At 40.5% G+C, this 452,694-nt stretch overlaps 26 protein-coding genes and 4 long non-coding RNA genes across 45 annotated transcripts; 17 read left to right on the top strand and 13 right to left on the bottom strand.

Moving 5' to 3' along the window:
- Positions 1-12,379: 12,379 nt before the first annotated feature.
- Positions 12,380-28,687, top strand: LOC110383543 (metabotropic glutamate receptor 1; the record flags this gene model as incomplete). The annotated part of the gene is made up of 5 exons (XM_064035646.1): positions 12,380-12,754; positions 16,914-17,042; positions 22,362-22,754; positions 27,478-27,547; positions 28,305-28,687. Coding segments are annotated over 5 exons (1,350 nt in total), but the record flags the coding sequence as incomplete, so codon positions are not given.
- A 620-nt stretch (positions 28,688-29,307) lies between these two features.
- On the top strand, positions 29,308-30,171 carry LOC126056060 (metabotropic glutamate receptor 1-like). The gene has a single exon (XM_064035645.1). The coding sequence runs from the start codon at positions 29,308-29,310 to the stop codon at positions 30,169-30,171; it is 864 nt and encodes a 287-aa protein (XP_063891715.1).
- A 379-nt stretch (positions 30,172-30,550) lies between these two features.
- On the top strand, positions 30,551-40,474 carry LOC110372826 (glutamate receptor ionotropic, kainate 2). The gene is given in 18 exon segments (XM_064035644.1): positions 30,551-30,618; positions 30,723-30,895; positions 30,898-31,019; positions 34,183-34,337; positions 34,417-34,613; positions 34,685-34,986; positions 35,061-35,300; positions 35,930-35,993; positions 36,361-36,506; positions 36,578-36,739; positions 37,136-37,335; positions 37,402-37,524; positions 37,526-37,601; positions 38,082-38,167; positions 38,426-38,507; positions 38,578-38,626; positions 39,678-39,793; positions 39,863-40,474. Coding segments are annotated over 18 exon segments (2,805 nt in total). The 3' UTR covers positions 40,307-40,474.
- Positions 40,475-43,129: 2,655 nt separating this feature from the next.
- Positions 43,130-49,291, top strand: LOC110372816 (major facilitator superfamily domain-containing protein 6-A). Its single transcript, XM_049847535.2, is given in 10 exon segments — positions 43,130-43,252; positions 45,181-45,879; positions 45,955-46,053; positions 46,055-46,101; positions 46,104-46,144; positions 46,470-46,637; positions 46,830-46,979; positions 47,047-47,160; positions 47,778-48,278; positions 48,657-49,291. Coding segments are annotated over 10 exon segments (2,016 nt in total). The 5' UTR covers positions 43,130-43,163; the 3' UTR covers positions 48,765-49,291.
- Positions 49,292-51,291: 2,000 nt separating this feature from the next.
- On the bottom strand, positions 51,292-57,608 carry LOC135117118 (uncharacterized). 2 transcript variants are annotated; one of them, XM_064035574.1, is made up of 3 exons: positions 56,931-57,597; positions 53,399-53,574; positions 51,292-53,105 (listed from the first exon to the last, which is right to left on the bottom strand). In XM_064035574.1, the coding sequence occupies exons 1-3, from the start codon at positions 57,117-57,119 to the stop codon at positions 53,024-53,026; spliced, it is 447 nt and encodes a 148-aa protein (XP_063891644.1). In that variant the 5' UTR covers positions 57,120-57,597; the 3' UTR covers positions 51,292-53,023. The 2 variants fall into 2 exon arrangements, with proteins under 2 accessions (XP_063891644.1, XP_063891643.1); XM_064035573.1 differs by having other exon boundaries at positions 53,082-53,219; positions 56,931-57,608.
- Positions 57,609-61,360: 3,752 nt separating this feature from the next.
- Positions 61,361-65,618, top strand: LOC135117137 (major facilitator superfamily domain-containing protein 6-like). The gene is given in 11 exon segments (XM_064035604.1): positions 61,361-61,401; positions 61,532-61,569; positions 61,572-61,739; positions 61,742-62,000; positions 62,002-62,220; positions 62,296-62,488; positions 62,814-62,981; positions 63,167-63,316; positions 63,384-63,494; positions 64,106-64,606; positions 64,984-65,618. Coding segments are annotated over 11 exon segments (1,956 nt in total). The 3' UTR covers positions 65,092-65,618.
- Positions 65,619-68,247: 2,629 nt separating this feature from the next.
- On the bottom strand, positions 68,248-69,878 carry LOC135117119 (uncharacterized). Its single transcript, XR_010276658.1, has 2 exons — positions 69,714-69,878; positions 68,248-69,420 (listed from the first exon to the last, which is right to left on the bottom strand). It is a non-coding gene; the product is annotated as an uncharacterized LOC135117119 (long non-coding RNA).
- Positions 69,879-72,937: 3,059 nt separating this feature from the next.
- LOC110372544 (uncharacterized) lies at positions 72,938-75,337 on the bottom strand. Its single transcript, XM_021329336.3, has 3 exons — positions 75,087-75,337; positions 73,935-74,141; positions 72,938-73,431 (listed from the first exon to the last, which is right to left on the bottom strand). Exons 1-3 carry the CDS (start codon positions 75,138-75,140, stop codon positions 73,186-73,188), a joined length of 507 nt encoding a protein of 168 aa, XP_021185011.3. The 5' UTR covers positions 75,141-75,337; the 3' UTR covers positions 72,938-73,185.
- An 851-nt stretch (positions 75,338-76,188) lies between these two features.
- Positions 76,189-90,551, bottom strand: LOC110372534 (uncharacterized). 2 transcript variants are annotated; one of them, XM_021329316.3, is made up of 6 exons: positions 90,319-90,551; positions 79,567-79,965; positions 78,472-78,543; positions 77,805-78,011; positions 77,519-77,575; positions 76,189-77,382 (listed from the first exon to the last, which is right to left on the bottom strand). In XM_021329316.3, exons 1-4 carry the CDS (start codon positions 90,382-90,384, stop codon positions 77,808-77,810), a joined length of 741 nt encoding a protein of 246 aa, XP_021184991.1. In that variant the 5' UTR covers positions 90,385-90,551; the 3' UTR covers positions 76,189-77,382; positions 77,519-77,575; positions 77,805-77,807. The 2 variants fall into 2 exon arrangements, with proteins under 2 accessions (XP_021184991.1, XP_021184998.1); XM_021329323.3 differs by having other exon boundaries at positions 76,189-77,385; positions 77,521-77,575.
- Positions 90,552-94,222: 3,671 nt separating this feature from the next.
- On the top strand, positions 94,223-96,641 carry LOC135117120 (uncharacterized). Its single transcript, XR_010276659.1, has 2 exons — positions 94,223-95,969; positions 96,495-96,641. It is a non-coding gene; the product is annotated as an uncharacterized LOC135117120 (long non-coding RNA).
- On the bottom strand, positions 96,457-100,827 carry LOC110372810 (tetraspanin-10). The gene is given in 5 exon segments (XM_049847540.2): positions 96,457-97,754; positions 97,757-97,982; positions 99,044-99,315; positions 99,318-99,390; positions 100,530-100,827. Coding segments are annotated over 5 exon segments (774 nt in total). The 5' UTR covers positions 100,596-100,827; the 3' UTR covers positions 96,457-97,617.
- Positions 100,828-101,152: 325 nt separating this feature from the next.
- On the top strand, positions 101,153-112,175 carry LOC126056059 (uncharacterized). 3 transcript variants are annotated; one of them, XR_010276655.1, is made up of 8 exons: positions 101,153-101,335; positions 101,528-101,654; positions 104,668-105,159; positions 105,571-105,955; positions 106,035-106,172; positions 106,838-107,145; positions 107,768-110,137; positions 110,662-112,175. XR_010276655.1 is itself a non-coding variant. In XM_049847536.2 (7 exons), exons 1-7 carry the CDS (start codon positions 101,253-101,255, stop codon positions 107,888-107,890), a joined length of 1,656 nt encoding a protein of 551 aa, XP_049703493.2. In that variant the 5' UTR covers positions 101,153-101,252; the 3' UTR covers positions 107,891-112,175. The 3 variants fall into 3 exon arrangements, 2 of the variants coding, with proteins under 2 accessions (XP_049703493.2, XP_049703494.2); XM_049847536.2 differs by having other exon boundaries at positions 107,768-112,175; XM_049847537.2 differs by having other exon boundaries at positions 101,308-101,443; positions 107,768-112,175.
- On the bottom strand, positions 112,165-114,272 carry LOC135117117 (uncharacterized). The gene is made up of 2 exons (XR_010276657.1): positions 113,920-114,272; positions 112,165-113,882 (listed from the first exon to the last, which is right to left on the bottom strand). It is a non-coding gene; the product is annotated as an uncharacterized LOC135117117 (long non-coding RNA).
- Positions 114,273-114,889: 617 nt separating this feature from the next.
- Positions 114,890-119,669, top strand: LOC110372529 (lysosomal aspartic protease). 2 transcript variants are annotated; one of them, XM_021329303.3, is made up of 8 exons: positions 114,890-115,049; positions 115,125-115,210; positions 115,458-115,584; positions 117,846-117,969; positions 118,095-118,323; positions 118,513-118,599; positions 118,744-119,107; positions 119,293-119,669. In XM_021329303.3, exons 2-8 carry the CDS (start codon positions 115,149-115,151, stop codon positions 119,452-119,454), a joined length of 1,155 nt encoding a protein of 384 aa, XP_021184978.1. In that variant the 5' UTR covers positions 114,890-115,049; positions 115,125-115,148; the 3' UTR covers positions 119,455-119,669. The 2 variants fall into 2 exon arrangements, with proteins under 2 accessions (XP_021184978.1, XP_049703496.1); XM_049847539.2 differs by having other exon boundaries at positions 114,900-115,210.
- A 1,033-nt stretch (positions 119,670-120,702) lies between these two features.
- LOC110372803 (splicing factor, arginine/serine-rich 19) lies at positions 120,703-127,111 on the bottom strand. The gene is given in 12 exon segments (XM_064035566.1): positions 120,703-120,966; positions 121,130-121,258; positions 121,366-121,460; positions 121,755-122,057; positions 122,060-122,144; positions 122,146-122,223; positions 123,158-123,457; positions 123,460-123,620; positions 123,623-124,133; positions 124,135-124,774; positions 124,776-126,904; positions 126,977-127,111. Coding segments are annotated over 11 exon segments (4,524 nt in total). The 5' UTR covers positions 126,893-126,904; positions 126,977-127,111; the 3' UTR covers positions 120,703-120,861.
- On the bottom strand, positions 126,924-130,084 carry LOC135116628 (PHD and RING finger domain-containing protein 1-like). The gene is made up of 5 exons (XM_064035643.1): positions 129,675-130,084; positions 129,143-129,604; positions 128,896-128,991; positions 128,380-128,799; positions 126,924-127,223 (listed from the first exon to the last, which is right to left on the bottom strand). The coding sequence occupies exons 1-5, from the start codon at positions 129,810-129,812 to the stop codon at positions 126,924-126,926; spliced, it is 1,416 nt and encodes a 471-aa protein (XP_063891713.1). The 5' UTR covers positions 129,813-130,084.
- Positions 130,085-130,672: 588 nt separating this feature from the next.
- Positions 130,673-135,243, top strand: LOC110372901 (zinc finger C4H2 domain-containing protein). Its single transcript, XM_021329922.3, is given in 6 exon segments — positions 130,673-130,865; positions 131,197-131,368; positions 132,494-132,648; positions 132,650-132,664; positions 133,340-133,498; positions 133,831-135,243. Coding segments are annotated over 6 exon segments (717 nt in total). The 5' UTR covers positions 130,673-130,806; the 3' UTR covers positions 133,988-135,243.
- Positions 135,244-141,893: 6,650 nt separating this feature from the next.
- On the bottom strand, positions 141,894-152,036 carry LOC110372465 (cathepsin L). The gene is made up of 6 exons (XM_021329213.3): positions 151,876-152,036; positions 148,701-149,003; positions 147,156-147,318; positions 143,298-143,503; positions 142,832-143,030; positions 141,894-142,394 (listed from the first exon to the last, which is right to left on the bottom strand). The coding sequence occupies exons 2-6, from the start codon at positions 148,994-148,996 to the stop codon at positions 142,233-142,235; spliced, it is 1,026 nt and encodes a 341-aa protein (XP_021184888.1). The 5' UTR covers positions 148,997-149,003; positions 151,876-152,036; the 3' UTR covers positions 141,894-142,232.
- LOC135117116 (uncharacterized) lies at positions 143,503-145,711 on the top strand. The gene is made up of 2 exons (XR_010276656.1): positions 143,503-144,612; positions 145,071-145,711. It is a non-coding gene; the product is annotated as an uncharacterized LOC135117116 (long non-coding RNA).
- A 282-nt stretch (positions 152,037-152,318) lies between the features above and the next one.
- On the top strand, positions 152,319-155,443 carry LOC110372458 (probable ATP-dependent RNA helicase DDX10). The gene is given in 7 exon segments (XM_021329200.3): positions 152,319-152,533; positions 153,024-153,624; positions 153,627-153,893; positions 153,896-153,973; positions 153,976-154,048; positions 154,050-155,174; positions 155,264-155,443. Coding segments are annotated over 7 exon segments (2,424 nt in total). The 5' UTR covers positions 152,319-152,404; the 3' UTR covers positions 155,415-155,443.
- Positions 155,444-155,988: 545 nt separating this feature from the next.
- Positions 155,989-173,177, top strand: LOC110372792 (serine/threonine-protein phosphatase 6 regulatory subunit 3). The gene is given in 17 exon segments (XM_064035572.1): positions 155,989-156,180; positions 156,379-156,458; positions 158,550-158,823; positions 158,992-159,156; positions 161,261-161,426; positions 161,861-162,014; positions 162,016-162,162; positions 162,203-162,491; positions 162,686-162,919; positions 163,111-163,143; positions 163,613-163,651; positions 164,049-164,120; positions 165,914-165,991; positions 166,221-166,276; positions 169,928-170,019; positions 170,398-170,586; positions 171,102-173,177. Coding segments are annotated over 17 exon segments (2,409 nt in total). The 5' UTR covers positions 155,989-156,120; the 3' UTR covers positions 171,383-173,177.
- A 6,140-nt stretch (positions 173,178-179,317) lies between these two features.
- LOC110372784 (syntaxin-binding protein 5) lies at positions 179,318-378,721 on the bottom strand. The gene is given in 29 exon segments (XM_049847691.2): positions 179,318-180,203; positions 180,206-180,301; positions 180,472-180,531; positions 180,534-180,592; positions 180,668-180,763; positions 181,832-181,921; positions 182,877-182,985; positions 183,058-183,195; positions 183,198-183,270; positions 183,508-183,617; positions 183,859-183,981; positions 184,234-184,359; positions 188,379-189,102; positions 189,681-189,825; positions 190,351-190,499; positions 190,937-191,071; positions 191,385-191,551; positions 191,767-191,846; positions 191,932-192,062; positions 192,285-192,448; positions 192,797-192,951; positions 193,418-193,493; positions 193,588-193,804; positions 194,093-194,156; positions 208,341-208,475; positions 210,372-210,413; positions 214,705-214,887; positions 227,894-227,991; positions 378,160-378,721. Coding segments are annotated over 29 exon segments (4,020 nt in total). The 5' UTR covers positions 378,283-378,721; the 3' UTR covers positions 179,318-180,051.
- Positions 230,306-233,643, top strand: LOC110372266 (basic juvenile hormone-suppressible protein 1). The gene is made up of 5 exons (XM_021328869.3): positions 230,306-230,457; positions 231,111-231,244; positions 231,327-232,160; positions 232,245-232,405; positions 232,554-233,643. Exons 1-5 carry the CDS (start codon positions 230,364-230,366, stop codon positions 233,584-233,586), a joined length of 2,256 nt encoding a protein of 751 aa, XP_021184544.3. The 5' UTR covers positions 230,306-230,363; the 3' UTR covers positions 233,587-233,643.
- LOC135116630 (oxygen-dependent coproporphyrinogen-III oxidase-like) lies at positions 377,781-386,016 on the top strand. Of its 4 annotated transcripts, none has more exons than XM_064035568.1 (9): positions 377,781-378,026; positions 380,475-380,703; positions 382,011-382,076; positions 382,616-382,773; positions 384,114-384,244; positions 384,527-384,653; positions 384,943-385,106; positions 385,365-385,534; positions 385,796-386,016. In XM_064035568.1, the coding sequence occupies exons 1-9, from the start codon at positions 377,830-377,832 to the stop codon at positions 385,910-385,912; spliced, it is 1,359 nt and encodes a 452-aa protein (XP_063891638.1). In that variant the 5' UTR covers positions 377,781-377,829; the 3' UTR covers positions 385,913-386,016. The 4 variants fall into 4 exon arrangements, with proteins under 4 accessions (XP_063891638.1, XP_063891639.1, XP_063891640.1 ...); XM_064035570.1 differs by lacking the exon at positions 377,781-378,026 and adding an exon at positions 378,767-379,002; XM_064035569.1 differs by lacking the exon at positions 382,011-382,076 and having other exon boundaries at positions 377,805-378,026.
- A 594-nt stretch (positions 386,017-386,610) lies between these two features.
- Positions 386,611-406,490, top strand: LOC110372317 (tyrosine-protein phosphatase non-receptor type 21). Its single transcript, XM_064035457.1, is given in 11 exon segments — positions 386,611-387,563; positions 393,483-393,649; positions 395,616-395,823; positions 397,991-398,145; positions 398,413-399,823; positions 401,135-401,359; positions 401,767-401,990; positions 401,992-402,163; positions 402,536-402,692; positions 403,144-403,349; positions 404,030-406,490. Coding segments are annotated over 11 exon segments (3,687 nt in total). The 5' UTR covers positions 386,611-386,930; the 3' UTR covers positions 404,159-406,490.
- Positions 406,491-406,577: 87 nt separating this feature from the next.
- On the bottom strand, positions 406,578-415,665 carry LOC135117102 (cyclin-K-like). Its single transcript, XM_064035524.1, has 3 exons — positions 415,062-415,665; positions 414,638-414,824; positions 406,578-407,084 (listed from the first exon to the last, which is right to left on the bottom strand). Exons 1-3 carry the CDS (start codon positions 415,574-415,576, stop codon positions 406,638-406,640), a joined length of 1,149 nt encoding a protein of 382 aa, XP_063891594.1. The 5' UTR covers positions 415,577-415,665; the 3' UTR covers positions 406,578-406,637.
- An 871-nt stretch (positions 415,666-416,536) lies between these two features.
- LOC135117111 (2-oxoisovalerate dehydrogenase subunit alpha, mitochondrial-like) lies at positions 416,537-420,059 on the top strand. The gene is made up of 8 exons (XM_064035552.1): positions 416,537-416,688; positions 417,204-417,472; positions 418,274-418,530; positions 418,691-418,856; positions 419,123-419,326; positions 419,440-419,558; positions 419,666-419,813; positions 419,922-420,059. Exons 1-8 carry the CDS (start codon positions 416,629-416,631, stop codon positions 419,998-420,000), a joined length of 1,302 nt encoding a protein of 433 aa, XP_063891622.1. The 5' UTR covers positions 416,537-416,628; the 3' UTR covers positions 420,001-420,059.
- Positions 420,060-420,409: 350 nt separating this feature from the next.
- LOC135117097 (regucalcin-like) lies at positions 420,410-432,750 on the top strand. Of its 5 annotated transcripts, none has more exons than XR_010276645.1 (6): positions 420,410-420,619; positions 420,696-420,970; positions 421,136-421,321; positions 421,547-423,906; positions 424,990-425,119; positions 430,420-430,559. XR_010276645.1 is itself a non-coding variant. In XM_064035517.1 (6 exons), exons 2-6 carry the CDS (start codon positions 430,420-430,422, stop codon positions 432,734-432,736), a joined length of 915 nt encoding a protein of 304 aa, XP_063891587.1. In that variant the 5' UTR covers positions 424,990-425,119; the 3' UTR covers positions 432,737-432,750. The 5 variants fall into 5 exon arrangements, 4 of the variants coding, with proteins under 4 accessions (XP_063891587.1, XP_063891589.1, XP_063891588.1 ...); XM_064035517.1 differs by lacking the exons at positions 420,410-420,619; positions 420,696-420,970; positions 421,136-421,321; positions 421,547-423,906 and adding exons at positions 430,985-431,188; positions 431,530-431,745; positions 432,063-432,175; positions 432,512-432,750 and having other exon boundaries at positions 430,420-430,576; XM_064035519.1 differs by lacking the exons at positions 420,410-420,619; positions 420,696-420,970; positions 421,136-421,321; positions 421,547-423,906; positions 424,990-425,119 and adding exons at positions 426,429-426,557; positions 430,985-431,188; positions 431,530-431,745; positions 432,063-432,175; positions 432,512-432,750 and having other exon boundaries at positions 430,420-430,576.
- An 885-nt stretch (positions 432,751-433,635) lies between these two features.
- LOC135117103 (regucalcin-like) lies at positions 433,636-438,434 on the bottom strand. Of its 2 annotated transcripts, none has more exons than XM_064035536.1 (6): positions 438,349-438,434; positions 437,810-437,845; positions 435,683-435,839; positions 435,023-435,229; positions 434,424-434,636; positions 433,636-434,107 (listed from the first exon to the last, which is right to left on the bottom strand). In XM_064035536.1, the coding sequence occupies exons 3-6, from the start codon at positions 435,837-435,839 to the stop codon at positions 433,773-433,775; spliced, it is 912 nt and encodes a 303-aa protein (XP_063891606.1). In that variant the 5' UTR covers positions 437,810-437,845; positions 438,349-438,434; the 3' UTR covers positions 433,636-433,772. The 2 variants fall into 2 exon arrangements, with proteins under 2 accessions (XP_063891606.1, XP_063891605.1); XM_064035535.1 differs by having other exon boundaries at positions 438,265-438,380.
- Positions 438,435-439,009: 575 nt separating this feature from the next.
- LOC110372165 (putative bifunctional UDP-N-acetylglucosamine transferase and deubiquitinase ALG13) lies at positions 439,010-450,059 on the bottom strand. 3 transcript variants are annotated; one of them, XM_021328731.3, is made up of 13 exons: positions 449,814-450,059; positions 449,637-449,734; positions 449,143-449,297; positions 448,362-448,820; positions 447,690-447,983; positions 447,343-447,533; positions 446,234-446,353; positions 445,715-445,817; positions 444,447-444,638; positions 444,003-444,240; positions 443,502-443,615; positions 443,103-443,254; positions 439,010-442,793 (listed from the first exon to the last, which is right to left on the bottom strand). In XM_021328731.3, the coding sequence occupies exons 1-13, from the start codon at positions 450,042-450,044 to the stop codon at positions 442,648-442,650; spliced, it is 2,493 nt and encodes an 830-aa protein (XP_021184406.3). In that variant the 5' UTR covers positions 450,045-450,059; the 3' UTR covers positions 439,010-442,647. The 3 variants fall into 3 exon arrangements, with proteins under 3 accessions (XP_021184406.3, XP_049703613.2, XP_063891509.1); XM_049847656.2 differs by having other exon boundaries at positions 443,517-443,615; XM_064035439.1 differs by having other exon boundaries at positions 445,715-445,814.
- Positions 450,060-452,694: the final 2,635 nt, after the last annotated feature.

Here is a 452,694-nt window from a genome sequence, read left to right as displayed (position 1 = left end):
ACAGCGCGCCGCTGCACCCATCAGCTTGGGCACCAGCTGCCGGAAGTGGGGCCGAATTCCCATCGGCTGTCGACCAATCCCAGATACTTCATGGTGGACTCGACAGCTATCCGCCTCCACCGACCACGATGTGATCCCGACGGTGGCAGCGCACCGGGGCCAAGGCGGAAACACCATGGCCTCCTGACTTGCTGAGGGCCACCAGGCTCCAGGCGCCGTGGATGCGGTTCACCACCTGTGACACCGCAGCCGTGGCTATCAACGCTGCTTCCCCTGTGCGAGCTCCCCCGGGCAGTGATACAAGCGTGTCGTCCGCATAACACGTCAAGTTCGACGGGAGTTCTTCCGCCTCTCAGCACCACCGTGGACCGATGTTCCACAGGAGCGGCCCCAGCACCGATCCCTGTGGAACACCGCACGCCATGAGGTGCCGACCGGCACCGTCATGTCCCGATATGTGACGCATCCTTCTTCTAGGCAGGCCCCTACTGTGCGACGGAGGTAGGGCGCACGCGGTGATATCTCAGTGCCTCCCGAATACAAAGCTTCCAGGGCAGGGTGTTGAACGCGTTGGAGATGCTCCAAAAGACACCGCCAACACCACCCCACCCTGGGACACCGTCTCCTCCGCCAGGGCTCGCGCGGCGTCTACGGTGGAGCGCCCGCGACGAAACCAAACTGGTTGTCGTCCAGGTCCGGCCCCGCACAAGTGGCTGACGAGGCGATCTGGCGATGACACGCTCAAAGAGTTTGCCCGCCCGTCGAGCAGCACTATGGGCCGGTACGCGGACGGCGAGTCCGCGGGGCGCCCCCTCCTTCCCGGTGCTGCACAGCCTCCCTCCTTCCACACACACTGTCTGACTGCTCGTGCTCGAGACATGCCGTGAAGAGCCCCTCAGCCGGGGCTCTAGAAGCACCTTCTGGTGAGCCAGGACGAGAGCTCGGGCCAGGAACTCCGTCGGGTCCGGGTTGCTGCCTTAGCCTGGGAGCCGGACACGGCCGCTCGTTCTGCTTGCGTCACCTCGGGGACATCGGTGCTCTCCTCTTCGGGAGAGTCTGTGGCCGAGGGTGAAGCCATCGTCGGGGAACGTGTCCCGCTCGCTCAGGGAAGAGCGCCAATACGACCGCCCTAGCAGCCAGCTGCATGCTCTGCACCAGTGGAGGCGCCCATGCACGCAGCTTGCCCCGTACCCAACGGTAGGGCGGCCCCACGGCTCCCGATCCAGGGACCCCAGCAGCTCCTCCTGGCACGCGACTTAGAATCGCCGATGGCCAGCCACAGAGTTCCTTGGACGCGCTGTACACCTACTGGCGCGTCCTCCTCGGCGGAAACCCGTCGACGTCGTCTCCGGTATCGTGTACTGGCGGCGAGCCGCAACGCACGCGATGCGCAACTGCGCAATCTCGGCGGTCCACCAGTACACCTGGCGCCTTGCGGACTGTTGGCGGACGCGGGGGTGGACGCGTCGCAGATCTGCGTCATCGCCCCGCGAAACCGCAGCGCCACCGCTTCGACGTCGACGGGGCCGTCCGTCGCCGACTCCCAAATCCAGGACTGGACTAAGGCAGCTTCTCGAGCAGTTCCTTGTCGATGCACTTAGCGCCCAGCGCGGGCCGTCGTTGATCGGGGCTGTTGGATGGCGGCCGCTCGCGGTCTGGGCAGAGACGTCGAACCGGATATACCTGTGGTCCGACAGCGTCTCCACCTCCACGGCGACACGCCAGTCGCGGACTCGGCTGGCGACAGAGGGGCTAGCGAACGACGTCCACTATCGACCCGCCCCGCTGCCGCACGCACGTGTATTCCGGAGCCCCGATTCAGGACGACCAGACCGGTCGTCACCGCCCACTTCCAGCACCTCGCCCCGAGGGTCGGTGACCGGAGATCCCCACGCCGATGACTTGGCGTTGAGATCCCCGAGCACCAGAACGGGCGAGGGTGATGGCGGCCTACGACGCCCAACTCGACAAGGAAACCTCGAAGTCGGCGAGACTCTTGTTGGGGAGAAATACGCCCCCACAATGACGATGCCGCCCGAGACCGCAGCAACCCAGCCACGGCCCCGAGACGGGTCGGTCAGAGTCCCGCCAATAATGGCCACCAAACCGTCAGCGCACCCCAGCCAGTTGTCACGGGCGGGGATGAAGTACGGCTCGGCGACCACAGCCACGTCAATCGACCACTCTGCCATGCTCGAGGAGAAGATCCTGAGCTCTGGCACAGTGGTTGATGTTGCCCTGGAGGAAATGGAGGTGCCCTATTATTGACACTCCATTCCCACGGCAACGGTCCTGGGCCGGAGTCGGCCGCGGAGCTACTGGCCTGCGGGGTGGCGAGGTTTCCCGGCAGGCTTAGAGCTCTCTCTTCTTTTCTGGCCTTGCTGGCAGGCGCGCCACAGGCCCTCCGCCCACTTTGTGTCCCGCTGGCTTCCCCACAGCCGAACACAAGCAGCAGTTTGGCGCCGCGGAACACTGGGCCGCCTTGCCGGGCTGACCGCAACGATAACAGAGGTCGCTGCGGTCAATCTCGGCGGTGCATTTTGCCCGGACGTGCCCCTTCTCCAGGCACCGGAAGCACCGAAGCCGGGGCTGCAGGAGTTTCACCCCGCTGCAACCCAGCCAACCAGCAATCTGCCACTATCGGCGATCTTTTCGCCGACGCTACAGGGCACCGAACCCAGACTACGCCGAGTCCGGTAGCCAACGCGTATGTCGCCGGCCCGCACCTTGTCCGGCGGACACTCTCCGCCACGAGCAACGGCCGCCGCCACCTCCTCAGAGGTCACGGAGTCGTCCAGGCCAGCAATCCGCACTTCTGCGGTTTCATTGGCCTGAGACCCGGACGTCCTCTGGGTTGAGGACCTTCATTTTGGCGGCCAGAGCGTCCGCCTTCTCGACGCTGTCGCTCGCAGCACCAGCCACCTCAAACAGCCGCGCACCCGTGGCAGCCTGCCTGAGGGTGACGGACTGGAGGCCAAGATCTGCCAATTTTATCTTGGCCTTGGCCTCGGCAATCACCGACTGGTACGTAACGCCGCGCTCCGCAGCTCCGGGCTGGAGCGTTAGCGTAACAGCCTCAGAACGAGGCGCACGTATCGCCGGCGCATTGCGACCGCCGGTCTTTGGCAGTCCGTCGCGCAGGCTGCGCAACTGCGGCGCGCGCTGCTGCTGGTGCCGCGGCCTTTTGGCGGCTTTGCGGGTTTTGCGGCCCACGACTTTCGCCCAGGTCTCACCCTTGGACCCGGCAGTCGGGTTGAACACTCGACGGGTTCCTCCACGGCTTTTCAACACCCTCCGCGGGCTTCCCTTTTGAGGCGCAGGTCTCGGCGGCTCCTCCGTCCTCCGTTTGTCCGCCGCCATGTCGGCCGGAGGATTGGCTCCTGCGGAAGGCGCGCCGAGATGGCCTCGATGCGAGCGTTCATCATGCTCCCGCACTGGAGCATGCAGAGCCGAACAATGCGCTCGACCTCATCGTCGGTGTGCGCGCTTGTCGGTCCCGGTGCGGGAGTGGGAGTCGCCATGGGCGGAGTGGCGACGGCGGCAGATTGTGGCTGCTGCTGCTCGCTCAGCGCAGCCACTTGCCGCCGGAGATCCTCCAGATCTTTCGGAGGCGGCTGTTCCTCCTGCAACTTAGTGACCTCGTCTGAGGCCGTTCGGTTGAGGAGGTCTCCAACCGCCTCCTTGATGTCGGCGGCTGCCTCCGAGGGCGCGGGTGAATGTGCCCTTCAGGTTGCCGGACTGCGTGGCAACCTTCAGGACGACATCCACGCCGCCCAACACTTGTTGGCTTAACGCCACCGCCGACATCTCCCGAAGCCGCCAGCGGTAACGGCTGCTCGCGGGCGCGCGGGCCATCTCTGTCACCTCATCGACCGCGACCGCCCTCCGCTGCTTCTTTGGCGGCGTTGAGCTCTCTTCGTGCTTCCCGGAAACACAGCTCACGCCGCCAGGGTCCTCGCTCCTGACCCAACATCACTCTTCGCTGGCCGCCGGAGTAGCGGAGCGCAGAAACCGCCCCGCGAATCCCTCGGCGGCCGCAAAGAGGCCCTCCTGTTGGTGCCGGTTTTCGGCCCCGCCGAGCTGTCGGCACTTTTGGGGCCGATAGGTCCTCCTCGCTTGAGGATAGGCCTATCGACCCATCTCGGTCCGATTCATCGCGCGGACGCTTCCTCCAAATCTGGAGGCAGTTCCGCGCGACCCCGTCGGACAGGACCACACTGCACGGTCTGCAGCCCCTGGCTCAAGACCGTGCCAAGATTGGTGCTTCCAGTAGCACTATCAGCAGCAGGCCTGGTCGCCTACCCCGCGCGTCCGTCGGTCGCCAATTTCACACTCACAGGCCCGGATACCTGTGAGCGCCGGTTGTCAGCCGGGTCACATGACATAGAATCGGTGCTTCCAGTAGCCACATCCGCTACAGGCCTGGTCGCCTACCCCGCGCGTCCTTCGGTAACCAATTTAACACTCGCAGGCCCGGATACCTGCGAGCGCCGGGCGTCAGCCGGATCGCAAGACAAGACACACTCTATATCTGACATTTCCATTTACGATATGGGTGGTACACCCATCGCTTCCCCAAGGGCGATGCGGCCACTTTTGGGAGGGTATTTAGTCCCCGAGGCCAGCGGATGCCTCCGGTGCAGGATACACCGCCCGCTGCTCGGTATCTACAACTAGGACACTAACCTAAGACTAAACCTAATATATTTTTGTATTTTTGTTATTTTGTAATTTTTAACTTACGGCTAACTTAAAACTAACTTATCCTGATGGCACCGTGGCTCAGCACCTCGCCACGGATGCCCAATACCGCAGGTTGAGGAGCAACCTGCGGCCTTCCCCACTCGGTCACCACGACGAGCACGCTGCGGAGACCGTAGACCGCGGACTGTACAACGGCCCGCGATCTACTCCACCTCGCTCCTAGTCGTGCACTCTGCTGCTGCAGAGTGCAGATAGGAGCCCTCGGGAGCGACTCCGCTCCTGTCGAATAGCCACGGACAACACCCCTCTATCCCACCCCCGCGAAGAGATTACCGTGCCCAGGGTGCACTGGTCTGGTGACTGCTCTTCCCTTAGGACGTGTCCACAGGGACCAGCAGTTGCCGAGCACACGGGAGGTTTTCTGACAGGCACCCCAACCTAACCTAACCTAACCTAACCTAACCTAACCTAACCTAACCTAACCTAACCTAACCCTGAGCTAACCTAACCCTGAGCTAACCTACCCTGAGCTAACCTAACCCTGAGCTAACCTAACCCTGAGCTAACCTAACCCTGAGCTAACCTAACCCTGAGCTAACCTAACCTTGAGCTAACCTAACCCTGAGCTAACCTAACCCTGAGCTAACCTAACCCTGAGCTAACCTAACCCCTGAGCTAACCTAACCCTGAGCTAACCTAACCCTGAGCTAACCTAACCCTGAGCTAACCTAACCCTGAGCTAACCTAACCCTGAGCTAACCCAACCCTGAGCTAACCTAACCCTGAGCTAACCTAACCCTGAGCTAACCTAACCCTGAGCTAACCTAACCCTGAGCTAACCTAACCCTGAGCTAACCTAACCCTGAGCTAACCTAACCCTGAGCTAACCTAACCCTGAGCTAACCTAACCCTGAGCTAACCTAACCCCTGAGCTAACCTAACCCTGAGCTAACCTAACCCTGAGCTAACCCAACCCTGAGCTAACCCAACCCTGAGCTAACCTAACCCTGAGCTAACCTAACCCTGAGCTAACCTAACCCTGAGCCAACCCAACCCTGAGCTAACCTAACCCTGAGCTAACCTAACCCTGAGCTAACCCTTTTTTTTTTTTTTTTTTCCTCATGGACTTCCTCCCCCTGGGGAGAGGCGGAGGGGTATGCCGGACTTCTACCGGCTAAAACCCTTCTTGTGTCCTCCTTGCACGTGTGCGCGGGGCCGCGGGAATCTAGATTCTTCCGCAGCCCCACACTAGTGCTGGCCCTCGCACGGGCCTCATCTCTTGCACGGGGTAGTGAGGTGTTCGCCTACCCCGTGCATCATCTCAGGGGCACGCGCCGACACACGCGCGTGCCACCGCCTCGGGTCCACTGAGTAGGGGCGGGAACTTCCCCAAGTCCCTCGCCCTTGAACCCGTTCATGGGGGGCGGAAGAGGGCGTTGTCCGCCCTTCTCCTGCGCCCGGTGCGCCTTCTGCGATCGGGGAAGGGAGTCAAAATCTCCCTTTCCCGTTCCGCAGATTCCTTCTGCGACATCAATTCCTCGCAAAAGGAAACCACCGCGTCCCACGACTCTGCACTGCCGACCATCCTCCGTACCACAGCCGGCAGCGACAGATCGTCTCCGATTTCGTTTGTGAGGACACGGTGCTGCTCCTCCCAAGCTCTCAGCGAGCGTGTGTTGCGCCGTGTCCTCCCCGCAATGGACGCAGTGGTGACACCGAGCGTCCGGTTCCCTGTCTAAGCGACACAGGAACTTGCCGAAGCACCCATGCCCCGACAGTACCTGCGTCACCCTGAATGACAGAGCTAACCTAACCCTGAGCTAACCTTACCCTGAGCTAACCTAACCCTGAGATAACCTAACCCTGAGCTAACCTAACCCTGAGCTAACCTAACCCTGAGCTAACCCTTTTTTTTTTTTTTTTGGAGGGGGAAATCCTCATGGACTTCCTCCCCCTGGGAAGAGGCGGAGGGGTATGCCGGACTCCTACCGGCTAAAACCCCCCTTGTGTCCTCCTTGCACGTGTGCGCAGGGCCGCGGGAATCTAGATTCTTCCGCAGCCCCACACTAGTGCTGGCCCTCGCACGGGCCTCGTCTCTTGCACGGGGTAGTGAGGTGTTCGCCTACCCCGTGCATCATCTCAGGGGCACGCGCCGACACACGCGTGCCACCGCCTCGGGTCCACTGGAGTAGGGGCGGGAACTTCCCCAAGTCCCTCGCCCTTGAACCCGTTCATGGGGCGGCGTTGTCCGCCCTTCTCCTGCGCCTGGTGCGCCTTCTGCGATCGGGGAAGGGAGTCAAAATCTCCCTTTCCCGTTCCGCAGATTCCTTCTGCGACATCAATTCCTCGCAAAAGGAAACCACCGCGTCCCACGACTCTACACTGCCGACCATCCTCCGTACCACAGCCGGCAGCGACAGATCGTCTCCGATTTCGTTTGTGAGGACACGGTGCTGCTCCTCCCAAGCTCTCAGCGAGCGTGTGTTGCGCCGTGTCCTCCCCGCAATGGACGCAGTGGTGACACCGAGCGTCCGGTTCCCTGTCTAAGCAACACAGAAACTTGCCGAAGCACCCATGCCCCGACAGTACCTGCGTCACCCTGAATGACAGAGCTAACCTAACCCTGAGCTAATCTAACCTAACCCTTTTTTTTTTTGGGAGGGGGAAATCCTCATGGACTTCCTCCGCCTGGGGAGAGGCGGAGGGATATGCCGGACACTTACTGGCTAAAACCCCCTTGTGTCCTCCTTGCACGTGTGCGCGGGGCCGCGGGAATCCAAATTCTTCCGCAGCCCCACACTAGTGCTGGCCCTCGCACGAGCCTCGTTTCTTGCACGGGGTAGTGAGGTGTTCGCCTACCCCGTGCATCGTCTCGGAGCAAGTGCCGACACACGCGAGTGCCACCGCCTCGGGTCCACTGAGTAGGGGCAGGAACTTCCCCAAGTCCCTCGCCCTTTAACCCATTCATGGGGGGCGAGCGAAGAGGGCGTTCTCCGCCCTTCTCCTGCGCCCGGTGCGCCTTCTGCGATCGGGGAAGGGAGTCAAAATCTCCCTCTCCCGTTCCGCAGATTCTAAAAATAAAACGAGGTTAAAAATCTATGTACATAAAATAATAAAAAATACTCAATTAATTGAATAATTATTTTAAGCAAAATTTTATTTGTTTAATATGTATTTGTTTGAAAAGTCTTGTCAAGATTGTCACAAATGGAGTATTGCACACGATGCTCTAAATTCAAATCACTTTGCCGCTCTTGAGGATAAAAACGACTTTTGCGCTCAGATATCAATGGGTAAAACTACACTTTCCGAGATGGTGGGATGAAAATAAAATGGCGCGCACATATGAGTATCAAATTAAATAGAAGTACGTATTAAAGTTCATTTATTTGAAAACGCAGTTTAAAAATGAAACGAGGTTAAAAATCTATGTAAAAACAAGAATAAAAATTACTTAATTAATTGAATAATTATTTTAAGCAGTATTTTATTTATTTAATTTGTATTTGTTTGAAAAGTCTTATCAAGATTGTCACAAATGGAGTATTGCACACGATGTTCTAAATTCAAATCACTTTGCCGCTCTAGAGGATAAAAACGGCTTTTGCGCTCAGATATCAAAGGGTAAAACTACTCTTTCCGAGATGGTAGGATGAAATAGTTATTTGTTATACAAGAGTGCAAAGTTGCTTTTTAACCGCGGGCTCAATTTTGATGACCGAGCAAGCGAAGGATTCTAAAATTGAAACACGAGCGTAATAATAATTAGAATCCTATAATTAGAATCCAATTATTAGAATCCTGAGCGATAGCGAGGGAATCAAAAGAGCACAAGGTGAAAAATCTTTGCACTCGAGTGCAACACGGAACTTTTCATCCCACCTCATCGAGGAAATTACTAAATGCAAAAAAACAAAATGGCGCGCACATACGAGTATCAAATTAAAAAGATGTACCTATTAAAGTTCATATATTTGAAAACTCACTTTAAAAATGAAACTACGTTAAAAATCTGTGTAAAAACAATAATTAAAAATACTTAATTAATTGAATAATTACTTTAAGGAGTATTTTTACCCACGACGGAACGGAGCAGGTATATGCGTTTAGGGTGAGAGATGTGCGTTTGTGTGTTTGTGTGTGCGTTTGTGCAAAGTAATGTTCCCACATATCTTCTAAACTAATGATCTGATTTTGATTCGGTTTTCAATAAAGGGTTTGTGTTTGATCAGTTCATGTTCTTAGACAGGTGTCATGGCTGTAACTCACTAGGGGGCGCCACAATATTAGTCCAAACAGCAAAGTAATGTTCCCACGTACCTTCTAAACTAATGATCCGATTTTGATGCGGTTTTCAATAACGTTTTTGTGTTCAATGAGTTCATGTTCTTAGATAGGTGTCATGGCTGTAACTCAATAGGGGGCGCCACAATATTAGTGCAAAAGAGCAAAGTAATGTTCCCACCTACCTTCTAAACTAATGATCCGATTTTGATGCGGTTTTCAATACCAGTTTTGTGTTCGATGAGTTCATGTTCTTAGATAGGTGTCATGGCTATTACTCACTAGGGGGCGCCACAATATTAGTGCCAAACAATGTTGCAATATAATCAAAACGTCCGATTACAATTCTGTTTTCATCAGCAATGTGTACGTGCTTAATGCATGTTCCCAAATAATAAAAATTACGCCTGTAACTCACTAGAGGGCGCTACAATATCTGTGCAAAATAATATTGCAATAACGTTATTATATAGACTATAATTCGTATATGCTCTCTAAAAAGTCTGAAATAAAATTAAGCAAAATTAAAAATTTTGAAAAAACCCCCGACGGTAAAAATCTTATTGAAAAATAATAAAATAACTCAAAACCCCCGACTTAACCCAATTATATAGGAATAACCGTCGGGGGCTGCCTTTTCTATATGAAATTTCAACAATGAATTGAGTGTATTTTATGTCATCGTTAAACATCTACAATTCTTTAATAATTGTATTCACGACACTAGAAATCCTTTAGCTGGGTTAATGGCAGCCCCCGACGGATATTCCTATATAATTGGGTTAAGTCGGGGGTTTTGAGTTATTTTATTATTTTTCAATAAGATTTTTACCGTCGGGGGTTTTTTCAAAATTTTTAATTTTTATTTGTTTAATATGTATTTGTTTGAAAAGTCTTATCAAGATTGTCACAAATGGAGTATTGCACACGATGTTCTAAATTCAAATCACTTTGCCGCTCTAGGGGATAAAAACGACTTTTGCGCTCAGGTATCAAAGGGTAAAACTACTCTTTCCGAGATGGTGGGATGAAATAGTTATTTGTTATACAAGAGTGCAAAGTTGCTTTTTAACCGCGGGCTCAATTTTGATGACCGAGTAGCGAAGGATTCTAAAATTGAAACACGAGCGTAGCGAGCGTTTCAATAATTAGAATCCTGAGCGATAGCGAGGGAATCAAAAGAGCACAAGGTGAAAAATCTTTGCACTCGAGTGCAACACGTAACTTTTCATCCCACCTCATCGAGGAAATTTAAAAACAAAATGGCGCGCACATATGAGTATCAAATTAAATAGAAGTACGTATTAAAGTTCATTTACTTGAAAACGCAGTTTAAAAATGAAACGAGGTTAAAAATCTATGTAAAAACAATAATAAAAATTACTTAATAAATTGAATAATTATTTTAAGCAGTATTTTATTTGTTTAATATGTATTTGTTTGAAAAGTCTTATCAAGATTGTCACAAATGGAGTATTGCACACGATGTTCTAAATTCAAATCACTTTGCCGCTCTAGAGGATAAAAACGACTTTTGCGCTCAGATATCAAAGGGTAAAACTACTCTTTCCGAGATGGTGGGATGAAATAGTTATTTGTTATACAAGAGTGCAAAGTTGCTTTTTAACCGCGGGCTCAATTTCAACCAAAAATCAAATCGCGGGAATCAAAAGAGCACAAGGTGAAAAATCTTTGAACTCGAGTGCAACACGTAACTTTTCATCCCACCTCATCGAGGAAATTACTAAATGCAAAAAATTAAGATGGCGCGCACATATGAGTATCAAATTAAAAAGAAGTACCTATTAAAGTGCATTTATTTGAAAAGTCAGTTTAAAAATGAATCACAATCCAGTCACGAAAAATACCTCGGGTTGTGGGTAGATGACAAACTTTCGTGGAAATTGCACATAGACCATGTCAAAACAAAATTAACGTCACTATTAGGAGTATTAAGAAATATTAGAAACTGTATACCAAAGAAAGTACGACACATTATATATAACTCTCTAGTAAAATCCAACTTGGAATACTTAATCGAAATATGTGGATCAGCCACTAAATCAAATCTAAAATCACTACAAAGACTTCAAAATAAAATCATCAAAATACTATTTCATTTTCACTATCTATACCCAACAACAAAACTTTACGAAAAAACAAACCTACTAAATCTGAAACAACTTTACCTACACATTCTACACCTGCATTCTTATAAAAAAATTATCACTAATTCTACACAATCAAACATTCAAATACGTAAAAAGACAACAACATACAATACCAGAAGCAAAAACAAGTTTCAACTAATGACTGCAAGAGCACGAACTAACTACGGCAAAACAACAATACTATTTGAAGGAGCACGACTGTTCAATGATTTACCGGAAGAAATAAAGAAGTGTGAAAGTATTAATATATTTAAATCTAAATTAAGAAAACATATTTGTAACCGATGACGTGATTAACGCGCCAGATGCGGACATCTAAATTATTTTGATATGAACTATTTTGTATCTCATTTTAAGTGAACTATAATTGTTCTTATGAGAATAAATTCTTTAAACCTAAACGAGGTTAAAAATCTTGTAATGACCAGGGTTCTATGTGGCTGGATGTTGGAAGATAAAGAAAAGTTCTACCGGAGATTTAACACATTTCCTTTAATACAATAAAAATGGTGACCAATCAGGAAATTTTGACTTATAACAGAATTATTTAACTTACATGAACTAAAACTAAACACAAAAAAGTAAATAAAACAATAATAGCAATATACTAACGATTTCACAAATTAAACTAAAGTGGCCACCACCAAGAAACAAAAAAGAAAAAAGGAATACATTAAAAATAAGTATCCCCAACTGAGATTCGAACTCGAGGCTTGAGTTCGGCTGTCCGAGGCAATGCCGCTAGGCTAGCTAGCCAGTTGAAGACCGTGTCGAAAATGATGCTCTGTTTGTGAGTATTACTTCGAATCGAAGTGCCCTTTTATCTCTCTATCAACGCAGCCGGACAATAAGGGCGTTTCCTTAAGCTGAGAACAAAACGGGCATGGTCAGCATTGCAAAGTAAAACATCAACTGTCCAGCCTTCACTACGTAAAGTATTTGCAAACACTTACCCCGTTTCTCACACTATTCGCACACACTTCACAATATTTCACCATGCAATTACCGTACATATACTTGTGAAACTTTGCCAACAAATACTGTGATATTTCCAGAAATATTTTATGTTTTTTTTTTAATATTGAAGTGCATTCATATTTGACTAAGTTCATAGCTGAACACACAAGCGAACTGAGGATGGCGCGGCGTGCGCGGCGCTCGCGGCAGAGCGGAGCGGCATGCGCGCGCTGGCGGCGGCGTGCGTGCTGGCGCTGGCGGCGCGGCTGGCGCTGGCGGGCGGGCGGCGCGCCGTGGTGCCGGGCGGCGTGCGCTTCGGCGCGCTGTTCGCGGTGCACGGCGCGCCGGCGGCGGCGGGCGCCCCGTGCGGCCCGGTGCGCGAGCACTACGGCATCCAGCGCGTGGAGGCGACGCTGCTGGCGCTGCAGAGCATCAACGCGGACGCGGCGCTGCTGCCGCGCCTGCATCTGGGCGCCGAGCTGCGCGACTCGTGCTGGGCGCCCGCAACCGCGCTGCGCCAGACGATCCACCTGCTCCGCGAGGCCATCGCGCCGCCCGACGCGCCCGCCGCGCCCTCCGCTTGCTCTCCGGTCAGTAGCGCCTGCAGGAACACATCACAACACAAGCCTGTGGACCAGGTATAACCGTCAGTCTCAGCTGTAATGCCTCCTCACGTTGCAGGACAGGAAGGGTACTGAAATCTGTTTCCTGAACTACATCTAACGTGTGGCCATACGTTTCCAAAACGTTATGACTTTTCCTGATACTTATTTTTAACTTAACTAATTAAATGTTATTAAGCAATTACTATTTTAATAATATTTTTTTTTATTTATTCAGATAACTGAGATCCATACAGTAGTTAGGTCATCTGTGGTTAGGTACAGAAACAATATAATGAATATAATTATAATGAATGCACAATAGTAAGCAGGGACTTAGTCCTCTGCACTAATTTCCACATAAGCGGGCAGTCGTGTCTACTGGCTATAGCACTCAAGATGCTGTGGCGACTTCCACGCAACCGACTGATGAAGGATGCGGTCTTCTTACGCCATATTGCTGCAAAGCCATCTGTGTGCGCAACAGCAAACATTGCTGATGCGCTACAGAAACGTGGAAGCCGCAACAGCGCCCTGAACGCGTTATTAAAATGAACCCGCAGAGCATTGTATGTTCTCCGAGTATAGTTAGCCCACAGAGCTTCCGTGTACAGTGATGTACAATAGGTACGCTTTAAATAATGTAATTTTAACTGCGTCTGTACAACGGGAGAATCTGCGGGCCAACATATTCGCCCGAACTGACAATGATCTGCGTTCCCTCTCCATATCAGCATCATCTTTTAAATCATCGGTGACCCAATGTCCAAGGCATTTAAATTGGTACACTCTATAGACCGTTCAGAAGGGGTTGTACTGGTGGACTATATAACACATTAGCGGTCGCATGCGACTTCGTACGCGGAGAGCCGTTATTATTTGCACAGATTTATTTATTATAAGTCATGAAAGGAAGAAATAAAAATAATAAATAAGTATCTAGGCAAATTTTCAATCAATGGATTATTAACTCATTCTCCCCTATTCTCAATCAATGGAAGCACCGAAGTAACCAAAAAAACTGGCGTGTGCTTTAGTCACAGTTTATTTTATTTGTGCTTTACTGAGTTTGATGTGAGATTCCTGAAAAAGATTCAATTTACGGTGTTTTTTTATAAGCTGTTTCTTTAGGCACTTCTATCAAAACTCAAAATTTTTCGCGCTTTCTACGCTTGCAGCTTCTTCACTTCACAGTAGGTAGTTTTTTTGTTACAAGTTTTATATTAATGTGTCCATCATCCTCCGAGCCTTTTTCCCAATCATGTTGGGGTCGGCTTCCAGTCTAACCGGATTCAGCTGAGTACCAGTGCTTTACAAGAAGCGACTGCCTATCTGACCTCCTCAACCCAGTTACCCGGGCAACCCGATACCCCTTGGTTAGACTGGTGTCAGACTTACTGGCTTCTGACTACCCGTAACGACTGCCAAGGATGTTCAATGACAGCCAGGACCTACAGTTTAACGTGCCATCCGAAACACAGTCAATGGTGTCTAAGGTATACTTAGAAAGTACATACAAACTTAGAAAAGTTGCATTGGTACTTGCCTGACCTGGGATCGAACCCGCGCCCTCATACTTGAGAGGTTGGTCCTTTACCCACTAGGCCACCACGACTTTTTATGTATTATATTAATATATATTTATATTAATGTGTCCCAAAATCTTAAAATGTTCGGGCTCGCTTTAAAATAAGTTTGCAGTGATCTGTCACAGGTTTTAAATATAAAACCTACCAAAAAAGCGCCATCAATTATTTCGAAACATTTATTCAGCTGCTTTCAATTCAACTGCTTTAAGCACTTCTATTCACAATCTCTCAATAGGTAAACAAGGGACGCTGGTGGAGTGCCCAGCAATGCCCAGCATGGGCAACGCAGCGCCGCGACCTTGCGGAGGTAAACTTTCGCTGCCGGCCGTCGTGTCCTGCATGATCGGCAGCGAAGAAGGGTGGAACGCCGTCGCCTCCTTTTGCGAGGATGTGATGGTTGCAAAGGAGACGGCGGAAAGCAAGAGCGGAGCTATTACCACTCTCCCCGCCTGCAGTAGACCGATCTCTGGCCACCATAGGGCGCGGCTTGCGGGTGACAGACTAGCGGCCTCGAGACGGTGGCGTGGTGTTGCACGCGCCTCTCTTAGTTGTGTCCACGGTGGCCGCTGGGTGACGGCCACAGAGGGTGACGGGGCCCGCCTTCAAACATCCGGCCCGCCAATACCTGCCGGGGGTGCGGAAGAATTTTCTCCGACTTTAACCACCACATGAGGTGGGGAAGGCAGGAGTGTTGTATCGTAAAACATAATTTTAAAAAAATAAATAATATCGTTAAAAACGCGTTTTTAGCTTTACAAGATAAGTCCGTGATTTGACTCCGGGCGCCACCCGATGCTGCGCCGCCACTGATTCATTATTTATTATTACTGATCTTTGTGTTTGTTGTTTACAGGGAGGTTATGAAAAATCTTCCTTTCGTGATTTATGTTAAGAAAACTAAATGCAAATAAACACTTAAAATTGCACATTTTTAGAAAACTGAGCGCACCTTAGTAAAATGCCACTTCCAGTTGCTCGTATTCTTTGTATGTTTGTTTATCGTCTACCCTACAGTTTCTTGATTTTAAGTATTATTTAATTTTTTGCGGTAGTTAAGTAAAATTAGAGAAAAATTATGAGTAAAATTAGAGAAAAATTATGAGGATGAAATCAACTGTACAATAAATGAAATAGCCAAGTGGATGGAAAATAATAATTTAAAACCTAATGTAGACAAAACAAATTACATACAATTTTACAATAAAGATGCAACTAAAACGAGCCTAAACTTAAAACTAAATAACAAATCATTAAATAAAACGGACAAAACCACCTTTCTAGGAATAGTTCTCGATGAACGATGTTCGTGGAGCGGTCATGTGGAAAAAGTGTGCGGAAAAATCGACAGATTTGCATATGCTTTATGGCGGTTAGGTAATGTTTCCACAAAACAGGCGACTATGCAAGCCTACCACGCATATGTCGCGTCAGTATTAAGATATGGCATTTTAATATGGGGAAACTCGGTGCATGTTGGCAGAGTTTTTGTCTCACAAAACGGTGTATTCGAGCTATTTGTAATGTGGATAATTTAACATCATGCAAACCGCTTTTCAAACAGCTAAAAATTCTAACACTTGCATGCATTTATATAGAGGAAGTTTGCAAATTTACAAAATTGTATGAAGATATGTTTAAGAAACTTGGTGATGATTGCACATTTAACTGTAGATTCCCAAAGAAATTAAATTTACCATTTATGAGAAGCGAATTATACCGTAGAAATTGTTACGCAATGTGCATTCGAATATACAATAAGCTACCATCTCGCATTAAAGACCTACCAATGAATAAAAAGAGGTCCCTCAGAAATTGGCTTATTGATAAATGTTTTTATACAGTCAAAGAGTACCTAGAGGAGAAATAGTTTTAATGTAAAATTATTGTAGGTACTTTTTTAGCTATAAGATTATAGATCTTGAAATATTTGCATGACTAATTATAAGTCGAATATAGTGGGACCATATTTTTTTTTATTGTATCGACCATCATATTGTACCTATATTCTGGCAAATAAATAAATTTCATTTCATTTCAATGGTAAAAAAAAAAAAATGTTATTGACTGTGCGCAACCAAAAACGTTTTTGTAAATTAATTCTAAGATTTCTCATGTAAGTGAATTTATAATTTTTATGGGAAAATAAATATATCTCAACACTCAAATAATAATTTAGAGCGAGTTTAATATAAAAAGTGTAGGTATTTCCCAGAACACACGAACATAATGTTCCAAAATCACTCCCCACTTTAAGTTTACATTACATAGTTACAGTAATACATTAAGTTCCATCAGGGTCCATCAGGCAGGTTCCAGCGATTGATAAGCATGTGCATATACCAAGCTTCAGCTTTCTAGTGCAAACGGTCACTGAGATTAACCGCGACCACACGGATGGAGACTATACGGGCTCCTATAGTTGTATACAGAACCCTAAAAATTAATAAATTGAAAAGTGTTTCACCGTGTAGTCGCCAAGAGTGAGGTGACAGACAGCGAGAGCGCTCAGCGCCTCAGCCGGCACGCTTGCGCCTGTCAGCACTCGAGCACGTCGCCTGTCACGGCTCGTCACGAGTGTATGTGCTGTAGTGTGCGCTCTGTTACAGCCGCCGCCGCGCATGCGCGCGGAGGCGCGGCCGGCGGACGACGCGCCGCTGCTGGCCGTGCTGGGCCCGGGCGCCAGCGCCGCCGCCGTGCAGGTGCAGAACTTGCTGCAGCTGTTCTCCATTCCGCAGGTACCTGCCTACAATCAAATGCTGCGGTAAATCTAATGATTCCCACCTAATCACAATATTCCTATTGTTTAATCCTTAGAGACCATTAGTTCGTAATTTGCAACTAGATGGCGTTTTACATTTTTGCTTGAATCCTGCATCGCGCTATGGTTTCGTTACCATCAATTGTATAGCTTATAAACGAAGATAAAATTAAATGTCTTGTCTTGGGATCACGGAGTTTTATTCATGGTCAATCTAGCCGGATATAACGTGACCAATGTACCTAAAAAGTAATACGCGAAAGTGGCGCCCTATCGGTGAAGTCGGACTAAATGAACAGTGAGTGTATATGTGTGAGTGCGGTAACCTGGACAAACTGTGAGTACTGTAATAGTAGTTGTGAATCAAGATTGGCTATAGTGAAGTATTGACTTAGAAGAATTAGCTCGAATTTAGACTTGTAAAATTTCAAACTGTGATCAGACGGGGAATCCATGCCCAAATTCGGCTAAGTCCTATTTTTCCAAACACTTAGAAAAATTCTCAACATTTTGGACAAAAAACTGGACTTAGAAAAAATATCAAAATTTTGGACATAGAAAAACTAATAGAAATATGGATTCGTGGACCCGATTACAAGTGGAAACATATAAAAAGATTGAGAGAGCTTACCAAAATTTCAAGAAGTCTCCTAAAGAGCGGATCACTGTTAGTTACGTAGAAACACGAATTGAAATCTTAGAGAAACAGTGGTTAACATTTGAAGAAATAGATCGCAAGCTGATTACAGAGTACAAAAGAGAGGAATATGAGAAATCTGCATATCATTTGAGTGACATATGTAACCAAACGGAAGATTTATACACGGAATATAAAACAATATTAAAGGAAAGTTTAAGAAAGGTCACTCCAAATAAAAATGCAGTTACTGATGATTGTGACGAGTATGGAAAACAGAGTCAGAGTGGCGTAAAACTACCTAGAATAGCCATACCTTCCTTCTCCGGGCACTATTCTCAGTGGACAACATTTAGAGATCTCTTTCAGTCACTCATACACAACAACCACTCATTAGATAACGTACAGAAGCTACACTACCTTAAAAGCTATCTTACCGGCGAAGCAGAACAACTGTTACGGCACTTACCTGTTACCAACGATAACTATGTGACTTGTTGGAATATTTTAGTACATAGATTTAATAACAAAAAGTTTATTACAGATTCTATCCTAAAGAGATTTTTCAGCCAGAAACAAATTAGTACTGAATCATCTAACTGTCTTAAGGAGCTCTACGATACAACTAACGAATGTATGAACGCTTTAACAAATGAAGGCATTAATATCGAGCATTGGGATCTCATTGTTATTTACATTTTGAGTTCGAAACTAGACCAAGAGTCCCGCAAACAATGGGAAGCTAAAGTTTGTAGTTTGGATAATGAGTTGCCCACATTAAAACAATTTTAGAGTTTGTAGAGCATAGGTTTAGGTCTCTTGAGTTTCTATGTACAAATAAAACAATCAAACTAACTTCACCACGGTCACACCATGTTGTAAATAATGTTAAAGAGAGTAAAGCTTCGTCATTCATTGTTCAAACCATGATCATAAGATCGGTAACTGTAATAAGTTTGCTTCTTTAGAGTTGACAGCTCGACGTAATTTTGTCCAGACTTCGGGATTATGTTTTAACTGTTTAGGCCCACATCACTCCGTTTCATCGTGTCGCTTACCAACCAGATGCAAAGTTTGTACAAAGAAACACCATTCGTTGCTGCATTCTGGGACCAATTATCATTCAACTGAAAACGAAACCGACCAGGCAGTTGATAGTAGCAATGAAGTGTGTAAGGGGGCTCCCTTACATAAGTATTGTCAATGCAAATGTAGTGCAAATTGTCACTTAAATGTGGAATGTCAGTATGGAATGCAAAATGATGTCACTGAATGCCCGACGGGATGAATCTAAATAAAAATGCAAGTTGTCCGATTCAAACCACGTCTAATTGAACACTAAAATATAAAAAAATTACGATACATAATTTACCTCGAAGAATGCAATATGTTGGTGTCAATGCACTGCCAAATGTAGGTTGCGTCCAAAGTGCAAATGCACGAGCCTACTAGCTAACTTATTTATTGCAATAAGTGTATTTTTAAAAATTCATGTACGTGCACCGTACAAAGTGGTAACGGCGGCGACACCCCAAGACCAGTCCGAGGTAAGCAACGTAACAAGTTGCTTTGCTAACACTAACAACGAGGCCATTTTACCAACAGCTTTAGCTAAGGCGGTAACAACTACAGGAAGTATCATAACGCTGAGATGTCTGGTAGACCAGGGATCGCAGGCATCGTTCATCACCGAGGCAGCAGTTCGACAGCTGGGCCTGAAACGATTTAATTGCAACAGCGTTATACAAGGAGTGGGAGGTGAGAACAACATAGCTCTTAAATCTAAACATTTGGTTTATGTGAAATTACAATCTCTTCAAGATCCTGGTTTTACCGTTAATGTCAAAGCATATGTACTGAGCAAATTAACCTCAGTTTTACCTGAAAGGAAAATAACTAACAAAGCATGGCCTAATTTACCAATTATGAAATTAGCAGACCCACACTTCAACGTACCAAATACAATTGACGTATTACTAGGCGCAATTGTATATAGTAAGATTATCTGTGAGGGTTTAATCAAAGGTCCCCCGGGGACGCCAATAGCACAAGAAACAAAGCTTGGATGGATTATATCTGGCGAAGTGGGGGGTGATAGTGGAACCAATTTTGCTCACAAGAGCAATGCTATCATAACGCTGCATACTAATATTTGCACTAACGATGTCTATATTGAACAAATGGATGAACGTGAATCTGAAAACTATCAGCCAGATAAAAAACAATTATCTACAGAAGTAATAACACTGCTAAGCAAGGGAAGCTTGGAATCACAGAAGTGTTCAAGCAATAACAAGCAACAACGTAAGAAAACAAGCAAGAATAATAAAGCAATAATTAGCAATATAGAAGTGAAACAAAATGAAATAATCAAAATACCTGAACTTACCTGCAATCGACGAACCAATGATGTTGAGAATTCTGTGCAGTTATTATCAATTAGTGAACCTGCAATGAAAAGAAATACTATCTATGATATAGTGAGATCATATAAACCAATGAGATGGCTATTTAAAACTTATATACCAGCTAAAATTATCATGCAAAAGCGTTGGCTGACGGAAAAAGAATTGAATGAAAAACTACCACATATGTCATTAAAGAAATGGAGTACTTACCTTGAAGAATTAGCAGGACTTACCAGATTTAAATTTCCACGCTGTAATAATGGCAGGAGGAACCCTATCGTAGATTTCCATGGACACAGTAACGCGCCCAGTGCACCATACGTTGCCGCTGTCTATCTGCGGGTTGTACATAATTTGAGAAACGTTTGGGTTCATCGGTTAACATTTAAAACTAACGTAACATCAATCAAGCAAGTATTTACGCCTGCAAATTGTGCTTCACGAGGAAGTAGTACTTCAAAACTAACAAATATTCTGCTGAAGAAATTAGAGCCGCCTTGGTTGAAAGATGCTGTTATTAACTATGATAAGAAACTACCGGAGACAGAACTAGAAGGAGACACAAACACTTACCATGTTAACAAGAAGCTGCTATTTTGAGTTGTGGGTCAAGTTCTCTTCGTGAGTTATTTAGAAACATGGCTTATTGTAAGAGATTTATAAGAAGTAAAGTAAAATACAAACATAATCATAATTTTCCTGCTGGGTTTATTAGAGCAGAGTGGAATGAATCAATATTATGTCTAAAACAGTGTCAAGAAATGAGCTATCTGCAAGAAATATAGAATATTAGACGAAGAACACTAAACTGAAACGAAATAAAACAGATGACACTTTAAAGTGATGTTATAAACTTTGTCATTTTACCTACCGGCATTCATTTTAATGAATTAATCACTGTTGAAACCTACCTTAAGACTTTACACGGTAGACCACAGCTTAAATTATCTTGCCTGTAAAGTTAAAACTGGGTTCTCGATGCTGAAGACGAGAGTAAACAGGTGGTCAAAAACGCAGTTTGTAAGGCATGCTATTCAGATGAGCTAATAACTACCTCCAACAAGAGTGAACTCAATTAGAACATCTTATCGAAGCGATGATGATTGTACCGGACCAATTCAAATAAGTAAAGACCCATCCACACAGTTCAATACCATTTATATCAACTGTACACTTTTACATATGGCGATTCTTATCTTCATAACAAAATTTTGAAAACAGTCGTTATAGCGAAACATCCGGGTTTGGACAACATTACACGAGTAGTCACTCTTAAATCCAAAAATGTGTGTATTAAACGACCAGTAACTAAAATCTGTGTATTACCTGTGGCTAAGTGAAATAATATAACATTGTTCTTGTTACTTATGTTTTTTTAAAGTGAAGCAAGTTAACTATTGCTATTTTGTTTGATGTATCGGATCGTTTTATTTTGTTGAACTTATCTTATTTATCCAAAGGTGTCATAAGTTTTTTAACTAATTAACAAATGTTTTATGTTTGTACCAACTTTTATTAAGTAACTTATTGAACTAATCTTAACTGTAAATACGAAACCATTTTGTTGCCGATTGTTATCATTACCAATGTGATTGTTCTTCTTCACCATGATTTAACATAACATCATTACCATTAGTTAATACAGTCCACTAATTTATCGAATAGGTTTAGGTCATGGTGGGCGGGAGCAATGGACATTCTGTCCATGGTGGGCGGTATGTTTAATCCTTAGAGACCATTAGTTCGTAATTTGCAACTAGATGGCGTTTTACATTTTTGCTTGAATCCTGCATCGCGCTATGGTTTCGTTACCATCAATTGTATAGCTTATGAACGAAGATAAAATTAAATGTCTTGTCTTGGGATCACGGAGTTTTATTCACCTATATTCAATAAAAACACCTATCTAAACAAAATTATACATAAGTATTTATAATTACTTGTAGCGTTAGGCTAATATAAAATAGAGCGGTTCACCTGCCGTATGGTATGTTCTTTTGCTCATTTTTCCATAACCCGTGGTACTTACTGACCGCTTCACGTAGTTACAAGGTGCCGGGCTGTCCAGGTGTCGTACTCGGCGACGGCGCGCGAGCTGTCGGACCGGGCGCGCTTCGCGACGTTCTTCCGCGTGGTGCCGTCCGACCGGCACCGCGCGTTGTGATGCCGCTGCGCGCAATAACTGACCTGGCGACTGCACGCGCTGCATCGACGCTCGTGCGCGCCCGTGGCCAGCTGCTGTCCCGCGCAGAGCTACGGCCAGAGCGGCATGGCGGCCTTCCGCGAGGAGGCGGCGCGCGGCGGCGTGTGCGTGGCGCGCGAGGAGGCGCTGCGGGCGGCGCCGGCGCGGGCCGCGGTGTTGGCGGTGCTGGCGCGGCTGGCGCGCGGGCCGCGCGTGGCGGTGTGCTGGTGCGAGGGCCGCACGGCGCGCGCGCTGCTGGCGGGGCTGGCGGCGCGCCCGGCGCTGCGGCTGCGGCTGCTAGCCAGCGACGGCTGGGCGGACCGGCGCGACGTGGTGGCGGGGCTGGAGGAGGCGGCTCGGGGCGCGCTCACACTGCGCATCCGCTCGCCCTACCTGAAGGAGTTCGACGCGCACTACCTCGCGCTCAAACCTCACAACAACTCCAGGAATCCCTGGTTTAAGGTGGCCTTATGATGTATTTGGTTTTTGTTGCATTTACAATTATGTATATTAAAATACACGTTGCTAATCCACAGCGGGAGGAGTCATTTGATGATTTATCACAAAAAAAGTCGATAACAACTTGAGTCGTTTTTAAGAATTAGTAAGTAGTAAGTTGGTTATACCATATTTATTCTTTGGCTAACTTGGACCAGCTATTATGAATAATATACAAATAAACTGAATAATTTGACACATTGTCTAGTCAATTTGGGTATTATATGTAATGACCACTCATTATATCATAATATCTATTTAATCACTATGGCTGTAACATATACACTATATAGTCCCCAGGCCAGCGAACAATTTTTTTTTGATACGTACAAAAAGACTGAGTGCCTTCCTTACGAGGAGTCCGACAAACTTTTCGAATGCGCAAATTTTGGTGCCGCTGCGCTTTTTAATGCTTGACTCCTGGAATTGTCGATATGACGTCACTATGAATCTTCGTACGGTAGACCGCACATCACTGGTAACTGTCATGCACCTTAACTCAACAGTAATAAGTACGATTTTCCTATAAAACTGTTACCACTGACCTGAAGTTGACTGTACATACAAGTTTCATTTTTTTTAAATTCGTTTAATAAAGTTAACTAGAAAATGGTGGTCAACTTGTCCGAAAAAGATCGTGCTGCGTATGGAGTGTCCACCATCCTGAAAATTTCGGTATAACGTCAAGGTGCGTACGGATAGCGCGTTCCTGTATTACGCGTAGTTGGGAAACACTGTCCACGCGTACATTGGATATGCGTACAGCTCCTGTACGGACCGCCGCGAACCTGTACGCGAGGTCAATCGATCCAGAGCGCTCCGCGAGCCCCAGTCATTCGCCATGACTCCGACAAACTTTTCTATTAGTTACTAATAAAGTTGTCATCTTTTTTTTTAATTCACCTACAGTCATGGACACATAATTAAAGACACCCCCGACTCGAAGTGAAATAAATAGTTATGGTACTGACATGAGCTTAGGCACGGTATAAACTGTAGTTTAATCATTATTAAAACAAACATTACATTGTGTTCTTTAAATTAAGGACAAAAAATATTTTCTTTCTTTAATACTTTAGATATAAAGCTCTATGGGAAATGAACTCTAACTTTTGTAGCTGATACTTGGCTGGTCAGCTAATTAAAGACAGTTAAAGCCCAGTTAAGAAACAAAAACGAAAGATACAAATAGTTACCATACTTTTTTTTAGAAGTGAGTAAAATACTTATGAAAACTCGACTAGGTAATAATTTAGGTTTATTTCATTAAAAATTTTCATTTTAGTCCTATCAATAAGACTAGAATAAAAATTCTGGTAAGTAAAATGTTTTAGGCTTTTTAATATTATATTTTGACATACGGATTTATTCATACCACTTGATCTATAGTAAGGACATGGTAATAAATTTATTATTAAAGATTTCTTATCAATGGCACTAAAAAGGCATGGTTTGAGAACAACTCAAAACCGACGCGTATTTACAAAGTGTACATAGCCAAAACGCATCCATAGGAAACTGCTCGCTGATATTTTGTAATGCTGTTTTTTAATTTGTGATTTCAAAGTATACACGAATTTTGCGTACTGCTCGAGTATAATTCGTAGCTTAGACGTGCACATGCATCTTTCCAATTTATACACGGTCAAATTTAACTATACAAAATTAATATTAGGTAAAGCATTAAATAAAAAACATTACCCTCCTTCTTTGGCAGTCGGGTAAAAAGGCTTTTGAATCTGAGTTTGTTTATTAAAAATGCTAATTAAACAGGCTTCTTTTTAATATCATTATTCGCCCCCAAAAATGTATGTTGCCTTCTAAATTACTAAGTCAGCCACAATTAATAAAGCGTCGAGCATCTAAATAATACTATCTTAGCCACTAGTATCTTGTAAGTAAACCACTCTAAATACAACTCAGCATGATGGTTATTTTTTAGCATCTAAATTTGTAGCATGCATTCTAACAGTAAACTTCTAAAATAATATTAAATGACACCATAAAATATATTTAATTAGCTTCTAATTTTTTAACTCAGTACGTTTAAAATGTAAGCAAGCAACATGCAGCAAGCATCGCTTCTGTCACGGCTCCGGTGTCGCGGGGCTCCGGCGGTCCCATGCGAGCTTATCGTCGCAGATGGTTTTCACGCTCACCGCCACGGCTGAGGCTGGCCGGCAGAGCCGGTCAGCAAGCCGATGCGAGCGTTAAAACAACCTGCGGCTCAGCTCGCAGGCCGCCTCGCCCCTCCGCGCCTACGCGGTTTTGAATTGCACTCTAGGGGTAGGGCAGACAAGACTACGTGGAGTCGGTTTTGCAGCGATTCGTTTTCGTCACTAACTTCAATTTTTAATACAATGTTTTTTAATTGAAGGTTATAAATGGCAATATACTAAAAAGGAGGCCGAGTTAGTAAATTAGATGACAATGTATAAATAATGTTGTAAAATTGGAAGCTTAATCATGTGTTCAATAAATAATTTTGTGGCTGCACTTATATTTCCCATAAAAAATCAACTTGTTTAAAAAATACAAAAAAAAAAATGAATTTACGAGCATTATTAATATTTAAATTAACATTAAATGCTAGGTCGTGTTTTAATCAAAAGGGCAGCATGCAACTGCTCGCGAATAGATTGGAATCGTAAAGTTTTTCGCGCCTATTCCAATGTATACACGATTAGTTTGCATGCGGACTAGCACTGTATATTATGGAACAAAGCAAGTTACTTTGGCCACTACAAAATATATGCGAGTATTTGCGTACTGCTGCTGTATACATCGGAAGACTTTGTATAAAAAGTGAACTCCAATCTATTCGCGACTAGTTTCACACGCTTGCGTACTAGCCATGTATATACTGTAAATACGCAAAACCGACCCCAAGGAAAACTTGTCCGCAAACAGACTTTAAGGCGGTGCTATAGGCAAATAGTGAACCATTTACATGATTCGGTACTGGTTTTTTTGGGAGTCATCTGATGCTAAAAGGGCAACAATTGTGTCTGCAGAACTTTTAGACTACAACCGGGTCGGGAAAAGCTGTAAGGCATGGGTATCGGAAGATGTTACTTTTGGAAAAAGCACCGCGTGTCCATACTGTAGTTGGCTATTTCTATCAAATGTGCAAGGTGCAGTTAACAAGTGTTCAAAAATGTATTTTTTTTCTCATTAAACAAAGGGATACGAATAATTCTAAAATCGAAATTAGTCGCCTCCAAAACATGAGATGGAACCAAAATACACTAAGAAAGTTCTCAAACATAGGAGGCGAAAAAGTAATAGTGTGGGGCTTCTCTCCACTACTTGGTGTGGTGATCTTTTAGAAAGATATTATTAAAAATAGGCGAATTCAAGTACTATAATATTTTAGAAATAGCATTTTGTTATATGCTAAGCATAATTTACCGGTCCTTAGCGCTTTCCAAATTAGAAAAGTTCTGAAAAATACTGTGAGAGTAGTAAAAAGGACTCTTTGATCGAGCAACTTATGACGGTTTTGGTTTGGCCCATCGCAAATTTAATAGAAAAAAAACTGGTGATCTGCCAGAAAACACAATGGCGACAAGTCATACATGAAACATTTATCAATTTTACACAGATTTTCATGAAGCATGGAAGAAAATTCCCGTAGCGACTTAAAACAAAACTGACCGCTTGCACGCTTAGGGATGTCGTGCTGTCATTGAGGTAAAAGGAAATAAACCAAATATTAGTACTCATTAGTATGCTTAGTTATAGTGTAGGGAATGTTGTTATAGAAAAGTACCATCAATAATATTAATAATTTGCATTTCTTCCTCTGAGCAAATGGAGTGTCTTTAATTATATGGCCAGGCCACGTTATGGTTCATACCGCTCGAGATTCGGATAAAGCGAAAAAAAACTTGTCGCGAAGGACCACTGAAGATAGTCTTTAGTTTTAATATTTCACAATGCCCTCTTAAATATTTTAAAATAGAAAATAAAGTTCCAGTAGCAATCAGAAAAAAGAAATACAGATGAAATGCGGCAGCAATTTAAGATTCCGACAGGGTCTTTAATTATGTGTCCATGACTGTATTGGAATGTTCAGTTCATTTGAAATTGCCTTCCATGCATCTTGGCGTAAATCGTTATTTCGATAATCAGTTAGTGTGCTATCCCACAAGACCCGGTGAAATTCATAAAGTTGAATCAATCTAATAATATTTTCATTATTGAAACTCGAAGAACACCCGTGTTTATTCATTTTGCCGTCCAAATATAGCGTAGCCGGCCGCGTGCGTCCTCTTTGACGCGCGACCAAAAACCGACTGACGGTGGCTCGCGCTGCGAGTTGGCTCGCGCGGTACGCGTACCCCAAGAGTGAACGCGTAGCTGCAGGTATGGACTAGGCGTTCCGGATACGCGTAAACTGAGTACGCGTACCAGGGTACGCGCAATCCGTACGCACCTTCACACGACTCTTCGTACATACAAGTTTTATTTTTTGAGATTTTTTTAATAAAGTTAACAAAAAAAATTGTGGTCAACTTGTGCGATAAAGAAAGATCGCCCATCGCCATCACCGGCCCACTCGCCACTTACCACGAGGCATCTACCCTCCGAGCAGGGCTACTAACCCTGCTCTAGCGACTCCACTAATTATTATATTAATTTATTAAAACTAAAATATTATTTAATTATATTAAAATATTCTCAGGAGTTTTGGGAGCAGAAGTTCCATTGCTCGCTTTCTGCGGCTGCGCCGGCGGGAACTCCACGCTGCACAGGTTCAGCCTCGCCTTGTCAATTCTATAATTTATTCTGTCGAGTAGGTTTATGTGTATGCATGAGAGCAAAGTACATGCCATATGAATGACTCAATTAATTGTCCGAGTCCACCTTAATAGGTGCGGAGACGTAGCTTAATATGGCAATGCTCACGATGAAAATCCATTCTTAATCCTTAATCCTTTGGCCGAAGTATAGGCCAGCCTTTTGGTCACGAGTGGACTCCACTAATCGCTTACTGATTTCTCGAAAGAGTCTGTGGGCACTTGGGCCCCATGGTCCCAAGGTTTCAACCCCAAACGGCTCAAAAATGCAATTGAAGGTGAGGTTAACATATTTGTGCCGTTTGAGGTTTTCCGCTGCAGCAGCTGCACCGACACAGCTCGCGATAGTGGGAAGCTGGGAAGTTGCAAGGGTGTCGACGCAGGTTGCGTCCCACACCAAAGACCTTCCCATCTTCCAAGGCATTATTAAGAAGAATGTGTGGTGTAACGCAAATAGATACAGTAAGGAATGAGTATATTAGAATAAGTTACCCGAAAAGCTATTTGGACACCGGCTATCACGGCACGAGATGCGGAGGAATGTGGATCATGTTGTGAGAAAAGAATGTCATGAAAGTGGATGGATATAGTGGTCCCTTCCTTCTTCCTCCTTGTTCCCAATTTTATTAGAGTCGTCTCGTCAAAGTCGTCATGGCTACACGCTACACAGTCACCACAGTCACGGTTTTTTGAGAAAACTCTGACGCACTAGGTATGGAGTCCCTGGCGACCAACTACACGCAGGAGCCGAAGCTGGCGCTGGTGGTGCGCGGCGTGTACTCGCTGGCGCACGCGCTGCACAGCATGCGGCGGGCGGCGTGCGGCGAGCGGCCCGCACGCGGCCTGTGCGCCGCCATGCTGCCCTTCAACGTGTCGCGCTACCGGCAGCACCTGGCGCGCGTGCGCTTCCGCGCGCCCGACGGCGGCCGCGTCGCCTTCGACGACAACGGCGACCCGCCGCCCGAGTCAGTAGCCGGCCCCCACCCCCCACCCCGCGCGCCGCCGCCCCCGCTCACCCCACTCGTGTTCCGCAGGCTGAGCGAGTACGACGTGATGAGCTTCGAGCGCGCGGGCGCCGGCTGGCGCTACGTGCGCGGGCGCTGCCACGCTGGCTGCGGGCGCGGACGCGGCACGGCGCGCGCGTGCCGGCGGTGGCGTTCGGCGCCGCGGCGGCAGGCGCGGCGCGCGGGGAGGGCGCGCGGCGCTGGATGCGAGTGCGCGCCGCTCGCCGTCACCGTGCCGCCACCGACGCCCGGCTGTCGGCTGTGTCCGCCGGGGCACCGACCCGACCAAGATCGCACCAGTAAGAGTCTTGTACCTACAGAGCTTTCAGAATAGCATTGATTAGTCGAAAACCAGGATAACATAACTTTGATTACCAATACCAAGTATCGACGCTTTTGTTCAAAGTGCACGGACGGCATATAATACAGGGAGTAAATTCCTCGGGACGCTAACTTAAGATTTCTGTGTCCAGACATGTATGTGTTAGTGCAGGATGTTTGCCGTCGGAGGTGGAGTGGGGCGGCGGGGGCGGCGGGCCGCGCACCGTGGCCGCTGTGGCAGGCGTCTCCGGGCTGGGCGCGGTCGCCACGTGTGCGGTGACGTTCTGGCGCTACCGAGCGACGCCGGTCGTCAAGTCGGCGTCCCGCGAGCTGTGCGCGCTGCTGCTGTGCGCGGCGGCGGTGTGCCACGGCGCGGCGCTGGCTGCGGTCATGCGCCCAGCTCCGCTGCCGTGCGCACTGGTGCGTCTGGCGGCTCCTGCTCTCGCAGGCGTGTACGCGGCTGTGCTGGCGAGGACAGTGCGAGTGGCCCGGCTGGTGGCGGCCTGCGAGCGGCGGCCAGCATCTCGGCCGCGACTGCTGTCGTCGCGCGCACAGGTGTGCGCCTGGATAGCGCTAAGCGCGCCGGGCGCATGCACCGCGGTGTGGAGCGCGGTGCACTGGCCGGCCGCACCGCGCCTGCTGCACCCGGGGCGCGCACGCTCCGTGCTCGCGTGCGGCGGTGAGCACGCTGTGGCGCAACTGTCGCCGCTGGTGCCGGCGCTGGTGCTGCTGGCCACGTGCGTGGTGCTGGCTGTGCGCACGCGCCACCTGCCGCACAACTTGAACGAGACTCGGTTCGTGGGCGCGGCAGCGTACGCGACGTGCGTCATGTGGGTGGCGTTCGTACCGTTGTACGCGGCGAGCGCGGCGCGCACGGCCACGCTGTGCGCGTGCGTGTCGCTGTCGGCGGGCGCGTGCGTGGCGCTGGCGCTGGGCCCGCGCGCCTGGGTGTGCGCGTGCCGGCCGGCGCGCAACACGCGCGCGCACTTCCTCACCGCCACCTCCATCCGCTGCCACGTGGGCAAGTACCGCGCGGCGCGGGGGGCGGAGCGCGGGGAGGCGCGGCGCGACGCGGCCTGCCAGACGGCGGCGGCGCGCGGGGCGGGGCGGACGTGCGCGGCGGCGGGCGCGTGCGCGCGGGTGGTGCGCACCACGCACGCCGATGCCACCGACGTGCTGATCGTGCTGCTGCAGCACCAGCACGCGCTGCCCGACGCGCTCGCACACGAGGCCCCAGACCTCCAGCTCGAATGACCCGTACTCAGGATGCCCGAAAGTTCAATGATATTGAAGCACCTAGTAAACACGAGCCCTTACTTAGAAAGTTCAATGTACGCAGTTGATCATCTCACTTACTCGATAGCTATCTCACGGTACATCTAACCCCTTTTAGATTTCTGTGAACTTGTGCATTTTATGCAAAAGCTTGAATACGAGCATTTTATGCAGACTAGGTAATATTATGTATGTAGAGTTATTTATTTCATGAAACTGTCAGGCTAGTCAGCTAGCGTCGCGACGCGTAAACTATGATGCGTGCTTACAAAAATAACCCGTGAACCGGGTCAGCGTCGCGGCGCGCCAGTGCGAGCACGCGCGTCCCCGGGAGCGCTCACGTGCTCCGTGCGACACCATGCTGCGGGCGCTGCTGCTGCTGCTGGCGACTGCCGCCGCACAGGACCTGATCATCGGTCAGTTGTTGTCTGTTGCCGGTGCACGCACCTCAACTCATGACTCTCCACCTCAACCAACGCAAAAAAACCAAAACGGTGTTGTTGTCAAACAACGTGTGGTGGAAGACGCAGGTGCGTGGTGGAGCAGCCGGCGCGCGCGCTGCAGCTGGCGGCGGCGAGCGAGGCGGCGCGGGGCGGCGGCGTGCGCGTGGCGGCGCTGGAGCCGGGCGAGGCGCTGGCGCCGCTGGCGCGTGGCGTGGCGCAGGCGGGCGGCGCGGGCGGCGCGGCGCTGGCTGGCGATGCGCGCTGCGGCTGGCGGCGGCGGGCGCGGCGCGCGCGGCGCTGCCGCTGCTGCTGGTGGACGCGGCGCCCGCCGACGCCGCCTGGGAGGCGCTCGAGCTCTACCCGCATCCGCAAGTGCTGGCGCAGGTGCCTTTTGACTCCTTCTTTGTTGTTTTGGCCAAATGTATACAGTTTTCGACGGCGAAAAAAATATAGGTACTTATATTTACTTGAACATATTTCTAAGAACCCTGTTAATTCCAAAACATGTTTTCGAAAAGTTTTCTCGATACAAAAAAAATTAACTTATCTTCCTCTAAAATGATCTTCTTACAAAAATATCTGTATTACTTAATTCAATTCAATTCAATTCAATGTATTTATTTGTGAGCATAGGTATACAGAAAGGTCTTAAAATTAAACATGTTAGAGCTCTATGTTCTACCAAATGGAATTGGTGTACAAATAACTTTAATCCTATTGAGTTTATACATTATCCCACCAAAAACATTAAATGTAAAAAAATGCCAAGTCTCTCGATGCAGTCTTTCCATCGTAAAAAGTTTTGAGATCTCATAGAAGCCAAGTCCTATTCAAAATATTTTGTAGTTTTAAATCAACATTTAGTAATTGTATCAATAGTTTTCTTTATATTATAATTATAGTGACTTGGCAATGAGCACAAATTAAAAGCTGCTTGCTGCCTGGAATTATGTGCAAATATTACTGACGAGACCAGTGATCAGATTATTTGTTATGTGTGAATCATGATGGTCACTACCGACTACATGCTCCAATACAATAATTAAGAATACCTTACGGGCCATCGCTTAAGAAAGTAAATGAATCGAGAGTACACTAAGACTGACTGCCGTTGCCGAAATTCGGTTGGGACGACATGGATAAACCAAAAGAAAATTAATTTTGTGATATTAATGTTTACGCATGCGGTGTGTGTAACTTTCAACTCCTCCAAATATGCCGTTTTATTTGTTTCTTCTTGTGCTCATTGCCAAGTCACTATAATTATAATATAAAGAAAACTATTGATACAATTACTAAATGTTGATTTAAAACTACAAAATATTTTGAATAGGACTTGGCTTCTATGAGATCTCAAAACTTTTTACGATGGAAAGACTGCATCGAGAGACTTGGCATTTTTTTACATTTAATGTTTTTGGTGGGATCTCATTTATTTTTACACTATATTTACAATTACTACTATAACAATATATTAATAGGGCTTAAACTTATATATATATATGCATATATATATATATATATGTATAATAAATAACTAACAAACTAAATATATATCTACTAACTTACAAACTACAACTAGCTAAACTAAACTAAATAACACGTAAAGTTCTCCGAATATCAATTATCACTACAATATTTTTTAGTTTCGAAATGGTTTTTCATAGACAGATGGCGCTATCAAATGAAAATCGAATTAGACAGGTACAACGCCATCTATCGAGCGCGCATACAATATTTATCGCAATACAATGGAGTTTTAGCTTTATTAATTTAATGAATTATGAACTTTATGTATTAATTTGTATTAATGATAGTCTATGTATTACATTTTTATTATTCTTTTCTATTCTATGTATGTATATAATAACGAACTTGAATAGGTACTTAAACAACGAACAAAGTTAACAATGCAGTCAAAATCCATACATAATGTTCTTGCCAAACCGCAAATATAAAATTGTTTTCTATGGCATATTATTTTTTAATGTTTTTATAATTTTTCCTTTATATGTGGCTAATGACCTATCTTGGTGCAAAATTTGAAGTTTCTAAGTCTGCTAGAAGTACCTTAGATTTTTGATGATCTGTCAGTGAATCAGTGAGTCAGTGAATCAGTGAGTCAGTGAGTGACAAAATGGTGTAACTTTGATCGACCGTAACTCCTAAACTATTCATTCAATTGGCATGTAATTTCGAACTTAAGCTTGTTCTAATGCCTACTATTATTTACCGAAAACCTAAACTCCTAGCTTTGTCCACGTCGAAGATATAGGGGGGGGGCGAAACAGCCGCGAATCGCTTCGAGAAAAGATGGTACGGCCGTGCCCGTTTTGCTCGAGACTTGGCTGGGGCACTGCCGTGCCCCCAGATAAAATCATACCGTCTTACCACAAAAACTTTTAAACGTCAGTTTATGCCTTGTCTAAAAAAATGTCAAATTATGACGTTGACATATGGTTCATTTTGCAGCCAAAATTTTATTAGACAAGTGTAAAACAGGGTTTAAAGTTTTTGTAGTAAGGCCCATAGTGTTTCTATTTTATCATTTAGAAATATTTCAACTGAGTAATATGCCTTATCTATTAGAAATGTACATCTACGTTTAAAAATACTAATATTCTGTTCAGTTCTTATACTTTTTGGAAGTTTGTTATAAATTTTTGGAGCCATTGCAAAAATACTGTTTTTATAAAATGTTGTCTTAGATCTTATTACATGTAATTTATCACAACGACGTTGACTGGTTACTTGGTCAAATTTATTTAAATTATTTTTAACAAACATGCTTGTTTCGTAAATGTATAGTGAGGGCATTGTTAATATTTTTAAATTCTTAAAATGCATGTAGCAACTGTCGGTAGATTTTAGATTGCAGATAGCTCTAATGCACCTTTTTTGACACTTGAACACCATTTCTTTACCCGTTGCGTTTCCCCAAAACATAATTCCGTACCTCAAAGTCGACGCTACTAAACCATGATACGCCATTAATATCTACTGTTTTTCTGTTTGCCGTTTTATTTAACATATGCAGAGCATAAGAGTATTGAGGTATTGATAAAATTTAATATGAAATTTTAATAAAATGTTTCGCAATCAGCTCTTAAGTACCCCGTAACATAATTTAATTTATATTTGACTGCATGTTTAGAATAAATAGTGGGTAGGTACTTAAATAAAAATATAATTATTTTAAAATAATTATTATTTTGTATATCTCTACTAGACCTCGGGACCAAGTATAGAGTCCCGGATTTTTGGGAGGCGAACGTGGGGACGAAGCCAACACGCTGAAGCCCTTTTGAGACAACTTTAATGAAATGGTGACACAAAACCGACGATTATCCCTGTACACGCTATATGTAGAAATGTACCCAAAGACAATCCCCGGTTCTGTGCTAAACTATTGCTAGATATGGAATAAAACTACTAGGGCTATTGGGATGGGATGCTAATGGACTGGGAATGGGGATGACTATGGTAACTATGGCACCTATGGAGTATAGTAGTAAAGTGCAACTCGGAGACAATGTGGTGTGCGCAGGCGTGCGCGGAGCTGTGCGAGGCGAAGGGCTGGACGCGCGCCGTGCTGCTGCACACTGGCGACGCGCGCGCCGCCGCCCTGCTCACCGCGCGCGCGCGCCCGCTCGCGCTGCTGGCGCGCCGCCTGCCGCCCGCCGACGACGACGCGCTGCTGCGGTGCGTGTACCGTCGCCCCACCACCACGCCACCACGCGCCCGCGCACCCCCTCTCATGCCGAGTCCATGCGCTTCACAGGAACCTACTGCTCGTCTTGAAGAAGTCTGGCCTGACCAACTTCATCGTGTGGTGCGATGCGGCGTGCGCCGTGCGCGTGCTGGACGCGGCGCAGCGCGTGGGGCTGCTGGCGGAGCGCCACTCCTACATCGTGCTGTCACTGGACCTGCACACGCAGCCGCTGCACGACTACAGCCACGGCGGCGCCAACGTCACCGGTGAGCAGGCCAGCGCCGCACCGCGCCCCTCGCCCCTCACCCCGCGCCGCCTCACGCCCCTACCTCCGCAGGGTTACGTCTGTTCGACCCCGAGGCGCCCGAAGTGGTGGAGGTTATGGAGCAATGGCGCAAGATGTACGCGGAGCGACTCGGAGTCGCGGCCGACGACGAAGGCGACGGGGACTCCCCGGAAGCAGAAGAAGCGGCGGCCATAGCAGCCGCGCCGCCGACCGCCTTGCTGCTGGCGCACCTGGGCACCGAGCTGGTGGCGGAGGCGTGGCGCCGGCTGCAGCTGCCGCCGGCCGCGCCCGCCGACTGCGCGATGGGCGCGGGCGCGTTCCACGCGGACACGCTGCTCAACTACCTGCGATCGGCAAGTAGACAGCTGGAGGCGACGCTCGGTAGGCAGCGCTCGGTTGATGGCGCGGCTGACGGCGCTGTGCGCAGGAGGAGTGGAGCAGCGAGGACGGCGCCGGGCGGCTGGTGGGCGCCGTGGCGTGGGAGGTGGACGGCGCGCGGCGCGAGGTGCAGCTGCAGGTGGTGGAGCTGGCGCGCGGCGGGCGGCTGGCGCGCGCGGGGCTGTGGGCGCCGCGCGCCGGCCTGTCCTGGCAGCGCCGCGACCCGCCCGCCTCCGACCCGCCGCCCGACTCCATGACCAACCGCACCTTCACCGTGCTCATTGCCAAGGTGCGTCGACCACAACTAAAACGTAATAGTCAATACTGGGCAGAAAGTACCCGGTTAAAATACATAAAACGGCATAAAACTACCGTGATAAAACTGACTGTTCATACAGTGGCGGAGTTTGATTTATTTATTAGCAGTGAACCAATTCAAAAAAAATATTTATTCCCGTTGAACTCCATGGAAAAAAATGAAAAGAAATCTTGTTGAATCCGAATATAATCTACACGTGAATCCATTTATTATGATTCCGCCTACCTACGTATATTGACCAACCGTTTAATTCTGCAAAGAGTTAATCCCTCATGAAGTAACGCGTTAACACACATTAAAGAGGTTAAACTCAGACACACCCCCTCGACGAACACCTCAGGAAGCTCTCGTTGGGCGGCTGGATCAAGGGACTGATTCAGAAGGCAGTACTCCTTGATACGGCACGTATTGTGAGGAGGTTTCTGTCTCTGGGACCCTAACCACCGGTACCTTGGACCCTGTGCCCGATATCGGTGGCAACCTATTTTTTATATTTTTAAATGTTTTTTATTTTTATATTTAATATTTAAAAATATAAATTATATGTTCTAAATAAATAAATGACAAGAATATGCACTCTCTACTGATGTCTGTTTCAGAGCGACCCGTACGTGATGATGCAAGAGTCTACCGAGCGCCTCACTGGGAATGATCGTTACGAAGGTAAACCGACTGCAAATATTGACCATCCTCATCCGTCCTATTCGTGGATATCATCATCATGTCTTGTCTCATTATAACGGACAAAACAAAATGAAATCCGCATGTATAAGTATAACCAAAGTTATAACCTGTACCTAATGGTAGATTATGGTGTAAATAAAAAAAATAATAAACAATCGCTATCACGTTTAAAGAAACTGACTTAAAAAAACTGTTAACCCAAAAATAATTAATTGCAATTTTTTTTTTCCTTTTTTATCCAATGGCTTTATTTAAAGATACTTATGGTGTTTTGCATGATACGCGTGTATTTTTTGCAGCTGGCGAAATGTTATACTTAGATTTGTATGGTTGTGACTTATGTCAGGGTTCTGCATCGAGCTGATCGACCAGCTGGCGAGGCTGCTGCAGTTCAACTACACGTTCGTGCAGCAGGAGGACGGCGACTACGGCAGCAAGGACAACGTGACGGGCAAGTGGTCCGGCATGCTGGGCCGCCTCATGGAGGACAAGGTCCGCCCACCCCTCCCCCGCCGCCCCGCCACCCCGCCACCCGCCTCACTGAGCTCTGTGTGTGTGTGCAGAACATCGACTTCGCAGTGACGGACCTGACCATCACGGCGGAGCGCGAGCGCGCGGTCGACTTCACCACGCCCTTCATGAACCTCGGCATCAGCATCCTGTTCCGCACGCCGAAGCAGCCCGAGCCCAAGATATTCGCCTTCCTGCTGCCTTTCTCAAACGGCGTAACACCATTATAAAATTCATTAATTCCTTAGCAACATATCGGAGCCAATTTGGCCGACATTCATCGTCATCAATTTTACAAGGAGCGAATGGCTATTTGACCTCCTCAATCCAGTTACCTGTACAACAAATGTCCAATGACAGCCGGGACCGTTCATCGTACTCTCCGAAACACGGTCATTGTATCCAAGATATACTTAGAAAGAACATATAACCTTTGAAAACTTGCATTACTACTTGCCTGACGTGGAATCGAACCCATAGAGGATGGTTCTTTACCCACTGGGCCACCACGACTTTATTTTTGGCAACCACGGCAACAATTTGGCTAGCATTATCTGTACAAAATAATAGCAAACAATGGGTATATCAGAGCTCAACGACTGTACCGTCAGGTGTGGCTGTGCCTGGGCTTCGCGTACTTGGGGACTTCGTTGCTACTGTACGTGGTGGGCAGGCTTAGCCACGAGGAGTGGCAGAACCCGTACCCCTGCATCGAGGAGCCTCCCGCGCTCGAGAACCAGTTCACGCTAGCGAACGCGCTGTGGTTCAACCTGGGCGCCGTGCTGCTGCAGGGCTCCGAGATCGCGCCCGTGTGAGTACCCGCAGCCACGCGACCTGTGTGTGACTGTGCTCGCGCTCACCGGCCGCACTGTTGCAGGGCGTACAGCACGCGCGCCGTGGCCAGCGTGTGGTGGCTGTTCGCGCTCGTCATCACCAGCTCGTACACCGCCAACTTGGCCACGCTGCTAGCCAAGAAGTCCTCGGACCAGGTGATCACCAACGCAGGAGCTGGCCGACAACCAGCTCGGCATCGACTACGGCGCTAAGCACGGCGGCTCCACCTACACATTCTTTGAGGTGCGTGATACCACAGCGACACCAGCCTCTATTACTTGCCTAGACTATAGTGAAAGTCAATTTTAGAATCTATACTAATATTATAAAGCTGAAGAGTTTGTTTGTTTGTTTGTTTGAACGCGCTAATCTTTCGTTAGATAGCCTATTTATCGAGGAAGGCTATAGGCTACTTTTTATCCGGGTTCGTGCAGAGGTTTCCACGGGATGCGGGTGAAACCGCTGGCAGAAGCTGGTTTATTTATAAAAGAGAAACATTAAAAATGTATTGTCATTTAAAGTACAAAGCACTTTAATCAAACCAAGAGCGCCTACAATTTCGAGTTGCCGTTGATTTCTCTGCCATTGGTTTCCATTATCAGACAATGACCTGATGACAATGGAACCAAACGACAACTATCTATTTCATTATAATGAAAGATTGTATCTTTTTCGATCATGTCATAAAAGAGACATTGCAGATGGTGTATGTTATGCTTGCAGCACTCGCAGAGCGAGCTGTACCAGCGGATGTTCGAGCACATGCGCACGCGCAAGATGCCCGCCTCCAACGTCGAAGGCATTGCCAAGTAACGCACCTTAACGTATTATTGAGTTTGAGCGTCCGACATTCAGGAGCAGCTAAAGACGTCACAATCGACTTGTGTTGTGTACCCTCAGATGAAGCTTATTGTACTGGCTTTAACAGCCGCGACACGCGACCCTGTGTCACACCATGGCACACACAGGAAACACGGTTCCTCGTTTGCTCCGATATTCATGATCAGTTATTGGTTCCGTGCAAACACTTATCGACACATGTGTTGTAACTGTTGCCATGGTTACAGAGTGGAGAGCGGCAAGTACGCGTTCCTGATGGAGTCCACTTCTATCGACTACTTGACCGAGCGGAACTGCGGCGTCACGAAGGTAAGCGGCCCCGCCATCGCCCGCTCACTCAGCCACTCACGCACTCTCACCCGCGCCGTATGCTCCGCAGGTGGGCTCGCTACTCGACAGCAAAGGCTACGGCATCGCGATGAAGAAGAGTAAGATTCTCCTTAAATTGTTCAAAAGATAAACGTCAAAGGCATAAGAAACTGGCAAATAACGTGGCTTTCTATTGGTAAAATAACTTGCGAATCGGTTTAGTAGGAAAGGTGTGTTGTTTAGTATGTAGGTGAACAATGTACATAATAATAATAATGTGTGTACCATGCATATTTATATAATACATACAACGTGTGTCGTAAACCGTCAGCAAACCGGTTTTGCGTTGCGATTGTGACCGTATAATCGTTTACAAAATAAACATCTTTCGCTATCAATAACTATTCTTTTTTGTACTAAAACACAACAAAATAAAAATATAAGTATCTTATAAAACATATTTAACTATAAGTTGACAAAGTTTTTGCACTGAATAAAATTCATTCCTGTACTTATATTAACCAGTATAAGAAGTCGTGGTGGCCTAGTGGGTAAAGAACCAACCTCTCAAGTATGAGGGCGCGGGTTCGATTCCAGGTCAGGCAAGTACCATTGCAACTTTTCTAAGTTTGTATGTAGGTACTTTCTATTAGACACCAATGACTGTGTTTCGGATGGCACGTTAAACTGTATGAACAATGAACATCCTTGACAGTCGTTACGCCTAGTAAGGTCAGAAGCCAGTAAGTCTGACACCAGTCTAACCAAGGAGTATTGGGTTGCCCGGGTAACTCGATTGAGGAGGTCAGATAGGCAGTCGCTTCTTGTAAAGCACTGGTACTCAGCGGAATCCGTTTAGACTGGAAGCCGACCCCGACAAAGTAGGACACAAGGCTCGGAGGATAATGACTTATATTAACCAGTATATCAACGTAGGTAGTTAATTTAATGTGATCAGGAACTACACTGTATATTCTTTGAAACCCGCCCATTTTTTGTAAGACCAAAAATCATAGACAGATGTCTCAAAAACCTTGAAGCCCTCGTTAGTTCACTCGTAAATCATGGTGTTGTTCACGGCCGCCGCACGTATTTGACCTAGAAGGCGCCTGACTACCTGCCTCCGGGCCTGCTTCCTTCCTCCGTGGTACTGACCTAGCTGTGTTGCAGACTCGCCGTACCGCCAGGCCATGAACCTGGGCCTGCTGAACCTGCAGGAGGCGGGCACACTGCGCGAGATGCAGCACACGTGGTGGAAAGAGAAGCACGGTGGCGGCGCCTGCAAGGTCAGTCCCGACAGTCCCCCCCCTCACACACCTTCCCAGGAGCCAGTGCTAATGTTGTTGTGTGTGCAGGTGGACGAGGAGCACGAGAGCGAGGAGCTCAACATGTCCAACTTCCTGGGGCTGTGGCTGGTGCTGGTGGTGGGCAGCGCGCTGGGCATCGTGCTGTCGTGCTGCGACCTGGCGTGGGCAGCGGCGCGGCGCGCGCGCGCCTCCGGCCGCCGCTTCCACACGCACTTCTGGGAGGAGCTGCGCTTCGTGTTCCGCTTCGAGCAGTCCGTCAAGCCGCTGCAGGGCCCGCTCAGCGGGACGCCCAGCTCCTCGGCACGCTCCGAGGCGGCGGAGGCCGAGGCGGAGGCGGAGGCCGAGGCCGAGCCCGAGGAGACGCCGGAGCCGCGCGCGCGCTCGGGCTCGGGCGCGGCAGGCGCGCGCCGACGCCGCTCGTCCATGCACGCGGCCAGCCTGCGCCTGGCGCGGCACACCAACAGGGACTCGGCCACGCCGGCGCGCCGCTGACGCCTGCCGCAGCACGGGACTGCCCGGCTTTGTGCTTCGCTAGTTGGACTGGTTGAATATGTTGAGTGGGTGCTGTCGGCAGCCACTACGAATTGCTTTGGATTATTTTATAAATATAATGTATTCTGTTAGTTTGTAACGATACATTACATGGTTGATGCGAGTCTACATGGTGTAAGTGATTGAAATTGGAAACAACCCTATTGTGTTACACTAATCGGTCGGTCGTTAAACCCTCAGTTCACAGCTGCCACACCTGAGCTTATAGTGTAACGACCAGTCTTACCTGCAGGGAGTACCTACTGGGTTGAGGCTGACCTGAGACAGGTAGTCAGTCCACCGAAAACACTGCTACTGAGCTGTTCCGGTTACATGTAATGGAAGCCGGCCCTAACATAGTTGGGAAGGAATAGGCCAGGCAGGCATGCTCTAGAAGTCAGATAAAAAAAATCGGTAAAAAAACTTTTAAGTTAAACGGTTTTATCTTATGTGCACTGAAAACTAGAAAATAAAAAAGACCTGTCAATACGTAGGTCCCGGTCATTAGACTAAATAAAAACGTGGGGCCCATTAACTATTGCTGTAGTACTCTTCTAGAGGTATAATAGTGGATTGCATCGACTTACTATAATCGTAACTGGAGATTTTGACAATCAATAATCAGCCGTAGCTCATGATCTACCAAAGTATAAAGATATGCTTTGCCATAGGTAGGATTTCACAGGGCCCCACGTTTTTATTTTAGTCTAATATGACCGACCACCTACGTAGGTTGACAGTAACTATTTTTATTTTCTAGTTTTCAGTGCACATAAGATAAAACCGTTTAACTTAAAAGTTTTTACCGATTTTTATTTTCTAGTTTTTAGTATTTAATGAAAATGCCTACCGAATATTCCTAATTCATTTAGTGCATCATTATTACACGGTCTGTTACCTGACAATTTATTACAATCTAATTCCTCAATACATAGCCCTTCCAGATACTTTTTTTTTAACGACCCCAAAAATCATCACATGACCTCTCCTGCTGTGGGTCAGCAGTGAGGGAGTGCCAGACTCTTGACTAAGAACCGTTTTGTTCCGTCGTAGGCCTTTTATGTACCAGGGCCGTGGTAACTCTTTCGAACAATCTCGCAGCCCAGGCAGGCCTTGGCCCTGTTGGCCCCGTTACTGACAGTTTTCTACTTGTGAAGCCCTTTTATTTGATACCCATATTGGTGGGATTGATAAAAAATTGTTATCAGCCATTTGGTAGCGGCGGCCATCTTAGATTTCAATTTTGCATAGTAAATTGTATTCTACTTGTTGAGACCTTTCATTTGATACCCATGTTGATGGGATTGATAAAACCTACGTTATCCGCCATTTTGTAGCGGCCGCCATCTTGGATTTCAATTTTTTATAGTATATTGTATTCTGCTTGTTGAGCCCTTTCATTTGATACCCATATTGATGGGATTGATAAAATCTACGTTATCCGCCATTTTGTGCCGGCGGCCATATTGGATTTACAATGTTATTGATATTACTATATTGTATTGTCATCGGAATTAAAGGTGTATACAAAATTTCAGATTAATCGGTTGACAGGAAGAGGGTGAAATTTGAATTACCTACTAAATTTGACCCAAGAAAAAAGAAAGAATAAATAATAAATAAAACAAACTGGGTGAGCTAAATAAAACCGTTTAATAAAAAGATTAGAGAAGTACCTAAATACTCTAAGAATTATGGTAAATTCGGAAAATATAGCAGTAGACCAGGTAGCTATAACTAAAGGTGAGTACCTATAAGACTATTAAGTAATCTGTGCTATAACATAATGTCTGGACACATTTTCACATACGGTCGGTTAGCCCCATGGTAAGTTATTAATTAACTTGTGTTATGGGTGCTAACACAACTGATAAACTACATTTTTAATTTTTATTATATACTGCGATCTGTCTCCACAGTGGGACAATAAACAGTAGATTTGGAGGGTTGTAAAGGGTCATGTTCAAGGAAGCAGCCAGTGTTGCTTCCTACTCATTTCTATATCCTTAGGATATATCTTGGGGCATCTTTCTCTTTAGTCTCCGTCTACCAGATTTCTCCATTAACTTCTGCGCCAATATGTTTGGGTGACTGGCAATCCTGTTTTTGTAGGTTTTGGTGTGTTTGCGTATTTCATCTTGAACTGTAGGCATTTTGAGGTCTTTGTGAAGCTGGTCGTTTGTCACAAACCATGGGGCATTTGCTATTATCCGCAACATTTTGTTTTGGAACCGTTGTATTATTTCTATATTAGAGTGTGAAGCAGTACCCCACAGCTGGATACCATAGGACCATACAGGTTTGAGGATAGCCTTGTACAGTAAGAGCTTATTTTCTAGTGATTACTTTGAGAAGAGAATCCTGCCCACCTGTTCGATTAAACAATTAGATATCCCCCAAGCAGACCATGTCCGATACCTAGGGTTGCATCTTGACAAACGCCTCACTTGGCAAAAACATATTTTCACCAAGCGTAAGCAGCTTAGCCTTCAGCTGCGGAAACTCTACTGGCTCATTGGCCGAAAATCCCAGCTATCACTAGAAAAAAACTACATATAGCTACAAATATACATAAGGCTCAGCCGGGATCTCAGGGGGGATAATAATGTATTAGGTAGGGAAGTAGTCATGCTTCATGAATATTAGCTACGTAAAATCCATTTGGGATGTAGAGGAACGTTAGGATTATGAGGCGGAATGTCTCGTATATCTGGGTCGGAGCGGGATATCGAGTGGCGCAGCGCGGCGCGCAGGCGGGCGCGCGTGCGCGGCGGCATCGAGCGGCGGCCGGCGGGCCCGGCTCAGTCCGCCGCCCGCCATGGAGCCGCCCGCCGCGCCCGCCGCGCCCGCTCCGCCCGCGCGCCCGCTCGTGCACCCCGACGAGTACGGCGAGGTCGACACCTCCAGGTGCGCCCGTGCCGACCCAAGCTCACGCTACTGCTCATTTCATTGCTCGCTTTCTGGATACCAATCATTTTACACCGACCTTATCTTTGTGCTTTAGGATTAGGATTGTCCTTCAATTTCAACCCATCGGCCATAAAGTAGCTACTCATGCCATATACACGTAGACGTAACTACATAAAAGCAGGGTCACCCTGTCCTGGCAGTGTGCGTCCGCGGTCCGAGCTCATCCAATGCGACCACTCGTGCAATGGAGGCCACTTCAAGTTCTGAACTATGTATCCAATCGTAGGAACCAACGCCCACTGATGGTTGTTGGCTGCTCTCAGGGAAGCTGCCTGTAATTGTCGATGTAGATAACTGCCAACCAATCGATATAAAACTCAGAGTGTGGAATGAAATCGAGATGTCGATAGATAGGTAGGTATGTCAAATTGTACACGAATCCAGCTTTATATGAGAAGAACACAATCGTGAAGCAGACGCGACATATTCGCTCGCGGGGAACATAGGAACTATATCGATGATGGAAGTTATAAATCGGCCAGCTCGATTCGTAGTCATTTGGTCTCATTTTACTCTTTACGTGCGGATTATCTAAAAGTCGCTTAAATATTCAGGAATACCTTGACGCGTAATCGTATTTATCTTTTTCAGTTTATTGTGGTTAAGGTATTGTATATAGTTACTGTAAATAAACAAAAAACCGGCCAAGTGCGAGTCAGATTCGCGTACGAAGGGTTCCGTACCATTATAAAAAAAACACGTTTGTTGTATGGGAGCCACCCTAAATATTTATTTTATTTTAGTCATCATCTGTGACAATTTCAACTCTCTAACTATCACGGTTCATGAGATATAGCCTAGTGACAGACGGAGGGACTGACGGACGGACGGACGGACAAAGGAGCGAAAACAATAGGGTCCCGTTTCACCCTTTGGGTACGGAACCCTAAAAATCATCCTACAAGACAATTAATAATAATGGTGTATTCTTAAAAGAACTAATACCTACTTACCGATACATGAAGTTATTACTGAACAAAATGCTGTTGCCAACTTCGGCAACGCCTAAGAACGGCTTTATTCTCTCTTAAATGTTAGAGCCTGCCTGGCTCCTGTCAGTGCAAGTGTTTCCATATCAGTATGTCGCCTTGTCGCATCCTCACACTCGTGAACTTCACTTTACTTACTGCTGGGAACTACTTCTCGAACACGAACAAACTATATGTAGTATTTAACCCTGTTTAATAAATGGGCTAGCACTGCAATAGGTAACTTTTCAAATCAGGCTAACAGGGGCCCGATTCTCCTAAGTTAATAATGTTAAAATCGAATAGAAATTGAATTGCAATATTATCGCAATAGCAGTTTTAACCATATCGGGAATTCTGCTACTAATATGAGACCAATCGTATTCCGACGACATTCGATTGGTTTGCGATTGGTCTGCTATTTTGGTGATTTTGGTCTATACGGTAGTTTGCTCTACAATCATATTGCAATCGTAAATCATTTGCAGACAAATTGATTCATTATTGAATGACAGAAAAGGATAGACATGTTTATTTCAAAGAAAAAATTGCGGAATGCCACATACGTTTCAATCGTAATTGAGTCGGGATTAGATCTCAGTCGAACGTGAATCGTATGTCGCTTAAGTAAAATTAGGAGAATTGGGCCCTGTTCTTCAGAGTAGAGCGTTCAAGCAAACAGTATTTCTCACGTACAAACAAGAAATCATTCTATGAGTCACAGAGATGGAAGATGACATCAAAGCACACGAAGGTCGAGATGGGATGTAGGCGGCTCAACACCGTCAGAAGTAGAAGAGTATGGACAAGGCCTACCTCTAAAATTGAAAAATGTTGATATTGGTGAGTCGGTGTGGCAATAGCGCCTACTATATATACGTATGTACACGTCCGCAGGTACCCAGCGCCGAAGGATGCGACGCACAAGGTGCGCGGGCGCAGCGATGTGCTGGAGCTGGTGTGCGGCGCGGGCGCCGTGGACCCCGAGCTGCTCACTGTCAAGACGTTCTACTTCTTCTTCTACTCGGCGTTCGGCTCGCTGTTCCCGCTGATGGGCGTGTACTTCAAGCAGATGGGCATGAATGCAGGCCAGTGCGGGCTGCTCATCGGCACGCGCCCCTTCGTGGAGTTCCTCTCGGCACCGTTCTGGGGCGGCCTCGCCGACCGCTGGCAGAAAGGGCGCACGCTGCTGCTGGCGTCGCTGGGCGCGTGGATCGTGTTCACGCTGCCGCTGAGCTGGGTGCAGCCGGGCGCGGTGTCCTGCGTGCATCCGCTGAACGCGAGCGCGTACAACCTGACGGAGCCGCGCTACGACGAGGACTGGCCCAGCAGCACCACGCGCGCCTTCCGCGGCCCGCCGGGCGCCGGCCGCGAGGGCTCGCCGCTGCCCGTCAGCGACGCGCTCAACTACGACCCCAAGGCCAACGGCGACTGGGTGACGCCGCTGCACTCCTTCATCGTGTACCGCACGCCCGACATCCAGAAGACGTTCTTCCTGCTGCTGCTGCTCGTGGTCATCGGGGAGTTCTTCAGCGCGCCGGCCATCACGCTGGCCGACTCCGCCGTCATCACGCTGCTGGGCGAGGACGCCGACAGGTGACCGACGCAGCGCCCGGCACCGTCCACTGGGATGGCGTTACATATGTACATGTTTCGGTGTATTGGCGGCAGGTACGGCCACCAGCGCATGTTCGGCTCGCTGGGCTGGGGGCTGGCCATGTTCTTCGTGGGCATCGCGCTGGACCACAGCACGGCGTTCAGCTCGCACCCGCGGCGGCCCGCAGCGCTTCGAGAAGAACTACACCATCTGCTTCGCGACCTCTCCGTGCTCATGGGAGCCGCTCTCATTACTGCCACTCAGGTTTGCTTCATAATATCAAAACGTACAAAATTCTTTAGGTATAATTTTATTGTAACTACCTTCTAGGTTTTGTGCCTAGTGCACATTCCAATGTCTCTGGGGGGACGGATTGACGGTCGGGTCAGTATTTTGTAAGGTGTCAGGCATGGTACCTCGCTATTGGCCAGTGTGGTAGGTAACATTTTCTTGGTCAATTTCTCAAATCCATGGATGGAGGATAGAAAGGCCGATAAACTTACCAGACTATTATAGATTTATTTTGAAATAGTATATAGAAGTCAAATGTGTGACTAGCTATAATTGTGTTGTAAATGTCGGGGCACAGATCAGGTTCAAGTACGAGTTCGCGGCGGCGGAGCCGGTGGCGCCGGCCGCGCCCGCCGAGCCCACGCACGAGGAGAAGCTGCAGCAGCAGCTGGCCGAGCAGCTGCAGCTGCCGGGGCTGGACACCAGCGCGCCCGCGCCGCGCCAGCCCGTGCTCGAACAGGCCAAGGTACAAGCGCACCTACACCTACTATTCCTATGCTTTACATCTATTAAAACATCATCTGCTTAACCTTAGGATCGATCGATGCGCAGACTATAAACTGCAGATATTGACTTATTAGTTATTAGTTCATACCATATGTACAGCTAGGTAATGAATACAGCATGCGGCATCTGTAGCGCGGTGTGATGTGCGCAGGTGTTCGCGCAGACGACGCGCGAGATGCCGGAGTGGGTGACGGTGCTGCGCCAGTTCCAGAACGTGAAGGCGGCCTCGTTCCTGTTCGTGGCCTGGTTCATGGGCTTCGGCATCGGCCTCATCTTCACCTTCCTGTTCTGGCACCTGCAGGTACGTGCCGCGGCCTCAGGAGAGCGCCTGCCGCGGACAACGTGTCTCACTGCTGAACCTGTTCCAGGATATCGGTGGATCCCCGACGCTGTTCGGAGTGGCGTCCGTCATCAACCACATCTCGGAAATATTCGCCTACTTCTTCAGCTTTAAGCTTATCACACAGATGGGACACGTAAAGGTAAAGATATGATAATAATATTGTGTAAGGACATCAGACTCGAACATTTTGTACACAATAATAAAAGTGCCAGAAAAAAAAACGTTATTTCCCGTAACATCTGGATAGAGATTATTAAACGGTACTTACATTATAAAGTCACGTAGCAGGCCGTCTTTAATCGAAACCCAAATGCTTTGCAATACAAAACCTATTTAGAAATGGATCGAGAATCGGCGACTGCTAACTTTCGTTATTTTAGAATGGCAAGCCGCAGGATGTGTACCTTACACTGAACAGTAGGTATGAACGATGTACTACTAAGAAGTTTGACAGCCTGTTGCTATAGAATAATTTATATACAATGTATAAAAAAAAAACAACTCGATATTTTTTTCACAGTCGTATCCTACCATACCTAGTCCTAGGCGCTATAATGAACTGGCTACACCTAGTTCTAACCGAAGATAAGAGAATGAAAATAAATTTAGCCAGATGTGGCCGGTCCTTGCTTGGGGATTTAGCGTATCATGTGCATACATGTAGGCGAAAGGTTGCAGTTTTGAGAACATTTTAGTTTGCTAAAGCGAATATAAACCATAAGATAGAAGTGCGGTACAAAAGCACATCGGTGGCAGGTGCTGTGCCTGGGGCTGGCCGGCAACGTGCTGCGCTTCCTGTACATCGCGTGGCTGAGCGACCCCTGGTGGGTGCTGCCCTTCGAGTTCGTGCAGGGCGTGACGCACGCCGCCGTGTGGGCCGCGTGCTGCTCGTACATCGCGCACGGCGCGCCGCCGCGGCTGCGCTCGTCGGCGCAGGGCGTGCTGCAGGGCCTGCACCACGGCCTGGGCCGCGGCTGCGGCGCCGTGCTGGGCGGCGCGGCCGTGGCGCGCTGGGGCACCACGCGCACCTTCGCGGGCTACGGGCTGCTGTGCACCGTGGTGCTGGCCGCCTTCGCCTTCATCAACTTCCGCGGCGGCGCGGACGCGGCGCCGGGCGCGCCGGACGAGGAGGCGCGCGCCGTGGCGGAGGCGGGCGTGCTGGCGCCGCACGGCGTGCCCTCCAACCCGCTGCCGCGCGCGCTGTCCTCCACGCGCCTGGCCGACCTGGCGCATCACGACTCCTACGGCGCCACGCAGGTACTATGACGTACCACTCGAATCACTATTAACAGACACTCTTGAATTCTCTGCTGATGATTTCCAGTCTGACAAAAATTGTATTGACGCTATTTTTTCTTCCTTACTTTTTCTTAACCCTGTTGAGTTTGGCTTGCAGCATAGATGGGTGCATGCAGTTAGATTTTACATGGGGCGACTGCCTCTCTGATCTCCCCTCGATCCAGTTACCTGGGCAACCGGATACCTCTTAGCAAAACTTTATACATACCTACTTATATGTAGATTCAGATTTTTATACTCTCTGCCAGTACCTACCGACTACTAAAACAGAGGAACACGGGTCCACGATTCGTTGTAAAGTGGATTGGTGTAGAAGTCGCGTATGATGTGTTGCAGAGCTACAGCGGCGCGGACTCGCTGGGCGTGCCGGGCGGGGCGCCGGCGCCGCGGCCCAGCAACCCCTTCCTGGCGGAGGCGGCGCCCGCCGCGCCCGCCTACAGATAAGCGACCCCGGCTCACGCGCTCTACTCTGTCTTGCGTACAAAATGTTCCACGAGTAGGCAAAACGTTCCAGTATTCGTTAGGCAGTAATATATAATATATGTGCGGGGTCACTGCGCTCGTGACGTCCCACTATTAGTCGAGTCGTGCAAGGCGGCTGTCGCTTCTGTTGCCGCGCGCTGTTGCTATCTCCTAGTTAAGTCAGAGTGTATCATATTGAGATATCTGTGTTTAAGTATATGATAGATCGCGATGTCATATCATGGTGTGATGTAGTAGAGGCGGGAGGCAGAGCGGGGCGGACGCACCCTCACTTCTGATCTAATATTTTGTTGATAATATAACAAATAGATATTCTTATTACTATAGCTATATGTATACATAACGTTTGTTGTAAAGATGTATCGTGGGGATCGCCCGCGCCTGCACCAGTTATATATTTTTGCACAGTCTCTAGCGGGAACCCGCGTCACGGTGCGGACACTTTCAATTTCATGTGTAATATGAACGAATAAATGTTGAACTATTCATTATAGTGTATTATTATTTATTCACATAAGTACTACAACAAAGTTAGCTTTATAATTACAATTTTCAAATACCTTTCCTCATAGCAAGCAATCTCAAACAGATACTAAACCTACTTTCCAACATGTGACTTAAGCTACGGCAGTTGAGCGAGTTAGCAGTGTTAGCACAATGCGCATACTGCTGCTGACGCGAGCGTCGCGTCGTCGTCACGCAGTTTGTCCCACCTGAAGAGCAGCGGCCGGCAGCGGCCGTAAGAGCACGGAAAATGTAAGAGCGCGGCGCGGTGCGGAGCCGCGCGGCGCCGCGCCGCTCGCCGCGCTCGCGCTCAATCCCTTGCAATTACGGCCGCTGCCGGCCGCTGCTCTTTCAGTGGGAATTGACCCTTATTGTTTGTTTGTGATGTGACCCGACCCACACGCCACACGGCCGGTCTACGTAAGGGCTTTTGGAGCTTACGCTAGGGGAGCCCGGAACGACAAAATCGATAAAAAATCTCAAATAAAAAAATCTAATCACAAGTAAAACAATAGGTAAGCCCAGGGTAAAAAATAACACAATTAAAATACAAGTTGAAATTAAAAGTTCATGATCGGCCTCTACCCTGAAAGGGTACCTATTTATTTTTCCTAATCCTTTAAAATTCCCGCAAATTCAGCATTTTTATCCTTCATAAGTCCTTAGATTACTTACTATAATAGTTACTAGGTACGTAAGTGGATTCGCTCGTTTTTACCAACCAGACTACAACGAGTAACGTGAGATGCACTGAAGCACAGCTTAATATATCTGTTACTGTAAAAACCCGAACTATGGTAAGTATTTATTATAAAGGTAGGATTTTTTCCGACTATTACTATTCGAATTCAGTAAATGCTAGGTTTTACCAATGTGGACTGGTAAATATTGGTTTTAGGAATAAAACAATTCTAACTACCTATTTAAATGATTTTGATTTCGAAGTTGTATTAATAAAAGTTTTGGGGATGTAGATGTGGATGTAAAACCTAGCATGTACTGAATTCGAATAGTAATAGTCCGAAAAAATCATAACTTCATAATTAATTCTTACATTTACCAACTCATGTCGGTAAATCTTAGGTTTTACTGTAAAAACTTAGGATTTACCATAGTTCGGGTTTTTACAGTAACATATCCATCTTTACCGTGACTGACGCTCAGACACCCCAAACCATTTATTTTAGTCACACTTAGGTAAAAAAAATTGTATTGAACACAATTGGTTTGGAAATAAACGCAAAATACTAAAAGATTTAAGTGGACTGTATTTGGTTGGAGGATGGCTGGTTATCGCCAAGAAGAGAACGAGCGATGTGTAGGCAATTAAGGATATGCACGCGTACCTGGCTCTCCAACGTTGGGCTTCACAAGATGGCGGCAGGCGGCGGTCTTCCCGATCACACAACACAATAGTCACGTTCACACCCGCGGGCGGATTATCACAATAATTCGCTATCCTACAGTAGGACATGCGACACGGGAGAAGCACGAGTACTTCTTCTCGGCGATGCGTTTACTTCCAGGCGGTTACAGCAATTTGGAGCCACGGAGCGCGAGCGCGTGTCACTCTCACTCGCCAGGCGTGCGGAACAGAACAGGAGCGGGAAACAGGGGAGGGGGTAGCATCGCTCGTTTGAATTTAGTCAAACGCAGTACTATTACATTATTTGGATGCGTGGACGTAGTCCGTGAGATAATATATAGATGGCGCTACCAACAATATAAGCAACCAAATTATTATTCGTTTCATTATTTTTATCCTAGTCTGTAGATTTTTAGTAATAGAGAGAAATAATTAGGTAAGTTTGTAAAAGCTGAGTACACGCGGAGTTAGCACGGCCTGACGGCCCTGATGTTCCGATGTCCTTGTCGGGACTATTGTATTGTAGTATTATTTGAATAAACATTTTGGGTATAATTTAGGCGGTCACCAAAAATATTTTTAAGACTCTAGGCTGAGGCACCAAATAAAATAAACAACTCCAAAAAAAATAAATTGACTTTATTAAAAGGGCACTAAAGTATATAATATTATGATCCAAAAAAAATAAAATAACATCAGAAAAATCGCAAATCTCGCACACATATTATTTTTGGTTTCCAAAATGGATTAATGGTCACCAAATTCTATCCAACTAAAAGATTAATATTACTACCAAAAATCAAAGTTAGTGACGAAAACGAATCGCTGCAAAACCGACTCCACGTAGTCTTGTCTGCCCTACCCCTAGAGTGCAATTCAAAACCGCGTAGGCGCGGAGGGGCGAGGCGGTCCCATGCGAGCTGAGGCGCAGGTAGTTGCAGCGCTCGCCGCCGCGGCTGAGGCTGGCCGGCGGAGCCGGCCAGCAAGCCGAAGCTGCGGTGGTGAGCATGAAAACCATCTGCGACGATAAGCTCGCATGGGACCGCCGGAGCCCCGCAGCGCCGGAGCCGTGACAGAAGCCATGCTTGCTGCATGTTGCGTGCTTACATTTTAAACGCACTGAGTTACACACAAATTCATATAACAATAAATAAGCGACGTAAGTTTGGGAACCCTAGTATATTAATTGGTATTTAGGAAATATTCTAGCGATCGTTAGCTTTTTTAGTCTAACAAAAATGACCAAATTAGGAGTCATGGTATTACATAATTGGTAACATCTAAGTAGTGACAATATATAATATTTGGTCTAAAGTGTATTTTAAAGGCGTCCATAATTTTTTTTTGTAGTCAATAATAAGAAAAAATGGTTTTATCTAATAATATTTTTGGAAACGTTATTTGGTGACCATTTATCCATTTTGGTAACCGTTTAGAATTTTTTTGGTGGTAAAATAGGTACTTTTTTGGGTGGTGTTTAAACATAAGCCAAAGATTTTATTCTATGTCAGACAGTGGTTCAACTGATTCTGATCGGCATTTAACGTTACACGTTGTATAATGTTCTTAACTTAAACTTAAATAAAATAGGTACTTATTGATCCTAAATAAGTAAGACTAGACATACCTACTTATGTTACATTGATCATTCATTACAATTAAGGATTTAAAATAATGATTATCTAATTACATAAATGATACCTAGGTACCTACTCCCTAACTCTTAAAGTAAATGATGGACCACAAATTATATTTAGAGAACCCGCACACTGCAGGCTTTCAGTCGGCAAATAAGCACATAACTGTTACTGTTACAGCCTTTTTATCGTCCTACAGCTGGGCACAGGCCTCCTCTCACACGGAGAAGGATTGAACATTAATCACCACGCTTGCTGAATGCGGGTTCGTGATTTCAGACTATAAAGTCCAGGTCCTTTTTATCAGCCACTGGTGTCCAAGATATACTTAGAAAGTAGGTACATACCAACTTAGAATAGTTGCATTGGTACTTGCCTGAACTGGAATCGAACCCACACCCTCATACTCGAGAGGTTGGTTCTTTACCCACTAGGCTACCACGACTTACACATAACAGAGATCAGCTATTTGGCCGGTATCAGACTGAAACCTTGAATTGAATTCACGATTTTTTTTCTCACCATCGCATCGGGCCAGCTGTCGGTTTATTCTGCAGTATGCGAGTACTCTTATACTTATCAATTATAAAAACAAATGAACACAAGTTCTAGTTAGTATTGGTAATGTCTCTTGAGCTTGTTAGTTGTGGCTCGCACGCGCCGACGCCGATGCGCCGCGCCAGGCGCCCCGGGCAGCACGCGGCGGCAGTGCGTCAGGCGCGCGACGGGCTCAGCACGACGATGCGCCCGTTCCTGTAGGTGGTCCGCGGCATCTTCTGGTAGTCGTAGCCCGCACTGCAGACAAACACTCAACAGCTGTCTATTTGTGCCTTTTTCACATTTTTCTCCTTATAGTATATCTTGATAACGTAGGTAACGCAGCAGGCGGCGACGCGGCGCGCCCACCCACTGTAAGTACACAACAGCGGCCGTGGCGGCCTCATCAGCTCCACGCGACTCGCGAACACGCCTGCTAGCCGCGACTAACGCGCGACACTAAATACATCTTATTGTTCCTGTTACAGTTGATCTGAAGACGGCTGAACCGATTAAGGTGAAAGTCAGATTAAGGGCACTTGCGTACTGACCTGTCGTAGGAGGGCGGGCGCGGATGCAGCGGCACGAGCGAGGCGGAGCGCGCGCGACTCGCGGGGGCCCGCGCCGCCAGCAGCGCCAACAGCGCCGCCAGCGGCTGCAGCAGCGCCAGCAGCGCGCCCAGCGCCAGCGCCACGTACGCGTTGCGCGGCGCGTCCTCCTGCGCCTCCTGCACAAGCCGGCTAGCTTTACTCATGCTGCACACCGTCGCTAGCTAGCCTAGCTACTGCCCTGCCAGTTCATTCTGAAGGGGCTACCATCAACAAGTATGCCTGATCATTCATCTACATACTGATTAACGAGCACGATCAGACATGCTCTAAGAAAACGCGCTGCCCGTGGCACCAACCTATTTGTGAAACAAGTGCAATGTGCCACAAGGCAGCATTTTAGGACCATTGCTCTTCTTCTACATATCAACGACTTGCCGATAATAATTCAGAATAAGTGCGTGTTATTTGCAGATGACATTTCACTTATAATTAATGATGAGAACAAAAATGAATGGCATGAAAACAAAATAAATAGTGCTGTAGAAAACATATTAAATGGTTTGAGCAAAATTATTTACTACGTAACAAATAAATGACTCCATACAAAAAAGTCCATATCTACTGTTATAAGCACCTACAAGTTCCCCAACTACCTACAAATTCCTAGCTGCGTTATAAAATTAACTTTAAAAGCTCGAGCGCTTGATTGTTATTCCGATGCGATAGCGCACAGGGGCCCGATTCTCCTAATTTTACTTAAGCAACATACGATTCACGTTCGACTACGATCCAATCCCGACACGATTACGATTGAAACGTATGTGGCATTCCGCTATTTTTGACGTGATAACGTCTTTAAAATCGTTTTAGGAACTTATAGCCCGGTCAAAATAGACATAAAAGTAGTGGTCAAATAACAAAAATTCTTGACATTTGACCTCGAATAACTTTTGACGCACACATGGGATCGATGGGGACTTTTAGTATTTTATTTAGAAATATGATCAAATCTAGCTCTCCACCAAAAATCAGCTTTCCGGGAATTTTTGTTATTTCAAATGTCTATTTTGACCGGGCTATTAGGAGAATCTGTGCTGTGGCCGTGCTTAGGGTTGCTTCTTCATCATCAGCCTATCGCAGTCCACTGCTGGACATAGGCCTCTCCAAGTGCACGCCACTGAGATCGATTTTCGGCTTCTCGCATCCAGCTCCTGCCAGCCGTCTTGCGCAAGTCATCACTCCACCGTGCCTGAGGCCGTCCTACACTACGTTTGCCGAGGCGTGGTTTCCACTCTAGAACTCGTTTACCCCAACGGTTATCGGTTCTTCGGCTAATATGGCCAGCCCACTGCTTGAGCTTGCTGATTCGGTGGGCTATGTCGATGACCTTGGTTCTCTGACGGATTACCTCATTTCTGATGCGATCCCTCAGAGAAATGCCGAGCATAGCCCTTTCCATAGCCCGCTGAGCGACTTTAAACTTGTGAACCAGCCGTACCGACAGTGTCCACTTTTCGGCTCCGTAAGTCATGACAGGTAGGACGCACTGATTGAAGACTTTTGTCTTTAGGCACTGTGGGATCGACGATGTTAGGACTCGACGTAGCTTCAAAATGCAGCCCAACCCAACTGAATTCTCCTATTCACCTCGTACCCAAAGTTGTTTCTACCTAACTGCAATGTCTGCCCGAGGTACCTATACATATTTCCGAACAACTTCGAGAACGGCGCCGTGTATCGCAATCGGTTCCGGTAGAACATGTTCATTGAACATGACCTTGGTTTTGTCCAAGTTCATCCGTAGGCCGATGCGTAGAGATTCAGCCAGGTCGTTCAGCATCTGTTGTAGGTCCTGCAGTGTTTCCGCCATGATGACGATATCGTCAGCAAATCGCAAGTGAGAGATGTGTTCGCCATTGATTGTTGATGCCGCGTCCTTTCCAGTTCAGCGTCTTGAACATATCTCCATTGCATTAGTGAACAGTTTCGGGGAAATAATATCCCCTTGTCTCATTCCTCGATGCAACGGTATGGGCCTTGTTTGCTGATTCTGTACTTGGACGGACATTCTAGCGGCTTTGTAGAGACATCTCATCACTTGGATGTATCGCCAATCTACTTGACAACGCTGCAGGGACTCCAGAACAGACCAGATTTCAACCGAGTCAAAGGCCTTCTTATAGTCCACAAATGCTAGACACAGGGGCTGATTATACTCTTCGGTCTTCTGTATAATCTGCCGCACTGTGTGGATGTGGTCTATGGTGCCGTATGCGCTCCGAAACCCAGCCTGCTGCGGTGGTTGGAATTCGTCGAGTCTTCGCGCAAGTCGGTTCGTGATCACTCTTGAGAACAGCTTATAGACGTGGCTTAGGAGGGAAATGGGTCGATAGTTCTTCAGCTGGGTTTTGTCTCCCTTTTTGAAGAACAGGACGACAACACTCCTACTCCACGCCTCTGGAGTTCTCCCTTCAAACAGGACGGCATTAAAAAGCTTCTGGAGCTCCCCCAGTAAGGGGTTTCCTCCTGCTTTTAAAAGCTCTGTTGTAATGCCATCCTCGCCAGCGCGCGATGCGTATAACCGGCCATAGAAATTTTCCACTTCCGAAAGGACTGCCGGCACCGAAGAAACGACTTCTCCACTTGTTGTGGTCAGCTTCGTCAAGTGGCTTCTTCCAAAAGATTGTACGAACACCTTTGACCCCCGATTCAGCTCAATTGCTCTTTCAATGGCAAGAGTATTGGAGCACCAGAGGTCGCGTCGTACGTGCTTGTTGATCTCTTGGTTTAGAGCCCGCTTAGCTGACGAAGTGACAGGCGGGTTTTCACGTCGTTTCTTCATAAGCCCTAATGTCTCTTCCGAAAGCTTTGATTTCTTGCCCTTACGCTGCATGTTACAGATTCTCGAACCTTCCTCCCTGAGGATCCGAACCACATATTCATGGTTCTGGTTAACGTCTGTTGTGGTTTCCACGGCGGCAAATCGGTTCTCCAGATTTTAGTAGTTGCTTCTTACTATTTAATATTAATTAAGTAGGAAAACAAAGCTACGCTTATTTTAAGATAGCCTTTTTTAAACTGAGTTTTTAAATAAAAAGTAATATTAAGAATATTTTATGATGTGTGTGGTGGCCTAGTGGGTAAAGGACCATCCTCTCAAGTATGAGGGCGCGGGTTCGATACCAGGTCAGGCAAGTACCAATGCAACTTTTCTAAGTTTGTATGTACTTTCTAAGTATATCTTTGACTTTAGACACCAGTCTAACCAATCGGTATCGGGTTGGCCGGCTAACTGGGTTGAGGAGGTCAGGCAGGGCAGTCGCTTCTTGTAAAGCACTGGTCCTCAGCTGAATCCGGTGAGAAGCCGACCCCAACATAGTTGGGAATGAGCTGAATATGAGGGGAGATATGAAGCAACATGATTGCATTTTAAGACCTATAAATTGTAACCATATTTCAAGCAAATAAATGATGTCTAATTCTAAATTCAAATAGTAAAATCATGCGGTGTTGTAAAGCAGAGTGAGGTGACCTGCAGCAGCTCGTCGATGCGGTCGGGCAGCGGGTGCCAGCGCGCCAGGTAGCGCAGCAGCGGCCGCACGTGGTCGCCCAGCTCCAGCGCCTCCGCCATCTGCTGCGCGGCGGGCGAGCGCAGCCACGCCGCCACCTGCGCCGCCAGCCACGCGCCGAACACCAGCTCGCCCGCCACCAGCAGCGCCATCGCCGCCGCGTACTGCGCACCCAACACATTGCCTGCACATTACTCATCGCCCTAGTGGCCTAGTGTGTCATCAACCAACCTCTCAAGTACCAGTGCGTGGGTTCCATTCCAGGTCAAGCAAGTAACAAAGCAACTTTTCTAAGTTTGCATGTAGGTACTTTCTTAATACACATATATCTTGGACACCAATGACTGTGATTCAGTCAGATGGAACTTTAAACTGTAGGTCCCGGCTCAAAGTCAAAGGCAAATCATTTACCTATTTCATTTAGGCCGGCTGTCGAAAAAAAATCGCAGGCAGTCGTTTCGGGTAGTCAGAAGCCAGTAAGTCTGATACCAGTCTAACCGTTGCGTTGGCAACTGGGTTGTGGTTAGATAGGCAGTCGCTTTTTGTAAAACACTGGTACTCAGTTGCATCCGGTTAGAAGTCAACCCCAACACGGTTGTGAAAATGCTCGGGAGAGATGAGATCAGTGACAGCAGCAGAGGTAAGAATGTCTGACCGCGTAGAGCAGCATGAGGCGGCGCGCGCGAGCCTGGGCGTTGAGCGCGGCGGCCGCGAGGTGCGGCAGCAGCAGCAGCGTGGCGCCGGCCGCCGCCAGCGTGGCCGCCGCCGCGGTACTCGCTCGGGAACAGCTCGCGCAGCACCACGTACGTGCTGGGGTCCCACTTCAGCCGCGCCGCCGTCGCCAGCGCCGCGCCGCCGTACACCTGCCTCACCCGCACCACAATACAACCTATTGTTTACACCTAACTACTACTTACAACGGTACTTAATGCTAAACAATGGCCTTGCTCAAAATAAACATTGAAATGTTCCTTGAGTTCCTTCCAGGGGCCCGATTCTGCAAAGATGATACCTAATGACAAAATCGAGTAAAATTTGAATCGCAATAGCAGTTTTAACCTTAGCGGGTATTCTGCTACTAATACATATAAGACCAATCTTATTCCAATTCTAAAGATTCTTATTCTTCTTATTCAACGTCATTCCATTGGTTTGCGACTGGTCTGCCATTTGGTTTATATACGGTACCTAGTTTGCTCTACAATCATATCGCAATCGTAAATCATTTGCAGACAATATGATTCATTATTGAATCACAGAAAAGGATAAGAATATTTATTTCAAGAAAAAACATCGGAATGCCAGATACGCTTCAATCGTAATTGTCAGTAGAATGTGAATCGTATGTCGCTTAGGTAAAATTAGCAGAATCGAGTCCCTGTATATAAAAAATCCAAAACATAAAAAATATAATCTCAGCCGCTACCAAAAATGAGTCACTCTCACATATCATCAGCAATATCTACCAAATGTATGCCGTCTACGCGTGTACACATACGAGTCCAAAACACATTATACTGCGCTTCAACTTTGTTTCGTGGTATGGTCAACATAAGCTATATATTTATAAAACAGTTTCTTAACAAACAACAAACATGTACAACGAAACCAATATGGTAGTGCTTGACTCAGTAATGAAAGACATACATAATATACCTTACATACACGTTTTTCACGAAACGGGTTAATAACAATATGTTGATTATTTTTTCGAGCCGAGCATACCTACTTTAAAGGTGGTCATAATATTGTCCAGAGTAGAACAATCATGGGAAGGCACGTATGATGCGAGGCGGGTACTCACCGTGAGCAGCAGGTTGACGTGCGCGAGCAGCCGGGGCCGCGGCAGCGCATGCTCGGGGCTGGCCGTGCAGGGTGTTCGTGCCGTGCGCCGTGCCAGGCGGACTGTCAGCGATAGCGCGATAGCGGCGACATCACCGTATACACGCTGTTATCAGGTCGCTATCTCCGCAGGTGGGTCGCCAGCAAGGCTTATCTCGCTGTGCCTGCGCCGTGAGCCCGCGCTGTGCCCGATGTTGTGAATCACACAACACTGTATAATCGTAAGTTGAATACATATTCTGGCATCGCATCAATAAAGAACTCTTTTCCTCTTGCCTGGAATGATATAGAATTAATTTTAGAAATTATTAATTTCATAATCAATGCCATTTACCTAATAATGATGAACAGAAGTAGGTATAACACGCAGACTGGTAGTATTTAACCTCTTTGTTCACATAGACCCAGTCATAGCTACTTTGAAGTTCCGCCTACCGTAATCTTCTCGCAAGAATATTAGTTCAACCCTCAGAGATTAGCAAATTAGGAAAGAACAAAGAGATTTTATACATATACTTTCTTTTTATGGACTTACTTATATGTTCAATGTCCTTGGGAAGTAAAATATAGGTACTTAAGTACCTACCATGTTGCAATGAAATACCTAACTATAGAATAAGCTGTTCATTTTCTAGGTTATACAAAAAAGGTACCTAAATGACGAATGTTCAGATGAAGGACGTTAAATGTTTGTGCTTGCTGCTAGCCAGTGTCCTGCGGGTAATACGTCATTTATTTACACAGTGAGGGTTGCAGTTATGTTAAAATTAGACTTCGTAGTCTTGAATCGTTGGGAGGCCATGTGGGCTAAAGGATAGATACGAAGGATAAAGGATTTACTACGGAAATGGTACAATAAATTGCTTCAATAAATTTATTCCTCTAACCAAACGATACCTTTCAATGATTTATAATAGCTTAGAGTGCTTTCTCCTTTGTCCAATTTTCCCCATAGTCCTTTTTGTTCGAGAATTATAACAAAAGACAATAAAAATAAAAAAGTTTTTTTTTTTATATACACTTAATCTAAATATCTGGATGAAATGAAACGCAATCGCATACAAAATATCACTTTATTGCTTTAATAGTTAATAATGATGGAACAAGAACCCCATGCCGCCGAGCCCCGGCGCAACCAGCCGCCGCCGGTGGGCCCCGCGACGGTGGGCCCCGAGGCTGTGGGGCCCGCGGCTCGCATGCCGCGGCCCTGGGGACGCGGTGTGCGTATCGCTGCTTATTGTCTAGTTACGGTGAGCTTCAACTAGAGGTACATGAATATTGTCTGCAACAGTGAACGAGTCGTACTAACTATCTTACGCTATTTTGGCACCCCGTATACTCGGACACAAACTTCATTTGTTTTACTCTTGTATAGTTTATCTCAAATCACAGAAAAACAATATCACAACAATTGAACATAAAACAACAGATCGAATGAGATTTGAAGGTGTTACAACAATAGTGTCAGCAAGGCAGCGACTCGCAGCAGTAGCAGTGGTCGCCGGCTACTCGCCACATACAACAATATTCATCGAACATTATAGGAAAGACATAGTCTCCTCAGTCTAACGTTGTACGGAACAATAAACATTGAACATGTAATATTAGCGTCGGTAGCACCACGTCTCTCGATAAGTTCACTACAAGGCAAGAAGTTACTACTCAAATTACTAGAACTTTTATAAAATTTAACATTACATCATAGTATATAACTACGCACCGTCTCGTTTAAATGTATAATAACTACGTACAAATATATAGGAATACGTGGAACAATAACAAGGTGGAGCTCGCAGCTCGCGTCTGATCCGGCGCGCGCACTTCTCGTCAAACGTAAAGTTAGCCATGCGACGCGGACGCCTCGCACTCTCGCTAGCAGCCAACTTAAATGTTAGAGCCTGCCTGGCTCCTGTCAGTGCAAGTGTTTCCATATCAGTATGTCGCCTTGTCGCATCCTCACACTCGTGAACTTCACTTTACTTACTGCTGGGAACTACTTCTCGAACACGAACAAACTATATGTAGTATTTAACCCTGTTTAATAAATGGGCTAGCACTGCAATAGGTAACTTTTCAAATCAGGCTAACAGGGGCCCGATTCTCCTAAGTTAATAATGTTAAAATCGAATAGAAATTGAATTGCAATATTATCGCAATAGCAGTTTTAACCATATCGGGAATTCTGCTACTAATATGAGACCAATCGTATTCCGACGACATTCGATTGGTTTGCGATTGGTCTGCTATTTTGGTGATTTTGGTCTATACGGTAGTTTGCTCTACAATCATATTGCAATCGTAAATCATTTGCAGACAAATTGATTCATTATTGAATGACAGAAAAGGATAGACATGTTTATTTCAAAGAAAAAATTGCGGAATGCCACATACGTTTCAATCGTAATTGAGTCGGGATTAGATCTCAGTCGAACGTGAATCGTATGTCGCTTAAGTAAAATTAGGAGAATTGGGCCCTGTTCTTCAGAGTAGAGCGTTCAAGCAAACAGTATTTCTCACGTACAAACAAGAAATCATTCTATGAGTCACAGAGATGGAAGATGACATCAAAGCACACGAAGGTCGAGATGGGATGTAGGCGGCTCAACACCGTCAGAAGTAGAAGAGTATGGACAAGGCCTACCTCTAAAATTGAAAAATGTTGATATTGGTGAGTCGGTGTGGCAATAGCGCCTACTATATATACGTATGTACACGTCCGCAGGTACCCAGCGCCGAAGGATGCGACGCACAAGGTGCGCGGCGCAGCGATGTGCTGGAGCTGGTGTGCGGCGCGGCGCCGTGGACTGAGCTGCTCACTGTCAAGACGTTCTACTTCTTCTTCTACTCGGCGTTCGGCTCGCTGTTCCCGCTGATGGGCGTGTACTTCAAGCAGATGGGCATGAATGCAGGCCAGTGCGGGCTGCTCATCGGCACGCGCCCTTCGTGGAGTTCCTCTCGGCACCGTTCTGGGGCGGCCTCGCCGACCGCTGGCAGAAAGGGCGCACGCTGCTGCTGGCGTCGCTGGGCGCGTGGATCGTGTTCACGCTGCCGCTGAGCTGGGTGCAGCCGGGCGCGGTGTCCTGCGTGCATCCGCTGAACGCGAGCGCGTACAACCTGACGGAGCCGCGCTACGACGAGGACTGGCCCCAGCACCACGCGCGCTTCCGCGGCCGCCGGGCGCCGGCCGCGAGGCTCGCCGCTGCCCGTCAGCGACGCGCTCAACTACGACCCCAAGGCCAACGGCGACTGGGTGACGCCGCTGCACTCCTTCATCGTGTACCGCACGCCCGACATCCAGAAGACGTTCTTCCTGCTGCTGCTGCTCGTGGTCATCGGGGAGTTCTTCAGCGCGCCGGCCATCACGCTGGCCGACTCCGCCGTCATCACGCTGCTGGGCGAGGACGCCGACAGGTGACCGACGCAGCGCCCGGCACCGTCCACTGGGATGGCGTTACATATGTACATGTTTCGGTGTATTGGCGGCAGGTACGGCCACCAGCGCATGTTCGGCTCGCTGGGCTGGGGGCTGGCCATGTTCTTCGTGGGCATCGCGCTGGACCACAGCACGGCGTTCAGCTCGCACCCGTGCGGCGGCCCGCAGCGCTTCGAGAAGAACTACACCATCTGCTTCGCGACCTTCTCCGTGCTCATGGGAGCCGCTCTCATTACTGCCACTCAGGTTTGCTTCATAATATCAAAACGTACAAAATTCTTTAGGTATAATTTTATTGTAACTACCTTCTAGGTTTTGTGCCTAGTGCACATTCCAATGTCTCTGGGGGGACGGATTGACGGTCGGGTCAGTATTTTGTAAGGTGTCAGGCATGGTACCTCGCTATTGGCCAGTGTGGTAGGTAACATTTTCTTGGTCAATTTCTCAAATCCATGGATGGAGGATAGAAAGGCCGATAAACTTACCAGACTATTATAGATTTATTTTGAAATAGTATATAGAAGTCAAATGTGTGACTAGCTATAATTGTGTTGTAAATGTCGGGGCACAGATCAGGTTCAAGTACGAGTTCGCGGCGGCGGAGCCGGTGGCGCCGGCCGCGCCCGCCGAGCCCACGCACGAGGAGAAGCTGCAGCAGCAGCTGGCCGAGCAGCTGCAGCTGCCGGGGCTGGACACCAGCGCGCCCGCGCCGCGCCAGCCCGTGCTCGAACAGGCCAAGCGCACCTACACCTACTATTCCTATGCTTTACATCTATTAAAACATCATCTGCTTAACCTTAGGATCGATCGATGCGCAGACTATAAACTGCAGATATTGACTTATTAGTTATTAGTTCATACCATATGTACAGCTAGGTAATGAATACAGCATGCGGCATCTGTAGCGCGGTGTGATGTGCGCAGGTGTTCGCGCAGACGACGCGCGAGATGCCGGAGTGGGTGACGGTGCTGCGCCAGTTCCAGAACGTGAAGGCGGCCTCGTTCCTGTTCGTGGCCTGGTTCATGGGCTTCGGCATCGGCCTCATCTTCACCTTCCTGTTCTGGCACCTGCAGGTACGTGCCGCGGCCTCAGGAGAGCGCCTGCCGCGGACAACGTGTCTCACTGCTGAACCTGTTCCAGGATATCGGTGGATCCCCGACGCTGTTCGGAGTGGCGTCCGTCATCAACCACATCTCGGAAATATTCGCCTACTTCTTCAGCTTTAGCTTTAAGCTTATGGGACACGTAAAGGTAAAGATATGATAATAATATTGTGTAAGGACATCAGACTCGAACATTTTGTACACAATAATAAAAGTGCCAGAAAAAACGTTATTTCCGTAACATCTGGATAGAGATTATTAAACGGTACTTACATTATAAAGTCACGTAGCAGGCCGTCTTTAATCGAAACCCAAATGCTTTGCAATACAAAACCTATTTAGAAATGGATCGAGAATCGGCGACTGCTAACTTTCGTTATTTTAGAATGGCAAGCCGCAGGATGTGTACCTTACACTGAACAGTAGGTATGAACGATGTACTACTAAGAAGTTTGACAGCCTGTTGCTATAGAATAATTTATATACAATGTATAAAAAAAAAACAACTCGATATTTTTTTCACAGTCGTATCCTACCATACCTAGTCCTAGGCGCTATAATGAACTGGCTACACCTAGTTCTAACCGAAGATAAGAGAATGAAAATAAATTTAGCCAGATGTGGCCGGTCCTTGCTTGGGGATTTAGCGTATCATGTGCATACATGTAGGCGAAAGGTTGCAGTTTGAGAACATTTTAGTTTGCTAAAGCGAATATAAACCATAAGATAGAAGTGCGGTACAAAGCACATCGGTGGCAGGTGCTGTGCCTGGGGCTGGCCGGCAACGTGCTGCGCTTCCTGTACATCGCGTGGCTGAGCGACCCCTGGTGGGTGCTGCCCTTCGAGTTCGTGCAGGGCGTGACGCACGCCGCCGTGTGGGCCGCGTGCTGCTCGTACATCGCGCACGGCGCGCCGCCGCGGCTGCGCTCGTCGGCGCAGGGCGTGCTGCAGGGCCTGCACCACGGCCTGGGCCGCGGCTGCGGCGCCGTGCTGGGCGGCGCGGCCGTGGCGCGCTGGGGCACCACGCGCACCTTCGCGGGCTACGGGCTGCTGTGCACCGTGGTGCTGGCCGCCTTCGCCTTCATCAACTTCCGCGGCGGCGCGGACGCGGCGGGCGCGCGCGCGCCGGACGAGGCGCGCGCCGTGGCGGAGGCGGGCGTGCTGGCGCCGCACGGCGTGCCCTCCAACCCGCTGCCGCGCGCGCTGTCCTCCACGCGCCTGGCCGACCTGGCGCATCACGACTCCTACGGCGCCACGCAGGTACTATGACGTACCACTCGAATCACTATTAACAGACACTCTTGAATTCTCTGCTGATGATTTCCAGTCTGACAAAAATTGTATTGACGCTATTTTTTCTTCCTTACTTTTCTTAACCCTGTTGAGTTTGGCTTGCAGCATAGATGGGTGCATGCAGTTAGATTTTACATGGGGCGACTGCCTCTCTGATCTCCCCTCGATCCAGTTACCTGGGCAACCGGATACCTCTTAGCAAAACTTTATACATACCTACTTATATGTAGATTCAGATTTTTATACTCTCTGCCAGTACCTACCGACTACTAAAACAGAGGAACACGGGTCCACGATTCGTTGTAAAGTGGATTGGTGTAGAAGTCGCGTATGATGTGTTGCAGAGCTACAGCGGCGCGGACTCGCTGGGCGTGCCGGGCGGGGCGCCGGCGCCGCGGCCCAGCAACCCCTTCCTGGCGGAGGCGGCGCCCGCCGCGCCCGCCTACAGATAAGCGACCCCGGCTCACGCGCTCTACTCTGTCTTGCGTACAAAATGTTCCACGAGTAGGCAAAACGTTCCAGTATTCGTTAGGCAGTAATATATAATATATGTGCGGGGTCACTGCGCTCGTGACGTCCCACTATTAGTCGAGTCGTGCAAGGCGGCTGTCGCTTCTGTTGCCGCGCGCTGTTGCTATCTCCTAGTTAAGTCAGAGTGTATCATATTGAGATATCTGTGTTTAAGTATATGATAGATCGCGATGTCATATCATGGTGTGATGTAGTAGAGGCGGGAGGCAGAGCGGGGCGGACGCACCCTCACTTCTGATCTAATATTTTGTTGATAATATAACAAATAGATATTCTTATTACTATAGCTATATGTATACATAACGTTTGTTGTAAAGATGTATCGTGGGGATCGCCCGCGCCTGCACCAGTTATATATTTTTGCACAGTCTCTAGCGGGAACCCGCGTCACGGTGCGGACACTTTCAATTTCATGTGTAATATGAACGAATAAATGTTGAACTATTCATTATAGTGTATTATTATTTATTCACATAAGTACTACAACAAAGTTAGCTTTATAATTACAATTTTCAAATACCTTTCCTCATAGCAAGCAATCTCAAACAGATACTAAACCTACTTTCCAACATGTGACTTAAGCTACGGCAGTTGAGCGAGTTAGCAGTGTTAGCACAATGCGCATACTGCTGCTGACGCGAGCGTCGCGTCGTCGTCACGCGCCTTAGGGTCAATTCCCACTGAAAGAGCAGCGGCCGGCAGCGGCCGTAAGAGCACGGAAAATGTAAGAGCGCGGCGCGGTGCGGAGCCGCGCGGCGCCGCGCCGCTCGCCGCGCTCGCGCTCAATCCCTTACAATGGCCGCTGCCGGCGCTTCGTGGGAATACCCTTATTGTTTGTTTGTGATGTGACCCGACCCACGCCACACGCCGGTCTACGTAAGGGCTTTTGGAGCTTACGCTGGGGAGCGGAACGACAAAATCGATAAAAATCTCAAATAAAAAATCTAATCACAAGTAAAACAATAGGTAAGCCCAGGGTAAAAATAACACAATTAAAATACAAGTTGAAATTAAAAGTTCATGATCGGCCTCTACCCTGAAAGGGTACCTATTTATTTTCCTAATCCTTTAAAATTCCCGCAAATTCAGCATTTGTTATCCTTCATAAGTCCTTAGATTACTTACTATAATAGTTACTAGGTACGTAAGTGGATTCGCTCATTTTTACCAACCAGACTACAACGAGTAACGTGAGATGCACTGAAGCACAGCTTAATATATCTGTTACTGTAAAAACCCGAACTATGGTAAGTATTTATTATAAAGGTAGGATTTTTTCCGACTATTACTATTCGAATTCAGTAAATGCTAGGTTTTACCAATGTGGACTGGTAAATATTGGTTTTAGGAATAAAACAATTCTAACTACCTATTTAAATGATTTTGATTTCGAAGTTGTATTAATAAAAGTTTTGGGGATGTAGATGTGGATGTAAAACCTAGCATGTACTGAATTCGAATAGTAATAGTCCGAAAAAATCATAACTTCATAATTAATTCTTACATTTACCAACTCATGTCGGTAAATCTTAGGTTTTACTGTAAAACTTAGGATTTACCATAGTTCGGGTTTTACAGTAACATATCCATCTTTACCGTGACTGACGCTCAGACACCCCAAACCATTTATTTTAGTCACACTTAGGTAAAAAAAATTGTATTGAACACAATTGGTTTGGAAATAAACGCAAAATACTAAAAGATTTAAGTGGACTGTATTTGGTTGGAGGATGGCTGGTTATCGCCAAGAAGAGAACGAGCGATGTGTAGGCAATTAAGGATATGCACGCGTACCTGGCTCTCCAACGTTGGGCTTCACAAGATGGCGGCAGGCGGCGGTCTTCCCGATCACACAACACAATAGTCACGTTCACACCCGCGGGCGGATTATCACAATAATTCGCTATCCTACAGTAGGACATGCGACACGGGAGAAGCACGAGTACTTCTTCTCGGCGATGCGTTTACTTCCAGGCGGTTACAGCAATTTGGAGCCACGGAGCGCGAGCGCGTGTCACTCTCACTCGCCAGGCGTGCGGAACAGAACAGGAGCGGGAAACAGGGGAGGGGGTAGCATCGCTCGTTTGAATTTAGTCAAACGCAGTACTATTACATTATTTGGATGCGTGGACGTAGTCCGTGAGATAATATATAGATGGCGCTACCAACAATATAAGCAACCAAATTATTATTCGTTTCATTATTTTTATCCTAGTCTGTAGATTTTTAGTAATAGAGAGAAATAATTAGGTAAGTTTGTAAAAGCTGAGTACACGCGGAGTTAGCACGGCCTGACGGCCCTGATGTTCCGATGTCCTTGTCGGGACTATTGTATTGTAGTATTATTTGAATAAACATTTTGGGTATAATTTAGGCGGTCACCAAAAATATTTTTAAGACTCTAGGCTGAGGCACCAAATAAAATAAACAACTCCAAAAAAAATAAATTGACTTTATTAAAAGGGCACTAAAGTATATAATATTATGATCCAAAAAATAAAATAACATCAGAAAAATCGCAAATCTCGCACACATATTATTTTGGTTTCCAAAATGGATTAATGGTCACCAAATTCTATCCAACTAAAAGATTAATATTACTACCAAAAATCAAAGTTAGTGACGAAAACGAATCGCTGCAAAACCGACTCCACGTAGTCTTGTCTGCCCTACCCCTAGAGTGCAATTCAAAACCGCGTAGGCGCGGAGGGGCGAGGCGGTCCCATGCGAGCTGAGGCGCAGGTAGTTGCAGCGCTCGCCGCCGCTGAGTGAGCCGGCGGAGCCGGCCAGCAAGCCGAAGCTGCGGTGGTGAGCATGAAAACCATCTGCGACGATAAGCTCGCATGGGACCGCCGGAGCCGCAGCGCCGAGCCGTGAAGAAGCCATGCTTGCTGCATGTTGCGTGCTTACATTTTAAACGCACTGAGTTACACACAAATTCATATAACAATAAATAAGCGACGTAAGTTTGGGAACCCTAGTATATTAATTGGTATTTAGGAAATATTCTAGCGATCGTTAGCTTTTTTAGTCTAACAAAAATGACCAAATTAGGAGTCATGGTATTACATAATTGGTAACATCTAAGTAGTGACAATATATAATATTTGGTCTAAAGTGTATTTTAAAGGCGTCCATAATTTTTTTTTGTAGTCAATAATAAGAAAAAATGGTTTTATCTAATAATATTTTTGGAAACGTTATTTGGTGACCATTTATCCATTTTGGTAACCGTTTAGAATTTTTTTGGTGGTAAAATAGGTACTTTTTTGGGTGGTGTTTAAACATAAGCCAAAGATTTTATTCTATGTCAGACAGTGGTTCAACTGATTCTGATCGGCATTTAACGTTACACGTTGTATAATGTTCTTAACTTAAACTTAAATAAAATAGGTACTTATTGATCCTAAATAAGTAAGACTAGACATACCTACTTATGTTACATTGATCATTCATTACAATTAAGGATTTAAAATAATGATTATCTAATTACATAAATGATACCTAGGTACCTACTCCCTAACTCTTAAAGTAAATGATGGACCACAAATTATATTTAGAGAACCCGCACACTGCAGGCTTTCAGTCGGGCTCATAAATTAGTATAAATAAGCACATAACTGTTACTGTTACAGCCTTTTTATCGTCCTACAGCTGGGCACAGGCCTCCTCTCACACGGAGAAGGATTGAACATTAATCACCACGCTTGCTGAATGCGGGTTCGTGATTTCAGACTATAAAGTCCAGGTCCTTTTTATCAGCCACTGGTGTCCAAGATATACTTAGAAAGTAGGTACATACCAACTTAGAATAGTTGCATTGGTACTTGCCTGAACTGGAATCGAACCCACACCCTCATACTCGAGAGGTTGGTTCTTTACCCACTAGGCTACCACGACTTACACATAACAGAGATCAGCTATTTGGCCGGTATCAGACTGAAACCTTGAATTGAATTCACGATTTTTTTTCTCACCATCGCATCGGGCCAGCTGTCGGTTTATTCTGCAGTATGCGAGTACTCTTATACTTATCAATTATAAAAACAAATGAACACAAGTTCTAGTTAGTATTGGTAATGTCTCTTGAGCTTGTTAGTTGTGGCTCGCACGCGCCGACGCCGATGCGCCGCGCCAGGCGCCCCGGGCAGCACGCGGCGGCAGTGCGTCAGGCGCGCGACGGGCTCAGCACGACGATGCGCCCGTTCCTGTAGGTGGTCCGCGGCATCTTCTGGTAGTCGTAGCCCGCACTGCAGACAAACACTCAACAGCTGTCTATTTGTGCCTTTTTCACATTTTTCTCCTTATAGTATATCTTGATAACGTAGGTAACGCAGCAGGCGGCGACGCGGCGCGCCCACCCACTGTAAGTACACAACAGCGGCCGTGGCGGCCTCATCAGCTCCACGCGACTCGCGAACACGCCTGCTAGCCGCGACTAACGCGCGACACTAAATACATCTTATTGTTCCTGTTACAGTTGATCTGAAGACGGCTGAACCGATTAAGGTGAAAGTCAGATTAAGGGCACTTGCGTACTGACCTGTCGTAGGAGGGCGGGCGCGGATGCAGCGGCACGAGCGAGGCGGAGCGCGCGCGACTCGCGGGGGCCCGCGCCGCCAGCAGCGCCACAGCGCCGCCAGCGGCTGCAGCAGCGCCAGCAGCGCGCCAGCGCCAGCGCCACGTACGCGTTGCGCGGCGCGTCCTCCCTCGCACCGGCTAGCTTTACTCATGCTGCACACCGTCGCTAGCTAGCCTAGCTACTGCCCTGCCAGTTCATTCTGAAGGGGCTACCATCAACAAGTATGCCTGATCATTCATCTACATACTGATTAACGAGCACGATCAGACATGCTCTAAGAAAACGCGCTGCCCGTGGCACCAACCTATTTGTGAAACAAGTGCAATGTGCCACAAGGCAGCATTTTAGGACCATTGCTCTTCTTCTACATATCAACGACTTGCCGATAATAATTCAGAATAAGTGCGTGTTATTTGCAGATGACATTTCACTTATAATTAATGATGAGAACAAAAATGAATGGCATGAAAACAAAATAAATAGTGCTGTAGAAAACATATTAAATGGTTTGAGCAAAATTATTTACTACGTAACAAATAAATGACTCCATACAAAAAAGTCCATATCTACTGTTATAAGCACCTACAAGTTCCCCAACTACCTACAAATTCCTAGCTGCGTTATAAAATTAACTTTAAAAGCTCGAGCGCTTGATTGTTATTCCGATGCGATAGCGCACAGGGGCCCGATTCTCCTAATTTTACTTAAGCAACATACGATTCACGTTCGACTGCGATCCAATCCCGACACGATTACGATTGAAACGTATGTGGCATTCCGCTATTTTTGACGTGATAACGTCTTTAAAATCGTTTTAGGAACTTATAGCCCGGTCAAAATAGACATAAAAGTAGTGGTCAAATAACAAAAATTCTTGACATTTGACCTCGAATAACTTTTGACGCACACATGGGATCGATGGGGACTTTTAGTATTTTATTTAGAAATATGATCAAATCTAGCTCTCCACCAAAAATCAGCTTTCCGGGAATTTTTGTTATTTCAAATGTCTATTTTGACCGGGCTATTAGGAGAATCTGTGCTGTGGCCGTGCTTAGGGTTGCTTCTTCATCATCAGCCTATCGCAGTCCACTGCTGGACATAGGCCTCTCCAAGTGCACGCCACTGAGATCGATTTTCGGCTTCTCGCATCCAGCTCCTGCCAGCCGTCTTGCGCAAGTCATCACTCCACCGTGCCTGAGGCCGTCCTACACTACGTTTGCCGAGGCGTGGTTTCCACTCTAGAACTCGTTTACCCCAACGGTTATCGGTTCTTCGGCTAATATGGCCAGCCCACTGCCACTTGAGCTTGCTGATTCGGTGGGCTATGTCGATGACCTTGGTTCTCTGACGGATTACCTCATTTCTGATGCGATCCCTCAGAGAAATGCCGAGCATAGCCCTTTCCATAGCCCGCTGAGCGACTTTAAACTTGTGAACCAGCCGTACCGACAGTGTCCACTTTTCGGCTCCGTAAGTCATGACAGGTAGGACGCACTGATTGAAGACTTTTGTCTTTAGGCACTGTGGGATCGACGATGTTAGGACTCGACGTAGCTTCCAAAATGCAGCCCAACCCAACTGAATTCTCCTATTCACCTCGTACCCAAAGTTGTTTCTACCTAACTGCAATGTCTGCCCGAGGTACCTATACATATTTCCGAACAACTTCGAGAACGGCGCCGTGTATCGCAATCGGTTCCGGTAGAACATGTTCATTGAACATGACCTTGGTTTTGTCCAAGTTCATCCGTAGGCCGATGCGTAGAGAAGATTCAGCCAGGTCGTTCAGCATCTGTTGTAGGTCCTGCAGTGTTTCCGCCATGATGACGATATCGTCAGCAAATCGCAAGTGAGAGATGTGTTCGCCATTGATTGTTGATGCCGCGTCCTTTCCAGTTCAGCGTCTTGAACATATCTCCATTGCATTAGTGAACAGTTTCGGGGAAATAATATCCCCTTGTCTCATTCCTCGATGCAACGGTATGGGCCTTGTTTGCTGATTCTGTACTTGGACGGACATTCTAGCGGCTTTGTAGAGACATCTCATCACTTGGATGTATCGCCAATCTACTTGACAACGCTGCAGGGACTCCAGAACAGACCAGATTTCAACCGAGTCAAAGGCCTTCTTATAGTCCACAAATGCTAGACACAGGGGCTGATTATACTCTTCGGTCTTCTGTATAATCTGCCGCACTGTGTGGATGTGGTCTATGGTGCCGTATGCGCTCGAAACCCAGCCTGCTGCGGTGGTTGGAATTCGTCGAGTCTTCGCGCAAGTCGGTTCGTGATCACTCTTGAGAACAGCTTATAGACGTGGCTTAGGAGGAAATGGGTCGATAGTTCTTCAGCTGGGTTTTGTCTCCCTTTGAAGAACAGGACGACAACACTCCTACTCCGCCTCTGGAGTTCTCCCTTCAAACAGGACGGCATTAAAAGCTTCTGGAGCTCCCCAGTAAGGGGTTCCTCCTGCTTTTAAAAGCTCTGTTGTAATGCCATCCTCGCCAGCGCGCGATGCGTATAACCGGCCATAGAAATTTTCCACTTCCGAAAGGACTGCCGGCACCGAAGAAACGACTTCTCCACTTGTTGTGGTCAGCTTCGTCAAGTGGCTTCTTCCAAAAGATTGTACGAACACCTTTGACCCCCGATTCAGCTCAATTGCTCTTTCAATGGCAAGAGTATTGGAGCACCAGAGGTCGCGTCGTACGTGCTTGTTGATCTCTTGGTTTAGAGCCCGCTTAGCTGACGAAGTGACAGGCGGGTTTTCACGTCGTTTCTTCATAAGCCCTAATGTCTCTTCCGAAAGCTTTGATTTCTTGCCCTTACGCTGCATGTTACAGATTCTCGAACCTTCCTCCCTGAGGATCCGAACCACATATTCATGGTTCTGGTTAACGTCTGTTGTGGTTTCCACGGCGGCAAATCGGTTCTCCAGATTTTAGTAGTTGCTTCTTACTATTTAATATTAATTAAGTAGGAAAACAAAGCTACGCTTATTTTAAGATAGCCTTTTTTAAACTGAGTTTTTAAATAAAAAGTAATATTAAGAATATTTTATGATGTGTGTGGTGGCCTAGTGGGTAAAGGACCATCCTCTCAAGTATGAGGGCGCGGGTTCGATACCAGGTCAGGCAAGTACCAATGCAACTTTTCTAAGTTTGTATGTACTTTCTAAGTATATCTTTGACTTTAGACACCAGTCTAACCAATCGGTATCGGGTTGGCCGGCTAACTGGGTTGAGGAGGTCAGGCAGGGCAGTCGCTTCTTGTAAAGCACTGGTCCTCAGCTGAATCCGGTGAGAAGCCGACCCCAACATAGTTGGGAATGAGCTGAATATGAGGGGAGATATGAAGCAACATGATTGCATTTTAAGACCTATAAATTGTAACCATATTTCAAGCAAATAAATGATGTCTAATTCTAAATTCAAATAGTAAAATCATGCGGTGTTGTAAAGCAGAGTGAGGTGACCTGCAGCAGCTCGTCGATGCGGTCGGGCAGCGGGTGCCAGCGCGCCAGGTAGCGCAGCAGCGGCCGCACGTGGTCGCCCAGCTCCAGCGCCTCCGCCATCTGCTGCGCGGCGGGCGAGCGCAGCCACGCCGCCACCTGCGCCGCCAGCCACGCGCCGAACACCAGCTCGCCCGCCACCAGCAGCGCCATCGCCGCCGCGTACTGCGCACCCAACACATTGCCTGCACATTACTCATCGCCCTAGTGGCCTAGTGTGTCATCAACCAACCTCTCAAGTACCAGTGCGTGGGTTCCATTCCAGGTCAAGCAAGTAACAAAGCAACTTTTCTAAGTTTGCATGTAGGTACTTTCTTAATACACATATATCTTGGACACCAATGACTGTGATTCAGTCAGATGGAACTTTAAACTGTAGGTCCCGGCTCAAAGTCAAAGGCAAATCATTTACCTATTTCATTTAGGCCGGCTGTCGAAAAAAAATCGCAGGCAGTCGTTTCGGGTAGTCAGAAGCCAGTAAGTCTGATACCAGTCTAACCGTTGCGTTGGCAACTGGGTTGTGGTTAGATAGGCAGTCGCTTTTTGTAAAACACTGGTACTCAGTTGCATCCGGTTAGAAGTCAACCCCAACACGGTTGTGAAAATGCTCGGGAGAGATGAGATCAGTGACAGCAGCAGAGGTAAGAAGTGTGCAAGGAATGTCTGACCGCGTAGAGCATGAGGCGGCGCGCGCGAGCCTGGGCGTTGAGCGCGGCGGCCGCGAGGTGCGGCAGCAGCAGCAGCGTGGCGCCGGCCGCCGCCAGCGTGGCCGCCGCCGCGCGGTACTCGCTCGGGAACAGCTCGCGCAGCACCACGTACGTGCTGGGGTCCCACTTCAGCCGCGCCGCCGTCGCCAGCGCCGCGCCGCCGTACACCTGCCTCACCCGCACCACAATACAACCTATTGTTTACACCTAACTACTACTTACAACGGTACTTAATGCTAAACAATGGCCTTGCTCAAAATAAACATTGAAATGTTCCTTGAGTTCCTTCCAGGGGCCCGATTCTGCAAAGATGATACCTAATGACAAAATCGAGTAAAATTTGAATCGCAATAGCAGTTTTAACCTTAGCGGGTATTCTGCTACTAATACATATAAGACCAATCTTATTCCAATTCTAAAGATTCTTATTCTTCTTATTCAACGTCATTCCATTGGTTTGCGACTGGTCTGCCATTTGGTTTATATACGGTAGGTACCTAGTTTGCTCTACAATCATATCGCAATCGTAAATCATTTGCAGACAATATGATTCATTATTGAATCACAGAAAAGGATAAGAATATTTATTTCAAGAAAAAACATCGGAATGCCAGATACGCTTCAATCGTAATTGTCAGTAGAATGTGAATCGTATGTCGCTTAGGTAAAATTAGCAGAATCGAGTCCCTGTATATAAAAAATCCAAAACATAAAAAATATAATCTCAGCCGCTACCAAAAATGAGTCACTCTCACATATCATCAGCAATATCTACCAAATGTATGCCGTCTACGCGTGTACACATACGAGTCCAAAACACATTATACTGCGCTTCAACTTTGTTTCGTGGTATGGTCAACATAAGCTATATATTTATAAAACAGTTTCTTAACAAACAACAAACATGTACAACGAAACCAATATGGTAGTGCTTGACTCAGTAATGAAAGACATACATAATATACCTTACATACACGTTTTTCACGAAACGGGTTAATAACAATATGTTGATTATTTTTTCGAGCCGAGCATACCTACTTTAAAGGTGGTCATAATATTGTCCAGAGTAGAACAATCATGGGAAGGCACGTATGATGCGAGGCGGGTACTCACCGTGAGCAGCAGGTTGACGTGCGCGAGCAGCGCCGGGGCCGCGCGGCAGCACATGCTCGGGGCTGGCCGTGCAGGGTGTTCGTGCCGTGCGCCGTGCCAGGCGGACTGTCAGCGATAGCGCGATAGCGGCGACATCACCGTATACACGCTGTTATCAGGTCGCTATCTCCGCAGGTGGGTCGCCAGCAAGGCTTATCTCGCTGTGCCTGCGCCGTGAGCCCGCGCTGTGCCCGATGTTGTGAATCACACAACACTGTATAATCGTAAGTTGAATACATATTCTGGCATCGCATCAATAAAGAACTCTTTTCCTCTTGCCTGGAATGATATAGAATTAATTTTAGAAATTATTAATTTCATAATCAATGCCATTTACCTAATAATGATGAACAGAAGTAGGTATAACACGCAGACTGGTAGTATTTAACCTCTTTGTTCACATAGACCCAGTCATAGCTACTTTGAAGTTCCGCCTACCGTAATCTTCTCGCAAGAATATTAGTTCAACCCTCAGAGATTAGCAAATTAGGAAAGAACAAAGAGATTTTATACATATACTTTCTTTTTATGGACTTACTTATATGTTCAATGTCCTTGGGGAAGTAAAATATAGGTACTTAAGTACCTACCATGTTGCAATGAAATACCTAACTATAGAATAAGCTGTTCATTTTCTAGGTTATACAAAAAAGGTACCTAAATGACGAATGTTCAGATGAAGGACGTTAAATGTTTGTGCTTGCTGCTAGCCAGTGTCCTGCGGGTAATACGTCATTTATTTACACAGTGAGGGTTGCAGTTATGTTAAAATTAGACTTCGTAGTCTTGAATCGTTGGGAGGCCATGTGGGCTAAAGGATAGATACGAAGGATAAAGGATTTACTACGGAAATGGTACAATAAATTGCTTCAATAAATTTATTCCTCTAACCAAACGATACCTTTCAATGATTTATAATAGCTTAGAGTGCTTTCTCCTTTGTCCAATTTTCCCCATAGTCCTTTTTGTTCGAGAATTATAACAAAAGACAATAAAAATAAAAAAGTTTTTTTTTTTATATACACTTAATCTAAATATCTGGATGAAATGAAACGCAATCGCATACAAAAATATCACTTTATTGCTTTAATAGTTAATAATGATGGAACAAGAACCCCATGCCGCCGAGCCCCGGCGCAACCAGCCGCCGCCGGTGGGCCCCGCGACGGTGGGCCCCGAGGCTGTGGGGCCCGCGGCTCGCATGCCGCGGCCCTGGGGACGCGGTGTGCGTATCGCTGCTTATTGTCTAGTTACGGAGTGAGCTTCAACTAGAGGTACATGAATATTGTCTGCAACAGTGAACGAGTCGTACTAACTATCTTACGCTATTTTGGCACCCCGTATACTCGGACACAAACTTCATTTGTTTTACTCTTGTATAGTTTATCTCAAATCACAGAAAAACAATATCACAACAATTGAACATAAAACAACAGATCGAATGAGATTTGAAGGTGTTACAACAATAGTGTCAGCAAGGCAGCGACTCGCAGCAGTAGCAGTGGTCGCCGGCTACTCGCCACATACAACAATATTCATCGAACATTATAGGAAAGACATAGTCTCCTCAGTCTAACGTTGTACGGAACAATAAACATTGAACATGTAATATTAGCGTCGGTAGCACCACGTCTCTCGATAAGTTCACTACAAGGCAAGAAGTTACTACTCAAATTACTAGAACTTTTATAAAATTTAACATTACATCATAGTATATAACTACGCACCGTCTCGTTTAAATGTATAATAACTACGTACAAATATATAGGAATACGTGGAACAATAACAAGGTGGAGCTCGCAGCTCGCGTCTGATCCGGCGCGCGCACTTCTCGTCAAACGTAAAGTTAGCCATGCGACGCGGACGCCTCGCACTCTCGCTAGCAGCCAACTTCGGCTTTGACGAGAACTGCATTGCAATTATAGCTCTCACTCGTACATTACTTATATCTTAACATTACACTTTACTAGACACTACCTACGTACTACGTAATATGGCAGTCTGTATTCGTTAATCAGTTTTATAGAAAACAATTAGAAAACTATAAGATATGGGCAGACCTTTACAAGTGGAAGGCTCGTCTTATCGACTCTACAAGATAATCACATTATTCTTGATTAATTCCATAATTATGTTGATATGGTCAACAGGACACCCTCATCGGCAGGCGGGGGCAGTAGGCGGCAGCAGGGCAGGGCTCCCGCTGCAGTCCTCCCACGCTGTCGGCTACAGGTCAGTGTGCAGGATGAGCAGCGCGGCGGCGGGCGCGGAGGGCGCGGCGTGGCGCGGCGCGCGCGCTCGCAGCTGCGCGTGCACGGCGTCCCACGCGGCGTCGCGCCCGGGGCGCGCGCCCGCCGCGTGCCCGCCCGCGCCGCCGCCGCGCGCCGCGCGCGCGTGTCGCCGCCCCGTGCCGCCGCCGTCGGCGACAAGCCGCCAACGCCGGTCTCGTCCTGCAAGCAACGAAATGCCTCTAACTATGAACATTCTGTGTATCTAGTCAAACGGGCTGAACTTCCGATTGATAAGAGCAGATCGCAACAAAACGTCGTCACCCAGCCATTTTTATACTAGAGATAGAATATTGGCATAAACCCCGTACAAGATCTTTAGTACTTAAGTAAATCTCCGGACAGATTAATAGAAATTCGCGATAACAACGCATTTACACGAAGAACTGACCTGCTAGAAAATCTTATCGAGTATGGTGTACATGCGGAGGTTGGCCTTCTTGCGCCAGCCCGGAGGCGGGCGCTCGGCGTCGTTGCAGTCGCTGTCGTCGTCGGCGGCGGCCACGGCGCACACGCCGCTGTCCTTCTCGGCGGGCGCTGCCAGGGCGCCGGCGCCCGCTCGCCGCGCCAGCCGCCGCGCCATTACAAATGCCGCTATCTGCAACATGAGCACATAGCCTAGTGAGAAGACATGCCGAAACGATCCAAAGGGTCATGAAACGAATCGTCTTTCCCTAGACATTAGCGATATAATAATTTTTACTTACGCGCAAATTTTTACCTAAAAACATTTCACAGATATCGTATTCTAAATTAAGGCAGTGATCTACGAGTATGTAGACGTATACTAATATTAAATGGCTGATGAGTTTGTTTGTTTGCTTGAACATGCTAATCTCAAGAATTTGACAACCCCGACGGCGCAATGGTCACCATGCATGCCGAACTGCCGAACCTAATTTTATATCGAGTAAGGCTATGAGGCTACTCTGCCGCAGTAAGTATACGTGGAGCAGTGACCACTAGGACCACGGAACGCGGGTGATGCGGTGACAGGACGTGATTAGGTGGTCGGTACGATGAGCGAGCAAGCAAACACACAAGGCCTGGGAGCTCACCTGCAGCAGCATGGCCAGCACGCCGAACACCACGATCACGAACACGTTGTTGGGCGCCTCGCGCTCCACCTCCTGCAACACACGCCGCCGCGTTACTCAGCTCTTTTTATACTTTATATTCAATTAGTATGCACTATTACACAGGTAGACAGCTATGTGCGGTAGCCTCCTTCTGTGACTACATCATGTCACAGAAGGAAGCGACGGAGCGCATGCGGGAGACCGACCCTCTCGCGGTGCCGCTGCGTAGACGAAGAAGGGGCGGAAGACAGCGAGCACAACGTCCGTCCTCATCCGCCCCGGGGGGTGATCAGCGGGTGACAGGCGCGGGGGCGCCACCGCCTGCATCACAAGGATCAACCCCTGCGCTCCGGGCATTATAAGGCGCCCCTTCCCCACTGGGGGAGGTATGAGGGAGAGAGGTATGAGGCCTGCCGTAAAGCGGGCAATCGCCGGTGGGGACTGGACGCCATAGATTCCCAGACCCCCTCCACTCAGGCGAGGTCGGAGTGCCGCTAGGCATTTTTGGTGGGTATACCGGAAACGTCTTTGCCGGGGAGTCCCACATGCCCCTCTTCCGTCCCCCGACGGGAGGGGGATGCGTAACAGCATGTTTAGCCCAGCGATAACAAAAAAAAGTTAGACAGGTATGTAATGGAGGGGACACGACGACGCTTACTTCCTTCAAAGCTGCTTAAAGAAGACCAGTAAAGATTTTAGGAATTGATAATGTCATCTTTACTGCTAGTGGGCAAAGCTAAGCATGAAAATGTCTGTGTCATAATATATGTCATAATACATACATACCTACCTGCTGTATATTATAACAGTCTAGCTTGATTAGGTACACATAAAAAATCAGCGAATGATAAGTTCACGCCTCAAATCTAATAAAATAACGACATTTTATACGCTACCATACACGCTAAAGTCTACCGGAGAAGTAAACTGTGCAAATACCTGCGCAGGTCAACCGAACAATAGTAGCGTTCAAAAAAGTGCACAGGTCTATTCCCACACACATTCCGGTCCTGGACCTCTTCGGTAGACCTTAGCGTATATGGTAGCGTATAAGGTGTAGTGGCGGGCGCGTACCTCGATCATGTCGTAGAGCGGACGCGCGACGTCGCGGTAGCGCTCGACGGCGAGCAGGGCCGGCTTGAGGTCGTGCAGCAGGTCCATGCCGCGGCGCGCCAGCTCGGCCTGCGGCGCCGAGCGCCACCACGCCGCCAGCGACGCGCACATCCACGCGCCGTAGCCCACCTCGCTGAGCGCCAGGCACGCCACGCCCGCCGCGTACACGTGCAGGCAGGCGCGCGCGCTGCGCTGCGCCGCCACGCCCAGGTACACCAGCGCCGCCAGCCACAGCCCCGCCGCGAACACGTACGCGCACGACACGCGGTACTGCGCGCCGCACAGGAACCGGAACCACGTGTACGTGCTGGGGTCCCACGCCAACCGCGCCGCCGTCGCCAGCAGCGCCCCGCTGTACATCTGCAACATACACGCCGATCTAAGCTCTGGCTCACGTACCTTACCTGTCACGCTGGGAGGTATCTAATTATTACGATTTACATATGTAGTTATATTGTAGGCCTAGGTGTATGTGTGGTGGAGTGGTTCTGTCAAGAAGCTACTGCAAGTCAAGGGGACAAAGGCCTCCCCATGCGGAGGGCTAGCCCATAGTCACCGTGGGATCAGTTTTTGACGCTGCGCATGCGTGTTGGTGAACGCAGTGTGGGATACATTTAGCTTTGGAGATGCAAGAGAGATATTAATTGCCTTGCTCGAAGATTTAACCTCAATCATATTTGGGTATTATATAATCCGTTCAATTGAACTAAGAAACCTAAAGACGATAAACAAATCAATCGATAAAGAAGTGGTGTGTGCAGAGGGCAGGAGAGGGCAGCAGTCACAACATAATGTGCAGATAGCAGCTGACCCTGCGGCGGCGCCGATACCGACGCGCCGTCCACCGCACCGAGCGATCCTATCACTCGATAGTTGCTCTATCGCCGCATCACAACGCGTTCACTGTGCCTGTGCGCGAGCGCATCAACGGACCAGGTGTTCGCCCGCACTGTGGCGCTTTGTCCTGCTGTACTAGGTACTTATGATAACGTATGACCTCTTAGATGACACATCATGACATTACAATGTCCCTCTTCATATCCATACAGTACATGAGCACATTGTCAATCATTCATTAGTAATGTGAGTGGCTTATTGTTGAAGACAGAAGTTTTCAGTCAGACATTCAGCGAACAGCAATACATTGTTTATTGTACACAAGATCCCTAACTGTAATAATTTAATTTGTTACTTGTGTTAGACTAAGTTATTAATTATCTGTTAATGAATTATACCTACAATAATTTAAAAATAGAAAACATCAAAAACAATTTTGTAGGTAGTTCCTGATATATGCGCATTAAACCCGTTTTCATTGCATTTATTTATACCTACCGCTGCTTTGGAAAATGACGCGGGATCCCGAAAGACCAAGATCTCGGACGGTATTGTATAAGTTGTAGGACAATACAATTGTTGCGTGTGCCGTTGCCGCCGCAGTTCCGCGCGAATTCACCCATTCGTGCCGGAGCCACAGTTTGCCGAGGTCGCGGCCGCTCGATAGGCGCCTGACGTCACGGCGCTCGGGCTTGACGCGACCGATTGTGCTTACAGTGCACTTTATACGCCAATAGGAACGCCGCTAACTTACAGTCAAGGCCGCGCCAACTTTTCTTAGTATTGTCTAAATACTGACGATCCTCGACTCCTGGGGCACGGTTCTGCTAATTTTACTCAAGCGACATACGATTCACATCCGACTGAGTTCCAATCTCGACTCAATTACGATTGAAGCGTAAGTAGGTATGTGGCATTCCGCTATTGTTTTCTTTGAAATAAACGTTTGATCCTTTTCTGTCATTTAAAAATAAATCAGTTTGTCAGCAAATGATTTACGATTCCAATATGATTGTAGAGCAAACTACCGTAGGTATAGACCAAAATCACCAAAGTAGCAGACCAATTGCAAACCAATCGAATGTCGTTGGAATACGATTGGTCTTATATTAGTAGCAGAATGCCCGATAATATGGTTAAAACTGCTATTGCGATTCAATTTCTATTCAATTTTGACCTTATTAACTTAGCAGAATCGGGCCCCTGCTAGATTTCGTTTGTGACCGCCAAACACAGTAGAAGAGACAAATAATATTCAAGCTGTTTTAAGTTCGCGTTGTGTGAAGCAGAGCCGCCTCTAGCGATCTCGGGCCCTGGAGCTCGAATTACCAAAGAGCCTGGATTACCAAAAAAGAGAATCTCAACTTGGGGTTGTATTCAGGGTTCCGCAGTCGACCCTTTTGTCTTAATTTGATAAATCCATACTCATTTTCTTGATTGCACACATAAATACCTACATTTTGACACACTGAAAGTAAATCGACGCAGTTGGTAGGTTCCCGTTTGTTTTTAAGCTACTGCATAGCTTCTATCGCAGGCCTTGAGCGCGGGGACCAAATCCAGAAATTCCGTAACGAAAAAACCTCACGCTCCCCACTCCGACGGGCACGGAGGTGTGGCTTGAAGGCCGTGCATCGTCTAACGTCGTGTCAGTTCGGCAGTCTTCGACACGGCGCTGTGTGTCATGCGATTAGACGTATTGTACGACTGTACGGAACTCGCCCGAATCGAGACGAGCTGCTCCGAAATCGGACGAAGTTGATACAGAATGCTGTGCAGAATGCTATGCAATAGCTTTACCGCGGCAGTCCCCGAGTGTACACGTATTTTATTATTCGTGGAGTCATCATAATTCATATCGTATAGAAGTTGCTTTACCGTAATGACGTCACAAGCATGCTGAAGATTGAGTCATCGAATTCCTACTCTTGTGGTGAGATGAAGAGTCATGTAGTGTTTGTCGTCCTACTATGGTCATTATAATTAAGTAACTAATCTATCATGGACATTTTTCCTCTTGAATATCGAAAATGAAATATTTAAGCAGGTATAAGTATGGTTTATTTTGTTTTTAGGGGAATAATTTGTAAGGATGTTTTATACAACAAAACATTTTGTGCGTGAATGCGCCTCGCTAGTTTTTTTGTGCAATTGTAATGCTCAGATGGTGAGGTCGTCGTCCGCGGCGCGATGTGTCAGCGCGCCGCGTCGCGTCGTGCGCCCACGCTCCGCCGCAGCCGCCAACTGCTTAGCACCCAACTTGACTTTACTCAGCGACGCTGCTCTTTACATACATACATAAACATTGACATTACGTGCACTAGCCATCGCCGGACCCCGAAGGGTGTTAAGTATACTTACCTACTTACATAAATACATACCTACGTATAATAAAACCAGCTTGTTTTGGAAATTGCGAGAGGTGCCGCAAGTCGCAAGTAATAGCCATATTTTCTTTATCAGTACTTATTGCCTTTTGCACAATGCACATAAAGACTGAACTGCCACTTACAAATGATATCCCTAAGAAAACGATCAAAAGGACACGATATATATATACAACATACATAGGAGGTGTGGACATAAATTGATGTGGAGTGTACAATTGGTGTGGATGTCAAGTGTAAGACGGAGCGGCCGCGCGGAGGAGCGGCGGTCGTCGACCCGCGCTTCCCGCCGACCCTGACCCAGTGCAGCCACGTGCCGCCGCGCCCCGACCCCGCGTCACGCAGACACCCAGTGCAACAATCATTACCACTATTTCATCTAGTTTCGTGACGTTTCCTAAACATGCAAATATAAAGGCGACAGCTGCTGATTCGCGATAACGTCGGTACCACACAGCGCGGACGCTCCGCTCAATCAACTGTTTCATGAGTCAGACACTTGCATAGATCTCTATAAAAAACATAACATTCAGTTTTTGACTCTGAAAGTGAAAACACGCGATAAAGGAGCTGGCATGAGCAGAACAGTTCTCCTAAGTTAATAATGTCAAAATTGAATAGAAATCGAATCGCAATATGATCGCAATAGCAGTTTTAACCATATCGGGCATTCTGCTACTAATATAAGACCGTATTCCAACGATATTCGATTGGTTTGCGATTGGTCTGCTATTTTGGTGATTTTGGTCTATACCAGTGGTTCTTAACCTTTTGTCATGAGGGACCACTTTACCAAAAGTTTGGCTTGCCGGGGACCACCCCATTAGTTTGTCTATACGGTAGTTTGCTCTACAATCATAATATTGCAATCGTAAATCATTTGCAGACAAAATGACTCATTATTGAATGACAGAAAAGGATAAAAACGTTTATTTCAAAGAATTATTTTTTTGTAAAAAAGTTTTTTATTTACAGCTTTTCAGTGATACGAATAGTTGTCACTATCCATATAAGTGGGAAGTTCTCATCAATACAAAGAATATAAACCCAAATACGAGGTGTTTTACATATTTAGTTGTCGAGTTCCTTCGACCTTCTCTGGTCTCCATCATCTGGTCAGCTCAAAACCTTCACTGTTGAATAGTGCTTTCAAGCATACACCTGAGTGTCAAGTTTTTACCCCATCTTTAGCTACAACTTTAGAAGGTTGCCCTCGATTTCTCAGGGTTTCCATCATCAGATCCTTGACCTGATGACTATGGGACCAACTGGCAGCTATTCCGCGTCGAACAAAAAAATAATCACGTAAATCGGTCTATAAACCTCGGAGTAATCGGTGTACACTAGAAAAAAAAAAAACATACCGGCCGAATTGAGAACCTCGGTAAAAAATTTTGGAATGCCACATACGCTTTAATCGTAATTGAGTCGTGATTGGATCGCAGTCGAATGTGAATCGTTGTCGCTTAAGTAAAATTAGGAGAATCGGGCCCCAGGTCGCATGCATGAAACACTTTTTGTTTCGGATCAAATCTTAGTCATTAGGTAAATGTAAGTACCAAATGAAACATTTTTAACATACAATATTGTATTAAGATTGTAGTAAATTATCCACCAGGCCAGCGAGAAGACTAACGATGCAACTCTTCAAACGAAATCCGAATTTGACAATTGTGTTCTGAATGGATCTTATTTAAAGACATTATTGGAGCAGGCCGTGCGTACAGTCAACTTCAGGTCAGTGGTAACAGTTTTATAGGAAAATCGTGCTTATTACTATTGAGTTAAGGTGCATGACAGTTACCACTGACGTGCGGTTGACTGTACAAGCGTGTGTGTGACCGCCGCCGACGTCAACACTTGACCAGGCCGGTCGCCACTCCAGGCCGCATGCATTAAACCAGAGGAGCGATGTACTCATAGCCGTTAGTCGGAAACTAACAACGTCATCAGAGAACATGGCTGATCACATGGGTCGACAGTGACAAAGCAATGTCCTACATAATAAAAGCTAGTGTGCTATACAACGGAACATGAGGTGCAGTTGATGCAGATACCAATACGCCGACGTGATCTCGAGTCTGCGGCTGCCTCGGCACTGATGTTACAAATGCAAATGTATTTTTTTTTATCTGACTACACTATAATGTTTCTTCAATGAATATTCAATATTTCGTAGAATGTTTAATGTGGTGTAATTGCAAGTGCAAGTGGTGTCGGCGAGCGCACGTGTCCCGCGGACACTGCAGCAGCCCGCTGCACGTGCGCCCAGTGCGTCACGGTGCTCAGCCACGGTCGGTGTTTCCAACACTGCTCCAACACGCATCCTCTGACCAATGTTAAACAAGGAGGTTATAGGAAACTCTGAATTATAACAAAATGAAATCTCCCAACAAATCTTTCAATGATCTTAAATAAATAAATAAATCTTAAAGGATTCTAATCTTATGCTGACTTACGCAATACATACTACAAAAAGCGTCTAACCAATGCTCACCCATTGATGTCGACTGGGAGCATGGCGAAGAGACAGGACATAAAACAAAGGAGGCGAGATAACACAAAGCGTACTATCTGTGACTCAGCTGAGAGAGAACGTCACGCATGCGGCGCGCTTGACGCAGCCGCGGCCGGAGGAGCTAGCGTCAACTACATTTGCACACAATTGTGTGAAACCTTCACTGAAATGTGTTAATACTGAAGTGGGTCAAGTTCCCGAGCCTCTAAATGATAAGTCAATCTATTGAGTGGAAAACCGTGTAGCATGTTGTCACAAGCTGGACATAATAATATTGCACCGCTAGAGCAACACAAAGAGCGCGTCACGCAAAGGTTACTTGCCCCGCGTGAGATCATCCTTGTCTTGACTTGAGCCTGTTTGTGTTCGTTACAGATGCTACCATTTTTACTTACATTGTTCATTTGGCTAAACTGTAAGGCTTCATTTCATCACGTGTTGTTTGGAGCCACCACACGACAAACCGACGCTAAAATCTATTCATATTCTGGACCTAATCTATGTATTTAATGGTTGATCCTTTCTCACGTTTAGCCCAGAAAAAGCCTGATCTAACTGCAATCGCTTAACAAGTCACAAAACGGTGGAATAAATTGTGGAGCTCGTACAGCAGTAGCCTTGCAGAGCACAAGCTACTCAATAGGCTGTTACTTGTTTGCAGAGCATTGAGAGGCAGCAGCGAAGGGAAAGCTCGTGTGTGGCGAGCACCAGTTCACGTATCGGCATTCCGAGAAGTCGGGCCGCGCCGATTGGAATCCCACCGCGCAGCCATTGCCTATGCGAGCGTCCACCTGCGCTAGCCGATACTGCCATAACAACAGTTACGAATGCCGATGTCATCACGTAACTAACACACATAATCATGTCATCTCGCGCTCTAACGTTATAAAGCTTACATGGATATCTAGTCATGTTTAACATGTCAAATAAAGGTTTGTGATTGTATTGGCGACCAGGCAAGATTATTAGATATTTTAAGTCAATAACAAAGGAGTCAAGAGAGAGAGCCTAACATGTTTCGATTTTGAAGCGAAAAAAAAAATCTTCCACTCTTGGCAACCAGTCTACATACATGTATGTTTGTGCAAATAACAAATTCTTTGGAACGATATTACTCAACTTTACTAAGTTTAAGTATTTATGAGTACCCAAGCACGACTTGACGAGTACAATATTAGAGATAGATCAAAGCTGCCTAATTTATTGGGTATCAAGTAAGTCGTCCTAAAATATTTAGCTTATTACAGCGCGCAATGGTCAAAAAACTAAAAACGGAATCTAATCGACGAAATAGCCTCGTCACATCACAGCATCATAAGATTATCTATCTGTCTTTAGTGACGTTTTTTGTACCAGCCGATAGCAGGTTTGTGTTGTTTTTATATCAGGTCAGGAGCCCGAGGCGACGGCGCGGGGCGGCGGGGGGCGCAGCGCGCTAACTGTTCGGACAAACACGCTGATGGCTGATCAAGGCCGTCTAATTGATGTAAGAGCATTATTCAAACATGTGAGATTCCCGCGAACAAGATTTAAGTAACAGGCGGTGGAGGGGCGGCGGGGTCGCCCGTGACTCGGTGACCCCGCTGTATATTGTAGTGGGCCCCGCTAGCGCGCGGTGTCGCTGCTGCAATCACTCGTCTGCTGCTTGCTCAGCATTTTAGCGTCACGTGGGTGGACATATTATAAAAACAATGTGCAATGTTTATTTTTTAATAGATAATGAGTAGGTACGTATATTCGTGAATCAGTCAGTCCGTAGTGAATGCTGGTAGGATGACAGCCGTATTGTCCAATTCACAATGAGGGACTGTCTTAATGATTCCTAAAAATCTAATCATCATCCTCCGAGCCTTTTTCCCAAACTATGTTGAGGTCGGCTTCCAGTCTAACCGGATGTACCTGAGTACCAGTGCTTTACAAGGAGCGACTGCCCTATCTGAACCCCTCAACCCAGTTACCCGGGCAACCCAATACCCCTTGGTTAGATTTGGAATCGAACCCGCGCCCTCATACTCGAGAGGTTGGTTCTTTGCCCACTAGGCCACCACGACTTCTAAAAATCTAATCGCAGGTTTAAAAATCTGGTGAATGGTGGGTAACCATTGACTGGGAAATTGATATAAAAAAAGGTTTTTTGTCATTTTACCTAATTGAACATTCGGTGTGCAATCTGAATATATCATCATCATCTCAGCCATCATAGGACGTCCACTGCTGAACATAGGCCTCCCCTTTTGATCTCCACAGATACCTGTTGGAAGCGACCTGCATCCAGCGTCTTCTGGACGTCCTTCGCTGCGCTTGCTAGTCCGTGGTCTCGACTCACAACTTTCGAAGTGTAAAAAGTCATCAAAATTACTTTGAGGTACATATATATTATAACCGCAATCGATAAGATCACGCCTCATATCGAATGGTAACTTAGGTAAAACGTCAAAAAAACATTTTATATTTGAATTTCCCGCTACTAGTTGAAGCATTCACCTTTAATGAAGTAATTTAAACAAAGATATCAGAATGAGCCCGTACTGCTGGGTCTGCTGGTGCGGTCGAGAGGTCCCCCGTCAGGCGGTCAGTACTGTTGTGTTACAGGCTGTTGGCTGTGGCTGTTTGTTCTAACCAACATTCGCTATATAATGTGTGGCTTGTGGGGGGCGGTGGCTGCCCTGAGGCTGCAGCCCGCCTCGCGCACTAGTCGCATCGTGCGGAATGTGTCCGACCGTCCGCTATGATGTATCAACATCGTGACTAATACAAAAACCCAGTGTGCGATCGGTTCACAATATTTTACTTGAATTATGTACGATACAGGTAAACAAGTTGCGGTTTTCCTTGACCTTCCGTAGTGAGAACATAGTAAATGGATGGATTGTTAACGCAATTCGTATTGTTTCCTAAGGATTAGCTACAGGCATATCATTGACACCATGCTCTCCGGGTGAGGTCTTGTACAAGTATTTATAGATCATTTGCGCATCTATAGATTTCCGTTCAAACCATAGAGGGAGCACGAGATTGTTTGCCCGACTGCGCCACGCAAAGGACGGCAATAGTTTGTCGGGCCTCGGAGAGCACATGAGGCCGATGGTCTTATACCTAACTTTTGCCGACAGGACCCACCTGAGATGCCCTTCAGGAGTTTGTGAGTAAGGGAAGTGTGCGGCACAATATCTATCATATTGTGCACAAAAAAAACAATCAAACTAAACAAACTGAACAAAATGAAATATTGAAATGTTTTTCTGTTTGGTTGAATACGCTTATCAGGAGGTTCCTACGCACACGTATAAACCATTTATCAAGAAAGGCTGGGTTATGGATTATTTTTAAACGCCTGAGCAAAGCATTTCCCTCGGGATGCGGAAGAAACCGCAAGTCTGCCTAATAAGGTGGACATTCAAAATCTGAACTCCCTATTCAGTCAAGGAACACGTAGATAACACGTAGAGAAGTTAACAAGTACAAATAGATTTAAGATTACCTACTAGATGTTTAAAGTCTTTGAGTAGGTATATAACGAGCAGACAACGGCTGTGCGCTCAACACACTAACTCAGACTAGAACAACCACCTGTAGGAGCGTGGATACACGAGGTGCGGGGATCGATACTGTTCAAACACTGACTTGCAGTGCAAAGACCATTTCACAAGACCAATGAAATGGAAATGTCCGACAGTGTTGGGCGCAGAAAGCGCATCGCCCGGAGCTGCCTCGCCGCGGGGTCTCGCTAGCGCGTCAGTAGAGGCTGCAGCCCGCTAGCCTCTCCAGATCGTTATCGCGCTCCGCCCGACGACCATCTTCAATGTGAACACTAGGCGCCCCACAGCTGAAGTGCTTACACTTACAAATAAGGTACCATTTGTGTCATCGATCAATAGCTTTCTCAGGAATTAGTATTGTCAGTGGTAATTAAGTATGACCTTATTATTTTTAAACTCCACGATATCACGATGACGATGACGATACATATCACACGATAGGGTTGGTACTCTAGACGTAATAAAACAGTATTTTCCTTTTTTTGTTGGCGTGATTGACAATATACATATTGGAATCAGCTCTGTAGTGCTAGCGGACGGACTGTCTGTCGCCCGGCCACCGCCCGGCCGGACAGACATGGTGAAACTATAAGCTCTACTACGGAACCCTAAAAGGGTTATCTTTATGAAAATCATCCTCATTGAGTCATGAGACATTCCGCGATGTGCTGAATCGTGTTGAATTTGAGACAGTACCTCTAGTTTCCGAGATGTGTGATGACTAGTTTAGTGGGAAACAGTATAATTAGGTCTTATTTTAATATATATTTCTGTGTAGGTAGCACAGTGACCTACGCTTACTTAGTCATTTGTTTACCTCCATGATAAATTTGTGTATTCATGTGCATACAATAAAAATATTTTGGTAATATTATGTTTGGAATATAATATTATAATATTTTGAAGCTATCATTAGGAATGTTCAACATGAAACAGTCTCCTCGCTAGGCAAGACGAGTGGACGCAGGTAAACAATAAGTTTATTGAAAAGCTCGGGTAGGTACGCCCTGCCTGCAACCGAGCGCATTTTTTGTGCATGCACGGGGCGCGCAGTGCACGTTGCATCGGCGAGGGTAGCGGGGGCCGGGCGGCGGGGGCGGGGGGCGGGGAGAGCATTGTTTACGTGCTGCATTCTTCATACGCGTGTTACAGGACACCAACATTGAAGTATATGGTAAAGACCGTATCCTTGGGTGCTCACTCTAGAGATCATTTCAATATGAATTAGGTTCCTACATGCCAAAGTTCATATTGAAATTGGATTAAGTGTCACAAACTAACAAAATTATTGAAACCTGGAATGAAAGTAGAATTTCAAAGAATGTTTGTTATTTCTACTGAGGATAGGCTGTACTTAACGATATATAATCCTGCAGGCGCAAGCAACGTACTTGATCAGATCGTGTTTTGAAGTGGGTAAAGGAATACTAACCGCGAAGGCGATGTTGATGAAGATGAATATCTTGTCAGCGGTGCAGATCCCCCTGGCGCAGGCCATGGTGCAGGGCGGCGTGTGGTCACAGAGGCTGGCGAGTCCTGGCGAGACACACAGAGAGCACTGTCGCGTGCGCGGGGAGCATGCCGGGCGTGCGGCGCGCGCGTGCTCGCGTGTGCTCGCGGTCGCGCCTCGTAAGGCACTGCCGCGCGGCGCGCGCCCGAGTCCGCCCGACCCGCCGCCGCCGCCGCCGGGCGGCGCCGATCATTGTCAACCGCTCCTCATGCCACCTTCTTCTACTGCTTATCGCAATGACACTATAGAATTCCAGTAGCCAATGTGATACTTAATGCAAATGCAAACACATTCTGTAATCGAATTTGTTGCACAAACGAGAGTAGGAAGTACCTACCTAAGTACCTAGGTACATACTTATTATTTTAAAAAATACTTAAAAGTAATATTTCTTAAGTATTTTTTTACCTGCTTGCTTACCCATGTAAGATATTTTACATTCAAAGTCAATGATGTCTTGATAGACGTAATTAACTAAGTAATCATAATTGAATGATGAATTCCTTACATAAGTTGAGCGTGCGACTAGCTAGCACGCACCCCTGCGCTGCGCAGGTGTGCTCCCGTGGCTCCGCGCGTCACGCTCGCGACCCCTGCGAGTGCTCATACACAAATTAGGCCAAACGTAGGTACGCCCTTGACCTTGTTACAGTGTTATTTACTTTAAGGATTCACAAAAATCTTGCCGGAGGTCAAAGCCCATATAAACATTCCGAATATTTAGCGGGTAGAACGTAAAAATGATTACATAGGTATTTTACTTTAGGTAGGTACATTATCTCTATCGACTTAGGGATGATTTATATTAGGCCGGGCCGTGTTCGGGCTTTTACGAAATTCTAAGGGATGATGCACTGTGTAATATAAACTTCTTCCTCAGATCCAAGAAAGACGGCTTCATACAAAATGTATGTAACGTTTCACATCCGTGCCCCGTACGAGTCACGTACATGGCACGCACCGGACACGGCCCGGCCTAATATAAATCATCCCTTAACAGCCGCTTTTCAGATTTTAAATTCTAGGGCCCGATTCTCCTAAGTTAAAAATGTCAAAATTGAATAGAAATTGAATCGAAATAGCAGTTTTAACCTTAACGGGCATTCTGCTACTAACATAGGTACGACCAATCGCATTCCAACGACATTCGATTGGTCTGCCATTTGATCTATCTATAGGGTAGTCTGCTCCACAATCATTTTGCAATCGTAAATCATTTGCAGACTTTATGATTCGTTATTAAATCACAGAAACGGATAAAAACGTTTATTTTAAAGACAAAAATACGGAATGCCACATACGCTTCAATCGTAATTGAGTCGGGATTGGATCTCAGTCGGATATGAATCGTAGAAGAGTGCCCCTGAATTTAATAACGTATTTAAGGTTTATTTTCAGTAAATGTGAGTGTTGCGTAGCCGAAAAAAAGTAGCCCTATCTCTTCCTCATTTCATAAACATCTATCTGACTGTGAAATAAATATCGGTCCAGTGTTTCCCGAGATAGCGTTCAAACAAACCAACAAAGTCTTCAACTTTATAAATAAGAAGATTAGCTGTTTTGAAGCGGCTTCAGCCGCGTCCCGGGAACTTCTGCCCACACCCGGATATCATAGCCTACGTTGCTCATCGGGGATGGTGTAGCTTCTAGCTTCTTAATAGCAACAGATTTTTTTCAAATCGGTTCAGTAGTTTAGGAGCCTTTAGGGTGGATATGTCACCGTAAGATTACAAACATCGTTAGATTACAATCTATCTCGAGAGATTGTAAACTGTCGAATTATTGTGAACCGTAACATCTGATTACAATTTACCGTATGATTTTTCGCTATATTATAATCTATCAATGTAAAGCGGTCAAATTGTCAACTGGCGTAGAACGGAATGCATCTTGCGCGCTGATTAGTAGAACGTAATGTGCCCCCGCCGCTCCCGCCATTTTGTTTGTTTATTTCGTTTGTTGTCGATTGTGTAAACAACTGTGTTTTCGTGATTATAAATTGATTTCCTGTTGAAAATAACTTATATCTATAGAATTAGTTATATAAAAGTATACGGGAACTCCATGGGAACAGAACGGCTGGTCGTGATTGGTCGATCTTACAAAAGGACTGACCAATCAGGGAGAGCTTTCGGACAGTTGACAATTTGACAATTTCTCATCGATAGATTATAATATAGCAAAAAATAATGCGTTAAATTGCAATCAGATGTTACGGTTCACAATAATTCGACAGTTTACAATCTCTCGAGATAGATTGTAATCTAACGATGTTTGTAATCTTACGGTGACAGATACATTTACAGTTACAGCCTTTTTATCATCCCACTGCTAGGCACAGGCCTCTTCTCACACGGAGAAGGATTGAGCATTAATCACCATGCTTGCTCAATGCGGGTTGGTGATTTCAGACTATATAGTTCAGGTTACCTCAAGATGTTTTCCTTCACCTTTTTATCAGCCATTGGTGTCTAAGATATACCATTTATACAAAAAAATAGTTCCTCTTTATTTTACTTGTATAAGTAGATTGTAAGGAATAAATCGTGCGCACTGCGTAAAGAGATTTCAAATAAATAAATAGTACCTAATAGTAAGAGAACGTATGCAACAGCACCGGCAGCAGCGCGTTGTGAGACAGGGCCGCCGCGCCCTGCTGTGTGGCGGGACTAGCGGGGCAGTGTTTACACGTGGCCGGCGATACCGCGCCCGCCAGCGCACGCCTGCATGTTATTTATTATGGAACTGATTAAAACTGCTCGCTAATACTATTTCACAAGTACCTACCCGTACAGTGTACCTATCTACATTCGCTGGACAGGGTGTGATCACATTTCTCTCGGGACGACGAGCTTGTTAGATTACCTACATGCGCAAAACAAAACAGTGATGTAGGTATTCATTCAAGTCTTCAAATGTGAGAGCTCATATTAGTTAGGTATCTTGAATTAATTACTATTTCACTGAGTGATGTAGGAAATAGGTATGACTTCTCTACAATTAGTGACTATCGGTATGTTCGGTGCAATGACACATTTCATCATAAAATATTCCATCTTCACTAGTTTCTGCTAATTTGAATCGCTTTATAAATATAAGCTAGTTCGTAGTACCGATGTCATACACCAATATAAAATATAATTTATGACTAAGTAAATAACTTACATGGGTGAAATCGTTTATTTTGCAAGTTGGACATTACATCACTTTTACGGGTCGGCATTTCCTAACTGACTAATCCCTGAGAAGAAACGCCGAAACAAACTCACCTATCACCTGCCTCAAGTGCCTCAAGTAAGAAAATGTAACTCGAGGCTCGAGGTTTGTAGGTGTTGAGATTCCGTGTTTACAAATTAGAGAGTTATTTCACTTTATATTTAAAATATAAATGGCGTTTAAACTATTAGTTAACCGAATTGCAATAACACGTGACACGATATTCCATTGATATTCAAAAATTGCGATTCTATTGGTCCGTCATGTAGGTCCCTTTTTATTAAAAAAATCGTATATAATCGTATATAAGGGTTATAAGCACTAAATGTGGTGCGATTGGACTAGCTGTGCACATCCCACTCACCACTTTAAGGCTAGTGTTCTTCTAGGAGTCTTCAACTGCACAATCGAGGTAAAAAATGGGATTAGTACCGGAGGAACCTTATCTCCGAGATTAATGTCACAAACCTATGACAAAAAAAATCTTACGTCCAACGAGGACTTAGCGGACGGCCTCTGATTTTAAGAGGCATTTTAATTACTTTTCAAACATAAAAATTAAGTTATAATGACGAAACTATAACTGGTAGACAGGTAGATAATTACGGTGTCGAGTAGGTTTACCTTCTAATGGGTTTCCTATTTTACGACATCGCATTAGAAAAACACCTCAAAAATTATCAGTGTTCTCCGTCACTATTATATTACGCCTAACCCTTCTGTTGAATCATGTCTGTGTATTAAAAAAAACCGACCAAGTGCGAGTAGGACTCGCGCACGAAGAGTTCCGTACCTACTATTATTTACAAGCTTCTGAAAGCGGTTTCACCCGCATCCCGTGGGAGCCTCAGCACGAACCCAGATAAAAAGTTATCAGCCTTCCTCGATATCAAACACTGAAAGTTTTTTTCAAATCGGACTAGTACCTAGTTCCTGAGATTAGCGCGTTCAAACAAACAAATATAAATTATAATACATTCCATATTCTGTGAATATTTCAAGCATCTACATACCTGTTGCCGGTATCGATATCGAGCAAAAAAAATCTTTGTTGTATTGGAGATTGGGGAGCCCCCCAAAATATTTAACTATTTTATTCTAGTTTTCAGTATTTGTTGTTATAGCGGCGACAGAAATTTAATTTAATACATCTTTATTTCAAGTAACATAAGACTCAATGGGTTAGTAACAATGTTTACTTAAATCTATGTTAGTAAAGCACAAATTATCCGTCCGTCTATCACCAGGCTGTATCTCATGAACCGTGATAGTTACAGAGTTTAATTTCTCACAGATGATGCATTTCTGTTGCCACTATAATAAAATAAATATTTTGGGGGGCTACACAACAAACGTGTTTTGTTTGCTCATTTTCTAAATACCTCTAATGGTGCGGAACCCTTCGTGCGCGATTCCGACTCACACTTGGCCGGTTTTTTAATATCAGATTAACATGGGCCAAGAAATTATAACTACGTACATATGTATCAATGGATTCAATATAATTTCAATTTCGTTTAACGTCTAAGATCCGATAAGGTATGCTACGCGATGATGACCATTAATAAAGCACAGAGCACACTATGAAAGTGGCCGTGTGCTGATGTGTCAGAAATGATCATGGTTAATTTTATTGTAAGCAGGTCGCGTGCTCCAAAGTCAGTTCACCGGATCGTCTGGTCATCTTCCAGCCCGCTGATGGTAACAAAACTGTGCAAGTAACTAGCCCTCCGCGTAGGCTAGGTAGGTACTACATACATACATGCGTTTACCTGCTGTTCAATTCCAGTAAAATACCTAGTCACATGGTTTTTTCCAGCGGACAACCTAGATACAGCATTTTTATGAAACATCCGTGTGCATGTTTCAGGTAAGTAGGTATCTACTATCTATGACAACATTCAAGAAATAGGGAAGCATAAATAGTACCTACCATACAAAAGAAGTTTAGTTGAAGTTGCATCATCGTTTGATTGCCTTCAATCGGTGATCATTGGCGGTACTTGTTGATCGTGGAAGAGGGCAGAGCGGCGTCGCGGGGCGGGGCGCCGCTGCAACACGGAGCGCCTCGTTGTCCCCAATTACGAGCTCTTAACATACCAATGAACGACAATTACTTACAGAATGAGTGGGCGACCTACGCCAGGACACGGACTTGGCGTAGGAATACCGCGCCTCGAATACCTTGGAATTATAGAAGTACCTAGCACCTCAGCAGAATCTATACAATAAGAGTCAGTCGGTATATATTTGTTTGCTTGAACGCACTAATCTCAGGAACTACCTACTGGCCCGGTTTGAAATATTAATCGCCATGTACCTAGTTCCCACCCCACGAGATGTGGCAATCTGATGAGGTAAGCTAGTACTTAATAGTAAGAATATCTCATCGTATGGGCACCTACTAAATACTTCTACTGTAAGTAAATGAAACTGGGTATTTTCATAGTTGTTGTCTTGCCACTATAATAGGTAGGTACCTATGTGCTGTGGTTCATGCTAAACTTAATGGCGTCTCGGAATATGAGATAATATATATGGCGGCGAAGGTTTATACAAACACCAGTCCCTACATCACCGTTTACAAATGCTGGTCAAGTGCGAGTCGGACTCGCGCACGGAGGTTTCGTAGTATGACTGACATATCTATAAAATCACGCTTCTTAAATGAGAATCCCTTAAATTGATTGATTTTATACTAGTTTTCAGTATTTTTACTATTTTTATAGTTATAGTAAATGTGATTTCGAAATTTTTACTTTCACGGTTCATGAGAGGGAGACAGACAGCGAAGTTTTAAAAATAGGGTGTCGCACACGAGCACGAATTCAATAAAACAGCATGTACACAATGACACATTTATTAAGTTTTATTTGTTACAGGACGTGTTCAGTAAGGTTTGCGCGACGCCGCAGCACCGCGCGGCGGCTGCGGTGCGGCCGTCAGCTCTACTCTCAGAGGCAGTGCCAGCCAGGCACGCTATACAACTGTGAACTGTCCGGGCAAGAGTTGACACTTACTATTACTTACTTACAAAATCAATTATAATATCAAATCTCAAAACAATTAGCAGTCTTAAAATATCATTAAAGTAAATACATTCTTCCACCGAGCAAATGACGTTTGGCCAATGATGTCTGCACAGTGGCAAAAGTTCAAAAAGCCACACAAACAAGTCGTACAACCATCGGCTGTAGCGAGTTCTCGTATTACTTATATCATTAGTCGGTGATAACTATACTTAATAAATCATAAAATTGATTACAAAAAAAATATATGTACCAATATTTAAGAAATGTGTATGTATTCATTTCATAAATTATGCTTATAGACTCGTTGAAAAAAATACAACAACTTATAATTATAAAATATTTGTACTGGTTACAACTTAAGTACTAATGAAAAAAAAATCAGTCTCAACATAAAGTCTAACAGTCTTGAGTAAATGGCAGTGACAGAGATCAAATGTGAGTATTTGTACGATTGTCTTATAGTAAAGAGAGCTGCTAGTGAAGGCACAGATGCGCTGCAGACCAGTCTGCAGTCTGTCGGGGTCTCGACGCACACACCAACCAAACATTGTTAACATTATGAAATACCTAATTAGCATTTAGTCGAGTCACGAGCCGACGTTGAGAGACGAGTGGTGACCGTGTGGCCGCCCCTACTGTCCGGTACACGCCGACTGTGTCGCCAAACGCTCCTCAGGTTAAATAAATACACCACAAACAACGAACACAACTTACATCTAACACACATTTGGTTAAGCTCTACAGGTACAAACTAGATTATTTATTTCCCATGAATAGTGTGTGCCAGACGGATATAGTCATTTGTATCCTGGTTAACGGCAAAGACTTGATACAAAATGCGCGGATGGAAACCAAGTGCTCACCGATGTCACCTCTGGAACACAAGAGTACATTCGTCCGACACGCACTTCTTCTCTTGGGCTTATCTTCTTAAATTCCGTTTGCGATGACGCATCGGGCACATCGACGCAGCCTAAGCCTTGTAGGAGACACGCGGGTGCGCGCGCAGCCACAGCGCGGCCGCCAGCGGCAGCGCCGCCGCGTGCAGCGCCAGCAGCGCGCCGCCCAGCGCCAGCGGCACGCGCGCCAGCCGCGCCAGCGCCGCCAGCACCGCGCGCCGCACGCGCGCGTGCAGCCCGCGCCGCCGCCGCTGGCCGCCGCCACGCGCCGCGCCGCCTCGCACGCGGCGCCCGGCGCGGCGCAGCAGGACGCGGGCACGGGGTAGAAGGCGGGCGGCGCCGCCACGGACAGGTCCAGCGCGCCGCCCGCGCCGCCCTGCGCGCGCGCCCACGCCGAGTGCTGCCAGTCGCGCGGGCCCGCCGACCCGCAGCACTGCAGCTGCACACGGACATGTACTTTATGCACAGCGCACTGCGCCGCCTAGCCGAACTATAACATTTTTCACATCATAAGTACTGTTTATAAAATGAAATGAATATTAATAAAATATGTAGGTAACTAATATTTGCACGCCGAAATTAAAGGCAGAATAAGGGTTGATTTATATTAGGCCAGGACGTGGCCGGAGCGTGCCGTGTCCGCGGCTCGAACGGGGCACGGACGTGAAACGTTACATACATTTTGTATGAAGTTACAGCCCGGACGCGGCCCAGCCGTGGCCCGTCCGGGCCACAAACGGCGCTCGTCATACAAAATGTATGTAACGTTTCACGTCCGTGCCCCGTTCGAGCCACGTACACGGCACGCTCCAGACACGGCCCGGGATCCCTTAGGGATGATTTATATGTATTAGGCCGGGACGTGGCTCGAACGGCCACGTACCCGGCACGCCCCGGACACGCCCCGGCCTAATATACATCATCCCAGAGAACCATTGTCAACAATTTACCAACCTTCTGTACCTTATTTGAGCAAATAAATGATTTTGATTTATAATAAAATAAAAATATGTTTGTCTATTACAACTACAACCTAAGTACAACTTTTTTTTTGTGGGGTTTCATCAAATGATTCCTCCTGCTGTGGGTGATGGACCCTTAGCGACTAAACCCCATTATGTTTCTTCTCTTTTTTGAATAATCCGGATGGCTTTGGCCCTGGTGGCCCTCCCTGAGCTTTTCTGACTTATTTCTACATAAATGTTATTAAAAATGTTTGACATTGATAAAAGCAATAGACTATGCCGAGCGGCATTCCACTGATCGCAACGGCAACTGGCAGTCGGCTGGCTGCGGGCGGATAAACAATTTTGACAAGGTGCAACGCAGATGATGCACTTTTGTGCGGCAGTCTTTGGCACACTTAAAGTTAAAGCTTCATTAAATCTATTGCTGTCACTTTTTATCTTGTTGACAAAGAATGAGTCAGCAATAGATTTAAAGAAGCTTTAACTTTAATGTGCAAGTGACGGTATGACAGACAGACAAAGACAGACATACCCCCTGTTGTATGACATCAAGCAGCTGCGTGCGCGAGGGCAGCACGCCGTACTCGTGGCGCACGGTGTGGTCCAGCGCGTCGAGCAGCGCGCGGCGCAGCTGCGGCCGGTGCGCCGCGCCCCACCACGCCGCCGCCGCCGCCACGCCCGTCAGCGCCAGCAGGCAGAAGGCGGCGGCCAGCAGCGGCGCCGAGCCGCGCGCCGCGCCGCACAGCGCCGCCAGCGCGCCCAGCGCCAGCACGCCGCCCCACGCGGCGCCCGCCAGCAGCCCGCGCGCGCCGGGCTCTCCGCGCCCTGCCCGTCCCACAGCGCCCACGCTGCGAAGCCGCACGCGCAGCTGCCCACGCACTGCAACCAATGCAACTCCACAAGCTGTTTCCCACCACTTTACAGTTATATCAGTGCTGTGCGCTGTACACTACAGTTAAATGAATCATCTGCATACTGTACAATGACGCTTAAATATACACATAGTCTGTACACTTCATTATCAGTTGTAGCTGATGTTTTTCCCTATTAGCTTGTCTTCATGAGGAAGTTAAACAGGTAAACTGAACTACTGGTATCAGTCATAACCAAGTGCTTGACACCACCAAATTAGTAGATGCTTTGTGTATTCCCCACCCAGAAATAAAATTAAGCATTTTTCTCATTTCATTTTAAAAATATGTGCACAAGGATTGAGACTATAAAAAAATATATAGCTACTTTATAAAAAACATATACATATTACGCTGGTCAACAATTTTTTTTTTCTCTTGCACTTCGGGATTTAGAGATATATCCCTCTTAAAGTACCAAAAACGTGTTTTTTAATGAAATTTGATGTAATTATCTGGGGACAGCAGAATTTTCTAGTAATTTCTAAAGCATTATATAGTACTACTTTCACTGCATTAACCCCATTTTAATTTATATTTTTGCGAGTTTTCTTTCTCAATATTTACACGTTTTTGGTACTTTAAGAGGGGTATATCTCTTAATCCCGACTTGCTAGTGCAACTTTATGTTCTGGACTTCGATTATGTATCAAATATTCTATATGAAATGATATATTTCACCTTTGCACCAAAAATGCTGTTGACCAGTGTTATTTATTTACGTTCTTGATTGAAAGTTTGTTGGAATCGAATAGGCTCTTGAACTAATGAACCGATTTGAATTACTTCAGTGTTAGGAAGCTCTACTGTCGCACTGAGCGTGGGCTAAACTTTATCAGGGTGCGGGATTTCCTCGGGGAGCGGATGAAACCGCGACGAACAGCTATAAATACTACTGCTCTGCAGTCCGAAATCTTTTACCAGAGACGTTCGTTAATCGTATATAGTAAACATCGCAAAAACAGACAGTTTGAGTTTTGAGCATCGCGTCGACCTCTAAGCGATAGGGATTCAAGGACTGTTTTTTATAAGTTAGCGAAATACAAATGATGGTACTAAAAAGGAACAGTTGATAATAAGTTAATATGGTTTTATTCTGATTCTTACCAAAAATATGATATTAAAAAGTATTAGCAGGCATTTCATTAACGAGTAGCACCGAGACATACTCATGTCTCTGGTTTATATTAAGAAGATTCTAACACAACTATTCACTATTTAAAAGAAAATACTTTCGTTCCTTGGTTTCCTTAAGTTAACATTAAATTAAATATTACTACACAATTAGAATATTCAGGTATTTATTTTGAAAAATATACTTCAAACAAATCAAAGTTCAATGCCTTACAATTTGACAGAGACAACCACAGATTAAACTATGTGTATTTTAGCAAGGAGGTAGCAAAGCTAGACAAAAATGTAGACAATTAACCACTGCCCAAAGCTTTCCAAAGTTAAAAAAAAAATATTCTTCTTATTTTCTACTCTTTCTACTTAACCATTATTCTTATTGACGAGAAAATTCCACTCATGTGGATTATTTGGGATTATTCCGGATTGGTAGCAGGGGAATACAATCTATGAAATTAAATAGTGATGTGAATTAATATTGTTTTATTTATTTATTCCATTACAAAAATTGCTTAATTTAGACATATATAATTATTAACTAATAATATACGTAGGTACATATTTCAAGATTTGTCTATGGGGAGCATCAAAATCCATAAACATTTTAAGGGACTGTTTCACAACGTCGAACAGCCCGGACCGAATGTTCGCTGCTTTGTTTGACAGCGATCGGAATGTTTCCCTCGAAAACATAAATAAATGGCCACCGTTGTTATTACGTTCTTCCTATTTGTTCGATTCTATGTTTGTAAAATGGACGCCGACTGTATTGAACACCAAAGGTAAATAAGATGTTTGATGAACCAGAAAGGGATTGACGTGAGCTAATTTTGCAATGCAATTTCTAAAATTGAAAAAGGATTATTGACAGGAAGTTTCGCGCCACTGGGGTAGGACAACTTCGTGGTTGTGTAGTATTCCGCCGACCGCGACGCCTTTCAGTAATGTTATCAATGAAAGGACGCTATTTACAGGGATCAACTTTTGTCCCGAAGAGAAAAACGGTGGAGTATGAATTCCCAAAGACTGGAAGAAATAGTGGCGGAGCTGATGAAGCCCATCAGCGACGTCCGCCGGAGCTTCGACACGGACCTCAGCGCGGTGAGTCCTCACACCTCCATGCGCCGGTGCATTGCGTTGTCTGGCTGCACCACACGTAGTTGTTCATTGCAACCATTGATTCACTGACCTTCGTCATTCCATTAGAGATTGCTATTATGTTAACTATCGACACGCGCCTAAACCATGCATTGCTATAGCTCATGCATCATTTTTAGTGATTTGTCAAGACAATACATTCACTTTCAATAATTGTAATATTCTATCAAGTATCTATCATCTCATAGGTAACAACCAATGGGCTATAGATTCTGAGCACTGAAGTGGTCAAAGCTGTTTACAAACAAACAAGAAACATTTTTTGGTAGAAAGCTTGGGTTGATGTGACTGCACTACATGATTTTATCAATCATGTGTACACTTGTTGGAACCCAGAATGACAATTTAGTGAGGGAATAAGACTGGCACACACATGCAGCCTGCATTACTGTGTGGAGGTTACATAAGGAAGTTCAATACAAACGATACTTGAGTTAGTGACGTCAAGCTGTGATCTCCACTGTCACTTACAAGATGGATGGGGCATAGTTGGGTGAAACATTGATGTAAATAGTCATTTGCTGCAATTTTTGTTAGATATGAGCAATAAAATACTTTCCTCATCAAATTATTGAATTTTTATATGAAATCTTGGAGCTGTCTTTGTGAGGGAACTACCCATAACATACTGAGATTGATGATGTATTGCTAATAGTAAAAAATAATGTATAAACTGTACTGGAATCAGTATATTGCTATCAGGCTGTGTAAACAGCAGCAGCCAACCAGGCCAGTGAAGCCGTCCTTGACCCAGTCTGTCTGTATGTACTCTCTGCTTGTTTCTCCTGCACATGTCAATTTGATAAAGGTTTTCACAAAAAAACACTCAATATACCGTAGTAAACATGTACATTAGTTTAGTTTGTTTGCAAATGATTATTGCTATTTTGTCTGTTACAGACAGTCTGTAGTATTGACAAACACAAGAAATTTGTAATAATTGTTTAAATCTGATTTAAAAATTGGTTAAGGGTTAGTGTAAGTAGACATATTTTTTTTTGGCAAAGTCAAATGTTTTTGTTTCGAATAGTTCTTTGCAGCTTCTTTTGAAAATTCCTTCAATAGCACATTGCACAGTTCATCCCGCCGAGAATGGCAAGAAACTCCATGGCAACTTTTTCCATAAATAATATTGTACATACACGTAGACTCAGCTACAATGGCAATGAGATGCTTCACTAAAAATGCAATGGTAGCCACATTTATAGAGATTAATGAGTGCTATAAATCTCTATTGTCAACATGGTCTCAATTTATTATACCACACTTTTTAATTAGAGTTCCTTTGATAAAGTTTTTGAAGAACTGTAGTTCATCAAAAATATTTGGTAGAAGAGAAAGGGATTGCCAAACATTATTTCTATACTAAATTTGCATTAAACACAACAAGACTGAACAAAAATGTGTTCCTTTCTCTCTGCACTAAAACCAACGTCATTACATTTGGCATGTTGCCTCCAATCGCCTGCCACATTATCCTAGGTAGAACATCCCCATGAGAGATAAAGTGGATTAAATTACAATTTTACTATTGTATCTCAACCAAAGGCTCTGTTCTCACTTCTTTGCACAACCAGATTAAAACTTTCTTGAGAAGTCATTTTTCAACACTGGCCTAGAAGGTAGTTTCTGAGACAACTGTGTTCAATCAAACAAGAAACTTGAGCATAATTTAGTACAGATTAGTAATAGACCAGACATCAAAATATTAATGAAATTGCTTCTGACAATGTATCTTTTTCCATTGGTATTAATAAAAAATATTGTAGGTCTAAGGTGATGCCAGATAGATTATAAAAAGGCCTATGAATCCGTGCCACTTATGTGACTCTTGAAGGTGCTGGAATAGGGTAGTTTCCAGGGTCGAAATAATGAAATAATATTTAGTCCGCTTTTTAGATAATCAAAAAATATTGGATACGTATTTTTTCTTTTTTTAATTAAACATAAAATGACAAAGATAATACGCTTCAAAAATTAGGAGTGGGGGCCTCTTACGTCACAGTGTCCTGAAAATTGTAGCAACTTGTGACGTCACACTCAACGTTAACACGCTATATCTTAACAAGTTCTGATCCAATTTAAAAAAGAAAAAATACGTATCGCTTAATTTTGGACAATCTACAAGACGGACTAATTATTATTTTTTAGGAAACTACCCTATTGTATAAAATTTATGCAACTCTACGAAGCTTCTTGACTTGTATGGCCCATACATGAATTCTAGGTGGTGCCTTGCACAGTGTGAGGCCATGGATGACAGCTCTGTCCAGGGTGTGAACACCTTCGTGGGACCTGTCACCTAATAGAGATAGAGCTAGTATAATCCACGGCGATATTCTGAGTCTGCTGTGGTTTTGTCTAGCCCTTAGATTTTTTTTTTGGATTTATTTATTTGCATAAAATGTAGGTAATCTTACAATTAGGTGTTACAATTTTATTTGACCTGTGTGCATTCTGCCTAAATGGCATGTAAAAATATGACTTATGCTATTGAAAACTAATCTAGGTATTACTGAGTATCCGCTGAAGGTATTACGTGAGCCTAAGTATGTCGATATTATTTATAGTCATTTATAACATCGTGTTAACGCATCTATCCTACTATAATATTATAAACGCGAAAGTTTGTATGTATGGATGTTTGTTACTCTTTCACGCAAAACTACTGAATCGATTTTAATGAAACTTTACAATAATATAGCTTATACATCAGAATAACACATAGGCTACAATTTGTAAACATATTGTTCGAAATACTAAACCTGCGCAGACGAAGTCGCGGACACCAGCTAGTATTCTATAAATATAGAATTTGAATTTGCTTATATGTTACTCTGAAGTGTAAGCTAGGCCAGTTATATTATTACTGCAAAGCTACATGTATAGCACAATCTAGAATGGACATGTGGAATAAGTCGAGCAGCGACGCTGACGGTGCGGTGGTGTGTGGCAGTTGCTGGAGGAGTACCTGACGGAGGCGGGGCTGCGCGCGCTGGACGCGGGCGAGGACGCCAGCGCCGCGGACGCCGTGGCGCCCAACTTCGCGGAGCTGGCGCTGCTGCTGCAGCAGTCCGCCAACATCTACGGGCGCAAGGTGGACTTCCTGTACCAGCACGTGCTGGACGTGAGCGAGGCGCTGCAGGCCAGCGCCGCCGAGGCGCGCGCGGCTGACGCGGCCGAGGCCGAGGCGGGCGCGGCTGACTCGGGCCCGCGCCGCCGTCGCCGCCCCAGCTCGTGGCTGAGCGGCGAGCTGCAGCACATCGAGCTGACGATGAGCGCCACGGCGCGGCGCGACGCGGCGCCGGCGCGGCCGCCGCCCACGCTGCCGCGCCTCTACATCGACCTGGAGCCGCGCGTCATCACGGACGCCGACGCGCCGCTGCACGACTACGACGGCGAGCCCATCGGCCTGCTCAGCGACTTCCAAGTCGCGTGGCGCCTGCACGTTCGTATTGCTCACTACTTAACCGACAACTAGCTCAAATACCGCACAGCATTTTCATATAAAGTGTTTTTTTTTTAATTGAAACGTTTCTTAAGTTAATTTATTTGTTCAGTCGGAGCTGCAAGTTCAACTTTTGTTATGCTTCCACTTTCAATTGGGACGGGCGCCCCTAGTCGGCTTACGGTCTCTCTAGTCAAGCCGGATGCAACTGAGCACCAATTTTTTGCGCCTTAGGCAGGCGTATTCTGACCTCAACCCGTCAAATCACAATTTAACTTTCCTTCCAAAAAAAGAGGGAATTCGTTATGAGACGATAATGGATGAGGCATCCATAGGGTGGAGGTCGAGGTATCGGACGAGTGTCGCGGCTAGGTGGTGGTGTGTACTAACGATGTTACGGTGTGGCGGCAGAGGGGGCTGCTGGTGGACGAGCTGGAGCACGGCGCCGAGCAGCCGCGCGCGCTGCGCCCCATCTCGCTGCTGCAGCTGCAGGCCGCGCTCGACGCCGCCGCGCCCGCCGCGCCCGCCGCGCCCGACGCGCCCGACGCGCCCGACGCGCCCGGCCCGCCGCAGCGCGCCAGCACGCCGCTGCCACCCATAGCCGCGCTCGACTGCACTGCCGACTGCTCCGCTGACTGCGCAGCCGACTCCGCGGCCGACTCTGCCATCGCTGACGTGTCCGGCTCGCTGGTCGACCTGACGCCGCAGCACCCGCCCAGGAGAGGGAAGAAGAGGCGAAGCGAAGCCCACATCGATGATATAGTGGAAGGAAGCGTGAGGATCACCATAGGAGAAGGTGCGTGCGGACTTTCCATTATATTTCTTTCCATTGGAAGCTTTTGCAAAATAAGTTGCATGTATTTCGTACATTACAGAGTTGCGGCAAAGATTGATGGTGATAGAGGAATTTAGCGTTCCCTCTAAATGGATAAAAAAAGTTGTCGGGAAACGAAAGAGCGATATCCTGAGCGAGCGACGGCGCCTTCGCGAACTGGATCCGGATTCACGCGCAGGTGAGCAATATTGTTATTGAAAGATGTAACTAAACTTTCAATTAGTGCTTTAGGAATAGTTTCACTGTATTTTTTGCTCGTCAAGTAAAGCTACGTTTACACGCTGCCGCGCAGCCCGGCGGGCTTCCTGGCGGGCTGCGCGGCGTGCAGCCCGTCGCGGGCAGGCGGACATTCAAGCTGTTCACACGCACGCCGTCGTGTCAGTCAGTGCAAGAATGGCGAGCAGCGAGGACCTCGGTGTTGTTGCTGCCATATCCTTTGGCTTAACTTATTTTTATTGGAAAAAGAAACAAAATGATGAACGACGTTGACAATTCCGTCATGTTGTAATCTCCAATCGTAGCGATTTTCTTAGCAACGTTGAATGAAGATCCACTCGTCCCGAAAGCGCAGGAGAGACTGACTGCCCGCGCGCGTGTAAACAGTCGCCGGGCGCCCGCACATTCATCCTTTGAACTTTGCCAAAAAACCGACACTCGCCCGATTCGCGGCATTCACGGGCACGGGCGCGTTCACGGGCTCGGGCGTACCGTTTACACGCTCGTGAACGTGACTGTGCCCGTTGAATGTCGATTTGAACGCGCGCGTGTGAACGTACCATTAAAATCAATCATAGGGAGCGAGTAGCAAAAGCAAAATATAGTACGACGCGTCGCGGTCCACAGAGTTCCTGGGGTGGAGCGGCGCGGAGGCGGCGGCGGCCACGGCGGAGGCGAGCCGGGCGGACAGCGACGACGACGGGTTCTTCGAGCAGAGCTCGGTGGGGTCGGACGCGTCGGCCGAGGCGGCGGGCTGGCGCGCGCGCGTGCTGGCGCGGGCGGCGGCGGGCGCGCGCGCGCTGGACGTGCGCGCGCTGGGCGGCGCCGTGCTGGCGCGCCTGTGTCCGCGCCCGCGCCCCTTCCGCGACCTGCTGCGCGACGCCGCCGCCGCGCCCGCCGACGTGTCGCGCGTCTTCCTCGCCACGCTCTTCCTGGTAACTATAGCCTTGTTGCCTCCTCCCGCATCGCTCGACAAAATTGAAATTCATTCCGCAAAAAAAGTTATTGTTAGTTGAAATTTACACCGAGTGACTCTTTTTGTTTTGTGATCACATTTTATTTATTTAGTTATTGGTTTGCCAACAGAAACTATACAGTTGCATTAGTTGACAGTATAGGTAGGTGAAATGAACGATCCCAATTATAAGCGACCACATCATTCACACATAATCAAAACAAACTAAAACTATACAGTGTTACTAAAATAGAATAAAAAAAACAGATAAAATCATTCAAATAATTAAACTCTATTCTGATATTTGACCTAGATGGCGCAATGGTCACCATGCCGGACTGCCGAACCTGAGGTCCCGGGTTCGATTCCCGGCTCGGTCGACATTTGTGTGATGAGCATGCTTGTTAGCTGTGGTCTGGGTGTTACAATATGTATTTATAAATATGTATATATGTAGCTATATGTAGTTTATCAATTGTGTTAGCACCCATAACACAAGTTAATTAATAACTTACCATGGGGCTAACCGACGTGTGCGAAAAGGTGTCCCGACATTATTTATTAATCAAAAGACAAATAGAAACGTAAGATATGTTGTGCAGGCGAACGCGGGCAACGTGGAAGTGTTGCCGGGGCCGCCGCTGTCGCTGGACAGCTTCTCGCTGCGCCTGGTGTCGGCCGAGCCGCGCCTGGCGGCCGCCGACGTGGCGGAGCTGGCGTGCTGAGCAGGCGCTGGCGTGCTGAGCCGGCACTCGCACACTTCACGCTCATTTGTCTAAAGAACTCTGCGAAGCATCGAGGTGTTCAGCCCAATACAAAAATGAAACCCGGCTCGTACGCGGCAGTGACGCATGCGGTCGCGGTGTGGCCCACTGCCGCCGGCTGCTCAGCAGACTGGTGTCTCCTGGACAGTGGGCAGCCGCGACGGTCTGCCGCCGGCTGGTCAGCAGACTGGTGTCTCCTGGACAGTGAGCAGCCGCGACGGTCTGCCGCCGGCTGCTCAGCAGACTGGTGTCTCCTGGACAGTGGGCAGCCGCGACGGTCTGCCGCCGGCTGGTCAGCAGACTGGTGTCTCCTGGACAGTGAGCAGCCGCGACGGTCTGCCGCCGGCTGGTCAGCAGACTGGTGTCTCCTGGACAGTGGGCAGCCGCGACGGTCTGCCGCCGGCTGGTCAGCAGACTGGTGTCTCCTGGACAGTGAGCAGCCGCGACGGTCTGCCGCCGGCTGCTCAGCAGACTGGTGTCTCCTGGACAGTGAGCAGCCGCGACGGTCTGCCGCACATTCAATTCATGTTATTTTGTATTCGTCCGACATAAGTTTGATTTACTTTTGACAAACGTATTTCCTTTGCCGTGCCAGCCCGGTGTGCTTAGACCAAGACATTTATTTTTATATATGTATTTACATATTTTGGTCTTACACTTTGATATTAATTATTATAGCATCAATTCAATAATTTTATAATAATTTTGTACACTTCAATCATGGTCCCAAAAATATTATTATCAAATTTTATTGTATCACTTAGTTTTAACACGAATACCTGATTTGAGTTAATCTATGCATCGTGTAACGTTGAATGCGCTCAACCTGAAAATATGTAGTTTGATCGGAACTATGAGCAGAATCAATTAAACCACTTTCAAACATGGGTTACATTTTTCAAAAAGCTTTTACATAATATTTGCCTTGACTATATATTAATATGTCAATAAGTCATCACGTCGCGTCGCCGCGTCTTTACAGACGCAAGAAATAATCAGAATTGCCAGTAGAACTTAGTAATTTAATTACTCTTTTCTCTTAGAATCTGCTCAATTACATTTAAAATCGTTTTTGATGGTTGAGGTTTTGCGCATTTAATGTAAGGAGCGTATTTTTTTTGTAAATATAGGCGTTAAGCTAATGCATTAACACGATGGTGTGTAGTAAATATGAGTACAATAAGCAGGCAGTCGTGACGGCCGCGAGTCGGCGCCGACTGACGTGACGCTGCCCGCGCCGCCACACATAGTATTATTGTAGATCTCGGTTTGTTCATAATACCTGTAAATAACTACATTTAATGAAGACACGTGTAAATAAGAGAACTTTTTTTATAATAAAACATATATTTTGTATAAGTAAAATATTAATGTAATATAATTATCATAATGATGTCTATTGTTATTATTTTTTTTGTGGTATCTTGTCAAATAAAGTGTTTGACTTCTAGCCACAATAGTTATTTTCACATATGTATTATAATATGTTAATATACATTATTATCAAATTATGAATATTATCTACCAACCTTTCTTTTAAATAATGCCAAATAATGTTGATATATAGAAGCCCATGTAAGGATGTTCGAAGGATTGGGATATTGATTCGAGCGAGACTACACCGCGTGCCGCTGTTAGCACGCGGTGCCTCACTACACATTTGACGCTTCTTGTGAACTTTTACCTTTTTATTTAGTACAATTTATTTTACGCTAATACTGGCTACTACAATAAAAACTATTTGAATCAATGAAGTCAGATACTATATTGTAACTGTACTATATTGTACTGTCATCCACATTTTAGGACAAATGTTTCGAACTTTGAAACAAAATTATGCCGTCCTTGTAGATTGTTGCTAGTAACTGTCCAAGTGAAATGGATCTCCCTTACTGTAAACTGTACATTGTAGAATAACGTAATCATTAATCGTATGGATGTATTCATGGTCAAATTGGATAGTTAGACTTGGAGCATTTGCACTGCAGTGTCGAAACTGGCAATGTTGCCAACATGTAGAGTTATGTTGCAGTTTATAAAAATATAACGCTTATGGTATGTGATGGAATAAATAGTACTTAAAGTATTAATACCACTACACTACATAGCCCAGACGAGACTAGTTCCATGACGTGCAGTGGACAATTTAATGTATGATTATATTTTATTATACTTCCTAGAGTTTCCCGTTTTTCACATATGTACCTGGTTTAAAAATCGATGGTATTATCCATATCAGCGATATGGAATATCCATATGATATTATTAGCCGGGAGCGTCTCGTATTTGCCTTGTATTGCGAGGGAAGCTTGTAAGTAAATTATCTATTATCGTAATATATAATACTAAAATATCGTAGATATGTTTAATCGTCACAGAGGCTATAACTTGTGGTCCGCTTGTATTAAACCGCTGAGTGTCGGCCGCCGCTCGGGAGGCAACTCACCTCTCCCGGGGCTCAACTCTGCTCAACTCGGCATTCTGCTACTAATATAAGACCTTGTATTCCAATGACATTCGATTGGTTTGCGATTGGTCTGCCATTTGGTCTACACGGTAGTTTGCTCTACAATCATATTGCAATCGTAAATAATTTACATTATAATATGATCCATTATTGAATCACAGAAAAGGATATAACCGTTTATTTATCGTATTCCGACCTCGGCGTCGATAAGATTTTACCGAGAGATGTCGCTGTTTAGATAAATGCTTACTCAGATGGAGTACAGGGGCCCGATTCTCCTAATCTTACTCAAGCGACATACGATTCACATTCGACTAGGATCCAATCCCGACTCAATTACGATTGAAGCGTATGTGACACTCCGCTATATTTTCTTTGAAATAAACGTTTTTATCCTTTTCTGTCATTCAATAATGAATCATTTTGTCTGCAAATGATTAACGATTGCAATATGATTGTAGAGCAAACTACCGTATAGAATAGACCAAAATAGCAGACCAATTGAATGTCGTTGGAATACAATTGATCTATTAGTAGCAAAATGCCCGATATGGTTAAACTGCTATTGCGATTCAATTTCTATTCGATTTTGACATTATTAACTTAGGACAGTGGTTCTTAACCGGTGGTCCGCGGATCACTGGTGGTCCCTGGAGGCATTCCAAGTGGTCCGCGAAGCATTGCTTCGCGACGTATGTCTAACTTTATTTTTAACGACTTATCTATGCGAACAGGGGTTTTCGAATGGACGTATTTAAGATATCCATCTTACTTGTCTAACAGAAAAAAAAATATGTTTGGGCTACATTATAAGTAACTTTGGCTTTGAGTTTTTTAAAAATAATTGAAATTTCGCGCTCGCTTCGCTCGCGTATTCAGAGACTATGTGCCCTCACACTTGCATTTGTCAACAAACAAAAAGTTAAGTACGTTTGGGCCACATTTTACGTAATTTTTTGTTTGAGTCCGAAAAAAATTTCGCGGTCGCTTCGCTCGCGCTTTTGGAAACTGCATATAAACAATTGTTTATCACAAAAATCACATTACATTAAAATCTGTAAATTTTTGTTTTTAGCTAAATAATTAAGAAATGAGTGCTAATTTTAAAGTGTGCTTGTATTCTTTATCAAAGAACCCTCAATTTAGCTAAACCAATGTGGTGGTCCCCGGCAAGACAAAAAGGTTAAGAACCACTGACTTAGGAGAATCGGGCCTCTGTTCTGTATTGAATGATCAGAGCTATGTGCATAATTTTTATCCAGCGAGGGATGCTATCTACTACACAAATAATATGTAATATGGTGATTTTTTAAATATGGTGTATGTAAATTGGGAAAAGTAATGAATGGACAGATGTGACAGAGGACTTGTTTTATAATTGAAGTAATGGTGAATATATTCAAAATAGCTAATTTTTGTAATCCCTTTTTATGTAAAAAGTAATAGGTATACATTTATAAGACCTACATTGAATATGTATTTTCTTTTAGATAATGATTTATGTGTCGTAGGTAATGTATTTACCTTTGCTCAATGTATGGTAAAAGGACGAGCGAGCTGTCGTGTAGTGGCGCGTCACTCCGCCTGCTGGTCGTAGCACACGGAAGCCGGAGGCTGGTGCCTTGTGGTGGCGCGGCGCAGTGCTCTACGCCTTACTTTACATATTAGGTTTAATTCGCAGCCATCAATAGCGACCGGCATAGTCACTTGATATACATATACTAATAATTAAAAATCCAATTGTTATTTGGCTAACAAATAAAAATAATTGTTATTTTATCAATGGTTTTATTTTCCATACGAGATAATGATTGCACATTTATATACTCGACTGCTTCCGTAAAAATTAACTTGTAAGAAGTTCTAAGGAATTACTATTAGCAATTTTCGAAGGGATTTTACATTTACAAAATCTAAATTATGTAAGGTAGTATACCTACCTATGTAGTTGCGTGAGTAAAACCTTTCTTCTAGTCTCAAGGCGGCCTTACTTTCTATTTGTTGAATTAGATCCAATGGGGGCTACCGTTTTTTGTTTCACCAGATAGCGCAACTGTAGCGTGAGGTCCTAAACTACGGCAATCAAAGTTCGTATTATGGGCGCCAAAACTTATAATCTACATTAGATGATTATGTTAAATCATATTTAATACAATAGAACTATAGTGTGAACGTATTGGCGATGCCACAGTGTTGCGCAGTGCCGTTTTGCTCGAAAAAGAAAGGCGGACATAAGTTTCCGAATGATAAAAGTGTGTCAAAGCAGTGACATTTATAGATCCGTAATCTGTATTTGCCATAATTAATCTAAAGTATTGTTAAATATTCGCAATAATAATTTAATTCGAAAAATAAACCCGCGCGCGTAAAAACAGTGGCATTTGACGTTTCGAAGACCTCGCGCCACACAAGCGATTTATACGCGGTAGCCCTCATAAGACAGTAGTGGGATCCTAAAATATTTATTTATTCATCAACCTTATAACCAACATAACAGATAACAATCCAATGCGCTAATGAGGCACTTATCCAGCTACTCACAAAAATAAAATAAAGAAAACACAACCCTCTTTGGCAATCGGGTATAAGAAATGGTTGCAATACAAACCTTGTATAGGTACTACACCCATCTGTTATTTTATTCGCAACACACAAGAGGAAACCTTAGTCAGAAAACATTCTCTTTAAAATGCAACATAGGTATTTATTTTATGTACTCAAATAATAAATATTGTAGTTTAAGAGAAAATTAAGATTTTTATCGCTAACTTTGAAGTCCTGGGGCCCGATTCTCCTAAGGTAATAATGTCAACATTGAAATAGAAATCGAATCGCAATAGCAGTTTTAACCTTAACGGGCATTCTGCTACTAATACATATAAGACCAATCGTATTCCAACGACATACGATTGGTTTGCGATTGGTCTGCTATTTTGGTAATTTTGGTCTATACGGTAGTTTCCTCCACAATCATATTGCAATCGTAAACCATTTGCAGACAAAATGATTCATTATTGAATGACAGAAAAGGATAAAAACGTTTATTTCAAAGAAAAAATAGCGGAATCGTAATCGAGTCGTGATTGGATCGCAGTCGAATGTGAATCGGTCGCTTAAGTACAATTAGGAGAATCGGGCCCCTGAACAGTCAATAATCATCCTAATTTCCACTTTCTTGGGAATATTTTTTTTATTCTCAAAAATCGATCGAATCGATCAAATTTCAGACAAAATAAAAAACGACTTTGATCTTTAATGTCTAGCTATTCTATAGTATTGCACTTAGAACACTTTATAAAAAATCTAATTGTTCATTGTTTTACCTGCTACAATTTTATTCTTTATAAAATTTTCGATATAACGTATATTTTTGGAGATATTTGTAAAAAACCGATGAAAAAAGTTTTCAATGAGGGTTTTCTAAAATGGCGTCCACGAGGTGGCAGCACCGAGGCGTCAGGTCCAAGTACCCGTCAAAGTGCTTATCTTTACATGTCAATGATCTTTACTATGAACCGTGAACGATTTTAGTGATTTTTATTGTATAATTAAGGCACTGCATTAGTGTTTTACAATTACAGTTGAGTAGATAAAAAAACTAAATCATATTGTGTAAACAAATTCTAGTACGTTGCGTTATCTGCCGTTCAACGAGCTTTTCCTTAGTACCAGTGACTTTTGCACCCCTCTTTCTAAGCTCAATTTTTAGTTCGGAAAACTTATTCCAACCGTAGTCCATAATAAAATCAATAATACTTCCAATATAACAGAATTTCAATAAACAATTAGTTCGGACCCTACAATTCCATACTATTTGACAGCTGTTTGGACCAGACGCATACGTGGCGCCACACCGTGGCAGAAAAATTAGAGAAAACCCTCATTGCCAATAGCTTGAAAAGTATTGGATTTTTTTAAAGACTTTATAGATAACTTTACATAAAATTTGGCTTTCTATCGATATCCGAGTTTATTTAGCAAAAAAAAAAAAACACCCCCGAAAAGGGGTGGCAACCAGCCCTAGGGTGGTTGCGGAGTTCAGATCATTTTCACTTTTGAAGTTAAGGGTAAGATGAGGCTAATTCCAAAATTTCATGCAAATCAGTTCACAGTAAAAAAAATCGGAAGTAAGACCGTATTTCTCGCTTCAATGACTGCACTAAAGGGTCACACGGGTGCAAGTAGCTTGCGCATGTTGAGACACATGCGCAGGATACATGCATTTAAAAACGTCGCGTGCGGTTCTAGCGACTCGCGCATATTATAATCATCGGCAAGGATATTGAGCTCTGACCTTCACCTGCGCAGAAGTGATTTATTGCCTTAAGTGTACAGTGCGCAACAAAGCGATCCTCATTATCCGTGCCGATAACTATACACACAACCATAAACATGCAAATAAATATTTAGAGTTTGAATTGTTTTTTAGTGAATTCATATTGGCGCGACTGGGAAGTGGCAACACTGGAGCTGTCTGATTCTGAGTGAGAATTTTATATTTTATCTATCCACAATTCCGCATTCGCGTCAAAACGCGCCGGTGAATAATTGAATTATATTGTCGTTGCGGACGATTAAATACGACAACTTAGATTTCATTTTATCAGTTCTTGTTCTCTCCGCAACAGGAGAAACACCGCAAAACTAGCTGCGGTATGTAAGGTGATAGAGAATATACGATAATTGCATTATTAAAAGTTCATTGTTTATTTTTGTTTCACAACGCAGAGTCGTGCGTGACTTGCAAGAAAAATGGGAAAATTGATGATATTGTGCCTGGCACTCGCGGCCACTTGTGTGTCCGGCTTTCTAAGGTATGTAAGCGAGCCAATTATACAATTCCTAGTGTTAATTTGATGCTGATCCCACTATGTTATCACAATTATCAGGGAGCACGACCCATGTTAGTTACTTCTTCAAATTTAAGATCAATAGCTGTTTAATGATACCTTCTGGCTGGCCATAAAAACAATTTATAATAAATTTCCGTGAAAATCAATTACAGAAGGCTGTGCTAAGGTTAGTATGTTACTATGACAAGAATTATATTTTTCTTTATAGAGTGCCCCTGTATCGCATGAAAACAGTGCGCAGACACTTTCAGGAGGTTGGCACTGACCTGCAGGTGGTGAGGATCAAGTATGCGGTGTCTGGGCCCGCACCCGAGCCACTCTCCAACTACCTTGATGTATGTACTTCACATCACACTAACACGTATATAAGTAGTCTGCTACAATTGATATGGTAGACTTTATATTATAGCAGTTTAGTAGTGTTGCCTTCCAGCGGTGAATGTTTTTCTTGATGAACCTATTTGTGAAAACCCTATGAAAATCTGCACAGTAGTTTTTGAGTTTAATTTGATAATGTGTTTGAAATTATCTGTATTGTAATAATAGGTCTTGTTTGTGTAGTTGTTTTTTAAGCTGTTTGTAACCAATGTGCAGATATCAAATGAGGGTAGTTACCTTCCATTGACTAAAAATAGATAACACAAATATTTTGTTTATAATCACAGCTACTCCAAGAATTACTTATCTCCTACTGATAGCATATTATGAGAAAAACAGTAATTTAATATTTGTAACAAAAAATTGTCAAGATTGAAATTCTATTAGTTGCAGACAACAAAAGCACAATATACATTATTAGAGTAATATGTTAAAGCGGTGTTGTTTAAAAGCAAGTTGTGATAACCCCGCAGGCAGAGCCGCCTTATCTCCCCAGCAGGCGATAATATTGTATGTCGGGACACAAACAAACATTATCACTGTTACACACTATGTTGTGGCATTCTTTTTTTGGCATTAATTGTTAGCAGCAGTTCACTGAAAACATAATGTGATCTGCACTGTAATACTGTACAATGTAGTGATTGACATGCTAAGGCACTTATTCTTATGAAAAGAACACGGAAAACAAGCAATGTTATGATATGCTTGATTAAGTTATTTATTATTAATCATACTCGTACTGGATATATAATTAGTTGATATTGTTGACTTTGTGTAGAGCATGAGGAAAATGCTGTGTTACAATAAACCCACTGGCCACTACATGATACATCTGCATGACGCGACAGGGTTGACACGCAAATACGTTATGTGGTGTCCGATTATGCGGGCTCTAAGACTACTAACAAGCATTTACATGTTGTTAGCTGTACCTGAACGTCTTGAGCCACCACGCAGTACGCGATCACTTGTTTTGCTTGACATGATCATATTATAAATTGGGTGCTAATTAAACAGGCTTCTTTTTAATATCATTATTCACCCCCAAAAATGTATGTTGCCTTCTAAATTACTAAGTCAGCCACAATTAACGAGCATCTAAATAATACTATCTTAGCCACTAGTCATCTTCTAAGTAAACAACTCTAAATACTACTCAGCATGATAGTTATTTTTTAGCATCTAAATTTGCAGCATGCATTGTAACAGTAAACTTCTAAAATATTATTAAATGACATTATAAAATATTTTTTTTAGCTTCTAATTTTTTAACTCAGTATGTTTAAAATGTAAGCAAGCAACATGCAGCAGGCATGGCTTCTGTCACAGCTCCGGCGCTGCGTGGCTCCGGCGATCCCATGCGAGCTTATCGTCGCAGATGGTTTTCACGCTCACCAGCGCTGAAACTACCTGCGCCTCAGCTCGCAGTCCGCCTCGCCCCTTCGCGCATACGCGGTTTCGAATTGCACTCTAGGGGTAGGGCAGACAAGACTACGTGGAGTCGGTTTTGCAGCGATTCGTTTTCGTCACTATCTTCAATTTTTAATACAATGTTTTTTAATTGAAGGTTATAAATGGCAATATGCTAAAACCGAGGCCGAGTTAGTAAATTAGATGACAATGTATAAATAAGAAGGACAAGTCACAATAATTGATGACCTTTAGTTGAAGCTTTCTATAGAATACAGCGGTTTCACCCACATCCCGTGGGAACTACTTCCCGTACCGGGATAAAAAGTAGCCTATAGCCTTCCTCGATAAATGGGCTATCTAACACTGAAAGAAATTTTCAAATCGGACCAGTAGTTCCTGAGATTAGCGCGTTCAAACAAACAAACAAACTCTTCAGCTTTATAATATTAGTATAGATTTAGTTGGCGTTGAAAAAAAGACGAATTAGTTTATTAGAGGCTATGTCATTTCCCCGTTGCTTAGTTATAAAATTAGAAGATTAATCATGTGTCCAATAAATAATTTTGTGGCTAGACTTATAATTTCCCTTATAAATTCAGTAATGCAGTAAAAAACACTTTCCTATAATCATCATCATCATCAGCCTATCGCAGTCCACTGCTGGACATAGGCCTCTCCAAGTGCCTATAATACTATACAGAATCTATCTCGAGTCGTGAATTCAACTATTAGAGACCAAAATGATTCTGTCTGATGTCTGGATTTAGCTATGATGTGAAAGTATATTTGTGTTGTGTCGCAGGCGCAATACTACGGGCCGATCTCCATCGGCTCGCCGCCGCAGACGTTCAAGGTGGTGTTCGACACGGGCTCCTCCAACCTGTGGGTGCCGTCCAAGAAGTGCCACTTCACCAACATCGCCTGTCGTACGTACCGCCACTCTCTCTAGCCGATACTCTTACATGTGCACTGATCAAACTATTCTTTTGATACAAGTACTTTGATGAGCGGATACGGCAGGAGTAAATGTAAGGAGCGCATTGTGTTGCAGTGCTGCACAACAAGTACGACAGCAGCAAGTCGAGCACGTACCGCGCCAACGGCACGGAGTTCGCGATCCACTACGGCTCGGGCAGCCTGTCGGGCTTCCTGTCGCAGGACGACGTGACGGTGGGCGGCATCACCGTGCGCGCGCAGACCTTCGCCGAGGCCATGTCCGAGCCCGGCCTCGCCTTCGTCGCCGCCAAGTTCGACGGCATCCTCGGCATGGCCTTCACCAGGTGCCTTAGCTTTAATCATTCTATGCATCACAACAACTAGAATTCAGGCAAGACGATTACGACAAAACACGATAGAATTCTTTAAAGTCCTCGAGAACGCAGATTATATGCTCGGCTCTGTTTACATGTTACAACTATTTAGTATCTACATATGTTTGTTTGAACGTTCTAAGTGTCTGTCTGTTGCAGCATCTCTGTGGACGGCGTGACGCCCGTGTTCGACAACATGGTGGCGCAAGGGCTCGTAAAGCCGGTCTTCTCCTTCTACCTCAACAGGTAACATCATCACCATCATCATAGTGTGTGTCGCTTCCTAACTATCTTGGAAAATGGATGGTTTATAAAATGGAACGAGACCGTCCTGCTGAGCTCCTCGAGCCAGTAGCACGTCAGACGTGGGTAACGAGCGGTGTGTGGCAGGGACCCGAGCGCGGCGCAGGGCGGCGAGATCATCCTGGGCGGCTCGGACCCGGCGCACTACAGCGGCAACTTCACGTACGTGCCGGTGCACCGCGCCACCTACTGGCAGTTCCACATGGACGGCGTCCGCGTGGGCGAGCACGCGTTCTGCGCCGCCGGCTGCGAGGCCATCGCCGACACGGGCACGTCGCTGATCGCGGGCCCCAGCGCCGAGGTGGAGGCGCTGAACCGCGCGCTGGGCGCCACGCCCATGGCGTTCGGCCAGTACGCCGTGGACTGCTCGCTCGTGCCCACGCTGCCGCCCGTCGCCTTCACCATCGCCGGCACCAGCTTCACGCTCGACGGCCAGGACTACGTGCTGCGCGTGAGTGCACCCGCTCTCATCTCTTCCATTCGTTAATACCACTATCTAAATATTTCATTCACATCCATTGAATCCTTTCACATTTATTGGTAGAATGCATATTAATGAATACGCTTAACGAGTGTCCAGTGTATGTCAGGAGTATTCCTTATGCCTGGTGAGACGTGTAAGGTGTTGTGTCGCAGGTGACGCAGTTCGGCAAGACGGTGTGCCTGTCAGGGTTCATGGGGCTGGACATCCCGCCGCCCAACGGACCGCTGTGGATCCTGGGCGACGTGTTCATCGGCAAGTACTACACCGAGTTCGACGTGGCCGGCAAGCGCATCGGCTTCGCGCCCGCCGTCTGAACTCCTCATCACTTATACTAATCACATGTTAGATTTCCCGGCGATACGATCCACCCTGCTTTTGTAAGTCCTGTAGTTCTTGATCCGTGTCGTTTCATCTAGTTAAAGTTCTCCTATCATAGTGACAATAAATATTTGTCAGAATAATCTTGTGCAATGTTGATTTTTTTAGTTTTTTGTTTGTATTTTAGAAATAAAAAAAACATCAAAAGTCATATCTTTTTAATTCATCGTATCCCTTCCTCCTTTTAATAAAAGAAGGTTCCAAATTAATTTCAAAGTCGATAGCATATAGAAATGACAAAACAATAAGCAACTACTACATTATGTCGTTTTAATGGTAACAAGTGACAACACACGAACCAACAACACTTGTGACATCTTTTAAAAATTGCTTGATTTTTAAAAAGATATAAGAATTAGTTCGTGTTTTTCACAAAGTCGCTGTTGACGGCCAAATCATTCGCAGAGATAAATTCTGGAATTTAGGAATTACCCAAAGTATTTATAAATATAATTGCCAGATATCATATTATGGCTCTCGTCACACTGGTTCAAAAGTTAAGAGCATCTGCATTTGAATCTCAAAAGCAGGACCATCGTCATACATGTGACAATATGGAAAAACAGATCATCGATATAGAAGTTCACCAGTTCTTAGATTTTTGCATAGAAAGCCTGTAAGCATGTATGGACGCCGGAGTAATATTTTTTCAAGCTATTTAAATAGTCGGGGTTATAATTCGGCCATATATCTTTGCATACGGTCTATACTTAAGAGTAGTGTGCTCTATAATCGTAAGTCGATTGCAGATAAAATGATTGAATCATAGAGAAGGATAAAAACGTTTTTAAAATAAAAGTTAATTAACTCATTTATAGATTCAGGTAGAATTTGAATGACAATGCCTACAACGATTCAAATGAAATAAACGAAAAAACCTAAACGATATCTGCGGAATGCCCCATATGCTTCAATCGTAATTGAGTCGTGATTGGATCTGTTGGATATTAATCATATGTTGCTTAAGTAAAATTAGCAGAATCAAGCCCCTGGATTTGGACTGAATGAATGCTGTTATTCTAATGTATATACGCGAAGTTTCATTTTTTTTTTTTTTTTTTAATTTTTAATGGCATGGCCGTTCTAGCCTTTGTGAAAAAAGTTTCATAATTAGTGGAAATCAGTGTTTCTAGTTCTCAAATGCTTATGCATTATTGTTTTCACAGGTAACAAAATAAACAATGTTGTATTAATTTCATAATTAAATACTATTTATTTAAATAAAAGTTTAAGTAAAATAGATCGTCCATACATAAATTATAATTACAATATTCTGATAAAACATCTGAGCGGGGACCGCACTTCTCTACACTATGCTACACTATGTAATACAACTAGCGTCACTACACTAGTCCTAGTTTATGTTTTTTTCTGAACTTTTTCACATACGCCTCCACGAGCGCCTGGATCTTAGCCGGGTTGATCTCGCCCGTCTTGTTGTGACAGATCTGGAATACAGTATGCTTATCATGTAGCCGCATTTAGTTATAGTCATGAAATGTACAAAAATAACATCAAAAACAACGCCTACAAACGTTTTATCAAGAATTGGTCCAACACAAGGTTAAAATAAGCAGAGGATATCAAGCAGTATAACATGCTGGTGCTGACCTTGGGCACGGCGCGGCGCAGGATGTCCTTGTACTCGTCCTTGGTGACGTGCTTCTTGTTGTAGTGCGGCTTGAGCACCAGCTTCACCTCCTCCACCACGCGCTCCTGCCGGTTCAGCTTCTTGAGGAACTGCGAACACGCCAGAGTTACACCGAGTGTCTCAGCCACCACCGCCGCACCGCAACTACCACGCATAACATAATAGGATCACACACATAAACAGCCTGATTGCTCACTTTGCTCTTCACTTGCATCTCGACGGCGGAGCTGGGCAGGTCGTCCAGGATCTTCAGGTTGTCCTCGTCGATCTTCACGCCCACCTGCGTTTTACCTGCGGATACAACGACGCGGTCAACTCTTTATTTATTTAGTAGTTTATGTACACACACAAAATACAGACAAGAAGAAAAAAATTGATACATATTACATAGGCACAGCTTATTTCATAAGAAATCTCTTCCAGCAGGCCCGTTATGGGCGAGTCTGTCTGTTGAAGTGCAAGGCGAGTCGTCTCAACAATGTATTTATGTACTTTGAACAGAACGCGCGTATCGTTTGTATGATTGCTTTAACTATTTACTTAATTCCCTTATGCAGGTAAAATGTGTGAGAGTGAAGAGCGCACCTTTCTTGCGGTTGAGCTTGACGGGCACCTTGCTGGCGGCGCCGGCGCCCGCCTTGCGGCGCGGACGCTCCAGCAGCGCGTCGAAGCCGCGGGCGCCGGCCGGCGGCTCGAACAGGTCGCCGAAGTCGCTGGAGCCGGGCGAGTACGGCGACTCGGCCTCGGCCTCCGACTCGGGGCCCGAGCGGCGCCGCGCCGCCACCGCCGCCGTGCTGGGGCCCAGCGCCGCCGGCCGCTGGATCTTGGTGGCCTGCATGGGCTTGATGGGGTCGGACTTGATGGGCGACGGCTTGGCCAGGAACAGCTTGGCGGCTGCGAGCGCGTGGGCGAGGGCAGCACGATGCGCACGGGCGGCGCGGGCGCGGGCGCGGGCGGGCGCGGGGCGGGCGGGGCGAGGCGGCGGGCGCGGGGCGGCGTCGCCGGGCGGCGGCTCGGGCGACACGTCGCGCGTCGACTGCAGGAGCGCCATGACCTGTCGGTGGCCATGTACCGGTTACAGTACACGAGATGCACTATCTATTGTTCAAATCGGTCATATATCGATTTGTTACAGTTGGTCGTTGGTAGTAGGTTTAGTTCTCGTAATATTTAAATGACCTCACACTTTTCGACTTTTTTACAGTTTAAATGAGATAAACTATGATACCTATATGTATCTAAACGATATTAGAAAATCAATTTTATAATCTCAACGAATTCTTAAATAATACCATCTAGTTGTTTGTTATGTACATGTACGTTAATTTATTTTCACACTATTATTTTATGTAGCCAGATGGTGAAAAAAGTATCCTATGTTCTTTTCCCGGGTCTAAGCTGTCTCCCCTCTGATTTTCAGCTTAAGCGGTTTAGCCATTATTGAGTTATAAAATGTGTAACTAACACGACTTTCTTCATAAGTATATGTAAGTATTTATTATAAAGGTAGGATTTTTTCGGACTATTACTATTCGAATTCAGTACATGCTAGGTTTTACTAATGTGGACTGATAAATATTGGTTTTAGGAATAAACCAATGACCAATCAATTTATCGTCATTTGTTTTAAGTAACCATAAGTCAAAAACATACGCAACATTCTAACCATTTAAATAATTTTTATTTCGAAGTTGTATTAATAAAAGTATGGGATATTATAAAAGTATGACCTAGCTTGTTTTGAATTAAATTGGTAGAAGTCCGAAAAAATCTTAACTTTATAATTAATTCTTACATTTACCAACTCATGTCGGTAAATCAAGCGAGAACGTGATTTTTACGTGTCACCCTGCTTTGAAAACCTGTTTGAACTGCATTGCATACTCATGTTTTGAACAAATAAACGATCTTTTAACAAACTGAACGCTACGTTCCTGAGAAAGGTCTCAACAAACAGACGCATATTTAGGACGAACAGGGCGACATACCTTTTCGATAGGTGAGAGCGGGCGGCGGTCGATGACCTCATCGGCGGACATGTTGGTCTTCTGCGCCGTCTCCAGCGTCATGCAGGGCCGCGCCGGGCTGGCGGGCCGCGCGGGGCCCGGCGACGCCGACGCCGAGCGCGTGGGCTCGTACGGGTCGTACGCGTCCGGCGAGTCCGGCGGCTCCGGCGGCGTGTTGCCTCCTCCGCGCCCGCTCCGGCGCCGGCGGGCGGCGGCGCGGCCCGGCGACGGCGGCGTCTTGGGCCCCACGGCGCCGTGTGCCGGCTCCGGCGCGGCGGCGGGCCCGGCGGCGACGGCGGCTTCCTTCTCCCAGGCTCGCTGTCGCTGAGCACGATGACGTTGCGCGGCGACGGCGTGAGCTCGCGGAAGGGCGAGCGCTCCAGGTCGATGATGGCGACGGGGCGCGGGGCGGCGGCGTCGGGCTCCGGCGCGGCGGCTCGCTTGCGCGGCGGCGACGCTCGCGCCTCCGCTCGCGTCGCTCGTCGCCGTCGTCGCGCTCCTGCTCCTTGAAGCTGACGCTGACGAGTATGTTGTCGCCGGAGGTGAACACCTCCTTGGAGGGCCCGGCGGCGTCGCGCAGGCGGCGGTGGCGCGGGCGCTCGGTCGCGGCGCCGCTCGCGCGGCTGCGGCTCGGCTCCGGCGGCGGCGTGCGCGGCGACAGCAGGCGCGAGTCCACCGAGCCGGCCAGCTCGGCGGCGCGCGGCGGGGACGGCTCGGCCGAGCGGCTGGCGGAGCGGCGGCGCAGGCGGCGGCGGCGCGGGCTGCGCCGGCGTGGCGAGCGGCGTCGGGACGCGGAGCGCTCGGAGCGGACGCGCTTCTTCTTCTTGGCGGGTTTCGGGCGCGGGCTCTTAGACCCGGAGCCGGAGCGTCGTCTCTTGCGGGAGCGTTCGGTCTCGCGACGCCTGCGGGCTCGGCGCGCTTCTCGCGCTCGGCGGCGGCGGCGGCGCGGCGCGCGGGCGGGACGCGGCGCGGGGCGAGGCGGACGGCGTGGGGCGCAGGCGCGAGGCGGAGCGCGGGGCGCGGGACGCGGAGCGCCGCACTCGCGACGCCGAGCGCCGCGCGCGGGAGCCCGAGCGGCGCGGGCGAGAGCCAGATCGACGAGCTCGGGAGGCGGAACGGCGCGGGCGGGAGGCGGAGCGGCGTGGGCGGGAGGTGGAGCGGCGGTGCGGGGAGGGCTCGCGGGGCGTGAGGCGCGGGGAGGGCGAGGGCGGAGGGGACACGTCGCGGCCGAAGGCGTCCTTGGGGCGGCGCCGCTTCTCGGAGACGACGGTCCGCACGTCGTACCGCTCGAGGTCCTTGCGGCGCTCTTTGCGTCGCTTGGCTCGCTCGCGGTCGGCGTCGCTGGACTCGCGCCGCTCGCGTTTCTTATCTTTATCTCTATAATTTCTCTCTTTACCACTTTTGCTGAGCTTTTTGAACGCGATCTCGCCCTTCTTAGTCTTGCCTTTGCCCTTGTCCTTGCCCTCCTTCTTAGAATCTTTCTTCTTCTTCTTTTTGGCGTCGTCAGGGCGCGGCTCCTTCTTCCTGTCGGGCAGCTCGCCGTCCTCGCGCGCGGCGGGCGGGCGAGGCGGCGGGGAGGGGCGGGGAGGCGCGCTCGGTGTCCGAGAACATCTCGTTGCCCTCGTCTTCGGATATCATCTCGGTGTCGAGTCCCTCTATGCCTTTCTCCTTCTCGGTCTCCATGGAGGTATCCTTGGACTTGTTCTCGTCGAGGCAGGGCGTGTAGCTCCTCTCGTCCTCGGTCTCGCTGATGGATTCAGTCATTTTCTCTAGCAGGTCATCGTTCCTGTCGGCGGAAGCCGTGGAGCGGTCGGCGTCGAGCGGCAGCAGGTCGTCCCCGGCGGACAGGTCGTCGCGCTCGCTGTCGGAGCTGCGCGAGCGGCGGCGCGGGGCGGGGGACGCGGAGCGGCGCGGGGGGGTGGCGGCGCGAGGGGGGTGTTCCGACTCTTCCTCTTCGTCCGCTTTCACGCCAGGTTCTGACGCGTCAATATCCGCATGACTGCTCGCCGCTTCCTCGACATCTTTCTCCACTTCGGCAGAACTTGTTACCGGAACTGGATCTTGCATTTTTACCGGCTCTTCCGTGCTGGCCTCGACCGGCCCCACGGATTTAGTATCGGGGGCGAGATCGGAAAAGATTTCGTCTCTAGCGGGCGAAGCATCCCTGCGAGCCTTCTCGTTCGGCACGTCGTCAGTGGGAGCGGAGGCCGGCGCCACCTCGGCGTCTTCCACCACGTCCTCGTCTTCCATGTCTTGTTCCTCTTCGTCGTACAGACTGACTTGTCGTTTAATCAAAGACGGCGTATTCAGTTTTATCTTAATTGGATTTCGCGGATTGGTGGTGATGGGACATCTCTTGGATACTTTCTCTTTGAATTGTTCGTCGGAGGTGTTCTTGGAGGGCGGCAGAGGCGGCGGGGGCGGCGGGCGGCGCGCGGGCGGCTCGTCGTCGTCCTCCTGCACCAGGTCCTCGAGGCCGGAGCTGAGCGCGGGCGCGGGCGGCGCGGGGGCGGCGGCGCTGTTGGCGATGTGCACGCTGGCGGCCGAGTAGATGGAGAAGTTGGGGCAGTCGCCCTCCGAGTCGTCGTCGCTGGGCGCGGGCGGCGCCAGCAGGCCGCGGTGCTCGCGCAGCACCTGCCGCACGGCGCTGTCCAGCACGCTGGCGGGCACGCCGCCGTCCGCGCCGTGCAGGCCCTGCGGCTCGGGCGGCGGGGCGGCGGCGCTGGCGGGCTGGGCGCCGGGCAGGGCCGCGCTCTGGGCCTCGGGCTGCGCGTCCGCGGCTGCCGGCACCTCTTCGCCGCTGTCATCATCGTCGTTTGTCGGCTCAGTGGGATCATATTTCTCAGTGTCTATGACTAAACTGGAATCACTTTTCTCGTCCTCAGACTTATCGAGCTCGGGCGTTTTATCGAACTTGAACATGGGCGGTTCAGGCAGCGGCCGGTAGGGCTGCGACTTCGTCGCTTGCTGGCCTTGGGCTCCACCGACAGGTTCTAGATTACTGTTAGCAGAGTTTTGTCGCCGAATTGGGCCCATTCTCATGTCTAGGGGATTCTCAAAACCTCCAAATGAATGCCTGTGCTGAACGGGAGGAGGGTCCTGTCGCGGCGCGACGGGCGGCGGCACGTAGGGCTGCCAGGACGGCGCCAGGCTGTAGCGGCCCTGGTTCTGCTCGTTGTGGCGCTGGTTCGGAGGTTGATTATTCTGAGGTCTATTTTGTTCTGGCGCTTGCCTCCTGTTTCGATCAAAATTAGCGTCGTCGCCTATCGGGTACTGGTGCGGTCTTCTGGAATAGTTATTGTAAACGTCGGCGTCGTCGCGACGCGCGTGGTTGTTCTGGGCGAAGGCGGCGCCGGGGCGCGGCTGGTAGCCGTAGGCGTCGTGGCCGCGGCTGAGGCTGCCCTGCTCGCGGTGGTAGTTGCCGGTGTAGCCGCCGCCCCAGCCGCGCCCGCCGCGGGACTGTCCCGGGTACGACGGCACTTTCCTCGCAGCGTCCTGGTCCTGCGTTAGATCTAACTTCCCCTGTTCTTTATTATTGTCTGAATTTTTCTTAGGTATACGCATAGACTCTCGGGTTTCTAATTTAATATTAACACTTCCGTCGACAGATATGGAGACGACAGATTTTTTTGAGTGTAGTAACGTTTGGCTTTCGAGGATGGAAGAAAGAACGTCGGGAGCCGAAGACGCGTGGGTGGGAGACGGAATGGTTATCATCTTTCTCCTCGCCTGGAAAAGATAAGCAAAATTAGACACGACACGTCAGGAGTCGAGGATCGCACACCGGGCAGCCGCACCGACCTGTCTGTAGGCGCTGAGGATGCTGGAGGTGGGGCGCGACGCCACGGCCGTGCTGGCGCGCTCGGACACGGCGCCCTCGCCCTCGTCCGAGAAGTACGGCAGGTCGTACGCGTCGCCGAACAGGCTGAGCGCGGGCGCGGCCAGCGCGCGGGCGGGCCCCCGGGCGGCGGCGGGCTCGGCGCGCTGCGAAGCTGCGCCGCACGGCCGCGCGCACGCCGCGTGCGGGCTGCCGCTGCCGCCGCTTGCTCTGCGGGGGATCGGTCGCTACAGTACACTGCGGCCGGAATTAGGTACTTTCTACTCCCACTTTGTTGCCTGGCTTGACTTACTTATTATAAAGGTGAATGCTTCGACTGGTAGCGACTATGTAAAATGGTTTTTAATTTTTCGCATATCGAATGTCAACTTACGCAAGAGATCAAAAAACTATTCCATCTTACACTAGCAGTTTTCCCGCGATTTCACCCGCGTTCACTACTGCCCGTACAAGGATAAAATATAGTCAAGTGCAATGATAAAAAAAATATCGATTTAACAGTTTCGGAGCCTTAAGTACAAACACAATTAACGAGAAAATATAAAAAAATGGCCTTATTATGTGCATGCTGTGCCCGTACCAGAGTCCCCGTAAGATGGTTGTATCAAAGTGTAAAATGGTTATTATGCACATGATAAGGCATTTTTTTTATTTTCGAGTTAATTGTGTTTTAAAAGATCTAACATAATCCATTAAAACATTTTAAAAATCCATGACATGTTTTATTTTTATTTCCATATTTAAAAAATAAAAACCAGCATTTATGGACACTGCGAACGAAAGAAACTTTTTTCCCCGATCCTCAACAGTGGTGACGAAAGGGTGTTACCGGCGAATAACCCCCACTTCCAGTCAAAGTATTCACTTCAAGTAATATATTGTTAACATTCAAAGCCAGTAAACTTAGAAGTATGTATATTGTGGAGCCAACATAGGTACCATAAGGATGTAAATAGAGGAGGTATACATTTAATAGAGTAGGTACAGTACATACAGGAGTATAGGGATAGTACATATGGGCTTTTTTAGTGTGATTATATATGTAAGGAGAGTTCATATGGGAGTACGTACATAACATCTGGGTTGTGGACAAGCCCACAGTGCCCGTTATGGTAGATCCACCACTAGTATAGCCGCTATGATGAGGTCAACAGCTAGTTCTAACCCAAGATAAGAGGATACAACAAAGATTAATTACCACATGTGGCTGTCTACACCAAGCTTGAGCCAGTTACATCGAGGTAGGTATATAAAACAACATGAAAATTAAATTCAAGGCTCACATGGTTCGAAAGCTTGCAATTGTAATACAACATTTGGGTGATTCTGTATTGGCAGTGGCGCACTGGGAGCAGGTGATACTAACCTTTCTTTTCTTTAGTTTCCTTTTAACTTGTTTTGTGACAGGAAATTTACCATTTTCTTGCACTTCATACTCAATAATGACAGTTTTAGCTCTTCTTCGTTTAGGCCTTCTGCGTGTATGTGCAGAAGTTTTACGCCTAGTTGCAGTCGCCCTTGAGCTGCTCCCCAGCGTGGCTCGTGACCCTCGAGATGTTGATGGTACATCATCAGAATTCAATTGGCTGCCCCGACGTCCTGAAGATGTGGAAGGTTGTTCTACACTGTGAGTTCTCAATGATCTGACATTTCTGCCTTCCCGGGCTACTGCACCTCTAGTTGTGATTGCTACATCTGAGTCCATTTCTGTAATGCCTGAGAATAAGTAATCCACATCTGATAGCAAATTGTCACAATTAGGACAGAGCCACTGGTCTATAGGGACCTGAAATGAGAGGAAATTTCAATTTAAATCATAACCTTCAAAGTGTTCCTACTGTAATTATAAGTGTTCAAATTATTGTAACAGTAAATGAGGTACCTCAGACAATGGTGGAGTGAGACACTGCATGTGATATCCGAGGTCACATCCATCACACAGAAGCATAGTCTCCTCATTGTCTGTGCGGCCACACACCTGAAACACAACGTTCTGTACTTCTGCCACTTTCATATAAACATGTTACTAGAGCTTTCAACACATGTCACAATGATCACTTTTTAACATGATTTTAGATTGTTGCTGTTGACATTATTATTATCGTATTGTCCCAACTTTATATACATACCTCACAGATAGTGGGGTCCTCAATGACAAGCAGCTCTACGGAAGGCCTGCGCTCCACCACCTTGACTGGCTCAGTACGTAGCACCCGTCCGCCTGCACATGTTCTTACTACGATAAAGTCAAATGTCATCCTGTCTACTGGACAAGTGTTCACATTTTTAGACCATTCAGTGATACAGTCAAGACAGAAAATATGTTCACAGCTCTGAGGAGTGCCCACTTCTTGATTGGTAAACCGTAACAGGCAAATAGAGCACTTGTCTGAATTCCCTTCTGAACTGTCCGATGCAAAGCCTGAAGTAGGTCTAGCCGCCGAGGCAGCGGGCTTGGGCGCGTCCGAGTGGTCGGTGGCCCATCCTGACGTGTCGCTGTCACCATCGGAATCTCGAAGCTTAGGCAGGGCGCGCTTACGCCGGGCACACACCACTGAACTGCTGCTGTCACTACCCTCATCACTCAGCACCTGAAAATATACTTATTGTAATAATCCATCAATCCCAGTCCATACACTGTGTTGAAGCTTAGACAATCACCCTCAATCTCTTTCTGCGTGACCCCGCCGCTGTGACGCTTTCGTCGCTGTCCGAGCTAGAGTCAGACGAAAGAACCATCACTTTCTTGATCTTGCGCTTGGGCCGTGGAGGCGAATCTTCGCTGCCTTCTTCACTCATTCTCACAAGTAAACACTGTTCGATGGAATTTAGTGGGCACGACACGAAGCCACTTGCAAAGGTGTAAATGACCTCCGCCAAGTTATATTGGAATCACCTGCGATACAATAAAATAAATTCATTCGGTCTGCAAATTCAAACCATGCATGAATAATGTTTCCACACAAATTATTGCGTACGCGTTGTCTTAAAAACTATTCTACTATTTTGACAGCAAGCCGCTATCAATGGTCTAGCGGCCATTTTCCTTACAATTCATTTTTTTTTTATAGTGTTGTTATCTCATGTTGTTATTGAACCATAGACAAAAAGCATAAATCGCAACTAGACCGTTAATAGAATAGTAACTTATCAGCTTTCATGTCCCTTGCCTTTCTATTCAATTAATAGCATTCGTAATAAATACATTAGACCTACTTTAATATCAACAATCAGCGAGTTGTATATGACTACTGTCTATTAGTGCGGATGAGTTCAGCTTGAAAAAGACAAACAGAAAGAGTATATGAAAATATGTATAAATAAAAATGTCCTGCACAGCTAACTGAGCTTGAGAATAACCGGTTGGCCCGGTATTTGGTCGTCATTATTAGACGGTCATTATGAACTCCCGTTCAATAAAAATATTGTGATATTAACCTTAAATGTCGACTTTGCATGTGCAATTTACTTGATCGTTTAGAGAGCACCTTGATACCTAGGTTTAGAAATCTGGTGTTTGTTACAATATATTATATTAATGTGCCTATCTTCAGATCGATACTGCTTCATATTGTTTTTGACTTCGTGTTAGTTTTATTTGCCATTGCTTTTGTGTTACTAAAAACGAAAGAGTTTTATTATCTGTACAACAATACGCATAGATAGTTTACCATAGTAAAATTAATTAGTTGTCTGTGGCTCATGCACGCACGGACGGGGACGAATGTCTGCGTTTTTTCGCTTTGTCCACTTTCGTTTATTTTCGTAATTTCAGACGAAAATATATCAAGAAATGACTGCTGAAAACGAACGCGAAATTTATCATAAATTAGAAGCCATGAAAGAGATCAGGTCTGTTATTTTATCACTTACTAAACACTCGAAAGGTTCTCGCACCTGTGGACTCGATCAATAAACACTTGACTTCACATAATATGATTCTTTTTGTTATTTTAGACGAAAGTATTTAATTTAGTTTGTAGATATTAAAAACAACAATGAGCAATAAATTATGAAGCTACTGTTAAGTAAAGAAGTGCTTTTGATTGGTAAAGAATAGGTATCAGATGCATTGATTCTATTAGAGGTTTAGTTTGTGTTCCGCACAATAAATAGGTACCCGATGATAGACAGATAAAATTGAGTTGATATAAGTGTGATGGTGTGTGCGTTGTGTTTCCAGGAACAAAACAATAACTCTGGAGCGAATGAAGCGCAGCATTCTGAATGAAGTGCGCAGCGGGGACCAGGAGGGCCGCTGCCTGGCGCAGTACAAGCGCGAGATGGAGCTGCTGCAGCAGGAGAAGATGAGCCACGTGGAGGAGCTGCGCCAGATCCACGCCGACATCAACGCGGTAACGCCCAGGACTTCACCTTACTACTCACTGCTGTTCATATCTTTCTTCTTCTCCTAACAATAAACAAACGATACCATTCTGAAAAATAAAATAATGGTCATTTGAAGAAAAGTACTGAATTACATATAATTCCAATGAAAAGTAACTGAGGGTGTTTGCTACGTTATTCAGTATGTATTGCCCTTCACTTCCATAGTAATAATGTAATAATAACATGACATCAATACATATAAATAACAGAGAATGAATATTGGAATGTTGTATATATAGGAAACACACACAGTGCAGAAGGAGGAGCTATAAATACAACAAGTATGGTGGCGGCAGTTTGTTTACTTAGGCGGGTGCTATTGTTGGCCCACAATTGTAACACTTTAAACTGTTTGTTTTTACTGTCAGTCTGCAATGACTAGCTCAATACTCAAATCCAGTATGACTTGCTCCAACTTACAATTTATTGTGGAAATCTGTTAATTGGTCATTGAAGTCATGATAAGTCATAGTTTATTGACATTTATATATTATAATTGTATTTTTTTTATTTATGTTGTTTTGTTTCCTTAACTTTCGGGAGTATTAAAAACCCTTGCGCACGGGCTGGAGCCAAGTGTGTAACGTTGTAATAATTAAATTGAAAATGTGGATGTGAAAGTAGATGAAGTTAGAAACTTTCAGGTGATGTGGCAGGTGTTGAGGATTGTAGCTGTTTGGAGCATGTGTAGAGTGTAGGCTTTGTTTATTATTGTGAATATGAGTATCGTGTATGCAAGCAACATTATATATTCTTATAACATAAATACTGTCTGGCATCAGGCTCTTTCCTCAAAAGGCCATTCCAGACTGCGTAAATGATGACACTCACATAATATTATTTTATTTATAACATGTTTGGACTTTAAAGGGACAATGACCCTTGAGTTTGTTTCGGCGTTTCTTCTCAGGGATCAGTCAATTAGGAAATGCTGACCCCAGCGTTCTTAAAATGACATTTAAAAGTGATGTAATGTCCAACTTGCAAAAGAACGATTTCATTTCATATCAGTAGCCATAATAAATTAACGAATAACGATTTAATTTTCTGAAGAAAACAGAATGACTGCATAGAATATTGTAATGTATCAGATGGAGACGGTGATCAAGCAGACGGAGGAGAGCATGACGCGCAAGCTGTCGAACGCGTCGCGGCTGCACGAGGACTACCGGCCGCTGAAGGCGGAGGTGGACCTGCTGCGGCGCCAGTGCCTCGGCCTGGAGCGCCCGCCTGCACGAGAGGAGGAGCCCCATCACGCCAGAGTATGTCTTCACAAGTGTGCCTACTGACATTACTTTTATCTCTATCAAAATTCACCATCTGTGCATATAACAAATTTTCACAAAAAAAATTAAGAAAAAGTCAGTGGAAAAAATTATTTGACACATTGAAGTTTGAGTGTCAAGAAAAAATATAAAAAGGTAGGTATGTTAAACAATGTTGGTCTTACTATGTGTCAAACACTTCTCTAAAAAAAGTGTGGCTGCAAAATGGACCTTACTTTAACGTTATAATCTGACATTGTTTTTTAGACAAGTGTAAAACTCATGTTTAAAAGTTTTTGTGGTTAGACAGTACATGTACCTAAACCTAAACTAACTTTCGTGGTGTCATGTGTGTGGTTTTCAAGATGGATGGGATGAAGCAGGTTCAAAATCTGTATATCTTTGAATATGACATGTTTAATAAAATATCATGAGTAAACTGGGTCTAGATTCTTAGTCTGCAATCAACAGTCAGCTGGGGAACAATGTGTAGGCTTATGATGATATAACAATCCTCTAACCTGAATTAGATCAATGTAACCTCCCATGTTGCAGTTTGGAGAATGATTGTGCTAGACCCCTCGGGGTTGTCGAATTGTTTTATATTATCTGTAAACAAGCTACATGTCGCTGTAAGCAATACCTGTGGGTTGACGTGCGCGGTGTGTGCAGCCGGTTCCCGGCGCTGCCGGGCGGCGCGGGCGCAGGCGCGGGCCCGCGGGCGCGGCGCCGCGGCTGGCGTCGTTCCTGCCGCCGCGCCGCGCAACCGCCGCCGCCGCCGCCCGCGTTCAGGTCTGCACTCGACCAAGATTTCATTACCGTCTCGCTGAGGTTCGATTATGTTTTCTTTTATTTTTGGTTCTCTGTCCGCCTGTCCTTCGCCTGCTCCTTCTGATACCCTCGCCCGCACCCGATTCATTTTCATTTATTCAATTACAGTTAATTTACACAATCATTTATTTTACTTTATTTTGAACCCAAGGAACAAGGTTTTTATTTACCTACTAATAATCTTAAAATTTATCAATTACAAATGACAAATCCCCTATAGTAACAAAATGTCAGTTGCACCCTTGCACTTTACAATATTAGATTGGCATATTGAGAAAAGAGTTAGTAAGTAACAGTGTAGCGAGTATGCATAGAGTATGTGTGTGTGGCAGGCAGCAGCCGCCGCCCATGAAGTCGTGCCTGTCGTGCCACCAGCAGATCCACCGCAACGCGCCCATCTGTCCGCTGTGCAAGGCCAAGAGCCGCTCGCGCAACCCCAAGAAACCCAGAAGAAATAGTCTCCCTGTGCTGCCGCGTCTGCGCCGGTAACACTTGTACTGCTCTAGACTAACATTAGTGACGTAAGATGAAAGCCGCACCCACAATCATAAAGAAACAAACAATTATAAAGAAAAATTCCTGTGACTGTCGTGAAAATAGTCATCCTAATTGAGAATCTCGCATCTTTCTTTGAAGTCGTCTGAAAAGTTTATTGATGTCAAAATAAATTAATATAATGTCACGTAAAATTTGGTGCTTTCATCTTTCTACTACGTTACATAACAAATAATCGTACCACTAGTCATTTGTTTATATCCCATGAACAGGAGCATCTTACACTGATCATGTAGGTGTCATGATGTCATCACTTCTCTTGAATCTGTATACATTGTACATAGCTTAGTGTTATAACCCGTACTTACGTTAGCTAGGTGAGAATAGTGCCAAATAAATGTTGTACATAAAGCTATTGCATCCGCGAGTCAGATGCTGAGACTGAGTGGACCGGAACGTAACTGTTCAACCAATCCATGTCGTAAACATTACATACATTACATGGTGTGAATGTTTGTTTTTATCACAATTCTCAACAGTGTAGTTGAATATTCTCAGATATATTCCGCTAACTTCTCTTTGAAATAAACGTTTTTATCCGTTTCTGTCATTCAAAAATGAATCATTTTGGCTGCAAATGATTTACGATTGCAATATGATTGTAGAACAAACTACCGTGTATGCCAAAATGGCAGACCAATCGCAAACCAATCGAATGTCGTTGGAATGGTCTTATATTAGTAGCAGAATGCCAGATATGGTTAAAAAACTGCTATTGCGATGCAATTTCTATTCAATTTTGAAATTATTAACTCAGCAGATTCGGGCCCCAGCATGTACAGTTGAGAGGTCATGGAGCTCTTGTTTTGTTAGACGTTGTGCGAAAACAGTCACACATGTAATATAAACAATTGTGAAATACCCAGTAATCAATCGGATGCCAATTAAAAATAACATAAGATAGACCTGTAAATATTGTCGTGTTCTAAGTATGTACGTATCGTATATTAATGTTATCAGTATTATTTATTTGTCGTATGAAACTATTAGTGTGAGTAGCTGTAAGAATGTCTTCTGTGGTTTGGTCTTTGATGCCACCGTTTTGGCAAAACGCCGTTAACCATAGTTTCAATGAGTGAACCCCTTCGGTATATAGCGACTTATGTACCTAAATTATGTACATATATTATGTACCTATGTGTGCACGTTTAGTGCGAATGTTTTATAATTAAATACGTTCTTTCTGTCAATATATTTTTTATTGTATTCTGAGTCCAAAAACAGGCCTCTGACCCCTCTAACATCTTTGCCTTTCAGTTTGGATAATTTTAACCATTCGCCCTCGGCGGAATAAGAGTATTGGTGGTCAACGCCTAAGCCGAAGATACTTAAAGTAGGCCCCTCACTTGCCATACTCTTTTGCGTGTACTTACTCGTACATGTACCTACTGCGTAGTAGAGTACGGTAATCGCCACTAATGTCCGCATTCTGTGATACGTACCCGGGCTCGCAATGACATGGTATCGCGTGCAGACGTCCATATTATCAGCTAATTTAGTGTTAATGTCATGTTATTGGTTCACTGAGCCGTCATGTGATCGCTCCGCCTGCCGCCAGGAGGCGTCACTTCTATGTATGTAGTCCTCATTATCTACATATTTATCTGTTACAGTTCTCTAATTGTGCCAGTTAACGATTCACCACCTTAAGACATGCTTTAAGAACTGAATCTAATATAACCGTATGAGGGTTTGGTATTAGAAGGAATATTGACCGATCGATAACATCTACCTACATATTAGCATAAGCTGCCGTAAGGGTACAGGTACCTTGAGAGTGGTGGAAGACAAACTGGGAAAAAGATTGAAATATCTACTTTTATTGGGTACTACAGGCTGTTCTCCGCGGTTTAATCCGCATCTCATGGAAACCACTTCTCATACCCGGATAGAATATTGGCAATATTCTATTGCGTACGTATGTATGACACCCGGAGATACCTAGTATAGATTCCGAACGGCGAATGATTTTTTCATTAGTTTAAAGGGGAATTATTCTTCTAAAATGTTTAGGTACTGTAGATTGTATCTATAGTAAACGGTGTTAGTAGGTATAGTAAGTTCAACTCAGTCGTGCGCGCGGCCTTTTGTGTGGGTAATCCTTGTACATATACAGTGACTTTGTGTGCGTGACAAGAGGTACAGTCAGGTACAAATACAGTTATTTCGGGGTTGTAAACAGGTGTATAAGAAAAATAGTTATAACGTAATTTAGTGTTTATCTTTTTATAACGATTCTGAATCGCTACTTGAAAAATCAAATGATGAATTTTTGGATTCGCTACTTTCCAAGGTGAATTATAAATTCTGACTCTCTATTCTTCTTTATTCTTTTGTACATGTCGACAAGTATTACCCCACATCCCTTAATCAATTTGATTTAAACGTTCATTTATGAGTTTCAATATTTCCGTCTTATTTTGGTCGATATTATGCGAAGCAATATAATTTTTTAAAATTCCCCACATTTTGTTTACATTATTATACACGATTACGTTTTTTTTCTTAGTCCACACTTTTATTTTTTGTCCGCGTACCCCGAGCTAGAAAATATGTAAGGAGTATTTAATTCATCTTAGATATTTCACGTCATTTATTTCTTAGACACTGTCAATGTCAATTTGAAAAGACGTATGAGAAAATAATGAAAAACTGTAAAATGTTATAATAAAAAGCTTTGAATGTTTCATTTTTTGAAACGCTACCTGACTCCTTTGAAACATTTTCTCCGTGAAGAACTAGACATTTTCGTAAACGACTGTACCCATAACAAAAAGCGATAAGAACACGTCATCCTCGGACGACGTCACTGTCACACGAATGAAAGTTGTATATTTACAAGCCGACGCACACATAGGGCCGCGCGCAAATCTGAGTTGAACTATCTATAAGATTATAGAAACCGTTCAATGAATGATCCTATCGATTCGATCGATTGCAGTAGCGGTCGGATAGCAAGATCAAGTCTCATTATTATTATCCTCCTGCGCTTATCCCAATTTTTTTGGGTTGATGCAGCATGTTTTCTCAGCCCATATTCTTCAATCTAGCGTCATCTCACAACTCTAGCCATGACGACATAAACAAAATCCATCCATCGTTTCTTTGGTCCTCCCTTTCCATTCCATTATATCCATCCACATTCATGCTCATCGCCTTTCTCACAACATGATCCTCATTCCTCTGCATCGCATAACTACCATGCCAGCAGGTTCCCAAATAGCTTTTCGGATACTTGTGCCACTTTCAAATATCCTCTTTTTCATGCCTTTAGTGGGCCTGACCGGATTCTTGTGTTTCTAAATGATGTAGTGAGTCAGTAGCCGTTATTTTTCCTAAATTTTAATTAAACCTACCTACCTAAATGCGATTTCATTTGACTGAATTTAGTAACTGCATCATTCATTTTAAGTGTAGCCAACACGCATTTTTAATGCAATAAGTAACGTGTAGTTGGCCATTGACATTGACGTTAACGCTAACGCAAGTGGAGCAGGTATGCTACTGCTCCATCTGCGTTATGCTACTGCTCCACCTGCGTCTTAACGCGTAAAATTTTGGCGTTACGCAGATGTGGCCAACGTTTTAATGGCATTTTATACAAATGGCATTATTAATAGCATTAAACGTTAAGGGATAACTCGGGTGTCGGTTTTTTGGACACATCAAAGGGTTTTAGTGCGTAGCTTAGAGCGCTAAGTGATGTTGGCTACATTAATGCCATCTCATTGCACGCATGCAAGGACGAGTGTAGATACTTTGTTTAAGTTGTAACTGCATTTTACGAGCACGATAATGGAATGGTCAAATGAGAAAGCTTTAGTTTTTAGAATTATTTTGTTTGTCTGAGTTTAACCTCTTTAATGTGTGTTAACGCGTTACTTCATGAGGATTAACTCTTTGCGTAAGTGTAGCCAACACGCATTTTAATGCAATAAGTAACGTGTAGTTGGCCATTGACATTAACGTTAACGCTAACGCAGATGGAGCAGGGCTTTAACGTTATGTCAATGGCCAATACACATTGCAAAATGCGTGTTAACTACACTTACGTACAATTCTGCAGAGTTATCCCTCATGAGTAACGCGTTAATACGCATTAAAGCTTAAACTCAGACGCAAAATAATTCTAAAACTAAAGCTTCTCGTGCTTCGTAAAATGCAATACCGCTTAAACAAAATCCATGACTCGTCCTTGTAAACGTGATTATTAATGGCATCACTTAGCGCTCTAAGCTACGCACTAAACTTTGATGTGTCCAAACCGACACCGGTGCTAACGTTTAATGCTATTCATAATGCCATTTGTATAAATTGCCATTAAAACGTTGGCATCTGCGTAATGCAAATTAACGCGTTAAGACGCAGGTGGAGAAGTAGCATAAGTGATGTTGGCTACATTAATGCCATCTCATTGCACGCATGCAAGGACGAGTGTATATACTTTGTTTAAGTTGTAACTGCATTTTACGAGCACGATAATGGAATGGTCAAATGAGAAAGCTTTAGTTTTTAGAATTATTTTGTGTGTCTGAGTTTAACCTCTTTAATGTATGTTAACGCGTTACTTCATGAGGGATTAACTCTTTGCGTAAGTGTAGCCAACACGCATTTTTAATGCAATAAGTAACGCGTAGTTGGCCATTGACATTAACGTTAACGCTAACGCAGGTGTAGCAGGAGCATAACCCGCGTTGCATCCAAACAAACAATAGTGGCGAGGGCGACAAAAAACCTCATCTCATAATAAGATTATCGGTTCACTTAGTTATTGTGAAAGTAATGATAGTGAGATTAAAAAAATTGCGACGCAGTAGTGTGGACGCGGCGGCCAGTGACCCGCGACCCCTCGTCACGTGCTCCGCTCGACTCGGCTATCTCCCATCACGTCATATTATGTAGAAATTACTCAGACGTCCGACGATTACTCGGGAAATGGCGGCAAAACAATGATTCGTACAGTCGGCTTCCGCCAACTGGCCGCAGCTGACTGCCTACTCTTTATTATTGTTTCTTTATTTGTGTAGGTATTCCGTAGCTGTATTTTTCTTCTTATTGAGTTATGGTTGTATTATGGGTCCCGGCATGGGAAAATATGCTGCATTAACTGACATTAAGATATTTCTTATTCTTAGTTGCATGGTCACAAACTCATGTAATGTAATGATATCATAAATGTTGTCAGGCAGGTTCCGAATAAGAGGAAACAAAAAGTAGTCGGTTCAGTCCGCGGCTTAAAGTTTTCTTAGCTTATTACGTAATCCATTACTAATACACTAATTAGGTAAATCTCAATTTCAGTGTTACAAAATCATGCAAATGTTTTTAATTTTTTATGTAAAACCAACCTAGTTATGATTTGATCAGGGGCCCGATTCTTCTTATTTTACTTAAGCGACATACGATTCACTTTCGACTGAGATCCAATCCCGACTCAATTACGATTGAAGCGTATGTGGCATTCCGCTATTTTTTCTTTGAAATAAACGTTTTTATCCTTTTCTCTCATTCAATAGGTAATGAACCATTTTGTCTGCAAATAATTTACGATTGCAATATGATTGTAGTGGAAACTACCGGATAGACCAAAATCACCAAAATAGCAGACCAATCGAATGTCGTTGGAATACGATTGGTGTTATATTAGTAGTAGAATGCCCGATATGGTTAAAACTGCTATTGCGATTCAATTTCTATTCGATTTTGACATTATTAACTAAGGAGAATCGGACCCCAGACGATGTGAGGGGGAAACCGGGTAGAACATCTAGTTAATAATACAGGTAGGTAGACTATGATGCCTTTGACGCGTAAGTTTGAATGACACACAGAATCCGTGACTCGCAATGATTGCTAGTTGTTTAGGTTAAAATAAATTACACACATAGTCGGTCATTTACAATCAAAGTGTATTTGAATATTAACCACTTCTTTGGTTCTTCTTGATTGTGCCGAAATAGCTTTGCGAGTTTTAGAAACGTACACAAAGTAGCCCTGTGCCTGGAATTTGGTGATTGATACTGCCTGTAATCTCTCTCCAGTGGTGTCTGATCGCCGTTCCATGAGGCTATGTGATTGATTGAGGGAATGGTGAGTGCGCTTGTGTCTGTGATAAAAACTTTTTTACAAAAAAATTAAACCGACTTCCAAAAACACTAAAAAGCAAAAAAAGAAACAAATTTTAGGTGCATCGGCCTAGAAGACGGTGGCAAAATTAACTTCCTCCTCAGGGGCGTAGCTACCGCCGTATCTGCCGTATCAATTATACGGGGCCCCAGCCACAGGGGCTAAAAAGTGTGGGACAAAATAAAAACTTCCTAATTTATTTTATTTTACAAATATCAAAATTCTGAAAAGCAATTCCTTTTTTTTCCCGCCTTAAGCGTGCGTTCAAAAGTTAACAACACTCTACATCGTTATGGCGGGCTGCCTTCCCCGTTTTACTTACTTCATCTTCAACTCAGCGGGGAATCCTTCATCGATATCGCGATTTACGTGTACGTTGTTGTACTTTACATTGCATATTAAACCACGGAGTTAGTAGCAGCATAAGGGGGCGGTCCGCCACTGGTACCACGTCTCGGGGTGCCATCTCGGTCGACATATCTGCACGACCAGGATGGCACGGGCAGAAGGACAAGTCACTGAGGGTGCCATTCTAATCTGCAAAGCCTAGGTTCACTACCAGTCACTGCATGCTATTCAAAGAGACGGATCGCAATCCATACAAAATTGCCCCATCCTATAACAATGTGACGAATCTCAAAAAAAGATAAAAATGTTAAAATAATATGGCATACTCTCTAATTTCTTTTCACACCTTCATATGAAAAAATGCTTTAAAGATTGTTTAGGCGCTGTTACGAAAACATCGTTCATGGGACTATTTATGGAATATTTTATTAAATTATTTTTTTCTCAAAACTTAAAAATTTCACACTGATTTTTAGGGTATAGTTAGAGAGCTGATATTTTCACAGATGATGTATTTCTGTTGCCGCTATAACAACAAATACTGAAAACTAGAATTAAATAAATATTTTGGGGGGCTCCCATACAACAAGCATGATTTTTTTGTCCGTTTTATAAATAATGGTACCTACGGAACCCTTCATGCGCGAGTCCGACTCGCACTTGGCCGGTTTTTATAAAACATGTTTGGGTTTTTTATATCCCAAATTTCAAAAATAGCTCTTTATAAGTTTGCAATGACCCGTTTCCGGTTTCTTTACGTTAAATTAAACCTAGCAAAAACCACTACGAATGATTTCTACACGATTTTTAAGTACTTTTATTTACAATTTTAATCCATGATTATTGGGTGCTCAATAGTTAGTCCGCCGCGGGTGCCACCCGATGCTACGCCGCCACCGCACGGAGTGCAGTGCACTGTTTATTTACGCGCTTTATATAAATGTGCATTAAATGAGTGAAAGGAAAATAGATTATCCCAGCGGCGCTGAGAAAAGAAAAAGTTAACAGAAAAGGGAAGAGGTTATAAAAAAAGTGCCATATAAGGGCCTCCAAACAATTTTTTATACGGGGCCCCGACAAGGCAAGCTACGCCACTGTTCCTCCTCCTTTTTGGGAAGTCGGTTAAAATGCTTGTGCAATATAACATAATTATTATATTATGTCCTGCGCAGTGCAGCTGGCTATATAATCTCCTTATGCCGATGAGAACAGCCGCCGTGAACGACCATCAGCTAAGAGGACATCATCATCATATTAAAAAAAAAAATGTTTTTTTTTTTTCAAATTGGCCATTTTGACCGTCATCTCACGGTAACATTAATTATGCTGAAAATAAGTGCAGTATAGAGAAATAAAACAATGCATGTAATAAAAATATGTTTTGTATTTAGCTCAACAACTTTACAATGACGCAAGATAACTTTAATATCACAAGTGTTGCTCCACGCTCTAACTTACTATATGTTCATAAACTTAACTCTAGCGTAACTTATCTCTAGTGACACGCGTATTCCGGAATGTGTCGACAGTCCGCAGTGACAGGCGCTGTGTCACTGCTGTGTTGCCATCTTTCTCACCGATACCCACTGTTTATATTGAAATTGAACACAATTTTTAGGCAATGTGTACATTGGGAAGGTTGGTAGTATCAAAAGATCAGTTCGGTATAGGAGCGGATGGCGCGTGCACGGCGGAGGCCGGCACACTACACGAGCGGGTAGGAGGCGCTGGAGGCGATGCCGCAGTGGTTGTTCTTGTTGCGCGCCATCTTGATGTAGCCGAGGTCGCCCCACGTGCGGCCCCACGAGTTCTTCACCAGCCAGTAGTCGCCGCCCTGCTCGTCCGTGCCGTACCCCACCACCATCACCTGGACAACACATCACATTACAGTTACATTCTTATAAGTTTCTTACAGTTCTACTTCATTGCCTATATCTACAACACAGCACTATTGTTAAGTTTTATGCAGATATTTATATCGCCAGGTCAACTTGTAAGTTTATCATTTGCGGTATTTCGGACAATCACAATGCTAAAAATGTCGGCCATTTCATGCCTTCCATTTCCAAGCATGAGCGAGACCTTTGACTTTGTGTGTTTATCATCTAGAGATTATAACACTAACTTGACCGTACTTACTCTTTCTGTTTTTATAACACGATAGGCACAATTTGACCTATTTACATATCTGGGACAGAGCAATTTCTGTACGATGATATTGCAAGTTTCGTGCTCGGGACACATGTGAACATGACACCGTTATCAAGGCTGTGGGATACAGTAAGAGCTAGCAGTGATACGTACTCCGTGGTCGAGGTCTGTGGAGGAGCAGTTCTCGTCGTAGTAGACGCCGTCGGAGTAGAACTGGAAGCTCTCCTGCGAGGCGTCGATGGCGACGGACACGGGCCCCACGGTGGCCACGGCCTGCATCAGCTTCTCCTCGTCACCCTGAGGGATGTCCACGAAGCCGACGTCGTCCGCGCCGGAGTTCTTCGCGTTGTACCTGCAACCACATCATTTAGCAAAACTACCCACGGCTACGGAATATTGTTGTAAGTGAATAGGTGCTTTGAAAGTGAAGAAGAACCTAAGAAGTTATGTTCAAACCGGTTTGGCTTACGATGAGGAATGAAAATGATTATGGAAGGTCTTGAACATAATCGCGGATAGCCGGATAGAGTTTATGAGAAATAATGTTAGGTACTTGTAGATGACGTCGGAAAGAAAACTATGGAAGGGCGTGAGGATGATGAAGATAGGCGTCTCTCACCTGCACTTGTCATCGACGCCCTCATAGGGGTAGGCCTTCTCGGTGTCGATGCCGCCGTTGTCCTTGATGTACTTGAAGGCGTTGTCCATGAGGCCGCCGTTGCAGCCGTTGTTGCCGTACGCGGCCGAGCAGTCGATCAGGTTCTGCTCCGACAGCGACACCAGGTACCCGGTCTTGCGGAAGTGCTGGCCCTCGAGCGCGCCAGTCTGTGCACCACATTCACGGTCAATTAGCGTCATTACAACAACAGAGGATATCTATGGGACAGATAATTATGTCTCAAATAGAGGAAACGTTGATCAGTAAAGGTTCCTATTGTGATAAAGGTTTAGCAATAAACAACTCCATTCAATGTGGTGACAATGCGGTGGAATGAGATAAATAGCTTTACATGCCATGAATAGTTGTAGCTTACAGTGTTGCACGCCTCCGACAAGTGCCCCACGAGTGCCTTCAGCAGAACCTCTATTATAACTTCAAGCTCGCATGCTTCCATCAATAGTTATTTGTGTTATTACCACAAGTGAGCAAACTTGTTGTTTGCTGCGAGTAGGTACAGATGTTGAATCACGATCAATCGAAGGGTTCTGTTGAATCACTAGCATAGCGAGTGATTCCAGAGTGGAATCTTGAGCGAGCTGCGAAGTGCGAGTCGAGGGAAGACATAGGTACGCATAACTTTCACTTCAGTGGTTCAAACAATGTAGGTTTTACTGTTTAAAAACAGTGAGCAAAATTTATTTTTAGCTATTCACTCAGTAATGAGGCAAAGTTTGTATTTAAACTTCCTTGTGGAAAATAACAAAATATTAATAATTAACTAATAACAACCCACCACAGATAGCTAGCTAGGTACTCTTTGCCCTGCTCTGACGTCATGGTAGCACGCTGCAGCATAGATATTATTATCGTGCTGCAGCTGAAGTAAGTATTTACCTCTTTTTCAAAACGGACTTCCTAGAACTGGGGCCCGATTCTCCTAAGTTAATGATGTCAAAATCGAATCGCAATATGATCGCAATAGCAGTTTTAACCATATCGGGCATTCTGCTAATATAAGACCAGTCGTATTCCAACGACATTCGATTGGTTTGCGATTGGTCTGCTATTTTGGTGATTTTGGTCTATACGGTAGTTTGCTCTACAATCATATTGCAATCGTAAATCATTTGCAGACAAAATTATTCATTATTGAATGATAGAAAAGGATAAAAACGTTTATTTCAAAGAAAAAACAGCGGAATGCCACATACGCTTCAATCATAATCGAGTCGGGACTGGATCGCAGTCGAATGTGAATCGTATGTTGCTTAAGGCGAGGAAGTGGTCAACAATAATTCCATAACCGGCACGCGCATCTAAGGCGCCAAAAGGGGTCGGAGCGTCTGAGCGGGGCGAGGATAACAATACGCGCGCTAGCTTATAACTAAAAGTCGTAAGCGACAAAATGGTTTTGTAATTTTAATATTTAGAAATGATAATTTAATAAAATTCCTACTACCATTTTAAAGTATGTATATACTCAACTACTAAAAAAGTTAAGAGGCTTAAATCGGTCCCGTTTGCCCATAATATGTGAATCTCTTTTTAAAAAGAGGTATGTTTGATATATTTTTCTCTGTTATAAAAGTTACCTAATCATGTTTCTACAACTAACAAAATAAGGCTTATATCATGAACTTTCAGGTAACCAAGTTGTATTTTGATCCGTTTTGTATTTACTGAGAAAAATTGACATCCTTGGCGCCAAAAATTCCAATTCGTCCTCTTAAGTAAAATTAGGAGAATCGGGCCCCAGTTAGCCATTAAACATAATGTTCAAGATAAAGAATGTCAAATGTGAATAAATCTACATAGTTTCTTCGAAATTGTATTTGAATTGACACAAACAAATAAACACTTGCCTAAATAAATACAGTACTTAGTATTTATTTACAGCGAAGTAAGTAGGGAATGTAATATTTTTAAACAATGTGATAAAAGCAACCTTTTACACTATAGCTATGTATATACGTATAGGTACACAATGTGGTATGGGTAATTAGCTAGGTATCAATCGATGTGTCATCATCACGACCGAGTCACTCACTAACGCTGAACAAAACATTACACATTGTATGTACTTACTTAAATAGAAGCATTTGTCACATTTACCCGAAACTAATGCAAAGTATATCAATAAACTGTAAATATAGTTAGTTCATTGTTTGACAATAATTAAATTCATTGTGATGTCGGTCACTTGGGTCACGGTGTCACTAAGAAAATGCGTCATACTGAAACACTGTTACTGGTACAATAAAATCTAATTAGGTATTCTGACTGAAACAATGGACACATAATAAGATTAAGCAAAACACGTGAATGCGACTTCGGCAGGCATATTTTTTTTTTCACGATCTTCTTAGATGTAACAGAGCAAGGGGAAAATGTATCTGCAAAGAGATCATCTCAATAGCCTTTTCAAACTTTTTTTTTATCCCAGTTATCGGGCTACCTTTAGTTGGTGTTATGTACCAGTTTCTTATTACACCCAGTGTGCGGGGCTGCGGTTGCTACATAACAGTTATCACGTTGCTATTATAACTTGGGGGCGTATGCATGACACTTGATACGTCTGTACCTATTGGTACTGGGTCGATGGACGTCCGACACAGATGTTAGTCGCATCACATGACTGACGCACTCGGCACTATCAATTAGATAATGTTATTATTATCTACTTATGTATATTCAGTATGTTATATTATAAACTAATAATGATATGAGCTGAAGTTTGTAATCTATATCTACATTTGTTTGGCGTTCTGTGATGATAATGAAAACGTGTGTAGAAAACACGGATAACAAAAAGACTATTGTGTAGGTTTTGTTTAATATAAACAAAGCCTCAAGTAATATAGCATATAAGTAGGTACCTAGTAATACCAACCAACTTCTGCCAGCGGTTTCACCCACATCCCGTGGGACCTCTCGACCCCAGATAAAAAGTAGCCTATAGCCTTTCTCGATAAATGAGCTATCTAACACTGAAAGATTGTTTTTCAAAGGAAACAAATAAAATCAGCAGCTTTAGAACATTAATTGATTAGCAAGCAATTCATACCATGTCTATGGTCCATGCAGGCTGCAGGTCTATGGAGTCTCTTTACGCTATGAGCATGATGTACACCACAAAGTGCTTAGTGATGATATACCCACACAGCCAATATAAATGCTGAGACAACATGTTTAATACTTATACAAACAAAGCTCCTAATGTTTGGTAAATTCTAATTCATTATCATCATTATATTTATGTAGATATATTAGTTAATTGATGTATTCAGCCAGGCGATAAATTTTGTTTTGTTTTTGAACATAACAAAGAAGCTAGGTAGGTAGGAAATTAGGTATACATGCTAATAATCATAAGGAAAATGGCTAGAATGTTCACAAACACGTCGTGGAACTAAACAGTTTATATCGTGCTGTTCATAACTATTGATTAAATTGCTTTTGGGTATTGAAAATGTACGACGGCGATTACAATGACCAAAGAATTAAATACTGTAGAAAAAACTTATTGGCGTTGTTTTATTATTGTATTGAGTTTATAGTCGGGTAGCTACATTCTACAGGTAAGACACACACTGTTGTTGCATGCTAGAACTAGTCTCTCTTTATTCAGTGAGTGACCCATTTTTAAGTATCCGAACTAGGACGGGGCCCGCTACATTTGTAGCACCATTGTGCGGTCAAATAGCGACAAAACTGACCTAATTCCAACTAAGTACTTGCTTTGGTGTCAGAAGAGATTTTCGAGGATTTGTAGTACAATGATGATGAGGATATTCCAGTAGTACAGATATGACTTACCGTACTGAAGGCCCAGCAGGAGCCGCACTTGCCCTGGTCCTTGACCTCGGTGACGGCGCCCTTCTTGCGCCAGTCCACGTGGTCGGGGTAGGTGACGTGCGCCGGCGCGATGAACGTGGCGGGCCGGGACTCGCGACCCTTGCCGTGCACGGCCTTCGGGTGCCTGAACGTACAACAATCAATCAATTACCAATGACGTATTTCAATTACTATTTATAATAGGTACATGGATTTGGTAGTTACAAATTGCTTTAAACATAGAGACTGGTGTCTGATGTAGGTTTAATCCTGTATTACAGGACACCAGGCTTACCCGCCGCCAATTTACACTTCATTACAATTAACGTTTGTTTCGGAATAACTGTACAACGTCTATAAAAGAAATCGGCCCTACCATGATGAGCTTGACACAGAAAATACTGGAAATGAAGTAAACTAGACTAGTTGGAGAAAGCTGCTTAGGCTCCGATTCATTACACATAGATTTCTTTTAACAAAAAAAAAAAAAACAGAATTAACAAGGGACTAAGCACAACAAAACCGGCTATTCGAAGGTGTTTCTGTACATAAGATATGGTAGTTTTGTTGATATTGCGGAATCGTGCGAGCAGGGCCCCGATTCTCCTAAGTTAATAATGTCAAAATCGAATAGAAATCGAATCGCAATATGATCGTAATAGCAGTTTTAACCATATCGGGCAGTCTGCTACTAATAAAAGACCAATCGTATTCGATTGACATTTGATTGGTGTGCGATTGGTCTGCTATTTTGATGATTTTGGTCTATACGGTAGTTTGCTGTACAATCATTTTGCAATCGTAAATCATTTGCAGACAAAATGATTCATTATTGAATGACAGAAAAGGATAAAAACGTTTATTTCAAAGAAAAAATAGCGGAATGCCACATACGCTTCAATCGTAATCGAGTCGGGATTGGATCTCAGTCGAATCGAGTCGAACGTCAATCGAAAGGAGAATCGGGCCCCAGCTCGTGGAACAATGACATTGACACGGTCGAGCCGCGCGACCCTCTACGTTTGTTTATCATCGACATCGCTATCATTGCTGTATGACCTATAAAGGAAACTATTCCAACAACGCAATCAGCTGTAATCCGAGATGCTTTACAAAACAATGAACTTGCTTGTGCCTTGCTTGCTTGTCAAGTGCGCAGCAAATACCTACTTATTATAATTTATTCGTTACCCGATAAATCAATATTAATCCAATGATAATGTGATCGGGCTGAGTCATAATATAGAACGTTAAACAAAACAAAACAATGTTAGATTTCGAAAATTACCTTATAGATAATTCTCTTTCCGGATTTAGCAGTGGAACCGCAAAAACTATGGCAAAACCTACACTTATTATTATTCAAGAAGAGTAACAAAAACATCGTTATATTATAATGTAGGTACGAGGTAAAAAAGAGGATAACGATTCCATACGATTCAAATGGAAATAACGTCCAACAGCTTACATTATGAGCACACAGACGAGAGACAGGCCATAGGCAATAAGCAGGCAGGTGATACTCACTTGAGGGTCTTGTTGAAGCCGTTCATGACGTGCACGAACTCGTGGCTGAGCATGTCGGCGTACTTGTTGGGGCGCAGCTTGTAGCTGACGGCGCCCTGCTCGAAGCGCTGATTGTGCTTGGCGATGCGGTGCTTGTTCTCCAGGTAGATCTTCATGCGGAACTTGTCCTCCACCTCGCTGTCGTAGCGCTTGCTGTGCTCCAGCTTGAAGGCGCTCCACTCCTCGCGCACCAGGTCCAGCAGCGACACCGCGCACGCCGCGCCCACCACGCACAGCAGCACCGCTATACTCTTCATCGTTACGCTGTTGCACACGGACAAACGTTACACTTGTGTTACAGCTTGGTGGTGGTAATAACTGCGCGGGAAACTCCTTATCGCATTAGCATTATTCTTTATAAGCACCTTGCATATACATATATTATTATTCAGGTACATTAATAAGTAGGTAGGGTCATTTCGCCTGTTCGCGACCATCGCCCAGTTCGCGTCCATTTTGCCGATCTCCTTTAAAAAAACTTCGAAAATAAGATAATTAACACACCAATCAAACGAAAGATTATTACCGCTAATACGTTAATGTATAAGCACGCACAGATAGACAAAGTTCTGTGCGTCCAACCAATCCTTTAGAAAAATAATTAGTCTAGGCTCTTCAACAAGAAAGCGCAAACACGTTGAATTTTAGATAAAAATTAGTGTGCAGCGGCGTGTTTGATGGTAAGTTTTATATTGTTTTATGTGAATTTTAGGATAGATAGCTATTTCTACAGTTTAATGATGAATAAAGGTATAATGTTTTTTATGAATTTGGAAATGTTTTTTATATTTAACGAATAAAATAAGGTGGACGCGAATTACTACATCGAATTTTACAAAACTTCCACTTTGCGTCCACAATGGACGCGAACTAAAACTATCCTCTATACTAATAAACCAAATTGCGTCCACTGTTTTCGTTAAATACTTGCTTATAAAAATAATTAAAACATGGGTACTGTTTAATATATTAAGATTAAACAGTAAATTTTTAATTTTTGTTATTTTAAATTAAAATCAACATTATCATCATTTAAAATTCACTTTAAAAAATAAAAATAATTTTTCTCAACATTGGTTTAAGTAACTTAAAATTAGGCAATTAATTTTGCAACTTGAAAAATAAACAGTAATCAGTTCTGTTAATTTTACCCTAAAATCACAGGGAAAGACCCGCGTTGATTATAGTAAGTTTTTGGCCATATTAAATTAACAAAACAATATAACAATTTTGTCTAAACATACAACTAAAAGAATTGTTGAGTCAATAAATTATCAGACAAGGCATATTCTTTGAATATTTTTTTTATCGATTTATTCTTCTCTCGAATATCATTTAATGCTTTCTTTAAGTCTTCTTCTGTGTATGTTGTCTTTTCCTTCTTTTTTCCTGTATCCGAAGAACTTATCTTAAATGAAATTACTTAATATATTAAGATTAAACAGTACATTACGTCGTTATAATTAAATTATATTTTTTTTATGAAGATATATACGTGGTTCTAATTAAATTATAATTTTTCTATTTTTTTATTAAGATATATATATATATATATATACGTGGTTATAATTAAATTATAATTAAATATTTAAATTATAATTATAATTTAATTATAACCACGTATATATCTTAATAAAAAAAATTACTGTTTAATCTTATTTCAAGTTACTTAAACCAATGTTGAGAAGAATTATTTTTATTTTTTAAAGTGAATTTTAAATGATGATAATGGTGACTTTTAATAATTAAGTTTATTGTTAAATAAAGAAATTGATCTAATACAATCTTTCTTTATTAATTCTTAAAAAAATCACCCCTATATTCCTTTTCTAAGCTACTGGACGCGAACTGGACCATGGGTGGACGCGAATTGGATTTTGTGGACGCAAACTGGGTAAAACGCCTAATTTTGAGGTTTATCGATTTAAATAGAAAACGTAAGATATTTCTAATACAACTGAAAGTTAATCTTAAAATAGAGTATATAAGGAATACATTACACAAATTTGACATGGAAATGAGTGCTGGAGCATTTTTATTATCGCCGTCAAACTTGCCAACTGCACTAAATGGTCGCCAACAGGCGAAATGACCCTACCTACCTACATAATGTTGTTAAAACTAGTTGACCTCGTAGCAAAAATCATTTAAGAGGTAGCCGATGAAATCAATTGATGAATAACAAAGCGTTTACGGAACCAATCATAATTTTACAGTTTAGATATAGTCACCAAAAGTATATAGTCTAATCAAGTTTTAGTACCTATTACAATATAATGAATTTATTTTTATGTGGGTAGGTACCCACATGTCATTTTCATGAAAAAAGTACCTAAGTGAAGTGGAAAGTGGTCGATGTTAAGTAACGAACGATGATGGAATATTAATACTGGCGTGATATACTTACACACCCACACAAATGTCGCTACTCGCGCCTTACAACGTTCTATGAGGAAGTGAGGGCAGTTAACCAAACGATAGTTCTTTGTTTTCAAACGAAACTGGAACCGTAAATATTGACTAGGTGACGAGGCAAAGCGAAAAAATTTTGTGCTGGTTTTTCCCGTACGCTGTTAGTTGCAGAGTTTGTTATAATCAATAAATTTTATTATTAAGACCTTTTAATAAATTAATTTTGACTTGAGCCTAAGACGACCCTCTGACCCTTGAATGGTTACAAAGATCGGTTAGAGGTAGGTATATTTTAGGTTTGTAATTAGATCCGACTGGGTACCTACATAATAAACATTTTATAGAAAAGAAGGGTCAGTGGGTCAACTTAGGTAGGAAGTAGGAAGGTACCGTCACTAATAGATATTATAAATCTATATTAGAGGTGCTATATATTTTTTTTAAGATTTTGATTTTGCTAAGTTGTTAGTTACGAGAAAAGTTGGAAGAAATTTATTAGTCTATCTACTGCTTATGTGTTGGAATCGTTTAGGAAAGTAATCTGTTTACGCAACAAAGAAATCAAGGTAGGTACCTATCGATAAACAACAACACGCGATCAAACTACGCTCAAGTTGGCGTGAGATGATTCAACACAAAGGAGGTTCTTCGACACCCTTGGTTCACTCCGCCACTCCGCTAACGTTCAATTATTATAAAATATATTAAGTAATGCATAACTTACCAAATTTTTCGAATCGCAGTCTTTTAATGTTAACGCAACAATAGTTTTTAAATTTACGAGTTTAATAATTTATTTATTTAACTGATCGATTCTAAATGAAGCGTCTTTACACAACCGCGTCGCAATCGTTTGTGCGCTTCCTATTCGCTGCGTCATGTCGATATATTTATCTGTGACTAGGCATGGGCTGCAGTTCAGCTTTGTTATCGATACAACACCTGTTTATTATACATGTATATTCGTGCGTAAGAATTAGTTTACAGATATTGTTATACTATATAAAAGCTTTTTTAGAAATTTGTGGATTGATTCACAAAACCGATTATTGCGTTTTATTTAACGACGTCTTAACTCATGCCTATTGAAAAAAGTTCGTCTGACATAAGCATAAGCATCGGACACATATATATCGATGATCGGACATAAGAGACTGACAACTGTCACTGTCAGTATTTACGTCAAATCACATGCTGCATGCTTGACTGATGTAGCCTATATTACAGATGTGTTTATGAATAAATAAAATACAATGAAACAGGATACAAAAGAGCAGAAGAAGCAAAACAGAGGAAAGAAGCTGCAGCTTTACAAACCTAGGAAGAAAAAGAGTGCTGAGGAAGATGCTGCCATACAATATCTACAGGCTCAATATGATAAGGTAAGTGAAGTTTTATTAAATTATTTTTGGATTTCCAGGTATAACCTCCTTGAACTGAACTTCCCTAAGACGACCCACTGACCCTTCAATTTAAAAACTGTTGTCATGAAAAGGTCGTGGCTAAGTAACAGCCGACAACACATCGAGTCAATCGTTCATAAGGTTAAGCAACGCTTAGTACAATTGGCTCGTGCTGGGGTGACCATCACGTCGTGCCGAGATCGTGATTTGGAAAGCATGTTAAACTGGTGAGATGTTCCGGGTAGTCAGAAGCTAGAAAGTCCGACCAAAGGGTGTGCATGTATGTATTGGTAAACTTAAGTCAGATGGTGGACTTAATGTAGTTATTGGTGTAGAGAACAAACCATTAATAACCAAACTTCTATTACATATTTGGAACTTTATTCCAATTTCAAAGTTAAAGAATCTCAATTCTGTTCAATAAAAGTATATTTATTAATTAAAGACTTTTTTTGTTTTGAATTTACAGATAAATCCAGCAGAAATTAAAACATTTAAAGACTTCCCACTGTCACAGAAAACTCTCAAAGGACTTAAAGAAAATAATTATGTTACTCCAACTGAAATACAGAGACAAGCTATTGGTTACGCTTTGCAAGGGAAAGATATCTTGGGTGCGGCCAAAACAGGCTCAGGGAAAACATTGGCCTTCTTGATTCCTATTCTAGAAAATTTATTTTGTAAGAAATGGACTAGACTGGACGGAGTCGGAGCCTTGGTCATATCTCCCACCAGAGAACTGGCATACCAGATCTACGAGGCTTTGAGAAAAGTAGGACATCTTCATGATTTCTCAGCTGGCCTCATTATTGGTGGACAGAATTTGAAATTTGAACGGAAAAGAATGGATCAGATCAATATATTGATTTGTACACCTGGCCGTCTTCTGCAGCACATGGATGAGAATCCTTTGTTTGACTGCAGCCACTTACAAATTCTTGTTTTAGATGAAGCTGACAGATGCTTAGACATGGGCTTTGAGACAACAATGAATGCAATCATAGAGAATTTGCCAGCTGAGAGACAAACTCTCTTATTCTCTGCCACACAAACTAAATCAGTGAAAGACCTGGCCGCCTCAGCCTGTCATTCCCCACCTACATAGCTCCACATGAACAGGCTGAGACTGTCACCCCAGACTTGCTGCAACAAAGTTATATTATTTGTGAAATTGATGAAAAGATTGGGATACTATGGTCTTTTATTAAAAACCATTTGAAACAAAAGGTAATAGTGTTTATGGCAACTTGTAAACAAGTCAAATACACATATGAGCTGTTCTGTAAACTGAGGCCCGGCATCAGCTTGCTCGCTCTTTATGGCACATTGCATCAAGAGAAGAGGAGAGGATCTACAATGAGTTTTGTAGGAAATCAAATGTTGTTCTGTTTGCTACAGATTTAGCTTCTAGAGGACTTGACTTCCTCGTGTAAATTGGGTTATCCAAATGGATTGCCCTGAAGATGTAGAAACATACATTCACAGAGCTGGCCGCTGCCAGAGGATTTACTGGTAAAGGAGAAGGTTTGTTGATGCTTCTGCCCCATGAGGAGAAATTAGTTGAAGACCTGCAAAAGAGTAAAATACCTATTAATAAAATTCAGGTAGATCCATCAAAAGTAGTTGCTCCACAAAGGAAAATAGAAAGTCTTCTGTCTGACAGTACTGAGCTCAAACAGAGTGCACAAAGGGCTTTTGTTAGCTATCTGAAGTCTGTATTCTTGATGAAGAATAAAGAGATATTTAATGTCCAACTTTTAGATACAGATGCATATGCAAGGTCCTTGGGCTTAATAGTGCCTCCTTATATAAAATTCTTAAAGAAATATCAATATGCACAGAAGAAAAAAGCTGAAGAAAGTGAAAATAATGATACCATTGAAAAATTGAAAGCCAAAACTGAATCTGACAGTGACTCTGAACAAACTGAGGAGGAAGAGCCAAAACCAGAGCTCGACAAAAAACTAAAGAAGCAGAAAAAGAAGGAAGCACTCGTTAAATTTGACTTTCACAATGATGCAGATAGTGACGAGGAAGACTTTTTGCAAGTGAAAAGGGCAGATGTGGATGTAGGTGATGAGCCAGTTGAAGAACCACAAACTACTTCAAAGAAAAAAGCAAAACCTCTCACAAAGGCAGCAGTTGCTAAGAAATTGTTAAAGAAAAAGATTAAAGTGAATACAACAGTCAAGTTTACAGATGATGGAGAAGCAATAGAAGATGAAAAGAGAGATGTCAAATCAGATCTGGCAAAACAGTTCTTGAATGAGAATGTTGGAGGTATTGATATAGAAAAAGCAAAAGAAGTATTACAGGAAGAAGATAAGTTCGACAAGATAAGGTTTAGAGAAAAAGTTAAAGCTAAACACAAGGAGCAAAAACGAAAACTTAAGAATAAAAAGAAGGAAGAAGAAGGAGAGAAAGATGACTTTGGGTCACAATCCGAGTCTGATGGGCCTGACCTGTCATGGCTTCCAGACCCTGATAAGCACTATGGCAAAAAAGATGGTAGTGATGAATCTGGTAGTGGACCTGATGATGATAGTGGACCTGAGGATAGTGGCCCTGAAGGATCAGATCAAGATGATGATGAATCTGAAGTGGACCAAAAGTTCCACAGGTGGGGATTTTTATTAGTTCAGTTTTACTAGTTCACAGAGTTATTAAATTAAACTAAAATTACAAATAAAATATATTAACTTATTGCAGGCCACCAAAGCGAAAACTGCTGGAGAGCAAGGGTATACCACAGGCTAGCGTGACGCCGCGCAAGGTGAAGAAGGTTCAGGATATCTCCGCATCGCTGTCTGTCAGCGAGGCCGAGGCGCTTGCCATGCAGCTGCTACAAGCTAAACGATGACTTCTGGTCAATTAAATGTTAATCTTATACTCGAGACTATTTATTTAATAAGAAGTTACCTCCTCCACCTATACCCTGAAAACGAAATATTGATTGGCTATTCAAAGTATTGTAATCTAAATAAACAAAATTATAATATGAAAATTATGCTATTAAGTTTAGAGTTTAGCAAGAGAAAAGCTAGTAGTGAATCAGCAGTTATTGCAACCAATTAAAAGTTGTTGCAGGAAATAACTTTTAAAAAATTTCAAATATTTGGGCTTGCGGTCTCGTAAGTTAATTGAATTGCGATAAACAGTGGTCTGTGTTATTCTGATATATTAAAGTTATGTAAAATCAAAATCCAAACGTTTTAGCGGAAAAGCGCGACACAGTTACTTTTAAATATAAAAAATCTGTTACTGCATTACCTACGAAATAAGCAGACTAACTGTAGAATATGCCTAATTACTGTAATTACTTGAAGCTCTGTGGAAAATGATTTATTTTTGTGAAATATTCCCAAAAAACCTGCAGTAATGCGTTTTGTTTCTTTACAAAGCAAAGATGTTATTGTGGTGTTTCGATTTAGGTAGCAACACCGGCAAATATTATCTGTCAAAAAGAAAACGGATCGTTGCACTCTCAGGAACGCTAAAATTTATAAAAATATAAGTTTTCTATGGATTTAGAATAATAACACGTCTTGTACTTATTAATTTTAACTATGTTTTGGAGCGGAAACTATATTGTAGTTAGGGAGTTAAATTTTCTTCTTAAAGAGGAGGTGCGTATTTGTTGAAAAATTCATGGTTATGAGTGGTCGAATTGGTCAATTTTCATATTATTTCACGATGTTATCGCCTTCTGAAATGTGAAATCGTGTTGTTAGTGAACGATGTTACCCCGAGAACCTAATGCGTGGTGTAATGCAACAGTTGAATGGTGTACTGTGTGGATGTGAGCTGTAAGCTTTTTGTTTCAGAATGTAACATTGTCACAAGTGTTGGAGGCGGACGACATCCTGCAGGAATGCAAGGCGGACAACAAAGCGCTCATACAGTTGTGAGTACCGCCTCCTGTGCACTATTTGAGCAGCATGATGCACCACTCTGCTGTTATATTCAGTTCTGAGACAAACATCACCAGTCAGACAATACCAGTCACATTAATACCTAATGAGTACTGCTAAGTGAGAGCATGTGTACTTAGTGAGAATAAATAATTCAAAGTCATCAAGTCTCTTAGATATTGCTTAGTCATATCACACAGAAGTTTTAATGACATTTCATTATGAGTTAATGTACCTAGTTTTGCTTGTTTTTATTACCCATAAGACAAAGCATCGTCATCCTCCTGCCCTTATTTCAATTTTATTTGGAGTTGGTGCAGCATGTTTCCTCCTTCCATCCTCTTGTATCTGCCGTCATTTGGCAAGTAAAATTCTTTCTTACCATATTGATTTTCACACAACCCGTTCATAGTTTCTTTGGTTGTCGTCTTCCCCTGTATCCGTCCACGTTCATGCTCAAAACAAAGCAAAGCAAGAATGATCATTTTATTAATAACTAGCTGATCCCGCGAACTTCGTATCGTTCAAACCTTCCCTGGAGCTCTACAAACATTTTAAAATCAAAATTAGCTCAATCGGCCCAGCCGTTCACGAGTTTTAATCAGACTAACAAACAAAAATTCATTTTTATTTATATAGATTTGTGATATTATTAAATAAGCACTTCCCATGGTTACACGTTTAGGTATTCAACCTTTGTCTTGTCTAGTGCCTTGATTTTTATTTGTGATGACTTGTGCTAATGTTTAAAATATATCCTTACTTTTATTATTTATTTTATTTCTAGCCTATAATGTCCCACTGCTGGGCAAAGGCCTCCCCATCTCGCTTCCACACTTCCCGATCCTTCGACCGAGTCCACCAGTCTCGACAGTAGGCGTCTAGTTCGTCACGCCATCTCTTCCGGGGCCTACCCCGCCTGCGGTGTCCATCCTGAGGTGTCCACTGGGTGATAATAGTGGCCCACCTTTCTGGATGCATACGGCTAACGTGTCCGGCCCAGTTCCACTTCAATGTTGCCGCCTTTCGGCCTACATCAGCAACTCCTGTTCTGGAACGTATAACGGTGTTCCGGATGCGATCCGTCCGTTTAATGTTACTTTTATTATAAATATAAAAGTAACTGTGTCTGGCTGACTTTTACTGCAAAAGTACTGAACTGAACTGAAAGGACAATGGGTAAATTTCTATGGATCCTGGGCTATCAACGGCCAGTGATGATTTCAGTATTATCTCTATTCAATTCTCTGATTCTCTGATTACATACTATTTTGAAATTTTATCCCCATGGATAGCTTTGTTTTTGAACTTTTCTGGTATCTAGTGTAACACAACCCAGTCACCAGCCTTAATTGGCTCCTGACTATCCGTACCAACTGTTGAATATGTACAAACACAGATGGAACTACATGAGCTACATAAGCTTAAGGGGCTTTACATAACATGGAAGTAATCGCTACTTAGTTACAAGCTCCTCTTAATACATACGGCAACAGATTCCAAAAAAAATTAAAAAAATGATCAGGACTGATTAAAAACAACATTCCAGTATTTGAACAAGGGTTTAAAGGCTTTAAAACCCTCATAATAAAATGAACATCAAAAACTGAATAATTGAGTGTTCAACCAATGCTGATGCAGTAATGTGAAAAAATATTTTTTTTATATGACGGCTGTAGTAGAAGTTATTTCTAATTCGAGAGCTATTACTTATATTAAATTTTCCTGATAACACTCAAGAAGTTTTTTCTGTAAAGGCTTATAAAAATATTAATAAAAAGGACACCTACCAAACTCACAAGATATTTTGATTTCTGACACTTATTTACTGCTATGGATCTTATCGCAGTTATATTAATATTATTTAATCCCGACGTTTTGGATCCATTACAGCATCCATAGCCACGGGTAGACTGATGTCACAAGATATATTTATTTATTCCACAATCTTGATATTTTACTTTGAACATATATGAACATAAATTAAATATTAATAGGATTAGTCCAATTAAACACTATATATATTATTATATATATTGTGATTATTAGTGAAATTGATACCATGATATTGTATGGTATTGCAGCCTCACAAAGCCAGAGATTCTGGCGGAGCTGATAACACTGATCACAGAGGAGCCGCCGAAGAATGTGGAGCTGGCGTCGCAGTACCGGCACGCCAACATCGCGTGCGAGGTGCTCACCAGCCACCTGTCCATGCTGAGCGACCGCCTGTCGCTGGACGCCACGCAGATGAACCGCCTCTGCGACTTCATCAACCGGGAGCCGCCGCTCAACCCGCTGCTCGCCTCCTACTTCAGCAAAACTGTCGAAATGCTGCTCGAAAGGAGCCCCAAACAGGTTACACAGCATTCAATCATTATTCAAAGTTATTCTAATGTGCTTTTTAAATAGCAATAAAGCATGCGGACTTCTGAATTTCACAGCTGAGCTAGACTAGAGAGCTAGAGAAGTTACAGCAAATGACTAAATCACATGTTTTTCTAATCTGGAGCCATTACTCCCCAGGACTGCTACCTATATCACATAGTGTGTCTGCGAGTCCTGGACTTCTTCAAGTCGCGGCGTGACTTCCTGCCGAACCTGCTGCGCCACATGTCCACCTCTGCGATCGCAGACACCTTCAAGTACTTCATCAGGCTTGACGACCTCTTCAAAAAGACTGTCATGGAGGTAGGTCACGTGGTGCCAGTCTCCTGTTTACCTAGGCAATGTAGGGAGGTTACTGGGACTTCATTTATGTAGATGTAGATTCAAGCATACATTCAGTTACTTGTGTTAATGTACTACATGTTCTATTTAGTATTGTTGTTAGCTTATTTATTTAATGTTTGTGCGATGTACGCGAGTAGAGTCGTGTGTAACAAAGTGATATTATATCGTTGTTGTTCTACAAGATGATAGCGACGTGTATTGTACTAGTTTAGTTCGCGGTGGAAGGCGCCGCCGCACATTTAGGACGCTTGTCAGATGAAACTATTTATCACAGATATGGAATAAGTCACGATTAAATAAAAGCGTCTTGACAATAATGCAGTAGCTGTTCTGTCAGCACAAAGTAACAATGATATTCTGTATAGTGTAGTTGTTATATGACGCCAATGCATGCCACGATTGACGTCATTATTTATCACGATATTACGATTATAATATTATCGAATAACATGAGGTTTTCCTGTTATGTAAATAGAACTTAAAGCGAGAAAGTCTTCAGTCCTAACAATATTATAATTACAAAGTGACTTTGTTTACTTGTTTTGATTGTCGTGTTCTACAATATTTCATGGTTTACTTACTACACCTCTTCTTTTCTGGTACGTAAAGCTTCCCTTCAAAGTCGTCTCTCCAACAAGGTGGACAGACGACCTTATAAAGGTCGCCGGAAGACGCTGGATGCAGGTCGCCTCCAACAGGTATCTGTGGAGATCTAAGAGAGAGGCCTATGTTCAGCAGTGGACGTCCTATAGCTGAGATGATGATGATGATGATGATGAAGATTCCCTTTTAGGTGTTCCCAGAGATTCCATGTATTGCGATTATTTTTATTTGATTACTTGCTATGTTAACGGTATACCCATACCCATTGCAAAAACAGAAACCTACGTATTCTGATTGCTAGTCAAAACTCAAACAACATCTAGAAAACTGAACTAAGCTTATTCAGAACATGACCACTTGATGACCACTTGATAACCTTTTAGTGAAAGCTCTACACAAGGACTTAAGAATAACTAGAAGTAATTACTTTCACATTTATAAAATAAGTACTGTTAAAGATTATATATCCAAATTAGTATCTAAGTTTAATCGTTCTCCAATTAAAACTGTGTGAGATAAAATATGAGCAAGATATAAACATTTCAATATTGCTGTGCTGCTTCAGTCATACAATATTTCCTTTAATATCCACGTTTCGATGACCCCCCCATTGTGCCACTGACACTGTTGAATTATTTGTACTCCTTCGTAATCAGCTAAATATTTGTGCTGGAAATGTCATTCACGTTACAAATAGCGTAATGCACATCTGTTGTGTGAGTCATATTGTCCACAACTTTACAAAATGTGTTAAATAAATACAATAATGAGTAAACATTTTGATCACTGATAAAGTGTTTGTTCGAATTGTGATGGCCCCTGTCACCGATCTCAGTGCTGACTAAGCAGGTTCGGTTGTTGCTTTCAGCGTCAGCACAATCATGTGTTTGTATACATAGGATGCTGATAAGCATGTCGTTTGTCCTGTAACGACTGATGTTATGTGTTGAGGAATGTGGCCGCGTGCTGTGTTGGTTCAGTGACTAAGTTTACAAACACGAGTGCGTTTAAGCAGGCCGGTGAAGGTGTTCGCGCCCTCGATCCAACAGCTGTGGCATAGTGTCCTCAGGTCGTCACATCTAACAATCACTTGTTTTGAGTACAACGAATATTCACTTATACACATTGTCCTGTTTATTCCTGTACTCCTGCGCATAATGCTTGTATGCGAGGCGGGAGGAGTAAGATCATGGGCAACAAAATGACGAGCAGAGATAAATATACATAACAGGAAAATTCTCATACGCCTTCTATTTGTAAAACCAAAAAACTTTGATAAATGGCTCAAGGAACTCGGTATTGATTTGACTTAGAAGAAGGCGCCTGACCTGACTGCTTGATGACAACTTCGCTGAAGTTTCCTTCCCCCGTTCGTTGTTCACGTTTGTACCATCGGGATGTATTTGTGTTGTGACGGCATAAGAGACGTTGTAACGGTGTACATGCGTGTGGTCCGCAGTGGCTGGACGAGCACCAGTTCCTGGAGTGCCTCATACAGATCGTGTGCGGCACGTACGTGCCCGAGGAGCTGGCGGACGCGGAGAAGGCGGAGCACGAGACCAGCGAGAAGCCTCACCACAACCACAAGGACGACTCCGGGGGCAGCGACGCTGATCGAGATAAAGGTACGCACGCTTACCTATGTTACGTTTGCTTATCAGTTGGAACAGCACCATTATGAGCTAAAACTTTATCACAGAGTTTAAACGTTATGTCGTATTAGGGTGCTTAAATAAAGAAACAGGTTGTAACTTACCTGTTTCTTTATAAGTGAGTCGACAGGATTGTATTGAAATATTATATGATCGGTACCTACCCGTACAGGTTTGTCTGTACCGGCAACCTGTTTCTTTATGTAAGCACCCTAAATCAGCAAATACAACATATATTAAAATAAAATCGTTATTTGTAAGGGAAGATGCAAAAATGTCTACCTTATTATTTGTGTTTTTCGCCGGGGTGGATAAAACACCTACGGGTATCCGAGGGAATTTCGCGGGTATATTTAAATGAATCGTAGAGAAGCAGGCTTCGTTCAGTGAGTGCGTGTTGGCGTCAGGCACCCCGGCGGAGGCGCCGGCGCAGGACGGCGCGGAGGCGGCGGAGCGCGCGCGGCGGCGCACGGCGGCGGTGGCGGCCGGCAACGCGGCGGCGCTGCTGTGCGAGCTCATCGCGTCGGGCTGCGCGGGCGGGCGGCGCGGCGCGGTCCCGCACGAGCTGGGCGCTGCTGGCGCGCCTGGCGGCCGAGCGCGGCGTGCGCGCGCTGCTGGGCGGCATGTTCACGAGCGGCGCGGCGGCGCGCGACGCGGCGCTGGTGCAGGCTGCCGTGCTGCTGCTGCTGCACGACGCGCTGCGCGCCAAGCTGCTGCGAGGACGAGCCCGCCGCCGACGACGAGCGCAGCGCCGTGGAGCTGGCCGTGGCGCCGCACCTGCCGCTGCTGCACCACGCGCTGCTGCGGCCGGGCGCCGAGGGCCGGGTGGGGCTCGCCCGCGTGCAGGTGGCGGCGCTGCTGGCGCACCTGGCGCTGTCGGAGGTGGAGGAGGTGGCGCGCACGCTGCTGACGCTGGGCACGCCGGCGCTGCTGGTGGAGCTGTTCTTCCAGCACCCCAACAACAACTTCCTGCACGCGTGTACACGCTGCTCAAGCACGCTCACCAACCGCGTCTTCCGCAACCAGTACCAGCGACATGTCAGTACACGACTACTTAGCTGCATCACTTCATACCTTGTGGACAATTTAATACCCTAGATAATACTGGTTATGAATTTATTTTGTAACAACTGCTAAATATAGCCTCGATACGGGCTCCTGCACATCAGATTTATATCGTAACTGTTTATGTAGCAAAGTTTGTTTATGTTTGAATGTGGTGTGGTGTGCAGCTGGTGGAGGAGTGCGGGCTGCTGGCGCGGCTGATGGACGCGTGGGAGGCGGCGCGGGCGGGGCCGGGCCCGCGGCCGGGCTACATGGGGCACGTGGTGCTGTGCCTGGCGCGGCTGGCGCGGGCGCTGGCGCAGCCCGACGCGGCGCCGCTGCCGCCCGACCTGGCGCCGCGCTGGGAGGCCTTCCGCGACCACGAGCTGCGCCCGCTGCTGCAGCAGCACGACACGCCGCTGGTCGGTACTCACTCCGCGGAATATTGTGACACGCATCAACATATTTGATGAGCACCTATATTGGCAATCTATCATTTGCTATCAAAATTTCATGGACAAACCGCTAATAAAGCTACTCAGAGATCTGCTGATACATAGTCGTACATAGTTTTCTGTAACATGCAATTAAATATATACCTTTCTTGTTACAGGGCGGCTATCATCCATCAGAAAATATTTATGAGGTTAGTATGTATATCTTTACATATAATAAAATCCTACTAATATTATAAACGCGAAAGTTTGTATGTATGGATGTTTGTTACTCTTTCACGCAAAAACTTCTGAATGGATTTTAATGAAACTTTACAATAATATAGCTTATACATCAGAATAACACATAGGCTACAATTTGTAAACATTTTGTTCGAAATACTAAACCTGCGCAGACGAAGTCGCGGGCACCAGCTAGTATATTATATTTTTGACTAGCTGATCCCGCGAACTTCGTTATCGTTTAAACCTTCCCTGGCCCTCTACAAACATTTTAAAACCAAAATGAGCCAAATCGGTTCAGCCATTCTCGAGTTTTAGTGAGACTAACGAACAGCAATTCATTTTTATATATAAGATAGTAATAATTATCATAGAACAGAACATTAAAAAGATTTAATGTTAATAAAATGTTAAATAACGATTGTATTGAATTGTCAGGTGGAGATAATGGCGGACACTCTGGCAGCTAACTACGACGTGAGTATATTGACGTTATGTTCGCCTCGTTAGTCTAATGGTCGCAAGTGCATGCTATGACTGAGGTCTCAGGTTCGATTACCGAGTCGGGCCGAAATCGATTTTTAAGCAGCCATTAGTCTGGAAGTTGTAGATTGATACACCCGTACGGGTGTATTGGAGAGCACGTTAATATCGGGTCTGCTTGTGATCTCCGGTGGTGTCGGATTGTCGTCCCATCGGGTTATGAGAGTGAAGGAATAGGGAGTGCACCTGTGTCTGCGCAAATGCTCGTGCACTATAATATGTCCTGCGCAGCTGGCTGATCTCCTTAAATGAGAACAGGCAGTGGACGTTTTATTATTATTAGTAGTTGATACAGTTAGTAATGAGTGTAACGTGTGGCTTGTGCTTGCAGTTCAACGACATGGCGGCCACGGCCAGCATGGACGAGATGGCGGACGACGTCAACGCCGACGATGCTAACGAGGTGACACTGCGCTCCTATAATTATTTGTTTATTATAAAACAATATTGTTATACATATGCACCACGAACAGTTGATTTGGTTTGTCTGTGGAGTCTAGAGTTTTTAACCCCCGACGCAAAAACGACGGGGTGTTATAAGTTTGACGTGTCTGTGTGTGTGTGTGTGTGTGTATGTGGCATCGTAGCTCCCAAACGGATGATCCGATTGTAATGCGGTTTTTTTTGTTTAAAAGGTATGTCAGTCGGAAGTGTTCTTAGCTATGTTTGGTGGAAATCGGTTCAGGTCTTCAAGGTCATCAGCTCGTTTGCTAGATGTGATAGGAATGTTACACGCTCAGTTTACTTGCAAGTATATGTGGGATCTGAAATTTGAAACACTTATGTCTTTTGGAACCACTGAGCTGGTCTGCTATTAGGGCACGAAGGTAGAAGACGTAACCCTGAACTGCCTTTTAGTAAACCCATCGAGTTTGGGCTCGTTGAATTTGTCTTGACGAGTTCTCTTCATGTTTCTGATTGACGAGAACCTGATGGTGGAAATGGGATGTGGCGGATGAAAGCCTGAAATGCCGGAAGGAAACGGATAAACCGATTTATATTTTTGCTGAAAATCTAGAATGTCCAAAGGTTAATCTTTATTGTTTCTCAATCTGTGCAATTCTCCCAGAGCCAGTTTGTCATGAGGAATGTTAAACAGCTTCCTTTGGCCGAGATCGCATATAGCGACCCCATCTTAAGATAAAATAAGTTAAATGAAAGAAGGAAAAATTAAGGAGCTCCTTTAAAGAGCATGAAATAAAATTAAATTATAAATTTAAAAACCCCGACCAAAAAGTCCGCAATAATTATGACAAAGGTTAAAACGCTAAACCCTATAAAAGCAAAAATAACTTTTAACACTACGTAAACTAAATTTTGACGTGTCGGGGGACCGCTTTTTACCTTCATAAATACTTACATAAATCAAATGATACCTACCTAATTACAACATTCGTTTAAAAAAAAAACACGTATCTAAAGTAATGAATTAGAGCGGTCCCCCGACACGACAAAATTTAGTTTACGTAGTGTTAAAAGTTATTTTTTGCTTTTTATAGGGTTTAGCGTTTTTAACCTTTTGTCATAATTATTGCGGACTTTTTTTGGGTCGGGGGTTTTTTTTGTCTTTCGAGTCTGTGAGCCTTTATAGTAGGGTAGTGTCCAAGGTCGAAATAATGAAATAATATTTAGTCCGCTTTTTAGATAATCAAAAAATATTGGATACGTATTTTTTCTTTTTTTAATTAAACATAAAATGACAAAGATAATACACTTCAAAAATTAGGAGTGGGGGCCTTTTACGTCACAGTGTCCTAAAAATTGTAGCAACTTGTGACGTCACACTCAACTTTAACACGTTATATCTTAACAAGTTCTGATCCAATTTAAAAAAGAAAAAATACGTATCGCTTAATTTTGGACAATCTACCAGACGGACTAATTATTATTTTTTAGGAAACTAGCCTGTTGTATGATATTATTTTACAACAATTTATGGTTAAGTACCTGTAATGTTGTAGGAATGTGTAGCTTGTCTATATAAATCTTTTATCAAAAGTCCTAAAACAGTTCGTAAAAGTGCTCTGAAGTCAGTCAAGTCAGTAAATAGAGGAATGATATAATGAATGCTGTCAACATCTGAAAGCTTAGCGCGAGTAGTAGCATTAAGCTTGTGTACATATTATGTAAAGTGAATAAGACACATAAATTAGGGCATATACCGCATATATTATGTATGTTGTTATATGTTGACAGATGTGTCGGGACATGGCGTCTAACCTGGAGTCTCCGGACTTCATAGCGGACGGGCTGGGTATCGACGACGCAGACAACGTGCGTATTACTTGTACTATTCATATTTATGTCCAGTTTCACCCGTTACTGAAGAAGTCGTAGACTATCTGACAGATATATTGTAACTTCTGGTTTTGAATAGCAATATTTTACAGAACTTATAAGTAAGTAGCTTTTGTTTGTTAGTTATCATTAATTGTCGGATAGTTAAGAGAAAATTTATCGGTAACCAGTGAGAAGGAGATGAACAGTTCTGTTTGTATTGCAGATGAGAGCGGCTAAGAGCAACTTCCTGGAGCTCGCGCGACAGAGGTTCGATGACGAGTGAGTGTGCATTCTATTTCCATATTTCACGTTAGATATAGTTTAACATTATCGTCAAATGAGAAGTATTAATAAATAATAATAATAAATAATGTTTATTTCCAGTAAAAAAGATTACATACGTTACAAGTGCAGTAATATGGTACAACAAAAATGTTCAAAGGTATTATCTCCTGGTTCCCAAACTAGGTTTATAGCCTGTGACTTGGGTACCAGTGATTCCACAATGTAAGCATTGGAGTTAAAAAGCTATACAAAAACTGTTTTCACCGGTAACTCATTGAACATAACAAAACAAAAATTATTTATATCAATTTAATGTAGGTAAGTAGAAAGTAATAAATGATAAAATGTAGTGTGTGTGATTGAGTGAGGGTAAGTTTCGTGGTAGAGGTTTAAGTGTAGTGTATGAGTAAGTAATGTGAAAGTACTGAGTGTGTATGACGAGGTGTGTGTTGGTGAGTGTGGTAGTGGTAGATGCGTGAAAGTGAGCAGTGTGTACGAATGTCCGGGTTTATAGATACTCGAAATAAGAGGAGGCCTGCTTTAAGATTGTGGGAATAGAAGATTTTCGTTCTCATCATATGACTTCTCAAGTAACCATTCTTTAACTATGGTTTTACATTTGTGATAATTCAAACTGTGGATATGGAGAAATTTATTAATTTTATTGTACAGGACAGAGCTGCAGTAGGGGAATTGGTGTTTTGCGAAGGTGGTTTTATGTCTGACTGGTGGAACAGCGATGTCTGCGCGACGTTTAGTACTTTGTTTATACGGCAGCCGATGTTTCCTTAGTACACACTGCAGCACGTATAGTCCTCTCACTGTCAAGACTTTGCTTTCTCTATAAAGTTCGAAAGTGGGGTATCTGTAGGGCTTGCAGAACATCACTTTAAGGACTGCTCGCTGAGCTCTCTCTAATTTCAATAAGTGTGTTTTGCAGGTGCCACCCCAAGCTGGCAAACAATATAGAAGAAGAGACTGACAGAGTGCAAAATAAACCATCATAAGTGTTTGCGTGTCAGCTGAGCAACGGAGTTTCTTAAAGATAGAGATGAGCTTGCGTGTTCGGCTTACGAGATTATTTATGTGACCGTACCAGTTCAGGTGTTTATCAATGTGCACGCCTAAGTATTTTATGCATGAGGTAGAGGCCAGAGTCGGACAGGTACAGCTGGAGTTCAGAAAGCAACTATGTACTTTAACAATAGGTACTACGCTTGGCTGAGTTCTATTACTTAGGGAGAAAGAAATAAGCTTGCTTTTATCTGCATTCAAAGTTAATAAATTATTATTAAACCAGTTCATAACAATGTTTAGCACCATCTGAGCATATTTTTGTGTTTCACACCAATCATTCCCATGAACAAGTAAGGCTGTATCATCAGCATAAGTAAATATGAAACAGTTAGTTAAGGGAAGTGAACACAGGTCGTTAATGTAGATGAGGAATAGGGTTGGACCTAGAATACTGCCTTGCGGCACCCCATATTCTATTCTAGTTTTAACGCTTGTTACCTCGTCTAATTTAACATGTTGGAAACGATTTTCCAGGTAACTTGAGAAGATGTCAAGTGCAAGACCGCGAATTCCCATGCGTTCCAGTTTCGACAGAAGTATGGGCGCAGAGACAGTGTCAAAAGCTTTCGAAATGTCTAGAAATAAGCCCATGCACCGCTGCTTATTATCCATGAGTTGAGTGACTTTTTCAGAAAGTGCAATAACCGCATCCTCTGTTGAAACTCCAGCTCTGAAGCCATATTGGTTTACGGAGAGTAGATGATGTGCATTTAGAAATTTAAGCAAACGATTGTTAAGTATCTTCTCCAGAATCTTCGAAATGGTTGGTAGAATGGATATAGGTCTATAGTTTTTGACACTGCCTCTGTCCCCACCCTTATGAATAGGATGTACTAGAGCTATTTTGAAACAGTCTGGGAAGACAGCAGTAGTTATCGCTAGGTTGCAAATATGAGTGATATAGGGGATTAGAATATTGCGAGTTGACTTCAATATATGACCAGAAATTCCGTCAATCCCAGCCGCAGAACTTGATTTCAAGTTGACTATTATTCGTTCTACTTCGAGGTCATCGGTTTCCAGGATACACATTGAGTCACAAGTCGAAACTAGACTTGACGGGTGAACTGGTATATTCGCAACCTGTTGTATATTTGTAGCTAGGTCTTTGCCAACATTTGCAAAGTAATGGTTGACTCTGTTTGCTGATGCTAGTTTGTCAGGTTCGAGTTGCTGCAATTCTTTCAGCGGAGGTGATGAAGATTTCGAGTACGTTAGAGTTTTAATTAGATCCCATGTAGCTTTGGAGTTGTTTTTTCTTTTCATAAATTCAGTTTTCTCATAGCGTATTTTCAGCTTCCGGAGCAAAGAATTACAGAAATTGCGATAGCGAGAATACGTTACTTTAAGTATAGGATTATCCGGATGCGTTTTTAGAGTGAGATGCATTTTATCCCTGTTTCTTATGCAACGAAGTAAGCCCGGCGAGATCCAGGGCTTGATATTACGGTTCATTAATCAAGATGAGTGTCGAACGATCGTTGTTCGTTATTGTGATTATAAAGGTGTGTAGATATGAGTGTTGTCGAACATTGTTTAAACGAAACAGTTTTGAAAGAAAGATATATGGTGAGTGAGACACAGTTTGACATAAACAATGCAACGTTAGCTAGAGGTGGGCTGGTGGATAGGAATAGTGCGGCACAGGGGACTAAGTAAGCGCGCCCACACGGCCGGGCCGCGCGGCGCACGTAGGGGCGCGGGGCGGCGTGTGCGGGCGCGGGCGGGGCGCGGGGCGCGGGCGGGCGGGGCGCGGGGCGGGGGCGCGGGGCGGGGGCGCGGGGCGGGGCGGGGCGCGGGGCGGGGCAGCGCGGGGCGCGGGGCGCGGCACGCGTCGCGCGAGAGCGTGCTTGTTCACACTGAGCCTTTCCCACTTACTTAACCTTTTTCAATGCAGTATTCGACAACGAGACTAATTCTATACTTTTAATGAACTGTCATAAACGACTACTTTCTATGTAATTTATATAGAACTGTGAAATATGACGTCACAGATCTTTCACATCCAGCTATATACGTATTGTCCTCAAGACAACAATTAAAAAAATAATATATTTTTTCCATCAAAACAAGAAATAAAAGTGTCAAACTGTATTAGACAGTATCCAATTGCTCTTCTGCATCATTTTCACTATCCAACTTACTCAAACTTACTCAAACTCAAACTCAAACTTACTCAAAAAATATTTCCTAAACATTCTATAATTAGATTCCCAAAATAAATAAATCTTATCTTAACAACTGACAGAGAAATAAAAACGAATAACATATTGCGTCAACCCCAAACAAAACAAACTGTACCATCATTGATTTCGCATTGATAATATTAAGAAAAAAAAAGAATTAAAATTGTATATGTACTGGGCTGCGGGATTATAGTCACCACAGCTCCAGTACCTAGAAGTGTTCCTTCATAGAAAGAACACCATCTATTTTTAATCTATAAAAAATCAGACATTCTCTCACGGCTGCTAACCCACAGTGAGAGGGGTCATTTGATGATTTTTACCATTAATAAAAAAGTGTATATGAATGATTTTCCTAATATGTTAATTGATGTGTGTGCAGCATGTGGGACAGCCCGGGCGAGGCGGAGGACGAGGCCGAGGCGGAGGCCGAGCCCGCCGTCGCCGTGCAGGACTTGCTCGACCAGCACTCGCGTATGTACTCCTCTACAATCACATACCCTTTGACATCTTCCAAGAAAACACCACGAATTTACTGCCTCGCCATAATCGACCGGTTGGCCTCTCCGGTCCTTCTTTCCCTTAAAAGCATTATAATCGTAATATCACAGTATTTATATCTATATGTACTGTGTGTATCGAATAGGTTGGGAACTATTGTTAAAAAACTTCACTATCAACGCTGAATATGAGCTATGTGTTATCTGGCTAGACTACGGTAAAAGGATGCGGGTGGAATCGCGGTAAAACAACTAAGTAATAAGTTAAAATGTAATATCAGTTATTGTGTAAGTAGTCGTATTATAAAAGGTTATAAGAGGTCGGGTTTATTATGTTTGTGGTGTCGGGCAGCGTGGGAGAGCGCGGGCGGCGGCGGCGGCGGCGCGGGCGAGGGCTGGGCGCAGTTCGACGAGTTCGCGCCGCACGACCAGGACTTCGCGCCCTTCTGGGCCTACGCCGCGCCCATCGGTACGTCACGTGCTGCTTGTGGCCTACTGCCCTGCCATGTACCTACTGTACGACCTATTCCGGATAACATCGGTACATTTTATTGCACTGTCTGACACCCATATGTTTGCGCTGACTTATACGTCGCGTCCATATAAGCATTTTTTATTTCACATACAACTCGTTAATCTTTCTTTGGTAAGTGTAAGTTTCTATGTACATATTAACCTCATTGAACTGAGTATACGACTCGCTAGAACACGTGCATATTTCCGTCATGTACAATCAGAAATATTCCCCTCTTCAAAACATATTTGTTTTCAAAAATATGTAAAAAAATTGTTTTTAATTATAAAATGATTTGTAAAAGTTTAAGCTAGTTAAAAACTATGGATAGATTTTATGAACGACAATATATAGCTAGTAAGGTTATTTTTAGGAGTTCGGCAGAAGAGTATGGTAGGAGAAAACATACTACGCCGACCCGAAATAAAAAATGGGAATAAAAGATTAGAAAAGCTACTACAACTACAACTAAAGTGGTCGTTTCGTTTTGCCCTGTGCATTGCGCGAGAGAGATGAGTAATTGTGTGTCGGTATGCTTGCAGACCCGGAGCTGGAGGCGGGCATGCGGTCGCTGCGGCTGGAGGCGGCCGAGGCGCGGCGCCTGGACGACGCGTCCAGCGTCGAGCTCGCCAACAACCTGCTCACCGCCATGTCCGCCATGTCGCCCGACGCCATCGCCAACATCGTCAACGCCAACCTGCCGCAGCCGCCGCCCGGCTCCGCCCCCGCGCCCGCCCCCGACGCGCCCGCGCCCGCCCCCGACGCCTCCGCCCCCGCCCCCGCCGACCCGCCCGCGGGCCCCCCGGGGGCGGGCGGCAGGTGATGGCGCCGCTCCCCCTAACTGTTTGATGTGATCGTCAGTGAGGACACTGTTTGCATTTAATATCGAATTCGATGTGTCTTACAAATAAGTGTTTTAAACGTTCAATTCGGGAAGAAATCATACTTAAGTATTTCCTATTCATACACTTTCTAATCATTACTAATATAAGGTGTAATACAAATATCATAATGGTAATTATATTAATATTGAACAAATTACATTATCGTCCGGCGCGCGTACCCGCGCCGAGCTTGTCTGACCAATGTGTATAGTTGTTTGTCATTCCTTCAGCACATCATCCTACGAGACGCCGGAAGGCTTCTCAATATTACAAAGTACTTGAAGGAGTGTGAGATCTCTTAGATGTAAATATGTAGCTATGCAGAGAGTGCAGTACTGACACCCTCACTGCAGGCTCTGCTCCACTCACCTTAATCATGTAACCCGCTTGACACACGTAGACGTATAACATGTGACGCCTCGTCACTTGCCGCAGCGGATTGTAACGATGCTGTTACTGTATATAGTACGAATCATTTGGCCAATTATCGAGCTTTACCTTTCCATCGTATATTCCTGAATGTTAATGACTATTATTGACAAATGAGTTTGTTCGTGTTAGCTAAATTGGTTTGAGTATATCCGTTGATTGTTAAGTTGAAACCTGTCGTTGACCGAGGGTGCTTCCGTGTTGAAACTTCCGCCGTCGATACTGTGGACGGCGAGTAGCTAGTGGTCTGCTGCTCAACTCAATGACGCTGGATGCGTCTTGAGTTAACGCTGAGACTTGGCCATACGGCAGTGTAATAATAACGAAGTCAGCTGCTAAACTATCTCACCTTAGTAAATCATTCCTTGTAAGTAAACGCCTTAAGCGGTGGTATAGATCGCGATCACGCCGGCCGCGCGATTGTCGCCCTTATTGTAAGGGCATAGGGTCGCCACTGAGATTTCTTAGTTTCGTTAATTAGCCTTATGTAATTTGGGGTCTATAATTGTTTAATAACTTCGCCGGGCCTTGTCATTTGATGTGGTTCACAGTTACATGGTCGGTGTCGTTGATTCAGCTTAGTTTAGAGGTTAACAATTATATGACCACTGTAGACTATTTCTTCTATTCTTTTTTTGTGATTAATCATGAATGTAACACATAAATTCCCTATGTATCAAGTGTTCATATCGGTTGTATATCAGTTGACATATCGCGTCCACTCCCGCGCTTACCTAGTGAGGGCACAATGTGCTCCACGTTTACTTACGTCTTCATGTACCCACACACGTGATGTGAAGAAATCTCGCCTGTTTGTACAATCACACTATCCTAGTTATAATATGTACTGCTTATTTACTTATATTTGTGTAGTATTTAATTATAATCGGAAGTGCAGTAGTGGGCGGTACATTGGAACGTGGCAGTGGTAGGGGCGACGTTAGATATACATAATCAAGTGCGCCACATATCGCAGTGTCAGTGTCGACACGAGCCGCGGCTGTGGACATATCCACTTATATCAATAGGTTAGTATTCCTTGCTTTCTGTTCATGTTCCAAGAGTTGTGTTCAACTGCGCGACGCTGTGGCTCCGGACACTTATCATTTGATCCCTACAACCAGCGTGCCAAATATTACGAATCTGAATGTAAATCGTTATAATTTTTTGTCCTAATTAAATCTCGGACTGGGACTACACGCAATATTATTAAATGTGATTTAATCTTTATCAAATAAACTTAATTTTAAGTATGTTATCAATAAAAGATATAGCAGTGACTGCAAAAAATGTCGCCAAAAATCATGAATTGTATGAAATATGTACTTGTTTTTTAATCTAAAATAGTGCCTATGTGTTTTTACTTTTATAATGAACGTAATCGTGGCGAGCAAGATGTAATAATATTTCACTGTAACACATATATTGGATTGTACATGAGCGTTAAGGCTGTTCGCGACACAACGCCGCCGAATGTCCTGTCGCTCGGCAGAGCTGTGTTGTGGACACGAGTAGTTCGCTCTGAACAAATGCTACATCACCACATAGATACGCACTAGTGTTATTGTTAGTACGTTTGTGTAATTCATGTCACCATCACGATATTTTTATAAACTCGTCTGTTTCGTGACGTAATGTATATTGTTAGTACCGTAGGAACCCTGTAACGAGATTGACGTGAAGTGTGCCGCGCCGCCGGCTGCCAGCTGTCTCCTCGCTCCTGCTGACTGCTGCAGGTTATTTCATGAACAATGTGCCGGCGGCCACCGGCCGTCACGCCGTACGTGCCACTGGTGCAGCCTCGCCCACTCAGAGAGATACATTGTGATTCCTAGCTCATAAGTTTACTATTCTTGTTGTCTTTCATTCAAATTTTACTACTATTATATTAAAATAATACATTTTAATTCGAGTCTCTCAGTGGCACCCTGAGGCGCACGGTGCGGGCTGCCACGTGCCGCGTGCGGCGTGGGCCACGTGGCGGGCAGGCGCCGGCACTCGCACTCGCACTCGCACGTGCGGGCGACGCCGGCGTCTGCTCGGAGCGTTAGTATTATAGTTGTTAGCATTTAAAGCTGTGACACGTAAACATTGTATTAGTGCAATTAGTTGCCTTTGGGTCTTGTTGTCAAATTTTATATTTAATGTAATCTTAAGCGCGTAGGTAATGTTGTTGATTTCGATTATATTTTAGTTTGAGTTGACACACCTCTGTATATACTGGTTCATGTACTGAAACGCCCGGCGGTGTGTCCGCGTGACCGGCGCCGGCGCGGACGCCCTCGCCGCCGCGTCCGGCCACGTCGGACACACTGCCGGACATCACATCATTTACAACATTAAATTGGTTAATTAGTGGAAGGTTCGTAGCGAAATATACTTATTAGTGTTTTGTATCGGGCGAGTGTGATAACAACATGTGATCCTTTTGACTGCATGTGTCGGTCGCCTTCACTGGTACTTCCAACCATTTATACAATGTACAGGATTTTGTGATAACGTGGACGTTTTCCATTTCTCCCTTGAGCTAACCGCGACCGTCCTCGATGTAATGCTTACTTAGTGCACGAGCTGTCGCCGCCATGCTGTGTGTGCTGTCATGCTGTGTGCATGCTGTGCCGAGCGGCGCAGGTGCTGTGGCCGCGCGACGACGCTCTATGGACTTAGTTCTGTACAAATGGTGATTTTAGTGGTAGTGAACAAGTAAGCACACGGTTGCTACACTCGCGACAATGTGATAATGATTACCCGCGCATCGCCACTTCCGGGCACAAATTCAAATTATAATAGACTTCAAATCGAATTACCTCAAAATATGACTGCAACTTGTGATTACTTGTCAGTATCTGTCGTGTGCGTTCGCGCAGCGGAATGTTGTTGAATTTAAAGATTTTAATTATGCAGATAATTAGTGTAAGACGTCCTATAATTGTGTATGATAAATAAAAATTTGTGTATGCAGCCATTGTGGAGAAATTCACCAAAAACAGATTCCGCTGGGCGAACGTTGGCGAACGTTGTCCTGGCGGAACTTTTTTTAATCCATAGACTTTACAAGAAAAGAGATGTGTCCGAAAATTAGTGTGTATTTGTGTATAATTGATTATGTATGAATGAAATCAGTGCATGCATAAACTTCGGAGAAATTCAAGTTTCCGCTACGCGAACGTTTGGCCATTAGCTAGTTTTCATATAAAGCGCTTACATAGAGAGCTGTAGATTTTACATACGTTGTTTTGAATTTGTTTATATTTGTTTAAAAACAGATTTAGAAAAAGTCGTAGGGTTTAAAGATAAAAATATAAACGTAAAATACACTTATTAGGTCTTAGTTCTTAAAGTATGCAGTTTGGGGTCTAGATTTTCACGTTTACACAAACCTTGTAAGTGTCTCCAACATGTTGCCAAGTATCAATGATGTTCCGTTAGTAATTAAAAAGTTATAGGATATTTTACCATGAACAGATCACTGTTTACAAAGCAGTCGAATATCACGACGTTCTAAAGGAATTGCATGGTAAAATGTATGCCAATAATTAGTTTAATCATTCAACTATTCACTTGCAAAATTTCATGTCATTAAATTCAGTAATTAAAGAAAGACAATTATAATACTGACGGAGCATCGAAACCCTACATAATCCGACCAAGTTCGGATAGCTACAAAAAAGCGGCCCTGCCATATGTCTAAGCAACGTTCTTAACTTGGTAGGTTAGTATTTATTAAAATGGTACAGTTGCGTACACAAGCGTTAGGAAAAAATAAAACAATTGTATTTCTTGATTGAATTTTTTTTTAATAATAATGCCACTATCTACGATAAAAATAAATTTTCAATTAACAAGTACTTCTCTATTTAAATATCCGTGTACAAAAATATTTTTATTATTATTACTTACATAAATTACTTGACTACGTGATTAAAAATAACGTTAATAAACGTTACGTATTTTAACTAAAATGTCGTAGATAGTGGCATTATTATTAAAAAAATATTTTTCATTCAAGAAATGCAATTGTTTTATGTTTTCCTAACGCTTGTGTACGCAACTGTACCATATTAATAAATATACTAACCTTCCAAGTTAAGAACGTTGCTTAGACATATGGCAGGGCCGCTTTTTTGTAGCTATCCGAACTTGGTCGGATTATGTAGGGTTTCGATGCTCCGTCAGTATTATAATTGTCTTTCTTTAATTACTGAATTTAATGACATGAAATTTTGCAAGTGAATAGTTGAATGATTAAACTAATTATTGGCATACATTTTACCATGCAATTCCTTTAGAACGTCGTGATATTCGACTGCTTTGTAAACAGTGATCTGTTCATGGTAAAATATCCTATAACTTTTTAATTACTAACGGAACATCATTGATACTTGGCAACATGTTGGAACACTTACAAGGTTTGTGTAAACGTGAAAATCTAGACCCCAAACTGCATACTTTAAGAACTAAGACCTAATAAGTGTATTTTACGTTTATATTTTATCTTTTAAACCCTACGACTTTTCTAAATCTGTTTTTAAACAAATATAAACAAATTCAAAACAACGTATGTAAAATCTACAGCTCTCTATGTAAGCGCTTTATATGAAAACTAGCTAATGGCCAAACGTTCGCGTAGCGGAAACTTGAATTTCTCCGAAGTTTATGCATGCACTGATTTCATTCATACATAATCAATTATACACAAATACACACTAATTTTCGGACACATCTCTTTTCTTGTAAAGTTTATGGATTAAAAAAAGTTCCGCCAGGACAACGTTCGCCAACGTTCGCCCAGCGGAATTTGTTTTTGGTGAATTTCTCCACAATGGCTGCATACACAAATTTTTATTTACCATGCACAATTATAGGACGTCTTACACTAATTATCTGCATAATTAAAATCTTTAAATTCAACAACATTCCGCTGCGCGAACGCACACGTATCTGTCGTGTACATAGTGTCGGTGAGCTGTGAGCGACTAACGAGAACTGTGCCTTCCGGGCGGCTGTGACGTCACGCCCGGCGCGCGAGACGACATAATAAATGCTCGTATGTATTCTATTGTATTTATATCATAGTTAAAGTTTTATTAAAAAAGTTGCTCAATATTTGTTGTTTCACTGAGTACCTATTTCACATCCCTGTGACACCATTGCTGTTAGGAGGCAGATAAATAAAACGAGCCTATACTTTGATATAGTTTTATTTTCATATTTTCATAATTTATTTATATATAATGACTATAATAATCATCTACGAAACTAAATAATCAATATAATTCAACAGCATCCTTTATATACAATATGTATAGTTATTATAGTTCTTTATAACCCTCGTTTCTGAACGATTAGAAAAAGACACTCGTCTAATCATACAAAATAATATTGAAATGAATCCTACACTTCGTTACATAACAAGTAATAATTTGCCACAAGATTTTTGTTTTTTTTTTAAATTATTTATTTACAAATACTTATATTTATAATTTAGTCCCATAATTTCCAAATGAACCGTCAGCGTGTAATGGAACTGTGGTGCGCTTACGCAGCTGACGTGACGCCGAACATCACGTGCGTCTAGGTACATGCAACGTGGCGTACTTCAACTATAATTAACAATTAATAGAATTGAGAAAACTTAACTTGTCAATGTACATAACATCGTAGTTATATAGAATATTGCACGGAGCATGAGGTACGTGTGACGTGGTCACGATCAGGACTAGAGCCAGCCGCTCGGCTGGACACGTTAAACTAATTCATCTGTATCAACAACGAAACTCCGTTTCAATCTCAACTCTGATAAAAGTAATCTCTAAGCGAACTATTTATACTTGGAAATAGTCGGCTAACGACAGCTCTATACATTATCATGTATGCTATATGCTATGCACAGAGTGTAGCGATGCTGTGAAATAATACTTAGTTGAAAACCTTACGGTAGACTTACTTCTTATTGAAGTTAAAATGAAAAATCTACTTTACATTAAAGGGCATTAGAAAATGTACTTTGTAGCGTCTCAAAACTATAATATTGTTCTACAGGAAGAATCCCCGCGTCGGTCACGGGCTGATATATTCCACTGATATGCCGGTCGAGTGTGGCGCACCGGTCGCGCACGTGCACACGTGGCGCACCGGTTGCGCACGTGTGGTGCACCGGTCAGGCACGTGCACACCTCACTCATTGCTACTGATAGAGCGATAAAATTGGGTAAACTTTGTTCCGAAAATATTCCTCAATAAAACTTGCTACTTAAAAAAATAATTTGGTTAAAAACAGTGATATTTTCGGAGAACAGCATTTGTTAAAGACTATGAATATTTGTTTGTTCAAGACAAAACTTGACACTAGTTCGAATTAGCAATCGTCGACGTGTACTGCGTCACATAAACGATAAACTAAGTAGAAAGACTAAAATTTGAGTTACAGATATTAATATAACATGTATTATGTATAACACAGCATGAACAGTACAAAGTTTGGCATCGATATCGTACACGGCTCAAGTATACTCGCTAACTAATAATACAATGAAACTGAACTAGCATCTCTATTGTATCAGTAATGGTCTTGGCGCGAGTGTCATTGCCGCGAGTTATTGCCTTACACCCTAGTTACGCGACGCGTGGCGAGGGACGCCACCTACTGCACGTCAATTTGCAAAACTGAGGAACCATACCAATATGCAAATATTTCTTCCCAATTCCACAAATGTCTAATAGAGCAAGTTGTAGTACAGAACTGCTATAGTTAACTTATCTATAAGTACAAAGGGACCGCGGGCGAGTCTCGCCACTCACTTATATAATACCAGCGATATACAAAGGAGCTTTATCCATTATTTTATACAATAGTTATCGCTTTATTTTATTTTTTTTTTTAGCTAGCAACACCGACACAACACCCATTGGTCTGGTTTACTTTAGGCTGGCAACCCGCATTTAGTATTGCTATCAATGTGTCAATATACAAACGGTGGCAACACCAACTGAGGCGAATGTCCGGAGCGTCCGCTGGCGCCGGACGGGACGACGGCGACGCGAGCCGGACGTGTGCGGAAGAGAAACTAAACTACACGTCAAGTGTCAAAGAAATCTCCAGTGAGAAGTAACAAAAATTATTGTCATCCAATGCTTAAATTTTCAATCTTTATAATATATTATTTTTCTTTATATTATTTACTTAATACTTTATACAGATCAACATCGTCGACTATCCTTACATATTAGATTAGAGTTCATTTTGTATCTATAAAATGTACATCTACATCATGTATTAATTAATAGCAACATTGAAAATAATGTGTAGTGTTACAGAACAGTAACTTAATAATATATAACATAAATGCAGCCTACAGCTGCAGGCACTTCCGCCGCACGACTGCCGCACGACTGCCGCACGACTGTCGCACGACTGACGCACGACTGTCGCACGACCGTCGCTGCACCGGTGCTCAACATTAGGAAGCTTTTGAGTCGTGCGGCGACGGGGAGCTGCGACCACTGAAACCTAACACTAACAGAAGACTAGGACATAGTACATATCATCGAAGTCCGACGCTTCGCCATTATTTGTATAAAGAGTTTTAGTAAATCATGATATCGATTTATATACATTATCACATCGCGTGAACGAATGCGGAGAGAGCGGCGCCGAGTGCGGGGAGTGAGGGTGAAGGGGTGAGAGGGGCAGAAGGCGCCGCGACTTAGGCACACAAATAATTGAACGATTCAGCGTGTGATCGTACGAAGCGGGACACTACTGACCGAAATCGACGATGCTCGAAATTATCGATCTTTGTGCGTTCATTGAATGAGAGTCACGCCTATTAGAGTCTAAGGTAAGGTTCATAAGACATCTACGTGTAGCTAAGCTCTAGCGGGCGGGCGGAGCGCTGCCGAGCTGCACCGCCGACTGCATGCCGACTGCTGGCCGACTGCCGGCCGACCGGCGCAGTCGTCACGCTACAAGTATAGAATAAAGCACTCTGTGGCATTCGTCAACGACACCCGGTACCCTCGCGGACTCCGCCGAACGACAGAGCACACGAGATACATCCTGGGAACAGATCGTTTTGGTGCGTTCATAGAAATTCCTATTACACGTTTGGAACGTCCCGCCTTCATAAGCCGAAGGTAAGAGTAAAGGTAGCGTCCCTGGGCACGGCGACGCGGCGGCTCACAGCTGGTACCACTTCTTGTCCTTGTACTTGAGCATGAGCTGGTGCGCCGAGGAGGAGAACTCGGCGGCCTGGTTGTGCATGCGCTCGGTGCGGTCCTCGAGCTGCGACAGCTTGTCGCCGCGCTCCACCACCAGCTGGTGCGCCCGCCACGTCGGCCGCCGCCGCCCGCCCGCCCGCCCAGCTGCTCCAGCTGCGCCGCGCTGCCGCTGGCCACCGTGCGCAGCGGCTTGCCGCTGCTCTCGCCGACTGCAACACACCATTCATTTAAGGCAATTTTACATTTATTGGCCATTTATACATATTTTGATAATATTTATTTTAATCGTTAATTAGAAACTCAAAGATTCTGAAAATCTTAAAGCGGCTCAATAGATTTTCGGTGCAAATGTTAAAAAACATGTATGCAGAAGACTCACATAATTCCTCCCTGTCGGGGCCTGGCGCCGCCGCCGAACAGCCCCGGAAGAAGCTCTCCTGGGCGGCTCCGGCATGTCGCGCGGCAGGAACAGCTCGCCGATCATCTCGTTCAGCTGTTGGCTGTAGGGACACAGGTCAGCGTCAGTCAGCCACGCGCGGCGCGAGCGGACGAGTCATGCACGCGCTCCTACTCACCAGAACTCTGCATCGATAGTGAACTTCTGTATCTCAGTGGGTGACGCGAGGTACAGGCCGTGGCCCCTGTTGCTGAAGCAGAACGTCTTCGCTATCCTGCAATGTCACGCGCGACAAGGTTAGTGGGGACGCCTCCGAGCATGCGCTAGTGTTCACTTGTTGCGTCAATATTGTTCATAGTCCAAGAAGAAAGAAAGGAGGCTCATAGACCGAGAACAAGTTGAGAGAAAGTGGGAAAACAGTTGTTCTATCAATTGAAACGTCTCACCTGAAGCATCCTCGCAGTCCGGTGGAGTCTATTGGACAAATGTTAGTCTAACATATAAGCGTAACTAACGATTACTACCGCGACTAAGAATAATATAAACAGGAATAACATTAAGTGAGAAAAACATTCAGAAGCAGACATGCTGCAAGCTTATAGAACTGGGAAGAACAAGAGAGAGCAGAGTAGCAGCCCAGCGAGGAAGTAGGACAGATCGCACAGAGACAGTCGGTATGTGAGAGTGCGTGTCACTGTACGCGCAGTGTGGGTGTGTGTGTGCAGGGAAGCTCACGTGCAGGCGGGTCCCAGGGCAAATCATTCGCTGTCTAGGTACCTCAGGGGGATGCTTCATCTCGCCCTAGAGGCACTCGATCAATTTTGAAAAATTTTGCCCACATTCAGCAATTTGGAAATTATTATAACGTAGGTACTTCAAGACTTTAATGAACCCATTGTTTTGTTTCTGATCAACATCTCACAAAAGAGGAAGTCAACTGCAGATTGTTCTATAAAATGGTGCTTAACACGAAATGTTTTTTTTAAATAATTCTTACGTGGGTTAGGCTCTAAGCCTCAAACCTTGTATGTCGGACCCTGTCAACCTCGAAAGAATATTAAATCGCTTGGAGTTACAATAATTTTGTTCACGTAATTTAATAACGTTAGTGACAATAAAACGTACAATGATTTGCCCGTGGCCGAGTGGAAGTCGATGATACAGTACAGGCGAGGGCGGGGGCGGGGGGCGGTCTATGGGCGCGGGGGGATGAGGGGTACGAAGCAACTGTCAACGGTACATGAACATGTCTAGGTACGCAACAGAGGCCGGAGTGAGCGACTCCACATGACAAGTGACGGTACGTGGCTAACGCATGTCATCTGCATGGACGGCGACTTACTGGTCGGTGTCCTCGTTAACAATGAGCTGCTGGCCCCATATGGACAGCATTGGGTCTACGATACCCCTCTGTTTGGACTGTGTCTGGAAGCTACCAGGAACACAGACAGCAGTGAGCGCGGCGACTCGCTCGGGCGCGAGCCCCGGCTTTGTCCGCTGCTCGGCGAGACAAAGGCGAGACCCGCGCCAGTTAGTTAGTATTACTGTACTAAGGGTGGAGAGTTAGACAGATGTTAGATGCAGGGCGGTACACACTATCGTAACATGGTCGGAGCTAGCGCGGGGCGGGCTCGGTGCATTCCGTGTCGGTCGGGTGTTTCCGTTCAGTGTCGGGTACCGGTGTGTATTTACATCCATAATATACATTTGCAGCACCAAAATAAACAGTTGAATTGTTAGAAAGTGGTTCGGTGTTCTTATAGGTATATAAGGGTCGGTATGACGCGCATTGTAAACAAGTGTGTCGTGTTCGGGCCGATGTCCGATCGCTTACTTTTATAAATTGAAAAATAGAAAGAGTGCCAAATATCGTAAGCACAGTGGTGCTCCGCAGATTTGCAAAATTTTGTCTACTTCGTGATGAGAAACAGCGACTATACGTCTAGTAGCTGAGTGCTCGGCACGGCCCCAGTAGATGACACCGTGGCTTCCTGGCGCAGGCCGCGCCGCCGGCCCGGGGGCCCGAGGCCCGGCGGCCCGGGGGCCCGGCCTTTGCCACACAAGTACGTTTCTAACATCGATTGTACTGTACAGGAAGTCTGTCGTTAGGCTCCCAAATGATAAAATAGCGAATGATCGGTACAACTAAAATTTCTGATGACCAAATAAATGAATGCGATACGATAACCGTAAAAATGACAAATCTCCGGTAGCCCAAAGTAGCATTCAACATGATAAAACTGCGAAGCTAATGACAAAGGGTACTATTATAAAAGCCGTTTATCATTTAGTGCCTTCGTTTGGTGCAGAGAAATCGTCTAATAGTGATGAGTGTGTGGCGAGTGCGCCGGCGCAGGCCCGCGGGCCGGCCCGCGCAGCGGCCTCACCCGAGCTCCGTCAGCGGCAGGAAGTCCACGTCCACCAGCGGCCGCAGCGACGGCAGGCTGTAGGCCACCAGGTGCCCCGTCGACAGGTAGTTCACCAGGCACACGCTGTCTGCAATCAGACCACTCGCTCTCTATTCTGGCTAGCAGTGACAGCGGTCGCTGTTGGTGGGGTGTATCGTACCTTTCAAGCTGACCGTCTCGGCCTTGACGACGAAGTCCGTGTCGACGATCTGCTGGCGGTAGACGCAGTTCTGGCTGGGCAGCGCCACGACGCGCGCCTGCTTCTCGGAGGCCACCACCACGAACTGTCGGTCGCCGGCGGCGTGGGGCTCATGCGGCTGGCGCTGCCCGACGAGCTCTGCTTCGTGGGCGTGCGCTCGCGCCGGTCCTTCGCCTGACACACAACGCTCGTCTACATAAGGACGCACAGTGGTACCAACGTGGATGATAGTTATCATTTTGTAATGCATTCTGTCATATTTTTTTCTCCATAGATTCCCATACTATAAGATTAAATGTAAAGTTTATAATTTTCTTTTTAAAGTTTATAACAAAATTTCTTAAATTAATTAATATTTATTAATTAAATGAATAAATAGTAAACTAGTGATCTGAATTTGTGTAAACTTACATCTTTAGTATCGTCTCTCCAACTCTCGTAGGAGTAAGGAATTAAAGCACCATTGCAGTCCAGAAACGACATTGTCAGGATTGAACCCTTTAACCTAAACAACGGCCCTCCTGGAATCATAACAACACACGTCATGTATATACAGTATAGATTGGACAAAAAGCCAACTTACATTACGAGCAAGTATGACAGTGATAATAGTATGTTTGTTTTTAAGGTATATCATATATATCTATGGACCATTGTTGCCTGAATTTAAAAGATTAAATAAATAAATAAAAATAAATAATAGTAAATGGCAAGACGTAAAGTCCGTCTCTGTTGTAAAGGCAGGTGAGGTGTGCCGCGTACCGCTGGTGGCGACGAGCACGGGCTGCGTGTGGCGCAGCTCGGGCTCGGGCAGCGTGATGGTCATCGTCAGCACCGAGCCCAGCGTCGTGCCGATCCACAGCGTCGGCATCAGCGCCGTGGGGTCTGCAACATTACACATACATGTCATCTAACTCCAACTTCTAGATAAGTATTATCCCTAGCTCTACGACGTATCGACTTCCACCGTGTTTCAAAAGGTACATCAATTGCGGCTATTATTTGTACATCTTTGGCAAATAGTCTTACTAAGTGTTACCAAGGTTGCCCGGGTAACTGGGTTGAGGAGGACAGAAAGTTTATAGTGTAAGCAGGTTGTGACATGCTAAAACAACAAAATGATTAGTATCAACTTACCAGACTTTTTAGTGTAGCTATCAGCGAAGGCGAGGCACTGGATGCCCTCCTGCGAGATGTTCTCCAGGCTGGACATGGAGCTGGAGCGCGAGCGCGAGAACGAGCTGTCCAGCTTGTCTACCCGGCCGGTACAACATACACACACACGTTACTGCCGCCGCCGCCGCCGGGCGCGCTGCCGGCGGCGGCGGCGCCCGCACGAGGCGCTACGTGCACTCGGACAAGCCATGAGCGTCGCGCAGAAGCTTATGTGGAAGTAGCTACGTCTCACGCTATTACAAAGCTGCCGTCATACGATAACGCGAACGAAGTCTAAATTGTTTACTTTATTTCTATGATATAGCAATTGGGTGGATGACTAGGTCAAAAATAAATTACGTTGTCATATTCATTTAGTGAAACATCTAAAAATAATGTCACTTCCATTTATCGTTTTGATGGAATAATTGATTAAATTTTTTTATTGATAATATAAGCTAAATAAGAATCCAGTTTGATGTGAAAAATCTGTGACGTCATAAGTTGCGCTTACATACATATTGCAAAGAAAGTGACAGTTTTTGACAGTTAAATAAAAGTAATGAATTTGACTCGTTGGAAACTACCGTATTGGAGCTTCTGCAAACACGCTCGTAGCTTCTCTCAGTAGTTCTATATAGAGTTAGAGAATAACAGTAGGTGATGTGTTCGTCTCCAGCAGCGTACAGTGCACTAGTGTGCATAGTCTGTGCATCTACTGCGAGCTCAGCGGCTCGGTGTGTACGTGCTGTTGTGAAATTAGCTGACATCATCATTGTGGGGCCACACCCGTGCATTATTGCTATGTTAACTAGTTAGGAAACAAGAGAAACATGCGGTAAGGGTAAAGAGGTGATCGCATGCCAATCTCAGCTTATTTACACAACGTTATGTGGAGTCTACAGTAGTAGTCATGTTAGATACAGTTGTTAGTTCGACGGGGACAGTTCTGACCGGACATGGCTGGTCAGCGCCGTCGCACTCGAGTAGCGCAGAGCTAACGTTAAGGAGCACATCGACACACAGCTCTAACGGACAGCGGATGACAAGCGACGCTACGGAACACAACTAACTGCAACACAACGCGTGCCATGTGACATGGGATGAGGTGATCGCCAGGTCGGCGCTAACGTCCGTGCGGCGTGCGGCCACGAGCGGCCCACGTGCGGCCACGTGCGGCCGGCGTGCGGGGCAGGCGTGCGCATGCAACTACTGCACTGCTAGTAAGATAATACCGTAAGCATACATAGACATAATGACAGCCGAATATAGAGGCAGCCAAAAACGAGCCATATAAACTTTTTGCTTTGTGGTCGGGCTAGAAAAAGAAATAACATTCATGTACTCAACAGCTTCAGAAGTGAACAAAGAAGAGAGTAAGAGTAGAGGCTCCACCGGGCAGCTCGCGCGCGAAGGCAAATCAAACGAACGTGATGCGGAGTACCCGCGCGGACTACATACAGGACAGATCGTGTCGCATACTATATGGAAAGCCTCGCTTATATTATGCACATATAACATATAGATATACATATATAGTAGGTAGGTATCGTAGGTCTTAACAGTAACAGTGAAAGATTATAAAATAGTTTTGAGTAGTAAGTCACCTTTTAGTTGTACAAGAATGAGTCATGCCAGTCAGAGAGTCGGTACAAGTGCGCAGACAGTAGTGTGCGGAACAAGACAGTCACAGCCACGTCGCACTAGGGACAGCTACGTGCGCACACGCACACAAGCGGAAATAAACGGACACCATACAAAGTAACAAAAGAAAAACGAAACGATGCAAATGTTTTCTGATACCATTGGGTTGCATAATGTGTAAGTACTCCATAGATGCGAGAGTCTGCGGAACAGTTGGTTCTGTGCCGACAAACAAACCACAATGTTACAAGCGCGCTCGCTGCGGCCGCGCGGACGCTCCGTGCGGGCGCTCCGCGCGGCCGCCGCGAGCCGCACACACAGGGGGACCATCGACACGAGGCTCGGAATGACAACCAAGGATAACACTACTCGGATATGTAACAACTAGATAACCAAATAACAACTTAAAATAAGTGAGGAATAATCCAATGGTTACCTATTAAATGATTCCGATCTGAAATTGGAAATTTTTCAAATAAATAAATATGGAAGTAACTCAACAGTTAAACAAGCTCATTATCAAACAAGTAAGGGGCCGAACAAAATGTAAAGTTCCAATATCTACGAGACACAGGCTCGAAGTTCAGCTAATGTTGTCCAGTTAGCAACGCCACTTTACTGTGTAGCACTATGATATATGCAAGTAAGACTTAGGCTATTACCAGCCAACTTCATTAGTACAACACTTAACGAGGTCAAAGGTCACATCATTCTATCAAACTAGGTATTATTAATGCTAGATATATTCTAAAATCGATTGGGTAACCTTCGAACTCGCAGCAAGTCAACATGTTCAAGTATTCAGTAATGGAAAGAAGTATATCAGTGAGTGCGAGAACCAAATCATAAAAGTTACATAAAACAAAATATAACAGAGAGATAACTGTGAGCATTGCAACAGATCGCGAGCGCGCTTGACGCCGAACACGATGCCATTCCGTCACAGCGCACAGACAAAGCGTGCTGAGCGAGGCCAGCCACAGCGCATACTGCTCGCGCCGGCTCAAGCGACCACTCCCAAACGAGGAACAGAAATGTAACCAACTCAATATAAAAACTAAAAGGAAGAAACTGCGACTGCCTCAGAACGGAAGGAGACTTAGCCGAGTGGACTCGGTACAAGGTGACTGTACTACCAAAACTGCAATACTGGCGCGTTGTCAGCAGCGAGTGCTGCGGGCGGGGCGCGGCGTACACGTCGGACGCCGTGGACAGGCACTTGTGCAGTTTGCGGGTACCTTGCGACCGCGAGCGCCGCACGCGCCGCCGGGCCGCCCCCCCGCCCGCGCCCGCCCGCCGCCCCGCCGCCCCGCCGCCCCGCCGCCCGGCCCGTTCATCTACAACACATACACGCTCGTCGCGGCCCGCTCCCTCGCCCGCGCGCCCGCAAGCGTCAATCACACAACCTATATGCAGTCCGAGCTGCGGCCCCACCAGAAGCTTCCCGCCGTTGTAAGTAGCATGCGAGCCGTGTATAGCTTTGTCATCACACCGCGGGCGCGACGCCCCCACCGTCGGTTAGAGAACACAGAACACTGAAGACCCTCTCTGTTATGTCGCGGATGTTAGAACGTGATCTCTGTGCCAGGTAGAGTGTCAGTGGCAGTGTCGTGTGTGAGGCATACCTACGCGCTGCTGCGGCGGCTGGCGCTGGGCGGGCTCGCGCGGACAGGCGCGCTACTAACTCCCTGGGGAAGGCGCGGGGTGAGCGATACTCGTGCCGAGCTGACGGCTACCTGGTGAAGCTACAAGCGAGTGGTGCCATCTATACCGACTACTCAGCTCGTACCATTAGCACTGAACATTATCTCAGGACATCGACAACACAGAGATCACCTACGGTTTGATGCAATCATTTCAACTATTAATTATTGTTTAATTACCAAGGAAATCAGCGAATAGATATTTAAGGCAGTTAGAGTCTTCATCGGACGAGTCCTTTTCCTTGGAAATAAAAGAAATATACACATGAATGTGGAGCGTGGTGACGTCACAGGACGCACTCGCGTGAGAGCCGGCCACCAGCACCCGTGCGCCCTCAGTACCAGTGCGTCTTAGCCTTTACATGTCAAATATATACCTCACTTATCATACTTATACATTATACATAGTTTATAAACCAAATCATATAAAAGCCAAATATCACAAGAAGCACAAAGCATGTTAAGTCGCAACTCGCAATCTCTTACCGGTTCAACTGTACAGCCGAATCGTTAGTGACCGTTAGCTTCTCAGAATAATACAAATTATTTTACAAATAGTCGAAAACGTTTCAGTACAGCTAACTACCATCACCTCTAGCAGTCAAAATCTATGTCCCGAACAAAAGTGGGGCTACAATACCAGTGTGTTAGATCAAAAACGCAAACCAGTACCATTCCAGTCGGAGGACCTAACTACTCTAGTACAGCGAGGAACGACTAGGTGAGACCCGGCGTCAGTAATGTGATGCGTGAGGTGAGCGCGGGTGACGCAATACTTACTGAAGCGGCGCATGAGGCCGCCCAGCGAGCCCGGCGCCGGCGCCGCGCGCCGCTCGCGGTACTTGATGTTGGGCACCGACAGCAGCCGCGCGTCGCCCGCGCGCACGCGCCGCCGCCGGCCGCGGCTCGTCCAGCGCCAGGCAGTCGGGCCGCGGCGGCGCGTCCTGCTCCTGCCAGCGCTCCTGCAGCTCGCGGTGCATGCGCGCGTACACGTCGGCGCCGCGCCGCTCCTGCAGCTCGCGGTGCATGCGCTCGAACAGCTCGCCCGGCGACCCCGCGCGCTCCTCCTCCGCGTCCGGGGGCTTGTGCTCCGAGCTGCACGGCGACTCGGCGCTGTCGCCCGCCGGCTCGCCTTTCTCGACTTTCTCCGTCTTTTTCGCTTTTCGCTTTTCTCGCCTTTGTCGACTTTATCAGGTCTCTCGGCCGATTCGCAATAAAACTGGGAATTGCTTTTCTCTCCCGCCACTTCTTCGAGATTGTTTTCGGTGGGCGTCGCGAATGCCGCTTTGAACTTGAGATCCACTTTAGAGAGCTGTCGTTTCAGATTGAAATGTTTCCAGGAAGTGGACTTTCTTCTAGTGTCAAGCTTAGCCTTGTCGTCGGGAGGGGTGGCGTGCGCGGGCGGCGCGGGGGAGGCGGGCGGCGCGGGCTCGGGGGCCGGCTCCTCCGGCGCCAGGTCGCTGGGGCTGGCGGCGGGGGTGGGCCGCGAGCAGGGCTCCTCCAGCTTTCACGACGAGGGATGGGAAAAAATATAAATGGTGAAGAAAAGGTGGCGCTTGCCGACGCTGCGAGCGGTCCGTGCGAGTACTATGGATGCCGTGCGGTGTGGCGCGGGTCGCTACCGGTGCGGCTACGTGACGCGTGCCGTGCGGCTGCCGTGCGGCTGCCGTGCGGCTGCCGTGCGCGCGCCGCGCTGGCTGACAACTCCACGTACACACGTTCCACGTTTGCGATAGGAGAGAGAGACAGGCCGAGTGGAAAGAATGACTAACGATGCCATGCCATGAACTACTGGGACAAGCCGGGGTGGCGCTACTGCTAAATTATTATAAAATAATTACAAAATTATAAAAATGATAAAGTAGAGGGTGGCGGGCGTCCGCCTTAGCAAATCATACTTAAGAAATAAAAAGCAAATCAAAATGTAATGTGAAGTATTACGTCACTGCTGCGGCGTCTCCTCCGCGCAACGCTCGCGGCGCCGCACTAATGTCGATTTAGTTTCGCTGAATATTTGCGTCGTGCTTCTTCTAATATTATGTTCGCTCGGTTTATTTCCGTGGGAGGTGGAGCGGCACTCACCTGGTCGAGGCTGGGCGAGCGCTGCGCGTCGGGCGCGCGGGGCGGCGCGGGCGGCGCGTACAGCTGCGCCGGCGCGTGCGCCGCCAGCAGCGCGCGCCGCGCCGTGTCCACCACCACCACGCCGCGCTCGCCGCCCCACGCCATGCTGCGCACACACACTTAGCTTCTCTCCTAAACTTTTGACTGCCTTCACTGTCACGATTATGCTTTAACTATGCCAATAAGAGTTAGAAATCTCTCCGGTGCAATTATTTTACATTTCCATTGAAACCAAAATTAAAATACGCAGTCAGTTTTTAAGTTAAGTTTTTGGATTATGGAGTTTAAATAAGTATGCCACAAGGCTCAACGCTGGGCCCACTGCAATAATTCTTGTTTGTTCTTGTGTATTCACATAATTATTGATTTATACTACCTTCGTCTACTCCTCTTATATACTACGTTAAGGTTGCATGATTGTATCATCATCTATGAGCCCATTGCCGTTTTCTGCTGAACGTAGGCCTCTCTCGACAAACGTCAACTATGCTGGTATACAAAAGTATTTTATTCAGCAGCATGACTTATACAGGATTGCATTTTATGCAGGGCGCATAAAAACAGTGAATAAAATGCAATTGTGTATGAGGTGAGCGGGTGGTCCGTCGGGTAAGCAGCAGTGAGGTCTCACAGGCCGTAGGAGGAGTTGATGGTGAGCGCGGTGACGGGGTGCGGCGGGCCCAGCTGCAGCGCCACGAGCGCCGGCTGGAACCCTGCGGCCCGCCGCCCGCCGCGCCCGCCCGCGCGCACGCGCACCGCGCCGCCCGCCCACGCGCCGCCCTACGGGGACACGCTCCAGTTACGCTTTACCGACGCAACCATATCACCACTGTTTCAAACATATACAATTCATGCGTTTCTTTCAGTGGTATGTACTTAAATTTTTATTTACTTACGTTTGTACATAATATCTTAATAAGGTCTTTATTTTAATTGGTCTAAGTAAATAACATGAGGTATTAAGTTATGTACATAACGTGTACATATATGCTATTTCACTCAGTGTTGGACAGCCAGATACATCCATGTTTATAAAATTGAGAGTTCACTTAAATAAATATTTAACGACATAACATAAGAACAAACAAACAGTAATGTTGATGCAACTGAAAACTCATTATTAACCTATAAACCTATAAAACTTTAAACTATTTTTATAACACTAATTTAGATCAAAATAGATAGACCAATCGCAACATAGAAAGGTGAATCGTTACTTTTCTGGTGTCGGCGTCGGAGGCGTCGCTGGCGCGGCTGAAGGAGAGCGAGCGTCCCCCCGCGCCCCCCTCCGCGTCCGGCGAGCCTCCCCCCTCCTCCTCCATCGACTCCGATATCATGGGGATCTCCAGCACCTGCCGGATACCACAACACCTAGCGTTACATATGCGTTCTATGCTTACAACAACAATTGTATAAAACGGGATATTTTTGCTTGTATTAGTTTAAAACAGTTGAAGAATGAAAGAGCAGTTGTAAACTAGCAGATTATGTACATGTATACGCTCGGTTTTGCAAGTGTGTGAGTACGTAGGTATTCTTTACAATACCGGGTAACAGTAGCAACAAAAAGAATATTCTTAGCTGGCATGCCAACACAACCATCACGAGCATTCGATAGCAAGGAAGTTGTATCAAGAATAGAGTGAATGTGAGGTGTGTACAGACGTGTGTGTCGCCGTGCGTGTCGCCCTTGCGGAACTTGAAGAGCACGACGTGTCCGTGCGGCAGCGCCAGCGCCAGGCGCCGCGACTCGGCGCACAGCGCGATCTGCTGCACCGCCAGCGGGCTGTCCTCGTAGCCGAACGTGCCCGCGCCGCCGCGACGCTCGAACACTGCCGGGAGTACCACACCATCACATTTGCGACAGGCGCCTTCTTGTAGCTCAAGTTACTTACGGTAGGGGTGATCAAAACGATTAGAACTAACGAGATGATCGCGTTCCTTGTCAAATGGGTGGGTTCCAAGAAGGTATATGAGGGCAGAGGTAGTAACGTTCCTCGTCCCCCGAGCACCCGAATTTCTAATTCGGAAATAGATAAACACTAACCTTTAGAACATTTTAATTTGTACAAAATTTGTAAGGTCCCTGCACTCGCGTCCCAAAATTTTACACTGCCGTCTGCATGTCTGGAATGTGGAAAATGTTCCGTCATTAATATTTTTATTTCATACGTGACATTGAGTTCATATAGTTTGTTATAGATGAAGGTACCCGGTGAGGATAATCTCGTTGTATGAGCAGGAGGCAGGCTCCCACTCGCCGCCGTTGATGGGCCACAGCTTCTCGCTGAAGCCCGTCGGCTTCTTGTTGCCTTGCCGCCCCACCGAGTAGAACGCCGGGATCTGGAGACATCACACGTACATTTTCATTACGAGCCAAAAACAACAATCCAGTTCATATCTTGGGACACGCTGAATAAAAAAGACAATACTTATACATGGATGATTTTAGTATACAGGTTATGATTTTGATCCAAAAGATCTATAAATTGCACTTCGGTAACTGATGTTAATCAGGCTACTTAAGATTAGAGACATGTAGTGTTTTTGTTGTAGTTTCGTTACCAGGTCGGATGGACAGTCCGCGAAGTACGAGCAGCACGTGACGGGCGACTCGTGGATGTCCATGGGGTAGGGGTTCTCGAAGCAGGGGTAGCCGGGCGACTGCAGGTCTATCACCACCAGGTCGTTCTGCAGCAGCACCACTATCGCGTACGGCTCCTGGTAGTCTGGAATCAATATGTTTATACCGATTAGCATATTAAGAAAATAGGGTTATTTTATGTGATACCTTTATATCGTATTGTCGTATTGACTAAATTATCAGGTGGTTGAGAAATCGTTGAGGACACGAACATGACGTCACACACTAGACTAGTAGCGCCATCTGATGCATCTAAGCGTCACGGCATCGTTGTCTAACATAATAAATTTCATATGTTCTACAGCTTATTTAACTTGACCTATTTCGAGTATACCTAGCTAGCAAAAAAATAAAACATCGCTTTCGTTTATCGATAATTTACTATCGTAGTTTCCATGGATATTTTATAATCAATGCAGCAGTGTGTGCTTACCAGCCGTGTGTGGAGTCTCGCAGAGCGTGACGAAGTCCACCACGCTGTGCTCCATCTCGAGCACGGTGGTGGACTTGCCGTTGAGCACCGTGATGCTGTGTGTGCGCCCCGCCTTGTCCGTCGGCAGCCCGCCGCTGAAGATCACCAGGCTCTCGCTGGAACACAAGAACATCAAGCCTAACTCCTGTGTCGATGCCGTGATTATGTTTCCAATCGATGGGAAAATACGCGTATTCTTGAGAATAACTGAATTAAAAGCAAAACCGGAATAACGTTTACGGTCTCCTCCTGCAGAACATTTAAACGAGTCCACATTAAACTGCAATGTTTTATTCGAATGAGGTTTATCTATTTGGACGTCGGTATTAAAATTTGATGGCACGATAAACAGACATAGTAACGCTGACAGGAGAGGGGAGGACGCAACCAGTGGCAGTAATGTTTGTCGCTTTCCACTTCATTAGCCGCGCCGGGCACCGCTCGCGATGCCGACTTAACGAGATTTTTAAGATTCGCATTTGCTTACATTTGGCTTGATTGAAGATTACTCGACTGGAAGACTCTTTACTTAGTCGTTAGCCTGCTGTACTGTAGTACAAGAGGAACATTAGAGCAACTCACCCTGTTCTCGATGTCTTCCATTCCAGTCTGAGTATAGGTTTACAAGGTTCTAGTTTGCCGTCTTTGTTTGCTTTTGCTGAAATGTGAGAGCACGAGGTTTTTTTTAAATTATTGTAAAAAGCATCTTATAGAGTTATTTGTGAGCTACGCAAGTGTATGTGGTGACTGACCATGTGGGTAGGAGAGCGAGGAGGGCCTGGGCGCGCGCGTGGTCCACACGGCGAGCGCGCCGTCGGCGTGCGCCGTCATGAGCTTGCCGTCGTGCTGCCACGCCGCCGCGCGCACGCCGTCGCCCGGCGCGCCCGCGCCCAGCGCGCCGCGCCACTCCGCCGCGCGGCCCCGCAGGTCCCACACCACCACCAGGCCCGTCTCGAACGCGATCAGCAGCTGCAACCGTCCAACAAGGCGCATCAGGATGATTCAAAAAGACAAAAATAGGCTAAAATCAGCACCTTTCACCACTTCCTATGTATTTTTGCTAGGAAGGAGAAATGGTGGAGCAAACCCCCCACAAAGTTACCAGTGACCTTATAAACTCTTATTACACGACACCTTACGCAGGACTTGCTAGTATATGCTTGAAGATAAATAAATACTTAGTGCACTAATGTAAACAGCTGCGTCTAAAATTCAAAACGCAATATTAATAAAGTCCAATCAAGTTAGAATTATTACCTTGCTGGAGTCGAGGGGATTATCGCTAATTTCGACGACCGCGCCGGGGTGGTTCGGCCTCGTGCTGAAACAGACAAACATTCAGTTTAACCTCGCGACGTAATATTTACGGAGAATAATTGTAAACCATTAGTTGTGCAAATCCTTTCAGCCTAATTAGCAACTGTGCGCGTCTGCTGCGTAAATCATGTCGCACCCGCCTCGCTAAATGTAAATTAAAAGTAATATTGTTTAGTGTTCGTAGAATTTAGAGGCTTTTTCTGAAATAATAATTATAATAAACAGTTGAGTTGTATTGCAAGTATTAACGCTGGAAAAGAGAGAAAGATATTGTACATTTACATATGTGTTACTTCTCTTCTACTTTTTTCTAGACTTCGCTTTCTCCAGTGCGTCTGTCTCTACGCTGAAGTGGAGAACTAATTCACTAAAAATATTGAGTCTCAATTCATAAAATTCAGTGTTCATCTACTTTGAGACATGTTGTTATTTAACCCCGCGTGGCATCGTGAAAGGAGCGCGACGTCAAAGTGTATCTGTGAGGCGTCGCGTCGCGCGGAGCACGCGGCGTCGCGGCGGCGCCACTTGTTGCGACGGAGCGGCGTCACATCCCCCTCACTCCCTCCACCCGGGGGCTCCACAGCGCGAGATTAGAGTGCTTTCAGTGGGCCACAAAGTCAACGGCAGCTTTGAACCTACCTTTTAACGTATCGGGCCCCGCTTGTTCACGAACCATATTGGAAATTGATTTGTAGTATAGGCTTTAAAATATAAGGAGATTTTGTTTCTTTTTTAGAAAACCTTATAAAATAGGTACCTATACGTTTAGAGTGTACTTCATGCACCTTTTTGAGCATTCTTAACAAATTCAGTACCCATTCAACAGTCAATATTCGCAATCAGACGTATAAAGACGGAATCATTCACAGCTTAATAGCCGTATTCTCTCACACACATACACACAGGTACATGAAGCGGCGGCAGGTGTGCGTCAGGACATCAATGAATCGTATTTTATTTTTCTGTTATAATCCTGTGTAGGCGACACACGTGGAGAGCTTAACACAGTACACACACGCCTCAGTTATTTGATCGCGCTTTCTACGGTAAGCAATCTGTACTAAGTGTATTTGAAGCCAAATATACTCCCAATTGTATAAAGACACAATTCGCAAGATATTTATACGTCGTTTATCGTACTTATGATGTAGAAAGCGCCCACTGTCTTCAAGACTCGCCAGAATTAAGTTATGTAGATAGAATGTATCATTAAGCTAAGGGCATAGTTTGTACTACTAACATATATAAAAAATATATGTTTTATTCGAGTAGTGTAATAGCCAGAAGTGGCGACTGTGCGCGGTCTCTGTAGTAAGTAAATACATATTGAGTGTATGTAGTGCAATATGTCGCTCAGTCGCTAATGGATATTGCGGCGTACAGATTGCCCGGCTTTTACCCGGCACATGTTAATCCGGACACAGCCGGCCAAATGTGTGCTGTTACAACCGCGCCTTTGTTCATATTGCTCATTATATATTTACGTGAGCAAAAAGCTTGTGTTTTATACGAACATTGTTTGCTGCACATACCATTTCAGTGCAGTATAAATTCACTGTCGTAGAATTCTTCTTAAATACAATAGATATAGTAACTTTCAATAAGCTATAAATATTGTTCGTCAGTGGAACGCACAATGGTTGTCTTGCGTCTGCGGCGACACGCCGATAATTGCGATAAGCGACACAAAGCGGTTCCGGCGCCGTCCGGTGCGTGTCGCCGTCATGCCGCGTCCGGCGCCGGCCGTACCTCGCGCCTCTACTGAGATTCATCATTATCTAAGCAATTAACATCAAATTATATTGTAAATAAAACATATTTTTTATATCTTTTAAAGAATTTTGTTATCTAAAGTCCCTGTTGAATATATAACCTTTGTTAAAGATAACGAATTCAGACACACAGTCGCGTAATTTTCCGCTTGAGCGAGCATCACAAATACCTCCCTGTAATGAGTGTCGCGTTATATCTTTTCGACATAATATTTAAACGAGCTTATTCATTGCCCGGCGTGATTTTGTTGAGATATTTCTGAGCAGCTTTGTCTGGGCGCGTCTGGGACGGATATCATTAAAGCCTATGATAATGTGAAGTACTTCATGGCGGTAAGACCCGCAGGCGGTTTAATTGTTAGTGTATTGAGGGAAGTTCGTTACGAAGCGCCAATGAGTGCGGTGTTGTCGCGGCGGCCGCGGGCGAGCTGCTAACGACCTGTATTGTCTCGACATTTAGCTTTACAATAATGGCGGCGCGACAACTAACGCAACTAACTTACTGTGTGTTATTCCCTGATACTATTAGTTAACTACTGGTCTGACTGTTAGTCACATATTCACAACTATATTATTGTTGTTTTACGTAGTTTGAGAACAGCTGGCAAAGCTGCCTATAATACTGAACGGCGGCGACTCTCGTCTGGTATTTAAGTGAAGTATTAAGATTAGGAGCGGCGGCAACGTTTACGATCGTCACACGCGTCTCCGCGGAACAACTTCTAACATCTTAAACTGTATAACTCACATTGTTTCACAAGTTAATAAAGGCTAAACTTGATCAATGTTGCTGTGAGCTTTTAATAAGTTTCATAATAAATAAATTTGCCTTTGTTCGGTATTTGCAACAACTAGAACTGAAGTACTTAGAGTCTTTTGAGGTAATATGTCGAGTTGTATGATAATACCGTATGTCTCGGTAATCGAATTTGAATGAACGAGAAGGCTTTATTTATTACGGTCTATTTGAGAGTCGCGCAAATATATCTAGCGCTCGGATAATTTTCGAAAAGCGATGCAGGACTTTTGGAACTGGGTTTTCAGTTAAACATAAATTGGAAATAGGAATGTATTTGAATCACGTTTTCGTTTAGTTTTGTCGGCGGCGCGGGGGTGCGGGGAGTGCGGGGAGTCCGGGGGAGAGGGGGGGGGGGCAACGCACGCCCGCGTGAATACTAATACACTCGGTATTATCGTTTACAGATTACGGCAGTTGTCCACCGTGACGTAACCACAGGTGCTGCTGGCGACAACCATAATGTATTCACTCAAATTCAAACACGAGGAAGCTTGCATTGTACCAGTAAAAATAATAAAGAAAGTAAGTAGGTGTGTGGGCGAATTGCGTAATAGATGATAAAGTACTCCAGCACGACTGAAGCATTGTAATTCAGTGCCTGGAGAAAGAAAGAAAGGCGTCTTGATAAATTATTTCCCTCAGGACAGACATGACAAACGCTTTCCGTCGGCTCACTTACAAATTGTGAGACAAGATAAGACGCTGTAAATCTCAACGTTCCTTTATTTGTAAATCTAGAGCTAATTTTTTGAGTCCCTCGTGTAAAGACCATCACTCACAAAAGATAAACCTATTTTTTAAGTTACAATATTTGAACAAGACGAAGTTAAATGTAAACGATCACTGATTACATTGTCGGATTTGTGTTACAACTACGCTGACATTCAACAAATCCCCGAATTCATTTGAAACAAACAACAACGTTCGTCCTCTGTAACAGTGAACAGTTTTATTAACAAAACAGTGAGCGAGTAACACAGCTGGCCTGCAATAGAATCGTTTAGGCGAGTGTACCGGCGAGGCTGCGGGGGGCGGGGACATCAAACACTAAACAATTGAATGTAACTAATGGAGCGCGAGTGCAGACGGATTGGATGCACCGACACAAATCCAACACGCATGTAGGTACATCATGAAAAAGAAACTAATAAAAAAGGTGAGTTTTGTAAGGGTTTATTTGGTTGTTGGTACTAAAATAATGATGTTATTAATAAGTAAAGGTCATATTGAAATGAACGAAGAGACGAATTGACCAGGATGAGCGCCTATACATAATAGTTACCATCTTACCTATATCAGTATTAACTGATATTCGATTGATATTTGATACAAGGTAGCGAGTGAATGAACACAACAGCTTTCATCAGAACTTGTTAACATAGAAGCAAAAAAATGCTCGCGAATAAATTGAGCGAAAATACGTGAGTATATTTGGCGAACAATGTGAGGATACTTGCCTCTGAGGCCTTATTGAGATCATAAATTGTGACCTCCTCCCGCCTGCCATGCTTTCTTGCTTATTACAGGCCATGGCGCGATCATGGGGAATATTAACGTGATGCTATAGAAACTGCGGACTTTTGTATAAAAAATACTTTTGCATTTTTCCTCATTACTTCATTTTTTTACGTTATTTACATGCACAGTTAATAACATGTAATTTGAAGGTGAATACTAGTTTCATTATATTTATTTGCAAAAAATCGTTCCGTTCAAACGATTTATTAATGATTTGAGATGAGTCATGGTTTTTTATAGGTATAGTTTATTTATACAACTTAGGTAAGCAACCAGTAAGTTGAAACCAAATGAAGGACGCACGTACGTTTATCCCAGTAACAGTGCGCTGCCTACAGGACGAGGGTCCGAGTTAGCTCATTAGCGGAGGGACACTAATTAATTAATGTAATTACACACGTCTGTGTCTTCCGTGTGATGCGGTTACAGGGAACCACTCAACGTTCCTCTGTTTGTCTGTGCCGGTTACAGGAGATGCTCGCTTGTTTCAATGTGGTAGTCAAATAAGGAGGAATAACGATTAAGTACAAATGTAAGTGTACTGAGGGATTAAAGGTACTCTAAAATAACTTTGTATTAAAAAAATACTATTCTAATTAGCGATTGTTATCAAATGCATCCATTTAGACTGGAACCCGACCCTAGCATAGTTGGAAAAAGGCTAGGCAGATGATAATTAGCGATTATAATAAACAAAAAACACGTGGACACTGAAAATTAAGTACATAGATAAACAATAAATAAAACACGACTTGTGAGTTCTTCCTAGAATGAATTAATCGTAACTAAATGAACAACCGCGTAATTACAATACGTTCACAATCACAACACACGCGTGTTCCCGCGACTCCACCCGCATCGAGTCATTAATACTCATTGATTTACGAAACGCCACGCGAGCTCATTACCTCGCTTAATATGACACTTTCATTGAAACCTGCGGGTTATTAAAAGCTTTCAATGTTGTTAATAAATGGATACACGTATATTGTTCGATGCCTCGTGAAAGATAGCGGGGTTATATAAATAGGAGATACTTATCACGTGATTTGTTACAGTATGTTTCCCTCCCTATCTTACTGTTGTCATTTGTCAGTTACAATAGTGACGGTGAAACAGCTAAATCACGTCAATTTGTCGTGATAAATGGTTAAAAAGCTATACAAGCCTGTATTACAGATACTTAACACTTAACAATGTCAATGTGAAACAAACTCGCCTCGTGTGTAGCAATTAAAAGTTAGTATTGAAGGTGAGAGCGAAATTACCGAAACTTCGGAGCCCAGGTACGTCACACGAGGTTATCGGACAAAGCCAGGCGGCGCGTGTTGCTGACAGTTCTGTAATCGCCGCCGCCCCGCACCCGCCCCGCACCCGCCCCGCAGCCGCCCCGCAGTCGCCACGCTACCGTCGCTCACAAAGACTCACGAGGTAATATCTCGCTTTTGACGAAAGTTTAATTAACGAATGAAATTGGAAAATTCTAATTATTTTGTGCGTCAGAGCCAACAGTTGCGTTTGTCCGCCGAACAACATTCATGCAGTAAATTGAATTTATAACACGAAATATAAACAACGCAGATTTTGTCACCGCTACTACATTCATGGGAGTACAGTCACTATAAACACGAATTCAAATTATTTTATGTGAGAGTCAAGAGATTAATGTCGATAATATTCTGTGAATTTGATGATGGATGAAATATAAAGACAGTTTTCAAACTAGCCACTTTAGGAAAAATGTTTATGAGCCCAAAGTGTGGGTTCTATCATAACCACTAAACAAATCTGTATATCTGTATAAAACAAATGTCGGCCATTAGCTGGGTCTCAGTGATGACGTCACAGTCACAGCCTGTGCCGCTATTTAGATAATACTTTACGACTAATGTGCGGTAAAACAAGCCGTTACACTTTCATTGTTTGTAATACGAGTTTTAATGTCTCTCCAGATATGTTTATATGACTGATTCCTGTAATAAAACAGCATTATATTAGGCTCTTTTAGGAACAATTTCCACTGTATGTTCGTCGTTTTATAAATTCACTAAGCTAACTGTGAAACTACCTTCTATTTAACACAGTCTCGTAGCACAGTATTCGTAGCAGCCATGCTACGCTTTGTAGCACATTGTTTCGTAGCCGTCAGCGCGTAGCATCTAACGTCAGCTGCTACGGACGTAGCGTCGTAGCGTGCGCTTTGTTGAAGGCTACGGGCTACGGTGCAATCTACGTAGCCGGCGTAACAAAATTTTTGTGAAAGGTTTTGAAGATAACGGTATGGCAAAACTGTTTTCAAAGAGACTTTTGATCCAGCAAAATACCGGCAAAAACCATGGTTCATCAAATAGAAGTTCCATTTTCTGCCGGCATTGTTCTGTACCTATGTGAGTTTTTTGAGTCAAAGTAAATAAAACTACAAAGCGTTTTGCCATGGTAACTAGATGACAACAAGTAAATTAAAACAGCTGCTAGAATATTTGACCTAACAAAGGCACTTCAGAAATACAAAACTTAAAATATTTCCTAAAACTTTTAAAATCACGACACAGCGCCAGCGTGTCATTCGTACGAACAATATCGTGTCTACGAGCGCAGCACGTGTTCGATATGTCGCGACACAACACATGACACGAGACGAGGCGCAGCGGCCACGTGTGGATGTCGTGTAGCGCACAGGTGGTGGTGGCGTGGGTGGAGCAATATTAATGTTTGAGTTAATGCTTCTTTAGTATTGAAGAGCAAGTGATTTTTATATGGCTTAGTTTCGATATACAGGTGGAACAAATTTTATTGTTATTTTATGGATTCTAACTTTTATCCGCCATAACTGCATCAATTTTTATTGTATAACCGGTCTAGTTATGTTCAAACAAACCTGTCCAAAATACCGATAAAACGGTAGGCAATAACAATATCTAACGCCAATAATACCGACTGTACGTTAGTTAGGTGCCGTTATCAGCTCGCACAGCCTCCCATCGGGGTGGCTCATCTGATTGCTGCCATGGAGGATAGTCGGAGCCTAATGTGAGGCGGGACCAGTTATTTTGTAGTAGTCATAGCAATAGATAGGTTTGTGTAATTTTACGTGCATGAAGATAAAAATTTAGTTATTTTTCAATTTCATATACGTATTTAAAGTTTTTTTTACCTCTATATGTAAGTATAATAATATAACGTAAGAAATCGAAAACACAATATGACAAACTATTGAATGTTATACTAAAGTTAGTAATCAAAACTTGACTTTAACAGCAAACAGTGAGGAATCACTTGAAATCTCAATGACAAGCTAGTTACGTAAACTTCGCTGTGACACACAGACCGACACGCGAGTCGATGTCTCGCATACTAACAATACTACGATCACCTGCATCATATACCAATATGTATGTTTGTATGTACGCACCTGGTTCATACATACATATGTATGAATGTCTGAATGTATGTACGTTTGTGTGTTCGAGTGACAGACAGACGCGTGTCGGTGAAGCGTGACTTGTTGCGCGGACTGCGTGTCTAGTGTAAGAGTTTCTGTTGTGGACAATTTTATATGAATAATGTCAGTAATGGTTCTTCAACTGAATGCAGTGTGCGAAACACAAGGGAAAAGGTGTATTACGAAGAACTACATAGTGTAAGAAAAAAATGCGTATTCTTCTTCATTAAAACTGCGGCAATATTGCCACAAATCTAAAAAGAACTAGGCCAAAGTTATCTTTGGGGACATTTTGCGAAGTTTTGCAATATGCATTTTAACTTTTGAAAAGTGATCTCGGCATTTTATTACAGAATGTTTTAATGCTGGAACTTTACAACTTCAGGAATAAATAATAAAAATGGCCACTAACATTAACTAACAATAAACATAGCTGTGATGGCTACTTGATACGTTGACGTGTAAACAACACCCTTTATAATGCACAACACACCGGCTGGCGCACACAACACGTTATTTACACAACCATCGCACTAGTGCGAGCGCGCGGCTTGGCCCGCGTGGCTCAATGGCGGCGCCATTGTCAGCGCGCCATTGTTCGCGCCATTCCAACCATATTATATACAAGAATTCAATGTACTGTCGCGTTCAATGGAGCTCGCTTCTATCGACTTTCAATTGATTTGTACATTCAATTAATTGGAAAGAGAACGTTTTGTTGTAAACTTTCTATTAACAATACAACTTCGTATTATTACATTAGAAGTTAAGGTAAGATTATATTGCAGTGAGAAGGAGCAATATGTAGTTAGAAGGCACAGCATTTCGCAAAGTGCATAATGTATCAAAGGCAGCGAGTGAGCCTGTCAATCTCATCACCCGCCTCGATATTGCTGGAGTACGGAGCACTTTGCTGCATAACCGAGTATTTGTGCTCAGTGCTCAGACAGGCTAACAAGCCATCTGAGCAATTTGAGCGCGTGCACACTGTTACTCGGCTGAGCGACAACCGCCTTTGTTGTTACCTGCGTTACCGGTACTCGTATGTAAATGAACTCAATTGTTTGTTTTCCCTCAGTTTAGATCACAAGCTTTCAAGAGTAATGTTTCCATAGGTTTTAAGTTAGCATTTGCGTTCTTTTACTTACATACGATTTTTTTAAAGGGAGTTACAACGTTAACCCTGAGTAATCTTTATAGTTGCTCAGGTTTTGTAGACGTCAAAGAAATGTGTGTTTTTATATGTGTTTGTTCACATTAAACAGGACTATCGTGTCGAGGCAGTAAAGACGTGTTGATGGCGTCGCGGCGCTTACGATACCTCGTAACTGCGGGAGGTGGAGGTGCTAACGTTTATTCATGGTGTCTGTTACGTGGAGAGACACAAGAAACAAAAATAGAAGAGACACAAGAAGTAATATAATGAGGATTTTTTTATGTTTGCACTCGTAAGGCTCCGAAACCACAGGACCGAATTGAAAAACTGTTTCACTGATGGGCAGCTACACTATCCCCGGATGGCTATATGCTACGTGGGTACGGAAGAAGTTACCCCGTAGCAGATGAAACCGCGTGGAACGATCTCCTATTATTTTAATATGGAAAAATGTTGTCAGTACGTTATGTTCGTCTTAAAGAATCGTGTGCGATATCATGAATATTTTAATGTACATTATACACAACATAAGCTTTTAAACTGATTATCTGTGCGAGGCTTCACGCAGTTCTCGGCATGAGATCAGCATTACCGTTCGCTGTAATGTCGCGAAACACTCCGCCGGTTACCGCACACGAGTTTAACTTAACTGGGAATATAGATAATGTGCATATGTTATACTTGTACATTGTTTTATGTGTGTGTTAGTGACGAGTGAAAAGGATATGATGAGACTGAAAATCTTAGCAGATACATATAATGAAATAGTCAACGTTAGCAAGAATGTGAATCGTCTTGTAGATTTTATATTAGTAATACAAGAAGACAAGGAAAGTTTCTGTTTTTAGGGTTCCGTACCTCAAAAGGAAAAAACGGAACCCTTATAGGATCACTTTGTTGTCCGTCTGTCTGTCTGTCTGTCTGTCTGTCAAGACCCTTTATCTCAAGAACGCGTGGACGTATCAAGCTGAAATTCACATGAAGTACTCAGGTTTATTGTCCCTTTAAGCTGTGAAAATATCAAACTTCTAAGCCAAGCCAATCAAAAGATACATCCGATTATGTCGATATTTTCAACAAATTTTCGACACTCGCAAAGGAATCAAAACCTACAGGATACTTCCCGTAAACTCAGAGTCTTGAAATTTGGCATGAAGCATTGTCATATAATGCAAATATAGGAAAAATTACGAAAATCTCATATTTTTAGTTATATAATGTAAAAAAAAATATTTTAATAAAATGAAACTTACTACCTTATTTCTCACGAACGAATAAAGGTATCAAATTGAAATTTATACCAAATACCTAGGTCTATTGTCCCTTCAGGCAGTGAAAAAATCAAACTTCTAAGTTAACGCGATCAAAAGATTCAACAGTTATACCGACACCTTAGACGAATTTCCGTCACACGCTAGGGAATCAAAACCTACAAGGTACTTCCCGTGAACTCAGAATCTTGAAATTCGGCAAGAAGCAACGTTATATAGTACAGATAAAGGAAAAATTGCGAAAATGATAAATTTGAAGTTACATAAAATATTAAAATATTATCAAATCAAATCAAATATTTTCCTAATTTCAATGAGGAATTTAAACGACCAAGTTTGACGGATTTGAGAAATCATTTCTTTGTAGTAAAAGAGTATACTCGCCGTTTATTTCCATTGTCATCAGGTCAGGATCTGATGATGGAAATCCCGAGAAAGGGCAACTATCAGAAATTGTAGGCATGCATAGGATTAAAACTTGATTCATACATGTATGTATGTCTGGTGATACTTTCAAACAGTGAAGGTTTAGAGCTTACCTGATGATGGAGACGTGAGAAAATCGAGAGAACTCCTCAACGGTATGTTTTAGTTACGTCGTGTTTGGGCTTATATTATTCGTATTGACGAGAACTTTTCACAAAAGTTAAAAATAAAAACTTTTTACAAAAAAAAAAAAAACAACTTCTAAAAACAACAAGATCGGTCTAGATCTCGGTGGTTAAATAAATATAAATGCATCCTCTAGACACCGACTTCTAGACCGATGCACCTATCATCTTTTTAATTTCTTTCTTGCTTTTGTTTTCTTGTTGCTTTTTTATATGTTTGAAGTTGGATTTGTTTGTAAAATGCTACAAAATAAAATAAAGCCGACTTTATAAAACAAAGAAAGGGTACACTTTTGTCAAGGCTCTAGAAACGTAAAGCCAGCAGCCCCGAATCCTACTCTCTTGCAGTCGTTGTTACAATTCGACAGTTACAAGTCGTCAGGCAGTTTCGAAAAAATCCTGAAACTGGGGCTCGTTAGATGATTAATCCCTCAAAATTAAAAGATCCCATTAGTACTGAATTCTCATCACCTAAAATAAAATAAGCTCCAACACAAGGTTACGTTATAAATTGTAAAGGAGTTCCCATAACTATATCTGATCTTTGCTATCGATCCCACAATGGCAGTCAAACCTATCGAGACTCACTTTTTATCTATACAGGATTTGTACGGAACCCTCTGTGCGCGAGTCCGACTCGCACTTGGCCGGTTTTATTATGTATGGCAGGGAAAATTCACGTATAGCACTTGAGGATTAAGGTTTTATGAACTTGATGATTTCTAGCATGTAAATAAAATAATATACCTATAGGACGATATCTGTCAGTATCATTGATGGTTAAACTGTTTGAGAATTTATATCTTTGTTTATTAATTATACTAAATGTATCATATCATATACAACTAAACAAAGCTATTGTTTAACTTACTTAACGGCATAATCCATGCCATTCCATCAGCTATTGTGACTCGCAGACGTGTATTAACGCCTGTCATAATCTGCAGACATATCCATTTAATTTGGTGTCGACATAAAGAACATTTTAAGTCTCACATAGATATGATATTATATGATGGGAGATCATAAACCTGTGCTATTGTGTGTCGTGAAGGTCGCGGGGAGGGGGGAGGGTAGGCAGGAACACTAGTAACGAGCCACATAAAAGTCACACGTGAAACTTTTTACTATCCGCGATATTTTTCTAATAAAATTTTTATTGAATGTATCGGCACTTAAAATAGAATTGCGTTTTTCAGTTCGCGTTATATTTTTATTATCATGTGCGAAATAAATAATTTACGGCGCTTGAAAAATTAAAATTATGACAAATAAAAATAATGATTGATTGATATGTAAGGAGAGGAGAACTAAAGCTTATTTTGAACTATTAATTACTAAAGTTTAATTTCATAATTCAGGACTTCAACACTACTTTCAGCTACAGTAATATTTAATCTACTTTTTCTTTTGTCCATATTTTCCTGCAACTACAGGATGCATAGCAAAACTCGTCAGTCGTTCGTTACTTTACGCCCGTCTCGCCATATCGTAAGATGATAAACTAATCGTGTAGCAGACCACGCCGACCCGACGTAGGTATGAACTTAAAATTATAATTCATTGCGTTCACCCGGCTGAACTTTACGATCGGCCAGCTGAAATACACCCTGAGTATGAAGAGGGATATATAGCGCATGTCTGCCCGGTCTATGCGAATGAAGTCATAAGTTTACGAGGTCTGACGTCAGAACACTAACGTCTAACTGAAGGGAACTATGACCCGTGTTATGTAGTAGTTCTCTAGTTTACGACGGTATGACGGAGGTTAGAAACTTGGTAATATTTTTTATGAGTATGGATCACTTTGCATAAAATTTCTACGATCATCGTATCCTTATTTTCAGAACACTAAATTTTCCATTCCACTAAGCAAAAAGCAGATCAAGTTTTTCTTTTAGAATCAATCAAATTGTTGTACAATAACATTATGTACAGATTAAAGTACCTAATGATTTAGTGATTTAGGCATCAGTTTTTCCCAGACACAGAAAAAAATTGAACAAAACTATTTCTACTGAAGGACAATCTCTGTCCCAATAAATATTTATAATGTATTTGACAAAGGTGAGACACTTGACATCATTGAGTATCTCGTTAATGTTTATAACATTGTCGTAGTTAATTCACAATTCATCGACACTACAAGTGAATCCCTCATCATTTGTCAGAGTTAACAGTCGACGGATGCTGCGATGTTACATCTTGTTACGCTATTGTAATCTGCAGACGAATGAGAGATAAGTCTTTATGACTTCATGAATCCAGTTTAATGGCGGGCTTTGTATTCAATTAATTGCACTTCTACACTTTATACAGAGTGTGTCGTTCATAATCACATTAAATCCTATCACATATACTTTATGATATTCTATGGCGAATTGTAAAAAAAAGAACCTAATTCCTTCAGTGGTTTAACCACAGGAGTCATTTTTTGTTTTTATAATCATGTGTAAAGCAGAGATAAAGTTAGGAGTATCGAATGTTTTGCTCAGTTGACAGCTGTCAGTTTTCAAGGGAGAATTACAGTTGTTTGTAATGACTGACTTTTATATGGTGTTCTAATTTTCGCACATTTTTATTCTATTTACTTTGTTTGAAAAATTCATTTTATTATTTTTACGTATATTTCTTTTTTATTTCTGTTAATCGATATATATTAACCAGTATATTAACGCATTTCATTTAATGTGATTATGAACGACACACCCGATATACAGCTTACTATGATGTTATATTTACTTAGAATTAGCCACGATACATAATCACAAAGGCACATTGTGGCTTGAGCTTTAACAGTTTTGCAAGTGTTGTTAAAAATTATCTGCAATTAAGCTTTTGAAGTTATCTCAGTAACAGGGGCAGGAGAAATGGAGGGTGATGATGAGTTATTTCAGTATCTGGTAAAAATTATTACTGGGCTGTTACTCAATTCTAAGTAGATAATAACGCTATAAATAAAGAATAATATACTGTGACGCACAAGAAATCTTATCCGCACCAACGTTAATCAGATGACAAACAAAAATAAGTCAGCTTTTTCCTGCTTTCCTTGTGACACGGCGGTAAAGTGACCCCAATTAATTACGTGTGGGCAATTAGCCCCTAGCCCGGGCACGACTCGCGCCCTCTTGCCCGGGCACGACTTAGCGGCTTATCTGGTGCCTTCGAAGTGGCCTTTATTGCTGTACCGGATTACTGGCATTATCAGTGGAGGCACGCGGACATTTGACGCTGTTGAGAAGATACTGCTAGTGGCGGCTCCAGATTGTCCGCTCATTATAAGATTAAAGCTCACGTCGTGGTATTTTGCACTTCTTCAACAAGTATTCGTATATTACCCAACGTTTAAACGCTTGTTTCTTATGATTGAGATCATATCTGAAAGGGTAAATGAGTGCCTTTCCTTATGGTGTTATTTTAAGCTTATAAACTCGATGACATACTTCAGCATGCAACCAATGCACGCGAGGGTTGTGCATACCTATACTATGCAGATTATACTTTAAGGGACAGTAGGTAAATAAAGGTTTTCACAACTCAATTTCGTAAAATCCTCTTGTTTTGTCTATATATTTTTGAAATCTTATAATAAGAGAAATATAGTATGTATACTCACACTTCGATGGCCTTGTTCCAGTTGATGACGTACCCGGAGAGCGCGAAGGTCTCGATGTTGACGACGTGCACGTTGCCGCGCTCCGTGCCCACGTGCACCCACTTGGACGCCAGCGGCAGGTGCAGGCACGTGATCCTGGGAACACACAGGTCATATTACTCTATAGAAGAGGACTTTTACGGAGGAACAGAGCTTTACAGCAATAGGGCCAGCAATTTTTAAATGAAGGCAAATTTTTACGACACGTATCTAAAGGTAGAAGACAAAAGTATAAAAGTAATTATTCTATAATCAGATTATTTAAATTCCAGCCGTGCTATCCTCAGCAAAGTTAATTCGCCAGCAAATACTTAATCGAATTCCATAAATACATAACCATTTGCATTTCCAATTTGAATAAACGAACAACGAAACGTTGACTGCAAAACTGGTCTTTATACGACATTAATATTAAAACATCACAAGTGCACGATACTGAATTATTCAAACAATAATGTTTCCGTTGAAAAGCCCGCGTCGATACCATTCTGTGGCGTTGAGCACAAAGGAGTCAGTGGGTACAATGCGCTGAGTGGCCACACAGGCCGCGTGGAGGCCCGGGATAGTCGGGAGGGCCGGGAGGTACGGAGGTATCCTATCTATTCATGAGCGAATAAAATGTTAGTGTTCGCCCATTTACGCGGATAGTCGGCGCCGTGTGACCCGCCGCGCTATTGTCGGCCCACGCTACAGGCCTCCACCAGACCCTTACAGCGATAAGCTTATTAGTCTTGTATAACTCCACAATACTTAGGGACCGTGTATTTTTATAGTCACTGACGTGTAAGGAATTTATTGTGCTACCTGAGCTTATTGTAAGGACTACGACTGAATTACAAGTTAGGTAGAAGTTCGGGTTCCACATAACTTGACCCAAATCGATTCTTAATACATTGAAGCTAAAAGCGTACACAGCTTTGACATTAAAGCGACATTATAATAATATTCTACAACAGTGTATATAGGTGTATTATATTCAAGTTACTAACAACAGGGGCTTGTATCTAAAAACATACAGATTAACAAGCCTGCTCTACAATCGCCTACGCTACAGATTTTAAAACGCTCTTTATATTAATTAGCGAACACTGAAACATCGAACAAAAGTTGTTAACGAAAGCGTCGGCGTATACAAAACATATTAATTTTAACGTCGGGCAGTAAAAGTTTATCTAAACGTGTAAACGGTCAAGCAGAGGGTGGGGAACGAGATAACACGCAGAAGGGTCACTCGGGAAAGTCTTTACTATCAGGCAATAAAATATGTAGGTTGCAAGGGTTCTCGGTCACACTTCGTATGTTTTTGTTAAAGGATATTATTCGCAAAATGCCTTGTTCTTCTGTTATCACCGTGTGGCGTTGGGCAGGTGTCTAATGAGAGCGCTCCTGTAATAAGCGCTGATAAAACTCCTCGCTGTACACTTTTTAATTAACCCTTTACTTAAGTATCGTTTGCTTTTTATAGTCTAACCCCTTTTAGCCAGCTGGATATCATTTTTCAATTTTTCACGTGAACTTTTCAGGATACGTTGAATATTTCTAAAATTACTTTTAAGGACAACTTTTAACGGAAAAAGTAAAATAAATAAAGATAGTAGATATCTAACAAGTGAGTAACTACGACAGTTTTCTAACAACAGAAGACATGCTGATTCCTATGTACACAATATATTTGTCGTGCAGCATTCAATATCCGACATATGCAGTGTTCTGATTGGCTACAGCATGCACCGTGTTACTGTCATGGTGACCCGGCTATGTCAGTGTTTGACTGAACAATCGAGTCATTTGACAGTGTTTTGTTTTACAATGTACAGTATATTGAGCCGAATAATGTATGTAAAATAGTAAAGTATCATTAAGTTTTCTGTAACTTTTCGGTGCGTGTGTTTTAGTTCTGTGTGTGTGTGTGAGTGAGTGTATCCGTGTGTGTGCGTGTGAAGTGTGCGTGCGAGTGCATGCGAGTGCGACATCGAACTAACACACACTCACCCCTTGATTTCGTTAGTCGATAGTGAGAGTTTGATGCGTGATCTGTAACAGCGCAAAACGTCGCCACTCAACTAGCTGCACATCTCACATTCATGTACATGTCTGCATGTATTCCTCAGTATGTTCCAATAGGAGAGTGCAATCAATTAAAGGTTTCTTTACATGGAACATATCGGCAATATACATTGTTGTGTCGTAACTGTACAATTTGTTACGTCTCGATTTTTCCCAGATCAACAACATTTCAGATCACTAGAAAATATTAACGAAAAATCGTGGAGTAATGTAATTAACATTTAAGAAATGAAAAAATATACCTATACAGGTTGCACGCAACTTTTTTGTAGGCACCTATGTTTTAGACTGTGATGATCATTACTTTTAGCTCCACCTGAGCTAACAACATAACAGTTTCATTCAGTTAGCCACGAGACGAATGTGCTGTACTATACAAGGTGCTCAATGTGCTGGTAAAAGTGCTATCAAGTGCACACACGTGGTAAATATTATATGGATTTAATAATTTAACATATCAATGATTTTACGATGAACTCTGTCGTGGATATTCCGACGAAAAAATGTTGCACAGCCATGAAAATGAAACTAATATTGTGCTTTGACTTTAAGAAACTCTCCTGTATGATTTACAATCATTGTTATAATCGAACAACATGCAAGGTTGCACATGATTAAGTTCAGTCATTATGCCGATCCTATTTTTTCCCAATTACCCAAGAATTCTTAAGGAGACATACATATTATGGGTGTAAATAGATAGATATCGAAATCGAAATCAGACTCCATCTAAGTTGTTGTATCAGTTTCGCACGTGACGTCCCGATTATTTGAGACGATTAATGAGCAGGTACGTATGCTCATTAATCAGGCATAGTTGCCGAGGATTGAGCAGTGAGGAGTACTTCACCTTCTCATTAATGACGTCATTAATGGTCGCGGGATTAGCGCGGGCTTGAGGCGGCCAGCCGTGCTACCTGCGTGATTGAGAGCATGTGGAAGATGGATGATTAAGACGCGTAGTAAATCTTCCAATGTAGTTTAGCTATACCTAATGCGTAAACAAAACTAATCAAATCTAAAAGCATATATACTCATGTATTGTATGACCGAAAAACAGCACTTTACGAACGACAAAATTATGTAAGACCAAAAACACCCACCCTTCATCATTTTCTATGTCACTCCCCAGCAACACATGTCTCTCTGTTAATCATAAGTATTATATCTCTAATGTAAAACTAATTTCATCGTATCATATAAAATTGGATAAGTTAATTTTTAACCTGTGATAAAACACGATTTGGTCGTCAATCAGGTCTGCGGTCGTAAAGAGTGAATAACTCAATAAGTGAGGGTTGCTGACCCCGAGCACAGGGTTAACCGACAGATAGCGTGCGTTAACCGACGGATAGCGTGCGTTAACTGACAGATAGCGTGCGTGACGTATCCAGTAGTGAGATATTATGTTGTTAGTGCCGCGTATTATGTTGTTAGGCAAATAGTTAGTCGGACTGTCAGTTGCGAGTGTGACATGATGCCTGAGGTATAAAAATGTAGTAGTATCGAACACTTTTGTTGTTGAGAATTGACCGAATTTAGTTATAAAATTAGAGTAGAGGGCTTTTAACTATTCAGTTCAATTATTTTTCGGACCCTAAGCGCATTTAATTATGACCTTTGCAGGTTTTGTGTCATTCAAACCTATTGGTGTGACCATAATATACTGATTTAATTCGTAGCTTGTATGCAACCATTCCTAACCACCAATCTCATTTGCGAGAAACACCTGGCCATCAAAGCCTATAGGTCTTGCATCTAATACAGTGTTGCCTCAACACGGCACATAGTGTTGCCACTGAGACAATTAATTGGCATTTGGTGCCGCAGCGGCTCACAGCGGCCACGCTTTGTCGTGCAGCGGCGCGTGATACTGCACTAGTTTGTGTACCTGAGTACAGTCAGCGACAGAAATGTGTTTTGGACAAGAACGTAAACCTACATAGGTATAAAGTAACAGTCATTTGTATTCTAAACTTCTGACCGACGCGACGTTCGAGCACTGTTTCCAGCCTTAAAGTAAACCGAACAATGAATAAGCTTTAGATGTAATGAGATTGTAGTAAAACAAGGTGTTGAATATAACTGGAATAACGGTGTTTCATAATTGTCTGATACATACTGGTTTCTGAAGAAAAAAACGTATTTTCTATTTTATAAAATACACCACATATATAATAGCTTGTTTAGTACATAAAGTAATTTTGGAACAATTCGTCATTTGTGAAACCCAAAACTTTAACTACTTCTCTCGCCGACTGTCCTTAGTAACACAAGCACTATGTATGCATGATTGTGTGTGGGCATTGTGTGGCACTAGATTGTTTTCCCATAGAGGGCTGTGAGGGGCGGGAGCCTGTCTTTGTGAGAGCACAGCCTGCTGACTGACGAGGGAGGAACGATCACTTTGTAGTTATGAAGACAAAGACCATTGACGATTGTGCGTAGTCGACTTATTGTTCCTTTATAAGGAAAAACTCGGCAGCTTTAATAAATGAATTAGTTCAAGTATCTGGAGAGTAGGTAGGATTTTAATTAGAAACTAAAACTTCCACATGAGAATATGTATTTGGTTGTTGTAAATTATTTCCAAGTTTATAACCATCATGTGTTATAAGGACCTTTCATTAGAGACGAGTAATATTCGTCTAACAATTCGACATTGTGACAAAACAGCCCGGTTGCCATGGCAACGGCCGTTTAATTACACTCCCGCCCCTCCCTGTGATGAATTAAACAAAGCAATAACAGCGACCTACAGACAATACCGCTCTGATTTATGACGAATAAACTTTGCTAACTGTCCTACAACTTTACATAAATTACGTTTTAAAATGTTAACGAGCGATTTTCATTACGACTCTTGTATTTCGACTAGTCTTTGTATTCCATTTTATTTCAGTTTCATTTTACTAAAGAAAATAATGTATATGTGGGGCCAAAATAGAGATTTGAACAAAGAAAGGCTAACTCCGGAAACGTTGGCAAACGAGCGTCGGACAAATCGGACGGAAAGCGAACATCGTACGGAAACGTCGCGCGACCACTAACGAACACACGAACATGTCGCATTTCTTCTTTGAACACCACGTATAATGTACATTTAATGTAAAAGAAGCCCCACAAACTAAATTCCCTAAAATGTTCCCAAGAAAATGAGGAACTAAATTCCCTAAAATATTGCCCAATCAGACGGGCACGGGGTGTTAATTTGAGTAATTAGTGCTTTGTATGCAAACAGCTGCTGACGTTCAGCGACGTTCAGTTTTTATTCTGCGCTGACGGACGAATGTACAGTTTGGTACATTTGCATGCTGGGCGCCTCAACGCCGAATATATGGCACGAACGCAATCTGTTTTGTTTAAAATAAAAAGGAAGGTAGGCCTCAAACCTTAATGGAGGCAAGACTGTTCTAAAATATGCATTAAAAAGGTAGAAAGACAACATTGTACAACGATTAATATTAATAGAGTGGAAACAAACAAAAATCCGGCACCATAACAGCAAACAGATGGCGGGAACCATAAAATTATCCAGAACTTAATAATGGCAGTGTACCCAGCCGAATGAAATACGACGCGGCGCCAGCCAGGAGGGGGGGGGAAGAATAAACGAGATGGAGGGGGAGGGGAGGGGTAATAAAACTTGTAATTGTGACAAACAGACCGCCTAGCCAACTAGCTTCCTTCCCGGCTCAAGTCGCTCCTCATAAAAGTGTCCAACTCAGTAATTTGTAAATAAGTTCGCCCTCAGCCACTCAATGTGCGGCTGAGTGTAGCTCAGAATGAGCGCAAAGCTTTTAAAGCCATAACTTTGTAGTCGCAAACTAAAGCTGTTAAATTTAATTTTATTTCTACAACTCTTCTTTAGGGTTTAACGTAAAATATTGTACAAAGTATAGATTTAACTTTAAGTTCATTAGTATCCTTTGTTCAGTTTGGACAAAGATCTTTGTTTTATCTTAAATTGTGACAAAGTTTATGGATGTTATGTCTAGATTATCTAATGTGCAATTTACTAGCAAGTTTCAATGAGACTTGGGATATTTTGTATATACATATTTCTATGACAAATTATGTATGTGTTAAGTACTTGCTAGTAAACGTGATTAATTTATACAAAACTATATCTAGTCATTTTCCAAGTGCGTTAAAGCTGTCGATGACTTGTATCACACTTCACAACACACCCACAAATCACCGACACCTTTCAAAAACAAAAGCAGGTGCAGAACAACGAAAGCTACATGGTGCATACCTTTCTCTCTGGAACTTGAGCGAGTGCAGCCTCTGCGGCGACTTCTGTCGGAAGGTCCACAGGTGCAGCTGGTCGTCCGCGGTGGCCGTCACCAGGGCGCCCTCGTTGATGAGGAACCTGGCGTGCAGGACTGCCTCCCCGCACTCGTGGCGCACGTGAGCGTCCACCCCGGGACCACCGAGACTGGGTATCGCTTAGGAAATTATTTGCTTGTTGTATGGCTTATGTTATATTCAGTGGATATAAACATACTCCTTGATCAATTGAAATAACTGTTCATTTATCAAGGATTGTACTTCTACAGTAGTTTAGGCAGGTCAGTAGGTCGGTGCATAATTACTTTCGTTAAGATCATAAGCTCTGTCCATCATTTAATTTTGGAATTATTGTCGCTTTGAAAAACCACCGGATTTAAGAAATAAAGAATGATTGCTGAAAGAATTGATAACCTCCTCCTTTTTTTAGTGGTGGGCTAAAAAACTTCGTCAGACTTAAGGTAAATGTGTTGTACAATGTTACACACCAATTTTGCCTAACCTGTAACCGCTCACCTTTTCCCCACTACCTCTAAATGTAGTTAAAACCTCATTTCCATTCTATTTTTATTTCGTCCGGCCACAACCCGCCCGCCCGGCTGCCCGGCAGAGTGAATTAGTGCGAGCATTAGCCGCGCTGCACAAATGTGGCCGCCATTACCGTAATGCGGTCGATGTGCGTACTGCCCGGTCTATGTGCATTACTGGTACATAGGTGTTTATGTGGTGTTTTGTCAATCGGTTTGGGAGACTGATTTGAAAGGCCTTAAATGTCATAGTTTTTGGGGATATAAATTATACATAAAAGGAAAAAGAATAACAATTATAAGTGCGAGTGTTCTGGAAGTTACTATTTAAAAGTGCATCGCATGTATGATAGATATATTTTAGGGTGACATGTTTTAGCCGGTGCATCTGATGTAATTATTGAGATATATTGCAGCATAATTGCATCATACTCAAAAATGCATTTCAAGTAACAGTAGATTAAACTTTCACCTCCATGTTTACAAAGTATTATAGTAGATATTTTGTATGTAAGTACTTTGTACTTATTATCTTTTAATAGGTATCCTATTAATGGTTTCGCATAATCTTTATGCGTTTGTAATTAATCTTAGGGAAAGTATAGCAACTCATAAAAGTAACACTATATATCGTAATAATATAAACTGTTTCACCCTAATAGAGTGGGGCACAATCTCGTCGGTACAGTCGTGCAGAGTGAGGCTCGGCGCCAAGTTAATTAGTAGCGAGCGTGTGAGACATGGTGTCTGTTTGTATGTGTGTCTGTTCGTTGCACCGCGTGATTTAGGCTTAGAGAGATGCATGTTACTATACTCCACTTGAGTAGGTTAAGTGTATACCTTAAAGACAAACAATCTAGATAGAAGTTTTTCCGCAAATACACATAAAAATGCTTAATAAATTTTTTTTAATCGTTTTAGTTATTGTTATAATTGTATTTACATTGATTTTAGTCTAATAGCATCATTTAATCTGAGTTTTTAAAACAAAGTTATATCAAGAGTTTACCTTTGCTAAGTGTCAACTCGAACGGTGTACAGTTATCAAATATTTTGTTTAAGTAGAAATTGAAAATCCAGAAACTGCTCAATAGACAAAGTTATCCTTTAGATAACTCGAAAACTGAGTTAATAGTTAAGTCGATAAAACGAAAACTTTAGTTAAAGTAGCTATAAAACTTGAACTGTCATTACGAACTGCTGCAGAATCTCACTAGTGCGGGTACTCTTTCCGGGAGTCTGGTTAACTTGACTTTCAGTCAAAGTATTGCATAGTAAAATTTTTGCCTGCCTAAGTAGAAATATCTTGCTTATAGAGACAAGTTGACATGATGATACTACTTCTTTTAGGGAAGTCGGTTAAAAATGACGTATTTTATACTTTATGCAATACAAGTATTGTGAAAATAGCCCATTGGCTGGAATTACTTGCAAATGTAATAGAATAAAATAGAAGTACCTAGCTAATAAGAGCAATTGTAACTCAACAGAACAATACTGAACTCCAGTGGTATAATAATAAAATTATTCCGAATGGTCCCTTTACTCTTATTTGATGGCTGTTACAACTATTCCTAACATTATCTCCAAGTGCCCACTAATGTAGGTACTAGCTAATGTTTCCATATGTTTCATTAACTACCAACAAGATACTATTGTATAGTATTAATAGTATACAAGGTATTGTATTTTGGTAATTCTAAGCAACATATAATAAAATTATATCTTCAAGTGTTATGTAGAAGTAGGTAATGAGGCCTCTCGATAGCAATTGTCAGGTCAGTATGTACTGCTTTGTAAGTTTAGATTAATAATAACAATTGTTTTGACTGCAATTGCTGACCGCGCATGCCGCGACTGCGTGTTTGCCGCAGCTGCACTACTCGTTTGTATGTATTTACACGGCACGTGCAGTCGCCCCGATTTCATGCAGTCGCTGAAAGTGCGGTCGGCAGTTGCAATCTTTCATTCAAAACGCACCTTTATCATATCAAAAGTTAGACGCGAAATAGATAAATATATTAAACAGTATCTTGTAATGGAAGTTTACAACAAAAAGCTGTCTGTCATACATAGTGAGGTTGTGGCGAAGTTTGCCGACAGCTATCGACAGTATCGACAGGCGCTCATTAACGATGGCTTGCTTAATTAACCAGATATTGTTCGACATCGTGTAATACAACACTCTGATAGCTACAAGTTTGTAAACCTCGTGTAAGTCAGTATACGCTGTATAAATAATAATATTTGTGATAAAATACGCTGATCCTTCTAAATTATAATATAAAATTGCAACCAATGAGAATTAAATAAAGACTTTTTTTTTCAGGAAACGATACACACATTGAGTATTTAGAGGTATTTACATAAGTTAAACCTTACCAAAAAATACTTCATAGCATGTGCAAAAGTATCGTGACGTCACATTCGACGTTATGAACGCAGACAGTCATTGACGGCTCATTAAACATACACAAAGCCAGCCAACTTGTTCCATTACACGCTGACTTCGTTACTTTCTCTAACATCTGTAAGGCGCTACAAGTTTGTACTAACTTCAGTTTAAGTTAAATATTCTGTCACGTTGTAAGCTTTTCACGAGAATGAAATTATGAATTAAAGTAAATGACACATTATGAAAGAAGCCAAAGAAAAATTCTAATAAAGCCCAGTGCTTTTGTTAGAGAACCATTGCCCTTACGGAACAAAAATAGCATAAAGTAGCAATGTTTATCTAAGTAATTGTATAAGAATTAGCCGTTTATATAATTTAACGTGTCGGCCGTTATCTTGGTCTGCCGCTATTAAAGCCTCAACAAGGGCCAGGTACCATTTTATGTGTATTTTAATTATCCCTAAATGGATCCTCTGTAATGATAATTTTACGGAATAATGTTAAAAGAAAATTATGATAAATATCCGTCGAGAAGCCACTAGAATCTTAATGGCTTTGTTTTAGCAAACCTTTTATTAATATTTCGTCTAAAAATAATCTTAATTTAAGCTACCCTTAGCCAAGTGCTGTAATAAAGATAATTAATTTTAATTGTTGCTGTTTCTTTTAGGATAATAGGACATTGAAATAATCCAGTATAATGTGTAATTTGAACGTTTTGTACCCAGCAGAAGACCAATAATAATGGCAATAAGTCGACACTAAATTAGCACGTGAGCAGAAATCGCTTGCATTCAACCATAACTTTAAAAGCAATACAGAAATTTTCAATTCCCTTAAAAGTACCGCTATTCCACACACGTACAAAACCGACTGGTCAGGCAATTGGTCAGAACGACGTGTCTGACTATTGTAAAATATTAAGGTTCCGAATTAAACGCTGCCTTCGACTCCTAGGACCAATTTCCCAACGATTGGGCCGATGATGACGTACAAACGTACAAAACGTGCCGTTCCTTCACCAAATTGACATAATGGGAAAAGGTCACAAAATTTAATAAAGCGAAATAGGATTTGAGCCTTATGTAAATGTATATACGAGTGGCGATTGTTAACTGTTATTGGTGAGGCAACGCTCAAGGGCAGGATTAAATCATATTTCATCGATATTTATTTACTTAAATGTCAGATTTTTCTTTGAGAGCCGTCAAAGAAAAAGTATTTCCTTTTGACGAACTTCTGAAAGAATGAGTTTCAATACATAAAAGTATATTTCGATTCAAAAGCCCAGCTCTAGATATTTTATTTGATTCTCTAAGTATTTACCGTGGTGCTCATTTTTATGTAAATAAAGTTACCATTTTTAGATTTAATAACGTTTCTTAAATAGAACCACTTAATAAAATGCGTCGTTTTCCCCAATTCCCTCGTCGCTCACGGCTTGTTCAATTTCTTTGCTTAAAAAGCGAATTTTAAGTGAGAAAAATAGACGAAAATATTTTACGTGCAATTTGCCTGCTTTAGTAGTTAGAATAAATTCTGAGAGTTAATCTAAAAGCGGCTCACCCTTGACCGTTTGCAAAGTTTTAATACAATTTATAGGCCACGGCCGGAAGTTTATGATTTATTTCTTAAAAGAAAATTATACTTTCATAGACTTTGTTTCATGAACGCGACTTGTTACGGGTGACACACTTTTTGCTTAATTAAAAAGTTGTTTATCGGCTGGATCGAGCCGGGCACCGCCGGATGGAAGCTGTTTGAACCGGTTCCTTGACTGTACAGTTAAGTAGAGACAATTTTCGAGTTGTTTCATCAATTTTTAATAGCCAATGAGGCCGAACGGAACTTTTAATTACGCGTATCATTTCCTGATAAATTCTCCATTTTAATGATACTGCGACACGATATAATGACACAAAGTTCCATTCATAGTAGAAAAGTACTCGGGCAGTTTGTAACCACTTTCCTTGTGAATATTTCATGACGCCACTGAGAATGAATTGTGTAAACTTTGGCAGCTATGAATAATTATAAACTTTCTTGAAAGGTGAATTGTCATAATAATGGCTCCTGAAAAGTTTGCGAGCACGTGAAACGACTTTCTGCTTACTATTATAATGATAATTATTAGCACAGCTTTTGAAAACAGTATCAGAACTGAAGGTTTATAGTATTAAAAGCTTTTATGAATGGAGTGGGTTTATGTTTTTGTTGTCGTGTAGAACATACTAGAGGTGATATAAAATGTTATGTACTAAAATACCCGTGCGTAGGTAGATGCAGCGACATTACATGGTTTAGAGGCGCTCAACCCGCCCGGGGCACTAAACGGGACCCATACTAAAAATATTGTTTTCTCTAACATTTTCCTCACATTTACGATACCTACATAAAAGGCGACCTGCTGTGAAATTTCATTAAAATCGGTACAAACCAACGGCCTTATGACATTGTGACGAATTAAGGCAAAACTCAATGTTTCAGGGGACTCGGAGCTATAAAACCTTATTTTATATTTTATAATATCTTTTTAATGTAAAACGGTGCTCCGAATATAAATTAAAAGGGATCTCGAATGGCGGAAAATATGGAGGTAAACTGAGTTTGAAACAATTAATTAATAACGCAATAATTTTGTACCTAGCAGTTATTTTTGGCGCCAAAGAAGCAATAAAAAATATATAGGAAGGATGCCCGAAAAATCCCAGAGTTTATTTGAATTATTTAGGAACAGTATAGATAGACCGTGATAAGAGGCAGCAGGTATGCAATTCGTTAAGCCAATCTGAAATAATCTAGATTTAAGGACGCTTTTACATTTCTCACTCGCTCAATTTTAGGTAAACTAGCGGCAACACAACGACATTGCGCTCACACACACATACAAGCCATTGTTGGCCAGATTTTGTACATCACTCAACAAAATTTGATACTTGCAAGATTTTTTATGTTATATTATTTTTTTTCGACTATAACTAGTTGTAACTTAGTGTTTGTAAAGGGTTTCTCGATATTGATATGATGATCTTTAAATTTTGTGTGATGTGTTTGTCATCGGATTAAATGAGTACTGGGGTATTCAGCACTAAGTAACCCCTCTATACATAAGTATTTTGGAAGAAAATAAAAACAGTTGTGAGAAATTAAAATGTAATAAAATAAAAATAAAGTAAACAACCAAAAAAATATAAAAACAAAATGACAAAATTAACATATTTTTAAGAATTATTTTTAACGGTCAATATTTTTCTTGAATGTAAACTATGGTCCCTAAGGCTCATAGACCTAGTGTATCGTGGGTCAACCAGTCCTGGAAGTAAACAGGTGTTGTAGAATTTAACTAAATGTCCTTCCATGTTTTCCTTCCAGAACTGGTCGTCTCGTTCCACAAATGCATATCTTATCATTGCCAGTCCATACGGCAAATACGCATTGGTTTTGACCAGTTACTCGTAACTGGTCCTGAATTTGGTAATACCATTTGCTTTTTTTGTTTATTATAAAACCTTCTGAGGTGCATTTCCAAAAGTCAATCCAAAAGTCAAAAAATATCAGAATGGCTGTCACCTTAGGATGCTGAATATCTTTAAAACCACGAGGGTAGCAATAGGTAGCAACTAATGGTAGCTGGTAGCAATTAGGTAGCAACTCTCTATATGTATTTCGAGAGGATCGGTGATTTGTGACGGCGGTCTTGATGCAAACTATTAAAAACGGTTGTCGTGTCTCATTTGTCGTGTTTCCATTATTAATTATGAATTTTAAAAACATTAATTTATATAACATAAATTAAAAAACATTAATTATGAACATACACACACTCATACATACATACGTAGCCTGTCAAAATCATAACTCTTCTTTAGCTTTACCGTAGTTGGGTAAATACCTAAAATGTGTCATTATTTTATTTCTTAACTCCAACATTTTTTTTTTGGTCTATATCCAAATTTTTTAGGCCGAGGCATCTGTAAAAAAATTTACTATTTCATAAAAAAAATTTCGCCATCATGAAATAAATACACATTTTCAAAATCACAACCCCCAAAAATCTTTTAATTGATTACTCATAATATCAAATTATTAAAAAAATGTGCCCGCCATTTTGAATTAAAAAAATATTACTGTCATTTTAATAGGTATCTATTATAGGTATATATTATACAATTCTAATAAGTACGTACGTAAGTACGGCCATCATACAACATGATGGCCGTACTTACTTTTGTTTTGATCCGAAAAAGTATCAACGTATTTCAGTCCCAGTACACAAATCGTTACACTCTTTATCATAGATTTTACGTATTTATTTTTTCCGACAAAGCGATACACCCGTGCTTCCACGAGCGCGTCTGAGCGCGGAATGACGGTCCGAGACGTGCGCATAGCGAAAAAATGTATGAAGAAATTTGAGAGTGATTTTATAATTTATTGTAAATTATAAAGTGGTTTATGTATGTCCAAAAAAAATAGCTGAACGTGTAGAAAAATACATTAGCTGTGATTTTTTTATTATTGGGAGTTATAAATCAACTCCACATTTGGGTTACACGTACTTATTCAGACTCCTTTTTTTGTACTTTTTTATGATTCTTCCGGCGGTGAAAACGAAATTGTGTAAAAAAAAAGTATGGGACTGTGTAATTCTAATACATTTAACGTGGAAATGAATAAATTACCTTTCATTTAATACCATAATATTGTCAAAATTGTAACTGCTTATGTGTCAAAATGGTACCTAAAAAACATTGATATTTGCGAGAAACCGAGCAAGCGTCCTTAAAGATATTTCGACACTACTAGTATTAAAAGAACTCACAACTCACTCATTACGAACTTCGTATTGATTTCTGACACTTACGCGAATATTAGACATTTAGTCTGCCCGTGACCATGGATGCTGTAAAGGATCCGAAACGTCGGGATTAAATAATATTATTATAACCGCGATAAAATCCGTAAAAGTAGTTTTATTTAAATACGAACTTCGTAATTGCATAAGCACACAGAATAAATAACACCATCCATTTAGCACCACAAACAAGCAGCGCACCAATCTAAACGAACAGTCAATACATAGTCTACCGTGCCATTACCGACTAATACAGAATAAATAGCGGGTGGTAGAAACTTGTTGATATATGGCAACACTTGTGGATTTGTTCCACAAGTCTGGCTGTATTGTCATACTGCGGGTGACAGATCTAACGCCACGAGAGGGGGATGGGTGCGGGAGGAGTTGGCGTCTTGCCAACTCGTTACACACCATCATTTTATCGGGAAATAGATCATTGGCAGTTATTTGTTGCCGTTTTAAGTGCTGGAGTAAACCTGATGTATTTAACACTTAGATGTCTCACGAATCATTCAATTTAAGACCATAACTTTGCAGCATTGATAGGTATCTTTAGAGACAATTCTAATTATTTTGCTTTGAGAGAAAATCACGCTGCTTATAAGAGGACTATATATAACTATAATATAAGTCCTAGGCTAGGACTCCTAGAAAATATAAACTAATAAGCCCGACAATAAATATCAAAGTTGTCACATTTGGCTGGGATTTGTCCGTCGTTCCAGTACAGCCATCTGCGAGTGCTTGGCTGGTGTCCAGCGCGGGGTGAAGGAAGGAAGCGAGTGACGCCGGGAGGCAACAGCTGTGTGCTGCCAGGTGCCAGCTTTGTAGCGCTTGGCACCAGAATGTACAGCTTTTTGAAGATTTTTTTGAAACAGTTTCACTGTGAAGAATTTAGTTAAACGAATGAAAGACCAATTCCAACGACATGAATATGTAGATATGTTATGTAGAGATAGATAGGTGAGAAACTATCACGATAGCAGGTGACTTTGAAATAATTAAACAGTTGTAGTTAACACATAGCAGCCGCGCCAATTTATAAAAAATATCAGTCGGTTCAGCTACATAATCATCTGGAAGTTAGGAACATTCGCACAATACAGCCGGTAGTCACGTCGGCTTCTTCCTGTGCCGTCCTATTACCACCACCGACCTACATCCCTGCTTATCCGTACCATCACGCGAGATAATACCGGACCGGCGCCGCCACCGCCGGACACCCGGCGTCCGGCACACGCCGGGGAAGCGACGAAAGATATTATTTTTCGTCGAAAATATTTCTATAAAGCTGCCAAAGGTGTTTTATTGAGGTCCGAGAATAAACTACTGAATTTAGAGCAGACTTCATATCAATAGTAAATATATGACGAAATACATTTCCTAATCATATTCGGGATGAAATAACCATAAAAGGTTGGCCAGTAATACAGTCGTATTGAGCGAGCCATTTCATTCCGTACAACGTACGTACTAGAAAAATATTTCCAGCGATTCAATTTCCACAAGTGTGAGCATTGTCGAATTAAGTCTTCATTTTATAACTTGAATTTTCTTCCCAGTTCCACGTGTACCAGCCCGGGGACGGGGGTACGGAGGGGGAGGATACGCCAAGAATATCATAACTTCAACTATTTCGTAACTGCGGAAACTATTCCGTATCTTAGCAAAATAATATTAGTTTAAATACTACAAGTTCTTGATTGAAGGAGAGTGGAATGAGCTAACTTTATACCTGTATAGAATACGTATATTATATTTAAAGTAACTTACCTAACTTTACCAACGTATCTTATTATATTAAGTACAAAGACTTTCAGTAATTTCTGACAAAAGCGAGGATTTATAACGCTAGGTACAAGAAGAAGATTTACAGCGGTCCCTGGACTCTCAGATAATAATCGCGATTTATGTTCTGAAAGCGCTAGTCAAAACCAGAGCCGAGATTAAGATCCCCGACTTAGAAACATAACGAATACAGATTGCTTTACTAACTTATATAGTCATCTTCAGCAGGTAGGCAGGTATTAAAATTTCGAACCAAGAAGATCCAATCTTTATATATTTTAACCTACTTCCCAAAAAGAAGGGGGTTCTCAATTCGGATGTTTTTACATAAAGTTGACAACCTTCTTTTAAGCAATCCACACGTCACGTCGTCAACTTGTGACGTCACGACGGCCCCGGTCCGTTGCCGTTCCGTCTCATAAATTGACCGGTGTCCAATCCGCGTACATTTAATTAAATCCTGAACCGGCCGAAAAGCTCTGCGGAATTATAAGCGGGCCCTTGCAAATAGGCCTCTAATAGACACGGGGTCCGAGGGGGTGAGGGTGAAGGGAGGGGGTGAATTGCGGTCAGCCGGGGATTAGCAGAAAGTGTTCCGTAGACTATTTGAGCGTGAGGCACGGTGATGTGGGGTCATTTGAAACAAGGGTCGGTTGGATCTTCGGTGGGTAATGCACGTTCAATGGTTGCCATTAGCGAGTTTTATTGCACAGGTCGAGTCAGCGAGTTGAGTTTCTGACTTCTTTTTATCGAAGCTGACATTAAATTGATTTTCTGTACACAATATTTACTCTTTGGTGTTATGCGAGGTAGTAGCAAGCATAAACTAGAACAATAAAGCTGGATGGTCGATTTCGTAAAACCTAATGTTTTTACGTTTACAATCAGTTTTAGTACGCCATTCACGTCGTATGTTTGTAACAATATTTCGACGGAGACACAAAAGTATCCTCAAGAGACTATTGTATTCATTCAATTCGTTGTAGTTCGCAGTATTCCCTATAGTCTAGCTAAAACTACATTAGGAGATTCCGTCCCAGACGATTAGGAACTCCCAAAATCCAATTTGTATGCGGCTCAATACAGAAAATCAGCTAAATAAAATAAAACTAAATATTATCAAGGCATTAGGGCGCTCGCATTCGCCGGAGGGACGCGGGTTCGACCCCGGGGGATGTAATTGCGTACGGATGTTAAGGGAAAGCGAATCCACCTGTAATCCTTATACTTTCCATTCAATTACTATTTACATAATGCTAAGATTTAGTCTGAGTGGTTCCTCTAAGTTTATTTAACTTTTATCTATCTCGCTGAAATCTATGTTGTTCAATCTAGATATGTATATTCAGTGTGTATATACAGAGAGTTCCATCGGGAACATTTACTTAGTTTAATAATAATTCCAGACGGCTTACTGTTTCAATTAGTATCCAGACGTATTTGCTAAACTTGTGGGCACAAATTAAATCAATACCTAGGTAGATTGCTAGGGTCTGGAATTCGAGATTATAATAACATAGTCTTAGTTATCTCAAGCCATGTGTATTTGGTACATGAAGCAGATAGTTAAGTAATCTTTGGCGGCTTAACTTGGGTTATAACCGGGATTGTTATAATTAGTTCTGATATTCAGTCTTAGTACCACCACATTGTTAAGTTGAATTATCTATACTAATTAATATTATAGAGGTGAAGAATTTGTCTGTAAATACTATACAGATTCTAAAAAAAAAACAGTGCTACAAAGTCAAAGTCAAATCATTTTATTTCATTTAGGCCTTCACAAGCACTTATGAACGTCAAAAGCCCATTATCGAGAATGGCCGTAGGGTACTTTTTATCTAGGTGTGCGAAGTAATCAAAAAATGAAAGGAAGCAGAAGGAGAAGCCAGTATTATAAAATATTCAACTCCTAATATCTAATCAAAGTAAAAGATCAAGTGTGAGTTTAAATTTCAAAAAGTCAACAGGCACCAAACTGTTTTACTATAAAAGTTTAATTGTTCCCCCGCCCCTCCACCCCGAGTGGATCACTCTGAGCCACTTATATCGGCACAAAAGCGGATATAACCGGTTCGCGGCGGTTCGCGCCGGACACAACCGCCGAACATTTAGCCACTCGAGTTGGGAAAAGCTTCCAAGAAGTGGCGCCTGTTTGTCGAGCGCTTACTGACGACAACCACCTATTGACAGCTTTGTCATTTAGGTTTTAAGGCCTCTGTAATACCTACAGGCTTAGAAGTATTCAAAGAAATGGCAAAAAGAAAGTCTTGAGATGGACTGCTGTGTGGAAAAGATTACTCGTACAAAAGTACTTATTCATTGGTTTACCATTCGTGCTAAGTGTCTGAACATGAATAAAATGGCTAACATAGTCCTCATATCATAAAACTAAAGTATACCTTACATTTAATATCTGCTATTATAGAATTGCTATCGCTACCAATACCGCTTTACATTCATACACGACTGGACCGATACTCGAATAAAATGTAAACACTATTTTTACGAGCGGCCGATAGCGTCCGAACTGTTTGCGTATTTATGAGGCGACCGTACTAAAGGGCTCGTAAATAGCGTGTTATGCTGACCCCGCATGATGGGAATAACTCGATCACTGGCGGTGACAGCCTTGTCTAATACATACTCAGCCTCCACTACGCGGAATAAATTCTAATTCATAGATCATAGAGCATCTTGAGACCTAGGTCAATATGGACGTTCTTTATACAGCAAAATGATAGGTAAACGGTTTGGTAAATGACAACTTATGTACGAAAACTTTATGCTTACAATGTTGTCGTGCTGATAAGAATCCAAAAGCGGTCAAAAATGATTTTGAGAACAATTGAGGACAGCTGTAGTGTGTAGCTAGGTCGAAAGTGTCGATAGATAAGTTAATATGTAATAACTACTGATAAACTGTTGCTGAGCACTATTTTGTATGAGTCTATGTGGTGTGGAGCCCACTAAGTTATTGCTACGACATGACCACTCCAGTGCTTTGACGAAAACTTTACATTGTTGCAAAGAGAAATCTAATGAACGATAAAAAATTTAAATATCTTATTCCTCATTTAACAAAGTTTACGAGACAAGCAAGGCATTATCATTGCTTATTTCTTATTTCTTAAGAAATCTCTTTCAACAGGCCCGCTATGGGTGAGTTAGAATAAAAAAGGGATATGGATATCCTATCTCCCAACTAAATATACAAAAGGAAATAACGGATATTGTAATCGTATGAACTTTCTCCTAGCAACATCTGGAAGACAGATAGGCGCGTGACCCCACCGAACACGCGATTCGGTGCAGGTATCATATGTCAGCTGACCTCAGATACAGTGCAGCTCTTACATTGCACTCATTTGTTTTCATTAATGAGCGGAATTTTTATACTTTCATTAACGATATGTTTTTATGAGAGTAAGATATTTATGGGAGATTGTTATTGACGTATATCACTCGAATAGTAAACGATTGGCAGTCAAGCCCTATCAGCATAGCTCTACCTTACCTGTTGCCTAAACTAAGTTCTTTAACTTGGCTAGTCGCTAAACTAGGTTATATGATGTGAAAAGGATACATTCTGAGGTTGCCGCCTTTGTCGCCTATGGCGAGCAGCTTCTGTATGGGATCCCATGCTAGTGCCGTTGGCGAGAACGGGAACCCGTGCCGAAATGTCTGTAAACAAACAGAAAGCAACCGTTAAAAACGATGTTTGTTCAAATTATACACAACATAACATTCGAACATGAAAGAGTTCCAACACAAATAAATACAAACTCTTTATACCCGGAAAACCAAAGACCAGTCGTTATAAATGAAAAAGAAAAACAAACAAGCAATTTGAAAATCGAACACCTAACATCGGAATTGGGTTCGGATTTCAAATGTACACATCGGCGACCATCAGCCGCCATGCCGAATATAGGAAACAATTCATTATGTTTATTTATTTTCATTTGAAACGCTTTCACGCTTACGGGATTTAACGGGTCGGGGTGAAACGCGCAGATATCTTAAAATAAAATGCGAGAGAACAGGCGTTTTCACGTCGGGTTAACATTCGCCCCGCGGGACGCAGATAATCGTAACAAGGTAAAATTGATCATTTAAAAACGTGGCTGTTGCGAAATAAGCTTTTCAAAATGTTTCTCTTGATTTATGAGCGAGTAAAGTAATGAGTTGGAACACTTTGTTCAATATAAAGATTCATTGTTATAAGGGTCTTGCTGATAAATTGTACATAATGGTAATTTGGGCCGTTTTTTAGCTTTTATGCCTGAAGAAAGCCATTACGTTTTTCACATGATTTATGTATTTCTTCTCGAGTATATTATCATGTGGGTAAAGTAGGTACATGTGTAGTGGAAGCTGAAAAAAATTGGCATAGGTAATGGATAACGATATCAAACGTTAGGTTCATAAGAAGACATGAATGACATAACGGTATGAACTTTAAGACCTTATCAACTGTTATTAATTTGCAATTTACTGATATGCAACATTGTAGCGCTTTGTTTTGGCAACGGATAATGTTATCTAGAGCATGTGTCATTGTGTGTCGGTCGGATGAGACGCCGGGGGGCGTGGACCTCCTCTGGGATATAACTCAATCTGTGGTTTGATCACTAGATTCTTATCACTGTTATTGCAATGTATTAGAGTGATATTGTAATTACAATAACATACTTATAAATCAATAACACATAAATTAAAAAGCACAGTTCTTATCAGGTAATGAATAGTTCTTAAGATGCATCAGCATTGTTTGTCCTGATCCAGTTTAAACCGGTTAAGTACTCGAGTATGCAGATTATGACTCGCATGGCAACAGGGCCGTTAGCACTTTCACAGTAAATAAAGCAATTAGATAAAAGTGGCCTGACCCAAGGAAATAATAGGAGTTAACCCTTAACGCAATAACACGCGATAAAGGCTTGCATCATACAAAGCTCATAGTCAACAAAAAACACATCAATCACAAAAACATTGGTAGGCTGAACCACATCTATTTATTTACGAGTTCAATAGTGCTAGAGGTACTTTTTCAATACATTAAACAGAAGACGTATGCTTATGAGTGTGCATTTATAATATTTTATTTGCCAGAATGAACAGATTTTCACCCCCTAAAGTTAGTTGAGAAGTGAAACTGAGGGGAAATTCTATTATGTATCAATCAATATATTATAGGTACTGTTGCTTATATCGCCTATACAGTTTCCTTCAAGATGACGTTCTTTAGTCTTTCCTTATTGATCCTACATTAAGGGGCTTTTTCAACCAAGTTACTTTTATCAAACCAAATATTACTAAAGTCACCATTGTTGCCACCCTGTCGGCTGAAGACTTAGGACATGTATTATTTATGACAACATTTTATGCTATTAAAAATAAGGTAGCTGTTTTCCTTGCGAGCTTTTCAAAGAATCCTTTCTGGAATGTTGATACACACTCATAAATAAGTGCCGACATGTTGTCACTAAAGGTTATTATAAAGATGTAAAGGTTTGCTCCTTCTCCTTTGACGGAGCACCTTTTTGTGCGCGTAATGGAACGAGCTCGTAATACCTACGAGACTACCAGTCAACTCCACTCAAAAGCGTGATTGATGGATAAACTACACAGCATCTTAAGTGTAGCGAGTAACACTATATTAACTAACAGAAAAGACTGTATTTCTAAAAAAAATATGTTACAAAATCCTTAAGAACCCACCAATTCAGCCTTAAATTACAAGCCATAAAGCATGCTCAAGAATTCACATAAAATAAAAATAAATTTAGCTTCCAGCCGCGATATGTCGTCTTTACGAGTTGAAGCACCTGTTTTACTGCAAATGAAGGTAATTCCGAGGCCGTGAGCCTCCTGCCTCCGCCTGCGTCTCCTAGCGAGCTCACCGGAGGACATCACACTGCAAGAGGTTATCTTGACGAAAAAAACAACAATAATAATGACGTGCGCGCAGATAGTGCTGAGACAAATACGCTGGATGAGTATAAAAGGCGTCTGCGAGGTGAGAAGTGCACAGTTGTGGTGCAGCGGCAATCATGCGAGTTCTTCTGGTTTTGGCCGCGCTGGCGGTGGCGGCCGCCTCCGTCGTCAAGGATGATGGCACAGTCCTCATCGGCAAAGACAACATGGGTGAGTAGCTTCTGCTAACTTCTAATGCCTTACTCTTCTACAACTTGTGCTGTTGCAACTGATTCATCGCAAGGCATTTGTCCAAAATAGTTGCCACAATATTCATGATAGGTCTAACGAGTAGTTTCAGCAAACAGGAGTTTGTTTATTTTGATCCGACAATAACTTTGTTTGTCTGTCTGTCTATTACTCAAATGATTCTAGACTAAGTTATAGTCTGTTAAATGAACAATTCAAAAAAAGTTTGAATCCGCGAAAGCCAGTTACATGTCTCCCTCAATATAATGTGTATCTTTGCTCAGTTGGTCTACTGTACAATCTAGTCAGAAATAGAAACAAATTAATCAAGTTGTAAAGACGTGTTTTGATTGCGTTGAACTTTGTTTAATAAAAAATATGATTAAATTCTCGACACAAATTGTAAAACCTCAATAGCAATTGCTTGAAAAGAAAATGGAAATGTCAAAACAAGATCCTGAAGCCCTAGAGGAAATCAAAATTGAAACAAGATTGCGTAATTTGAATCGAAATTGGATATTACGCCCAACATTAAACTTGGACAATCATCCGGCCTTTTAATTAATTACACAGTATACTATAGTGTTAAATATTTTGTTACACGTGGGGGTCTAAATGTGTATTTGTTTTTTCAGTAAACATGGACATTAAGATGAAGGAGCTGTGCATCCTGAAACTGCTGAACCACATCCTGCAGCCGACCATGTACGACGACATCCGCGAGGTGGCGCGCGAGTGGACCATCGAGGATAACATGGACAAATACTTGGTAAGTCCTAGGAAAATAAAACTGATACCTTTATTATAATTTAAGAAAGGCGATGAGCTCATAAGTACATGTAATATTGCAGAAGACAGATGTCGTGAAGAAGTTCATCGACACGTTCAAGATGGGTATGCTCCCTCGCGGCGAGGTGTTCGTCACCAATAATGAGCTGCACATCGAGCAGGCCGTCAAGGTCTTCAAGATCTTGTTCTTCGCCAAGGACTTCGACGTGTTCATCAGGACCGCCTGCTGGCTGAGAGAGCGCATCAACGGAGGCATGTTTGTGTATGCCCTCACCGCCTGCGTGTTCCACAGAACTGACTGCCGCGGCATCACCCTTCCCGCCCCATACGAGATCTACCCTTACTTATTCGTCGACAGCCATATCATCAACAAGGCTATGATGATGAAGATGACCAAAGCCGCTACTGACCCCGTCCTGATGGACTACTATGGCATCAGGGTGACTGACAAGAACCTGGTCGTGATCGACTGGCGCAAGGGAGTCCGCCACACCCTCAACGAAGCTGACCGCATCTCGTACTTCACCGAGGATATCGACCTGAACACCTACATGTACTACTTGCACATGAGCTACCCCTTCTGGATGACGGACGATATGTACACCGTCAACAAGGAGCGCCGCGGAGAGATCCTCAGCTACGCCAACATGCAGCTGCTGGCCAGGCTACGTCTGGAGCGCCTCTGTCACGAGATGTGCGACATCAAGGCAATGATGTGGAACGAGCCGCTCAAGACCGGCTACTGGCCTAAGATCCGCCTGCACACTGGAGACGAGTTGCCCGTGCGTAGCAACAACATGGTTGTTCTGACCAAGGACAACGTCAAGATCAAGCGTATGCTGGATGACGTGGAGAGGATTATCCGCGATGGCATCCTTACTGGCAAGATTGAACGCGTAAGTACTACTTATGTGATTAGATATTATAACTATCATTTTTATGAACATAAAGTTTTACTAAAATAATAATGTTTTTTGTAGCGCGACGGAAAGGTTATCACCCTGAAGAAGCCCGAAGACATTGAGAACCTGGCTCGCCTGGTGCTGGGTGGCATGGGACTGGTCAATGATGACGCCAAGTTCATGCACTTGATGCACCTCATGAAGAAAATGCTCAGCTACAACACGCACAACTTCAACAAGTAAGTACCACGAACGAAATCTTTCAATTCTACCACAATCACAAAATATCACATTGAATACAATGTGGCATACATATACCTCTATATTAAAAAAAATCTTACAGAATCAGTCAACAATAATAATTAATGAACAACACAACGTTTACAGATACACGTATGTGCCGACCGCCTTGGACATGTACACGACATGCATGCGCGACCCCGTTTTCTGGAGGCTGATGAAGCGCGTCGCTGAAACATTCGTCCTGTTCAAGAACATGCTGCCCAAGTACACCCGCGAGGACTTCGACTTCCCCGGCGTCAAGGTCGACCGCTTGACCACTGACAAACTCGTCACCTTCATGGATGAGTACGACATGGATATCACCAACGCTGTCTTCCTTGACGACGCTGAGATGAAGAAGAAGCGCTCCGACATGGTGATGGTAGCGCGCATGCGCCGCCTCAACCATCACCCCTTCAAGATCACCGTCGATGTCACCTCTGACAAGACCGTGGACGCTGTGGTCCGCATCTTCCTTGGTCCCAAATATGACTGCCTCGGACGCCTCATGAGTGTCAACGACAAACGCCTTGATATGGTTGAAATCGACACTTTCATGTATAAACTGGAAACTGGCAAGAACACCATCGTTCGCAACTCTTTGGAGATGCACGGAGTCATTGAACAGAGGCCATGGACCCGTCGCGTTCTGAACAACATGGTAGACACTGTCGGCATGATCAGTAAGACCGTTGATGTTGAGAGCTGGTGGTTCAAGACCCGCGTTGGTTTCCCGCACAGACTGCTCCTGCCTCTTGGTCGCCGTGGTGGTATGCCTCTGCAGATGTTCGTGATCATCACCCCAGTCAAGACCAACCTGCTCCTGCCTACCGTTGACATGAACATCATGAAGGAGCGCAAGACTTGTCGCTGGAGCGTGTGCTTCGACACGATGCCGCTCGGCTTCCCCTTCGACAGGCAGATCGACATGACTCACTTCTACACCAACAACATGAAGTTCACCGACGTGATGGTGTACAGGAAGGACCTGGGCATGTCCAACTCCGTGAAGGACATTGACATGTCCGACATGGTGATGAAGAAGGACGACCTCACCTACCTCGACAACGACATGTTGGTCAGGTGGTCCTACAAGGACGTCATGATGATGAGCAAAGACGATATGATGCGAATGTAACTCTAAACTTAAGCAACCCTCTGTTGATTGTAAAATAAATAGCACCCTATAAATGTACTGTCTTTTTTCAATTAACTCGTCGGTGAACACTCTGAACATATCTGAGCTGTACATCTGTATGCTGGCACAAGTTTCACTGCAACTAATGGATTCCTCTAAAATTCATCTCTCCGTCCGCGGAGCGCAAATAAAATAGAAACACAAAATTTCAATTAACTTGTTCGCAAGGCGAGAAAAGTTGGGAAACTAACAAGATTTAGTATTTTAAGCCCGTTGGGGGAATATAAAGAATGTCTTGTTTTTTAATAAAAGTTTTCGTTTAATTGGTATTTCATAAATAATTGGGAACTCGGTAATAGGTCCGAAAACAAATCGGCAAGGGACGGCCGAAGTCTGGCGAAGTGTGTCCTAAATAAACAAATAAAGTTAGAGCAAACATTTAGAGTCCCTTTGATCCCGGACTGAGGACTGAGACCCTTCGAGACAGCCTTTTCTTATTTCACATTTATTTACGAGCTGTGGACTTGGACGCAAATAAAACTAGCCATTTTTGGAGCCGCCACAGCGACATGACAAATGGTCCTGTTTAATTAGACAAAGGCCTGTTTCCTTACAAAGGACTTGCTTTGAAAAGGAATTATTTATTTAAATATTATTTTACTTTATGACAATGATAAAGAGAAAGGATGTTCTCTCCAACTGAGAGTAAAATGTATACTTTTAATAAAATGAAAAGAATATCTTCCTAGAAACTTGAGCTCACAAAATAACTCAAAGAAACACATCTTTTATCAGAATCCTTCCGAACCAATTCATAGAAGAAAAATCTTGTCAAAATGTCAAACAATTGAACATCGTTGAACGCTGTTCATTTGAACAAGTTAATATCCTATTACTGAGTGACAGACGTTTGAGAAAAGATTTCATTTTCCATTCCGAATAGGATTCGAAGCGATTATAATTTGTTCCAATTACAGGCGAGGATCGAAGGCTACAGGGAAATCTCGTGTCTTACAGTACTGTTCGACAGGCAGGTAAAATATAAATGAACATTGTTTTAAAAATACCGTTTTGTTTTTGATTGTGAATCATTTGAAATGTAATTTAGGGAAATTGTAACAACATAATTTGTGTTTTATTACAAGCACATCCCTCAGTTTGCTCTTAATGGAGATGTGCACAAAGGCATTGCAAACAGTACTCCAATAAACATTGCAACGTTAAAATAGTACAAGCAAAGCATTTGTTTGCAAAGTAATTCAATCCGGAGTGGTATCGCAAAGCAAGCGGGAATACTTGGCATACAGCAGAGCACAGGCCACGGCTCGCAACAATTGCTACATTAACATTCCTGTGCTATCGGAGCGATCGCGCCGCTCGTACGTGCGGCGAGTACTCGCGCGAGTTGCCGCGGCCACGTGCCGCCATATTGCAATTACATCACTGACAGGAATCTACGCGATCCGTTAAATATATTTTGAATAAGTTTCCGCTTTGTTCGGCCGCATAGCTGAAGCTCGGCCGATATTTCATTTAGCGTGCATGGTCGGCCGTCGGCCATCGGCCGTGCATGCTCGTGCACTATGTAAGATTTTCAATGATTCTGGTCTTTTTGTACAGACTTTAATAGAGATGGACGTTAAATTAAATTCTTTACTGTGGATTCTTTCACGTGATTGAAAAGTTTCGTTTTATTCAAAAAATGGATCGGTATTTAATTACATTCTTGCTTTCATCGATTACAATTTGTACAAGCGACTTATTTATCCCCCAATTAGACATAATCATTAAGTCCCTGAAACACTACTTTATCATTATAATTTATCGTCCTTATTTAAGTGTTATATACAGTTACCGGCACGGATGTCGGGCCCTGACCTTCACCTGCGCACAAGCGATTTACTGCCTTATTGCCTTATGCGTACGGGTGCGCAAAGCGATCCCCACTCTTCCGCCGAGAGCCCGACATCCGTGCCGGTAACTGTACTAATTATAAATTACACGTTACCGCGCACTCACTAGAGGCTGAAATCCGCGGTTTTCATGAATGTGTGTTGAGTCGCGATCACACATAACTTATGTATCAGTATATACGGCGCTACATATTACTTGCTTGAATAACTTAATTACATCTCCACCACGCTCCATGTAACATACGCACGGAATTACCATCTTTATATGTACGAGATAAGGATGAATCTCGTGTGTGGCAGGTTTGGGCATTAAATACGCTTCAATCACAGTCGGTAATTTCCGATGGCGTTTTGTGGATTTGCTGAGTTTCCATTATATGAGACAGTGTGAAGAAAATTGAGCTATTACGCTTAACGTGTATGTCTTTTCATAATGTAATCTTTAAGGGAAAATAGGAGATAAAAAAATGGGGAAAAGCTCTGATAGAAATATCGGTATTATAAACCGGTTAGTGACTAGGACATAGCATAGTTGCATATTATGTCTATAGTCAGGCATTTTAAGTCACCCACCCATACGTTATGTTACAAAACTGTTTACAAGTTAAAATTCTTGCTCAAACTGTTGTTACATTTCATGGCGTGTTCCATAATGTTCCTTCATAGAGTAAACGACTGGTTTTCTATATATAAAAAAAAACTAATTGCAAATATCTGGATTCCTATTCAAAGCATAAACATGTAGTGGGTGTCGGGACGTAAGTCGACGCATCCTTCGGCGAGCGCCATGAAATATGCATCATTGTCGCGACCCACTTCTGCTCCGTCGGGTCCGTGACAGCCGACAGCGAATCCGATCCGACCCCATCGGACGTACACGGTAAATAACGACAAGGCCAATCATTCCCGACGTCATATTGTAACGTACGAGTGCAACACTACCAATATAAATCGTTCAACTTTTCAACCACAAATAGACGCAAAGCAAATTGGCTTTCTGCAACGTTCTCTCTCACTGTTGCACGTATTCTTGTAAAACTTTCATCTCATACAACGGGCTATTTGCATGAAATCGAAAACTGTCAGCGCGAAATACGATATGGAAAATCTGAATATTATATCTTTGTATGCTCTAAATCTTATTTTATTCTAGAAGAATATGAAAAGGATTCTATTACTTAGTATCTCAGCATAAATTGAAATATCATTGTGAATAGAAATGAGATTGAAATGAATGAAAAACAAAGGCTAGTAAAAAGAGCAAGTGCATCGTTACCATAATCACATTGCGAACAAACAAAGACAGTCGCGATACAAAGACATCACTGCAGATTGTCTCTGATGCAATCCCCGGCGGATGCTTTGTCTCTGCGCTCATTTTTAATTAATTTTAATAAAGAAGTCGCACGTACAACTGCTGGATATTTCAATTTTAAAATAATATCAGGAATATGAGATGAAAGCCAGTGGAGGTAGCATTGAATACGTGCCTAGTATGTATGTGCATATATGTGCATCGAGATTATATGAAGGAAGTTGCACAAGTCGTCCCGGGAGTACAGTTATATGAAATGACAGCAGATATTGTGTCGCCGCTATTGTTCTACCAGTGTAGCTAGACTACCAAGTGGTGCTTAGTATTTCAATGTTAGTTTCTAGAGAAAGACTAGACAGCGCAAAATAGCCAATAAACACCACCGTTGAACAAAATAAGTAGTATACACAAAAACCTACCTTGAAAATATTTATTTCGCCTAACGACAACGACAATCATGGCACCATAAATAATATAAGAAATAAAACATATCTGATGGTAATTCCTCACGTGACATATACGGCATCACTAGACATGTCAGACGACGGATCACTCCTGCCAATGACACATCAATCATAAGGCAATCTCTCGACGTGGGGGGAGGAAAGGGGGGATTCCTTACCAATCAGGAGTGGTATCGAGCAATTTGTCGGGACACTTATCTGCAGCAACGATCGCCAGCCGGCTAGGATCCCGGGTGATGGGATGTCGAGAGGCTCCTTGATGGTTTGAACAAGTGATTAACTTGAGAGACCAATTAAGATAACTTGAGAAGTTCGAAATATCCTTTGATGGGTCCGAAAAGAAAAAGCGATCTTAAGAGTGTATTCTATTAAGAAATATCATGGCAGTGATGCTACAGGTTTCTGATATAAACAATTTCAGGCTTGATTAAATATTAAATCAAAATCTCGAGCTCCTTCTAAAGAGGTAACTTATCGTAACTTTTTTAACCAACTTTATAAACTCTTATTAATTTTCCGATAAGCTCGTTAAGCGAACCAAAAGGCCGTTCTAATGAAACGGCAATAAACAAAATAACGTAATGAGTGTTCCACAACAAGTTAACTCAATAATATCAGGATAACTGCGCGAGGAACGATCCTAATTGATTAATTGCTAAACATTAATCACTAACCCGATTTCAGAGATAAATTATCCGGAGAAGCGAAGACGGTATTTGAAAATTTGCACAAATTGGGAAGATAAAGTGCCTCGTCGTTTGATGAAAAAATCTTATTTCAGGCATTTTTCAACGAGGGGGAGCGTGAAAGTGTTTGTTTTGGATTCTTTAAGAAACGTTCTAATGGAACAATTGATATTATATTTGTCTTTTTACTTGAGAACTCATAACGAATTTTCGAGATTAGGGTGCTTTTCTTTACGATTCCATTTTTTGCAACGTTTTAACTTATTTTTAACAACATGATGGAGCTCATTTGTTATGCTGTAGCAGCTAACAGCTACTAGACTAATGAATCCCTTTTTACCAACTAAAAACCTATGTGGAAAACTATCACAGATATACTTTAACTTATCCACAACACAGGTTCACAGAGGCAGCACATTAATCTTCTTTTCTTACAATAATGGCGTTGAATCTAAGTCGTGTGGCTTCTAGCCGCACAATAGCGGGCAGGGTGCATCCGTCACGGCACAATGCAGGCTGCAGGCCGGCGTGCATTATCTGCACTGCATCATGCGGCCATTACTCACGTGCCCACTGACTGTCTGATTGATCGCACACAAGGATTGCTGACTTTGATTATGTTGCTTTTACATGTGAGAGTTTTCTTTGTTTTGGTGACCATGGGAGTTTTAAAGGTACCAATTGCAAAATTAAATATTTGTGCTTTTTATCAACCACGAACACAATGGAAGTAACTATTGCACATACATTGTATGATTGCTTCACCTTCACAAAAGGAATATTTAAATCCTAATCTTATAAAAGACAGTATGCAATCGACTTAATCTTGCATCTTAATTGTGAGATCTCAACAAGTCCACTAATTTATGTAGTGTTTACATAAAATGTTATGGTTCGCTCTACAAGTTCGACACTATTAACAGACAATATCTTGGACGGCGCGCCAACAAGCCGCGAGCGTCGCGACAGCGTCACGGCAACGGCACGACAGCGGCATGACAACGGCACGACGGCGAGACAATGGGTGTTGTCGAACAAGGCGACTGAGGGACGGCACACAACTGTTGCTTGTAGCTTCGCGTGCTTTATTGTACGTAAGCACTATTAAAGTCATTTGACCGTTTATTCTTAAATGTCATGTTGATTGTCATGCTATATTTCAACACAAAGAAAATCACTTCTTGCTGATTGCTACAACTCATAAGGTACTAATGATACCAATAAAGCTGCAGACAGACAAGGCTCAATAAATTCTATTCAAATCATAAAATAATTAAAGAAGATTATAGACATAATTTAGTCTAACCTTACAAAGTTTTCGTAGCGTGAAGTATATGCGTATGTAATAAGAAAAGTTTTGTCTAAGTTAAAGCTGTCTGACTCGTATTAAGTGATTTACTAAGTAATGTAGCGTTAACTTAAGTCATTACAAGCGTGTTTACAAAGTAACAACTTGAGACTTAAGCAACTGATAAAGTATAAATAAGTTTTCACTTGTTGAAGTCTTCGGATTAAATATTTACGAGATACTCAAACAAGTCGAATTTAAATAAGTAGCTACTAGAATATCTACACGAACCTGACATAATGACGAGATAATCACACTAAAGCTAAACTATAGAAGTATTATTGTCACTGCCGGGGCTGCGGGATTGTACGAAAGAATGACCGCAGCCCTGGTACATAAATTTTTAGTCAGTAACAGTCTGACAAAAAAAAACCTATATTACTGTCACTGTCGCACAACTGTCAAATTATAACAGATGAATAGTGTCAGAGACATCCTAGCACGTGCTATATGTCTTCTAATTATGTCAGGAGACATAAGAAGGGGAAGGATCAACTACATTTAATATCTCTTAGCAACAGGGTTTATCTTAAGTCAACAATTAGCTATTATAAAGACTACGATCAAAAAGCTGCAGAACAAACTATATAACAGTATTTGAAAACAAAGAACTCTTGACACGAGGCTGTCTATAATCCAGTCCCTCCGAGCCTCAGCTTCCCTCAGTAACAGGTAATTGTAAATCCCTCGAGGGTAACTCTCAGCGCACGTAAACTATCAAACAGGAACCTCTCCAAGCTCTGTTAACTTTCCCCGAGCTTAAACTGACACTCAAAAATGTTAGTTATTTACTGAGAAAAGCTTTCATTTTACTCAAAGGCTAATATTACGACGGGCGCTAGTCTCGGCGGAAATATTTCAAAGTCAAAGCACAATATTCTTGACGTTTGAAAAATAATCGAGTATTGCAAAAGTTGTCGCTGAATGGAATAATGGCCAGCCCAGTGGCCTACATTGGGGGAGCCTGCGGGGCGGTTGCGGGGCGGCAGCGGGGCGAGTGCGGGGCGGGCGGGGCGCGTCCGCTAACAGGCCGCGTTCATTTGCTCTGTTTGACACACTCCATTCAGTTTTCAATCGCATTTCATCAGTTTTCAATTGTCTCGCTTCATTTGCGCCGCCTGGCTTTGTTTGTAGTGCCTTCTGTTCACTTCGCAGCCGCTACAGATACAACTAGGATGCTTACATTGTTTTGAAATAATTATTGACTCTATAGAACTATTTCACGTTGAGTTTCGTACTTAATTTTGTCTCTACTTGTTAAGTTGAGTAAGCACCCACAAACTCAAAACAAACTATGTTGTAAAGTCACTTATTGAATCTGGAGTGAAACCTTGTGTTGTGATGTTGTTGATCGATAGTAACCGCAAGCCGCGGTATTTGATCTCGTGAAACACTTGACGACAAAGTTTTAATACCATCAAACGTTTCCAACCGACGGAAACTGATCGCGAATTCAAATCCCTTTACAATGCGCCATTGAACGGGCTCACAACATAAGTCGTGCACTAGAGACGTTCCAAAATGGTCCTTATTACATTACGTTAAAGCTCAAGCTGTATGCAAAGCAGGTTGGCAAAAAGGACACAAATTATTGTTATTTTAATGGCTGAAACGTGATTCAGTTTGTTATCTGACGCCATTGTTCGTGTATTTAGATGTGCGCTGTTGTTGTGTCGACAATTTGCAGAATAATCTCTCTCATCTGGAGAGAACTGGTGTAAGTAATGGGAGAAGTTTAACATCATTACAAGATTTTAAATCTATCGAAGATAAAACACAAGAGATCAATGCAGGAAAAATAAACGAGGTTAATATCTTTCTTGAAAGCAATGAAAAAGTGTCAAAGAAAAGATAAACTATTCACAAAGCTGTAAGTCAAATGAAATAAAGTTTCCTTCTAACGGGTATCGGGTGTCAGCAGCTGTGTCAACGTTTTAGAATTCCAAACCGCCGACGTTCCGAGGCACACAGCCAATCTGGGAGCTCCCAGTTGAGTAATCTTCTCTTTGACAAATCGTGTCTGGGTGTTCCGAGTCGCAGGCAGTCGCCCATCTGTCTTACCTATTTGCGTTTAGGTTTTTCAATTTAGTTCGGCGGTGCCTGGAGACTGGGCTGGAAAGGTTCGCTTATTCAATTGGCTCAACTTCGTTGGTTTATTTATTATCTTTGTTTTAGTGAGCTGGGACCAACGGTTCTAGTTTTTTTTGGGATCCTAGCGTTTGGATATTTTCAAGATACAAAAAGGTATCGAATTGGTTTGCTTTTTGTACCGAGTTTACTATTCATATTCTAACTAAGAAAACCTGTAAGACGACTTTTATATTGTACTAAAATACAACAGTAATATTAATTCGTGAAAAAAATACTTTATACCATCTGAATACACAAAACCATCGTTAAGTACCGCCGGGAGCACATCAAAGGATCTCTCGCGGAAAGTTGGCGAAGCATCAAAAAACCCCATAAATAAAGGGCGCGAGGCCTGAAAACATCACGTGGGAGGCTTTGAAGCCTACCTCAATAAGGACGCGGCGTGAAGGAGATTTGCCGAAAGCCGTCCACAATGTCTGCCGGTTAGCGAAGGCGCCACAAAAGGAGCGCGCGCTGACATTTATCAAGACGATCCTCCATTGTTTACGCTATTGTACATTAAACGAGTCCGACTGGTCATTTTTCATTGGACATCCTTTGTTGTATTATTTGTTTTTGTTTTATTACTTACCGTGTTTCCTTATTTTTACTCTGCTATAAGCTCTCAGGCTACATCTGAGAGAACCTCCAGAGAGGACGGATACAAATTAATATAAAGTTCTACTTGAACTACTTTAACCCTTGAAAACTACTTAACAACTGAAAACCCTCTTATTCTAATTCAATTTCAATGGCTCATCACAAGAGTGCAATTTGAAACTACGTTAACTTCTTAATCAACGTTCGCTTGGTTCTAAAGTGTTTAATTGAAGTAATTTTGAGATCCTTTTTGCATTAAAATTCATCAAGCAAGTAACGAGTAAAGTTTGAAGCAAGTCCACTTTATTAAGAGACTAAGTTGTGGAGCCGGCGGGGCCTGCGGTGAGGACTACACTCGTTATCTGTACTCACGACAACTTCTGATGTATGCAAAACCAACTTTATGAGCATAACCTAAATAGGGGCTAGTAAATATGCAGAAATTAACATTGCCCATATGTGTTTATGAAAGCAATTCTATCAGAGGCAACGGCTTTTGCAGAAACATAACATATTTATTACAGCTGTACTTAAATGAAACAGAACTGAAAGTACTAAAAAGACTCGTTCAGCCATGTTTCACAAACATAAAGTTTAACACAAAAACTTGGCTAACAAGTTCTCCGACGCAGATGGCAAGAAACAAGTGGCTTCCGTGAAATATGGACCAATGACGGCGAGAGATAATCTCATTTACCTCTGAGCCGAACAGATTGAATACATAATGTAGATTTAACCGAGTCATCAATTTCCTGAATCAACGCTGGCTAAACTGGTTTGGAACTAAAGCTGCAAGTTAGTTTGTTGAGCGATTTACTGTTGCTTTCGTGTTAATTGTTGCTTTAATGTTGTCTGGCGCTAACGTGGATTCTGTTCCCTGAATTTTAACGAGATTTAGTTTTCTGTTTGTCTTTTTGCTTCTTGTTTTAGTTGCCTTTCAGCAGCTAGAGTGTGCAGTTTTATAAATTATAATTACTAGGAAAATTGTTTAGCGTTTCGATTTTTTTGTAAAACACTGTGTACTCTTAATCTCCTGCAAGGTATAATCAAATGTAAAATTTAATCAGTTTCACAACATCATTCAAATCTTCAACATGTGCTGGAATAAATTAACAAATTAATTTAATAAGTTCAGCGTTGACGTGTACAACTTCTTCATTTAGAATTAACTTGAGACTCATCTGCTCGACTTTCATTAGCATTCACCACATGTGTACATCCTTATGTCCGTATGTATGTGTGTGCAGGATTAATCCGAAACATTCACAAAGGTCAGCAGAGCTTAGCGTCTCATTTCCTTTTACTCTGATATTCATAACGTTACATTTATCTTACTCAGCTACCTTTAGGAAAATGAGGCGAGTTGCTTTGACCACCACTGATGAAGAACATGCAGTGGCAAATACTTGTATGTCAGCATCGGTAGTATTCATTACAACCCTCGTATCCATCTTATGTTTATCATCATGTAGTTTCAGCTTGTTCCAATTTATATCTTTAATTAATATTTTAAAAGCCAGAAACGATTCGGATGAATCTTCTTCGTCATCGATTTATAGATATGCCAACGAATCAGCATGAAATAAATACTCCTGAGTAGAATTATTCCTATTGAGCCTTACGTGGCGATATGAGCACATAGTGTTCTAACAAATAATGGTAATTTTATAACTATAATAACAATTACAGTCATAAGTACAGTTAATTTAGTGTCGGTAATAACATTCAGTTGAATGAGTATACGATGCGAATTAATTTGGGAATTATCTCGCGTGAGTTGTGAGTCTAATGGCATAATTCTCGCGATTTGCATACAAACTACGTCATTATTGACTTTCTATGTAGTTGAATTATGGTTTAGATCAGTGACTAAATTTGGTTGCGGTATAAGCATGTAATGTACATTATATTTTAGAAAGATAAGGTTAGAAGACTTGAAGATTATTGGATTTAGTAACAGTCATTATGAAATCGAAGATGGATGTCATTTTAGACTTGCAAAGCATAGTTGCTTAAGTAATAAAAAATAATAGTTGCGATATTATGTTATTAAAAATCGACTACATATAAAAAAATAACATTTTAAAACCTTTTGAAAGCTTTTAGTTTAACCCTTCAATTATATCGATAGATCCCTCGGTTTTTGTTTAAAAATATAAAATGTTTCATGAATACATTAGGGTGTAGGTGACACTGCGTGGGATAAATGTCATGACATTGAGCCTCGATACAATATACTGTAACCTGTGTGTGTGTTCTTATTACAATACATAAAGCCTATTGCTATAGTACTGGAATACATTTTTATGTTACGTCACTATTTTATTCTAGAACGATAGGGCTATTATATTCGTGATTGGAAAACTGAAATATTTTGAATCTATATTGGTTTTTGTTTCTAAAAGTCTGAACATAAAAGTTTAGGTGGACAAGTGTGTTTTCTCTTTCAATTTTCCAAAAAACCCTTTACACTGTAACGAACCCTTTACACTGTAAACGGCTTCAATTTATCGAAACAACAAAAAGGCTTTTTAACAAATAAGGCTCGCGTTAAGTTGTAAACACATGCGAGAGAGTTGTTCGCGTCATTACACGAGTCGTTATGTGCTAAAGAGGGTAGCAGCCTCCGGACCAGCAGATAGAAGTACCATTGTTTAAGGTATTACAAGATGTAGTTTTTACTATACGTTTTAGCAGTAAGAAAGCAGCTGTGTACAGGCTCTTAGGAGTAGAAGGTTTGTAGCTTAAGTTATTGTTGCTTTAAGGAGACTATTTAGTTCTAAAAGAAGTGTCCACGTGTCCATTAGCAGTTGCTTTGACTGATCTTGTTTGTGGTTAACATGAACTAAGTTTTTTTTTTTAGTTTTAATTTTAGTATCCATCAAACCTTAAAATTATTGTAAAAAGACACCTCAGGCACTAATTCAGCAAAGCTCGTTCTATGTATACTTTGACTAGACTTCTTAGACTATTTATATTTAGTTTTTTCATTTTAGTTACTGAACCTTTTCTCTCTATCCCACTTTAAGGCAGTTCGGGTGCCGGCGCGGGGGCCAGCGAGTGTGGCCCATACAAACATGAATGTTCATCTCATAGACAACAGATGTCCGACCTCTGCCAGGTCTGACTGACAACAATATTAATGTTGCCAATGTTTTGACTGTTGCAGGAAATAAGCAGCGCCTTTTAAATTAGCTTTCCAGATGACTGCGTGAAAGGTGTCGTGTTTCGCCCTTTGTCTTACTAATTATCTTTTGTTTACGTCGGTTTTGACAGGCACGCCATTTTGTGTAATTATAAGCCTTCCATATGATTAAACATTGAAAATGAAGTTATTGTTTTGGTTTAGCAATTTCATTTTGCACGCAAAAATGATATGGAAATCCTACACTTCCAACATAATTTGTTATGGAAAACGAAATGAGAAACCCCGTACCTACAATTTCCTTACATTACACGCATACATATTAATGGCAAACCATATCATCGCGAGTACATCTTTTACACAGTACAAGAACAAAAGAAAAGGTCGCAAGTATAACGGAGCGTTCATGTGAAAGTAGACTTTATCTCGTTGGCTAATGGTTGTAATTTGTTCGCGCGAAGGGATCGGTGCTTACACGCGAATTGTATTTGCATGTAGGATCTGTTGTGGGCGTAATACATGAGCGTCGTTAGGATAACAATGTTGATGAAACACCTAGCGACAAACGAGATTATAACGTTAGAAAAACATTAAAGAAGGTACCTACAAAAAAATTCTCCTAATAAATTAAGCTATCCCAAACCACAACAGATTTATTATTCAAAAGACATTGACACTTTTCTTAGTGTTGCAATTTGCAAATGCCAAAACTGTCGGCTTCTGTCATTTGTTTTTCACGGTAAAAAGGATAAATCATACTCGCGATTCATAGACATAGATAAAAAAGACTATGGGATTTCAGTAAAAAACAGCAAAAATCAATGTAACCAATTCTGTTCGCTCCACAACTATATTTCCACACACTGCATTCAAGTTATTCGCCAATATCCAACAGTTTTACAATCGGCTAATGTGTTATTTCGGTCGGCTTCCCTGCAGCATACACGTTCACCGAAACTGCAGTGATTCGCAAACTGATGTTTTTGTTCACTCTGATGGACATCTGCGGCCTCGCGCTGACGACTGGACCGATAAATTTGCCTTTCCATTGCGTACTGGGTTTGAGTAATAACCGTATCTTATTGTGTGGAGCGCGCAGTAGGCTGTGTTTTTTTACTTTTCAGAATATTAACTCTATGTTCCCCAACAGAGTAATCTTTCTTTTACAATTATTATTAAAGTGCTAAAACTTTTCGTTATTAAGAAAAGTTTTGAACATATTACTATGTATAATTTTAAACACGACAGTGTGACTAATATAGAGGTAGAAGTTACATTATTTAAATGTTGCTATCTATTTTTGTTCTTAAAGCTTATTGAATGCGAAGAATGTGAAGTTATCACACACGCAATTTCTTACAGATGTGTGTGACAATTAAAAGCACAGAGAAAATACTGGTAATTAAATAGAAACGGGTGGCACTCACTAAGCCGAGACTCGCGCCTTATCCCGACTGCCGGAGGAGACGTTACCTGAAACAATTACATTAACGTTGTATTAACTTGTTCTACAATAAAACGGAGCAAGGCAATCTTGTAAATAAATGTGACAAAGACGGTGCTAATTTATCCCGTGGTAGTTAATTCTTAGGAACTCACTTAGATTAAATAAGTGGCTGTAATCAGAATGTCGGATTTGTCTTAATTGTAAGCACCTATAAGTGGTAACAGTGTCTATAATTACGCAATCTCGTAATAAGAACCAACCATATATACATAACTAGCCGTTTTCCCGCGGTTTCACCCGCGTCCCGGGGAATTACGCCCGTAGCGGGATAAAATATAGCCTATGTTACTTGTGGATAATGTAGCTTTCGAATGGTGAAAGAATTTTTAAAAACGGTCCAGTACTTTTTGAGCCTATTCATTACAACCAAACAAACAAACAAAATTTTCCTCTTTATAATATTGGTATAGATTATTATATTATTATATTATATCTAGCCTGTAGTGTCCCACTGCTGGGCAAAGGCCTCCCCATCTCGCTTCCACTCTTCCCGATCCTTCGACCGTGTCCACCAATCCGGACGATAGGCGTCTAGTTCGTCACGCCATCTCTTCCGGGGCCTACCCCGCCTGCGGTGTCCATCCTGAGGTGTCCACTGGGTGACAATAGTGGCCCATCTCTCCGGATGCATTCGGCTGACGTGTCCGGCCCAGTTCCATTTTAATGTCGCCGCCTTTTGGCCTACATCAGCGACTCCTGTTCTGGAACGTATCACGGTATTCCGTATGCGATCGGTCCGTTTAATGCCTAAAAGGCTGCGTTCCATTGCTCTTTGGCAAACCCTGAGCCTGGACTTCTGACACTCGGTGAGAGACCAAGTTTGCGCACCGTAGGTTAGGACGGGCAAGATACACATGTCGACTAACTTTCGCTTGAGTGAAAGGGGAAGGTCCCCTTTCATGTATTGTTTCATGGACCAGTAGCTTTTCCAGGCATTCTCGAGTCGGCGATCTATTTCCTTCTCTTGCCTGTTATCGAAAGAAACTAACTGGCCCAAGTAGATGTACTCGTCGACATAGTGTAGAGCTTGCCCATCTACCTCGACCCTACGTTTTGTGCTGTTGGTCATTGTGTGTGTCTTGCTCATGTTCATTTGAAGTCCAACCTCCAGGCTTGCCCTGCTCAGATCTTGGAGCATTTGTTGGAGCTCTGCTGATGTAGACGCAAAAAGAACGATGTCGTCAGCAAAACGCAAGTTGGTCAGTCTTTTGCTACCGATGACGATGCCTTTAGATTGGTATAGATATACATGAAAAATTGCTATCCATATACAAAAAGAGCGTTAAACATCTCGCAAAACAGACAACAATTTATTAATACAACCGACAAACAAATAATAGGAGTGAACAAAAAACTAGCGCAGTGAGGACTATCAATCAGGCGGAGAGCTCTCCAACCTTCAACAGGTCCCGTCACAGACGGGTAAACTGTTAAACCACGGAGTAAGGAAACGTGGCGGAGATGCCATAATGCAGGTAGGTCAGGCCTTCTTCTAGCTCAAATACGTACGGTAGGCATGATCAAAACGATCAGTTATGACTGAAGTAATGAAGCGTTCTAGTTTTTGAGATATCTGCCAACGATTTTTGGTATTACAAAAAAATGGTCGGGGCCTAAAAAGGCGTATAAGGGCGAAGACAGCAACGTTCTAGATTCGTCCCGTGCATTTTGGCACGCTACTTTCTTAGATTTTTTTTTTGTTATGGAACCTCTGCTAGTCATTTTATACTCCATGGTTAAACCTCACCCCGAGGGATCACTGTTATTAAACGTTATAGTTTTAACAGCTCTTCAACTCTTTAATTATTAATTTACTATTCTCGTTTGAAAGCTTCATGAAATCGGTATTAATGGCCAAGTTTATTGGTTTGACTTTAGTTTCATTTGTGCTAAAATTAAATGCTCTTTCATATTGAATGATCCATTCACATCTTTAGATTTGTAAAAAATATTAAAGCTTTTAGATTTAAGTTTTCAATGTTTTGTAATATGAAACAATGGACAATACGATAATATGATACAACAAAGTAGAACGTTCCAAGTGTAAAATTAAAATGTTGGTTTGTACAAATGACAGCTTAAGACCAACTGGCTAGTAGTTAGAGCTAATATTAGCACTCACAGACTTGCTACGGAAAATATAATTTGTTTTCACAAACAGTTTCATATCTTTAGTCGTTTATTTGCTGACGTGGAAAACTACTGGTCGTTTTGTAGATGAATTGGTTTGCCTTGTAATAGTGTACAGTTTAAGTAAAATATTTACAGACAACAGTAAAATGAATGAAGTGTCAGTTCTCCTATCATTAGCAAGTGCTTAATGTCTTCGTGCTTGAAATATTATCTATCATGTTCAACGTGTAGCAATCAATACCTTTCAAACGTTATATCAAAATAACAAATGGTTTCGCTATTAACCTCAATGGTCGAATATAATATTTAAGTATTTCTGTACCACAATAACTTAAATTCGAAGAAACAGCATAACTGAAACTTCCCAAGTTTTCAAGAAGCAGAAGTTTCATCGTCAAATAAAACAGACAAGTTTATGAGTAGCCGCAAGTATTGTGCCTACCTGCCGACCTCCTCGGTAATGACAACTTGCTAAAGTAACATCTTTGCTAACAACTTACTTTGGAGAGTATTTTTAGAACATTCCCGTGACCACGCGGCAGTCTTAGTTGGTGGTTTTGTTTGAACTAGAAGCTCGTACCGACTTCAAAAAGGAGCCAAGTCGGTATAATATAACGGCTTTAAATTGGAGAAAGTTCTAGTTTGTTATAACCTAAAAGTTGACACATTGCCATAATAATTTCTAAGTACTTTAACATTAGTTGTCCGCAACGCAAGCTTCCATATTCAATGTCACAAGGTATCAGATTTCAAAAACAAAGTCAAGTGCATTTCCTTTGTAGTAACCACATAAAACAAAACAGCATCTAGACAATAAACAAGCTTGTCTTGGCAAGTCTATGTGATCCATTGACGTTGTCACTTTGTCACGGTGTCTGTGTGTCTGTAGACAGTATCGAGGTGTCGCGAGCACCTTTGTGCGGCGCGCATTGTCGCCTCGGCGTCGTGTCGCCGTCGTGTCGCGTCGCCGTGTTCCGACGCGCCCCACTTACAGAGTGACAGGACTTAGCGTGCACACTGATTTGTTTACTGTGAGGCTGTTGAGTTGGATGGGAAGTATCGGTGTCGATTTAAAGCCGTCGGTTTAAGCAACAGAATTGTGGTACCACAATATCCTTTTTCCAATAAGATACACAGTTCACAGGTAATTTATGTACACACTAACATTGTTTATTATCATGGTGTCACCACGTTGTTTCTTCATGACGTCACCGACAAACGAGGGCTTTATCTCATACATTACTGTTCCATACATCTCCAGCGTGTCACGGCGAGCGTATCACATCTCCAGCGTCACGCTGTGTGTCCCGCGACCCGCGAGCTATGCCAACTATGTGGCGCTTTGTAAGACGCCCACATCATTGTGTAACTTGGACAAAGATAGGAATGTTTCTGTGCACTGCTCTGTGTACCTTCGTTAATTAATTCCAGCATTCCTTTGTGGTCACTTTGCTTTGTAATGCACTTTGTTTCGCCTAGAACTTGTTCAAGTATTCACCTTTCACAGTGACCAGCACTTGCAGCGCCCAAAGGGACCACAACAGTGACTTCGAGTTTCAGTAAATACAGTTAATGTAAATTGAAGTTTGCAGACAAAAAGGATCGTATAAAACCTTTTAGTACTTGTCTTGAATATAAATATAGAATGGAATAAAGTACAGAATATTGGCAATAAAACTGAACTAGATACAAGCCTAAGCTGGGCTGACAGTGGGACGGCGGTCGCGATGGAAGCGGTATCTTTGGACCACTTATTGCGTCCATTCCGATATACACGACAATGGACCACTAAACCTATTGTAATACTAGTATACCACATACATATATTTCGTGGAGTATTGTTCTTTAAGCTGGTATGTATTGTTGTGGAAAGTTTTGAATTTAGTTAGGATACTAATACCTTTGAGCCATCTAAACAATGAGCCAAAATAAGAATGTCAAATTCAGACGCAATATGTGTGCAATAAAGATGAAGATGATGAAGAAATTACTGATTTACCAATAAACTTCCAAGTCACAACGCCGTCGCAACTCTCAAATGTAATATCAAGAATTCCACCAAGTAAGTTGAACAATTTGAAGAAGATTCACATGATTGGTCTGAAGTCTGCACATTAAGCTGAGTGTGCAGTCCGGTGAACGGAGACATGTTCCAAGTTGCCCCATCTCACTTGAACACTGCGGTGCAACTTTAAGTGACACTGGCTCTTCCAGTTTAAGTGCTTACCACAGATTGCATGTCGGATAGATAGGGTTTCATGATCTTAGCGAGCTTATACCAGCGGACCGACTATCTATATTGGCTTAAGCCTGTAAGCGGTGAATAACGATGCAATTGAGTGCACTTCGGGAATGGTTGGAACTTTTATACAGTCTCCAGTAAAATATATTATTGATGTCTGCAACTTTTAGGTTACGTGAAAAACAGAAATTGATATTATGTTTTCTACTAACCATTGTTATTATAACACTATCCATAACACGGAAAGTAAATATGTGAGTGTTATGGCTATTAAATATTCAAAAACCAATCCACACCTTAACACTGACACGTGTATATTCTGACACGGTTCACTATCAAAACTTTCCGTGACGTCACAGCTATGTCTCACACAACACACGCATGTGTGAGTGTATCGTTGACGTTATATTTAGGAGACAAACGGTTTCCTCGTTCTCTGATATTATTACTATTATCGCGTATTTACGAGCAGACGGAGAGATATTAAGTGTTATTAGTTTCTTGTGTGTTCTGCTTTATATACATGATAGGCTGTATTTTTAGATGATGAGTGAGAGGAATGAGGAAAAGTGGTTGCTGATGTTGGGTGCGAGTGACAGATACTATTTGTAAGTAAATATAAATGATGCTGAATAACATAATGCGACCTTGTAATTAGAAACATGGGTAGAATGTACTATGTTTTGAATCAATTATCCACATGTTTATACTAAAAATTAAAAAAAGCAGAAAAAGGATTATAATACGAGTAGGTCACAACAGATTCTATGCCCTGCTTTATATCTTATTATTTTAACTCTACCCAAAGTTATATAACGTTTGTATAAGTCTTTATAAAAATATACAAAATTGGCTTCCATTTCTTGAGACAAAAGTTTGTCTTGAGTTAACGTAGTCTGTTCACGCTGAAGATTTATTGGTTACAAGTGTGGTGTTGTGGTGTATGTGGTATATGATAATGTGTAAGTTAATTATAAGAGTAATAAACGGGCCTTTACTGGATAAAGACTCCTCTTTATTTAATATTCCCACGCTCCACACCTCATGGCGACCCCATGGCCAAACGCGAAACGTTTCCGACTTGAATTGAATTTTGAAACTACTAAAACCCCGCCCACGCTTATACACACACATGCAAACAAGTAACTTTTAATTCAAAAGGTTTCTTCTTACAATAGCTGACTTCTAGACAACCACTTCACTTTTTTCAGCGCTAACAAAAACCAGTTTGTCTATATTTTGTGCAAATCACGCCTCGTCCCGCCCAGCCTATTTACGTAGTACCTAAGTAAGTAGGCGACCGTCGTCAGCCTTTAATGTGTGTTAACGTTAGTTTGAGGCTAGACTTAGATTAAATAAAAGTTTTGGCCAACTTCACACGTTTTTCAGGATATTAAAAGTCTCTGTTTGTTTCTTGAAATTGATTGGACTTTGGGAGACAGATTATAGTAATGACCATGTTAAAGATAAGACATCCCTAAAGTTGGACTAGGAAAGGATTCTTTAATATCAACCGACTAATGTGACTTTTAACTCTTCCTAAAAGCTCTCAGCATACATTTTACCACAAATAGAACCCTAACGGTTATTTTAATCTTCCATCATCGTAAAAGTATAGAAAAGCCGAAGTGTATCGTAAAAAGGAGCGCGCAGTTATTTCCCGTGGCAGCCTCTCACTAAGCCTTCGAAAGACGGGGGTATGACAACGTCTAATGAAGCCTTCATAAATGTACTGGCGAGCAAAGCCAACCTAACTACTTCCTGAAAGTACGGAAACAGATTTTTCACACATGTCACTGTAATGTATTTCCTGAAAGGTTCTCGGTTGCAGCTCTAAGTGAAAATTCCGATGTATTAGGTGTCGTTTTCGTAGCGTGGTTTCGTAGCAGTTTCGTAGCTAGTGCTACGAATGTGCTACGCTGACGGCTACGAGATTTCCTCGATAGCAGTAGTGTGAACTTAGAAATACGTTTTATTTTAAGCTGACAAAGCAGTGCTATTTTGTCCATTATTACTGTTACGTGTATTTACTACACCTTATTCGTGGAAAAAGTACATTGCAACATATAATTACTTTCTCTCTTACATTGTATTGGAAATTATAACAAAAATGAAAAATTCAAAACTTCTGCTATTTGCCACAATACCTATCGCTGTCTAAGCAAACTTCAACAAGTCTAGACAAGAGAGCGTTAACTTGTACACTAGACAGCACAAACACGACTCAACTCGTTGTGTTAGACGGAGTCACGGCATACACTATGTATGCATGCATGTCGTGTTGCACTATGTTACTCGTCATGTTAGACTGATATGCTTGAGGATAACTGAATAAGTATTTTGTAGATTTTCAACTGTTGACATGCGGTATCTTTGTGAATTTTAAGTCGATGTTTTGTTTAGTTTATGACTTTGAATTGAAGTTAAGGTTCTGTTTAATAATTTATTGCAATATTGTTTTGTTGTAAATGTAAAAAAAAATATATAATATCGCCCGTTTATTACGTCATTTTCTCAATTGTCTTTTTTCTACTGTTACCGATTTTTTTAATGAATACCACATTGATCATTTAATTTATGCAAGCAAATATGGAAGTCAAGTCCCCGAAGTCAGAAGTCGGCTGACACAGTCCAGTGGCTGGTCAGTCCGGGTATCATCAAGTGCGTCCCCGGGGGAAATCACGCGAACAAACATGTATTGAGCGACACAATAGCAACATTTTTCAAGTTTTCTCTTACATTCCACAATAAGCCACCAAGTTTTTGTATAAACGTTATTTCCCGGTTGGTTAAAAACGTTAAGAATATTTTTGTTCTTTTTTTGCTATTGTGACAATTCTGTGAAAATACCAAAAATGTGTCTTTAGTTGAATACAAAACACGTGAGAAAAAAAATAATCGACAGAATGTATAACGTGTGCACCAAATTGGAGTAATTTTCTTCTATTAGGACAACGTTTTATGATCCTTGTGTATATGCTGCCCGTAGAGTAAACATACGCGAACTATTAGTTCCGATAACAATTACTTCACACGTATGTACAAGACTATGGCACTACATACTTCGTTATGGCAGTGCGCGCGAATCATTCGCTCTCGTGATTGGATTCAACTGTTTACGCTGCGTTTAATTAATTTGCGCGTCGGCGTGCGTGTTTACTTAACAAAGTGGTAACTGCTATATTCTCTTTAAACTGCATGATTCCAAGTATTTTGTCGAAAACAATAACGGTACTCACGGGAGAATCCTATTTAAAATTATTGTCAAAAGTTAAAAGTGTTCATTCGTGTTAATCATAAATTGTTAACCGACATCTCAAACAAAGAAAAATAGTATAATCAACGCAGAATAAACTAAGTTATATTTTATTATGTTCCCAAGTAACGTAAGGTTCAACTGAGTATCAGGTTTACCTGAATCAATTACTACGCATAGTATTATGTATTTTTTGCTGTAGTAAATTATATGTTTTTATGACCCGTGATAACCACAAAATACTGAATATTGTGCATAGTAGAGTTGATTATAATTCGCTGTGGTTCCATATCACGTGGTTAATATAATTACTGAGCCGATGTGAATATAAGGCTGCGGTTTAAAACAATTTCAATATTTAATCTGTGCACCGACTGGATGGTTCGTGATGTTGCGATGTTGTCGAGGCTTATAGCAAGAGCTTCTAACCAAATAGGTATTATTAAGTAGCCCAGTTATAACGTACTTATAGTCTAGAATTTCCTGAAACCTGAAACATATTCGACGTGTGAAACTTCACCTGAAGCTTATTCAACACTTCATGTAGGTGACGTTAATACAAGTTAGAATATTTGGATATTAACTGAGAGTTTAGAATAACTTAGCGACTTACAACTGTCGAGAACTGTTCGCTTCATCTTTGCGATTGGAACGACAAGTACATACATTCCGACTTGTAGGTACATAGACTACATACATATAACTTGTGAGTCTCGGGTTCAATTCCTGAATGTTATCGCATGATTGGTCTTTACGTTAAGTGCTGAAATAGGGACAAGTTATCTGAAATGGCTATGGGTTTCATCACTATTAAGTCGATTGTAAGATGTGATGAATGACAAATTGTTTTAACATTTTTACCTCACGCGACTTATACGAAAGTTAAAATATGTGACATTTAACCAGAAAGAAACTGAAAACCTTTTAATTTTGTGGAACCGAATATTGGGTATTCTTTATTAGGTATTTAGAACCACTATTCTTCCATCTTCCTAAGCTCCTGTACTAATGAAGTGTATAATATTAGTAAATTATCTGTTGAGGCGCCATTCCGCTCAGCTGGGCTGATGCAATTGCTCGCACACAATGCCCGGCGTGACTGACAGACCGACACACTGATTGACGGACAGAGTTAGATTACACGTGACATTATTGGGTAGCTAGGTCATGAAGCATCAGTTACAAGATTACCTATATTGAGTATGTTTAAAACAAAACAATGTTGCCAGTGTGCTTAAAAATATATTTTTTTTCTAAGGAAAATGTTGAACTGATAGGATAATCCAATTATTGCTCTACCTGGACACAGAATCCTAGCAGTTTAACAGTCTCAGGTTTATTGTAACTTAGGTAATGTTTTGGAATATTCTAATCTAGACTTCGCAACCACAAATAAGCAATAAAGGCTTCGTCACACGGTGCGACAGCGCGTTCTGAAGCTTCACATATTATATTCACGCGACGCAGCTCGGCGCTGCTAATTGGCTGCCCGTTGCCATGGCAACCGGCGCGCTCCACTGGCCCGGCACATTGGCTGACCGCCGTCCTACGTATATTACCACAAATTTTAACTACCGTACATTTTGTGCTAAATGTAATACCAATTATTATGAAACATGTTACTGGATTTAGGATTTAATATTATTCTGAATGTGGATGCGAAAGTAATTAGTGATTATTGATGATTAGCCAAATGCATTTCGAATATAAATTCAGTTTGATTAGCTTAATTATTATTGAAAGATGTATGGTTGACTTATTTTACGGTGGTCAGAGTATATTACGTGTGAAATGACAAAGTTTTTGTACCTAATTGCTAAACAATACCTTAGTTTGAGTACCGTTTGATAACTTCTAACGCATGGCTAAACAAAATATAAGTCTTAGTATTCTCATTTGCAAAGCATTTTTCTTACAAAACACGTAGGCTTATTAAGCTTCAGAGATTTACGAAAAACAATTTAACTGAACCTAAGTAGTCTTACGTACAAAGCCAAGATATTTGCTCCACAGAGAGGGAAATTAATATTCAGAGCGCACCTTCTCATAAAGTATGGAGCTGTCTATAAAAATATTTTGATTGCGTCTCTCGAACTTTACATAATTGTTTTAATAAAATTCAATTTGAATAAACGGCTTAAAGTGAAAAAGCAGAATTAATTTGAGTTTTGAAATGTTCTTATTTTTTACGAAAAATATATTTTAGTAATATGATAATCATATTTAAGTCTCCCTTTTTACATACACGCACAAACGAGCCTAATCTCGTATTTTGAATTAAATACAAAGGACGATGGGCGTTTTGGTACCCTGTCCAACAGTGTTGATTCTAGTACCATTGCGTAGGTCTTGGCAAGGCAAAAAATGTTTACTATGACGACTAGTCCCAAATCCTTGTCCATTTCGCGTGACATCGACTAATAGACTGTGTAATGTTCAAAAATCGTCAACGTAGATGTAGTTCTTTAATCCAACTGTATTGAATAAAAACTGGTAAAGTAACAAAAAAACAGGAATTTGGCCTTCTTAGGATGTTTGCCTGCCGACTGCTTTAAAAAAAGACTGTGCAAACCTTTGCAGTTCACGCAGAACTAGCTTATGTAGGTATTTGATGAAAGTCTTTCAGTATCTACAATCAATTAAAGTTGAAAAGTCAGGAGACGATGTTTACATAGTACATATTTTATTACGTAACTCAATCTTGCTCCTCAAGAGGTGCTGAGATAATGATGAATTTCTTCTTAAAAAAAGACGAATAGAAATGTTTTGAACTTTTGTCAAATCAGATGACGATTGTGTTTCCGTAGTAAGACTCCATAAGCTATTACGACCTTTAGATTATAATAGAGTGTATCTCAAACAATGTAAGATGTCTACTAACTGAGTTTAAAATTATTACACTGACGACATATGCCTCTTAATGAATTTGCATATATGGATGACATACTTGTTTCTATGTCGATTCAATTTTTATCGTTACTCGGATCGGACAGCTAATTGAGGCAAGCCCCATAGTTTTTATTATTCTTCACGTAAATACCTTTCTAATGATATATCATACGTTACTGTTGGAGCGGGTACCAAATCCCATACAAAGTGCCCATTGTCCTTTCGTAACAAAGTCGTCGGTGCCGCGTAACATAATCCGCCGAAACCAAACGAACCAGCGAGCGTATTTAACGTAGATAACATGGTCTTTTGTGCAGGCACAAAGGGCTACGGTACGCGTAGCCGCGGTACGCGTGGCTACCGTACGCGGGGCTACGGTACGCGGGTTCTACGCGAAGCTACGGTACGCGGGCTCTACGTGTGGTTTCGGTGCGACCGTGTGACGTCACATTCACTAATTAATGACGCCTTTGTTCCTCACGCGCGTGTGATGAAATAAAGCAGACTTTATCAACAGTACGTTACATTGCTTTGTTTGTTAGTATCTCTGAAATACGCTGCGGAATTTACTGGATCGCTCGATTTTGCTGATAATACAATAGCTATACGTACACATGAGTAAATGATTTATTTCAATAAGGAGTGGTAAACTTTACGCTTCTCAATAACACGACAACTGATACCAAAATAACCAGTTTCATCTTAAAATTCCAATTATAAGTAAGCAATACCTACTCACTGTAATATTATTGTGAACACAGGTAAAAGGGAACAGAACCTGTTACTATTTGACTTCACAAACTTGGAATTGAACACAAACAGCAAGTTTGTCTTACCGTTCCAATTCAACTAAACTTTGAATTAATTTCAGTTCAACCAAATTCTGGAGTTTGACAACCCTATTCGTTTACCTATTGCGAGGGCTGTCAACGAACGTTTCGACTCTAACTAAGTATTTGTATTTACGTGTACAAACTCTCAATTATGAAAGTAGTTTATATTTTGCATTAAGAGCTATTTCTTGCATTTTCAGGAAATGCTTACCGCACCCAGATAATGTAATCTACATCGCACACCCATTATACTCATTTTGTGAAGTATTATCAGTTTTTTACCCCCAGGTAGTTGGGTTGATGTGGTAAGATAGGCTGCATCAACTCTACGTGGCATACCGATAATCGAATGCTGATTAGACTGGAAGCCCACCCCAACAAGCTTAAAAAATTCTAGGCAGATGACGATTACTCTCACATTAGCAAAACCTGTTAGTGCGTATTACCCTTTCAGTATTATGCAGTACAATGAAGTAATCTGCAACAAGGTTGGCAGTGTGTGCGCTGTGCTCCCTACATTTATCATGCATTCGGGAGATTAGTGCCTCTGCAGACGGGAGCGCTAGTGTGGCCAGCAGTATTAGACAGATGCTTGAGGAAACAGTAATTACATTTCTACATGAAGGACGTAATATTCTGTATGTATGATATAGATAGACTAATACTAATTAATTCTTGGAATGAATCTTGCCTCTCCAACCTACTAGTATATCTGTAAAGTTAGTGATAAGTAACTAAAAGGAAGGTGAGAAATAACTAAAAGGAAAATAAGTTAGGCTACATAAACCAGGTTGAGTGCTCATCTTTATCATATTATGATTTTCATCAATGTTAAGTTGGTCGCAGTCAGTTCGTTAGCTTTCATACAAAAAAGTAACATAAAAAAAATCCTGTCACCGCCAATCCGCGTTACGTACAATTCAAAACAGTGTACATGTCGAAAGCATTACATTGGTCCACGATAGTCTCATTCGTGTTGTACCGGTGACGTCACGCGCGTCAGTAACGTGCGCCGTCATGTGGACTGTCACTGAGCGGAGATATGTTTACAAACGGCCGTGTTTTTGTACGATTTTAGTGTTACGAGTAGCATTGACTAAACGATTCATCAAATTAGGTACATGTTCGGCTAGTGATTCAATAAGTCTTATTACTACATTTGAGAAGACGACTTTAAGTGACAGTTTACAAAAGCCTTTTATTTACATACTATTCATATCTAAAAGAGTTACAAAGATGCTATATCTGTCTACCGTTTGACGTCAAAAACAAAATTTCCAGCAAATGCTTCACGTACCATACCTTTTCAGACCGCATCAACATTCATTCAATCCAATCCTTATACCACTATTACTATTGATATTCAAAAGCCTTCTCACTTCATTCTTCTTCATCGGATACCCGGATTCATATCCTATGCGCTCTTAAGAGACAAAACTATCTACCAAAAACCTTTCAAACCCATGGACAAAACCTTTAGATAAGTTTGTGTGAAAACACATCAGTTTCAGGTGTATTTCAGCACCTTCGTCTAACCATATGAGACCAACAAGTTATTTATATACTGCTATAAGTATTGGTGAGAGTAAACAAAAGACTGACGACCGTCGGCGTGTCAAACAAAAGAATTCTGAATGAATGGAATAGATGGGAAGAAATATCATATATAGGGACTTGACGATAATATGGAATTGTATATTGTGGGTCCATATTGTTGTAGTGGACTGGACCTTCGAAACATATTAATAGTGTTGTCTATCTCTATACTTATACATTATTGCTTCTGTGATTATTTAGGCGATATTGGCAACCCTTTAATTTCGGAAAATTGAGCCACTTCGTGTCTGTAGATCCTATGAACACGCTCTCTCTATTTTCAAGATTTCTTAAGGTATTGAAGAACAATAGATAGACAAGTGATACCTGGCTTTCTAACAAAGAATTCTAAAACAACCCTCTGATTCTACTTGAGAAATGTAATAGAAAATGAATAACTACGAACAATCAGCCCCACAGCTAATTAATCGGCTTACGATGTGTAAGGCACTATAATTGTTTCTCCCCTACTATGTACATATAAACTACCTGATTGCACATACATAACTACTATCAAAACATATACGATCGTACTACCTTACATAAGAGAAAGGGCTTAACTGGAGAACACTGCCATTCGAATTCCGTTTGAAATTGTACTGCAGTCAAAGTTGATAAGGTCGTGTTTTGCTTGCATCATGTTCAAGATATTACGGCATTTAAGGGTCGGGTATTAATTAGAGGTCGGTATGCAGGTAAGTATTGTTTGATTTGTTTCAGCTGTAACTGAATTGGATATAACTGAATGGTAGGTTGATGATATCTGTGTAGTTTGGGGACCTTGGGGGATTAATTATTGTTTGGAGTGCTGTAGAGTGTTGATACACTAAGTAAATGTACATTAGGTGTTGTATTAAGGATCTGTTTACTAATTATCTAAGTACATTCACAACTTCATTCGTATCACGCTATTTCCGCGAGTTTGTTTTCACGAAACGTTAACTCCCGTAATCTGTTTAAACAAACTTCCACTTTGATAAAACTTGGCAGTAATATAAGTTTTAGTAAAACATAAGAGCTCCTTTTATTTAATGCGAGAAGTGTTTCTATCGACTGAAATTGTTGTCAGAAGCTAGTTTTAATATACACTCAATAAAATCACTTATCACTCGTTCATTTCTGCTGACCCCAGCCAGGGCTCGCATGTTGCCGCGTGCGCCGCCCACTCGCTGTAGCATGCTAATGACACGCACGCCTCAGCCGCGCGGCATCGTTGCGACAATTACCGCGCCGAGTAGGCAAGTGTTGGTAGATGCTAAAGGGTTTATCAGACTGTTGATTGTTTTGTACAATAGAATAATAGATAAATACATAATAGTATGTGTATATTTTTGTATCATGAACTAAATATTCTTTTTTTTCAGGCAAGTAGAAGGCGTCAGTGTCAGGTATGTTTCAGTACCTTCGTGTAACCGACTGTGTGAGACCAACAAGTTATTAACACAGAGCTAATATTATCATAATCGTAACGTAGGGCCAGTTAATATTGAATTGAATTGATTGAAATCTTAAGATATTCAGACTCTACGCAGTTACTCGGAAAAACCCATTCACATTCAGTACAGGAATACAGCCCAGAAAGTATGTTAACACAATCCATGTGGTGAATAGTAAATATAAAACTTACAGTTTTTGTACTTCTTCGAATATTTTCGTATTGAAAGATCTTTGTAAAAAGTCATTTACTTACAAATAGTTTCATGAATATTGCAACGTGCGAGTTGTTTCAGAGCGTTCAGATATAGTAAAATATTCACACTCGCAATCCAGGCCATCTTGCACTTTCTATATGCTACTGCGTTCTACTTGCATATCTAAAGACGTAATACTAAGAAAGTTTAAGCTTAAATTCCTATATTATACTATACTATAAGAAATAATTACACCACGTGTGTCACTCTCAACGTTTAGTAATTACAGTGTCTACTTTTATGCTCTATCAATTTTCTTTTTTCACTTTTTAATAATCTATTGAACCCTTATTATACGTACTTATTGCCCTAAAACTTGAAGCTTTTTTAACAAAACTACTCAAAATGATTCCATATTTTCATCTATCACATTCAAAAACCTGCCTACACTAACAGCTCAATAAAACAAAAATAAAATATTAAATTATTCATGAAGGGCTAAAACCGTAGCCACTCAGCATCAGCATCTCATGTACCTTTTAGCCTACTTACAGAAATAGTGTGACCTTTGCAGCCAGCTGATCGATATGCAAACTATATCCACAAGACTGGACCACTGTACACTGCGGGACAGTTTAATGTACCACTCGCGTTTAGTTTGCATTTAAATGTCACTTTTGTTCTGTTTCAATTGTTGCGGTTCACTTTCATAAAGTAATTTTTCTGTAGGGAAAATAAATGAATAGTAATGTGTAGTGGTTATGTGCGGCAATGAGACCTTTATCTATGTAATAAGATTGTATTCATAAGATGTGTTTTGTTGTTAGGGCAATACATTACGTAAGTAAACTTGTATCTCCACAGTCAGTAATTAAACTTAATGTATGCGAAATTTCAAAACAAAACGCATAACATTAACTCAACAAAAGTTCGCAGAAGAAACACATAAACTGGTTCACTGAAACTAACATAATAGCAGGTGAACTAGTTTAATTTCCGCGGCGAGCACGCTGTATCTCACGTAACACATTCTAGTAAATTCTACAGTCTCATTAACCAAGTGTTATCGCCAACACATAAACACCAAATGTTACTTAAAGCATTACACAGGTAAGTACACTAGAACAAAAGATGAGACACATACAAATAACGACAAAACATATACCTGCTTAATAACAAAACATCCCATTAACCGAGGGCTATCTTAAACTAATTTATTTGTGTCGTAAATAAAATTGTGATACACTTATTCTGTCCCGCAGTGTAACTCAGGGCTATTCGTTTTAAAAAGGCGAAAGTAAAAAGTTTGACTTATTTACTTTGAGCCTGTTATAATAAACAACTAGTTTCTTTACTTAGATCCCCTGGCTATTAAAGCTGAAAATATCTGTGTAATAAAAAATAAAAAGGTTTCTCGAGTGTTCTATAAAAATCTAAGCTGTTTTTTGCGTAAGCCTGGATAAAAAACAGCACTAACTTTGCCTTTAAATATACTTTTATGAGGGACTAAATAATTTTATTTTCATGTATAAAATCAAACTGTATTTTGGAGAGATAAATTGGGATCTGTACTCTATTTACAGAGCCTCTTAAATAATATATAAACCCTTTAATTGGGCTTCGACTGTATGTAAGCTTCAACTAATTTGAAATAAAAAGTATTTAGTAATGTAGTGAACGTGTGAGCGATGTGTGCAGAAAAGGGAATAAAGTAGGAATTCTAATGTGGAGTGGTATTCTAGGAAATGCATGTTAATTCAGAAGCCCGCAGGCACCAGGTTAGGGCTGCCAACTTCTGAAATACTGAAATATTCGTTTTATTACTGTTACCATATGTTTATTTATTTATTTATTTATTACTTACGACTGAATCATTACTTTCTCGTTATAAAATTAATGATCATAATTATTACATTTACAAATCTAATGTCTAAAAAGTATGGCGTTTTCAAACGCTATCCTATACACTGAGAGGTTCATGTCAGCTTTGTCAGATTAGTTAGGATTGTCAGTTTGATTATAATAGAACTTACAATCATGGAAGGCATTTATACCTTACATAAATATTCCTGATATAAGTAGTCGAAGTCGGCCTAGGCAAGCCTGGGCAGCCCTAGACAGCTCTTGTGAATACTGTACGCTTGCTCTCCAAAACAGTGTTTTTACTGAGTATGAGAACGTTCTCTGTTCTAAGTATTTCTCGTTAAAATATTATTCCTGAGCTCATTCCACGTTGATGAGAAGTTTATTTTAATTTTCATTACCAGCCGTATTTATCTTGGCCTTCCTATGGCTGAAGCTTTTTCTGAATAATGAAAAATGTTTTATTAACATAGAGATACGTTTCTGATGTAATGTCATCTTTCTCACTGAACATTTTAATTTAGTTTTATAATGTGGATAAATGAAACCATAATATGAAATTGGTATGATTATTCAAAGTGACGAGATTCTTATACTCGGTCAAATGAGGATATTTAGTTCCCATATCGCCGTCTCGCAATAAGTAAAAAAATCGCTTATCCCCAGAAAATCTCTGCAAAGTTTTCCAAAAACGTATCAAAATCGAATTAATTTCCTGCCCGACGAACACACGAACGAAAATTTCCCAGTGCAGCCGAGTGCACACAGCGAGAACGCATCTCTTTCATAGCCGTGAAATATTCTCATATTGGGGAAACTGTTCGTTTTCCTGGAACCTCAAAACCACACAAATTCTACCTTTGACGTATTTTGTGCTCCACAACGGACAACGCCAATTATATGAATTTAATATTGCCTAGTTCGCAGTATCTGTGGTTATTGCATTTGTTTGTTTATGCATTGTGCGAGGAACTCTGCTGGTTTCGGAGAATATTCGGAGGTAAGACATGCTTCACTGTCTGTCGAGGTTCAGGGAAACTAGGTGTCTTGTTCCTTGTTACTGGATTAAATAATTATTACTAAAAGGTAACATTATCTAGATACTTTAGTTAGCTACTAGTTTCTTAAATGTTGGGCTATTTTATAATATCAAGTTTGACAACAATTTTATAAAGAAACTTTCACTAAACATTATCCTCAAATCTCTGTCTGACATTTCTCTTTCAGGAATAATTTTCAAATAAGAAATACAAAATGTAGCTGAAATATAAAAATAAAATAGTCCGCAAGATATCTTCATCTCAAAGGATGAAGGCTTATTAAAATGTAGAGCTTTCTGATTAAAACTTGGAAGAGTTTTCTAACTGAAAGTAGTGGAAACTTCTGGAACCTGAGCATTGACTGACAGGAAACTGTCGTCGCGCCAAATTAGACGAGGGACTGCGGACGAGGTTTAGAAAAATATTTACTTCAAAGCTTTAGCTTTAATGTTTTCTTTTTTGTAGATAGAAACTGAGAGAAAATATTTTTCTTTTTAAATTCCAGTTGGTTGATTAGAAATAGAGCTGCTTTCATTTGTATAGATTCGTCAGAGCTAGTAAATGAATTGGAAGACCTTTGTTTCACATAACAATCACAGAAATCTACAACTGCATCTACAGTGTACGTATTAACCATCATATTAGTGAGCGCTCACGTTTACATCATAATGAACCGCAGCGAGTAACTGCGAGCTTCCCATTTCACCACAAATTCCCTTTTCATTTCATATAATTCGCATTTGGGCGAAATCTGGTGAATTCGCAGTAACCTCGTGTTCGCGAGCTGGCGCCGCAACGTATCGGTTTTCAATACAAATCGTAATTTGCTCAACTACCCGCGGTTACGTACAACTGACTCACCTCTTCTCTGATTAATACGTTCATTAAAGTGAGTTTAATGGGCTCATATTTGGTAGCTTGCCTCAGCACATACTGGAAATAGAGCATATTAATATTTTCATTGTTCGCTTACGATATCTAAATTATTACACATATTTTGTGCGTTCAAATCAAATACATTTAATTGTAATATTGTTGAATACACTTTGACAAGCAATCGACTGGCCCGCATTACAAATATTTCATTATGAAACAATGTTATTGACGTCAAATGCAATACGCCGCGGGATAAACTAAATTTTGTCAAAATTCTCTTCACAAATTCAATCCTGTTACACTATGTACACTGTTCGATAGAAAATTCATTTTACAAATGGCAGGCATGTCTATTTTTTAGTTTTTGGAGTTTAAAAGTTTTTTGCAGGCCGGTTTAACAATTTTATTTTGCTGTCCGTTCTACAAAGTAATTGTTGGAAAATTGCGGTTTCCTGGAACACGTGTAAAACGAACTTTTCTTTTGAACACTGACATTATGAATTTATTCAAAAACGTTCAGTATGTGAATATTTACAGAGTACAGCTTAACAGTTAAAACATCTACATCAATTACAATGCCTTTAAAACAAGTCATTACTGAACTTGTAACAATAAAATCCCATGATATTCCTCACAACAATATACTATCTTTCCCGCTATGAAATAACCCATGAACAACAGTGTGTTTCGTGTGAGCACTAATGTGTTTGGAGGGAGCCGCGCGAATGTGTCGGTTTGTTCGCATGCTAATCCTCTTACAGTGTCCGTTATTGTATGTACATACAATATACACGGCAGACAGTTTCCAGGCAAATGAAATGTTGAGTCCTATACCTATATGTTATTATTAGATATTTAAAATTAGTAATAAATTTTTCCAAGAATACAAATGGAACAAAAATAAACTCTGAGCTTTGGTCTTTTCACATATCGTCAGTTAACTATGCCTATACATATAAGATTGAAACAATTTACACTCCTCTTCAATCTGTTTCTTCTCGTTCCCGCTGTATAAGTGAGCCAGCGAGAGCCGCGTGTGTCTTATGATAGATTATCAGCCACACTACCAATAAGAGCACACGCAAGGCTCGCGCGGACGCCACAGTGCTTCTTCTGATGGTGTAATCTTCTTGTGTTCTTGTTGCGATGCAAAGCTAAAGCAAAAGGGGTGTTAAGAAACTTAAGAGAACGTAACTTATTCCAGAAGACAATTTACCATTAACATTTCAAAAAGACTGTCTAATAAATGAAGTAATAAGACATTAGTAAGTGTAATGGCTAAAAGTTCAAAGATAAATACTTAAAGAACAAATTACATTCTCAACTCAGGTTTTACAAAATATATTAACAGAAATAAATGTTACTGCTGAACTTAGTTTTAAAGCGAAAAACTATTTAGCAGCTCAAAAGGCTTTTATAAAAGAATAAATCAGTTCGTTCGGAAACCGCAGTAGAAGTTAGTGAATGAGCTGAATGGCTGCTGCCGTCGATTGGAGGGCATTTCGTTCGGAAATACTTCATCGTTAACACTTTGAAGTGCAAGGATTACAATGAGCTGCATCCGAGCTTAAGCTGAGGATTTTCGTGTTTAAGAAAACTAATCGGACGAATAAATGTTTTCTGTTGGACGAATAAGTTGAGAATTAACTGTGTTTGGACTTTTATTTATTTAGGCCCGGTTGTTCGTACGTTACGGTAAAGTTAAAGTTAAAATTTGACCGATGTCAATTTTGACCACGGTTAATTTGACATTTTTACTATGAAATTTTAACGTTCAACAACGCTTTTTTAATTTAACCCCGGTTAATTTTACTTTAACTAGAATTTAACCCTAACCTTGACGTAACCGAGCTTCGAACAACCGGGCCTTAAAGGGTTAAATCGGAAACACGGCTACATTTACGCCTAGCGGCTTCTTGTGGAAATTTTATTTTAAGACGTGGTTATTTGAATACCATAATTAAAATTGATAAATGAAAATTACAGCAATCATCCTTAAAAAAGCTATTCATTTAACAAAACTGTCTCTAAATTACAAAATTCACCTTAAAACAGTATCGCTTTCAATTAATATTCAAATTGAGCCAATAGAGCGGGAGATCGGTCACTAAATCAACGTTTGCTAAAATAACTTCGCTGTCGTCACAAAAAATGACGGTTGTATCAAAAAGGAGGAATATTCAAAAGGTTGAATTATTCAAATGGTTGATTATTCATGAACATCTCGTCTGAGTTATCGCACGTCATCTGAACTCGTCGCACGTCACGCTCGCTTAATTAACAAGTCTTGCGCACATAACGTTATAAATATTTAGATTTTTTGGCGATGACAATTTCTTAAGAGTAAACAGGAAAATGTTAAACGATTTCCATAAGAAGAACAACAACCACTTCAGATTAGTATTTGCATAATTTTTATGAAGCATAAGTTCTGTATTGGCGCAGAATATTATTAAATACTTTCTTTAAGATCGATCAATTTCAAATCCATATTATAACTCAATCTCACCACAAAGAATCTTTAATATCATAAAAGAGATATAGCACACAGATTCATAATCAATTTCTCATCTTCCAAAGCTCAAAAGAATAACATGAGGATCTCATCTTAATATAAAAGATAAGAATAAAAAATAATATCAAAGCTGCCTTTAATATGGCCGTAGTCGCAGCTGCTTAATAAGACGATCTCAAACAGTTTTTAATATAACTAGCTGGAACCGCATCCATCTGGCTTATATCGGATAAAACTGGATATAATCGGTTTGAGGCGGACACTTATTTACGTGACGTTTATTATTTTTGCTCTTTTTCTGTACAATTCATAATAGAGGGATAAAAATACTATAAAGTAAGACAAGCGCGGTTTCTTTGTACTATGTCAGTCTTACCAGCATTCAATTAAGTGAATATAGAAATATTTATCTTGAAGCAATTACGGTACATTTCCTAAGACAACATAACTTTGTTTCCAATTAAACAAAAGACAAAGAAACTTGGCTAGACTGTGCAGTTGACATTTTTTGCTCGAGACTCAAAGAATATGCAGACGAGGTGCACAGGAAAGTTTTAATTAATCCACAGTTACGAAGAAATCAACTTTTACAAAGAAACTTGTCCCCAATATGACTGTGAACTATGAATTTGTAGTTTCCGTATACTTTTATACAAATAATATTTGTAAATACTTAATTTCAATTGTTTAAATGTTTAGCCAAATCGTTAGCTCATTGGGTATCTTATGTTATGAAATGTAGTGCTATATCGCAAGTTCGCATTTTAACAAAGTTTCTTAAAAACGTTCTACCACCATATGACTAAAAGAATCCAAACCACGATAGCCAGACAAAACATTATAAATAGGCACAAACTTCACTAAAAACTAACAACAAACTAAACTGTCCACAAATAGCATCCGCTGGCCTAAATACTGTATCACAAGAGAACTTATACCTGTCCGTCACGACAGCTGCAGACATGTGCAACTGTCGGTCGTAACAAGTGTCCGGCGGTGGGAGCCGGACGCGGCCGGACAAACCGGACACGTCTGAACAAGTCGGACGCGTCAGACCAGGCGAGAGATGCTCGCTGCTTGATCTGAGGCGCGGCTTTTATCAGATACCTTTGCAATCGTGGTTATTGTGTTTTGCAGTTGAAAAGTTTTGTATTGTTGATTTCAAAAGGTGGAAAGATAGGATTTAAACACGGGATTCAAACTTCTTCATTGAGATGGAACATGAACTGTGAAAACTCCGATTTATGTACAAAAAGTGAATGATTTTTAAGTGTACTTACATTGACGACCTAAAATGTGAACCACTAACGTTCTACATTAGGAATGTAATCCGAGTCAACATTTCTACGAGTATATAATGTAAGCACCAACTTTATCTGCTCAAAATGTAGCTAACTTAAACTGCTCTGATACCGAAACATTGAGTACGTTGCATCATAATCAAAACAAAACGAAACTCGGTACTGAGCGAGAGTTAGTAAATCACAATCCATCGCATGCCAAAGAGCCGTAACTCGGCTGAAGCTGATCGATATTCACGTCACGTGTGTATCTAACGAGAACTGTTGAGCACTGTTGAGCATCGTATGAGTACGGTATGAGCGTGGGTTGAGCATCACAGGTGCATGGCGTTTGTTTGTGAAGCTGTACAACATGCAGTTGATCGAGTATGGTAAACAGGAAAGTTAACATCGAAGGTTGATGGTTAACAATGTAGATAATGTTACGATTTTGTTATATTTTAAAGCTTGATGAACATCGGAGATTGAGAAGTTTAAGACATTCGTAAAAAAGGATATTTAAGTGCCAGGTAGATACATGTCTGGTGCATTTGTCATCATCCTCCGAGCCTTTTCCCAACTATGTTGGGGTCGGCTTCCAGTCTAACCGGATTCAGCTGAGTACCAGTGCTTTACAAGAAGCGACTGCCTATCTGACCTCCTCAACCCAGTTACCCGGGCAACCCGATACGATACCCCTTGGTTATACTGGTGTCAGACTTACTGGCTTCTGACTACCCGTAACGACTGCCAAGGATATTCAATGACAGCCGGGACCTACAGTTTAACGTGCCATCCGAAACACAGTCATTGGTGTCTAAGATATACTTAGAAAGTACATACAAACTTAGAAAAGTTGCATTGGTACTTGTCTGACGTGGAATCGAACTCACGCCCTATACTCGAGAGGTTGGTTCTTTGCCCACTAGGCCACCACGACTTCCATTTGGTGCATTTGTGTTGAAAACAAATTCCTTCACCGCTACTGTCAGTCTTTTCACGATAATCTTAAAAATATTGCACGAAGTAAACATAGTATTGTACCTAAATCTTAACCATAAACTTTTAAACAAGTACAAAAAATATATTTCTTTAACCTGTCAAAATTCTAAAATGTAATTACCTAAAACGTTCTGGTTACCAAATTATTTCCCACAAAACCACTGAGTCGGTCAAAAATCCCGGAGAAACATTAACATACACCAGCTGAGCATGAACGGTAACCGCGGAGGTATTGCTTGGGCGGGCGGAACACAGCCTGCCCGCCTTCCGAGATATTACTCGCGGTAAGATTGACATCTATACGGTCCTGCATCCTGATCTGTTGTGAAAAGGATTTCATAAGTAAATCATTTGCTTATTGTTATACGTTTTTCTCTCGCGAATTTTTGGTTATTTGTCAATGTAAAGTGTTTCTATTGTTAAGAATGATAGCATTTTTATAATCTCGCCTATTCTTGAATCTGGCAGGGTTCGATGTATGTTGTCTTGTCAATGCTATCTAATGATGAGAATATTATTCTACTTAAACATTACCCTTTACTTTGTTACCATCACGCTCTCAGTTATCATCCCAACTCGTCATAATGATATCTTTAGAAGCATACCTGTAACAAACAAAATATAAAATTAGCTAATAATTTAACAGAAGTAGCTATTAGTACCTATAAGTTTCTTATATTACCATCACAGATCCTTATCGCAAATACACAGTACAACATTATCAAACTTATTATAAAAACAAAACATGGTAATAAATTCAGTTATCAGGTAGTTTTGAGCGAGACTTTCAGTGAACTTGTTAGAATCTATAACTCCGCGACGATTCAGTCGGTGAGGCCGCATCTACATATTCATAAGGCTGTATTGTTATATCTGTTTCGACTGAAAGTGAATTTATCAAATTATTGTGTTCTGATACTGCAGACTATCTGAACCTAAAGACTTACAGACCTATTGTTTTTGTTTTATCGCTTGAGTTTCAGATATTGTTTTGAAAGCAGTTAGGTAGGGACTGTTTAATTGAATTTGATAAATAATTTTCATTTTGCTTTGTTCAAACAATGATAGGTAGTATTCAAAGTTAGGTTTGTAAATAAGACTCAATGTTTTTTTTTTGTAAGAAGTCTCTTAAAAGTTACTGTTAATGAATCTAATGGTATAGGTATTGGAGTATTGTTTGTTAAAATTAATTTCTAACCTAAAACTTATTCTCAAAATGTTCATTCACTGCTACCGCTCATCGAATCACAATAACATAAACTAATATCATCCGGTACACTCGCACGACACAATCGTCCGACACAGTCGCGCGACACTTCCCTGAGCTCTCGCAATAAACGCGATCGCTTCACAAAAACACGTGCACTGATGTCACAAGTGCTTCTCACCATATAGTAGTAAAGATCAGAAGAACTACTTGTAACATACATAGCTGTGAAGATTTTTCTTTGAAGTATCAAAATAGTGCCCAGGTAGATCTATTACAGGTAGATTCCAGGTAGATATATTTTTGTGTATAAAGCTAACATTTAACAAAAAGTTAACATTTTAATAGATTCTGTTGTTGAGAGTGACTCCTTACTGTTTATAATCTGCTCATATATGCATCTGTCAATTTATAAAGAACTGGGCAAGATGAAAATTTTGTCGCAAACATTAAAACATTAACGTTAAGACTAGTACTTCTGCACTTGCCGTGACGGGAGCACAGCGCCACTTAGTGATACGGATCGCGTAATTGTACGTGGCACCAGTACTAATGCGGTGCTTCCAGCTGAACGGACGGCTCCTGGCGTTCTACTGAGTGTTTCATTAGATGTTACCTACTACCAAACCAGAAAACGTTATATTTTACTTGAATTTCTTTCATATCTGTTAGGGAAATACTTAACCTGTTCAATACTGAAATTACTTGGATAAGTTAATCTTTCAAGTAAAGGTAGATCTTTAAGTAAAAGATCAGTTATCGACAATAATAAACGTTCAACAATGCAGATTCGAATCGTAGTCTCGTAGCTACGTGCTACAGACTACGACGCTACGTGCTACGCGGCTACGTGCTACGAAAAACTTTGGATTCAATCATTGGAGACTTTTATTGCATTTTCCTTTAATACTGGCGATTGCAAATATATAAAGATATTGAAAATTGGATTTATGTGTGTTAAAAAATAAGGCTAGTAATAATGTAACTTCGGGATAATGTAATAAGGTTCAAATCATAAATATTATTATACTTTGAAAGATTTTTTGGCTTTCATCCAGTATTCGCTTTGTTTAAATGCAGTTCGTACGTGTGGTTATTAGGAGAAACATTACCATTTCCCACAATGTAGCGGATATTGTGCTTCACACAAACTGTTCGACTGTTGCCAACAAAGGATATTGTGGCTGTGAGTGAGCCATCCTATCGACGTTATCTCACTTTCGAGATAAGGAAAAAATTCCCTTTAAAAGGACAAAAAACTATTGATATACTAGTATTCGAATATGGCTTGGAAAATGTTACATACTGATCAAACGTCATAATTACATAGAAAATGCATTAAATTCCTTCATTATTTTAGACTCACAAACAAAAACACAACCTAATTATAAAGTAGAAAATAATACAAAAACATATAGTTTGTATAAACTTGTATTGTGGTTGCTCTTTGTTGCTCGCTACAGTTTCCGCGGAAACTAAGATATGTCTGACATTGTGGTATTTCCCTTTGTATGTTACATACGTAGAAGCGAATACTCTTTCTTGTATACGGTTTCTCATTTCATTTATTATTTACTGTGTATTAAATAAAATATATTTTTCCCGTAGCAAACATTGATAAAGTAATTCAAAGAAAATTCGGTACAATTTTGCAGAAATTCTCTTAGGGTTACAAAAACTGATATTTTTCAATACTGAAAATTCTGTATAAAGAAATTCTCTAAAGTATCGTCATAATGAAGATAGTGTACATTTCAGAGAGTATTGCAAACGCTATTTTTCATTTGTCTTCACAGACGGCGCGCGATAGTAATTTTACTCAAAGATAAAATTATTGACGCAACAAACAACTGAAAATATGAGACAAAGCAATTTCACTGCACGTCTTGCTCCTTGGAGAAAATATCCAGGCGATAATAGATTTCTTTTGCTATTTAACGAAACAAATATAAAATGAATATTTGTACTTATTCCATTTATCATAAATTGGTTTAGCTTTACAAGATCAATAGATTTTGTGAACTAATTCAAAATTACGCTAAACTCATATCAGTAAACCTTATAATCCCAGCTCAACACTGCAACGAGACCAAAAAATAACACTTTTCCATCCCACACAGGCAATTTACAAACCTTTAAAAAAGCACCACAACATCCTTTGATCGTAAAAAAAAACGAAATCCCCTCACAAAAGGCTCACACGCGCGGCAGGCTCGACAGTGATCCACTTGTGACGTCACGACACACCTCATCACGTTGTCACGTGCATCACGCACACGCTGTGTGATACCACCGTGATACATCACCCCCGTGATAGAGGTACATTCATAAGGGATAAGGTGAGTTAAATAATGTTGGTAGATGATTTTGAGCAAATTACTTTTTTGATATTATGTAGTTTTTTGTAGATTGATTTATGGTATACTAGCCGTTTGCCCGCGGTTTCACCCGCGTCCCGTGGGAGCTACTGCCCGCACTGGAATAAAATATAGCCTATGTTACTTGTGGATAATGTAGCTTTCGAATGGTGAAAGAATTTTTAAAAACGGTCCAGTAGTTTTTGAGCCTATTCATTACAACCAAACAAACAAAGTTTTCCACTTTATAATATTAGTATAGAAAACAAGTGAATTTGTAAGTTCGGAGCAATAAGGTCATCATTATCATCCTCCGAGCCATTTTGCCAACTATGTTGCTTCCAATCTAACCGGATGTAGCTGAGTACCAGTGTTTTACAAGGAGCGACTGACCAGATAATAAGGTAAAGTATAAATAAAAGTAGGAACTTATTGTATCGTTCAAATTGTTTTTCATAATTATTCCACACTCCTGTCTAAATAAAGATTCTATCTGAAGGCCAAAACTTTAATATAAAATAATTTAACTTAGGAATAGAAGACCCACTTTCAAAATACTATTTTATACAAATAAAGTAGCCAGTGAAACTGGTAGCATAACTTATAAGACTTATAAGTAAGTTCCCCAGTGTTGGCCGGCTTCCAACTAATTCTTCAGCTAAATATAATGCAACACATTTCCCATTTACATAGTATTTCCTAAAAATGTATTGTGGACTAAACTCGGCGGTTGTTCGTACTATCGCTTATCCGGTGCATTGTTGAGCCTTGAACAACTCTGTTTGTACTCAATTGTGGATTATTCTTTTTCACTGACTTCTAAAGGGACGCTTTTGTATATTTGGAACGCTTTTAGAATGCAATTTTACCTATGCACTAGTGCAAAGACAGGGGAGGAAAAACAGGAATGAATCAAGACAACTTTACATAGATAGTGTAAAAGATAAAGAATACTTTATTGACGTTCATTATATTTTAAGAGCAAACTTGAAATTGGTCGTTTGAAACTTCTATCACACATCACAATAAATGTGGTTCAGTATGACTATAGATGTAATACTAGCAGTACTAAAGTTCTTAAGTTTCCCACTGGTAACACCGATAGACATTAAAGTTACTCGTGCACATATTACAGGTCAGTGACCCCCGTGCCCTCGTGTGAACATCGTCAAGTGAGGACATTAGCAGTTCACTGACGCTTCACAGATTAACTTCAGAACAGGATCAGAAAAAAGCTCTGAACTTCCACAAAACGAGCGGAGTTTCAGAAATAATTCATCGAAGAACTTAGATCAGTAAGTGTGAATGTTAAAAGGTTCAACCCATTTTCTGTTGCGAATACGCTAAGAATATTTTTATAGCAACAAATATAGACTACACATAAAAGTTTGAACATGAATAAGACATAAAAATACTGTCTGAATAAATCTTATAATCGAATAAGAGAACACATTCCGACTTCCACTTGTAGCCATCAAACTACCTCCCATACAGAACAATAAAAATATAAAGTGCTTCGTATTGGCAGGACGTAGGCACGTGTTTGCGATCGAGTTCCGGCAGCGATCGGCAGGAAGCGGCAGGAAGCGGCAGGAAGCGGCCGGAAGGAGGCTTTGTGCCGATAACCGCGGGGAAATCACAACCGCACCTTACAATAACTGCGAGTTGCTTTACAACCAGGAAGAGATTTTACTTTCTATTGTAAAATGTTGACACGTGCAAACTGTTTTAAGTCGAAACTTTTTGTAAAATGCTATAATAAATAAGCTTAGTAAGTGATGGTTAGAAAGTATAAAAAAACTCGAAAACAGGCGAAATATGATCATAGCTTTTCCTAATTCTTTGTGCAATTGAATGAGATTTTTACATTAACACTGAATATAATGTCCCGTATCGAACAATTTATTCACCGATAAAAGTTTAACAAAAAACCAAATCACCTGATAAATAGCTACCCAAAAAACCCTCATCAAAACAACATAAATCGAGAAAAAATATATATCGAATTAAAAGTCTGACAAACATATCGGAGTCGTTTAAAATACGGATGGGTTCCGTCGGTGGCGGGACGCGGGGCGGGGAGGGACGGGAGGGGGCTACTTATCGCGGGAACATAAAAATGTCGAACTGAAGCGATAAGTTATTGGCTCTCGGGTTATATGGTGCCCTGGTAGCATGGTGGCGGTGGAGATATGTAGTATGTATGTTTGTGGTGTATTTTGAATCTTGTAGCCATGTATTAGGAGTGGTAAAAAGGTGTGTACCTAAGAAAATATCATTAATCAGGGTTTAAAAATTTTTTTCAAAGTCAAAATGATGACTAAATATTCTCATATTTAAACATAATGAGGTATTCGACACACCAATTCATATTTAAAAAAGTACGAAAATTTTTTTAAGCCAACCCCAAAATTAATTACATTTTAACTACCATTTACACACAACTTATTAGTGTCGTGTCCAAAATGATACCCACAAATTAAATCGTGTGTAAAATAATTAACAATAAAGAAATATTTACAAAGATAAATATTGGAGTTAAAGCTTAAAAATAATTATAATTTTATCCAACATTAATATTAATAATATTGTACACAGTGAAATATTGTTGTCAGTACAAAGTTACGTTATTGTTTGTATTTAATTTCGTTAATTACTGTAGCTGATCCCGACGTTAAATATACATTTCTGTTATTAATTAAAAGTACACAGAACGAAAAATATTTTACCAGTTTATAATATAATTCCACTGAAACAGTAGGCTTTTAAATAATTCCCTTTCACCATTTACTCTGAACTTTTTTCCCTATTTTTAAAAGCTATTTTCGTACTGGGTGAAACTTAATTCTTTCATAAGTTATTTTCTATGTCATTGACCCGGCTCGTTGAACTCAAACGAAACTTTGGTTAAACTTCTCCCGCTTTCGGATAAAAAGCCGAGATCAAACAGATGAATTGATCGCTAAACTTGGCTCACTGTTTGTCTTATTGGCAGGTCTTTTCATCGCGTTTCTTATAATAGAAATCTGTCTTACTTAGAATTGAGTTCAAAAATAATGTTATATCCTTTTGTAGACAGAGATCGATTGTTATAAATAAAACATATTTAGGTTATATCTGACTGTCTGTTGTGTACAGTCTCACAGTACTTTTCTACTGGATTGAATATCTCCCCAGACAAAACATAACGCTTGGCAAATAAAAACAAATGCCGCAGTAAACATGCTGGTCACGGCCGCCACATCTGTCTGTCTGTCTGTCCCCGCTGCGCTGAATTACATCGTCTCACCCATGTTACTGCAGTGTCACCCACGGGCTATATTGAACTATGTACTATGGGGGAAGTTGGGGTTCAAATAAAAAGGTAAAAAGAAATAAAAGTCAAGGTATATTTGAAAAGCCATAAGGTTGTGGTACCTTTATGACATAGCCTTTTTGCTAGTGTAAAAAAATCTAGGAAACGATAAAGCAGAAGCAGATAATGCAACATTATTTGTAGGACCAAATAAACTACAGCTACATCATCTAACTATTTATTTTCGAACATAAACTTGTATTACCCTGTCCACGTTCAAGCACGTCTTACCCCCATAACATAGCGCTTCAACAGGACATGATTCTTGTTAATATTAATTTAATGGTCATAACTAGCCCGCTAACGACCGGGCGGGTGAAACTCTCCCGCGACTGTGCACCGAGATATCCGATGTTTATTGCATGTGCAGTTACATGATGCAGTTAATAAGAAACTAGTATAGTAATGACATGATTTTATATTGGCTTATTTTTTGCTTGAATATTGGGTGTATGTTATGAGGAAGATTTTGGGTATGAACGTGGATATAAAGGAAGAGGACGGCTAAAGAAACCATGGATGGATTTTGTGAAACGCGATATGGTTAGAAAGAATATTAGTTGTGAGATGATGGCAGAAGCAAGCGAGAGAGAGAACACCTCAAATAAAATTGCAATAACTTTATTCATTGTTTCTAATGATCAAAATTATTAGATTTTTGCACACTAAGTACAATGTACTTCTCCAAAAAAACCTTAATATTAAACATTACTTATTCACGTAATTGCACTACTACGTTCAATTCAAGTAATAGACTGAAAGCTTTTTTATAGTCTGGGATTAGACTTCAGCGTTTTACGTCTAGTCTGAGTGCCACTACTCGAGTACAGCCTAATATTCATTCTGCCTACTTTACGATACGTCTAACTTTCCAGATATAGGCGCTTAGAAGTATCGTTTGCTTTTACGTTCCAGAAAAAAGCAATAAAGTCCAAGTTGGTAGTTCCCCCGCAACGTATTGTTAGAATACATACAACTTGTAATGGAATTGTCGAGTGCAGTGGCGCGGTTTATGCATGCCGCGGTGCAACTTTCAAACTCAGCTGTTTCTAAAACTTTCCGCTTATTGTTTTTTTGTTTTGTTTTAGCAGTTGAGCTGCTCTGTGCAAGTTAATGCGGTCACGTGAACCGTGGGGGCGTGATCGTCTACTAAATAACTGCGGGAAAGTTTGGATTAATTCTGTTTTAGAAACTGCAGAAATAATGTTTTGTCTGTTTTGTTCATGAGCAATTACGTATTGTACAATAAACTCGTTTCAACCAGTGCAACAGTGAAACTATGTGGCAGATAGTAATGTCTGCGCCGGCAGCGCCGCCTAGCGTCAAAGTTAGACAGTTGGAGCTAATTGCCGCCGGTCGGTATACAGGCTTAATTGCCAAACATGCATTCACAGAACGGCGCACAAATCCAGATCATCTATTACACGTGTCCACACGAAATTGAACTTTAACCTAGTTGTGTAGAGGTGATATTCGAGTGAATGATGGCGGCTGTTAATAATTAGATGAGTCAGGAGTGTTCGCGTGAGATATGGTGTTCATCGGAAGATATTGCGGCAGCACCGATATATTGCTAATTAACATAAATAATTGTGTGGACTTAGGACACAAGCGCCGGTGTAATGGGATTCGATTGTGATCTCGAATGATGTAGGTTTGTATGTAAGGTAAGGAGATATATGGGTTTGTTGTCTTATAATTTATAGTCCGAAAGTACCGTTACCTATTATTACCGTTAATTTTGTCTTTTTGTCTTGTGAAATAAACAGAAAAATCATTGTTATATGTAACTGGTATGTAACTTATAAAGTCGATTTAATTTTCAAAAGTTACTTCTTGCTTCTTAATTTAGTAACAAAAGTGGACTATAAACAATATTGAGATGAAATTAAAGAGACACGCCGTGAAGTTAAAAAAAAACATACGATGTCAAATTATCTACATTTCAACGACAAAATTTTTAATCACATTTTCCCACCACCAGTTTATGGACTCAACCTAAACCCAAAATCAGTAGCGTATCGTTAAACAAATACACAAGTTTATAAATCCTGTGGCTCCTAAGCCGGCGCGTCGAGGGTCTGACAGCAACGCGTCGGCTGCAGGTGGGTGTAAGTGGCGAGTCAACACTCACCCGTGGACGGTTGACGGGCTGTTTGCTTTCGAGCTATCTTTCCCATATGTGAGTTTGTGATAGGAGATAATATGGGATTTGATGTTGTTTTGGGGAATATAGTTATTGAAATGTTGGTTTGTAGTTGTTCAGTGTCAATGTATTGTATTATACGCATGGGAATAAGTAACAAAATCAACGTTATAAAGAAAAAATACTTAACTAAAACAAAGGCTGTATTTTTCATTTAAGCCAATCTCTCATCATTCTAAAACATTTAATCACCTAACACCGAATCAAAAACCAAAAGCGTACTAAAAAGTTCATCAACAAAACGGGCGCACAAAATATTTTATTTACGTTAAAATTGTGACCGCAACCTCCCTTCTACCTCGTACCTTCAGCGAGCACAAGTTCAGGCGGTCGACGAACCAACGACTCAATATTTACTTATCTTTATTTCACAAACGCCCGCTTAGTGGCCGCTCCTTAAAAATGTAAACCAAAAACAGAAAGCTCGGAATTTCAAACGAAAAACACGTGACCGCAACACGCGCCCTGTTTGCGGACGTTCCGAGGTAATCCTTAATTACTTGTGTTACTGCTACATATCCGGAGCCCAGCATGAATATTATATGTTTATTCTGAAATTCATTTTGATACCGTTGCTTATTTATTTTAGAGTGGCGGCACGTTTTAATGTTTCAATGTGATGTTTTGTTCATGTCATTTTGAATGAAGATTTAATAATGTCCAGACCAAAAACTGTCTTTTTCACATACATTTTTAAATAACAAAACACTCCGTCAGTTTGAAACACTCAGTCCCTTTGTCTTAGCAAAGCCTCATAAATAACAGTCTTATTACCGACCAGCCTAACCACAAGTCATATTTCATCTGGTCCGTAAATCACGCAGATCGTCAAATAGCCGCAGTATTGTGTTAGTTCATCAATCACGACGCGATCTAATGAAGTGCTCACAAAGTACGTATATTTGTGTATAACTGATAGATTACATTCCTATTGCTATTACAAAGGATCTTCTGTCGAAGGAAACATCATTGTCTGATGTACTCTCTCCATTATATCCATTGTTCGAAGACTACGCGGCTACGATACCGCTACGCCGGCTACGTCGTAGCACCGTAGCATCGCCACTCCAATTCATTACTAAATGTATTTAAGTCCGCATCTAAAGATTGTTAAGAGCTATTATTTATTATTATCTTTGAAACTACTGAATTAATTTCTGAAATATTTACGCCAGTATTAAGTAAATTTGGCTTTGACTTTATTAGAATATTCCTGCATCTACAATGAACATAGAATTTGATAATATTTCTACAGACAAAGGGACATGGAAACAAGTTTATCAAGGAACTGTCCGCCTCACTTTGCCCAATAACCCGAGAGCAAACGCGATTACAAGTGCAGTCCGACAATATTGCAAATGTAAGGCTTTAACCTGACTGTGTCGGCACAACCTTTGTTGAGCGCCAGAACCTAATTCGTGAACCAAAATCTAGCATTGAATATGGATAAATCTGTTTAGATATTATAATACATAACACTTAATAATTTATTTGTATTAAAATGATCTTATTATAGGGAAATATTAAAACTAAGTATCATAACATAATTCTTATCCAGTTGTGTAAAGTAGTTACCTCAAAACAAGCAAATCTGCGAAAACCATCTAGTTTGGCGTATTTCGTCTTTAGTTAAGATAAATTTTAGTAGTCAACATAAACGTTACAAATACTTCACAATTCAATTATAAACTCCAGTGATTTATTACAAACAGAATTGGGATAATTTATAGTTACTGTTGTAAATTGTAGGGTAGACGAATATATTGTGTTATAGTAACGCGACTTAATGAAGCAACTTCGTTAATATAATTACTGAGGTCGGATTTCCAACTAAGTAAGACCTGTAGACAGCTGTAGATATTTAAATTATAAAGCTCATAAATTCACCAAAAAATACTATTTGCTTTTGATTGATATGTTAATATTTTCAAAGTAATTGGGAAACTTGGTATAACTAAAGTAAACAAAACTGTTCTAAAGCCGATTAATTCGTAATAGTAATGAGTTAAAATACAAAGCATCTTATTATATCATCAAATTGTATTACTATAGCTTAACTAAGTAGTATACTCTAAAATAATATTTCCTACTATCATCCAAAAAGTCAATAACTAATTCCAAACAAAATTTACATCAATATTTCAATATAAGCCTTTCACTGACACCATATAATTAAACAACACTTATCCTTAAAACTGAAATATAACCGACCTACTTATTGAACTGGCCCAGTTATTTGGAAATCGTTAACTATGACAGCGTGTGGTTAAAACTCCGCGGAGATTAACGGACAGTTAGTTAGAACCTTCGAACTATGATTAATGATTTCCTGACGGTTGCAGACTTGTATGTGGAGAGCTATGGGAGTCTATGGGAACTGTTAGTGACGTGACATGGTGTGGTAACTAATGGGAGTTTAGCTCTCTTCGAGTTCAGTTTGCAAGTAATGATCTTCATATAATGTATTTTGTCAGATATTTTGTTGAAGATTTAAAGGTGAATGATGATGAACACATTACACGGAGAATTGAAATGCTTTAATTGGCTTGAATCTGGTATATAAATTATCCATTTATATGTGTTCATGCTACTGACTTACGTATAGATAAAAGTAATTATAAACAACAGTCACTTAAAGCATTCATAGAAAAACATACTCGAGGTACAAAATATACAAAACATTTCGTCTTGGGTACAGTATCTTAGTGACCCAATTTATCTCTATAACTATTGGCACAATTCTATTGTTAACGAAATCAGTCTGAAACCCTAGTTTATCCACATACCTAGTAAGAATAGAGCGATGTATCGACGTAATGAGGGCAGCCTACTCGCCGACACAGCGGCTGATGGTCAGCTGATATTCACATTGACAGCTGACGAACATCTCGGTTAACTCAGATTTGCGGTATAAGTACATATACATATGACATTCTTAATGTTGAGTTACCGAATTATGCTTCTGGCGTTAGAGGTAGGTATAAGATTTTATTTATTTTATACTCTACAGTAAATATTGTATTTGAAGCAAGAATATTGAATTCGTGTAAATAAATAATTAATCAAAAAAAGATTACTGAATATTTCACCATCGTAAATGTTCCACTAGTTAATGTAGTAAAACATAAACCAAGTGCAAAAAGGCTTTAAAGCAAAAACTTAAATAATTAAACAACGCGAATCATGCATAACTGAAACCTTTACTCTGAAAACTGAAAACAAAATACACATTCAATATTTGTGCACAACGCGAGCGTTCGTAAAAACTGTGAGAAATTACACAAAATATTGGCAATAACAGAGCACAGTAGTGTAAACACATGGAGTGCAGGTTCGATGCCTGGCCGGGTGCCAGGCGGCAATTAGGCTAATATCCACTGCTTGGCACGGGAACGAACCCGCACCGCTCGGGTGGCGTTATGATTTTATTTTATTGTTTGTTTGGATATGAATGCGCGGGTTATGGAAATAATTGGTTTATGCGATATTTATTGAGTAGGAAGAGGGATATGAATAGAGAGAATTAATGCTTATTGTAGCGATGTGATAGATTGGTTTCCACCGGGTTAGAGCGCTCTGAATAAAATTTCGTTCATTCATTGGTACACCCACTTGTTACTCAAGGAAACAGAAAAAGTTGACCAAAGTTATTTTTTTCCTAATTTTGAACCTGAATTTAAATAGCGTATTAAGCGCGTATTATTAGCGTATTTTGTCTTCACATTAATTTTCCGACACTAATCACGACATTCACAAAAAACAACCGTTTTACAATCTAAATAGAATCGTTCACTATAACCACGTGCCGCAAGCGAGCAGTGTTAAGTGTTCAGCCCACTACACAAGTGTCGTTACTCCTCAGCCTACATACATTACAATACCAACTAGGCCTCCCGGAAGCGCTTTCGTCCGATTCCGGGCCGGACGCGGGCCGGACGCGGGCCGGATGCGGGCCGTCTCGCCGCAACTCACAAACGTACTCGTACAATGTCACGACTAGAATACGTTACTCTCAATGTAGGCTTTCATTTGATTCTTGATGCTTTGCAACCGTTTTGTAGTGTTAGGGAGTATTTGTTACAACAACGGTTGTCTGTTTCTTTAGATAGTAAACGGTTAATTTTTACATTTTGAGTCAGTATGTTATTATTAATCTACATCATTTTAACAGAACCTAATTAAACACACAGGCCACACATTTCAGACAGACTCGATTAATTTAAAACACAAAAACAAAACAGAACGCTTCAAAAATTTAAACAATAGAAGTCAGCAGCAAACAATTAAAATCATAATTCACAAAGGCGGCCTCTCCCGGCTAACCGTCCCGCGGGCGTCGCGCGGCCGTCACGTCACCGTCCCATTGTCGATCACCGCGCCACTCGTCGAAGCCGCCGCGGTCGATCCGACCCCATTCAAACCACCATTGTACAACACAGGTCACCCGTTAACGGGATTTGTGTAATTCCAAAGATTCAAGAGGCAATTACTGAACGAAATTCTATTATAACATTGTAATTCTATGTAAAAGGTAAAGCCTTTTCCTTTGGAGCATAAAATTAAGAATTATTAGATTTGTTGCTGTACTTTGAAGTTTGGAATTGGATTAGAACATTTTTGATTTGTTAAGAAGTGTATGGGTGGTGAATTTCAATCTGACGACGACACAAAATCAATGGAATTATATAGCAAATATTCCTAACTTCAATAACAACCTAAAGTATTCTCTATATAAACCGAAAGCTAATTTCAGGTAACTAGATCAAGTCCTACATTCACGTCATCCCTCAGAAAGACGTGTTCACAAGTTGTAAACATTACAAAGCTAAGGCATCACCAACAAAGCGACTAGCTCGATACCTGACGCGTCTCACACGGGCGCGCGCTTTGTGAGGCAGACAGCTGGCGACGTATAATGGAAGATAGTCTGATGTTTGCTCAGAATAACCTTCAAGTGCTCTTTATTTTACAGGAGGATATTCTAGTATTTACTTTAAAGTGTTTTTGAGAATTTTAATGAAGTATTTTTATGTTTTTGACATAATTTACTCTGAGCTACCAGAGACAAGCTGTGCTTAGTTTGTGGGTCAATGTCAACAAACTGTTACTTTTAGTTAATAAACATTATTTTTTTCTGTCTTCATACAGTGTACTGTGGAGCTAAATAAATTTCACCTCATTTATGCGCAATTTATTATCAACAATAGCCCCCTAAATACCCCAGAAACACAATTTACCACACACGACCAGTCGCACAATGCGAGAAGCGATCAATCAAACAGTTATAGTGTCGCATCGATCACGAGCTCCTCTCGACCCCTCACATCACCAGGGTAAGCTTTATTGGACTCTTACGGGTCTGTGAATGTTTGGAGGATCGATAATTTTGGGTATATAGTGCGTATAAATAAGCATACACAATAAATTGGTCTTATTCGCCAGCCCAACATGATGTTTGACCGATTTCATAAGAGGAGGGCGTATTTCCCTTTCCGTGTTCAACTGGCGACACCGGTCTCGCGAAATCCACACGCTTTTGTTTTACTACGGAATACTACGATCCCGTGTTCAATTTGCGTCAACTGAGCACGCTTTTGCGATCAAGTGGCGCTGGGTAAGGTTTAACAAAATCGTGTGCAGTTGAACTGAACACTTTTTTGACCTGACTCATAGACTGTTTGAGTCTTTAAAAGCGTGTTGAATTAACGACGGTATTATTCTATAATAGACGGTAGGTTGTGTTATTAACTATATGATTTCAATGAAATATGACATACAATACAATTAATGAAACATTTATTATCAGCACAAAAAAAAAACAAAAACGACAACTATTTTGCGGAACGTTCGTTTTGGTCTATGTTCACAGCGATATTATGTGCACCTTTCTTTTTAACAGGACGGTCGGACTGAATTCTACCACTGCTGGGTAATTGTTTTTGATGCCGTCTCGAAATAGATGTAGGTTGGACCTTTATTTTTCGTGAACGTCGTATTTTCTTTTCATGCAGTAGAGGAAGGAGTCTGCAATCGAGATAGTTCAAATGAATATTTCAGTATTTGTGTGTTAACTAGATTTGGTTCTTCGTTAAGTACTTTGATTATTCTAATAAATTCAGACTGCGTGTACAGTAGGTAATCATATAATTTTCTTGTAACAAATTGCAATGAGAAGCGCGCGAATCCAACTTCGGGCACTCTCGCCTGCTTCGGCCCGCACGATTTATCCCGAACATATACGAACGCGCTAAATCAGTACGGATTTGTTTCGAATAGACAGGTTAAAAAACCGTGTTCATTTCAATTACACACTGTTTTGTAAAACTTCTTTTAACGTTGCTTGATCGCAAAAGCGTGTTCAGTTGACGCGAATTGAACACGGGATCGTAGGATTCCGTAGTAAAACAAAAGCGTGTGGATTTCGCGAGACCGGTGTCGCCAGTTGAACACGGAAAGGGAAATACGCAAGAGGAGGTCCTAACTTTACCTTGTATGTGTGTGCGCGATTATATAGCGTTTTGCTGCACCGATTGATGCGACTTTCAGCATAGTATTTGTCACATTTAGGCAAAGGTAATAAATATATAAGTAACTAAAACAAGCTGAAAATAAATTATTTTACAGAGACGGCAAATATTTCAATAATTTCCCCTGTCACCATGACACAGTTAACGCTCTTTGTTCCACTATTATAACTTGTCCAAAATTCAGTGCAATTTACTGAAAATTCCCTGTCAACAACAGACACGTGAAATTGCAATGTTATATTATTTTGTGTATACGTTGCAAAATTGTGCCTGACAGCTTCGTAAATTGATAAGCTTTGTTTGTTTCACACTGCGCTTTATGTCGAAATATTACATTTTTAATATGTAAAAAATTGGTAAAATAAACTCCAACTATATTTTACCGATATTTTTATTTAAAGCCTTGATTCAATCATACGTACAATACTTTATACCCGGATATATCTGCTTATCCCTCAGGTAAACATAGGGAACCTTTCCCCCCATACCTGTGCCCGTTTATATTATTACCCGCGAGCCATTCACTCGGAAGCTAAAGCTTTCACACGTTCGCACCCTATCGGATCGTTTACCAAAACTGTATTTACATTATTTTTACCTTTTAACTGTGAGAAAAGGATGTACGAAAATAAGTTTTCTTTGCAAATGTAGATTTTCTCGGAATGTATTACATAACTAATATGCCTATATGGGAACTTACATATATTATGGAAGTCATCCTTATTTTGAACCAGATAAGGGAATCTAAGTGGCGTGCACTTGGAGAGGCCTATGGCCAGCAGTGGACTGCGATAGGCTGATGATGATGAAGGGAATCAAATTAGTGACCACGATCATTGGCTAAACTGAGTATTGTACTTGCATGTGCGTTAAAATTCGCAAGCATGAAAACGCTCGTACTCTTTCTAGGCATATACCTAATTTGTAGAGGTACTAATCATATTCTCTCATATCGCAAAAACTCCTCAGAAACTACAAGACAGAAAGCGACAATAAAATCGGTAACAAGTACAAATAGTCGCCGCGTCACGTGTCTGTCTGTCTGCGTGATTGATTGTCACGTCGGGTGTCACCCCCTCGCCCCGCCCGCCCCACCCTCCGCCCCACCGGTACAATGTCAGTAACACCTTGTTCGCTCACCTCTGAACATTTTCCAAGTGACACCCGGTTTATTTTATTCGAGTAAAAAATGTAGCTTTTCCAAGTCTGCTATGAATAGAAATGTTTTTTGATCCTGACCTAGTGTGGTGTTATCGTAGAGTACGAATTGAGTTTTTAGCACAATACTATTTTTATTCTAACTAGCTCGCCGAGTATGTAGAATTGTAGATATACTTAAATCTTCCTTTTGAATGATCGACTTCATGAAAATCTAGAGGTAAGCAATCGTTTTCGTTTATCTTAAACAGACGGAAGTATTTAGAATTGTTATTATGTAATTAATTAAGAAATCAGTGATCCTGAAAAAAAAAAACAGATATTTGGTAAAGATTGAACAATAGACTAGTATATTTTCTTCCACGTAACAAGAGACCTAAGTAGTCCATTAGGCCGAAGTGTCGAATACTCTAGCAAACTATCATGGACCTAGTTTGTCATATGACAAAGCACTACTTATAACACAAACGTCTATCTGTCTGTCTTCACAGCCTAAAGTGATCGATTGTCTATTTATATTGCTACCAAGAAAACCCTTCTTTTCTTTTCTACTAGTCTAAATATAGAAAACGATTGCCCAAAGATCTTTTATCTTTTAGGAAAAAGAATTGAACTGAAATTGTATATTTTCGGCACGTAGATATTTGTTTCATAAGATGCGTCATCAATATTCTTATTGTAATAGACATAAAGCGAAACTTTAGTAAAAACGTTACATTACATATTCGGGATCCAGTCTCATTTAAATTCTATTCCATACGGTTGTAAGCCTTTATTTTACATATATTACATTTAGGGCTGATTTTTCAATCACCAGATAACTCCTATCTGAGGAATATTTTTAACGTTTTGACAGTTTTTGTATGGAAAATATGTCAAACCGCCATATTTATTCCTCAGATTGAAGTTAACTGATGATTGAAAAATCGGCCCTTAATGGATAAGTTTCTAATGCCCATTGTATGTATATTTAAATTATATTTTTCATTTTGAGGTCTTTCGCGACAGCACGCCGCGAATTTAATCATACATATTATGTTTATACTCTATAACATCGCAAAGCAAATTGCTTTGGTATATCCTATCAATATTCATCTAATTATACTCGGTATATAATCCTCTATAAACTAGATCGAGCTAGTATCTAATTATGTGGCATACGAAATACTAATTAATACTGCGGCATGTCATTAAACATCAAATAAGGCAAATCAGCTTCAAAGATTATTTTAACGTAACAAATGGCGATCTGCCAACTAACATTTACTGTTACTGACCTACCTCACACTGAAACGTTAAATTCTCTTTAAACCACATGTAGGTATTTAACTCACCTCCATCTCTTGCTGTAATAAATCTAATAAAAATCCGTCAGCATGATAAACGGCCGCGGCGGCTGGCGAGCGGCCAGGTGCAGTGGCGCACCGACTGCACGGAGTGCAGGTGCAATAAAAACTTTACATGTACACCGCAGCGTTATACCTGTCATAGACCGTAGATAGCCACGCGACGCAAGCACGTGAAGAAGTTGAAGTGGAAATGTAAATTATTCGACAATTCAAACAATGTATGGAGCAAGACTAGCGGGAAGGTCTCATTTTTAGAAGTATATTGTGTTATCTATCAACGGTAAAAATAGGCGTCTACTATCTAGCTGTTCACTAAAAGTTCTCACGATAATATTATTCTTTTCTAAGACATACTTTTCTTCTAAATTCGCTAAATCGAAAATCATTCCACTGTGTCTCCGTGCCAAACCGACGATCAGTGGTCACATAAAACGTTCTATCAACCGATTCCCGTTCCGTCTAAATGACTAAAGATTATTACTTTATTACGTCAAATGCTTTTCTTTTGCGAATAAACCCCCCGTGTATAATACCGAGCTTTATCTGTTCTTTCACATTTTCCTCGTGAGGAATATTTAGCAATAAATGTCAAAATATATCAGCGGCAGATGCGCTCCGTGTTCTTTATAACATCTTCGTTACTTTAAACGAGTATTTATTGCAATGAAGAATATTCTCTGCGGAAAAATTAAAGTGTAAAAATTGGTAAGAACCTTTTGTATGAAAATAGAAAACTATGACAATTTACCCAGTATCAAATCAAGTGTCTGTAAGTTCAAGATAAAATGCCGTAGGTATGACATATATGGGATGTATATGTGCTATGACTTCAGACACCGTTCTATGATTTTAAAAGCAGGCCGATATTTAAAAACAGTAAAGAAACAAGGTGATCAGCAAAAATGAGAGGTGTGATAGCCGCAATGCGGTTGCCTGAAACACCTGAAAAACCAAGACATAAGCACTATCTAGAGGTACACTTTAACATACTGCCTAGGCGTAATACCTACTCCTAACTTCACTACCCAATAAAAACTAACAAAAGAAAGATAGCATAGAACTTATTTTTAGATAAAATTGAAACAAACAAACTAAAACCTGTAAAGTGGTTCCATTTGAAACATTTCCAAAAAACATTTGGCTGGAAGTTAGCGGTTACATCCAGACAGTAAGGACAGACAGGCTGGAAGTAGACAGTGCATGCATTACCTAACGTTGAAGCCTTCATTAAGAATTGGCACGAACAAGCGATTCCAGTGAACCCACTAGTGTTACAACAATGCAAACTAATTCACTACTTACGGGGACGACAAAGTGCTCGAAGAAAGTAATTTAATGAGACTAGAATGTAATTAATTGTTTAACAAATTTGTTAACTGAAACACACTGTGGGACTACCACACTACGTAATTAAACTTCTAATAAAGAAGCTTATATTTTTACTAAAAGAATCAAACACTTTAGCATGGCATCATAACAATACATCAAACTAAAGTGACTCATATCTTTCGTTTCAAATCAAAATGCAAATAAAACCCCTTTCTTCGTATCCAGGCATATATTACACGAGTATATGTCACGTGGGAACAATGACACGATATTTAGAGGCTCTGCCGCCGCTGAAACCTTCAGGATTCAGGATCTAATTCAGCGCCGCGACACAGATGGGGAAAACCGTCGGCATGGGAACTATTGCTGGCACGACTCGCGCTTAGCCATGATGCATGGGATGGCTTACTGGGTTAGGGATTGATTATTTTGGAATTTATTTAGAAGCAACAGGGACAATGTTTTGTATGAGAGAAGATAAAGTATTGATGACATAAGATTATCTAATTGAGAACTTGTGCGATTAAATGGGCTCAATTACTTCTGTTGATTTATATCGCAGTAAAAATACAATTAATCAGAATCTTTATAAAAGTAAATTTAAATCAATTCAGCATGTAAATCTGCCAGTAAAGTCAATTAACGTCTACCTTTGATACAAAACTGAGCAAATAAACCACTGAAATATAGCTGAATACATGCAATTACGAATACATTTTATTTCCAATCCACTGAATATTGAACTAATTGCATTCGTTACTGAGCTCATAACATATTCTGTTTTACACAAAAACGTAACATTCAATACGCAAGCATCATATCGCTGCAATCATGCGAATATTTATTGAATTTCAAATTAAAATGAAAAATATTTTGCTTTTTCATGAAGCCAGTCATTAAGTATGCCGTATGTTATCGTCTTATTCCACGAAATGGAAGCTGTGATCTTTAAAGCTTACAAAATACGTCAAATCTACGTAATCTAGGGTTTTAGTGCTAACATGACAGCGAGCCTAGCTGATTTTTCGGTCACAATTTGTAATACAAACACGTTTTTCGCGAACAATAACTTTATATTTTCAGGTCTTAAAATAAAGATTTTATGATCAACTATATGTCATAACTATAAAATATATTTTTTTACCCAGTAAAGCATCAACTGACTATGAATCCCAAAACGAATTAAATATGTTATAAAAAGTTACGTTTGCCTTCTATGATTAAGTTATCCAAATATATGTCGCAGCCGTACTTAAATTATCATCGTAAGGACCCGTCGTGTGGGCTCTTACTGCTCAATCCAGTATACTTGGCACCTGCTACCCGGGAGAAAAACTATAAATCTGACATTTTATGTCACTCCATTCCATTCATATTGTATGGTGATGTTTCTACTAGGGTATAGGCGACGCTACGAAATCTGCATTTGAGGACTATCTTTGGAAAAAAGCTACTGGCTATATTAACTAGTTGAGGAGCTTGTTTGTTTGCTCGAACATGCAAATTTCAGGAACTATTGAACCGATCTATCATGAAAAGCTAATTTTTATACATACATGTACACGGAAAAGTTTACTCGGGCCGTTAGTGAAACCGTTGACAGAAGCTATAAGTGAATTATAGTCGTCATTTTGTGGGATTTTACATGTGCCTTTTTATAGGTAGAAATTGTAAAAACCGATATGAAATCTCACATTTTTATTTACTCGTTGGAACCGATATTTTCCTCCACATGGCAGTTGGCGAGTGGTGCTCATACGGAGTGCCATAGATACTCCCCGTTTGTTCAATCCATTCACTCGCTCTCGGTCACCCGCCAATTGATCAATATGCAGTACTCATATTTCGTTTATAAGTTACATTTTAAATATTCTGTGATATCCATTATATTTACACGATTTTTTGCTGGCTGAAATATTAACTATGAATATGAGTTTTATTGATTCTTGCTTTGCGAGACTTAATTTAATTATGAAAGTCGGGATGTAAAAGCATGCAAAAAAAAATATTGATAAATTACTTATACTATGGATTCTCTGTGATCTGAATAAAACGTTAATTAAAAATATTCAAAAATGACAAACACCGTAGTACATTTAAAACTATCATACATAGTTCTAAAAATAACTAAGCTAATTCCACCTAACAAAGGAGGTATTCAGCGAAATTAATGCTAAAACCAATTTCCTTAAAGCTTCTGAATTCCAAGCACAAAGCTGAAATTATTAATTTTAGTGTGAGGAAGCAAAACAGCGGCCATTAGTGATAATTGCGAGTACAGTCAGCAGCAGCGGCGGTACAGTCAACAACGGAGGGTGCACGACACATTTGCATAGCTGCATTATTAAGTATTATGAATATTGTGCAATCAGTCGTTTGTATCAGCTGACGAGATAAAAGCTAATATATTTAAATTATGTTGCTTTGATATGTGCTTCTTATAAGTAACGTCATAAATTATTTCTACGTTATATATATGTAGATATCGGATGTCTTGCATTTACATACAAGGAATAGAACGAATTGCTTTATTGTTGTAACAGACGTTAATTTGATCATTATCCCAAAAGCATGTATCGGAAATAGGGCGCTATGCATGGTTGTTAACAACAACTGTGGTTGATACTATAAATCTGATGATATTTCATATTAACAATTTTAATTGATACTTCATAAACGAATTAATTTAAAAAGAAAACGTAACAAACCTACATTAAAAATACTTCTTATTACAACTCAAACTATTCAAAAAGTCATAAAGTAAAAAGAGTAATTCAAATGTTTAGTACATAATAAAATATTCCATCTCAAAGAGACTTAAAACCCTCTAAACTGTCCATAAAAGTGACATAACGACGGGCATTAACAACACTGACCGGGCAAAGTGTCACGTTGTCCGGACAAAGCGCGAACAAAGAGCAAATTAAGGCTTTCTTGTCGCTCTCGGATTGCAATGGAGATTGCTGTTAACGAGGGCGTCGGACTGCCCCGGACTAGCACGGACTAAATGTTTTGTTGCTAAGGACAAACACGATACAATGTTTGAGAGGCATCTTCATAGCTTTATAAAAGAGATGATAAAAAAACCCAGACAAATATACTGTACGTTACGTGTTGATTCATCACAAACTAAAAACGACTGTATATTTTAAACCTATAAATGCTTCCTATAAACTTCTCATACAAATTATAAGTTACATTCATATAATAAAAACCCCATGTATAATAAAACCGATATTTGTTCTTAACACCAAACCAAATAAACAATCTTTAAAGTCAATAAATAAATATAAAAGGCTAAATTATACTAAAATAAATAGCAGACTTACCAGTATGAAGCCTGCGCACCGACTGAATGAACAAACAACATCAACACACAGTAGGCCGATATACTAATCACCATGTTTTTTCTATTCTAATTAATTAAACTGTTAATTAGAACTATCGCCGATACCCGCGTATCGACAATAGTTAATGAGAAATGTTTAGATAACTTTAGTTAAACAAATTTTGATTTATTACTGTTACATTTAAATTAGGTTTGCGTCAAACGTGAAAACCTATTTACATGTTTTAGGAAAATATAATTAATCATTAGCGTTAACATTTGTGTCACAAATGTAATTAATGTTATGTTTGTATTTGATAACTTATAATTAAACTCTGAGTATACTGTGCAATACATATTCTAAAAGTTAATTTGTTCCAACATCCAAGTCATCTCCTATTTAAAGAGCTGGTTTTTATTTTAGTCAAAACTTTACATTGCCATCCATCGTGGCGTAGGGCGATGAGGAGTTTTTTGATGTCATCATGTAATATAATTGTATTGACATTAATGATAGTACTGATGACTATAACTGTAATAACTATTATTATTTGGATAATATGAACAATAGAATTGTGATAATTTATTTTGATTTAATGACATTTGACATTGTAATCTAAACTCATCTTTATACCTGCACGCCGAAAGGCCAAATATGTGTGCTTTTCCACGTTTCTTTGTGCCATCTGCATGTAACTCATGTTATGGCAAATAAAAGGATCTATGTATCTAATAATAATTACTTTAATTTTAGATCGTAAGTGTATCTAATATGTATGTAATGCATGATAGTTTCCTATATAAAAAAAATAATATTTTCCCTACAACCAGTGTATTCACAAAAATTATTGAAAGTTTTTTACATCCTACGTACATCTTTGAGACTCTGAGAAAACCTTATATTTTTAGACTAGAATGCTATTCATATTTAACCTTTCTATTTCAAGAAGGTCAATAACCTCTGACGTCACGTTTGATTATAATATTCAAACAAAGCAAGGGACTGCTTAGCATATCTACGAACGTAGACTGTCGTAGCAGGTGTGCTACGGCGTAGCAGTCGTCTACCCGCGTAGGTGTAGCGTAGTCAGGTGCTACGAGATATGTTCTTGATAACAAGTAGCTCTTCTTTTTAAAAGAACTAGGTAGGTACAATGTTTGAATAATATGAATGAAAATGAGGAAGTTCAACCACTGTTTGGTGGATTTTTCTTAGAAATATGAATAAGTTGCCAAAAAGTTTATTCCTTTTGTTATTTGTACATTTCGATTCTAAGCACCTACATGATTAATACTTATTATATCTTTCTTACAATTTTCGCAGAATTTTTCTATTATATTTATAGTTCAAGCAAACATTCGTAATATCACGGTAAGTTAGAGTTAAGTAAGCATTGTATTACATAACGGTGGGCGGCATTACAAGCGCACTGCGGCGCACTATTATCATTACGGTTCAACCGTCGTTTTAGTTACGTTAATGGATTAGAACGCTGCAGTTATGTCATTTCTTATAATATTAGTTTAAAAACTAAACCACTAACTTTTCAATCCACGATATTATATAGTGTGTAGCCAAAGTATTGTTTTTAATTTCCTAACCTGTTATACTAGCACTTACTGGTTTCTCAATATCAAACAACAGAAACATTCAAAAATATATCTTCAAACCTTACAAAGCAACTAAAGTAATATCTTCTTTCTATCTTTGCACTTAGTTGACAAGCAAGAATGTCCTATAATATCTGTCACTACTAAGTTATTAACAACACAGTGTAGGCGACAGTTATTGTAAACAGGTGTCCGACACCCGATGATAGATTACTTTGTGTAAACATTGTAATTGACAGCCCGACGTCTTCGGTAATAACTTGATCACTAACACTAGTTATAATCAATATGATCATCAGAATTAAATTAACTAGGTGGTGTATTACGGAATTTACGGTTCTTTGAGGCAATATTAGGTAATCATGTTACTAGTAGAATTATATCTTGATTATTATTTTATATAGTGGTTGCAAGTTGATTATGGAACAAATAAATGACAAATTATATTTCTTTTGCAAATTGGTTGACTTGTGAGGAACTCAACCATGCTTGTAAGATGTAATGAAACCTTAAGTAAAAACTCCAAAATCAACAGTCACAGCATGGGGTTCGATGTCTGAATAGAATTAACTAATCTCATCTGATATTTTTTCCATTGAATGCTGAAATAATAAAAAGCTTTTATACTTGGGTTAATTGGAACATGTTCATGATATTTTACTTGTAAATTCAAACGATTGAAATATTAATTAAATCAATTAATTGTGCTGACTTTGTACGACATAGCAATTAGTTCAACTTATTATTGAAAGACATGACAAGCGAGGGAGATAGCCATTACTTTGAAATTAATTGGAACAGGTTTTAATTTATTATCGATATAAGCATTTGTTTGGCATAAATTGATATAAGAGAATCTTATGTAAAATGGTTGCGTCTAGTCTAGACAATAATTCATCATTTACATAATACTTTAAGCTTGGAGCAGTAGACTGTGATAGGCTCGGCTGATTGATTGTTCTAACTGTTCGTAAGCTCCTTCACTTTACTGATAACTAAGTAGTTATTTGTTATGACTAGACATTTTGACTCAATAGCAAATCGCTGCAAAATATTGAGCAGACTTTTTAATCAATTTAATTTTTAATTTAACAAATTCATTAGAAATTTTATAAACCTTAACTCTCGACAATTTTGCCAAAACGCAGTAAACAAAAGCTCTTATTTTCCAGTTGAAAGCTCACGCAAATTAAACCTCGCCAAAATTAAAAGTCTAAAATTACACGTTTTTTGTTGAAGTCGCGAACGAAAACCACTAGAAATATTACCATAAGGTAAGCAAGACAAATATTTGGGCTGGCAACACTGGGAAGCCGAGCGTTCGCTTCATGAATATTCAGCAGAGAAGTGCCGCGAACGGCACTTGTGGGTATTTTATTATTTGTAGCTTAAATAAATGGCAACACTGGTTGTCATTTGCACATAATTTGAGGGGGCATCCTAACGATTTCGGTTGCACGTTTTAAGTAAACTAGTTTAACCCTTCAACAAAGTTATAACGAAGCTATAATCAATCTGGAATGGATTTCCGTCATTAGTATACTTCTATAACAAAAACCACCATGCCTGTCGCGCCCTACACCTACTTAAATAAACATATAAACAAAACGAGGCCTGACCCTATCCTGGTGATCAAATTAACCCTATATGTGAAACAATCGTATAATCTGCAGCATCTTCCTCCCGGCGGAGAGGCACATATTCCGGGGAAACTGATCGCACGTGAGATACTCCCACATGAGACTATGACACGAGGGGTGGAACGGAACTCAGATGTATCGAAGAGGAGGTAGTCTGAACAAAAAGATGTTGAAAAAACCTTATAATGATTCAGCAGAAAGAAAAGAAGGTGACAATGGAAATAAGCTAGCTTAGCAGTAGGCACTCGTATGCAAAAGATGTCTCAAAAATATTGTCATTAAGGTAACTACAAATATAACATCGTGTCCTCTCTATGCCTGTCAACATTAAATTGACAAAGGTACAAAACATTGTTATTCTTGGAACAAAACAATACCTTTTACAAAACCTTCCTTAGCTGTAATACACCGTGTCAAATAAATAAAGAGGAAACAAATGAAGGTGTCTTGTCTCGCCCACGAACAACGAACAGTTACAGGATAACTGCTAACGTAATCACAAACATATAAACACGGTTATCATTGCTACCCTATTACAGTAATATAATAACGCTCAGATCACGAATACACGTGAAAAAACATTTTCCCTTTATCTTTTCCTGTTACGCTTCCCATTTTTCCCGTCCACTTTGCATTTGGAGATAAAATCAAAGCTCGGTATAACAAAGCGCCGGACCGGGCCGTGTCCGATCGTGCGGACCGGCAGATTTATCGTCCGTCCGATAATGCAGCCGCGTAAGCGCTGAATGCCAGCGAAACCGTTTTAGCACTCTCAAGCGATTTTCAAATAAGAGCTCTGCTCTGAGACCGTTGCGCGAGTTTATTACAACTTTATTAAGGACTTCCCTTTTATTTTTGTGGAATTTTATTTTTGAAGGCGAGAGGAAAGTATGAAATATAATGTACATTGTTAAGATCGCTCGAGGGATGATGATTGTGTTAAGAAATCTGTGTCAAACAAAAAACCTGTTTCTTATTCAACGCGATACGCCCTCACGACCTGAACAACAATTTCAAAAATATTTTTGTAAGTTAAGATCCAGAAATTGTACATACAATTATAAATAAGCATTAATAGGTACTGTTAGTTGCTTCGTCCGAAATGTAGGTTACTTCTGTACCTCCAAAAAACCTAGTAAGTATTAATTAAAGGTACATACATAATAGTTCATGAAGAGTGTTACCCAAACTTTAGTTTTTGCGTGGAAAAGTTTTACCATAATTAACCTGCCACTTTCAGTTGCCAAAACTCCGCCAATTATATTACTGCATAGTTAGTAAACTATTACATAAACTCGCTAACTAACTGCCAGCCAATCCGACTATAAGCAAATGTTGTTGAAATGTTAATACATACAACTAGAGAACTGTGTACCTGAACTATATTTTAGTTTAGCACCTTACAGTTTAACATTATAATTACTTTTCAACTACGAGTCAACAAGAATAAGCTGAAGAAATATATACATTTAAGCATTCTGAAATATTTACATCTCTTTATAGTTGAAATAACAGCAATATTTGTATTTTACATCTCCAGTAAAAGTAGTAGTCGTCAAGTGCTCGCGTCGAAAGCGATCATTTCTCGTGAGAAACTTTATTGAAACTGAAATAAGCTCCTTTGCATATAACGTGGGTACTCAAATATTTCTCGGAGAACTAAAAAGGTTATTAAGTGAACAACATAATAACTATTACTGAGAAATGTTCGTTGCGAACAAGTTTTCGGTAGTGGGATCGTAGTTCATAATTTAGCAACTCTGCCATTCACAGAAATTCTCGGAACAACATAGAAAAGTCGATTGAATCATCTCATTATTTCAGAAAATTGTTTTGTGCAATAAAACATTCAGAAAGACTTTTTCTTCGATAACTTTCCGAGTTCTTTTTATCAATTCAAATCCACAAAGCCTAAAGAAATTCGGTAATCCGCTGAGTTAGGTAAGAGCCGCGGTCCCGAGTCAAGACGTACGGCCCCGGAGCCGCCAAACTCCCAAAACAAAGGTTTTATCTAACAAAAGTCCCGCAAATTACCTTCCGCAAATACCTTTCGACACCTATTTATAGGGCTTTTGAAGTTGGCGCGAGTTTGGCCACAGTTTGGCCATCAAATTCCAGCTTAGAGATTCTGCCGCCAAACCTAATCCCAGGTTTACGAGGTATAAAACTTGCAATTACTTGGAACATGATTCCTGTCCCCATTCGGGACGATCGGCACGTGACGCTACTCGCCTAATGCTTACCTGAAAACAAAGAAAAAAGTGATCAGAACTTTTTAAATTAGGCACGAAATATATTGGCCCAGATCGACGTAAGCTTACGTCACGAACAGGTGTAAAGTTAAACTTGGCAACGTAAACTTGTCGGTAACAGAGCTCGGTTTAAGTTTTATTTTATATCGGCGAAACTAGTCATAACTTAGGATATAAAGTTTATGATGAAATATCTTTGAACAAGTGATCATATTTATGTTCTATAATGAGCATGTGATCATATTTATGTAAAGTGATGTAAGGCCGAGTCTAACAAATAAGGGTCTGCGGTGAATGTTTTCTAGCTGACGATATAATTTATGTAGGAGTCTAGTTTTAGCCTCCATAAACAATCACGTACATGACCGCACTAGCTCATAGTTGTTGAATTATTATGAGGATGTATTGTTACACAGTGAACCCAAAAGTTTAGTCTGTCGGCACTAATAAACCGTATTCCTATCAAGATTAATGAATGGCTCAGTGTTCAACTAAACTTTAACACAAACAACCGCCTCATGTATGTTATTCTACGCGATGTTTCTTGTACATAACTTATTAAACTTATAAGATTACTTTAGTTAGTTTACTTACGTAAGATACATTTAACAGTCAGATCAAATTGACATTTTGTTTTCAACCGCCATCTTGAAATTGATTAAACCTGAACAAGCTATATTTTGTTCTTCTCTTCTCAACTCCAATTTCTCGCAAAAACAATATAATTGAAGTAGCTTGCACTTTTAATGGAATTACGAAGGAAAAGGACATCGCAAAGTTTACGGAACTCCGGAACTCTGGAGATCCGGGGAGATCCGGATCGGAACTAATTCCGTTGGTAAATATACTGGCAGAGGTGGCCGCAAGATGGCCGACTTTATTATAATTCGCTGTGGCTAATGGGATTAATATTGTTGAAAGGAAAGTTCAAAGTAAATTATTTAATATTGTTACGGAACTAAAATATGTCAAAATACTTAAGGTATCTTCTTTATTTATAAGTTAGTTCTTTTGTGAAATATTCGGGCATATTTCTTGTAAATAACCATATTTTGTTGCCGAAAAATACTTAAGAAAACCCCACATTATTCATGGTTATTACAACAAGTTTTCCTTCTTCCGCAACATAATAGAAAGCCATATATTCCTCCCTGGGAAAATTTATCTATGAATAAATAAAACTCACTTTCCTGTAATCACAAAATCTAGTTTACTTTTAGTGCTTTTCCCAAACTAGAATATCTAAAAACAGGCTAACATAAATAAGTTGGTCGTAAAGCCCCATTCGTCTTCAGGGACCTATATCTTACGTGCCCTAAATATATAACAGTCATCAATGACCCTATAAATAAATAGCTTGAACATTACCCTATTAATTAAATTCTTGATACCCTCTTTCGAATTTTTTTTAATAAAACTTTGCAAGTTTAATTGACTTATAATTTTATACTCCGGTGGGTCTCTCGTTATCGAGCGTCTTTTGTGAAAAAACTCAAAGGCAGAGAGGTGCTGAATATTAAATATTTTGTAATGGAAAGTAGTGAGTGGGTGTTATTTATTTGCAACTATTTTTTAGTCCCGAGATTTAAATTCAAGCCTGGAGAAAAGTAATTAATCTTGTACCTCAAGTTGATTGAAATATTCCGAATACATTTTTAAAATTCAACGTCTTCTTTAAATATATTCAAGAAAACTGAACAATTTATTTAGAAACAATTTATGTTTAAACGCATAAAACCCGGATCTCTACAAAAAAAAAAAACAACTTAATTTATAAACAATAGAAATTGCGTTTATTTCTACAACTAGGTACAAGTAATTCCCACAAAGTAATTCAACATCTTACCCCCAGCCACCGCGCTCCAGATACTAGCTAATGAATAAACAATTTCTACAGTTTAAAACAAAAGAACACCACTATCTAGGTCAGGTAGCGATACAGAACAAACTCAGCCTAATCCCGTTTTTTCAAACAAAACCAGGTATAAAGCCGATAGCGAACAAAGGGAACTAAATACTCTTGTTTGTTTGTTTGTAGATAAATGTTACGATGCTGTTAGCTCTGTTTCGGGTACCATACAGGTACCGTACGGGTAGATTTTTGAAGATAGCCATTCAGAAATGTTTTTTATGCTGTCGTTGTCAGTTGTTAGGTCTCATGATGGTTCTTTGTCATACGGGATAACGTAATTTACTCTAATCTACCTTCACTTACATTTCCATGGACTTTTTATTTCGATTATTGCTACATTTAAATCTGATATGACTTCTAACATTACAAAATCAGCAATCGCACAAATTGCTTCCATATCTAATACATAACAAGCCATAATTCCTCAGCAACGTAAATTAAATTTAAATTGAACCATATCCCTCAATTTGTGCTACAAATAAAACTCAACTTTTAAGTTAACAGCCTCGTGAGGGTCCGTTAGCCGGTCATCGTCCGGCAATCAGTCGACGAGGGTCTAATGTGATGGCATTAGCCGAATGTTTGCCGATTGTAGCCGAAGGTTGCCGATTGCGTGCGATGCCAACTTCGACAACACTATTGGATTACGACTTTTACGACTTCGAAATTAGTTTGTTTTACTAGATAATCAATGCTATAAAGACTTTAGAAGCCAACTTTAGGAGTAAAATATCAAGTTTATCTAAATAACCAATTTGAAAATCCGCTAATGGATGTTTTATTTTTGATGTTGTGAACGGGAACGACCCGCACGTGCACAATGATGTGAAATTAAAGCTTATTCAGTAGCAAACAGTTTGAGTATAAACATATTTTTTCGGAATTGGGTCACAGATTACGCCGCGCCTGCATTTTCTACTACAAAACACTCGGAGTAAACTTAAAGCCCACCACAATACGATGCTGTGCAAGTTATGAGCGAAGCGTTAATGGCCGCTGAAAAAATGAATAATTTGAAAACGAAATTCAATTAATTCAATTTCTAAATATAAAAGTCAGTTATTCCTCAAGTTTCAGTAATCAAACAATGCCTATTGTTACTTATCTATCTGCATTTATTACTAGGTTTTTGTATGTACTTGTTTTAAAAATAGGCAGGTACTTACAAAACTCTGATAAATACCTATGTGTATGACTTATTTGGTTGAAATCACTTTCGTATGCTAAATATCATGTGTCTAAAACAGAAACGCCATCACATGCAGTTTTAAGATAAGTCATCTAAAAGTAAATGACATACACCGCTGATCATTCCCGCTACCGCTCACAACTTAACCCCCCAAGCACGGAGCACAATCGCATTGTTTTCCGCGTCACCTGCGGCGCGTATTGTCCGCACTAACTGCGCGACAGCGGCACGACAAACAAACTTGATTAACTGCCGCACGACCACTAAACTATGCCAGGTACCACGCGATAGTAATCTAAAGTAAACGTACTTATTTCTTGAGTCAACTTTCTAATAAAGGAGTTTTGTGTTCGAAGATATCTCTTATTGAGATGTTTCTAAATAATTCTGCCGGTGAAATGTTTTAAAAATACATATACATACATAGGATACTACATATAGGATTCTGATTCTCTCATCACGATATTCCGGAGACAAAGAGTAATGTATAGATTCAACAGAGTCGTGTTTACACGCTTAAATACTTAATACTTATACATCCAACTTAATACTCGTTTTGACAAATATAACCCCCACAACAAAACCCTTGATCCACCACAATCCAAGTGCCACCATAACAATGACCAGCTCGGCTAAAATAATAGCCACAGCGGCTGAATAATAGCCAGAGCCGGCGGCTTATATAATAGCCGAGCTAAGGTCGCGCACCGCGTCTGTAACGAGCGCAACCCGAGGTTAATAAATTGCATCTCCAGTGCATCGGCGGGATGCACCCGGGTCGGATTTAGAGCGGGACCGTGGGACGAGACGTTTTACTATGCATGAGAAAACTGAAATTCTTTACTTTAAATTGCTTTTTATTTTTACACTAAAAAATTCTATATTTATTTATTTACATGGACTGTCAGGTTTTATTAGTCATTCTCATTCATCTTATCTTTCAATCTATTAAAATCATTAATCAATTCTCCATCACGCTATTTCATGTTAAACTAAACCTTCTATTACGCTGTCATGTTTAATTAAAAGTAAACAATGCCAAGTAATTAATCTATGAACAACTATAATTAACAGTTCACATCTTTGTATTTACTCAAAGAATTCTAAATGTAATTGCACTTATTATCTCAAAAGAAGTTAACAGAATCAAGAAATAATATCGTATTATGACTTTTTTTTAAACGTCACGGTCCCGTTCAAACCACTCGGCCCGTATGTTTCCAGCTTGGTGAAATGGATGGCGGTATTTACGCTAAGCAAGCAAGACAAAGCGAGGGTAACCTGTCTCGTTAGCACACCTCGGGTTAGGGCTCCTTCGATTAATTGCAGCGGATACAGTTATTGTTTCATAATCAGCGGTTTAACTGTGCCTCACTTAAACTGTAGTTTATTTGAGAGTTAGACACCAAGTTGGAGTTATTAATGTTTGAATAGAATGGTTCTATTAGGATGGAGATAAAAGATAACGTTAACCAATTTACTCTCAACTTTATTTACGTACATTTTCTTCCTTTTTTAACCCTTGTTAGCTTTTTTTTCTGTACAATTCCCGACGGCAATAATATTTAATAGCGGCCACACTAGTCCGACTATTAGAGTAAGATATTAGAATGCCGGCTTATCTGTAACGACCACGACTTTTCAATAAATTGACCATCCCACCAGATATTACAGCTTACTAGGAAACCATTACATATTAAAATATTTTACACATAACTCAACCCTTGTCATAAAAATGAGAGCACTTTATTTACAGCCACTTTCCATTCAAAGTTATTCTGTCAAAACTGATATCACATGTATAAGAATGAAATATTCACTTCGAATGTGACGTAAATAGAGTATTACGGAGCCGGTGAAAACATAAATCAGGGATTTTCGTTCATTTCCATGCAAAATCTGACGGCTCTTATCAATAAGCCTGCGTATTTTTATGAAGTGAGCCTTCGAAATGTAGTAATAAAGTGACATTTTGAACGGCGCGTGTCGGTCGGGAATTAAGGCCCGTATGTTTTGTGATAGTAAAATCGTAGCGAGAAATTAGGTGGCTTAGTCCGCAATGCGAAATGTCACGACAAGAAATATTGGTGTGAAAGTAGTTAGGATTCACCGCTGTAACGTGATAAAGTTAAACCATGTGTGATATAGTTCTTAGTAGAATAGGTTTTTATGTTCGTTGAATTATGTGATAGGAATAAAAAAGTCATATTTGCTTTTTCGTTTTAAATTAAGGATTAGTTAGTTAATTAGGATAAGTATGAGTTTGTTTGGTGAGCCGGAGCTAACTTTTTATTTATGTTCTTGTAAGAGCACCCTTCCCTTATTTTTAACTACTTATTGTTATTTATTTATATGCATAAATACCTTAGATTTGGACATAGCATCGAAGACGGAGTCGCGAAATTCAAACAAATCCTAGGTTTTATACCTGTCACGAACTTTGTTGAAGGAATTCTTTATTTACGTTTACAGCAGCTACTTAGCCAAACCTTCATACCCAACAATCAAGCACGCAATACATTACGAAAGGTATTGAATACCTTAATCCCCAACCCCTCCTCCCTACTAAACCTTTGTGATACTTCCCTGTAATCCATTGGAGAACACTCATTGTGTTATAAGAATGGGCCTCAGAGACACTTTTACCGGGAATTCTGTTAATCTCAGGTGAAGCCTTTGTAACTCCAAGGATTATTTGAATTAATCAATTATTAGAAATACGCGGAATTGACAATTACACCGGCGCACAATGATATTGAAGCTAGAATAGGGAAATGTAATTCAAATACTCTTGCTGCTGTGATTTGAATACTTGAGAAAAGTGTTGTTCATTCTATGAAGTATATTTCCCCTTTTATCGGTTTTAATTAAAAAGATAATAGCTTAAATGTGATGCTGTAAATACAGTCTAGAATGTAATGCGATGATGTAATGAAACATGGGATCTAAAACCAATAATCTATCAAATATGTATGTAAACCTATCTTATTATATGTAAAAATGTAAAACACTATTTCAAATAGATTCAAACCATCGATAAAACTACAAGTAAAATCAGCAAAGTTAGCTCGACATTATCACGATAGAAGACACTTTAAATACTAATGTTCTTAAGTTACAAAGTTCTGCAAGTCGGATGCGTTGGCGCAACCGCGAGCATTAAAACTGTGTGATCTATCAAACGATTGCGGAGTTCAGAGGAAGTTTGTCACGCCAGATATGCGAGTGAGTATCGATATTCAATAGAGGGTTGTCAAGTTACATTTAGAGTATTTCTTAAAGATTGGATTTTAGATTTCTGTTTTAGAATAGTTACACACGCAAGCATGATTTACCCGCTTTCGCGAGATAAAACATCTGTATAAGTATGACTGTCATAATTAAAAGAATCCTGTTTACAAAGAAACAGTCATCGGTGAAAACTTTTCTTTATTTTAATCTTCAAACTACGATTGGTCTATATGTAAGAGTATGGTTGTCGGTTGTCGTAATTAAACGAATTTTGTTAGTAAACAGTGACGGTGAAAACTTTTACTTATTCAATCTTAAAACTAAGATTGAAGATGATTTGTTTTTAAGGCATTTTCTTAATTTTCTTTATAACTTTTTTAAAACTTTCAAAGCACTTGTACCACCCCTACTTCCTAACAAAGTTAACATTAGCAATAGCAAGTCAAACTCACAAGTTATGCCACAAAGGTACGAGTATAACGAGCAACTGCAGCGACTCGCGATAGTTGCCGGCAAGTGTAGGTACCTACGTACACTCGCGGCCGTGCGAACAGACCGCAAGTTTTAGTTATAAGTTCAGGTAAGAAGAATACTTGTGGAGCGATGGATGGATGAGGGATTGAAGTTATGTTATTGGACATGACAGGGAACAAAGAACTTTAGATCAATCTCCTATTTTTTATGTCACCTAGTTTTATACTTGACAAACCGCTTAGTCAAAGTAATTCTAATAGGTATCTAAGTTTATTTAAATAAAATATAAGCACAGATAGACTGGAAACCAGAATGATCAGATTTCACTACGTGTTTCTAAGAATACACCTGTCAGCACATCACATCTCATTTCAAACACATTGAATTAACCTAAAATCACCAGCATCTCACGAGCAGTGGTAAAGTTAAACTTCGTAATACCCCCATTTGATGAGCACTAGGTGTTAACGCGAACAAGTAAACTTTGACCGAGGTTCAGTCGATAATGTAGACGACAATCTAAGTTTGTCTATTCATTTGGACTAGTGCTAGTGGCGTAGGTCAGTTACGTTTGTCATTGAGCGCTATTTTAGGATCTAATGGATACCGTGAATAGGTTAGGTTACGAGTTAACTGTTGATGTCTGTTTCAAAGATATAACTATTAGGCTCGATTACATATCTATTTATTAACTACAGACATTTAAGGCTACATGCTTCTAAACCGTCATGGAATCGTCATCGTCTGTAAGGCGCCCCCAACATAGTTGAGAAAAGGGCTCGGAGGATAAGATGAATGATGTCACATTGTTTAAGTTTATATAACACGACGTAAACGTACACTTTTAGACGTAAATGATACTTACTCAGCAAGAATATGCAAATTTGCTGCGCCCTAACAGGGTAATGTATACCTAGGATAAGGATTCATTTCTGTAACTGTATACATTTTTGCAATAAATAAATAAATAAATAAATATGCAAGTTCAAAAGCGTCATAAAAACTTTTTATTCCGTACTTGTGTAAGCTTACGTTTTCACCACCAAGGTATTCTGTTAGAAACCTCATTATACTTGAGAGTAGGGCTGCCATTTCGAATTTCGCGAAACCCGGACAAATATTAAAAAAACCCGGACATTTGACGTAAATCGCATTTTTACCCCGGACGAGTTCGAATTTTTTTTCAACAAAACAAGACCTAGTTTTTAATATTACTATTACTACTATTATATACTTAAATTCAATGAGGTGCTTCCTTACATGTAACGTCAGGGCCAATATCTAGCTCAAGTAGTAGGTACCTAGTATTAAAAGATTATGACTTAATATTTCGAAGGTCATTAATAAGAAAGCTCATATGGAAACTAGGAGTTAGCTTCTTGTTAGTAATAGGACTTAAAATGGTGCTACCTTTTTGATAGGTTACTTGATGGTGATTAGGCACTAAAGCACCTAAACTTGTATAATAAAAAAAATGCGCAAAGTGAAGAAGCCGCGAGCGAAGCGAGCGCAACATTTTTTGAATATTGGGATATTAAAGTAGCTAAACGTAAAAAGAGACAGTGTCAAGAAAGGAAGCCGCGAGCGAAGCGAGCGAAATTGAGTTTTGAGACACTTCGACTTCTGCAGTCTGTGTGTCGATTGTAATTCAACTCGTAAGAAAAATGTCCGGGTTTTCCCCGGACACTTCTTGAAACCCCGCCCGGACGTCCCCCGGACGGCCTAAAAACGAGGACAAATCCGGGGAAACCCGGACGGATGGCAGCCCTACTTGAGAGTCCTCTATATTTGCGCCAAAACTCCTCGGAGACTGGTCCTTCAAACTATTCCAAGTTCTACCCGCAAACTAGATGTCTAACAAGTAGTTCTTCATTCACCCTGGAAGTAAAGTCGCTGGAACTGAGCTACCTCGTCTACCAACAAGTTTGATGGTAAACAAAAGACGTGCGTGCTAACTTGGGGTGCGGGAGCGCACTTGCGAACTTTGCCGTGTCTAGGTAAAGTACATAGTTTCGTGTAGGTGCGAAATTATTGTAGTTTACATGTGTGTATTTTAATTCATAAATGACACTATTTTCTTTACCTACATAAGTATTATAAAGGAACGTCTTTTGATCTCGATAATAGTTATTAAGACACAGTGATTATTAAGATAAACAAAAAATACAGTCAGATAATATCTAACAAAAGCAACACCACAGTACAATCTAATTACTTCTATCTCCCAAAATATCGTTCCCACAACACAAGAATAAAAAAGGAAAAATGTCTTATTAAAACGAGGTTTACCCAAGAGTCGGGGTAATTTAGCTAGAGCTGGCAATATTAGCAGATAGGCAGAAAAGCGAGCAATTACCGCCGAATCTAATATTAGAGTGTCGGGGGAGTATTCACGGTGCCAGCCTTCCTGGGGAAATAATTACACGAAAAGGGAAAACTTTGATGATATCTACACTGTGTGGGATAGTTCAAGTTAAACAAATGTTCGGGTGACTGGAATAGAAGGTCATTTCATTCATATTTTTAGTGTGTATGAGCGTGTAGTCTATGTGTAGGTGTATGTGATCCAATTTATCCGACATGCCTAACTTTCGTAATTAAACAACTAAAATATTGCTTTCTATAAATAACAAATCACAATTTAACTATTCCACAAAATAACTAGGTACTCAGTTGTCTATTAGTATCTCAAGTCATCTACCATTGTTGTACAACGTACCCCATAACTTTATGTATATTCAAAACTGAACTCCTCACCATCACAAAACCTTTCACCAATCATTTTCCTACACAAAACAAACTAATGACCAGGTGAAAACATTACAGTACGTCAGCAGTCTACCGGCTGTTATGTTCCTCGTGAATACTTGATGACCATCAACAGGTCTGCTCGACTGATGTACGTGAGTCACTGTATACTGTGTAGGTAGTCAACAGGTATTGTTTTGTGAACGATGAACAGCTTTGAAGGGTTGCCCAAGATGTTTTGTGCGATCGATGGATGAGAAGTTACATTGGTATCGTATATTTTTTTATAAGAATGGCTTCTCTGTCTGTCGTTTTTAAGTTGGAAATAATCATTCAGATTCAAATTGATTGCAAGAATAATGTTACTGTCTTACTATGTAGGTATGTACTCGGAAATCGCGATTTAATAAAATAAAGAAATTATTGAAGCTTGTTTGATAAAGTTCTTAATTAATGAAAAACTTTAACGATAAAAATTCCACCGTCCAAAATTGAGATGGTATCTTATTTAAACGGGAACTGAGGCAAATAAAAGATGTGAAATATTTTAGAAAGAAATTCCTCAGTAAATTGTACGGTTCACTTGGTAAAGTAAAAATGTTAGAGCGAACGCAAGACAAGCAAAAAGTACGTTTTAATTAGAAGCTTGCAAACAAGAGCTCCATCAGCGATCAACAAATCGACAGAAATCCTTATTTAAAAAGCAAATAGTCGTAGAAAATCCATTTCATTAGTATTTGCGAGTCTATCGCGAAATGAGGGATTTTTAAAACAAAGAAAAGACGTGTCTTTGGTGGAATAGCAATGCAATTTGTCAGCGCGGCGGCCTCCGGTACCAGGCGCACATAAACGTATAGAGCACATCCACCCACAAAGGATTTGGGTTCGTCAGTCTAACGAGAATATGAGCGCAGTAATTTTGTCTGTAAAATTATATGAGCATCTGTGGATGCTGAAATATTTTGGGAAGCTCGTTGGGTTATGTGGGCTTTGTTTTGAATTTGGAGTAAATAAGTTTTCAGGAATTACCAGAAACATACGTACGGTTCTTTAATTCACAAAATATTCCTAGCCAATTTCAGCTGGATTATAACAAAGCTCATTTAAAACGATCCGTTTATGTGACAGATGTTCGAGTATCGGAATCAAAAGGCTTTGCCGAGCGGGATCCGATCATAAATCCGTTTGTATCGCGTGCCTGGCGTCACATTGCATTGGCAGCCATGCATAGCTGCATATGCAATATGCATGCGGCCGGCGACATCAAAGGGAAACGCTACTAATTATACGGACTGATTCGCCCCCACTCACGTAGATATCCATTTATATGTGAACTGGTGTTAATGAGGAGAAATGTGCTCAGATGTGCCTTTGTCAGTGGTAATTATATGTGCCTATTGAGTCATATTAATGACTATTATGCATTAAGCATGTAACATAAGATATAATAAGTTGACCTTGCGTGTAAGTTACAAATTAATAACAAAGTTAATAAGTCCAAAAAACCTTTAGCACTTTTAAAATATCTTTATTAAACTATAGGTTCATGGAAATTGTGTGTTAACTTCACTAGCGAGATTAAGTTATTCTTTTTATATTTTAAGATATAAAGAGATAGTGTAGTTATGCAAGGCATTTTAATGATAGTAAATTTTAAACTTAACTGTACTGGAAACTTCCATATCATCCGACTAGGAGAACAAACGAACAAGTTAAAAGGTTTTCATTGATGAGAGGTCGCGCGACCCATTTCAATATACATTAGGGTTGTCCAACTTCTCTATAAGTGCATATAAAACTACGAATATATTATCCTTTATATTATTTAGTAGAGGTTTCAAGTTTGGGGTTTGTTTGTGTAAATCGCGTTTATTTTAGGTAGCTGGGTAAATTATTGATGCGTTTGTAGATTGCAGAATTGTATTTTGAATTCGCATTTGGTAGAATGGTAGATTCATATCGACTTACCTACTGTATCTACCGCTTGTACTTCTTAATAAGTAAGATGAATGTTCATACCTGTAACAAAATAAAAATACCGTAAGTTATGTTAAAGAAACAAGTCGTCATATACGTCTATCAATGAAATAAAAGAAATATAAAAATAATTATTTCTAATGTAAAGTTTTAATCTTCAAAGTTGAGATAACAATAGACGATTCTGAATCAGATTCTAAATAACACAAAATGGCTCGTCGTTTTTAAATAACAATATACTTAAAATAAGTGCCTTGCTTATTTCACAGTTGGCAGTGACTGCCAGAACCTATCAGCACTATAATATTTGTTATTGAATACAGCACAGATTAATGCCTGGCACAATTGCGGCATAATTTTGTGTTTTTTCGACTTGTGCCAAATGTAAATAGAGTAAATGTTGAATGTACTTTTATTTATGAGTTGCCAAAGGAGTTTGTCTAAATTCATAATGTAGAAATCCTTACAGGTCCTTTCCACTTAAAGTGGAAATAGCTATAAGATATATAGAAAAAGCTTCAAGTTTAGCTATGCAGTCGTAAAAGTTTGTATGTCATGTTCACAACATCTTGATAAACATTTGCACAAACTTAAATAAAACAATAGCGTGTGGAACTTAAAAATAGTTTTATTATTACAGCAGTTACTAACTATTTATTACAATCGTTAACTGACTATTGTTCGTCCACGTTGAGCACAAACTACTCCATTATCGTCGTAGTTAGAACTATTACAAGTAATAGCTGGAATCCCTCGGCTCTATTACAAAGCGCTCATCAGAAACTCAATCGCCGAGATTTTATTGCTTTGAAGACAGAATCCTCTTAGCCTGACCTAGCAAATAGCTAGTAATTGAAACGTTCCATTTAAAAGGAATATATTTTACAAAATCCGGGTAAAATTTTCGTTCTTCGAGGAAGATTTGTCACTGTCAGCTGGCAAACAAATAGCGCATTACCTGTCAGGGTGTTGCAGCCAATTGATGCGAGCCCGAGACCTCAGGTACCTCAGGCCATTTCTCAAACTTGCCAGATTTCTGGCAAAAATACTCGTTGGAACGTTGGGATTACCTCGAGGGTGTAACGGAACGTATCGACTGACGATAAATATTCCGGCGCGTTCCAATTTCACGAAAGATTTTGAATTTGAAAAGTTTACATCGTTTTGTAAACTCGTTCTGTCGTCTACGTTTTAGGTAAGAACTTTTTACCTATCGATTGTAAAATAAGCTCGTTTGTTAGACTTATGTATACGTAAGTACCTAATCTGCATCTGCTGAAGTTTGATTAAAACTTAAACGTTTACCTGCATACAATAATAATAACTACTTGAAGTTATAGCTCACACAATATTACTATCGTAAAGAAATAGCATAAAATGAAATTGCAGTGTTATTAAGAAAACCCTTTATTTTCTTATTAGCGAAAGCAGCAATTTAATTTGTAGCAATTAGCAAAACAATATTAAAGTCGAAGACAAATGAATGTTGGAGTAACAGCTTAAAGCCATCATTTACTGTAGCAGCCAAAAAACTTACTATTTAAATACGCAACGATTTGTATTTCGTTGAATTACAACAATAAATTAATGACTTTAACACTGTAAATACATATTTTTTAAAACCTATTTATGGTATTTATTTACACAGATATTTACAATACATATTTACAATAAAAATCAAAAACTATCCTAGTAAAACAAACAACTAAAAAGCGTCAAAAAATTCGTCCCCATCGCTGTCAACTGGGAGCGTGCCCAAGAGGCTGGCAGCATTACCTTTAACACTTATTAGTTAAATAAATAAAAGCTTCTTTTTGCGTCTGAATATTAGATGCATAAAACTAACTGCGCAGAAATAATTAGAAAGATCCAGAATTTCGACAGAACCCTTTCCCAAAATAGCGTAACTTTTTCCCAAAGTCACCTTAGCCATAATTTGTGCAAGTTTTATCATTCCTGTACTTGTGTAGCGAGTGGTCCAGAGATGCTGTAAGTTATTCTGTAGAGCTGAGCTCGCGTTAATATTTGATTCGCTCGTTAAAAACTCCACCTTTATTTAGAAACATATCGACTTTGAAATGGAGCGAGCACGCGATTAAGAGATTGCCCTTGAATTTTAGCAAAAGTTTTTCTAACTACGAGTATACTAATAGGTAAACTGTCGTTACATTTTGTTTTTAAACACAAAACATTATGGTGATGTGGTGTAGGTATAGATCAGCTTATTAAATGCTTACAATACGATGGACATTAAAACACCCTAATCATGTACTTTATCTGATGTCAGATCAGAAAAACACCCAAAAATCCTGCGCAAACAAATGTACAGGCACTCTTTCAGGATTTCAAAAGACGTGCAAGTCAAAATCGACAACCGATTTTTAATTCTTCTAAGAGTTATCAAGATTTCTAGCGATCTCGTCCACCCCGTATGTTTCCACGCGCAACGTTGAACTTAATATTATAGGCAAGCTGAGAACGCGGGGTTGTGAGCACCCCCGGTCTACTCGCTTACCCACCAGAATACTTAACTGGGTTTAAAATAACCCGATCACTTTAAGCAAATTTCATTTTACTAATAGAAAACGTATGCTAGTCAGAGGGAGATAGAGAGATTTAAGAGAGTACAACACAAGTCTGGCCAAAAAAATATAACTTTTCGGTAGTCGGGTAAAAATACAAGAAAAATACAATACCTCCAGCAGAAATGATTATTCAAGTTAATAGACAAAATGCATCATAAATGCTACCACTCAGACAAAATCACGTTTAAAAGATGTTTGTTTGCTATATAAAACCAGATGGTAAAAATAATAAATTGTGTACCGATCATTAACCCCTTTAAATGCAGTTGACAGAATATATCAAGATGAAGAGTATAAAAGGGTATAAAAGGGAGCATGGAATGTGTTCCCATATGCCTGTTATAATTAAGGAATTAATGCTTGACGAAAACCGTCTCATAGCTTACCTACACAGATAATCTCGTTGACAAAATAATCTTATGCTAACGCGCGTCTTAGAAAATAGGTCATCAATTCTTCAATTTGGAAATAAAATTAAAGTATACACGAGCAAAATCGGGCCCAAAATATAAGTAATTTAGCAGTAAATTTTTAAATAATATTTTGTCTTTAAGTTAATTAGCCTGTAACGTCACAAATGTTTTGAAAGTTAAAACTTTAGGACTTCAATCTAATTACACATCAGTTAGTTTCAGAATCTAGCAAACAATTTTGTTTATCTACACAAAGAGCTTAGTAAAATAACATTTAAATAGTTTAATTGTTTACCTAAATCAAATTAATATCAAAGGTAATTATTAGCAGGCGCTCAGTAATGATAAAGGCGATATAGGTACAATAATTAGATAATTAAAACCTGCAGCGTATGCAATTAGCAATCTAACCACACACAGAACCACAAACTCACACATTGGTAACTTTATACACACATACAAAAGACTCCCCTGTGCATGATCGTATTTTTTTATTGCACAGATTTTAATTTAATCTCGCACCCTTTGTATTTTAGGTTAATCGCACGAGATTGGATTTTGTTTGAAAACAAAAACACTCTCAAAGTGATTATTTTTAAAGGGAACTCGTGCGTGTAAATTGACAGACGCAAACAATATTTTATTTTAAAGTTAAGTACGTTCAAAGAGTGGTAATATCTAGATATGTCTGTGTCTTGTGTTTTTCATCACACTTTAGAGCCATTACACAGTTTTTTTACGCACGTCTCTTCGTTATGTGTTCTACTTTATTTGAGGTCTATTTTACACACATTCAAATAGATCTGAACACTCGTTATAAATAATCAAGTAAGCAAGCATTACTTACTCATGGCAACCGAATTACCACGGGGCGTAACAAAACGCCAATCTTTTAACAAAGATAAAGTTTGTAACAAACATATCCATTTAACCGACAACGCGAACCAAACTTACTTTGCTTGCTAAATGTATTTCCTTTTCCATAAACTAGTGACAATGTTCCATATATTATGGTAAAGTGCGCTCGCAAATGGCTTTTTCATTAGCTGCATTTGCCATTTCCAGTACTTTGTTGTACTTTATTTGCGTGGCGATACATAGTTTTATTTTTCGCTGTATTTTGGATCCGAATCATAATTTGGAGAGAAATATACCTTTGGAAACTTTTATTGAAGAAAAATCGTTATATTTCTTCACATATGATTTATTATTTTTGTATATGTGTAGGTATTGTGGACACCTCTATCGAATTGGTTTGTAAACTGTACTGATAGTGTGTATGTTTTTAAATAAATATATTTCATTAGGTACCTTGACTTTTGTAGTATATTTTAATAAAGCTTTTTAATAAAGCTAGAAGACCATACCTCGTTGCGATAATTACCAATAATTAATCAAACATCGTATATGAAACTCCGCATATTGCAAAAAAGCAACACTGACCACAAAATATGAGTATATCAGTGTATTTAACTGGGAATATTGGTCCAATTTACATTTGATATGTTCGTACAGCCCCCGGGCTGTGTATGTACAACCCCCGGCTATCTTATTTGATTTCATGTTAATTAATCCGAGCATGGAGTCGATGCGGTTCGATCAGCTTAGTTCTCCATTTATTGGCGATTGCTATTAGTAATGGCTCCAATTAAATTACGGCATCTGACTCTGAAAGTTAGTTAACATAATTTGTGGAATATCAAAGAAGTGTAGTTATTATTAAGTCTGCAATTTCTGAGAAATATTTTTATTACATTCCATACTTAATAACGTGACTTTATATTAATTCCACGGGAGAATGTATCTGATTACTTTTTAATCCGGTTTGATCCGGAATAACGTTTAAAGCGAAGTAATTACAGCGGAACTCCGGGAGGCTGTGCCGGATCAAATAATTAATATTTCGTGCTCCGAAGCGTTTCGTAAATCACCAGATAGACGGAGACGACTTATTGCCTGTTGACGACTGTTGCTGTGTTCAAAACGTACTAATTAAAGTAATCACAAATTGGGGTCGCTTCAACCCCTTCCGATCTACTTAATTAGCTTGATATTTTAACTCTGATATTATACAGGTTACCGAGAAAGCCGCCCAACCCAATTTCACTGGAATATCGTATCTACTTAAATTTTAATATTAAATGAACCCTCATTACACTTAATTATTACGCCAAAATGGTTCTGGATTACGCAAATACTGTTAATGTAATCAGCAACTAGGGCGAAATATAAAATGGTACATAAGCAAGATAAACAGGCAGTCTTTAAGGATGATAAAACATGCAAACTGCTTTCGACCTAAATATCCAGCGGCGCCTACAGCAACCGCATCACGAATTAAAACCACTCTATTTTAATAACTTTAGTACGTACAGCTTAACCAACAACAGGCTCTTAAAAATGCGGCGAGCGTCTTCAAAACAAAACTTTACACAAGCCATTGTTTTCAAGTAAAAAGAAATTGCGGACAAGACGAAAACAATCGGTTTTTTTCGCCCAACTTTGTAGACGACCGCGGTCTAAATGGTTGCAGTCAACCACAGCAGACCAGAGAAGTTTTTCAGAAGAAACTTGAGATATTGCGAAGAAAGTTGCTTTTAAGCTTGCTGGCAAAAACTTCAGTTTACGAAGCTAAGGAAACTAATGTCGTTTAGGTTTTTTTAGTTCGTGCCAGTGAGGGGAATAAGTGCAGAGTTTACCGAGGTGCTAAGTAAATTGATGGAAAGTTGGGACTTGTGTATAAAGAAGCTGAGATGCTGTAGCTTTCGAAAAAGTACTTTCAAGCGGACCGCCTGAATTACAAAACTTTTTTACGCATTTTTTTTCAGTTATTCCGCCAGATCTCCTGTAAAGACGTCAGTATTTACCGAAATTGATGCTTTTATGAAAACTACTTCATATTATCAGAATCGCTTCAATAATCGACGTTGGCAAACACGACTTTGGTCAGTAAATTCTATGCTCAATATTACCCTGTCTTACTTGAGGTACCCACATTAACATTACAAGTACAGTAAGCTGAACAAAGACGCAATGCAGTCAAGAAGCTAGTTGTCTGTCTCGCGTGCAACCGCATTGCGTTCTGCTATCACATTACTGCGCTAATTAATATCTGCTAGCTTAATAATCAACTGCATCAGCTAAATTACATCGTGAACAATTTCAAAGTCAAGTTCAATCATCATTAAGTAATAACGTTAGACAACACAAAGCATTTTCCTCAAATGTTTTTTTTGTTTTCATCTACATTTGTGGAGAAGTTTCGAAACGAAGTATGTAATTGGTTATTGGCATGTTATAGGTGCAATGGACACCAGAATAATCTAACAATACAAGCGCAAGAACGTTTTCCATATGCCTCTACAAAATGTGAGGAAAAAATTAAGACGGCAAAGAGGTGAACCTAATAATATTTAAACCCAAGCAGACCAGCTTTATACCACTTTTATGGATCTTAAAAGAACTACTTATGTTCAATCCGATAGTATTCCAATTACCTACAGTATATTTACGATTCCACCACAAAGATGGTACATATGTTTTTCCATCAACAGGCTACCTTGTGTCAATAATGTAATTGTTCAGCCGTCGAGCGGGCGAGTGGTCGAGTTCAGTCCAGCTGACCCTTTGATTGCGTTACCCTTTGACTGAGTTACGCAGGGTCAGTTGCTCACTCGCTACGTGGCATGCAAGGTAGATTTTAAAAGTATCAATAATATATTAAGTACAGTTACTGTTTGTATAAAGATGTCATGTTCACGTGTTTGTTTTAAATGTTACTAAAGTGTGACAAAATAGTCAAATAAGTACCGTGATCTGATGTTGAATCTTACTGTCAACTTCGTCTCACAAAGTCCTTTTGTTAGACAAAACAGTCGAAGTATGGCATAAGAATTTATTATATCACATAATAACTACTTTTAAGAGGAGGAGAGGCTTTATTGGCCACATAAAACATCAGCAAAAATGTAAACCTACATAACCGGCTAAAAAGCAAACAAACCAACAAGTATATTCACATTAGAAGCCGGATGGATACAAAAGCTCACTCAAACAAGTTTAATGATCAAATAAAATAGTTCCACGGCTCCCTTCATAGACTTCCATAACAGTCCGGTCCATGTCCGGTACGTACCCGTGCCGGACCGTACCGGACGCCGGACGTCCGGTTTATGAGCTCTTTTAGTGTACTCATTAACTCACTTTAGAATGTTAGTGTCGGTTTAAAACTATGGTATTAAAAAAACAGCGTGTAATCCTTGCTTTGTACAAAAGTTTTCTAGTAGTCCATATTTTCGTTGTTTTAACCGTTTATCTTCCTTTCTTCTTTAATCTTCAAAATCATTTTTCTATTCCGAATTTGGCCTTTTCCATCAAGCTTTTAAAGATATGACCACTATATTGTTCTCAAAACAAACAAAACACTACCTATATTTCATTCCATTTAAGCCTATTCACAAAGGCTTCGAAGCTCACTCGATGCGTCAGCGGTTGTCGTGCGGGGACGGGACGGCGACGGGACGGCGGCGGGACGCGGTCGGCCCGTATTCAGCGCTCGGTTGAATTCAATGATTCGAGCTAACTCACTTTGCTGAGAAATAGATCGCGCTGTCACAGATATGAGAGGGTTGCAATACGACTGCGTTTGTACCTAACTGCCGGTGAATGGACAGCTTTACATGTATATCGAGAATTCAACTCGTGGACGTTAAAGGCTTTTTATTGCTTCACTTTAGATATTGACTGCTTATTTACGTGCTTTAAATGCCAATTTCTGTAGAGAGATCGTAGAGGACTAAGTACTCAGAATACGATGAAACACAGCCAGGCGTGTTGGAACACAAACAAAACAAAAATAAAGTACAACATAAAAATCAAACAATACATTTCCGAAAGCTCGTTTCTCAATAAAGAAATAAACGTCTATTTATGAAGGAAAACGTTAGAAAAAGCGACGCGGAACAAACTCGCTTGTTTTACTCTCTTTAGTTCCCTGAGGAAATTCACTGAACTCCCGACTTTTAGAGCAACATTAATTTCTTCAAAGAAACCTATTATATACATTGTATACAAGCTTTTAGATGTTCTTACATAATACTTGTTACATAATAGATTGGAATCGCTATTTAATTTCCGTTTCAGTAAGGAAACTAAAACTAATGAGTTTTTATTTATTAATCAAACAATAAGTTATAAACCCTAACTTAGAAGTATTTACATACTAATTCACTTAGTATTAAAACTTAGCCAAATTATCTCGAAACTTTCTAACTCAAATCTCTAGAAACTAAACAGGCCATAACTATTCAGATACAGGACCTAAACAAATCTCCATAAGCTTTAGGTCTCAAGTTAAGTCCTGAACTTAGCACGTCCAACCCTCCGCCGGCCAGGGCGGACAGTAACGGCCAAGTAAAGGCCAATTAACCCGTTTGTGGCAACGGCTTAAGCAGCAGGGTTAATGACTTTTTCTCCAGTAACTGAGTTACATGGCTTTACGGCTTGCTAACAACGCTAAGATGATTCAGTTAACATGTATTTTAAACCACTTAGTGCTTAGAACCGTCTTTATAGTGAAGATTTAAGCTTTAAAAAGATCTTTTCAGGTTACTAAATAGCCTGGGCGATTAAAAAAGGTAAAAACTTTAGCAAACTTCAGCTCAGTTGAGATTAATGCGATGGCAACTGAAAAGATTTGGGAAAATTTTACCAATAAATATTGATAAAAATCTGTGGAGCATAAGGAGCTTGGGGTCCTCAACCAAAAGTTGAGGTTAGTTTCTAATTACAGAAGGGAAGTATATAGGGAGAGTATATAAGAACTGCGTAAAGAAGTAAATGTGTAGAATATACATATAAGGGAGTATATAAAGGGGGTAGTTAGGGTATTTATAGAGTATATAAAAAGGAGAAATGAGTGTGAAGTCACAAGTACATTACGGTTGTGGGCATGCCCACCGTGCCCGCCACGGTACATCAATCACAGAGTTAACATGTTATGACCCCAATTCAATGACCCCTCAGATATTTACTCTTACTCCCTTCACGGTTTTTCCTCACAAAGCATTATTTTCTCTGCTCAAATCTTTCCTCAATATTTTGCTTCATTTCCGAGAATTTAATCCTCACATGACAAGAGTAACATTTTCCCTCACATTTCGTTCTGCAGTAACACCCCCGGGATAAACGATAAGCCAGCACCAGTTTCGTTGAAGTTTGCTAAAATACGAGGAACCGCGTGAGTTCGCTTAAAATCATTTATTTTTGTATTTTCATTGATAAGTTTTTAAAGTACTCCCATTTCATTGACTGAAAAGATTTTGTTTATAAATAAGTAGCCAACTAAAGATAGACTTACTGACTCAGTAGTAAATATTATTGTCATTAAATCCAGTGGCGTAGACTAAATGGTTATTTAGTTACTCTACCCATTTGCACAATTCAGGTTCAAATGAAGAATGAAAGCTTAGCCCTAAACTTTAAACGAGCCAACATTAATTCGAATTTATCCAAAACACAACAAAAGATCATTATCGCAATAAAAGGCCGTAGTAAAGCGAAGTTTATCACCAAACGGCTTCGACTTCCAAAGCCTATTAACGTCAATTAATAGCCGCTGAAAGTTATGAAAGAACATGATACGGTTGGTAATTGAAAGCTGAAGTCGATCCAACTATTAGAGGGTGTCGAAGGCCGGCCCTAAGTTAGGCTTCGGGGTTCCCGAAGTTTAGCCAAACACTTCTCCGAATATTGCTTGCTTGAGAGTATGGGAAACTTTTGTTCAGTGTTAACTTCTCGAGTTGGGAAAATATAATAAGGTTATAGTTTTGGAGGGATGAATGATAGTATTTATAATCTAGTTATGTTTGTAAGAATCGTAAACGTGAAGTTTTATGTACCTATCTAATACATTTCAATTCATCTTCCATCCTAACTAATATTATAAATGTGAAAGTAACTCTGTCTGTCTGTCTGTCTGTCTGTCTTTTCTTCACGCCTAAACTACTGAACCGATTTGTGTGAAATTTGGTACAGACATAGTTTGGAACTTGAGAAAGGACATAGGATAGTTTTTATTTCAAAAAAAAAATATATAAAAATAAAAAATAAAATTTATTCCGGACATATAGCGCCATCTATTGGTCAAACCAAAAATATGCCGGAAGTCACTATATCATGCGAACGAAGTCGCGGGCAAAAGCTAGTTACATATAAAAGCTCAACTAAGGATTAATTGCACAACGATCTTTTTTCACACTTAGCAATAAATCAGTCAGCACCTCAACTTCACTGAAGCTGATAATTCAACACTAATCCCGGATTAAAAAATCGAACAGTGTTGAACAAAAATCGAATTTCACGTGGATTTCCATCGGCGCAATGCTATTGGCTGGCGGGGCGTGCACTAGGAGCGCACTCCCCGCTACCTGCGCTACACATATTTCACATTTAGCTACAGAGACGAGGCTAATCCCCGAACCCTATTTTTTGCACAAAATTGTTTCACGGGCAAATTTTCAGAAGCTTCGAACAAGTACTAGCTAATGGATCGTTTGAACGTTAAAAGTGATTTAATTGATAGTCCTCCTCGGTGCTCGGCCTGATTTTATGAGGACGCTAATTTATCGTTCAACCAGATTCGGCAGTTTTTTTAATAAAATATTAAATGAGTGGTGTATTTAAATGAGATAAAATCATAGACCTTTTTTTCGTTTGATATTTTTTTATAAACTTAATTTTCACAGAAATGAGTTGTGTATGTGCTTACATATAACATACCTACAGAGTTTGTAAGTATGTATCATATTCGTCTAATCCTTAAGTATATAAGTAGGTATAGTGTAACATTACTTGTTGATAACATGGCGCCCCGGGCTCAGTCCCTCTCGTAAAATGCATAACAACAGTGTCGAGGGCTCCCCTACAAATTCTACTCTAACTACGGTTCAAATGTTCTCTAAAAGCATTACATGATACTTGAGTTTTGTACTCGCAGCCATGGTATTGCCATGAGTTGATAAAGAAATATGATAGGATATTAGGGGAAGGTTAAAAAAGTATCTAATAAGAGATTACATTATGTATGAAACACGGAAACACCCTTCGCGTCTGAACTTTAAACGGAAACAGGTTTACAAGTTTGGCAATAAATACAGATTATAACAATAGCCTTGGAGGAGGAAATTATTAAATTTTCAGCATCAAAGTAAACACAAATAGATCACCAAATCTCTCAAAGGAAAATTAATTTCAGCCGTAAGCAATAACACCAAAAATCCGCGAAATCTGAGCCCATAAAATAATTCTGTACAAAATTAAGTAAATACTGTACAAGTTCAACAAGAACTGGGTTGTTTTTAATGTACGATGTCCATTGGTCGTCAGTCGTGTAGGCGGCCGTGTAATCGGGAACTGCGACGGCAGTGTACATAAATTTGGCGAGGCGGCCGTTCTGTGGCACTGGCCAACATAAACTCGGTTTGATAGTACCGGCGACTGACCCACTTACCAATTGTATAGGGTTGACAGTGACACATATTTTACGAGTTTTTAAACAAGCCACATTTCGAGGACAAACTTTTGTGCCTACTGTGAAGCGTTCAGCGAAATGTTTGGATTTCTTCTGTTCAAGAAAGAGCTATGAAATAAAAGAGTCGGTTCAAGGTTCGCGCGTGAAATCACCTCAGGCGTATTGCTACTTCAAACAAACCCGAACTGGTAAAATATGTTTTCTCGGAGATATTAGACCCCTAGACGCGATTTACCACAGTCAAATAAGTTGAAAACTAATTTTGGTGAAGTATGGTTTGCATGTCACAAATAACCAGTTATCCCAATAACCAGTTAAATACGAACAAAAGGACATTAAAATACAAATGGGATTACAAAACCGATACAAAGCGTTTTGTTCATCCATTCCGCCACTACGGAGTTTGACAAGCAATAACTAATCGCGTTCACACAATATTTCACTGTTTGACCAATAAACTGTGTTGTTACAACCCTGTGTTACACTGTTAGAGTACCCGCACACTAAACACTAAACAGTCGCCCAGCAGTTGACGCTAAATTTGGCAAAAAAAAACATCTAAAAGGTACTGTCGATCAAGAGGTATTGGGTTACCCGGGTAACTGGTTGAGGAGGGCAGTCGGTCCTTGTAAAACACTGGTACTCAGCTGCATCCGGTTAGACTGGAATCCGACCCCAACATAGTTGGGAAAAAGGCTCGGAGGATGCTGAAATACTCTTGATTTCAAAAGTTTTCAGTTGCTCTGATACATTTAAATACCTGATCTTTGTATATGCGTACTAGCATCTTCATATTGATTTAGGAAGCCAAAGAAAGTATCGGCCGACTAAAAGTTTGTAGTTTGTGATTCCTCTTACAGTTACATGGACTTTTTAGTTGGGTGTTACGTTGTACGTTGCAGTTGCAGGTTTTATTGTGTAGCTGTAACTTCGTTAGCGGACTAGCGCCTATCGGGGTATCTGCCCTTTATGGTGTAGTTTTAGGAAGCCTCTGAACACTGCTGGAGTTAGTAATTGGAACCTGCTGTAGGTTACTGGGTAACAGTGTGTAGTTAAGTTTGAAGGTTGTGCAAGTAACTTAGATACTGTAGAGTTTAGTTACAGATAAGATCGAATAAGAACCGCAATTGGCTATATGTCAATGTAAACCATTTAACAACTTCTAAATAAATATAAGGCTTATCCAATCGCCTAAACCCATCAATAAGCTACACACAAATTTTCAAAAATATTGACCCTATAACACGGTTACGCCCACAAGCCAAATACAACTAACAGTAGTTACCAGTAAAAGGAGGCGAACTGTTTCAAGTTCACAGTAATGTGTTAGTCGCGTGTTTACTGTAACTCTAGTTATTAGCGAAATAACCACGAAACTTCGCCGACACACATCATTTCATTATGCCTTTCCAAGCAAAGGGAAATATCGTGGAATTTTATAGTTATAACCGTGTTGAAATTGCACTAATGTTTGTTTAACCTTTGGTTATGTTAAAAAGAAAATGTGTGCATGATTATGATAAAGAAAATGGCTGCAGAAAGTAGACCCCTAGCGAACTAAAGCCTCTTTTCAGATGAACAAAACTTTTAACTTTTTGAAAGAATCGCGATTGTATATCCCATCATTATTTGTAAGAGATACAACATAATTTCACCCAAAAACAGTATTACATACTTTTTCGAATACTAACAAACTAAATAAAATACTTGAATCCTAATAGGATAACGTAAATACATATCAGCGTAATATATTCTCTTAAAGAACATAAAGGTATCTTACAAAAAGCTCTAGAAACAAAGTACATATTAAATTGTTTGAGCGACAGTAAGTACTTGGGTACTTCTCCCCACTTTTAGAAAAGTCTCAGCACGAATCGCTCCGCTGGATGACAAAGTCAAGGTACAATATTACATAGACGCTGGCAACATTATCCGTGCTTCAGTTGTCAAACGATCTAATAACTCAGGACATAATAACATGCTCTACTGTAATACTCGACAAATGCCTTTGAAATCCATCCACTCGGCATACTAGTACATTTATGTCTATGTATTTCACTGTTAAACGTATTACTTGTAAGTGCCTAAAATTAATTTGGAACTGTAATTTAGTAGGACATATATATTTAATACCTTAATAACTTTGAAATATTAATGAGTTTGAAACCACACATTTATAAAGTATTTTACATTCGAAAGTAAAACCAGAACCCTTTTTAAAGAACAAATGTTCAGAATATTTTGTTATTTAAGTTACCAGCTGAACTTTTCTGTAAAAGAAAGGTACTAAAATAAATTAGAAAAAAGATCTTGGAAAAACTCTCTTACTAACTACTCCACATAGATGGGTCTCGGTACATTTTTCCTTATAAGTTTACTCAATGACATAAAAATAATCAGCCGTACCCTCTCATGTACCCTTAAATAGAGGAGAAAAAAGTTGCCAACACATGCCTACTGGGTACTCTTAGCAATATGTATGGTACTGAGAATTATCATTACAGAAGAATATATACGCAGAAACTCCGTTACTTTTAATGAAGATTTCACATGGATAACCAACCGTACTTTTTGTGTAAATTGCGATATGTAAAAGGCAATTTAGTAAAAGATAGGTTTATTTTTCAGTTTCATATTGCTTACATAACGTGTTGCGTTCGATGCTGCAGCTATTTCCAACTTTGTTGTCCTTTTATCAGGCTTTCTGAAAAACTTAACGCCTAAAAGTGTAACAATTTATATTTTTACTGGCTCACAAAGTTACTTAGTTTTTATCTTTCAGGCTTGAGACAATATAAAACCGAAAAGTACTGCTATCTAGAGAAGCAGTGAGCTGTAAACTCTTGTTGTTACTTGCACAAGTTTACAAGTTCTTATGTAACACCTTATTTCTTTGGAGCAACCACCCATTTTCAGTTTCCTTTTTTGTAAATAAAAGTACATAATACAAAAAAACATGTGTGCAAACGTACCCAATGAATGAAACAAATAAAACAAACAATGAAGGAAACATTTCAAATGAAAAAAAAAACATCGACATCGATCTACTGATTTTTCTATTTTAGGTTTAATTAACTTAATTGATCCTGTATTTACTTTTTTTACAACCTGTGAACACAAACTATAGTAATGTGAGATAGACCGTGAACACAAAGGAAGGTCGAACAGCGAAGCATAAGTATCTACGTAGCAAAGAGACAGCCTCCCTGAGACATTTAAGGAAAATTGTGGAAGAAAACGACTGAAAGTATTCCTGATAAAGGAAAACGGTGAGTTTCTGTTTTTTTAAACGTTTGCTCAGTTTTGGGTATTTGACAATATTGTTACCTCTTTTGAACACAGCCCGTTTAGAATTACCACCTACTGTAAATTCAGTCGGTATATTGTATTAGGTAAGGACAGATAAAAAAATTGCTTTCTACTACGAAACTAGGTTGTAAACAGCACTACAAAATAACTTCACATTGAGTTCTCCACTTACTTACTAACTACTTCTTAATCAAAAGTTGAATCTCAACATCACTAGAAAATTCTAATTGAATCCCAATACTAACTTCCAAAGCGATGAAATCGCATCTCTCAATTCAAAAGCGTAATCAAAGTTGCAAGATGCAATCGAATAACCGATATTTTGTTTTAATTAACATCTCGCTTCGATGAATGTTTGCTCTGGGAAGAAAATGCACAACTTTGTAGATAAATCAGTCTGCAGCTGCAAACTGCAGAGAGTGCAGAGGTAAAGTTGCGAAGCATCACGTTCGCACGTTTTATGTCGGCCCCGGGGGATGTGCACTTCACATTACTTTGTGCAAAACAAAAACTTTTTCAACTTCAAAATGTATGACATTTTACAACCGCAACGTTGTCTACGATGCCTATAAACAGCCAGTGTTCGAGTACTCCTAGCGAGCAGCGACGCAGCCACCCGCGTCTGACACACTCGTGAGTTTTTTATCTCATTTATAGGATTTTACTCGCAAAGAATTTTATGTTCCGTTCAGTCATTCACTAACTTCTTTATTGACTAAACTTATTTATTTACACAACTTGTATTTATTCTTTTACAACGTGTTCTCGAACTGCGATGAAACAACCATAAATACGAAACTTCGGAAATAGCAATCCACGTAATATCAACGTGAGCAACTTTATTTGCCATCAATTTCATATTTTCTGGATAAATTGTAGTAATTGTTCCCAAAAGGTGTATTCATACCGAAAAATATTACTGATTGTATTCGATTCGAAGAAAGTCGCGTTGAAATGGGAAAATATGGATTAGGGGCCCATTGAGGCACGCTCGCGGCTTTGCCACAAACATTTTCAAATATAAATGAATGGGAGGATTTACCCTTTTCATGTTTTCACGAAATACGCAAAGCTTTTGGGACTCTAAACAAGTGCTAAAGATATTAGTCCCCAGGCCGGCGAACAAATTTTTTTTTGATACATATACATTTAAAACTTTGTGAGTGCCTTCCTTACGATGAGTCCGACAAACTTTTCGAATGCGCAAATTTTGGTGCCGCTGCGTTTTTTAATGCTTGACTCCTGAAATTGTCGATATGATGTCACTATGGCTCTTCGTACATACACGTTTCATCTTTTGAGATTCGTTTAATAAAGTTAACTAGAGAATGGTGGTCAACTTGTCCGATAAAGATCGTGCTGCGTTTGGAGTGTCCACCATCCTGAAAATGTCGATATGACGTCACTATGACTCTTCGTACATACCTGTTTCATTTTTTGAGATTCGTTTAATAAAGTTAACTAGAAAATGGTGGACAACTTGTCCGATAAAGATCGTGCTGCGTTTGGAGTGTCCACCATCCTGAAAATGTCGGTATGACGTCACTACGACTCTTCGTACATACCTGTTTCATTTTTTGAGATTTGTTTAATAAAGTTAACTAGAAAATTGTGGTAAGCTTGTCCGACAAAGATCATGCTGCATATGGTGTCCACCGTCCGGAAAATATAGATATATTTTAAGATTTGGTATAAAGTACTGACAATTGGTGTGAAGTATGTTAATAGTAAATGTTGCATTTAGAAAGTCGTTTCGAATGATATATGTATCATTACTACAGGAGGGATTTATTAACTTGAAAACACCTATCGATAAAATAATCTTATATAAGCTCTAGCTTCTGAAATACTAACAATTCGCCGAAGTTTTTTTAATATGAAATGTTGCATTTAAAAACGTCTTTTGAATGATGTTTAACTCATTACTAGAGATGGGATTTATTTAATTGAAAACATCTATCAATAATTATAATTTTAAATAAGCTCTAGCTTCTAAACTACTAACAATTTGTCGGAAGTATGTTAACACGAAATGTTTCATTTGGAAAGGTTTTTCAAATAATATATAATTTGTTACTAAAGAAGTAATGGATTAGCTTGACAGAACCTACCGATAGTATATTCTTAGAAAAGCTCTAGCTTTTAAAGTACTAACAATTTGTCGGAGTTATGCTAATACAACCTTGCGCTTAAAAACATCTTTTGATTGAAATATGGCTCATAACTTCAAGTGAGATGTTATTCCTTAACACAATGTAAAGTATCAATAATATGCCTTAGGTCAGTTATGTCTTCCAAAATACTAAGAATCGGTAAGTGGTATGTTAAGACGGAATATAGCGCTTAAAAAGATCTTTCGATTGACATATGGTTCATACCTAGAGGTGGGACATTATTCCCTAACATAGTAAAACCTATCGATAATACGCCTTATTTGGGCTATATCTTCTAAAATACTAAGAATTGATAAGTGGTATGTTGAGACAAAATGTTGCGCTTAAAAAGACCTTTTGATTGATATATAGTTCATTAATAGATGTGGGATATTATTCCTTAACATAATATAAACTATCAACAATACGTCTTAGTCAGGCTACTTTTTCTAAAATAGTAATTAAAATTGGTAAGTAGTATGCCAAGTAATATACTTAAATAATGCACGTGAATATTTAAGTCAGAAATTGACAAAAAGAATAAACTTCTTCCAATTGTAATATTTTTTTCTCATTTTCTTGTCGAACTGACTATTTGACTCACTACATTTGTCGGACAAGTCGATATTTGCAATAAGAATAGTCTTATCTATCATTGTTGTATTTGTCTGACATGTATGTATGGGGAGACACAGTGACGTCATATCGACATGTTTCGGATGGTGGACACTCCAAACGCAGCATGATATTTATCGGACAAGTTGACCACAACTTTCTAGTTAACTTTATTAAACAAAACTCAAAAAATGAAACGTGTATGTACGAAGAGTCGTAGTGACGTCATACCGACATTTTCAGGATGGTGGACACTCTAAACGCAGCACGATCTTTATCGGACAAGTTGACCACCATTCTCTAGTTAGCTTTATTAAACGAATCTCAAAAAATGAAACGTGTATGTACGAAGAGCCATAGTGACGTCATAACGACAATTTCAGGAGTCAAGCATTAAAAAACGCAGCGGCATCAAAATTTGCGCATTCGAAAAGTTTGTCGGACTCATCGTAAGGAAGGCACTCACAAAGTCTTAAATGTATATGTATCAAAAAAAAATTTGTTCGCCGGCCTGGGGACTATATAGAAAAGACGAAACTTCAATAAAACTTGACAAATGATGACGTCACACTGCTGGCAAAAAATGTTTAGCGCGTGAAACCAGCGTTAGCGGAGCCCTCGTGTTTAGTGGGTTCTTTGAGGTTTGACAAATATCTGAGGTCTTGTGTGCTGGTTGATACAGTAGGCTGGAGTCGGCTGATATGATTCTCGTGGAGATTCGTCATACGAATAAATAACGCGATGAGTTTGTACTTTTCCTTTTGCGTACATTTTCCGTGTCGTTTCGGAGAACTTTTATGTTATTATTGTAATGAATGTGTAAATAAAATGTGTATTTTGTATTTGAATGTTCGCTCTCGCAATAACACAGTTATGTCAAAGAGCAATTTGTGTTACGGTGGAATCAACAGATGTTCCTTTCCGCGGAAAATTATTGTATGTGAAATGTGATGAAGGATAAGGATAAGATTACTTATATTTTAACTTTTTGTAGGTGTAGGACGAATATTAAATTGTTAAATACATCAGTGTGAAAGTTTTAAATATAATATTCACACGACTAACTATGGACTATGTTGTTGTGTACTTTAGCATTGTTTAGGTTTCAGCAACCTGAAACCGAGGACTTTTGACTAACCCTAGTACACCCGATATTGTTTATAAAATAAAAACAAATTGGCACCTTAACATTAAGGAAAATTGTCCTGTGAAACCACATTCTATTCGAATAGAAAAACCAATATACCTGCTCTTATTAATATCTTTGTATGGATGACAAAACATTTACAACTCAGTCACAGATCTGTCGATAAAACATCAAACACCAACAGCCAATACCAACAATAGCCAACACATGACATTTATTAGTCACCCTTATCAATACGATAATATTCTCCATTCACACACATTCATATTCAAAAGGCTACAACATGTAAATACGTTGAATATCCGATATGTATCAAAAATAACTTTTGTACATTTATATGAAACATGTGTCAATTACCCGGGTAAAGTAGATATCGAATCGCCAATCGCAACATTTGAGGTTAAAACCGCGGTAATTCGTGGACATTAACCAGACAATGTGTGAAATGTAATATTTATGGTGAAACATTATAGGTTAATCTATGGCACTCTGGAGCCTGATTGGTTGATATTTGACGAATGAATATCAATTTAATTGATATTCGGGGCCAGTTGGAGCGGCTGACGGCACATCCAATTGAATTATTACATGCGAATTTATCGTTGTAAATATGGCTTATTATATTTGCAAAATGTAAAAAGCGTTTCAATTACAGAAACTTAATAAATTATTAATGATTCATAATACCTGTTACAGCGGTTTAACTAAAATTCTCATATCTTATTTTTTAGTTTTGGTTATTGTTATTTTGTGTACGTCAGTCTGTGTCAATAACTAGTTTTTCTTCCTTTTTTCATTCTTAATTAAATAATGATAAAGCACTGTGTCACCAATATCTTTGCGATATATCTATCAAAGTGCCATCCATTTATCTCAAACCATTCGGTAGGAAGAGGACGATCGGTTGCCATAGCAACAAATCATCGCAGATAAAACTCATTGGAACATTGCGAAGGTGCGTCATTTTTCACCCGCTTTTGTATTACATTTTCACCGGTATTTGTATTTATTTTCACCGTTATTTGTATTATCAATTTATTGTGTAACGCCCTCCAGGGCAATTGGCAAGCTCTGGTTATTAAAAATACTTTTTCGGCTCTAAACAAAAAAAAAATCACGCACATTTATTTTGTTTTAGGTACTCAGATTTTTAATATCTCAATTCATGTTGTTGTTCGGATGTAACCAGGGGTAACGAATTTTTTTGTTATATTTTGTATAAAGTTGTATTAGCTGTAATCATATTTATGTATCCCACTCAAACCTATCTCAGCTGGTGAAACTGACTCAAATAAGAGCTCCTTAACTTACTGTTATATTTTTTTCATACCTTAGCTACAGCTTCTAGAACTTAGTTAATAACTAGGGCACACACGAATTTTCGAAATCATCCAATCTTAAAAGGTCCGTGATATCGAACGCCTGACAGAAACCTGTTAGCAAAATTACCGAGCTGTAGCAACCGTGCGAAACGACCAGGCACTCCAATTTCACTATTAGTCTACTACCAGACTAAAACAACACTTGGGAACCGTACGAGCAACTCTTTATTTTCTCTACAAAGAAAAAACATAGGGAATTGATATGGAGCACTTTCATCCCGATCAAATTGTAAGAATTAAGGAAATTGACCATGTTTTCTTGCCTTCACGTAAATGAAAGTGGGATGAAGTCTCTGGCCAATTTTGTTGGATGTTATGTTTTGATCAACGGATGAACAGAAGTCGATATTCTAAAAAACCGGCCAAGTGCGAGTCGGACTCGTGCACGAAGGGTTCCGTAAATTACAGTTAAATCAACCTATCTCAAAAACTATAAGAGATACTTTGATCAAACCAAAAATCGTTGAAAGAGTTAATTAGCATGCATCACCTCTATTTTTTTTAGAATTTTATACCCCGTAGTTATAAAAATAGAGGGGGGGGGACATACTTTTTACGACTTTGAGAGCTGATATCTCAAAAACCGTTCACTTTAAGAAAAATGTTTTTTAGAAAACTTTATATCATTTTAAAAGACCTTTCCATTGATACCCACACGGGTATGTACATCGAAAAAAATTTCATCCCTCAGTTACATGTATGGGGGGCCCCACCCCCAATTCTTTTTTTTACTATTTAGTGTCATATTTTTGTAGCGGTTCATACAACACATATTCCCATCAAATTTCATCACTGTAGTACTTATAGTTTCCGAGTAAATCGGCTGTGACAGACGGACAGACGGACAGACGGACATGACGAAACTATAAGGGTTCCGTTTTTGCCATTTTGGCTACGGAACCCTAAAAAACGCTATCTGTATCAAGCTGCACTCATTGCCATGAAAAATGATAAATTCTCATAAATCATATGTTACCTATTCTACCACATTGAGATGATATACTGTTAGACCGCAAAAACAGAATACGCCTCAAGGATTATTACCAAAATAAAGTTAAATAAAAACAACGTACGTCTCCAACTCATCTCCAACAAATGAAAAATATTGTACCTCAACAACTGGCAACACAACCACGTTAGTAGGTGATATATCACAAAATTACTAACTTCAAAGCATGACGCGCTACTTCGCGGAACATTTCATTCGGCTCAAAGAGGCAATCAGGCCCAAATCACACATCTTTCTAAACCGTGCCACCCGCCGCCGGGGCCCAGGGACCCACCGGGGCCCGCAAACATTTCCCGTGTCAATATTGAGACGTCACACAGGCAATGAAAAGAAAAAGGTCTTCCTAACGATTATTAGTTTGGCAAGCTCGTTTTACGCGATAGAGAGATAAATGAAGCGGCTTAGGTCCTAAGGAAATAGATGGTAGCAGATTATTGAGTATTTCGCTATTCTAGAAATGGATTTATTAATATGAAAGTCATTCTGGAATAGGCTACAATTAACCTACATTGGCAGAATATTAGTTACACATCATTTCGAATAAGGACGCCAAATCCTCTTTATCAGAATAAAGTGATTGAACGATTTCGACATTAGACTCAAAGAAAACGTTTATCTGTCGTTTTTACTACAGGTGTAGGTTTTGTAGGCTGTAATCTATATAGGCATTAACGTTAAGACTCCCCTAGGAGAGATAACTCACTCATTTAGCACCTTTTTGCCGTAATTAACGCGTCTTACCTGAAACAAATAAATTAAACACATAAATACATTTGAAAACATTGGTTTTTAAAAACATACGTATTGGTTATTTTTAATGAGATTGATGATGAAAATAATGATTTAAAAATAAGGTCACACACAAATAAATAATTAAAAACTTTTCCAAACTTGTTGACGTTAAAGCCTCATAATAATTCTGTAAAATATTAATTAATGAACGTTATCGTTGTCAGATAATTAACCACATTTATTTTAACATTATGAATTATTATTATTTATCAGAAATATACAATGGCAGTACAAACAGTGTGACGTCAGTAAGACTGGTAGGTAATTATGTCTGTCCGTGAACGATTAGTGCCCAGGCTAGTCCTAGGGCTTCGGCACTAAGCGGGTAAGGTCAGGCGCGCCGCTAATCCGGGTGAAACCGCAGTGTAAGCATATGCCAATGTCAGTGTCAGGAAGAGCCGTGAGAGACTGAATTGTGTTTGATGAATTATATGTCAGTTGCTTTCTTTTTAACTTTAGGGAATTCTCGAAAGGAATGTGAGATAGTTTTGTTATTTCAGTCAAATATTCGATAGAAGTAGGTAAGTATATAGACACAAACAAAGAACTTCCTAGTTAAATAAAATGTAGACAAGTTTTCCTTTATGACACTAGAGAGAAAACTCCAATACACAATATATTTCCAATCAATTTACTCCGCATCGCATATCATAGACAAAGAAAGGAACGCTGCAACAATACCGTGACACAGCGAAACTAAAAAGAACTAAAGTAAACAGAATCTATTGAACAACAGCGGGAAAATTGCTAACGAAACCAAAAAGCAAGCAAAAAACAGAAGCCCCAATGCGCACTGCATGAATTCGTTAACAGAAAATAAAAACAAAAGGAAGGTTTGTTGTGAATAAAGTTGCCAAGAGATTTCACTGCACAAATTGATGGAGAAGTACCACTGATACAAAGCTTTGCTGTTCAAACTAGAACTCGAAAGATACTGATGAAGCAATTTGACTGATTGCAAAAAGGACGCGCAAGTGGACTTATGTATTGTCTTTGGTTTATTCAACATTCTCATATCTGCATAACGTCTGTCGTAAACAATTTATCATTCCACTGATTTCTTGTATATTATGTGAATGTGTGTGTGTATTTCTAAGAACTAAATAGACTAGTGTACTAAAACTTCAGGTCCCCGAGTTTGAATACAAATAATAAAATCTCCTTCACCCACTAAAACCCACCATTTGCCCATATAATTATGAGATTATAAACCTGCAGTCGTGTTTAAACTAAAACTCTCTGTACTACCTATGTCATGACATCAGTTTTTAAAATACTTCAGCATTAACAAAATCTTCTTTCAACCACAAACCACGCAGTTATTACCTTCAAGAATACTCTCAAAATAACCTGTTACCCTTGCTAGTACTTCTGTACCTCCCCTGTGGTACAAGGGGTTGCAGTAATTGCCTCCCACTCTTCACTATTTCCGCTCTGAGTAAATCTAATTGGTCGGATGCCCGCGCTACTGATAGCGAGCATAGCATCGCATAGCAAGGCATAGCGTAGCGTGGCTTGACATGGTAATTGCAATGCTGATCGGCTTATTTAGAGATTGCATCTAAATTCAAGTTTTATGTCTTGCTCCTTTAGATTTTTTCTAATCGGCTTTTTCCAACAACAAAAAAACAACCTGAATTTTTAAGCAGTTGTGTCTTTATGCCGTTAATTTAATTAATGGTTTTGTTGTCACAATAGTTACTCGATTGTTATGAATAATACTGCAATGTATTTTGTTGTCTAATGTTTATGTGAATTGAGAATAAAAATAGAAACTCCGATTTTTCCAAAACCGCTCCGCTCCCCGCTCACGCAAGGACCTTGTCCCCAATACCTATTGCCATCCTGCACTTTGCGTTTGTTATCTTACAACTAACTTTTCTGTTTCTTTCTAAATGTATTTTTCTCCATTTTCCCTATTAGGTTTATTAGCAGGAAGTTTACATTGAATTTGCAATGGATTCTTTGAGCTAATAATGTAGTCTAACAATAGAATTATCTTTTGTAAGAAAACATTATTTACTGCATCTGTTTGTTTACCAATTAGAAAGCTATTGTTTATTTAATTGGCATTATTAAACACAAGCTTATCACAACGTCCTGTTAATTAATACACAGTAAGATTACCAGTAAAATCTTCTTTGAAATAAAAATGTTTAGTTCGCACATTCGTTCGTTGTTGGTGTTGTAGCTTTTCAAAATCGTTTAAAATTCAAAGACTTGCAGTATTTTACGGCTGTTCTAACAAAGGCAGTGAAGTCTCAATTTTCTCTCGACAACTCGATTGATTCCCATCCCGTGACACTCGTAAAACTGTTTTCTGAAAATCTGAAACTGAACGTCAGTGACGCTGTGAAAAATACATGTGAAAAGTTTTCCGTTTATTTCGTGTTCTATAGAAATTGCTTGAAGACTTTATTAGTTTCATCCTGCTTGGTATATAATTCTAGGAAGAGCTGACTGAGCAGAACAGGAAACTTCTTTTTTATTTTATTTTGCGCTGTGCACCATGTTCTTTTTTCGCATTTTAATTTCAAACTAACTATTCCACCTGGTTTTACTTTTAAACCATACCTAATTCTCGGGCATGTGTTTAAAACTCCACATTCTTTACTTTTTTGTCATCTGATTATTATGTATTATAATAAACACTCGATATTTTTCAATAAATTCCTCATAGTCTGGTTTCGCAATTCCCGCGAGATCTCTCAGTGTCGGTTAATAGTCATCTGTCAGTGGGCATCAGTAATTCATTGATGATGTCCGCGTGACTGACAGCCGATAAATCAGTTGCATGTCCATTTCATTATATGCCGTGTTCATTTGGGAGTTAAAGGGACAATGCAATGCTGTTGATGGCAGAGGCGAAATTAGCTTGTGGTAAGACTCTATTAAATACCCAGTATAGGTACAGCGTTTAATAAGAAGGAATCTCTAAACCTATAGGTAAATAAAAAATACATCGGATGAATTTAGAACCTCCTCCTTTTTGGATAATGGTTTAAAAAGGTGTAGCAAAAGCTCAGTTTTATAAATTACAAGAGAATTGAAAAAATCAAGAACAGTTTTCAGCGAAATAATAGAGCAAGATGTTATGTTCCCACAAATAAATTGAACCTTATAGATTTATGCGTCCATCTTCCACCAAAATACTAAATATTAATGACACGAAATGAAGTAGAAACCGCAACATCATTCCTACAATATTCATTGAGCATTCGGGTTATTTTCCTCGTAAAAATACGGACATGATAGATTGTTTCCCGAGATGGTAGCGGACGGCTGTCATTAATATTTCAGATAACAATATTGACTAACGTACTGTGAAACTCCCGGCACACTGATCAATTGACTGGAAGAGGACAAAGAATAAGAGATGAAGTCCAACTGTGGATTGAGAACTATGTTTTTGTGGCTGATTGAATACTATCTTCATTGTATTTCTAGTTTAAGAGTTAACATGAACTTCTCACAGAAATATTCTCCTAAAAAATGCAGGGCTCTATACATGTTCTGTATATTCTTTATTATGTATACCAATTTGAAGTTACGGAAAACATAAAATATAAAAACGTTTAAGTGTACTATAGAATTATTTGAATTGCGCCATTCTAGTATAGAATCTTGCATTCGGAATATATTATCCTGCTTTCTTGTTAAAGTCAGTATGTGCTCATTTCAGCTATAAACCCACATTCGCTGTAAGTGCACAAAGTTCACAGGTTCAACGTCTGTCTGAGTCAGAAACTGTAAAACAACGAGACAATTAGCGCACTGCTAGCGTGTTAATATAGAGTTAATTAAAGAAAACAATATCTCGGAATATGGACTGGAGAATTCGCGTTCTCAAAGGAACATTTTCCTTCAGTTTGAAAATGAAATAGCTAGTTAATAGTTTTGTTAATTTACTTTCAATATGTTTCTCTCTTCCCATTTCCTCAATAGGGCAACTTCAGTTTAATTATTGTCGGAGTAAAAGAACCCCTTTTATCTCACCCTCCAGGGAAGAGGTTTGATAACTTATTATCATTTGACACAAAGCAACCAACAATTAATATTCAAACAAACTCCCCCATGCGTACAGTTAACTTGACAATTAAATCCCCAGCGACTGCCAAAAGCTAACAAACCAAGAAAATCAATCGGAGCGGAATTACGTCACGTTACATGCGGGGCTGTCGTCATTTCCGCACGATTTACTTTCATTATGTAAATATGTTGTGACGTCACTACCGGCCGGCCCTCCCGGGGGACACCTACAACCCTTGCAGATGAATTAGGGACAAAGTCGTGGGTAGTACGGACCACTGTTTTAAAACTTATCATCGCACGCCTAACAGACCTACTTGGCTCCTTTAGACCTTTACACAGATGGCATGTCCTAAAATATTTAACAAAAATGTTATTACCAAAATAGCAGCCCTCTTCATCAAGATAAGACGTTCAAATATTCCATTGAGAGGAGATTTCCAAACGGTTTGTTTGCAATGAATGGCGCTTTCATAAACTTTGGGGATGAATTACGAGTACTTATGTAAGTAATAGAAATAAATATGCGAATATTTAAGAAAATGGGTCTTAAGAAAATTATTTACTTTTAGAAATGTTATTTGAATTATTTTGATACTTAATAAGTAATGATTAAAGAGTCTTCGGTGAAGTATCCCGCCCACACGTAGGTACACAGACGCTTTGGGGCCCACAAAATCTTATTAATACAATTTATCTATTCCACCCTCTACAAAACTATCCAACAGAACATAAAGTATAAACTTTATCTAATACCCCATTAGTGTCATACGTGTACTCACCCATACAGAGACAATAATATCAGTTATATAAGTTGGTCCCAATCCGCAGTCCCACATGGGGCCCGACGGGACGACTGTCACGTTTCGGCCCAATTAGTGGGACCCATTGGCTCGGAAAACTTTTGTCCCCACGATAACTAAATAATTAATACGCCTGAGGAATTAAAGTGATATTTTATTGGTCATTCGAATATATGAGGTACTGTTGCCATTAATTGGAAATATTACTTTGAGGAAATTTCAGTTGTGGTAACGGATTTATTTGGCTTTAATTTAATTGTACTTTATAACCTTTACATTAATTTTTTATTTATATAATTTTGATGTACTATTTTTTGTGCGCAAAGGACAATGTAAGCTATACGTATTCCATTCGTTTACCAACAAGGCCTTACAAGATTTAATAAAAACACAAAACCCACATATTCCGTATTCGTGTGATTTCTTCGGCAAAAGTTACCAATAGCAGGCTGTACAGAGACGTGTACAAATTGTCAGCAGCCTACGTGACACAACTACAGACAGACCAATAAACAAATTCTAGAAATATGTACCCAGTACAAATCTGTGCCACGTATAAATTTCAGTAATTTATTGTGGGAAAAAGTCTCAGTAACACGTGTTTCGTATCTTTTGACCTTACTGAAACATTCTGTATTTCAGTTTTGTGGGACAGCTGTAATTCTCGGTGGACATTTTTGAACTGAATTATTTATTAAGGTAAAATTAAATGGTTATAATTATGACTTAGTTTAATACCACCAGCATACAGTGGTATATATTTTTGGTACATAAATAACCTCCATTTAATACATGAATGGAAGAAATTTCTATACATTTACATAATATAAAGTGGGTACGTCAACGACACAATAGCTATGTATTTGTACATTTTGGGTAAAACTTATCTAAGATAGGAGTATTTCGGGACAATATCTGGGTGTCCCTCGGGCACGGGCAGGGTTGCCACGCTCTGTTTATTATTTCATTGTACCATTAATTCTCAAATAAATTGCTCCCCAAAACATAGTAAAGCCTAGGCATGCGTGTAACGTACAATTGTTTAAAATTAAAGGCGAACAGTAATTAAAGTGAATGAACTTTGACATGACTTGTTAGTGGTGCTATATTGATAATCTTGAAAGTCAAAATTGTAGTCTTTATTACAAACACATACTGAGTTAAAATGAAAATTGACTTGTCTTAAAGGCATATGAATCAATACCAGAGTCATTTGAAGAATACGCCGCGTACTGCCTGCGTGCTTATTAGCACTCCGACCACAGCTTATGCCAACAAACTCCAGCCTTAAACAGAGCTAAGCTAGTATAGATATTAAACTGTAACAGCCCTACCTCGATAGTAACGCACAAATCATAGCTAGTGTCGCCTTGTCCCCGCGGACCACTGTAAGTGCCTACGTTTACGAATACGCCGCGTATTTCTGACGCTTGGACTATACAGCTTCTACCAACAAATTCTTCAGCCTTAAACAGAGCTATGCTATTATAGATCTATGAACTGTTACAGCCCTACCTCGATAGTAACGCACAAATCATAGCGAGTGTCGCCTCGTCCCCGCGGACCACTGTAAATGCCTACGTTTACGAATACGCCGCGTATTGCTGACGCTTGGACTATACAGCTTCTACCAACAAACTCTTCAGGCTTAAACAGAGCTAAGCTAGTATAGATATTAAACTGTTACAGCCCTACCTCGATAGTAACGCACAAATCATAGCGAGTGTCGCGTCGTCCCCGCGGACCACTGTAAGTGCCTACGTTTACGAATACGCTGCGTATTGCAGGCGCGACGGATTGTAACTCATACACTACGCTGGACACAAGTCGTTGGATATGAAATATGGGACTATGTTTTAGTTTATTTATAAGTCCAGTTAGCAAAACTGTTGATTATTTAATTGAGGAGAGATAAGTTTGCTAATATTCAGCTCATTCAAGTTTAGTATCAATCCCTGAACAATTAGAAAGGTAATGAATTGCTATTCATTCACATTTTTCAAGCATCTGTAACCCAAGTATATTCATCCTACTTGAAATGTTCTTTTATTTTTTAATACAGCCTTACATGTCTTCTCAAGTTTTTCACATTTTCTTTATTCTTGAAGTTTCGAGTAACATTACCAAGTTCCCTGACCTCTGAGCCCAAACGACTGGGCGTTGCGCAAAGTGGCCGCTCCCGTGCTGCGCTTATCTTCGTATCGTGATTACCAGACATACTGCTTTTAGTCTTCAGATTATCTAGTCTAGAAGTACAGACAGATAGATAAGAATTCCAGACGTCTGGAGAGTTCAATGTCAGAGGACAGCTTAGTTAAGTCGGTATAGTTTAAAATTGAACTTAGGAGCGATGCATCCATCTACTGTTTCCTTTGCTTTCGATCGTCATTCAATAATGTCATTGAAACAAAAGTGCAACGGACAAAAATAATGATATAAGAAACATACAACAAATACAAAATCCACTTAGTTATTCCACATAACTACACATAAGTACATAGAAACATAAAGCCGTGCCCATACCTGCAGGCTTGGAGCGTTCTCCCACAAAGAGCGTACTTAATCCCATTCCGCGTGTAATCCTGCAAGACGCTCACGATAAGCGGCTAATAAATATGTATCGGTACTTCTTAGCTGTATTGGATTTATTCCATTTACTACACAAACCTATTTCCAATTACATTACAACGAGTATTGTGTTTGCAGTGAAATAAACTACAGTAAGACTACGTGCAGACTGCTCTTCAGAATTCTGGTGACTGCAGTTTCCCAAAACCAATACAGGCAGTAATCAACTTCAAAAATGTATAAGAAACCTTTTTTAGATAACCAATAAAGTCCACGTACATACATACAGCTCATCAAAAATTCATATCCAAACATAAGACAAGAGCAGAAATTTTGTAAAATTTACGACAAAGTATAATGAAAACTGAATCTGTCCTGAAGCAGAGCTCGTAAACCTTTCAATTCGGCAACGCAGCGCTGGGTTAATCATAAAACCGCACGGTTCGGTAATACCGCAAGCTTCGGTAAATAGGGTTACCAACTTTTTTTGACAAAAAAAAACGTATAAAGTGGTTTGTTTAGTAAAAACATAAATTACTCGGAAGAAAAAAAAGTATTTTTTCTTGCTATAAAAATCTTACTTATATCTTACTTATATTATAAATGTGAAAGTTTGTGAGAATGTATGGATGTATGTTTTGGTATGGCTGGACCGATTTGATTCGAATTTAGTATGTAGATAGGTGATACCCTGGATTAACACATAGGCTACTTTTTATCAACACACCACGCGGGCGAAGCCGCTGGCGGAAGCTAGTATTTAATAATTATATAGATTTTTTTAAATATCCGTTTTAAACATTTCGTTCAGGAATTATGAATCGTTAAGTACTCGTAGAAGGTAGAAAGTTTGAAAATAAAGTACTTTTGCATACTTTATTTGTATGTAAAAGTATAAAACCAAAAATGAAGTAGGATACGTTATTATAAAACAATAGTTGGCAGCCCTCGTAACACCGCACGCCTCGGTAATACCGCACAGTGCGCGGTTATCGCGGTGTATCACGCAAGTGTGTATGCACTTTAATGGTGAAGCCAGTATTACCTGTGGCCTGTGTTGTTATGGCAGATTTTATATGGTTCGCTTTACATGAGCTCATAACCCTTGAAAGAACTTGATACGCGTTTCTTGGTGCGCTTTTTCTGATTTGCGCTGGCTCCGTTATTAAGAACTGAATTGGCATGGAAATAAAATGCAGAAAATGTTGAGGATCACCTAAAATATACCTTGTCTCTTGAGAGCAAATAATTCTTTAATACAAGAACAAACTTGAAGAATTCTAACTAACAACCGCGCTTACGCTTTCAATAAAAAAAAACCTCCACTCAATTTGGTGTTGCGGTCACCAAGTGTTTCCAGGCATTATTTTCAATTTGTCACCTGGCTTTTCTTTAATAAAAACATTATGAGGGTAGTTTGAAACTAGTCTATAGTGTTATTTACGACAAGCCAACAGTTTGCTGAGTAGGGTTTAATACGGATAGAGCGTTTTAGCACATGCCTAGAGGGAAGACTGTAAATACTCGTAAAAAGACCTTTTTTATACGTAACACAAAAAGTAAATTTAGTGTTGATAAACTGTTTAAGATTGTTACAGTATTGGTTTTATCCTTAAAGATAGGACCTTGCTTATTACTCTATTAATAGAAAAATTTATTCCTATCTCTTGAAGCATACGTGAAGGTAATGATCCTGAAACTGCTAACATTAAACGAGGGAGAATTCGAATAAAAATGCATTACGCCAAAAGAGGAGAGCGTCGAAAAATTAACGATGTATTAAAAATCTGGTAACACTGGGGAAGAGCCATTCATTGCAGTCACCATAACAATTAGTGCAGTACCACAAAGAGAACATTATAGATGGCGCACCGGGTCGTTAAGCAGAGAACTAATTAGGTCAGAATAATTAACAGTTCAAACCACAGGATTAACATAATTGGAAAAGTTCCATTTTAATATGCAGCCCTTAACGGTAATCTTTTTCTGTTTGAGGGTAGTTCAGGAGTTTTGTCCTTCGAATTTGCAGCACGTGGACAGTTTCGGGTAGTTGAACAAAGATTTAGTTACGTTAGGTTTGAAAGTTTTGGTTCGTGTTTAGAATTTTAAATGCCTTGCTGGTGAAAACGGAATGTCATCTATGTATGGACCATGCAAAGTTGGTAATCCTCTTCAACAAAACGACTTTTGTCATATGTACATGTTTAAAAAATAATACTTAGAAGACGAGGAATTTGCTGGCACCGCTCAAAAGAATACTTTATATGTCTCAAAGAACTTTCACAGGAATTTGATTATAACCCTGTCATCATTCCAGAGAATTCCTTATCAGTAATAAGGCAACGGATGAACTTAAAAGAAAATGGTCATACATATGATGAATAATGTTATATGTAATGGCGTAATATAACAATATTAAGTACAATTTCTGAAACAAGGATATGATATTTTTAACCAACTTGGCAGAAAAGGATTTAACTAGATCGTAGTGGTTTAGTTATGTTTTAAACGTGCATCATTAAAATACATTTTTATAGTACAGGCAGTGCAAAATAAGTTAACTTCATAAGCCATGTAGCTTGCTTGCAACTTCCAGGCAAAGTCCTCTAATTGACATAAACTGGAAACTTAAGAGATGTAATGGAGCATCTCCTGTGAGGAGCACGTACTGCTCAGCAGACAATTTTATAATATGCTCATCATTCTTTTTTAAATATCCCCGTTAGAATTACCCTCCCACCGGTCAGTACTCTTTGCAAAAAATATGAGACCTGTAATTTGTTGCTTACATGTGTCAAAAATGTTGACACCATTACGAACTTACGACATAAACTAATCTACGAGGGGAGGTCAATAAGTTCGCGGAATGGAGGGGTTGGTGGGGATAAATTTACCCGTCCAGGTAGGCACTAGTTAAGCACCTCATTAAGAGTATATATACCAAGTTTGAACCTAATCGGGTCATTAACTTTTGAGCTATCGACCTGCAAACAACTAAATCGGGAAGAAGTCAGCCAGTATGGAGAAAATTGAACACCGTTTGCCGTTATTCAGTTCCTTACCAAGCAAGGAAAATCCACTCAGACGATTTTTCAAGAGCTGTTAGCGGTTTACGCGGACTCTGCCCCTGGTAAAACCATGGTTTAAAAGTGGCATGGTCTTTTCAAACAAGGAAGGGAGTCCATTGAACACGACCCCCGCTCCGGACGGCCAATTGAGGCCATAACACCGGAAATCGTCAAAAAAGTAGAAAAACTTGTATTGGGACTATAACGGGACAGTACTACGCTTCTTTACTGGAAAGATTGAAAGAAGCCATTAAGGAAAAAAGAAGAGGAAAGCTGTCAAAAGGTGTGCTCCTTTTGCACGAAAATGCACCCGTCCACACGTGCCATGTTGCGACGGCTGCCATTCGCTTATGCGGCCTTGAACAATTAAACCACCCACCATACAGTCCGGACTTGGCCCCCAGTGACTATTATTTATTTCCAAAAATGAAGAAAGAGCTGCGTGGAATAAATTTGACGACGATGAAGAAGTCAAGTCGGCAATTTCGGCCTATTTTCACGCCAAAGACAAATCATTTTTTTTCGATGGTATGAACCAGCTATTTGAGAGATCCGAAAAATGTATTAGGGTTAAAGAAGAATATATTGAAAGGGAAAAATAATTTGGTGTTTAATTTCAACCTCCTTCGTTCTCATTCCGCGAACTTATTGACCTCCCCTCGTAGTACTCATAAAGTCTTGGGAGTAGGTAGACCTTTACTAATATTTTCATGTCTCTCCTTAAAATAGACACTGACAGCATTGTTTAACTATAAGCATTCAGTTGTTGTTACTATGAAGAAAGTAATTCATGAGAGAAGGGACAATAACCCCATAACACAGACACTTGTTGATGGTGTTTACCGAGCGAGTGATATAACTATGTGAGACATTTTATTTCTTCGTAGATTTCATACCGTTTCTTCTATAGCGTCTTTCGCTACGCTATTCAAAGCTATCATTTAATAGAATACCAGGTGATTTTCACATTTGTAATGGAGACCTTCTGGAAGAACTTGCTATTTATTTATTTCACCCGATTGCAATCTATGATATGTCCTCAAAAATCTATAAAAGGGACCTATGAATGGTTTAATCTACGGAAACAATTAACATGTACGTATAACAGAGTAACAAAGATCGATCAAAATTCAAACGCATATCCTCATCCCTTGACTATTTAAATCTCAACCCTCACAGCAACATAACAAGACAGAAAAATATACTCTGAAATTCGTACCTATTGTTATTTTTCCAGACATCTGTACCCTGCCTACATATGTGTACAAATCCGGAATCGAATCGGCTCCCATGAGGGGCGCTACACAATTATTTGGTTTGACGCTCGCGAAGCTATTGGGAGCTTTCGCATATAAAGCGATTACCGAAACTTTGTGATACGATTCGTTTACGGCAGACTTTGTTTTACTGCGGCGTTATTTAAATTCGTACGTGCCAGCGTGTCCTGATGTTACATTACTTATCATATCTAAGAATACGATATGAGTTGAATTCCCACTATATTTGAGGTCTCTGAACTGAACATTCATACTTTCTAAGATGATGTGACAGTTTAATAAGACAGGACTCTCTTTTCTTTTTAAGCTAAAGTAGTATCTAAGTTTTATCAAAAAACCATCTGCATGAGAATAAAACATCACCTAAATTCGTACGACTACTTACTACTACGAATTAACTTAATAGCAGTATATTCCTTGCGGTGTAACGTTGTAACGGCGTGCGGTCCAATACATCGTGTGCATTAGTCCCGCTCAGCGCTACAGCGCTGCCCGCGCTATTTGCGATCGCTTACATTTACATAATGGCGCATTACGACCACTAAGTGCCAGCCATTCCGAATTAAAAACTGAAGACGGACGCGATATTAATGGATTTGGAGATTCACAATTATGTAATAGCATTCTTGTTAGTATTTTTTTCTTGAAATGTGGAGCGAGTAGGCAAATATGGCGTCACAATGCAGAGAGAGAATAATTAAGATTTAATGGGAACATACATATTCATAGCAAATAAGCCATTTACCACTTGTCACATCTCAAACTTTAGCATACAAACTTTCAGCTAGTGAAATACATTACATGCCGAACTTGCTTTCAAGTAATATTTTAGCTCTAATTGCAATTCTGCTGAACTCATTTGTGTGACAAGCGTCATTATGTATGTGTTAGAGCTATTCAACATTCAAAGTTTACATTAGCCCCCGTAACAAGCTTGAAGCGCGCGGCAGTTTACCTTTAATCACATTCTACCGGAGCGATCCGAGTTACTAGCACACTGTCAAAGGCGTTTGATAACTCCACGGGAGCAGAATCACATTAGCTTAAAACTTTAAAAGCGTTTTTCTTAAACATATTTGCAAGAAACCTTAGCTTAAAATGAAGAAAATAGCTCGCCTCTTCAAAGTCAAGTCAAAGGTTTAATTCTATGATGCATTAAAAAGATCATTCATTTTACTATGAGGGTTTTCCCTTTCTTTTTATAAAGTTGTGTGAATAGAGATGGCTTTATAATTAACTCACAACTGCCTTTTATTTCCAAGTTTGTGAACAAAGTTAGTTCCCGTGCTATGTAACTATGCTGAACAGTGAACCTATAAAGTGACGTCACAATTATTTATAGCAAACACGGACAAAGTCACGGAATACGTTACAAGTTATGTAACAGCCTGCATGAAATGTAGGGCTTGATAAAATTATTACTTTCGCTGGAACTGTACTAAAGAAACTATTATAAAATTCAAAAGCATACTCATAGCATCATTCATAAGCAAATTCAAAGATACATACATTTATTATGTTGTTGCAAAAAGTGGGACTTAATTTCTGGAACTACTTGGCAGAACTTTAAATAATGTGATCGTATTTAATTTGAGCAGTTGAGTGATCTTTTAATTATTTGTATATTCAAAACCAAATTATATTTATTATATCACAACCAATGCAATGAGGAAGTTCCGTACCTAATAAAAACATCTACTCGAAGAAATCAACACTCACTGGCATATTATATCCACATTAATTACATCATATTATACGTGTAATTTATTCAAGCCTACATTCAGAGCATTTCTTTAGCACTGTTGTAGCGAGAAAATAATAAGTTATTTTATAAGCGGTCACGCTACTTGTACCTGAAGGTTTTTTCTACTATTTTATAGTAAAACTTTGTACTGCATACGATAAGTTAACATAATAATTACATTCGTATGTAATCCTAGGAAAACAAGTAAGTTTCTATGAGTTGTTTCCTGCTTATTGTTTACCTATTGAACGTAAATGTTTGCTTTACGTGACTGCCATTTTTTGATAAATTATCCTTATTTGATAGATTTCTAATAACTCTCATGTAAATGTGCTTAAAATGATCAGTATACCTAAGTTATAAAGGTAAATAACAACTCTTTGCGTTTGGGTACATCATCATAAATTATAGCCCGATATTTCAGAATGCAGGTGCAATACCACATTATCCCGAGGTGTCGAATGAACCGATGCCTCGTGCTAAATGCTAAATCAACCGTGGGGCCCTGGGGCCTAGGGGCCCAGGTGCAATGCGGCGGCCCGCACGTGCCGTCCACACTATTGGTATTGGACTAGCAAGTGTAAACACTGCACTACAATTGTTAGAGGTAACTATAGCCTAGGGATTCATTGCAGATGAATAACGGAAGATAATATAAAAATTAAAAGAAAATAAGAGAGGGTGAAAAATACCAAGCATGAAAAGAAGGCAGGAAGTGAAATGTTTGTGTAATAATAACACAGCCCCTACAAACATTATGTTCCATTTGTACTCGGCAAACACATTCTTTCTTTTTTATTAAAAAAATAAACCTAACAAACCTATCTTACATTAGAGAGCTGAAGCTAAATGAAAAAAATAAAAATGAGAGGAAACGGAGCGAAGAGAACCATGCAAAGCAAATAAATTAACATAAAATTGTGTCTTCATATGGAATTCATAATGATCTTGACATTATACTCGTACATTAGTATTTCTCGGAAATATTCGCCAAAATGAAAAGGGAAAGCTGAATTCCGACATAAATACTCAAGTAAATTTCACTTCAGCAAACGTTTGTAGGTACCTAGTATAATACCTCCCAGCTGAAGTTGTACGACATATGTTTGTTAATTTGTTACAAAGTAAAGTGAACAAATACTTGGGAAAGCTGAAATCTTTGAACGAAATTATTTATTAGAGAAAAAGACGTGAAAGTTTTAAGACGGGACGACTGTCCTGAATCCTGATATTATTATTTATCGTAAACAAGTTACTAATCCGAGTGCCGCCGAGTTACTTGGAAGAATAAGATTGGAGAATCTCAGTGAGACAAAAGTTTTATTTCTAAATCCAGCAGACAAAGAACTAAGCAAAGCTACTGTATTGAATATCACTAGGCGAGAAGAGTTTGTTATTTCAGAATAAAATCAAAATTATGTGACAAAGTAATAACTCTGATTACATAAGAAAGCACTGAGGAACATAAAAGCCTCAACCAGAACGGTATCAATGATCTCACACGACCTACATACGATAACGCGTAAACTCTTAAACGCTCCAAAGAACGTGCCTTAATAACATTTAAAGATCGCAATAAGATAGGGGTGGGAATAATTCAAATGGGGATGATATCATCTGAGGCGGTGACGTCACAGCACCCCATATTGTATGGCGGCAGTTATTCGTGTCACTCACGAACGCAATAAACGATTACACAGAAGGTTTACGCTAGGCACATGCCTTACATTAATTATATGGTCATATGGCGTTCACAAGACTTTTACAAGTAATCATGGACTTTAGGAAATAGATCTAAGAAATATAAGCATGTTAACTAAATTGGTACTTTTATGATAAAGTTCTCTTAAAGAATCTAATCATAATTTAGAAGACGTAGCAATTGGGGGCACTAAATATCCATTACTTTTAAGGACCAGTTTTGACAAAAAGCATCGGCAATCAAAGATGCTTCTTTTATCGAGAGCAAATCTGAATACTTCAATGCATTTGCTGGAGCTATGACCAACTACTAACATTGTGATTACTTCTTCAGTCCTGAGTAATCCTTCTGCACATCAGTCAGGCATGACGGCAACAGTGGCGTGGGTGTCGCCGTGTCACCAATCACAGCCCGCGTTTAATTTGATGTGCGACATGACCTTGCCCTGGCGTCGACCAAGATTTACCGCTCGTCTGGGCTAGGTACTGTCCAGTCAAGGCCGATGGCAACATATTGCCCAGATATCTTGGGTTATCTGGACAATATCCTCAATTTGGTCCTCTTGGTCGAATAAAATTTACAACTGATCAGAATTTTACAAATGCCTTATAATAGTGCCTTTGCTATTGTAACTTTTTTCAGGTTTATACCAAGACCACAAGCCGAATTTTGTTCTTTAAATGGATAAGTAGTTTAGGCAAGTAAGCCACCTGGCGTATCAAATTACAAAGCCTGGGTAATTGGCTAGACACGGACGAATTAGGGCAATTACAAAACATCTGTCGTGCATTATTTAATAATGGCCTGCTCATGCAAACTTGGAATTATGTCTTTGAGGTTTACCTCTATCTTTGATGTAAGCTGGTTTTTATAAGACTGTTCGTTATTATTCGCAAAGCCTCTAATTTATGTGAAAGATATCAAAACTGAATGGTACATAATATCAAAGCGCCAACACAACTTTAATCACTCTCTAACATAAAGTACAGAAATTTCATCCTTGTTCTTTATATCTTGATCAAAAGAAATGAAGACGTCTACATTAAATTAAATACTACCTACTTAAATACTACGCAGGTACTTTATAAGCCCTTCACCAATAATTTATTTCAATGAAGGTATTTCGGTGAAATGAAGAACCCATTGAACGTCACTTGAGAAACAAGCATGTTACGAATTAACTCGGAAATTCGCAAAGACATAATAATTTGAAGTATCTTCTTATTTATAAATGTCGTCGGCGTATGAGGTATTAAGTTCAATGTCAATTGAATTTACAGAAACGTCTGTCTTGTCGTTGTTTTGTGACATATTTCAACAAGATGTGATATTGTTGTTCTACACACAACTCTAAAGCTTTAAGCGTTTTTGATTAAATATCCCGTAAATACTTAACCGTTAATAATAGCCTCTATAACTTCAAAGAAGGTCCTTTCCTTATCATTCAAACACCCTAATCCTGTCCGCAATCTGATACCCACTTGCCAAACGGCAAACCCTCAAACGGCCATCATTGTCCAAGCCCTTGAGACGTTAAGACCCTCCGAGACGCAGCCGACACGACCCCGTCGCCATGTGTAAACGCAAGTCGCGTAGAAAGAGGTCACGCGATACCGAGGTCAATCGATGACACCACATCGCTTTTGCACAACAATCACGCACTTTCTTTAATCTAACGCTTAATTGAGTCATCTAGACGATTTAGGGCGCGCATTACATTGATGGACGGAATTAAATGTTTGGACGTAAAAGAGATTTCTTTTGATTTGTTAGGGACAGTAGTTTCTTCATTAATCTCATTGGGCGAGTGTTGTGGACGCTTTATGAAGAATTCTACATAAAACTAGAGAAATAGAACAGGGAATCCTAATGCAAAAATAACATTGTTGAAGCTTCCGCATTTTGTTCTATTTATTCGGGCCAACACTTCCGCAGTGCAAAATTCTGGATCTCAATCCGAATCTAATCCTATTAGGAAAGGATAGCTCGGTATCTGGATATTGGCATCGCAATGTCGTTTAAAATGGATAAAATTACCTATCGACATCCGGCAATATTTGCTATAGGATCTTCAATTTTACGTGGAAGCAAAATTCGAAATGAAAGTACAAGTAAGGGAAACAAAACAATTTCAGCGATGTTTCTCTCGCGGCAACTAATTACTCTTTAGGTGTGCCTAATTTCCATAATTTGTCTTCCTTTCAAACCGTAATCCTGTGATGGGCATGCCACATGGGGTACTGGTGGGTGAAGCTCATTTCCATGGCGTTAATATTGCTCAGTCTGTGCAAATAAATCACCATGTGCGCGCCCCAGTGACCTCATAACCGGCACACTGCCTAATCTTCGCAAAGGGTTGAACGTACTCATATTTCCAGCTAAACGTTCCCTATTATTGGACGTTTAATGGAATTTGGCCGAAATGCAGGAATTTGTTACTTGAATCGGAGATTACGTTATTAAATGGGGGGATCAGATGAGCCTTAATATTTGGTAACCATTTTCGCCAGAGTGCAAATGGAATTCTGATCACCCGTGTACATTAAATTCTCATGAACATAAAGTTTGTACTTTTTGTTCTTAAGCGATTCTCCCCTTATCCTTATTCCTTCATTCTCTCCATCTGAACAAGACAAATGCCGCATCATCCTTGTGCATACATTGACTACATAATCGGCGTCGTAAATACTCCTTCTCCTCAGCCGTCACGAGTCATTTCCATGGGATAGAGCACCCTCACAGATACACTGGACGCCATGGCTGACCCACTGACCCCCATAACTTGACATGAAAGGGTACAATTGCGAGGGGGATTTTATTTTATTTGCCGAATTATTGCTCTGTAAACTGTAACGACGGTGAGGGTTAATTTTTCTGATAAATTGAATTAAGATTTGTTTCTATGTCTTTGGTTTGCTGTTATCAAAACTCTTGATTAACGGAGAAATTAGTGCATTGTTCAAAGTCAAACATTTTGTTTTATTAAGCTTTTCTGTGCTCATTAATTAAAGTGGAATATATTTTAGACTAATAAATCAGTCAACGCCACTCCTGGGCTTGACATAAAGCCTATGACACGACGGCAACGCCACACGTTTCCCGCCTCGCGCTCAAGCGTTCTCAGGCGCCTATCTCTCAACTTGATACATTTGAACACGTCTTCAAATCCTCACACGACACCTAAAGATAGTTATCTGATTAGCATATCAAATGAGTCTATGTTCAAGGACACATTTCTTCCTCTCGGCCTTCAGAAGTTCAACGGTACTTCATCAAGTATTAATACAGTGAAGTGTCGCTGGATAGCACTTGTATCCAACATTTTATCCGATTACCGCGGAGATGTAATAAAAGGGTTAATTTTGAGAGGCTGTTTATTTTAGACGTCAGGTTCTGGGTCAAGTTGAACCCTTTCGTTTCGGGAATAAAAGGGATTAATTACATTTAACAGCGTTAAGCGATTGTTAACATGTGGATTAAATTACTTTTACGAACAAAATTGGTCGTTCCGTTTAAAATATATAGAAATAAATAATGTTTGACTCTTTGGTACGGTTACATCTATTTTCTCCAAGGATTTTTCAGCTTCATTTGACACAGAGATCAAGATAGATGAAATGAATGAGCCGGGCATTAGTTCAGCACTGAGATTACATCAACCAGATCTTCGAATCGGAGATTAGGTCATAAATTACGACGTTAGGATTCATACATTATGAAAGTAATATCCTGCAATTCTCGTCATCAAAGCAGATATTATTTACGGAACAATAGAACTAATTCTAAAGCCTGTAAGGATTATTATCGTGCGCAGCATATCAGAGAAAGTGCCTATAACTGCCGCGGCAGTGTTGCAAGATAGAGCACTCACATTGACACTTCTAGTAATTAATTGCACGTTTTCTAAACCGCTGTAACTAACTAATTACTTTTGACTGCGATTCCAATTAGTTTCTAGTTAGTGGATTTTAAATTGCCTTATTTATTTTTAGTACTGTGTGCATAAAAGTAGACAACAATTATTTTTCGCAGAAACATAAAAGTAAGTATACTGAATGAAGCAAATCTTTCAAACCGTGATTGTTTACAAATCTACCAAATAAAAAACGCGTCAGCATTTTCCTTTTGAACATAAAAATCTTGTAAACAAAACACCTCGTAAAGTGTTGATCAGCATTCAAGAGCCGCTTGGCGAGCACAAATAATTACTTAGAGGGTAACTTTGACGGTAAATTGATGAGGATAATGGGGAAAAGATACAAGTGGTTACATAGGAAGCCGAAGCAAAACAACCTTATAACTGTAATTAATAACTTGCGTGTCCTTGAACCATGTGTGTTGGCCACAGCTGTCTGCATTGCGGATGAAACTTCATATATCGAAGTATAACCAGGATCCAAATTGTATGAATGGCCACTTGGGCTTGACCGAGCCCTATAATGCAATTCTTATTTATTTACCTATTTAACTTGTTGCCGAGACAAGAAGTAAAATAGAATAATCTAGTACAAAAGGAGAAATCTATTCCAGCAGATCCGCTTTGAAGAGTTAGAAAATAAGCTATGTACACGCAATAATTACAGAAGAAGAATAGAAATAAAGAATATTATACAAATTACAGCTTATTTCAAAAGAATCCTCTTCCACCTTAATCATTTATTAAGATCCTACCGACCAAAACCTATTTAAAAAAAATATTAACCTGCTTTTCTACTCTTTAAAACGTTGCAAGGAGTTGACCCTCTCTACTTATATTTATGCTGTGTTTGCATCCCGGGGGTGCAATCCTGTTGGATGGATGGTGACGGGTTTGATGTATGACTGCTATCGGAGAGCTTTTTACTGATTACTCTGGTTTTTCTACTTATTTTAGGGAAGCTAAGTGGATCTTGCTTTGGTAGGTATGCTACTAAATTCGTGCGAAAATCGTTTAAGTATAATGTTAAAACGTTAAAGTTTCAACGACAAAAAATGATAAATGTTCTGTTTCAAAAGAAGCTTGAGGAAAACGTGATTCATTCTAATAGACAATTAAATTACCCATTGTTAAATTTCGGTTAAGATAAGTTCAATAACCTTTATACAATCCCACGCAAGCAAAGACTACCAAACACGTCATATTGTTAGTAAATAAAAATAACCAATACCGGTCCATATTTCCAAAACATTCGATAAACATAACATTATCAATGTTAACCTTTGTAACCTATAAGTTAACATCGAAAATGGCCATTAACCGCAATAATTACCGATCAACGACACAGTAAAGTTTTTAGTTATTTTTGTGAACACGCGACAAGTTTACTGTATCATTACGTATTGATCCGTTTGATACAGTTATTGGAATGTCCGCGTTCAATTGTATAGCTGAATGAATGAATACTTATATCAAGAGCATATCGTTATTTATTTAACGCTAACCAATCTACGATCTTACATTGTAACCATGGACACACTCAGAGACATTTAATCGTTACTTAAGTCGTTCCTTAGTGCAGAATTTCTATGAGAATCTGTCAAAGAAGTGACTTAAGTAATCATTAAATTTCTCTGAGTGCGGGGATAAAACTACATTAGGTATCTACATAATAGGATCATCCACCCCTACGTATAAAGGTAAGCAAATTCTCAATACTCGATTAATTTGAGTCTACAACAGACTACATAGTCTAGACTACATTAGAAGCCTTTTGAATGTCATTAATTAAAAGGTTAAACCAAACCCTAACTCCTGTTTTGTGAAATAAAACACCAGTACCTACGCCCGTATCGTACTTACTTAGTACCTCTAACTGATAACCTAAGTTATAGACTAGAAATAAATACTAAGTTCTTATTAACAAGATTACCGTTATATTACCATTCAATGAACATAATGAATGAGACAGCCCAACACAATGGCGACGTAAGTTTTTGTTCCACGAACTGTACTACAATGAAATAATGAATCAAGCGAGATACTACGTAAAGATTATAAACGTTACTATCAACTTCGTCACGTTTTTATTCTGTAAATAATTCTTGTATTTTTCTACTGTTTCGTATTTTATTTCTTTGTCAGTCTGGTAACATTTGTATCAAAATTTTGGTATTCATCGTAAATTATGAGTACGTGTGTAGGTACAAACAAAGTTTCAGGAAAACATAGCTTTAAGTCTAACTTGAAATAATAATAAAATAAACGGAACTTTAAATCCGTCTTAACGTTTGAAGTTCGGTAACTCTCATTTCATATTACGATAATTACAAGATCTACGTTTATCGTTATGATAATTGCAATGACTTCAGTCTTTTAAGATTATTAATGTAACATATAACTTTAAGGTGAAAATATAGTTTTAGAATATTACAATATACAACCACAAACACATATAAAACAGCGCAGGGCGCGAACCTATTTTTTAAATGTATGTATAAAAGAGTAGAAAATAATTTTAATCAAAATTTTGGCAAATACGAAATTTCGAAACGGGCACAATAGGGTAGTGTCCAGGGTCGAAATAATATTTAGTCCGCTTTTTAGATAATCAAAAAATATTGGATACGTATTTTTTCTTTTTTTAATTAAACATAAAATGACAAAGATAATACACTTCAAAAATTAGGAGTGGGGGCCTTTTACGTCACAGTCTCCTGAAAATTGTAGCAACTTGTGACGTCACACTCAACTTTAACACGCTATATCTTAACAAGTTCTAATCCAATTTAAAAAAGAAAAAATACGTATCGTTTAATTTTGGACAATCTACAAGACGGACTAATTATTATTTTTTAGGAAACTAGCCTATTCAAATTGGCAAGAAATTAAATGCAGATTCAAAATAAATTGCCCAATTTTCCTAACAAATAGGTAATCAGCACGCTAAATTAACTCATTACATCTACATAACTAAAGAGTAATGACAGGGTGGCTTCTAATTAAAACTAACAAGAAAATACTCCGCAAACTTTGGCGGGAAAGCGTCGCCATCTTGTAATTTTGTCCGAAGGGACCCAAATTTGAATTAGGACAGCGAATATTTACGATAAACTTTAGAGAAACTTATTTCTTTGAGTAAAAGGAGCAAGTTTTTTCGTGAAAAGAGAATATGTATAAAGTGATACATCTTGTCGGAGAACTTGTGAATACAAGTGGCGGTTGTTAGTTGTCTGAAGTTTTTGGTGTACCGCTTCAAGGAGAGTGCTTTGTTATTTATGAACATCGTTTGTTTAATGATGACAAAATATCAAACTGGATGTCTCACCTTATTTTTTTAAGTCTTTGGTACAAACCGAGGCGCACATTCAACTTATCAGTATTAAAAATCTAAATTTGTTTTCCGGCCTTACCTATTTGCGCAGTAATCCCGCGGGAATCATCTCATTTGGCCACGGAGCGGTACAATTAAGTAAGATTACAGTCCTGGCTATAAATCATGGCGCTGGAGATTACCCGCTTACCTGTAACAAAACAGACAGTTATCGAAACCGCTGATTAATTTCATGTAAAGCCCTCGGTACAAGGGTTCAACACAATTGGGAAACACTCAGATATACAATTCATTTCGCTGGCAACACTTAGGGTTTTGTACAAGGATCTTGTTTCAAACCTTCTACGGACTTTGAAAAAAATTAATTATTACTGATTGGAACATTATAATAAAGACTTTAGAAGAAGAAAGAAAACTAATGTGGAACCTTATTAGTGAACGAAGCTTGAGTAATTAGACCACATACTTCAGTAGCCAGTAGAACTCTTTGCGAGAGAACTTAATTATTCATTGTGTCATTGTCAAGGATAAAATATATCATATGTATTTGTACATCAGATGAACATTTATTATTACTCAGACATGCAACGTTGTAGTTTTGTCATTACAGCGGTCAACACAAGATGCAAGATAAAAATAGAAACAATTGATTCTGAGCTAAATATAAACGGTCACTCACGTTTGAGTCAGCTTTTAATCAGCTAAAGGAAGGATAAGTACCTAGTTCAACAAATATAAATATTTCTTTGTTCACTAGAGACAGGTAACAAAGGACCAAATATAAAAATAGTCTAATAAACAAGAGTGAAAAATATCGCAAAGGAATCTTCCATAGAAAGAAAATTTCCACGTATCACATAACATTACACAGTACTGAGAAATGCTTATTTACTATAAGAAAAGGAACTTAAGTTTATTTACCGTTTATTTGCTAGACTTCTTATCTGGCCGTGACAATGAGCGCCGTGGAAGGCTTTGTGAGATACTATCTGAACAAACTTACTTGTCCTTTACTGATAGGGTCTTAATAATGGATAAGTAGGTTTATTCAATCCTTATCAGATTGTAATAAAATTAGTTTACATAACAGCGACAAGGTTTAAATTAGGTAACTTATACAGACTTAACCGAACCAACTACTAGAATAGGAATGCAATCGGCAAAGAAACACACAATGGACATCTGGCAGCGTCCTCACAAACATAAATAAAACCGAATTGCAATTTCCCAAGAACGGAACAAAAAAAAACAAGAAGAAGTGAATTTGGAAATAGGAACAAGTCGCTAGGAACCAATAAAAGCAACCCAGGCCGAATGAAAACCGAAACTTGGCGCGTACAATGACAAGTGAAGCATAGTTGTAAATATGGCCGTCCTTGACACATTTGGAGCATGTCCAATGTGCGTTACTTTCTTTTTTATAGAGCTTGCCTATGACAAGGTCGGGGTGAATGAACCTCAGATATTGATGTTTATGTTTGGTGGCACGAGATGTTCAACAGACTGTTCAGTGTCCAAGACGAAATGGAATTAAACTGAAAGAAACTGCAGAAAAGAAAGTCACCGCTGTACCGCTGAAAAAGACTGATGTTAATCAAATCATTGCTAGCATAGTAGAAAACTAACTAAAAAAAGTAATGGAATAAAGCCAAAATATAAGAACCTATGACCTTTCATAATCTCGTAGTAATCCCTGAGTTTTCATGAACCACAACGACCTCCGACCATTTTTAGGAAAGATTGAACACCACAATTTCGGTCACCAGATCCAAACTACATAGTTCACACAGTTTATCCAACCATGACTGATTGACAAATGACGTACGTAACAATATTAGTATTAGAGGTCGCTACCTCTAATACCGGTGACCTTTACGGAAGACTGGACGTTATCAAGTTATTGGGTGCTTCTAATTTACTTACTGAGTAAGGTAACTTGAGTGTTCTAGCGGAGATCAGGCAATAGTTCAAACATACACATAGAAACACTCCTTACGGATGCGAAGAGAATACGACTACCAGTATGAAAAAACATTGAAGAACAGGGCTTAGAATATGGATATTTTCTATATTTCAATTTTCTATGCCGTGGATGAAAACACGGAAAGTGAATCTACATAAAACATTGATGCTAAAGAGCCCATAGCCCTGAATATAAGAGCATTGTTGTGATCCAATCACATGCCAAAAATATCACTCACGGGACTCCCAGAGGTCGTGTCCCAAAGAAATATGAGTGGAGGACATTAGCGAACGCCATAATTTGTGGGAAATCCACTTTTATTAAATACAAGTGCCAAGTTTTTTGTAGTAAAGCATTTATGTGCAAGGAGTTGCCAAAAATATGTCGCATACGTGAGTAATGTGAGTCCTTATGAAACTTTGGAGTTAGTTTTAGCAAGTTTTACTATTTCAATTATAATTTTGTGTTAGGCAGCACGTTATAAATTACCTATGTATTTCTCTGAATGAAAATAAAATACTCTCTCATAATTTCATCTATTTTTTGTGTGGTCTACTTTTAGGTCACAATATTATTCAATATGTACACTTAAATCAGAAAAACAAACTCCTATCTCCACCGATTAATTATTTCAAATATTAATGGCCTTTCTCCGATAACAGGTCATTACAAAAATCGATAAAGTTAATGAAATAAACTATTATTGCGCATGCAGTTTTGTTGGCAGTTAACATAATATTGTTATAACCGGCTTGATAACTGTTATCTCATACGGTTCCTGTTAGCTCAACTAATCTGTGTTTTATACTGGAAATGTTTTTTTTTTTATGTAGGTCACTGTGTTACTATGGCAACGACTTACAATCCAGTATTCTTATCCTACACTTATTTCAGCTATTCATTAAGAAGTATGACTCACAGATAGTTAATCTTGTTTATGGGCGATTCTCTGTAAGCTCGTAATCGGCTGTCCGGACCGATTTTTTCAATAAATAGTTTAATTCTTATTTAAAAAATCACATTTTATGAAACTTTAACCCTGAAGCTTCACGGGCCCTTTGTTTTTATAACCATTATTACTTTATTTTTTTTTCTATACGTTTTAGAAGGTCGAAAAATACAGTCCCCTGGCTGTCCCTTTCACTGCATTCACACCTATAAATGCGATTTCCGAAAAACTTGATGAAACTACATTCACTTGGCAGTTAATATCACAAACAAAAATAATGAAATTATATTATTTTCGTAAAACAAGCACTCATTACAACTTTATTCATTTTAATAAACTCCTGTAAACTTTGTCCTGAGAATTTTAATACAGTCCCCTGCCAAAAATTTACGCCATTCTGTTTAGTGTTAGAGCGTCATTTGTGAGGTGAACAAGCGTTTGGGCCGCTACCACACACAGGCCTCTGGTAAATAATTGTATGTAATTTAATTACTTAAATAATATCTATTTATAGTTAATTGCTACATTATTTGTGCCTTAATTGATCGGTAGGTTCTTAAAAAACTATAGGACATCGGTTTCATAAATATTGTGAAATCTATCTGAAATACACAGTCCTCTGGCAACAGTCCTTTGCCAAAAAACGCAATAGGGGACTGTTTAACAAAACAGGGGACTGTGTATTCTGAGTATTGGTTTAATAGTTTTCATGAATTGTTTGTGTGAATTTATTCGCTAGTCTCTTTTATTAATTTAAGAATCAAACTATCATTGCATCGCATTATTTTTTTCCTTTATGAACTTGAATTATATTACACGGGCTGATCGTGCGGTCGCACGTGGTATGGCTCCTTCCGAGAGGAATTACTACAAAAAAGAGAGAAGCAGAGCGGCAAGAGCGACTGCCCTATCTGGCCTCCACAACTCAGTTACCCGTGTAACCGACTTTTTTTAACGACGCTAAAAATCATCAAATGACCCCTCCCGCTGCGGGTCAGAAGCGGTGAGGGAGTGTCAGACTTCTACTGACTAAAAATCCGTCGTGTTCCGTCGTAGGCCTTTAATGTACCAGGGCCGTGGTAACTCTTTCGTACAGTCCCGCAGCCTCAGCGGCCCTATGCCCTGCTGGGCCTCGCTAGGGTTGCTGACATCAACTTGAGGAGCGCGTGGAACTACGCACGCCACCGACACGGGTCTGTTGTCTAAAAAGACGCAGGAACGATGAACCATCTGAACTCATCGCCCACAGACCCACGCCTACGGTGGCCGGGAGTCGTCTCGCGCAACCCGACGCCCGTGGTGACTACCTGGTCCAGCCGGGATGAGAGATGCGAACTCTCTGTTGTTCCGCCGCCTACTTCTCGAGCATGACTGCTTGTCCGTGACCGGTGAGGACCTGCGTCATGCGGTAAATGAGGGCGCCATGACTCCTCCCGAGCCACTCCTCAAAGAGGTCCCCACTATGGTGGCGTGCCCTAACCCTGTACCCTTTAGTTCGACTGGTGTTAGACTTACTGGCTTCTGACTACCCGTAACGACTGCCAAGGATGTTCAATAACAGCCGAGACCTACAGTCTAACGTGCCATCCGAAACACAGTCTCTGGTGAAAGTACATACAGAAAAGTTGCATTGGTACTTGCCTGACCTGGAATCGAAGCCGCGCCCTCATAATTGACAAGTTGGTTCTTTATCCACGAGGCCACCACGACTTTTTCGCCGGCGACGTCATTGGTAAGCAGTTGAAAGAAATGGGTTATCAAACCAAAAGCTCAAAATGGCGAAACACGTCTTTGTATAGTTCACAGCAACATAGACATGAAGCTCAGCGCTCTTCATACTGCTAACATATTAACTTACAACAATCACCAGGAGTTGCTGGAAGATCTATGTTGCGGCGTATCTAGATCTGTGTCGTGTCATGCTTGCGGTAATAAAAACCCGAAATATATGGCTTTTGATCATAGAAAAGTAATAAAATGTGGGTTTCTGTTCACATTCAAAACAGTCCCCTGATGCCTCAAACAGTCCCCTGTCATAATTTTTTGGAAAATCGCTAATAACTCGGAAAATAGGTACAAATTCAGTGGGCCTCCTTGTCTAACTAAATAAATAGTTAATTTTCTTTGGCATAGGACTAGGTTTTTTGTCAAATTTAAAAAAAAAATTGCCAGGACAGAAATTGTATGGAGCTGAACGAGCTTACAGAGAATCGCCCTTATCATGGTTGAATAACCGCACTACTATCAGAAGTATATTTAAACAACCGTTGTGATTAAAATAAGAATTGCATAAATGTAGATGACTCACTTGATATTCGACCTTGACATTTAACAGAAGTTGAATCACAAACTTCTCTCAATAATACACTCGTACAAGGATGTTTTGTCACTTGAATGATATTATCCGATGGCGTAACTTAGTCATACTTTCACTCTTTTAGAAGATTGCTATGTAAATTCTAATATTTGCCACGTGCTAAATGATCCTTGTATAATGCTAATGCTCGTTTTGCATACTTTTAATGTCAAAACAGATTTAGATTGTAAAGTTGTATACAATTCGAAACATGACCTACAACAGTCAACCACACCAGCATATTACTACATCCAACATAATTCATTCGAAAGTCGAAACTAACACAAGTACAGCAATAACCTTAACTTTGGCGGGATATCAATAAACTCGGATCCGGAACACGACGGAGTCACGCAAAGACATAAACTTCCAGCTCAGCCAATGAACGGCCTGTATGACAAACTAGTTGAATTACATGTGATTCATGAATGGGAAGCTAACATATGAGTTTGTAGTTGATACAACACTATACTAAGCTTATCTGAAGATACATGAGATTTTAGCAGAATTAGAGACGACAGATGAAGAAAATTGAGACGATAGAGGAGCTTTTAACTGGTGACTCAATTCCTAACTGACAATTCGACTGATAAAGATTCAAAATCAGAGAGGGATCACAAAACTTGTGTTAAGAATTATCGTGTAAATAGTGTCAATAAAACAATTATCAAGCATCCAACTAACATAAAAGATAGCGATAGCACCCATAAAACAACACAAAAGTAACAATGAAACAGGATCTCCACGAGATGAGATAACGGCTGATGTCATGGCGTCACCTCAAGCTCGGGTTAAGTCGAGAGCTGATCGATCGCGACCTTATGAGGGACTAATTATACTGCGGCGACACGACGGCTATTTATATGTGGAACTGCGACATTAAACGTACATAAAATAGATGACTAAAATAACCAACTTCAGGGGTATGAGTTTTGATTGATTGTTTTAATTAACCCAAACATCTTTGAGGCATATACCACATTATCTCTTTGCATGTTCACCACTGACCACAAATATTCGTTCAATACTCCAAAACAGACCTCAAACAGTTCGCTAATTAGTCAAAACCTCACACGCACCAAACTTTATTCAAACAAACCCTAGCTCCGGTCAGAACCTCGTAATGAGCTGAAAATCAACCAATTAACTAAATGCTAATCCACTTAATTACCGACACGGAACCCAAATTAATCTCGCTACTGGTCCAAACTAAACATTCATAGATTTCCGGAACTGTTTTACATTAAATAACAGACCATTTAGTGTTTCTATATCACTCATAGTAAACCTTTCTACAGCTGATCGGATTTAATTTCTAACGATTAGCAAGTCTTGACTCCTGATGGTGATGACAAGCTTATTAGAACTCATGGAACTGTGTCCAGTGACAGATTTTATAAAGCGTATTCTCAAGTCATCAACACGCTATAATTTATATCCTAGTTGTAAATTGAATCAAATTTTATTAATGTTATTTAAACTCTGCACTTGAAGAAGGCTCTTCAAACTTAGCAGCGTGAAATCTAAATGCTCAAACGTATCAAGGCAACTTTCGACCTGTGCCACGTTCTGAAGCTGAATGTTGCAATGAACCCTTGCGTATGAATGCAGACCAGGAGGTGAAGGCCGGGTCAGCTGAGTTGAGAGCTTGCCAACCGGCTCGTCCGGCTGCCAACTTTATGGCCGAACTGATGCATCAAACTGCTCTTCAAATTAACATGCAAACGGTATTGCACATGGAAACCAACATCTTAATAGCGGGACGGATTAAGATCAGGAATTCGATACCGTTTCCGAATAGCTGAATGATAAGACGCTGAGTCACAGGTTTTGTGATATACGTGTTGCGCAAAATTGTTTAAAAAAGGGATTCATAATGTCGTTTCTGACGTCGTTGACAGTACAAAAGGTCTCGTCCAATTAAAGTGTCTTCAAAAAGATCTTGCAACGATGTTGATAATAAACAGTTGCAGTGTTAATAAAGTTTATTGATTCTGATGCACTAACTAAACTCCGGCAATGCAGTTGAACAATTAACAACGATCAATTTTATGAGTTTACCAACCTTAGCAATTGCGAAACATGCCTCCTTTTGTTGAGGCTATCAAGTTTTCTATCATTCTAATACCGCCGATCAATAATATAATATTCTTAAGTCCCTTTTGGGTCAGCCACGAAATATTTATCAATTTAAGTGAATGATCGAGGGACTTCGCCCACTCTTTCTCCAAAATATTAGAGGACATTACTCTTTGCTTGCGTATATTTTTTTATACATTCGATACATTTAATATTCCTCTCAATAGCAATTGTGAGTTCAAACTGATCGTCGTTTCAATTAATAACTGTGTAGGTCAAATGGCGAGTACCGTGTAGTCATACTCAACGGTCACAAATCAAGTGGTCTATACATTAAATAATAATATTATAAAGCTGAAGAGTTTGTTCTATCTCAGGAACTACTGGTCCGATTTGAAAATTTCTTTCAGTGTTAGATAGCCCATTTATCGAGGAAGGCTATAGGCTACTTTTTATCCGGGTACGGGAAGTAGTTCCCACGGGATGCGGGTGAAACCGCTGGCAGAAGCTAGTTATTTATATTTCAAATCAAAGTCAAAGTCAAAGTCAAATCATTTATTTCATTTAGGCCTTTACAAGCACTTATGAACGTCAAAATTATAACTAAGTTTGATTCTAGTTGCCCATTCCAAAAGTAGCTTCCTATGGAGAAGAACGGGCAAGAAACTCCATGGTTACTCTTTTTAAAAATAATATTGTATTACAATTTGTATGTATTGATACATACAGTAAAAGCATGCGAAGATCATGTAGAATCGCAAAGACAAATGAGGACAAAGTGACAATTTAAATGCTACATGGTGTTCACATTTACAAATTGGTTTATATTTTGGTACAAAGTTACAAACAAATAATCAAAAGATGAATACAATTTTATTTGCTGGTGTAATTTTAATTTGTTAATTAATAAGATATTGTCAGTATGTCCTATGGAGCAGGACCAGCATGTTTCCAAGCATTTTTATCTTGAATGTAACAAGGGCGGATCCACCGTTGTGGGCACGATGGGCATGCCCACAACCTTATTAGACTTCTGACATCACACTTTTACGGTTTTTTGAAATCGATAAGCTGATGATAACACTAGGGAACAAAATAAGACTTTTTTTTTGCATTTAATTTTATGACTGTTGTTTAGATACTAATTCGAGGTCACCATATTTTTTTTCTAACAGCTTTAGTTTTTGAGGTACTTTTGTGTCCCAAAACTCAAAAAAATTCGCGCTCGCTACGCTCGCGGCTTCTTCACTTTACGGTGGATTAGATCCAATGTCGAAAACGTTAGATTAGTTTAAGTTAAAATTAAAAGTAGAAAAGGATAGCACCCCCCATAACGCCCTCTTTCAGCACGTTCTGGTTAAGAAGAAGCGGTGAAGAACAAAACAAACTTCCCAGCAACGCAGCTGTCTATTACAATAAAATTATTATTATTTACAATACACACTATTTTACATTTTTTAGTTGTTTTGGTACTGTTTTGTTCCAAAACTCAAAAAATTTCGCGCTCGCTACGCTCGCGGTTTTTTCACCTTACAGTAGCTTCTTTTTTACTTGTTTGGGTGATTTCGTGTCCCAAGACTCCAAAATTTTGCGCTCGCTTCTTAATTTCACAGTACTTTTTTTATAATTTCTATACGTATGTTTGTGGCACAGAACTCAAAAATTTCGCGCTCGCTCCGCTCGCGCAACTTTATACGGACTTATGCCACGTCTTCGTTTTTGGTTTTATAACTTGGTAACTACGACGAAATCTAAAAATGTTCCGGCTTGCTACGCTCGCGCAAAAAAAAACTACTCACAATCTTTCCATACATAAGGGTGCTTCAGTAATGATTGCACCCGATACATAAGCTAGAGACGGAACATACATAATAGAGAACATACATAGTAGAGTGAGCATACATAATATGCGTTTAGATATATTAAAAAAAGATGCAAGCAAGCAAGCAAAAAAAGCAGCGTTTTTAGCATTATATTAGATTGGTTTGTAATTTTATTTTGTCGTTTTTTTTGGGGTGCTCAATAGGGAGCAGCCCCGGGTGCCACCCGATGCTATGCCGCCACTAATAGGTAATACACTGGTAATAGTTGAGAAGTGCACCAAAGTAGCCGTTTCTAGTTCCGATTTTCTAGTAGCTGTGACCACAACCTTTTTTGAGGGTTGGATCCGCGCTTGGAATGTAATCTTCTAATTTATAATATGCTTGCTTACAAAGTGTGGCTTTTATATGAGTTTTAAACCGCATGTCATTTAGTTCCAGAATGTTGTCTGGTATTTTATTATAACATTTGACACAATATCCCATGAAAGATGTATGTACTTTAGATAGTCTAAACTGCGGGATAGCTATCTTATTTTTATTTCTAGTGTTATAATTATGTCTATCACATATTTTTTCAAACAAATGTAAGTTTTTCCTAACATACATGATATTTTCATAAATAAATTGGCAAGGTACGGTCATGATATTAATTTTTTTAAACAGTTCCCTAAGAGATTCACGACTACGTAAGTTGTACATAGCTCTGACAGCTCGCTTTTGCAAGATAAATATGCATTCAATGTCAGCAGTCGTCCCCACAGCAGAATGCCGTACGACATGATGCTGTGGAAGTAACTAAAATATACCAGTCTAGCTGTTTCTACGTCCGCTAGCTGCCTCATCTTTCTAATAGCATAGGCGGCCGAGCTAAGACGACCCGCAAGAGATGTAATGTGGGTCCCCACTGTAGTTTTTTGTCAAGAGTGATTCCCAGGAAAACTGTTTGATTTATAAATTCTAGTTTTTCACTATTAAGTATAATGTCACATTCACTACTTTTTACATTTGGCAATGAAAATCGAATGCATTTTGTTTTTTTTTCATTAAGAGCCAAGTTATTTGCGTTGAACCAATTTTGAACCTGGAGAATGGAATTGTTTACGTCGTCTAAGGTACGTCTACGTCGATCAATATTAAAAATAAGAGAAGTGTCATCGGCAAACAACACCATTTTAGGTTGATTATCAAATAAGTAGGGCAAATCATTTATGTAAACTAAAAAGAGGAACGGACCTAATATAGAACCTTGTGGTACGCCCATTGCCATCACTGAACCTCGTGAATTTACGCCGTTTACTTGAACTTTAAGTTGCCGACCATTTAGATATGATTTTAACAGCTGGAGAGAAGTATCTCTTATTCCGTAATGCTCTAGCTTTCGCAAAAGCGTTTCGTGATTTACACAGTCAAACGCTTTTGAGAGATCGCAGAAGATTCCAATAGAGTCTTCAGCTTCCTCCCAAGCCTTAAAGATGTGCTTGATCAAAGTTACACCAGCATCGGTTGTACAGCGACCTTTAGTGAAACCGTATTGTTCTTTGTGAAAGATGGAGTTTTTATTGAAATGGCGCAACATCTGTTCAAGCATCAACTTTTCAAATACCTTGCTGAGAACCGGTAAGACAGAAACTGGTCTGTAGTTATTCGATTCCTTACTATTTCCCGATTTGAATAAAGGAACTACTTTGCTGTGTTTCATTAAGTCAGGAAACACGCCTTGGTCTACGCTAACATTAAATATGTAAGTTAAATAAGGTGCAATTGTTTCAATAATTGACCTACATACCTTGACATCGTCATTATCAATCGACCAAAGCCCTCTTACAACTACACAGTTAATTCTGATGGTCAGTTATTTTGTGTGCCATGTAGCCGGACCTTTAGATCGAAGTTCGGTTTTGCTAGCCACATTAGAGCCTATCATAACAACGACCCGGGTTAGACATTTAGGAGTCGCCGTCGCCGGATACGGCTTGGACGACATGATGATGATGATGATGAAATCGTCATTAACAATTTCGAAGAGCACTGTTACTTTCAAAATCTAAACGTAACATATGGATACGCTAAAGAATTGCTATTCTTGTAAATGTGTACAACTAAAATATTTTCCATTACCACGGCCACAAGCGACCTCCCATTAGCAGTAGCAACGCCTATGTAATCATCTATGGGGCTAATAGTAGACCGCAACATGTTATTAAATACGACATTACATGTTGCTCGCTTGTTAGGACTTAAATTTTTAAACAAGCTTTATTGGTACGTAGAGCTAGAGATATAGATGAAGACGGATTTGAAAAGAACAAATGAGATTAAAATATAAGAGGAGTTATAGATTTTTTAAGATAATATTTAAACGCCGGCTGCTGTTGCTTGAGAGTTCAATGCGGCAACCTTTCTCATAGACAAAAACACATAGAGCTGACTCACCATAAAAATCTTCTAATCGTACTCTTACAGTGTACAGTGTGTTAGTGATTATAGAATGGAGACAATGCGTTTAGCAAAGGAAGTCTTTCTTTGTTTTTTGATATCTCAGAAAACACCTGAAGCTCTAAGGTTGTATATTAGATCGAAACCAATGTAACCCAAGGTGTAGGATTAACACAAGCACTCTCTAAAATACCGAAGACAAGAGTAACTAGAGATAGAAGCATACATTTTGAAAAATGTAATACCTTACGAGGTACAGGGGAGTACTAAGACAGCAGATTTGGAAACTTCACATCCGAGCGGGTCAGAAGGGGATTAAAGTTTGATTACAAAACGAAGACACTGGTTTTGTGAACCATACACTGCTTTAGATATCCTCTTATATAGAACAGAAGTTTAAGATTACCTGTCATTATTATTTGAAATAAACTGGATAGATTTAGGAAATCTATGTAACCTTTGTTTACTTCTCCTAATACCCCACATCCTATGCGTCAAAAGATTGCTAACTGAAATATTGGGTCTGACGTAGACGTAAGTAATTGTGCCCTTGAAAGTAGGAAGGCCTCATGCGGATACGGAAATTAAAAGTCGTACGCGCGTAAAAACGACGGCCTGGGGAAATAGAGCTATTTGTATTACGCTCAACTATGTGAGTTAAAGCGGTACAGAGCTTTTAAACAAAGGATAAGAAAAAAGCTTTTCTTTAAGACAGAAGTCTGTAGACATTTTAGTATAATTATGTACATTTGGAATCCAACAAAATTAATCAATCACGGCTTTTACCCAACTGCCAAGATGGGAAGAAAATGATTTACATTACGTAGGTCACTCGAACGAGGCCTATCCAATATCTTATAGGACTTATCAAAAATCAAATCTAAAATAGGGTCTGCTAAAGTACGTACCCTCCGTTTCTCTCACGTTTCGCCGAAACTCCAATAACATTGGTTTCTTTTATATGTTCGTACGTTTCTCATGCCGTTATTCGAGTCAGATTTGGGTATATTATTTTACATGACTGGAGTGGAAAGCCGGTACACCACGGAGTGTAATCCTGTCTGCCAGGGGATTGGAAGTGTAATCTCAGCCGCGGGCTAGAGTTGCTCTGTTCCGAATATGACGTAATACCGAATACGTTGAACTGTATCGATAAACTGGTGTATGAAGACGAATATTCAATGTAGGATTTCAATAAGCTGCATCGAAAACTTTGAAAGACAAGAAATATGTTTTGTCTAATGTAAAGGGAAAACGCCTACATAATAAAAATAACGTAAAAACGTACTTATACACAACCGAGAGAAGCGAGATTCCTTATAACCAAGATACCAATACCACTGACGCCGATATTACCAAGCATTTAACCGAATGAGTTTCTATGAAGTTTCCAATTTATGCTAAGCTGAACTTGCAGTGCAACGATAATAAACTATGTTAATACGAAGTAGCTTATCAGGAGGAGCCATGAGGAGAAGTGGGCTAATGTAGCCCCACACGCGATCCACCCGGAGTGCAGTGTTTTACCAGCAATTAGCGTTGTTTGTGCACCCAGTTTAACTTTCAACTTCAGGTGCATTTAGATACTGAATTGCTAAGTGACTTCAGCTTTTGGTTTTGTTTTTATTGTACGTGAGAATGAAAACTATTAACTATTTTGAGATGAAGTTGACATTAGTCTGGCAAACATTGTTTTTACTGAGTTTACGTGATTTGAAGTCTGGGACAAATCCCTTCAATATCTTTTGTGTACCGCCGCATATACGTAATTATTATTCCAATAAAATATTCTCTCTCATTAATATTCTAAGTTCAATATTAATAAGTACTTCCACTTTTCCGTCGCCATGGCTTCATAATTTGGCGGCAATCACGCCTCATTCCAAATTTAAATCTTCGACGTTAGTTTTAAAGTGTTTCCAGCTAGTGACAAGTGAGTATCGATCGTTTCTCCAAGTAGGTTGTCCAATTAGCTTCAAGGTTGGTCGTCATCAAGAGGCGCGTTGTCGGATTCCTGTCTGAGGATTAGAAGGCACGTGCTCTGTAATGAGCTGTTTACCTAGGGGGGGGAGGTACGCACTTCGTTAAGAGTAAGACAGTTTCTTTTTATGTGGAAGGACTCTTTGAAGGTTTTCAAGTTCTTGTGAGAATAAAGTGAATTTGTTTCTTTGTGTTTTGGATTTTAGTAAATCTGCTACGGTTGAGTAGATGTTAATGAATAAACTTTCGATAAGTGTCTCGTATTTAATGATTAGGTTATCATGAGGTTAAGTCCAGAGCTTTATACTATCGACCACCCAGAATACGCAGATAACGCGTGATTAACTAGTGTTATCAGCACGTCTTTAAACTGCATTCAATCGAAACATAACTACCTACTTAACCCCTACCCTAATTTACATAGAATTTATATCCCTTATTACACTTTATTCGCGAGCGCAGTAATATCCTCAGTCAACAAAAAACAAAAAACTAAAACTAATTCTACGAATTATACCGACTAAAACACATCAGCCTAGCAGTGAGAACCCAATTCATTACCATAGCAAAACAGGCTACAAATCCCGCGTAATGATGCAGGTATGAGCAGGTATGCCGGAGACCGGAGGGCTCTCGTGTTTAGCGCGCCGAGTGCTGCTTTGACGGCCCCCTCCAACCCAGCCGTGCTATGAGCAACACGGAAATTGTGCACGTTTGTGTTATGTTTGTGATTGTTTATTGTTCCTGTAATTTTTAGTAGTGCTATGTATGTAAGTGGGTAACACTGATTGATTTTATATGAGTATGTTAATTCAGAGATTTGCGTTAGACTTACTTAATCTTTTCTCGTCCTTATTTTTTCGGCACAATTATTTCGGCAATAAAATGATTAAATTAAGGTGACAATTGTTCCTGCATATTTTTCCAAATCAAAACACCTGGCTAAACTCGACCTGTCACAAACACAACTGTTTTATATATTTGCTTGGTATAAACTATCTCACCATGCACTCGTATGTTTGTAAACACAACCGCGGCCATACGCTCGCAATAATCATTTTCATCAGCGGAATAACAACATGATGATAAGTTACCAATTCTTATTATAGCATTCGTATTTAGCTGAGGTTTTATTGCTGCTACACGTATACACAAATGCTGGCTGAGATAAAGGACGCATGTGTAATATTTAGTTTTAAAATTCGAATTTAGAATGGTACAGTGCGCTCAGTATTTACTTGACAGTTCAGTGAAGATTGGGATGTGCTGTCATTAAAGGTCAAATTCAAAGGGTCAAGAGTTAAAACTATTCCCTATTGCTGTCAAATAGCAAATTTTATGGAAGATAAAAGAAATAATATCGACATAGGCACCAGACTGACGTAAGATCAATCAAGTGCGAAGGTTTTGAACTCACAATAAAAATTGTGCCAAAACAGATAGCAAAGGAAGAGTTGGTAAATATGCCAAGGTTTAATCCTAGGACACATAGATTCATGCATCGTGGAGGAATGCCAACAGACTTAGCCTTGAGCTACATTCTAGAACTTATGGAAGACAAGTTACATCGGGGAACTTAATTGCTATGTCTCCCGATATTGTACTGGTATCGTAATATCGTTTATCTTGATATCTTTGATTTATTTTAGTAAGGATATCAGTTGGGTTCAGCAACCTTTGATTCTGTTAAAAGCTCTCCGTTATACCATATTTTTGACTTAGAATGATTATTTCGAGTTTTCACTGCAAGGCGTATGTAAATCCCAAAAACATATGATTTATATCCTCATCAGTACAATCTGATTACTAAATTACATTCCGTTTTCGTTTACTTTCATGTCGTTTCGTTCGTGGATGTTACAGAAAATTTAATTTTGAAAATTACTTGCCGCAAGTCACGCGATTTCCATCGCTAAGCCGAGAGAAGGAAATATTAGAAATTATCCTGTTTTTAGAGGTTTAACGCCATAAAAACAATAATTAACTCTAACCTTTACATACAATCTCAGTCATTAACAGTGGTCACAACTAAAATAATTTATTAGGCCATTTTCCTAATCGTTACAGCATGTTCGTAAGTGTCGTATCATTTATGAGGTCATATACTTCAGCCAATTTATTAATCACTAACATATACGGCCACCGCTTCATAAAATTAGTGGAGCTACTAAAATATTAACTAGCCTGGCGCCCTGGTTTACTTGGGTTCGCTGGAAATACGCGGCCGTTACTCATCTGTAGCCAGAATGTCAACGATGTCAGTTTGAGTTATTTTTCAACTTTGAAATGTCTTACTGTTTTAAATTCTGTTAATATGTAGTTACTTTAAAGTTGCTGGTACTGGTTTTAAAGTTGGTAGTTAACTTTGCATAAAATTAGGTTTATTCTGCGTGCATCATTCCTCATCCTTATCCTCTTCAATACCCTCAAGATAAGCAAACAAAATTCGTGCATGACCCAGTCTTGAAAAAATCCTTATGTACGTAAGAATCCTCGCGCATATCAAAGAAACCTTTTGAAAACATAAAGTGCTATCGAAAGCAATTCGCTCACAAACCGCAACAGACGGCCAGACAAGACTCCGGCGAATAATCAGACGAAACGGAATGAGAACGTACCGCAACCAATTCATTTCTACACATCAAAAATTTCCTTCCACCTGTGGGAAAGAGGTGAGAACATTGTCTGACTCCCTCCGACACTGCAATGTAGGTCGCAGGAATATTCTGACAAGACAATTGTGTGCGAACATTCCAGTTCTGAATTCAGTTCTGATGTTTGAAGACGGATGAAGTAATAATATTGACGATTCAAGAACTTCATATTACGCCTCAAAATATAGAGCTCTATTCAATTGCGACTCTTTTATCCTTTTGTTGATTCAGAAATAATAGTAATCAAATGAGGTCTCTCAATAAAGTTGGCAGGGAAAAACCATTTCGGTTTATGAAAGTGAATGTGCTGCGATTAATACATAAAAATGTTTTGATTCTCAGCTTAAATTAAAAGTTTCTTTGCTACTACACCAGGCAAGGTCAGAAAGCTCATTATCTTTGCCTGAAAGCTTAGCATGTAAAACTGTAATACACAAAGCTAATCGATAAACATCCCGATTGAAAACCACCAGAGATTCTAGAACAAAGTCACAATAACGGAAGAGAAAACTTGCGATATTGCATCCCCGGCGGGCTCGATGTTTGATGCAACATGCTTGATACCAAACTTGCACATGTCCAAGTTGAGAACACTTGCCTGCTCTACTTAGTACTTACTATGTTCTTAGATAAGTACATTATGTCACTATGTAGGTGATGGAAGCATCTGTCACATATAAACTCTCAGATAACCCACTTCTTATATTCAAATTAAATTAATATCTCTTTGAATATGGGTAGCAACATACAAAAGTTTTACAAACGATTCATATTTACGTCCAACAATGAAAATAAACGAGATACCAATCGTGTAACGTACAATATTTGCATCGCGGACATCCAAACGTTATGCATGTCCCTGATATGCACTGATCAAACAACTACTATTTATTTGTACGACTCCAGCCGAATTCGATATTAAAAGCAAATATTTGTTCAAATACTTGCTCCAGTACACAGAACAGTTTTATTTGAGATGTGACGGAAAATAAAAATAAAACAAATTCCATTTGACATAGTTCACTCATTTCCCTTTGCGCTCTATGGCACTATGACAGTGTCAAGCATAAAGTAAATAACCACTAGAGAGCGCACTCGCCAATTTCTTCTAAGAACACGACTCACCACTGCGGGCAGGGGGGGGCGACATAATCCGCGGCTACTATTGGTCAGTTCACGGTCGCTACTAAAGGATCGTACTGATCGTAGCCTTATAGTACGCGCAAAATCACTAACTTTTGGCGAGCGTCGGGGCACTGTATGCGCAGTCAAGTGGTTTTATAGTCTTTGGTGTCAAGTTACTCCGGGCGTACTGTAGTCGCGTATAATAGTGTTTTGTTGAAGCAGCGCGGTTATCAGCACACGTGACCGCCGCGGATATGTGCTAATCTTTGCACAAATTGTGATAACGCATTGTCTGCCATTGTTAGTCAGACGTGAATACTGATCGATGTTTTTATGCGTGTATTGTTGAAATCAATATTTGCTGAACAGGTTTCATGTTTGCACTGCTAACGTATAAATACTGGTAATTTACTTTGTGATGCTGAATTTGAATTCAGGTCATTTTCAGGTCCCAATATGAAGTATTTAAAAGGTCGATTTCACAAAATTTTGTCCATATTGAACTACGTTATCAATGAAGTCTTGGAATGTCAAACACCGGTCTAAACAACTAGTTAGGTGTCGAACTAATCGCTCCCAATCAGTGGCTCGAACTGTTCAAACGTGTATATGTTAAACAAAGGTGAGATTACCACAGTGTAACTTTACGATTGGGCAGTTAAGTAATATTTATTTAGTCAGCTGCTAACTGGTCGTGACGTGGGCGTGTTTACACTCTGTGGTATTTTAACCTGTAGTTAGCAGAATGTTAACCGCCGTTGTGAACGTTATATTTATTATCTAGATGTTGATCTGCTTACTAGAAAAATAGGATTAGCTCCATACAAGTAATGTCAAATTCCTATCTTAAGAAGGCAAAAATATGGATTAAATATTGGGAACGGCTGTAAGTAATAAAAAATATATTTTCTCTTTACACAGAGGATCACAGGAGCTTATAAAACTAGACTACACAGTGCATTGATACCCTGGAATTAGTCGCCCGGCTGTTACGTACATAAATCTTGGATTCGGTTTTTATTTCCATTGCATTCAGTTAAATTACATTGAGAACAGTAGAGGCATATGTCAGATTTTGTGGCGATCCGGTCATGGGTTTGGAGTAGCACAATAATTACGTTACCTCCCATTATGACGTCACTACCGTGTGCATTGAACTATGACTAACAAAGCGTACCTAATACTGAACACAGGTCGCTCTTTCAAATCACTATCGAATTTGGATAGTTTGGGTGTGATCAATTATTGCACACTTCTATTTTGCATCTTTTATCGATTCCGGTTTTTTGAGAACAAGCAAACTATAAGATAACTATAACAACTATATGATAAGTTAGGTATAACCTCGGAGATCTTGATATAAGATAAATTTGAACGCTGCAGAGATAAAAAATAATACTCTTAAACGAATTAAGAGAACTATTTAATCTCGTAGACATAAAAGAAATCATTTATCCGCAAAGAGGTTCGTATTGCGAATATTAAAAAGACGAGTAGGCACGGTCCAGCTATAAATCCGATCTCGTTTTAATCATTATTCAGCCGCATTGTCTGTGCCCCGGACAATGCATCCGGCCTCAAAAATACGCGTTCCGAATACGAATCAACTGTGAACTTTGACAATTTTACAATTTCCATACAGTAAATATTACATACAGCAGTACTTATGAACACAGTAATATACATTAAAACGTAAACAAAAAAAACAATATTAAAAGTATAAACCTTTCGCCTTACGTAAAATGTAGTTGGCGCATTATTTATTTACTTTTCATATTGTACGCGGGACGTTTGTTAGTTTGGCTGTAGTAGCACCCAAGTGGAACGTCTGCATAGATAAGTTTTCATTACTTACCTATTTCAGTGTGGTAGACGAGCACTATAACTTTGGAAAACGTAGATACCAAGTTTGAAAATGATTTTAATTTATGCGAAATTTCCAGTTTGCGGGCTTTACATTTATTGCAATATTGTTTTCAATTTCAGGCCGACAGCAATGTTGTAGAACAAACTGTAATGGCCGCCGCATGGCGTTCGAAATTCGAATGAATCACTAGTGACGTCACGCGCTTGTTAATTCGTGACGAGCAGCGATATGTGATTTAATAAAATAGCAGTTTCGCATCGTTAGCCGTATTAATTAGGAACAATTAGGATGTGATACTGATTCGCTGTATATTGACCTCTATGGTAATAAGAGTGGACAATGTACTCGTATTACAACCAGGTATCTGATGAATAAAGTGTATGGTAATTGGAAATCTCGTAATATTTGTTTTATTTGCCTCAATTTGTAATTTCGATCAAGCAGGTTCATCAGTATAAACGGCAAATATAATTGATATTGCAAAATTAAATTTGACAAAACTTAATTAAATATAGCAAAAGGATCTGAATTTAATTAAATATTTAATTATTCGTTATTTTGAACACTTCAAAGCAAAACTAATACAATTTTCTGCAAAGAATCTTTTGCGCAGTATTTTTTTCCCAGACAGTCGTCTAATGACTATAAACTAGGAGTATCACTTGACTAAATTGGTGTACTGGATATTTCTAACTTTATTTTTAGCTTCTACAGTAAAACAGCAAGAAAATTACACTACAATTTCGACATCTATCATTATTATATTCGGACGGGGCACTAGCTTGAATTTTCTTCGTGAAAATTCTTGGAAACACTAAAGAGTATTTATATTTCATAGAACAAATCGAATGACCCGCCTTCACCATAATCGAGCAATCGTAATTGCGATCACGATCGACGGTGATTTACGACTCGAGACATTATATGTGGACGAATATAACTGTAACTTTGTATGTATGTTTATAAATGTCGTCATTGAGCTCTTGTCTTATCGATAGCTCCGTAATATGCACGCGGTAAATTACGACACTATTAATTTGTTTTTATTATTCTTTCCTTTTGACATGTCAATGTTATCGATTTAGGTTATTGGGTATTTACAACACTTCATTGGTGTGATCGATCGAATAGAGAACATTTTTATCATGTTTTCTCACACAGAGATACTGTGAAAATGGTAACATTACATAGTGCAAATTTTCAGGCTGATTGTCACAGCAACAGCATCCTGTTTTACTTTCAGGAAAGATAACCCCTTCTCTAAAGTTAACTTGGTGAACATTAAATTAATCCAGCTGAGCTGCACAAACTCCAACTTTGCCATAACTTGTTGTTTTAGTTCAAAAAATATATAGTAACGACGGTCAAAATCAAGATGGCGGAATAGCCGAGCTGTCACAATTGTAATTCAGCTCAGAATCCCGGTAATCCTCGGCAGCCGTGTACAAATCCTGTCGGACAGTCGCCACTACAGCCAGATTAATTATGATACAGAAACTGACATAGGTTATTGATGACTAGCTTAGTTTGCAGGTAGTGGACAACTGGACACATGCGTCGTGACGAATTGCCTGTCTCCAGATATATGGAGAGATGTTATGAATTATCTGGATGCTTGCAGGAATATTGGTTGTTAACTTTTTTTAGAAATCGTCTGTAATAAATGCTTATTTTAACAATCTTTCAGAAGCCCCCGTAATGCCACTAGCGAGTTCTATAAAATGAAATCTATCAAACAAATTGGCAGACAAAAACAATGATAAGATACGGTTTTTGCTATAGAAAAGGTAGGTAGGTACTACTGCTTGCTCCTAATATGATGAAAAATATATTTTCCTTTACATACTACTTGAAAAATCAAGAAAATGTGATCAAAAAGGGAAAGTGTTTTAGTTGGTACTTATTAAAATTTCTGCACGCTGCCGCATGATCAATATTTACACACTATGTTATTATAATGTAACAAAAACCATCCAGTTATAAATAACACATAACTATTTCCTTAACACATCGTTCATTGAATAGGTACTACAATTAATTACGCCACGATTATAACGTTTTGATATCAAGACCTACAAATCATAAAACGATGAAGGGAACGCGAAAGCAACTAGTCTGGCTGTCGGCTCTTAATTAAATGAATCACTAGCACAAGTCCGAGATAACAATGAACAAATCCAATTCCCCTGTAATTACTTATCTCGGGAGAGCAGAAGATAATGAGCGCTCGTGGCGCGTGGGCCACATCGCTAAGAGAACACTAGCGACTAAGGAGATGTATCACTCTGTGGAACGGAACAGATTTAATAACTGTTGAGTGATGCACACCACTAGTGCTTATAACTGACGTTTTGTTTTCCATCAGATCGGAATTGAAAACTATTCTTTTTTTTTGGTTCCTAATTTAAAAAGTTTCAATCATATGCCGCCTACGTAGTTATTGTATTCTTTTTGGATAATGAAAAATATCCTGAATGCAGCAGCTTAAGCATGATGTGCTGTTAGGCATCCAATTTATTTCAGGGTATATTTAGCCACTATAATCCCAAAATGCTTAGCTCAGTGATAAAAACGCTTTACCTACTCATTGATTTTCCCGCTGGTTTGCCCCCAGCGAGGTTTTATACAGAGATGCGGCTAAAATATTTATCAACGCTATGCAGCGGAAGATAACCGCGATATACCAACAACTGTTATCGCAGAATTTACTACATATTGGCAAACCATACAACCAGAATGCATCTAACCACATCTAACGTTACTTTGTAACGATATTCCTTTTTCGTTCTACTATCTTCATAATCCTTTGTTGATAATATTCAGCCTTCATTCATTTTCAATTTCATCGAAACAAATTGCAAAATTTTCTTCTCAAGGACAGAACGAATAGCATTTAATTTCAGAATATTCAGTGAGTCAGGCTTGAGTAGGTACCACCTGCTAACTACCTGTAACCGATTTTTATTCATAACAAATTATTTATAGAGCATTTATCTTTAAGCCTCGTTTTAATCAATAATTGAGAAGATAAATCTAACAATGAGTCACGGATCTAAGGCTGTGTAGCGGTCGCTTCCAGCTGCGAACTCATGTTTGCTTACATCATACTGCATTAAAAATAAATAGCGACGTGCTCCGAGTGACATTGTTTTCCTTTTATCTCTGTTACTAAACATTCTACACGATATTCAATTTAATACGTGTAAATACGTAGCAGCTACCTAGTTACTTACTTCTATATCTGTGTATTTATAAAAGATGTTTCCTTTATCAGAAACTCCATTACTGCAATACATTCGTTTATCTGAGGATATTCCTGCGAAAATATTTTCCCCTTTAAATCTGTAATTTTCGAGAGAACAATGGCCTGTGCAGGCTTTCGCACTTATTTTCACCGGACAATGGTGAAAAGGAAAACCAACAACATCCGAGCAAATATTGCGAGGGCGACTAAATACACCTAAAACAATTCGCTGACTCACCCGAGTTACACAAAAACTTCCCAATATTCTCACGCAGTTCAGAAGAAAGAATTAGACAACTAGAAATTGTTTCTTTCATGGATAACCACAAAACCCACGCAAATTGGCTCGTTCCGCAAATTCGGGAAAAGAAAGGGCAAAGTTTTAAAAGCATACCGCTGTTCAAATTCGGAGTTTTCAATGGAGAACGATCACAAATAAATGTTTGTTTTCCATCTTCTGTTACGAGCGCGACGTAATTTACTATTTAGGAGTTTGCTCATTAACTTTGCTCGGCGGCTGGCGGAATTTGCACGAGGGCCCAGATGGGCCAAGGTGCTTTAGACATAACTTTTCACAATAAGTAAACTTGGAAGGGAAATAGAAGCGAACATAACGAACTTCGCTTACGGTCGCTTGTCGTTTATTATAAGTTTCTTTCTACTTTTACGTTATATCGATCATTAACAGTATCCGTGTGGGCCATTCAGACCTTGACATGGAAATGTTTAACTTTCCTGATTGCAGGAAGTTATCGTTGTTATGAGAAAATATTTTTTGTGTGAGTCGTTTATGTAGGAACCTTCGATAACCCCTTAAATTGCTTCTAGGGTAAGGTGAAATGAGAAAAGCCTTTTTTGGACTCTCCAAATGGATTTCTACGGATGAGAGTGCATTTTGCAGGTTTTTTTACCTTGCCATAAGCAAAATATCAGAATGTGTAGTTGGTACTTGTGCATTTTTATAAAAAGTCATACGACAAAGGGCAAAGGTATTATTATGTGCAAGCGTTTATCTTATCTGTTATCAGTTCAATATTATGATCGCTATTCACCGCCTACGGGCACAGGTGCTCCACTGATCAGTAATCAGACGAAAAATATTATTTGCCAGTATGATACAAACTAGGTATTAAATCTTATTAGATTGTGACCACAGGGAGCCTATTGCTATTATACAGCCAATGAAGTGTCTTATGTCAAAGCTACTTTGACGCAAGCTAATATAATATCGGCAATCTCAATAATTTTGGGAAAGTTGCTTTGTAAGAAACCACGTAATGCATCCAAGACTATCACATAACTCGTGGAACACACTATCCTGGCTGCAGAAATGTGAACGCGGTGCAGCAGCGAGTGGAATTGTTGTGGCTAGGATTGTTTTGACAGGTTGGTCGTCGCTGGCGGAGACTGGTCGGCGTGCGGCGTGCGTACAGTTTACACAACAGAGGCTGCACGCTGGCAGCCGCGCGCTCAGGTGAGTCGTGTTATTAATACGGCACCGGCACTCGAGCGTAGTCGCCCCTCTCCGCAAGCCCGCGCTGCTCGCGTGCCGCTCATCGCCATTATCTGCGGGACCTTGGGCCGCGCCGCGCGATAAAACCACTTACCTTTTTGATTTGGAAGTGGTCGGGGCGCAGAGTCTCCTGGATCTCCTGCTCGGTGCCTCGTGGAGCCGCCTGCACCGAGCTGCGGAACCCGTCGAGCACCCCCTTGAACGTGAACTTCTTCATCGCGAATAACCGAGTAGCGGGTCCTTTGTCCGAAGGCCGCTCGCGCCGGCCGCGGCTACATCACAGCCGTCCGCCGCGGACAGCGAGCCGGTTTTGGCGGAAGGAAGGTCGGTCGCTCCCGCGCTACACTTGGTCGCTACTGCGCAGGGCCGCCCGGGGCCGCCGCCGACGCCGACACGCGCCCGCCACGCCGACGATCGACGAAAACTAGGCGAGGCACCGCCTCCGGAATGTACAGCAATGCGGCTTCACTGACGGATCGATAGCCGGGACAGCACAGCAGTGTACACACGCGCACTGGCGACACGCTGTCAGCGAGGCCGCCGCGGACTGGCCGGAAAGAGCACGACACGACCGATCGATGTGCTCGGCCCCGCTCAGAAAAGAGATGAACACATATTGCGCATGTAGGCGCGCCTTGCGGAAGAAAAATTTCACAGCTGATAGCCAACTAGTTCCGCACGGCACCGCAGGGTGGCGCTCGTTAGAAAACAACGTGTGCATTGAAGTGACAATATAGATCTGTCAAATGTCAAACCGGTTTGGGTAATATCGGCTGTCAAAATAGTTCAATCTTTGGAAATTCTACAATAAACTTCATATTATCGGTGATTTTCGGGCTGCAATTACAGTAAAAATGTCGTTCAAAGTGATAGCTAGGTGTTTCAATACGCTGACTTATGTCGGAAGCTACCAGAAGATCAGAGGCAGACCATACAGGTGTAGTGTTTACATTATCATTTTTTGTGTATTTATAAACAGTAATAAAATGATTTCGTTAACTAGGTTATGACAAAAAACATTTTCGGCAATAAGCACACTCGCACTCAGTTCTGTAGTTTAAAATGTAAAGTAACTAACATGGAAAAAATAAGTTTTAGTGTGTGAATGGCTTACGTGATCGATTGATAGTTGAGTCATATATCTTGTGAATTGTGGGCTTGTTGTGATATTTGTACTTCACGGCAAAAGTGACTGCTACCGATACTATAACTGAAAGACTTCTGTTATTACAAACTACTTCATTTTATTATATAAACATCCAAAAATAAGATACCTGTTGATCAGGCATAAGATCCAGGGGTTCAGGGTTTCTTTTGATTTATAATACTGTTAATATATATTACTGTATATTAGTGCTCATATTTTGGTAGAAAATGTAAGACTTAATCTGGAAGATAAGAAATGTAGGTCAACACCACTTGTAACACTGTCATGGTAAACTTATATAAACAACACACTTCAGACATCAATATAAAACAGGTATTGAAAATAGGGCTGCCATCCGTCCGGGTTTCCCCGGATTTGTCCTCGTTTGGAGGCCGTCCGGGGGCCGTCCGGGCGGGGTTTCAAGAAGTGTCCGGGGAAAACCCGACATTTTCATAGGGCCATCTTAACCTATGGTGCTTGGGTATGCGAATTACCCGGGCGCCTAATAATGCAGAAGTCGAAGTGTCCCAAAACTCCAAAATTTTCGCGCTCGCTTCGCTCGCGACTTCTTTTCTTACCACATTTTTTTTTACGTTTAGCTACTTTAATATCCCAATATTCAAAAAATTTTGCGCTCGCTTCGCTTGCGGCTTCTTCACTTTGCGGATTTTTTTATTATATATGTTTAGGAGCTTTAGTGACCCAAAACTCAAAAATTTTCGCGCTCGCTGCGCTCGCGGCGACTTCACTTGACAGTTGTTTGTATTTTTCAACATTTTTTTGTCTAACCTATCAAGAAGGTAACTCCTAGTTTCCATATGAGCTTTCTTAATTATGACCTTCGAAATACATTAAGTCACAATCTTTCAAAACTAGGTACTACATGAGCTAGAGAGGCCCTGACTTTTCATGTAAGGAAGGACCTCATTGAATTTAAGTAATATGGTAATATTAAAAATTAGGTCTTGTTTTGTTAATCAAAAAAAATCGGACTCGTCCGGGGAAAAAATGCTATTTACGCCAAATGTCCGGGTTTTTTTAAATATTTGTCCGGGTTTGGCGAAATTCGAAATGGCAGCCCTAATTGAAAACAACAATAGTATAAATAAAGCTAACAGTAAATGATAGTTAAAATAAATAAATCAGACTAAAATGTAAATAAACATAGCATAAATATAGAACACCAACCTTCATAGACATAATTCAGCAACCATAAATTAACTACAACCTCTTTGATGCTATAATCCAAAACAACCTTTCAGATTATACTGTGCAGCAATACTTGGCTCGGGCTATGTAGCATACAGTCAGTTCAAACAGAACCAGGCTGAAATGAAGGAAATTATGCAGCTGAAGAACTACATGGCTGAACCCATCACTCCCAAGGAACAACTGGAGAAAAACATGGATGATATGAAGACACAGATGGAGTTGCTTATCATGAGGATACAGGCGGAGTTCTGTCGCGCCTTAGAACAGGAGGAAGACCGGGTAAGAATAAACAAGGGAACAAGGAAAAATATATTTATTTGTGCTTTAAGTAAATTGTTGTTCATTCAGTATTGATGGGTCATACTTAGATTACTGTTTATCAGAGATCATACTATTTATTTTTAACCCCCGACGCAAAAACGACGGGGTGTTATAAGTTTGACGTGTCTGTGTGTGTGTGTGTGTGTGTATGTGGCATCGTAGCTCCCAAACGGATGATCCGATTGTAATGCGGTTTTTTTTGTTTAAAAGGTATGTCAGTCGGGAGTGTTCTTAGCTATGTTTGGTGGAAATCGGTTCAGGTCTTCAAGGTCATCAGCTCGTTTGCTAGATGTGATAGGAATGTTACACGCTCAGTTTACTTGCAAGTATATGTGGGATCTGAAATTTGAAACACTAATGTCTTTTGGAACCACTGAGCTGGTCTGCTGTTAGGGCACGAAGGTAGGAGACGTAACCCTGAACTGCCTTTTAGTAAACCCATCGAGTTTGGGCTCGTTGAATTTGTCTTGACGAGTTCTCTTCATGTTTCTGATTGACGAGAACCTGATGCTGGAAATGGGATGTGGCGGATGAAACTCTGGAATACCGGAATGAAACGGATAAACCGATTTATATTTTTGCTGAAAATCTAGAATGTCCAAAGGTCTTTATTGTTTCTCAATCTGTGCAATTCTCCCAGAGCCAGTTTGTCATGAGGATTATTAAACAGTTTCCTTTGGCCGAGATCGCATATAGCGACCCCATCTTAAGATAAAATAAATTAAATGAAAGAAGGAAAAATTAAGGAGCTCCTTTAAAAAGCATGAAATAAAATTAAATTATAAATTTAAAAAAACCCCCGACCCAAAAAAAGTACGCAATAATTATGACAAAAGGTTAAAAACGCTAAACCCTATAAAAAGCAAAAAATAACTTTTAACACTACGTAAACTAAATTTTGACGTGTCGGGGGACCGCTTTTTACCTTCATAAATACTTACATAAATCAAATGATACCTACCTAATTACAACATTCGTTTAAAAAAAAAACACGTATCTAAAGTAATGAATTAGAGCGGTCCCCCGACACGACAAAATTTAGTTTACGTAGTGTTAAAAGTTATTTTTTGCTTTTTATTGTTATTTTGTTTGTCAGCATGATAGCTGAAAGTAATTATTCATAGATTCAATATTGATAAGTTTTTTAAGCAATCAATTTCAAATACTATAGATCAATTTGTATTTGTAATACAGAAACCGTAATACAGATCATATTGTCATCTCTATGCACTCAATACATACATAAAATAATTATTTTCTTGTAGGCATGGGAGGATGAGAAAACAGCTGATGAATATGATTTTGAAAATGATGTATTTTTAATATCTCCGGTACGAAACCATGAATTATTTTTGTTTTATCCTTGGCAGATTTAACTGTGAACATAATTAACAACATAAATAACAATAAAAATATACTCTTTGAGTTAGTATAAACTTAGTCTTGAAACCATTCCCATTCTAGAGCCTTTTTATTATTTTTAGGAGCATACATCACACTACCATTTACATTCATCTTTGGGGCTTTTTGCGTCAATCCCCTTGGTATATCTTTTCTCCTCCTTTCATCCTTATCATTACCTGAAGCTGGAATTCCGATCCACGCGTCTGTCACGTGCGGCTGACGGCCGACAGAAGACTTCCATACTTCGACTATTGACACATAGGAGTTGGTCTCGTGTGCACGCGACGGATGCGTTGGTCGGAAAACAGCAATAGTCGCATGATGTTCATCCCTCCTTGACATATCAGCAAAAAAAAACAATGGATACTCCTGATACCTAACTGAATGCTGTAGTTTCCTAGTTATTAATTTCAGGTTATGAAAATGTTTTTGTGACTAACCACCATGAACAACTTTCTTGCACCAGGAAGCAAAATTCAAAGTGGACAGGTGGCTTCGTAAGGAAGGAGGTGGAGGCATCACATGCGTGCTGCAAGACGGACGCGTCTTTGAAAAGGCGGGCGTCAACATATCCGTGGTGTCTGGCACTCTTCCACCGGCGGCAGTGCAGCAAATGAGGAGTAGGTGAGTGTCATATATAAAGAACAAAATGACGAGCTAAGACGTCTTACCGAAAATCTCCTCAAAAAGTAGCGTCGCCAAATACAGGAGCCGAGTCATCTCCGCTCATATTTCCTACCTCCGAGTTGAGGGTGCTTTGACAACAGCCAAAATTTCTTGGTCAGAAATCTACGAAGCTACATAATGATTCTGATTGTATCGCCTAGGTAACTCAATTTCTGCCTATGTTGTGTTATGCAGACCAAAGACTAGACTATGCAAGCGTCTTTAAGAATCATCTTTGCGCAAGATTATTAATATCCTTGCACAAAACCAGAAATCTATCTAGATTATTCTAGATGATTTTAAATCGCTGCCCATAAACCTTTTTAATTAATACTAGATAGCCAAATCAAGAACCTAATTAAAATTGTATAATTTACGACCGAGCGATGTGTGAAAATAAATCAGTAGTTAAACATGCACTTGTTGCTTCAACATCGTATCTTATCGGTCTGGCTCCTGATCTGTATTGGCGCTGATCGTGACAGATGAGAGGAAATGATTCAGCTTAGTCTGTACTGAAGATATCGTGATTTATTGCATTCAGTGCAGCGTTAATCTGTAGGAAGTTAATTGCTCTTAAATCTCGGATTTGTTATAAGAACTTTTTTGTCTAATTAGGTTATAATGAATCTGTAACACGCAGCCATTACATTCTTCGCTTTTCCATTAAGCGGTCTGTTTCATCGAAAATATAGTCTACTAAAATGTTGTCTTTTCCTTCAGACATTTTTATCAAAGAACGTATACACGAGTTGTAAATGGCCTGATAATATTATGTTATCAAAACGGCTCACAGAAAAGGTCAAAATTCAGTATTTTTATTTCAATCAAAACATGATTGCGTATCTTTGGCTAAGCTACCTAATATTTGAGTACTATGTAATATATGACTTGTAAATAATACGAAAAGTTCGCCTGTCAGATACCGGCGATAAGATCGGTGATAAGCATAGGTACTCTCGAACTTAACTGTTACTCGAAACACTGTAACTGTCTCTGATGTTGAAGTATCAAGACTTCTAGTAAATGAACCTGTATTAGTTTAGGACTAGACACCTAATGGAATATTATTAGAAAAGAATAGGAAAAGCATATAATTATTGTACAAAGTTTTTTGCAAATTCATCCAGGCCCTAGTTGGTGAGATTAGCGCGTTCAAGCAAACTCTAACTTTCTTCTATAAGTAGTTAGATGTCACTATCAAGACCTATAAACGCCTGTCTCAATTCTTCCTACAGTAACCGTACAAAGCGGGATAGGGACAGAAACTGCGACTTTGTTTTGTATCTTTTGTGCAGGGGTAAAAAGCTTGAAAACTCTGAGCTGCCGTTCTTCGCGGCGGGGGTGAGCGCCGTCATCCACCCGCGCAACCCCATGGTGCCCACCATACACTTCAACTACCGGTACTTTGAGGTCACAGATAAAGATGGTGAGTTCATGTCGCCAGATTACAGAAATATTTTGTTTCATTTTTAAATAATATTGCCAGTTCCTCTCTTGCAAACAATTTTATTTGTCTACAGTCCTAGTAAAACCTACGAATTAATGCTCCTTTTGCACCTTCTCTGTCAGTGAGGATGGCTGTGCGGTGCATTTGGACAGAAAATGGCTGAGCACAAAGTCAAACCTGTTGAATTTAACTTCAGTTCATTGTTCCTTAATAAGGACCAAATAGAACCTATGTATATTAAAATAATTGTCTGTCTTGTAGGTGTCCAATGGTGGTTCGGCGGCGGCACGGACCTGACACCATACTACCTGAACGAGGAAGACGCGGTGCACTTCCATCTGACACTCAAACACGCCTGCGACATGCATGATGAAACATACTATGATAAGTAAGTTACAACTTTACTACTACCAGAATAGCAATATTGCCTTGATTTATTTCCCGGGATATTTTCTACAAGCTAAATAATTTTTACCACATAATGGTAGAAAAAAGGATCACTTTATTGGCAACCCTAAAAGCGTTAAAAATTACCCGGTCCATTGGTTAGCATGTTTAAATACCATTTCGTGATACTTCCTCACTTAATAAGATAATTATAGTAACAGCGTGAACAGAATTCCTAATTGAATTGGCTGTGGAACGGTTTTTGCTGAAGTTTTGCTTTTAATTATTAGATTCAAGAAATGGTGCGACGATTACTTCTACATTCCCCACCGAGGCGAGCGGCGCGGCGTCGGCGGCATCTTCTTCGATGACATAGACTCGCCCAATCAACAAGAAGCATTCAAGTTCGTCAGATCCTGCGCTGAAGCTGTCATTCCTAGCTACCTACCTATCGGTGAGAGTACTTTGCTTAGCCTATTTTTTCTAGAGTAATGAATTGTTGTCTATTTACTCAAAGGCTGAACCATTTTAGATAAAATTTGCCTGAGGGGTCCCTAAAATTGATCATATATGTTACGTTTTATGCAGAGCCTGAAGTATAATATTTATAAAGGAAGTGCGGAAAATTACAATTTTGTTTTACCATTATTATATTATATTTATTAAAAATAAAACTGCTATACTGTTAAATTAACATTTTCTTTTTATCCAGTAAAAAAACACAAAGAGGACGCATACGGCTACTACGAGCGCCAGTGGCAGCTGCTCCGGAGAGGCCGCTACGTGGAGTTCAACCTGATGTACGACCGCGGCACCAAGTTCGGGCTGCACACGCCGCAGGCGCGCTACGAGTCCATACTCATGTCGCTGCCACTTAATGCTGTTAGTATTTGTGTTATTTTATATATTCTGCTGATATATTAATATATCAGTATTCTAATAAAACTGCAGTTCTTGTAGAAATTACCCAAATATCGTTCCCGGTCCCGGCTGATTTTTTGTTATGGCAAGGAACATGAGTGTTGCCAATTTTAAAATGAATTTACCATGATTTGTTGATTGATTCGCAGGAAACGATTTTATAACATACTACTTTCAGAATTTAATTGGTTCTTAATCGTGCATATTGTATCTCTGTTTCAGAAATGGGAATACATGCATGAAACGAAACCAGATTCGCCTGAAGAGAAGCTATTGAATGTCCTGAAAGAGCCCGTTGATTGGTTAAAGACAAAAAAAGAAGGGCGGTCCACAGCATGAAACGTTAAATTTGTAATGGGTAGTGGGTTCAAGAATCACAGTGTAAACGACGCATCATGTAAAATACTGTTTTATAAATGTTAAATTATACATTATTAAAAATTTTGGTATTTTTCTCATAAATAATCCTTTGTAAATCAAAATAAACTACAAACCAATGAGGTACTCCTGGTTGGTCTAACAAAGATGAGCCTTGCGAAGTAATTCGCGAATATACATATAAATCTCGAAACAACTTGATGTTTCCAGAATTTCATTAGCACCTGGGAGCTACAGTGAAAACGCGTGTAGCAATCGCAAAAAAGTACTGTACGGGGGTGCCCAATCTGAAGGATTGTGATAAATACTGACACAGACAAAACGAATATGCTAAATAACAATACCTACATAGAACAACGATAACGCATGTACCGATAATTTCATAAGCGTCAAGCTGTTATCCCGTTGTCGTTTCACGAGTGTTTTCGTGTCGTCGCTTGGTAAGCATTATTAACACGGAGGAAAAAAGATTAACATTCGCAAAACGCGACGTCAACGACGCGTTTGTTGGCCGCAGGTACACACGTCGCGTTTTACTAATATCCACGAGTCAATCCAGCTGCAAAACCAGCTTGTTAATATCGTCCTTTTAGAATGACATTTCGATCACGCTAAAAAATAACTACTAAATTGGTTAAGCTTTTTAACATCAAATGGCAACACTTAATCACGGCTGTCAAACAAATTGTCACTTTCTCGATGGCTTCAATGTTGTGAACGTGAATTTCTTATTTTCATAATACATATGTGTTTACTCGACAATTTTTATTGCTTTCCGCCGATACAACTACGTCATCGCTACTGTAACATAAATTAGTTCAAGTGACCGATATTACGTCGCGAATTCGAGACGAAATGTTATAAATATGTGGCGCGCGTAACGGATGCATCGTTTCCTACATTCCTTTGCCATAAACGAAACGTAACGTTTGTTTCCTATGTGATGTTATTGCAAAGTGGTGGCGGGTAGCTCAGGAAGATGCCTTTCAAGTTGAAGTTGAAGAAGACGCGGCAGTACAATGTAGCGTCGAAGAGTTTGTTCGTGATCAGCGTGGAGCTGCTGGATGGCGGGGTGGCGGACTGCACGCTGTCAGTGGACAGCACCGGGCAGGAGTGCCTGGACAACGTGTGCCAGCGGCAGGCCGTCATGCAGCCGGAGCTGTTCGGCCTGCGCTACGTCAACCGCAGCCAGCAGCCGCGCTGGGTGCAGCTCGAGCGCCCGCTCAAGCGCCAGCTCGAGAAGTACGCGTCCTCGCACCAGCTCTACCTGCGGGTCATGTACTACGTCATCTCTGGCACCAGTCTGATCACCGACGAGGTCACGAGGTACCACTACTTCTTGCAACTCAAGAATGATTTGATAGAAGGCAGGATTATCTGTGACTGCCAGCAGGCGGTTGTGCTGGCATCTTACAGTAGGCAAGCAGAGTATGGTAACCATGACCGAGAAAGGCATACAGTAGAATATCTCAAGAACCTGCTGACTTTTCCCAAACAAATGCTGGATGGTGGACAGATCATAGATGGGAGTACTTTGGCTGAGACTGGGCGGCTGGAATGGCTGACAGAGGCTGTGATTCAGCATCATATGGCTCTGCACAACATGTCACAGGTGAGCATATCTTTTGTAAATATACTTTGCAGTCTTGTCTCCCACATAAATTTTGGAATTGAATTTTAAAATATGAGCCAAGCAATAAATACAACAGTAGCATGTGTGGTCTCTATAAATAACTGTACAGTTCAGCCAATCTTATTTATAAACATGAGTCTTAGGAAGCTTGTTTCACAAACTTGACCTTAGCAACTTGAATAATTCAGAAATCTGTATGTTTGTATGTCAGTAGGCAGTGTTGCTATAAATAATTTGCAAGCCGACATTGTTTGATGGGTATGTTCCCATCTGATTGTTTCTGTGGGAAGCAGTTTCTATGAAGTATTCTGTAATGGCTATGTGTCATTTATCACTGCTGCTATTTATAAACTGGATCTAGCAGATGGATGGTACAATAAATTTTATAGCATGCTTATTTGTTAGTCTCTGAATAACATTTCTAATTAGAAATCCATGTCAAATAAAATCATCACTTAATAAAATTAATTTTCAGGTAGCACCTTTTAAATATGCAAATATGTTTATATAATTATTGAAAAGAATTTAAGTAGATCAAAATGGAAAGAGTAACAAAAATTCAGCAAGTAAATCACATATTTACCTTATATTTACATGTAATTTGTACAAAATGTTTGCAATCTTCTTACAGAAATATTCAAATGGATGTAACTGGTATTGCTCAAAACATTTCCCACATTCTTTAACTAACAAGTTATACAAAAATGAGGAAACCACACAAATTCATCACAGATCACAATCACTAAGTTAACAATACTGTTGTAATCCGTCTGTAACAAAATACAATTATAATCCTATTAAGAAAATTAGTAAAACTATCATGTACTCACTGAGAGAATACAAATTATTTATAACTATAATATCTATGTTAATGTAATCAGCAGCTTTGCTCAGACCGAAAGGAATTTTTCACAAGACTTGTTACATTGAATTCAAGAAAAAATCTGTAGGTAATGAAGTTATCAATAGTGTAAATTACTCATGTCATACAGAAAAAATATTTATATTTGCAAAACTATGGTAAACATGGCACTTGGATATGTTATTTTAATGTTTATAGAAAGGACTGTTTACAGAAGATGCTAGGTTTATTACTTAAGATCCTTATTTCTGTCTTTACTTTTCTATGGAACTGAATTCCCAATCAATGTTGTTTTGTTTAAAAAAAATATGGAAGTAGCCTTGCATTTCCACCCTGAACTTTTACTCTTCATCTGAAATGAACAAGGAAGTGTAATAACAATCATTTTGCTACCTAATCATATTATTTTGATAGCACAAAGCGATCCATTGTTTCATGTTTGATTGAAAACACTGCTAAGCCTATTGATAAAGCAATGTAATTAGCTAAATTCTCAGGAAGCCTTGTAAATGTGTCTTCGGCGAATTTTCGGCGATACCTACTAAAAATAGGACAATGTAAAATGATATGCCATGAAACCTTAATGAAAGTAAATGCGTTCAAAACTGTAAGCTGTTATCTATCATGTAATCATTATACACATTTGATAAGACGGTCGGCGCCTCAAGTACACGCCTTTAAATTAAATATATCACCATGTCTCATTACGATACGGATCTACCAAGTACATGTTTATAATTGGCGGCAAAACGTACAGTTAGTTAAACAAGCAATAATATGAACTGTAATGGGTGATCTTTTTTAAACATTCGGCCTTTGTACTCATAACTTATGCTTTGAATTCGATACGGTTGCTCGTACGGTTTAGGCTTTAGTTGGTCGCTGTCGCATTCCTCGCTGAAACTAGTAAATGTACTTGAAATATTTCTAGGATGACTTCAGCTTGCGGCAAAATCGCTAAACTAGAGAATGAACAATCGAATTCGCAGTTTCAGCCCTTACTCTTTAGAACCTACATATTTCCGCTGTAGAGCGAATTCCATGTGTGGTTCATATATCCCTACAACCTTTCGCATTCAAATATTACCTACTTGTAAAATGCCGGTTACAAAAAACGCAAATCACTTCTACTTCTTAGCGTAAGCGAGAAGTGTATGTGCAATGTATAGTATCCAGCATGATTGATGAAGTGCAAATAAGGATGTAAAGCACTGTATAATCGTCCATGGGGTCTGTAACACGGCCGACCGTTACATAAGCAGACATCGTTCCTATATGTAGGTACCTAAATAGAAATACGTATGTATGCGTACTACTGCCGTACGGTGTACCTAAATGTGAATGAAATCAATCCGATACGGTTTTACGTTTGTGTCCACGTAGTTAACGACGTGTTGGCAACTACACTGAGTTATTTTAAAACGTATTGTCTTGTAATACACAATATTCTTGGTTAACCCGAACAGTTTGTCAGGTTAAACTCACAGTATGTTACAGGCTACATTCTCCAGTTGTGTTTGAAGCCCTTTTAAAACCAAATTGCCATTCAAAGTTCAGGTTTTGAGTTACAACTACTAACAGCCCTAGTAGAAGAGCCCACTATCACTGGTATTAGCTGATTTCCGCGGTTTTATCCTCGTCTTGAGTGTACTTATTCCAATACTCGGAGAAAATATAGTCTACGACACTAATGTAGCTTTCTATTGGTAAAAGAATTTTTTCAAAAACAGTTCCCGCAGTCCTTTGGGTACCGATTTATAATATTAGCATGGATTTGAACTTCTTAAATAAAGGTTGTAGAAATTTCACACATCTAACAGCTCCATTAGGTACTAGCATATACTATTTTCCCAAGCCCAACCTCTTCATAGTAATTGCACACTACGCTAAGTTTGTTGTCACACCTGATTTATACTCTGCTACGGTTTACCGATAAGCAGTAGGTACATGCCTATTATTTAATACAGCCTTGATAGTAGCAGTATTAACTTAAACAATACTACTGTCGTTTGACGTCTAAGAATGCGATGATAGCAATAGAGCAAAGCAATACAGATCAACAATGGGTCAACTTTACCTATCTGAGCACATATTTATCTTTCAAGATTTCTCTTCCATCACAGACAGTCAACTGAACATACTAAACATCATAACATAATGACAAAGGCAATCCAGAAGATCTACAATATAAACGTCAGCATATTATTCATAGATTTACATTCAAATTAGTCTATCATCTACACCTTTTTCTAAAACGGTATCAACTGAGAGTGTTGCCCCAATACTTAGTGAAATTTTTAACCTTTGCATTGACAACGGTATCTTCCCTGACTTGATGAAACTCAGCAAAATTGTTCCTATCTTTAAATCAGGCTGTAAGAAAAACCCTTCCAACTACAGACCTATTTCAATCCTTCCAGCCTTTAGCAAAATCTTCGAAAGGATCATGCTCGATCAGATGTTAAGACATTTTAATTTAAACAACATATTTCATGACCGTCAGTACGGCTTTACAAAGGGTAGGTCTACCACTGACGCAAGTGCAAGATTGATCACCCAAATCTTAAACGCCTGGGAAGATTCGCGGGATGCTGTGGGCATTTTCTGCGACCTTTCTAAGGCGTTCGATTGCGTTGACCATGACACTCTCATTTGCAAGCTGAACCACTACGGAATTCGTGGTAAAGCTCTCGCGCTCGTCCTTTCTTATCTGTCAAATAGACAGCAAGTAGTAGACGTAAGTGGCTCAACTTCATCTGGGTCATTAGTAAAAATGGGCGTGCCGCAGGGCTCAATTTTAGGTCCCTTTTTATTCTTAGCTTATATAAATGATCTCCCGTATATGATGTCTGTGATCTCTGATATTATTTTATTTGCTGATGACACTTCCCTTGTCTTCAAAATTAACAGAAAGGAATCTAGTCCTATAGACGTAAACGATAGCTTGGTTACTCTGAGCAAGTGGTTTGCCGCGAATAACTTGCTTCTTAATTCTTCCAAAACGAAATGCATTAAATTCTCTTTACCTAATGTAACACCAGTAGGGCTCAATATCGTTCTGGACGATAATAAATTGGATGTTATTAGTCAAACCGTCTTCCTGGGCATCACCATTGACTCTAAATTGCAATGGGGTGCCCACATCTCAGCACTGTCAAAGAGGCTGAGTTCCGCAGCTTATGCAGTCAGAAAAATAAGACAGATTACTGACGTTGCTACTGCTAAGCTCGTGTATTTCGCTTACTTCCATTGAATTATGTCCTATGGTATTTTACTGTGGGGGGCAGCGGCTGACGTAAACTCAATCTTCGTTCTCCAGAAAAGGGCAGTTCGTGCAATTTATGGCCTCGGCCCTCGCGAGTCATTAAGAGAATTATTTAAAGAAATTGATATACTTACACTACCTTCTCTTTATATACTAGAAAATATCATGTTCGTACGCAAAAACTTAAATCAATTTGGTGTTAAAAGTGATATACATTCCATTAATACAAGAAACAAGCACAAGCTAGTAGTTCCGAGATTCAGATTAACGAAATCAAATAAATCGTTTTTAGGGAATTGTGTCCGTTTTTAACCCCCGACGCAAAAACGACGGGGTGTTATAAGTTTGACGTGTCTGTGTGTGTGTGTGTGTGTGTGTGTATGTGGCATCGTAGCTCCCAAACGGATGAGCCGATTGTAATGCGGTTTTTTTTGTTTAAAAGGTATGCCAGTTGGGAGTGTTCTTAGCTATGTTTGGTGGAAATCGGTTCAGGTCTTCAAGGTCATCAGCTCGTTTGCTAGATGTGATAGGAATGTTACACGCTCAGTTTACTTGCAAGTATATGTGGGATCTGAAATTTGAAACACTAACTATAAAACTATGTATTTTGGAACCACTGAGCTGGTCTGCTGTTAGGGCACGAAGGTAGGAGACGTAACCCTGAACTGCCTTTTAGTAAACCCATCGAGTTTGGGCTCGTTGAATTTGTCTTGACGAGTTCTCTTCATGTTTCTGGTTGACGAGAACCTGATGCTGGAAATGGGATGTGGCGGATGAAACCCTGGAATACCGGAATGAAATGGATAAACCGATTTATATTTTTGCTGAAAATCTAGAATGTCCAAAGGTCTTTATTGTTTCCCAATCGAGCCAGTTTGTCATGAGGATTATTAAACAGCTTCCTTTAGCCGAGATCGCATATAGCGACCCCATCTTAAGATAAAATAAATTAAATTAAAGAAGGAAAAATTAAGGCGCTCCTTTAAAAAGCATGAAATAAAATTAAATTATAAATTTAAAAAAACCCCCGACCCAAAAAAGTAAACCCTATAAAAAGCAAAAAATAACTTTTAACACTACGTAAACTAAATTTTGACGTGTCGGGGGACCGCTTTTTACCTTCATAAATACTTACATAAATCAAATGATACCTACCTAATTACAACATTCGTTTAAAAAAAAAACACGTATCTAAAGTAATGAATTAGAGCGGTCCCCCGACACGACAAAATTTAGTTTACGTAGTGTTAAAAGTTATTTTTTGCTTTTTATAGGGTTTACTTTTTTGGGTCGGGGGTTTTTACAACAAGCTGCCTAAGTGTGTAACCGATCTCACGGATATAAAATTTAAGAACACTTTAAAATCCACCCTAATTAACAAAAGCTTATTATAAAATTCAAGACTTTGTTGACGATAAAGATATTATATGGCGATAACTCATCTCTCCATGTGTGGCTTCCCTGGCAATTACACGACTTTTTCTTCTCCCTTTGCATTGTATAGATTTACAGATAAACTTTCTTGCATTGTATAATTCTGTGAGCATACTATTGTTATGTAATAGACTGTTTGTACTGTGACTATATTACTTTTTAAAAAGAGTGTCTATGGAGTTTCTTGCCGGCTCTTCTCCATGAGACCAACTTTTTGGAACCGTGCAACTAATGTGACGTTTCATAGGTGCCTGCAAAGGCCTATGTGAAATAAAAAGATTTTGATTTTGATTTTGATTTTGAACTTCAAAAATAACGCACTTTCCACCTTCCCCAGGCTCAAGCAGAAGAAGGCTTCATCACGACCTGCCAGCAGCTCCGAGGGTATGGCCAGGAGATGTTCAGCGCTCGCGACCAGCTCAACCAGAGCGAGGTCACCATCGCCATCTCGTTAACTGGCATCAGGGTCCTCACGGAGACCAGTGAGACGCCGCATTTTTACAGGTAACTTCGAACTTATATCATGTTTATCTCTAACTGTAATGTCCTCTTTACAAAGTTATCAGTATATCATAAATACTAGCCGTTTTCCCGCGGTTTCACCCGCGTCCAGTGGAAAATATTGACCTTACACGGTTAAAATATAGCGTAAGTTACTCGCAGATAACGTAGCTTTCTAATGGTGGAAGAGTTTTTTAAATCGGTCCAGCCGTTTGACATGGAAAGAGGATTGAACATCCTTCCAAACTTTCGTGATCATACTATTATTTTCCGTTCTGAAAACCTTTACATATGTTCTTTTTTCTGCGTTTTTGCTACAAAGTGAAGCAATTTAGCTAGCTTCTGATAGTCGTGAACTAGTCTGTGATAGCGTCAATAAGCGCATCGGAGTGAATTTATTATTTGCGTCAAACAAACGTAAAGAATTTATATTGCTATATCACGTCATATCAGTCATAAACATCACAATACCAACACACTTTTGCTTTAATATTATTAACTTAAGTTGCATATTGTGTATTGTTATGTTAAAATTCTTGTCGCGGCCTAGGTACTTTAATTTCTGTTTCCATATAAATCGAAGTCAGTAAATTTTCCGGAACACAAAGAAACTACCAAACAATTTCTATCAGTAGAGGAAAGTCTTACAGCCAGTTTCTTCATCAAAAGTTAAAGCCAAAGTAAAAGTCAAAGTAATGTCTAAAGTTAAAGTAACGGTTAAATTACATTTTTCTATGAATTTTGCTGTCACTTTAGCCTTGAAAAAACGAATTTGACCGTTACTTTTACTTTAGACATTACTTTAACTTTTGATGAAGAAACTGGCCGTTAGTCTTTACTTTCGGGAGGGAAAAAAAATTAAGTAAAGAAGGATTTAATCACCATTAATTGCTTTGACGCATCATTAACGACGCAAACGTGACGAAATTACGATCAATCATAAACAAAAACATTGTTTATTTTCAGAAACATTAAAAACGCACATTTATTAAATGTTTGTCATAAATCTGTAGGCACATTACCATTTGGCGAGATTCCAAATACATTATGAAAATCAGAAATACAGCGCATACACAATTTACTGTAGACCCAATTAATGAATCGTTAACTGTGTAGTGGCATCAGGACTAATTAACTACATTAATTTGAGGATTAACTAATGCGTTCAATTAAAAGGATTTTATGGTTTGCATTTTTTTCGAGAGATTTGAATTAATTTGATTTATTGTTTTTTTTTCCTAATTTTTCCCTTCATTCTTCTCACTATAAAATATCAAGCCTCACTCGTTTAAAATACCAACTCAATCACAAATACTCACTATTTACTCATAAACAATACTAACTGAATATCCCACATAGTTCCTAGTAATACCATGATATACCTGTCGCTATTTCAATCGATTATATTCACGAATGGCGTGCTTATATTAATTAGCCGTATCAATATTCATGCTGATCTAGGAATGAAAACTTGTTCCAATCGCGACTCGTAGATTATTGTATAAAACATGGTTTAAAGTACTTAGTACTGGCTGACATTGTGCCTTGATCAAATCAATTTGTGAAAGTAGCTTTGAATATAAGACTAGTTGATTTTAGTTTAATTTATTAAAAAATAATGCTTAATCTTGCATAAAATTTCCGTGAAAGTAAAAATTCATAGACCGTGCTATGTAACGTCAATTTCTTATTTGCATCATAAAGTTTCAGAATCATCATCAATCTGAAATAAACTCGAAAGTAACTATTTAAATTAAATTATACCAATTTCCATTTATTTATCAACTTATCAAACCAACTTGCACATTACAATGCCAGGTAGCCTTTCTGAAGCTTCCTCTAAGCGTACAAAAATAAAAACCGTTCGTCTCAAATTCTTATTGGTCTCTATGACATGTCCATATCTCAATAACTATAATATAAAAAAAACTGCATTTCTTACTTCAATAAATTCTCTTTTTACCCCCAGATGGATGGACATAACGAACGTGATAAACCACAAACGCACGTTCAGCATAGAGTGCCAGAAGCAGACAGGCTCGGCATCCTTCACCCTGGCCTCGCCCGAGGACGGCAAGTACGTGTGGTGGTCCTGTGTGCAGCAGCATACCTTCTATATGAAGCATCAGAGTGCACTCAGTGAAGCACCTAGGGATGAACATAGGCCTAAGTTTCAGGTAAGGATTTTGATAACGATAGCACAGATTGCTTACTCTGTCTTAAACAAGTTGTAGTAAGTATTAGGGTATTCATTTACACATTCTTTACAAGCTATAGCAAATATTATAAACAAATAAAGAATGCTTGCTACTACGTTAATATGGGTAACTGTTTACAAGTTACTCTCGATAATAAAAAAGATTGCATCGAACATTTTTTCATCTTTTTACACTACATTAATTCGGAATATGTACCGCATTGTTCATAAGTATATAATTAAAGGTTCCATCTAATATAATCTACAGTATCTAAAATACTTGAAGTCGAAAATACTTGTCGGAAAAGTGTCGGCAATAATTTCCTATTTCTGCGATAAATTGTACAAAAACTACAACATTATGCGGCGCGTTGTTCCATAGTTTTTGCTAGATGATCGATCGGCATAGCTTCGTAAATGAATGGTGTTGCCTGGTTAAATAATAATTAACTAGTTATGCGCGCTATGAAAGTGCTCGAACCATCTTCGCGACGATAAATAAGTTAAAATAAGGAGTACCATTCACTGGCCACGCGACTTTTTGTTGCCGAAATTAAAAACGATTTCATCTAAAATAGGTCCAGGTATAAAGTGTGTTTATACACAAGTTTGGTAAAAGATGGTTTCAAAAAAAAAAGGATGGTAGATAGATTAAATCAAAAAAGACAAGCAACATAACTTTTAATAGCAATAAAAAACATATAAAAATTCCTGCAAGAATCAGCTGGTTACTGCATCCGCAACAGTGGTTTTCTGCAATAGAACTTAATATTAGGACGTAGTTATGCAGAAACGTTCCAACCCACAAGTCACCCGAAATCGAGTTATTGTGATTGAACAGCCTAAAATTTAGCATATGGTTATCTAAACTCAATATAATTCAACAATAAAACCTCTAGTACCTTTACTAGTTAGAATAAAAAAGAATACAACTGAAACGCGTAAATGCTTATATCTCAAATTCAAGTTGAATGTCGAAATTCAAGTTGAATTTGAGACAGTACAGTGGGTTGGAACGTTTCTGCATAACTACGTCCTTAATACTTTTGTAACATCCGGAAACAAACATATGCACTAAAAACTTGATTAAACAATTTACGCGCGACCAGGGAACCGTCTCTTCGTGAACAGCGCACGTTATCGATCGCGAGATATGATCGCATCGGCTGCGCGCACGCTCGCCACTCGAGAACGCTTCCGAGCGATCCGTATCTATCGGTTATTGAGTTATTTTACCGTACAGCTATATGTGAGGAAGTATGGTATTCAGGAATCAGTAAATAGAATATTTAATTACAAACAATAGCATTTTTTCGATAAATTTACTCAGCCTTTATGAACTTTGCAATAAATTATTACTGAACATTACGTCTGTATTTTTTGTTACAAATAGGTTTATGTTTCGGAAATTTATTTTAAATCACGAGTTAAACATGGATATCCCTTTGTCCATCCTATTCTACGAAATATTTTGAAAGGTTCTGCTGATCTAGATACGTTCCTGCTTGTCGGATAAATTCCTGATTTTCAGCACACAGCTAATTAGTGCTTAAGCGACAATAAGTCAGTGCAATTAAAGAACTACATAACATTGGCATCTCAATTGCATTTAAAAATCATTCTGTCTAATACATCACATTGATAACGGCATTAAGACAATTAATTACTGTCGCGTTTCGTTCTACGTAATTGGGTTGATTGCGTTTCGTTTTACGCTGTTAGCGAAGCGAAGCGAGCTGCTAATATTTGTTGTAATTTAATTAACAACTATAAACAAACTGTAATAACACTGTACTGCGACTGTTGGTTTTTGCAGTTCTTTGATAGTTTGTTGTCAATTTTCTAGTAATTTATAACATTACATACTTAGTTCACGATTTCACTTGTAGCTTCAACAATTCGTCATGCTATTTACCCGTGAGTGCATTCTAAGTTTTTCACTGAACAACACTTGTGTGTTTAACCATTTAATTTACGAGCAAAAATTAATATTTTTTGATAATAAAATCCAAATGGCGAAATTGCAATGTATAGGCAAACCGCCACGCAATTTCTTACTCTTGAACTGCAAACAGAAAATATCCGAATTCAAAATGGCGACGACTTCAGAAGGGTTAATTGTTTACATTGGTGTATCTGTTTGGCAGCAAGAGCATGGGCTGTCGGACAGTCGTGAGGAGTTGGATGCTCGGGAGCTGGGCAGCACGTCGCGCTTGGAGCCGCTGTCGTCAGCTCATCGGGCTTATTCGACTTCGTGCCTCGAGCTGGCTGAACCCCACCCGCCGCCGCCGCTGCAGAACAGGTTAGTGGCTTTTGTTATTGGAGAATAAGTTAATAAGTAAAATAAAGTGTAGAACTAAAAGTAACCACTATTGTTGGTAATCTAAAAGACGTAGAAGTGGGTAAATTACTTACCTACGTAATTCTTAATTTGAGTCATCTTTCTTATTCTAACAAAATTGACCAATAAGAAATATTATAAAAACAAGGTGAAAGCAGGCACTTGTCGATTATTCACTTGACTAAAAACTACGAAGAAAGTTCTTATACCTTCAAATATTTCTTCCAGAGCGCTGTTACCACAATACCGTCCCGCCCCGGACTACGAGACCGCCATTCAGCAGAAATACCAGCAACAACGAGCTGAGGCCCAGCTCCGGTACCACGCGGCCACCAAGCCGTACGGCTCGCACCCCGACCTGCCGCGCTTCCCCGACGTCACGCGCCGCCCCGACCAGGACTACCCCTACGGGCTCGGCTTCGTCAACAACTACCCCTTCGCCGTCAACCCCAACGTGCAGGCTGATCTCCAGCAACTCCACTACGTCAACGTCTACAAGCCCCCTCCCCCCTACCCCTCCAACGGCCTCGCCTCTAACTCCACCCCCGACCTCGCCGTCGCCAGCCAAGCGCTCAACTACCACCGAGGATACATCAACTCACATGTCTCCGGCTCCAGTCCAGACCTAGTCTCCACGCGAACAGCCCTCAACAGGCACTTAGGATATATAAACACTAGTCATATCAACTACGGCAGACCGAACATAATGCCCGGCACACACGGCACTTACAACAACCTAGCGTCAGTATTAGACCCCAAACCTCACATCATTATAGACCCCCATCACATATCGGATAATATACAAAAAGTTTACGACGAAAGAGGGAATATTATGTACTCCATGCCCATGCACAGGGTACCTTATCAAAGGCATGTAGTATTACCACAGAGTCAACAAATTAAAATAGGAGATACTCAAGAACCTATTTATGAGAATGTGCCGTTACCGTGGCAGAATGAAGGGAAGATCACGATGAGGGATCGAGCCCAGAGTCTCACTACTACGGACGAGATCGCGCGACTAAACGAACGAAACAGCAGTCATCCTACCATAAACAACTACTTATCACCCAACGTGAATATTCCTTACGTGCCAGTCAAAATCGACAACCCAGACGGTCACTACGTGAACGCACAAATCATCAAAGGTGTTCGCGAAACCAGTGTGCCAAAAGACCTCACAGTTTCCAATCGATCAGTGAATAGAGACGCGGAGTTTGAAAATGTAGCGTTATCGATAGACCGGCTATCACTACAGCACGATGAGCGCGAATACGACGAGACGCCGTATCAGAGCTTATCGACACATCGAGTATCGAATAACAACACTATAAACAAGAGTGATAACGTTACGTCGATCGTAGTGACGGGCTCGCGGCCCAACATGGCGGACATTAGCTCAAGCACGGTGGAAACTGTCACTACCAACAGTAGCATGGACACTGATACTTCTAAAACGAGTAGTAAGGAGAAGAAGCGGAGAAGGTGGGGGGTGTTTATGGGGAGGGCGAATAAGGGGGAGGTGAGGAGTGCCACGTTGGGGAGGAATAGAGCGACGCCCGCGCCGCATACGCATCGATGGTCGACGGGATTGCCGAAGTTCCAGCCGCTGCCTCCGAGTATCACCAAAGAGACTATGGTAAGTTATTTATACCTGTAAAATAAGTAAAAAACATGTTTATTATAGCGATAAAAAAAATAGCAGGAAAATATAAGTAATGTAAATGTTTATTACTAATTTTTATACCGTCTGCGAATGATAACAGATAGGTAAATAAGTATCATTAATTTGATCAGATTATATGGCTTAAAAACATTCGACGGCAGTTTATCGTGGCATTAAAATTAAATTTACATATCACTTCAATAATAAACACTCTGATTAATCGTACCATTTTAAACTCACATGGATACAAAGCGCCACTTAGATTAAAAAAGAAACCTTCTAAAACCTATCTCAATAATCTCCAAAGGCAACTCGTCACTAACTGCATCTAGAATGCATCATAGCCAAATATCACAGCATCCCCGCAATGCAAACAACTAGGCGAGATGTTTATCAACATGCGAACAGTCTGACTCACAAACTACATCACTTGTTTGTTGTTCCACGGTGTTGTGTTGCAGTACGTTATTGATCGCTCGCGTGACACAATCGCGTCTGGTGTTCTGTACATGTATTTTTATATAATAAAAAAAGTTTCCTGGCGTTTCCGTCTGTTTATAATAAAATCAAAATTCGATTGATGGGTTTTTTGTGCAGTTTTCACTAATAGATAGAGCGATTCATGGAGAAGGTTAAGATGTATATATCCGTTCAAATCCAGGTCAGGTCGCTGGTTTAAGAAATAAAATTATTATTATTAACTATCTAACACTGTTACAAGAAGTCTCCTTAAAAAGGTTTACTAAAGTGTGCCAAAATATTGGATAATATCAAGTTTAAAAATATTATCTTGTGATTGAAATAAATTAGGTTTTAGTTAGTATAAATGTGCCAAAGTCACAGTATCATGATGGCGCATAAGTATGCGAGGGATCCTTTTCTGGAGATTGAAGCGGGGTTTAATGTGGCAAGTATTTATATACCTACCACTTGCACTCCTTTCAAAAAGAGTGAATAAGTTGCACGTGTGTATCTGAATATTTGTACGTTACACAATTACCGAACAATTCAACGTTTAAAATAACAAACAAATCGAAAGCAAGTGTGCACTGAATGGATCTTAATCGACAAAATAACATCAACACGTCAAACATTACGAAATCATTTGTCATTCAAAAATGTCGTCATACTTCTTTTCAGAGGTTTCTCCTTTTTTTTCTAACATTTTTTAACCGTAAGTGAATGAAAAACGTCACACAACTAGTGTATATATAAGCGCCTACAAAGGCCTATTTGAAATAAATACATTTGATTTTGACTTTATTTTTCTGCTTTTTCCATCAGGTCCAAATCCTAGAACGCAAGATGTCAGATGACCAGCTGGCGTTCGCCTTCGAGCAGATCCCCAAAGGCCGGGAGACGGGAGGAGAGTTCCGCACGGCACTGCTGCCGCAACATGCTGCTCTGAATGGTTTCAGTTCCGACTATCTGCCGTATGAGGACAATAGGGTCCGGTTACATCCCACGCCTAATAACCCCCATGGGTACATTAATGCCTCGCATATTACTGTGAGTATTAACAACATGAGTAATATTAATGTGTTTTTTTTTTTGTGACCGAATGATTTTCGTCAAAAAGAAGGTACAGGACAATCAAGTGAAACTTAATTATGGAACAGAATAACTTATCAAGTTTTTTTGTTTCTATGAGTACCCTGAGTATCTAGTAAGGAATTATTCATAACTTAATACATTGAAGGATTAAAAACCAAATTTTGAAACACAACTGAAGGCATTGCTCAAAAATCATTTTATCTCTGTCACATTTACATACATTGTTGTAAAAATATACTTTCAAGTAGGTATCAAAGTTAAGTAACATTTGAATATTTCGAGATAAGTGAGATGAAGAAATATTTTGCTGTGGTATTTTTACTATGTATTCCATAAGTATAAACTCATTATCCCATCTCCAGATGACCGTAGGCAGCACGCAACGCTTCTACGTGGTAGCGAAAGTAGGCAACGCGACGACCACCAGCACCAACGTGACCGGCTGCACGTGCGGCGGCGGCTGCGCGCTGCTGTGGGCCGCCGCCGCACAGGTGGGGGCCCCGCTGCTGGCGAGGATAGGGGGCCCGGGGCACCCGCACTACCTGCCGCATGATAACACCACCAGGGACTTCGGCAAGGTAAGTCAACCCCTACGTGACCACCACCAGCGCTAACGTGACGGGCTGCACGTGCGGCGGCGGCTGCGCGCTGCTGTGGGCCGCCGCCGCACAGGTGGGGGCCCCGCTGCTGGCGAGGATAGGGGGCCCGGGGCACCCGCACTACCTGCCGCATGATAACACCACCAGGGACTTCGGCAAGGTAGGTCATTTGGCTCTAGAGTTTGTAATGGTTTTTTCTTTAGAGTTTGTATCAATTGGCAAGGTAAGGCATTTGGTAGTTTGGTTTTGCAATAAAATTACAACGATTTTATTATGTGGTAATCCCAACTATTTTGCATTTTCTATTACATTACCGGTCATTTCCATAGTCCTCTCCACGTATTACGTAACAACTGCTGGATAAGCGCGTCTGAAGCCATGAACAAAAGATTTGGGGATATAAATGTACTCCCTAAAAATAAGGATGCTCGTTGCAGTACGCCAGTCTGATCGTGTGACCGCTCCATTTACATGTGGCAGCTAGTTTAGCGCTTTTATTCCTTGTAAATTCACCCTTCTTTTCTCCCTACAGTTCCAGGTGTCATGCGGCACCTCCTCACGGACCGCGTGGGGCGCGTCGGTGCTGGTGCGCGTGCGCAGCGGGGCGCGTGTCCGCGAGCTGTGGCATGTGCACTACGCGCTGTGGCACAGTCATACTAGTGCACCCGAACATATACATCATTTCTTAGGTAATGTTACATTATGTTACTAACGCCTGTTCGTATATACGTATACAATATGTTATTATATGATGAATAGCTATTCACAATATTCCAATAATCTGTCGATTTGTTTATTAGATAAACTATTGAAACAACCATAAATTGATATTTTCGGAGTCATTTTTCTTACGCCTGTTATCCCATAGCTCCGGAATGAAAATTGTAATGTAAACTCCACATTTCTTTTTCAATCTTACTTCTTCGAAGAAGTAAATGATAAGTATTCATTATGTTTACCCATTTCTTTGAATTTCGTGCTGAAAAACATATTCGATTTTAATTATTTTTTAAAACACCTCCGTAAATTACGAGTCAATTACCTTATAAGTAAATTACCTATGCTATGAAATTACTCGTTATTTAATGACTGGCATATAAAAATGTTGCCAGTTTCTAACAAGACGTGACATTCTTCCAGCATTCCTCTCGGAAGTGAACAGCCTCCGCCTAGCCTGCGAGGCAGAGGCCGAAGCAGCCCGGGGAGCGAGCACGGGCGGCGTGCGCGGGGCGGGCGCGGCGCGGGGCGCGGGCGCGGCGCTGCTGTTCTGCTGCGAGCACGGCGCCGGCAGGAGCGGCACTGCGCTCGCCGCTGATCTGCTGCATGATATACTTGATAATAATCAGGTAAAGGACCGATTTACAATGGCACTTGTCAAAAAAAAAATCATGTACCACAGTTATCATGCTAGATGATCCTTAGCAGTTTTCTAATCATGTTGAAAACTAATCCCAGTTTAAAGTATCATCAGTGTGGTAAGTCAAGTTGAGTATGTAACCCAGAAGTGACATCTGTTGCCTTAGGTCGCTGGTAACAGGCTATCCTATCCACACAACAGTACTTGTACGTTGTGTTGTGGTTTGTATGGTAGGGCTAGGGCGTTAGGGTTGATAGGGAATCAGAGTTAAGTGTACAGATAGGTGTACAACCATATCGTAGAGCTAGGTGATACTCATTAGGGACTTACGTAACTGAGGCCTTAATTGTTCTACCTGGTCACTCTGTGCGCATACGGGGCAACAGTTGTACCAACTCAATAGACAGCTAGCAGCTACCGGTGTGTACAGACAATCAGTCCTCCAAAGGCCGATTTTTTACACAAGTACAACCCTTGTTCTGTGATATACTGATAAAAATTACACAGTCCTAGTATGGTCAAGCAAACTTATATGCAGTAACTTGCATGTTATAGAAACTTAATTATCATTCCTTAACCATCCAGGCTGCTGCTCAAACGAATACCACACCTGAACCAAAACAGTTAAATTATAGAAAAAATTATTAACCCAAGTTCCAATATTTCCAGGAGCTAGACATCCCGCGTACAATCAGCATGCTGCACCAGCAACGCGCGAACCTCATACAGAACGTGCACCAGTACAAGTTCCTGCACCAGCTGCTGTTACAGTACCTCAAGCAGTCACGACTCATATGAACAACTTACCCGACTTACCAGGAAAGAGGTTCCACAATAATATTGCTCATGGTGCCAACACTGCAAAGGATTCGTCGGAGTTCGGATTAATAGGGACTGCTAAAAGAATCTTTAATTGTACTAAAATGAGCGAAAAAATAACGAAAAACGAATCGATAATATTTAACAGATTAAAAATACTACAGTGCTATTTAAATGCAAATTGATTTTACTGCAGTTTTGCACTGAGTTAGGTCATACTTTAAGTAAATTAATAACTTTATTAATTGTTGCATGAGATTGACTAGTGTTTTTAAAACATCGATAGAGTCTAGTTGTTGAGCTAGGTTTTATCGATGCTTTTGTAATCGATAAACAAAGTTTTATCGATATGAGAATGAACCGAAACGAGCTGACATCGACATAAAGTATGTTCGATGTCTGCGAGTTGCTCAACAGAACGGAATATAAGAGCATGCCTTACACAAATTATACCATAATTTGACCCTAAGGTTGATTCAATATTGTAATATATCAGTTCGAAAATGAACTTTATACACGTAGATGTAAGATATAATATCGATCGACTGGATCATAGATCTATTACTTATGAGATTTTTACGATTGATGACTGAGATGATAAATGTTCCACCTTCATCTAGTGATTTTGTATATTATGTATTTATTTAACGTTTAATTGATATTTGTATAGAAAGTGTTTTTTTATAAACTTACAGAGAGTTTTTGTGATTGTTGAATGGATTTTTATACGATATACCCAATGTGGGGAAGTTTTTTTAATGAATTTATATGTAAAGTGATGAAAAGTATTATATTGTAACACCAGAGGCAGGATATCTGGCTTTCTTTTTTATAAAATACGTGTAAATGTGCTACTCATCTCAAATCTTTATCAAACCTGCTTTGAACGGGTCTTAGACTATGTAATTCAATGTTTGTGCTAACTAACAGATATAAACTAAAAGACTAATTACATAAAACTAACTCATCTATAATTTCAATACTTTTCTTTGTATTACCGACATTTTTACAATAAAAACTGCCATCGCTCAAAAGAACCACAAATAATACTCGTGAGTGCTTTTATTTTGACTACTTTTATACTCTTCGATATAAATACTCCTTATTTATTGTTTATTTTGGAGCAGATAGCCTGCCTCGCTCTAGTTTAGTGTGAATTATAACGACGTGCCTTAGTCAGAGATTACCGAGGATCTGATGAAACTATCGCGTGCCTTCTAGAGTTACTATTTGGACCAAGTTCACCGACAGCAGAAACCTCAATTTTTTGTACTGTTTACTTATTGAAAGTGAAAATTCATAGTAAACAGTTGTGTTAAAAAAAATGTCGTTTATATTGTCTATGAACTTGAGTTTTAGTCGTTAGCGCGGGAATTTTGACAATCTCATTTTGAAATTAAGTAATTATTTACTTCACATAAATTGTTGCATTATTTCACGTAAAACTGAGTGCCTTGATGACTGATGAAGATATTTAACGTGAAATTGTATACTAGAAAGTATAATTCACATATAAGAGTATATTTTTATAGAACAGTATTTTGAGAAAGACTGTTGTATTGTAGGTATGAAATTGTTGAAATTCTTCGTGACGGCTGTTTTATATCGTTCGTATTCTATGTGTAGTCGATATTGTCAGTCACCGTCTTATTGTTACGTTCAAGTATTATTGCTAGGTTGAAATTATTTTGAAAATCTCTCCCGTATGAGTCGACAGTGGTAATGTGACGTCAATCTTCAGTAGTTTATTCATATGAACACCATGCATTTAAAATGTATAAGCATGCAAATCTTCAAGCATTTCTTTAAGTGGAATTGTTATTAATATTTAATTTACAAAAGTTAATTTCAAAACTAAGATACCTATATCTGCTGTTAAAGTCAATGAATTAATATTTAATAGCACCGTCCTACAGCCATTTTCGATTCATACGTATTGTATGTATAGTTGGTGCATTGATGTGTTCATACCTGTATGTATTCGTACCTGTCTAGTCCAACGGCAACTCCATATTATTGTTAATTTGTTAGTTAGCGTACATTCGCTTGGACCGTTTGTTTTGTATGCACAAAATATTATCAAACTATTAAGGTATACAGTTTTTTAGTCACTATTTTTTTTACAGTGTTAATCGTGTTCTTTTTGTGATGTATTTATGATTTGAAATATTTTTTTACTACAGAAAGCTCTGTGTAATTCCAGTATTGATACTTTATGGATAGTCCGTCCGGCACGAGTGCCGCGCTATAAAAATGAAGGAATATCCAAAACTTCATGAGAAACTGACAATAAAATGTACTAAGAAACGTTTGTCGCCTTATTATTTCATATCTTTTTCTTTAGCTAAGACAGTTACATGGAAAGGTTCAGATAATTTGCCAAAATGAAACACAAAAATATAGTCTAAAATTATATTTCGGTAAAAAATTATACAATAACCTATCGCTTAGACTAGGATCAGGGAGGCGGGTAGTAGGGTCGCGGCGGCGGGCCGGGCGGCCGCAGCGGCGGGTAGTAGTTGGGCGGCGGCACGTTGACCGGCGGGAAGCGCGGCGGCGCGGGCGGCGGCGGCTCCGCGTACATCGGCGGCGGCGCCAGCCTCGGCGGCGGCGGCAGCGCGGGCGGCGGCGCCGAGTACACCGCGGGGTACGGCGCCGCCAGGCCCGGGTACGCGGGATACGTGTACCGGATCGGCTCCATCTTCGGCGGCTCGATCTTGATATCCGCGCCGTTCTTCATTGGGGTCAACACCGGCTTAGAAACTACTACGGCGACAGGTGATGCGGAAGTGGGCGGTGTAATGGAGGGAGGCTTCTTCTCGTTTTTTGGCTGCTTGGCGGCAGAGGGCGCGGGGGGCGAGTCGCCGCCTGAAGACTGCGGCTGCGGCGAATACAGATCTAGCACCTGAAACCGGCGAAATAGGCTATTAGCTTTTGATACGTGACATTTTTAACCCCCGACGCAAAAACGACGGGGTGTTATAAGTTTGACGTGTCTGTGTGTGTGTGTGTGTGTGTGTGTGTGTATGTGGCATCGTAGCTCCCAAACGGATGATCCGATTGTAATGCGGTTTTTTTTGTTTAAAAGGTATGTCAGTCGGGAGTGTTCTTAGCTATGTTTGGTGGAAATCGGTTCAGGTCTTCAAGGTCATCAGCTCGTTTGCTAGATGTGATAGGAATGTTACAAGTATATGTGGGATCTGAAATTTGAAACACTAATGTCTTTTGGAACCACTGAGCTGGTCTTCTGTTAGGGCACGAAGGTAGAAGACGTAACCCTGAACTGCCTTTTAGTAAACCCATCGAGTTTGGGCTCGTTGAATTTGTCTTGACGAGTTCTCTTCATGTTTCTGATTGACGAGAACTTGATGCTGGAAATGGGATGTGGCGGATAAAACCCTGGAATACCGGAATGAAACGGATAAACCGATTTATATTTTTGCTGAAAATCTAGAATGTCCAAAGGTTAATCTTTATTGTTTCTCAATCTGTGCAATTCTCCCAGAGCCAGTTTGTCATGAGGATTGTTAAACAGCTTCCTTTGGCCGAGATCGCATATAGCGACCCCATCTTAAGATAAAATAAATTAAATGAAAGAAGGAAAAATTAAGGAGCTCCTTTAAAAAGCATGAAATAAAATTAAATTATAAATTTAAAAAAACCCCCGACCCAAAAAAAGTATGCAATAATTATAACAAAAGGTTAAAAACGCTAAACCCTATAAAAAGCAAAAAATAACTTTTAACACTACGTAAACTAAATTTTGACGTGTCGGGGGACCGCTTTTTACCTTCATAAAAACTTACATAAATCAAATGATACCTACCTCTAATTACAACATCGTTTAAAAAAAAAACACGTATCTGAAGTAATGAATTAGAGCGGTCCCCCGACACGACAAAATTTAGTTTACGTAGTGTTAAAAGTTATTTTTTGCTTTTTATAGGGTTTAGCGTTTTTAACCTTTTGTTATAATTATTGCATACTTTTTTTGTAGTTAATTCTTCACATATAGTTTTCGACAAGGGTTCCAGCATGGGTTTGTTCCACGGCTGACTATGGGGCGTTCAAACTGTGGAATACTATAAAGGTGTCCATGTCTCATTTAGGTTGAAGTCTCTTCTTGAAAAGACTTTAAATCCAGTTTTCAAGTAATGACATAAATGACAAATAAAAAGGTTTTTTAATGTCACTCAGGTAAACTTGTTCTCCTTCCCAAAATTACTTCTTCCAGTCTTCAGCAACTAAGGTACCTATGTGTAACTAGTCCGAAAACATTTTGGGGGAGAAAGCCATCACCAATGACATTACCCAGACATCAGCAGACATTGATGATGATTTTAGTTTCATTCAAAATCATACCGAAACCAAACTGTCGCATGGCTGATGCTGTCCAGTCCAGATTAGGATGCACCTCCATTGGTCATCATCATAGGACTGTGTCATCTGCAAATAGTAGGTGTGAGATTCACCTGCCATTTCTGTTAACCAGTTTAAGCTAAACATATCCTCCAATGTTTTACAGAATTAGATATCCTGTCTTACTCTTCTGTGCACTTGGATATGTTTAGCTTTATGGTTATTTAATAAAGCATACATATAGTGGCAACTTGGTGAAGGCATCCTATAATCTATTTAGCATAGCTAGGAGGATTCCAGATCAGCCCAGTTAAGGTCAGTGAATCACTTCCATTGTGCCCATGTTATCAGAAACCCAAATATTTTCACAATTGCTCAACACAATCTAGAGGAAAACAAATACTGAAATGACACAACATGAGAGAAAAACAATAGTAAAAGATAAATAGCAATTTGAATTTTCCCATGGACAGCAAATTCTGTGGTTCAAATTAACTCTGACAAGACCTCCATATCACAAAACAATGAAAGTATTGAAATCGCACAATGGAGCAACATTCTATGTTTACAGGTATTGCAGTAAATTGCTCAATGGGGGTTATGACATCATAACTGACTAATGTTGCTTCAAATTGAGCAATTTAAGCCCACCATTAGAAATGGAGATTGTGGGGATTATTTAAAAAATATTATTGCTATGGTTCTAGCAAGAATTAGTATTATATGGGACCTAAAGAGCTACAGACATATTTTACAGTTGTAATCGCTTCATACAGAGTAAAGTTATGAGTTGTATCCAAGGTTGACAATATTCATCATTTCCAAAGTATTGATTAGATAGTGAACCATTTGTCTGAATACACTATACCAATGAGTCATTACATTATGACCATCTCCGAGCGCGAGCCGATTGCGCACGTGTCTCGAGGCGCACCTGCGTCTTGGCGACACACGGCCACTTCGAGTGTGCAAATGCGTCAAAAAACTTTTGCCGAAGTAACACAAGAGGGAATTTGGAAAAAAGAATCTCAGTCGGATGAATGGATAAAAGTACAGAGAAAAAGATACAGAAACAGGTTTATAGGGAATAGAGGAAATGCCATTGTTACATCTGATTCTAACTTTAAGGCGGCCGATATAAAAATCCCGATTTATATTTATAATGTGGCGAAGGCTGTGCCCGTGTGTAGCATAGTCGAATATGTTAAGAATAAAACCAATATTGAAGTTATGATAGAAAAAATGAACATGACTATTGAAAAAGAATATGATTCTTATAAAATATTTATACCTCGAAATAAATTGGATATGTTTATGCAAAAGGATTTTTGGCCAGAGGGAATAGCCTTTCGACGCTTTGTCGATTTTAAGTGGCGAAAAAATGGTAGAAATAATAATTTGAAGAACTTAAATGAGCACAATGGATGTAGTCAAGTTAATTAGTTTTAATTGTAAGAGTGTGAGCAGATCGAAAGATTGTGTGAGGCGATTATGTGACGCAGCTGATGTCGTTGCATTACAGGAGACATGGCTTCTGCCGCATGATATTCCTTCTTTGGGAAGTATAGATGATCGTTTTGCATATACTGGCAAGTCAGCAGTAGATACGTCTGCTGGTATACTGAGAGGCAGGCCATACGGTGGAGTGGCTTTGCTTTGGAAGAAGGACGTGTTTCCCGTAGCTACCGTTATCGAATGTGATAGTGCGCGTTTATGTGCCGTAAAGTTAGGTGTAAGTGACCGATCCATAATAATATTTTCGGTGTATATGCCCACAAACTGTATAGATAATTTGGCAGAATTTACAGAGTGTTTGTGCGAAGTAAATGCAATTATAGAAAATAATAGTGTTGAATCGGTGTACATGTTAGGGGACTTTAATGCGCACCCGGGTGAGTTATTTGCCAATGAACTTATTAACTTTTGTAGTGAACAACAGTGGTCGTGCGCCGATATAGAACTATTGCCACCGGAATCGTACACTTTCGTTAGTGATGCGCACGGCTCGCGCAGATGGCTTGACCATTTTGTGTTGACGACTGCTGCGAGGCTCTCGGTATTAAATATACACTCTTTTGCAAAAAAAACGGGCACCTATGCGAAATCTTAGTTTTAAGGACTTTACGTGTATTTCAAAGGGTTTTAATGATTGTAGTATGTTTCTAGCATCAAAAGAGTTAGCCGAGCATGCGTGAGAGTGTATTCTAAATTTGAATTTTGTACAATTGCTAAGAAATTGGTTAAACCTTGTTTTGGACTAATTGCTGGCAGAAAGTTCGTCGGTGGTTTGAAAAGTGTTTGAAGTGATTTTCAAGAAAATGATAATGCAGTTTTAATTAATGATTAATGTACTTTTTTGTTAGATCAAAACATTTTTGAAAAACTAGGCGTATTTGATAAAATTTTCACCTGCTCTAAATGGGCTATGCTGATGATTGATGGCAATGTTAAGAGTTTCGGTATTTTAGTGTAAAGCGTTCTATTGTTTAGGTATTGTACCCACGTGTTTTAAAATATCGCTTTTTCATAAATAAACACTATTTAGAAGAGTATCAGTACCTTTGGCTGCGACAAAACCAATTTAAAGTAAGCAGTGCCGATCACAACCCGTCTCCTATCGGACTTTGAAATTTTTAAAAGTCTTTAAATTCTACTAAATACAGAAAATAGCGCATAGACTGTGAGCACGAGGTCTTAAGGTCTCGTAATCGCTGATTTTTAAACAACCTCGCCTCTTGGGAAACTCCGTAGACCTCTGAAGATCTATGAGTCTGAGTGTTCAAATAGCGTGTTTTCATCCCACGGACATTTTATTAAATAAACTTGCCTACAATGAGATTTTCTGGCATCTGCAGCACTTTCCTGCTTAAATCATAACAATAATTGGCTATCTGCTCATTTCTTAAGAAACATACGTTTGGCCAATAATTTTGAATTTTTGACTCCCTTTCAGCTAAATCGTTGTTTAGTAACCCGATACCTATGGAGTTATCGAGAGCTTCAACGGGGCAATAATTTGACTTTTTAGATAGCTTTAACCCTCCTCATAATTTTTCATGTGGTTAATTTTAACATTTATCACAAAATTTGGTATTTTTTAAATGTCAAAGTCCGATAGGAGACGGGTTGTGATCGGCACTGCTTACTTTAAATTGGTTTTGTCGCAGCCAAAGGTACTGATACTCTTCTAAATAGTGTTTATTTATGAAAAAGCGATATTTTAAAACACGTGGGTACAATACCTAAACAATAGAACGCTTTACACTAAAATACCGAAACTCTTAACATTGCCATCAATCATCAGCATAGCCCATTTAGAGCAGGTGAAAATTTTATCAAATACGCCTAGTTTTTCAAAAATGTTTTGATCTAACAAAAAAGTACATTAATCATTAATTAAAACTGCATTATCATTTTCTTGAAAATCACTTCAAAAACTTTTCAAAACACCGACGAACTTTCTGCCAGCAATTAGTCCAAAACAAGGTTTAACCAATTTCTTAGCAATTGTACAAAATTCAAATTTAGAATACACTCTCACGCATGCTCGGCTAACTCTTTTGATGCTAGAAACATACTACAATCATTAAAACCCTTTGAAATACACGTAAAGTCCATAAAACTAAGATTTCGCATAGGTGCCCGTTTTTTTTGCAAAAGAGCTTATTAGTAATGTATGATATTTACTGGTCAGACCATTACCCTATTCTTATGGAGTGCAATTTAGAGTTAGTTAAGGCTAAAGTTATTAAAAATAGTAATAGTAATAATAAAATTATATGGGGGGAAAGGGACTCTAGTCAAATAAAGAAGTACCATAAAGCTTGTCACTCAAAACTTAAACTTATAGATTTTCCTAGTCAATGTTATAATTGCGCAGATCGAATCTGTTCAGATAGTAGTCATAGAGTTATATTAGATAGAATGTATAAAGATATAGTTGCTATAATGACTGAAGCTTCAATAGATAGTAATAATTGCAATATTAGTAATAGGTTAAATAGAAAAAGATATGTCACAGGTTGGAACAGACATGTCAGGGAGGCTCATGTGGTGGCTAGGCGGTACTATTTAGAGTGGATAGTTGGGGGAAAACCTACTACTGGAGATTTGTATAATAACATGTACGAATCTAGAAACATATTTAAACAGAAATTAAAATGGTGTCAAAATAATGAACAGCAAATTAAAATGGATATAATAGCAGATCATCACACAAAGAAAGATTTTAAGAACTTTTGGAAAAATACTAACAGCCTTAATCCAAAACCTGGCCATCCAGTGAGCGTCGCTGGCATTAATGAACCATCTAAAATAGCTGAGGCGTTTCGTCTTCATTTTAAAGTAGATTCCTTACCTGTTGGGGATGTACAGGAGGATATGGGGCCATGTAGGGGCAAGGATACGGGTGTCGTTGTCAGGTTCACAAATAAACAGATTAGGAATATAATTCAGGGTATGGTCCGAGGCAAATCTCCCGGACATGATGGATTAAGTATAGAGCATTTAAAATATGCCGGAGTTCATTTACCACGAGTTTTAACAATGTTTTTCAATCTGTGTTTAAGTCATTCATACTTACCAGAACAATTAATGCATACAGTTGTAGTACCAATAGTAAAAAACAAAAATGGAGATGTCTCGGACATGTCGAATTATAGGCCGATATCTTTAGCCACAATTATAGCCAAGGTGTTGGACAGTCTTCTTGATAAACACTTGAATAAGCATATAAACCTTCACGATCAGCAGTTTGGCTTCAGGTCAGGTTTATCAACCGAGAGTGCTATCATGTGTCTCAAGGAGACTGTCCAGTACTATGTAAACAGAAAGACACCAGTTTATGCTTGTTTCTTGGACCTGTCAAGGGCATTCGACCTTGTGTCCTACAAGAAGCTATGGGAAAAATTGGATGGGGAGACATCTTGTGAGCAAGAGATTGTAACTATATTAAAGTATTGGTACAATAGGCAAACTAATATTGTAAGGTGGGCTGGGGCAGCATCAGATGTGTACAGGTTGGATTGTGGTGTGAGGCAGGGTGGCTTGACCTCACCGCGCTCTTCAACCTGTACATGAATGGTCTTATTGGCGAACTCAGCAGCACTGGCGTCGGGTGTCATATTGATGGAGTTAGTATTAATAACATTAGTTATGCGGACGACATGGTGCTGCTGAGTCCTTCAATCTCAGCATTGAAAAGGTTACCCGAATTTGTGAGACGTATGCAGAGGGTCATGGACTGAGATACAACTCAAGAAAAAGTGAGATACTTGTATTTAAAGCCGGTAATAAAAGTTATACCCCAGTACCTATCACCCTAAGTGGTAGCGAGTTGAAGCAGGTGTCTCACTTTAAATATCTTGGTCACTGGGTCTCAGAGGACTTGAAAGATGACAGAGACATGGAGAGGGAACGTAGGGCGCTGGCGGTCCGAAGCAATATGTTGGCCCGCAGGTTCAGACGATGCAGTGACGCTGTTAAGGTGACGCTTTTTAAAGCTTATTGCCAGTCGATGTACACGTGTTCCTTGTGGGTTAACTATACGCGGACGACGTACAGCGCCCTGCGTGTGCAATACTTCAGGGTACTGGGGGCTGCCCCGGTATTGTAGTGCCTCGGGCATGTTCGCAGACGCGCACACTGACGGGTTTCATGCCATCATTAGAAAGCGATGCGCTTCATTGTTACACCGAGTGCGAACCAGTTCTAATAGTATCCTGAACGTGTTGACAGATAGGTGGGATTCACCATTACTGAGGCATTGGATAAGCCTACATACTACTATGTGATTGTGTTGTGTTTTGTATGTATTTATCTGTGTTTTCTTGTATCGCTCATATGGACTTGTCCGAAATAAAGTTTTTATTATTTATTATATTATTATAATGTACGAAATTAAGTTGACCTTTTTAAATAAGACTTTCTAGTCACAGAGAGAAAAAAACAAAAGACTAATAAATAACCAAGCATAGCCTATTTGTAGACTTTAGTAGCCACTTTCAAATGATAAATATGTTGTGTAATAATTGCATAACAGTATTTATCTTTTTTTAACAAAATACCTTTATTAAATATTAAATACATCAAAAAACATACCTGATGACAAATATCCTCAAGCAGTTCCATTGTAATATCTTCAACAAACATGTCCCACCATGCTGTGTGTTTAGGATTCCGACCGTTCCAGTCCAGCACTTCAAACTTGCTGAGCTTGCCGGCGAGGAACATCAGAGCCACCGCTATGACCTCCGGCTCCCATTGTAAACATAATGTTGTGCACAAACTGAAAATAACAATCAAGCCTTGAATATACCATGACTAATTCCATGTGTAGCCAGTATGTACACTTGATTATACATACACTGCTTATTATTATTAGCATTAGCTGGCACAAATTAATTTATTCTTAGATTTGATTTGCTAAATAGGAAATTCAGTATTTGAGAGATTCATTTCTATGAAAATGTTTCTCACACAAAAAAAAATGAGGAAAGTGTCTAGCAAGCTTATCAAAACTAACCTGTCGTTAACGAATGTCCACGCCATTTGTACCATCTTCTGTAGCTTGGCCTTGTCGCCCTTCAGGCACTTGGCGTACTTCAGCAAGTAGCCGTACGGGTGCTCCACCTGCAGGTCGAACTTGATCGTCTGCAGCAAGATCCTCTCCAGCGTCATCACCTCTTCTTTGGGATCGTCTCCGAAACTAGCGAATTTCTGCTCTGTTAGCAACGACTTGGCAACCTTTATGATATCTTTGCATTTCTTTGGCGTCTCTTCCACCTTGCCCGCCAGGAAGAGGCAGCAACACGCGGTGATGTACCTCGGGAATGTTCTGAACGAGTGGAACATGTAGAAGCGGTGGAAGTAAACAACTCCAGTGGCCACTGTATTATAACCTAGGTCCATCTTCGAGCCAGTATCGATGATGAACCTCGCGCCTTCCTTCCTGTACCGATTTTCCGTGTCCGTGGATATTGCATCGCGGAACGACGGCGTGTTCTGCAGATCCTTTTTATCATAATACCAGTAAGGCATTGTCGTTGATTCACTATAACACTAATATTATCGATAGACGGTCACTAACCTCCACAGCCATTTATTTATTACTGAATACTGACAAATATTATAGCCCTGCAGAATTGTAAAGCCTCGTAAACATGCGTTTAAAAACACAATATCTTGCTATCAGAATTTGGTAGGGTTATAGTAACACGTTTGACGTTTCAATTGCGGATTGTTGCCAAAAAAACATCAAACGCACGAAAAAATAATGTTGCTATTTCCTAAAACAAAAGCTCGTAAAGTATCTTACTGAGGAGGATATTTCTATGGATATTCCATATTTTATATTTATTTTGTGTAATTGCAGTAGAGAATCATAGATTAAATTGTTGCCTGCTTTTAGCTTACAGTAATTGCGCTTCAAACGTAACTCTTCAAAATAACTCAGTCCAATAGGCCTGAATAGGCATAGTCAGAAAGTTACTAAAAACCTGCCGATGGCTTATTACTTAAGGGGAAGTTTAATAAATAAGTTAAAGTATTAAAATCAATATCTAATGAATGGCTTTATTGGTTTATATATAATTATGTAGGTATTATATGAACCGCGTGTGGTATACAAGCGTCCGATAAAGATTTTTATCTTATCGGTAAATACATAATTGTTTTCAGCAGAGATTCCACAATAACTAAATACGTAGCGTAATATCTTTGCATAGGCACTGAAATTACCTAAATCGATTTGGCCATCATCCATGATTGATAATAAATACTGAAGAGTTTGAACCTATTGCTCCGACTGAAAAATGAAAAAAAAAATGTATTCCCCTTAGCAGGCGTGTGGAAACCACAACAAAACATCATCATAGCCGGTATTCAAACAAATAAGACTTCCTTTTCCCAAATCATGAATATCGTCATCCATTTAAGAAGATATGATGATGACCTACGGCTTCAAAATAACAGATAATTCCAACATAATACCGAATCAAACTACACTGTGTGAAACGCCGAATGCCTTATCACCATTGCTAATGCTTTACAACGATACCGTTTAATTATAATGAGCATACGTCAGTCACAATATGGCGTTGAGGACAGGAGCTAGTGTTTTGCGGTTGAGCGCGCTACGCAATGCTTACCGGGTTAGTTATTTATTCATAAACAAGTTATTGTATTTGTTCTCACACACGTGTTAGTGCCTCTTACTTAATATACCTACATACAAATCTAAGAGTGGGAGAATAAAGTTGTAGAACTTTTACTTTCCGTATTTTTTTAAGTAAACGAAATCAGTGCCAAGTGATTAAGCTGATAATCGTGTTTTGGATTTTTATCTACAAGAGCCAGTCAATATTGAACTTAGTAACAAACATCATACGTTTGTTTTCATTACATCATTTGCTGAAGCTAGATACGTAGTGATTGAATAAGTTATTGAAATTCGTTTTGTTTTGCATTTATTTAAATAACTTTTCTATGCGCTTCTTGCGATTAGGGTAATTTAAAAAGAATGTTTCAATAAATGGTTTTCATTGCTACCTACTTTGCTGTATTAATGTTTTAGATATTATTTTCTAATGAAAGTCACATGGACAGGGAATAACAAAAGGAGTACCTATCCTGTGATCATTAAAAGTATGTTGAACGCATTTTTTAGGTTTTGTCCACAAATACAAGACCGGAGGTTGCACAAAACAAGCCAAAAAATGCCGAATTTCCCGGCGCCAAAGCTCCGTACGTCACGGAAATGAATTTCCTGAACGACACCAGCTACGATCCCATCCCTATCTACCGGGTGTTGGACAACAATGGCGCGGTGCTCGAGAGTAGGGAGGAGCCGAGTATCGATAATGACCAACTTGTGAACATGTACAAAACGATGGTACAACTTACTCAAATGGACAAGATTTTGTACGAGTCTCAAAGGTGTGTGTATTATTTTTTATATTTAAAGTTAAATGTTAGAAAAATATTTTTATTTGATATTTATTTATTTATTCTGAACAAAAATACATTTGTGTTGAATACAGGATTAAGACAACTTATACTAATGGTACAATAATAACAATGGTAATCAACAAAAGTCGAGACAGTCAATAATGAAATTAGGTAATGTCAAGGAAAAAATGAAAAAAAAAACAAACATACATACAACTCAATCAAAATAACAACATGTCAAAAATCATTAAGTTCACTTAATAAGAAACAAGTTACATTGTGGCATTACTTTTGTAATGCCACAATGTAACTTGTGAAAAACAAGTTACATTGTGGCATTACTTTTGTAATGCCACAATGTAACTTGTTAACTACGCTGGATGCAGGTCGCTTCCAACAGGTATCTGTGGAGATCAAAGGGGGAGGCCTATGTTCAGCAGTGGACGTCCTATGGCTGAGATGATGATGATGATGATGATGATGATTACTTTTGTCGCTGAAAAACTCTTCTATACTATAGTAGCACTTCGACAACAGGAATAAGTTTAATTTGAATTTAAACATTCTTGAACTATCAATAGTTTTTAGCTCTAGTGGCAATTTATTGTAAATTTTAACGGACTGTACTTTGGAGCTATGTTTGACAACATTTAATTTTGGCTGCAAATAATTAGGTAAATCTCTCCTACGCGTTTCCATCCTAGTTTTCCTTTCTTCCTTTGTCTCATATTTGTTTAAGTTTTTTTGAAAATTACGTGCAATGCTAAAAATATTTTTATCAATTTACAGGCAAGGTCGTATATCCTTCTACATGACAAACTACGGCGAGGAAGGCATCCATGTCGGTAGCGCGGCAGCCTTAGACCCCCGAGACCTGGTATTTGCCCAGTACCGGGAAGTAGGCGTGTTCCTCTATCGAGGAGTGACGGTTACCGAGCTCATCAACCAGTGTTACGGCAACCATGAAGACCCTGGCAAAGGGAGACAGATGCCTGTACATTATGGGAACAAGCAAAGGAACCTTGTGACGCTTTCCAGTCCTCTAGGTAAACAAAAAACTAATATAATAATCTATATCGAAAATCTACATGTTGTGTATACAAGAGCTGAATCTTAATTTATTAAATAGACATGCTAATTCCAGGAAGAATTGAATAGCTGCGCTACCATTTACACGATATCTCAGTATTCCTGGTAATATTTCAGCAACCCAGATGCCGCAAGCAGTCGGTGCAGCGTACGCACTGAAGCGTCAGCCGGACAACGACCGCTGTGTTATCTGCTACTTCGGAGATGGCGCCGCTTCTGAGGGAGACGCGTACGCAGCCTTCAACTTCGCCGCTACCTTGGATTGCCCTGTGGTTTTGTTATGGTATGTAGGAGTTCATGGTTCAGTTAACGACGTCATGAATTAACTATACTGACCAACCTTGCGACAAAAGAATTATTCTTGTAGCCCTTTTAAACTTTCGATGACCGGACCAATACAGGGATGACATTTTGATATTTCTGTAAACAATATTATCAAGTGGCTATATGTCTTCCATTAAACAGGAAGGTTTGTAAAATGTCTCTATCCCTGACATTTACTGAAGTTCCTATGCTCATGAATTTGAAGTGTTTTGTTGAACGTTACAGCAGAAACAACGGCTACGCTATCTCAACTCCAACAAGCGAGCAGTACAAAGGCGATGGTATAGCAGCCAGAGGCCCTGCACTCGGCATCCGCACCGTAAGAGTTGATGGGACTGACGCTCTCGCCGTATACAACGCTGTTAAGCAGTCGAGGGAGTACGCCATTGCTAACAATAAACCCGTGTTGATTGAAGCTATGTCTTACAGGTAAGTTTTAAGAAAAGTTTATTAGAAAAATATTTAAATGAACTATGTACAACAGATGTCTTAAAATTCAATAATCTTATTTATATAGAATTCTCTGTTTATCTATATTTTAGAGTTGGTCATCACTCTACGTCTGACGACAGCACGGCATATAGGTCAGTAGAAGAAATACAAAAATGGACCAAAGATGAAAGCCCACTTCAGAAATTCAAAATGTATTTGGAAAGCAAAGGTGAGTTCATTAATAGAATAATTTAAAACGAAAACAAAAATCATTTTGAATATTATTCAAGGGTCATTCACACTTTTGTGGATTGTCTGACTTTTTATTATCTACAGGTATCTGGAGTGAAGATGCTGAGAAAACCTGCCTGAAGGAATCACGAGACACAGTCGTCAGAACCATGCAGGAAGCAGAGAAGAAGAAGCGTCCGCACTGGAAGGAAATGCTTGAGGATGTTTATTACGAAATGCCTCCTAGGATTCAGTCAGTATTTAACTGCCTTTTATTATAATTAATTAGCTTTACAAACATTTTTCAAAATAAGTTCAAAGTTAAACTACTGGCATTTTACACTTCGTTTTTATTTTTCAGAAAACAAATGCAACAAATGGAGGAGCATTTGAAGAAGTACCCGGACAAATATCCACTCGATCAATACCAGACCGATTAATTGTTTAACTGATTGTAAATAGCGACATTGCATTCTTAATAAATTATGTTTTAATATTATCGATATTGTTATTTGATGTAGATCATCCCTAATTATGATGCGCATGAAAAAAACATTGATTGTGTAGAAGTAGATTGATGTTTTGATATTGTGATCGTGTTTTAAAGAAAGATTGTTAATTTGATAGTAAGTTTGTTATTTCCTCACAAACAAGTTGTACATATCCTAAAACGTATTGACCGCGGCTTGGTCAAAAAATCTATTGTGAAATGGAACGGTTTTAGGAAGTGTCATTTGTCAAAGCGACACCTTGACAATGTCAACACGTTTAGATATCCCTTCGTGTTCCATGCCTTGATATTGCACGATTTCAAGCATAATTTATGCTCTTAACTCTTCGCACTAGTTCGTTACACATTTTCCATCCCATTCACTCCACATGTGTCAAAAACACATGGTAGAAGGAACACTGCGGTACACAAAAGTGTATATTTCCTATTTTACTGCACAATTCAACAGTAATTCATATTTATTGCTTAATATACTACTGCAGAAATGTCTTTATTAACACGCACTGATGTAACTGCTGTGAAAATTCACGAAAATATTGTGTTAGCCGGTGAGTTCTCAGATAGCGAAATGGTTAGAAAATATCTTGTAAATTATTGCTTACATGATGAATTACAATTTTACAGGCATTGGGGATACGATACATATATTCGATAAAGAATCTAGAAACTTATTGCAACGATTATGTGGCTTACACGGCCAGAAAATATACGGTATTGTACCTGGTCAATGCGGAGATAAAATATTGGTTTTCGGCGGTAAACAGTTCACTATAGTTTCTAGAGCAAGTGAGGAGTATTACAGAGTATTTGAGCCTATTGTCTGTGGTGACTGGCTGCATTCGGGGATTTGGATCAATGAAAATGAGGTTGCACTATTGACAGCTCACAATGTGGTTCAGGTAAACACTTTATACATAGTCACAATCATTTTCCATAGTAAGGAATCATGAAAAGCAAGATTAAAGATAAGATCAAACAGTTGCTTCTTATATCCAGCAAGATTTAGACTGACATCCATAAAAAAGGTATTGAATAAACTAAAAACTCGATTTTAACTATTACAGAAATGGGACACTGTCACCAGGAAACTGATATCTCAGCATGCCAGCCGAGAAAACTCCATACTGTACAGTGGGCTGCTGCTCCCGCTGCAGGACGATGTGCTGGTCATGGCTGGCACTGTGTTCTCTGAGGTCATCATACAGAGATGTGGTGAAGAACAGTCCTTGCATCACTTGAGAGGACATAAGGTTTGCTTTACTTTAAGTAATAAGTCATGAAATCATTTATATGACTAGATTAACATAGGAATGTATGTAGGTATCTGCAACATATTAACAAAAATATTTATTAAATAAAGGCACATTCACTGTCAATGCCATTCCTTTTTAACAAAGTATTCTAGCATCTTTTAAAAAAATATCTCTTGCACATAAATGAGAATAATAAAGTAATTTTTCTCTTTGTCTGTCCAGGGTGTAATATTCTCAATATCCTGTGACCCTCAAAAGCACATAATAGTGACTACATCTGATGATAGATCAGTAAGGATATGGGGTCCAAACTCCACACCAGAACACCAGTGTAACACAGCCAAATATTGGGAGACCATAGACATAGTTTGCAAACATGAGGTCTATGGCCATTTAGCTAGGGTCATGAGAAGTTGCATCACTAATAATTTAATTATATCTGTGGGGGAAGACTCTGCTATATGTTACTGGAGTCTTGAAGGGAAGCTGTTAAAAAAGACCCTTACTCATCAGAACGGGTGCATATGGTCAGTTGACTCTGATGGCAGAAGTTTGGTCACTGGTGGGGGTGATTGCGGGGTGATCTTACATCCCCTGACAGTAGCCACAGATTACTGTCATGAAGATATTATTGATATTGGTGTTGCCACTCCAAAAAAAGTTATATTTACTGCTAGAAAGAACTTAATAGTGATGGATGAGAACAACTTGGTATATTATGATGTTGTTACCAAACAAAAGGGTGAACATAAATTAAATCATGAATCCACATACAAATTGCTGTCTCTATCGTCTTGTAAGCAATTGATAGCTGTAGCAGATATGAAAGGTAAACTGGATGTGTTTGTGGAAAAATGCAAAGATGAGGCTTTTATTTTGAATGTAATAGATACAAAATTACAAGTAGGAAAGATTCTATCAATGCAATGGGCTGGTAACAGACACTTAGTTATCTGTTCTGATAATGGTAATATTACAATGCTTGCTTCTAACAATGCAATTGTAGAAGACTTTGCCAAGTTTGTTTTACCAAATTGTAAAGAGAGATGGCTGACTGCTGCAGCTATAGATTCTGTAAATAACAGCTTCGTTATGGGAGACAGATGTGGAAATATTCATGTTTTCGTTAAAGGCCAGGAATCTCCTGTTAAGAGCTTCCCCAAAGTACATGGAAGATATGGTCCTACATCCATCCATGTAAGAAATACTGATATTGTTATTACAGGCAGAGATGGTACAATCAAATACTTTAGTACAAATAATAATACTGTTAAATACATGAGCAGTAGAGATCTGCCTTTTGAGTGGGTTGAAAAATTCTTAGACAAAGATGAGAATGTTATTTGTGGGTTCCAAGAAAGAGAATTTGTTGTTTACAATATCAAGGATAATAGCAAAATATTAGAAGTGCCCTGTGGAGGTGGGCACAGATCATGGGATGCAGTAAGATTCATAGACAAGGTTGATGAAAATTACGAAGAATTTATAAAACTAATTTATTTAAAAAATGCTGAAATCAAAGTCACAACTTTCCAGCTTAGTAAAATCATGTCAATTAATTTAGTTAATGGATCCCATGCTAAAGAAATCAATTGCTTGAAAGCACATAAGGTTGGTGATGCTACAGCATTCATCTCTGGTGGTGAAGACACAACGCTAAGAATTTCTAGCGTTGATGAAGAAATGAACTTTAAGGACGAAGTTTGTTTTAAACATTTATCAAGTGTTAGAACTCTAAAAACATATCCTAAAGATAACAATAATTTATTAGTTGTATCTGCTGGTGGAAGAGCCCAAATCTGTATAAAAGATGTCAAATTAAATAAAGTTATTAACAAAATCGATATAGAAAGAGAAGAATTAGTAGATTATCTAATAAGAGGTACAGATAAAGAAAGAAAAGGTAACCAAACATGGAGGAATTGTTCTATAGACTTCGATCCGGAGATGAGAATCATGGATTTAGATCTGATTAAAGATCTAAACGACTTTGTCGTTATTGCTGGCTGTTCAGACTCGTATCTCAGATTGTTTTCTTTCAAGGAAGGTAGCAATAAGCTGGTATTTGTTAAGGAATCGAAGTACCACAAAACTTGTATACTGAAAACCAAATGCATTAAGTTTCTAAAGAATGATATATTAATAACTTGTACGACTAGAGGCGATGTTACATTTTGGGATGTAACAGACATTCTAAATTCTTCTTTAGAGCCATTTTTCAGCACAAAAACCAACAAATCAGGTATAAACAGTATTGCAGTAACACATCTATCAGAAAACAAAATTCTTGTGGCGACCGGTGGTGACGACAATGCTATCCATATGATAGTTGTGGAAATTCCGAACCAGGATGACTTGACCTCTGCCAAAGTACTGTATTCTTGGGACAGTGCGAAGTACCACAGCTCACAGATAACTGGTCTGTGCTTGGTGGAGGACTATCTGCTGTCCACATCGATAGATAAGAGGATCACGCTATTCGGATGGCGGATAACTGATGAGGGAATAGAATGCAAATTCTTATCTCAGACTTACACGAATGTGGCTGATGTACAAGGCATGGATCTTTTGGAATGTAATAGGTAAGAAAACTTGTCATATACGAATACCCTATTTATTTTATGCATGTATCTATCTATAGGGCCAAGTTCACCAACAACATTACCTAACGTCCGTTTTTTTTTGAAAAACGATTTACTTTGGAAGTAGATCATAAAATTTCATAGCATGTTTTAAGATTATGATAAACTTGGGCTATTTGGTGAATTAATTTCTACACCAAGATTAATCAATCGGCATAAAATCTAGTGCTATCAGATAAAGTTAACGGATATAATTATTGAAACGTGTATTGTGACGTCACAAACACATCGAGATGGCTAGTCGATACAGATTGACGTCTGGACCTACCTAACTAACTAGTAGCACAGATTACTCTAGTAGCTTACGATAATAATCGTTATTGTACATGTTTATGTTGATAAATTCTATATAATGTTCTAAAAATCAGATACTCTTTAATCTATACAAGTACTTTATTACCAAAACTTTATTTTTCAACACAAACCAGTTCGTCTAACTAAGAAATAAGAGATACAGTATTTATTGCATTTTTAGTGTCATCATGTTTCTTTATCTCAGTTTATTTGGGGTAGGTCTTTATATTCTATCTATTTATATTTTACACCTATCTTAGCTTACATAACATAAGCATCTTTTGTTTAACTGACTGTTTACCTAATCTACGAGTTACCACCCACGACCGCTGATGATGACAAGGCTATTATCATTATTTATCTAATCAGATAAGTGTGTCTTCATATGTAGTGATTTTATAGTCTTGAGCAATATATAACGAATAATAATAGTTTTATTTGGCAAAACTAATTGTTTTTCGCAGTTAGATCAAAGTGTTGAGGTCAATCCCTACTTTCTTACATTAAAGAAATTGTAATAGGCCCTGTCGCTCTTATTTAATATAATTTCTTTCAAACAAGCAAACTAAAATAAGTAAAAATAAATATTTCTTATAAAATATCCACCAGAGATTTCCCTTCTTACCTGCGTTATATCGTAGCAATTGTTATCAATCTTACCACTGATAAGGTATATCGTATGTTTTGTAGACTACCTAAACAATTATTTACGTAAATCTTGTTTTTCAGCGATTCTATAACAGTATGCGTATTCGGGAAAGGCATGGAAGTGGTGAAGGTACCAAAAGTTGGCGGATGAAGACCACATACTTGGGAAAATGGCTGAGAACTGCATAAGAAGGATTGGCAGTTTTGTGAGGTAAGTCCCCTCTTCTTGTTATCGTAAAGGGTGCAGATTTATGACCTCCTACTACCTTAATCTGGGATCCAATTGTCAGCCTGACCCAGGAATCAAACTCGAGACTCCTTTACCGCTTTTACTTTCGTTACCACTAGACATGCAAAAACAGTATTATTTAATTGCTTAATTTTATCTTTAAACTTCATTAGAAAAAGCAAAGGAACAAATAAATCAACTTGGCCCATTAACTGTTACTTCAACGTCACAAGATTCAATTTCATGCTGCGATCATATTACGAATGCTAATAAATACCAGTCAATGAATTTTCTTCAATATTTTAAGTGGAGACCAATCTTTTAGATTTACAATTCTAAAACTTACTTAAAAAAATGTTTTTATCTGCATTAAGTTTTGTTCTAGTGTATAAGTTTGCACAATTTATAGTTCATGGGGTAAGACAACCATAAGATTTTTTACTTACGGATTTATTCTCTGGGTAAATAGAATAAAAAACAACGAAAAAATAAATAATCTTCAAGCATATCAATCATGTATTAGTTTTTCCTTTTAGATACACTGGAAGACAGATCTTCATGTCCAAATTTATAAATAGGCAGAGCTAGGTACTTAAAGATAGAGTATATTCAAATGCCAATATTTCGTGAGTCAGAAACTTTTTATCGAACGAGTAAAAAAAAACCCTAAGTTATCTCATCACCGGTAGCTGTCAGATATAGCTCTGTAACAGCTGTATGTTGCTATCTACATCATTGAGGGCGTGACATGCAAGTTTATGCAATTTTTATCTAGAATCATCTGTTTATGTAAGGTCGGGTTTTACCCTAGAATGCCAAATTGCATTTTTTTAGAGCATTGTACTGTATGTAGCCTTCTATACGCCTAATATCCGAAAAATATAGTAATTCACTGCTAAATTAATTGATAATCTTCTACTGTTTATTTATTTCTATATCAAGGTAATAAATAAAATGTTATTGACCTTTTACAATCAAAGAATATCTATGTGTATCTTTTTATAGCAGTTTATTAAACGATGTGTTCCCCTAGGTGCTATAATAGGTCCCATCTTATTTATGATGTACAAAACTTTTGTTGAGATAGAAAAAAAAAACAGATATTTTTTTAAATATGTTTGAAGGCAAAAATGTACGAATATAAGTCTATGCTACATAAACAGTGACATTGATCGAAAATATATTTAAAAGTCATTGAATAGAAAGTAGTCTCCAAATGCACCATTAATTTTACTCTTTATTCCATTTGCATTGTTATCAACTATACACAAACCAGTAGTAAGAGAGCACTCTTGAATGTGATAACGTCTCGCAGACTCAAGTGAAAACTAATTAATCTCCTTTTTGGAAACTCGGTTAAAAAACCTGCAGCATCCGAATATTTTCCAGATAAAAGAATCCTAACTCATAATCTGAACAAGTAAGTGCTATTAAAGTATGAAAACATGTAAAAACAACAGTGACAGTCAAGTACGAGAATGGTATCGGCACTTGTTTAAGATTCCTACAGATTAGATTAGATATATGTAACACTATATAATACATAGATATGCTACACTCCCCTGCAGTTGTAAGTGCGATTGTGACAAAATCTGTGATATAATAGTGAGTATTTATACTACATTTTAGTTTATTTTTTCCCGATATTTAATACTAGTATTATGTACTTCAAAACTCTTAAATATTTATGAGGTTAAATATTAAATTGAATAGTAACCGGGTCGCTGAAAACCTTAGCAATGTCGGTCTCACCTTGAAATAGTAAATGATATACAGTTCATTGTACCATTAATCTATTCTAATTTTATTTTCAATTCTTCTATTTTCTGTTACTGTTTAATCTGACTTAAAATCTGGTCTTAGAAAACATATAACAGCACTTTGTCTGGTGGATGTTCGTGCTTCATAGAAATCACTGTACTTAGATACAGCATTCTTCAGACCCACTTAGATTTACAAAACAAACCAGAAATTGAATTTCTAATAAAAACTGAAGCTAGTTATTTCTGGTGTATTCCGTGTCATATATTTAAAGTCATCTTCTCCCAATGAATGAAACAATAGCAATATCGTTCATCTTGCCAAAAATATGAGTCACTACGAGCCAATTGGAGAAGATCTCAACACAAGACCAGACTGTCTCTAGGAGGAAATAATTAAGAACTCAAGGTCATCCACATATTAGTTTGCAAACCATATAATGGGCCGGCTCAGCCGCCTAACCAAAAATAACAACTAGAGTTAGTTCAGTTCTATGGTAGTTTAGAAGAGTGTGTATGTGAAGTGATTTGAATTTGGTTTCTTGACTTTTGAAAGTAACGGATTACCTGTGAAAGGGTAAGCAGAGCATATTTATTGCACTTACTAATACACTGTCACCTATCTTAAGCTAAAATTGAATAATGTATCAAGTCATATAGGTCGGTTTAAATTGAATACTCTTATCAGGAATTAACTTCACAATAAAACTTAGTTTGGCTTGAAATTATTTCACTCTACTTCTATATACGCGATGTCAACGAGTGTTTAGTTCATCTTGAAGAAGCTTCAAGATGACCTTCAGCAAGAATTTATTCGACGAGGACCGTTTTTATAGAGCCAAAACTACATGCGGTCAATGTCACGGATACTTGGTGAATGGGAACCGGCGCGAGATCGCGGCGCGGGCCACACCTACTTATTTACTACGTCTCTCAGATTATATTTGCATATATATGTAGTTTGTTAGTGACGTATATTTTCGCAATTTTACGTCATATTTTTTGCCATGAACGGGGGAAGCCCTACCTATAGCGACGTCATCGTTTATTTCTTTGGAATTCATATGAAAAAAAAAGTGTTTTCTTCTTCGTCTTAACGTCACTACTGATTTAAAAAATATGTTTGTTGATCAGTTTTTAAGAATTTTTGTTATTCATATTTTGTGTTGGTGGTTCATGCCAAATTTTTGGAATTCAATAACTTAACCTACGTATTTATTACAGGCCTCTAAAACTGGGGACTGTACCATAAGCGATTTTTCCGTACCATGCTTATTGCACGGTATAAATATATGAGCCTAATAGTTTACCTCAGTAAAGTTTCGTAGTGAAACTCTACATAGCTAGGTACTTACTAATATAGGACCTAAGGATATATATACCCAGTTTTGTTACGTATTTTATAAGGTTTCTTCCGCACTTAGGTGTAGGTTACAAAGGAGTTCAAAGCCCCTATAATATCTGTAGCTGTGTATCTAACAAAGATTCATGTAAGTCATGTTTATTTTCGATACTTGTTTTTTTTAAATATTATAATTGCAATCCAGTCAATAATCTTGTGTAAACTTGGCTAACCTTGCATAATTTTTAGCCAACTAAAGGCAATTGTTGGCATGAAAAGAATGTTGATAGTGTCAGTGAATCATTGTGCTTTGTTTGTGTTTCTATATGTGAACCAGTATGGTGTGTCTAGTTTAATAACATTATGTAATAGTGGTACTCAGTTTAGCTAGTTGCCGTTACGGAAAATCCGGCGTCCAATACATAGCGGCTAGACGGCGACAGGACGAGTAATTTCGTAATATTTCTCAATGCATTCCTACTGTATCCTCCTTATACTGTATACATGTAGACTAACGGCATAAGATGTTTAAGTAGTCAAAATAAATGACCGCTTTGCTCTTTGATATGCCGTCGAACTTTAAAATCCCGGCTCCGGTAATTGATCTTGCAGTCTGCGAATATTATCACGAATTACATAAGCCTAGGTATCTAAAACTAGGCCTCTTCATCGATTATACAGATTTCCATTATCTAAATCATGCCAAAAAACAAGGGATACCTAGGTAAATAGTTTTTATCAGTTAGAAGACGATCAAAAGAAGCTAAAAATAAATTATCATATTATCCATAAAGATAATTCTATTAAATATGTTATCTTCTCATCGCGTGCTTCACAGAGAATTCATAAATCATAAAAGAGACATTATAATTGATGATTGTAATTGCTATAATCTGCCGTTTTCTGTGGCATCCATAATGTTTAATTGATTAAATACTGCTATCAGTTCAACAGCAGTACAACCTTTATTTATGAAGTCCACAGTCGAAGACTATTGTTCTAAAAAAACTCGTCTAACCACTACTTGAGGTCACTATGCCTGGGGCATAACATTGCGCAAAAGCTGACAACAGTTTATAAAAAATATTTCGTTTTAAAAAGAAAAATGTCCCGATTTAAAACAATAAACAATACGTATACAACACTACAAAACAAACACGCTGATTCATAATCAGTAAAAAATATACCTTGACCTATTGCACAAAAAAAATCATAAACAGAATCTCCATACGCACAGCATCAAATTTTCCTCATCTATAAGAACTATGACGTCACGAACGGTTTCCCCAAGCGAGTTTCATGCCCAGCTATATTAGCAATGGCTGCTATCAAACCTCGTGAGTCAATCTTCAGAACTCAAAGTAAAACAACAAAAATGTTTTTCCACAACCACAACTTACCTTTCTTAACTAATGTTATTATATTGGCGCTGACGTCCATCAAACCGGTAATTTGTTTATTTTTGTTTAAGGCTTTTATTTTTGCTATTTCGATTTTTGCTATAATTATAATTTTGATATAATTGAGCTATTTGTACCTATATTGCTTCTATGCATTTTCCTACTTAAGTACATACTTATACAGATATAAATAATATTATATTTTATAAATAAGCTACAAATGTGACTGAGTTTCTAGCCGGTTATTCTGCATTCGACATGATACTTGAACTAGTATGAACTTTCGAACTCGAAAGAAAACTGCATTACTGTTAATTGACTTTTTAATCATATTTTGTAAATGATTGGGGCTGAGTAGCAATATCTTAAGATTCTCACCTTCATTTATCTTAATACTTTTTTGTTTTTCCTTGGCGGTTAATTTTGATGAATCTAGCATTCTTGATAATTACGATTCATACGATATTTCAGTTTATATTTTGCCCTGAGGCAACTGTTTTGTGCATTCAGATCATTGCAAATTATATTCACTATTTCTAAGGCTTCATTTTTTGGGAACAGTTATTTCCTTACTTAAAAAAACTATAAACCATGTGTCATCAACCATTTTTTGATAGGTACAGCGGGAGGCATTGTCAGAATTTTACTGACTTGAACCTATCTTATTCTATTCCGTCTGGAGTCCCTTATGTATCAGAGCCGCGGTAACTCTTTCGGACAATCCCCCATCAAAGAGACTTGGTAACATTCAGCCTATAACAACATGCTTTTTATTTTCAGATGGCGCCAGTAGTAAAGCCAGTGACAGAGCCAGTGTGGCTCGGGGAGGGCCCCCACTGGGACCATGAGGAGCAGGCCCTGTACTTCGTCAGCATATTCGACCACACAGTGCACAAATACGTGCCTAAAACTGACAAGCATACTAGAGCTAAGTTAGGTTAGTTTGAAGGAAATGGTTAGGTCTGTTGAGGCGCAAGATCACCGAAAACGTAGGCAGTATTCTAAGTAAGTTAGTCTGAGAGAGTGAGTGAGTGATATCAATAGCGTTCAGAAAAAAATGAATTTTGGGAAAAGTGAGTTCAAGAGTACCTAATTGACTTTAAGAAAATGAGTGAGTGAGTGACATATCAATAAAGAGTTTGAGTATGCGAGAAAGTGAATTTGATCGAAAATGAGTTTGGTAGAATGTTAGGTGCAAACGAGTTTGGTAGAAAATGAGTTTAAGATATCGAGATTGATTTTTAATTTTAACAAAGTTTGTGATTATGTCCCATTCTAAGAATTGCTCGATAACCAATAAGAAAAATTTGACACATATAAAAAACTCATATTTTGTCAATTCCAGATGGCATGCCAACCTTCATAATCCCGGTGGAAGGTAAGAAGCATCACTTTGTGGTGGGGCTCAACCGGCAGGTGGTGGAGATCCAGTGGGATGGAGGCGACCACACTGCCAAGGTCGTGAAGACCATTGTGGAAGTAGACCAGGATAACCCCAAGAACAGGTTCAATGATGCTAAAGCTGATCCTAGGGGGAGATTGTTTGCTGGTGAGTTGACTGCATTGCTTATTATAAAATTTATATTTTCCTATCCTAATTGTGACTAGGTTTTATCTGCTTGGTTATTTAAGATTAGTCTAGGTATTACGAAATCAATAACTTTTTGGGAATTCAAGTATTTGTACGTTTTTTTCTGACTTTTTTCAGATTTATTATATCCATCATTAGTAAAGATCATGAGAGTACCTGTCAGTAAATTTCACTATTCTCTATCATTTATGTATAGGCTCCACCTTCGTCCAAAATGTTACAAATGAACTTGAACTCCTTCTTAAGACTAACAATATTAGGTACCTTACCTTTTTAACCCCATCAATTTCCCATTACAGGCACAATGGGCCACGAATATGAGCCAGGCAAGTTCCACTTAAAGAAGGGCTCCCTCTACCGCATCGACCACGACGGCAGCGCCCACAAGCTGGCGTCAGACATCGACATCTCCAACGGCCTCTGCTGGGACCTCCGCGAGAACGCCTTCTACTTCGCAGACTCCTTCGAGTATACCATCAGGAGATACGACTATGATGTGGAAACTGGCAATATTTGTGAGTATTTATAACTTTTGTATTCCATTCCGTAGGCTACCAATCCGGGAAATAAAGTCTTTGATAATTTTATCTGGTGTATTTTACTAGCTGTCGGAAAATGGTGTTCGTGCTCGTTTTTTACATATGGGTTCACTCCATTTACTTAAAACATAATTTTAAATGAAGCATTTTATAGTGCCCATCCCAAAAAACAACACATTGGGGAGACCATCTCCTTAAAACTTTCACTGGCAGTGAGTCTCAGAAACCGTCCCTGTCCTATTTTAAAAGAAAAAAAAAATCCATTATTTTGAACCCATAATTTTGTTTTCCAGCAAACCCCCGCAACGTGTTCGCGTACAAAGACCATGGACTAGAAGGCATCGTGGACGGCATGACCATAGACACTGACGGCAACCTCTGGGTCGCCAACTTTGATGGCAACCAGGTCAGTTTTTGTTACACTAGTTTTACTTGTCGCTGTGTGTTGATAAATAGATAGATTCTTTCTGTAACTAATAATAATGGATATATTATAACCACAAGAAAATATATGGAAGTTAACATTTAGGCATCAGCGTTTAAATAACCGTCACTTTATTGTGCCATTGCTGGGAAGGCAAAGCATCAGCAATGATCGCTTTACGATAGAACAATTTTTTTAACCCATTAATTGACGATAAAAACATGCAACCACTGCAAGCCCCATTAAAAGCTCTAGGCCACAACTATGCCAGACTTTTATTTGACTCCATTTGATGCTAATTCATAATCTTCTATCCAGGTACTAAAAATCGACCCCAGAACCAGCGCTCTTCTTCAAAAAATCCCCATTCCCGCGCTCCAAGTCACATCAGCTACCTTCGGAGGTCCAGCTCTCGACGTGCTATACGTGACATCGGCCGCCATGAACCGCGGCCAGGAGCAGCACCCGCCGGCCGGAGCCACCTTCACGATCACGGGGACCGGGGCGAAGGGCCATCCTAATAATTATGTTAGATTAAATTAAATTATTTTAGTGTATTTTGTGTTTTTTTGAAATCTTCCTTCATTTTTATTTGTATAACGTAATAGCTTGCAGGATGATAAATGTTCTGTAATTAACTATGTTGAGGTCGCATTTTTGTACTTTAATTTTGGGGTAGCTTATGATATTATTGGCTGCATCTGAGTTAACATGCGACATGTACTGTCAACTCCAAAATCCGCTATTCATATCCAAAACTGTTGTCTAACAGCATGAAAGCCAGAATCAGAATTCACTTCACTTTCTAAAAGTTTAAAAAGTAGCTTAACACTTAAGTTTGCAAAAGTGGCTTAGCAATCATCATCATCCTCCGAGCCTTTTTCTCAACTATGTTGGGGTAGGCTTCCAGTCTAACCGGATGTAGCTGAGGACCAGTGCTTTACAAGGAGCGATTGCCTATCTGACCTCCTCAACCCAGTTACCCGGGCAACCCGATACCCTTTGGTTAGACTGGTGTCAGACATACTGGTTACACCCGTAACGACTGCCAAGGATATTCAATGACAGCCGGGACCTACAGTTCAACGTGCCATCCGAAACACAGTCATTGGTGTCTAAGATATATTTAGAAAGTACATAAAAACTTAGAAAAGTTGCATTGGTACTTGTCTGACTTGGAATCGAACCCGCGCCCCGCAAAAGTAGCTTAGCAACCAGAACTTAAAAAAATACCTAAGAGCTATTCAGGTAGATTACCATCACTTCATGTGGTTTTTCGGCTTTGGAACTATTCTGAAATAAATAATAATGCATTTTAGATAACAAATACGTATATTTCAAAATAGATTACGCAGTTAGCGTTTTGGTAACATTGGTATAAACATACACGTTACATTATAATGTCTTTACAAACGTTAAAGTATACAATTACAATAAAATTCAGTCTAATATCACCTTTCTTAACAATTTCAATATAATATCATTTAGCTACACTTCTTTTAACATTATAGTTTAAAACATGATTACAAAATTGTGATAATAATAAAAACAGCTACAATTGGCGTATATAATAACAAAATTATAGCTTGAAATTAACATTAGGGAATCCTTTGACTCCCAATCCTGTAACCATGAAGGTAGCCCCGCAGGGAGGATCTTGGGCCGCAGTGATATTCAAACTAGCCGACGTTACAAACAGAATATCGTAGTTTGGACCCCCAAATGTGGCTGAGGTGACTTGTAACGCCGGGATGGGGACCTTTTGCAGGAGGTCACCGGTCCTGGGGTCAATTTTGAGGATGCATGAGCCTTCGAAGACAGCGACCCATAGGTTCCCGTCCGTGTCAATGGTGGTGCCATCTGGGACGCCGGCTATCTTGTTCTTCTCGAAGTCGAAGATGTATTTGAGGTTGGCTGTGAAAGGATTGTTTTTAGTAGAAAATAAAATGGTAGATATTATATTACAAATTGTTATGGCTATACAGATTGACCGACCATTAGAGACCAGCTTATTCGGGAGCGGCAGCGCGACAGATCCCGCAATACAGACAAAATAATATGTAACATAAGAAATTAATGGTGTAAACGAACAAACCAAACATGTTTCATACAGAGCTATAACTTTCGAACATAGACTACATTTGAACTGGAATATTTTAGGCAAATATGGTCTATGAAATTCCCTTCAAAAATCATCAAATTGTTTAAAAAAACTTCTATAGGCACTCACAAATCTCTCCAGTCTCGACATCATAGTCGTATCTCCTGATATTCTTCTCCAAGGAGTCGGTGTAGTACATGGCCTTCTGGCGCAGGTCCCACGCGAGCCCGTTGGAGATGCTGATGCCGTCCACCACCTTGGTTATCTTGGAGCCGTCGAGGCGGAACAGGCTGCCCTTCTGGAGATCAACGCTGCCTAGGGGCTCCTCTTTGCCCATGGTTCCTGAAGTCATAGTGAAGTGAAGAATATAAGTTAGATGTTGAGTTACTAGAAAAATATGCTATTTGAATCATATTTCGTTTGAGAACATCTAAAAAGCGGGACTGAAAATCTTCATATCTTTACCCCCAAAATCCCGCCCTTCATTAGATTAATTTTCTTTGGGTTTGCTTTCAGAATTAGATGCACAATTTCTTCAAGAATACGTTAATTATTTGTTGAAATTCCAATAGAAAAAGTTATGCAAGTAAAAATTCATGACTTCATGGAGTTTAGAGGCAGTTTCTACAGCGTATTCAGTAGTTACATCAGAAAATAGGCTCATCTGGAGAAGGGATATATACAGATAACTTAAATTATTTATTAGAACAAATAAAAATAATGCTTACCAGCAAAAACCCTGCCCTTAGGATCAGCCTTGCCATCATTGATCCTGTTTGTATTCACATCCCGGTCGACATCTCCGATCTCCTTCACCACGGTGGCTGGCGACCCATCAGCACCATCCCAGCGAACTATCACGAACTTCAGGTCTACTCCCACTAGGAACTGGTCAGTTGTGCCCTCAACCGGCACTATGAAGCCCACGCGACCACCTGGATTGACAACAAAGTATTGGTCATAAGAAAAAGCTACATTCCCTATAGTTCATTAGGTATTAATTCTGAGATATTCATCTTGATAGAAGTGAAGGAAAATTTTGATCTGAATTCAATACTTGAGATAAGGGTTATTAAGAAATACTTAACATATTAATGATTAAAATAAAGACTTTAGATACGATATCGATCGAGACGCCTTCACAATAAAGTAGGTAAACTTAAATGAGAATTTGCAAAGTCACTTATATTGGTTAGAGGCCAAAGAACATGCCCGAATTATGACTTTTTTTCAAAAAATACACACGCCTTTGTCAAAACCTATTTTTAAGCGACACAATTCGAATCATGTAATGCTAACAATAGATACATCCTAACAGGTTCAATTGATAGTCTCCTGTTAAAGTAGATTTGTAGATTTTGGGGCGAACTGTGTAGGTAGTTACTCACCAACTTTTGTCCTGGTGTGCACCCCAGTGGCGGGCACATACTTGTGGATGGTATGTTCCAGAATGCTGACGAAGAACAGAGCTTGCTGTTTCTCGTCCCAGTGCGGCCCTTCGCCTAGCAAGACCGGCTCCGTAATCTTCTGGACCTTGACCGACATCTGGGCACAATAAACAGAACTTAAGAAAAGAAAGATGAATATTTTTGAGCACATTTTTAGTGTGAAAAATATAGAAACTATTGCTTTTAAGGCACTTCTAGTTTTATGCAGATTTACTTTATTTAAGAGTTTTTTTAGATTATCGTCGTCCGATGCAATCGAGGCGAATGTGTTAGAAAATTGGGTGCCCAGTTGGCCAATATGTTAGGTACTAAATTATGTAATAGGTGGTGGCACAGGTTGGCCAAACCCGACAACTCTCTCGATCGTTTTATTGAGGACTTGCAGCTTCGACTCATAATATATGTATGTATTTACGTCCAATATGTTTAAAGCTGAGTTTGAATAGTGACAATAAGGTGTATCAATATTCTCTGCTTTTAGTATGTAGTACATAGAATTATCCGATTGCAGATCGTAGAAAAAGAGTGTCTGCTAAGTAGGTACTAGGTAATCTCTATACCTAACTACTGCACTAATTTTCTTTTAGGTATTGTAATATTAGAATCGGGTTACTATATTTCTATATTGGCATTCGAGCCTACAAAAACAAGATTACCTACCTATATTTTTAGATACGAATCTTAATTGTTCCGTTCGTGTTTTTATGAGAGTTTTTAATTCAGACATCTAATTTAAATCCTAATAGCGATTCCTATTTTAACTAACTGTGAAATTACTCGCCAACTCGTGGTTATGTATGGTAGACTGAGCAACACAATTTGAAAGAAAAACTGAGAAAAAATTGGTAGTTACCCCTTGATTAGAAAATATCCCCTCTAGTATTGGGTTTGCGTAAAATACTAGAACTCTAGTGTAAAATGGTTTAATAATCAAAATCAGGCTTAATTATAACGACATGAAAATAAGTTATTATGGTACACTCAGCTCAAGTAGCTAACATAATGTTTATCTTGTTAGGTTTAATGTTGAGAGTTTTGCAAAGATAATATTTATAGTTTAATTTATTATATTACTGTAGATGGGTAGGAGTGTAGAAGATTTATATTAAACTAATTAATAGAAGCATATACAAATGTACAGTGATTTAAATTTTGAATATTGAAAGGAAAATATAGTTGGATTTTTATAATTTGCTTGTATAAATGAAATAAATGATTTGACTTTGACTCTGACTTTGAGTAGGTACCTACCTTTCCCAGGAATGGGTGAATGAAGAGATCTGGTTGATAAGCCTGTTCTTTAAAACTACATTTGTTATTTTCAATTCATATTACTAATAAAAATTAAATTGTAGCCTTCATATAATTGAAACAATTGAAAAATACTTTCATAATTTGGCCCACAAAAAAAAAACACTATCACACTATTTGTAAATAGCGATAAAACAAAAAGGAATAAATTATGTTACAAACATAGATAAGAAACTGCCTATAACACTCAAATGATAAATAAATATTGAATAAGAGCAGTTATGTAATAGCTTTTGCTTAATACCCACTCGAGATAATCGGAAATTGTAACTATGGAGAGGGTGCTTAGTACAGAATATTTCCATAGCACTCAACAATTAGTACAATGGGTACTTTAAGTCAGGTAATCCCTGAAACTACTGTGTCAAGTAAAAAAATAATTGAGTTTTATTATTTTTTCCTTTTTTCTTAAATCTTAAGTTGGTGGCATACTATACTTTCAGTTGGTTTTATGTGAATGGATTATATAGGGGTGAAATTATTATTCATGATGATATAATTGCTTTGAAAACATTAAAAAAAATATATATTGGGAAAATGTATCCATGAAATCCATATCAATGCAAACATGAATGCTTGAATTCATTTTTTTAGGCTGCTAAGAAAATTAAAGTAAGTCCCTAATATAAACTAGAAACTGAGGTGCATAGAAATAATAGTATGTAGGTAAATAGAATGAGAAAAATTTGCTATTAAAAAAAATTGTGTTAAATCACTTGATAAGCATCATAATAAAATAAATAAGACACCACGTACCTTATCCCACGAGCGTCGCACAGCAAATAACGCGGACTGCAATTAAAAAACAATTATATCTAAATCTTTATAAACCTAACGCTATGGTATACGTGCGTTTCCGCCGGCAGTAAGCTCGGCGCAAAACCAAACAACTGTCTTATTGATACTGGGCTTGATAACAAGCACTTGTTTCAGAGGGTCAGCCGATTGTCCCCTTGATATATGCATCTTCACAGCTAGAGATCTGCACTCATTAAAGAGCTCTTTTAACAACTCAGACTGCGTAAGAACATAGAATAAAACGTCTGTCTTCTAACTCGTGCCACGATAACGACTTTACGCTGCAAACATTACAATAACTTCCTTTTGAAATGTTCTGCGGTTCAAAACAAACTACAAATTGCATGGTTGTTTGAATGAAAACACCAAGGAATTTATAATATAATTACAAGAAATCGTAACATGTATACTACCTAGTAGTGATGAATCATTTTAAAATATTAATTAATACATTTTTTTAAGCTTCAAATGTTTCGTAAAAAAACAAAAATACAAACTTTTATCGCAGGTACAACTTCTTATCTTGCTGTCAAAGTTTGACTTGTCCGACCTTGACCCCAGATATCAGAATCATAGAGATGTGCTCATGCCCATCGATTAACGATAATAATTCACCTATTAGTCGACTTGTTGTAAAAAAATATATGTGAGTATTGTAACTTTCAATACGAATGTGGCTTGTGCAGAGCTGGTCGAGTCGAAGTTAGGCACAAAGATACGAGAGACTGCTATTTTTTATTGTCTACGTTTTTGTAACATATCTGCCGCGCTGGAAAAAGAACCTAACTGCCATTAGGTACCTTTAAAACCTAAACCGATCTCGTGGTTTTATTTTGAAAGAGTTGACGATTTAACCAGGCATTGTATTTGTTGCATTCATTGGAATTACTTTTTATGCGACTGCCAAACCTTGGCAGCGAACATTTTTTCTTTCTTGCTGAAATTGGTAGGTGATTTTGGTCTCTCTTCTTATTTCACTATTTAATGCTAGATTTAACAGAGTTATTTCTTATTTTCGAAATAAGAGGTTGAGGCAGATATTCGTAGATTGTCGTCTTCGTTTTAGAGAGCTAGTCGTTCCAACGGTTCTATATCGTGGATTTAAGGGTGCCACTTACAGTTCCTTTGTTTATTTTCTTAAGTAAATAAAACAACATATCGAAAAATCAGTTGACATTTATTTGATGGAATTTGGAAAAAAATTACAAATAACATCCCAAAGGCGGACATAACGCTAACTTTGAGCTCTGTACAACCATACAGTTACGACATACATCTACCATATAGTATATTCACAACACAATTATTGTATGTATTTATGTAGGTTTAGCTGATATGACGACAATTTCGTTCTTTGGCAGTCACGTTGATCGTTGTTAATCCACCACTGTCACTGCCAATTTACACTAAATACATCAAAAGTTGGCACACTTATTACACTAACTATAGCGAGAACAAAAAATATATATTTTACGCCCTAAATGACGAGATTACAAAGTAACTGACGGTATACTTAAATAAAGTAACACTAGACTATAGTTACGTAAACATTAATTAACGACTAACATAAAATTCTAACTCCTAGTGATTTAAAACTAATACTGAAACACCGAAAATGACTTTTATTACAGTAAACATGACACATACTAAAGGAGTACACTTATTTTTTTGTATTTTTATTTTGTATAGTTTTAACAACAGTCTGTACAAACATTTAAGATTTCGTTACGTACTATAAATATAGGTACGTAAAAAGAAATAATTTTATGCGGTATAGAGAATATGCAAAAATATGAAGTAGTTCAAAATCATGGGCGGACTGATCAAGAGAGGTACATCTGCAGCAATCAAAGATAATCAAAATAATGTTTTTTACAGAGTACGCCGTTATATCTACCACGTGTTTACAGTCCATGTTCCACCCTACAAGCACGACTACTAGTTTGCCAAAATCTTTCAACTTCTACTGAGATTACGCGCGAATCACAGCCAAATATCATATAAACATTCCAAAAATACGTTTGTAGTTAAATTTATCATATAAACGGCGAGCTCTAGGTGAGGTGTAAGCAGAAATAGTAGCAATGTATCGACAAGTGATCCCCCAAAAAGGAGATCGGACTTCAGTGGGCTTCCTCGAGCCTCTGTGACGCGATAAATGCACACAACTAATGATAGTAAATGCAGAGACTAGGTGCTATTTAGACAAAAAGCACTAAACCAGTTATATTCAGAGAGAAAATTCACATCATTGTGTCAATGACTTGATTAGTTGACTGACATTCCTCATATGCCGAAATCATTCCTGTTAGTCGATTTTGAAATAATTAAAGAAAAATTAACGACTACCCAAGCACCAGCTTTTCTTACAAATGATATTTTTATGAGATCAAAGTAGGATACTTATGTGTTCACGCCATTTTATCAACTTTTCATACAAAGTGCGGTCTTTTTTTTTGTTTAGAGATTCAAAAGGTCTGCGATTTTATCGTGAGCCTGAGATCTGAGAATATTTAAAAGTAAACTATTCATAGTGGGAGCCTTACACTGAGGCATGTGAAACCGTATTGACTTATTTCTAACTAAACTAAAATTAAGCCAAATAATAACTAATCACGACACATGTCTCGACTAATATAGCAGGGGCTACATAGCAGGAATGTATCTTATGTAGCCGTGGTATAGCTTATACTGGAGCGCATGTGTTGTGATTAGTGAAAAAAAAAATAACTAAAAGAAACAGAAACTTAAATTTGCGACGTAACAACTACAAATGGCTTAAAATTTACAGTTTCACCTTACATTACAAGGAATGATATACAGCGCCTAACAACTACGCAACATTGTATGTATAGTGCCGTAGCATACAAAAACATTACGTTAACCCTGTTCTAGTCAATTTTGCAGCACCAATGAACACTTTAGGGGGTTCCTAGTCAATATTAAATACTAAACGGGGTACAAAAATGGGAAATAGTATCAGTCCAAATTAATCACAGAAGGTGCGCGATAGTAATCGGGAATTTTGAAGAGTTTTAAGTTGTTCATTCATGTTCATTACAAAACCTCCCCTCTTCGCGTTAAGTACACATACAACGCTAATTTACAATTTTTTCGACAACATTTGTCACATACTTCCAAATCGTAATAAATAACAAAAAAAAATAATCATGCCATGCTGTGTTCGGGTTTTAATGCATTTAATGCAAGTCCTACAAATTTCGTTGTCCTTACAGGATCTAATTTGGTTCCTACTAAATACTGAATGTTTTAAATTGACGGAATCGCGAATAAATTGACACAAGTTACTGGTACCGAGTACATATATGTATTTACGTATGTATGTCCCGAACACAGCACGGCATGATGGCATAACACTGACACGAAGTTTCCTGTGTTCCAAATGGGTCAGTGTTCATTGTATATCGTATACTTTCGATGAGCATTGTCGTTGTATGCTAACAGTTAGTCACCGTTGCTGCCGTTACTGAGTCCCGAAGACTCGTTGGTGACTAAACATTGATCGGCCGAGACTTACCGATTTTTGAACGAGAAAATGTTCAAAAATCAAATGCATCTCGGCCGATCGGTTTGTTTTATCTAAACGTACACTGAAATAACTGCTACGCCTTTTTAGGATATCGTTTAACTCAAAGTTATTTCCAGACAGAAGTTGTTATTCGATTATTTCAGTATACATTTAGTTGTCAATTCTCACTGTTCAGATTATCGACACACAAAAACAATTTGCTTTGCAAATAGAAGATGTGGGTACCAATCTGTAGCGTGAGAATTGTGAATATACTTACATGCTTATCCTTTGAACGTCCACGTTAGTGTACACTCCAAATGGTAAGAAGATAAATATATCATGTAAGTTGTACCACTTTCAAGTGACAAGATAGCTTAGTAGAAATAATACTTATCATTGTAAATACTTTTACAAATTGTACTTTGTAATTTTTAATTACTTTTCCGAAGATTAATTTTGAGCTAAATAGAAAGTTTAACTTAGATGTTTACAGTAAATATTATAAAGAGAAATTCACTTGAAAGTGGTTAATGTTACAAATTCGTTTCAATTTCAAGTCGTGCCAGATATTACGACTATTATCGACTTGTAGAATTTATCCGATGTTGACGATGTTCCGACCGAACACACGATTATTCGAATAATCGACTAAGGTCACATTTACAGGAGTCTTGAGAAGAATAAACTTTAGTGAGTTATTCACAAGTGAAAAGGAATAATGAATAGAATAATCAGTACTGAGCTCATACTTTTATGGCTTGCTCCAGTAGATGATAACTTTAGTCGATTACTCAAGTAATAGTAAGTTGTTGAGACAAGCATTTGGAAGAAAATAGACTGGAGGTCTATCAGTCATTAATTGAATTTTTATTCGAAACACATTAAATCAATAAGTAATTTTGGTGGTAATTTTTAATTTATCTCAAGTCTAAATTCTTCTAATGCATCTCACATTTGTGAAAACTAGCACACACTGGATGATAAATCTACTTGCTTGTCTAACACCAAATCTCGATAGCTTGCTTGCAAACCAATACAAGATTGACAAGTGTTGGGCAAGCAAACAGTGGAACCAATGGCCAATATTGGGAATACATATTGGAACTGTTAAAAGGTACTTCGAATCCTTAAACGAGAGTCTATTGTTTTTACACATGTATATGTGTGCTGGTTAATTTCTTGTTGTCTCTTGTTTTTTTTTCCATGTATGTGTGTCTGTGTGTGTGCTAGTTTTTTATATGTCGGTGGTCGGTATGTTAGCGGTTTACTTGTGCTCGATGTGGTGGGGATGCGGATGGGGATGCGGGGGCGGGTAGTGCGGCGCGTGGGGGTAGTAGGGCTGCATGCCGCCCTCGTACACGCTCTCCTCGTAGCCCACGTAGCCCATACCGCCCATCATGCCCATCATTGCTGGAAAATAAGTCACAGCTTTAGCACAAAAGACCCATTATTAGAACTAAATTTTATAAAAAATCTCTAACAACAGGTATGATTACTTGGATGAAGTGTTGAAAAACGAATGGAAGACTTAACTGGCGTCATTTCGGAGTTAAAGTAAAGAATGTCTTATGTAGCATTTCTTTGCCGGTATGGCAAATCTTCCTTCTTTTATAGAGACTTCTGTTATAGTTAGAGAGGGCAGTGGTGGCTGGTACCTTGGTGAATCACATTTTTAAGACTAGTTTTGTTGATTACTCTATCAACTAATGTGTGTGTTACCTGGGTCGGTCTCGACGGGGTAGTACTGTATGGGGTAGATGGGCGGCGGGTAGGGGATGTAGGGCAGCGTCAGCAGCGGCTGGTCCAGCACGCACTCGCCCTCGCCCGCGCCGTACGCGTGCGGCCCGCGCTGCTCCGTGTGAGAGTTGCGGCTGCAATACCACAATACATACATTAGCTACTCATTAAAGTAATATCCAAAACAAATGGCAATGCCGCGTCACACGACCGTTAGGCAAGCTCAGACCCAAGCCGCGCAGCGAGCCTGTAGCGTCGGACCCAGTGCAATGCTACAATTACAGATACGTATAGTTAATGTTTTATCGAAATATATGAAGTTACGTGTGAAATCTAACTGTAATAAATGTAACTAACTATAATAATGAAAGATATAATTACTTGTAGTAAACTGACCGGTTGTTGGGCCCCTTGTTGCCCATGTTGTTGTTATGCTTGTTCTGGTTGTGGTTGGAGTTCTGATTGCCATCCTGGTTGCCCCCACCGCGCTTGAATCTATAGCAAAATTGTATAGAAATTACTCCTAGAAGTAGCTTGAATGGGAGAAGTTATGTTAACATTTGTTATAAAAGCAAATGATTTGAACATGTTGGTGCGGATGGTTCTCAAAAGGCTATTCCAGACTGCATACATGGTAACAATCACACTGTCTAATCTGACATTGTCTGAAATTTCTTTGGACACACCTTCTCAAGTCTCTGTGTCAGTGTTGAAACGAGGGTGTTTTGGGGGTGCTGTCTTATGTAGTTTGACGTGACAAGTGCACTTTTAATAAGTCTAATTTCAATAAATGACTTTAACTTTGTTGATGGAATTGTTGTATATTTAAAAGTGGTGTAATATCAAACTTGTTGAGCTAAGATTTGTCCAGGCTTAGTGTACCTGGGGCCCAGCAGAGGTCGCTGCGCGTTGCCCTTGCCCTGCGGCAGCGGCGGCTTGTCGGGCTGCTTGTGCTTGTGGTCGGGGGGCGGACGCTCGTGCAGCGTGACGCTGGCCATGTCCTGCGCCAGCTCGCGCGGCGAGTAGTGGCGGGGCGGCGGCGGCGGCGGCGGCGGAGCCCCGTACGACGACCAGAAGCAGTCCACGCCCAGGTTGTAGTAGTAGCGGAGCGTTGTTATATCTGATGGTAATGGTACAAATTGTTCATGAATTGTAGTGTGTCAGTGCAAGTTATCCGATAAAGCTGAAAATTCTGATCTAGATTTTAGACCGCTGGACGAAGACCGCTTTCAACCGGACCTTTTGGAAATCAATGTGGTGGCTGTGTTCTACAGTGGACATCCCACGTTCAAATGTAACACTAAAACGTAACGAACTTTAACTCACCATTCATGGGCAGATCAGCGCCATTAGCCTGCACGCTCTTGAAGACGTGCGGGTTGACGCCGGGCGGCGGCGGCGGCGGCAGGTGCGGCGGGTGCGGCGCGGCGGGCGGCGGCGCCCACACCACGCCCTTCACGCCGCACACGTAGCCGCCGCCGTAGCCCGGGCCCACGCCGCCAACAGGGTTCACCGCGTCTGGTGGGACAGATCATTTGTAAGTGGTGTTACTCATGTTTAATGTCGGTAGGTTATCTAGGCTTTGAGACTGAATACGTCAATTTCCCTGAAGCCATGTATGTGGTGATCGCCTTTGCCTACTCTATGTAGTATAAATAATTTATGTACAATAAGAAACCTTGATGAGACTGTCTTATTTATAAACACGTAACTCATGCCATAGGGAGACATCCAAACCCAAATGTATGTGTGTAATGTGACCTTTATTAAACAATGCATTTATACTATTTAAAAATAAGGTACAAATGCCATTATTGCATTCAAATAAATAGTCAGGAAAAAAACGATTCGCTTTTATTACAAATCCGTGATGTTTTTGAGCTTACCCTGTAATCTAATATTTAGATGTTCCAACGGGGTCATCGTAACCCCATAAAAGAATGACCCCAAAACAACGTGTAGCTTACATCATGAATGAAAATATGTTCAAATTATTTAGAACCGTCCCTTTGTAAGGGACGCACGCGCACCCTTTGTGGCTATTTCAACACATGACCCTTCAAAACTTTTTTGTTTGTCCAAAGAATATTGAGGTCAAGTGCGCAAGAATAATGACCTTCGCATTTAGTCCCGGTGATTCTTTAAAACCTTGAAAATAAGTTACCGCGACCACAGATGAATGGTGTTTGTTTGTACGCATAACTTTAGAACAGGATGGACCAATTTCGCAATATCCTGTATTATAATTTTCATGTTATTGTAATATAACCAGATAAAAAAATTACCATGATATTTGAGATTTAAAAAAAATCTTGAATGCTAGTTGTTATCTATAGATTTACAGTGAACATTTCAAGAAGTTTGTATGATGTTAAGACCTTGGAATCCATTGACTTTCGTACAACACTCAATGAAACTGAGGATGGAAGGCGACTAAAAGGTAGACCAAGAAAGCGCTGACGAAAAGACCCAGACATTTTCCTCGCCGACAACTAGCTTCCAACACATATAAGTTTGGGAGCGATTTTGCCCAGCAGCGGGACAGCAATAGCTAAATAAATAAATGAAAACATTTAGAGTATTGGTATACTTACTGGTATAGGTGGTGAGCGTATTGGTAGTAGCGGGAGTCGAAGCCCGCACCGAGGCAGGCGACGTGATCCCGTGCGCTACCATGTCGCCGCTACCACCAGCCTGCTTACATAATATCATACTTGGTTAGCCATGTTATTGAAGGAATGAAATAAATGGAACATAGGTGTCATAATAGCAAACTGTCTACATGTCCTTTACATGGTCGCTGTGGTGTGGCAATGGGTATCTTTTGTTCATGATTCACACTAGTATCTTCCTTTCCATAAAGATGCAGTTACAAATGTTGTAGACCAGTAGTAAACAACAAATTAAAGCTACTCTGTTATATGTTATTAGCTGTGTCACGCAGTTTCATCTGTCTCAAAAAATATAGCCTATGTTACAAGCTCAGTTTTTAGTTTTAAACATTGCCAAAAATTGCCCACCATGGTCCACGAAAAGATGAAGTCCAAAAAATGATCTTAATGTAATGAAGAATTATCTAAAATCAATCGAATAACAATCAATGCACTACTAACCTGGGTATGATGGTTGTCATTGGGCGTACCGCCATTCGGCTGAGTATGTGCGAGCTCGTGGGGCGGAGCGCCCGCGCCCGGCCGGCAGTCCACCATTAGGGGCAGTGCTTCAACTTCAACCTGACCAAAGATCACTCAGTAAAACACTCGATAACACATTATGCCACTACTACTAACCCTTTAGATAAATTACTGACAGCATACAACTGATTTAGGATAGTTTTACGGAGATAGTTACGCGTACTGTACGGACAAGATAATATTATCAAATGACTGCAACATGTTATTTTTTAATAAAAAGAGAAGGTAATTAAATCTGACCGTTCACGAAGGGTAAATCCATACATACAGGAGGGACAGGAAGGGGACGCAGAGTGCACCCCTAGCTTTGAGAGCAACCCTCATTAGATAGGTATGTACATAATTGAATGCACCTATCTAAAAATATAGTGGTCAGGAGAATGCTCGCGGCGCTCGTTGGCCTCTTGCATTTTTTTTGTTTCTGGACATTTTTATTGCAATAGGCATTTATACAGAAAGTTGAAAGTAGATACCGTAAATCTGTCAATAATTTAATCTAGCATCTACTCACTACACAAATAAAAAGTGGCTGAAATACTTAAACAACACAAAATCTAACTACGAAGCTACATGCTACAACACAAACAATCTAGCTACAAGCTACATGTATCCCAATTTGATTACCTCTAAAATAGCTACGATATGGTACTTGTGGGATTTATAAGCACGTCACTTTAAAACTTAACATTTTTTTGAGATAATTTGGTATAAAATAAAACAAATGAAACTTAAAAATTAAAGAAAATAAAACGGATGCGCAATGAGCCCTTTGGGTGTTTGTAGTAGGGCTTTTATAAACTTAATACTAAGTACATTATGAATACAAAGGCACTGTTGTTTGTTTTAATAAACAAGTTGAGAATATAGCTAACATTCAGTTGAGAAGAATATCTAATGTCATCAGAACACGCCAGCTGACGCTTGAGCAAACTCTGCAGTACACAAAGTTTTTACGATCGATATTTATTTAGTGATATGCTTACAAGTCGCCCAAAACCTAGTTCTATTTGTGTCTAGCTACAACTAACAGGCATCGGCTCAAAGTTAAGAAAGTCCAGGTGTTGGTATGTGAAATCGACGTTGTTTTGGAAAGATAGCTCTGTGTCTTCATTCCACGACACTTTGGTCGGCTTGGTCACCTTCTCGGGCGCCTTGTCTTCCGACACCACTTTGGATTTGTTTCGGGCCTTGCTCAAACCTTGTTTGAGGGTGATGTTGCCTGGTCGTGAAATACCAATTGAGTACGCCAAGTTATACAAAGTGTGAAGTAAAAGAATTGTGCTCAGTACTAAAATTTGTTTTCTTAATTTTTTAATAAGTAATAAAAGGCATTTGGAAGAAGAATTACTGAATAGTTTGATGATACAAGTCGAACCTATTTGCTGCAACATTTGGCTTAAGGTCAGGAACTGAGAATGAGCCCGGGAGTATCTGTACGGAGGCGCCCACGGCCTTATTTCCTCGAGAGGAAGCGGTTCCAACTGCTCGAAGTTGACAACTCGCTTCTCGCCCAACTCCTCGATGAACACAAGGCAGGGACCCCCGTCAGGTCTCATTTCCTGGATATGGCAGTGGTACGGGACAGTCTGCTCCGGCTGCAGTTTGCACAAACATTTGACGCCCACTTGCAGGGTCGTTCCATCCGAATATCTCGCACCGTAACGCATTTCTGTAATACCATGTTATAAGTACCGATATAGGTAAATCGTATGTAAATATAATGCCTTCAAAAATGAACCAGAATAGAAACTGAAACGTCCAAACAAAGCACATCTTCTCCAATTCATATTGATCTGCTGCCCTCGTTGCATACAATATAAACCCCGACATTTCCGCTCTTACGAAAATCAATATCAAAACAGCAACAACGAATACGCGAGGGAAAGTTGTGCGAGTCCGAGTAACCAGTTCGTAATAAAGATAGCGAATTAACCGAGCGGCCGATCAATTGTAAAGGAACAACACGCAAGGTCACTTGAAAACATTGCAGATAGATATGTTTGTTTAGAGTTTCTGGTCTATTCCGCTGTGGCGAAAACCTGTATACCTCGTCGCAGTTCACTCCAGACGTCGAACTCGATGTTCCTGTAGATATCAGGATCTAAGGCTTTGGCCACTTTGTACGGAAACGGAGTGATGCCATTGTCGAGCAAGTCTTTCGCGCTGTTAACGTTCAGGCAGTTCATACAGACGTTCTCAAGCTGTATGAGGCTGCGGTTGAACACGAAGATGCTCAGGGACTCCTTCAAAAGACTAGCTCGCTCCAAATCCTCAGTATGGTGTTTACACTTCAGAGCTAGCGCGTTAGTGTTCCTGTCTTTATCATCGTCTGCAGCTTCTATGAATATCTTAGCTCGTTCTTTCTGCTTTTTGCGACGTTCCACATTCTCGGTCATGAAGTATTCGATATGGTTAGTGGGAACCTTATCATGTAGCATTTTGTCGACGGCGTAAGACAGGTCTTTGAGTTGGTACACGCCGTCATAAAGTATTTCATATACCAAAGCTATAATGATAATGTTGCATTTCACATGGGTTATAGTTTAAAGCAAACTGTGTTGAATAAAGAGTAAGATTTAAGACTTATTTTCGATTTTAAAGCTTGGAAATTGTGATAGAATTAATCCAATTTAGTGTTTAAGATAATATATCATTGATAGTCGCTGCCAAGCAAACTATGAAAAACGGTTTTTAACAAGGCACATAATAAAGCCGTTAAAAAACAAGATAAAGTACCTATACTGTAATTCTTTTCAAGTTCAAATTAAAAAAACATCTCAATTCAACCAAATTGTTTGGGAAATTAATTTTAAGATAAATGAACTTACACTGGCAAAAAGAAGAAGTGTTTATGAAATCTTTAGTGTACACCACATCAAAATGCTTAGTATCAGGAGAATAAAACAGGTATATCGGGTCTCCATAACCATTGCATATTTTTGTTTGTGGACCTTTGTTGGCTTCAAATATTACAAAGTCACGTCTGTAAGGGTTTAATGGCAAGATATATTCAGTGTTAAGGCTTTGTGCCTAACACAAGTTGCAAGATATTGTAACAACAATTTGGAATTATATTTAAGTGCAAATGAAAAAGTTGCAAGGGTAGGTATGCTACAGCGCAGCCGAGCTCAGCAGCAGTGCTCAATCCAATTTCAAAACATTATTGTACAATCGTACAAAACAAGTAACCAGCATTGAGGAAGTTCTCAAAAAATGTTGGTTAATTATTATACAAACAAGCTTGTATTAGGCACAGCATTGTGAAACGTTAGAAATTATACCAAGAAGTGGGTAGTCAAACTTCATATGGAAATGTTCTTACCTATAGAGGTGGCTCATGGCCGATATTTCAATTAGACCACCCCATTCTGAAGGGTTGGACATCTCTTTGAGATAATTTTCAAACGGACAAGTCAATGACTACAAAACAAAAGTATTATGTTAACATACTGTCTGATTGTGAATACTAGGTATTTGACAAACATGTAACAAAGCCTACCCCTTCGAAGAGGTGTCTCTTTGTAGCCATGAACTGAACGCAATCCAGTCGGACTTTGTGGAAGTACCGCTGGGTGTTATAAATGTTCTCAGAGACGGCGCGGAAAAGACAGCTAGAGTCCCTAGCTGTATGTTTACGGAAAAATCCCATCTCATCCAACCATCTGTCAAGCTCCGAGGAACGCTTGTGTATCTTCCACGGGCCGCGACAGCGGATCGGAGAGGGCGACATAGTACACTGCTAACAATCTGCAGGTAAACAAAAACAAATGACGCTGCCGCTCCGATCAACACATTCGCCAAAAAATTCTAACAAACCGACTCCTTTCACATCCAAATAATAATCAAAACAAAGTTATTGAACGGATAGGGCATCCAAAAACCATATCGTAGCTATATCGTCTGGCGAATGCAAATGGTTGTTTTGCTGTCTACGATATACAACACGTGCAAATGTTAAATCGTACGTATGAGGCTAAAATATTATGAAAACACTTACCGAAATAATATATCCCAACTGTCAGCATCAGTGTTGAACTTTATTGTTTGTGCGAAGTTGTTTTTTACGAAAATGTAATGAAAATTGCACGTGCCAAAAGCAAACCGTCAAGAGCCGGCGGGAAGCAAATCAAAATTTACAAGACGGCGTTTTTGCAAGAATGTTACCACATTAGGAGCGCATTCCTTTCTGGTCAACATTCTGTATCTCGTTTTCACAATAGACAAGATTGCATATTGCTATTTCATCTGCGTAGCTAAATGCTTAACATGTCGTTGTTGTATAGCATCCCGGCATGGATATTTGTAGCATAGACAACAAAATTGTGTTTGATAGCGCGATTAAAAAAAACAATTATTTTTGTTTTATCATTATTTTTAGCACTATTTGAAGGAAAATTACATTTAGAATTATTAAATATAATTTTCTCGCATATCTAGACATAAGAAAAAGCGAGATGATTTCAATCTACTTCAATAAATTTTTAAGTTGTCAGTAGAAGTTGCCAGTTAATGAATATTACCAGTTTTCATGGAATCTTATTTTTGTAAATGAAAATCGGTGTGCGTTCGCGCAGCGGAATGTTGTTGAATTTAAAGATTTTAATTATGCAGATAATTAGTGTAAGACGTCCTATAATTGTGTATGGTAAATAAAAATTTGTGTATGCAGCCATTGTGGAGAAATTCACCAAAAACAGATTCCGCTAGGCGAACGTTGGCGAACGTTGTCCTGGCGGAACTTTTTTTAATCCATAGACTTTAGAAGAAAAGAGATGTGTCCGAAAATTAGTGTGTATTTGTGTATAATTGATTATGTATGAATGAAATTAGTGTATGCATAAACTTCGGAGAAATTCAAGTTTCCGCTACGCGAACGTTTGGCCATTAGCTAGTTTTCATATAAAGCGCTTACATAGAGAGCTGTAGATTTTTACATACGTTGTTTTGAATTTGTTTATATTTGTTTAAAAACAGATTTAGAAAAGTCGTAGGGTTTAAAGATAAAAATATAAACGTAAAATACACTTATTAGGTCTTAGTTCTTAAAGTATGCAGTTTGGGGTCTAGATTTTCACGTTTACACAAACCTTGTAAGTGTCTCCAACATGTTGCCAAGTATCAATGATGTTCCATTAGTAATAAAAGTTAAGGATATTTTAACATTCACTGTTTACAAAGCAGTCAATATCACGACGTTCTAAAGTTGCATGGTAAAATGTATGCCAATAATTAGTTTAATCATTCAACTATTCACTTGCAAAATTTCATGTCATTAAATTCAGTAATTAAAGAAAGACAATTAAAATATCGAAACCCTACATAATCCGACCAAGTTCGGATTGCTAGCGGCTGTGCCATATGTCTAAGCAACGTTCTTAACTTGGAAGGTTAGTATTTATTAATTGGAACAGTTGCGTATTAGAAAAATAAAACAATTGTATGTCTTGATTGATAAACATTTTTTTAATAATAATGCCACTATCTACGATAAAAATAAATCTTCAATTAACAAGTACTTCTCTATTTAAATATGAGTGTACAAAAATATTTTTATTATTATTACTTACATAAATTACTTAACTACGTGATTAAAAATAACGTTAATAAACGTTACGTATTTTAACTAAAATGTCGTAGATAGTGGCGTTATTATTAAAAAATATTTTTCATTCAAGAAATGCAATTGTTTTATTTTTTCCTAACGCTTGTGTACGCAACTGTACCATATTAATAAATATACTAACCTTCCAAGTTAAGAACGTTGCTTAGACATATGGCACGGCCGCTTTTTGGTAGCAATCCGAACTTGGTCGGATTATGTAGGGTTTCGATATTTTAATTGTCTTTCTTTAATTACTGAATTTAATGACATGAAATTTTGCAAGTGAATAGTTGAATGACTAAACTAATTATTGGCATACATTTTACCATGCAATTACTTTAGAACGTCGTGATATTCGACTGCTTTGTAAACAGTGATCTGTTCATGGTAAAATATCCTATAACTTTTTAATTACTAACGGAATATCATTGATACTTGGCAACATGTTGGAGACACTTACAAGGTTTGTGTAAACGTGAAAAGCTAGACCCCAAACTGCATACTTTAAGAACTAAGACCTAATAAGTGTATTTTACGTTTATATTTTATCTTTTAAACCCTACGACTTTTCTAAATCTGTTTTTAAACAAATATAAACAAATTCAAAACAACGTATGTAAAAATCTACAGCTCTCTACGTAAGCGCTTTATATGAAAACTAGCTAATGGCCAAACGTTCGCGTAGCGGAAACTTGAATTTCTCCGAAGTTTATGCATACACTAATTTCATTCATACATAATCAATTATACACAAATACACACTAATTTTCGGACACAT

This window comes from Helicoverpa armigera, chromosome 7 (genome assembly GCF_030705265.1).
Source record: "Helicoverpa armigera isolate CAAS_96S chromosome 7, ASM3070526v1, whole genome shotgun sequence".
In the NCBI taxonomy this organism is placed as follows: Eukaryota; Metazoa; Arthropoda; class Insecta; order Lepidoptera; family Noctuidae; genus Helicoverpa; species Helicoverpa armigera.
Note: the sequence above shows the minus strand (reverse complement) of the source record. Positions and strands in the feature narration are given on the sequence as shown.

Excerpts from the sequence above, each read along its gene's own strand:
- LOC135117111 (XM_064035552.1), top strand. The coding sequence starts at position 416,629 with ATGGCGTTGAGGACAGGAGCTAGTGTTTTGCGGTTGAGCGCGCTACGC. Across the intron at positions 419,559-419,665 it reads AATGTATTTGGAAAGCAAAG|GTATCTGGAGTGAAGATGCT; the intron begins GTGAGTTCATTA and ends TATTATCTACAG. Across the intron at positions 419,814-419,921 it reads GAAATGCCTCCTAGGATTCA|AAAACAAATGCAACAAATGG; the intron begins GTCAGTATTTAA and ends TTTATTTTTCAG.
- LOC135117103 (XM_064035536.1), bottom strand. The coding sequence starts at position 435,839 with ATGTCGGTCAAGGTCCAGAAGATTACGGAGCCGGTCTTGCTAGGCGAA. Across the intron at positions 435,230-435,682 it reads GCACACCAGGACAAAAGTTG|GTGGTCGCGTGGGCTTCATA; the intron begins GTGAGTAACTAC and ends TTGTCAATCCAG. Across the intron at positions 434,637-435,022 it reads TAAGGGCAGGGTTTTTGCTG|GAACCATGGGCAAAGAGGAG; the intron begins GTAAGCATTATT and ends CTATGACTTCAG.
- LOC135116628 (XM_064035643.1), bottom strand. The coding sequence starts at position 129,812 with ATGAGTGAAGAAGGCAGCGAAGATTCGCCTCCACGGCCCAAGCGCAAG. Across the intron at positions 129,605-129,674 it reads CACGCAGAAAGAGATTGAGG|GTGCTGAGTGATGAGGGTAG; the intron begins GTGATTGTCTAA and ends GTATATTTTCAG. Across the intron at positions 128,992-129,142 it reads AGGACCCCACTATCTGTGAG|GTGTGTGGCCGCACAGACAA; the intron begins GTATGTATATAA and ends GTTGTGTTTCAG.
- LOC135117118 (XM_064035573.1), bottom strand. The coding sequence starts at position 57,119 with ATGGCGCTGCTGGTGGCGGGCGAGCTGGTGTTCGGCGCGTGGCTGGCG. Across the intron at positions 53,575-56,930 it reads GCATCGACGAGCTGCTGCAG|GAGGCGCAGGAGGACGCGCC; the intron begins GTCACCTCACTC and ends CGGCTTGTGCAG. Across the intron at positions 53,220-53,398 it reads CGCCCGCCCTCCTACGACAG|TGGGTGGGCGCGCCGCGTCG; the intron begins GTCAGTACGCAA and ends GTGTACTTACAG.
- LOC126056059 (XM_049847536.2), top strand. The coding sequence starts at position 101,253 with ATGGCCACCGTTGTTATTACGTTCTTCCTATTTGTTCGATTCTATGTT. Across the intron at positions 101,655-104,667 it reads TCGACACGGACCTCAGCGCG|TTGCTGGAGGAGTACCTGAC; the intron begins GTGAGTCCTCAC and ends GGTGTGTGGCAG. Across the intron at positions 107,146-107,767 it reads TCCTCGCCACGCTCTTCCTG|GCGAACGCGGGCAACGTGGA; the intron begins GTAACTATAGCC and ends TATGTTGTGCAG.
- LOC110372465 (XM_021329213.3), bottom strand. The coding sequence starts at position 148,996 with ATGAAGAGTATAGCGGTGCTGCTGTGCGTGGTGGGCGCGGCGTGCGCG. Across the intron at positions 147,319-148,700 it reads GGCTTCAACAAGACCCTCAA|GCACCCGAAGGCCGTGCACG; the intron begins GTGAGTATCACC and ends TTGTACGTTCAG. Across the intron at positions 142,395-142,831 it reads CCACAGACCTCGACCACGGA|GTGATGGTGGTGGGGTACGG; the intron begins GTACGTATCACT and ends TGTGTTGTCCAG.
- LOC135117097 (XM_064035516.1), top strand. The coding sequence starts at position 429,558 with ATGGCTGCTATCAAACCTCGTGAGTCAATCTTCAGAACTCAAAGTAAA. Across the intron at positions 430,577-430,984 it reads GCATACTAGAGCTAAGTTAG|ATGGCATGCCAACCTTCATA; the intron begins GTTAGTTTGAAG and ends TGTCAATTCCAG. Across the intron at positions 431,746-432,062 it reads TGTGGAAACTGGCAATATTT|CAAACCCCCGCAACGTGTTC; the intron begins GTGAGTATTTAT and ends TTTGTTTTCCAG.
- LOC135116630 (XM_064035568.1), top strand. The coding sequence starts at position 377,830 with ATGCATCCAAGACTATCACATAACTCGTGGAACACACTATCCTGGCTG. Across the intron at positions 384,654-384,942 it reads GATGAAACATACTATGATAA|ATTCAAGAAATGGTGCGACG; the intron begins GTAAGTTACAAC and ends TTTAATTATTAG. Across the intron at positions 385,535-385,795 it reads TGTCGCTGCCACTTAATGCT|AAATGGGAATACATGCATGA; the intron begins GTTAGTATTTGT and ends TCTCTGTTTCAG.
- LOC135117102 (XM_064035524.1), bottom strand. The coding sequence starts at position 415,576 with ATGCCTTACTGGTATTATGATAAAAAGGATCTGCAGAACACGCCGTCG. Across the intron at positions 414,825-415,061 it reads TGGACATTCGTTAACGACAG|TTTGTGCACAACATTATGTT; the intron begins GTTAGTTTTGAT and ends TGTTATTTTCAG. Across the intron at positions 407,085-414,637 it reads TTGAGGATATTTGTCATCAG|GTGCTAGATCTGTATTCGCC; the intron begins GTATGTTTTTTG and ends CGCCGGTTTCAG.
- LOC110372534 (XM_021329316.3), bottom strand. The coding sequence starts at position 90,384 with ATGGCCTGCGCCAGGGGGATCTGCACCGCTGACAAGATATTCATCTTC. Across the intron at positions 79,966-90,318 it reads TCATCAACATCGCCTTCGCG|ATGTACAGCGGGGCGCTGCT; the intron begins GTTAGTATTCCT and ends TGTATGTTGCAG. Across the intron at positions 78,544-79,566 it reads CGCTCTACGACATGATCGAG|GAGGTGGAGCGCGAGGCGCC; the intron begins GTACGCGCCCGC and ends CGTGTGTTGCAG.
- LOC110372165 (XM_021328731.3), bottom strand. The coding sequence starts at position 450,044 with ATGTCGCCCTCTCCGATCCGCTGTCGCGGCCCGTGGAAGATACACAAG. Across the intron at positions 443,255-443,501 it reads AACCGGTCAGTTTACTACAA|CCGCAACTCTCACACGGAGC; the intron begins GTAATTATATCT and ends GTGGTATTGCAG. Across the intron at positions 442,794-443,102 it reads CCCCGTCGAGACCGACCCAG|CAATGATGGGCATGATGGGC; the intron begins GTAACACACACA and ends CTTATTTTCCAG.
- LOC110372529 (XM_021329303.3), top strand. The coding sequence starts at position 115,149 with ATGGGAAAATTGATGATATTGTGCCTGGCACTCGCGGCCACTTGTGTG. Across the intron at positions 115,211-115,457 it reads TGTGTGTCCGGCTTTCTAAG|AGTGCCCCTGTATCGCATGA; the intron begins GTATGTAAGCGA and ends TTTTCTTTATAG. Across the intron at positions 119,108-119,292 it reads GCCAGGACTACGTGCTGCGC|GTGACGCAGTTCGGCAAGAC; the intron begins GTGAGTGCACCC and ends GTTGTGTCGCAG.
- LOC110372544 (XM_021329336.3), bottom strand. The coding sequence starts at position 75,140 with ATGTGCTGCCGCGCGGCCCCGGCGCTGCTCGCGCACGTCAACCTGCTG. Across the intron at positions 74,142-75,086 it reads ACGTCAACCTGCTGCTCACG|GTGTACGGCGGCGCGGCGCT; the intron begins GTGAGTACCCGC and ends CGGGTGAGGCAG. Across the intron at positions 73,432-73,934 it reads GCCGCCTCATGCTCTACGCG|TACGCGGCGGCGATGGCGCT; the intron begins GTCAGACATTCC and ends TTGGGTGCGCAG.
- LOC126056060 (XM_064035645.1), top strand. The coding sequence starts at position 29,308 with ATGCGCCCAGCTCCGCTGCCGTGCGCACTGGTGCGTCTGGCGGCTCCT.
- LOC110372266 (XM_021328869.3), top strand. The coding sequence starts at position 230,364 with ATGCGAGTTCTTCTGGTTTTGGCCGCGCTGGCGGTGGCGGCCGCCTCC. Across the intron at positions 230,458-231,110 it reads CATCGGCAAAGACAACATGG|TAAACATGGACATTAAGATG; the intron begins GTGAGTAGCTTC and ends TTGTTTTTTCAG. Across the intron at positions 231,245-231,326 it reads ATAACATGGACAAATACTTG|AAGACAGATGTCGTGAAGAA; the intron begins GTAAGTCCTAGG and ends GTAATATTGCAG.